This window comes from Homalodisca vitripennis, chromosome 2 (assembly GCF_021130785.1).
Source record: "Homalodisca vitripennis isolate AUS2020 chromosome 2, UT_GWSS_2.1, whole genome shotgun sequence".
NCBI lineage: Eukaryota > Metazoa > Arthropoda > Insecta > Hemiptera > Cicadellidae > Homalodisca > Homalodisca vitripennis.
In genome coordinates, this window is record NC_060208.1 from 165,194,209 (window position 1) to 165,770,924 (window position 576,716).

The window sequence follows — 576,716 nt, forward strand, 5'->3', positions numbered from 1 at the left end:
GGTATTAAATTAATTTTTTCTTCAAAATGGTTAGTCACAATTCAAGTGTACAGCGACTTTCCAAACACACTGTAGGGGAGAGCGGGGTAATATCGCACACCGGGGCAATATCGCACAACCTGCTTTTCGGCTCTGCAGTTGATTTAGACTGCGTTGGTCAGTGCTGCAGCCTGTCGGCCAAGTCTACAAGCTTCCCCAGTGTGGAAATTTCCAGTCAACACTGAAACGTCAAGCGCTGTTTTGATTATTGTGTTTAGCGTGGTTTTCTTGTTAAATTGAGACTGCACTACTTAAGAGGTAAGTGTAAAAGCTTTACAATTAGAATAGTTTTTATTATTTAAATTAAATTTACGTATGTTAAGGTATTTTTCAATAGTGAAAGGAGATCGATTTGTGAAGGTTTTTATAGGTTATGTTCGAGAACATTCATGATGTCAGTGAGGGGCAATATCGCACAAAGTGCACACTTTGTGCGATATTGCCCCACATGGGTTCTTATGGGAAGTTTTTAAAACCTAATTTTAAGCCTATTAGTGCATAGTAACAGGCCTGGTTTTTTACAGATGGTGAGAAAGCGTGCCAGAACAACGGACAGAGCTAAATGGGACAAGGAATCGATGGACGCAGCCATAAAAGATGTAACATTGAATGGGAAGAAACTAAGAGAATCAGCTAGAGCATATGGTGTTCCTGTTTCGACCCTTAAAGATCGCATCAGAAGTGGAAATCCGGAAAAACTGTGCCTTGGAAGGAAACCTACATTTACTTCAGCTCAGGAAAAAGAAATTGGTGACCAGGTACTCTTATTGGCTAAATGTTTTTATGGTATTTCAGCACTTGAACTTAGATGATTAGTTTTTGAATACGCAGAAGCTAACAACATAAAAAATGACTTCAATCAATCCTCAAGAATGGCGGGTCAAGATTGGCTTATTCACTTTCTGAAACGAAATCCTACTATTAGTGTAAGAAAACCCCAAGCCACTAGTCTTAACAGAATAACTGGATTCAACTACACTGAAGTTAAACAGTTTTATTCAAATCTGTCATCTGTAATGGAAAAGCACATGTTTGATGTGTCAAGAATTTATAATTATGACGAGACTGGCATATCTACAGTCCAAAAACCGGGCAAAATTTTGGGCCCTAAGGGAGTAAAACAATTGGGATTTGCGACCAGTTGGGAGCGAGGGAAGAACATAACAGTAGGCTGTGCAATGAGTGCCAGTGGTATGTATGTTCCACCCATGTTCATTTACCCTCGTCAAAGGATGAGTCCTGTTTTAGGAAATGGAGGACCAGCAAACTCAATATATCATTGTAGCAAAACCGGATGGATAACCAAGGAGTTGTTCATAACTTGGCTGGAACATTTTATTTCATTTACAAAGCCAACTAAGGACAACCCAATCTTATTGATCATGGATAACCATACTACACACACAACACTAAATGCTTACAATGTGTGCAAGGAGAATCACATTATCGTTGTTACACTTCCTCCACACTCCTCTCATCGCCTCCAACCCTTGGATGTGACGTTTTATAGCAGCTTGAAGACATCGTTAAATACTGAATGTGACAACTTCATGAGAACTCATCCAAACCGCAAGATAACGCCATATGATGTTGCTGGTATTTTTAACAAGGCCTACAGCAGAGTAGCAAATATAGAAAAAGCAATATCTGGGTTCTCACAAACGGGTATTTACCCTTTAGACACAGAAAGATTCACAGAGGACGATTTTGTAACTTTCTTAGAAGAAGAAGTAGTGTTACCAGTGGTTGAAGACAAAGAAAGTCTCAATGATATCAGAACCAGCAATATTGACAATACGCCAACTGTTATGTCTGTTGACGAAAAACAAAACAGCGTTCTACAAGGCAGCTGTGATTTATCAGCATTGAGAGAGCCCACTCCATCTACGTCTGGGATTATATCATTCAAAGACATATCGCCCCTTCCAAAAATATAAAGCTAAACTCAAGAAGACAACACTCTATAATTTTCACACTAACGCCAAACAAAACCACTTTGGATGAAGCGGCTGCCAGAAAGGAGCTTAGGATTAAAATAAAAGAGGAAAAACAAATGAAGAAGACTGTAAAAAAATCTAAAAAAACTTTACAGAAAATATCGAATCCAAAAGGCAAAAGCAAATTTAGGAAAACTAACTCAAAGATAAGACCAGATATCAAACAAGAGAAAAAACGATGCCGGAAAAACTTATCTTTTGATACGTCATCAGATGATGATGGTGACGGTTTCACTTGTAATGATGATGAAATGGATGACTTGGAACCAATGGTAATGGATGTTTCTGCATCAACAAGAAATGTAACCGATTCAGAAGGCGTCTGTTGTCTTTGTGGGGAATTCGGGAAAAACAATGAACTTTGGTATCGGTGCATTATTTGCAGTGGATGGGTGCACTCTGAGTGTAGTGGAGCTGAGACAGCTACAGATTTCATCTGTGATTTTTGTTACAACAAAAAGTAACAATTTATAAAACCCACAGCCTGTTACAAGTTAATAACTTATTGTTCACAACAAACAATTTGTATTTCATTACATTTTTAATCGTTTATATTAATAAATTTCAATTTTTTTCTGAATTATAGTGTGTAATGTATTTTTTAGTCCTTGTGCGGTATTGCCCCATTTCGTGTGCGGTATTGCCCCAGTAGTCGGGGCAATACCGTACAATGTAAACTTTGCTTATTTTTTTTTTTAATTGTAAAGTGTTTAAATTATTTCAATTTCTTGGCTTGGTTACATGTGTGATAGTATAGTTGATAAATTAGTAATGTATTTCAATTACTATGTCCATTTCAAACATGGAAACATGTGATTTTTCTTAAGTGTGCGGTATTACCCCGCTCTCCCCTATATTATCTAAGATAGGTGTGTGTGTACCTTGAGATGCCTAGTTCATGGTTTTTTGCAATTGAAAGTGAACATGACACACCTTAATGTATAAAACATCTCAAAATTTAGAACATTAAATCATCTATAACTATCAGGAATTTAACAAAACAACACTTTGAAGAAATATTAAATTAAAAAGGGTTTAATGTTATTATTTGTAATGTATTCTAATCAGATTTAACATGTTGAATGCGGCACACACCATAGTATATGCTGGATGTTTAGGCAACTGAAGATCACTTGCTATAGAGTTGCAGTGAAGATGTTAGAATAATATTTTATAATATAGTTAAGACTTTACTTTAAATAACTCAACATGAAATTCGATTTTAGAAGTATTTAACAATCTAAAGAAAATTACAACCAATGTAAAAATAATAATAAAATAACTTATTCTTTGGTCCACATCACAGTGAGGTACATTAAGACAAGTCCACTGCCCCGTCCTGTCATCACAAGCTTAATGCTACATATTTTGGCACTTACACAAAAAGCACTTTACTGTTTTTCCAAGTATCAAAATACCTTTTCTAGAATCTACTTACATGCTTAGTAAACACTATTTTTAACTATTACGCTACACACAACTTACCAAAGACAACTAGTGTATGTTTACTTCTTCAAAATTTAAAAAGATAACAATTTTAGGGCAAGATTTTTCTTAATGAGTATTACATTAAATCAGAGTAGAAAGTGACAAAAAAGATTCACATATGAGGCACTCTAATTTGGCAGTCAAAAGCCTTGGAAAATTGATTACATTCGTCACTATTTTCAGAGATGTTTTATATACATTGAAAATTACTGCAAATTAACTTTTCTTTAGTTAACAGCAATATTTTACTACCAACTATACGAAATACTTACAATAGCAAATAATGTAATAATTGAAAGCTATCTATATGACGTTAACACACTAGTTTAACAACTTGATATATACAACTTCATACACATTTATAAAGAACTAGTGGTTTAAAACCAACCAAAATAGTAGTCTGTATTTAACTACATTTTCTCTCTTTCTATATTAAAAAAAATTAATTTGAGGGACAAAAATTATTAAAGAATAATAGACAATATTTGACTGAGCATGAGCAAATCCTCTGCCTAAGGTTATGCGAAATTATCTGAATCCATCACACACACAAATATTGGCCAAATGGTACAAGTTGCTAATTCTATTAGGAATGTCAAGGAATGGTACCTTTTCAGAAATGAAGTGAATAATTAATATCAATTGGAAAACTATTTACATTACTTATCTATTTCTATTTTAAAATTAGTGTTGGGTGTTATAAAAAATGAAAAAGTTTTGAGAGTTAGTAAAATGTTACATTTTAGTCTTCACAAAAATGCTATATGCTTGTAAAAAAAGTTTGCTACAACCAAAATGTTATACCCATTCCACTCCTCAACATTCATCAAAACTCCCATACTCATAATTTTCAAATAAATAAATTGTTCTTTTCATTTCATCAAAATAGTTTTTATACTTTCTCGTTTTATAAATAAAGCTAAATTATTGTATTTCTATTTATTTGTCTACACATTACTGTATTTGTTGTTTAACACGGTTCTGAGAAAAAGATTTGACATTGTTTAGGCTAGTTTTGAGTTGACTTTTCTAGATCCCACAGTTGCAGAACCAATAATAATGGATTGTTTGAATGTAAAACAAGGTGAACTTGAGAGCTGACCCCTTATCCTAGGCCGAGCAAATGTGTGAGTACAAGTCAGGATTGTCAGTACATTTACCATTATTAAACTACTCTGCTCAGCATTGCAACATGTGGTAAACTTGCTAATATTTATCAAAATATTTTTTATTCAAAACGTATAAATAATGTACTTAGTTTACTCAATCAAAATTAGGTATAATTACTTGTAACAGTCTTAAAAGAAACATTTTGGTATGACTAGCTAAAAAAGAAAAGAAATACTTACACAACTCACTTACTTTTGCTATAGTTACTGTACAACATTACACAACATACTGCTTAACACAATCACTTTGAATAATTAGTTGCTTTTCAAAGGTTCAGTTTTATTAGTCTTAAAAGGAAAACAGATGTTGGCTGAATTTGGAGGTCCATGATATAAAATAAGTACTTGGTAACTTTCAATGCAATGCCAAATGAATGATTCTAGAGGATATTCGAGGAAATCGGATTTCTAATGGCTCTTGTACCGTAATCTTATTTAAATGGCTTGAAAGTTAGTTGCAACTAAATTTGTATAAGAATTGAGTTGGCCATAAACCATCTTATTTCCAGTACTTATTATAATCAATGGTTAAGTAAAAGTTATACAAATCTAACAGAAATAAATCAGATGCAAAAATGTTGTTTTAATCACCTTGCTTTTAAGTTACATGCTTAAATTGATGTTGTGGGTTTATCTGTTGTTCAATGTGCCAATACTTGTTGGGGGAATTCTGCCTTGAAACAAAACATAATTCTGAACAAACAAGATTTAGACTAGATGACATATCATGCAACCATAAATAATGCTTCTAGTCGATAAAGCATGAGGTACCATTCATTAGTTGTCCCTCTGCTAACAAAAGTAAAAAATACTGATACAAACTGGAATAATATGTGTCACACAGGCACCAAAACACTTGCAAATGTAAAGAAATAGAGAAGTGACTTAGTTCAGCATGATGTTGTAATCCTGCCTATGGAAACAGGTGGTGACAACTCAATTCTTTAGTAATTATTATTTAGCAGATAGTTGACGCCTTGAAGAGACTCATTATTGCAATATGGATCAAACTATAAGATTTAATCCATAATATACATTCTCGTAAACCAAAAGCAAACTGTAATTTTAAAATCATCTGTAAGTCTGCTTATCACCTAATTTCCTCAAATAAAGACAGAAGTATTAAAAATCACTATCTTCACCCTTTCTCCTTTTATTAAAATTAATTTTCTTACAGCTAAGTCAAGCCCTTTCCAACAACATTCCTCCAATCAAAATTATGATTAATAATGTTGTGAAAAAATCATAGAAGATGAGGAATCATACGACCAAAAGTATCAAGTTTGGATTTAATAACTTAAATAATACTGATAAATATTAGAGGAATGAAAAGTCTTGCACAAAAGGCTTGGAATGATAAAAAACAACACAAAGTTTACCTCAACAGTTTCACAACATAAATAATGTACAATTAATTATAACTTTTTCACTAGTATTTATTGATATTTAACCATTCTAATCAACAAATGGAGAATATGCTTCATATCATAATTTATAGGTGTAGAGTGTAGAGCATGAAACAATGTTACATAATGAAACATGTTAATAAACATTAGTAAAATAAGCATATCTGTATTAAACTGAAAGTTATACTACATTTATTTACTATAGTTATTGGTAGTTAATAAAAATAAGTTTCACTGAAACTGTTTTAAAAATACATTATATGATTTTACTTCAGTTCTGTATACTGCTTATAGCTCACCCAAAAAAATACATCTACCAGTTTTCAATAGCAGTGAGTGATAATACCCCGTTATTGTTAATAAATTTAGTACTTAGCCTTAACAGAAGAAGTTTGGAACAATAGGAACTCATATAAACATGAAATATAAATAACATAATTAAATACCATACAATTAAACATTTTACAATCAGTGCATTTTTCAAACCATTTTCTTGTTACTTAATTTTTTGTAACAACTTTACCATGATAATTTAAATAGCAAAACACTCATTTACAAAATATAACAGTGTGATAATATTTAATTTTATTTGATTTACTGACTAGAAATTAGTGTAATAAATTAAAACATAGGAACTAAAAATTATAAAGTACAATTTTTACATCTGTACACTTTTAAATCATTCATAATTAAAATATATTTATTACATAAGTGATGCTGATTACACAAATAATACTGAAGTTTATTTTCTTGATCTAATATTTTGATAAAATATAAATTCGACTAATATTATGAAAAACTAAATATTATGAATAACTAAAGTTTAATTTGTTTGATACAAAATGATGGACAGTAAAGACGACTGATACTTGCAAAACATCAAACAGGTTACTCAAGCACAGAATGTTAGTAAATAGTGGAGCCTGCAACAGAGAAAAATTACAAGTTTAATACGTTCATAAGATCTATATATAATATTATAACAAGTCACCTAAGATATTAAACCTTTAGTCATAACTTTAATATTTAAGGCTAAATATTTAGAATTTGGTTATAATTTTTTATGAATTGCAAAGTTTTCCTATAGTGACATAATACTCTAATTCCGATGAATTAACTGTCCTGAACTAGTTGTGCAATATGAAGTTACTAGTTACTAGTTGTGTGTGTGTGGTGGTTGTTAACTTACCATTTATTAATGCTCTGAAAATAGCATACTGTTTGATTTTGTTGTTGGTATTCCCAGTTTTATATTAAAAGTACATATCTTACTTTGTCACTACATCTGATAGTTTCTTACTTTACAATAAATTCTTTAAACATCAGTGTGGTGCAATTAGTTTTGGATGTTTAACGTTTACTTCATAGTAGTAGCCTTTTATGGTACCATTCTTGAAAATAAGAAAAATAAGGATATTGTGGTCATTGATCATGATGCTATAAATAAATCCCCAGTAGTAAAATTATTGATATATTAAAGTGTTATGTGATGTTTAGTTAATCCTAATAATATTATAAATGCGAAAGTGCCTTTGTTTTGTTTTCAGGCATAACCTATCAATTGTACTGAAATTTTACATGGACATTCTTACGGTTCCTGGGATGAATATAGGCCAATTCTTAATTTGAAAATCCATCCGGGCTACGACCAAATAATAGCAAAAAAATCCCATATCTTGGTCTCTAAAGTTGTGTAATATTAATTAAATGAGCCTGATAAATGTACAGTAATCAACTAATCTGTGTAAACATTGTTTGTTATTTTTAATTTGCTTAGATTTATAGTGAGTAAATGGTCTAAACAGTAACCATAATTTTCCATGCTGATTTAGTTTCAGCAATTAGGTACCTACTAATCTACCTTAGAAAATTTCCTAAAACATAAGAAGGTCAGAATTTGACTCTGAAATCTCCCTTTGAAGCAGTCGACAAGAACTACATGATGGAAGAAATTTCATTGGACTGTGCTTTTGAACTAATGTACCAATTTGAGCTATATATGTTCTAAAATATTAAAAAAAATGTTTATTATAAATTTAAAGACTGATATAAAACCCATCTAAGTTCTCTATTGATATATGTAGACTTCTCTGATCTGTGGTATATATTTTCTTGATCGGGCAACAAAACAAAATCAACTATGGAACAAAACATACTAAGAACAAAGTAAATTACAATGGCCATAATTATAAATTTTTTGACATATTTTCTTGATTGTGACTACAAGGTAAACTCATCACTGGCATCGGAAATATAATTGAACCAGAAGTGCTCATAGAGGTGCAAAACCTAAGAAATTGTGTACGAAGACACTATTAACTGCTAGTATAATATAAACAAAACAATCAATAACTCAAACAGCAAAAATAAAGATAAAGGTATTAAACCCCAGGACAATAAAGCAAATATACAGTATCCAGTAAATGTCTACAGAAATAAATTTATAATAAAAAAGTGAAATTTTAAATAGCTCTGCTTGTATCTGTCTTGTAGAACTAGCAATATTAGCTTTATGCTCCAGGATAGAGGAGAGGGGATGAAGTCAAAGTTGGGCCACACTGACGACACAGGCTGACATGCAATGTGAAGTCTTTCTTACCATCTAGACAGAGCATCCCCAATTATATAGAAATTACAGAAACATGAAGGGAATTAGACAAGAGAGAGAGAAAACTAAATGTCCAAGAGGATATGCCAGATATGTAGATAGGCACATGTAGAAGCAAGACTGTATGGTGTAGTAGTAGAAATTGTGAATTCTAGCAGCTGAAAATACAGATAGCCTAGTTTGTTGTTTATTTAAAGTGTAATTTTCTAGAAGCATCAAGATGAATGCAGAACTTTGGCCCTCTTAATAAAGTAATGGTGTAGTCTGTGATAACAAGATAATCAACCATAGTGCCATTGAGCCCCTCATTCTCTTATAGTTTTGGGACAGTGTCATATCTGTCCAAAAATTAAAAATATAACACAGAGTAAATGCTAAGGATTATTGCTAGAAAATGGGTTTGTGTTTATTAATTTAATCTTTGTTATAATAGTGTTGTAAATAATATCAGTGATTATTATAAATAAAATACATTGTATTAAAAATGTGCAGAATATCTCTCTGGGATCAAAAGTTTCTGTTCTTCAAATGATAACCATGATTGCCACAAGGGTAACCAGCAAAAGTTAGCATGATCAGAACCAGAAGAACAGAACCTGACCTATGCCAAATCTAACAAAATCCTTGAGGGTAACCAGCAAAAGTTAGCATGATCAGAACCAGAAGAACAGAACCTGACCTATGCCAAATCTAACAAAATCCTTGAGGGTAACCAGCAAAAGTTAGCATGATCAGAACCAGAAGAACAGAACCTGACCTATGCTAAATCTAACAAAATCTTTGAGGGTAACCAGCAAAAGTTAGCATGATCAGAACCAGAAGAACAGAACCTGACCTATGCTAAATCTAACAAAACTTTGAGGGTAACCAGCAAAAGTTAGCATGATCAGAACCAGAAGAACAGAACCTGACCTATGCTAAATCTAACAAAATCTTTGAGGGTAACCAGCAAAAGTTAGCATGATCAGAACCAGAAGAACAGAACCTGACCTATGCTAAATCTAACAAAACTTTGAGGGTAACCAGCAAAAGTTAGCATGATCAGAACCAGAAGAACAGAACCTGACCTATGCTAAATCTAACAAAATCTTTGAGGGTAACAATGCATGAAATATTATAAAGACCCAATAACATTATTAAATCGAACATTTGTATATACTATTTGATTCCCTTTTAATACCTGAATACTTGTGACATACACTCATAATGGTTGTTCCTGAGAATACAGTAGCAGTTTCCATACCATTTCTGGAATTATGAAGACTGACAGTAAATTCTGCATTCCATTTTGCCATGGTTGTATCTCCAATTGTATTTGAGTATATTAGTAATGCTGTTATTTTAATAATATTATTAAATACAAGTTTAGAATATTTAAATTTTATTTTATCTGTAAAAAATATTTCATGTTGGTTTTAAATCTATGTTGGACTTGGCTACCAGAATGTGCTGTATTTATGACTTTGTCAATGATCATGAGATTTATACGACAATAAAGTGATTTTGATTTTGAAATAATTTATTAAAACATTTAAAATAGGTTGTTTTATGCAAATATATCATTTGTTTCAGTAATTCATTCTAATGTAACATTAAACACTCATTTTGTCCACTCACAGATTTGGAATTTTTGTATACAAGTGGACATATGCCTTTGCTGAGAAGTTATGATTTTAATGTGACCCACTAAGGGTTAAAACCTACTTACTCTTCAGACATTGGCTGGTTGTCATGATCTTGTATGTGTTTTCATACTTATATCAAATACTGTAGAGTCCTCATCATCATCTTCGTTTTCCAGCGGCGTCATCTCTACATCCTCTCTGCTGGCAATGACACCATATCGTCTGACTTTATAGTTCCTCCTCCTTAATCTGTAACAATCATTATCTAACTGTATTTCACAATTAGACCTTAACGAATAATGTAGGTCTAGTTATACTGAAATCCTACATATCAAGACCAAGTTGCTCCATAGAAATATGTTTACTCTTTTTACATAGGTAGCTCTCTGTGCTTTATATGCTCAGAGTACGTATTGGAAGCTGAGGATGCCACGGTGATCGTGTTTAAGCGGATGATGGTTACGTGATTGCTTCTACTTGGTGGTGGGACTGCAGAAGCACTGTCTTGTCCCTAGTACTTGTAATTGATAGAAGCTTCTTACGATAATAAAAATTATTTTCACATAAATTCATAAAAACTTATCTAGTTATTGGTTATATCATTATATTTCATATTTGTGGTTGATTCTCTATATAATTAATAATTATGTACTCCTGTTTGTGTTTTGTGTATATCATACAATCTATAATAAATAAATTGCCAGCACTTTATGAAAACATTACTACAGGGAATTCTGTTCCCCAGGAGAAAAGTGAAATCTGTAATCATCACCAAACACAAATTTATAGTTTATGCACAAACTTTTACTTGTTTTCATTACTGTTCATGAACATACTCTATTTAGTCTTTTTCTGTTCATACCAGAATAAAATGAAGTCAAATCATTTATAAGCACAACATAAAATTACTGTAACAATAAAAATATAGGACCTAGTGTATGGTAGAAAGTATGAATAAATGGAGTTAGAGCAACTTAATATAGAATGTATATCTTAAAATATAATAATTTATTACTGGTACAATGAGTATGTAATGAAACTCGGCACACAATACACAATAGAATCTATAACAATGCTTTGTCATTATTAACAATTCACATTAAAAAAAAAAGGTGAAATACGATGAGTTAGTGGATAACTTTAAACATCCACTATAAGTTAAAAGCCGGTTTACAGAAATTTTCACTTTTTACGGAGAACCCTCATTAGGGATATTAAGTACTGATCTGCGACCTTCTGAAATTCCAAAAATGTAATGTTTACATATTAGAAATTGTAATTAACTAATTTAATATTTTATAAACTGTATTGAAATATAGCAAATTAACATATAAGATAAAATGGAGATATAAGGCATCATTCTTAATACCAAAAAACCAAAAAGTACCTTTGCGAGCCAAAAAGTTTCAACATGAAGTATTGACGTAGATGGGGTAGAGCTGATATAAAGTTATCCCAGATCTACCATCCACTAATCATGGATTATGGTATGAGATAGAACCAGCAAATGAATTTTAAACCCACTAAATAACTAATATAATAAACTCTCTGTAGACCAGCGGTTCCTAACCCGGGGTAAGTAACGGACTGATTGGGGGCACATCAAAAATAAATTGTAATGCAGATGCTCTGTTCCTAATGTAGGTTTACATGGAAATCATAAGTACTGGCACAACAGTCATAAGTACTGCAGCGTACAACAGGAGTGCGCCATCTACCCTGCTGTCTCACTCATGCACATCAAGCTCAGATCAGTACCCTCCCCACCATCAGTCACTGTCGTCACTGCAATGCTATTGTATTAATTTATCTACTTTTGCCAAACGTGTTGTCAGCACCTGTCGGTCGAGCTTCGCTAGTACAAAATCGTATTTGCGTACATGTGCATTGTACGTATTTCGCTGTTAGTGTTAGTGCTGCCGTGTTACTAAGAGTGTTTGTTTGAGCAAGTTCTACAGTACACAAATATACTACATTGATTATAAGTGATTGAAAGCTGAATCAGTGAAAAACAAGCACCAAACAGCAAGTGACATATATAACAAACCCTGTTCATCCCTAGACGTAACTGGTTCTACACTTGTGAGTGACAATATTAATAAACGTCAGAAACCAAATAATAGATGTTGCCCAAAGAAAAGAACATATTCAAGTGAATATATAAAATATGGTTTTTTCATTTACTGGAGAAGGGCATGTCCATGGTAACTCACGTTACATTTCAACATGGGTCCTAAGTTATTTGTTGAAACATTTTAATTTTTAAAGCATAATATTAAGCAAAAATATCTTGCAGTATTAAGCAAGAATTATAATACAAGATTGGCCAGATTTCAACTTCCTGAGACTAATAATTAAGGTAATAATAATTCTCTAGTTTCGGTAACTCATGTTACACAAAAAGGACGTCATAATTTGAAAGCAAACTTTAACATGAAACAACTTTTGTCCTAAATGTTTAATTTTCTTAATCTAAATACTTAAGATTGACTCAAGAGTTTGTAGTTTCTATGACAACTACAACAATAAGAACTGAAAAACATAATTTTAATAATATACTATTGACCCAATTGACAGTAACTCACGTTACAGTAACTCATGTTACATTGTGTCTCTTTTCCTAAGGACATTTGTTATTTGTAGAAATAAATTTTGTTATGTAATTTTATATATTGAATTGTGTTTAATAATAACTACTTTAGTATCAGTACACTTAATTATTTTAGTTTGGCATAATTAAATATTTGTTTTTTAATTGTAAAAATAATACAACTTTTTACCAGTGTAAAAACAAGTTTTATTATTTCTAAAAACAACATATTTTTTGCTTTAGGCCTGTTCTATAACTTCCAGTTAGTATTTTTCTTATAACACAACTATGAAAGAATAAAAAGATAAGATCAAATAACTTTATGGTAATTATAGACTACATTTTTACATGGTTTGTATATATATAAAGAATATTCACTAACGCTTAAAACAATTAAACAGTCTGTGTAGCTAACATTTTACTTTTCTCTGATATTTATTTTGTTTTTAAAATAATAATAATATCTTCCACCTTTTATTTTAATTTCTGGAATAGGCAGAACACTCAAAATTTGTCCAAGTTTGACGAAAGTCATTTTCGATCGGTTTGAAATGTATAACAGTTTTTATCACTTTTCAAACACATTACTTCAATGTCTCCAAACTTGTCAATTTACCACTTTGGCAAATAGCAACATAAAAGAGTCTTTTTCACTTGAAAATTGCACAAGGACAAAAGTTTCACTTTTGATGCTTTCTTTTCTAATTAGTTCACTAGAAACACTCGGAACGGATGATTCTTCATCAGAAAGGTCAGAGTCATCACTGTACACCAGATTATATAATAGAATATTTCTTTACTGTACCACTAACTTGTCAAAGGAACAATTGGGTCATTAACAGGCACTTCATATATTTTCTTGCTTAGTAGAAAAGTTTGAAGATTTATTTCTTAATCTTAAAATATTACAGATTAATTTTTTAGGCTTAATATTAATCTTACCTCCTACTAAACTACCCAGAACTGTACATTTTGGGAATACTTAGTAACCAAAATAAAAGACAAAGGTTACTTCGAGAACTCACTTCTAGGTTGAAGTGGTAACTCACGTTACAACATATTGGTGGTGTACTTGAAGTGGGTCTAATAAATCAAATAATAATTTCCTGAATAGAAAGATTTATATAAGCTTATAAGGTAAGGTTATCTAAGTTAAATGCAAGTTTTATATTTATTAAAATCATAAGATCAAACCCAAAATATTGGAACAAATTTCGGTAACTCATGTTACACTTATATTTAGAAGTATGTTTGAACAATTAAAACAGGCATTATATTCTGACCAATACAAATATAAATATTACCATAATTATTTAATTGTTTTGAGGTTAACTATGTTAAGAGCTTGTTTTGTATTAGTATTAACTCCAATATATAAACAATGTTTAAAGTGCTATGAATAAATATCTTTACAGTAACTCACGTTACAGAAAAACTTATATAAAATTCCTGCAAATGAAACAAATTTAAAAATTTAAAAAAATAGTACCATACTTGTAATAGTTTTCTTAAATAGAATCTGTTTTATTATTGTTATTGGTTGTGTATTACATAAGTAAACTTGAAAAATCTGTAATTTTGGTAACTCACGTTACATGAAGTAAGGTTTAAAAACATAACGTAATAGAAAGAACAATTCTTAACCTAAATGTAAAAAAAGCATATTTTTAGTTAGCTTTTGTTCTAAAGATGGCTTCTTGGTACTGGCCACCTTCTAGATTAATGTATAATCTGTTATAAAATTGAGATGTGAGACTTAACAAAACAGCCATCAATGAACTCTGCTAACAGGTGTTAACTAAACACAAAATACCAACAAAAATAAAAATTTTTCCTCTAAAAAAGCCAATGCTGCCAACATTGCTCAGTATAATCTTTATCTGAAAACATTCAAACCTAGGTTATTTCATAAAAATATTTTTTCAATATTTTTGTCCTGTTTTACATGGACATACCCAGAAGAAGAAAATCCAAATCCCTTATGTGTTATGCAGAAGTTTTAAGGAATGGTAGCAGGAAATCTTCCTTATTTGTGCGTCACCTTGAAACTAAACACTCCCAGTACAAAACATAGTTAGCTATTTTTTCAGACTTTCAAAACATTATGAGATAAATGCTACTTCTTACTTAGTCTCATGTAACAAAGACAATATCTGCCTTTGTGGGCGTATGCAAGAAATTGCTCCACATGCAGCATGGAGCCATTGCTGCATCAACAGGCATAGCCTAGCATTCAGAAAGTTGCCAAACTTATTAAAGAAATTACTTAATGAAGCTGTAAACTTTTTATGGGGAGACTTTAATAAGCGACCTACACTCTTTGTTCCATTGTTATTATCGACCTATTTGATATTTTATCAAAATTCGTTATTATATATTAATCGTACGAAACAAAAATTATAATACATTTAAAACAAATATAATACATTACAATTTTAATAACATAAATTTAACAGTAAAATTACAAAATAAAACTAACTACGGCCTAGACCTACACATCAGAAATACGTTACAATATTTATAGACTGCGCGGTGAGAAACCGCTTTTGTGAAGGCCGCAGCCAAACAAATGTATATCTAGAAATTTATCACATTTCCTCATATTTATCATCATTTTCAAATTCTCAACAAATTAGTTACTTCTTGCTGTTTATTGTTTACATGACAAATGACTAACTAATAAGTACGAATCATATGCTTTGTTAGATAAATTGCAATATCAAATTATTCATTTGATAAAAACAACTGAATAAAGAATATAGGCCGCTTAATAAAGTCTATCCAATGTTATTAATAGTTGTTGATTAATAAAATAGTATAGAGGAACTAAAGTCCACTTTTCTCTTTAAACAAAATTGAACACTGGAGTACACTCCAGAGAACAAGTGGCTACCACCACAATATACATACATACATACATACATACATACACACACACACACACACATATATATATATATATATATATATATATAATATATATATATATATATAATATTAGATATTTATGATTATCTAACCTACCAAAACCAAAATATGTTATAGGTATTTTAAGTTACAGTATAGTTCAACTATTATATATTTAAAAAATGTAACAATTTAATGAATAAAAAACTCTCTTGGCTAGGTCTATTTATAAAATAAAACAAACAAAACAGTGAAAACAGTGTAACATTTAGTTACTTTTTACTATTCTGATAGATAAACGTCTGACATCTTGTAACACAAATAACAGATATAGGGTACACAGCTATTGTACTTGTGGCCATTTCTCAAAAGCCATAGGCCTACAAATTATTTTATACTATTTAAAATTAGTTTTTAGGCAACCTAACAGTAATTATTAAATATGCTGAAGAAAGCTGGCAATGACTAACTATAAATAACTACAGTTAGAAAGTTTTTGCATTCAATAGTCTAGTTTAGGTATTTCTAATTGATAATTTGATACCCTGATTTGTTTGTGGTGGTGGCCGCTTATTATACTACAGCTAAATTGAATTGCATTTCATACCATAATGATAGTCAATCAGGCAGCCTTAAATGGAAATATGTCAAATAGCCTATATCTTCAAATGAAATTCCAAATTTATGATTGAAATGACTCACCTAATAGCTTTAAAAATAAAATACACTATAATCAAGGAGCTCAATCCAGCGAAAATGTAGAATCCAGTTGTGATTGCATTGGGATCCAATTGGGTTGTCCACATATTGTTCACTGTCAAAGCATTGTTTGTCATAGTTTCATTCTTTACCAAAATCTTTTCTTTACTTTCTGGTGAGATCACTGTATTTTCGTTAATATTCGACTGTAGATTGCTAGCCATTACAAAGTCATTCCTCAAAAATTAAAAGTATAAGTTGACGTATCCTAGTTAGCTTGTAGGGAAAACACTCCAATCACAATTGTATGATGTAAATCTTCACACAATATGTTACACTTAGTAGGTTACTTGTCACTAAAATTTACATGACACATAGGAAAATAATTCAACAGTAATCCTATATCAATAACAACTGCGGTGTTAATTATATAAATAACTAATGAAAAGCCGGCTAACCAGTCTGTTTACAGCTTTTACAAGAATCACAATTAAATGTCAAACATATCCAACCATTCCCTATCTCAAACCTACTGCAACAGAACAGCTGACAACTGCCAGATGCAATCCACACATCACATATTTAGTCATCTGTTTCTTTTTTGAGAGTAAAACAGCTGGAAAAAATATTTCCAACCAACACCTTGGTAACATAGTTGGTCTTTACAACCAGTTGATTAAATTGGGTTTCGTATACAATAATAAAAAGTGCATTTAAGTATTGGACTGCCTGTATGGAGTTAAATGATGAAAAAACAATTAATTAGCTAAGTCTTTAATAATGACAGTCTAACGTTCATGATAAACGACGATATCAAAATTAGACTACTTATTTTGATTACCGTACTATAGTAAACGTTCCAAGTACTCGAATAATATTTTCCAACTCAAACTATAAGCTATAAACCGGTTTTATTACAATGTTTTTATTAATTTAATCTGCTTTGAACATTAAGTTATGTGAAACTAAACTCAAATCCTTACAACCACATCCCACACAGGATCATCACAATCATATTTAAAGCATCATCGTCCAACTAATTGTACCAGTTTTGTAATTTTATTGTTAACCATAATGGCAGAGGCATTAGACTATTTTTTTTTTTACTGAAAGTAGGAGGTCCAAGGAAAGTATTATGCTACAATTAAGATTTATTTTTTTAAAAGAGGATAGATTTTTTTAGAACTCATTGAATAGATCTGGTGAATTTAGTGCTGATAAACGGACAGACATGCTTTGGACTTCACACAGGCCTGAGGCAGATTAGGAATAGAACAGCTGGTTAAAATGTCTCTACTTTGTTGAAACATTTGTAATTTGTACCTTATATCTGTATCCTTGTCGTGCCATACCCATACCATCTGATGTATATAACAAATCTTTAACCACTGGAGTTTTTCCTGAACATTGGAAGTCTGCCCTTATCCGTCCAACAAATAAAATTTCTTCTCCCACTGAAGCAAAAGATTTCAGGCCAATCAGCATTCTCCCTGCTCTCTCAAAGGGTTGGAAAGAATAGTGCACTGTCAAATTTCAATATTCCTAAAAGAAAATAATATTTTGAATAAGTTTCAATCAGGATTTCGATCAAATCATAGCACTGAAACGGCGCTTCTCAGTGTTACTGATGACATTCGCCAAGCGATGGATAGAAGTCAGCGCACTATTATGGCATTGTTTGATTTCTCCAAGGCATTTGACTGTGTTATATTCGGTTTGTCGTTAAGAAAGCTGCGTGCTTTAGGATTTTCCGAGGTTAGTATTACCTGGATTAAATCTTATCTCTCGAATCGGCGGCAGTGTGTAAGTGTGGCTGACAAAGTATCTGACTACAGGAGTCTCACTGGTGGTGTGCCGCAAGGTTCAATACTGGGACCTCTTTTATTTTTACTCTACGTAACTGACATTTGTGCAGTACTTACATTCACTAGATATCACATGTACGCTGACGATTTACAAATTTACGCCCACTGTGGGGTCCGTGATATACAAACGACAATACGCAACATAAACTTTGACATTCAAAAACTTGTGGAATGGACAACGAAACACGGACTGAAGCTTAACGAAAACAAAACCCAAACAATTGTCATCTCTCACTCACGACTAAAGAACTATATAGACACAAATAATATGCCCAAAATTACTGTAAACAACGTTTCTCTTCCGTACTGTGACAAAGTGAAAAATTTGGGTCTAACTATGAACACAACTCTTGGATGGTGTGATGCTGTTGTGGGCATCTGTAAGAAGGTGTTTACTTCAGTTCACTCACTAAAGAGGATGCAGCACTTCTTGCCAGAACGTGTGAAACTTTTACTGGTAAAAATATTGAATTTTCCTCATTTTTCATACTGTAACTCTATAATCAATGATATGACTGTGAATCTGGCTAACAAATTGCAGCGATGCAAAAATTACTGTTTACGTTTTGTATTATTGATCTAAGACGTGACAATCATATAACGCATATCTATATTCAAAATTCCATTCTAAAATTGGCCGATACAAGATTATTCTTATTTTGGTGTATTCTAGTCTTAACTCTGGAGAGCCTATATGTCTGGCTGACAAATTCAAATTGATTTCTGAAACAAGCGCAAGAGAGACAAGAATGGCCTCATCAATTCTTCTTATTCCCCGCCATCGAACCTCAACTTACAACAAATCATTTGTCGTTACTGCTTGTCGAGCTTGGAATTCCCTTCCTAACCATATTAAGTCAGTAGGGAGTCGAAATCGGTTTGCAGCCTTACTGAAAGCTAAATTGCTATAAACGATGTCAGCGATGGGTTGGTTGGGGTAGGTTTTGCAGGACGGATAGGGTGCTAGTGAATGTGTGTATGAATTTTTTGTATGAATGTATGTGTGCTAAATTCTTAAAGATACCTTTATTATATAATTTTGTTTTATTTTAAATGTACAGTAGTAGTTTTATTTGACTTAAGTTCTATACAGGGTGAGTCAGAAATATGGTAAAATATTTTAAGACGTGATTCTAGAGCTAAAAATAAGAAAAAATTGTTATATAAAGGTAGGTCCGGAAACGCTCCATTACTGAGTAATGGCTGGCGAAAGGTTTTGCTTTGTTTTCAGTTCACCTGGTGAAATTATGTGATTCTGAAAGGTTTTGTTCTTACTTTTTAACTCAAATAAGATAGATTTATAAAGAAAATCACCTGAAAAATCAAATAAAACCACTCTAGAAGTTGTAGTGTGAACAGTTTTTGAGAAAAAGTATGAAAATTTCCAAAAATCTAATAACAAAAATACCGTCTTAACTGTTTGATGTCGATTAAAATTGTTAAATGACCAATAAACAAATTGTTTTTCCTAATACAGATTGTAGAGAATTTAATTCTGAAAACAACCATAATAAGCAAAGTTAACTAAATGTGTAAAAAAGTTATGATATTGACTCCTCACGTATTACACTACACAGCAAACTTTTGCTGTTTTATAATAAGGACTGAGTATCTGATTATTAACAGCTCGTGAAAAAGAAACATATTTTTAGTTCAAAATTTATTTTTAAATACAATGAACATCTACAATCGCTTTAAGTGTCACAGGAAGATTAAAGACGATGCTCAAAATGACCTCCGTTATTCGAACTGCACGCGTTCAGGCGTCTTCTCATCAAGTTTCGGACCCGTTCAAAACCTCCAGGTGTCTGCTTAATGGTTTCTATTCCATTAGAAATGTTTAATCGGAGTTCTTCAATGGTATCTATTGGGCAAGAGTAAACTAATGTTTTTAAATGTCCCCTAAGGTAAAAGTCCAAAGGATTTAACTCCGGTGATCTTGCTGGCCATGAAACTGGTCTACCTCGGCCTATCGATTAATTTGTGAAACTCTCAGGTAGGTGTCCACGAACAGACAGAAAGTAGTGCGCAGGTGCCCCGTAATGCATAAACCACATGTTTTGGCGCAAATGCAGAGATACATCATCAAGCAGGTTAGGTAGCTCGTCTCTTAAAAAGTTCAAGTATACCACGTCTGGGAGGAAGCACGAATGCGACTAAATGATCTGCTAAGATTCCAGCCCAAACATTTACTGAAAACTGATGTTGTGGGCTATTAGCTTTTATAGCATGAGGATTTCTGTCTGCCCAAATGTGGTTGTTATGGAAGTTAATGATAGCTGTTCTTGTAAAGTGAGCCTCATTGGTAAACAAAATTGTATTTAAATATTTGGATCAGCACATTTTAACAGAAGCCATCGACAAAAACAACATGGGGAGCGTAGTCTTGTGGCAAAAAAGTTTGGACATGCTGGAAGTGGTATGGGTGTAACTGGTACTCGTGTAGTATGCTCCGAATACTAGATAGGCTGACATTTAACTGTAGTAACAATTCTCTAGTGCTCTTTTCAGGATAATCATAAATTTCATTAAGAACCAACTCTTCTAATTCAACAGTATTACATGATCGGGCGATGCCTGCATTACTATGCTTCGAAGACTTCAAAGAACCTGTTTCAGATAGGCGTTGATGAATAGTGGCAAATATCTTGGGCTTGGATACCTGCGGTTAGGAAAGTTCTCTTGATACAGTCGTCTTGCTGAAGTACTATTGCAGCGTCCCAAACCATACAGTATGTTGTTGTTTAAATTATTAATTATTACCAGCTGTTACCAATCAGATACTCATTCCTTATTACAAAACAGCAAAAAATTGCTGTGTAGTGTCATACGTGGAGTCAATAACATAGCTTTTTTACACATTTAGTTAACTTTGTTTATTATGGTTGTTTTCAGAATTAAATTCTCTACAATCTGTATTAGGAAAAACAATTTGTTTATTGGTCATTTAACAATTTTAATCGACATCAAACAGTTAAGACGGTATTTTTGTTATTAGATTTTTGGAAATTTTCATACTTTTTCTCAAAAACTGTTCTCACTACAACTTCTAGAGTGGTTTTATTTGATTTTTCAGGTGATTTTCTTTATAAATATATCTTATTTGAGTTAAAAAGTAAGAACAAAACCTTTCAGAATCACATAATTTCATCAGGTGAACTGAAAACAAAGCAAAACCTTTCGCCAGCCATTACTCAGTAATGGAGCGTTTCCGGACCTACCTTTATATAACATTTTTTTCTTATTTTTAGCTCTAGAATCACGTCTTAAAATATTTTACCATATTTCTGACTCACCCTGTATATAGGGTTAATATAATATAACTTATATATTATATTAGGGTTAATAGTAAGACAGGGCCTTATGGCCCTAAATTCGCCCTTTTGTATATATAATACAAATAAAGTCATTTGAATTTGAATCCTTCGTACAACCCATATTAATAATGTCATGTCGAGATCAGTTCAGTTGCTACAGATAAGTCATAATAAGCTAATCTTGTCTCCCCAACAATTTGAATCCTTCGTACAACCCATATTAATAATGTCATGTCGAGATCAGTTCAGTTGCTACAGATAAGTCATAATAAGCTAATCTTGTCTCCCCAACAATTTGAATCCTTCGTACAACCCATATTAATAATGTCATGTCGAGATCAGTTCAGTTGCTACAGATAAGTCATAATAAGCTAATCTTGTCTCCCCAACAATTTGAATCCTTCGTACAACCCATATTAATAATGTCATGTCGAGATCAGTTCAGTTGCTACAGATAAGTCATAATAAGCTAATCTTGTCTCCCCAACAATTTGGAGACTCCGTTAGGAAGTACGTTTATCCAGTAGATTTAAGTACGTTTAAGTAAGATAGTTTTCCAGTGACCGTCACGTTTGTCAGGTGCTTATCTGTATACAGTTTTAAAAAGCGATTCATATAACACACATTTATATAACAGGGAATAGCGTATGAAGCCGCTACTAACAAGCTAGTCTTGGAAATAAAATGTTGTAACCTGCAAGTGAAAGTAACCAGTGGACATATGGCTGGCATAGAACATAGAATCTGGCAAGCACTGGACGTGTTTGTCAATTGTCAGGATTAACATAGAAATTAAAGTTTCAGTCACTTAAACGTAACTTTATATTATGACAACATTATATTTTCCTTCTGAATAAATAGATTTAGATTACTAAATAAATGCGTAAGAAGGACTGATAATCAATTATAATATACAACAGGCTATCACTTTAGAAAATCAAGCGGCAACTGCTATGAAATCATTCTTTCGCCAATTTAACAATTAATTTTAGTAGCACTGTCGTTGATTTTTTTATGGAAAACTGAGTTTGTATTAGAGGCTCTAGTTTGATTGTCACGTTGAAATATATGATGGTATCATTGTATCAATTTCCAGAAATTTAGAATTAAAAAATAAATGAAATGCCTTTTTTATAAGCGTTTTTCAGTTTACGTACTGTGCGTATACTAAAAATCGCTACAGTACAACTTAATACATCATGAAATAAACTAAATAAAAAATAGACAATGAAATTTAAACTTAATTACAAATAAATAAATTACAATGCAATTGACTATTTAAAATTCGCGTAACAAAAACTACAATTTAAATTCTAAAATCATATGAATTAAAAACTTAACTAAGTTAATTTTTAACAATTAAAGATTTATGTTCCCATTGAGTACAAAAGGCCTCACAAATGAAAAACTTATATTTTTGGACAGTTTGTTTAAATTAATATATAAATTAAAAAGTTGTTAAAGAGCAAAAATATATTTCTCTTTATGACTTTATGTCCAATTTTACGAACTGTAGCAGGCAGCTACAGCGGGTGCTATTAAAAAAAAATACGTTGAGAGACCTCATCCTGTGATAGCAATCGCTCGCTCAGGTATAGGGGTTTCTCGAGTAGTAGGACGTTGAACACCATGCAGTCTGTAAGCAGCGTGCAAACGGATTCCATTGGTAGTAACTAGTCAGCATCTCGGGTTTTACATGATGAAATTGCTTCAAAGTCATAATGAAGCGTACAGTATAAGAGACTTTTGAAGTTTCTGAATTCGATCTAGATCACCCCGTGAGATACTGTAGTCGTAAGCAGATAACAATATAGTAAATAACGGACAAAAGCATCGAATGCTAGAGCTAAAGCTTAGCGAAATTCGGCAGTAGACCAACTCCTGAATTTGTACAGGTATCTCAATCTACATGTAACGCAGCTTAGGAGGGGAGGGTTGATTCAATGCGAATGTTGTGTATAGTTCCAGTTCACCTTTCTCTTGCGTTATGTGTAGAAGACTCGGTTGCATCACTTTGGGATCGTCATCGTAGTGGACTCAATTGTGCACCTGATGAGACAATGAGAATACCTCTTCACGTAGATTGCACTACTTTTTGTTGTCTGGGTGTCACTGATGTCGAAACGATGCGGGGGGTTTCATTTTGAGCGTCTTCGTTCTTCGTCGCCGACAGTTTTTCGGTCCCTTCAAACGACCATGACTTCATATTTCAAGAGTCAAATCTGCAACAGTATCATATCTCAGTCTGCCAAAGGCTCACTGTATCTAATGGGAGAATAAGATGCTTCTATCAAGCAAGATACTGAGAATCTTAAAGTCAAACACTGCCAAACACTCATCATCAAAAGCGATCCCATTACCTTTATCAGTCAATGCGTGCACCACACTGTGTGGGATAACGTAAAGGACAGTGTACTTGTCTACACTGAGCTTCAGATCACTATCACTGTCTACACACAATTTACTAATGTTTTCGATATTCGTGTTTTTATGTGCAATGGCCTCCGAAAGTGAAATGTTACTGGCAATCGTTGGTATACAGATATGTATTTGAATATAATACAGGTAGGGAAGTCAAAAGTGTGCAAATTGAACAGTACAGGACCAAGACAATTTCCCTGAGGCACACCTCCCCTTCTACCTAGAGAGGCAGATGTCTCATTCTCAAACTTTCTGGCTTCTTCCCCCAAGGTAAGACTTCACACTCAATAGCATTTTCACCAAATCCATAAAAATGCGTCTTAGCCAGCAACACCGTAGGCCTATAGTATCAAACGCCTGTGAATAATCAAACATAATCAGTTGAACTATACTTTCAGCTGTCTTCCGTTTCAAGCAATTTACAAAATAAATTCGTCACTGAGTTTTATGGTTGGTTTCAATTTTATGAAGCTACAAAATATGATCTGAGAAAAAAAAATATTGTTTGATATTTTTAACCCTGAGTTTATATAACCTGCTGATATCCTCATATTTCTATCCCCACTAAAGCTATCACGAATGATGATTAATATCCTACTGAGGGAAAAATACTTAATCGATTTTACGAAAAACTAGGGTGTGTACATGAAAAATAAAAACTGGCCGCTGGACTGTTATTTTGCGCTGGTTTTTATCAGAAATAAATGTTAAGGAACACTCTCATAAAATATACATGGGAAACATATTACAAGTTTAGGTCATTCACTCCTAGAGCTTTGACCAAGCTGACTATTCTTTGTTTAACGTTTGTTATTGATTATGGTATGTTTGAAAGAATAACAGGATTTCGGACATTTGCCATCTTCTATGTTAAAAGAAGTATAGCGCCACATTTCGATGATTGGAATCTATCCTCTTCGTCAGGTGGGAGAGGTATTAATATATATAAAAATAAAGAAAAGAAAGGAAAGAAAAGGGTTCAAACATACCCAAAAGCTGCTTGGAGTCCAGTCCTGGCGTTCATTGTCACTGAACAGAATGCAAGTCCCGAGCACGAGTCACGAGTACGAAAATCACAATCACACATCACACCTGTGCAAGGGGAAATCGGATACTGTATTTCCTTTCCCTTCTTTCCTTCTTTCTGTTCTTTATTTTTGTATGTATTAATACCTCCCCCACCTGAAAAAGAGGATATATTCCAATCCTCGTAACGTTGTGTTATACCTTTTGTAACATATAACGATAGCAAATATCCGAAATCCTGTTACCCTTTTAAGCTGACTACATGTCTGTCCAATACTATACATTGTTACATTTAATATCAATAGATAACCTTGTATTTTCCACCTAGAGTAGTATTGATATATTACACACACTAGCGCCTACAACTTACACAAGTTCACTTCACTTATTCCAATACTAGACATGGTGACATTTAGTATCAATAGATAACCTTGTATTTTCCACCTAGAGTAGTATTGATATATTACACACTAGCGCCTAGAACTTACACAAGTTCACTTCACTTATTCCAATACTAGACATTGTGACATTTAGTATCAATAGATAACCTTGTATTTTCCACCTAGAGTAGTATTGATATATTACACACTAGCGCCTACAACTTACACAAGTTCACTTCACTTATTCCAATACTAGACATTGTGACATTTAGTATCAATAGATAACCTTGTATTTTCCACCTAGAGTAGTGTTGATATAGTACACACTAGCGCCTAGAACGTACACAAGTTCACTTCACTTATTCCAATACTAGACATTGTGACATTTAGTATCAATAGATAACCTTGTATTTTCCACCTAAGTAGTGTTGATATATTACACACTAGCGCCTAGAACGTACACAAGTTCACTTCACTTATTCCAATACTAGACATTGTGACATTTAGTATCAATAGATAACCTTGTATTTTCCACCTAGAGTAGTATTGATATATTACACACTAGCGCCTAGAACTTACACAAGTTCACTTCACTTATTCCAATACTAGACACTGTGACATTTAGTATCAATAGATAACCTTGTATTTTCCACCTAGAGTAGTATTGATATATTACACACTAGCGCCTAGAACTTACACAAGTTCACTTCACTTATTCCAATACTAGACACTGTGTTATTGGAAGTGTTAAAATTAAACACAGAGCATATAGATACTCGTATCGCAAAGACCAATAGATACGCGATCAACCGACTTTTAAAGTTCAAATACCATAAAATAGGCAGTTTCATACGATCTCCTCCGAAAAATGAACCTTTTCTGACAATGTATTTTGTCACAGTGATAAAAAAAAGGAGGAATGACACCTAGTTCCTTTGAAATGATATTTATTGGTCACTAAATGTGTATATTTGGATATTTTGTCACGTTCGGTTAACAGGTATGGCGAGAAATGACTTCATACACAGACTTCGCACAACGATTAGTTACTGGTAGTACTCGCTAGTGGTAGTACTCTACAAGGACGTAGCCAGCAAGGGGGTACAAAGGGTCCAAAACCACCAACTTTTCAAATTATTCAATTATTTTTTTGTAAACAATTATTAATATTTAAACAATTCAGTATTGCTGACATGTACTGCTGAAAGGTCGTTCTCAACAAAGAAACGGGTCAAGAACGTTTTAAGGAACAAAATAGAGCCTTATTCTATGTCCACTACAGGAAAATATCAGTATGCTGGACCCCTCTCCCCCAAATTCTTTCCTGGCTACGTTCTTGGTGCTCTGTATCCCGAAAATAGTAGTCACTATGTTTAGTTGTTGGTCTAGTAAAAGTTCTGTGATCTAACTTTTCAATGATGGCGAGTTCTGTGAAACGAGTGTGAGATGCAAATAGTAATACAAGTAGTATTCTCCAATTTTTGTTATAAATGGCAGCAATAATGATTTCAGACCAATTAGTTTATTATCGACGATTCTGTAGTTTAAAATAATGAACAAACATTGTAAATATGTAAATTTGTGGTGATCGAAATTGGTTTTCTTAACACTGTAGGGCGACATATTTACAGTAGCTTAAAAGCGGAAGGACCGTCACTATCATGATTCAACGGACCATTCGTCTCGTGCGAGCGCAATAAGCCCGTGACCATAGGACATGGAACCACAAAGAAACGTACCATACAATTAATGCAATTCTTATGACGAAACTCGTTTAGGGGACATCGCGTCCGTGTTTCATTGATGAAGGACTGATTATGTACACATACTCAGTATTTATATATTTCCAAGAATGAACCAAAGAAATAGGATGATATAACGAACAGGGATTGGGAAGTAAGACTACACTCTCTGGTTTAAAGATGTACTTGTACCTTTGAAAACCGAATACCGGAAAAAAACAAAGACAGGGAGCAAGATGGCTCGCAAAGTAGGCACACATTTCATTTGAAAGAATTAAGCAAATCGTAAATATTATCAATATCACTAATTAATAACTATATATTGATATTATAAAATATAATTCGTAAATATTATTAATTAGTAACTCGGGATTTGAAAAAAAGTCATGGCTTTGTTTGTTTGTGTTTATTATGCGTAGGGTTTCCCCCACATTATGTCAAGAACCGTTTGACATACAATAAAGAGATTTAGGATCAATGTAGTTCTATTGAAGAATAAGACACATCTAGAAGTAGGATTTTTCATTTTACCCCTAATACATCTGTAAATATTATCTCAAAGAGTATATTGAAAAAACAATCACTCTTTTAAGAGTTATATTGACAACTAATCATTGGTTTGGTATTATCACCAAAATTCTGACAGGCTGTATCTGCACATGAAGTTTAACATACCCAAACTAGTTTTAAAATAGCTTCAGTTTAAGTGGAATTTATCATTTAGAACTAAATCCTAGAACTAATTTAAATCAAATAAATGTAATAAATGTTGAAATTGCACATTGCTAATTGCTCTAAACGAAACGTTGTAAATTCAAAATGAATCTATATTTCTCCTTTTTAAATTGTATGTGTTTGTCGAAACCTAGAAATGTTCTAGATAACAGCATATGCCTCATTTGTTGTTTATGAAATGCATTGCCTGTTTAATTTTATTCAGTAAAACTGCAACCGAGGCCGCGCGTAACGCTATTTAATGTAATATTTCAGACTTCATAGTATCTTAGAATCTAGGGTATTTTACTTGCGGAGATTGGTTGTGTAAATTATTTAGATAGAGTAACAAACGTAGTAAATCTTAAGCAGTGCGATAAATGATGTTGGATTGAGGCAATTTGAATATTTCGAGGTGATTAATATGTACAGTAAATCTAAAATATAATTCTTATTTAATTTTCATTCATATTTAATTCGCATTAGTTTTCTTCATGTTTGTCACAAAAATGGCCTTCCTTCAGATGATTGTACTTTGTGTGTTCCTTAATAAAATTGAATTAAAAGAAAACTATTCCGTTTTTATTGAATGTATTTACATTATATTTTTGAGAATAAAATTCTCTGCATATCTGATCGAACATTGTTCTTTACTTATGACCAATTTAACGGAGTTACTGTAGTCCTAATGCAAAAATGTGGATTTTCGACCCAAAGCCTTTTTGTTTTACCCCGATTTCTCCTAGAGTTCTGGGACAGATTTCATACGATCTTTCAGCTCATTTTACATAAAACTTATCTAATTAACAAACTGAAATGACATCTTACAAATTTCAGTGTGGGGTAATTTCACTTAGAGAGCAGAACTTTAGGTGAAATATTTGACCCTGTATAACTCACCAACACAGCATTTTTGGACTCAAGTTTTTATGAACTTCTTTAATTATTTTTATGAGCGGGATAAGCTTATGCAGTATGGGAGATTCCTTGTAGTATGGCATGAATGATAAATCTTTATTGAAATTAAATCAGACTACTGCCGTTTATACAAATTAATGTATATTACATATACATTCATATGTCATGACTGACTAATGTATCAACGCTTAGCAAACTCCATGAAAGATAGAGTCATGAAATTTGGTATATAAGTTTATCTTGTGCGCTAGAGGTATTTCCCCTCCGACCTCAGGGCTCCGCCCCTCTGGTCTCCAAAGTTGCGAAAATTCCAATAAGAAATGCCTTGCAACAAACACATGTTATTAATTTAAAGATCCTGTCAAAATGAAATCAACTATTCTTTGATAATTAATTGTAGTGCCGTTATATGTGTCTTTACATTTATAACTTGAAAGCATAGTGTTGTACTAAAAGTAGCAGTTTTATTTCAAACTTTTTTGAATCACTATTGAGTTCAGAGGTTATTCAGATGATAAAATTGGGATTTTTGGTAAAGATATACTTTTAACTATATATTGTAGCAAATATTAAGTATGCAATGTTTTATCAGTAGTGTAATGCAGCTATGAAAGACTACTTTCTAGTTACTATCTATCTTTGCAACAGATTTAGAGGCTGTGATAAAACGCACCGTAGTTGTGTATTGACCAAAGTAGAATTTTTAGACCTACGTATGTATATATTTCTTATTACCTAATAATTTAATATTGCCTGTAATAAACCAGAAGTAAATTGCAAGGGCCGAAAGTATATAGAAATAGTTTTTCAGTCATTGACTTCTTATTCCCAACTTTTTATTTTAATTATCTCTCAGTGACTAGCACTTACATAAGGAGAGTTAAGAACGTCATTCAAGAACAATATCCCCATAATGTCCCTGCTTTTTGTGTACAAATTGCGCGAAAACCGCGGATAACTGCTAGTATATCTTATAAACCCCATTTACAAATAAATGTGTGAAAACAATCATTAGAGCGTTAACTTAAAATATAAATCGTAATTCAAACTTATCAGTGGTGGTGAAATACAGTACAAAATCAGATTAAAGGTACGATGTAAAGCTTATTACCAGAGTCGACAAAAGTCCATGATATATTTATCGGCGAGTCGTATTCTTTCGATAACATTAGGCTCTATTGGGGCGTTCACGAAAAAATATACAATGATAACAAAACACATGGACTCGAGTTCAGCCCCAGTAAATTGCCACTAATTATTTGTGTCGATGAGAGAAATTCTACTTTTTCTACGTGTAATAACAATGAGACCGCAGAGCATTTGTGAACAGGAATACATCTGACAAATAAAACGACCAGTATTAAACACATTGCAGAAACAGGTCTGGCAACAGGTACAGAGCGGCTTGGAGGGGCAGTCCTGTCGGTCAAAGAGTGACAACCAGAGTTGATAAAAATGACAGCAATTAATGGCGAGTCGTATTCTTTCGATAACATTAGGCTCTATTGGGGCGTTCACGAAAAAATATACAATGATAACAAAACACATGGACTCGAGTTCAGCCCCAGTAAATTGCCACTAATTATTTGTGTCGATGAGAGAAATTCTACTTTTTCTACGTGTAATAACAATGAGACCGCAGAACATTTGTGAACAGGAATACATCTGACAAATAAAACGACCAGTATTAAACACATTGCAGAAACAGGTCTGGCAACAGGTACAGAGCGGCTTGGAGGGGCAGTCCTGTCGGTCAAAGAGTGACAACCAGAGTTGATAAAAATGACAGCAATTAATGGCGTAAAAACGTAAACAAAGCACAAAGAAGGGTCGGCGTCGGAGGAGGGAGTCGGAGTGCACAAGTTATTGGCTTTATGATTACAATGAAACTCGTGTGTCCGTCCCCGAGGTGCAGGCCAGGTAAGCGCATGTGCGGGCGTCGCGACGGAGACGCCGGCCGTCAGTCGGGCCGAGACCGGCGTCGTGAGTAGACCACAAGCGTCGTGCCGTGTAGTGTCGTCGAGGTTATGTGTCGACACCACGTGACCGTTGGTAGGACTGTTCTATGACCCGGAGACCTCTACTGAGAATGCCCCGTAGAAAGCAGTCGAAGCCACGCTCAGTGAAAAGTAAGTTCTACACTTCTCCAGCATCTGATGCAGTTGCTTTGTGTTGGTATCTTAGTAAAGTTGCAACTGACGACGGTTCTTGTGTCATCACTCGAACCGTGCAGATCAAATATGTTTATACGGATTCTTTTGACATGTATTGGTCTGTATCATAACAATAGAATTTCATCTCTGAAATGTAACACAAATAACAAACATATTGTTCCGCCAACTATTGTAATATCAGATATTTGTTTACAAACATGCAGGCTTATCGCGTGACATCGTTTGATTGTTTAGCTTTGTGATAAAATGCGTTCAGTATTAGTCATGCGTCAACATGTAACACGATTATAAATATAAACTCTTCCTTTTATACTATTTATGCAACATCATACAAATATATAGGTATGTTGTGAATCCCAGCTTAAAATTAATTGTAACAGTATATCTTATGTATATAAGAGGGGTATAAATAAAAATTCCAGTATTGTATCGTAAGACTTATAATTGAACTTTTAAAACTGTCGCAAAAATATCAGTAGCGTATTTTTCAAGAAAGAACAAAATATTTATTTGTAACGTTCAAATTTAAAAAAAGTCTTAATTTTAATTGAAAGGAACATGTATTATATTTATAAACTCAATACCTTTAACTAGGCATGGTAGACTTGGCTGAAAGTGCAATAGTAGTTGTAAACTCGGAGAAAATTCAGGCCTCTGAGATCTGGAAACCAGATTAATCATCAGATTTCGCTAACTAAAATTATTTGCAGGCAAAATATTTTTGACTCAAAAAAGATCGGACATATCCACGATTAGGACGATTCGCTGTTTTGTTTCGGTCAATGATATTATTTACAAGCATTACCCGCTTGAGCCGAACAACTGAAATCTGAAAAATATTTGTAAAAAACTGTTATACTCATTTTATACATAGATAAAAAGGAATTAGTGATTGAGAAGCCATTTTGTGTCTGTATTTGTTCTAATATTGAATTTCATTATGGCTGTGACAGGTTTAGTATTAACAACCGGCGAGTTAGCTGTTATAGTGACACATTTGGAACAATTTAATAGTAAATTATTTCCAAACTCCTACGTTACGTCTCTCTTAAAACCTTACTTTGGTGCTCTCTCCGCAAGTGATCAGCTTATTGTCCGGCTAAAATATTTAACAGTTAGGTCAGGTTTCTTATATCACAGGTAGACAACACAGAATTGATTTATTGAGAGGATTGTATACTGTGTAATGGTGGATCTTCCTGGAAAACAAAAAAAGGGCGAGAAAACATTGTTTTGAGTTTGAAAATTATATACAGCATTCTAGTTATTAATTTTTACGCTCAATCGAATTTGAATACGAATTTACAAAGAGTATGCGTGTAGCATATTTTGCTAGACTTTAAACGGGACCATTAATATTTGGAAAATTTATTTAAGAATGAAAATATATAAACCAAAACCGGAAGCAAAACAGCATTTAAATACGAGTGAATGCAGGGATACAGCGACTATATACAACTAAAGTTCATCAGATGGAATAGCTTGACATTATTTATATACGAAGGTATGGATCGAGAACGAGGGGCGAGGGCGGAGTCTGGAGTCCTGTGGGAACCGACTACCCGGTCTGGTGTCCCGCGGGAAACGGAGTGGAGTCCTCGGGGAAAGCAAGTCCTGTCTCTATGACTGGAGTACTCGCTTCGTCTCCTGTTCTCGTCTCAGTTATTTATACACGTTTGTGATATTCCTTCATGTGACAGTAGTAACCCGATGGTCGTTAAAGTCCTCAAACTTTAGCAGATAACTTCCAGACGAAACTTGTACTGTGGGGATACCCAACAACATACACTTGTTTATACTAGAAAGTGATGGAATTTGAAACTTAAGTAGAAGTACTTTATTACACGTGACTCTTCACAATAACTTGATAGGAAGTTCCAGCTTGCCCTTTCAAACATGTTACGACGTTAACTTATTCGAAATGTCGAGTTTAAGTAACCAAGTTCTATTATATAGCTGACATAATACCAGAATTAGATTTAATATATTTGGAGTGTGATCTGTGAGTCACCTTAAGAATCTACAATGAAATTTAAACTAAAATTGGGACTAAATGTGTATAAGATGAGTTTTATTTTATAAAGAATAGATCAAACAAAACTTTTTATTCATCAATTGAATGGTTAATCCTCATTTTAAAATTGTAACCACTGTCTTAAAACGGTTAAAGACTGGTTTATGATATTCAAAATAATAATACCAGAGTTAAAACTATGGCAAATGTCTGCAAACATGTTACTCTCCCAACGTAAACAAAAAAACTTTAAATAAATAAAATGTTAAGTAACATGTTAATTAGATGGTAATCGTTTAATTAATTAACTTAAGAGACCACTCGACTTGGTGTAGAACTATCGTACACCTAGAAACATAATAGTAATAAACACGTAGTTCTGAATACTACTCACAAAAACTGTTATAAATCCAGGAGAAGAGTCTAGTAATCTTCCAAAATATTAGAAATAACAAATTGCTGATTTTATAGTATATTCTTTTAATTGGCATATCTGCTGTTATTTCCTACGCAAGACACAGTTAGTGCCTACAATATATGAGATACAACAAGCAATACATCCACGTCGGACCCTTCCTTCCTTATCCAGACTCGCCGCGCCAATATTACTGTTACAGACCGCAAGAATCTCAGTAAAGCAGCGTTTACACTGGCAAGAAGTTGGCAAGTTTTGTATCTGACAGCATTGTCTAAACGGATGCAAGGTTTTTTCGCAAGCGCTGACGTAACCAGTGTCGGTCAGTTGTGCACGAGGAGACCAGTGTCGACAGTATAGACAGATTACTGTACTGTGAGTTACTTACTGCAAGTGTCGGCACTAAAATGTTCATTCTAACTTGAGTAAGTTTTGTATACGACAGTAAAAATTGCTTCTCTAACGGGGGCAAGATCACTCGCAAGCACTGACGCAACCAGTGTCGGTCAGTTGTGCAGTGGAGACCAGTGTCGACAGTATAGACAGATCACTGTACCGTAAGCTACTTACTGCAAGTGTCGACACTAAAATGCTCATTCTAAGTTGAGTAAGTTTTGTATACGACAGTAAAAATTGCTTGTCTAACGAGGGCAAGATCACTCGCAAGCACTGACGCAACCAGTGTCGGTCAGTTGTGCAGTGGAGGCCAGTGTCGACAGTATAGACAGATCACTGTACCGTAAGCTACTTACTGCAAGTGTCGACACTAAAATGCTCATTCTAAGTTGAGTAAGTTTTGTATACGACAGTAAAAATTGCTTGTCTAACGAGGGCAAGATCACTCGCAAGCACTGACGCAACCTGTGTCGGCTCAGTTGTGCAGTGGAGGCCAGTGTCGACAGTATAGACAGATCACTGTACCGTAAGCTACTTACTGCAAGTGTCGACACTAAAATGTTCATTCTAACTTGAGTAAGTTTTGTATACGACAGTAAAAATTGCTTCTCTAACGGGGGCAAGATCACTCGCAAGCACTGACGCAACCAGTGTCGGTCAGTTGTGCAGTGGAGACCAGTGTCGACAGTATAGACAGATCACTGTACCGTAAGCTACTTACTGCAAGTGTCGACACTAAAATGCTCATTCTAAGTTGAGTAAGTTTTGTATACGACAGTAAAAATTGCTTGTCTAACGAGGGCAAGATCACTCGCAAGCACTGACGCAACCAGTGTCGGTCAGTTGTGCAGTGGAGGCCAGTGTCGACAGTATAGACAGATCACTGTACCGTAAGCTACTTACTGCAAGTGTCGACACTAAAATGCTCATTCTAAGTTGAGTAAGTTTTGTATACGACAGTAAAAATTGCTTCTCTAACGAGGGCAAGATCACTCGCAAGCACTGACGCAACCAGTGTCGCTCAGTTGTGCAGTGGAGGCCAGTGTCGACAGTATAGACAGATCACTGTACCGTAAGCTACTTACTGCAAGTGTCGACACTAAAATGCTCATTCTAAGTTGAGTAAGTTTTGTATACGACAGTAAAAATTGCTTGTCTAACGAGGGCAAGATCACTCGCAAGCACTGACGCAACCAGTGTCGGTCAGTTGTGCAGTGGAGGCCAGTGTCGACAGTATAGACAGATCACTGTACCGTAAGCTACTTACTGCAAGTGTCGACACTAAAATGCTCATTCTAAGTTGAGTAAGTTTTGTATACGACAGTAAAAATTGCTTGTCTAACGGGGGCAAGATCACTCGCAAGCGCTGCGCAACCAGTGTCGGTCACTTGTGCACTAGAACTGGAGGCCAGTGTCGGGCAGTTGTGCACTAGAACTGGAGGCCAGTGTTGGGCAGTTGTGCACTAGAACTGGAGGCCAGTGTCGGGCAGTTGTGCACTAAAACTGGAGACCAGTGTCGGACAGTTGTGCACTAAAACTGCAGGCCAGTGTCGGACAGTTGTGCACTAGAACTGGAGACCAGTGTCGGGCAGTTGTGCACTAGAACTGGAGGCCAGTGTCGGACAATTGTGCACTAGAACTGGAGGCCAGTGTCGGACAATTGTGCACTAGAAACTGGAGGCCAGTGTCGGACAGTTGTGCACTAGAACTGGAGGCCAGTGTCGGACAATTGTGCACTAGAACTGGAGGCTAGTGTCCTACAGTAAAACTCAGTTCTAAACAGTGCTGACCTATTACTGTGAGTTTGTTGTTGACTGCCGCAACAACCAGCGACAACAGCAGTCGCAACTTGCGACAGTATTCGAGATTGAAATCGCTCATCCTTGTTCACGTTTTGCGACAGTAGTAGCAACAAGTTCTCTCGTAACTTTACTAGTACTTACTCAAAGCTGGAGAACTCGGCACAACCAACTATTGTTATTAATGTTAAGATTTGCTGTTCAGAAGTTCTAATCAATTTTCAAAACAATCTTTTATAGCCAAAACAGTGGCGATATAAGATATAACACGTTCATTACCAGAGCTTAAAATTGGTCATTGTTCGTCACGCTCCAACACTTTGCAGCTTGATAACGAACGTTTTATAGCTTGTCTTATCACAGTTGACTCTAAAACTAAGTTTTATGCAGCAATGACTCATTAATACGATCGATCTTGGAAAAGAGCATGAATCAAGTTGTAAATGAATCTAAAATTCTTTCAATGTTTTCAAATTGAAGCAGTGACGTGTGTTGTCAAGGTTCTTTAACTACAGATGTGCAAGCGTTTCAAAATTATATTAATTATTATAAGAACCTATTATTAATAAAAATGGTGTTCTAAATCTCCATTGCAAACCTAAATAATTCAAATGAAATTTCATTACTTCTCCAGTCTATAGCGTTAAACTTAACCAGTATAGAAATAACATACTTTCTGACTTGGTCCTGAAAACAACTTATCTGTAATTATTTGTCAATTAGTGCTGTTACCAATGCTGAAATTTACTTTTTGAGGAGCAGACAGAAATTCTAGGCAATTTATGTACAAAACTTTATGTTTTATGGTTCTATGGTTATGCTTCAATAGCAGGCCTACATTCACATAAAGTATATATTAATCAGACAGAAAACATTCAAAGGGAATGTTTAAGAGTTTTGTACATTTTCAGAATAAAATATATGTTTTATAAACTAACATCAAATCCAACCGTATCCGGTTTGAGATGAATTTTGGTACATTTTGTATACTGCTGAATTCCACGCAATTGTATGAAAGGAATTCTACTAATTTCTAGCGTAAATAATTATAACGCAGCAAAAAGCATGTCCGGTTAGTATCACACATAATACTCATTGTTTGAATCTATGCCTAAGCCCAGCATTAGCAGTTATCAATATGATTTTTTTGTACGCTTTCATTACCAACCGGAAGAATTCCTGTTTAAAGCATTATAAAACTTATAAAATTTTCGGTTTTAACGGTGAGTCGTCTAATATCAAAATATTTCTAGTAAAATGAAAACTCTATCGTCATTAAGAGCTGATGCTACACATTTGAATTATAGCGTCTTAAATTTGGTTGTTTGAAAAATTCGTAATAGAGCCACAGCCGTCCGTGAAATATATGAGGGCAATATGGAATGTCAAACTTTTCTGTAGCTTGCAATGAGTAAGACAAAATGAAAAGGATTGATTTTATTAGCAAAATTTTGCTGCTATAACAAAAACTTCCTCGTTTAATCAGTATTATTTATAAAAATACACTATATTTTATAATTTTTGTTGCCTGTTATAAAGATCTTCACCTAGTCGATGTGAAAAGAAATCATTACAAGTTCCCAGTAGTCCTCAGTCAGAAGTTATAGGTTATTATAATATTTTAAAAACCTTTATTTAACTCCAAATACTCGCTCACAATTGTAACAATTTGTATGGCAGTTCCAATTACATTCAATAATCAAAGGACATTTAGATTTAACTTATCTTAGTTCTACCGATGGCCAGAACACGGAGTGGAATCGTTGGATCTGTTGAAAACATCTACGACTATTAGACTACTATTTAGCGCTTGATAGCAATTCGTTATCAGTTTACTATGCAGTCAAGTTTGGGATTTCAAACTAGTTCTTTATAAAAATCATTTTCAATATTTCCAAAGCATTAATTTTCAAATAAAACAAAATTTCACTTTTTTTTTTTTTTCCTTTGGGATATTGGGGTGGATTCATAGATCCTCACACGTCAACCTGAGCTTATTGTGTGCCCCTTTGATGTTAGAGGGGTAAGCCTATCTTCGTGCCCTTAATTAAGCTAAGAAGCTTTTTCCCAGATACTAGCATCTGGTTCGTCGCCTGGTTGTTTATCACCGAAAAGAAGCCCTTCTCCTTGCTCCCAGTCTCTCACAGTCCAGTATTATGTGTTTTGCAGTCTCTTCAGACTTATTGCAGAGTCTACACTCCGAGTCCTCATTTCGTAAACCTAGAGTGTTTAGGTGTTTCCTGAAGTGGCCGTGTCCAGTGATCAAGGCAATCACTTGCTTAACCCGATCCCTGCCCAGCCCCATCAGCCATCTGGTGAATCCGGAGCTAGAATCGGCAAGCAGTCTTTTGCCGAGTGCTTGTCCTTGGTGACTCTGCCACCGCAAGCGGTGTGTCTTCCTGGACCATTTGTTTATACTTTGGTAAGCGGCTGACTTGCTTATACCACAACTCGGTTCTGGACCGGTGTATGGCATGCTTGCTCCGCTTTTGGCAAGCCTGTCGTTGCCCACCTATGCCTGTGTGGCCCGGTACCCAACCAAGACGCACACAGTTGCGTGATCCAAGCTTGCAGAGAGTGTTAAAGCACTCCCACACAAGCCTGGATGAAAATGCTGTTGGAGTCAAGAGCTTTAAGAGCTGCCTGAACTGTCTGACATTATACAGATGTTCATTCCTGGTACCTTTCTGGTGAGGCCTAGGTTGGCACAGGCTAGGATACCATAGATTTCGGCTTGAAATATGGAGCAGTTCCGACCCAAACTGCCGCTAAGGGCAGTTCTAGGGGATTGACTAAACACTCCATATCCAGTTCTACCCTTAATAAGCGAGCCATCCGTGTACCAGACAAAGCTCTTTCTTATTGTTGGGATGTTTATCTTGCGATTTCCCACTCATCTCTCTGGAGTAGAAGTCAACAGAGAATGGCTTATTGAATACGAACTCCGTTCTCATTGTGTCGGAGACCATTTCGAGAATAGCGCTTGGGTTTACAGCTTCAGTGATGGCGCCATGGCTCGCGTTAGACGCGCCATTCCTCCACAAGCCAGCAACCATCAGCCGATAAGCTGACTTACGCGCTTCAGCTTTTATATGGACATCAAGAGGTAGAAGTCCTAAAGCCACCTCGAGGGTCGCTGAGGGACTGCTCCTGAATGCTCCGGTTACAAAGATTGTGCCAAGCCTTTGTAAGCTTTCAAGCTTGGCTTTGGCAGTTACCTGATTCACCTTTGTCCACCAGACTAATGAACCATAAGTGATTTGAGGCCTTACAACTGCTTTGTAAAGCCATAGTGCTATATGGGGTTTTACGCCCCATGAGATTCCTGCAAGTCTCCTGGACGTCATGAGCGCCCACTTTGCTTTGTGCAGGATATTATTAAGATGATCATTCCACGTAAGCTTATGGTCTAGAGTCAGTCCTAAATATTTGACTGTCTTTGACCACTCCAGCTGAGTGGATGCGAGTTTCAGCCTAGAAAGAGACTCTAGGTTCTTTTTTCTAGTGAATGGTACAACTACTGTCTTAGAGGGATTTACTTTCAGTCCCTCTCCCTGACACCAGTTGTGTACATGTTGAAGGTTGGTAATCATGATATCAACAACAACATTTGTATATTTTCCCTGTACCATAAGGACTATGTCGTCTGCATATCCTTGGACATAGATTCCGTTGTTAGTAAGGTCCTCAAGTAGACCATCTACTACTAGATTCCACAGTAGAGGTGACAGGATGCCTCCTTGAGGACATCCCCTTGTGGGTGCGATCACAAGCGATACTTCATTGAGATCGGCCCTGATCCGTCCTGGAGCACAGCATGGCCCTAAGCCACCGGCAGAGAGCTGGCTCGAGGCCACGTCGCTGTGCTCCACTTACCATTGCAGTGAATTTGGCATTGTCGAAAGCTCCTTCAATGTCTATGAAGGTGCACAATGCCAATTCCTTGGCGGACAGGCTATTCCTCAATCCTACTGACTAGTTGGTGGAGTGCTGATTCACAGGATTTGCCTTGCTGGTATGCATGTTGGTTGCGATGAAGGGGAGTGTCTGAGAGAACTCCCTTTCTCAGGTGCCTCTCCACCAGTCTTTCTAATGTTTTTCAGTAAAACGAAGATAAACTGATGGGACGAAAAGATTTAGGGACAGAGTAGTCCGCTCTCCCTTTTTTAGGGATGAAGACCACCCTGTTGAGACGCCAGACTTGTGGTATGTACCCATAGGCTAGGCTCGCCCTGAATAGTTCACATAGAAGGGTAAGGAGATTCTCCGGCCCTTGTTGAAGCAGGGCCGGAAAGATTCCATCCCCTCCTGCAGATTTGAATGGGGCAAATTTAGAAATTGCCCATTTGGCTTTAGAGAGAGTGACAATCCTTCTGGCAATGGCCCAGCTACCACGACAAGCTCTTGGCCGTGAGACTGCCTCGTGGTTACCAGACGTTCCAGTGTCGTCATTCTCAAAGATACAATCAGGGAAGTGAGTCTCAAGGAGAAGTTTGAGGCTATCACTAGACCCGGAAGTGTGTTGACCTCCCTGGGACCTTAAAGATCCCAAGTGACCGGTTGGACTTGAGGCTAGTAAGCGTTGCAGTCTAGCTGCCGCGCTTAACTACATTTACCTTCTGTGTAAACTGCCTCCAGGAACTTTGTTTTGCTTTTTTAATTGCTAGGCTGTATTCTGTTAGAGCTCTATGATAGGACTCCCAGATACGGCTCCTTTTGCATTGATTGTACAGCTTCCTGACATTAGCCCTTTTGCGAGCGAGGTCCGCAGTCCACCACTTAGTATTGGTTCGACTCTTCCCCCGTCGCAATGGGCAATTGTCGTGGAAGCTATTGATTTATAGCATTCTGCAGGTCAGAATCTATCTGATCTATGTCTGTGAAGCATCGCACCCTTCCGCCTACCGATCCCAACTGTGACTGAAGGTCAGACTTATATCCCAACCAGTCAGTCCTCCTGGGATTGCGATAGAGGACCTCTGCAGCCTCACCTTGCAAGTTAAAGCGGATATACCTGTGATCCGATAATGAGGCCTCTTCGCTACGTGCCACTTATCAACCATTCCAAGTATACCTTGTGTTGTAGATTGTTATGTCAATAACTTCTTGTCTAATTCGTGTTGCGAACGTAGGGCGGTTACCTTTATTACATATAAATAGGTCCCTACTTAGAAGAAATTGTAAAAGTGCCCTCACCTCTGGGGTTAGTGTTGGTGCTGCCCCATCCAGCAGAGTGATGGGCGTTGGCGTCACAACCTAGAAGAAGTTGTTGACGTCTGGCTTGTGCTTCTTCCACCAGGAGCTCTAGGTCTCTTGATGGAGGGAGTTCCCCTGGCATCATATGGCAAGTATACGGAGCCTACAATTGTGCTCTGCACTATGCCTCCATTCTTCCAGGTCAGTGTGCCCACAGTGAGATCTCTGGAGCAGAATTCGTTGAGGGTTAGAAAATCCAAGCCTCTCTTCAACAGGATGCAGGTTCTGACATTCCTTAGAGAGGTACAGTAAATTAACTTACCTTTGGTTTCATTTAGGCCCGCCACTCTCCCTTGGTGAAGCCATGGTTCTTGAATCAATGCCAGATCAAAATCCCTCCTGGAGGAAGAACAGGCAGAAGGCTGCCGAGGCAGCCCTACTGTGCTGGAGGTTGATTTGTAGAACTCGTGGCATTGTCCTTGACTGTCGAGGAGACAATTGAGACCTGCCAGAGTCCTAAGTTGGCTCTACAGTTGGAAGCCTTCACAGCCTTGTAGCAGACCTCGTCCAGGAAGCAGACGAATCCGTAACCTTTCGGGTCTGGCTTGGATGGAAGGATTTTCCACTCGTTTACATTCAGGTTGGGGTTCTGCTTATTGAACATCTCAAGTACCTTTTCAGGTGTCTTCTTCAGAAGCTTCGGGTGAGCTCTGAAAAACACCCTAGTGGACCTCAAGAATGTCCTTACGCAGACCCACTCTCAGAGAGATGTCATCTTCCCAGAGGTTTTATTCTTTGAATAACTTCTTCCAGCCAACGTTTGGTGTGCTCGTTGATGCAGGAAGCAATTAAAACACCTTTCTCTAGGTAGGTGCCCGCAAACGATGGAACGGAACCATCCTCCAGGGGTTGGATTTCTTCCATAATTGCGTCCTCGATTGGCTTCTCCTTGCTCTGCACTAAGCTTCGCTTCCGGGTAGCCTTCGAGGGTTATGGCCATTTTGATCGCTGCGACCTCTCTGTAGGTAGCCTTGGGTGTGCTACCAGAGGCCTCGGGATCGTGGGCTTCGGGCTTTTGGGTTTCCCTCCTAGCCTTCTTTGCGGGTCCCTCAGCGGAGGGCGGGGTGACCAAGGTGCCTCTGGGGCGTTTGGCCGACCCCACCCCCCGCCTTGGTACCCGCAGTTGGGCCCGGAGTTGAGACCTCCTGCCGTTCTGGATTCTTTTTCTTCTTCTTTTTCCCCCTCCTCCACTTGGAAGGGTCAAAAGCTTCACCCTTTTCAAGAAGTTTAGCCTTTAGTGCTTCTCTTCTTTGAGCAGTGGTGAGATTGGGCCTCTTCATTCTGAGGTTGCCGAGGTTGCTCTGTGGCATCATCCAGCGTACCTGTAGACATGGGAGTGCTTTGGGCTGTTGAGGAGCTGATCTTCTATATCTTGAAGGGATTTTGCTTCCTCTGCGCTTGTACTGCCTTCCTCAGATAAAGCCTTGCCATGTATGGGAGTTCAGTGTGCAATGGAACCTCCTGTGTTCCTAAGGCACTTTGTTGAGGAGAAGGTAGGGATGTTGGCATAACAACCTCTTGAGTTGTGTTGCCAGGTGGTGGTATGTGCGAGGTAGCTTCAGGAGCTACCTCAGCAGGAAGAGGTAGGTTAGAAACAGCTTCAGGAAACTGTTTCAAGGGTTGGTTGGTTTTGATTTTTGTTTTTGTTTCTTTTCATGTTGTTCCCACGAGAAGCTAGGGAATGGAAGGTCAACCCAGACAGAGGCCCCGCATGCCTGGGTAAGCTGCTTTAAAACTGGAGGGTCGCCGGTGTCCAGAGTCCGCATAGTAAAGACTGGTTTGCCACCAGCCATTCAGCCCTGGCCTACGCTGTTCCACCGTGGCTTGGCCCCTAGTGGGAGAAATGAAAGGGAAACTAGATCGAAGAGTTGAGGAACTTTACCTCAGATAGAAGAGAGTGAAGAAGAGAGATAGGCTGGACACATAGAAAAGTGTGCCAGCCATAGGGCCTCCAGAACAAGAAGAGAAGGGATCTGGAGCATTAGCTAGGGTACCGTCGGGGTCGCCACTACCCGTACGGCCTCGAAAGTAAGACCGCCCCTGAGGGAAAATTCCACTTGGTTGAAACACAATATATTCAATCAATCGGAATACTAAGGATTTTGTATAACTTTTCTTTGCTAATTTATGCTTTAAGGTACTCGTCATTTTTGCTGATAACTATAATTTTAGGTAGACTATAACGGTCTATTTGAATAGCAGCTATGGACTACTTTAAGGGGTTATGCCATAGGTTCTGCCTAGTCTGGTCAGTCCTTCGAACGCTTCTGTCTGACCTAATGGCTCAACGAAGTTTTACGTCAAAAGAACACATTAATTCACTTTATACATATGTTAACCGGTTATTTTAGATCTCTGTAATTTTGTATTGTTTTAAACATTCTAGAACTCTCTCACTTTAACTAATATGTGCCCATAGTTTCAATGGAGTAGCAAGGCATTCTAAAAAGTTGTCGGCAGCTTGTAAAATCCTTTAGGTCGTTAGTTTAAAAGGACACATGCTAATACTCTAAAGTGATTTTCTTTGATAAAAATGAATTACGAACAACTAATTAAAACTTTAAGGAAACGCCCTCTCCTCCGCGATGCATGATATAAGAACCACTGTTATCAGCTGACGACAATGAATGTTTGGCAGGCAATAGCATTAAAGAACGTAGTAATCCATTTTTATCGATACAATAATATAAACACAAAAATGCATATGCATGAAATATCTAATCGTGATGATTAGTCAAACAGAAATTGACAAGATTGACAGGTAGGATCACTTACTGTTTACTACTTACGCAGAAAGAGTATGCCGTGCTGGGCAGAGCAGGATCTGGCGCCAGCTCCTCAATACTCTACTTTCACAGACTTGTCTTCTACTAAAGGAAGGACTGATAGAACACGAGTTTGGCGCGATATTTTTAACGAAGGATCGCGCTCTTTTGGGATTCTCGTACATTAACAATATTTCTTATTTATCATCACCCACTGTACAATGTACTGTACTCATTCCTAATAAAATTAATTATAACAGAAACCAACTAATGCAGGGTGAGACAATGAGAACTCCACAATTTGTTTACTATCATATGATAGATATTGCAATAATGAATCATCAACCTTGTTTACAACCTTAAGTGAACTGTACCATTTTAATAAACATGGCGTTTTGGAGTCCTGAACATCATGCTTTTGCTGTAGAAACGTCTTTAAAGAACAATGATTCTTATGCAAAATCTAAAATTTGTTTAGAAGTTACTTCAACATTGGTTCACACGGTACTGTCCCAGATCTAAAAAGATTTCAAAACTGGGTACGCTTATTTTTAAATACGCGTACTGGAGGAAGCCTAAACACTGTTCGAACACTAAACAATGTGAAAAGAGTGAGATTCGCAAATACTAGCAGTGCAAAGCGGTCGGCCAGGAAACAAGCGTTGGTACTTGGACATTCAGACAGATATCCTACCTGTTAAGAATTTTACACCAGGACCTTCATTTTAATCCTTACAAAATTCGATTTGGACAAGAAGTTAGAGTCAGACTATGGTAAAAGAGTTGTGTTCTGTGATGAATTATATGACATTAAAAAATTAGTTGCCTAAATTTTCTAACCTGTTGATTATGTCTGATGAAGGACATGTTTACCTTTCTGGCCATAGTAACAAACATAACATGCGTTACTGTAGAGCTCATTACCAGATAAGGCTTCAACCGAATCTGCATAGCCCTAAAGTGACAGTATGGTATGCAGTTACGACAGAGCGAACTTTTAGACCTTACTTCTTTGAAGATAGCAGGGGAAACCCGGTTACTGTGAACTCAGCGCGGTATGTTGTAATGTTGATTAACATTTTTATTCCATTACTAGAAGAGTAAGTATCATCAGTATCAGTATCACTATTTGATACTGATGCTATGTACTTTCAGCAAGACTGCGCACACTACATATGTATTCGTGACCGCTCTCTGAATTGTGTTTAATGGGCGTTTGACCTCAAGAGTTGGTGACATACACTGGCCAGCTCGGTCACCAGATTTATCTGATTGTGATTTTGGTCCTATAGGACTACTTGAAGTTCAAGGTTTTGCAAACTTGTCCGGGAAATTTGCATGCACTTAAGTAAAAGATTACAGAGGAAGTTCAGGCAGTTCCTCAAGAAATGCTTGATCAAGTGTTCGACGGATTTTTTAGCCATCTCAGCGGGTTCTAAGTCGTCATTTACAGAATATGGTAAAATAAATAACTTCGACAAAACAAAATTGCGTAGTATTACTCATGTGTTTATGTGTTATTTAGCAGTAAAACATTAAAAGTATTCCATTTTTGTATAAAACAATTGTTCTCATTGCCCCACCTTGTACTTTAAAAACGCTTATACTATTACTTTAAAATTTAAATTTTTACTTGACGCACTTCCTTATTAAATTAAAAATGTCCGTAGTTTTTACGTTTTAGTATACATATACCTAACCTCGGAAATCTGTGAAAAACTGCGGATAATTTAGATCAAATTAAGAGTTTTGTATTACATAAAATTACCATTAGGGTTCCACATAAATCGTATAGATACAATAAAGCGGGTTTTTTCATAACTAATCGCTAAAACTCGTAGAAAACCGCGGTATCACTTTTGTTAACTTATTACTCTTCGTAAATGTTGGATACAGAGGCTATATAAATATATAAATATACTCTTCGTCTTCAGTAGTTGAACGTAATCGACTTCCAACAACGTTGACTTGACAGCTGTCCTGTAACACATGTACAAGCTATACAATTTTACATTTTTATCTTAAGCAGCTGTTGTTTAGGCCTGATTATAAAATGCCTAAATTTCCAACTCAAAATCCTTGTAATTTCTGTGGAGTGAGCAAAATTATGTTCCTACCTTTTTTTGTATTCAGTGATGTTACTTTAAAGAGCTACGAACTCAACATAAAAATATTGTTCATACAAAAAATTGTTTGCACTACCTCAATTTCGGTTATATCTATATTTAATCGAATTCACCGTACGTCGAAGGACACAGGAATACACAAAATAACGTATCTCCTCTTTTGTCTCAAAATCGACTGCAACAAGTAAGGGAGCACAATTATCTTTTCCGTCGTACGAAATAACTCTGCGCTGAATAGGTACACTTGTATCAGAACAAGAAGTTCTTAGTGACTCTGCACTTAGCCACGGCTACTTATTTAGTTTACTGAGGCGGTTATGTGATCTACAGAGGATCGAATAAAAGGGATACCAGAGCTGCAGAGGCTACACAGGGTCAGGTAATCCATCTCTTATACACGCGTGGAAAAGTCTGGTGATTTATACGAGAGTCTATATTGTGGATATACATTGCCCATTTAGCCCCAATTCCTGTATATAATCTCAACCCGTATATACTCAGAATATTGGGTAGCTCAAGCCCGTCGTTAAGCCTACTGTTGTGCTAGTAGTGGGTCTAAATAATTGACCCTTTGGGCTTCTGATAATGTGCCACCACGTAAATTCTCTCTCACCTTTGTTTATGTTGTAGCAATGTAAAACATAGGCGTTATATTACGTGCAACGTTCGTTCATGTAGGTCAGTTGGCAACCCCTTACTAATGGTTCATAGTACTGTATTCTAACTTCACATACAGGAATTATGTCAAATATAACATATTATTATAATGTCAACTGAAATGATATAATTTATTTTTACTAGCAAAAATTCTCCAGTTTCGCTCAATACAGTTAATTTTCACAAAAATGAAATGAAATTAGTTGTTTCCTTTGTTTTACGTTAACAACTAACTGGCCAAGGGTGATTTGAAAGTATATTAGGATATTTAAAATGTTCTATTGTTAATATGTTAGAACTAATATTGTAACATATTATATTTTTTGTAACATATAAGATAAGATTTTGGATTCAAAATATAAAATTGGAGCATCATTATCTTTATATATATATATTAAATATATATATATATATATATATATATATATATATATATATATATATATATATATATATATAGATATTTAAATTTTTTATTAAAGAAAAACAGATGATCAAGAAAACTGAAATGTTTATTACGTCATTATTAACCTCATTGTATCTTTAATTTTCGAAATAACACAGGTTTATTGACTATTACTAAAACAAAAGAGAAATCAAATGATCAAATTATTATAAAAACTACATTTTTTCGTGGTACGTGAACTGAAACTCTGCCGCAATTGTTGATTACATTACTTCAGGATACGTTCAAATGATTATTTGTACACGTCTGACAATGCAGTGCTGAAATCGTGATTAAAAGACCAAGTCCCTGGGGTAGTTGAGGCACCCAAGCTAAAACCGGAACAAAAAACAGATGATTAGCCTCCAAAATGATAAAACAGTTTTTGAAAAACTTACCTTACTTTTAATACATTATCCATAGTATTCAGTTTCCTCAAATTATATTTTTCCATTAAAATGTTCGTCGTTTATGGTAACGAGCTGTTTATTCTGTCAGCCATTTTAATCTTTGTCTTATAAAATCTGTGTTAAACCAAATTATCTCTTTTATTTTTTTTAGAGATGTTTATTTTTAATTGGTAATTTATACACATTCCAAATAATGTTAGTTTTACCGAAGCAAAAAAATGTTAAATGTTTTAAAATTTAAAATTTGTTTAGGTATGAATAAAGTTTTAAAATGCAAATTCTCAATTTTATTTATTTGTGTAGAAGCCGTGTTTTTAAACAGCGGACACGAGAGGAAAGGGTGACGAGTGCTACACCCTCCAAATGAGGTTTCTTACGGAGCTCCCAAAATATAATTCAAAAGGTCAAAGAATTTGAATAGCCATATCGACGCTATAACAATGAAACAGTTGCAAATAAGCTAATTAATTTATGGTTGACATAACTCACAACCATGTCATTTTGCAAAAACTGTTCAATTTATTCATATGGAAATTTTTTGTAAACCCTTATTTGAAACCCACTACATATCTTGCTATTTAACAAAATGGGGAAATGTCTTTAGGGTTTAGAGACATTGAGGACGCCATTGTCCAAAAAACGCCCGAGTCTGTTGCAATACAATTTTAATTTTCAGTTTAAAAATTGTAATTTTCAAATTTATATATTGCTATTAAGTCTAGTACGAGTACACAGTGTCCATAAAGTACTTTATGAAACTTCACAATTTGATTTTTCAGATTCATCTCCTATTTTTGAGTTATTACAATTTTACAATTTTGTATAGTCGCCAATTTTAAACCTGGTATGATATTTTCTGAAACATTTTCAAGACAATTTTTCATTACATTAAATGTGTAGTATATCTGTAAAGTTTGAACCTTATATGTTAATTTAGTTTAAAGATGTTTTCAAAATAAAAACACAGACAGACAAATGGAAACCAAGCAAGATAGACTACACTTCATACGACATTATAAACTTCTTTTACATGCCAAATCAAATGGGAAAGTTTGATAGAGCAGTTTATGGACATCCTGACAAACCGTCTGCAGCCGCTAATTACTACGTCAGCACGGACAGTCAGAAAAATTTTTTGTTTACCTGACTTTACTGGTAAAAAAACTGACTGTGTCTCATGTGTTATTGTCTCTATTGTAGACAACATATTGTAAGACTTTCTTCATCCAGATCGAGCAAAGGTGTTCTCGTTCCAAAGTCCAAACAGTATTTGATAATACCATATTTCCGTGGGAAGTATTGTCACGCGTATCTTGGTAACCGGCACAGTACATTGAAGGACATTTTTCCTTTCTTGTGCGTCAATACGTTGACACAAACAAGAACAGCACATGGTTATGATTCACAGGGCAATAAGTAATTAATTGTTTTTATAAAGTTGCGTGAACTTATGTTATAGTCAGGATTTATGGTTTATTTAAAGTTTGGAATGTTTTATAGCCCCTCACGTGGACAATAATTATTAGTGAAAGTAGATTGTGTATTGATACAACGTAGGTTTCTACGTTTACGCCACGCTATATTTCCCATCATACTACGACTAACGGCAGCGTGATATCAAAAGTTAAAACATTTGGTTTTTGAATCAAATAAATTGTTAAATATGATGTCATAAAGGAATTGATAAGTGTATTGACCGGAATGTGAATTATCGAGTATAAAAGTACATCATGACCGACTAGAAACTACACAGCTATGATGATTGTACATTATGCATCAGCTTACCGACTCGCATATTAACCGCAACAGGTATCCATTATTAATATCGGACAGGATTAGTTGAAAATGTGGGTGCTTATCGGTCGATCTGAATTGGTAATCAGTCCGCAGGCAAAGAAATTAATTATTTGCAGTATTTGACAAGCAAACTCCACTAATTAATGCAGGTTGCCATCTAATCAACGTTGTTTGTATAAAAAGCAGCGAGCTACTTAATGGTGTTTAGTTGTGTTTAGTGTTTCTGTAACCGACTCGTTTTAACCGAGGTTAAGCTGAAACTATTTAATTATTTAATGTAATTCGTTAAACTAATTTTCATACACTTCACAACTATTGATTTTCAGGGGCAAATGTACAAACCAGGTTAGTGATTTTATAGAAATGGGGAACATTACTCACCTTGCATTTAATAAGATTTTTACAGATTAAAAAAAACATACAATTGTTTCCTAAAATTTAGAACGAACAAAAATAGAATATGAAACAAACATTACTATGTTCGTATTACTCGTTAATTTTAATAATAAACTATCATTTAAAAATGGGAAATGCAAAGTCACTACTATAAAAATTAATGTATCTCAATAAAGATTTATTTTAATAATAGCGGTAAATGATATTTGTTGAAAGTAAAGGGGTTTCCATGAGTACTTGGGCTACTGAAGGGTTATAGGGGGGAGGGGGAGGCATAGTTGCTGGCCGCTGTGGTGTTACTGTAAATTGTTATGTTTTGTCTCTCTCCCCCACCCACCCCACCTACCCCAGCTCAACACCACCCGACCCCTTCGACAGATCGAGTTTCACGGCAAATCTGTTCTGATGACTTCATTTTGTTATCCGTTCATCCCGGACAGCCGAAGCAAATATTGCCTTTAGTTTTGTAAAGAAGTCTGCTATCATTTTATATGGAATTGGCTCTGGATCTACGTTTGGATTACCAGCAAGTAGATTCATTATTTTCTTTGAAAAATATAACTAAACTGATTGTTTTTGTATTCTACGAAGACGTTGTAAAAGGATTATGACATGTAAAATAGTTTATTTTGTACATAACAAAATTCTCTTATCCCTTTGGTTCGAATTAATAATAAGCATTAACGCTGTAAATTTAGAGGGCTTTCACCTCATAGCGGTTCTATACTAAGTGGTAAACTACTGTCAGTCAATGTGTTATACTTCTGTACACTATCTGTCCACCTACTTTAAGTGGAGTTAAGATGGCAGTTGAAGAAAAATGTTATGTATGAAATTTAGTATATTAATAATTATATCCGTAATTCAAGATTTGTGACCCAATAATGTTGATGGTATCAATAATAGTATAAACACGTTAAAAGTTGTTATGTTTAAGGAACTTGTAATTAGTTGTGATTTGTTCCCAAATGTTTCATACTCGGTTCCCAAAATTCGTTGTGTAGGCTATATAGAAAATATAATTTGGAGGGTGCCAACAAACCGCACCGGAAGTATTTGGAGATCCTTTATGGAATTGTATTTTGAAATCTAAAAAATGTACATACTGTTATCACTATAACGAGAAGGTTTGGCCGTCATGTGAGAACGAAAATTCAATACATTATTACACTTCATTCCAGAAATTTCGACCAAGAAATCGTCAATCTGTCTCGCTCAAGATTTAACAATGTAGGGTTTTTTTAAACAAAACCAGCTTTTAATAATCACTGAATAACGAACTGTCGATGCTAATTAAAATGTTTTCGTTTTATGAGAAAACTAGATCCAAAACAGTAATACCTGACATTGACTGAATTTCCCAAATGATATTGATGACCTCAAGTATCTGTAGGTACTTGTCATTGCCCATGAAAGAGGTGCCACTGAGGAGAACAAGTTTGTAAATAAAACCGTTAACAATTATTCCGCTTATGGTGAGCCTCAGAGCATCTTTGGAATAGAATCTTGGTACATTAATTTAGAAGCGATTTTATAGCTGCCTAAAACATTATGTCACATTGCTCTCATTGGTTACTAATATGTAATAGAGAATAACAGCTCACATTAAACTTTGGAGCTCAATGTTACTCACATTATAATCCCAGACTGTCACAACATTTCATAGTAACACGCCTTGTCAACAATAACACCATAGCAAATCACATGCACGGATCTCCCTTCTGTATAAATAAAACAATCACATGGTCATTAAAAGTGTGCACCCACTTCTAAGATACTTGGCATTCATCGTATTAGAAGACATTTTGAATCCAGAATACACGACTCTGTGGAAGATGTACGATTATCTAGGTTAAGAGCAGAGAACATGACACAATTACACAATATGTCCTAACTTATAACAACTAAAAAATAATCCCTAGATGGTTTATCGAGGATCTTCTAAGGCATTATGTTCGTGTTTCTTTAAACGATGCTTAGGATAAAGAAGGTTTAATGTAAATTTATGAAGTTGTTCTGCATAAAAACAAACAACCTGGAACTTTTTTCACCTGGGGATAGGTACAAATAAATGTAGTTATTTTTTCATGTATAATACCGTGTATTGCTGGTTTACTTTTTCTTAGCATAAATCATACAAGAATATATATATATATTTGATTTACAAGATATATTAGTTTATATCAAATAAATACAAACGTCGTAATACTTAAATATTATAAAACCATCCAATTCATTTGCTAGTAGTAAAACAAAACAATGAGAAATTATTTGTAAAACTAAAAATTTAATTCATCGATTGACATGTAACAATTGTGTAATGGATTATGTTGTGGATAACAAACCCATTGCACATAAGAATGAATTATCATCGTTTATATTCTAAAAACAGGATGAAAAATTGGTTTCGCAACACGTATAAGCCACCAACAATGTTAAACTCTGAAAGGTATTTGCAAAGTACCCGAAGATACAAACAAAATTTATTTAGAAAATTTAAAACATGCACATATCAATTCATATTAAAAACAAAAGTACACATTGGTCTGAATAAAAGATAAATTATAAATTGAATTTATTACACGAGTATATTCACATTATGTTTCTAAATTAAGCTTATAAACTTTAAATCGGTATAAATATTTCTCTGTTCATGGATAGTTGTTTCTTTTAGCTTTCAACGATACGTTCTTAAATTTCTGTTTATTTGTGTTAGTTTTGTTAGTTAAAGTTGTTATATTTTTATTAAATCCTGTTTGATAATGACATAACCCGAAATATTAATGGAACTTTGATCAAAGAAGTCTACTTCATGTTTCTATATAAACATATTTACGACTTGTATCGCGTTATTTACTCTTTATATAGACGGTAGTGTTTGTGTTACGTAAGAGAGAGGAATTTGTCAGAAAGTCAGGTGTACGACCAAAAACTGTTAAAGCTCTTACAAGTTCCAGCTGCTCGGAAAGTTGGGGAGTGCGCCCGGAGCCATTACTTAATTGCTTGTCTTGAGAACCATTTATTAATCATGGGTCAATCTTAATTAACCAGACAAGCAAGCGCCTTGACAAGTCGTTCCTTCCCTCGCAGCAGCGCCCTCTGGAATTGATTAGTTTAGAGGGGGAGACATTGACTGTGGTAACGTGACAGTGCACTAACTTAGATATTATTTTAAATTATCAAAATCTGCTTTAAGTTTTAATAATTAATACTATAAACAACGTTTAACACTAAAATATACTATAGGTAATATTTGACAATTGCAAAGTCTGCAACAGCAGTGAAACCAAAGAAAAACCTGGTTGGCTATTACATTTAATTCAAATTTACATAGAAACAAAAATGTTTAGAGTAAAGAACATTCGCAAAGAATCTAAATCTCTGAACTAACTATCCATCCATTGAAACAGGAAATCTGAAATCTCCTAATATCGTGTCATTTGTTTTATATATTCATGTAAGATTTTATATAGGTAGTCATTAAAGTGTTTTAGATTTTAAAATCGATAAATAATATAACTACTCGTTGCAAAACTTCAATTGAAATTGTGAACTAAAAATTACTGATTTAAACCCGAACTAAAATAAATATTTGTTTACATTGTTATATTATGCTCTCGTAAAAATCATAACATTTTAAAGTATGTTCCATTAAGTTCTTGTACTATATATGAACTACGGTACCAAGTCCAAATTAGACCCCGAATCATCTGCTATAATTCTTGTAAATAGTGTCAAAAACAAAGAAATATACAAATTTTTCTAAGTCATAGTAAAAACTTATTTGGTTTTGATAGACTTAACGTTGGTAAACAAATACTATATATGACGTTGTATACCATTGTTTAGCCTATAACCACTATATTGTTGAGAACTATTAAATTTAAACCTTCCTTTTACTGTAACCTTAAAATTAGTTTCAAACACATTGTAACAATTGTACAGGAACACAGAGCTGGAGCGATCTCCTCCATTCTCACGAACCTTGCGCTACAGAGGTCTGCGATCTCACAAGCTAAGCACGTCGCCGCTAAATGGTCTCACAATTTTTACCCCAAATATCAACTTCTGGAGTCAAGTCGACCCTTGCGCACTTCTTATCCCTTGATATAATTAAATGATAAGGACTCTTCAACAATGAGTCGTTTAACTCAGCTAAAGTTGAACTTACACAGCTTTGTTTTGAATTTACGATAACAATCTAAGTATTATTCGTAATTGTAGATATATTTCACTTTGTTTCCTAAAACGCAAAACGCAAAGGAAATTTCTGAAACAAGTTTATGTAGTGTAATTAACATACTCTCTGACTGAAAATTAAGAAATTGCAGAAACTACTAAAGCAAACACTATTACATGTTGTACAGATATTGATGTAACTTCAGTACGCATAGTATAAAACTGTAGCAATCTGATACTAGGACTCCGCACTACTGACCTTGAAGATTTTGGAGCAAATATAAATGGGATCAAAGTAAATATTAAGAATTATTTTAATATTCCTGCAAAAGTTTACATATTGACATACTGATACTTATTACGTCAACATATTTAATAATTAAAATGTATTAGTGTTTATAATAACAAAAATTGTAAGCTTCAGTAAAAATCATCACCATTATAGACAAAAATCTAATTATATATTTTTAAAAAAATTTAAAAATTTATTTGTCTGGACATTTCCTGCTTACTTACTTGTTTCAATTTCGATCACAGTAATTTTGGCAAATTAACAGGTTGTACCAGAACTCTTTAACAAACTGTTTCAGTATTATTCCTGTACATAAGACGAACCAAACTTTCAAAAACTCAATAACTCAATAACTACCCGAACAGCGGATGATTAGTTTTTGAAATTAACAATTTTTAATTTAAGAATAGCTAGTTGTTATAAATGTACATTTGGTATGAAGTTGTGACACATAGCACAAAATACGTGAGTTTTTATAAGGTTTATTTTGAAAACGGTGGCTTGTTAAACACTTTAAAAATAAATACATTTAATACGTGAAAAATAGTAACAGTTATTATATTTTACAAACGATACCAAATTGATGCAAATCTGTTGATAAATAAGGAAGATGTTGTATTTTTGTAAAGCTAAGTACTAAACAATATTAACAATCATTATGATAGCTCTGGTAATGAGCCACAACAATCAGCTGTCAATACATTATAGAGTTGTGGTCATGATATACTTACCAGTGTATTATTTAAGTATCTTTTACCTACAACTTATTCACACTAAAAATATGTATTTACTACAAAAAACCTTTTTGTACATACAAATTTTGAATTGAAAGAGCAATGTCCGCTGCTGCTTCAGTTACAAGCCATATTCAATACCCGCACCACCAGTGTGATTGCACTTCTGGACACGTAGGACTAGTGGTAGCTGAACATTTTCAAATTAATTTTTTTCTAGGATGGTCGTATCAAACTTCCAAATTCTCCTATCTCTGTTTTTTATTTTGTTTCGATTCTGACAGTTGATTGTTATGGTTCAATAGTACTGCTTTCAAATGATGATATTGATGATTCTGTTAGTTGACGTTTTTTTTTAAATAGAATGGCAACTGTTTGGATAGTTATTGTGCTTTTCAATGTTTGAATATGATATCTTAAACTGATTCGGGCTGAGAATATCTGAAAAGTTGTTAGAGAGTTATGAGAGACCCTGCGTATCTAGCCAAATTTAATCACTACGACAAGGAAAACCTTGCATTGTATTTCTAAAGTAACACTTGCATTAAGCGGATGTACTTGCCAAAACTCACGAGACATCGTTTTTCATTATCTTTTTGTTGAAATTTACAGTAGTTTGATCAGTCTGCAACATATTTCTAATATACAAATTTTGACCAAAAATGTTTGATGTTGTAATTTACCTCTGTGCGATCATAATATGAAAGTGCTCGATGTTCTATATTCTTAATGGAGTTAACTAACCACTCTATTCATAGGATCACAGAAATATATTCTATAACAATCTTTACTGAGCGAACCCCACGGGTAAAGCCCACATAGGCATAATGAATCAGTCACACTCTCTATCTAGAGGACACATAAAAAATACTCAACTAGAGAAAAATATAACTGGTCATGTCCACAGAGGTTAGTGAGAGATCCCCAAGGGAAGGTGACATGCCATCCTCGTAATGAATTAGCCACGCTCTCTTCGGTAGCCTCGTCAGTAACTAACTATCCGCCCAGAAACGAGGTATAGAGCCGTACTAGTACCTTTAGTCATTAACTCATTCTTAGTAACTACAGTTCGGCTGTAGTAATTTATTGTTACAAATCATGTTCCTACTCGCCGCAATAATATTCTTTACACCACGCTACTGCTCAGTGTTGCATACAGATAGATCCTAGATGTTTAACCCTTATATTGCAGGTTGGAAGTGACAATTCCATTCCGTAGAATGGAATTATAATGTTGAAGTCCAAGTTTGGGTCATCCACCACAACCTTTCCTATCCTACGCTACTGATCAGTGTTGCATACAGATAGATCCTAGGTGTTAAACCCTTATATTGCAGGTTGGAAATGACAATTCCATTCCGTAGAATGGAATTATAATGTTGAAGGCCAAGTTTGGGTCATCCACCATAACCTTTCCTATCCCACGCTACTGATCAGTGTTGCATACAGATAGATCCTAGATGTTTTACCCTTTTATTGCAGGTTGGAAGTGACAATTCCATTCCGTGGAATGGAATTATAATGTTTAAGTCCAAGTTTGGGTCATCCACCACAACCTTTCCTATCCCACGCTACTGATCAGTGTTGCATACAGATAGATCCTAGATGTTTTACCCTTTTATTGCAGGTTGGAAGTGACAATTCCATTCCGTAGAATGGAATTATAATGTTGAAGTCCAAGTTTGGGTCATCCACCACAACCTTTCCTATCCTACGCTACTGATCAGTGTTGCATGCAGATAGATCCTAGGTGTTAAACCCTTATATTGCAGGTTGGAAGTGACAATTCCATTCCGTAGAATGGAATTATAATGTTGAAGTCCAAGTTTGGGTTATCCACCACAACCTTTCCTATCCTACGCTACTGGTCAGTGTAAATCCTATATTTGTAACTCTTATATTGCATGCTGAAAGTGACAATTCAATTGGTTTTGAACTAGAATGAATTAAAGTCCAAGTCCAAGTTTAGCTCACGATCATCCACCACAACCTTTCCTATCACAAGCTATTGGTCAGTATACCGTTCCTACCTCATACATTTGTAACGTTATGATATTTTGTTACTAATAAGGAGCTATTTATATTTTTGGATTACAGGAGCTTCAGATTTTCATGGATCAATGCTAGTATGTAACATCTTGTCATTCTTGTCCATATAATCAAGAGTTCTATATTATTATTAAACGAAAATTGTCCTTATTTCTGATGACGTTAGTGATGACACATGAACTATATACAGTATATATTTGCAGAGAACGTTGTACTGCTGTTTAATTGGTATTTTTTGTAAGTGTAGCAGAAGAATGAAAGGGGTGTAGGAGTAGGCCGAGGTAAGAAAACAAACATTGCGGAGGCTTCATATATGTGGTTGATATTTCGGTCTTAAAAATTGTGGGACCGTTTAGCTGGGACGTGCTTGGAGTGAATAATTCCAGGCCAGTTTTTGTGTTGTGTATATAGCAGCCACTCCATACCTATCTCGTTTTATTGTTTACACTCTTATCAGAATCGGCGCTGAAAGTACAAAATGATCGGAAAGCAAATAATATAATTAAAATATTTAGTACCCCTTTTTAAACACTTTTTATTACAAGAATGTTATGAATTAATTTTATGGTTGGAAAAACACCTAAATCTAATCTTAAAATGTATTTTTCAAAGCGTGATAACATGAAAATTGAACACTATTGGTTTGAGATTCTTACTTTGTACGTTTCGTTCTCAAATATTCCATAATAAGAGTATTAATGTTATAGTAAATATAAAATAAAATCTAATACAAAGTCTTTTACGATGTTGATGTTAGCAAAATTATCAAGGGAATACTTGTATCACCTTTATCATCACAAGATTTAATAGAAAGAATCACATGTTTTATTATTGACAGACAACTGTTATCAACAATGTTATTGTCGAAAGGTTGACTATTAAAAATACAAACCTGATGGTAATCAGTCCTGTATTTCACCTTGATGTAATGAGAATATATTCACTTAAAAATAATTAAAAAAAATTTACTATGATTTATTATCAGTCTATTTGAAATTCTGTTCAATTCCAGTATCGTTGAAATTCAACTGTCTATTATGTATTTATTTCGCAAAAACCAAAACAGAACTGGATACATAGTAGTTTAAATGGGCTGGCGGTACACTGGGGTGACTACAAAACACGCCATGTCCAGCACTGCCCCTGGAGGCCACTGGAATTGATAACAGAGTCTATTAGTTGCCGGCAATGAGTTCCCTTGACGCCCGCTGCACCGCCTCTGTAGTAGTGACCCGCCCGGTGTATATCATGGTAACGTTAGATCCCATAACTTGTTCCATTTCAGGTTAATTTTGGTACCGAGTTTTGATACAAGTGACATAATTATTATCATGGCAAACTATATGAAAGTTATATAATTAAGGGTAGTTTGTATGTATGTAGATTGTATGTCATTATTATGCTAGGGTGATCAGATAGACCCCATACACAGCAGATTTTGTAACGATTTTAGATAAAAAAGTCTCCTTACCCAAATAGTAAGTAAATAAAACCTGTATAGCATAAAACTAAATTATATGAAATGATCCGAAAGGATGTGCAGGATGTGGAATTTCTTATATCGCTGTATATAAGTTTCTTAGGAACATAAAAATCTTCTACACTCTGTTTTTTCGTAGCACCTCTATGTTATTTAAAGGCCATATAAGGCACATAGCCTATACTCGTAAAGTAACATTTGTTTTAAAGGGTAAATGAACTAAAACTATAAACCTTAGGTTTCATGAAGACGATTGAAACGTTATAGTCAAATTAAATTTATCCAACATTTTTATTTTGAGTCATGAATTTACATATCAACCCTTATAATATATTTTAAAAAAAATGTAATATAATTATCATAAACTGAAAATAAACAATAGGGTTAACAGCACGCACTAATTCACGAGTCCAAAATATTAATAAATTGGTGTATGCAATTTATAGTTATTTTTCTACATAACAAAGGATTATAATATGATGTATAAAATAAGTTATATAACTTTCATTCTTTACATATTTTGATTATAACGGATTAATATGTTCCTTTGCATTTGCTAATGGCATTTGACAAGTTCACGAATGACTGCAAGGTACACAGAATCACAATTATCCACGCATATATGTGGATAGTTCAAGTAAAGTGCTGGTCAATACAGTGATGTAGTGTAACTGGCGTAATGCAGCCTCATAAGTGACTTCAATTAGTACAATTAATGACTTCCATTAATGTCCATGAATACAATATTGATAATGTTAATACACAATAAGAAAGCATAAATATGGTAAATTATTATAATATTTAAACATTATATTACTCAATGTGAAACCACTTGCCTCCCTTAAAACGTAAGAGCTACACAATGAAACAGATTATTTAAATTTGCTCTGTGATGGATTTTTCAACAGATGATTCTACAATAAAAAAAGTGAAGTACAGTACTGTCCAAGAGAGGGGCAAGAGGCCCTCTTTAACACAACCTGGGGACCAACAGCTTAAAGGTGAATATACACATCAATAGGTGTATTATTTGCTGGACATGAGTGAACTGTGGTTTCAGAAGAACGGTACCTTCTTCCAGTTAATAGCTGGCTGTTCTCTGAGGTTCCGTGCTGCCCTCTTGTACACGAAATATGATGAATGCCAGGGTTAGCAAGCGAGCCATGACTGAACCAAGAAAGCTGATTTCTGGCGTCTAATAGACCGATATCAATTATTCTCGTGTCTCTCGAGTCTGTTTAATCGAGATAAATCCAACGATTCATCATTTGTCATACTCAGAACAGTATATCTGTATTTATATCTGCTGACCACTGGATACGTAATTGCTCTTGGTTATGTTAGTACAATTAGATGTTTATTAGTGTTAAACTTTTGGAGTATTAGTTAGTGGAGAAATCTCAATTTAGAGTAATCAAATACGAGAGTATGGGAATGAATTCAAACACATTCAGGATGAATACAAACTTATTTCTTATTTACATTCATAACATATTTATAAATTTACAGCGTTCCCAGCAAATATTTCATGGTGAAATTCAATGAAGACGACGATTTTAGATTAATATATACCAGTGTATGCAGTTTTGATACACTAAACGATGCTCTAAAACATATTTATTTACAAATGTGACACTAGTTGACTGTTAAGGCACTTACTATTAAAACCATATTGTGGCGTCCATTTTTTCTAATAATATGAACTGACAACGTAGTAAGGTTATAGATAAATATATAAAAAATATTAAATGTAATTTGATATACTATTTAATAAATAAATATACATGGGATAAAATTATATAAAATTTATTTTGCATGGTGGTTATCAGCATGAAAGAAATTGCATTTTCAAGAAACAAATTTAAAATAAATTAAGGTTAAATAAGTAAGGTAATATTATTTAATTAAAGGTGTTATACAATCAAACACATTTTATATTTTTAAAGCAAAATATTAGAGTTAGTTTTTATAATAACAATGTAGTAAATGAAATATTAAACAGGATGGAGTTATACAATAATAGAACTACAAAGCACAAGAAATTATGTAAATAGGTGTTTTCTTCACATGAATTAATGTACGAAATTTTTTAATTTATTTTAGGATTGTATTTTATTTAAAATATTTTCCCCGCTAATTCAATATAGAATAATTCAAAAATGTATATTCATCAATGTTATTTGAATTTTTGAAAATGCCTATTTTAAACATAACTTAAGTATGGTGGGAAGGGTTGATTCAATGGGAATATTGAATTGAGCCTCATTTCACCTTCTACTTAGAGCAACGTCTGAAATTTGATGCTGTCTCAGACTTGACTCCTGGAATCTGGTGTCCGCTTCCGTCTAAAGTGATCTAAAACAGTCGGTAATGAAGTCGTTCAAAATGAACTCTTTGCATCGTTTTGACATCGAAGACACCTAGACTGTAAGGGATGTCTGTTAACCTTACTCAAAATAATTTTAGTGTAATCTAAGTGAAGAGGTGACTGATTCAATGTCTCATTGATGAGGTAAAAAAATTGATGTTTTAGACACGATCGCAAGTAGCCTAAGTGTCAGATCTCAGATGCTGCACTAGGCGGAAGGTGAAATTAGGCTAAATTCAACAACATTCGTAATTTCAATAATTCTGTTTAACTCACATCTGCATGCTGAGTACTGTGGCCATGGAGGCTAAAGACAATTAATACACAATACTAGGGTATCTTATTTAGGTACCAGTTGAATAATGTGGGCACGTTAGTCTCAGACCACGCTCTAATCATAATATCAGTTGACCTTGAAATCAAAAGAATGTTGGGAGAGATGATAATTTATGAGTATATTACAAAATATCCTTATTGTGTATAACAGTGGTTTGTGACAAAACAGCAAAAGAAGTCTACGCGTAGCAATCAAATCCAGATGGATATTAATCCTCGACAGATCTGAAAGGGTAGTTTTGACCTACTTCTGCTACTGATTTATCGTCGGCGGTTTTCAAAGAAAAATATAGTTTGTAACTTTTATATTCCGATTGGTAGGCTGAATTATGATTATCTTACTTTAAGAAATATGAATGGATAAATTTTAATTTAGTATAGTGTATAACTTTGGTACAAAGTAATACTAATTATTCTATTCATAAATTCCATTAAATTTGAAAAACCCGTTTTAAAGCTTACTACTAGTAAATTAAAGATATATTTACTCAAACTCAAAATACCTAAGACTGCTGCTCTGAAATCTTATCATCTTAGTACGTATGTAATCTGTTATTAATTCATTAACAAAATTAGAAGAAAATTGTGCTATGTTTCAAATAATCATAAATATAATGTTTGTAAAACGGCCACTAAAAATAAACATTGCACATTGACTTTGTATTTATAATATTGATCATTACTCAAGTGGCTAGTAATAACAAAACACAAAACTGTAGTATAAAAAATTTTGATAAAAATACAAATCCCACTTCTTCCACAAAATACGGCATGGATTGATTCTTTCCGGTAGTATTAAAGCTTTATTACAATCTTTTCGGTATAAAGTGACAATTTTGCGAAATAAATGTAGTTCGCCATCAGTATCATTTGCGAATTTCCATATTTAACTTGACGTATGTAAAAACCAACTCTTTAAAAATGCCGAAAACACATTTTCGTACTTATTTTGTGATCAAATAACTATGGGAGGTGTCTTGTTTTAAAAATAAAATTAATAAGCATCCAAACTCTATTTTTAGATTTTGCCATATTTTTATTGGTTTCTCAGAGAAAAGATCTCAATCATTTTGGGACTTTGCCAATACAAAATACTAAAAAAGTATAAATTTTATAAGAACAGGTGTTTTGGTGTGTACTACAAAATATCTTATCTTTTAAACCTCAATTTTACAACCAAAAAAGGGCTCTAAAGTGTTTGAGGTTTCCCATAAATCTTATGGGGTTAGAGTCAAGGTCGCTGTACTACAATCAGCTCTTAAACCTTCTCAGCTATTGAGAACTGCTTTTAAGCAACTCTCGGCTAAGGTTGCAAGATAGCTTGAATAATTGAACAAATATTGCAAAAAAAACAGCTACAATACTAGGTTTATGTATTTGATTATTTTATAACACAAAACTGATATTTTTAAATAATGTCTAAAACTTATTCCTTTGGAGACAATATTGTTGTAATATACAACAAACCTTGACGAATAGTGAGTGGTTTCTTACAGTATTGTACTTTGTCATGTTTCTAGAGTCTTACTCTAGAGTCTTAATGGAACTGTGGAATATACCTTTTTAAAGAGAATGGATTAGAGACATACTTAATTAAACACATAAGACGTAATAAACAATACTATTTAACACGACTGCGGTTTGAACTGGTTACAAGCACACTAATAAACTATCTCTGAAGCAATTTAAAAGTTATTGAATCATATTGTAATTTTCATGTATCCAAACGCAGCATCGATAGTAATAGGTATAACTCAGCTTCAACATATGTACAGCTTATTCTGAAAGTGGTGTCCCCTAAACCCAGGGTGTGAATTGAAGACGTTAGTATGGTTCAATTTATGTACGGTTAGTAAAGTTGGGGAGTGCCTGGAGCCATTAGCTAATTGCTTGTCTTGAGAACCATTTATTAATCACGGGTCAATCTTAATTAACAAGATGAGCGCCTCGAGAAGACGGCTCCTTCCTTGGCATGCAAGAGCGGTGCTACTGTTGTAATTATACTTTCCTCAGCGGAGGATTGGTTATGGTTACGTAGACAGTTACTGTTACAAATTATGCAGAAATTAAGCATTATGGAAACTACCCAATATTTTAGTGTAAGATCACTAATAACCTTAACGGTGAGATAACCGCTTGGGAAAATGTCTAGATTTTAATTATCAATACTCAAATCATTAGCTTACTACCCAATTATATGGCCAAATAAATCGTACTATGTTTATATGCTGATATTTCGTTGATTATTAAATATAATAGAGTTATTAAAATATACTTGTAAATATTTTTACACTATTTAATTTGAAATCAACTATCACCACTTATCAAAATTTACATATGCTAATACGACAAATCAGCAAGGCTGAGATTTGTTCCGCGAAGCAATTTCTGTACGGTACGTATGTACCATTAATTACTCATATTGTGGTTTGAAACACTACTTAGCTTCTAACAAATAATGAGATATATTTATATTCATATACATTTATTAGTTTCCTAAATCGACTTCGTAATGGAGTACTCGTCGCGTAAGATTTGAATTTCAGTAAAATTCGCAAATTCTTTTAGTTATCACATTTTGTTTTGTTAAATATATTTAGGACCTGACGTCTCTCATACGACCTGTGTACGACTAGGTTCTACTAGGATCATCAGTCACGTCTGGTCGTATACAGATGACTGACTAAGTGTATAAGTAGATTATAGGCCTACCGGAAATCTCTCGATCTCCAATCAGTTGAGAACTGTTTGGTAGTTGCCGCCTGAACTTATAATTATTAGATGCTCATGAGACATTTGTTACCATTTTTTAAGTAATATACTCTCATACTTATCAAGTGCAGTGAAAAGGTGTAGATTATCTTTTGAATTAACAGCATTTACATAAAACTAGAAAATATACGATTGTCGCGCTCATTTACTAGCGTTCATTCACGAAAATATTCTATATTAGGAAGCGTGCATGTGGTAAATGTTTGAAAGCAATGTTTATTATTCAAGATTTCGATTCTGTGCATGGTTGCCCTACGGGTACATTACGTTCAAGCGGAATGTTTTTAGCTGATTAGACGCAAATCTTTCCGATCTCAGTATGTTGAATTAGTTCGCCAACTAATAATAAGAATCGATAAAAGGATTTAGGAGAATTATTTTCTACTATAAAATGTTAGTTTAAAAAATTTTTGCGTTTACGCAATATTTTTTCTACCCGAATTAGAAGCCTCTGTATACGTCGTATATCGTCTATTCTATACAATTATCTCTAAAAAACAAATTAGATTTAAAACCGACAAAACATAAATTTGGGTTCTGTGCTATGAGACTTGTAGAAGTCCCAATTTTATTAAAAACCCTCTGTTGTGGAGATAAAGAATGGATTACATTAGATTTCGAATAGCTGTTCCCTTGTCGAACACCACTTAATGGATGCTAATGTGTTGGTTTAATTTATATATTTGAAATTGTATGTCATCAAATCAGTTTTTCTGAGTCCACTACGAATAATTTGTATGTTCTATATTTTGAATGTAACTCTGACAGCATATCATTCATCAAAGCTGTCGTTATTTTTGTCGAAAAATAGATTGAGTCCAGCCTGTACCCGGCGGGAGAGCAATGTGTACTGGACCGGCCAGGCCGAGCAAGTCAATGTGCAGTGGCAGTGCCCTGGGAGCTCATTGCTGGCGACTAATAGACTCTGTTATCAATTCCTGGGTCCCTAGAGTAAGCTAGAGTACTGGACAGAGCTTGTGAAACCTTTCCACTGCATACTGTTGGGATCGAATGAAATACACCAACCAAATACATGTACACAATGTTTGAGTCATCAGTCTATTGTGTTGGCCTCACTACGTGTTTGCGAATTTACACCCTGATCTTTCTTCATCTGCTGAAAACTAAATTCAGATAATTTTTATTAAACGTGTCTCTCAGTGAGCGAAACCTGACCCAAAGCACGAATAAATCTTCCGGATTTAGTATTTCCATTCAATTTTCATGGAGAACTTTGATGTAAAAACACTGGTGTCTTCTTTGTATGAATCGTTGCACTGTTGAAATTGAAGGACCATGGCGACACTATGGTGAACTAAAGTTGTAGGTCATTGTGTCAGAATGCTATAATTTGAATATAAGGATAAAATGCTTGTCTTGTTCTGACTAAGCGGCGGGAAAGTATTGTTTAAGTTCAGGCAAACCATTGTTGAATTCTAAGATCATAGGTTTTAATTCAAACAAAGAATCTAGGCAGAATAATAGGGAAACACAAATCATTTTATAAATAGACTATGGTATAAAAATACATAATTAAAATTAAGTGGTCGTTCATAAATAAAGTATTTTATACACAGACAAGTGTAGGCTGTGTATTGTATTGGCTGACTGTGATTGTACGTATACTGCACTTGAAAGTATACATGCATTAAATATTGCAATTAAGATGATCTCGAGAAACTTAATTAGGTAATTTAATTGCTTAAAACAATAGCTGTGGACCTCCACCGTAGCATAGAAGTAAGGCTGTGGCTCTATAACCGAGAGGTCACGGGTTCGATTCTCCGAGAGTACAATAAATATTTGTAAGTGAGTTTGAACCGGTTTCCCGTTAAAATGTTTAGTATGCTTGATTGACATTCCATTGGCGTTAAAGAACCCCATTAAAAAAAATTAACATTCAATTAACCAAAATTATTTTTTTGTGCTTTTATTGGTCGAGTATGAATAATCTATGCTCCAATATGTTATATTTAAGGAATTTGAGCTAAGGTATATATATATAATAATTTTATGTGCTGGGTATCACGAAGAAATAATGTTAACCTTTTTCGTTTTCCCTTTAATAGCAGAGGATGAATGCAATAAATCTCGCCCTATATTTTATTTAAAAAAATGGAAAGACCGATTTCTTGGTCAGCCTAATTAGGTACGTCCTTATTGGCCTCTTGTCTCATTCATTGATAACTGTAGATAATGCAAGTTGAATATACACACATTGTAATTCATCTTCAGAACAAACTCTGTAAATAACATTAAAATACTAACTGTAATCCTGCGTAATAATCCTGTAATGCTGTAATGCCGTATAATCCTGCATTATAGCTATTCTCTAATCGCAAGACAGTAATCGCTCGAACCAAGAATTCGATCATTTCAGGAGCTTATGCTTTATCTGAATTTCAGGTAGTCAAAACGCCATGATATAAGAAAGGATGGGTGGTAATGGTCTTGTGTTTTTCTTCACCTAACTGATTCCATAAAGTTATTTCTTTTAAGATAGTGAAGTGATCTCGTTATAGAAATATTTACATAGGGAAAATTAGTATTAATTCAAAACTCTGTGATAATATATTATGTTACAAAGATTTTAGTATCATGTTAATAATTTACCTGCTTCTTTTGGCAATGTGTGCAGTGATGTTATCAAGCTTATAGGACCATAAGAACCTTTTACTATTTCTGATAAGTACCACTGATATAAAGAAATTATTCTTAAAACAAATTTTGACTGATATAAAAGTCCAGAAGATATATTCAAAATTTGTATTTGAAATAAATGGCAAATACTCAGTTACTAATATTCCTTATTCGTTAAAAATAGATTACACGACTACGTGCTAAATGATGTCATTGTGTAAATTTTCCAATAAATATATATTAAAAAATATAAAAAATCGGTTTCTATAACAAATAAATTATTTATGTCTATTTAATAATATAGTAAACACATTTATATAAATTGATGTATAAAATCCAACCGTTAATAAATTAACTAAAAATATATCTTCAAGATAAAATATGCTAATAGACTTCTAACGCGATGAAACAAACTCAAATATTAATATTTAAGTAAACAAGTGCATTTTACAATAAATAAAGTTAAAATAAATATTTAAGTTTTGTCACAAAATCAAATAGCACTCTTGAAAATAAATAAATATTTTTCCAACTTAAAATAAATTTTCCTCACTCCACATTTAAGCTTGAACAAGACTTTAAATTAGAGTTTATCAAAGATATTTTAAAATTTAAAATTTAGGATAAATTGAGAAAATTATAATAAACTACGCAAACATTGAGAGATGTTTTAGGGTGCCTGAATATACCACGAGCACACCCCTTAAACACACACACACACACACACACACACACACACACACACACACACACACACACACACACACACACACACACACACACACACACACACACACACACACACACACACACACACACACACACACACACACACACACACACACACACACACACACACACACACACACACACACACACACACACACACACAAACACACAAACACAACAACACATCTATCCCCAAAGCTATACTGATAACTCACTGACAACATACTGAGATTGGGCGGAAACCCGGTGTGAGACTAAGTACACCCCCTCTGACTCTTACTAGAAACTGTAATAGATTGAGTAAGGGAATCATATGTTACGTTGTGCGTGTGTATTGATCGTTATACACAGGCTTACATGTTATTTGAGTCTTACCAACTTAACTCTATTTTTACATCTTAATTTGACAAATATCACATATTATTTTTAGCCATTAAGATCTAGTCAGAACAGGCCTGTATTAATAAGAACACAAAGTAAGGGTAGACTTGAACCGGTGCTTCCACTAACCCGGCCCCAGACGGCTAATCCACCGCTCTCCCATTATATTTGTGGTCATAAAATTATATAACATCCCCAAAGTACAGGAGAACGCTTAAGGCTGTAAAGTCCTGGGGCCGCCTTGGGTCCATTTCATGATAAGAACACAGCGCCTGAGGGCAGGACGAGCACAGTATAACCTCACATTAAGGTCACAGGTGCGGAAGGCTGTTTACGAGATGTCCCGAGAGGAGCGCTAGTGACTGACTCGCCTCAGTTTATTGTCACCCATTACCTCGTCACTTTCACAGATTAACCCCAACCCTAGATTTTGTGTGCTCACCATCTTAATCTGCAATGTCTGAATTCATAATAGCGATTCGGTGTCTGTACAAATCTGGAGAGTATAAATATACTCCCAAAGCTAATTATGAAAGCCGAGTTAAAGACAATCTTATAGGAAATGAATTGTTCAGAGTAAATCTGTAATAGATTAGTTCAAATGGAACTTATTTTTTTAAGAAATAGTGCATCAAACTATTGAAGTGATGAACTATACACCACACAACATTTGATATAAAATGAGCACCTCTAAATATACAAATGCTTCAATAGTGTGAACTATTAATTTACTTAATTTAATCAATGAAATATTAAACAGATATGTTGCGGGGACGGTTAGCGGGCTACCCGAGTGGCAACATAACCCGTAACAATGTTCACCTTGAAGAGTAGGAACTCAAGAGATGATTCGGTACATCGGGTTAAAATAAGTTTATTGAAAATAGTCACTTGGCACAACTCTGTTCACAACATGTGAAATGAAAACACCTGTATAAAATTACTACTGAGAATAAACTATTAACACTATACTTTGTAGTACTTATGTTTCAAAATTCCAACATCTAACTATTCTGCCTACTACTACCGCGACCGATTCCTCGCTGTGCAGGCTGCGGAGAATGATCCCAACACCGTGACCGTTCCTCACTGTGCAGTCTGCGGAGACTGATGACTACTGCTGCGCCTCGCAGGGCTTAAATAACACAACCCATTAAGAGCGATTATCGCTCTGTACATATCATTGTCCAAAGTGCTAATGATCTGTAGATTGCTGTGTGAGAAGTGACAATTTATTAATGATAATGTTGTATGTCTATTACTTATATAACGTCTACTCTTCTCACGCTAACACTATTCCAGTTATTGGTACACATTAAATAATACATACAATCATGGCTACATGTTCTTACATACTAATATTATTACAAAATAATGTTACTATACAACAGATATGAAATACAGCTTTATATAGTACTGGAACAAATTCAAAATTTGGATGACTAAATTCCATTAGTTTGGTTTCAAATCGGACCGTCTCGGAAAACCATGTGACTTTATGGTTGATGCTCTGAACCCGTTTACGTTCAAAATTAACTTGTTAAGATTGCTGGTTTCTTCGACCTACGGATTTGGATAGAGTGTCAATGTTTTGTGAATTGCTTATACAAGCCTCTGCATAAAACTCTAGCGCACTATAATAGTTTTTCTTATTAATAGAACTAGTTTGATTTGAATTTATATTTATTTATCGGACAAATTAGTTGTTTTTCATAATTTTTACAACCGCTCCGTCAAGCAACGGAGAAACTGTGCCAGCCTACTAAGTCATAGTCTTCAATAACGCTTAGCCAAATTCCATGGTTGGATATGCACCATTATAGAATTCAGTGTTTCTAGTATATAAAAGAAGAGTTGTGCAAAATTTGAAGACTATAGGTCAGTTCGTTTCGAGATATCGTGCGTACAGACAGACAGAGAGATTTGAATTTTTCCAGTCCCATGAATAATAGGCTTCGTTAAAGCTCAACCAAATAGCACAATAGATTAGTACTCTTGTAGTACTATTAGTAAGTATCCTATTATATTATATGTATGTAGTAGAGATTCCTAAGAGAAGGTGCCATGAGCGTAAGCTCATAACATATTAGTGACTGTCACTCTAGTAGTCAGATAAAACGAAACCGACCAGATAAACACTGGTATGTAGTCTATAGAGACCAGCAGAAGAGCGTATCGAATGTAGGTACAATTCTATATCACACTCCACATTAAAAACTATCCGATCACATAAACAGTAACATTTATTCTCTAAAGGCCAGTAGAGTATCTTCTTTGACCTGTACTATTCGTTATGAGTTATATTCGTTTAGTTAGCTACTTTTAGTGGACCACGTCTCAAACTATCCGATCAGATAAAATTAGGAATATTATCAGCATAGGCCACTTCTGGATCCCCGAGAGAGTACCATACTCGTGATAAATTGGTCACTATCACTCTAGTGGCCACATCATAACCTGCCTGGCCAGATACATACAGGTATACTTGTTAGTCTATAGAGGCCAGCAGATAGACCCCAAGGGCAGGTAATGTCCTGCAATCATAATGAATTGGTCACTATCACTCTAGTGGCCACATCATAACCTGCCTGGCCAGATACATACAGGTATACTTGTTAGTCTATAGAGGCCAGCAGATAGACCCCAAGGGCAGGTAATGTCCTGCAATCATAATGAATTGGTCACTATCACTCTAGTGGCCACATCATAACCTGCCTGGCCAGATACATATAGGTATACAGGTATATGTCTATAGAGGCCAGCAAATGGACCCCGAGGGCAGGTAATATCCTACACTCGTAATGAATTGGTCACTATCACTCTAGTGGCCACATCATAACCTGCCTGGCCAGATATATATAGGTATATATGTCTATAGAGGCCAGCAGATGGACCCCGAGGGCAAGTAATGTCCTGCAATCATAATGAATTGGTCACTATCACTCTAGTGGCCACATCATAACCTGCCTGGCCAGATGCATATAGGTATACGAGTATATGTCTATAGAGGCCAGCAGATGGACCCCGAGGGCAAGTAATGTCCTGCAATCATAATGAATTGGTCACTATCACTCTAGTGGCCACATCATAACCTGCCTGGCCAGATACATATAGGTATATTTGTCTATAGAGGCCAGCAGATGGACCCCGAGGGCAGGTAATATCCTACACTCGTAATGAATTGGTCACTATCACTCTAGTGGCCACATCATAACCTGCCTGGCCAGATACATATAGGTATATATGTCTATAGAGGCCAGCAGATGGACCCCGAGGGCAGGTAATATCCTACACTCGTAATGAATTGGTCACTATCACTCTAGTGGCCACATCATAACCTGCCTGGCCAGATACATATAGGTATATATGTCTATAGAGGCCAGCAGATGGACCCCGAGGGCAGGTAATGTCCTACACTCGTAATGAATTAGCCGCTCTCTCTAGTGGCCACATCAAAAACTATCCGGCCAGAGAAACATCAGTTATTAATTAACGTGTGGGTCCCTCCTCTCATTATACGGTCCCTAGGTCACGTGACTACTGTGCATTAGCTCCTACTACTTTATTGGTGAATTGAGTTTAATCTCATTATAATTCATGTTCTTTATACATCACATGGGTACTATATATGAGTGAATGAATAAATAAGATAATGTTTCTAAAAATGTAATAAATCCAAGTTTAATTTTATCAAACCAATATTCCAAAAATAACCTAGTAGAATATGTTATTAATGTTAAATGATTTTCCGTTTAGTTAAGGTTTTGCTTTCAACTTCTTTATGAGTCCGTTCATGAGGACAATAAAACCGATATTTCGTTATGCTAACTAAGCTTACGACATTAGCCTAGAAAAAACAGTATTTATTGTTAATTCGAATTATACTAAAATAAACCATTCATGTTTAGAAGTTTGTTATAAAATATTTCATAAAAAATAGTTATATTATTGTTATATTGCTTGTGAAACATTATAAATTAACAGTTGATATTTTATGACATAATAAATACTAAAGTTATTAAAACATTAAAGTTCGACAATGATTTACTAAAATATAATTTGTTAATCTCCTTCTATCATGACAGTTTTTGGTTAAATCTGTTTTATTGGGGTATATGTAACACGGATATTTGAAATCGAGTAAAATGTAAAATTGGTGAAGTGTTACGTTGCTTCCCATGTATTCCCTTCATCGTAATCTCCTCCCCTCTCAATACACCGTTCCATTTGAATTTTCCACCGGTTAAAGCAGAGCTGGAATCATCTTTCAAGAGCACCTTCCAAACTTGTACTGCATTCTGTTTCACCTCCTCAACAGGATAATGAGTTCCTTTCAGTCGTTTTTTTGGTCTCGAGAAACAGCCAAAAGTCACATGTGCTAAATCAAGAGAATAGGCTGGATCTTGCACACCGGAATCTTCATGTAAGCTACAATCTGCTGAATGGATAAGGAACTATGGGTTGGTGCATTGTCTTGATGCAGAATCCACGAGTTGTTTCCTACAGTTTCGAACATATTTTTCTAACTCGCTCTTTGAGCTTAGCAAACCTCTTTATTCACTGTCTGACTCTCAGAACCCTATTCAGTCATCGCAATGCCACTAACATCGAAGAAAGCGATTAACATGGCTTTCATTTTTGACTTGCTTTTTACGCTTTCATCAGTTTTGGAGATGATGGTTTTTTCGAGTGCATGGACTGTCATTTCGTTTCCGGGCTGTACTATAAAATCCAAATTCCATAACATCTTGGATGATTTCATAATGTTTGATGACTGTTTTAAAGAAAGTTCGATCAAATTTTGCAAGGCGCTCCAAAACGTCCGCACAAATTTCAGCTTGTTTGTCCTTCTGATATTGCGAGAGATTTTTGACACCACTTTTGAACAAAATCTGGCCCAATGTTTCCTTATCGACTCTGACTTGATTAGCAATAGCTCGGATGTGTAAACGACGATCTTTTCTCGTGGTTTGATTAATTCTTTGGATGTTTTCGTTGGTAGTTGAAGTGCAAGAGCGACCGGAATGCTCGTCATTTTCAATCACTATATCGTCTGTGCTATTAAAAATAAACACGCACCCGCGACATACTGGAGTCACCGAACACTTCATTCAACGTACTCAAACATTTGGTAGCTGATGTTTTACGTTTAACCGGAAACTTAATCACAACACGCTGCTTAATCCTTGCACCGATTCTTTTCCTGGCAAATGATTTTCACTCGATGCACTTTAAACGACAGTTTTTACCAGACTACTTAACTGAGCGATGATATTTTGATATCCGTGGACTTATCAGAAGCTGATGAAATAATCAGTGCCCTGTTTATAGCTCGCCCGTTGGCTAACTTACGATTGTTTCTTTTTAAATAGCCGCGCTTCGTGTGTGTCCAGATATTAGAAACATGATGACTTTTGCTATAAATTGGTCTGTCAGTCAAAGACCGATTTTATTAGTCACAAGGAACATTGTAGGTTTTCAACGAATCTTATTTTTTAATAAGAAATCAAATTAGTTCTAGTAAACTATATTAAAATATTAATATCTAATCAGCTATGTTTATGTTTTGCAAGCAGAGCGTAGACTATACGTGCTGAACAGCACTTTAATCTCCTTTATTATCTATGTTTTCAAAACAAGATTATTGGAAATTCCTATATATTTATCGGTTTGTGTCCTTTTTATACCCTTGGACGTTACTTAGGTTCCGCTTCTGGGTAGTATTCAGAAAGGATAACTAAGACTTCACCTCAGTCGTTCCATTAAGTACCATCTTTATAATCACCCTGTGTTTAAAAATAAGACCTTGGATATGTTGATGTTCCAGTTAGACATTTGATAATTGCTGTTTTTACTCTCGCCAGGAGTTGAAGTGTCATTTCCTCCCTTCAAAAAAAAAAAAACAGCGCTCATCTAAAAAATATCGCTGTGTTCCTGTCCGAGTATGTTGAAGTGGTCACACTTTGCAACTGTAGGCTATTTGAATGTCGAGTTTAACTCTAGTTCACCTTCCTTTTAGTGCATCGTCAGCAATCCGTGCCATGTAGCTTGAAGCGCGTCCAGCGCATGCGCACAAGCAACCCTTTCGTTTTTATAGATATACAGCAAAACCAAATGTATTGCTGTCACAGGCGAGGCCTACTTTTGCTGTCCGTGGCGTGTAGAGTGGTATAAAGCAGGCCGTACACTGTCGAGCTACGAGAGGGGAGGGCTATTTGCGTGGGGGGGGGGCATCGTGTCATCCTCCCTGCACCATGCTTCTTGCTAAATGGTTCGATCTGTAATGGAAATAATAACATTCATTTAGACGCATTGAGTTCTCCACATAATATTGGTAACTATGTGTTGTGTATATCAACATAGTCTACACAGTCAAAGAAGAAAACAAAAAATAGTTAATGGAAACAGGGGATAGCAACTAAATTTTGTTAATTTGGCGAATCGATACATCAATTTACCATTGAAGCGGCCCCTGCGGCGATGAACTAATGTACGATACTCGTTACCTCGGCCACAGTGGTATTGGGAACTATGGGATAATTAATTATAGATAGTGTCCGTGGTGGTTTCAGCAGAGGACGTAATTTGTCATAGATGAAAAGTGATGTGTGATATCATCAGCATAGTTCATGTTTCAGGCAAAATAGTCGAGTTGATGAAATTTATACTATACTCCGCGCTGGAAACTTGTTGGTTTCTATTGATACAAAATTGTTTTCAAAGAGATTTCAATGTGATGGCGATGCGATTTTAATTAATTAACTAATACAATGATTAGTAATTTTAATAATTAATTTGGAAAGATTTGTTTCTTAGTAATGTAGTTATAAACTGATGATTACCAAACGGAACATTTAGACATGACACTTACAGCTGCTAACACAATTTTTCTTTTTCTGATAATGATGAAAATAAAGCTACTATAAGCGATGCACACTACACATTTGAAGTAAACATTCTCAATGATAATATATACAATTATTTATAATAGAATACACTGAAATTATGAGATTTTTGAAGACTCGTAGGTTTTCTTTTATTCTCAACCAATGTTTTTATTCTCAATAGCTGTGAGATAAATAGTATCAAAATATGGTAAAAAAACACCTATTTTTTGATACTGTATTTTGTATTTTTCACACTGCCAGAGAGGTCTGAATTTCTTGTTTATGTGTTTTGTTTCATAAGTAAAAGATGTTTTATTGATGAATGTGATGATCACATACATGCTAGCCATGTTTGGTCATTTTACTTAGTATAAAAGATCCAAATAAAAAAGTAACTGGTGAACAAAGAAGAAAGATTTCTGTAGTGGAATGGTTGGCATTCTTGCCTGGCTAAAAAGACATCTGGATTAGAGTCCTGGCGGAGCGAGTATCTTTTGTTCATAAACCTTTATTGGAACACTAGAAAAATAGTGATTATTTCAAGAACACCAAGAAATTACATTATATATAAGAAAGTTACAGTTTTCAACAATTGAAAACTAGATTTAAATAATTACAATTGTTGGAAAATTTACAAAGTACATCTATATATATAAAAATGAATGTTTGTATGTTTGTCCTTTATGGAATCGTGAACTATTGGACCGATCATGATGAAAATTTGTACGTATATGTATTTTTCCACGGAGAAGGTTTATAAGCTATGCCCATTCAGGATTCCGCCCCACTGGTTACAGAAATACCCATAAGAAATGCATTGCAGCAAACATATGTTAACGTCTTTTCAAATTTTTAATCAGCTGTTCTTTGTAAACATATATTACACTTATAGTTTTAAAGCATAGAGTAAGCTTAAGAGAAACGACAAATTTTGTTTAAACTGTTTTTGCAATCACTGTTAAACATAGACTTTACTATCCAGATAATACAATTCAAATTTGACGTAAAAATTCACCTTTAACTGCAATATTTATTTAATATAAACCATGCTCATGCTTGATCAGAAGAGTAATGCAGATATCATAATTACTATCTTACGTTGGCTACAAATATAAAGAATGTTATAAAATCAACCTTAGTTGTTTTTTTTGACAGAAATATGGTTCTCAAAACTCCGTGTGTACATATTCTCTCGATCGAGACAACAAAGCAAGCTCAATCGTGGCATCGGAGATATAACTAATTTAATCTAAAATTTATTATAGTAAAAAAAAAATTTACTAAGTAATATAAGGACTTCGGTTTTTAAGATTTGCGTGCGAAGCCGTGGGTAACAGCTAGATAGAGGCAGGAATATGGTACATACCTTCATAATACGCCCAAGAGGCTCACGATGGAACGACTATCAATTATCTCAGCAATGTTTAGAATGTGATAGAAAAAGAATAAGTGAATATAGTGTACTGTTTTCAACGGGAAATTGCGTGCGAAGCCGCGGGCAACTTTTGCAAAAAATTATTGAAATGCGCAGCAAAGCGCGCCGGGCCCGCTAGTTTAGTATAAAACATAATTATAAATATTGTTTATAAAATCCAAAATACAGATGAATAGTACCAGTTTTGAAATAATAATAAACCGAGTTCAAAAAACTAAAATAAAATCAAGAAACTAAAAAGTAAAAAATAAATTTTATTTCAGAAAACGAAAGGAACAAAGCCGGTAACACACAATTGTTTAGGCGGTGCTTTTGTTTGATTAATTGTTGATTACTAATCATCGATTATCCTAATTATAAATACAAATTAAGATATTTAAGGACTACAACCCCTTTTTAGCGAATCTATTGAGTAGTTATGTTATTTTGTAGGAGACTTGTCAACTCTTAGTGGTACATTCGTTTCGTGAAGGTTAACTTATGCTCCTATGTCTGCACTGCAATGTATCCGCATTTAATAGCCTCTCCATACCACGTCTTAAATTTGAGGTTATTTGAGAAATAGTAATCTCTACACTCCATTCTATCCCTGTTTGCCTTGAAATATATTCCACATGACTCTCAATTGAGTCAATTTACACAATACAACATACAAACTAACTCCAAACCAAGCCGAATTAAGTATTTCCCTGAGGTAAATGATGGTAATAGCCGGACAAATCCATCTCGGCAACAAATTCCGTATCGTTGCTTTTTGTCATGTTCAAATACCTCCCTAGAAGAATCGTGATACAAGTAAAACCACTTCCTACGTTTCTGCTGGGTAAGCTATGTTTACGTAATTTCAAAAAGTTACCTTCTGACTTCTCTCCTATTTTAATGATCTAGGACGAATTCTATTAGTATAAACAATATTATATTCCATACCGTCTGTGAGATGAGTTATTAGTTGAAAGCACATAGCAACATATTCTGTCTCATTGCTCCAAGTTATGTTTCTAAGGAGCGATTTCTGTAACCCTGATTGTAGACTATGAAACTTCCCACAGTAACTATGGGGTAAATTGTATTCATCTCCGCATTTAATTTTGTGCCGTTGGTCCAAGACGGATTGCTGAAATTGTTGTTCGCAACAGGGACGTCACTCAGACCATTACTAAGGACAGACGTTGTGTTGTATAGTGTATAAAATATATATAGTATCTGTGACAATTCATGTTAATTGTAAGAAAACTACGTTGCTGCATCTTATTTAATCTTTTTGGTCTATGTCGTGTTCTAAAGGAGCACTCCTACACAACACTCCTATAGGAGCGTTTTCTGGATCCCTGATGTAAACTAGGAAATTTCCCACAGTAACTGTGAGGTGACTTATAGTGATTTGTAAAATAAATCCCGTCTCGTTACTTGAGGACGGGTTTTATATAGATACTTAATCCATAAAACCCTTAAGTGAGGCTAACTTGGAGCAGCCTTCTCTTCGAAAAGTTTCATTCGAATCGGTTTAGTAGTTTCGGAAAAGAATCGGTGTATTTGCTAAAAAAAGAATCATAGGAACAGGTTGAATTTTATAACCTTCTCCTTTTTGGAGTAGATTAAAAATACTTTTACTTCATGAGCATGGTGAAAATATTATAAGTGATCATAAAATATCATATATAAGTGAAAATATTCTCAGAGATGAAAAATAACAATAGTCAGGAAAATTACGAAGGCGTTGTTAATGATAGCACTATAGTGTGATTTTAATATTCTGCATATATTATTTTTAACGAAGAATTGTGCTCTCTTATGAGCAACACAGGAAATATAGAACTCTTTTATGCAGTTTGGTGGATAATAAAAAATCATTAACAGACGACTTAGCAAAGACGATCATCACAGAAATCTCTAAGATGATCGGAAGATGAGCCCCCTCCCGCAATTGTTTTGTCCATGTTTTGTTTATTAAAAATTTTCTCGGCCATTTTAACCTAAACGGACCACTTCGTTTAACCAGCTAAGAAGAACAAGTTCAGCCCAGAGCCGGGAGACATCGTCTCTTGAGTACTCTGTATTAGTCACGTGATGTAAAATGCATCTGAACGCCACATGACATTGTTGTCCCAATGTTAGGTCACAGGTGCGGAAGGCTGTTTACGAGATGTCCCGAGAGGAGCGCTAGTGACTGACTCGCCTCAGTTTATTGTCACCCATTACCTCGTCACTTTCACAGATTAACCCTGTCCGCCCTCTCACCATCCTCCCCATATATCCTCTTTTCTTAACTGTACATGCGTGATGACATGTAGCCATGCGTAATTCTTTAAATGGTAATATGTACTCCGAGGTTAAGTGGTAGAGAAGACTGTATGTGTCTAACTTTTTTCATTTTATTGCCCTGTTTTCATAGATATATATATATATATATATATATATATATATATATATATATATATATATATTTAGTAAACAAATATAGGCTACGTTTAAGTTTACGCTAGTAAGTGTCCATTTGCCAAAATTCAATTTTTGGGGTGCTCTTGAGTGATTAAAAACCCATTGAAAGGTTGGTACTTGCTAAAATCAGATAGCCCACTAATTATGAATATTTTTCTTAAATTTTACTGATATTGAAGTGATAAACTTGGAAGTTTACTCTCAGCCCCGTAGAAGCCCCTTCAATGCCTCTTTGTGCCCTTTGGTTGGGTCCCATTCCCACATAATGCAATGCACACATGACTCAGATGAGTCGTACAGTGTAAAGTAGAGTGTCCATAACTATTTTCTTTTATAACATTGTAAACAGTTTAATAACTAAGGGTATGCATAAGAAAGTTTGTTAAATCTACCATTTACAAAGTGGAACTCACCTTGGCCATTTTAGAATCGTAGCTTTTAAATTATAATTCTTTTCGACTCATCCAAATGAACATCATAAGCCTGTTTGAAATGGTTTTTTTTATTAGTTCCAAATAAACTTTAAGTTTGGTTTGACAAGAGTCACATATATTTCTAGTATCAACTTCTATGAAATTTACGAGGGAAATATTGGAACTAAATATATTACTCTTTAGCCATTTTTAGCAACATATGCTTTGCATTTTCCGTGTAATACTTTTGGGTATAAAGTTTACATTTGTTTAACATACTTTGTTTATACTTGTGCAGTATAAAATTTATATGATGCATTACATATTCATATTTGAAGTGGTGTTTGGAGTATTATTGCTTGGTATTTTTTGCCCTTCGTACCTAATTTAACTAGGCCTCCTAGCTGAGTATTTCGAACAATATTTCCTGCTAACTTCTGTAAAGTACTTAACTTATTGAAAAATAGTCTTGCAAACCATAAAGTTATTGTTATTCACTCACAAAAATAATAAATAAAGGTATTTTATACCTCTGTGAGTCAAACATTCTCTTTCTTGTATGCTACCAGCAGTTAGACGTAAAAATACATATAATTACAAACTGCATTTTCACATCATTACTACATGTAAACTTCAATAAGGACAATGTCTTTCCGCTGATCTTCTGCTATTTTCCCCCAAGATGGTTTGCTAATTTCCCTGGAACAAGTAGTTATTACAGTTACTTCAACTTTCTAAAAGGTTGAGAAAAATGAAAATATTTAAAATATATCTTTGAAAACATTTGGTTTTTTAACAGAAAAATAATTCTATACTGGAATGTAAAAATGCAATATTTTATAACATTCATAGCAACACTTTGATGCAATACTCTGAATACTTGTTATGAATAGGTACAGGTACAAGAATATAGAAACCACAATTCTCGTCATTTCTTCTGTTGATTCCTTACACAAAATAATTTACAAGAACTACGCCCAGTTCATACACAGTATTCAATTGAAATTTTTATTTCTTTTCATTATGATGGATTTGTTTGGGAAATCCGCGTCTTGAGAAGGAATTTTGTTGAGATTGAGCAAAGGTATCCTGTACACGCACATATGTGCAGTGGACATCTTCAGGTGGTCATCTTGTACCTAGATGAATCGATTTTTGGACACATTTATATGTGTAAGGCGGCATCCGTTGTTGCCCGAATAGTTAACTCCATTATAAACCCTAGCTTCCCTAGCAATCTACTTTATAATTTTCCCACTTGAGGATGATATCCCCTGACTATGAGCTGAATACCGACTTTTCTACTCGGCGGTAAGGGAATATTCTCTACAGGAGAATTTTTAGACCTGCTATCACCCAAGAAGTAAAATGAAAATAAAAACATGTCTCGTCTGATATTCATCTAATATTGTTTTAGAAATTCATACAGAACAGAAAAACCATCAAGGAAAAAGAATGGGACCATATCAAAAACACTCTTATTCGATCAGATATAGATTATTAATAGTGGCTTATAACATTGGCTTAAATGTGAATGTTAGGCTCCAGTCATCACAGATGGAGATGTCCAAGGTTGAGTAAAACAACGGTTTTAAAATTAAATAAGTTTTTAATCATAGGTTGCAGCAAATATAAAACCATATTTCTGTGGAAGATTGCTAAATCTGGAAGTGTTAAACCACGACTCGACTAAAAAGATGAAAACCGTTTCATTATTTCAAAACACTCATGTATTGATATTAGGAAATATTTTAATATTTCAAATATTCGAAATTAGTCGATAGCCTACGAAGATTTGTTGAATGCAAAAGACTAACATATAGTACAGCCTTAAAACTACTGATAATGTATGAGTAAAGAGGAAAACATAATAACATATAAAAACATTTCAAATATTTGTAATTCTGAGAAAAAAAAAACGTTTCTATTTCGACAATAATATCCATAGTTAGATTTATAACAGACATTTGTAAATGTATCATTCTATCTTCCACCAGGGGAGCAGGATAACTTGGTTTTGTAATGCAGGCTCGGTTGATCGAAGTAGAGCATTGTTTAGAGCATTAGTGCAGCGCTGTGAACAGGGCGCACCATGTAGCGCTGTGAATGGGCCGTTATTTCTTCTGTTTTGTGCATGTACCGGTCCCCAGGGCGCAGTGCTGCCACTCTGGCCCACAAAATATCCCGCCTATAACTTACTCTGCATACTCTCCCAAGCACGTTGTCCTCGTTTCGCAAACTTTGTCACCGAATAAAACACTCAGCAAAGTTCCGACAGGGTGTATTGTCGTTTGCTGCTGAAGTCGTGAGTGGGGTTCTATTTGGTTTTGGCGTGTCTTATTACCGCAATTGGCTGTCATGTGACCTTCTGTGAGATTAATAATAGATTGTAGCCTGTCATCGTGATTATTTCAGGTTAACTAACTTATTCGTAAAAGTTAGTTTAGTTCGTCAAAATATATGCTTTCCCCATGTTTTGCTCATGCGCCATGCCATAATTCACTGCCATTGTTTATACAACTTTATCTTTCTTAGTATTATCTCAATTCAAAATGTGATTTTGATTAATTTCTCTTTACTAGGCTATGTATGTATACAAAACAATAATGCAATGATTAGTGGCTTTACTGTACCTACCTTTGATCCTTTTTAACGAACCTTTAGTATTTATAGTAATAGTAATCCTTAAAAACTTGTATACTTTATCTAACTGAAATCAATGATCTACTTTTGAAGTTAATTCTTCAATATATGCACCTTTTAAATTCATTTAAATGTAACTATCACTTTTAAGACTACTAATGAATGTTGTTTGACCGTGGAATATCCACAGTTCTCTGCCAGTCAATAAATCCGTCACGATTCGAGATCAAAAGCTTATGTGACTAAACAGATTCAGCCAAGCGTTGCAGTTTTATATTTCCGGCCCGATCCAATTCATTAGTGGGAAAACATAACCGCTTTGTTGTAGTAATTTATGCTATACATAAAATTAAAATATGTTCACTATAAAACTGTGCTAGACCCTTAGAGAATAAAGATACTGATACTATTTTTTTTAAATAACTTTGCTTAAGAACGCGTGGGTGTATCTTAACAAGACTGCTTCCTCAGTATATAAATGAGATATAAGGAAAATAACCAAAATGAAAAGAATGGTTTATATTAAAATACGAGATCACTTTGGTCCTCGCGTTTGGTTTCCTATGTACAGTACTGTATTCTCTCATGCGACATTCACCTTTGTTTCACCCTACCTAGCAACAGTCGGGACAGTTGTGTATATAGTCTTAGATGTAAAGTCGTAGTGGACTCATTTAAGTTTCAGTTCATGTTTTTCAGCCACAAAATATCAATATCAATAATTTATTATGTAACTTTTATTTTTACTAATTCGTGAAGGTGTAAAAAAACTTCTGTACATTGTAAGAAATATAGAAGTGTAGGTATGTGAAGGTAGTAGCATTTGTAAATTTAGGCATTAGAAATATTTGGAAAATTGTAGTTATTTTTTAATATTATCCACAGTAAAATCAACTTTGGAAAATTTCCTTTCACTTCAAAAATTAATTAAGCAATTTCCTGTTCAAAATATGTAGTCTACTACCAAATAGCCCAAACTGTAAATGTTGTGACTTGTAAAGTACATACATTTACAAGTCACAACAAGTAGAGTAACAAGTATGCTCATGAGGTTTGCTGATTCTTTAGGTTTGCTAAGCAAATTTAAAATGTCCACTGCTACATGGAAAGTTTTTGGGTTTGTAATATATCATTTAGTGATAGTTTGGAATTAATTTTCTGTAGCTACTATTTTCATCATATTACGTAAATTCCAGTATTATGTTTTTTTAAACGGACTCTTAAGAGCCAGCATACTCAGATACTTGTTCCCATCGATGCTTGTTGTTGTATTGTCTGACTAATACTCCGATTGTTGACAACGTTATCAACACATTGTGCAAGTATGTAGATTGTGAAAATAATAAAAATATTGTGAGCATTTTTCATCTTCAGGTTTCAAAAACAAGAATACCACGTTTCGATAACATATGTCTGCTATCTTCTTCAAGCGTCAACCCCTAAAACAAGGGATACGTGAAAATAAAGTAAAACGTCAGAAATATAAATCCAAATCCAAAGTGAAAAACAGTAGAACGTAGCACTGTAGAGCGCTACAACACATTTATAATTTTATAACCACTGTTAGTGTGGAATAGTGTGGAATAATAGTTTAAATAATCTTATTTGTAAAACTACACACTTCTGTCAATTGACATTTTTAGCCTTTTTTGCCTCGTTAGTATCATTATTTGTAAACATGAAAGTCTTGATCAGCGAATTTTTTTTGTAAAGGGCAACTATTGTGTAAATATTCTGTTTCAATTCCTTTTACGCACACGCAGAAGTAAGTTCGAAATAATTTTACCGGAGTATTATTATATTTTTAATTATTTGGGATAACAGTATAAAAAAAGTAAGTAATACTTTCAAATAGGTTCTACACCCTTATGAAGCTAAACTTAAAAAAATCCACTTTGGTGAAGAAATTTTAAAAAATATTGATTTTCAGTGACAATTTTTTAATTATGCTCTCATATACACAGCTTGCTATTGTTGATCTTCTATAATGTTTTGTAAAATCAGAGCGGTGTTTTGAAGCAAAAATCTATGTTTTGATCACCAGCTGCTGGATCAATAATAGCCAGATGAAATTCCCTCTGTATGGCGAACTAATGCACAATGCACATATACTCTGCTGCGGTATTGGGCTCTATGAAGTAATTAATTATAACTGAGGAATAGTTTTGAAACGGCCGATAGAAGGGGAGGGAACAACAATGGGTGCAGGCCGGTCAACTAACTATATGCTCTCTCTCTCTCTCATGTACGGTACGTTTGCTAAACTGATCTATCATGTTACACTGTGTGGCATACTCTAAATTGAATACTGTTCTAATAATAAATCACAATATATAAAGTATTATAACACTATGCATTACTAACGACACCTAATTCTGGCAACCAATCAATCAATTTGTCAAATCTGATAAACATATTAACGACAAACAAAAATCAATTAATTAAAATACATAATTTATTTTATTTAAAACATCCACACATGCATACACATGTACTAATTTTATAGTGTATGTAACTAGTATCTGCCCAGACAGTATTGAGTTAAACAGTGTTTACATAACTCCTAAAAGTGTGTTAAATAGAGATGGTATTGGAAGAAACGGTAGTTGGAGGAAATCGATGATTCATTTTAAACTTATTACGGTATTATACTTTACATTGTTTTTAGTAAATGCCCATATAATAAAATAATAAACCAATTATTTGTTATTTTAAAATATTTTTAGTGTACATTTTTGTAAAGATAAAATGTGCAATGTATCATTATGACATTTTTGACTAAAGGTGTTAGGCTTTTTAAACGTGCCATCGAAGAGGTTGCAACTTTCATTGTTACACACTCAAGCTAACCTTAACCTTGACATATACGGAAATACCAGTGCTTTATGTAAATGTTGCTTCCAAAAACATTTTTGTGCATATTTTACATTTATTTCGAACAAGAATTCACAATTTTAAACATGGATATTTTATTCCGGAAAATAATTATGCTCTTTTTAGTCAAGTGGGTGGAGTCCCCACTAAATAGCATATAAAAATTATAACCTATTTAATATAATTCTGTACCCCTTATAATTTCGAACTCAAATCTAACTTTGTATTGAAATTTTACGAACCAAAAGTTATTGCCATTTAGTCTTTTTGAACAAAAGATGATTAATGGGTAAATATTAATATCGTGCGATTTAATAGATTAGTTGTATTATATCAGTGATGAACTTTATATTTCAACGTAGAGTAGGTAGTGCCAATGCAAGAAGGTTCTCTAAAATCCGGAGAGATCGAAAATTTGATGTATTAAATACTAGAACTTCCTACTGGTCGAGTCTAAAAGATGTCAAATGTATATGTTTGATATTTCCTGACAACGGAATCTCTTATAGTGTCTCCAATCTAGAAATCAGGGGTTCAGAAGTCAAAATCTACTGTCACGGAAACCAGAGACCAGAGTTCTAGAAGCTAGAGATCATGGTTTCAGAAACCAGAGACCAGTGACCCAAAAGTCAGAGATCAGGTTCTAGAAGCTAGAGACCAGGGTTCCAGAGGCCACATGCCAGTGTCCTAGAAGACAGGTTGTAGGCAGAAAACTCGCAGGAGAGTCTTACATTAGCAGTTGGTCGTACGTTCTGTGTACACTACGTCTCCTACAGCTCAAATGGTGCCTTGTAATTGAAACTTCTATGGATATGCTTTGCTCCTGAAGCTGAAATTGGTTACCAATTGTACTATTCACACTCCAACTTCACTCAAAGGTATTAATGTATATTGACTTATAGTTTATTTTTATATATTTATTTATATTTAAAATTGATTAAATATAATACACGTGTAATGTAAACATATGTTTATTTGACATTTATAAATTACTTTTGTTTATATAATGCTGTAAGGATCTCTGCTTTGCTAGTCACAATAATTATTTTATGCTATTTTATGCTATATTATAGTGAGTGTTCGTGTTTTGGGCACTAAAGGAAATACATTCAACATACGAAATATAATGAATTATAAAACCACTTGCAATTTAAATGTAATAAAAAAATAATTAAGTACAATTTTTTATACAACTTGATTGAAATTTTAGTTTAAATTAACATTTTATACTAAATCTTGTACCGTTAGTTAGTTAGATTTTATATAATGTAACATTTCACAACCTAGTCAGCCAGTATAATTTAATATTATTTTTTTTATCCAATGTTCCGGAACTAAATTATCGGCGGAGTAACTACCTAATTGGCACGCGTATGAATATTTTATTCTAACCCTTTGTAGCAGCCCAACTACGTGACCGATCTGACCTCGCGCGCCTTGTCCGTAAGTAAAATTTATCTTTCCGTATTATTAAATTAGCCCTTTGATGCCAAACATATAAAAATGAATGTAACGTAAAGTAAAGTTGTAAATAGTAAAGTAACTTACCCTTGAAGATCTTTTATTTGCTTGATTGAAATAGATACAAGTTGTGGCGTCGTCCTTCTGACGAGCACGTTGTTGTAATAAGTTTTTTGTATCATTAAATGGCTAATACCGTCGCGAATTTGTTTTACGCGAGCTCATGTATCTCACGTATCTCACGTATTATTTGAGTAGATGGCTACCAGTTTCTTAACTTCTACTTCTCTTCTAGTAATTGCCGACTAGAAATAACCCTTCTTAGACTACAGCTTCAATGTCTCGTGCCAAGACGCCTACACCCGGGTTGTGAGTCTACACATTGCGAAGGGAAGTAAAATCTTAATGTTTTATAAAGTAAAACATCGTAGGCATAATTCCATAGAACATTGGATATTTTAGGCCCACCTATCAGATATACATTTTTAGTTCTTGTACTCTAATTGGCAGCAACGTGGCAAGGTATACATTTAATTTACCAACTAAAAGTGGTGCTTGTAAGTTTCGCTGATTAAATTGAACTTATAAGTAAACTTTGCAATTCTAGTATTTATTACTACGACCTCAGAAGTCACCACCCCCATGTGTTATCATCATTCGGTACAATCTTGTATATACTGTATGGCGCAAGCAAAGCATAATAAAATGAGATTTTCAAATTTAATATCGCTTACACAGACTGCAATAAAATATACTTAGAAATGTGGTAGTACATTATATTTATACCAGAATTCCTATTACCTACGAAATGCATAACATTTCGACCCTACAAATATTTTTATTGTTTTCCAATTACTTGATTTGGATACATAATGCACAAATATTATTACCCTAATAACATGACACAAAATTGGAGTTCCAGCACATAAAAGTAATACAGACAGCGTATGAACCCTTGGTCAAGCCCTGGTGGTTATTACAGGAAGGGCGGCGAGGGCGTGTTGCCTATCGACATGTATGAAGGCGTCCCTTGGGAGGCATGCGTCCCTACCCCTCTGTATAATGAATTGGCCTCACACGCTTTCTGTCCATCACAGAGAGCGTTCGCATTGCTTAAATGTACCCTTTACAGATGTTCCCAGCAACAAATTCATTTAAGGAAACGGTGTGAAAAAATCATTTGTAATGCAACAACAGTCATGTGTATAAGTCGCCTCCTAGAGAGCACTAGAGATTTAAACGGTCAAGTACAGTGCATGATCAAACAGGATAGGAGTATGGGCGACCGACTGGTCAACCCTTTCCGGTTTATTACAGGCCTGCCCAGCATGTTGCCTATCGACGTGTATGAAGGCGCCCCGAGAGAGTCTACTCCCAACTGCCCCTGGCCCTGTATAATGAATTGCCATCACATTCTCTTGTGTACTGTTGGAAAACACATTCACATTGTTTAAGTGTCTATTACTCTCATAGTTTCTGATCACATAATAGTTTGAATAGTATTTTACTTATCCTCTGAACAGAGAGCTCCCTGTTCCCTGGTGATGGTTAAAATTTGTATGTAACTAATGTTTGAGTGTTGGTAGGTGTTATCACGGGAATTGAGTATAAACGCGATATTTAGATTTATTGAATGGACTTATCGTACGGTTTATAAAGTACTTGTACAAGTATGCACAGTGAAAGTAGATGCTACATAAGTTTCTGTACAATTATACAAATTTAGATTCTAGTAAAATCTCGGGTTCTTTCAAAACCAGTAAAGAACGTACTGTGTACAAATGTGCACAACTTTCAATCAAAACACTGAGAGAAACCCGTTTTGTTTAGCGACGTTATGTAAGGTGAGGAAGTGAAGTACATTTATATCTATATTGGATTGTCACGTTGACAGTAAGATATCTTTTGAGACTTATTACGCTGATTTTCAGAGGTAAGAACTTTAATGATTTGTGTAAAGGAAAAGGTAATAAAATGTTTATACTATGGTTATATTGTTTGTGTAAAATAATTGCTTAAATAGAATGTTTAAGGGTTAGAGTTGATTGAATATGAATGTTGAGTTCAGCATTCATATTGAATCAACATTTTATACCATAGCTACTTACAACTGACTTACAGCGAGAACTTTTCTTAATATAGTCAACGTCTGCCTGACGATATCCAAAAAGGTCGGCAACGAAGAATTTCAAAACGAACTCTTTGCGTAGTTTCTACAAAATGTAATCAAAATTAAGAAAAGTTCTCACTATATCTATTCTAGGAGTCAAGTCTGTGATCGGGTCAGATGTCAGACGTTGCACTAAGCTGAAGGTGAAATGGAGTTGAACTCAACATTCGTTTTGGTTGAACCTTCACGTTATAGCTACGTACACAGAAAATACCAATTACAAAAATTATTGAATTTGATATAAAACACTACTTTTGTGCAACAATTTGTCAAGAATTGTGAATACAAGATAAAGTACAAATATTTCAACTTATGCTCATAAAAGAGTTAAAACGCTTTCCTCTTTCTTCTTTATTTGTATATATCAGGGCAATATAATAATACTAGTTAAAACTGCTATAGATCTTTGTTCTAGTAAGAATCTTTGGAACTTAATCATCTAGAAGAGTAACAAACGGCAAAAAGTAGAAATTTGTGTGAGAAAGTGAAAGAGGGTGTGGAGGAAATTGAGAAAAAGAGCGCGCTGTAGTTTAAACCAGTTTATAAATTTTAGCGTGTTAAATTGGACATTAAGGAAACAAATTATGCAATAAAAACAATAACTCCAGTATTTAAAAAGTGATACATTTTGTGAAGGTGAAAATTATCATTTTAAGAGACTATTTGGAAAGTAGAGTGCTCATTAACAAAGGGCGTTATCAATTGGAGTGGACTGGACAGTGGCGGTCCCTAGGGTCCCTCAGCCCTCCGAGGCCGGGTATGGAGTTATTATTGTAGCCATAGCAACACATGCACGCTCAGGGGACGCTGAAATATGGGACCCAGAGCGCCATCGATAATTACAAACTCTAGTGTTCTAGCCAGTGGACTGCATACTGCTGTCTAGCGAGTCTTCTTTAAAACTGTGTTACTGGCTGTCTACATCTATGTCACTAGACTCTATCTGATTTACGACTCATTATCATGTACTTTAGTTGTTTGTTAGATTTCATTAAGCGATCAAACAGTGTTACTAATGATATTCTGCGATCTTCAATTTTTTAGATAAATCCAAATACATTATTGAGGTACATAAAATACAAGCAACGTTTAAATATTACGTAGAAATAACCAAGTAAGATTTAAAATTACAGAGATTAATACCCTACTGTTTGTCTTAACCCTAACCGAATATTTCTAGTTTTCAAAAGGATATCATTGTACTTGCCTGCAACACGGAAAGATCACATGACATATTAAAAATCAGGTGTGAAATTTAATAAAAAAGAATAAAAACTGATTGGCAATATTAAAAAATATAAATATAAACACAAATAAATGGATATGGAAAAACCATTATAGAGATACTAAGGGTGGAAGATGTACAAAAATAAATATGTTAGAAATTTGGCATATATGTATGGCAAAGCATTTTTTATTTTAAAATCACACAACACAAATTTAGAATAATAATTTATATTGAACCATGTCAAAAAAATGTTCACATTGCCTCAAAACTCAAACTATTTGGTTTTTATAACACTTCTACCGTCATATGTGATGGTTCAAGGTTGGTTATTTACATTTACATCATTCGTACATGCATTACCCGTGTTTATTTGAATTCCTAATGGAAAATAAATTATCGTCGTAAGACAAATATATGGAGTGTGTCCAGCGTTGGGTAGTTGTCTGTACGTATATTGATGCAACGTAACATAGACATATGTGTGTGTGTATCTAACATATCAGTTTTACATAACTATCATATAAGATTTCAGGTTCACACCGCGTCTGTACATTGTGTTAACACAATTTAATTTTCCAAACATTTCAGCTTCAACGGTGGTGAGCTATCTTTAGTCAACAGGTGTTAAGCAGAAGATACACAAACTGGACATAGCCAAATCTAATATGGAAGAAATTGGAGTCACTTTGAAATTTTCACGTTATATTAAATGTTCATAGATCACCAATCCTGATTTATTTCAAGAATATCAGCTGTATGAATATTAAAAATAATAATACAACGACTTAACTCTGGAGAAACGTAATCAACCGGTAGAAAACAAACTTCTTTGAAAATAAGCTTTGGTCACTCACCATAAACTTAATTTCTGCAGAGAGCTCACAAACAATTAAATCGAAAATCATGCATAATATAGCTATGGGGGAAAGGTTGATTTAGTAAGAATGTTGAGTTATTATATAACTCCGGTGTAGCGTCTGAAATCTGACACTGTCACAGATTTGACTTCTGGAATCTGGAGTCCACGTCCGTCTGAAAGTGTAGTAAAGTCGGCGACGAAAACGTTCAAAATCAACTCTTTACTTCTCTTTACTGATATTAGAGACACCTACAACACAAAAGAGACGAAGTTTTGGATGCGATTTAAAAACACGCAGGAGCAACCGAGTATTCTACACCGTAGATTTGTTTTATTTGACGTGATGGAGTTCCATGGGGGAGCCAAGTTCATATGGGAAAGTGTTTCATAATCAGAAATATTGTTACAAAATTTATAGAACTCTGCTACTAGATTATCAGTACATACAAACATTATTTCAACGAGACGTGGATTACGATGTTGACGGAACGTTTATTTTTAAATTTCAGAATATTTTTACGGGTATACCTCGCCATCGCCGTATAAGACGGATGATGTGAGTCTTAATGAAATAGTTTTATACCATACATTAATTTATAATATAATAAATAGTTTTAAATATAATGGTTAAAAAGTGGAAGAACACTTGAACACTGTCTCAACAATAGAGGTTTGAAGGGTTGTGGACACTACCTTCAATATGTTATCCTACTTCAGTTAGCATTATTAACAGATGTCATCTGCACTGCCTTCGTAAACAGCGATAATATGGTTCATGCAGTTTTCCAAGTGTTGCACATTAGTCTCTCGTCGAAAAATTCATCGCTTGGTCTATCCTAGTATTGACTATCTATTCAGATAAAACAGTTAGTATTAGTGTAAGTTTCTCTGTTTTTTTGTCAGGATGTAACAGTTAGTCTTAACTATGAACATGACACACCCAGCTGACATATGTCAGAGTTATGGTTGACATTCTGGCGCGAACCAGAAATTCAGCTCTCCACAGTTAGACAGTTTGATGAGCAGCAAATTAAAGTTCGATTTCAAAAACTTTTATTCAAACCGACGAGTGCTAACGCGATATTCACTGTACCACGACATCTATGTAAAATTTTGTCCTTCAAATACAGATTAAAACTACTTTCATACATCATTTGAGATTGCTTCGACTTGAATTTAAATCATATTCAGATTACACGAGCTACCCCTTATGAAATAATACAACGTACAGTTGAGTGGGATAGTTATGGTTATGGAACATGTTGAAGATGGCTTGCAAGTTATTACAAACCAAGGTGGGTTAGGAGCACAGCATTGTAATTACATCAGTAATGAGTCCAGAGATTTGAGATCCCGGGAGGAGCGCTTCTCTAGGGACTTCCCCGGTATTGTGACTCACTCAACATCGTGTTCTGGCTGGCTCTACGATAATTAATTAATCATTCGGTAATACATCACAATAATATTTTTAATAAGTAGTTATTAAAAATAAAAATTATGATTAATATGTTAAATAATGCTTTGTATGAAGGTGATGACTAATTTTTGAGGACAGAAACAGTGGCTTTGAACGAAGAAAATGAGAAACTGAACAAGCTATTCTCTCTCTTAGTCTAGTGTCTTAACATTGTTTACACTCTAAGTAAAGTGTAAAAACATACACTAAAATAGTTAATTCATGTTTAATCCCTTTCAAATAAAGGGAACGTAATTTAAAAAGAAAAATTTATCTAAGCTATGCGTTAAATTTTTAAACGATGTAAACAGGTAAAACTGCTTGAGTCTGAGATGTAACAACACGATTACTCTCTTAAATCTAGATGTTAGTTTTTTATATATTATTAAATTATAACATCTAATACCATACATTAAAATGTAATACAAAAATCAACAAAGAAAATATTTTAATGCCTCGTCAGTTATATAATCCATTAATTAGGTATTCAATATTGAAAAAAATTAACATATAATTCTTAAAATATTCACTTACTTGGATAGTTTAGTACTTATCACTGAATGTAATCTGATTGGTTTTGCCCCATTTCTCACAAGCTACAAAACATAAATATAAAAACACATTAAAGTTACAGGTATCTAGTTTATAACTAATTCCATTTTATAGCCTTTATACTACTAATGTATAACCATTTTGTAGTCTGGCAGACTATTAATGTTTAGCCATTGCCATCTTGTAACGGGGGTAGAATACTGATGTATAGCCATTTTGTAGTCTGGCAGACTATTAATGTTCAGCCATTGCCATCTTGTAACGGAAAGGATACTGATGTATAGCCATTTTGTAGTCTGGTAGACTATTAATGTTAAGCCATTGCCATCTTGTAACGGGGTAGGAATACTGATGTATAGCCATCTTTTCAGTCTGGCAGACTATTAATGTTCAGCCATTGCCATCTTGTAACGGAAAGGATACTGATGTATAGCCATTTTGTAGTCTGGCAGACTATTAATGTTTAAGCCATTGCCATCTTGTAACGGGGTAGAATACTGATGTATAGTCATTTTTCAGTCTGGCAGACTATTAATGTTTCAGCCATTGCCATCTTGTAACGGAAAGGATACTGATGTATAGCCATTTTGTAGTCTGGCAGACTATTAATGTTTAGTCATTGCCATCTTGTAACGGGGTAGAATACTGAGATATAGCCATTTGTAGTCGGACAGACTATTAATTTTTAGCCATTGCCATCTTATGGTCCTGTATACCAAGAATGTATAGGTGTTTTTTAGTCGAGCAGACTATTAATGTTTAGCATTACCCTTTTTTTGCCGGATAGATTACTAATGTATAGTCATTTTGTAGTCGGCCAGATATCGTATTTATTACATCTATTGCAATTTTGTGGCCTGATAGACTGATACATAATATATAGCCGTTGCCATCTTGTAGTCGGATATACTACTAATAATGACAATTTACATCACTGTAAACGGAGGTGAATATATAAGTATACTCAGTAGTATAGTATACTAAAGGTTCACTTCGAATACATATTTAAATCACAGGCAAGCGTAAATAGACTAAGGTATGATTAATGATCTTTATATTAATTCTAGCCTATAATACCTTCATTTGGAATATTCAAATTTAAAAATATTACCCGATTATCCACTCCAACAAGGTTTCCCCAACTTAAAAATATGTACCATCCTTTCGTGATATGTTATTCTGTAGAGCATAAAAGCTAGGCTTTTGAATATGATATGTTAAAACCTATCGTTAAAATAATTATAATTGGTACAATTCCGGTATTTCCGCTAGGTTTTGTAATACTCCACCAAACGTAAATAATATGTGAATAAACTAAAAAATATACTGACTTGTTTGTGCCAAATTTCCATTTTCGTTCTCTACAAAAATGTCACAAAATCGAGGTTGACATTTGAACATATTTTGTTGGCACTCTTGTACTCCTAAAAACCTTAAGTAATGTTCCCAGCTGCAATCATAAAAAAAAATTAATAGTGAACTATTTTATAGCAATGAGTAAGTTACAATGTCTCGCTAACGGTTATAGGCAGGATGAAACAGTTAAGCAGCTAGGCAGATTTAAAACGAAAATTAATGTGCTGCTTTAAATCTTCCATAAAATATTTGTTTGTTGAAATATTGCTATGTATATGTACGAAAACTACGTCCTTAAAAGTTATAGGACACTTAAAAGGGAAAGTAACAAAATTAATTGTTGAGAAGTAACCAGAGATAATAAAACATAAGTAATTTAGTTAACTGATTTTTCTTCAATTAAGACAAGTAACTTTAGTAAACAAAAGGTAAAATACTATGGTGTAGGAAATCACTTGTCAGTTGAGTTGTTCCATTAATCAAACTAAACAAACATCTGGAACAGAGTGACGAGTAGTGTAGCTGTTTCAGGGAATCCAAACTTGATCCTCAGGGATACAGCCCAGCCCGGCCAGGACTCCGACCAGACTCCAGTAGCCGAATCCCTCAGGGCGTCGTCGGCTACAGTCAACCTAACTTTTAATCCCTGCTTGAAGCTCTGTTTATTTTTATGAGAATGTCAAATGTTATAAAACAAACAATTTAATGACAATTCGTTTGTTAATCCTTTACATAACACGTATCCATTTAGAAACATCATCCTGACAGTTGTATTCTCATTTGATACACTCACTACACTCGTATACTGCCAAGTAAAGACGGAACAGCTCTTATGATTGGGCATATCTAGATTGGGTCAGCTTGTGGATACTCGAGCGTCTCGAAAATATTTCATTCGGTAATTTGGCATGTATCAAATGAACCCGTGCGACAATTTTTAATAAATATAAACTCTTTGAAAGAAAGAAAATTTAAAAGCTTCAATTACTAGTTAGGGGCGAGAGTAAAATTAAAACGTATTGGTCTATATCCTTATGATATAGGTACAATATAATTTAAAATAAAACTATTTATATAAGAGAAATATTATATCAATTATTGATATAACTATGTACTTCTAATTCGATACATGAGTATACAATTGGGGAATGATAGATGTTTTTGTTTGAGCTCACATAGGACAAGCTCACTTGACAACCTCTCCAGTACGGGTCTGGCTTGATACCGATACAATGCCGAATAGTACTCAACTCTTCAGGACGATGGAGTTTTAATAAAAACTTGTTAAAAAAATTATGGTTGCCTGTAAAGTCGGTTTTACGGGCGAAGATTTTACGTGACAACGTCTTTTTCTCGGTAGAATATTTATTGATATGAATATTATTAAATTGCACAATAGGAACAAGGAATTGAATAAAAATAAGAATTGCACAAATTTTAACTATAGAAATATATTTTGTTTACTAAAACATTGTACATAATTTGAAATTAATTAAAATTTGTTATTGTAAATGGTAAAGTTGAATAAAACATTTACTAAAATTGGAATTTGAAATTCTTGCTAAACACAGTTAAATTCTAACTCCGCGCGTGGTGATTGGTCGGTTTAGTTCGTTTGTTTGGTCGCACTGTTATGACAGGTTAGAGGTTATAATTTGTTATTTTAAATGTTTGACTAGCAATACGCGCTGTTTCTTCTCAATCGACTGAATTACGATTGATTGCAGAGTGATTTAAACTAATAATTTACTTAACACTATCAACATTTGTCAATAGCATGACATAACCTATACCTAATAACCTAACCTATAAACTCAGTTTCTCAACTTTTGTGTCAATCTAACAATTAATCAATCAATCATAGTTTACGATAATGAAATATCAGTGTACAATTATTTACCTTTATTGTTGTAGTTGTTGTAAATGACGAATCTAAGCACTCCACATTTTCACGAATAAACATAGTTATCTGCTTTATCCCGTGCGGCGGACCCACAGTTATCTGCTTTATCCCGTGCGGCGGACCCACTGGACGGGCATCGTAACGTTACCGGGCGTTACACTTTTTCATGAGTGACTCCGAGCCGCAACCTAATTTAAGACGTTGTCACGTCAAAAACAAGCATTTAATTATTGGTACCTAAAACTGCGCGTGTTATATACAAGTTTAATTTCTTAATCCATCATTCATAATTCTGGTTCATGCAGTAAACATGCACAATACCGGTCATCACTTTACAAGGTGACAACAGAATTATTAACGTAGACAATATAACTTGAATGTCCAACGCAAAAAAATAACTGTTTGTTTGCAAATCCATTTCATAAATAATAACCCAACTAAACATTATCCAGGACGTTTTCTTTTTTATCACACACACGTTTTGTAAAACATGCTTAAAAGATGTTTTAAGTACTAATTACAATCAAAAGTGTGGACAGTATAAATATTTATATATTTCAGAATGAAAGAATAATAATAATTGTAAATCTTGGGAAGCTACGTTACAGGTAAAATTGAGTTTTCTTCACGTTTGGATCTTTATAGATCAATAACTCTAGTACTTAGTTCTCTAGTGGCTTAAAGAAAACTAACTTAGCTCCCGAAGGAGACGGTAATCCCAAATGGATTGCCCTTTAACTTCTCGCTACTTTTGTACTACAAAGGTACTGTTATATTCAAAAATCATTTATTATCTCATTACTTAAAATCGTAATTCACATTGTGTCAGATTTAATCAAAATGGGTTTTACACCTGTTTTATCAAAATGCAGGTTTTAGGTTAAAACTTTTATGAGGTCAGGGTATTCGAAGAGAGCCATTTCAACATTACCTCCTTACATATAGACATATTCCTTGCATATTCTAACTGAAATATGTCCGTGGTGGCGTTAGCTATTAAACTACAATCCAAAACTGCAGACGCCATATGAGATGCGACGTTTGTAATTTTGGATAAATAATTTTGGTAGAAAACGTTTATCCGTGGGAGACTTTTCACGTCGGCATGACAAAAGTATCTGTGTTTCTGCTCGATAAAAATAAGTATTAACTTCACGTCAAATAAGACAAACCAATTGCTAATATATGAATATTTAAAATAGTATTGCTTCAGGGAGACAGCGTGCCTTCGCTTTAAATGTTTCATTAGGAGTTGTATACAGCCCAGATTCAAAATTATTCACGAATCTCCAACTAATAGACTGACTACTGTATAGTACATTTCATTCATTCATTTCAAAAAGACTTTATTTCACAGTATTTACAATCTTTACAATATATTTATACAAAACAAAAACAACAAACAATATAAAACCATTGATATTTAAATATTTACAAACTTAAAAATAATCAAATAATAATATAATCTTCAAACAAACTAAAAGTAAACTTAACAATCAAAAAGAACTTACAAAAAAAACAAACTCGACTATATATATTTTCACATTAAAAAAAATATATTAAATATATATTGTTTGGCATTATATTTTTCACAGTTAAGATACTCGTAAATTCACATTGTATTAAAATACATAAAAATTATTGTTATAAGTGTTTCTATCTTCTAAATCCCGCAACCAAACAATTCTTCTCATTTTCTTATCCGAAGAACCTGTCGCCAGGTGATCTACGACGTCGGCGGATTTTGATTCTGAGTTAGAGATAGCTCAGGTTTAAACCCTGCATCTGACTGTTTCACTATTAAAAGTAACAGTACCATCGATTTCTTCCTATAATGACTCTTCACCTTGTCTGTTTGATTAGATCCTCGCATAGGCCAGTGGCTTAAGAGAGCGGGCAGAATAAGGTTAAGAAGTCGGTTGACCTCCCCTTAAAACTTCCTTGTGTGATGAAATATTTAGATTCGGTATTAGTTAAACGATTGTATTACCAATAAGAAATCGAGGATGAAAATAAATTACAATCTACTTTTGATGCGCTAGAGAAAAAATTACATTTGTCCAAAGATTGGTATTTTACTAATCGGTTAATGAATTCATCAAATTTAATTTAGAAAGAAACACTTATTTTGAAGTTTAAAGTTGTAAAACGTTTGGATACTACTCGAAATATGTTCTAGGGCCTATTATCGGTACATAAATGGTATTACACCATCCCGATATTTAGGTGTAGTGGGATGGTGACCTCAATAGCTGGCATCTCTCTGAAAACTGATGTTCATTGCAGACAATATTTTCTGATAAAAGTCGCATTCTTACAAACACAGACCACAGCGGATGTAATATTGTAAAACAGTTGAATATATCGGCGGTGTTGACACAGGACTTCGCGATCGTGTATCTCACCGCTGCAACTGCAGCCATCAAATCAAACAAGAGTGGTGCGGTCTGCCAAACGTGATCTCACATGCACTTTCCATTATTTTAATTAACAGATCATCCAATCGTCTATGTTAAATCAGCCGACCGACAAATGTTGCGGTACAATTACACGACATGTAAAATTACATTAGTCAAATGAGACTGATTAATAATATGTTGAGGGTAATTTTATTGAGTGCGGTTTTGTTTGAAACTGAAATTTAATTCACTTTGAGTGATGAGTGGGATTTTCAATTGTATATTTTTTATATCTTAATTTTAATCTACAGCTATCATTTTAATTTTATTTCTAGGTGCCATCATATCCTAGGTACAGGCTTCTTTAGGTAGTTTCTTAAAACAAAAATATGATGTTCGTGTTTTTGGCTGAAATGAAGTTGTATACATTAGATCTGATAATTTTATCAAGTTACTTTTGATAAAACTTAGTTGAAGGAGTAGATTCCTCTGAACATTTCAAGAAACATTCTGAAGAGTTAAATGTATACATCTGTAATTTAGGCAGCTTATTTTTCAGTTGTATCTGAATGTTACGTATTAAATTGAAATTTCCATATAGTACAAATTCTACGTACAATATATATGCTGGCAGTAATAAATCAACAGTTCATAGTTTTTATGACTTTTTTTAACACAGTATTTAATTATAAAACTTGTATTGCTTCCAACAATGACAAGTGTCAGAAAATCTATCATACGTAGTAATTTTAGATTTATAACTATTATAATTTTTATAACATTGAACGAGTAGATATTTGCATCAATAGATGAATAGATATATTTTGGAAATTCAGAACCTTTTGTATCTTGCAGAAATACATGTTTGATACTGTTTTGGACAGATTTAACGTATTGAATTGACAATTAATTGAGTTCAAGGACACCTTAGAATTTCTAATTTCCATTGTCAAGCCTCAACAGTAGCGGCGGCGGTAACTGTCGTAGAGCTGTTGGGGGTAGGAGAGTAAGGGGGGTGCTGAAAGCTGAACTACAGTATTGCTGAAGTCGTCCAAGTCGCTGAATATTTGACACGACGTCTTGAGTTCCATCCGTTAGCCAGTCAATTATGGTTCCGTCACAATGAACCCCCAGATCTCAGTCGAACTGCAGGGTTACTACAGACGTCTTGATCTGACCTTCACCTTAGAGTATACCTCGAATATTCACAGTACAAGATATCAAGTAACAACAAGTAACAAGTAACAAGATATTCACTACGAGTATACCTTGATTATTGACGTTCAGTACGGGTATACCTCGATTATTGATATTCACTACGAGTATACCTTGATTATTGATATTCACTACGAGTATACCTTTGATTATTGATATTCACTACGAGTATACCTTGATTATTGATATTCACGCACCAACTGCAACATTTGTCGTGTAAAAAGTAGTTATGACTTATTTTTAGTATTTGATTTAGTTTATTATTAAATTTTTGCGTGTTTGTTTTGTTAAAATAAACATATCCGTGTAATTTACTTTAAAGTAAGTTGCATTGTAACTAGTAGACATACTAAAACCAAAATATCACGATTGTAGAAGTTTATTAGTGAGACATACTCGCTACAAATTAAAATTACATATTTTAAGGAAGCATTGCTATAGGAACTACTTCTTCCTAACTTACTAAAATTTAAATCAAATGCCACAAAGTAGGCAAGAAATATAAATAAGGAATTATAACTGGTTTTGTAATAAACGTAACAAAACTCTAGCTATAAACAACACTGGCGAATAAAGAACTTGGTCGACTCAGTTTGATACATTTATAACAATTTTGCTTGCACAGTAATTACTACTACAGTACATGAATGAATTTAAACTGTTGAAGTTTATCTTCGTTATTACCATCCCTCATTTAAAAATGTAAGCCAGTTACATTCATACCTACATTTTTAATGTTACAATAAAACTGACTTTGACTGTAATCTTGTCGTTGCATACATTTAATTTCCCTTAGTACAATATTTTCATAGAATAACAACTTTTATAGTGACCAAAACACGTATTGGACATAATATACGGACCATGTTTTCAATCACATCAATAATCCACTGCTCTTGAACAATTTTTGAAATCCCATAACTTTTTGTATCTAAAGAAAAGAATTACTGTGTGTAAATGCAGTAAACATTACTACGAATTAAATAATAACAGGAAACTGAATTCAAGTAATTCTCTGGGTATACATTACTAGTATAAGTATAAGTTACTACTTCTAAGTATTATTCGTACTTATCGAATTTCACTAACATGAGTTTAATAGAATCTAAGATTATGTTAGACTAGTTTTTTTTTTATAAAAAGGCAGTTTTTTCTGCAAACGTTCATTTGTTTAAATCGGCCTAACTAAAAATCTTTGAGCTAAAATCTCGGATAACACAGACAGCCATACAATATACAATGGTTGGTCCACATAGAACATACTTATGAAATAAATTACTGTACATTACCGTTGATTTTAGCGAATTTAAAAATATATTACTTTCACAGATGCGTATTACGTTAAAACACTTAAATAGGATCTACTTGTAAACCAGAAGATTTTTATGCGATACAAGAGCGGATGTAAAACTTAAGATTTCTCTAAATGGTTAGACATGATTTGAGGGATGAAAGAAGAAATCCCACTGCTCAGATAAGGGTGGTAGACGAATCAAACAAAGTCTGTCCATTGAAAAAGGAAGACATCAGGAAATGCTGTTTTATCCTATGAAAGTAGCCAGGTCAGTTAAATAGGGTGAACCTAACGTCCTGTCACGACTGTAGTGTAATTTTATCTTGGTAGTCGGTGACCAGAAAAATATTTCAGGACATTCAAAAGTCCCAGAATTTAGTCTTTAAATAGTTTTTATACGACTAAATTAGAGTATCGGTCCTTTTATGTATATATGAGTTCTTCCTAAATACATTATTTGATTTCTTTGACTAGTCTGCAGTTTAATTGTGCTGTTACATTTTTTCTAGCGGCAATCATGAAAACTAAGCTACCAACAACATCGCTTGTCACGCCACTTAATACTACCACGTTTCTGTAAAAAGAAATTTTTATTGGTGAAAAAATGTTATCTCTCACAGTTATTTACGTAATATTTATTACTACTCATGTACTAAATAGTAGTAGTATATTGGAAATTCGATTACAACCCTGATTATAAAATTGTTTTTTTCGCGTTCTCATCGGTAAAATCATAGTCTGTAGTAAATTATTCACCAGTAGGCTATAAATTATTGTTTGGAGACAGTACATTTTTTATTTTATGTGTAGGCTAGTATTGTGTTGTATTTCATTATGTACAGATGTTCCAAGAACTTCAAACGCTAGGAACACATTGTTACATAATATATTAACTCTACCTTGGGTAGTCGTAAATACTTAGTTATAACTCAATTCCCGCCAGAGAGCCAACAGTTACAACTCAATCCTGGGTTCTATAACCCATTTTGAGTTTTTGTACCTCGTCTATTCGATACAAAAACGTTGTTTTGTTAGTTTGGACTTCTCCGATAGATAATTCGGATTTTCAAACCAGATATTTCACGCGAAAAGTAAAACTTATTGTAAGTGAAACTTTCCCTGGTGTATAGATATCATAAACAAATATTTCAAAAGTAATCTTTTATTACCTAATTTTAAGTCCAAAGCAATGCGCGTAAACATCACAAGCTTCCATAAAAGAGTTAGAAGCCAACGTTCCTAATTTTCCTACTTAAATTATATAAAAGTCAGTATGTATATGGTTTTTGAGTTGTTAAATACGAACTTTACTTTTATCTTGATATTAAGTCGCAAGAAACAAGTAAAACATCCATAAATGTTAAAAAAGCATTTTTGATTAAAGTCGGTAGCATTTTCTGAACATACTCCTAATTTCATGGGTGTTGTTAAGAGTTTCAAATAAAATATCATAGTCTTTAGTGAAAGTATGGACTTATATTGTCATATACTTGACAAATCAATAGTGATGTAAATATTGTCAAACATTTCAATTTTATTTTAAAGTAATGAATTCCGTAATAATGTTACCAGCTCAGACACTCACAAAGATATTCGAATCTCATTCACACCGAATACAATCTTTACCCTACAGCATTAAGTAGCCTACCAAATACTGAGAGTTGCTCTCAGGTAATTGTTTTTGCACTACATCCATTGTCTTCAATTTGTGAAAAGACCTAGTTATTTACCTTTTTCCATTAGGAAATAGGCAAATAATCAGAAACTTTATATCATTACCTTTAACATGCACAAGGGTAGCCTCAAAATTGTCTCAACCCATTGCGTCTTTTTCTAAAGTACGGAAACACCCAAAGCGAAGCTGAGTTTATCAGTCATTAGCGTAAAAGGTTTCACTTCAAGAAAGTTAAGAAACTTGTTAATTGAACATATTACAGCCAATGCTCTCTTCCGTACAAGGAAAGTTTCTCTTCTGAACCAGTGAATTTTTATAATTAGCAATTGGCTTGTACTCAACATACGTGCTACTAGTAGTGCACATGTAATACACACTCGCCTAATGCTCAGTGACTGCATGAAGGTATATTACTAATAATACCATTTATTGTGTAGTATTAAAGGCCAAATTATTGGCTAAGCGTTAGCGAGGCCTATCACTCGAGGGGCTAGATACGTTTAATTCCTGTCTGTCCGAACGATATCTCGAAAACGAGTTAATCTATAGACTTGAAATGTTGCATGAAGATTCATTTCTACATAGGGATATGACTGAGTTAAATGAATGTAAATGTCAATGGGATTTGGCTGAGCGTTTGCGATTATTGTTACATTGGTCTTATGGGTAACCTTAATTAAAATGATATGACATTTTAACATGTTAAATAACATGTTAATATGTTGACTAAATACCCCAACAAGTTCAAAATTACCTTATGAAGAATTTGTGAAGACTTATTCGTAGTTTAAAAAGAAAACAATAATAATACATTGGGATGTCAATGTTAACAGTTGTTGAAAAGATTTAATTCAGCGCACTGTAGCGTTGTAGTACACTCCCTAGTTCACCTGAACTTTTATTATTTTAACACAACTACGAAATGCTACTTAATAAACAATAACATTAATTATGTGTTGTGGCGAGATATCTAGTGAAATATATCATCTGTACACTTTAAATTTTTCACGAAACTTCATTTCCGTATAGGTGAATGGCCGACCTTCAAATTTGGATTAGCTTCATTATAGCCTATCACTCAGTAGGTTTACACAATTCTTTTGTCTATCGGAGGGATGTAAACTACGTTTTTCTGTATGACTGGCTGTCTGTTTGTACGCGAGCCATATCGAAAATGGAATGAACTACCGGCTTGAAATGTTGACTACAAGCTCAGCGAACCCTGAAGTACTACTATCTTGAATAAATATCTTATTAATACGAATACTATTACATAAATAAAAATATTAAATTAAAACTTTATAAAATTAATTGCATTAATTATGTAAATAAACTTTATTAGTTAATAAAATAATATATAATTTATAATATAAATATAAAATAAAATAAAATTTATTATACTTATTAAAATTTTATTAAAATATTAAATTAAATTACAATTATATAAATTAAAATATTAATATTTCCCTTCTGTTAATTGCAGGCATTATAACTTGAAGAAAATAAAGCTAATTTGTGAATAAATTCGCTGATATTTTACTGTCACTGACTTCTAAACGTTTCAGAAATAAAGATAAAGTTAAAAAAAAAGTTTAAATAAGAGGGTAAAGTTTAAAAAAATATACGATATCGTGGATTGAATTCCATAAAATGGGCAAACCAGAGTGTCTGGCAGGGATGCGGTGCGGTCAGTGTACTAATGCATGATTCCCCCCGCGGCACACACACTTTGATATTGGCCACTGTGGGCTCATTAATAATGACTATGACTGTGGGCTGGATAGTTTTTGGTCGGGCCGCCAGAGAGAGCAATTCATTACAGTGGAGAGTCCCGAGCCACCTCTGGGGTGCCCGGCACACACGTTCTGTCTGCAACACAACTAACTGGCCTTCAAATTGTTTATTAAGGAAAATAGTATTGCATCTGCGTAAATTCTATATAAATTTGGAAATAAAGATATTTATTTCAGTCCAATTCTACTTATTTCTATGAAGAAATTAATTTTCTCACAATAGATTTCGTTTTCTTTACGTATTGTTACTTTTCCTAGTCGTTACTATTTTTTGTGAAAATTATGAAAGTATTATGAAAGTTACTGTTATTTTCAGTTTAAAAGTCATTAACTCCTATTTATTCTTGAAATATTAGTAGATCGATTGTAGGACTCTAAATCTAAATCTTGGATACTATTAAGTGAGGAAGTAGCCTAGCCTATGGTTCTGCAAAAAATTATCAATAAAGAATTTGTCCTTGATCTTGACGTCAAATATGACAGTCTCGTAATCTATGTGAAACTGGAACATAAAAATAAGTCTCTTTGTATAACGAGTCATTTAACAATGAAAATTTATATATTGTTTTAGCTCTTCAGGGAGGAAATATAAATGTGTTGGTTCAATAATTTGAGCGCATAATACAGTAATGGTGTAACTTTTTGTTCGGCGATAAATTTGTGGTATCCTTCACCCCTGCCGTAATCAGTCACAGGATTGTTACAAAGTGGAACTTAACCCTCTCATAACTCAGGATTAAACAGTCCCATTAGATCCAAGTGTCACAATAATCACTTACCAAGTGGCTCAGGTGAAGACTTACAGTTAAATTGCTTTTGTGTGGACTCAGTCGTAACAGTTGTCTATAAAAACGAGGCCAACAAACACGTTATAGCTCTTGATTATTTTAAATTGGCTAGTAAAATTACTAAGTATTTTGGTAACAAACTTTTTAAATGTGTTCTTGAGACCAAATAACTATAGGTACCTCTGTTATATCATTGCGACGGTGAAGAAGAAGGGAAGATTATAGCACTCCGGTTTTTAGAACAAAAAGCTAAATTTTAGTTGATTGGTTGAGTTTTAGCGAAACTTATCACTCGAGGAGATGGGAAATGTTTATATTTGTCCATCTGTCTGTCCACAATATTTCGTGAACTAACTGATCCATAGACTTAAAAGTTCGCTTCATTTCTATATATATAAGATCGGTTTCGATGATGGTGTATGTCAGTCACTCCATGAGATTTGACTGAGCATTATTGAAAATTCTTGCTTTGGTGTTGTAGGTAACCATAATGGCATCGAGAAAGTCTTAGCATAAATAAAATTGCAAACAAATTGAGTACAATTATATGATATGTTTTACATGGAACATAGCAACCCGTGTAGTTTTGTATAATAGTCTAGGAGTTTTAAACTAATATGCATTGTATAATCGCATAAGCTGGGTTTTCTTGTAATCGATAGAGGAATTTCGCTAAGAACGAAATTAGTCGTCAGTTTTGGTGGAGGCCGAAATTGGGATTCTATCGAAAGTGTTAGAAATTTGAAACGATATTTATCTCTTATAATGTTTTTCATACCTTTATATACTTAAAGCCAACCGTCAAACACATAAATAATAGTTGTAAAGCTGTCAGATAATAGGGCCTTCACTGTGAAAGTGCTATTTTAAGAGGCTGTATGGTTCGCGGACAGTGTGTCAAGGTAAGAAACATATGATATGAGAAAACAATTTATTGTTTCATATTTTTATCAGTTTTGACACCAACCCATTCACCTAAGAAACTAGTACGGCTAAACGGCCGGTTTCTAATCTCAGGGGAAATTTCGCTATAGATTACAAGAAAATCAGGATGTGTGCTTAAACGATAGAAATTGGCTCTCGGTACCTGGTCTATTAATAGTAACAGTTAAAGTGTTCTAAATGTCTCATTGCTCTTTTTACATGAGTTACAATCGAGTAGTTTTCATTGTTCTACAAGTGTTAACGTCTGGAACTGAAGTAATTGTCTGATACAATTTTTATATTTAATATTATCATTTGTTTCTAAAAATAGATATTTTTAAAATGTCATAATTTTAAAGGAATAAAACTTGTACAGACATTTATTATTTAGTTTTTCACTAAATACAATACGTTACAAGAAGTACGTTTGTCAAAGTGCAAAATACTTATAGCTATACCATTACAATAAAAGCTCTTTCATATGAATCACATTTCGTAGTCATTGAATGGACGCGTAGGAAACATGACTGTCAAAACGGGCGGTGATAGAGATTTAGCAGAGAAGCGTCGCGCTGCATGCCCCTGACACCAAAGTCGGCGACTGATGAAAATGACGATGCAGCCTGCAGCTTTGTGAGCGGCAACATGTCACAAACAACCCCCGACCCCCGAGACTCGACTGTCCACCCTGGGCCCTCCCAGGTCGGGAATAGACTACCCTACCCGGACCCGGTGTGGTCAAAGTTACATGTAAACAATGTCACTCGCGTTACAGTACACTAGTTTGTAACTTACACTACCGTATGTTTATACTCGTTAACAAACATGAGACTATTATTGTCGTACTGTATGTTGCAATAACTACTCGTATGTATTCAGTGCCTACGTTGTTCAATAAAAATGTCAAACATATAAATTATGTATATCGTGTATTATTACTAAAATACATTAAATTATAAGTTTTTTATTTTCAATAACCTAAAAATAGTCATAAAGTTGCTCATACAATTAGTTTTACAATTATATATTAGTTACATTTTTTTATAAACCTTAAATTACAATGAACTGAACATGTAAAGCATTGGTCCTTACTTCATTGAACATTCTAGGTTTGGTCTTGTAAATAACAATGTTTGGTATATTCTGTAAATATATCATTGTTATATCTCATCTTGTAGATACAATGTGACTACAGAATAACCACAAAAAGTATAGGATATATTAAAAATGAGTAATAACGGATAAATATGACAATTACAGTTCTCATGAAGAAGAAAGTTTATTTTAATAGTACTTCAGGAAGTTCTAAGTATTGAACTGTACTGTAATATTGAGGGTTTGTGTTTGTTAACAATGATGTTGCAATGATTTGTAAAATAATCTAAAATGGTGTAATTCGTTTAATATTAGCGATTTATCTCTGTAGATTATTCTAGAATATCGACTTTCTCGTTGATTTTAATAGCTTAGTTAAATTAAAAGTTTTATTACTTGTCTTTTCGTGTAATCGTAACAAATATTACATTATTTCAACAGATTCGAAAAATTGAAACAACAAGCGAAAATTGCTAAACGAAGTTGTTTTATTTAACTATTTCAAAGAACGTCCGCCGGATGTTTATTGTTTTACGTTAAGGTAGCAACAAGTTCACCACTGCAAGGTGTTTCGTCGTCACGGGTCTAGCTTACTTAACGATCCGGTGGCAGAGAAACTTCCGGTCCCCCGAGAGTTGTACCCCCGGGGCACCCTCCTCCCCCTCCCACACGACACTGAGACTCGCAGCCTTGTAGACGTAAGAGTATTACAGACTTCGCTTAGAAAATGTTGACAGTAATGTGCTCGGTTGCATTCTAGGTTTCCATCTTGCTTTTTAAAATACTTACAATTCATTCGAGTATAGTAACTTTAAGTTTATTTTAGCACGTGAAATCCAGAATACCAGTCTGTGTCACGAATTTTAATTCTACGGGTTTAGATTTATTTCCCCTTTAAAAATGTAAATATGCCAGTGTATTTAAACAAACGAGGGCATTGCAATATAGAGAGACACAGTTGTTGAATAACTTTAAATATATTCCATAACGGAATACATTTAAATTGAATTGAATAACTATGTTATATTCAAGTAAAATGTATTTTCCAATAAAAAGAGTTTCTCTTTCAATGGAATTGTAAGTATTGGAAGTATATAGACCACGGTTTTAAAATAGGTACTAAATTATTTAAATTTGTCCTTCAAATTTCATTTGGTACTTAAACGTTTGATCTAATCCTGTGGAATCTTAGTCTGATAAGTAATGTTTGTAAGTTTCCTAATTTGTTTGTCTTCTAAAGCCTTGGTCTAGAGGATTCCCTGGCCTGATAGTACTACTAAATCTGCGCAATACGAAATTTCTTGACCCGTGTTACTTGGACTTCTAAATTCTCGACCCACTTGTGGCATATGACCTAATGTAATTAATCCCATGCGTAACAAAGTCTATATGGAGTTGAACTGTGGTTCGTTTAGGTTTGATTGTTAGAACATTTTTAGACATTTAAGTAATAAAACAGTCGCGAACATATACTATTTGATAATTATTATAAAGGGCCAAAGGGTAAGCTCCACCCTACCCTTGTTACACGTTTCAAGAACTATTGGTATATAGAAATAGTTGTTGTGTTTTGTTGTGAAAACACTAAACAGGTTGTTAGGGAAAGAAATATTTTGTTTCGTATTGACCAATTAGCAAAATGTTATAAAACTTGTGTTTTTTTTGATAACTTATATAACTTTTAAACTTAAATGTAGGTTCATTTTATGATCTCCGTACAAACTTAATGTATTTTTTAACGAGTAAACCACAACAATAGGTTCTCTTTTCATATTTCGAGTTGCTTCTTTACCTGTAAAACCAAATTAATAATAAGGCACCCCATGTATATTGTAACGTATCATACCACCAAGAGATTTTAAATTTGACATTTCTCAAAACAGAAATATTAAAGTAATCCCATAAAGGGCTTTAGGTGATACCAAAATAATAAAAAAAGAACAGTACCATATACTGTCACCGTACATCATAAGAGAGGGTAGACAGAGATAACGGCAATAGTGGACGGTTATCAATTATCTGACTTTAACCACGAAAATGCTGCACAGCATTCCGATGCTGAGTGCAGGCCGCTATTGCGAGGCGAGCCTTGCTTCATATCATATCAGCTCTGATAGATGATATTTCTATGAGCTACCAGTGGTGCGTTTACAGCGAGAATACTGACGGCTCCGTAGATATTGTAATTGGAGGGTAATTAAAGCCAGATAACAACGTAATGTATGGATCAACAGTAATACTCAGTGCAAATGTTGGATGCTGTTATTATTGCACATTGCGAGGTTTACATATTGTACAGTAAGGTCATCAATATTTGGCAGCAGTTCATGTTTCATTAACACTGTTGATCTAGATATTTACTGTATTTAAAGAGTGGTATTGATGATTGTACTCATTTCTTATGTCTAAGTATTACTTGGGCACACATATAATCGTACTTACAACATAGTGCGTTTCGTATTAATCATTGAAGGCTATAAAGTAGCCTAATTAGGCAACACTAATATTTAAATATTTCCCCGAAATACATTATGTTGAGGTCAAAACAGCTCTGCAAATTATTAAATCGTTGTTAAAAATAAATGTTAAAATTGTTAAAAATAAAAAAATATATGAAATAGCACATTTTTAGACCCTCTAGCCTAAGACGTTAACGTTGAGAAACAATAAAAAACTAAGACAATTAACAATGAATTGAAAATTAAATCATTATTTCCTATCCTTTCTATATGGATATCAATGTGAAGAAAAGTAGTATTTATACACAATAATATAAAATATGTAGTGTAACCCATTTCAATATTTTGATCATTGACAACCATTTGGTTGAATACAGATTAGCCTAATTTGTCAATGACAAATTATAAAGCTGAAACATAATCAGTAGTGCGCCTAACAAGTCAGTTATTCGACAACATACGATTAAAAATTAGTGAATCCAAGAATAATCTGTTATTAGTTTCTTATTTACCAAAAGTGAATATAATCTTTGAGAAAAAATGGGTAGTGTGGATATTGAAAGGAATAACTCACAACAAATATATATATATATATATATATATATATATATATATATATATATACCGGTGGAGCAAGTACTTTTTGCGATTCAATGTTTATTGAAATTAAATAAGGCTATTGCCATTTATACAATTTAAACGTAAATAAAAGTCGTTTGACAGGTGTTTGGTCTTCCGATCATATGTTAGTTTGCTTATTTAAACGCATATGTGACAGATACGGCCAAATACAAAATAATTGAATCGGAAAAAGTGAGCGCTCTGTGGTGTAATGGTAGCACATTCACCCGGCAAGTGAGAGATCCGGGTTCGACTCCCGGTGGAGCAAGTACTTTTTGCGATTCAATGTTTATTGAAATTATATATATATATATATATATATATATATATATATATATATATATATATATACATATATAAGATATTGTGTTTTTAAGAAATTGTGATTCTTACAGAAAATCAACGAAACTTTTAGTTTATAGGTGTTTAGATTTTCTTTATAAAATGTCAATTTAGATTAAAAACAATATTCTTGTAAAGTAGACATATATTTAGAATATTTTTAGCGCTCAGCTGTTAATTTTGTTAATTAATTACTACCCTATATGAGTGTTAAGTATTTGCAATATTATAACTTTAAACAATTTATAGAATCAAATTCAAATACTAATAAAAAATTATGTATGTATCAATAGTTAGTGAGTACCATGAGAAACTATTCAATACGCGCATGTTCGAATCAGCTGTTGTAGTAAACAGTAGCAGAAGGTCGTAGACAAGCGGCGCAACATAAAAACAAAAACGCCACTGTGTTGCGTGATAGATGCCAAATCTAGCTGGCCGGGATTGATTATGTGAGTCTAAGAAAAGATATTACATCCAATGTTCATATATGATGCCAATCAAGTGGTGGTTGCACCCGATCTCGTTGAAAACAAAAGAAGCGGTGATTATAAACAAACTACAGAAAAATACAGTATGTTACGATAAGTAAACTCTTGCAATAATAAAATTTACTTAACGTCTTAAATATAAATAATCAAAGTGAGGTTGTTACTAAAATATTAAAATTTATTACAAGACTAACAAAAGATTTGTATTGTAGAGCGCTAACTTTTGTTGCACAGGACTGACATTGATTTTGATTAAAATTTCAATCACACAATGGTAATGTGGATGCAAGCAATGCAACAACTATTGTCTTTTAAAGGCGTTGGTTTTATAGTTTGGGAAATAAGTTAGGATGTCAGGTCATGTTATATGTTACTACAGTAACTGGAGAAAAGGGTTTACAGCGGACTGTATGTAAATACCTTAAGGTCAGCATAACATATCCCGCACTGAGTAACTTATTTTAGGAAGAGTTTAGATTTTAAATTATATAAGATTCAGTGATAAACCAATAATGTATGGATTACGCGTAGTTAAAGAGTTGCAAAATAAAATAGAACGAAGCCTAATTAATGGGGAAGGGGTTCAAGTAGGAAATAGGTAAGAATTTTAAACAAATAAATAAAGAGCAAAATGGATTGAGTAGGACACGTTCATTGACGAAGTCCGCTCCCGGATAGTTGGTGTGGATCGTCACTGGTTATTTTGTCCTGGAAAGTCACTGGAGTCGGACATTCACTACACCTCCCACTGGAAACTGGATCTTGCTCGTTGTCATTACTTACACCTCTGTTTCTTCATGACGAGAAAGAATGAGGAAGAGCAGAAGTGATATTTAAGAAAAACAAGAATTGTATAACGTTGGCTTACAGGAGGCTCGTTATTCGAAAATAAATCATATGTGTAGGTTAACATGTAAAGTCTTGGTACAAGACATGAGTCTGTGATAAATAATATTCGTGAAGCGAAAAGCACATGAAAAATATTTGATAAAAATGTTTACTTTGACTTTCTTTATAAAATGGAAAATTTATCTTTCGAAATTAAGGAAAAGTAGAACCGATAGAACCATCGCTCTAATCCTATTAATGGGGAAATTATTCTTATCTATTCTTCAATACCTATATGGTTACTTAGTCTACTGCGAAAGAGCTTCAAATCATTTCAGTGTACAAACAAACAGCTTAATAAAAAACGTTCTATTTTTCAAAAGATAACAAGAACACGTGGAATATTTCGTTGCTTCCTGTAATACATCTTAGTCAGGGTTGTCGAATAAGTGGGTAAGGACTACTTCTATGTATTTGGTCTCTCATATTTTTAACCTCAATTAATTGCAGTTTTAGAATATATTTTTGAAAGATTTTTTATGATTCTTAATTTTATCCTGAGCTTCACCACATTTTGTTTTCTCTGTAAGATTAACTTTATTATATAGTTTTGTACCGAAGAACATTATTGCTATCGAAATATTAATTTACAGTTATTTTAACACATACAATGAAGAATGCTTGTAAAATTAATGTTTTCTTTTTTATTTAATAAAATATGTAAAAAACTAAATATTTAAAATACAAAAACATTTAGAATATTTCTATGTAAATACAAAAATAGTAATTTAGAAAACAATCAAATGAATAAGTCTTTGTGTGAAATAAAAGTAAGGCATATTTCATTGTAGGTTAAATTAATAATAATAAAAGAATGCAAATTGTAATGACTCAAATTTATACTCATTGCTGTACAATGGACAGGGTACCGGTAAGTAATGCACGCTTGATGTCACATTGTTAGTGACATTCTGCACTTTGAGTGTAACTCCGAAAATGCATTTCCTGTCGTTGTCTGCTGTAATTGACAGATGCACAGCTGTAAATGCTCTCACGTTTGGTCTCACTACCATCTGCGTAACTCGGTGGTAGTGCTAATACTTCATCTTTATAGTCTGTTACCGCAGTCTGTGATCACCAGCAACGCATGTCATTCCGGTCATAAACTTTTATAGACGTACATTCATTTACTGTATAGAACATAGTTAGGAATAAATAATTATTGAGTTAGGAATAAACTTGGCTTTCGTAAAGGGCCAAAAATTTATGCTTTTATTTATATTGTTAAAACTTTTTCGTTAGTAATTGAAAACAAAACTCCAGCTTTAAGAATCCTCAGAAAGTTTAAATGTCACTTATAACGGGTAACTGTCAAAGTAAATAGGACAATTATATAAAATATGTATCATTAAATTTTTGGAAGAATATGTCGTGAGGTGATAGTGAAAACTAAACATTTTACTCTACATTAAAACGACACACAAAAACGATGTTGCACACGATATCATTTTGAAGTCGGCTCCGGGAGCGTAAACTCGAGTGCAGATGAGGACTTGTCTGCAGCTAGTATGGTGCTCATGTCGGTTCGGCAATCTCTGTATCAGTGTGTTAGCGACCTTACTTATCTTTGCCATCATCAAGATTGTGGGTGTCTCTGTCAGGGTCTCCAGGGGGTTGGTAGCGGCAGTGACCTTCGCTGCTCGAGGTCGTTGGCTTAACTTCCAACACTGCATCAGCAAAAACGCCAAGGACGTCCATACCGGCATTTTGTTTGGACGCTAGAATGGCTTGCGTCGATTTCGGTAGGCTACTCAACTACAGTGGTTTCGAAACACGGTCAAACACCGTACCGGCAAGAGTGCGGAAGTGTTTAAAGAACTGTGAAGGTCTCCGGTCCCCATCAACTCGTGTTCCAGGAACGGTCTCGAGTTTTGGTCCTGGTATGCACTAAGCCGCTGAATAAGTTCGGCCTTGAGCTTCTCATACTTTTCGCTAGCCGGTGGTTTGAATAGAATATCTGTCACCTCGAGTGCGTATATCGCATCCAGATTCCAGTGCATTAATTAAATTTGGTGTCATCTGCGGTGACGCCACCAGCCAGAGAAAACTGGTTCTCAATCTGCGCAAACTACAACTTAGATTCGACAAACCAGAAGGGTGGAATCTTCACTGCGACCCGGTTCACCATAGATGTGTCAGTGTTCTGCATGGTGTTGATTTGATTATGTTGTACAAGTAATGTCACTTGTCACTTATTACGTAAATCACGTCCGTCACGTTGGTCAAGCCGGGATCACCACTGTCGTGAGGTGGTAGTGAAAAGTAATTATTTCATCCTTTTTACACATGGTGCAATGGCGAACCTCGCTTTGGTCAATTTGGCTCTTCATTAGCCTAGACGTCGCGAGGCTTACAGCAGACAGGTAGCCCAGCAGTAGTCCTGATGTAGTGCCGTGTGTTGTATTTGACCGGTAAGGCGGCTTTCCTGGAGGCTTGGTAAGCTCCGCGTAGTTTTGAAATAACTAGGAAAATGCAAACGGAAAGATTATGGTCTCAATGCTTCTTACGAGACTGCAACTAGCTTTACGGCCACTTATAACCAGCGAGATTCTCTTGTCACCCAAACACTTTCGACGTACGTCCACTAGGAGATCATGGTAGTGCAGGAGGTCCACTCCAACAATGGGTTTGGGTACATCAGTTAATATGAAATGCCACATAATGTCTTGCCTGAGACCAAAATCTATAAATATTTTTTAGCCGAAATATAGGCAACTTTTATATATTTTTAATCAAATTATTAAAGTATTAAAACTTGTATTTTTAAAACGTAAAATGAAGTAAAAACAAAATGTTTGTATTCTTTATGCCTTTTTCATCAACTTGTACACATTAAACTTATAAATTGTGTAGATCACCAACTTAAGAACATTTGACCAGAAATTAATTTAAATTTCACTTTAGTTTCAATAAAATCGTGATTATATGCAAGAAAGGCACTATAGAGAGTACGAACATTAAAAACATGTTTCCGCCATTAATCAATAATCCGCAATAAAAAAAATATTCTCGCATAGTTAAAAGTACCTCATATGTTCCTATTCGAAAACTATTAACTTTGTTTGTGTATGTGCCAGAATAAAACGCGTGTATGACAAATCATTTCAAACACTTATGTTACAGCACTTTAATACAGTTAAAGTATTTATTTAGTTTTATATTTCATTGAAATGTATTTGATTAAAATATGGCTTCAAGTTATGTAAAAAGAAGATTGACGTTCAAGGCACATCGCTCATTTGCAGCATTTCAGAGATGTAATATCAATAGAATGTCAATTTAAATTTTATCATTCTTCTGAATTTAACATTCATGATCCAAAAGCTTCAGCATGCATAAATAACATTCAGAAATACGTTTTGTCTCATTTTTATAATTTGTCCAACAACTTTTTACGACTTAACAAACAATCACAAACTTTCACGGAACAGTCTGTCAGATCAGCTAGTTTATAAATAAATATAACAGAGAAAATAAAGAGTGTATATGTAAAATTTTGACCCGTTATATAATTTTGCAAAAGTTATCATGTTACGGATACGTGGTATTGTGGAGATCAGCGGACATGGCATTATGAAGTTGTGATCTGATGCCATTCCTACCCAGCTGTGTACGATTTGTCGTTCTGAATTATGTCGTAACTGCGTATACATAATTGTCTTTCAAGAGCGTTGCTCTGATGACGACAAACGCTAGATATTAGTCACTGGTCACGTGGGCCGAGCTCACGTATCACGAATGATAATGGACTGAGGGCATAGTGTGTCTATCAATTAGTACCGGCTAGAATGGTGGTGGAAATGCGTTTTCAGACGTAACGCTGAGTGCAGGCCGCCATTGTCAATCTGTCAGGGAACCACACAACACCGGCCGATTGCTTTAACTCTACCTCCATCAGCTGATGGCACTGCGCTAATCATATATCAGCTGCTTTATGTACACGGTACTCACACACAGATTGGGCTCATAGATCACCAGATATCCTTATTTCAAAACAACAGACACATAACCACTGTAAAATACGCCATAACGACTTATAAATGAATTGCTTTTATTCTCCTTTTAATAGATAGGTAATTGAATGTTTGCTTTGAAAAATATTTAGTTAAACTTAGTTAGTGATATATTTATATTGAGTTTTATTTTAGCTGACTTACATCGTTGAGAAAATGTATTTACGTTCCTTGACAATATAAAAAACAAATCTTAAAAATATGTCAATATTGAATGTCTTACTATTTTTAACTGTTCTAAAAATGTATAACAGAAAAAGGATCTTTGTATACCTCGTTAAATTAATCCTGAGTACGATTTTTTTTTAATCTCTCTAAGAAACAAGTGCATTTGGTATATAATGTAACATATGCTCAGAGCCAGTATGTTTGATTGTTCTAAAAATAACAGTGGAACACTGTTCATATCATGACCACAAGGCCGATACAAGGAAACATAATTCAATGGTGGGACATCACTGCAAATTATTTTGACTGGTCCCCTTGGACTAATCTGGACTTTTAAGGAGAGGCTGATACTCTGTTAAGACATATTCTGCCCGTCCTCAAGGGTCCCTGGCCTGTGCGAGGGTCTTATAAAATAGAAAAAAGCAAGAGTGTCACCGCAGTACGAGGCCAATGGTAGTTATAAAAGAGCTATGGTTATATACGGGATTTGAACATACGCTATTTCTAAACTCAGATCCTAAGCGAATGCCATAGGCTGTGCGGCAATCGCCTCTCCATTTAGACATCTGTTTCGGCTTACTTTTAATTTATAAGTTTGTAAATGTGCTTCAATCACGTCAGCCCTTGTGAGATGTACAGTTCGAGAGCTGCGCGCGTGACCTTGAGTGTGTGGTGATAGGCGGGAGGGGTGGCGGGGTAGCATTATGCGCTGCGTCCCGAAAACATTTCCTGTGACACATAGGTAAAACCCTCCTTTCAGGAATCGTATTGGCCCAAATAACTCATCACACTCGCTAAAATCAGTCTGTTTTGTGACAGTGCTGATTGTGGTGGAACTTAAAAAATAAAAAGAATACCAAATAATAGGAATAATTGGACTTATCCTTGTTTTCAAGTTATAGTGTTGTTTAATCGGCAAATCGAAATCGTGAGTTTAAAGTCGTTAAAGAGATTGCCGCGCCTTCATCTCAGCGACTAGCACGTAAACGCAACTCGCCACACAGATAGCGTTTATTTGTTGAAAGGGTAGTATTTGGGCTCTACGAGCACAGCTAAATTAGAATTAACTCAAGAGAATTCCTCCAATTGTAATTCTATTCCCTTCCCCATGAAAAAATTAATAATGTGTTCCTTCCTACTTCAACAAGTGAATAAAATCCTCAAATTCTCTGCCTTCCATTCTATGTTTGAATATTTCTAATGAGTTACACCTTACGAAAATATTTTGAAGTAGCCATAGGTGTTCTGTTTCCATGACAATATTTACACTTATCGAGTATAAGTACAGAAAGAAAGGTCTGACGACGGTTCTGTTTGCCATTAAGCTAACGAGGGAGCTCACAGCGAGGTGTTGGCGTCTCGGGTCTCGCAGACTTAACGATCCGCCGGCAGGAGCAAACTTTCAATCCCCGGAGACCAACACTCCCGGGGCCTTTCCCTCCACAGCTCTTCGCTGATGGCGCTGTGTACTTCACAATATAATTTTGTTTTTATAGAGAAAGGAATTTTACTATCGTTGGTTTTTTATACTTGCCAACCCACAATTTTGTAAAAATAGTATGGGGTTAACAGAGCATAATGAACTACAAACTAAATAATTGAATAATATTCTCATAATATACATTTATTACGAAAAAATGTAACTGTATGGATAGAAACAACACACTGCCGTTTTAAACTCAGCTAACTCAAGTTATATGACTTAAAATACCAAAAAAGAAGTAAATATCAGGAATTCAAATTATAAAAATAGAATTAATCATACATGTTCCTTCGGATTATAAGTTCATTATTTTTGACAACATTTGTAATTAATAATACAATTGATGTTCTCACTGTCAGCTATATGACAACATTTGCATAATCTGATTGTTTTTAATCACACACGATATTTTGTATTAAATAATAAGTATATATTAACATTATAGTGTCGTTTCTCATTTACAACCAAATAAACAAAGGATTTTGGTTGTTTTAATTAAGAATAGTCAATTTGTGTATCTTAGATAAATAAGTAAGAGTACTTAAATGATCCAACGAAAAATTGCATAATTATTTCTGGTTTATAGTACTTCATTTAAGAAAAATTGAGGTTTATGGTGTCAATGGAGCTATACATATTAAAAAAATAAATTTCTTCGTTAATAATTACACACAGGCCGCTAACGAATTTATACAAAATGCGAGTTTTTACAAACAGGAAAATAGCCACCAAGGAAATTAATAAAGTTGCAAAAAGAAAGAGTAAATTCACATTGCATGAGGAGAAAGAAAATGAAGAATGCTCTGGATTACTCCTGGAGTACATCAATTCTGACCTATTTGTTGAGTCTTTAATCCTGTTTTATTCCCAATAAACTGCAGTTTTACAATGAAAGGTATATTTTTTCTCATAACCTTTCTAAAATATGATACTTATTTTTTCACTACTTACAGGTTAGTATATTTTAAAGCAATCAAAATAAGGGCTATACATTTTTTAGAAAGTTTGAAAAGTAATATGTATATAGATCAGGGTTTCTATCGGTAATTTGGAAAAATTTAAAGTATGGTATTTTTAGCTATTTTACTAAAAGTGACAGGGATTATTTATAATTATTGTGAGGACTATAAACTTAGGCAAATTGACATGGCGAGGTATAGTGTTCAGTGCTCTCATTATTATGTTGTTTGAATGCGAAAATACTCACTTGAGGGACTGGAAATAATTGTATTTCATCTATCCGCACGATATCTTGAAAATAAACTGACCCAAAGAATTAAAATTTTACATTTTACATGTCAAATATCAAAAAATGTGTTCTAACTACTCAAACACACACAACATTTTTATAATGAACATACGAGTATTTAATTTGAATGTAGTAGCAATGAAGGAGGTTAGTTTTTAAATTCCTGTGTAAATTTGGATTCAAAAAATGTATAAGAATATTTATTTTAATCGCTGTTTCCTTTTGAATGTGTAATTAAAAGTTTAGTAATTGCCTCTCAATATTATTGTACTCCTATTCGTTTGAAATAACTGAAAATAAACAGAATTTCAATGGATTATTTCATCAACTAGAAACATTGATTTGCAGAAAACGCGGTTGTAACATTTAGTCGGTCGCTGCCGAATCCTGTTGTTGAACGATTTGCACACCACGACAGTATCGTTGTTTCTAGAAGTAATTTATCAAGTACTCACGATATAGCTATCATTGTATCTGGTCTTGTCCCAAAGTGCAGTTTGAGATTGATACTGAGCACGGTGTTATTTTTATCATAGTTTCGTCATGCAAAATCACTTTACACATTATGTCATGTGAGTGATCAGAGTTTTTAATACACCTTCGAAGGACATGACATAGATTTTCAGACGTCACATAGCATCTCCTTGGATTGCCTAGAAATTGAAGAGGTAGTCCATATTTTCCAGGCCTTGGTGTTGGATGTATTAAGGTGGTGCAATCGCCAAGAAACCCGGTTGAAGGTAAGGATATGATATTTTTACATTGTGAAATATGAATGGAGGTAATAATATTTTTTTGTGTATACAAATTTTATTTACTTACGAAAATTTTTTCCAGGACCATTTTCTTACATTGTATTTTATTTAAAAAATGTAATTATCTTTTTGTTAGAAATCATATAAAATATTTTCAATCCATGAAGCTATATCTCATTCGTAGATACTAAACTAAATTCACAGCTTCAATTTGTATTTTTGGCCGTTTTTATTTGGGCCTGTTGCAAAATGGTTCAAGTTATCTGTTGATACATCTTTGGGTTCATTGACAAATTTTGTACAAATCTCTTACTACACTGGTACCGTCTTGTAGAATATCAAAAATATGTTTCTTCGTTCTTGTCCTCAGGAAAGTAATCTCAAAGGACATGAGTAAAAAATACATTCTAACCCAAACTCAATGACACCTTTTAAAACCTTGCTTACAAGGCAGTACTATAGGAACTAACTTCAGTCCTATAATTTATCCATTTATCTCCATTAACATATTGTTGCTAGATACTGAGTATTAGTCTCTCAAGTGTATTTAATAGTGAGAAACACGCAAGGCTCTTGGATATGAGACCATGTAACTGAATGATAAGAATAGAAGGTGTGTTGCATCTATAAATTTGTTTATTTTCTTGATGGAGGTTAAAATGTGTTTTCAGACGTAAAGCTAGTGCGGGCCGGCAGTGTCGATCTGTCAGCGCGTCAAACTGGCCGACTGCTGGGCCACCATCAGTTAGCTGATGGCACTGCGCTGATCATTATATCATATGCAGTCCGTTGTACTACACTCACAACACCTGCCGACTGCTGGGCCACCATCAGTAGCTGGTGGCACTGCGCTGATCATTATATCATCTGCAGTCCGTTGTACTACACTCACAACACCTGCCGACTGCTGGGCCACCATCAGTTAGCTGATGGCACTGCGCTGATCATTATATCATCTGCAGTCCGTTGTACTACACTCACAACACCTGCCGACTGCTGGGCCACCATCAGTTAGCTGATGGCACTGCGCTGATCATTATATCATCTGCAGTCCGTTGTAATACACTCACAACACCTGCCAACTGCTGGGCCCCCATCAGTAGCTGACGGCACTGCGCTGATCATTATATCATCTGCAGTCCGTTGTAATACACTCACAACACCTGCCAACTGCTGGGCCCCCATCAGTAGCTGATGGCACTGCGCTGATCATTATATCATCTGCAGTCCGTTGTAATACACTCACAACACCTGCCAACTGCTGGGTCCCCATCAGTAGCTGATGGCACTGCGCTGATCATTATATCATCTGCAGTCCGTTGTAATGTACTCACAACACCGGCCAGCTGCTGGGGCCCCATCAGTTAGCTGATGGCACTGCACTGATCATTATATCATCTGCAGTCCGTTGTAATACACTCACAACACCGGCCAGCTGTTGGGGCCCCATCAGTTAGCTGATGGCACTGCACTGATCATTATATCATCTGCAGTCCGTTGTAATGCACTCACAACACCGGCCAGCTGTTGGGGCCCCATCAGTTAGCTGATGGCACTGCGCTGAGTCATTATATCATCTGCAGTCCGTTGTAATACACTCACAACACCGGCCAGCTGTTGGGGCCCCATCAGTTAGCTGATCAGTTAGCTGCACTGATCATTATATCATCTGCAGTCCGTTGTAATACACTCACAACACCGGCCAGCTGTTGGGGCCCCATCAGTTAGCTGATGGCACTGCACTGATCATTATATCATCTGCAGTCCGTTGTAATACACTCACAACACCGGCCAGCTGCTGGGGCCCCATCAGTTAGCTGATGGCACTGCACTGATCATTATATCATCTGCAGTCCGTTGTACTACACTCACAACACTGGTCGTCTACTGATCATTATTTCACCACTCACCAATGCTTTATTTTTGTCGTTTGATTGTTGTTATATATTACTGAAGAATCAAAAGTTTATTGTGACACACTATTTACTTTATATGAGCATTTAAGGTTCACAAACATAGATTAAACAATGAATCCAACAGATATAAAACAATAATTTAACTTCTTCATTACTTTATGTACCTGGATTTGTCAATTAGGCCTACTTTTTCATTATAGTGCGTATCTTTGCATATAATTTTGGGATCTTATGCCTAGTAAATTTTTGGTACTAATAACCTCAATATCTATGTTATAATTGTAATGATGTACTTTAAATTTTAACTAGATATTTCTGTAGGGACGTTAGGGTACATTTTTTCTACAGTGTTTCATCAGCTTTGCGGCCTTATTGTGGGACGTAGACAATTTCATCAAGTATAATTGTACGCAGATTCTCTTGTAATACTGTAACATTTATTACTTTAATACAATCATCAGAATTGTGATTGAAAAGAAGGTATTAGACATCACTAATATCAATTATAGCTGCACCGTGTACATTCTATGTTAAAGCTTTACTAACAACGGTTTACCTTAGGTTTCAACGTTTCCCTTCGTTGCTTTCCATAATCTCTAATGGATAGGGAATGTTAAACATAGTTTCATATTAAAATTAGGAATGTACGAACTCCATATAAAGTTTATTTATTATCTCACGGTATTGAAATATTAAACTTCCTTAAACTATTATTTTCTTTCGTACCCTACTATACTCTTCCATCCGCTTCTCTCATATAATCAACTGACCTTCCAGTCTTGTTTTTAGTTCTAAATTTCTGATATGTCAGCACTCACGAAAATATTTTGAAGCAGCTATAGGTGTTCTGTTGTTATAACAATATTTACACTTATCCAGTATAAGTACCGTAAGAAAGGTCTGACGACGGTTTGGTTTGCCATTAAGCTAACGAGGGAGCTCACAGCGAGGTGTTGGCGTCTCGGGTCTCGCAGACTTAACGATCCGCCGGCAGGAGCAAACTTTCAATCCCCCGGAGACCAACACTCTCGGGGCCTTTCCCTCTACAGCTCTTTGCTGGAGAACTAGTATAAGAATAGCTTTGTCTACTTTACAATATATTTTAGTTTATAAGGCATTGAATTTGAGTAGAATGTAACGCGTATAATTTACATTTATTACTTATTTCTGTAACTTGAATTCGAGCATATTTTTAAATTAAAAGAAAATTTTAAGAGGTACATCATAATGCTATAGTTAACGTTTAAATATAAAGTAAAAATAAGTATCAATGTATTTATATCTCTGAACGCAATATTCCTCCTCGTGCATCAAAGTGTCGTTTTTTCGTACTATGTAAATAGTTATGCGAAAACGTGCACAGTGAATAAAAAAGAGCACAATGTAACAGTTTAGAGTATGAGTTACATTACAAGTCAATGAATATTTAGAGCTACTTGGAGGTTTGTCATCACGCAATACTAAAGCTCAGATACAGTCCTCCTGACCATCCAACACAGTTCACCCTATCCTTCAGGAGTATCATCACGCAATACTAAAGCTCAGGTACATTCCTCCCGACCATCCAACACAGTTCACCCCATCCTTCAGGAGTGTCATCACGCTATACTAAAGCTCAGGTACATTCCTCCTGACCATCCAACACAGTTCACCCTACCCTTCAGGAGTGTCATCACGGAATACAATAGCTCAGGTACATTCCTCCTGACCATCCAACACAGTTCACCCCATCCTTCAGGAGTGGTCATCACGGAATTCCAAAGCTCAGGTACATTCCTCCTGACCATCCAACATAGTTCACCCTACCCTTCAGGAGTGTCATCACGTAATACAATAGCTCAGGTACATTCCTCCCGACCATCCAACACAGTTCACCCCATCTTTCAGAAGTGTCATCACGGAACACAATAGCTCAGGTACATTCCTCCTGATCATCCAGCACAGTTCATCCTACCCTTCAGGAGTGTCATCACGTAATACAATAGCTCAGATACATTCCTCCTCACCATCCTGCACAGTTCACCCTGCCCTTCAGGCGTTTCATCACGGAATACAATAGCCAAGGACATTTCCTATCTGTACCTCCCGACCTCAGATCATCTCCCAGAACGTCCAACTTTTTGACGTCAGATGACTTTTAAGAAAAGAGGAAAGTACCGGATAGTGATCGGAAATGCCTCTGGCTATCAGTGCGGGCTTCGGTTTCGGTTGCCACCCCGCACTTCTGGCAAAAATAACATCAAGTTCAATCACGTTAGAGCTCTTGTGCGTAACATTCCTTTTTTATGAACATAGTGGCTGGATTCCATTCGTACTGCGTTTTTTCCGCTGTGCGCTTTTATCGCGAAACCATGTAAACTGCTGGTATCCAAAATCACACCCCAGAAGATAGCAAAGAGGTGTAAAGAGAACAGGACACAACTAGATGGATATAAAATCTGTTCGGTTTATTATAAACGTGGCAAGTAACCCAATGACTGACGATGCACTTCACGGTTTATTAATAGTAGTTATATTATGTACGAGTAAGTAGTCCTGATTGAATGGTCACTGGTCAGGCAAGGCCCGGTACTTGAGGTGTACCACGGTCCCCAGGGCTGGGCGACTTGCTGACCTGGCCTCTCTATTACAACTACATACTACATCAACAGATAATCATTGAAAACGATCATCCTTATCTTAGGCGTACTCAGTACTCGTAATTCCTAATCATCGAAAAAATAAAATAATAATCATTCGTAGAGTTTTACAAGTAAACTATTATCTCAGGACTAACAAAGTATTATTGCTGTCTAGAAAATACAATTAACAGATACGAGTACTATCTTTAGAATATTATTAGCTGAACGTTAGCAAAGGTTATCCCTCAAGAGGCTAGAAAATTTAATATCTTTCTGTCTGTCTGTTTGTGAAATCTACCTTTCTTTCGACCCAGCCATTAGGGATATTATATTTTTTTTAATTATTAATCTAAACTTCGCTTCCATTTGGACATACATTTTTACTCATTTATTCGAATTATCGAATAAATCCCTGTAAAACAACAAATGGCATAGAAACCTAATCTTATATTCGTAAAAACCCCCAATAATTTCTTTTTGCACAAACTCCCTCGCGGTCCTCGATTTTCCAAACTCACTTGCCACACTTAAACAGATAGTACAGATAACCGAGATGATACTTTTGCTACAACGAAAACCCCCATTCTACTAATACCCTTCCTACCCTTCCAGAAAAGTAATGTCTGACTTTTCTGTTTGGTCCAGCACTCAACCTTTCGGGCAAGGTTCTCTCACTCATGACAATTGCTGACGAACCAAAGTATAATACAAGATCGAGCCGGACGTTCAGTCTAATTCAATGCGGAAGACGGTTCGGTTTTAAAGTCAGCCTTTTGTTTAAACATCGCTATCCATATTCGTGTCTTCCAAAATACAATTTTTGATTGATGCTCGCCTTGATTTAATGATCTCCAAAGTGTTCAAACATTTGGCGACTTAATATTATTGCCAGACCCTTGTTACATATGTTAGCAGAGCGTACTTTTGGAGAGGTGATAAGGATAGCTTGGCTTTCTTGAGCTCACCTAATATTAGTGTTTGCTCAACATAACCGGCGTGGGTAGTATTATAACGTTTGGATATTGAAAGTCAATTTCGCAAAACGAGCACGAATCATACAATCACCAATCTATTTTAGATATCATAAGAAGTGGATAGGTTTGCGTTTGTGGATGAAGGCGTCGGGTGGAGGTCATTAAACAACCCTCACTGATAGCACTAGCTCCTGTTAATTAATCATAATTTCTAATGATTACTGTGAACCTATCCCAGGCTCTAAAGCACAGTCCCTTGATTTTATGAAATGCTTTATATGCTATAAAATTTATGTTTATAATTTTAATCAAGGTCGCCACACAAAAATGTACTTACCCCGATGATATTCAGTCAAATTCTTTCGTACGCGGACAAATCCCTGCAGAACTACTATTGCTTATTTATAAATCAAATAATTATTCAAATGTTAAATTGGAAACGTACATTTATTTTAATGTTATTAGATTTATGTATAAAATTTCAACATTGGTATTTTTAATTTTTTTTTCAAAATTTGGCACAAACATTCTTTAACGTACTCGAGTATTTTGTGACATTTCGTTTGAGCTGATTATTTAAAAGGTGGAAATATTCCACACTTCCTAAATTAATTTGGTGTATATTTTTATGGCACTAAACATTGTTTTAGAAAAATTCATACTGCCGAAAATGTTAGATGTTTAACCATCAAAACAAACCATAACGCAGATGTTTAGATTCAGTCCTTTATTAGATTTAATTAATACATTTCGCACTCAGCAGCACTGTGAGGTTGGAGCGAGTTGTTATTGTTAGCCTGTGAACTTGGAATTGTTCGATGCCATTATTTCTCGTTTTGAAATGTTTAAGAAAGCATTGTCCAGGTGTCAAAGAGCGTTGAGTATACAGCAAACTTTACCAATTATAAAGTTTACTTTTTGCTGTCTATCTTCTATCCCAATAATTTAACATAACACATTGCATATTTAAAAACTTTTATAATCTGGAAATTGAAGAAAGTTGTTCAAACGGAAATTGCAACTTATGTTGGATTTGTTGGGAATATTTAAATAAATTTCATCAGTTAATGAACTTATTCGTGGATTTAGAAAGGAAGCTATTGCTAAAAAAATAATAGAAATTGTGGCTTGTAGAATATCACAAATCTAGTTTTCTTTCTGTGAGGAGTGGATGGTTGCAGTGCTTACCCAATTAACGTTATAACTTTCTGAACTTTGATACTGCCTTGAGGAACCTTTGACTAAGCGTATATTCGAAAAAATCGTTGATTCTTAACATTTTGCTGCCTTGGAAAACAAAACATTGGAAGCTCTGAAAGTTTCTCAGAACCAATTCTGTCAAGTTACATTTGAAGAAGGTTTGTTAAAAATAACAATAATTTGAGTCTATAATTTAAGAATAATTTAAGCATCAGTTCATGGTCACGCCGCGGGGGCGATAACAAGGTTTCAGGAGAGTAAATAGTTATGATTGGATTGATTAGTAGCGGTGCGGTCGGTGGGTCGCGGCTTGGCGGTGTCTCCAGATACGACATATCCCCTAGAGCTGCCCGTGTCACTGCTGCGGTCTTGCCTGTCAATGTCAGCAACATGCACTTAGCTGGTTATCACCAATAATTATCATCACCGAGTGATCAATTATTGGCTCATATTGAGTACAAACATTATATTAGCTTCAGTATTTCACTATCTATTATGGTCAATGTATTTAAGCTTGCTCAGAAGTGTTTGCTTATTCTGAAGTTACTGTAGTGTTTTTTATAATATCGCAGTAATGTTCTTGTAATAGGTTAAACATGTAGCTAAACGAGTGATGTGTGAATCAGCTACGAGCATTGTGTAAAGCGTTAAACAGACCAAATACCAGTAATTTATACTAATCTGTGGAGAACCTATAAATTAAGTTTCGGTTAGCAAACGCAAAACAGTGTTCTCTGTTAAGTTGTAAAGAGTAGAATTTATTTGAGTCTCGTAATTTATCTTGCTTTATTAATTAATTATTATGAGTTCCTTTACATATATTTGGTTTTTCAACCACATGTTGATTTAGTAAATTGATTTATGAACAATCTAAATGTGCGTTTTGCGAGACTTACCTTATATGTAAGGCGTCCAACTACAAGGGCAAGGGTCAATTGGTCAGCCGAATTTCATATAATAAGTTAATAATATTCTGATGGGGAATAAGGATGTGACGGGTTCATTGCAAAATTCAAATAAAATGAATATGTCCTCATAGATGATTTCTCGAAGTACACCTAGACCCTCACACTAGAAAGTTAACATCTTCAGTGATTATTAATATTCTTAAGAAAAGAGTGTTTGTAAATTTCGTCATACTTTAAGTATTGTTAGAAACAATGCGGTATATCTTATTGGTAGTACGTAAAAGGACTTCCTTTTTTAAATTGAGTACGATTTCGGACAATCATACCCGATTCATTGCAACGTATCTAGTGTGAAAGAGCTATTAGACATTTGAGTCAACTTTTAACGATATTTTAACAAACATTTAAGAGCATGGGACAGTAATTTAGGTGATGTGTGATTAGCACTAATACGAGTTTGAGTGAAGCTACTAAATTTACGTCTAATGTCAAATTATAAAATCAATAATAGTTTAAATCTGTATTAGTTTATGAATGATCTATTGGGCAGTAAATTAATTTATTTATGCAGAGTGAATGTGTTTTTTGCAAGGCAAACACAGTGTAATAGATATTGAAATTGTTACAGTAGGAAACAATATAGTATACCAAATGTTTAATGTAGTTTTTCACTGGATATCCGGATTGAGAACAAGACTGGAAATTAAGTATGATGGCCATTTTCAAAGAAGATTGTTTTTGACGATGGGAGGATTGTGAAGGAAACAGGATTCTTTCTGACATTTTCCATCGTTCAGTGATACAGTAAATCAGTAACACTAAGTTTCGAGATCTGAAATCGCTTAGATAAATAGCAAAGCTAACACATAACTACAATCTAAGTTAAAATAAACAAATTATACCGAAACTTTGTGACATGCATAAGTCAGGAATCACAATAACCATGTTTTGAGTCAAATTAATGTAGAATAACTCTAAAAATGCACTTAACAATAGCAAAACACTAATTATTATAACTGAGTGTTTAATAATAAATATAAAATTTCTTTCGTGTAGGTGTAAAAAAACAAACAAGTCTTACGGGTAAGTAAAGATTAACTCCTCACTTTAATGTGATCAGCGCTTATGCTAGATTTTTTTTATAAACTTGTAGTTTAAATCCTTACCAAAAGATAAGAATAAATATATTTTGTTTCTTGATACATTTGGTTACCGTATATCAGTACTTTTAATGGACAACTAAAGTATTGCATCCAAACTAATACACGTAGTTAGTTGAATGTCGAGTTTTTAGAAATCATGGAGCATGCCTTTTGCAAATACTGTACAATTGGGGTAATAATCACATGCTCTTGATTTTAATCACTCATTTCGCCCTTAAAAGGAATAATTTAGTTTGCCCTTTAAGCCAATGAGATAGAGTTTTCAGAGTAGCGTTTCCCGTCAGTGATTGTATAAACAAACCTCAGTTGAAAGGCCAGAATGTTGACCTTTCAAATAAAGAGGATCTTCATTAATTAAATTAAGAGTTAGCTATTATGCTCGATGCGTTTTACCCATTTCGAACATTAACTCCACGAATAATTTATTTCTTCAAATCTCACGAACTTAGTCAGGAGGTTGGTGTTTATTTAAGATTACGTCACACTAGACTTAATGATGAAATGTATGGTTTATAATTTGTTTATGGCCTGAAAATACGAAAACACATATAGAGATTTTGTATTTTTTTTTTAAATTTTAGTTGTACATTTTCACTTGTTTGAAAAAACAGTTGTTGAAGGCTTACCCGTATAAGAATTTGCGGGACAAATTAATAGAAGCTAGTTTCCATGATACAACCAAAACCATTTTGTAAGATTTAATACACACTAGCTGGACTGGACTGGAAAGTGACTGTGGGCGTGGGGGGGGGGGGGGTTGGAGAAACCTGAGAGAGACTAAGTACTCGACTTAAGTCTCTGCATTAGTCTAGCCGCTCAACCGACTAAACTTTGATAAAGGTGAACGAGTTCTTTTGTTCCGACTTTTTTTTAAAGATACATACGACTTTACGTAAAAATGTGGCTCCCTCAATGTTTTTATTAAAAATTACATTAAATTTAATAAATCCCAAAATAACACACTCTACACACATTCATTAGCATAAGAACTTTTTTCCTATCTCTGATTTGTACCTGTTAAATGCAAGTAAGTAGTTTTTTATAAACTCTAACAAATTTAATTTTGAAATATAATATACTTCTGACTAATTATATATTCTCAGTAAAATCCAAAAGATTATACGACTACAATATATATATATATATATTATGTTTGCAACTCTTAAACACAACAAAGAAGTTGAAAAATACAAAATTTTAGTTTTTAATAAAATTTACAAGTTGTACATCCTCCCTCCCCCCTTAACGTGTTTGGAACAAAAAACAGGTGTCCGAATAAGGTGTCAAACACGTTATCATAAAACATTTACTGTCCTTACACTAAAATAAAGAGATATTTCGTTTAGATCAATCTATAGTCCTTCAAACTGTTAACAATCATAAAAGAAATTTTGTATATCTACACAATTCTAACTAAAATGTTACCTTTATAATTTGTAATATTATCAGAATTGAACGATTATCATTATTATTTAACGTCATTACTATTTAACTTCACAAAACGCAATTCACATGACTTTATACCAACCAATAATAATCTTTCCATATATTTTTAACGTAAAAAAATTCATTCATTTTTAATCTTCCCTAACCTATTAAGCCTAATTACATTATTTAGCTACAGAATTTGAAGACTCCACCAGTTATTTTGAATTCTCTATACAATTCATTGTGTACTGTAAACAGCATCACTTATTATAATATGTATACTATGTACATGTTTCACTATTGATGTATGTTATAATTTTATTATAACTTATTATAATACTATAACATAAATCAATTTAAAAAGTATGATACAATAATAATTATTCTTTAATATCTTACATACATTAAATATTCAGTAAAAATGCATTTATGATCATTATTAAGAAATTGAAAAACTTATAACTAAAATGTTTAATCAAACATAAATATATAAGATTAAAAATGTAAAAAATATTTACAATTCAGTCGGCCCAGTTAAAAAAGTTACCCAGTTATGCATTTAAAACATCAAAGTTATGAAAAGAGTGTTGAATAATTCATTACTCACAATTATTTATAACTTTATGTTGTCTACAAAACGTTACCATAAATGCTCTTTACCATCCCATAGATATATTTACATCCCCCGGCAAAAAAATGTGTTAGCGTATTGAGTGATAGTTCAACAATCCTGAGCCAAATACAATGGTTGGACAAGAAATATCAGAGAACTCATTATTGCCTATGTGCAGACTATTTGGGGCAACCCGTTACTTCCGATTTATGTCCTTATAAACGTCGTGTTTGATTTTTTCCCCCGAAGTGCCAAATACACTAACAGGAGGGAAATTCGGCAGGTCTTAACCCCCTGGACTGCGTGAGTGTGGGTGGGGAACTACCTATGTACAGATGCGCTTACTAATTGATAGTGGTTTAGTTCTTGTAGTTTTTTTAAGAACTCGTATTTCTTTATATGTGATTACGAAAAAGCTCTTTGCCTGCAATTGTTACAGTAGGCAATATGCATCGCAGTAACTATATTGTATCAGTGGATGTCAGGCGCTTCGGCGTATACTCGCCAGATGAATTTGCTAACTAAAGAAAAATCGAAAAAACTAAACATTAATATAAAATCGATGTTCCTGACTACTTAAATACTATTAAATCATTCAATTATAAACATTGGTTTTATCTAATTACAAATCCTACCTATACCACAAATACTAGTAAACAACTGCGAAGAAACTTCATTCTGTAAACAATAAAAACGGCTGTGAGTTGAGAGACATAAGGAGGCTTACATAACCTAATGTGCAGGGAGAGGTAAACCGTATGGCTTGATCGTGTGAGAGGGTGGGCGAGGGGATGTTTGGGGGAAATTCTTAATGCAGGTCGGGCTTAGCGCTGACATATTCTCTATCTGTGGTGGCGCCTCTGTACGGCATACGTTTGCCGGGGCATTACAGTAATGCTGTGTTTAATATTGTAATGGTATACATAAAGACACTGCAATACTACCAAAATAAGTATTTTTATGATAAAAAATATGTATTATATTAATTGTCTTATTGGAAAGTTATTTTTATTATTATTATTAATTGCAAAATATGTGTAAAAATGTGTTTAACGTGCAGCAAATTTTTTTCTAGATAAAATATTATTGCGATATCCAAAATATGATTGATGATATCTATACTTTATTTTCCATTACAGTTTTTTCAAGGAGGGTTGTTAGTGGTTTACATACTTTATTGTTTCTTATTTTTGAATTCCAACGCTTGACTACATTTATTTACTAATTGCAAGTTTGAAACAAGATTTTAGTATTGTTGACCGATCGTGTTGTACTTTAATTTATGGATTTAAATTCAAAAATACATGTCTTAATTGATATTTAATAAATTTAGCTCATAAATATTTTTATGGTTTTCATTAGTAAATGTTTTTTAAGAACAGGGCTACAGTTTGAAAAATTAATATTTTAAAATATTCAAATATTCAATAAAAATATTTGTTTTACTAAAGAAAAATAATAATAACTTCTGAGAGATAATAGTTTGTTGAGAGAAAGTACTTTGTTTCAAAATAAGATATATATGTTCATATGCTACAAATTGTTTGAAAATAGGCCACATTAAGGTCCATATGGCTACACTAGGCTGTTATGAGTTAAACTACAATGTCATACAATGTTAGTAAGTTCTTAGCACTATGTAATATGTGTTAGATATACATTTCTCTTTATTCGGTAATATACACCTGCAATGATAAATCTTCTGGTAGGTTACCTCTGGACATTCCGTTGTAAAAAAATGCATTTATATAAGGAAATCTGTATTATCTGTTATTTTCATGTAGATTAAATTGAAATTAGCTCATCATTTGAAATCTATAATATTTAATTTCAATACATGTAACTTTAAAACATTAACACAGTAATGAGCACTGCAGCGATTCACAAAACGTGATAATACGGGAAGAAACAATTAATTAAAAGCCGAGTTTTGGTAGTGCTCGCTCAACGCCTCAATAATCAACTGGAAGCGGGAAATACCCGACTTCCTGCGGAAGCCCTCTATAGGACGGCATTGAAGGGAGCTGTCCCTAAGTCACATACAGTATGTACGGCTAATCTGGGATTAGAGGTGCACTCTGCTATACCAGCCAAAGCCTCTCCCCTGCTACATTGTCCCTTAGTTCTTTCATATTTCCATTACTTGTTCACTGCTGTTTACAATAACATTCAAACTGCTATATCTTCTTCGTAATGTGACTCACGATTGATTAGAATCTGGGTATTTCTGTCTATACAGTGTATTGAACTTACTGTATTATACAGAATATTATGGCTCTAGTGTTTTGTTCTTCAAAATTCAAGATACACGTGTATTGTGATAAAGGTTTGTACCACTTTATCGCCTATAAATGTAATGTAAACGTTCAGAACCAAAATATGTTTCATATTCACCATAACCATAACAAAGGCAAAATAATTGCCTCTATCACACGATGAATACAATTTTTAAATGGATTACAAGTAGATTGTTACATATATTTTCTTACTGAATGAATGAAACCACTACACACATTTCTCTTATGATTAATATAACACTGTTTTTTTTTTTTTTTTTAATTGAACCAACGTCGCCGTTAGCGGTTTAATCCATCCAACCATACCGTGCCGTTTCAACGATAATTTGTGGTTTCTGATTATCTCTCTTTTTCAAAAGTACCATCTGCGTATGCCGAATACTATGAAGTTTAGTTTGTTCGAATACAATCAATAGCAACTAGAATATTCATATAGCTTGTCTCAACTTTGTACATTGCCTGTACCTTAAGTAGAGTAATTATTTAACAAAGTGACCATTAGTTTTGTACCCAGTAACGAAATTTACTTTTTCAGTAACTAACACAAATGGTTTGTTTGCAATAAACTACTACCGTTAATTCTGACGAGTTTCCTTTATTTAGGGCAAGCAGCTGAGTACACTTCTCATTACACTTAGTGAAAAAAAGGACCTTTGCGCTGCTTCCGAATTTGCGGGATATTCAGCATGGGTAAGGTTAGAGGTAGGAGCCACCACTTTTTTTTACATCAGGTCCTTTGTTAAGTCAAGATCCTTTGTTACATCCACCACGAAGAAGGTTAGCGGGCATTTTATCTCATTGTTGCCACCTTAGAAGAAAATGAGCTAGCTCTATTCCGGCCTCTTCCATTCAAAACTGACAGAGGATTGTACTTATGCATCAAAAACGTTTAACATTAAGGGACCCCCATTTGTCCCTTCACTCAGCCTCCATCGTAAACTAAACCTAGCGATTCCCCTTTTTATCCCAATATCTCGACTTTCTGTAGTTAGTGAAGTGCCGCCCCTGGACATCCATGGGGTTCCCCAGATATAACACATCGGATTTGTACATTGGAGTTCCCCAGTGTAGAATTTGCTGGAAAACGTAAACCGGCCATAAATGAACCTTAGTGACCAAACTGGTGATCATTTTCATTGCGGTGGCGTTAAATTACACGTTCTGTCTTCAAAACTAACGGCATTCCTTACGGACACACTACAACCAACATCGAGTAATGTCTTCCAAATGTGAACTGATACCCCAAACATCAAGAAGATATTAAAAACTAAACAATACCGCAACTAAATATCATTACGCAACGACCATTGGGCATTCAAGGGTCGCCTTCTGTCTCCTTGGATGTGTTATGTTTTTTGTAGTCATGCTTGAACTGGTAATTCAATCCCTTGCGGTTTACTATAATCGATCTATAACTCAAAGGCACCAACTTTTCAAAAAGCAAGCAACGGAACAGGCTTTCTTTACACTCAGTTATTTACAAATCTAGTGAGGAAAACGTCACTTTGTCATTTTGAGAGATACATTTTACCGCACTAGGAGGAACTGGAGGCGATGATCCTCTTAAGAGTTACCTTGAAAATTGCCGTTTTGCTCCCACCTACAATTTTAATAAATTACTTAAATGTGTGCCTAGATTTGCAATTTTTATTCGTTGTTATAAACATTGTTATATCTATGTCATATTATTAATATTCTAACTGTTGTTATAGTTGGAATAAAGTAAGCCCTCACTCTGTAACTAGATAGAGTAAATATTAACTTTCTTTGACAGTTGAGTTAAATTTATAATGGTTATTCATACAGTAAAACATAAATTGACGATTTTTTGTAATATTATGTTACCTAACTATGATAAATAGTGAGGGAAAATACGTATAGGTTCACAATTACGATAATTTTTAATTTATTTATTGGGTTAAACATAATTTTAATATAAAATGTGGATAATTTTATTGTTAAAATCCGTAGGCCTCTTGGACTGCTGTAAGTACGTGAAGCTGCCTCGGCCCCTATAACACGTGGCCTAATGCTAATGCTAGATGACAGTGGAGATAGGCTTCGTGTGTCGTGTCAAGTCCACGTAACAGGCTTAAAGGGCGTTTACACTGGCAAAGTACAGATAATAGCTACTTGTCACAAACTCGTCATAAGGCCAAAGCTCTTGTTAGACATATGTAACAAATCTAATTTGTCAAGTGTGAATTTTTAAAATGGAGTTATAAATAGTTTCATCATTGTTATTTTATAATTAAGGATTCAGTTGTAGGAATCCTTTAATAGATAATTTAATTTTATCTATTGATCCAATTAAATTACTACGTTCATTCCAATTTTTGTTTGCAAAATTTTAAAAACTACTTTTGCACAGTAACTATTGATTGTATATCCGTAATACTCGTACTTTTTTTCAAGACAAAAGTAAAAACTGAGTTAAAAGAATAATTAATTCATTGGTTGAGCGTTAGCAAAGCCTACCAATCAGGGACTGGATAGATTGCATTTCTGACTGTTTATCTTCAGAACTAAGATACATGTAGAATTTAACATTTTGAGTGTAGCTTCATTTCATTTTTATATAGACAACGTTAGTGAACATTTTTACATTGGTCTTATGGATAACCATGATAACGTTATACCTGTATACGTAGTATACATGATATTGTATACCTTGTTACTACGATTCGCGTAACACTTCATTAATGTTGCATGCGTCTGTATCTTGCAATGTGCTGTGTACAGACAGACATCCGCAATCGTAGTGAACAGATGTGAACTATTAGCAATATCTCTAGTCTGTACATCAATTCATTTTCGAGTTATCGAGCGGAGAGACAGATTGACAGAAATAACAGCATTTTGGTGTGATAAGCTTCCCAACGCTCAACTATTAATATACAGAGTTAATATTAGAGTATATTTATTAAGGATTTTGAAAATCGTAAAATTATAACATAATTGTAGATAATCTACAAATTTTGGAATTATATAGCCTGCTTGTAAGGTAGTAGTTTTGAAACACTATGAAATCCTATAAAACAGTAGATTTTAGGCCGCCCTTGTCGTCCACGATGGAATAACTAGTATCATGTAACTGTGAGATATCACATATAACATTACATTTTAGAGAATAAGGTGAGCACCGCGTATGTAGTTTTACTAAATTTTAAGATAAGGACTATTTTATTATCAATAACAAAAATGGACATTTAAATTCCTGTTACATAAACCATAGCTAATACTCTCAAGCATACAAGTGAAGAATTATTGCGGAGAGAGGGGGTGTGTTGTGACAGATAATGTGCGCTTCGATGCCGGAACCTCTCAGTTCGAGGGTGCAGCTCAGATTGTTAGTTGTGTCTGGTGCCGCTGTCGACATGTCTGTGAGAGTTCCAATAACTTCCCGGTGTCCGGCAGCGGAGAGAGGGGGTGTGTTGTGACAGATAATGTGCGCTTCGATGCCGGAACCTCTCAGTTCGAGGGTGCAGCTCAGATTGTTAGTTGTGTCTGGTGCCGCTGTCGACATGTCTGTGAGAGTTCCAATAACTTCCCGGTGTCCGGCAGCGGGGGGTCTTGGCTAGGGGGTGTCCCCACGGGGGGTAACCGTTATTACAGCGCTGGGAGTCAACATACATGAGACCTGCGGCATTGCTGTAGCAGAAATTCATAGATCCTAAGACGCCTAATACAGTTCACGTAAAAACATTTCGGACATTTAAATATTTCATAGAGTTGTCATAAAGAGGCACTTTTTAATAACGGGGTTAAACTTAACATTATTTTACACGTTTCATTTTGACTGTGGAATTTTGAGAGATTTGTTTTATTTTATTAACCTTCAAACGTATCTGGCAAAATGTTGTAACGCTTAAATGTTTTGTTTTAAAGCATAAACTTTTCTGTTGGATAAGCATAGTAATAGTATTACAAAACTAAAAATGCAACGAAATACTAAACTATCTATAATGAAACACCGTTGCTTACATATTCTATTGTGATCTGTTAGCAACATAAAAATATTTAGTTTTGGGGCCCAGGTCCATGGCAAATGCCCGTGATCCTATTTTCCTTCAAATCATAAATCACCGTCGCAGGGCCGAGGCTAAAAACGTGAAATATACTAAAATACATGCTAACTTAGTTGTTGTTCTCAAAACCTAATATATGAATTTTTAATATAATTATAATAATTTTCCTCCTCCCATCTTATAATGGTGCGGCCGTGAAAATGTAATTAATACAATTTATTTATAAATAAGTAAAACAATAGAAAAGTATTCGAAATGTTATGCTTTTTGTTTCACACATATAAGTGAAATTGAAATTTTACTACTCATTAATGGAATAAGTTTCAGTATGTGCTACCAGGTAAATACTAAAATCCCTCTTTTTTAATCAAATAAAAACACAACTAAGTCTGGGCTATCTTAACCGCAGCATTAAACTTATTACAGCTTTTGACTTAACAGTAAGTGGACTAAAATCCCTGATCTTTTATTGCGCCTAAGTGGATATAACAACATAATTAGCGATAATGTTCTACCAAGAAACCCATCTTATGCAGTGGTGCTTATGAGAAAGTCACATTTACGCTATTCGTCCATCTTAGGCTTTGGAGTAAGACGAACCGTCTTTATTTGTAACTTCCGTCAAATAATTTAAATTTGTACTAGGTTATTATGTTAAAGTTTGTAAGAATAATTCATGCACACGGTGTACTATTATCAATTAGGGAGTGCGGCTGAAGTGCCAGTCTAGTCACCTCTCACACATGAACCACTTGGGCCCAGACGCTGTCCCAAATTGCTAGTAGCATAAATGCTTGGAGTTCTAGATCAGAAAATCTACAAATAATGCCTCAGCGAATAATCTATTAGAAGTTTCTCATGGAGATAAAATTGTGTTTGTTGTGAAAAACCCCAAATTTGAACGCCAATGCAGTGACTATCAGAAAAATTTTAAAGATTAAAATTTTTCTTTATAAGCAAGTAGTATATACAAAAGAATTTGTGAAATTGTCACCTCCATATATGCGCACACTACGATATACTTCTATACAGATTTACCTCGTAGTTTTTTAAAATATCAGGCATTGTCAAGAGAATTCTGTTTTTGGGATTCAAAGAAGTACTCTACACTTTTACTGAAAAGATGTCATTCTGATACGGAACGTTTTGTTTTGATTCAAAAATGTTTTGTGAAGTTCTTTACATCAAATTCAAAAATTAATTCAAATATTATTTGTGTTTCCCGATATAAAGGAAATTTTTAGTTGTAGTTTTATTTACATCGTAATGCAGGTGAGAAAAGATTTTGTAAGTATAACATTACAGTGTATAACGTAGAAAAATAAGCATAATAATAACCAATTGGATCACCTTTGTAATTACTGCATCGAATAGTAAACAATGACGGTGACATTGGCAGCTGGACTGGGAGAAGAGTTAACGACATCGGGCGACGAACGTCGCAGTCAATGCTCGTGGCCTTTATCTGATTGATTTATCGTCAGACCGCTCCAGTTGTTGTCGCCCTCGTCACGGACCATAGTCGTTCATCGATTAATCTATCGGAGAACAGGGATGATATCTTTATCAATTGGCCAGAAGATCAATTAGAGGGTAGTTAATGGTGCGCCTCCAGTCGCAGGGCCGTTGTCCCCCGGGGGGCCCCGAGCTCAGTGGGGGGCCCGGCAGGGGGCGCCGTGGGGCTCCGACTCTAATCACAATGTACATGGCAAGTAATGAAGGTAAACAGAGTCTCACAGAGTTGTATAACTATTGCCACTTTTATTAAGTCACCCCTCGGTGCACCTTTGTCGGGAAGTTTTTGAAAATCTTCTCAGCGACTCCCGCGGCTGGGAGCAGCACGCCCTCTGTTGTGCCGAGACGTGGTACCGCCCCGGGATGGGAACCGGTTCAAACAAATGGTGCTCTCAGAGTTTTATATTTCTACTTGCGAAATATGTATAGCTAAATTCTCCTTGTCATTTAGCTTACTTTGTCATCATCATTTTTCGAGTAATATGATTGTGATTGGTGGCTAGTTAAATAATTCCTCACACATATTAGTCTCAAAATGAAAATTAATGTTTTGCTAAATGGGATAATGGAGGTAAAGAGCGTATTATGTTTTTGTATGTGAAAAAATAGTAAGAGATTCGGTGAGCGCTTTTATATATTATAAGGAGTAAATTTTCAGCAAAAACAAAGTGATAATTTATGTTTTTATATTAAATCAAATTAAACACTCCTCCAGAATAAGTCTAAGAGAAGTAATTAACTTTTTTAACACTGAAATAATTTAGTTTATTTTTTATGTTATTAATTCCACTTATAGGGTAATCTGTATATATTAATGTAATGAAAGTAACTAAAACCCTTTTAAAAATCTTTTTATTGACATATACGTGGTTCGGTTTTTAACCACCATAAGTGTACATTAACCTCTAAATAAATAATAAAAATTAAATATACACATGTGGCCCTTTTAAAAATATGTTAAATTTAAATGACACAGTTGTAATTTCCTTATTAGTTATCTGTATTTAATATTTTTATTTTTTCAAAAATTGGATTTGTCTTATTTTTCAGATTACTATTTAAAATGTTATGAGGATCTTTATTATAATTTAGATAGATATGTAATTCTTCTTTTGTGTTTAATTTCTCTCCTTTCCTTTCGATATCTAAAATTTCCATGTTATTTTCAATAGTTATAATAAACAATTAAATATACACATGTGGCCCTTTTAAACATATGTTAAATTTAAATGACACAGTTGTAATTTCCTTATTAGTTATCTGTATTTAATATTTTAATTTTTTCAAAAATTGGATTTGTCTTATTTTTCAGATTACTATTTAAAATGTTATGAGGATCTTTATTATAATTTAGATAGATATGTAATTCTTCTTTTGTGTTTAATTTCTCTCCTTTCCTTTCGATATCTAAAATTTCCATGTTATTTTCAATAGTTATGATCAGTTTCCAATAAGTGTTCAGCAAAATTCGATTTTATTGTAGACATGTTATTTGTTTTCAAAGCTTGTATGTATTTTTTAATCTTTTTATTGAAATTCTTCCAGTTTGCCCAATATAATAGCTTTCACAATCACTACAGTTAATTTTGTATACTCCAGATTATTTGTATAATTCTTGTTTGTCATCGTTTTGGTTCACTTTGTTTTCAATAAGTTTAAATGTATTATTTCTTGTTTGGTGACTGATTTTACTATATTTGAACAAGTTTCATCATTTATATCACCAGTTTTTGGTAACTGAAAAAATATTATGGGATAAACATGTAATCTATATCTTAAAAATCATTAAAGATCAAATATATGTGACACAATATAGGAAATGTTATGTGCTTCCAACGAAAATTTACTTTTCTTTACGTTCATGAATATTGGAGCGGTTAATTTTCTAATAAATTGAATGGCCGTCATAGTGGACGAATTGGCGGAACGACCTAGCCAACGAACGAAGCCGATATATTTATAACATGACGTTTTGTACCAGGTTTCTAATTGTTTGGGCTTTTTGTGAGATACTTACCGTTTTCACAAGCCACGAACATTAGCATGAACTTTAAAATTGGGGGTTTTGGGCTCTACAGGTAATGTTCGGTGAAGTTACTTACACATTATATCCGAGTGAGGACAGTTGCAATCATTATGCTGAGTGTATTTACTAAAAAAAATTCCTAAAACTAACTCCACCTCAATGCGTTATAAATAAAAAAAAAAAAAAAAGACTGGTAAATTCTGTATATTCTACGTTTTCGGATACTCCGTAATCTTCTCTTTCCCTTTTCTATTTTATCCATCACTTCCTTTTGATCCATCCAAGCTACGGACACTAAAGACTCCTAATTACAATAACAAATTACTCATTTAGCAAAACGTAACTTGAAGATGTATTAACTCACAAAACTTTTATAACTTTGTTGATTTAAATATGCTTGCCAACTGCTCTTATATGAAGAGACAGAGTAACTAAGATGGTGTGTGTTATCTTGCAGACGATGCGGAGTCAGAGTCCCAGGAGCCTTGCCAGGAACAGCTTCAGTCCCCGGGCGCCGACGAGTTTCCGGTCTCCAGTGAGTTTATCGCTCTTTCAGAAAACATTATCGACTTTAGAAACTAAGACTAGTTGTTGGAAAATGTTTATATTATTTATGATAAATACACCTTTTATTTAATTATTTTAAGTAGATACTGTGTTTTCAGTTATTTCGTTTTTGAAATAATTTTCCGTACATTACCACGTTCTAGACGTAATAAAACGTCATATGACAGTTGAAATTAATTTTACAACTGATAAATGACAAAAAAATTATTTTTAAAACGATGGAACGAAAAGTTTGCGAGTATACGAGTATGCTGTAGACAAACACCCTACGGCACCGTGCCTAAAAGGTTATCGTAACGGAGGACCAGAACTCATGAGAGACCCTTTTAGACAAGATACGACAATTATGAACCAGAAAACCATGCAATGGATAAGAGATCTTTGGGAGTGAGAAGTACAGAAACGCTTACATTTCCACAAGAAATATTTCATATTAGTAATAGTATAAATGTATCCGTGTTTTCTTGACAATTATTATACAAAATAATATTGGCGAATGCACACATATTTGAACCACTAGATAATTTTTATCAGGATGGATATGATTTGAGTTTAATCTCTACTAGTAGTAATAGAGGCTGTAAATTTTAGATTTTGGACCTACTGTTATTTTAATCAGTAGTTGGAAATGTTTTAATCAACTATTATTGGAGAAACACCACTGAAACGTTTTATTACATTTTTCTGCAAAAGTGATGCAATGGAAATGAGGTAAAAATTGAGTTTTAAAAATATCATATACTGACTATAATTCCAGAACTATTGTGAGAAAATATATATTTTAGGTACAAAATTCTCTGAAATTTTACAAAACTGTCGTCGGTAGTTCTCTATTTTCATAGTATCTACTCTTTTATCGGTAAACCAAGCCATCTTTCATATTCTCTTATATAATTGGAATGGAACATAGAAAACATGTACTAATAGTTTTTATAGACCGTAGTTCATCATCACTTTTTTCAACCATCCCCTCGAGGAACTAGTGTAATGCAATACGTTTATTTAAATCATCATAATTGCTGAAAAGGTACCGCAGCGAATCGATGTCCTACATATCGGACTCGCCTTGAGCCGAAGACGGATATTTGTGTTTGCCCGCTATAATTAATTATTTTCATACTCGCAATTCCTTATCAGAATACAAAGTAACAAGATAACAAGACTTGGTGCTACAACGAGCGCCGCGGCCGTGAGCTCGACAATGGATTGCTCGTCTCTCCTTAAATAACATTTCTTCCCGCCTTTGTTTCACCTTGTAATACAATCTCGCTGCACATAATAAGGTGAGATGTGTGAGTGGTGGCTCCTGCATTCTTCTCATCTCCAGAAACTTAATTACACTCTTATCTTTACGTATACGCTGTGTTAAGTTAACTAAGTTATATGATATTTTGTTAAACACTGTTAGGAAGAAATATAATTATCCACATTTACATATTTTGTCACTAGGAATTTATAAACCTGTGTTTTTTATTTTATATAACAATACGTACCTTTATTTAATTCGAAAAATATATTGTAGTAGATTCTTTATGATTTGCAAATCTACTACTAAATTTATTTACCAAGCTTTGAAAAAGCCTTTTCCGTTATTTTCTTCCAGAAAATCGAAAGTGGAATCGTATTCTTGTCTAGTTTATGTTTACTAATATTCTTGATTTCTTAACATGTTCAACCTATATCAATATGTATCAAGATGTGTATCATATGGGAACGCTCAGATGGGAATCATGTTATATAATTAGGTTTTAAAATGTTAATGATTATATTTCATTTCCGTCAATATCCGTTGGGCAGTAATAGTCATAAGTTTAAATAATAGTTTTCATAATATGAAAACTATGCACGATAGCTAGACCCGTATTGTGAGTGTACTGTGCATATAGGCCACGAGCATTTCTATAACAGGAGCGTGGGAAAACTAACATTAGTAAACTCTTTTTTTTCTCTTAGGACAAGAAGATTATAAATTGCACTTAGTCCTGTAAGAACCTTTGCGCTGCTTCCGGAGTGACAGGATATTCAGGATGGGTCAGGTTAGGGAGTAGGTGCCGCCTCCTATCGAGATCAATGAGGAAGAATTAGGGTACAACATCTCAAATTCATCCCGGAAGAAGGGGAGGCCAGCTCTGAACCAGCCTCTCCAGTCAAAGTAGGCAGGGGGTGGCACACCCTTGTTGAGGTTAACAAGAACCTCTGAGGTAAGGGAACAAACCCCACCAACTCCAACAGTCATCTTCCACAGTAGACTAAACTTATCGAATTGCCCATAAACCCCAGAATCTCAACATTAGCGGTTAGTGATGTGCCGCTACTGGACATCCATAAGGTTGCCCACATTAAAGTGGCACATCGGTTTTTGCTGTGCCCAGTGGTGGGTTCAACTGGTAGGTATAAACCAGCCAGACGTGATCCCTGCTGGGTTTAGTAAACTCTTTACTGGAAATAAAATTAAAACAAAAGTACTGGCTCGAACCTTTTGTGAGCCCGAAGGCCTATGATGATGACAGCATAAGAAGGAATCCTCCACTATCTGCAAAAATATCTCCAACTTCACCCCACATGTGTTAAAATTTCGTTTGAACGCAGATTTGTTGTTTTTTGTTGATACAAGTTATGTACTATACTCTTATAGGAAGATCCGTGACATTTATATTCTAAAAGACACAAGCCAGTATGCGTTGTATAAGTACGTAACCTTGATTTTTCTTCAGATTGATAGAGGAATGTTCGTGAGAAATAATAAGATCGTCAGCCACGCTAGTTTTGGCGGTTGAAATGGCAGGGTACCAAAAGTGTTAAAAATTTGAGACAATAACTTGTTCTCAACATCCTTTATCCTGGCCTTACATAACAAACTGATCCTTTGACATAAACAATAGTTATGTCAACGTCAAACTATTATATAAAATAGGCATAAACTAGTTTAACATAAGGCATTCAATTCATTACATCACTGGTGACTAGAAGGCAGATTTGATAACGCCGTTACTAACTGTGCATTGGTTACATCAACAATATTAGCGGTTACCATGGTAACTGGCCAGGGGATGTGCCCCGTGGGACACCAACACTGCCGCTACCCCTCGGGCATTGGGCCTTGGCCGAGGCCTTGCCTTGAGGAGCTCGACGCCAGTCTTGTAATTTATTACTCTTTTTACAATAACACTTCTAGTATGCCAGTGACTTTTGTCACCAATGAAGTTTTAATAATATATTTTAGTATTATATAAAAAATAGTACCAACTGCCAATCTCAGGTCATGTGTTGGTTATTAATTAATTACTATTTATTAATTACAATTACTGTTAGCAATTTACAATGTAATTCTGAAATCTATGTAATAAAGTGATTAGTGCATGAATATTTATCTAATTTTGTAAATTTGTAATATTGTATAAAAAAAACTTAAAAGTATTGTTTAACCTGCATTAATTTACATGATATAGTATGTACAAAACAGCCATTTTCGTCTATGAGAGTTCTAAACCCATCATGTCACGAACATTCCAAAATAAACAAAGTTACTACGCCAAACGGTTAATTTACCGAATAATGTTTTTGATTATTTTGTTCGGTGAATAAAGATTCTATATTTTCAAAACCTTAATAAACACGTAACCTGTTAAAAATTGTTTTAAAAACATCTGTCTAGTTGTCAACTTATCCGAAAAAGGTTGACTAATACAAATCATAGTAGTTTAAAATATTATCTCTAATTACTTAAATTTCAGAACTACGTATATAATTACCCGTGTGTAAAATAGCTTTAAGCAATATATACGTACAGGTACGTGAGGAGGAAATAAGTCACAATGAGTGTGTTCAGTAAATAACGGATTTGCTCTATATTCTCAGTGCTCTTAACCCTTGACCTTTAAATGGCCAATGTTTGCCTTACGGCACTAGCAATACTGTAATGTCTCTGTAATCCTAACGTATTTCTAACACTCAATGGTGATAGCGAGTAAAGGGTTTTCGAGTAAGGGTTGGAAAACCGTTTATATTGCATTTGGGCGGGAAAAAGTGGTGAGTGATTATTTTAACTACCCTCACGAATTAGGCCATTGCACATTACACGATTTTTCCCGTACGGAGAAAAACGTACGGTTCTAAATCGTGGTCTATTAATTTTCACACTGTATGGTTCCGCCCGGACGGGAAAAGACGTAAAATGATTTAGTTTAGACGCATTACATATAGTTAAGTGTTTAATCCGGTACTTAGATTTACATTAGGCCAATTTACATTTAGAAATAAATGTTTATTTTGTTAAAAAAAATAGTGGGCTACTTACCAAATGCTTTTTTTTCTGTCTCGCTTATGTTTCCAAATTCTGGGTTGAGTGCTAAACATACTTCTTCCCATGCTTTTCTTGTTGCGTTTCTAACTATTATAAATATCTAAAGTTTTGTCCATTAAGACAGCTTTTGATTCAACTAGTGATATCAAAATTTCATCGTCAATTCCTTCCATAACTTTTAAAGAAGCTACTAAAACACACAAACTGAAGACACCACCAAAACACAACCTAAAATCAAACAGAATGCACAGCGCAAGGTACAGCGCCCGGACGATTACAACCGTCTTGTGTGAACGCGTGCATTTGGTCACATGGTCCACTGAGCCGGGAGGACGACATGGCTATCGTGCTACGGTTACAATTCGTGCCCGTGTTGTAACCGTACAATGTAAAATGTCTCCTGCACTTCAACAACCGATTATTGATTTATTATTCCTATGTTGCCCTTCCTTTTACTGTATTTCAAGTTATCGATTGAAAAATTAATTTACTTTACTATCTGGATATTTTTTTATATGTTTACATATGTTAATTCTTCATAATACCAAAATAAAATATTTGAATAATGGATTTTTATTTTGAGAACCCATTAAATTCTTATTTTTACATTCTTCCAAATGCAGTGCTTGGTCAGATATGTAAATATAGAATTTACATATAACTAATTTTTCTTTCAGTCTTGAGTCATCTTAGTCGAACCGCCTTAATTTAATTAAAACTCGTGTTCAAGATTTATATATTAAAATAACATATCCAATTAAATTTGTAATATTTTCTCTTGAGATGTAATAAATTAAAAATTAAATTCAGACAAAAGCATTACAAAACTGTAATATCGCGGTTGCCTCAGGGAACCGCAGACTAAATATAATCGTCACCAAGAGAGTGATACATCAGAAACATCTCATAATGGCTTCTTACTCTGTGCAATGTTCAATAAAACAGGGGTGTCTTTACAATTGAAGGGTATTCCCATTCTTCCCGTAATAGTCTGAGCGTTCCGTCTGACTTTGGGAGGGAGGAAACACGTCGGTCCAATCTCCTCCAATTTAAAACCGAGCTGCAAACTGATAATGAGTTGTCGATAGAGTAATAAACTTCTACACCCTGTCCAAATCCGCAGATGACCAAAAACACAAAAGATGATGTGATGCCCATATAACGTAAAAATGTGTTGACTCAACATATAGAATCGTAATATTCCACCAGCCACGTAATGACCATTACATCGCAAATGCGGTAAGTTATTAAATACTTTAAGCGCTAAATAAATATTCTTATATCAATAATGAGTAGGCTCGAATTAATACAGTAATATAAACAGTAACTGGTTTGGTAATACTATGTCTTTTAGTCACCTAATTAGTCGGTATCATTATATCGATTCGTTTTCCGTTCCTAAATTTATCAATTATCATCACACAACAGTAATTATTACTGAATTTACATTGTTCATGTAATAATAAAGTATTGTTACACGTCCAGTTTTAAGTCTCTCTGAGCAAAATTGAGATAATTTCTTTTTAGAAAAATCTTAACTTGTGACAGTACTCCTAAAAAGCAAAACTAATAACCAACGGGGAATTCACATAAATAAAATTCCGTAGTCTATGATAAAATAATATCGTACGCTTTGATTGGAATAATGTAAAAAACGTATTTAAAAAGCTTCAGACCATTTATAATAGACATTTTTGCAACAATTAACATTTTATATCGTACTAGCGGGCCCGGCGCGCTTTGCTGCGCATTTCAATAAATTTTTGCAAAAGTTGCCCGCGGCTTCGCACGCAATTTCCCGTTGAAAACAGTACACTATATTCACTTATTCTTTTTCTATCACATTCTAAACATTGCTGAGATAATTGATAGTCGTTCCATCGTGACCCTCTTGGGCGTATTATGAAGGTATGTACCATATTCCTGCCTCTATCTAGCTGTTACCCACGGCTTCGCACGCAAATCTTAAGAACCGAAGTCCTTATATTACTTAGTAAATTTTTTTTTACTATAATAAATTTTAGATTAAATTAGTTATATCTCCGATGCCACGATTGAGCTTGCTTTGTTGTCTCGATCGAGAGAATATGTACACACGGAGTTTTGAGAACCATACTTCTGTCAAAAAAAACAACTAAGGTTGATTTTATAACATTCTTTATATTTGTAGCCAACGTAAGATAGTAATTATGATATCTGCATTACTCTTCTGATCAAGCATGAGCATGGTTTATATTAAATAAATATTGCAGTTAAAGGTGAATTTTTACGTCAAATTTGAATTGTATTATCTGGATAGTAAAGTCTATGTTTAACAGTGATTGCAAAAACAGTTTAAACAAAATTTGTCGTTTCTCTTAAGCTTACTCTATGCTTTAAAACTATAAGTGTAATATATGTTTACAAAGAACAGCTGATTAAAAATTTGAAAAGACGTTAACATATGTTTGCTGCAATGCATTTCTTATGGGTATTTCTGTAACCAGTGGGGCGGAATCCTGAATCGGGAAAGGGATGGGCATAGCTTATAAACCTTCTCCGTGGAAAAATACATATACGTACAAATTTTCATCATGATCGGTCCAATAGTTCACGATTCCATAAAGGACAAACATAAAAACATTCATTTTTATATATATATAGATAAATAAAGTTTCACGTAATTGTAACAAGGTAAGTGTACGCCACATGTTTCATCAATGAGATGTTCTGCAGACAGAAAAACGATCGTATCGAAAAGAAATGCATATATAGAAATGAAGCTTCATGCAAATCCCAAAGTCTGTAAGTAGGTTTGTTCTTAAAACAAAAGAGAAATCGTGTCAGCCTATTCATTGATAGGATTCAATGACGTTCAGCCAAATTCCATTTTAGATATCTGTTGGTTACATGCTAGATACATGCCATCATAATTGTCATAATTGAAATTATAGGCATACAGAAAGACAGAAATTCTGCAGCCCCTCAAGTGCAAGGTTTTGGTAACACACAGCCAATTAAAACGTACTAAATTGATAGCTTGTTATTGTACACAACGCTGTGGTTTATCCTTAGAAATAGAATTCCATATATATTTTGTATTCCATGGTTAAAAAAATGTAATGAGTGCTAAAAGTATACAGGGATACGCTCTACTGCATTCGCTACCAATCACGAGTCCAAGTTTGTTACCGAGCTCACTCTGTATCGTACGTAGCAAACTTTTCCATCTCCCTCACATTCACACTCGCGCTTGTAAAGCATTCTATCTGTACATCTCGGCTCTCATTGCTCTGCAAATCATCGCTTACAGGATTCAGAAGAATACACTCAACAATATAGCAATCTTAAACTGTTAAAGTGGAGCTGTTGTTCCGAATTTATAAAGCATTATTTCCCAGTTAAAGGTACAACTAATTCAATGTTCTTATTGATTAAAAAATAATGTCAATATACATAAAATGAACAAAAAATACCATTACGAGGTACCATGGGCTTGACAATGGATGGCTTACCTCTTCTTCAATAAATGTTCACCTCCCTTTTATATCAATGTGATAAACATCAATTAATATTTGAGCTGTTACTATAATGCATAATATAAGTCCCACAAATTTAAAGCATCAGAAATAATATTACAAGCAATCGGCACATACCACGCAGAATATTTTCAAAATTCAATCAATCAATCTCGTTATATACTTTTTCAAATTAATCCCCTTTTATATGCAATGTTGATTAATTTTTACCATAATTACTTGAAATTGAAATTTGTGTAATTTTCAATAACTCAGCACCAATCGCATTGACAATAATTTTATGTGTATATGTGTAATAGAGGGAAAATTAATTTTTATCAACCATTGACTTACCTCAGCCATATTTGGCCCATTGATTTGGGATTCATGAACTTTAGAGAAACACAATCAAGATCTTCGGTTATGTAGTATATAATTGACGTTGAAACAAAACCAAAACTGGGGGCTGTAGCGCGGGTCGACACAATAACATGAGAGATTGAATTGGATTTATCTTGCCGATTGAGAGAATATCACAGGAGTAGAACTTAGAAACGACAAGGGTGACGATTAACCTGTTACAGACTCTTGCGTTCATCAGAACTATATTCGTCTTCGTCCTTTTGTATTTGCTTTTTGTTAACGACTAAAAAATAATGTTGTTTTTTGTTTAGTTTTTAAAATTACACATACATAAAAAGAAACATGATTCCGTCATTTTTCATGAGTAACAATCTGTTTAATCTGGTTTATAGTACGGCCAATAGTTGTACGTGCATTTCAACAAGAACGAAAACTGCCATTAACATAGTTTGTTGGTTTGTTATGAACCCCAACAAAAACTAAAGTAATTATAATTAATTATTTTATTATAATATATTAATTAAAAACATACCATTGAGGGATTAACTAAGTAAAGCTAAGAACATTTCACTTAAAACCTGTGTTAAAGAAATCGCACGCACCACACATATAATACATTTTCATCTATATACATTTATTCAACAATTACATAGACATAATTTGTTGTCATATTACAGTACTTCTATTGACTGATACGTAAAATATTATAGATCAAATTCTCATGTCAAACTTCATTATGTTTGTCTATGACTCTGCTTCAAAATTATATTCATCATCAACTTCTGAACCTATTGTCGACTATTGGTAATATTTTCATGATTATAACAAAATAAGCAGTGAAGATATCATATTAAATGTTACAAAGCAACAATGTATGCTTTTAAAAATAAACCACTGTTACGTAACATTACATTTGAATAAACTGTCAAAGGCAACTTTGATTCAGAATGAGCTGATTAACCTGTGTCAAACAGTGCTTGCTCCCTTCCAAACACCACTCGTGGTTTTATAATTAGTACGCCCAGTAATATTTTGCAGTCGCAACCTCGTCTTATGCAATGAGTATAGATAAATATGTTGATTTTGTTTAAATATGCTATAAATATATGTTTCTATTGTGTAGGGCAAGCTGTTAAATACTATGCAAAATTAATAATTATATAAAAGCGTAATCTTGATATTAAAATGTAACACTTGTCATTAACACGACTGATTGGTTATAAACAGTATGGATATTGTTTTTTTTTTTTTTTTTTTTTTCTACACTGTCCTTGTATATGGCATGTAATAGTAGCATGGTGTTATTAATATATAAAATATAAATTATAAATTGTTTTCAAGTTGTTATGAGGAGCATATATAAAAAGGGTTTCTTCTAAACAAGAAGCGAATGATAATAATATGAGGGTTTTATTTAGTTTGAACTTTTCCATATAAGTTGCATTGGATTTATAATAAATATTCAATAAAATATAAGTGGATTAACGGTTATTACAGGTAGGCAGTGTAAACAGTGTAATGGAAGAAACTGAACAATTTTGAAGGCAGTGATTTTGCAGAACCAGAGTGAATTAGGCTCTGAGTGCTTTATAAGTATGCTTGTATCTCCGGGAGATGGAAAAGTTTGCTGACGCCCTGAACCAACTCGCAGAGTCAAGATCATTGCTAGAGAAGGTGTTTATGTGTGTGCGCGTGTGTAATAATTCTAATTCAATGAAAGCACTGTTTACTGATCTATTAATATTGATCACTCAAATTCCTGCTCACTCCAAAAATCTTAACAACCTTGAATTATGATCCTTTTAAAGGCTGAGTGGTTAACATTTGATAGCAAACTACCAGGGAATTGGGATTAGTTTAGGTGAAAGATATTTGCACACTAAAAATAATAATCTAGATCTAAGCTATGTAATTTTGTAACCATTCAGGACATGAGTTCCTTCATCATTTACAGAAAAGTACTCTGACATTAATAGATTACATCATTAATTATATACATACAATAGTATGAAATATTATCACCTTTTAATGTGGTTATGAAATTATGAAAAAGGCTCGTTATTATTTCTTTGAACGGCAGCAGCGTGTCAAGACTGACAAGAGGCGCTCAGAGTGGAGACCTGTCATTTTAGGGGGTGCCCCAGGTTTCTGTACTTTCACTACTTATCTTTTCATTTACATTGCATTTATAACTACGTATATCCAACACTCAACGTTCCATCTGTACGCTAACTAATCACAAACTTACCGCCACTTTTCACCTAACGAGAGTATACAACTAAGCTCTTATATTAATTGAGTTGCTAATAGAACTTGCAGGCATTGGCTACAACTAAGTTAAACATGAACTAACAGTATTTTACAGAGCTATCAGAGGCTTATTACTAAAGTCGACATCAATACTGCTCCAATACTGATACTGGGCAACAAATAAAAATATGTTACAGTGAAAGAGTTAACAAACCTGGACTGAATGGTTTTTGTTCATTGGTTCATTGATATGTAACAGGGTTTTTGCCTGCTTGCCAGGCAAGGTGTAGACCCTAGTTATACCTTACCTCAGTTACTGTGACGTGGTGATGCATAACATGACTTTACCTTTTTAATAAAATTCAGTGTGCACTGAATTATTGTATTCCGTTAATCTTAAACTTACGATCATGTATACTCTTGTTTTGAGCAATTATTCCTATTATATTCTAGAGAAGTTTGAGATCTTAATCTACTTAGTCTTTTGCAGGCAATAATTAATAGTGGCTGTAAAATTTAGTGGCCGAAAATATGTTCCTTATATCTAATATAAATGCAGATATAACTCGTAGATGTGCATCTTGTCACCTTTGTATAATGAATTTTTCAATAATCTTAGTGGAAATCTCTCCCAGATAATATTATAAATATATTACATGGATATGTAAATGAATATTATTAAAATTAATCATAGTTATACATGCCACTGTCAATTTTGGAATAGGAATTATTATTTTTCATGTTCTTTATTTTGATTAGCGGTTAAGTGTTAGATGTGCCTTTAAAGTATTATCTTCACCTGATTATTATAAAATATAAAGTTACGCTGCCAATAATATATTGTAAGTGTCAATGCTGTAAACTGAAATGAGAAGTCAAGTAACTCTGGTGGGTGGGTCGGGTACGACAAAGCACGTCGCCTCGATGGAGTTATAACACAATCGTTACAATTCTCTTATCAGATGCCCCGCAATAACAGCGGATTGTTCCAATCGGTTTTTATTGTAGATCTCTATTTAAATTATACCATTCGACTTTCTGCGGAAAGGTTATTGCTCGTTTGCTCGTGGCATCCTCTCATTGGGATTCGGTGCCAACTAAATGGTAGTAGCTAACATAAAAATTTACTGTTTCCTTTTATAATAGCACGTATATAATCCTAATGTGTGTTGAATTGATACTGCACGCTCACACCAGCTACATTAGCTGCTAATTACAGACAGTTAAAATATTACTAATGTGTGTTGAATTGATACTGCAAGCACACACCAGCTACATTAGCTGCTAATTACAGACAGTTAAAATAATACTAATGTGTGTTGAATTGATACTGCACGCACACACCAGCTACATTAGCTGCTAATTACAGACAGTTAAAGTAATACTAATGTGCGTTGAATTGATACTGCACGCACACACCAGCTACATTAGCTGCTAATTACAGACAGTTAAAATAATACTAATGTGTGTTGAATTGACACTGGACGCACACACCAGCTACATTAGCTGCTAATTACAGACAGTTAAAATACTACTAATGTGTGTTCAATTGATACTGCACGCACACACCAGCTACATTAGCTGCTAATTACAGACAGTTAAAATACTACTAATGTGTGTTCAATTGATACTGCACGCACACACCAGCTACATTAGCTGCTAAATGGAGACAGTTAAAATACTACTAATGTGTGTTGAATTGACACTGCACGCACACACCAGCTACATTAGCTGCTAATTACACACAGTTAAAATACTACTAATGTGTGTTGAATTGATACTGCACGCACACACCAGCTACATTAGCTGCTAATTACAGACAGTTAAAATACTACTAATGTGTGTTCAATTGATACTGCACGCACACACCAGCTACATTAGCTGCTAAATGGAGACAGTTAAAATAATACTAATGTGTGTTGAATTGATACTGCACGCACACACCAGCTACATTAGCTGCTAATTGCAGACAGTTAAAATAATACTAATGTGTGTTCAATTGATACTGCACGCATACACCAGCTACATAAGCTGCTAATTACAGACAGTTAAAATACTACTAATGTGTGTTCAATTGATACTGCACGCATACACCAGCTACATAAGCTGCTAATTACAGACAGTTAAAATACTACTAATGTGTGTTCAATTGATACTGCACGCACACACCAGCTACATTAGCTGCTAAATGCAGACAGTTAAAATAATACTAATGTGTGTTCAATTTATACTGCACGCACATACCAGTTATATTAGCTGCCAATCGGAGACAATTTAAGTAATACTAATATAAACATATAAAATACTATATTGGCAACAAATATTGTTTTTGTTTTACAATGATGTGCAGCGATTACTTTAATATATTCAAACATTCAAATATTAAGACTGCAATATTTCTTAAACACCTTATTGGTGAAAACATTAAAACTTAGTACATTAGTAAAACATTACCACTCTACTACTCTACTACTATTACAACTCTTAAAACATTAGTAAAACAGGATTTATCGCAGCTGCATCTCCTTTATTTTAGATAATTTTTAGAATGTCACAAAAAATTGTATCAGTGATGATTTTGGTGTGCGTCATACCATTTAATGTTGTAATAATCAGTTGACAACTTTTCGATTTTAAACAAATTTTAAAAATCTACGGGAGTACCAAACTTTAATTTTACATCACCAGCTTACTAATACAAACAGTGAAGGACATTGTAATTGTAACAATAATGACATGTTAATTTTTTACGGATGTACCTTGCAGGGGAGAATGTTCTTGAGTAGAGTCGAGGTTGAGTGGATTTGGAAGTGAAGAAGTGGAGAGCGAGGAACATGAACGCCAACCTGCAATACCTTTGGGACAAAGGGGGCAAAAGGTCTGAGCAAACCTGCTAATTACGGATCGGGAAACGAAGCTTTCCTACGTGTTAAGGGTGAATCATCGTATTAAAATGAAGTTGGACATCTAGTACCACAAAGCCAGAGACTCGTTTTCAAATATAATCAGGATTTTCTGTTCAAGAATGGCAGTCACAATTATACGATACAATACAATAAATTCAAAGTCCCTCCTCAATTAATGTTATCCCCAGATTATAGAGCGGGAGGACGTTATGAGAGTTGCCTCTGATGTATCACCCTCTTGGTGACTATTATATTTGGCTCGCGGTTTCCCTCGGGCTTCCCTGAAATTACAGATTCATAAAGCATTCTCAGAGTGTGTCTTTCCACCGTTACTTATTCTCATGTTCCGCTTATGAAATGCAAGCGGTATTTTAATATCAAAATATTTAGAAATGAAAATTAATTGTAACATATTATATTTGGTGATGATGAAATAATAATTTGTTTCAATAGCTTCTAACATGTACTAAGGCTATCTCTTAATGCTATAAAATGGGTCTTCAATATTACGGGAGTTATTTTCACTTACTTAGCCTGGGGCGCCTGTAATAACAAAGTGTATCCCGTCCTGTTGATGGCTGAGAATGTAATATAAGTGGGCCTCAGGATTACAATGTTGACACTGACTCAATCTTTGTAGTCTATAGGATAGTTGAGGAGGTGACGTTCAAAAAGAGTTTAATCACAAGACATTTTCAGTATTGACAAAAAACTATTTCATTAATAAGCAACATAATTAGGAAATAAATAAATTTTTATCTGATTCATTTTCATTACAATAACAGTATTTTTCACTAATAACTGATAAAAGAGATATATTAATTTATTTATTTAACATCAAGTTTTAGATTGACTGGCAAGGAGTTGACCACGAGTATATTAAAGCATTAATTTTGTTTAAGTACAGTTTATACTAAGTGTTACAAATAAAAGGAGTTTAAAAACACTGATGAACTCAAAGTGTAAATCGAACACTCTTCTTCGGTCCGTATTATACAACCACATTTTCTTAAAATGCAGGAATATTTAAGAACCTATCGTAAGGGATTTCCTAATTTCTCTGTCTAAATGACCCTAGGTTCCAAGTTATAATGACAAATTGCTGGCCCAAGAAATGCATTGAGATGTACACTGTATAATAGCCGACCTAAATGAGCACAAAATATTTTCTTGGTCATGAGCTCTAATATTTCCTAGTGCCAAACACTCCTTGGATGATATCCGGGGATATTAAATTTCCTCAGTAATCATTAATAAGTGTAGATTGTCCCAGGACAATACGAAAGACTTTTCGATAATGTGTGTTTGATGAAGGTTTCAAAAGTCCAGCTACGATGCAGTATGAATATGGATCTATTTTCCAAATATGTTCGTGTCCTGGACATGCTTGGACGCCTCATACAAAACTATAAGGGCTTCTATTCCGTTGCATTCAAGGTCATCCGTGGTAGATTCAAACAAGAATAGTGTTCTCTAGGAATGCTTCCTGATCACCCGACGTCCAGAACACGGTTAAATTTATTTCCCTTGCTTAGTCATCGAAATGGCGCATTACGAAATTAGAACTTGCAGTGGTAAATGTTGGAGTTTCTTTGATATGATAGGAATGCCAAAAACATGCTAAAGTAAAAAGTACATTGCCCACCAACTTCCAATCGCAGCGTTAAAAAAAATCAAAATTAGCTAATTTGAATAGAATCATTTGTACAGCGGCTACCGTAAAGTTACAACGTTTCTTCGTGCATATATCTGCAAGTAGTTTTTTTTACAATCAACTCTAGTCAAACAGTACTATGTGTAAACAATAAGTACCCTCAACAAAGAAAGCTGAATCGCATAATTTAAATAGTGATTTACAGTAAAAACTGATTGATGCACTGTTGAATATGGAGCTTGTATTGGCAACTATTAACTTAATCACTACATTAAGAACATACAAACCAATACTTAAAACTTAGATTTTTGTGAGGCCTTTCGATAGCAAGACTATCTTCGTCAGACATATCACGTAGGACTTAAAGATTCTTGCGTAATAGCCTAACCTACGAATTAACCTAAATAATATAGCCTAACATAAATTAAGAAAGTAATAACTTGAATTATAGTTTTTTAACTAATGTGTTTAGAAAAGATTTTCTGTATGAAAGGTCGATAAAACGTTAAGATAGTGGGCTGGGGGGGGGCACGCTAGCAGAGATTTGTTCTAGAATTTTATAGAATCACTATCTGTATCGTTGGTTATTATTGATTTTATCCCAAAATCTGGAATAAAAATGATACAGATAATACGTGAGAGGTGTAGGTGTAGTGCACGATATATCACAATAAATTTAAACTAAGTTATCTGTATAAATTTATTGGAGAACCTGTGTTAAAAAGAATGCAGGAGCCACCACTCACACATCTCACCTTATTATGTGCAGCGAGATTGTATTACAAGGTGAAACAAAGGCGGGAAGAAATGTTATTTAAGGAGAGACGAGCAATCCATTGTCGAGCTCACGGCTTCTCGTTGAAGTGGCAAATCTCGCATCTAGTTTTACGCTATTTTATAGACAAAAAAAAACTAATGAAATAAGTTATGTGTTCGGTCATGTAGATGGTGTTGTAGTGATGAAATTGGGCTCTTTAATTTAAACAAATGAGTGCCGATTCATCACGATCAGATGTTTGTTATTGAGATTTCACAGTTTCACGATGGCCATAAACTTTGATTCTATGAATATTATTTTTATTCGTGGTTTCAGTTACTTAATAATATTCAACTAACGAAGAATTGGTTTAAAATGTTTTAATAATTAACTTGTGTGTTTATTCTATATCTTTAATCTACAGATCCTAGATTTTAAGAAAGTTACAGCGTAAAGAGAATCATCCAATTAGTGGACATGTGTGTGATATCTGTGATTTTAGTAATAAGCTACAGCACTCAAAACAAAGCCATTTATGAATTGGTTAAAAAGATTTCTAAGAGAGAGACAGAGAGAGTTTGACTCTCATATACTTGGGATTATAGTAGCTGAATGTACTTTGAGGTTAGATTAGTCACACAGCTATTATAGCTGTGTGACTAGCTGATTGCCCAAGGGCCATAGTCATAATTATTTACTGTCCCTCAGTTTGCAATTTCACATTTGACTGTCATATACTTGGGATTACAGTAGCTTGGCTGTGTCCTGAGGTTAGATTAGTCATACAGCTATAGCTGATTGCCCAAGGAACATAGTCATAATGATGTACTATCCCTCATTTTGTAATTTCACATTTGACTGTCATATACTTGGGATTGCAGTAGCTTGGCTGTGTCCTGAGGTTAGATTAGTCACACAGCTATAGCTGATTGCCCAAGGGACATAGTCATAATGATGTACTATCCCTCATTTTGTAATTTCACATTCGACTGTCATATACTTGGGATTGCAGTAGCTTGGCTGTGTCCTGAGGTTAGATTAGTCACGCAGCTATAGCTGATTGCCCAAGGGACATAGTCATAAAAATGTACTATCCCTCAGTTTGTAATTTCACATTTTGACTGTCATATACTTGGGATTACAGTAGCTTGGCTGTGTCCTGAGGTTAGATTAGTCATACAGCTATAGCTGATTGCCCAAGGGACATAGTCATAATGATGTACTATCCCTCATTTTGTAATTTCACATTTGACTGTCATATACTTGGGATTGCAGTAGCTTGGCTGTGTCCTGAGGTTAGATTAGTCACACAGCTATAGCTGATTGCCCAAGGGACATAGTCATAATGATGTACTATCCCTCATTTTGTAATTTCCACATTCGACTGTCATAATACTTGGGATTGCAGTAGCTTGGCTGTGTCCTGAGGTTAGATTAGTCACGCAGCTATAGCTGATTGCCCCAAGGGACATAGTCATAAAAATGTACTATCCCTCAGTTTGTAATTTCACATTTGACTGTCATATACTTGGGATTGCAGTTGCTTGGCTGTGTCCTGAGATTAGATTCGTCACACAGCTATAGCTGATTGCCCAAGGGACATAGTCATAATGATGTACTATCCCTTATTTTGTAATTTCACATTCGACTGTCATATACTTGGGATTGCAGTAGCTTGGCTGTGTCCTGAGGTTAGATTAGTCATACAGCTATAGCTGATTGCCCAAGGGACATAGTCATAATAATGTACTATCCCTCAGTTTGTAATTTCACATTTGACTGTCATATACTTGGGATTACAGTAGCTTGGCTGTGTCCTGAGGTTAGATTAGTCACACAGTTATAGCTGATTGCCCAAGGGACATAGCTATAATGATTTACTGTCCCTCATTTTGTAATTTCACATTTGACTGTAATATAATTGAGATTGCAGTAGCTTGGCTTTGTCCTGAGGTTAGATTAGTCACACAGCTATAGCTGATTGCCCAAGGGACGTAGCTACGATGATTTACTGTCCCTTATTTTGTAATTTCACATTTAATTGTAATATAATTGAGATTGCAGTAGCTTGGCTGTGTCCTGAGGTTAGATTAGTCATACAGCTATACCTGATTGCCCAAGGGACATAGCTATAAATTATTTACTGTTCCTCAGTTTGAAATTTCACATTTTGACTGTCATATACTTGGGATTGCAGTAGCTTGGCTGTGTCCTGAGGTTTAGATTAGTCACACAGCTATAGCTGATTGCCCAAGGGACATAGCTATAATGATTTACTGTCCCTCATTTTGTAATTTCACATTTGACTGTAATATAATTGAGATTGCAGTAGCTTGGCTGTGTCCTGAGGTTAGATTAGTCACACAGCTATAGCTGGTTGCCCAAGGGACGTAGCTATAATGATGGTACTATCCCTTATTTTGTAATTTCACATTCGACTGTCATATACTTGGGATTGCAGTAGCTTGGCTGTGTCCTGAGGTTAGATTAGTCATACAGCTATAGCTGATTGCCCAAGGGACATAGTCATAATAATGTACTATCCCTCAGTTTGTAATTTTCACATTTGACTGTCATATACTTGGGATTACAGTAGCTTGGCTGTGTCCTGAGGTTAGATTAGTCACACAGTTATAGCTGATTGCCCAAGGGACATAGCTATAATTATTTACTGTCCCTCAGTTTGAAAATTTCACTTTTGACTGTCATATACTTGGGATTACAGTAGCTTGGCTGTGTCCCTAGGTTAGATTAGTCACGCAGCTTTAGCTGATTGCCCAAGGGACATAGCTATAATGATTTACTGTCCCTCATTTTGTAATTTCACATTTGACTGTCATATACTTGGGATTGCAGTAGCTTGGCTGTGTCCTGAGGTTAGATTAGTCACACAGCTATAGCTGATTGCCCAAGGGACAATAGCTATAATGATTTACTGTCCCTCATTTTGTAATTTCACATTTGACTGTAATATAATTGAGATTGCAGTAGCTTGGCTGTGTCCTGAGGTTAGATTAGTCACACAGCTATAGCTGATTGCCCAAGGGACGTAGCTATAATGATTTACTGTCCCTTATTTTGTAATTTCACATTTAATTGTAATATAATTGAGATTGCAGTAGCTTGGCTGTGTCCTGAGGTTAGATTAGTCATACAGCTATACCTGATTGCCCAAGGGGACATAGCTATAATTATTTACTGTTCCTCAGTTTGAAATTTCACATTTGACTGTCATATACTTGGGATTACAGTAGCTTGGCTGTGTCCCGGAGGTTAGATTAGTCACGCAGCTTTAGCTGATTGCCCAAGGGACATAGTCACAATGGTCTACTATCCCCTTTATTTTGTAATTTCACATTTGACTGTAATATAATTGAGATTGCAGTAGCTTGGCTGTGTCCTGAGGTTAGATTAGTCACACAGCTATAGCTGGTTGCCCAAGGGACATAGCTATAATGATTTACTGTCCCTCATTTTGTAATTTCACATTTGACTGTCATATACTTGGGATTTGCAGTAGCTTGGCTGTGTCCTGAGGTTAGATTAGTCACACAGCTATAGCTGATTGCCCAAGGGACATAGCTATAATGATTTACTGTCCCTCATTTTGTAATTTCACATTTGACTGTAATATAATTGAGATTGCAGTAGCTTGGCTGTGTCCTGAGGTTAGATTAGTCACACAGCTATAGCTGGTTGCCCAAGGGACGTAGCTATAATGATTTACTGTCCCTTATTTTGTAATTTCACATTTAATTGTAATATAATTGAGATTGCAGTAGCTTGGCTGTGTCCTGAGGTTAGATTAGTCATACAGCTATACCTGATTGCCCAAGGGACATAGCTATAATTATTTACTGTTCCTCAGTTTGAAATTTCACATTTGACTGTCATATACTTGGGATTACAGTAGCTTGGCTGTGTCCCGAGGTTAGATTAGTCACGCAGCTTTAGCTGATTGCCCAAGGGACATAGTCACAATGATCTACTATCCCTTATTTTGTAATTTCACATTTGACTGTAATGTAATTGAGATTGCAGTAGCTTGGCTGTGTCCTGAGGTTAGATTAGTCACACAGCTATAGCTGGTTGCCCAAGGGACATAGCTATAATGATTTACTGTCCCTCATTTTGTAATTTCACATTTGACTGTCATATACTTGGGATTGCAGTAGCTTGGCTGTGTCCTGAGGTTAGATTAGTCACACAGCTATAGCTGATTGCCCAAGGGACATAGCTATGATGATTTACTGTCCCTCATTTTGTAATTTAACATTTGACTGTAATATAATTGAGATTGCAGTAGCTTGGCTGTGTCCTGAGGTTAGATTAGTCACACAGCTATAGCTGATTGCCCCAGGGACATAGCCATAATGATTTACTGCCCTATACTCTGCTTAGATGTACTTCGTCCCAAAATTAGAGAATATTATTGTGGTACAACACTTATTAAGGCTTTTTAAATAATATTACTATGTAATTAGTTTCCAAGTTGTCAAAAGTTATACATAATTTATAGTGCACCAAAAACAATAAAGCCCTTAGAAATAATAATAACATCACAGTACACTTCCACTTTTACAATATTTGACAGTGTTGGAGAATAATAAATAGGAAGGAAGAATTACGATTATTTGTTTCCATTTGTTGATAGATTACAATACTCAAGGTTAGATTGGTTGCATAGCTAAAGTAAGTTGTCCTAAGGAATTCTGAATAATAATAATTTATTCCGTATTGAACAATACAGTAGTTATGCTATCAGTTAAGCGGGCAGTAAACCTTACATACACGAACACACGTGACACACGTTTTTTCTCATTAATAATACCTAAGTGACGATATAGGCAAAAGTGATAATGAGCAAATAAGCTGAAGCCTAATTAACGTACATACAATTGTAATTATATATAATTGTAAGTTATACTAATAACTGACAAAAGGAACAGTGATATTTGGGAGTGTATTTATGTGCTTGGGGGAAAATTATTGAAAAAATCCTCCCTCGCATTGGCATTATTGGTGTAAAAAATAAAATGACGTATTTATTAGCCCTTTATTTTTTTTCTAGTTTCGGCATGTTACAATTTACCAGATCGAAGCTGTAGAATAACCTAGAACTGGTGTTGAAGCTGCCCATCGTTTTAACAGGAATCATTGAAACGTCCCCAATCTTGAAACGTAATTGTCAAACAACATCCACTCCTGCGCATATGCCGTGTAAAATCCAGAAACAATTTAACAGCACGTTTTTTTATTGCAATTGTCACAGATTTACAGACGAAGAGAAGACATTTCTAACGGTTTGCAAGCAATATGGATGTTTTCGGTAATGTTAGTACATCATTGGGTTCTCATTTGTGAATCCAAGCGGTGATCATAACTCACTGCAGGACGGTACAGCCCTGGAGTGATATCGGTCATACAGCTGTGGTCAACTCTCCAGGGACTGAGAATCATGACAATTTACTCTTCATTACGACTGGTAGTGGTGCTACGATAGTAGAGGAGTTAGGTACTAATACGTCATAGCTTGCCATTTGTCATTTCATGTGATAGTTATAACACTCCAGGGACTTCTAGAGCCCAATGGTTAGATTAGGTGCTCGCTGTGCTTGATTGCCCCACGGATCTGTAAATAGTAATGATTAATTTATCATCATTGCTGAGTACAGTTGCTGTATTGTTTACGTTCTGGGCATCACACCTGTAAATGATTGCTCTAGGAAAATTACAACAATAATTATATACTCTATTTAGTACTGCAGTCGTACTTTTCTTACATGATTGCACCTTGATTGCTAAGGGCAGACGATTAAGTTTGTTATAGATGTGCTGGAAATTAACAAAAATTGCATTAATGAGCTATTGATAAAATATCACTATCATCATAAACACACTGGATAGTATAGTTGTTCTCTGTTAAATTGAATACTTACAAACATGGCTGTTTGCCCCTGTAACTGTTTAAAAATGATCGTGATTTCCTTCCCGTTAAACTGATGCATCAAATAGTTTTCTATTGCAGTTTTATTATCGATTTGCTAAGGGTTATAACTTGGGTTGAGATGTTAGGAATTACTGCCATGGAGTAATTTAGTGGTCATTACAAGTTTTTGTGATTGAGTTGATTCCACACTCGATGATTGTCCATATACAGTTATACATTACTAAATCACCGACTGTGAAGTAATCCAATATACAGCACACTTTATAGTCGACGTTTTATCTACGTGATGATTTCATGGTTCAGGATACTGTTATGCTGGTGGATAGGTGATGGGTTAATAATTTGTTAATTATTTCTGGCGCATGTATACACAATTGAAGGTTAGCTTTGCTCTGTTGATGGATTAGTTGATTGCTTTTTGCTATAGAAATAATAATTATTTTTATCACGTTAATAGTGTTGTCTGGATTATGGTTTCTAAAAACTGTGGCGTACCTGAGATATAATATTGATCTAGTAATGGTATAACATTATAAATTATATGTGGATTTCATACTATACGGTTGTTTTATTTATTCCTGTCATGGGTGCATTTGAAGCAGTTTTAATGCACTTTTCCATGGATAATGGCTGAAAGAGGGATAATTAAGGAAGATTTCTGACAAGCCTGTTTTAAAATCTGTCTCAACAGTATTGTCAGGGTTATATCCAGTATATAAGTATTGATGTATCTCTTTTGAACTCCTAAGAAATTAGGGATTCCTCCTCTGGTTAGTAATGGACGTCTTGATGGAGATTTTGTTAAGACCATTGCCTAGCGGTTCCCTGTTTTGATACCATCTGTGCCCGACGAATACTCAGAAAAGTGTCATCGCGCCGATTTTAGTTGAAGAAGCTCTTTGAGAGTTGAGACAATAAAACCAATCTAATAAACATTTGTATGAACAGAATAATGAAAGGACGAATCAGGTAAAAGACAGTAGATAGTTAGATATGAATTTCCAAAGAATATATCCAAATATTATTACTATCTCTTCTGTAACAGAACCGTCTGATAAATGGGAGCCTGGAATAGCTTGGCAGACACAGGTTGGATCTTATTTGATGGTTTACTTTGCCTTCGATAATTAGACATGACCAGCACCAGTTATCAATACACTGTGAAAGATATGCAAGATGATTTCAAATTACTTGTTTCTTGTCAACAATCACCATGACGATAATAAAAAAGGTAAAGGACCATAAACAAGACGAAGTTAGAAGCAACAAGCCCTCTACACTTGCTTAATCTGGAGGCGCATGGCTTAAAATTGACATGAGAACTAACACCAATGGTTCGGGTATGTGGGCTACACGTAAGGACAGAATCGCTCAAAGGTCTCTCATATATGAAGCAGCCCCGCTTCACATTGCTTGACTAGGATATCTTGTGTTAAACAACCCTCCCTCCCCTTCCCAACACCACCACTAGACCTTACGATTGGCGATACTGACTATATAAGGAGTTAAAATCACTTTATTGATACAATCGTTAAGTTTTAATCAACTATTGTTTACACTATTTCTCTCCTTGAGTATATTTAAAGCTACGTTAAATAGTGTTTAAACAACTCCCGATAACGGTTATAATCGGTACACAAATAATCGGTCCACTCCAGTTTCTGTCTCCTTCACGAAGCCCGGTGTGGGTGGTGTGGGGAGGGGCAAGTATGGGCAATTATATATTCTGTTTGTGAAATGTATTAGAGGGGGACGCGACGCTGGGCAAATGTAAATGCGCGTCACGGCGGTTTTTCTATTGGACTAATCTTAGTCGGGTCGCGGCAATCGGTCTCCGAGGACCGCCCTAGATGGTGCAATTAGACTCTCCGACATTAACTACATTTTTGTGTCTCAGTCCGCCTCAGATTTTGTTTCGCCCTCACTTTCGGATCCCAGAGATTTGCATGCCAATCAGGGCCCTGGTGGTTTGGGCATGTCCGGGCTGAAATTACAAAACTTTACTTCGTGAACTAGCACACAGAACTTAGGTGACGATATAATATAATATGGGCTTTTATAATATAACGTATATACTGCTCTAGTGAGCGCAAACACTGACTATTGGTTATTAAAGGGTTGATAATACGGGATCATTTTACTGGTGTATTACTCATTGGTATTTCATGCCACTCATCGGTTTCTAAAAAAAAATTTAAAAATTGATTACCTAATATGGAACATATAGAGGGAATTAAAAAGACATTAATATAATAAATTAATACTGTAACAATTATATATGTTTTAATTATTCCAGTTTATTTTCATGCATTCAGCAGCTAGCTCACGATCTATCTATACTCCATATTTCCTGAAAAATTACTAACCCTCGTAAATGCCATGCACTTTTGCACTCGAAATTATTTATAGCTTGTGTTCGGACTGTTCTGATACTCATTAGCTGTTTTCCTAATGTTCATTGATCAATTTAATTCTAGTTAAGTTTTGTTAATTTTCATTACGAATTCAATCTTTATAATAAGATGTACGAAATGAAGTTCCAGTGCGATGTATGTATGTAATAATTGGTAACTTTTAATAGTTTAGGGCTATATACAAATCATCATAGCACTAACTTAATATGTCTCACTCATTCCTTGTGACACAATACTGGATTTATAATTTTTCACCAGTGTTAAAAAATATAAAACGTAGTTGTACACCATGATTCTACTTGACGATTATAAGGTTAGCAATGACGGTGCTCAGTGAAATATGTAGGTCAATAAGTGGGAAGAACTGCCTACACAAGTGACCAAGTTAATAATTATGCAATCCAAGCTAGTTACAATTCTAGGGGTTCATTAGCCTACAAATTAGTTGCTATCTCCTAAGTTAGTTATGGAAACATCATCAACTTATGTATATTTTAACAGCATTCTAGTGAACAGCATTAGGTATATTGGGATAATTGATTTTCAAGTTAAAGATCTTACTCAATTCAATTGCTTTTTCCTGTGGTTAAATTACTCTCCGCGAGTTATTGTAACTAAGCAAGTTGCCCACTTAGATCAAGACGTAACTTCATTTAAAACACACATTTAAAAAGAAACGCTTTATGTAAAATTCAGCTCAAACACTCGTCTGTTCTGAGAGTTGAAATTCGATAAAGTGGGATCAAACAGTGGAGTAGACGCAGGCGCTGTAAGGAATATAAATAATTGATTAGGTGGATAAGAAATATTCGTCAGTTAAAGGACGGTAGGGCTGATGGTGAGGGGGGAGGTTGTGCGAGGCTTATGGCCCAGGAGAGTTAGAACTAATCAGAGTTTTTGTGTGTGCGAGAGAGAGAGGGAGAGAACGGCACCTGGGGCTAGGTCCCGCGGGACGCCTTCACCCTACCCTCATTTTCCCTCATTTCCCAGTAGTGGAACGGCGTCCCACGGGAGTACAGTCGGGGCGGCAAGTAACTGTACAACCCGCGCCATCTACATCACACAACCTTTAAAATCTCTTTATTGGCACTACATGCAGTCGTTTATAGTCAGTAATGTAGAGCTCTCTCTTCCCATTATATTCTGAAAGGGTTCCATCTTGTTCAGGTGTTATTGATTCGAAAATTCTCTCCGTAAGGTAGGTATATGAGGAGTAAGCACATTTATTACGTAACACAGCAAGTGAACCCATTACAAGTAAAAAAAACATCCTACTTATACAACTAACCTCAGCAAGCTCCGTTCTTCTCAATAACAATAACATAGGTATATTATTTTAAGCTATACTCATAAATTACCGTTTAGTAAAATATTGTAAAAAGAATTTCTTGCCTGTTTTAAATGAGAATTTAATAATTAATGTTTAACTAGGTTCGCAAAGAACTAGTACTTTAAATTTTGAACATGCATCAGAACTAAATGACAACGCAATAGTATGCAATTTTATTTTATGTAACTTGGTTTTTTGCGTGAGTGCAGAAAATTCATTAGAATATATTACAATAAACTTATTGATTTTGAAATCTGGGATCTCACCTTAAAATATATTTATGCATTTAAAATATTACCCTAAAAAGTTTAATTTCTTAGCTATTACCTACTGCTTTTCACGCAGGTTCCCATTTAATAACAGGTGTACCATTGGCATATCCTTTATAATGACATAATATACAATCTTGATTCATTGTCACTGGAAGATATGTCTTTGTATGGAAATATGATCAATCTACTGATCAAATTTCAGACTAACTCAAATTTGATGTTAAACAGTTTAAGGCCCTGAAGTCGGAGAGTGAAACAGTAGGTTACGAGTATCAATGAAATACACAGACTTATGGGAAATTGTTGATCTTCTTGAAATGAATTTTGAGGAAGTCATGAGGAAAGTGTGACAGACAAATCTAATCTTTCTAGGACATTGGGAAGTTGTAAAAACAAAGAAATAGTTCTTGGGGTTTTAACACCATTGCATCCCTATGGTAGTTTGATCACGAAAATCCGTTATTTTTCTATCACGGTATAAGGCATATGTGTGTCACATTTCATCTGTCTAGGACATTACCATGTTGGAAATACATAAAATATACTTCAAGGGGTTGCAACCCCATTCATAAGGGGGGTGGTTGATTTCCATGAACATTTATTATTTTCTCTTAAAGTCATGAGGAAGTGAGTCAAATTACTATTTCTAGGACTTTGGGAAGTTAGAAAAACAAAGAAATAATTGTTCTCGGAGATTCAACTCCATTTCAACACCTATGGTAGTTAGATCTTCACAAATTGCGTTATTTGTCTATGAAAGTATGAGGCATACTTGTGCCACATTTAATTTCTGTATATGGGGAAGTTGGAGAATTAGTGAGTGAGTGAAGGGTTTTCCTTTGATGTGTAGAGATTAAATAGGAAAGATTTGTCGTAGTTATAATATAGCCTCAACTTGTAATATTTAAGTAAATAAAAATCTATTTTTCATGCTATTTTATGTTAGTTTTCAATAAAATAACAATTAATTACTTATTAAATAAAAATATTATAAATAGTGTTATATTTAAAAACTGATAATAGAACAGCAGCAAGCAGAAAGTGTTGAAGCTAATAAAAAATGTATGTCATTCTAACTTTGATATTCCAAAAACTGTTAACCCCACTTAAAGATCGCATGAATAATTAGTTATAGCATGTCTAATGAAAAACTAACAATACTAAAATTTTTTACAATTGGTTGAGAAATAACATCAATTTTAGTTGGTAAGTGTTTATACTTTCTTACATGTTGAAAGTATTTTTTAAGTACAAGTCCTAATCGGTTGTTATTTATTGGTTGTCGATAAACATGAAGTGTTTAGATTTGAAGTACATTAACTTTATTAAATGGTGGTATTAAACACGCGAAATTCTTAACCAAAACTTGTATTTAATTCCGAAGAGAATAATGTAAAATAGGCTAATAATGAACAAACATAAAGTTTAAAAAAATAATGCTTAATTAAATCAACACATACGAAAAATGAGACAGAAAATGCAATGTCTGTTATTTAAATGAACGTTCTTCATAAGAACAAAAACATTTAATTGCTGATCTCTTCTAATCTTTTAGTCGAATTTCCATACCTTATATATGGCGTTAAAATTATTTCCCCGATAATTTATGCACAATCTAGTGCGTTTAACGAAACCACGTGTAGCTTTTCTGATAGCATCTCGGTCGTTATTAAATAGTCCTCAAGCGTTTAAAACTCGGTTCAATAATTCTTCTTTGGCTTACCATTAACTGGTTCTGCGTATAAAAGATGCTTTAAACAGCCCCAAAGGTAGTAATCCAAGGGATTTAAATCAGGGGACCTAGGAGGCTAATTAATTGGTCCACCTCGACCAATCCATCTGCCTGAAAAACCTTTATGCAAGTGCTCTCCAACATTTTGTAAGTAATGTGCCAGTGCGCCATCGTGTTGGAATTTCATTTGATGTATTCTTTCAAGTGGTACATTTTCAAGTAGAACTGGAAATTGAGTACCTATCTCAAATGTCTTTGGACACAAGACCTGTAAGGCGGTTTTTAAAAACAAATAGGCCAATTAACAGGTCCCCATTTATACCTCATAGTATATAGTGAAAGTTCGACTCTACAACTGCTATTGGATTTTCAGTTGACTACCGGTGACTACTTTCAAATTTAGAATTCCGTATCTTGTAAACATCGATTCGTCCGTGAATAAAAGACAACTTACGTTATTTCGATTTTGTTACATTTACAAAGTTGTAATTTTAATGCACTGTCACCTGGATGAAGATTTTAATTGATATAGATAAAAGTTGTTTTCTTTCAATGTTCTCCATACTGTACTAAGAGATATGTTTAATCTTTTTGAAAGTCGACGAGTGCTAAGTTGAGGACCGAGTTGAATCAAGTCAATGGTATAATCTTGTTCGCGTACACAGGCTGTATTACAGGACGTTCTCCCGAACAACTAACGGTTGGAAAAAATCCATTTGTTCGTAAGTTATTGAAAACCGATGCAAATGTTACTTTAGTGGGTGTTCTTCTGTTCGGAAATCGTTTTTCATATTCACGTTTAGCTGCACGTCTATTTCCGTTGGCAAAACCATAGACGAAAACAATATCTGCGTACTCTTGATTTAAAAACGTAACAGGCTTCTTGTCATTAAAACACGAATGAAGTACAAATTGATGAGTTACCGCAACACCTGAATTGTTAGACAGTTTTATAATAGTAATTTGTATTCAGGTATTGTTACAGCACTGTTGCAAACTCTCGATTTTCAATAAACTAAAAGCATTCAATTGACGCTGTAGTTTCAAAATCTTGTTTCTCAACCTACAATGTATTATACTGTAAATTTTTTGTAACTATTTGACTGAAAAGAAATTATTAAATATTTTTAACCGTCTAAGGTACATAACATATAGTAGGCTATATATAGCGTACACAGTCTGTTTGAATGAAGAGGAATTATAATTGTGCTTTAGTTCTTTATAACGTGTTTAAAATATTATGTATTTCTTTTTTAAGATCATATGCAAATAAGAGCAAAGCCTTATTAATGTTTTTATCTAAGTTCCGTGGGCTTGATCGTTCGCAGTTGTAATGTAATTGTTATATAGATTACAACCTTCTATATGTTGATTGTATGAGATTCCTGATTTTATCAAAACAAAATCGGAATTTTACTGCATTATGAAACATTTCGTATATATGTTTTTCATAATTACAGTAATGACATTGTTTTAGTGACAAGTTTTCTTAGTGTCTTATTTGAATACTCTTTAGTATGCACTTCTAGAGGTAAACTGGTATAAGCGTGATTTTTTATTTACTTGTAAGTGGTCTGAGTATAAATAGATTATTCCCGAAAATAAAAAAAAAATACTTAAGAGAAAAATTATAAAATGTAGTATAATTTATTTCTACATCTTCATGTCAAATTTTCTTGTATTTCGTTTATTCATTGTAAAAGTCACTATACCGCACTCTAGCACACCTGAATCAGAAAAGTATTTCTTCTGGATGTGTGGCCTGAACGTCAAACAGAAAACATTAAATTTATTTTTGCAACAATAACTGATTGGTCATAGTTATAAGAGAATACGCCATCTTGGCAACGTATTCTATTTCATTTTTCGAAGACAACGTATAAGGGTCTCTTAAATAAGAGAGGTACAGAAACACTGATTGTTTTCCCGGTAAGTAGATGAGATAAGTTAAGAATTTAAAGAAAGTTCGCAATCTCATCAAGCTGTACTGATTATCTGATCTAGAAAGGTTTATTGTGGTCTTCAACAGGGGACGTCATTTAAACCCGTATTAAATTGCGAAACTTCCTGCTGGTATCACTAGGGTTAGTCTTGGCAATTGGTAGAACTCTTAACATCAACATTTTTCCTGTCCTTCGCTCCAGGATATGTTCAGCAAGAAATCTTGGAAAATTATTTCATTGGTTCCTATCTCAAAACAGAAAGTTATCAAGGCGGGAAAAATATAAACGATTTTAATGACGACGAAGTTATTATAAACACTTGATACCAGCACATAACTGGCCTACTGACTAGCTTGATAAGTCTTTTTTTTTTTAATTTAGGATCTTCACAAATCAACCAAAATTATGAAAAGGCGTCCTAATCTTGAGAAAAGATGAACATACTTGATAAAACTATCGCCCAATCTCAATTTTCCCTGTTCTGAAAAATCTCTTTTTGAACAAAGTTGGTTTAATCGTAATTCATTTAAAAGCCCAACTTCCTGGCCTACGACTAGATTGATTTTTAATAAATTAAGTGAACAATAGGCGCAATATGAGTCTTGTTTACATGATACTGAAAAGGATCGTAAGCGTACCTTGAATGTTTCCTCAAATTCTCGAAAATCATTGAATGTGTATATCATTGCAATCGGCTGCAAAAGCTCAACATGTATAGTATAATGTAAGCCCTCGGCAGTCTGGTGTTTTACGCGCTTGAACGAACAGGTGCCGCACCGGGCGCGTTAATTTAACAAAAACTGCTCAATTAAATCTCTGTTGTAGATATTGTTGTAAATATTTAAAATAGTTTAGATTTGCCTTTTAATTAGTTTAGATTAATCTTTTGAATTAGTTTAACACACAATCATATTATGCGACTGAGAAGTAGTCACTAAAAAGGTTGGTCAAGAATAAAAGTTAAAATAGTAATTTAATAATAAAATTGTCCATATAATTCCAAAATTGTATACTCAAAATTAGTACACACGCGTGTATTTTGTGTAAAAATTTGGCCCAGTCATATTGCTACTAGTTTTGGAGTTTATGAATAAAGTTGCAGTTTGGTTCAAAAGCGCCAAAAACTCTGCACCCATTTTTCGATGTTATCAACATCAAAACTGGAAGTTACTGTATGTAAATTATTTACTTTATATTTCTAAAAACGTATGCAATAATTTAATCCACTGGGGAACGTTTGCTATTTTTAAAACCAACGGTTACATGTATCCAAAAAAAACCCTTAAATTGAAAATCAAATGAGATCACTGTTAAGTTAGAAGTTCGCTTTCTTACCTACGAGCACAGAAACTACCAGCAAACCGCCAATTTCGATATTTTACCAGTAAAGGAGCCAACACGCAGAATTAAAATTTTGACGCAGCTTCATGTAACGCAAATCTTTGTCTGAAACGGCGTATAAGAAGAGCATACATTCACCGAATGCATAACGTATTCGTTCTCACGGTAACTAGAACAAGACGGTAGCGCTCACGAGGTGGATGCGCAGTGGATCGCCGGGCAGATGACGTCACGCGGACCGAGCGCCCTGCACTAGACACAGCGCTCGGTCTTTCGCCACGACGGTTGTGTTTGTAGTTTCGGACTGTTTTTACTGAGTTTTATTGATAGACTGAGTATTTATCTCTCTTTAAAATGCTGTGTTGTGCCGTTGCCGGTTGTACTAACCATTCGGATAATGCGAAGAAACTGAAATTGTCATTTCACGTTTTTCCAAAGGACAAAGATCTTCACAAACAATGGCAGCATTTTTGCAAACAAAAAGATGAATTCAACATTAAAACAGCCCGAATTTGCATGGAAAATTTCTTGGAAAGTGATTATGAAAGAGATTTGAAATCAGAATTATTAGGTCTACCACCCAGACGTAAACTGAAATAATCCTCTGTAACAACACAAAAATACCAACAGTTCCAACTTCACCTGACACTTTGGGATCGATTGAAAGACAAATTCGTGCAGATAAACGTAATTGTAAGAATACTGTAAAATCGTTAATAGAAAATTCGGTAGAAGAAAGAAGCAGCGAAATTACAGGAGCCTTGGACGAACTAGAGTCTGAAAATCAACATTTATGTAATAATGACGTGCAGAACATCCAATTAATAAACGAAAACAAAGAACTAAAAGAAAACATTATTTTTTAAACAGAACGACTAAAATGTGCCCAACAAGTCATAACTAAATTAAAACATGATTTAATGAAATATGAACAGCTATTTTCTAAATGTCAACAACGAAAACTTTTAAAAGCAAAATGTACAAATTGGTCTAGTGAAGATGTTGCAAAAGCTGTCGCGATTAGGTGTATTTCAATAAAAGCCTTTGCGTATGTTAAAGATACTTTAAAATACCCCTTACCAAGCGAGGCTACTATAGGAAGACGGTTGTCACAGTTCTCTACTCCTCCTGGATTTTTAGATATAAGTTAAAATTTACTCAAAGGACAATCGGCAGTTTTGAGCGATGATTTTCACAAAGACGTTGTTATGTGCTTTGACGAGATGAAGGTAAAATCCTATGTTTACTACGACGCCGCTCAAGACATGTTTAGAGGGCCACATGTAAGTGTTCAAGTAATTATTATTAGAAGCCTAAGTATTAATTGGAAATTCAACCAAAGTGTAACGGTTGAAATATTGATTGAAGAGTCAGGGTTTCGTATACGTAACCGACTGTTATAAATATTTACTATCAGTGAAGTGTAATCAAGATGTTCTGGAGTCGTATTTTTCACTAATTTTCACTATTTTTCACTAAGTCGTATAATTCACTATTAAATTATGTGTCACCGCCCTCTCTCCACAGCGGTGACACATAAAATAAAATACCTGTTATTCAGCAAAAGTGCGTGTGACATATTAAAAACAGGCAATTGTATTGCTGAGCAGTGTGAAACGTTAAGTGTGGACGTTCTTAAATATATAGACTTGGCAGAACCAGTACTAGATTGTGAAAATACAGACTTGACAGAAGGCAAGTTGGAAGCGAGCGATATCTATAACGAAGAATTTATTTCCATTGCAGAATCACTGATTGAAAGGTTGAATGAAATAACTAATAATAAAGTATGTTGTAGATGGAGCTTATATTGGTACTGATAACTTTTGTATTTACTTTTGTGATGTGTCTGAAGAAGATATCTTTGATATCGAAAGGCCTCACAAAATAATAAAAGTGTTAAATATTGGTTTAATGTTTTAATGTAAGTAAAAAATAATAAAGTAGTTTACCCTGAAGAGAACACAGATTTAATCAAAATGTTAGCTGGTTATATAGCATATCGTGTTAATAAAAAAGGCCTTAAGAGGGATTTTCAATATGGAGAAAGAACTGGAAACTCAAACAATTCTGACTGGGTTTCGGTTTTGTCAAGGGGTGCTCTAATAAATCCGTCACCAAAATGGTTAAGCATTGTTTTAGAATTTGAAAAAGATTTCCAACGATTTCACGGTGATAGCTTAAATAAAAGTCCTCAAGTGATGAAGAAGCTGATTGATATAATCAAAGGAAAGTTCTGTGATGTGGACGTTTTTGCTATTGCAACATATGTTAGAACGCGATCCTTTGTAAGAATGAAAGAACTGAGCAAGAAGAAAGAACTCAAAAGAGCAATGAAGAAAGACGACACTTCTGACACTGCGAGAAAAAAATCAAAGAAGATGAACAAAATAAAGAATTGATGTAATGATTTACGTCAAACACAAGGCACTATTGTTCAATAATTTTAGTTTTGTAACATATCTAAATGATTATGTTACATTATATATTATATATATAGTAATTATATATTAATTACGTTTGCTTATACAGAATATTTTTAAAATTCTATTTATTAAATTGGTTTTTAAAACTGTTTTGACCTTTAATTTTATTCAATGTTTTATAGTGTATCTAGAAAATTTTTTCAATAATAAAATACTGCATATGAAACAATCTCATTAAACGAAATTATAATTTAACCCCTGAACGTTTTCGGCAGATTTGAAATAAAAAATAATTAAAGCTTGATTGTACTTGTAAAATAGTCAAAGATTAAAATAGTTTAAATCAATTACTCTATGTAGTTCTTCAGTAGTAACTACCTTAGCCTACAAAACTTAATAAAATAATTAATTTCAAAACAAATTTCTTGACATGCGAGTCAGTGTTAGTAAAATAATAATAGTCTAAGTAAGGTAACACGAAAAGCCAACCATAAGCTTGATAAAATCGCTTCCTGTTAGGATTAGAGCAGAGAAGCTAGGCATACATAGTGGACGACACGGCCAACTTGGTGAAAGTGACGTCACGGCCTCACAGCCAGATGCGCGTGAGCCCTACCGTCTAGTTCTAGTTACCGTGTTCGTTCTGAAGTACTTCGGACTGAACGCAAAACCCAGTACGCTGAGCTTAATTCAAGCTTGCATCTAGTACCTCATTTATGCGACAAGACCATTCAACTTATATGGACTACAAAATTATTTTTCATCGTTTAACTACTAAGGTTTCTGTGGGCTGATACCCAAAGCAAATACGCCGGAAATGAAAGTGAGAAGTAATGATTATAGCATCAGACTTTTCACCTTCGTTTAATAGACAATCATATTATGCGACTGTTAAGTGGTCACGTAGTACCAGGTCCCTACGCTCTAATAAAACAACAATTTCTTTGGATGGAATTCCGACTTGGCAAACACCACTTGAGATGACTTCGAATTGGTTTAAAGTACAATAAAAGTGATTGAGACAATCAAAAATTTGTATTTTATACCTGGCGATGGCTCCAGTGGAGCATAACCGACTAAGGCGTGATTTTAGAGCCAATAAAAAATTACATCTCGCTGAAGATATACAAGTCGTAACTAGCTTATGCTTATACTCCAATACAGGAAGTTTAATACGTTGAGGTGTGATATCATTGAGATGAGCCTGGGTTAGTGATAATGCAGAAACTATTTCTGTCTTTTGGAGTCTACATAGTCAAATGGCACCTGTAAGGTTGAGAAGGAAACCACCAAAAACTGAATAAGCATTAGGCTTCAGGCCTCTTTATACATTGCTTTGCTTAATATTACTTTGTTATTTCGAAGGGACATAAGAATTTCACAAGTTAAATATTCACCAGATATTAAAAAATATATAATTAAGAATAAAGAAGGAAAATTATTTCTTATGCAAGTGTAGAAATCTCAGGCGAAAGTCATATAGGGAGTACGGGTGAGAGTCATTACAGACAATTATTGTTTTTCAAGTAAAATGTGTAAATAGGGTGGGAAAAAAGTTATTTGAATACTATATTTTAGTATGGAGGCGGATTTTTGTAACCGGACAAGGCGGAATTAAACCGTTCTTCTTAGGTTTTAAGACCGTATTCGTTTACTCCTCGGAACTCAAGACAACCTAAAATATAACCCGTTAAGTGTTTTAGTCGTGCTCTCTCGCCTAACTTTTATACACTGTGTTAGTGTAACGTGTACTATTATGTGATATTTTGTGTGTGGTAATTTTCTATCTCAAATTATAATTGTAATAGTTAAGGACAAAGTCAATATTACAGTAGATACAGTCAATATGAATTCTTTGCAACAACAAGAACGTTTTAGTATAACATGAATATCTGTGTTCTAATTCTTAACATCCGGTTATTTGATTTAACACTTTGACAGTCAATCTTGCTAGCGTTCGACTCTTAGCCTTTCATCCCAAAAAATCTTGTCTTGTTTTATATTTGCTAAAACACACACACTTCATGAAAGCATTCACATTGCATTTAATTAATTTCTTTATTTTCAACTTACTTCAGAATCTTTAATTGGATCAGCTAAACTAGACTAGTTTGCCACAATATACACATTATGCTTTAGTTTGCTATTAAAATCTGTACTTTTAACTGTTAGAATATCGAGCCCACATGTTGAAGGCTTTCAGTTTAGATGTAATTAATTGTTTATATCTCGATAAAAATATTTTAGTTTTATCCATCCTGATTTATAGAATATCAAATGCTTGTATTGGTCTGTAATGTATGTAGTTGTCATCTCTGTCTTTTATATCGTTATCGAAATGTATTATATCTCATTACACATGTACCGCTTGTTGTCAATTTGCTGTTTTTTTTTGCTCTATCCTTGTAAACTTCTTATTTCGACTAATTGTCTGCAAGGTAAAGTTAAAGCTCGTTTGCTTATGTTGTTACTAATAAGATTACTTTATTCTCTGTACGGCAATTACGGTTTTCTTGCTCTCTTTTATAAAATAAAATGATAAACAACTTTTTTTTACTTGAATCTCTCTCTCTCTCTCTCTCTCTCTCTCTCTTGTCGGGTTTATGCACCGCCTCCATATCCATCCGTAGGAGTAGAGAGAGGGGAGGTCATAATCTCTTATTTACCAACGACAGTAATGTATTTTTCTCTTCGAACTATATTGTAGAGGAAAAGCACAAACTAATTTGTATCTGAGCTTTGTTCATAAATAAAATTATTATGCATACCCTAAATTGTGATCAACTTAGAATTGTATTTACTAAATATTAGAAAGTTTTTGTTCAAAATATAGCTTCAAACTGAATAGGGACTTTTCGAAGAGAATGTTTTTAGGGGAGAGACCCAAAAGAATCCTGGGACTGAGTCAAGAGACACTCAAGTTTCCCTGTACACTTCAGTTCCCTTGGGAATCTAACGATGGGAAGGGAACGTCGTGAAATGTTTAATTACAGCTGAGTAATGTATTTCGTAATGTTTGCTCTTTGAATGGTACCGTACCAGTTGATTAGAAACTGCAAAGACTTCCTACGCTGTTGTGGAAGGTAATTTTGGAAAATTAAAACATTTAATACAATTACTACTCGAACCGGATAGTTTAAATAATAGGTTTGAGAACTGTTTTATGCAGTCTACTTGAAAGGCTCCCTCCTTCACACCCAAACCACAAACAAATTTTGATGTAAGCATTATAGTTTTAACTTAAATTAATCATTTTACATTTTTATACAATGGACTAAAATATTAGGAAGTACGGCTATCACAATACATTGTTATTATTTCTATACCAACTTTCAAGTACTAACATGTCCAGACATTTGGTAAGAGGAATTACTTGTAATGAAAAAGTTTTGAATAAGTTGGTTATCCAATATCATTAATTGAACAATTTCAAGAAATCGGTTGTCACAAAACTATGCTAAATTTCTATCTAAGATGATGAATAAGTTTGATTAAAAGAATGCATTTTTGAGACGCGGCGGAGATTTAAAACAATGTCTATTCGTAACTTAGCTACAGTGTAAAGAGTTGATCCAATGTGATTTTCAGTTTAGCGTCAGTTCATCTTCCTCTTAGTGCATCCTCTGGAATCTGACACTTTCACAGTCTTGACTCATGGAATCTGAAGTCACGTTCTTCTTATATTCTCAAAAACTTTTGTGACGAATAAGCTCAAAATGTACATCGTTTCAACATCAGAGACGTCTAGAATACAAAATATAGTGTATTCTAGGTATTATGATTGAATCATTTCTCATTTATCAGTTACTTTAGGCACCTTATGAGTAAGAAGTTGAGAAGAAGAGGGTTATTTTCTTACAGGGTAAAAGTAGGTGTTCAATTTTGTTTATCAAAGATTGGTAACTTAATCCTGTAGGTTTAACCTATGTGTATATATATATATATATATATATATATATATATATATACACTCTTTTTGGTATATTTCCTTCACCGTGGCCACAATGAGACTCAACATTGGCTATATACATATAGATACACATGTCTGATGTTTAGGTTACTAATTTTTGTCAAACTAAATTGAACAATTGAACAATGTTTTCCCCCTGACGATCAGCAGCACATTCTGGTAACTTCGCTTTAAAGTGATTTCTGACTGAAAGTTATTGTGCTAAAGAAAGAAACCATATTCTAATACCTGAAGCATCTCAGTGTAATATACAGACAGAAAACTGCAACATCTCTTTAACCTGTCGCCCTTACACTTTATTTGCTTTTTTACTTGTTTAGCAAAACGTTATTGTTAACAATAAGTTGTAAACCATCATTCCTATATATCGCACTGCGGCATTACGTATGCCCACTTTATGACTTCTTCTGTGTTTATAATATTTTAGGAATTTATCTTGGAACCCAAGAGAATTCGATTGAAAAATGTTTAGGTTGATCTAACATTATCAAATTAAGAAAAGTTTGATGGAAATATAAAAACAAATTAAAATCCCTCAAATTATAGCTGTTGTGTTTATTAATTTTAACCCAGTAATAATAATCTAATCTGTCTTAATGTACAGAATATTCCACAAACTGTAGAGCAGGTTCCAAGCTCGCGATTTATTACATAAGGTAGGTATTAAAATACTATTTAGCAACGTAATGAGAAAAAAAATTAATAATTTCGCAAAACGTAAACAATACCCAGACTTTTTTGAAATGGTGGTTATACAAGTTATTGTTCTTAGTGGCATTTTATACTATGTTAAACTAGGTACACCTAGGAAAATAAATAATCTTTGTGTCACGTAATAAGAATGAAGCGCTGAACGTAAAACATATTTTTGTCACTTTTACTGTTAATTAAAGTAGCGAAAATATAAATCATTAACTGTGACTCTATCTAATTGCAATAACACCCTTTTTTGAGATATTGGCCAAGTAAACGACGATAACTCAACCTAGCTTACCTTGCACGCGTCAGGCTGGCATACGTAGCCGAGTGTGATCATTTTTGCAGAAGTCTTTTGTTGGGAAGTTCATGACAAAATAAAGACGTTTATAGAAAGGCAGGCTGGGCAACTATTGTGAGCCCGAATCGAGGTAAATACTTCACAGAAAAGCGCCCAGCATTCACTGCCACCATACCGGCGCGCTAACTTGAGAACAACACCGTGTGTATCTTCTGTTGAAATGTGCCTGCAATGAAATCGCTGTAACTATCAAATAGTTTACGCTTGACGCAACAAAGAACACTAATTATAATGGAGTAAGAAGTAGTGTAAGAAAACATTTCTATTTCAGTGTTAATGCAATAACATTTGGGTAAAGTCAAAGGTGTATGATAAATTTTGTGAAAAATTCAAATATTACATTTATGAGGTCACGATACACGAAAATGCTGTATGAAATGATATATTGAGGTTGCAATAATGAAATACTTGTATCGTTATTATCTTTCGTATACTAGTATAATAATTGTAAAGTAATATTTTTCAAATCAGCATAAAAAATAATTTATTCATGTTATGTCATGTTCATGTTATGTTTATTGACTTTTTTAAAACTATTTATTAAATTCTTTGAAATAGGAATTGCTAAATACTGTATTGTAAAATAATGTTTTAGTTACTTTCGACATTTTGTGTACCTTTGTTAATGGAAAAATATTTATTAAATGTATAAACGTATCTAGGAATTTTTCCAGTGTCGTGTCCATTCAAATATAAGACCTTCTTACGTTCGTAGTTTCAACACTTGTGACTAAAGGGTATGGATCAGCTTTTGGTATATATAATTATGGGTTATAAAAAAGTCTAATTTCAAACTAATTTGACTTTTTGGTTTATTATAGATTAAGCAACATATTGCCCATAGAATACAGATGATAACGTGGAATGTCCGACACTGAACGTGAACGAGCGGTTAAAAGCTACAAACGACCGGCCGGCCTTGATTCAGCGGGGACCAGGGGACCGAGAAGCCCTTGGGACCGACCGACATTTTGTTAAAATTAAAGTAGCTTTAATGAACAGGCTAGGGCAGATTTCTCGGGGGACGTGTAGGAAAATAGCTTTAATAATTTACATAGTAAATGTCATTGACAAAGGTGAACTAATAAAGTTAGCCTTTCCGACTTCGGGATGACTTTAAGTAGAAGCTATGAAGGTAAAATGCTTATGAATTGTTACTTTGATTAATTTAAAACCTTGCAGCGATTTGTTAACATCATGATGAAGGCTGTAAACTTGCCTAATTAAGACAACTGTTGCATGTCACGTTGCTGTTAAGTTGTTAATAGAACGCAACCATAAAAAGGAAATAAACACGCATGTAACTCCAATTATCAACGTCTATGTGTACCGTTAGTGAATTAACGTACTCGTATATAGCAACGTTTTTTTGTTTGTTTTAGTTTATTATTTGACGGTAAATAAGTTTTATTAAAGAGACAACAACTAACTACACGGTATGGAGATCAGTTACAGAGACAATAGTCCACTACTGTAAAATGATTAGCGTACTACCTCACATCTGAGGACATTTACTGGTCACTTTTAGAAAATTCAGATTATCTGACTCAAAATTACTTCTATATTTGTCATCATACTACATTTTAATTTCCTTTTTTAGGTTCAAAACTGCTAAAAACCTCTGTAAAATTGAAAATGTTTGTAATAATACAAGGTGGGAATACGCCAGATCACAAGTCTCGTGACAAGCTTCGCTGACGTTTCAATTAAAGTTTAAAGTTTCTAGCTCATTGTATTCTCGAGATGTCCTTCAGTCAGACAGACATACATAATATCATACATAAATGTTTACACACGGTACAGATAAAAGAGAAGTTGTGCTTGGCTTCAATGACGCTCAGCCAAACCATGGATGCTTCATGCACATTTAATATTCATTCTTTATCTACAGATCAAGTTTCGTACTAAATTTGATATCTACAGATCAAACATTACTCGAGATACCTTGCGGATAGTGAGGCAACATGTGTTACTGTGTCACAGGTTAAAATGTAATGTTATTGTACACAATTTGTTTACAAATCATTACTATGTGATTTTCTCGTTATTTCATGGTTAACCATAAGACCGATGTAAAAATATTCGTTAACCCTCAAGAAATTCCTATGGGGTAACATGTACCATCATTAAATTCAAAGTCGCCGAGATAAAATTGAAGCTTCTTGCAACACTTCAAGGGAATGAATCAGTTGGTTCTCGAGATATCGCTCGGACAGACAGACAGAAGAGAATTTTCGCCAGCCCCGAGTGACAGGCTTTGCTAATACTCAGCCAAAATAACTTGTTAAATTGTGTTAGTTATTAATCTCTGAAATGCTCACAATATAAACTTAGCAATGATAATTTTACTGTAAAACTCCGTATTAATTAAATATATAGGATTGTGTCTTAAAATATAATTAACTGTTTACTATAAAACATCCGGTTATCGTTTCGTATCACCCATCAATAGTAATACATTTTATAAACAAAAATCACCAAACAGCAATATCTTTAATAGTAAACCAAACCATTAAGGTTGGATTATATAATCCCTGAAGACTTTATAAAAGTCTGTTTTATCATCTTAAAGAATAGATTTGTAGTTTTTATACTTTAAATAGTGCTTATATCTGAATATTTGAAAATGTTGTTTTAAAAAAAAATATGGAAGTGAACGGAATTTCAATTTTACTTTTTTGGTATGTTTTACTTAAGATCTTGATTTATTTATCTTAATTTATAGGTCCTAAAGTATTAATAGTCTTACGATAGGTTACATCTATGAGTAGCATATACGCACATCTAACTAATTTACGTTACGAGTGTTTACTTATGTATATCTCTGTATATATTATATTATTAACGATATTAACGTACTTATGTATTTGCGATCTTGGAAGGAACTGTACATTTATTCTTACATTATATCCCACAACAAAATAATAATAAATCCACTATGAAAATAAATTACACCATTCGTAAAGTAACGTCCGTTTAAAATATGATATCTGAGAACAGGCGTGTATGCAATGATACTTTTTCAATAAACGTACGTGCATAATATTAAGTATATGGATACACAATTATTACGTTGTTATAACCACAACTGTTTCAGCAACAACAAATGTTATTCAGACATGAATTTACTGTCTCGAACTTTTCCATTGCCAGCGCCACGGGTGGTAAAATATGAAGTTTCACCCATTGGTTGGAAGTGTGTTGTTTATGGAGGTTTTCAAAAACAGTATTTCCCCGAAGACACATGAGAGGTCCCCTGGGCGTGATATTGTTGTAATGTCTTCTTAGATCTGACATACAGCTGCATGGGAAATCCAACAGCTCCGCGCCAACTTTGGAATTGAGATACTGTTTACACGTTTAACCTCTCCGATGTACTTGTCCTTTGTACAACAATGGGGACACACATATCAACTTTTACTAGGTTAGTTTGTTTTACAACCATTTTTGATAGATATATTAATGTTTATTTATCGCTTCAAAGATATGTAAATCATTGCAGGCCTACTTACTACAAAAAGAATTCTGCCCATGAGTACTCGCTTATTTCTAAACTGCTAATAATATAGAATATAAAGAGGTAACAAATATAAGATGAACTTAACCGACGCCAAGGTCACGAACCCAAACTCCGAAAAGAAATATGATTTAAGCTAAATTTAACAAGTATTTTCAAATGACTAAAGCTTTTTTAGCGAGAAATCACAGTGATGTTCCATTCCAAACCTAACTACTAAATTTTTTCTTGCGTTAAGTGTTAGCAGAAAACTTAGTATATAAGTTATTAACGGAACAGTTTATGATGAATATATATTGGCAGTATTGCAAAACTCATTGCCGTATATAGTTAATGAGTTATATGTTTAACTATTTTAAGTAGTTTTAAAACTACTAATGTACTTGAGAAACAGGATGATGTGCATCGGCTAGCGCCAACAAAAGCATGAACTGTGGGTCACTCGTATTGGTTGTGATCTTCACTTACTCTTTTGTAATTGAATACTCCCTAAGTACTCAATTATTCTGCTTGAAAGGTTGATTTTTGTTTGAAAATTTAAGTTATCAAAACTGTTTTGAAAAGTCTCAATAGTAAATGTTCATGTTTATTTCAAATGTTACTGATTTTATTGTAAGTCGGTTACTTCTATTGAACGAGACTATGACGATGCAGATTAATAAATCAATATGACAGCTAATCAGAATTTTTAGAGAGTTATTTATTATTTTTTTAACTCAAACGAAGCTGAAATAGCACTGTGTACGTTACAGCTCATTATAGCATTGGTCTCATATACTATTCATTCAAGTAGTATAACTGTGTACGGTGGACCGCTGGACTAGACGCGTGTCCTCAAGCTGTTTGGGACCAGAGCAGTACACCAGTACGCTGCACGAACAGCTGACTTTATAGGCCATAAACAGCTGATATCGTAATAAGCAGCGTTAATGGAACAACTGCCTCATACCTCGGTTACGATGCTGTAAACTGCGTCACGCGCACCTACTTTGTTTACCTCGTCCTGCACAGTTTATCACCATCAACATTTTATGCCCCAGTCACTCGTCATTTTATTCCTTGATCTCTTAAATTCCACACACTACATTTTTCTCTTGATAAAAATTACAAATTTTTCCTGATGTCTTCATCTAATTGGTCATATTTGTCGTTAAACTACGCGGCTGGTGTCATGTCTTAAGTCTAAGCTATCCGGTTCGGCTAGTTTCGGTAAACATCCGTTGACTGAAAGAGGGTTCCCCACAGCGAGGCAGACATATTTCAAGAATTTAAATATTTTAGCAATGATTCCATGCTGTAAAAACAGGGAAACAGTGTTACATATTGGGCTTAATCGTCTGGACAGGTGTGGAAAAAAATGAAGAGGGTGCACCTGTAAGTTAATTTGATGGACGTTTATATACATAGTTATAATATACATCACAATACAATTTTAAATTAATTTAATTTGGAAATACAAGTACAGAAATTTCTTTACACCGTTTTGAAATTAATTTACTAAATACACATGATTCCAAAACAAACATGAAATAAAAATAAGTTTGCTATCACTAGGATACATTCAGAAGTTTTTGTGATATGTTCTAGATTCGAAAAAGCTTTTAACTGATAAAGTCCTTGGTAGTCACATTATAAAACTATAAGGATTTTGAGAAAGTAATCAACATTTTTAACTAGCCTCCTTGTGGCACCATTTTTGATTAAAACTTTAAATATATATTATCTAATTAATTTATATAATTATTTAATTTATATTACTATCTACAGGGTGTGGTAGATAAGTAATGAGACTGGCCGCCGCGCGGTGCCACAGTCGCTCGCAGTGCGGTCTCCACCTGCAGGTCACGTGGTGGGGGATCTGAGCTAACAGTAGAACCGGTTCGCAGTCGTGTCGTCGATCTGGCGCAGTGAGGGTCGAGCTTCGCGTATTACGTTGTTCGTGTGCCCGTGACACTTGTGAAAACGCTGAAGATGGATCGCTCGATAGAACAGCGGTATGCAATTAAATTTTGCTTTCGCTTGGGCAAAACCGCTTCGGAAACTTTTGCTATGATTACGGAGGCCTACAAAGAGCACGCCCTATCAAGAGCTCAAGTGTTCCGGTGGTTTACTGAATTTAAAAACGGGAGGGAATCCGTTGAAGATATGGAACGATCTGGACGCCATTCAACGAGTCGTGTGGATGAAACGGTGGCCAAAGTAAAAGAACTCCTGGACTCTGGCCATCGTTTTAAACCTCAAAATGATCGCCGATGAGGTCTCCGTGAATAAATTTACGGTTCACCAAATTGTTACGCAAGATTTGATGATGAGGAAAGTTTGCGCAAAATTGGTTCCCCGAGTGCTCCCCCGCGAACAAAAGCCTCGTGACCTCCTATTAGAACCGAATTGGAGTTGAAGTTATGCCACAGCCACCATACAGCCCTGACATGAGTCCTCCTGATTTCTTCCTATTTCCGAAGGTAAAAACATGCCTGAAGGGTCATCGGTTCGACGATATTCCGAACATCCAACATGCTGTCACGAAGGCATTAACTGGGATATTTCCAACGGATTACAGTGGGGCCTATGGAGCTTGGAAAACGCGCTGGCAACGTTTGTGTCGACGCCCAAGGCGGGTACTTTGAAGAATATTAACGTTTTGTACAAATCGGATCAATAAATTTGTTTTTCTAGACTGAGTCTCATTACTTATCTACCACACCCTGTATATAGAATATTTAATAAAGAGCACTTTTATTTCAAGCCAGGAATGTAGTTTAACAACATTTTTTGTAACCAAATTTTTATTTTACTCTATAATTATGATAGCTTAATACAAACAAAATATATCTTATTATTTTTAACGTCTTCTCTCATAAAATTAAATAGTTTTAATTAAGGAAACTTACTATTAATAAAATTATTTATACTCTAACTGACGTTGTAAGAGTGGATATAAATATTCAACATTGTGTTTTTAATAATTTATTCATCTTAAAAAAATAAGTTAAAATATACATTGAGTGGGTTTTAGTCAACAAAACACTACCGTATTAGTAAGGGGTATTACAATTCGCTGGCTGTAAACACATTTATTATGATCATTTGTTTACCAAATTTATGTTACAGTACATACACTATTATCAATTTTCATGTTTACTGTACAATCATAACATTAAAAACACATGGATTTGTAAACCATTGAATGAATGTAAGTTGAAACAATGCGTAATAAACTCGAAATTAGCCATGTAAAAGATATTATGGTTAATAGTATATTGGATTTAAAAATTAAGATATAGTTAGACTAACAAAACAATTATTCTGAAAAATGTCTTTTCTAAGGTTTTCAAATCTTTTTTCTATTACTCACACTCAGATTTATTTTCTGCTCTTGGCTAGAATAAACTTACCAATACACCACAGCATTACATGAGTAGATAAAGCCGTCTACAATATACCAAGCTATAGACTTCAGTAAACAGGTGGTGATGGTGGCTCGGGCAGATATAAACTTTGTAACCGCCTGAGGCTAAACCAATCGCGTACCTTCTCTATCTTATCAGCGCAGTACTTCCACGGCTGTTACAGCAGCTTCTCAACAACTTTCTGTTCTTTTATAAAGGCTGATTTTATCTTGTGCTAATTTTTAAGGATCGAAGATTAAAAATCAATATTCTTAGAAACACTCACTTGATTACAATAAATCTGGACACAGATGTGTACCTTCTTAGTAAATAAAATCCGAAATATTCACGAGGTAAGTAATGGTTGCTGGAAGATTCAGAATTCCGGAAAAAAACGTTGAATCACTGAGTCGAATGTAAAAAAAAGTCTATGAGTTGAAGCCGTGATTCTGGATGCCGAAAAAATGTAATGAGATCAGAAGGTTTCTATGGGGCATAGCCATGACGTCGCAGTCCATAACCGTATTTTAGTGGACTTCTTTGAATTAGCAAGAATTTATATAATGTTACATGGAATTTACATCAGTATTTTTACCCATCTAAACTTAACGCCAGTAGAACGGAACTCTTATGTCGGAGATATAAACCGTTTTAAGAAGCTATAAGATAACGAAGACTGTTGCAAATATTTCTGTTGTTTTGAATTTTTGGAAACGTTCAATGGGACTTAGTAAAAATATTAGTAATGTAAAGCTGTGTAATTGAGATATTGAAACCAAGGGATCAAACATTGTATATTATACTCTTTTAAGGTAATCCGATAAACGAGTTCTAAACATTACAATCTTTGAAAGCTTGACCATGTAGATCACTAATGAAGTCCCATATAACTAACCATTGCGAATAATTAGGATGATAACTATTCTGGGGCTTGAGTGTTACTAGAGTAACTGCAACATACGATACTGTTTTATACGAATACAATAAATATTTCTAGGCGAATAGGGCTACTTTTGGTTTTATTTGAACATTTTAATTTACCTTTGCAGATCCTTCCGTGAACAAATAGCTCGACTTACTTGCTGATGTTAATGACAAACAAGCCGCCCTCGCCTTGATACATACCCTATAGGGCGTCTGTCGTGTCGTCCTACTGAAGGACGAGTGTTCGAATGTCCTGTTTGTTTTGTCGGACATGTTAACTGACTCTTGCGCTGTCAAGTTTAATAAACTCGGCATGTTCAGGTTTTTTTTATTATTTATTTTTATTTTATGCGTGAGGAAAATGTTTGAAATTATTATAAATGGTCGTGTATGCTTAGTGTGAGAGTTATTATTGTATTTGTGTTGCAACTGACTTGCTTTATTATGGTGTGTATCACTTGGTAATATTATTATTTATATTTATAGTTTAGTAAGTGTATTATTGCAGTCTTTCTGGTCAGTTGTTTCTATGTCTTGTATGTCAGCTAAGCCATCTTATTGTGTGAAATATTGTGTCAAATATGTTGTAAGAATTATAATGGTTTACCGTTGGAAATGAATAAATAAATAAAGTTTGCTCTATCTCAATGTCCTATGTCATCTCAATGCAATTCATACTAAAAAACGGGATGAGGTCATTATGATGATCCAAGGAACCCAACGACTCTCATGTGTTGCAGTATTTCGTGCTGATAAAAGGAAATATATTGAGATAACCAACCACTGAAGTGTGTTCTGTCTCATATGTATAGTATTGGCCCAGACTTCGGTCGTCTCAGAGCAAAGAATTCTTAGTTAATCTACCTTAGGTCATTCGTAACAAAAATTAGGAGGTAAGTGGAGCTCATGTGTTGCAGTATTTCGTGCTGATAAAAGGAAATATATTGAGATAACCAACCACTGAAGTGTGTTCTGTCTCATATGTATAGTATTGGCCCAGACCGGTCGTCTTATAGCAAGGAATTCTTAGTGAATCTACGTTAGGTTATATGTCAAAAAAAATTAGGAGGTAAGAGGAGCTCCTGTGTTGCAGTATTGCTCACTAATAAGAGGACAGATATTGAGATAACCAACCACTGAGGTGTGTTCTGTCTCAGATTTACAGTATTTGCCCAGGCTTCGGTCGTCTCAGAGCAAGGAATTCTTAGTGAATCTACGTTAGGTTATTCGTAACAAAAATTAGGAGGTAAGTGGAGCTCATGTGTTGCAGTATTGCTCACTAATAAGAGGACAGACATTGAGATAACCAACCACTGAGGTGTGTTCTGTCTCATATGTATACAATTGGCCCATACTTCGGTCGTCTCAGAGCAAAGAAGTCTTAGTGAATCTACGTTAGGTTATATGTCAAAAAAATTAGGAGGTAAGTGGAGCTCATGTGTTGCAGTATTGCTCACTAATAAGAGGACAGATATTGAGATAACCAACCACTGAGGTGTGTTCTGTCTCAGATTTATAGTATTGGCCCAGACTTCGGTCGTCTCAGAGCAAGGAATTCTTAGTGAATCTACGTTAGGTTATTCGTAACAAAAATTAGGAGGTAAGTGGAGCTCATGTGTTGCAGTATTGCTCACTAATAAGAGGACAGACATTGAGATAACCAACCGCTTAAGTGGGCTCTGTTTCAGATGTATAGTACTGGTCGTCTCAGAGCTACTAATTCTCACTGAGTTTGGGTGATTAACCAGTGTTCCCGAAAACAGCCATGTGAAATTCAGAAAATTTCAATAAAAGTTTAAACAACACTACTTGAACTGTATCAAGTCTCCTTTTTCCAAATTGTATGAAACTTATGATTGAAGTAGGACTCGCTATTGTGGAGATTATCTAAAATCCTACCATTCTTTTCCTATGTACCTCCCTTATTTTCCATACATGTTGCAAGTATTATGAAGCAAATTTATTTTTAAGTTCTTGAACACAATCTATAATTTTCTCTGTGTTTCATGCATTTTTACGCGCCCGTCAATTTGGTTGTGTGCTGAAGAGCGAAACTCATGAGAGTAAAAAAAATAACGAAACGACTTTTACTCAACTTTTGTATTGCCTAGTTGAACGTGTACATTATATATTAAATTTTATCTGAAAACTCTGGGTATTATTTATCACCATAGTGGCCAAATTGAGGCGTAGGCATGGGGAATGTATTAATTCAAATAGATGTACAATTATAGCTATAACCAGAGGTATTAAAACGCTTAATCCTTAGATTATTATTTAGCCTTTAAAAACAGGTAGTTTGTCTAACAATCTGCTGTTAGCTTATCTAACAATCTTATAGATATTTTTTATTCCTAGACTTCCTTTAAATTAATCAGTGAAAATAACATAAAATATCTGTCGCAGTTATGACATTTTCTAAGCACAAACTATATACGAAAGACAGAGGAGGTTAGATATCTCGCCTTGCAGAGTAAAATAGTAACCAGACCGACAGAACTGAGATGGTTGGGGGTGGGCCGGGGTGGTAAAGGTGAGGAAAGTTGACTGGTAAAGGTAAAGAAATATCACCAGCATCGCATAAGTTAGTGAGAGAGCAGGAAGTCCCGGTAGGATAATATGTTAGTGTATCTCTAGACGGTCTCTCAGATCATATCCTGGAGCTATTACAATCAAACTGCACCCAGGGGACGGAACGGCGACCTGGCAGGGCGGGTGGGGCGGAGTCGGGCGAAAAACTCCGACCGAGTCGCATTCACAGTTAGAGTTACACAGCGGAATGAATTTGACACAAGTAGTTCGTCTGCCGATTGGGCGGGACAACAAAGTTGACTGACCGCACATTTCAGGCCATAACTTATTATTGCTTACGCTTTATGGTTGTAATAAAATCGTAATTATTGACTAAGCGATATTGGATATAGTTGCTATTTCGTATGTAAACTTATTTGTTCCGACTAAAAAAAATACGTTACGATAAATTGTTTTTAAGTTTAACGTGAATGTTTCTTGACGTGGACAAAACATATATACATGCTCATACAGGGTCAAAAGTGTGTTAATATTCTGTGATGTGGTTCAAAAAGTGAAAATAAGTTCCTCTATAACATTGTGGTCCATTTCGCTTTGTTTAGCGTGTTTAATTTAAATAATCAGAATTCAGAGATAGTTTAAGTTATGGCGTTGAAATGTTGTATGTCTTTTTACGTTTCAATAGGATTTTAATTTCTGATGAAATAATTATCTTCAATATTAGGCGTTATAAAAATTGTAAAGCTAAATTTCACGAAGATCGATTTAAAGGGAAAAATTTTAAAGACAGTGATATAGCTTGAAAAAGAACACAAGATATAAATAGCGGAATTTATGCTTGTTTACTATTTACGTGCAACCAACCCAATGCAGTCAATAATTGACTGAAGTGGACAGCATGAAATGAATCAAAAATGAATCAACGCGCATTTATTCCCTTACTTATAAACCGTAAATAACAATTAAGTACAACCAATTTGTGTGTTATAGCAAATAACAATGTTTTTAGAATCGACACCTCTTCGTTACTGTCATTATGAGGTACTGCTAAGGAAATACATCGTTTATAATTAGTTAATCAGACTTACGTTTATAAATTACTTTTATGATAATGGTATACAATCCAACCCGTTTAAGTTTAAAATTTAGCATTGTTATTGCTTACACGTATGAATAGAAAATATGAACAAAGCTTTATAGGCTGGTATAGGCTGGTATACCCTAAAAGAAATTTACCATACAAAAACTAGAATAGATTGAACTGTGAGATTATTGCAATCTCTTGCAACTAAAAGTTTCTACTAGCAATCTATTGTTCAGTTTGTATTATTTTATGGATGTTTCTATTCGTATTGAACCAGTTTAGTAATTGTATTTTACTTATTATTATTACAGCTATTTAACAACCTCGAAAATTGACTTTATGTAAAAGAGAACTGCAGCCGTTCACCCGAGTGTTTGCCGGTGCGGTTGCCCTACCGAGTATTCTTAACATCATTTACAACACACTTTTTATGTTCTGTTTTGAACGTGGCTCCCAAGAGCCTTTATACGGCATTCAGAGGATATAGAATTTTGTGGAATTGTTAAACCACTTTCTTATGAACTCTTAACTTAATCTTCAAATTATGCTAATATTATGTTATGAACTCCACATTATAGGGTTATGTTAGAATAAAAAATCGTAAACTAAAACCCTTTAAAACATAAAAGGGTTTTAGTTTACGATTTATTATTCTATGCTAATATTACATGTGAATTCAACTGAAATTAAATTCTAAGTACGATTATTGTTTGTTAAATCATGTTCATGCAGAGAACCCTTCTCTTATTACTGTACCTATTTTCATTAATGTGGTGTTAAGAGTCTCGCTGCTTGCTTAAAATAATTCTGTATGGAGTGAAATTCCAAAATTACTTTCCAAAGTTCGTTTCCTTAAGGACCGTCCTTCACTTTATAGGAACCTTCTTGTATGAAGAGTTAATGAAAGTTTTAAATAATTTGATATTTTCCTAAATATATCTCCACTTCTACCTTTTTTATATAATAAGATTATTATTTTTACCAGACTATTATTTAAGTATCTATTTAAATGTTTAAAGTTTTTGATGATGAAAAGTTTATGAAGGACATTTTGTGGTATCATTCACTGATACAAAATATTAGTAACACTACGTTTTGAGGTCCGCATACTGATCTTGAAACGTAGTGTTACTTATTGTTTGTATCACTGAGCGATGGCATATTGAAATGTTTTTTCATATAGTACTGGAGCCTAAAATTGTCCAATGTATATGTCAATTTATCAGTAAACAATACAACTTTATTTTGTTTATACAATTCAATTCTTAAAAAGTCAAAAATAAATTTTACTAGTATTATAATTAAATTATCAAATGTTCTACCGAGTTACTCTTATAACTTGAACCGTTAGACTTAAAGAACAAAGTGAACTGAGCGCAGCTCGGTTACTGACATAAATATGTTGACTGAAGAACAAAGCTGAAGTAATAACATTATTAAAATCTACATGAAACGTCCGCCTGAGGGCGCCACAATTACGGGAGTTAAGTTGAGCTGGCAAAGATAAGGGCAATATTACAAAGTCGCTGATGCTAACTTTTGTTACGTGAAGTTGAGGCTGAAATATGATTTGAAGAAGAATAGAGTCCCAAATGCGATCTTGTGGAGACCGTTATATGATAAGGGGTTGTAAATTTCGTCTTAAAGTGCTTCATGTTCATATTTTGTTTTGACTCTGAGTTGTTTAGTTAGTTTAAATATTAATTAATTTCTAAAGTGATGAATTTTTCGTCACAGAAATACGAGGTTTTCAACCATCAGTTTACAATTTGTGTCTTTAGAAAGTCGAAACCATGAATGAATCTAACTACTGTTGACACGCCTTAATAGTCAGTTTCAGATCACTATGGCCTATTTTACTTTTTAAAGGTGCTATCATACATAGGCGTATAGGTGCGTGGGTTACACATATCACGCTTTAATGTTTTATCTTGTGCTGTCATTGTATCACATAGAGCATAGAGTAATGTTAATGAATATAAATTATACCACATCGTTTTTCTCAGCCTTCAAAAATATATTATATGAACATATACTGTAGCTTAGGGATATTTACGGAGACCACGACTTTGGAGTCTTGGCCAGTAATGTTCTTTTTCAAGTGGTTATTCCAAACATAAATCAATAAAGTTTCTAAATTTTAATAACATTATGGTTTGTTATGGAAAGTTTAACTAAATCAAAACTACTCATAAAATACTTTTCCGGTTTACAACAAGTTATGAATACGTAATTGATCTCAAACCTTTTTGAGAATATGGACAATATTAGAATTATCACAAATGAATTTTTACTCGAACATCAATAGAACAACAAACTTTTTTAAAGCCCAAAATACTTAAAGCCTGATGTCAGATTCACAATACGAAGGCCCTAAGTTGAGTTTATCTTTGCTTTTAATAGACAAGCTCATCAATATATATATATATATATATATATATATATATATATATATATATATATATATATATATATTCTTTAAGTTGTCTTTTGAGTTTAAGTGGTCGTACAGCGTCTGTAAAAATTCATAAATTATCATTCTGTAAGAGTGCGGAGACGGTTGAGCAAATCAAAATCAAATCAAATCAATTTACTCTTTATTTTCAAATATACAATAATTACAATTCCAAGCATACTATTATGAAAATACCGCCGCATGGGCCGAGGCCTGTGCGTGACAACGAGGTCTTATTCAAAACCATTTTAATAGAACATACTTTTCTATATATCTATACAATAAGCAAAATTCAGGTCACACATCCAGGCCCACAAAATAAAATAATAGTTTTGACAACAACAAAAATATATCTAAGCAAGCGGCAAACATGTTGTATATGCTGACACGACGGCAAAGAACTGAAAGTAGTTATAGTGACTACAATGTAGCAATATAGCAAGAAATGGTTTAAAATGTATTCAGGTTAGACCTTCAGATCTAATTATTAATTCCTAAAAATATATTTTTTTAAATATATTAATTAAAAATAACAACTGCAGTTCTACATTTGGATGTTTTACTGCATTTGGATTCAAATACTTATTATTTTCAGTGATGTTGAGTTTTACTTATTAAAAATTTGGATAAAACAATGAACGGACGGATTAAAACTGAATATGGTCGAGAAAGTTAAGAGGACTCCCTCACTCCTTTGTGATCGTGTCTTAGCCCACATTAATCTGCGGGGCGGGGAGGCGCGGCGGGCGGTTTTAAGTGGGGTCCAGTTTGTCGGAGGGTTAGGTTAGGGGATTACCCGCTCGATAAGGGATGAGGGGTTATCAATTAACCCGGGTTAGTGATCGGAGCTGGCCAGCTTTGCCGCACCTGTGTGGACATACTTTACTCCACACCTTATATAACCCCTCGGTTGGACCTATCTTCCCTCTAATCGGAGGGCCATTCGGAACTGAGTTTTCTGAATGAACGAATTAGGCTCCCTTTTTTATTTATTCCTATAGCAGTATATTAAATTTGGTATGGTACGTTTAATTTGAACTATGTAAAGCATGTTAACAAAATGATGATCACTTCGTAACTTAAGTTTTTCGTGTATTATGCGTTAATAACTATTTTCATTTATATTAATTTCGATCAATAATTTTCACTTTGAATGTCTCATACTTTTTATATTTTATAAAATATTGTGAAAAGTATAAGTTTAAGTAAGTTTTTGAATGTGTAACAACAATTTAATGATTTCCCATATTATATTATAGTGATTGAATTTTAAATAACATAACCCAATTAATAATACGAGGCTGCCTTCTTTACTCTATACTATATTACAGGTTTTAAATGAGTGTCATTAAATTTTCAGTTATTGATTGTAGTTACCAATGTGTAATGCTTTATACGTACTAACATATATGAGGGTCAGTCTTCGCCCAATCTAATACTTGAGCGTATTTTGTATTTTTAGTAATATGTACAACAAGTACTAATTTTTAACTATGTACAGCTCTAGTAAATAATAAAAAGAATAGTTTGTTACAATATTTGGCCGTTAATGCATTAACTAAGATTAATAAATTAATACAGATGCACACGTCCTTAAATATTGACAGCCTTACAATGGTGACAGTATTTCAGACATCCCCTCATCATTATATGTTACAAGAATATAACCCTTTATAATCAAGGAGCAGGAAGCCAATTTCCTTTATACAAGCCCACAACCTACCGTTTCGTGATATCAATAAAATTTTTCGTCAGGCATGATAGATTTTATAGAGTTGTAAAGGGATGGTGTAGAAAGAGTTTAAAATATCCAATAACAATGTTTTTCTCAGATCACGTTTATCTTAGTTTACAAACTTAAAGCCCACAACCAGACACTTAAATTAAATTGATTTTAAATATCCAATAACAATGTTTTTTCTCAGATCACGTTTATCTTCAGTTTACAAAATTAAAGCCCACAACCAGACACTTAAATTAAATTGATTTCAAATATCCAATAACAATGTTTTTTCTCAGATCACGTTTATCTTAGTTTACACAAACTTAAAGCCCACTACCAGACACTTAAATTAAATTGATTTTAAATATCCAATAACAATGTTTTTCTCAGATCACGTTTATCTTAGTGTACAAACTTAAAGCCCACAACCAGGCACTTAAATTAAATTGAAATCAGTGTTAGTAAACAACATAAAAATCGTCGTTCTGGCAGAAAGTGGCGACTTTGATTCGCATTACTCGTTGTCTGAAGCTCATTTCACTATTCTTTACGTCTCATGGTCAGTTTTAAGTATTTCAAGCAGTGAAAAAGTTATCTTGGAATAATTATTATTGGCTATTTCTAACCCTTCGACTCACCAAAAGTATCGCGGTTGTTGATCTTAGGGAAATTCCTCTAACGATTTAAAAAAACACAAAGTTGTGTAGTTATAAAATGTAAATTGAATCCCGGCTCCTACAATACTAAATAAATTGCAAATATTCCAGACCCTTTTATCTCTTTTATACTTCCATCATCGATTATTAATTTTAAGTAAAGTGACAAATCGTTTTATTGTTTACAGATAACAAACGTACACTACGAATTCTTGATCTGAAACTTCACGAACTACTGCCTTTAAATACTCAATGCAAATTAGTCAGAGCATCCACATTCACTTTGATAGGACGCTTTTGAATTAGAGTTCTTTCAATGTCACTATCTCAATTGCATGCATGTTCTCTGCTTACCTTTGAATCGTCAGGACTGTGTCTGCTCGTTCACATTCGAATCAGATTCCCCTTCTCTCCTACCAAGGAAAATAGTAAAGACAAGTGAGAGGCGATATTTGAATGGAAGCGTTTCCCCTGTGTCAGAGACTGGCACTCACGTGACGCAGAATTGCCGCTGAATTCATCATGGTTGCATCAAACGTTATGATCCTGTGTGTGACACGGTTGAATATGATGATGGTTGGAGTGTGCCACAGGAGTATTTATACGACTTTGTAGAAAGACGTCTTAATTATGATATAATTTGCAAAAGAGACGAGAAGCCATGTGCCATTAACCATCAGTTTGTTGGTTGAGTTCATGTGTAGAGTTGTTTGCATGCTGCGAGATTGGATAGGTATAGAGTGAACCAATCGTTAAGGCCTTCTTTAATTCAGATTTACATTGACTGTCAGGTTGTAAGTTGAGTTAAGGTGTAGAAAGAGCTGTTTGCATGTTTCGGAAGTGGTCAAGTATAGAGTGAACCAATCGTTAAGACCTTCTTCGATTCAGATTTACATTGACCGTCAGGTTGTAAGTTGAGTTAAGGTGTAGAAAGAGCTGTTTGCATGTTTCGGAAGTGGTCAAGTATAGAGTGAACCAATCGTTAAGGACCTTCTTCGATTCAGATTTACATTGACCGTCAGGTTGTAAGTTGAGTTAAGGTGTAGACAGAGCTGTTTGCATGTTTCGGAAGTGGTCAAGTATAGAGTGAACCAATCATTAAGACCTTCTTCGATTCAGATTTACATTGACCGTCAGGTTGTAAGAAAGTGGCCAAGTATAGAGGAAGCCAATCGTTAAGGCCTTCAATAGAAGGGAAACTGAATTCGTATATTGAATACTTGTACCGGTCCACCCTATAAACTAATTGTTCTGACTAAAACTGTGCCTGTGACAGACAGAAAGTAGAGACTGATCAATGAATATGGGAGGATATCTTTCTCAACGAAAATGGCTTCAGTAATTCTTGAGATTCTTAAGGGTGGATTGGCGGGGAGCAGTCATGAAGACTTTCTGTTCGAAGGTTACTTCGTGCATTTATTATTGGCAAAAATGTTCACATGTTTGTTTTTCTAATTAAATAATTGGGCACATTTTCGCGTTATAAATAAATACATGTTTTAAATTTAAGGGAATTAAATTATAAGAGCAAGATATTTTAATTAATGTAATTTTGTTCTATTATTCGTTTAAAGGTCCGTTTAAGGAACCATTACATTGTCTCTACACATTCGAGGTAACGACACTGGCGTTTGGATATGTTGAGATCCAGGGCACATCCATGGTTCATCCTATATTGGGCACAGTTCTACTAATGTTAGTGCTTTCTTTCTAATTAGAATCCTGAGGTGATCAGACGACTCCAACATCTTACAACTAACTCTCTCACACAATTGCATGATTAACATTTATCCTAATGAAAATTGCATTGATCCTTCATTATTACGTTACGATGTAGATTAAACTACTATATGTTGATTCAATTTGAGACAGAAAGTGTATGTAAAAGTTGGGAATTGTGTTTTATATGTTAAAACTTATACCGTAACGTTGGAAATGTGCTATGATAGTTTCAGTATAACACTATTCGACTGGTATGTCATAAACGATCAGTATAAAGTTTCGCATATTTGTGCACCAGTACAGTATTGTCCAGGCAGTGACTGTGACATTTAGCGAGTGGTGGGAGCAGAGTGGCGCGGGCTGCGTCACACTCCCTGCAGGCGGTAATGAGCTCCCGCGGGACCTCGCCACCTGAGACCCCCGTCCCGTCCCACACTTCATTTGCTAATAGAGTAGACTACACCCGCCATCTTTACACCGACTGGCCAATCGATACAGTACACAATCCGTTCCTGGAGGTCTTTCTTGGACACTGGTCAACATAAACATTGAATTATTTCTAAGGGTGCAGATTAAAGTTGAATGTAGTTTCAAGTGTCAAGATATATCAAATCTGCTTGGTGAAGAATTAATTAGTTAGGCATGACAATTTATTAGGGGTTTTACTATTGCCAAATATTTAGAAATAGAGAGGGAGGAAATCAGATTTTACTTTGATAAAACTCAGGAGAAGGTTACCGCATAAATTATTAGAAAAAGATCGCCATGCTACATTTTATTGTGTGAATTCAATAGATTCAAGATTCATTAATAACCGTTATTAAAAATCATTTTATACTTTCTCGAATTGGCAAAACAAGTTTCAAACTAATGTTTCTTAATAAAATTGCATAATTTATAGTTGAAGCAATAACGGGAGTGCCGATGGCCGAGCGATCTATATTTCGGACTTTGGATCTGAGTTAGAGATGGATGAAATCCTGACTGTATAAGGGGAGAGGGAATGTATTGCCAAGATCAGGACTCCTGTTGATGCCATTACCGATCTCAACAATGCTTACGTTTATCTAATTATCTTGCTAAAGGTGTTTGATGACATTCCGCTTGGATGTTCTGGATCTAGTACAACAAGATGGATGTATACCAGGGATCTCTCCAAACAGTTCGATAATATTTAAAGAATGCTTAGGTACATTTAATTATCCAGGTTTTGAGTCTAGTACAACGATGTGAATGAGGATGAAAATGGAGATCTCTCCATATGGTTTTTACTGACCTCAAAAATGTTTAAGATCATCTTATTATCCAGCTAACGCTGTTTGTTGGCACCCTCTGTGTTCTAGAATAGACTTAAGATATTACTGAATCTCCTTGCCATCTAGATAAATTGGTAAATTGAGAATGTATGGGACGCGAGTCGATATAGGTTTACAAATCACTTTTCTCAGGAATACTTGGGTACACCATGTAGAACATGTATATGTACCTACACTTCATAATAATGCTTTTTAGTTCAAGAAGTTTTGCATTTGGTACACAAAAGGACGATTGGATACAGAACCGTACATTTCTCTCTACTGCTATAATTGGACCTTACAATTATTTGTAGCTTTAATAAAGTCCAACTAAGGATGTCTTTCAAAACCATTTTTTAATCTGTTACATATTATAAAAGATGGCTACCTTCATAACTAAATATTATTGCATTTCGGTTAGAAGATTTAAAGCAAATTCCAACCGTATGCTTGAAAAGCATAAAAATGGGTTGCGTTGGACTGGATTTTTGTAGTTCACTACCCAACTTAATAATCATTCACATAACTACTAATATCGCTGATCTGGACAGACACTACACTTGCAATGGTTTTTGCAGATTTGAAAACTAAATGGTCAAGAGGTCGTAGAGTGGTCTGAGCCTCACGAGAGTCATCTTGTTTGTCATTATTACAGGATGATTCCAATGAGAATGTTGGATATAACTCCATTTCACTTTCCGCTTCGTGCACCATTTGATATCTGACACTGTCACAACTTTACTCCTGAAATCTATAGTCTACTTCCGTCCAAAGAAATCCAGAAAAAGGCGACAACGAAACGTTAAAAATGAGCTCCTTGCATAGTTTCGATAACAGAGATATCTAGACTAAAAATGCAAGATATATGGGTCAACCCTTCCCACTATAAAAACTGTATGTACCGATGATTCCAATTCTCTAAATTCATCACTATAACAGTATACTTGTTGCAGGCCTGGAGGATCTGATGACCGAAGAGGAGGTAGACAGTTTAGAGCGTTCTGCACCCTCCAGGGGATCGTCCTGCGGGCCTTTAGACCAAGATGATTCCAATAGCCTGGGATCTGGTGAGTCAATATGTGTACGTTATGGGACGTTGTTACATAAAATAAACTTTCAAAAGTGTTATTAGTACAGACTGTTGTGCAATGTTTATAACAAGTTTGCCATAATATTTAAAAGACTAAACTTTGCAATTGATTTTTGTTTGACGAGTAGTATTTACTGACACTCGTCTAGTACAAAGTGTATTAGGACATAAAGTGTCTAAAATTATGAAAAAATAGAATATTCTAATTTTTAGGCAATTGATTTTATGTTTCTCTATAGTAAACGCAAGTTGTAATACGAATTTGTACGTACAAATAAGAAACAACCTTGTGGTTCTCCTTGCATGAATCTTATCTACAATTTTATTTTTTGTATGTCTCCTGAATTGACGCGTTTATACTTTCAGAACTTAAATGTAAAAGTTCCTTGAAGGACGGTGCAAAATTATTCGCCTCCGGTATGATTTCGTATTTTTTCATAATATAAAGTGGTCTGAAAGCCATTAATGAAACAGTAATAAAGTTGAACAAGAGTTTACCGTACAAACGTCCTCCACCAAACTGTGACAGACCAGTCAGCCTGCACGAGGGTGACACTGACTGACTAAATGATTAACAGTCGGTGAAGAGTTGAAGCCCGGTGGTGGCTAAGTGCAATGGTATGTTGGTCACCCCGAATCCGGCCGACTACACTCGTCAACTGTATTAATGAACCAGCCTCCTACTCGCCCTCAATATTGCATTTCACTGTTCTGTCCGGCCCGTGTCTCTCTTGATTTGCTCACTTTGAGCAGCACTTCGACTACTGCGGCATGTGAGACGGCTGTCCGTAGTTTTGTTATCACTATTTGTGTAATAAAACAGAACTTCTTGTATCAGTTTATGTTCAAGCATACCCATCGTTACCAAAACTAAATGTACCCTGCAGGAAATGTTGTGGAAAGTGTAAATCTGAGCATTACAATAACATTAACACGTGTACTGTGATGAACGCACCAAGCTATCATCAAATTTTTTTAAGTCTGTACTGTTTATATTCGCATATTGCAGTTACGATACGGCTTTTAGTTTAAAGTGTCATCATAATACAAAAATTCGTAATGTAAACATTGTTTCCTTCGAAAATTGTTACGTAAATTTCGAAATATAATTGAAAATTATTATTTATTATGTGGACATACAGTACATATCTAGAGGAATACCACGTCGAGTTTTTATATCATTACTTAACAGGTATTCTTTCTTTTATGCAGGTTATCGCATTTACTGTACAGTATACCTGGAGCTCAGAATATTATAAATTAAATTTTTAAATTGAATATATTCCATGCAAGAGCTTAAGAATTGTAACTCCACTTTCCAAAATGAGCAGAATATTAACCAGAAATCGTTGATGGAGAAGTTTTAGTCATTTATGCATTGACTTAGGGCAGAGTCTTAATCACACAGTTCTAATCATCACAGAGTTAATTGTATCCGCCAAGATTCATAGATATTTCTTGGGCTACAGTTCTCAAGAAAATGTTAGGTACTATAAGGCTATGTTACTCGAATACTATAGTGTTGCTTTGAAAGCTAGGAAGAATTTCAGTTTTGCGATGTAAATCGATGGAGTTTTTGTAGCAAATGTTTATAACTGATGCTTTACATATCCCTAATACAAAAGCAGAGATTTATTTTTCTGGAATAGGAACAAAAGTCATACAAATAGTAATCGAGGCTGAGCGGAGCATTTCCTTTCGATCGTTTTGAAGTATTCTAAACAGGTTATAACAGATTTACGAAAAGGAATATTACTTCCTGTTTTTTTATCGTACAGTTTTTGCTGTATTCAGTTCTGCAAAACCGTGAAACATTTGGAGAGGTGACTTCCACGACGGTTTTCCTACAAGACATCCGTTCCTTTCTGGTAGTGTATACGGCATCGCAAACACTTAACACTTTTAATTTTTTTTATATCGGCTTTCTTAAAATGTGTAGGAAACGTAAAAATAGCATGTAAGTCGTGGCATACTTTCGCGCACAGCTCGGTTAGAGTACACTTAATTGTTTCAAGTTATGCTTATTTAAACCTGGGCAGATGCTTAGAAATTTTAATTTTTAATATTTTCCTTTTTTTTGTTATGAAATTCAAATTAGTTTAATGCTCTAACAGAAGGAAAAGTATTTGTCTAGAGAAGTTGTTTCTCAGGTGCAACTGTTATAGTGCTCCTTGGAAACATCAAAGAGGGCTGCAAAATCGTATAAGGTACTCCTCGCGACATAGTCGCTATAGTAGGGATCGTATTTCCAAAACGGGCATCAGACCTTTGCCGCTCGCACGCTCCCCCATAAACCTGACAGGACTGTGCGGCTCGCGACAGCGGCCGGAGAGGCAATTATCCGCTCCAATTTGTCTACAAGACTCACTTGAGTTAATTAGTACGGTAGCTCTAGTTTGACTGATTTACAGGACAAAAGCAGACCGCCTTAATTAACCTCTGATTTACTTAAAGCTGATTGTTGCGCTCCTTGCCGCTCGGCGGCACCGCTCTCCTCGGCCGCGGGCGTGGTGGATTGCTGCCCCGCCGCGCCGTGCCGTGCCGCCTGTCCGTGCCGCCTAGCTGTCCGCCGGCCTAGCAGTTGAGTTCCACTTTCTAGTGTTGATAAGTCCGAATCGTATTAAAGTCCTAGGATAGACCCGATTAGTACATAAGTACATTTCATAGCCATCTTTCTACAACAATCACAACCACGATTGTGTAATATCAATATGGCGTTTTTGGTAAATTTCAAGATTACCCTTCTCTCCCCCAAAATGTTGGGGTAACTCAAAAACTTTAAATAGTACTACCTCAAATTAAAGACACTGATGAGATAAAGCAAGTGACACAAAAAACCCCTATTTCTGAGCACTCTATCCATAATAGATGTCATTTGGACAAAGGTAAAGTTATAACTTCTATTGGATGGTATCAGATAAATACCTCCAATTATCATCATTCTCCTGCTATCAAGATGTTCAGATTAAAAGCTACAAAGATCACACTTTGGACATGACAGTGAAAGATAATTTTTGAAACCTGAAGGTTCAACTAAATTGTATTGCTCCCACATACCTTACCAATAAATGTTTATATAAGTAAAAACAAAAGATAATTAATGTATGCAATTATTATTCTTATACAACATTCCTGGAGATGCAAAACATTTTCCCTTAAATAATATCACAGAATGACTCTAACAATTCTAAACATTGTTTATAAAAGTAGAGCATGAGCTACATTTAAAAAAGGAGAGAAATTTAAAAGTGTTACCTGCTACAATCATAATAATGTTTACATTATTTCAACTAGTTTTGAAAATTATCGAAACTAATCTTGTAGCTATGTGTATTATTTGATCTGACAATTTAATAAGACACAATCAAACTGTTGGTTTGCTATTCCAAGGAAACAAAAGTACCGTCGCGTCGGTCCTGTATATCCTTTCATCCCATGTCCCTTTAGAGGGAATGAAAGAACGTACAAAGTACATCCTTTCCGGATAGAATTGCCAAGTAAAACCTAATTGACCAACACTAGACTGGAAGGGAGGGACGCGATGAAGGGATTGAAATCAATTGAAAGGGAGTACAATCCGAGAAAGGTATTAGACAAACGGCGAGCCCTGAATGGGACGAAGGGCGGGACGTTTGCCCTACAAGTTTTGTTTCTAACATAAAGAAGTGTTCTCGACAATCTCGGTTTGATTCCGCTATTGAAGCTTGAATGGGGCTTCCCTTCACCCTGTCCTGAATGGGGGGCGGATTCTTGACATGCTAAGGGATGATTTCTCCACCTTTTTCTCTTGCAAACTTTTCACTCGCCGGCGATTCGATCACAGGGGTTTCATGCTTTGTTAGGGTGCAGAATTTGTAGGTGCACTTTGCAAGTTTTAAATTTTTCTGCTGTAAATGTATTGTATCTTTACATTATCATAAGTATAAATGGAGTTAAGTCTGCAATTTTAAGTTTATTAAAAACTATTAATAATATATAATTGGTTATTTTTTATTCATTTTCTGTATGTTGTTCTTGTTTTAGATACAATAACTCTAATAAATAACTGGTGTTGAAATAATTCTTTGCACCGACAAAAATATAATTGTCCAGTTATTATATTTTACAATTGCTACACTTTAAATTATTGGAATGTTTGTATTTTTATGTATTTCTTTCATAATGCAAAACTATAAATGTTAACAATGTGAAACTTTTTGTTGTGTTAATTTTATTTGTTTTGTATCGTTCTAGAAAAGTAATTTATGATTGTAATTTACCCAAGACGTTACTTCCAGAAAACTTACATGTATTTAGTAACCGATCATTGAAAACGCAACAAAGTTGTACAGTTATTTATCTTGACACATAGCGTCGACGTAATTAAATGAAACTAGACGTTCATATATAATATAGATATTGTACATTTCACAAAGTTATTAAATGTTATAGTGGTATGTAGTTGGCAGCAATGAGGCCTGTGTGAGCCATACAAGGTGTACCAACTGCAGGACAATTCCCGGCCCCGGCCCGTATCGCCGCCCGGGGAACTGTTAGCGTTGTGTAATACCATTGAATTAGAGGCTCCACTAACCCCGATATTGCCCTGATGCTCCGCCTTTCTTCCACTACTTGTAAAACTTTAACAAACATCTCCCATTCCAGACGCGAGACGGGACTCGGGGGACCTAACACTGACCGCAGAAGAGCCGTTCAGCGTCGACCTCACAAATTTTATTTCTTGCTCCTTTCCAAGAGGAAGTATGCTTTTGGCACGTAGTGATTACCGGCCTGGGAAATAACACGGAAGCTCATCGCTCATTGGCTTCCTCAAGGAATTATTTACACGTTTACTTATTGTGTTCTCACCAAAAACCAGTATTGAATATCTTCTGATAAAAAGCTTAATCCCTGGCAACCTAGCAATAATAAATTCCAGTAGATTGCTATGTTTCTTTTGCATTTTGATGAAGGTGAAGCAATAAATCCTATCTACTTCACTTATATCGTAGGCACTTCTTCCGTGGATAATATCTCCGGGCATGCCTTTATCCTACCGTTATTTTTAATATCCAATTCAACTGCATAACTTTCAACATTTTTCACCCTTCAGATGCTGATCTAGTGAAGTTTTTTTCAGAATGAAGGTCGAAAACCTTAAGTATATTTATTATCTTTAAAGTATCCAACCTTAGTATCAAAGCATGAAAGTGTTTGATTCTTTCCTAGTTGGTTTATTAATATATTTAAAACTCTATGTCATAAGTTAAAGATTTACTTCAAAATTGGTTCATGGTGTTCATGATTTCCGTGTCCATTTAATTTTACAAAATTCAGACAACTAACAAGCGTCTTGCATTTGTAGAAGTTTATATTATAATCAAGTACGTTTCCATTGCCTTCTTTAGGAAACTCTATAGTGACAGAGATATGTTCAAACATGTCATTAGAGTCAGTTTTGAACTATTGTGAAGACCGATGAATTTATAACCCTCTTATCCCCTCTTACAGATGTATGACACGAAATCAAATACTGTAATAATCTGTTAACATGCTCCCATTTCGACTACACGGTCCAGCTCTATTTTATTATTTACCCTGCTTAGACTTATTGAATTAGTTACAATTAGAACAAAACCATTTTTAATCGTGGCTGTCCTGTTCTTATAAAACATTTTTGTCCAAGACCATGCTAGCTTGTTATAATATTCCAGTTAATGTATGTAAAGTTACATTCCAATGTATTAAAAATACATCAATTTGTATATTAATTGTATATGTCCTATTTTACAACAGCTTAAATAATCCCCTTTGTAAAGCTTTCTAAAATCCCTTTGAGGCACTGTATGGTGTATATTAATTTTATTCCTCACTGGAAAATGTGTATTGTATAAATTCATAGCTATTAAAATGTGGTACTTTTTCATTTCCAAAAGTTCTGGAATTCCAAATTGTGAAGGCTAATCGTACTTGAAAAGATTTTTAAATTAGCGGTTTACTTGAGAGGGTCTTTATTACTATAGGTTTCAACTTGGTGTACAATTCCATGATTCGAAGTCCATTCTCTGAGAATTTCCTTCTTTTTGACAATACATTGAATTGAATGAGCTAAATTCATTACTTTCTGTCTAAGATTGGAAGGTATAATCGTGTATTTAAACATGACATTGTATAAATATCTACAGTCTTCGAAATATCCTGCTTAAGATTTAGATACGGTTTAGAGGCTCTCTGTCTAGGTTACAAATACCAAGCCAGAAATGTGGCGCTGTAATTCAGGACGTGGTTGTACGTGCGAAAATAAAGAAAAGTTTTCCTATTAAGGTAGGTCGTATAATAATTCTCTAACCAGCCACCCGTCACTTTGTTTTTTTCATATATTTTTACTAAATAATTGATCATTCATCTATATTTCTAGTCCAACTTCATTGTAAATATAGTGCTTTTAAGGGTTATTTAATGCTCTTCCTGAATTCTGTATATATATATATATATATATATATATATATATATATGGTGTAATGGTAGCACATTCATCCGGCAAGTGAGAGATCCGGGTTCGAGTCCCGGCGGAGCAAGTACTTTTTGTGATTCAATGTTTATTGAAACTAAATTAGGCTATTGCCACTTATACAAATTTTATGGTAAATAAAAGTCAGTTGACAGGTATTTGGTCTTCCGATCATATGTTAGTTTGGTTATTTAAACACATATGTTAAAGAAACGGCCAAATACTAAATAATTGAATCGTAAAAAGGGAAGGCTCTGTGGTGTAATGGTAGCACACTCACCCGGCAAGTGAGAGATCCGGGTTCGAGTCCCGGCGGAGCAAGTACTTTTTGTGATTCAATGTTTATTGAAATTAAATTAGGCAATTGCCACTTATACACATGTAATGGTATATATATATATAGTTACTAAATAATTTATATTTTAAAGCGTTTAACCGATTTTGTTGAAATGTTGTATATTAATAATAAATTCAAAGAAAGGCCTAGTGTGTATAAAAGTTGTCTTGAATCTGGTATGTTAATTAATGACACTCCAAAATCGATATCTAAGATAATCCAACTTAGAAGTTTCAGTTATGAATGAATTGTAGTTAAGGTCAACAGTAAGTGTAGCGTTGGCTTATTTATTTTTCTATGGGTTCTATTGACGATGATACATCTTACGTTTCACAATTAATTCACAAACGATTACGTAAAAGAGCTGAAACTTATTATAAATTCGGAATGGACGTGCAATATAAGCTATATTAAGGTACTCAGTAAACCTAACCTACTACGTGGTTTTGGATTCTGTGATGAATAGCAAAGTGATTTCTTGGTTCGATGCGTATACTTGATGCTAAACGCTTTTGTCTTAACAAGGAACTCACATTTATCTCTATTCCTAGTCCAACTTCTTTGTAAATATAGTGCTTTTAAGGGTTATTTAATGCTCTTCCTGGGTCACTTTGTTTTTTTTAATATACTTCTACTAAATAATTGATCTAAAAGCGCTTAACCGATTTTGTTGAAATGTTGTATATTAATAATAAATTCAAAAAAGTCTAGTGTGTGTGTAAAAGGTGTTATTTAATGCTCTTTCTGGGTTAAGCCAAAGGGTAGAATATCGTAATTTACGTTAGAATCTTATAGGACATACCAGTTTTCTTGGGTCCTAAAATATCTCAGGCATAAATTACAAAGAAAAATCGTTTACAGCTCTAAAAACTTTTCAGAGTATAAATGAAGAAACACCTAGACTTTTCTTTGAGCTCAAATCCATAAAAACCTTATGCAGACGTAGATTCGAATATATGACAAATCTATGAACTGCAGTAAGACATTCATTAAACAGCGGAATGTTATTTTAGAGGTACCATTGAATATTGCGTCCATCTCTCATAATCATACATACTCGTAATTTGAGATTATCATGATTATTTGTATTGGATACAAGAACCACACACAGAAACTTAGGCTATGACACGTGCAGGAAAAATTATATTATTTTTGTTCTTGAAGACGATTAAGCTCAGCTTTCACCTTGGGGTTGAAGTTAAATAGATCTCTAACGTGCATTATTGGCTGTATTATGTTTAATGTAGGGTTTTATCTTCTTGAAATATTGCATTAAGTGATGACATACCTGAAGGGTAGGGTGAACTGTGGTGGATGGTCAGTAATGTATGTTAGCTATAGCATTACGTGATGACACACCTGAAGGTTAGGGTGAATGGTGGTGGATGGTCAGGAGGAATGTATCTTAGCTATTGTATTACGTGATGACACACCTGAAGAGTGGGGTGAACTGCGGTGGATTGTCAGTAGGATTGTATCTTAGCTATGGCATTATGTGATGACACACCTGAAGGGTGGGGTGAACTGTGGTGAATGGTCAGGAGGAATGTATCTTAGTTATTGCATTACGTGATGACACACCTGAATGTTAGGGTGAATGGTGGTGGATGGTCAGGAGGAATGTATCTTAGCTATTGTATTACGTGATGACATACCTGCAAGAAGCTCCAAGTATGTGGAGTATTTCTTTACTGCCTGGTTAAGAACTCTTATCCTCAACTGTCACATTGGCACTTATGCGCTTTCTTCGCAAATATCTATATGATCGCTTTTTGGCATAATCAACACAATGCCACAAATTGAATCTCAACAGGTTGTTTCTAACTAAAACGGAGGTACATGGAATGTTCAATACACTGGTAGTATCAGGGCATTGTTTGTATTATTTTCATATTATTTGTGAAGAGTCCAACAGAGACATTAACCATTTTCAAAAGCCAAGTTAAAGGGTTTTATCAACACAATTTATGTTTATTTTTATTCTTAAAACGGCGGAAGTCAAGTTATGTTCGCAAAAGGGATAATTAATGTCGTACACCCAATGTAAAAAAGGTTTTTTATAATAATGGAGATTATACATTTGTTTTAAAGAAACTACGAAAGAATTTAAAGACTTCAGACGCAGCACTAAGCGGAGTTAACCTCAACATTCATATAAAAGAATATTTTGAATGTGAAATCATTAGAAATTTCTCAATATAGACAATGATGAGCTTCATGACTTGATTATTGTTAAACCATGCATCAAAGTTGTGATTGAGGAGATATACCAACTTTGGACCTCCGTCTTATCTATGAAAAACTACTCGTACATGCCGATGTTCTGATAGTTCTCTTTCTCTAGATGTGAACACTCCGGCTATTTCATCTTCAATATTTCGGTTATAGTAGGTTTATAGACTGAATCTATCAACAAAACGTAAATATATTTAAAGGGTTTTTATTTTGTTCGTTTAGTACCATTTGTCCTAGACGTATGTATGCTGGAATGTTAGGATTCTCAAAAACATTATCGGTTAGAATTCTTCTTAGAAATTTTCTTTATTCAGGTTTTGGTTTTCAAATGTCCTAATCTGATTTTTGCAGCTCATGAATCGATCATATATAACTGTCCATGTGAAGACTTCTGCTCATTTTGAATATGAAGGTTTGACAGTACCTATAAATGTATCCATGCAACTTAACGAGTATAGTCACAATTGCCAGGTATATGTTTTGTACATGCTTAAATTTATGTCTAAGATTGTCTACATATAATTCAACATTGTGTTGTAATTGTGGGTTTGTACAACTGGGCGGTAAATACTCTTCCACGATTTCGTCGCGGTCTAGATGATCAAACGAGTAGATGTATCACGATACAATTCAACCTTTTCAATTAAACAGAACAACAACACAATGCAGAGGGTTATGATTAAATCTACCCTCTTCTTCACGGTACAAATAGAAAATACATAAATAAAACATATTCTTAACATATAGCGAGGCAAATCTCCGAAATCCTACGATCTGAAATCATCCATCGTCAATAACAAATTGCAAAGAAAGAGCACTAAAATTAATAAACAATAGAGTTCGAAATGTTTACTTAAATTACCCTTAACCATATTCCTTGTGCTGCATACTGTTCCGAAATATTCTTACACGAACTCGCGGTCACAAGATGGTATATTTAAAAATGATTATTAATCAAATCACTGTTGTGATAAAAAGTTTACGTTGAACATGTGACTCATATTCAGACTGTTTATACACCATTAGAGATTTCTTCAACTTTAGACCTGGTAATTAGTTTTGGTAATATCAGTTATTTTTCCACCGTTCTTAGCACTCAACCTTTAAAATAATTCTCGTCAAGCTATACTATTTTTTCACAGATTAGTAAACTTCTTGGAGACCGATTCGCTTACGAATTAAATATATATGTGTTTGCTTCAGAAAATTGTAGTTGTAACTGCCCTTAAACCAAAATATTTGGTCCAAACTCATGTAGAACTCCGCGCTCCGAAAAGGTTAAATTCCACATGACGGATCGAGCGTGACTAGAAGATGATGTAATTGGCCTTTACATATAACTTCTGAGGCAGTAACATCATCAATAACCGTATGTCTCGATCCTGGTAACTTCACGTACCACGAACGTTTAACGCAAAGGTCGTCGCATTTCTTACCGACCGTATCGGGCTCGGAGCATCCTTCATTGATGTCAAACTACCGCTCTTATGCCACACTCGAATAAGAAATTAGTTTTCGTAGGCCCACTCTTGTGTGTCGTATAGGCTATGTATAGGACACATTTTATGACGCGTATGTTACTTCCTATGACCCCATTCTGAAATTGTTAAGTCCAACGTATGCACTATAACGCTCCAGATATTGAAAAGAGAATGTTTTTATACCTGATAGTACAAACACCATTTTAATCCTTCTATAATTTTCCTTACTCAGGGCATTACATTTAATGTTTTTCTTTTAATATCAATGAAGTTTAGATTGGAAGTTTCTGTATTTATTACTATTGTTGCTGGTATTTTTAATTTTATGTTTGAAGTTTATTTTTGACGATGGAAGGATTGTAAAGGAAACAGCATTTTTCCGGACATTTGCCATTGTTTTGTGAAACAAAAAATCCACATGGTGGTTGTGATTCCTGACTTAGGCGTGTCACAACGCTCTGATATCATTTGTTTATTTTAGCATACTTTATAATTATGTGTTAGGTTAGTTATTTACCTCAAGAAGAGGTCAGATTGCAGATCTAGAAACGTAGTGTTACTGATTTTGTTGTTTCACTGAACGATGGCAAATGTCCGGAAAAAACCTGTTTCCTTTATTTAATTTCAGTTGAACTTTCGCCATGATTAATCACAGATTGCTTGAACACCGAGTGAAAGTTCTAGAAGAAAGAGCAAAGGTGAATTTCGGGTTTAGCGCAGTGGCTGACATTAACCGTCTAATTCAATGGTATTACACTGTGCGAACAGTTCCCTAAGCGGTGATCTGACGTCGGGTTGTCCCGCCTCACCTTGTAGGGCCCACTGCGGTGTCATCTCGGGCCCGCTACTGCTTACTGCACACCGGGTCGTTCCCCGCCAAACAGCTGCTTCTGTACGATCACTTCATACCTCATGTAGGGATAATATTGGGCACAGTTTAGTTCTAACTGATATTAAATACTTATTCATTTCATCCGTGGATTGTGAACCATTCTCATATATAGTACCTGTTACTTTGTTTAAACCTAAATTATTAAATGTATCTGACCTGCTTGATGATGTTACAATGGTTTTAATTACTAAAGGAAAAATCTGAAAATCAGGCCTAGAACCGAATATTTTTATATGCCGATGTGTCGTTCCTTTCATCAAAATAAAGGGATATACCAATATGTATGGATACAGTTTTCTTTAGTCTTAAAAGGCCAAACAAAACTATAAAATACCAAACAATAATGTCAAGTCAAGCGTTTTAGTAGAAATATACATTATAATCATAAATGTCATAACACATAATGTTTTTATTTCTTGTTATCATTTTAGATATATGTGACTGTTCTTATGACGGATAGAATATTATGGTTTTCTTGCTGACAAAATGATATTTTTTGATTGCTCAACTCAATTTTTTAATTACTAAAAGAATTGTTATGCATCGAAGAGAGTTTAAAAATAAAATAAGATTAATTAAATTATAATATAAAACATGTCTTCTACATGGTTTTGTAAAAAAGCTAGGCTAAGTGATTCAAACAATGTGTGTATTTAAGCTTCAACAACATTTAGACTAAACTTACAATACAACCGTAAGCGTTCATTTATGTTCGGTTCATGTAGCATCATTAATGAGAAAAAAAAGTTATAACAGTGAGGATTGAGTAAACTTCAAAATCAGTTCAAATGAAATTTTTAACAATGATGATGGTTTATGATCTGCCATAATACGTACTTTCAATGTAATTAGGATAGTTAATATAAATCTTTCCAACATTCTTCTTTCCATACGATACTTAAAATTCGTTTTTTTCTTATCTATAATTCGTATACTAACATACCTGAACGGGACATTCTTTCCTATACTATAGTCCGAAAAACAACAAGACAAGAATAACACAAAACAAAATCTATAAACTTAATAAGGATCTTTCTCTTCTAACGGGAGTAGTTTTTTTACCGACATAGGCTTACCTAGTCTTCCGCCTTTGCTTTTATTTTATCTATATGGACAAAATGGCAAACTCAACAATGGCACTGAAAATCTTAGGCTGCAAGTAGATTATAAGAGATGAAAGCAAATGGTTTTTTTTTTACCGGAGTATGTTTTTGAGAACTATGTATGTATTTTAATGATCCATGTAACAAGACAAACTCAACTGTGGCGTCGAAATATAATTCAGTCAAGCCAGAAAGGTTCTCATATGCGCAAAACCTAACATATTATCAGTGAATCTATTTACCTCTGATGATATAACCATGTACACTGAAATAATAATGTACCTAATGTATACTTATTTACGTTACAAAATATCACAGGACACCATTATATTTTAAGTACCTTTACTAAAAAGGACGTTGATATAAACTGCGTGCGAAAACAGTATGAGGCAGGCCATCTTTAAAAAAATAATTATCATGGTAACTAGTAAACTCCTAATTTTGCCCCATGAAAGTCAATAAAACTATTTACATCTTTAAAAATCCTGTAAAATGGTCCACTTTGAAGGGTTTGCCTAAATGTTTAGAAAATTTTCATTGTGAACATCGCTTTGTAAAACGTTGTTAAATGGTCTTATTACACTGAACATTTTGTTGAAAATATAAGCTAAGTTATCTTAAACTGTATTCAAAGGTGATGCCAATAAGTTGTAACAAGACTTATTACACTAAGTACTGCGTTATTTGTACTACAATATACGAGGGTACCAAGCATTTTCCAAAATTATTACTCAGAATGCGTGGTAAAGGCATTATATTACATTTTCGAGCTTAAACATAATAAATAAATACTAAAATTCTAGAATTTTAAATAACAATGTAAAATAAAGCAACGAAAATTTGCATTCTTTTAATTTCACACACATAATATCAATACACTACTGGACAGGTACTGTCAGTCAATAGTCTTATAGAACTGTAAAGCTATCTTGTATCTGATAAATATGAATTTTCATCACCACAAGTCGTTTCCTTGGTGTCTGTGAAATATAGTGACAGGTTTTTTTTTAATTTCGCACACAAATTCCAGATTGTAGTATTGTTAATAGTTTCATATATCAGCTGCTGTTTGCGTTGCGTATTTGGATACTAAATCTTAAGACACATTCTTTTATTGGTGTCAGCTGCCTTTTCACGCACACGAGCATAAAGTCGTTGGAAGGCCGGCCATTCATGATTAAGCTTCACTGTATGTTAATGTTTAGTGTAAAGAGACCTTTAAAATTAATTATAAACCATACAATTATGTTTTTTTTTTTTAATTTCAAAAATCACCTTCCCTCTCCAATAGAGTTATTTCGGGGCATTTTACAAAGTTAAAAATAATTTTATTGAGTTCTCTGGCATCAAGAAGAAAAATGAAGGAAAATATTTATTTCTGTGGAATATAGAAAAAACTGTACAGGTACTTATTATGACCACTTTAAATACTGCTGGTTAGTCTCGCTATGCAGTTGTATGTGCTATTACAGTCTTATGAAGGATTCTATGTTCTGACTTGGCATTGGCTTACTTTCCTCCTTAATATGCAAAGTTAGTTGTATTTGACCATTTGAAATAGGCCTACTGACATATTAAATAGTAATGAAACATTTTATTTATTTCTCCTTTCATTATAATTATAAACACAAATCATAACTTAGCCAACTAAATTACCCTAATAACCAGTTGAGAGCCAGTTTTTATTACCATGTTAAATTAAGCAGAAACCATCAATATGAATACTAGTCATCGCAAAAAATCTGTATGGAGACTCCGTACTTTTTTTCTAATTTCAATAACCAAATTGGTTAAAAAGACGTCTAAACGGTATATTGTGTTTGACTGTGGTGACAAATTATTTAAAACATTCTAGTACACATTACAAAAATCCTCTTAAGATTTATTAACTGACTTTGGATGTTGCGCTAAAGGTAATTATCACCTTTATTATCAATTTGGAAATAAAAGAATCTTAGTACTTTATACACCTGCATAAAGCATATGCTGTATTGGCAATATGTTCTAGGGGCAAAATAAAGGAAAAGGGTTTGATTTTATTTAACGTAAAATAATTTTTATAGCTTTTTCTGATATTGTTTAATATATGATTAAACATTATCCCGACAACTGATTCCGTACTGAATCCTAAATCGAGTAAAGCTTAATATAGCATTTTAAGAAGTGGCACGTGAAAATATCTTTTTTGAAGTAAAATATTTTAATGCTATTCTACATTTATTTATAAAAGTAGAACGTTAACATGGTGGATGAATCGTAATTTTTAATCAACAGTTGTTAACAGAAGTTTTACAGCTAGACAGTTATTGTACAGTTGATAAACCCAAAATATTTCAAATATTCTAATTTTCCTAAAATTTTGCACTTGCAGGTAATGTTTGTCCTACGGCAGTCTGAATTGTAATATTTTAGAGATGGTACATCCAACGCATAGCAGAACGCCCAAGGTTGTGAATACGGCTTCCAGTTCTGTTACATTAGAGTAAACACATCTCACACATCATAATGGTATTGAATTATTTCAATTTAAACACTATAACTGAATAATATTATCCAGCAATGATCTTTATTGCTCCTGATGGTACCTTACAACTGATATCCGCACCTTACAAGGCGTTAGTTGCATGGAAGCTGAATTCTACGCCCAAAACAGTTGTAACAAATTATCGCTGTCCTACAACCTGACCCCTGCTGGCGGTGGCATTAGCTCACGCGTCGTCGACTCTACCGCTATCATCGCCGCGGTCGATTGATTGATTGATTGATCACCCGACTTGCCCCCTGCTCCTGTGATTGATATTTAGATCTGATGTTATCAGCTGATTGTATAGCCCGAGGTTCCGCTCCACTTGTGCCGCTCCTGCACACTAAGAGTTCACACTTCCTCGCCATCTCCACACCAGTCAACAGGTTCGTGCTCTACAGAAATAATCACCGAGGTTGGACTTGAACAGTGACACCAACACAACACACCTTAATTCTAAATTATTTATATCGGTGTACGGACCAGAGCGCGTAGATGACATCCCATTCTGACATTTATCGCATTATTCTTACAGAATTAAAATTGCAGGACATACCGAATGAAAAGGTTATCTACAAAATAAATTTTGAATGACATCAAGAACCTCAACTATAACACAAAATATCAACTTACGATTATAAGTTATAGAAGTAATAACGCTTATAGATATAGGAGTCTGATATTTAGCAATTTATATTTATGAATGTTATATACCTTTTTGTAATTTCCGTGTATTTGATTATTGGGTTGCATTTGTCATGCAACATGCACATGATGTATGGTCTCCGATACAGGTTATAGCATCATCATTGAACACAACACTATAGTCTACTACATCAGTTCATCGCTCGGCATAACCCAGAGCCACTGAATATCTGATTCTTAGTTTCCAGCGATAGAATAGACCCTGAAGTATTATAAAACCATTACCACAATACACACTCTCGCCGTCACAATTCATGCCTCGACATAACCCAGCGCCACTGAATATCTGATTCTTAGTTTCTTGGCATAACCCAGCGCCACTGAATATCTGATTCTTAGTTTCCAGCGATTGAATAGACCCTGAAGTATTATAAAACCATTACCACAATACACACTCTCGCAGTCACAATTTCATCGCTTGGCATAACCCAGCGCCACTGAATATCTGATTCTTAGTTTCCAGCGGTTGACTTAGACCCTGAAGAACTTTTACCACAATACACACACTCTAGCCGATAGAATTGTACTGCAATAATTTTGTTAAATGTGTTATCCACATGAAAAGTTATGTCTAAGAAGAAATAATTACATTTTTTCACCACATAAGTATGATATTTTAAACTAGTGCAGTGATGGTTTCAGTAAAGCCCTATACGTTTAAACGTTAGCTTTAATATTTCATGAATGCACAGCATTTGAATTTATTTTATTTGTAATGTTATAACAGTTGCTGATGATATAAAATTAACCAATTTTATTCCAATGAATCAATCTTATCAATACGCATTGGAAGAACAATCGATGATTGACAAGGCAGCCGCTAGAAGTGTGAGTGCGTGTGCGAGGGTCCGTAATTCTTTACGGGATTTCCGGACAGAGTTATAGTACCTTTTTCCTGCATACTCGATTCACATTAGGCTGTGGAATACCAAATTGACACAGTAACATTTTAAACTTTCATTGAATTCCAGGTCTTACACAAAATGAAAAAGTATAATGAGACCAAAGTAAAATCGCTCAGCCAAACCCCACGACATGCTTCATCATCGAACTCGCAAAATTACATGTCTGTAGGTCAGTTCGTTCTCAAGGTACCGTGCAAACTGATAGACAGTTTGATAGACACACTGGAATCAAATTTGTGTGATATGCTTCTCTAACGACCCTCTTTTTATTCAATTAAGTAAATAAACACCACATTAATTCTTCCATTCCGGCAACATGTAATTAAAAATAATCAAGGAACGTAAAAAATGTGTTGTTGCTTCATTTTATTATCTGAAAACTATAAAAACATGCAACGATTGTATTAAATGTTTGACTTTATGTTCTCGAAGTACGAGTTATAATCATATTAGGTTATCTAAATTATAACCTTATATTGAGTATTATAAAATGTGTATTTCGGTCATGAGGTTCATTTTGTAGAACGCTGTTTAAAAATATCTAAACCAAATAATGTCTTAGATTTTCCGTTCTGAGACATTTGTTTGTTCTTAGCACGTCACATGCTTTTATGTAAATGTGCGAGCACATAAATTTGAGATGCATTATTCATGGAGATAAATAACCAACATAAGCATTCCTCCCAATCTAGTTTGCCGGCTCCTCGACAGGTGGCGCGCGCTGTACCCTATAATGACTCTTGTGGTACGTAGATCGCATTCATTAATCTTGTCATGTCTGTAGCTTGTCCAAAAACAGTTTTAATGTGGGGTTTAAAGTATTTTTTCATGCAATGATTTATATTTATTTGTCTACTAAAGTAGTGTAAAGACCTCAATTTCCTTCTTTATTTAGGTTATACAGTAAAGTTCTAAAACATTTTTGAAATTAAAGACATAAATCATATAAAAGTGGAATTAATGTTTCGGTCGTTAATCGTAGTTTTTTCAATTTTATAATACATTTAAAAGGGGGTTATTAATTAACTGATACATATTAATTTGTATTGTTATTTATTTCTATACTTATCAAACATTTCTTCGTTAAACGTCGTTCACATATTGCCCATTTTTATTTAAACAACAAAATGATTATTTTATTACAAAGAGCATAATAACGTATTTAAGCTGTAGCTCGAAGAACACTGTAGCCAGGCTGAGAAACGACGTATTGTGTTTATGAAATACTAACCTCTACACACCTTAGGAGTGCCCATTACAGCCCTTCTGTGGCGCTTTAAGGGCGCCTCGACGTCTCCGAAACGGGACATGTTTGCGAAGGACGCATCAAAGTTTAAAAGGGCGCAGAGTTTGGTACAGTGTGGTGGGTCTAAGCCTCTAATTCAATGGCAGTATTACACAACGCTTAACAGTTCCCCGGGCGGTGATACGGGCCGGGGCCGGGAATTGTCCTGCAGTTGGTACACCTTGTATGGCTCACACAGGCCTCATTGCTGCCAACCGCCGCTAAATAAAACACATTATTTATGTATACTATGCAAAATGATGAACTGATTTATCGTCTTCTGCTTTCTTGCATGTATTTATCGTGTTATTACGTTATCACCTATCAACTATATAACTAAAGGTATAGCCTATTCAGGAATATTTTCTCACAATTGTTTTGAAAATTTATTTTTCCATTAGTACATTAATCAATTAGCAGTGAATCGCTCAGACATACACCAATGAACTAGTGTGTGAATTTTCTTTGTTTTATTCTATAAAACACTATAAAGTTGTCTTAATTTTTATCAGTTTCTTCATTTCATTTGACATATTCAAGCAATTGTTTACAACTATATTTCGTTTAAAAACTCAGTCCATTACGGGTTCTACTGAACCTTAAAATGTTACGAATGCTTTTTAAGTATTGTTTTCTCATTTACTATATGTCCAGATTTTAACGGAAAACAAAGTGGACAGTTTAAAATAGTTAAAATAGTTCTGTCAGCAATTATTTTACTAATTATTATACAAAACTAAAATGAATTTGAATTTTATAAGTTCTCTTTTCCATAATCCTGTAGTTACACTGTATACATTTAATTGTATACGAGCTGATCAAAGGGTCAGTTTAGGAAAACAGAAACAACCAATTGGTTGAACATAATTTTATAAATTAATCTCTATCAAACTAAATGTAGTTTTGCGTTTATAAGAAAGTGCGATGTAGTGTAAGTTACGTGGGTAATTCACAGCTCGCCGGTGAATACAATGTACGAGTACACTGCAAGACAACTGGGACCGGATGTAGGACCATGACCTTAACGAACTCTACCGGACACTAACCGAACTAACAACTACGTTATGACGCCATCACTCCCCAGGGCGAGATTAGAAGACTGCGAAATGCGCTCACTCTCCCGGGGCTCGTAAAAAATTGTCAACTGTCTTCTCGCCACTTTCCGGACTTGTTTCTTGAAGGAGTTAAGTTGAGCGGGGCGTTCGCCCTTTATTGGCGAAGTTGAGACTTACAGCCACTTGAGATGAAAGAATGCTCTTCAAATTAGTCGATTCTTCTTGTTGGCCAATCAGATTTGTTGGCGCTGGATATGCTATTACACACTATGAACTAATACCTGCGCAAAAATAGATCTATTACAAATGTCGCTCAATATTACAATACAATTTGGAATACAAAACGGCTACATAATTTGTATTCCTTTCTCCACTGTTGATATTTTTGAAGTCGTTAGGACATTAACACAAGGAACCTCAAATATTATGTCAGATGAAAGGTGAAAAAAAAAACAACTGAAGAATATGTCATTATAAAACAGTTTCAAATACAAAAAAGTATCCAATGTGCTCAAACCATAAGGTAAATACAAAATAAAAACTGCCGTGACGTGGGCAGGCCGGTTCATATGCGGTTAGCAACATCGTAGTACACGCAACTGTTAAATCAACTGATTACAAGCAGTTATATTATCAGTAAACGATTCATCACTGTTATGACCGAGGAATCGTTTGCTCTAAGTCACTAATACACGTTAGCATCTTCCACGCTGTCAGGGATCTCACTTGTTTATGAAACTATGAGAGTCAACGTATGTAAACTCGTCGTGTTGAATTTGTGAGAATATCCAGAGCCTGCGTGGACTTTCCAGGTTTGTCTTCTCAATCCATAGTTACAACAGCTGTTATAAACGCAGCAAAACTTAGATTTTCCATTCATTCTCTAAACCATTTTCCAAAGTGAAAACAATCCTGAGGCATTAAACTTTTAAAATCCCACGCTTTTGTTGTTTATGTTTTGTAATTTATCAACTGTCTGCGCTAAGAAAATTTAAATAAATATTTTAATACCATATAAATTCTTCCTAATAGAACTCTAATAGAACATATAAACTAAGACGTAATGAAAACTTTCACACAACGGTGCTGAAGAGGAAGGCGGGTGGAAGAACCCTAATCTAATGTCATCTAATTTTCCCCCTGAATAATAGATGACAAAGTGTAAAAGGGATTGTGTGGTGGATGGCATGTAGGTCTCTATATTTGTTGAACTGACCTATAATTTAAAAATTTACATGAAACTTCATTTTTATATAAGCAGCACTGAGGTAATTGTACATGTATGTCCTCCATGGATTTAGCTAAGCGTTAGCATTTGTGTTTACATTAGTTTGTCTTATGAGTAACCATGATGGCAACTAGAAAATAGTAGAATTAATAAGTACAAAAAGGGTGAATAAAATCGTATGAAATTCTTACATGTGACATATTAACGCATGTAGCCTATTCTTACTGTAAGGCGGAAAAATAGTAGAGTGGAAATTCAATGCTAAAAGTTGCCAAGATCTGATATCAGAGCATCCTTGTGTTATAATACCTCCCTTCCACCCCTACTTCACCGCAAATTGTATTACGTCAACACAGCTAAGACACCTAATTTAATGAAAAAGGTGTGAATGTATCGTGTGTCGGATATCTCGAGTAAGTTCTATACTCGATAGTTGGATGGTGCATGTTCAACTATGGAATTTGGCCAAGAGTCATTCAACTGAGTAGGCTAACACAATTCCTCTTTCGACTAGTTATATAAACATGTTTTTGTATGAATGTATGTCGGTCTAACTGTCCGCAGGGCATATCGAAAATGAAATGAGCATATATGAAATTTCACATCCAACCTCAGCGAAAACTTTTACGTAACACATTGTGTGGCGCACTCCTACCTTTTAGTTATCTATTCGATTTCTTGGTGGAACATATACCCATATTTGAGTTTCGTCAGATTTTTCAAAATCCAAAACTTGTATATTTTCTAAGAAGATTAAGAAGAGTATCAATATCCCATTAAAGAATGTTAAACAGACATTCCAAAATCATTACGACTGGTTACTACAAATGTGAAATATCGAGAGATGATTTGTCCAGCGTGTTGGTCTAGACAAGAGTTGCACGCGCGCACGCACACACGCGGCCAGACAGCTCACTCTCCACGCCGCGCCCGGTGACGTAGTGTCCCACCCCCCACAGAGAGCACTGGGTGCCCCAATAATTGTGAACCCCCCGCAGACTGATAAATTATCACGCGCATCGCCTGTTTACATTGAAAGTATAATCATGTTTCAGCCCAAACAGGTATTTATAGGATCGACCCGGAATAATTCTAATCGAGGAGTCGTCATGTTAAAGAGCAAATGAATTTGTTAGTGAAGCAGTTCAGCAGAGAAATAGACAATGGATTTCAGGATTAGAAGTGTTGTGTATTGAAAACAAGTGGCAGGCTTTGATCGTAAAAGGTTTTATAAAAACTCACCCAACACCCAAGCGTGGATAAATGCCAGTCTCATTGGCACCTGGCCCGCATCGCCCGCATCTCATTCTTTCGTGGTCATCTCACACCACCTGCTTCTGATCGACTGATGCTAGTAATGCATAAATTGAATGTAAACTAATAAGCCATAAAATTCACGACACATTAGATGTATAGGTTAAAACAGGCGATCTACAAGGAACATTTGATATTTAATTTAATTATTGGTCCCATCACAAAATGGCGTGCCTCATAAAAATGTGATCAATCAATCATTCAGTGTCATGTTGGCTATCCAGAGCACGATGGTCCGAACAAGCCTGATCTCATCCATCTTGACCAGGTGCGTACCCAGAGGGGGGTCAATCCCATCTCCGAATCCCATTTTACCTTAAGATTATTTCAAGTCAGACAACTAACAACATTCAAAATGGATTTTCTTAAGTAATATCTTATCCAAAATTCCTTTAAGATACAGGCTTTATTTTGAACTACATTTCTATCCCTCTTATAATGCAAACTACATATGCAATAATTACAAATTAAAATTTATACATCTTTCTGTTTGTTTGGAGAAGGTATCAGAATTATTACGTAAAGAATAAATAATATTGAGACCCAGGGAGACAGATGCAGTTGTCCTAGTATGATAACTGATAACTAAGTGTTAAGTACCTTTGGCGGCAGTTAGGCCAAGGCAGCTCTTCAAAGAACATGATGAACCACATTCCACTAGGATGTCATTAAAATAACTCATATATCCTCGAAACGTTTGGTCTGAAGTACGCCAATCTTCTTTTAATAAAACAAGTATTTTTAGGAAGGTTTATTTATGCTTTATCAAGCCTGTTAAAATTGGCATTAACGTTAGAGAACATTATCACAAATTTTCATAATCTTGTATTGTCTTTTGTTCTGGAAATTTAAAATTATATGTATATTTCTTGGAAATACCCGTATGATTGTATTTTAAATTTTACATTTTGTTGCTGTTTTTTTAACCAAATAATCCAACAAAATACTTCATTGCATGTGCAGATAACGTAATGCAGTATGAATACCCTTTTCAATATATATGGTTTATTAACTTGTTAATTCTCTTTTTTCGTTACCATTATGATTACGTAACCAGAGTGTATATTTTTATTTACATAGATCGGCACTTCTAATGGACTGATATTTACCATTTTATATAGGGATACAAAGATAGTAGGGATAAAATTTTCCTCCAAATTTGAACCCTCAAGGTCAACTCAGTCGAGATTTATCATGCTCAATGACAGGCAGAAATTTAACATTTAGTCCATCAGAAACTGTCAGGAATATTACAAAAAGTGCAGCCTACATATATTATTACCTTAAGATAAAATATAATTTGTACCGTCCTAAAGAAATAGCAACAAATATTAACTTAATTCCAGTAAGATTAATGAAAGGGCTAATAGATTAAACATGGCTTTAACGGTTTAATCATTAGTTTGTTGACAATTTAAATCAGGTGCACCTCGATAAATATGGCAACAATAAAGTTTATTCATTCTAAAACACGCATTTACAAGAAAACAGCATTATATTTTGTTCAGTATGTAATATTGCAAATGAATTAATTATAATGGACATAAATCCCGTAGAGGCATAGAGCAACTGGCTCCCGACAAATAACGAAACCTTGTTATAATCTGGAAACGACTGCACCGACATAACTGTTAACGTGATTACGGATGTGGCTCATAAACAGATGAGTGCTCCATAAAACCTGACTGTAGCCTATATAATGACAGGAGCCCCGTCGGGACGGGCAGATATACTGCTAACCAATAATGTGCTCTCCACGGGCAGAGCTCGGCAAATATTGTATATTACTATAACCGGCCGCGCTACTTTAGTGCACCATGGAGACAGGCCAGTTGGGAGTTCATAAAGGTCACTTTATATTGATAACACGATTTTTATCCATTTCATTGTGATATATTATATTATAGGCCAACGATAGACACATTGCTATTGCTGTCTTCCGGTTCAATATTAGATGCAACACAGACACATAAAAATGTCGACTGATGCGATTATTTTACTTTTAGCTGTAAATAGAGATTTCTGTTTATTTTTAATCATTATGTTACTATACAAACAGTTTATTGACGAATGAATGTTTCTTGACGAATGCCCGTGTGTATTATATTTTTCGCAATAAACGAATTCAGGATTGAGTAATGAGTGTTGTAAAGAACAAACACGACCTTCACCGTAGCTTAAAGGTAAGGCTGGGTTCTTTATACGAGATCACGTGTTTGATTCCCGTGATGTCAATAAAATTTTCATATTGGTTTAGTGCAATCAAATGTCATCGGCGTAAAAATAGCCTCCATAAAAGGAGAGAATTTGCTCATAAATGGTGAGGATTTCATTTATCATCACTTCGATCTAACTTCGCCTGGCCAGCAATTATTAAAAGTTTTTCTAACGTGTTGAGTTTTATAAAATCTTTACCAATCTGTTACACTTCCACATAAAAGTAATGTCTGGAGGCATTTTCAAATTGATTTTGCGTCAGGAAAAGCGTTATCCTCGTTTTATGCTCCACACTACTTCTCCAAATGAACGCAATTAAAATTTCATACTTGCAGGCAAATTTAAACCTTTCTTCAATACTCAGGTAAGCAGCCAATGCAGGTATGATAATCTCAGTCTTGACTATCATTTAATTTTTCCGGTCCACACCTCGTGGAAAAATTGTGAACACAATAAAATATGAGATATTTCAACCTCGCAGTGAAAAACAATCTGCAGCCAGATTGAGTGGTGCCCATGCAAGACGTAAACAATTCATCTAAGGTTTATCACTTTTTTGCGTCACAGCGAGGCCGAAATGTTTCAAAATGCTAAAGCTGTTGACAATATTTCAATATGGCGTGAACCGGAAATCGTAAATAGCAGTAAAAATCCGGCCGCATAAGCGTAAGAATTAAAATCTCGTCCTTGCGTATTCTCTTGCATTGCAACAGTGCTGGTAATTAACCAATTTTCGTACATAGAAAAATACATTAAATAAATCCAAAATCAATTTAAATTTAAACTAATTATAAACTCTTATGTTATCCCGTTTCAGGGTGCTTTATAGCGTGCTTGATTATGTATTTACTAAATTTTCACTTGATCAATTTATCATTGCTTAGTATACGTGCCCTATTATACGGAATTAACAGCTTGTAATAGACTACTTATTACTCTGTTGTGACCGGTCTATCTGCATATACCGCCGAGACCAAAACTGGGCGAACATGTGGCTCGCCGGGGTCTCCCCTGGGGGTGCATTCCCACCTCACTCTGGTCTAGGCAGATATAGACAGACGTCACATCTTGTCGACCCGTTCTGTCGAGAATCCAAAAAAACACGACCTGACATCGTTGGGTGCTCCCCCACACTTACAATGTGTTTTATTTGTGTCTCACATGTTTTAAAAAGTCGTCCGCCAACTAGCAACGGTGTTTTATGAATAGGTTTCTCTTGAAGGTTCAACGATATTTTATTTGACATAAATAAATGAACAAGTTATTTCACTACTACAATGTATAAACCTTAATTAATCGTTAAAAATTTTACATTTTAATATGATATTATTCACAATCATGTTCAAGTGTTAAATAAATCACTGGGACTATTTACTTTTCATATGATATATATATATCCAAACTTGCATTAAATATTGTTAAGTTATTTCACCACTACAAAGTGTAAACCTCAATTAATCAGTTCAATGAATAATATATATGGTGAAAATAATATATGTATTCAATTAAAATTTTGATTTTAACCTGGTCATTACAACTTTTAAATTTTAATGTGATATTATTCACAATAATATTCAAGTGTGTTAAATAAATTACTGGGACTATTTACTTTTCATATGAGACGACGTTTGAAGACGTTTGTAATTTGCCTCGACTTAAAACGATTACTAAAATTGTTTCTCTCCAGGAGAGGCTACGAGTTTACAACACCGAGGTTGTCTGAACTGGCGAGTTCCGAGTTGTGCGAAACATCACATCGAGTTGTAACTTTTAATTCCGTTTTATCTGGGAGCGCGATTGGATGAGGCGGGAGCCCTGGGTCCCTCGGGGGCCAATAAAAAGGCTCGGCAATGGGCCTCCGAACACCCATAATGCCTCGCTTAATGTCCGTCCTGCCACCGAAATTAACCCGGGAGCACCTTCTCAGTAATTATGGCATTGTTTTTAGCCGCCGAACAAATCAGGGGGGCGGTCGCTGCCCCTGGGGCACCCTAGCCTTTCTTCTCCCCTGGTCCTGTGTAACCTGATTACTCCATTCCTTACACGGACTTCACTCGGCCTATCTACGTATAGCTTTGGTTTCGTTAATGTTAATTATTGTAAAACTGTGTAGTTTGTAGAGTGGAGGATTTGTTTTGTAAATTAACTTGTTTGCAGTTGTAAAAATTTGATTAATCTTAATAATAAAGTGAGATTTTATCAATGAAAACTTTATTTTAAGTTCATAACATGAACGCTTAAAGTTACATTAGCGAAGTAACATGTGCAAAGGCCAACCAGAATAATATTTTTAACTTGGCAGCATTCGAATAACAATGCTACAGAAAAAATCTATAATTGGCTGAGCGTCAGCGAAGCCTATCACTCGAGAGGCCAAAAAAATCCATTTATATGTCTGTCTGCACGATGTCGCGAAAACGAACTGACCAATGGATTTGAAAGTTTGCATGAAACTGAAGATTTACGAGTATATAGAGAACGCAGAGTTCGATGATCAAGCATGTCTTTCCATGTGATTTGGCTAAGCGTTAGCGAATATTTTTAGATTGGTCAAAATATTAAATTTGTAAACAAACTGAGCCCAATCTGTTGAGATCCCAACATGTGACATATTTATCCATAGAGGTAAAAGAAAAAGTAATATATTTGAAAGTCAAAGATATAAAGTGATGACAATATTTTATTTCCGTGCAATATTGCGTTGTAGTACCATATCTAGCTCACCGGAACTGTTATTATTTAAACATTTTAAACTCAATCAAAAAATTTTATTAATCATTTGGTCAGATATATCCATATAGATTTCATTTGTTAACTTTTAGATTTGCATGAAACTTCATTTCTACATAAGCAAGAATGAGTTCTATGATGGTGCATGTCTAAACATCCAAATTGACTCAACATTATTGAATCATCAGGAGGTTAACATGATTTCTCTTTTATTTTTCCAAATGAGGATATAAAACGTTTTCATTGTATGGTTCTCTTCATGTCTACAAATAGATAGTTATCCGCTGGACATCTCAAGAATGAATTTAGCTATAGATTTGAAATTGTGCAAGCATCTTAAGCGAGGCCTGTTAACGCGACACGTGGTGCAAGTATATTCTTGTATTCGCTGCCGTTTTTTCTTAGAATCATCGCAATGCACAAGACTACATGACTTAAAATCTAATACAACTTGCTTTAAACTGATAGTATTATTATTTTAATATGCTGTTATTTAATCATTCACTAGGTCATGCAACGTATTAAACTCGGCTATATTGTATTAAGATTACCGAACAGCTTGTTGACAAATGTTCAGGAAATTTTAGATTTTTGGCTTGAGAGATAATTGTTTTATCCAACACAACCTAGTCGCTCTAAAATGTAACTAGAATAAGTGAAATACAAGGATAAAAAAGTGAGAGCTGATATTTTTGTTTTGTTTGCAAAAGTATATCGAGTGAAAGGGGTTTTTAATGGGTTTCTGTGCATATATAGAGGTTTAATCAAAGTACATTTTGAATAGTGGAAGTTAAACTACTAACTGTTTATATCGTGTACTTTTATCCGTAATAAAATTACTTACGGTAAAATGTTTTGAGGGTTATTAATATTTTGTATTCTTGTTTGACTTTTGTTACCGTATGCGAATTATTTGGCTGTTTAAAAACTGTAATTCAGTTCACGTATTTATTTCACAAGGCAAAAAACCAACTTCATGCTACACGACAAAAAAGAGCAGTAGCTGCAAATATAATATTCGATTTGTGTTGTTTAATTCTTGACTGCCAGTAGGTTTTTACTAACAAAGCTCTTACTAATGGCAAAATTAAATTTGGTTGCTGATGAAAGGAAGATTCTTCAGAGTATTGAATTACCCCCTCTTTACTACTGAAGTAGACGACACAACGACGTATCGACGGACGCGACAGAACGTAACGAAAGTCTTTTGCGGAATTGGCTGTAACTTTTCCTCCTGAAACTTTACTGACCTATGAGCTCTTGACATGTTCTTCTTTTGACCAAGAGTAACATATGTACCAAGTTCCAAGTCTATATAAGATTTCTATCATTAGTTATCGTACTAACGGACAGGCAACAACACAATTTTAAGAAGGTACTTCAATCTATACCACAGACCTTAACCGAATTTTAAAAGAGATCATTAGGTACGAAGCCCTTTTATTAACACCTAATCCATGAAATGTAAAATTTGTGTCGGTCTTAAGTCTTAAATACAGTTTTAAGTAGTTTCCAAACTTTATTTATGAATAAAAGTAATAATAATGAGTAACATATTCACACATTATATTGTGTAAAATACTAACAGACTATACAAAAAAAATTAAATAAAAAAAAATTATAAAAAAATAAAAATTATAAAAAAACAAAAAATAAAATAATAAAAAAAATTTCTTAAACGTGGAATAATACAAGTAGAAAACAAAAACATGATCTAACACACGGATACCTGTTAGCATTTCTGCACTATTTCTCAAATTTTCATTTTCGGCTATATTTGACTATATAGACTTATAAATTGTTGAAGAAATATATTAAAACAATTTTGTTTGAGGTCATCCTTTTAGGTTTCACAGCTTAAGTGGATAAACTATCGTAATTTCGAAGGAGGAGAAGTGATGTCTGAAATATAATGCATTATCATTTTAAAATAGTACTGCATTAATCAAAATGCTAAACATTTTCAGAATTTTACTTAAGATAATCCTAAATTTGACTTGGTGCTTATGCGTAATAATGTATTCTAACCATGTCTTCAGATCTGAGCAGCAAAACCTAAACGAATTACAGTTTTTTTTATCCAATATCATGCAAACCAGTTGGGAAACGATACCTACAACTGGCAGCAGTACATCTATAATCAACAGACTAAAGCGTAGATCTCCTAGAGAACGAGCTATGAGCGGCGGGTCGCGGCGGGAGAAGCGATGGACACAAACAATGACGTGGGGACCCCGACACCCGCAAAGGAAGGCAAGCATGACCCACCCTTGAAGGGGACAAAAAACGGTCATAATGGTAAGAGAAAGAAGGGTTGGCTAAGACAGAAGCAATGATATCGAACACCGCGTATAGGGGAGCACAAACACTCCACCCACGTTCCCACGACCACCTGTAGTCTGTATAGGCTTAGGTTACCTTCACCAGGACAGATCTTGCCGTTTGGACATTTCATCAGCTAATTAAACTTAGTTCAATAGTACTATATTGGGGTCGGCTCATTTTTTACTCCTCCTTTCCTTTAATGGAGAATGCCGAAAGGTTTTGGTTCAGCGGCAGATCTGATTCCACAAGATAAGTATAATAACTCATATATTTAGAAGACTTGATTCTTTTATGAAGAGTTCTCCCTCAAAGGCAAGATTTGATGTTTTATCAACTTCATTGCCAAACATCACAAGTGGAGAAGATCACTTTTAAACCAACTTTACTTTAAATTAGACTCCGTGATTCTTGTATCTACGTAGACACGTACCTGACATTCGCACTCATAAATTAGGATTCAAAATATTTGAAAAATGTTGTATAGTTGACCTTTTTACTCTTAAACGGACTTCCCTAATCGTTTGAAGAATAACTACAACAGCTTCTCGGAGGTGATAGATCAATGTCCTTTACCAAACAGGAGTACCAAGAGCATTCTTGACCATCAACTACTGAGATTCTTGTCTAGCCATTTCGCCAACTGCGTTCTTCCTAGTTCTATCTACTAGTTGGAAGGCCGACTAAAAGATGTCAATGTCTTCAGGCTACCTTTGTCTCTTATTTGCTGGTTTCAACATACCGCGAGCTTCTTCAGGGCATCCTTTGTGTTGTGCGACAAAAAATGGCAATGGAGGTAATGGCAGCCTTGAAACATTATGTACGATCGTATCATTTCTATCAAAATAACAGCGTTAAATGTTGACAGCGATTATTAAATGGTATCTGTACATTATATGGTTTCATCCTGTCGATCGCCTTCGAGACCAAGGCAATGATCCAGTGGAGGATAAGTTACACATCTAATTTACATCAAAATCGTCGGCTGGTGTCCAAAGCTTTATGTGACAATACCTGTATAGCTAAATATAGTATACCAGCAATTACTCGCGGCTTCGCATGCAGTTTCCTATTCTTAACGTTCTAAGCTTTCTCAGATAAACTATACACACCGAAAGATATCTAGCATCCTGACCCATTTAAGATTTAAATTTAAATAAACGTTTTTAGGGACTGTGAAGTCGCAGAGTGAAATAAAGTTATATTTCACCCTGTTATATTGAGAAAATTGTCAATTGTGAAACTTGCATTTCTCTCCAATATTCTATGAATTTGAAAGATCTATTCTGCCTAGTGTGAAGAACTCCTTAAGTCTAAATCCTAAGCTTTACAATTAACGAACTCATGGAGTAGTAAATGTTGGCCATCTATGTAATTTTAAGCGAAATTGCGTATGGTTTTATTCAAGGCTTTGTGCGTGCATGAGCACTTCCGGTCCGAAAGAATTATATTTCGGATGCTATGATTGAGTTTTCCTTGTTTCCTCCCACCCAGAACATATATATGCGTAGGTCTGAAAAGCCTTCGTTTGTCAAGAAGCGGATAATCATGGTCAATCCAATTTACAAAAGTAAGATAATAATTTTGTCTTTCACATCAGCATTACACCACTGATAAAGCACTGCATACTTAATATTTGCTCAAAACTTACAGTTAAAAGTGTATTTTTACTAAAACTTCCTATTTGATTAGCTGAGATCCAAATTGATTACATACAAGGTTGAAATAGAAGTGTTGTTGCTTTTAGGCTTTTATATATATATACTGACTTCCTGAGGCATGTAGTGAAGGTGAGGCCTTGTAGAATTTGAGTGACAATACCTCACTTACCAAAATATAGAACGGCCGACTATATAGAATATATATAGCTGGATTCTGAGGCCCAGGCGACTCATATAAATGTACAGAAACATCGTCAATTAGGGTTTCCGGAAGTTGTAAATGTTGAAAATGCGGATTTTCTTACTTATCCCCGTCACGTCGATGAATTCAACGCCCACTTGGCTACGCTGTGATTGTGCATCAGCACTACACTGTCTCGTTATTACTTGAAGCATTTACCCCTTAATTACGAATTCTCATGACTGGACCATGAGAAGAAGGCAATTTCCTCCTCTAACAGTACACGTCTGACACCTACCGGGCAGTAAAACGTTTATGTTCCAAGGAACTCGGTATTGTTGGAAGAGTGTCTCCACCAGTTATTGGCCGGAACGAAAGAGTGTATGAGAGGTGAAGGCGGCAAGTCACATTAATGCGCCTACACGAGCCCCTGTGTGCGGACCAGACCCTTGACTGCTGGAGTGTCCCAGGCGAGGAACGGGTGGCGTCATCTTCAACCTGAAACTTGTCCTGGTCATCTCATGACTGACTGAGCGGTTACACCTATCAGAAAGTTGAAGTTGAGGATGTTCCATTTACTAAGTGAGTTTATTGTCTAGCAAACAATGAACTGTATCATGCGACAAATGTGTCTTGAGGCTTAGGTTCCCATTGAATTTTACCAAGTTGTTTACTTTTGTTCCTAGTGAATATGGAAAGACGGTGGGCATATTAAGAAACCCTTCATTCACAGATCGCGTTTACAAACCAGTTATAATAGATATAAATCGGTAATAAAATGACGCAAAGTCTAATACAATGCACAAACAGTTAATAGTCTATTAAATATATTTTGTATTTCAAACCTAATTTTATATTTTCGTTGATTGTTTTATGTAAATCAAAACAAAAAATAACTATGGATATTTAAGAGCCTACAGTATTGGCGGCTATATTGATTGGAGTTCCATTTGTGCATGTTTACGACCTATTTAAGATTTAGAATTATGAGATATGCCTAATTTTAATAATAAATGCCTTGCAAAACATAAAATAATAAATATCGAGTGTTTGGGGTCTGGTACACTTTTACAAGAATACTCTGACGTCAACTCCTACTTTAGTCAACCACCGTTTATTCCGCCAGCTCTATCACAGACCAATGACCCACGTATAAGTTTACAATAGACCGCAAAATATCTATAGCCAGACGCTGGAATCGAACCCGAAAATTCAAGGCCAACTCTCGCGTCCGAGAGTAGCGCATAAGACAACGCAGCTATCCTGACTTAATATCTTGGATTTCCCAACCCTTGTGCTTCCGTCGAGGAAATTTGGTATGTATCATCTTGTGATGGAAAGGTTCCGTCAAAGCATGCCGATGGTATAATAACTAGTCTCTCCAATAGTATGCGCTAATTCTGTGTTAGGTCCGTGCATTAGGTAGGCTTAAGTTCGTTCTGAAAAATTTGTTTACGAGTATGTAAAACTTATATTACCTCCATTCATTGCGACAAACAAATTATACAGTGACCCGTTATTTAAATATCAGAAATCCTGAAACTTGACATATTCCTATCAGTCAACCACGCGCTATGTAATAATTAAGTGCGCATAACGTGTGATTCCCACACAGACACATACACATTTTGAAAAGGTTCACGGTAGAAATATTTGCTGCTCTTGGTTGCTATCGGCTATTTTTAGAGTACTGTTTATTCCTGATGAGGAAACGATGTGAGCCCATGTAGTTCAAATTCAAATTTTGAGTTTTATACCGACTCAAAGCAGTGCCATCGAAACGCCCTAACTACACCAATACGGTACAAAACCGCCGCCCGTGGCAGTGCTTCGTACTCAACAAGGATGATAAAACCCTCCCGGCGGCGAGGAAAACAGACATATAGTACACGGAACATAAAAATTTACGAGTGGCATAACGGAGGTGCCGAAAACTGGATAAGATCGGAGCCCGTGACCGGTGACGAACGGTGTGGGGCGGTGAGGCCCGTGAAGTGTGCGGACGCGCATAACAATAGGCTGACGGTATTACGCCTGCGCGGTGCGGCACAGGTGTACTGCGCAGCTCTATCATCAGGTGCTCGGTAGGACGCGCACTGCCACAGTCCTCCCTCAGGTATTAAAGAAATTACTTAATTATAAACGGCCTCGGTCGGTGGGATTGTTGGTATTAACCGAGGTAAGCGAACCGAGCAGATAAGCCGGTCGTTAGAAAGGAAGCCAGGATAAACACAGGTGTGTTACTCTCCCGGAGCAGTCCTCTCTCTGCCCCGGGTGTGCTAACGGGATGAGGAGAGTGGGTGGCGAACTGGGCTACGGTACATATCAGTCTTGGGTTCTCTTCTACACATAATTATTAACTAAGCGTAATTTTTAACTGAAGCGACTGAGTCATAATGTGACGCTGCTCTTCAGCAGGTACACTATTCACAAGTGCATCAAAACCAGTGTCACATGATTTAAAACAAATTTCATATCCAATTAGTTTAGGGTTAGACGACCAAACATTACGTAGCAAATCTTACTGGCTTACTGGCAAAACGTACTATACAGAATAATGAGATTAATGGAATGTATTTTTGTACTTACAATGAAGTCGCAGTTCTTGAATCCTTTCGAAGACAATTCTTTATAGTATATAAAATCATCAGCTCTGATATATTTGTTAATATTCGATTAATTTAATCGATTATTTATTTAGTTCTTTTGTCATCAAAAGCTTGTTCTGTGCTTTAGCAATACAAAACTTTGCTTTCATTTCAACGTTATCGTCTAATTTATTTCATTGCTATTACCTTTGTTTTAAACCAAAGGAGACGAGAGAATTAAGCGACCCACGTATCATATCAAGTTCGTTTAGTTACAGCTGATTTTTCATGGACAGAATATAGGTGCGCCTGCAACATTACTTGTGTATAACATGTAGCTCTATTTCTAAACTAATAATATCCATTTTCTTCCTATAAAAGTATTTAGTCTGCTTCTTTTGTTGTTTAGTTACATCTCCTTAGCATGTCTATGAGGAGCTCGTGATTTTTGTGGTATATTTATTTTTAAACAGTACATTTTTTTATATTTTATGCTGTACTTATCAGTGAATCAAAAAGGTTTAATATTCACTTATTGCGGTATTCAATACTCAGGTATTGTATTCCAAATTCTGTTAAAAATCAGAAGTTTCCTCAGACTAATCCAGAAATAAAAAACTTATGAACTGTGTAAAAACACGAGCAACAAAATCTAAAATCCTTTAAAGTTAACACTGTACTTTAAAGGACATTTACCTTATTGCATAGTTAAAATAATAATTCACATTTGGTAAATTAATCAATCAGATCATACATACAGTATTTCTTCCATCTGTTTCATCTAATAACGTTCTATTGTTAGCCTATATTTATTTTGGAGAAAAGTCATCTTGCTTCTTATCGTAGTCGTTCCAGTGGTTAAAAAAATTAAATTTATTTTTTATCTGGATTCTCGGAGCATTACTAACTTACAGGGCTTGGTGACTTCAATTATGTCACCCACTACTCAATTATGTCACCCACTACTCCAAATCGAATAAGTTTCAAGGCATTACATACAGTTAAAGGGAGGCCATAATCTTAAGAGCTTCTTCCTATTTTCTCACCGCACTTGTTTATGCTACTGGACATACCTACAGAACCTACCGTACACGTAATTTCTCTCACCTTTCGGTGGGCTCAGTAATAAGTTCTTGTTTTAAGTGATTGTTATCTAAGCCAATAAAGAAAGAAACAACTTGTAATACGAAGCGGCACTTGCAAGTTTTTTTCACGCCAGCCTTCCCTCCCGGAAATGAGTTATCCCGTTTGGCAAAAAGTGTAAGAGCACCTTGCGGCACCTGTACGTGCGAATTTATTGCACTCGGTTTGTGCAGTAATTGCGCCGGCAGCTGCCGCTCATTAGTCAAGGAATTGAGGACTCGCTGGCGACCTGGGAGTCGCCTGCCCGTCACTGTTTTGACGTCCCTAGCACGAGAAGATGGTATCGGCCGCACTACGGCTATTTACAAGGCAGATGGCATCTTGTAAGTGTGGCTAATTGTTGATATCTGAAGTCGATCTGACAACATGCCGGTGCCACGGATTAGACCGCAATGCCAGCAATCTTTACACTCGCTGTCGTCAGTGCTGAACTATAATTAAAATATTTTTACACTACGATAGCTTGTCTAAATGTTGTTGAGATATGCTAGTGTTAAGTAAACTAGTGACCTAGCTTTTATAATTCCTTGTGGTTCAAGTGTTAGTGTTATTTTATCTGTTACTCGAAACCATTCCGTTCTTCCACCTCCCCTTAGGTATGGAACAAAGTTTAAATTTATAAAATACTTAGTTGGAAACTTCACGTTGTTTAACGAGGCCATTTCCAATATTTCTTTTTCATGAAGCAAGCTGCTAAATCAACGTATGAATATATTTATTTAGAAAAATATTAAAAGAAAAACTCAAATTATCAATCAAATCGGCTTTTATTTTTACCCTAATTTGTGTAAATAGTTAAAGATTCTTTGTTCAAAGTTTGTTTTTGACGATGGAAGGATTGTGAAGGAAACAGGAATTCGTCAGGACATTGCCATCGTTCAGTGTTATAATACAATAAAAAACACTACGTTTCAAGATCTGCAATACGATTTCTCCTCAGGTAAATGTCTAACCTAATACATAACTACAGTCTAAGTTAACTGTTCTATATGGTTGGTCGGTGATTGCAGACCTATTGTGACCTGTTTCTGTGGTTCAGTTTTAATAATTAATTTTTAGTTTTTTTAGGTGCATGTTTTAGAGTTAGTGTGCATGGAATAGACACACAACACGGCAGTTCCTGACTTATGTCACTACGTTCTGGTACGTTTTGTTTACTTTAACCTAAATTGTTGTTAAGTTTTAGTTAGTCATTTACCTGAGGAATAGATCAGATTGCAAATTTCGAAATGTAGTTTTACTGATTGTATTGTATCACTGAACGATGGCTAATGTCTGGAAACCCTTGTTTTTTAATTTTGTTAAAGATATATATTTCACTTTTGTATTCGCTTATTTAATGAGTTACAAGAATACAAATTTAAAAAAGTGCAAATAGTCGTTTTGAACTCCTGTAAACGTTTTAATTTAATTTTCATTGTCAAAACAGCTAAGTGAGATAATTACACTATTTATAATGCATATATAATTTAATAAGGTATCTTATGATGATAAATATAAATATATTCTACCAGATATATTGTTGCATTATGCATACAGTAGACTCCTGTATCAAGGTTAACCCGTTGTTAATCGTGAACTTAACCACAGGCCTCGGTTCAACCGTCAATCGACTTAACCATCAACGTTTATATTGTTGCATTATGCATACAGTAGACTCCTGTATCAAGGTTAACCCGTTGTTAATCGTGAACTTAACCACAGCCCTCGGTTCAACCGTCAATCGACTTAACCATCAACGTTTATATTGTTGCATTATGCATACAGTAGACTCCTGTATCAAGGTTAACCCGTTGTTAATCGTGAACTTAACCACAGGCCTCGGTTCAACCGTCAATCGACTTAACCATCAACGTTTATATTGTTGCATTATGCATACAGTAGACTCCTGCATCAAGGTTAACCCGTTGTTAATCGTGAACTTAACCACAGGCCTCGGTTCAACCGTCAATCGACTTAACCATCAACGTTTATATTGTATTTGTATTATGCATACAGTAGATACAAAATCGTGAACTTAACCACAGGCCTCGGTTCAAGCATCAAGTTTATATGTTGCCATACAGTTGACTCCTGTATCAAGGTTAACCCGTTGTTAATCGTGAACTTAACCACAGCCCTCGGTTCAACCGTCAATCGACTTAACCATCAACGTTTATATTGTTGCATTATGCATACAGTAGACTCCTGCATCAAGGTTAACCCGTTGTTAATCGTGAACTTAACCACAGGCCTCGGTTCAACCGTCAATCGACTTAACCATCAACGTTCCAGAGAGCCCTTAGCATCTATTTTTAGCCACATTCAGTGCACTATAAGTCGATATTTTACTGCCTTAGTTATGTGTTATCTCTTGTGCAGTAAAATTGTGTACTATCTGGTCTATAACTTGTTTGCAAACTTTTTGACTCTAATGTATTGTATTTTGTACAATGAGTGGAGTAAAACGTAAATAAGATGCATCGGATATAAATAAAATTATTTCTGTTATGGTTTGTAACTCAGGGATATATTATGGTGATTGTCCATTTTAACCAACTTTCGTCTTACACGACCACGATTTGGTCCCTTAGGTGGTCTGTTAAGACGTTTTATACTGTAGTTAAAAAACCTTTTTTAATTTTGTATCATTTCGTTTATATTTTATACCAGAACGTTTTCAACACCAAGCAATGTTAAACCTCCACTTAATCCCCTGTCTCCCTGCCGTAAGTCAAGTATATGTATTTACACATAATTCAATTTGTATCACAATAATCCACAGACGCGACATCGGTAAGTCGATACGTGCGATGGTAACCTGTGCCGAGACACCAAACCCTGCGATGCTGGTCTGTGAGATGTGGTCACGCGAACCAAGGTTGTGACAAACGTGTGAACCTAAAGTTACTCTAGTCTACAGAAACTTTACGGCGATAACCTTACTCACATGTCCGCAGCTTACTTATTCACTTTGCATGTATTCCTGTCTGTCTTGTTCGTCTGAAAATTTAAAGGTGCTGTTGGAAATTAGGTGTTGCATTTTCACACTTGTGATTATTCATAATGGGTTCTTTACATAATAACAATAGTGAAAGAAGCAGGGTGGTTCCGCACACTTGGCATCATTTAGTGAAACAATAAATCAGCAATACTGTATTTACGTTTCGAGATCTGCAATCTGATCTCTTCCTGGGGTTGGAGAGGATAATAACAATATCGTCTACTCATATATGTTGTAATTTGAAACGTTCGTAAGTATTTCGAGAAAAGTGACATATATGTCCAATCTTACTGTTTCTTTTTCCTTTCTCATACCACTATTAAATTAAATAGTTTAAAATGCTGTTCTGACTCAGAAAAATATGACGTATGAGGACTTTAATTTCTGTTGTCCAGTGTTGTATTATTTTATGGCTGTCAAAACGTGGTTCTCTCAGCTTACTTCGAATAAAACTGTACAACACTATAAAGTAAAGTTATGTTGAACAAATCTTTTGATTTGTCTAGTGATTGCCACACCTGATTGATCAGGCTGTAGACTATTAATGGGCTTTATCAAAACGATAATGACGTCTCCTAAAACAATATGTAATCTGATCATATAATGCTACTGAAACCTACAAATAATATGATCAAGTTGTAATACATTGAGTGATCCAAACATCAAGATGAAAAACTTGGATCTTATCATTGTAAATTAATAAGCGTGATCATGTGAGATTACATGTATCTGATCATGAGTTAATCGGCTATCCAATCATGACGTGGCAGGGAATATTGAGCTGGACAAGGTGTAATCAATTACTCTTATCATGGTGCTATACTTGGACTTGATCAAGCTTTAACTCGTATACAATCACCTTATTATTTAGGGATAAAACACCTCTTTGTGGCAAAATATGATCAATGTAAAAAAATTTTAATATGGTAACTTTTTATCATGGATCTTTGTGTAATTTTATGACCACGAAGTCCATCAAATGGACCTGGGTGTGATCTGTGCAATTTGAGGTTACGTGGTATAGTCCAAACTTTGAAGTCATTTTTTATTTTGTTACACGATATGGTGAGTGGTAAACACTAGAAGAAGAGTTCTTCTCGTGAGAAATAATATAATTCTGTCTTAAACGTCGTAATTTCCCGAAATAAGGCAAAGTGAGAAGACTAGAAGAGAATAAATCGCTATAAATAAACATGTATTTCATCTGTAAAAAGTGTAGTTATTATCATGAATCACACTTCCGATCGACACACCAGATATGCCGCCAAAACAAAAGGTTGGAACGTCTGTTCTGTATTTTTCTTCCTAGAAAACACTAACGTTGAACGATACAAATGCCAGAACCTTCTTTTACAAAGTAAGCTGTTACGAAACCTACACAAAATACTACTGAAACATTTAAAAAGGCGATTTGTTGTCTGCTTGAGTATCAATCATAATGTGAATCGATGAGCATACTCTTTGCCTGGATTCAGAAATCAAAGGGCAAATCCACGTTCTGGTGAGGACAGGTCTGAATACCTCAATCTGCATATGGCAATTTTTTTCCGAGAACGCACGACCCCAAGAGGTGGTTCGTCGCTCTAAGAGAATAGATAATCGATCCCAATAAATCGCTGTGGGAAAGGCTCCTCCCGGCACAAAGGGTTATTAGTGAGCAGTGCCGTGCCGCCCGCCGCTCTTGCATACTGGTTGGGTTTACGACAGCGGCCGGGACTTTCGCTGTTGATGCAGGCAGTAAACTGGGAGATTAGCGGCTAATGCGGCTACCATCAGCTTTACTGCGGTATTGTCTGGCACCCAAGGTCCTGGGTGGAGGTTGCTGCTACTGTCAGGAGAGAGCCTCAGGAGATGTGAAAGCGTGTAGGATGCCATCACCTAATATCTTCTGAACTTTAGCAATGAAAGTTAAATTCCAAGAGTGTTTTTTCTTAATATGTTTTATAGTTGCGGGATTTAGTAGACCTTTGTTGGATTTATAATTTTAATCAATAAATAACAAGCCTTGCATTTTCATTTTGAACAGAAATTGCTTTTGTACATAGTCCCCATACATCTATCCTCAGAATGGTGGGCAAAGATTCTTTACTTAGACCTCTTCATCCTTTACACCTACCTGTCCCTCAAGTCTGAGCCCCCCCCCCCCCCCAAAATAACCCCTAGGCAGCTTTCCCTAGTTTCACAATAGCAGGATATCCCAGCTATTACAATATATATATTGATTCATTTGCTTCGTCATAGAGTTTGCATACGTCAGTCTAGTTGAGGTCTGTCTTCATCATGCCATACTTTCCATACCATTGTAACAGCCTCTAAAACAAAAATGCAATAATGCATTTAAAAATAAGTATACTTAATACAGTACTTTTAGAGCATTGTATAACAATTTTTATTAAGTTTACTTTTATTTACGAAAGATTTGTTCAAAAGACTTTAACAAAGTGTTATTGTAGTGTTATGTAATACTACATAACTTTAGCATGCCAAATAATCCAATATGAAATAAATATTGCACAAAGTGTTATACAATGTATTACATTACTTATAACCAAAACAAAATTAGAGCTAAAAATTTAGTAAAGTAAAATATTCGTGTGGTCAGAGTTAATTGATGTCCTTTCACTGATAATGAACCTCTCAGACTACACAATCGTAATGAATAGTTAGTTTGGACCGTCGCGGCGGGCGGCGTGGCGTGGGGGCAAAGCGCGGCGCTTAGATAAGAATAATGACACCAGTAATTGCTTACAAAACAAGAGCCTGATCTTGTTTGCTACTCGTCTCCAGCTAACGCAATATTGGCCTCTTTTGTGAGTCACCCACTATAATGCTATATTGCACCACTATAACTAAATATTGCTTGACTCATAACGTAGCTCGAATAGTTTGGAACATAAAATGTAGGAGAGATACTGCTTGCAAATTTTCAATCACGTTGCAGAGTGAAAACTGACGAGGTGAGAAGTAAGAAATGTGGAAGCGTCGAGGTAAGTTTACACCGTCTTGTACTTGAAGCTCGGCGTGGGGGGAGTGGCGCGGCAGGGGGTGGAGGCGAGGGCGCTAATTTGATGCACGGCGTTGAAACAAAAACACAGCAGCTAGGCGAGGTGACGTAATGTGACACACTGCCTGCACCTGCACCTGCACTGCGCTGCACCACACAATTAGCAAGCCCACACAGCAGCTAGGCGAGGTGACGTGATGTGACACACTGCCTGCACCTGCACCTGCACTGCGCTGCACCACACAATTAGCAAGCCCACACAGCAGCTAGGCGAGGTGACTAGATGTGACACACTGCCTGCACCTGCACCTGCACTGCGCTGCACCACACAATTAGCAAGCCCACACAGCAGCTAGGCGAGGTGACTAGATGTGACACACTGACTGCACCTGCACCTGCACTGTGCTGCACCACACAATTAGCAAGCCCACACAGGAGCGGCTCAAGTGGGTCCCGAGGATCAGAAATGTCTCACGAACACTTACTCGGATTAAATCCTATACACTGTCGAGTGGCAATACATATTTCCTGCACATATATTCAATATTAGAAGACGTGTTTTGTAACTTTATGTTCAAATACAATACTCCTTAATTATAAATTAATATATAGCCTTAGATGCTTATATTATGCAATGTAATACCTTTCGACTCTGCAACAAGAACTAAAATCGTGGATAGTATCTTAGGTAGAATATTAGATATTGAAGAAGCTGAATATAGAAATAAACTATACAAACAATCATTTCAGCTATACGGCTTAATGCTAAACATTTTTATACCTGTAGTCCACAAAAATGTTTAATACGAAGGTGTAAAAATGGTTTTAAATTGATTGCACGTAATTTATATTAAACATTTTCAAATTTTTAACTTCACTATTATAATTTTTTCGAAACGTTTTATTTTTTTAACTGATGAAACATAAATTCTTTGTTGAAGTTTATTTGTGACGATGGAAGGATTGTGAAGGAAACAGGATTTTCCGGACAGTTGCCATCGTTCAGTGAAACAAAAATGGTTTGTTTTAAAATGGTTTTTATATTAGTTATTTACCAGAAGAAGAGTTCAGATTGCAGATCTCGAAACGGAGTGTTACTAATTTGTTGTCACTGATATATGAAGTTGATTCAGGGAAACAGGGGAAGAGTAATACACACCTTAAGAACGTAATCTGTGCCCGGTTGGAGAAATTTGAAATTACTCTACTAAATAATCGTTGCACAAACGCGGTACTTGCTGCAGGCTGGTGGCGAGGATGGAGCACCTGTGTGGGGAACCGGCCGCCTACAGCCGCTACAGTAGCAGCACCAGATAACAGGTGTCATTATTCTCTCTGTACACAGATTATTGCCACACATAGTACAGCACCTCCAGTCATACAGAGCTCGTATATCCGAGCTCTCTGTAACATAACTGCGTCATCATGTATTCACCTCTGAGCGGTGATAAATATTCATATATACATATGCATTAACTAAGCGGCATGCACAATCTTACGTGTCTACTGACAATTCATTCATTTCCTTACTGACTTCAACTTCACAATATTAATCAGTTAAAGCGTGTTATCAGTATATACCCGGTGAATTTGTCAACTACGGACAATGAAACGGCGGACTTCGTACTGCAGCAGCCTACCAGTACAGTCTGGAATCCAAGTATCGATTTCAACTTTATAAGAACGCAACCTAGTTTTTCAGAAAGCAATAAAATATCAACTAGTTCCAGTAATCATTTATTAACGCTGGCATAACTATTATTTACGATCCGGACCGCAGCGGTTGGTTTTAACTGTGATATAAAAAAAAACTTGACCCGTAAAAAATGAACCCTTTGGTATTTTAAAACCTTTTACTACCCTGCTGTTCTGAACCATACAAATTTGCATGACCTATGATTGATTTCTTTCTCAAAGGAAAATCCTTTACCGATTTCACACAAAGTAGGATGCATAGCCAGGACCGGAAATCCCATAGTTCGGAATCTGCTTGGACTGTAGTAAATACATGATTGCGGTTGGACATTGGGATGTTTAATGATGCATCCTGAGAGACATCAGATCTTATCAACTAAGTAGTCTAAAATAACACATTCCTTTCCGTTATACCAACATTTAAAAATTCTACCCATTCAGCACCTATTCATTTTTAAAGTCTTGAGATTGTTTTTTATTAGAAGCGGAAATAGAAAAAATATTATGCCTAACCACCCACATAGTACAAGAAGTTTTGTAAATAATTGTTTCAAACTGCCTAAAGTTAATAAAGCTATTTTCCGACATTCCTTTCAATATTTGGGACCCAAATATTTTAATAAACTACCATTACAAGTCAAGAGTACGAAAAACCTCAATGTTTTTTGTAAGCAAACAATCACTTGGCTTTCTTCTCAGCGGGATGTAGAATACTTTAACAATGTATTAGTTTAAATATAGTGTTCATTTTCACAATATAAAAAATAATATGTATGTGTGAGTATATGTGTGTGTGTATGCGTAAGTATATATATATGTGGATGTATATGTATGCATGTGTGTGTGCCTATTAATGCATAATTTTGTCATTTTAGTTACTTTATCTCTTTCTATTATTTAAAAAATCATTTATACTATTTATTTTCACTAATATGTAGGTATATATGTATATATATATGTATGTGTGTGTGTGTATATTTTGAAACCCTCAGATGTTGCGGTTGGCGAAATACTAAGTAAAGTATTATAATGCTAGACTCTGTTTCACATGTAAAAACTATATTTTTTATTTTTACAACTGGCCACACTACTGGTTAAAGTGGCCAGTATATTTCTCGCCTTTTTCATGCATGTATTTATGTAATAATTTATGGTAAATAAAAATTCATTTATTCATTTATTCATATTAGCATTACTAACGCTAGTAAAAATCACACTAATTATTTACTATTTTTTGTTTTGCTCATTCATTGTATTGATCGCGTGTAACGTCGTGCCAGTTCGACCAAACTGGCATTAATATCGGTACTCAAGTAAGATAGCGCTAAACAGTGCCAATTCGATATTTCGATGACGTGTGCAAAATTTGTTACAAGTATATCTCGGCGTTCAAACTAGGTGGCGTCTTTGTTACAACGACGTTTCTGTTTAGCGAGTCCCATCTGGGTTCCAGATCACTGCAACGTTCAGGAAATTAAAGGGAAACTCGCATTCCAATGTTGTTGATCTCGTAAATTTATTTATTCTATGCATTAGTGTTTGTATACAGCAATAAATACAATACGAGAGTTGAGATGTTTCTATTGAAAAAAGTATGTATGTACACATAGTCAATCATTTTTTGTTATAAAGATTTGTATTCACTTTGTCTTAAAATGGCGGATGAAATTATTGTGAATATGTATATTTAAACGATGCATAGGTACTCGTATTATGTCACTAAAAAGATAAGTGACGGTCTTTTTGGAATATCGTTTTTGCTTTCCAAACGGTTTAAACCATTAATCATCTAAGTTCAAAATAGCTTAGTGATATCAGACAAGAAATATGTATTTAATTCCTTCAAAAGTTTGTATTCATGTCTCCCTCCAGTTGTTTATGAATTAAATCACGTGTCTGTCTGTTTTTACGTAGCTTCAGGGAGTACTACAGTTTTTATTAATTGCATATTGATTTCGTTAAGAAAATAAAAACTTGAAAACTCAAATTCCATACATTTTTTAAGTCATAATTTAATTTTTTGTATTACTTACTTTCAATGGCTGTCATTTCACGTGGATTGAACAAAACAATTTGTTCTTCTTTTTCTGAATTTAGGGAATTTATTTTAAAGTATTTCGCCACCTTAGTGTAGCTTTAGGTTGAACGAAAGGTCGATTCCACGTACACGCTTAACGGTAAGAGTGTTATGAGTTCCGTTATAAAATATTTTGAAATAAAAAATAATAGATAAGATTTCGCTAAAATCTGTGTGGTAATTTCCAGTTGTTTTATGTAATTTTCCTTAGAGTCAGTTCTGAATAACATTGGCATTATATTATAATACAAGTTTGATACAGAAAACCCAGAAAATGTTAAACATTCATGTCACAAAAACTTCAAAACGCTATATAACTTTGGATAGTTTTTATGAAATATTAATAAATTATTTATAAGTATACTATCAAAAGTAGCAAAAATATTGTATAAAACAAAATTCATTATACAAAATAACAAATCCATATAGAAAACATATACGTTTCGGGAATTGTGTTACAAATGTTATCTCTTATACGTTCTGTAATATTAGTACGTAAATAGAAGTAGATAACAAAATGAAAACATCAAATGATCGTAGATATATATATCGTGGAGAATATTATTAAATATATACCAAATCTTTAATTGTTGCAAAACTATCGGCAAATAATGGGTGTGTGTTGTGTGTGTGTGTGTGTGTGTGTGTGTGTGTGTGTGTGTGTGTGTGTGTGTGTGTGTGTGTGTGTGTGTGTGTGTGTGTGTGTGTGTGTGTGTGTGTTGGCACAACACTCAACTCCTATACACCAATATAGTGTCTAATTTGGTGATTATAAAAACAATAATAAGCAACAATAAATTAATTACACAAATCGTTGTTAGCAAATTTCATGAATACTAGCAAATATAATTTTATCCGATATTTAAAAATGCAACCAATGCATAAGGAGCTTGTATAGCACTAAATCCTTAAAACAACAACAAAATGCAAATTACAATCATGACATCAATAAATAAAACATAATTATTGATCACAGCAATGGCAGACTATTTATGAAAATATCTAAACTCAATTTTATTTACCGGTAAATGACGTGACTTATAATAAACTATACACCATCAATTGCAATAAAGATAGTTAATTTACAAAAGTACAACCAAAATAACAAGAGAAGGAAAGAAGATAGTTTACAGAGTAATAAAAATAATATTGAAGACCAGGTAAAAAACCGTTTATATTAATCTGTGAAACTAATTTTGAATATCGTTGCATGGTAGTATCGTTATCGTAATTTCTAATAGATGACTAAAAGGTCAATTTTATATTGGAAATGTGCCAAGCTTAACCTAATTATTGAATATATTCAATTAGTCATCATACACACGAGACATTATAAAAATAGCTGCATTGCGGCTGGTGAGGCGAGGGGTGAGATAAGCAGATAAGGAAGAGAGTGTGTGGGGTAAGTTATCGCCGGGTGGTGGAATTTCATCGCTCGAGATGTTACTAGATGAGAACCACCCCGCCGAGGCTTATTCCCCCTCTATTGTTCTTACCCGGCACAAAATAAGTCTTGGGAATTGTTTCATTTTTCCGAGGCAATCAACATTTTTCGCGGCTCCTCGGTCCCCGTGTAGTTGGCCCCAATTAGTTGGAGGCGATTACACCTCACCTCGTCGTGTCTGCAGGGACATCACCACTCACCGCACTCTTTCCTCACCAACTACTCGTAACACTAACAGATGTAATATTCTGTCAGTCTCACACTACGCTCTTATCCCAGATCGACTTATAGAGAAACAATTTTATTAAATTAGGGGTTTTGAACATTTGAAGTAAAAAATGCACAAGTTGGATAAAAAATTTGCGAATTCTGAAAATCATGTTTAATATTTTATTGAGAATGTCTCATATAATAACGTTCCAATGTGTATATAAAAAGAAAAAATGTTAAGGTTAATTTTTTTGTTTCTTGCGTCCTTATTTTATGTTTAACATATAATTTCCCTTTGCTTAACCCGGTTATTAAGCTAAATAGTACCGCTGTAATAGATACTGAAACTAACAAGCGCGTTTCGATACACTAAATATATATATATATATATATATATATATATATATATATATATATATATATATATATATATGTGTGTGTGTGTGTGTGTGTGTGTGTGTGTGTATGTATCGAGTCAGTCCTCTCAACCTAATAGATCAATAAAATTTTAAGTAGTAGTAGTAGTGTAATAGCCTGGCATAAAGCAACAAAGAAACAAAACCGTAACAAGTAATAAATAATAGTTACAACACCTTAATATAAACATTTAAATAATACAAGCACAATCCAAGTAACAAAAATAAGTAAACTTATTGTTAACATGAGATAATTGACTACAATATAAAGACATGAGTAATTATATAATACACAACTCGCTTATTTGATTTATTTATCATTATTTATATGATACGAATTTTGTAATTCAACTCTTGGTGTTTGAAGATACAATGGTACGCTCTCGTATCATCGTGTGATTCCATATGCTATTACCACATTATTTATATTTTGTGAGATGACTTCGTCATCTGATCAGTTCATCAAACGAGATATTAAAAGACTCATATGAAAAGGGTTTATATGAGCAAGTATAAAAGTTTGATTTCTCGTAAAAATATGGCACTTTACGAAAAAATAAAACAAAACTTTAAACTATAAAATTAAATTAATAGTTTGGCTGACCGTTGGTTGATTTTGTTGTGAACTTAAAGAAGGGTAGTTAAATATACGTTAATTTTACTGCACTCCCACTTTGGACATATGAGGTGTTCACCTCTCGAGTTTTTTTCGAAAAGGGCATAGTTTATTTTATATAGAAAGGTTTTAAAACCCCTTTAGGAATAAAATGGGTTATTTGGAATGGGAATCTAATCGTTAGAAACCAATTTTTTTTAATGTTCTTTAAAGAGTACTTATTGCTTCCATTTCCCCCACAAACTTTGTTCGAATATATTACACAGAAAAAGCCTGCAGGAACATAATTGCTATTTTCAAACAAGTATATTTGGCACAATATTATGGTAGCATCCTAGATTAGTACAACCATAAAAATCGGCAAATACATTTTTAACTCCGAATAATATTTAGTTCTCTTAGAAATGTTTATTTTGTTGAATACTATTCCTGTTTGTTATGAACAACACAAAAGTGATGTGTCTGACGAAGATAGCTTTTCTATCGAAAGGCCACACAAAAACAAAAGTTTTAAATATTGGTTCATGTGTTTGAATGTAAATAAGAACAACTCAAGCATATGTCTGAGGTACGATGGTTAACAACATAACAAATCAGGCATACATCTGAGGGTCTTTAGTTAAAAACAGACCGAATTAAGCATATGTATGAAGGTTGGTGGTTAACAACAGAACAAATCAAACACACAAATGAGGGTCTGTGGTTTAAAAAAGAACAAATCAAGCATACTCTTAGGGTCAGTTGTTAACAAAAAAAATCAAACATACGTCTGAGGGTTGTGGTTAATAACAGAACAAATCAAACACACAAATGAGGGTCTGTGGTTTACAAAAGAACAAATCAAGCATACTCTTAGGGTCAGTGGTTAACAACAACAAAATCAAACACACGTCTGAGGGTCAATGCTGAACAACAGAACAAATCAGCATAGATCTGAGAGTCGATGATTATAAGAGAAATTATCAATAATGTTCCAGCACAGAACAGATTATCAGAACAACACATTCGCACCCATCAGAGTCAGTGGAAGAGTTCTCTTTTGGCTGGAACCCTTGATCTACCGGTTGTTCAGACGGAAACTTGTCTATTTCTCCAAGAAAAACAAATAGAAAACATAGATATAGTTAGAAAATACAATAAAACATCGGTTTCTGGCTAAAATAAAAACTATACAAAACATTACATTTAATTTTATGCTATGAAAGTGTAAATAATAATGTTCAGTGAAGCCTAGTACTCAAGCGGCTGGGAAAATTGCATTTTTGTCTATCTGTTTTCCGCACTAGATCTCGAAATCGAACTCACATATATATAGACTTGAAATGATGCATGAAACATGAGTTTAACGATTGTGCTCCATGGAATTTGGCTCAACATTTTCATACTGCTTTTGTGGATAACCATGATCGCCGAGTAAATAAATTTGTAAGCAAACTGAGTACAAGCCTATGACAATTTAACATGTGACTTAGTATCACATTTAGCTATGGACTTAAAATATAGACATCAACAAAGTCTGTTTCGCGACACATTGTGGGGTATACTGCTTCCTACTAGGTATTAGTACAGTGCCAGTCTGCATTCTCTAAGTGATCTTGTGAGTTGTCATAACAAAAAACTAATGTGCAATTTTAACACTACAGCAATCTTCAATATTAATAACGTTCAGGTTCTGTTTATGGAGTTGTGTACAATTTAAAATATAGACATCAACAAAGTCTGTTTCGCGACACATTGTGGGGTATACTGCTTCATACTAGGTATTAGTACAGTGCCAGCCTGCATTCTCTAAGTGATCTTGTGTTGTCATAACAAAAAACTAATGTGCAATTTTAACACTACAGCAATCTTCAATATTAATAACGTTCAGGTTCTGTTTATGGAGTTGTGTACAATTTAAAATATAGACATCAACAAAGTCTGTTTCGCGACACATTGTGGGGTATACTGCTTCCTACTAGGTATTAGTACAGTGCCAGTCTGCATTCTCTAAGTGATCTTGTGTTGTCATAACAAAAAACTAATGTGCAATTTTAACACTACAGCAATCTTCAATATTAATAACGTTCAGGTTCTGTTTATGGAGTTGTGTACAATTTAAAATATAGACATCAACTAAGTCTGTTTCGCGACACATTGTGGGGTATACTGCTTCCTACTAGGTATTAGTAAAGTGCCAATCTGCATTCTCTAAGTGATCTTGTGTTGTCATAACAAAAACCTAATGTGCAATTTTAACACTACAGCAATCTTCAATATTAATAACGTTCAGGTTATGTTTATGGAGTTGTGTACAATTTTTTTAATCCAGAGGAAGTTATTAATTAAAAATCAGTAAAAATGAATTAACGGATGAATTAGGAGAAAGGTAAAGCCAGTCACGTTACAGTCTCCGGAGGGTGAGCCGCAGGGGCGGGAGGGGTGGATTTCCGCCTTGTTTTGTTGAGCAATTTAAAGACTTCATTTCCAAAGTGAATCCAGGGTGCTTAGCCCTAATTTGGTATTCAGGGACGCCACTCTCAGTACGGCTAATCACTTTAGACCCTAGTCTACCTGTCACAGGTCACCGTCACCGGGGGTTGAGAGGAGACGCTGTGTCTTGTTTTGTTGATTGGATTAGATTAGAGACATTCGGTGTCCTGTTGTGTTAGATGAGTTTTTACTTACGACGTTATAATGTCTGCAGTCAACAACAATGGTGCAGTTTCTACTTTGTAGTGAAACACTGAATAAGGCAAAGTATAGTTCTTTTTGGTTTTACTTAATACAACTAGTAGCAAGAAACTAGTAGTTTTCAAAACTTTTCGATTACGTAATTTACTTGTAATGTACTTGTAAACAGTTTTTAATAGAATGTTTAGATTTTGACATATTATGTTATCTGGCGTAAAACTAAAATTGAAAAACGTATCGAATCTCTTCAGAAAACAGATAATTGTGTTTTCAGTCTATCCCTTGTCAACAGCTCTACTACTATTGTAGTCGGTTAGTTGTAAGGCCTACCTGAGCATCTGCCTAGAAAAGGAACCACAGAAAAGATTAAACACAAAAGTCACACTAGAAAACTATTTACAACTCGATCCTACGACCAGACCTAGGAAGCTTATGCTAGAAAAAAATTATATATACTTATATGAAAAATATTATTTCAATACCATAAAAAATATTGCAGTAATATCGTTCACTTGTTATTAAGCTATATACAAAAGAAAAGACTATCCTCATTGAAATATAAGTAACATTTACGTTCATGAATTATACAATACAATGGATATTATTTGTGAAGTATTTACTATCCTTTCACTTCATAATTTCGAACATGATGAAAATATCCTATAAGAATCACTTCTAATGAATATTAGTGGCTTGGAAAATTGCGTAATATAAAACTAGCCAAAAAGATAAAATCCAAAATATACAATACAGACAGTTAAGCTTGTTTAAATTAAACATCATCATGTTATTTTCTCTGATTTCACGAACTAATACAGCAGTTTGAAAATGTTTATTGATCCCATCTTCGAATATATAAAATTTTAATGTGTTTCACCTTGAGATATTTTTGGAAGTGAATGTAAGTTCAAACAATGTACCAGTTGGAGTTTTAGTTGTGATAAACGAGATATCAAACCTTTTACGAATTATTTGTTTAAAATTTAGGGTCATATGTTTATGGGCTCAGTATTCTTGCACGGTGTTCCGGTTGAAAAGCACTTCACCACTTGACGCTCTGCATAATGCACGCACATCAAATGTCATTGTCCGTCAAGTGTCAGACCGTCAAGACCTAAGTGTGATCGACTATCCACACCGTCTTGTGACTCAAGTAAGGTACATTTAGAGACTGGAAATGTTTATTTCTAAGATATTAAGAAAACCCATTTCCATGCAGTTCTTATTGAGTAATATCACAGTTCGATACCTATACGAATGATAACATAGGACAACTCGTGTTTATTTGGTCTACAAAGTTTCACTCCTAATTGCCGACACATTGGATGTTAATTTTATAAAGAAAGTTTTTTAGCAAATACAAAAGAGAACGCAAATATATTTTCTATGCCAATGGAATCTACCTGAATTTTGAGCCCAGCTCCAGTTCACCTACCTCTTAGTTCAGCGTCTGAAATCAGCTGTCACAGACTTGAGTCCTGGACTTTGGAGTCATGTACATCTGAAGAGATCTAAAGGATTTAGCAACGAAGAAGCTCAAAATTGATTATTTTTCATTGACCAAAACACCTAGACTTTTCTCTCACCTAGAACACCTAGAAAGTTTCGTCTCTAAAATATTGTAGTGGTGTACCTGATGACACAATGAGAACATCTCCTAACATAAATTATACTTGTTTTTGTACTCCTACTGTCTCTGATTCCATTCCACTTCGATCATACGTAATTAAAAACGGACAAGCTTTTAAACTTGTAGCACAGCACATACTGAAGGGTTTCATTCGTCTTAAATTCCAGTTTAACTTTTTCAATTTAGTGCAAGGCAAATTTCAAAATATAGCACATTAAAACAATAAAATAAGGACAAAAATGCTTTCCTTGTTAAGGACTATTCAAATTTTTAATTGTTCATACTTTTACAGTCAAAAGTAGTGTTGTAAACCTTATTAAGATTTTATATTGATCTAATGGGATGAAACTTTTTGTCCAAAACTGTTTCATTTTTTGCAGAGCCAAAACTTAACTTACTTAAGTATTTTAATTAAAATTCATAACTAACAACTTAAGTCGTTAGTAACATTCATATACATTATTTTACTTACAAATATAGTACGTATGCATACATTTACCAAACTCATTCTCTGCCACTGTATTTGGAGGAGATCACTGTAACGGCAGTATGGTGTGAGATGCTAAGCAACTAAAGGTAATTTGGGTGACGGAATGCCACACGCCGCCCGCATCACAATTATCTCACCTTCGAGCCCTTGTAGATGAGAGCACCTGAAGTATACCACACTGACTCCCTATCACTGGTTTTGGGAGGAGGTCTATACAATAATGGCAGTATGGTGTGAGATGCTAAGCAGCTGGAGGTAATTTGGGTGACGGGATGTCGCACGCCGCCCGCATCACAATTTTATCTCATCTTAACTTCCTTGCAGATGAGAGCACCTGAAGTATACCACACTGACTCCCTATCAGTAGTGTTGGGAGGAGATCTATACAGTAACGGCAGTATGGTGTGAGATGCTAAGCAGCTGGAGGTAATTTGGGTGACGGGATGTCGCAACGCCGCCCGATCACAATTTTATCTCATCTTAACTTCCTTGCAGATGAGAGCACCTGAAGTATACCACACTGACTCCCTATCAGTAGTGTTGGGAGGAGATCTATACAGTAACGGCAGTATGGTGTGAGATGCTAAGCAGCTGGAGGTAATTTGGGTGACGGGATGTCGCACGCCGCCCGCATCACAATTTTATCTCATCTTAACTTCCTTGCAGATGAGAGCACCTGAAGTATACCACACTGACTCCCTATCAGTAGTGTTGGGAGGAGATCTATACAGTAACGGCAGTATGGTGTGAGATGCTAAGCAGCTGGAGGTAATTTGGGTGACGGGATGTCGCACGCCGCCCGATCACAATTTTATCTCATCTTAACTTCCTTGCAGATGAGAGCACCTGAAGTATACCACACTGACTCCCTATCACTGGTGTTGGGAGGAGGCGTATACAATAATGGCAGTATGGTGTGAGATGCTAAGCAGCTGGAGGTAATTTGGGTGACGGGATGTCGCACGCCGCCCGCATCACAATTATCTCACCTTCGCGTCCTTGTAGATTAGAGCACCTGGGGTATGTTCGGCGTTATGACATTTCAAATATACAACTCTCTTTTTATTTTTACTGACAGATTATTTATTTATGTATTCTAATTATTGTTACTTTTTAAACGAACGTTTCAACTGTATAATTAAAACCAAGGAAGCTTGTATAAGCGCTGTTTTGAATGTTCCTCCTTCCCTATTTTTTAATGTTACCGAAATTTATATTGATGTTAAATACCAGTTTGTACTTGGAAAATTGAAATCGAATATATATTCAAAGACTATATATTAATATACATTATATGATTAATACTATATTGTATAAAGTGCAAACAGATTTTATACATTTCACATACATTTTACACACGTACGTAAATTTGCAGTTCTTAAATATTTCAATTGTAAAAGTTGTTATATTTTAAACCTTTATCCTCTTTTTTAATACCTGTCAGAGTATTCCTCTGGTCTTCAAAATCTAGATGCCTGTCTTTCTCAGATATACGTTTTTATATTAGTTTTTGCTCAGATCGAGAGCCAAACTGGACCATCAATTCTAACGTAGTCACATCATGAGTCAATGAACAGTCAAATTATTTCCTTGGTTTAAAATATAAGTGTGTAGCCATGTTTTAAATTTTGACTCATCAAGCAATGTTCTCTTCAATATATGACAAATAATTACAAGGTTTTATAGCAATTAAAAGTTATTTGTGGTACAAAAACCTGATTTTTAATCCACTTAAACAGCATTAATACATAAACCTGAAAAAATTATTCACATTTTATTGAATTATTTCAGGTAAACTATTTGATACATACTAACTCATAAAATAATAACTTCCAATTTTATTTACAGAAACCGTAAAATGTATGCAATTTAATAGTTTATAATATAAACATTATTTTGGATGTATATTATTTTATGTATACGTTTGTTTCCATATTTTATCTATGCATTTTTGACATTGTAAAACTTGTAGTTCTTTACTCCAGGTTTAAGTATAAATTATATTTATTTTCTGTTGATACAATTCGACCTTGAGTTTTCGCCATAAGAACAATGAAAACGTCTTACACTTTAACGGCCTTATTTGTTATCTTACAGTTATGGGAGGTGTCTCATTTAGAAAATATAATTAAATACGCACCCAAATTTTTGTTTTTATTATATAAAGTGTATACCTTTTTAAATATTTACACGATGAAGAGCAAAACGTTCCAGTTTAATTTTTTTTAGTAACCAATACAAATATTGAAACCCCTAAAATGCGCTCGGATGCCTATTAGTTATATCTTTAAAATGAGACGTCAACCATTATTCTATGATTAAAAATGATTCCATAAAAGTACATGAGATTTAACATTGCTCTTACAGGACTACAATGAACATGGCCGCCAATACAGGCGACTCTCAAGTAGAAAGCTTTTATGAAAGTAAAAAAGCAAAAATGCTAGCCTTGTGGAATAAAAGGGTTTAACACAATGAATAAATCAGGCGCTTTAAGATCTGTGATATACCAGAAATACTTGAAAGTGAAATGATGACTAATTATTATATATGCTTGTGTTTTGTTTTACAGTTTTTATAGATATACAACTAACTGTGAATATATTGCTTAAACAACGAAACCAGAGACCCACGAAGGTCCCCTAAGGAGCGAGCGAGTTCCTGCAAATAATTGCTCTGTGTAAACTGAATCTGGAGACAAATCATCTCCATTAAGACAAGGAGCTAAGACAGTGTGAAATATTAACAGTGTCCTGAACTGTTGGGCTGGTGAGGACGGAACCGCAGGAAAGCAGACAATGAGGGCTGGGCGGACATGTTTGTTTTTCAGCGGTAATATCAAGCCTCGGTGCCGCGACAAGAAGCAATCCTCGGGGAGCTCCTCTCCTTAGCCCTTTGAATTATTTAATTAACTTGCTTTCAATGGACGTCCGAGCCAGAGACGGAGACAATGAAGTGTCAGCCTTTTGTCTGCTAATGTTCTCTTTGAGCGATAGCGGTGTTCCGCCGGAAGTAAATGTCTCCGCTGACCAGATACATTAGTCGCTAACGTGTTTTACACCGTGGCTTCTTGTCTTGTCTTACGTTGTTTGTGAGACGGGCTAATATTTGTCGGCAGGATTTGTTTAAGACCACCTCTCCTCTGTCGCCTCTGTTTGTGCCAAACACTCCCGCTCATTCTCGGACATCATACCGAGGCTGTTTGTTTCCTTGTGTCCGACTTGTTAGTCAAGTGTATCAACTGTAGGTTAAACTGTCTTGTACTGCGACTTCTGAAAAAGACTACATTATATTCCTCAAATAGGAATATACTGATATTCCTTACTGAACTAAGCTAATATTAGAGTAAAGATAAAGCATTAAAATGGTAACCTCTCTCCTATATATGTTTCGTTTTGTAATTGTGTTCAGATCTTTAAACCTACGTGTTGGAGAAGATAGTTTAAAATCTAAAATAATATAACATGAATTAGAATTGGTGTACGATTCAACACGTGTTTCTGTATTATATTAACGCTTCACATACGTCTGTAAAATTGACTTTGGAAGACAGTTGAACAACTGTTTGTTCCCGTAAACTCTACACGAGGAATGTTACTGTGTACTGCAGAACTGTTTTACTTGTCAGTCCGTGGCAGAAACTGAGTTCTCAGTATGTCGCATGGCTTGGCAGACATAATTTTAAAGCTTCATAAAATACCGCATAAACCTATTATTTAGTACATTTAAAAATGTTCAATAACCCCCTTTATGTAAGTATGAACACTTTATATTTTCTTTCAAACAAAGAAAACTAAACATCATAAGAATGTAACAATAAGTATGAAATCGTTTTCCAAACTTTTAATCCACAACGAAATTTAAAAATACCGTTATAAAAACTTGAAAATATTATGGTATGTTGTATTACACAATGTCTCCATCTCAATATTCTTGTATCGGATAAATCTTATTATGTGTTGCTTACTTTCACCAATATACAAAAGTACACAATGGAAACAGGAAGACACGCAGGTTTATTCTTCACATCGTAAAAATAGATAAACATATAAGACGCAATGTTTAACCATGTTTTCTTTTCAAAAAATTACAATGCTACAAACGTTGCAAATTGAAGAAGTTCAGTTGCTCTGTTGCTCTCATTTTATTTTCTTCCAAACCGTTGACATTGGTGAAAAATTACAACAATACAATTATTTGGATGTTAATATGCCTATTGCATTACGTAAATGTAAACATTCTCTATCTATGTATCATCACGGTTACGGCCGCAGTTATTAACGTTATGCCGAGTGCTACCAGAAACTTGGAGCTGCTAGTGGTCGGAAGGTACTTACAGCAGATCAGGAGCTGCCATAGCCACAGGACATCACATGTCAGAGGCTTAGAGCTCTCAATGGCTGAGATCTCCTAGAGGTTGAGAGCTCCTAGTGGCCGGTAGTTACAGACAGCAGACCAGTAGCTACCATAGCCACAGGACATCACATGTCAGAGGCTTAGAGCTCTCAATGGCTGAGATCTCCTAGAGGCTGAGAGCTCCTAGTGGCCAGTAGTTACAGACAGCAGATCAGGAGCTACCATAGCCACAGGACATCACATGCCAGAGGCTTAGAGCTCTCAATGGCTGAGATCTCCTAGAGGTTGAGAGCTCCTAGTGGCCGGTAGTTACAGACAGCAGATCAGGAGCTACCATAGCCACAGGACATCACATGTCAGAGGCTTAGAGCTCTCAATGGCTGAGATCTCCTAGAGGCTGAGAGCTTCTAGTGGCCGGTAGTTACAGACAGCAGATCAGGAGCTACCATAGCCACAGGACATCACATGTCAGAGTCTTAGAGCTCTCAATGGCTGAGATCTCCTAGAGGTTGAGAGCTCCTAGTGGCCGGTAGTTACAGACAGCAGATCAGGAGCTACCATAGCCACAGGACATCACATGTCAGAGGCTTAGAGCTCTCAATGGCTGAGATCTCCTAGAGGCTGAGAGCTCCTAGTGGCCGGTAGTTACAGACAGCAGATCAGGAGCTACCATAGCCACAGGACATCACATGTCAGAGGCTTAGAGCTCTCAATGGCTGAGATCTCCTAGAGGCTGAGAGCTCCTAGTGGCCGGTAGTTACAGACAGCAGATCAGGAGCTACCATAGCCACAGGACATCACATGTCAGAGGCTTAGAGCTCTCAATGGCTGAGATCTCCTAGAGGCTGAGAGCTCCTAGTGGCCGGTAGTTACAGACAGCAGATCAGGAGCTACCATAGCCACAGGACATCACATGCCAGAGGCTTAGAGCTCTCAATGGCTGAGATCTCCTAGAGGTTGAGATCTCCTAGTGGCCGGTAGTTACAGACAGCAGATCAGGAGCTACCATAGCCACAGGACATCACATGCCAGAGGCTTAGAGCTCTCAATGGCTGAGATCTCCTAGAGGTTGAGAGCTCCTAGTGGCCGGTAGTTACAGACAGCAGATCAGGAGCTACCATAGCCACAGGACATCACATGCCAGAGGCTTAGAGCTCTCAATGGCTGAGATCTCCTAGAGGCTGAGAGCTTCTAGTGGCCGGTAGTTACAGACAGCAGATCAGGAGCTACCATAGCCACAGGACATCACATGTCAGAGGCTTAGAGCTCTCAATGGCTGAGATCTCCTAGAGGCTGAGAGCTCCTAGTGGCCGGTAGTTACAGACAGCAGATCAGGAGCTACCATAGCCACAGGACATCACATGTCAGAGGCTTAGAGCTCTCAATGGCTGAGATCTCCTAGAGGCTGAGAGCTCCTAGTGACCGGTAGTTACAGACAGCAGATCAGGAGCTGCCATAGCCACAGGACATCACATGTCAGAGGCTTAGAGCTCTCAATGGCTGAGATCTCCTAGAGGCTGAGAGCTCCTAGTGGCCGGTAGTTACAGACAGCAGATCAGGAGCTACCATAGCCACAGGACATCACATGTCAGAGGCTTAGAGCTCTCAATGGCTGAGATCTCCTAGAGGCTGAGAGCTCCTAGTGGCCGGTAGTTACAGACAGCAGATCAGGAGCTACCATAGCCACAGGACATCACATGTCAGAGGCTTAGAAGCTCTCAATGGCTGAGATCTCCTAGAGGCTGAGAGCTTCTAGTGGCCGGTAGTTACAGACAGCAGATCAGGAGCTACCATAGCCACAGGACATCACATGTCAGGGGTGTAGAGCTCTCAATGGCTGAGAGAACAAACTACCTTAGTTATTAATGTTAAGTATATGCTGTATTGTTCATACAGTCGTACACAGTGGCGGGTTGTATATTCTTGGGCTCCTATAGTCGAAAACAAACCAAAAATATATTAAAATATATTAAAAATAATAAACTTCTTAGGAATTCTTAGCAGAGTTCACGTATTTTTATCTATGGGAACAGTCATTTCGTATATTGAGTAAATCCAGAATATGCAATCCGCGAAATGTGTCAATGAAAATGTTTACTCAGAAGCTATAACGATGGTTTACTTCAGCTATTGCATAAACGGAAATACAAACTCCGCAAATTCTAAATTTTGGTTTGTACATTGGCCAAATAATATAGTCATTCCCCAGAGTGAGTTAAACAACGTTCGCACTCTGTGGTGGGAGTAAAAATTTCGGACAATGCCCGAATTTAGCAGTTGCGAGTACAATACAATGTGTCACTGAACTCCTTCTTCACTACGGATTTACTTTACACTTGTATTTACAAAGCGGTTCTCCCCGGCACGTGGCCACAGGTAGGACCGGTGACCGGTGTTGCGGCGTGGGCGGCCACATCACCTGTTCTACAGTACCTCACCTGTCACTGTCGAGCTTCACGATCACTGAACTCTATCTGCAATACGGATTTACTTGTATTTACTATATAGAGTATAATCTCGATAGCAGTTCTCCCGGCACGTGGCCACAGGTGGGACCGGTGACCGGTGTTGCGGCGTGGGCGGCCACCTCACCTGTTCTACAGTACCTCACCTGTCACTGTCGAGCTTCACGATCACTGAACTCTATCTGCAATACGGATTTACTACTATATAGAGTATACTCTCGATAGCAGTTCTCCCGGCACGTGGCCACAGGTAGGACCGGTGACCGGTGTTGCGGCGTGGGCGGCCACCTCACCTGTTCTACAGTACCTCACCTCACCTGTCACTGTCGAGCTTCACGATCACTGAACTCTATCTGCAATACGGATTTACTTGTATTTACTATATAGAGTATACTCTCGATAGCAGTTCTCCCGGCACGTGGCCACAGGTGGGACCGGTGACCGGTGTTGCGGCGTGGGCGGCCACCTCACCTGTTCTACAGTACCTCACCTGTCACTGTCGAGCTTCACGATCACTGAACTCTATCTGCAATACGGATTTACTTGTATTTACTATATAGAGTATACTCTCGATAGCAGTTCTCCCGGCACGTGGCCACAGGTGGGACCGGTGACCGGTGTTGCGGCGTGGGCGGCCACCTCACCTGTTCTACAGTACCTCACCTGTCACTGTCGAGCTTCACGATCACTGAACAAACCAATTTGTGGAGGAGAGACCGAGACCGGCCCGGCGCAGCCACCGTGGCGCTGGCCCGGGCGTGTGTCTCCTGATCTTGTACAGATTGTGTGAACAAGGGTCACAGTCACAGCTGACAGTTCAACAGTTAACTATGCAAAATACAGACATTCTTCTCAAGGATGAGATTAATCGTGGTAGTCATGTGATAACATTTAGGATATCATTTAGGTTAGTCTAACCAAAATTTAAAAAATCATGCAAAAGGACCTGTGTGAGAACTATTTTGTGTGCAGTAGATAGGATTTTTTCGGACATTTGCCATCGTTCAGTTATACTAAATATTACATATTTTATGTGATTAAATTAAAATCTTCTCATACTGTAATTATTCACTCTTTGTATCAGAAAGTTAAACATCTTGGCACCGACGTATAAACACTTTCGTTTAAATCTTGTGTTTATGAAGTGGAGAAAAAATAATTACATGACGAGTGCTGTATTTATGAAATGATATAATTCTTGCAACATTTTTTTTTTAAATCTAACGGTCTCATTTCTATTATACTTGTTATAAACACTTTACTACATTCTAAATTCCCAGCTCTTTAAAAACCACTCTATAGATTTGTACCCAGGTTTAAGTAACTGTAAACTTTATAGTTATTTCCAAATTAAAATCACGCTTTCAAATTTCACACATAACGTAACTATGGTGGGAAGAACTGATTCAATGTGAATGTTAAGTTTAGCTCCAGCTCACCTTCCTCTTAGTGCAGCGTCTGGAATCTGACGCGATCACAGTCTTTTGTATCTCTTTAGAAGATCATGTTCCAGATTTCTAGGAGTCAAGTCTGTAACAGCGTCATGTTCCAAACGCTGCAGTAATAGAAGAGTTAACTGGAGCTAAGTCAACATTCACATTCAAATCGTTTAAGAGTTGCTACACAGAATACAATCATGCGTGATTATTCGTAACAAAGAATGGCAAGGATCTGTTGATTCTACGACTGCGTAATGATAACACACTTCTCAATACAAAACAAATCTAACAAAGAAGAAGCATCCTACAAAGAACATATAAGCATGATCGACCATATAAGATTTAATATCAACAACACATAGGTTTTGAGAGGTTTTTAATTCGACATGAAGAAGATTTGTAAGAAGATAGATTTTATCTTCTTTTGTCTTCCAATTGTAATATTTTTCGCTTTCGTGTCTTCTGTAAATATAAATTAGAAGTATAAATCGTTACAAATAGAATATGCTACTTAAAATAACTTAAAAATTACGGAAATAATGAAATTCGGCCAAGAATACAATTTTAAGACTAAAACCATTGATACTAAAACTTTAAACTAATTACTGAGAGAAATACGAGTAATTTAATACTCGTGATCAAAAGAAGCTTGGTGACGACTGCATTCAGGTCATCTTCCAAGTAAACTAAGCTGTTAATTAGGTAACGTTCTATATGCAATAATTTGTTCACCTCGTCCTTCACAATAGTCTAAACTCATATTATTTTTTTTGTAAAATCTTGTACATTTTTGTATTCCCAAAAGCTTTTGTTTATTATTTTGTTTTAATGTTTGGTCAAATTTTAAGTATTAGTTTACATTCAAAAGATCGCAATGTTTTTAATAGATCAACAAGATACGAAGTGGTGTGTGGTAAAAACTCATAATGTTTACATAATAGCATTTGCCACGTTTAGTACAAAATTTGCTTGTTAGTTCAGAACACATAACTGTAAAACACGCACCTTGCCTGCAATGGCCAAACTGAGATAAATTTATTTCAATAACTATACTACACATTTCTGGTAACCAATTAAGGCATAAAATCCACAAATGTATATCCAGTTTAGTCTTGTTGACATTCCCTGCACGTTATTTACATGTTGTACTGTTTCTCTCATAAAAAGTGGTTATTTTATGTGATAGCTTAAAGAATTAATAACTTCTACTAAATTGAAGTATAGAATTTTAGTTTATATATTTACAAAAATATCATATTGAATGCTATTTCTGCTTCTTTGGAACTGTGTTAAAAATACCTTATGCACTCATTTTTCAAGCATGGCTTTTGAATTAAAAATTGTCTTTTAAAAGAGAAAGAATTTGAAGAAGAGAAGTTAATTTTAAATTTATTCAACACATAATGCAAACGTATACTTTTATTAAAATTAAACTCTATTAGGTTCTACTTTAACTCTAATTAATTCATACATTAGCCTTGAATGATAGCAATTAATTATTTGCGAAGCAGTAGTGGTTATGTTTGATAGCGATGTCCGCCTGGATCGACCTCAAATTGCTAATCAGGGTCGGGGATGTAGGGTGGGAATGGGCGCAGATCATCAAATATTCGAGACAACCCTCTCTCCATCTCTCTCGCTCTCACGTACCCACTTGCCGCCATCTTTTATAATTTGTTTGATCACCAGACGAGGCGGGCGGGGTGGGTATCCCCTGAGAGCTCCCCCCAAAGCAATCTCGGCCGCTTCCTCCCAAAGCGCCAAGACTCAATTAAAGTTTAAGATGATATGCAGCCGGCGCGCGGCTCTCTCGCCCTCTGCGGGAAGAATTAGCATGCACCTCCTGCATTATGTGAACTCTCCGGCCCTGACCTGCCGCGCCGCCTCGTCATTATTGTACTCATTACTTGACCTATCAGATAGCATAATCAACCCATATGTATTTATAGTTATAAACCAACAAGATTTAGTTACCACGTGAAGAAATTATTTTCCTTAGTATGTATATACATTCATTTATACAAGTTCTTAATAAATTGTCAAAACAGCAATATTTAGGTTATTAACTCATCCTGACATCGCGTTTGTATGTACACTAATATACTAACGGAGAAAGTTTGCAAAGATTACTAATCAACAATGTAAGTATAATTCCGAGTTTAGGATATTTTCTAAATTTGAGCAACCTGTATAAGGGGGGAGGGAAGAAGGGGGTTTACCGTTAATGTTGTGAAGAAATATCAATTCAAAATATTCATTCCCACAGGTTAAAATTTATTTAGATTAGGTTTGTCAGTAATAATTGTTTAACAAAGATTCCACAAATGTCAATTTACTAGGCTGTGTTCACTCAGTAACGTAAATAAATAAATCTCTTTAAAAAATTGTCATGGAAACCGAAAACATATTTTTCCTTTACATCAGAATATAAGGCGTCGACGACACTCACCCGGTTGATCAAAAACATTAAGGTTACAATTCAGTTATTTTACGTTGAAGGGACGAGGCTTTAGTACTGCGAACTTTGAATGTTTATTGTTTAAATGTTTTATATATACAGGGGAATAAACTTGTACTAATCGTTGAAGCAAATCTGGGTGACTGAGATCATTCGAACGGGACAGGTGTGGACACAGCCGAGTAGCTCCTGGAGCAGCTGGAGTTGGGTGTATCTCAGGAGTGGGACCGGTCCGGGAGTCGAGACAGATGCATTTTTACGTGTCTTAATCATTATATATATATATATATATATATATATATATATATATGTATATGTATAATATTTAATACTTAGTCAACAAAGTGAATTTATAAAATTAAATCATATGTTTACCATTCTACATAATTAATTCATGCTTAATTTTTATTTTCTGTGTTGATGTTTTGTTTTATTTTTATTATGTTCTTATAGCCCTATTTATATGTTTGTAATTTCCTGAAGGACGGCTTAAGCCGAAATATATACACTGTTAATACATTTGAAGATTTCTTATTGAAGATTATTTTATATATATATATATATATATATATATATATATATATATATATATATATATTGACAATGGGAATAAATTTTAAATTATATTATTTCTGAACCCGGCCTTTAATTTACACATGGAAGTTTGGCTGCGCTAGCAAGATATGGCATAGAGTCCTTCAATCTGCAACGCGTATCTCTATGTTCTCAGCAGTATTTGAGAATGTTATCTTTCGGGTGGAAGACTCTTTATCAGGACATTCCGAGATATTCCACCTAAATCCACTTTTGATTACGTAAGTTTTGGTTTGTGATGAAGGCTAAATACTCAGTGGATGTGGATACTAACAATGTAATACTATTATTGGGATGAAGTTAAGTAAACCTTAATAATTGGTTTGTCATCACTTTCCACCGTTCTTGTTCTCCAACTAGGAATTGTTTTTCACGTTGGAATTACATATTGCCTCGATTATCACTTCCATAAATTACTTGTCCGATATGGCGTAAAATGCACCAAAAATCTGTCTTGGGGTAAGAGAAAGAGAGTTGCTAAAGGCCAACAGTGCGTCATAATTTATTTTCCGGCCTACTAGAGAAATACACAGCCTTAGAGTTAAGATGAATTTGGATTATTTATTTGAGTAACAATGTCTGGACTATATCTCCACTGATTGTGATACCATTCACTTAGAACTTAGAAGTAGTAAGTTCGGTTTACTACTTGCTTACATCATATCGTAGGGTGATATGTGTAAGTTTAGGCCGTATATTTTAGGAGGACCCTGCGGTAAACATAGTTACCGAAGCGAGCATCATAGAGTGTCAAATATCATGCGTGCTGTATAACAGGTGCTTACATCATATCGTAGGGTGATATGTGTAAGTTTAGGCCGTATATTTTAGGAGGACCCTGCGGTAAACATAGTTACCGAAGCGAGCATCATAGAGTGTCAAATATCATGCGTGCTGTATAACAGGTGCTTACATCATATCGTAGGCCGTATATTTTAGGAGGACCCTGCGGTAAACATAGTTACCGAAGCGAGCATCATAGAGTGTCAAATATCATGCGTGCTGTATAACAGGTGCTTACATATCGTAGGGCGATATGTGTAAGTTTAGGCCGTATATAAACATAGTTACCGAAGCGAGCATCATAGAGTGTCAAATATCATGCGTGCTGTATAACAGGTGCTTACATCATATCGTAGGGCGATATGTGTAAGTTTAGGCCGTATATTTTAGGAGGACCCTGCGGTAAACATAGTTACCGAAGCGAGCATCATAGAGTGTCAAATATCATGCATGCTGTATAACAGGTGTTCATAGTCTTTTCGTTCGTCGCTTCGGAAGCATTGTCTAGGATTTTAACTGTCTTCTAGCAAAACTTTATCATCTTTGCAATGCTAAATGCTGTAGACACCTTTGTGGGTAGTTTCTGTTCTTTGTAAAATAATCTTGAAAATCTCTAAAGCGGCTACTACTTACAAACTCTGTATCTGAGTCATATTTTGAACAGATATAGTATCAGTAAATACTAGTGGGAATAATTGTATATTCATTACAGTATAACAGTATAGTGCACCACATGAATTGAAGTATACAGAATTTTCCTATACATTTTATTCCTGCTTGATAATTCCTTACATTGTATTTATAATTGTGCGATGCATACACATTTTCACTTCAATGTTCGGTATAATTTAATGTTTCATTAGTGAAATTACCTGTGTGAATTTAATTTATAATAGCATCTGAGTTCTTTACTCATTATTATTTTTGGTTGTAACCATCGTTTATTCGTTTTACCACAATGATCGGTATTTATAAATATATTTTTAAATATATAGCACTATTGATTTTCTACTTCATAAATAAGAGAATCTTTCATAAACAGCATGAAGAGATGTATTACGTTCAACAAAAGGTACTGAACATCAGCTCGTGAAATATTCAATCAAGCTCAACTTCATGTACATGGCACATCTTGTGATTTTCACAACACAACAATTCGGGCTGCGAACTTGAAATAGAAGTAAGTTTGACATCATTTCATAAAGTGAATAAGCAAACATGGTCAACTGCACTTGCATGCTACCTTCTGTAATATCCACAATACATACAACACTTCTATACACAATACTGTAAACATTCAATAGGATTGTACAAAATTCGAATCATTCATTAGCCTCATAAAGGTATGCAATACACAAAATAAGGATTTTACTACACAAAAAATTCACATAATTAATCACATTTAGAACCAATCGTGTTTATTAAAGGGGTTTAGAACACTTAATAGTTGTTTTTGTTATCAGTATATTATGTTGGTATTCTGTACATTTAACATCGTTTTAAGTTGTTTTATTATTTTACCATAAGCAAACTAGGTCAGGTAGATACATTACATCTTATTTGCCAAACAAAAAGGGAGTCAGCGTAGGGAGAAAAGTTATTTTCGCCAGAGCGTTATTTATGTATAAAGCACATTATATAGTGGCAGTGGTAAATAGGTATCAGCTTGGAGACAACGGAGTCCCCAAGGCGAGTGAAAGACGGAAAGTCAGTTGGTGAAACAAAGTTCTGGGGGTGGTGGGCAGGGGAGGGGTATAATGAAGAAAATGCTTCAACAACCCTTGGGGAGTCTCATGCATTCTTTATAGCACAATAAGGCAAGACACCACAATTACTGAGTCTCCAGGGTGATGTGGCCGCAATCCGAGCTGTCGGCACTCACTCATTCGCACTCACTTGCACTCATTCGCTCACTCAGGATCTGTCATCGCTCACAACACATCATAGGATACTCAGCATCATCCAGTAGTCACTAACTAACTATTAAGACACCACAATTACTGAGTCTCCAGGGTGATGTGGCCGCAATCCGGGCTGTCGGCACTCACCCATTCGCATTCACTTGCACTCATTCGCTCACTCAGGATCCGTCATCGCTCACAACACATCATAGGATACTCAGCATCATCCAGTAGTCACTAACTATCAAAACACCACAATTACTGAGTCTGAAGGGTGATGTGGCTGCAATCCTGGCTGTCGGCACTCAATTCACTTATTGGCACTCACTTTCACTTATTCGCTCACTCAGTTTCCTTCAACACCCACATCATTATTGGATATTCAGCATCAGCCAGTATTCGCTAACTCAACCTGACAACAATCACAGTACGCAGGACGTAGTGAATACCTACTACGTTCTTTCTTGTTATTGGTTTTTTAACCTCTGGATTTGTCGATATTTCTATCTAATACCGTTATTAATGTAAGAGTTTTTATCTTAAAATTTCAAAATCTAACTTGAATCAACTGGTTTATTTTTATTATCATTTTTTATCATACTACTATATATTTACTAAATTTCTTTTCCGCAGAAATGGTTATATTTAAGGTTACTATTAAAATGGAACTTTAAAAATGATTTTTTCTGTAGAATATAAATGGTTGCGAAATGTATAATGACGGATTTATATATTTATATTATAACCATAAAATTTATTATATAGACTATATATCCCATCAGCAGTATAAAGTTTCATCATGACTTTCATAATCAAAATTTACTCTGATTTTCAATAGAAAACTATTGGTTTGATATTATTTATGCTCATAAAATGAAGAATTTTAGTTCAAATGACGAACAAAACAAAATTAATAATTCGAAATTGCGTCGTGGTATTCTTGTTGTGGTACTCCAAAAGAAAAATTACAAATGCATAAGTAGTTCGTTCCTGAAAGTTTAAGTAACAGTGTGGAGAACATACTCAATGAAAGTATAATTGAAGTGTGTGATGGTTCGACGAAGAAATGTTGAGTGAAAGTGATGACGAAGAAATTTAAGAAAATTATGCGTCAAGGCCTAACCTTTCTAACTTGGGAATGGCCAAGGCAATATAGTAGTGCAATATGTGGTATGAATCCAATTTTTGCTAGGCAGCTAAACACTTAAAATATAAGACAATAAAATACAATTTTAACATGTTATATAGTCGTTTAATATTTTTAATTGGCCCTATAAACACACACACAATGATTTCCATTGCAAAATGAAAAATAAATTGAGTACTGAGTGTAAAAATATTTGAATTTTAATTAGTAGGTAATGGGAAGTATTTAATGTACGATTTACTAAATTTTGTACATTCCTGTAAATCATAATAATTATGAAAATAAAGTGTAAAAATGAAATAAATAAAGTTTTCCTTTACAGTGCTCTTGAAGGAGATTGAAAGACAAACTGTTCAGCGTTTTCAAGTACCTCTATATTAAATCTGAATTTTCAAATATAAATGTTGTCCAGGCAATATCTACTACCATGAAACTTGTACGTGTTTCCGCTCAACGACGTTCTTCTTGTGTGGCACGCAGAGCACAAGTAGCTGAGGGGGGCGCCGCAGACAAAGTGTAAATTTGGTATTACTACTCTATATCAAGCCACACCCTTCTGTCCAAACTTGTACGTGTTTCCGCTCAACGACGTTCTTGTGTGGCAACACTCCTTGACCACGCAGAGCACAAGTAGCTGAGGGGGGCTCCGCAGTCAAAGTGTAAATTTGGTATTACAACTCTATATCAAGCCACACCCTTCTGTCCAAACTTGTACGTGTTTCCGCTCAACGACGTTCTTGTGTGGCACGCAGAGCACAAGTAGCTGAGGGGGGCGCCCCAGTCAAAGTGTAAATTTGGTATTACTACTCTATATCAAGCCACACCCTTCTGTCCAAACTTGTACGTGTTTCCGCTCAACGACGTTCTTGTGTGGCAACACTCCTTGACCACGCAGAGCACAAGTAGCTGAGGGGGGCGCCGCAGTCAAAGTGTAAATTTGGTATTACAACTCTATATCAAGCCACACCCTTCTGTCCAAACTTGTACGTGTTTCCGCTCAACGACGTTCTTGTGTGGCACGCAGAGCACAAGTAGCTGGGGGGGCGCCCCAGTCAAAGTGTAAATTTGGTATTACTACTCTATATCAAGCCACACCCTTCTGCCCAAACTCATGAACTTTATATTGAAACAAAGTATTTGTAATAATTACAAAAATGTTCATTTCCGATAAAACGTAGTTAAAGCAACAACTGTTATTACAATAAAGTTAGCACCGTACAAATATCGGTGTTAGGCACCTTTTTTAGAACTTAGCTAAATATTGACGTCATTGAACCACAACAGACACCGATTATATTTAACAACTATTATTAGGTAGTATTAATTTAGCAGCAGCCTTATCATGTTATCAGTTTACACTGTTACACAGTAGATAGGGTGTGACTAACTTATTTTATTACGTTTTCACAAGTTTTCTTCGTCATTTTAAAAGAACACTATTTATATCAATACATTTATAGAAATGTTACTTTGCAGCTAATGCATATATTTATACTCAATAAATTCTAAAATTCTTAATGCTTTATTTTTATTTTGAACAATAATATATTGGAGGATAAGGAATTGCTTTATGAATTTGTAGAACCTTCACAATCCTTAGTCATGAATGTATAAAGGAATTTCCAAAACAATATTATCTTCTATACAAACAAATTAGATGACAGACAAAAATAAGCATGATAAGTTCGTGATATGAAGAAGAAAACATCCTGTAATCTTTCGTCAACAGGAATTAGTCTGTCTGCATGCCTTGACATCAGCGAATTAAGGTAGGAATGGTTGGCCAATGTAGAGTAGAGTAGAGTTTTACAACAACTGTTATGCGTTTTATTTTTATGTTAACATCATTGACGACTCTACAGAGGAAATAAACGTTTTATGTCATTCTACAACCTGACTGGCAATGATGTTTCGATATAGAAAGCGGCGTCAGGCATAAAACAAATAATATATCGAAAAACAAGGATTGTAGAATTAAGTTTCCTTGCTATCGTATTGTTTAAACAATTCAGAGACTAATAAACATGAATTATTATTTCAATCAAACCCTAGTTTAATGTATTTGCCACATTATATAAAGAAATTAGATACTAAAGTATTATAAGACGACCCAATAGTTACTCTAAATAATACGGCGAATATCAAAAAAGTATTACACTATTAAATTATGTTGACTGAAGTCCTTTAAAGAAGAATGTTACTTCAGAAGATTTTACGTTGACTTGAAGGCTTTTACCGTGGTTAAGGAAGACAGTAATAAATAAGCGGAACCGGGTAGTGGATCTCGGGGTGTCGAGAGGTAGCCGGTATTTCTCCTAAGGGACTCACCTTAGTAGAGTCAACATCCATAATTAAACCCAGCTGTTATAAGCAGAGCTTTCTTGTTCAAACAGTAGCCGTTGTGGAAATGTTCAGTAGAACAAGGTTTTCCATGTGATTACGTAAAGGCCAGTAAGGGTTGAATGGATGAAAATTAGGAATGGATCCCAGGTTTACATAGAGACTTTATTGGTAGAAACCATCAAAGCCGAATAATTTCGTGATTCCTTTTTTAATCGTTACTATTTTCCCTAAAAATATTATGAAAATTAGAAAATATTTGGTTTTAGAAAAATGTGTTATAACAAAAAAGCATTTATATTTGGAAATGGTGCAGAAAAATGTACATCCTATTATTCAAAATTTAGGTGTTTAGTAACAAAGTAAACATAAGTGGGTTTGGACCATTTTTGTGTAAGAATGGTTCGTATGGTTAATTATATGTCGTTGGTGTAGCCAGATTCCCACTGAAAATCACAAAACTTATTGTCACTGGCAGAAAGTTCTGTCTAACTACCAGATATGTTTATGAACATCTAAACAAAACTGGCGTGAGAACAGTTGGTTCCCATATACGATGGGAAATATGATCAGACCGAGGTTTCATGTGTAGGGTTGGAAGGAAGACAAAACTCTGTTTGGAGGACGTTGGAGTAAATGGTCCTCCAGGATATGGAAAAGGGAACAGTAGATACCTGAGGTGCAGGCTTATACTCCAAACAATTGCTACATTTTTGCTCCAGTGACAGGAGTCATATGTACAAAATACAGTATTGACAAACTTCTATCTCTGATCTCTATAAACTATCAAAGTAAACTGCCCAAGTCTCGAAAAGATCTCTGATCCCCACGGGCTGCAAGTCACGTTAGAGGCTGATACCCCACGGATCCGGAAGACCTGAGGAGCGATGGTGCAGAACACCGCAGATGTGCGGTAACTCCCGCTGCCTAGAGTGCCTGCGGTATGCGGGCGCTGTCACGTGGATGGCGGCGGTAAGACGGTTTAGTGCTTCACCAATGTTGCTTCCGAGGCAGTTTCTACGGCTTGCGGTTTTACTACACTATTTTCATCTAGCATCCTAAACACCTATTGAGAATGGAACCTTGAAACCATGCACATAGTCCATTGCATAATTACGTTTATTTATATTAAAAGACAGGATATTTATAAATAGTGTGTTTTATAACTTGAAATGTAAACGTGACATTTCCGAAAGTGATAGTTTGCGTTCACACATTCTCTGCATTTTCACTACGATTGTAATGTTAGCTAAGATAATTCAAACAGCTTATTTCAAACAAATAACCTTTGTCTTTAAAAGCAAATATGCCTGAAGGGTTATGTGGCAGAAATGTTATATGGTAAACCTAGTACTTGTGAAGCGGTCATAGATAGCGCTATCGTACTAAATCTTCTGTATCTAATAATTTAATATATGTTAATTACCTCATATTGATTAGTTACAATCGGCCTTTTTGTTACTATCAGAGTTTACTACATTTAAAATTTATAGTAATGCCCTGTTATATAAATTATAATCGCTGTTTCCATTGATTTGTGCCAGAGCGTTTCAAGTGGCAAAAACATTTTACCATTTCACCATAACACCATTTCATAATCATAGGTATAATTCCAATGCTAATAGTAATAGTAGACTGCCGGAACACTGAAATTTTAGCGATGATATCGTAACAGTGTGAGTAAATATCCCTATCTGTCTTTTAGGTTTTAACAATGAAAAAAATAATTTTAAATATGCACATCTACTGATTAGAAATAACGTATTTTACAGGTTGTCTGATTTTACCACTGCCTTTCACTGATACTTCACTTTGAAAAATACTCGAGTCTTAAAGGACAAGTGTATTTCAGTTGAGCACAAAAAACATTTTGATTGTTTCATGGAGATTTTACAAGATAACGATGAAAAAATTAAACTGTACATACACAAATCGTTTAAGTAACCCAAACCTTGCAAAAATGTTAGCCACAGATTTGTGTTGATTAAGATCATACAGAATATAAATAATTGTATATATATAATTATATGTTATTATTATATAATTATAACAATAACATATACGTAAATAACAATTGTCTGGTTTGGAATCTCTACTAGGCTCACATGACAGTAGGCATTGGTAAGCATTTTTGTGTCAATATTAATAAGTACCGTGACTAAACAATACCAATCTCAACTATATTATTACAAACGTAACGTGCCTTAAAAATTAGAACTCCGCCTATTTAAGAAATGCTGCATGTCTAGCTCATTGTCGTTCACTCTGATACTCAACTACTAGGAATTGGTTTATGGGAGGAATTCATACCAGTATTCAGGTTACAGAGATATTTTAGTTGTTTTGCACATTCTACCTGACAGAATCCAACCGACTATCGGTTACAAGTATCCTACTACTGTCTGTCACAATATTGTGCTTCGTCAGTCCAGTCAATTTAGTTTGAGCAAGGTGCCTTGTATACAGCACCTTTAAAATACAGTTTTGAAATAAAATTTTAAACTTATTTATTATTAAAATAAACAATGATTCCTCTTTTGGATCATAATGTCATCGTGATTCAAAGACCTATTTCGCAACATATAACTAGCATAAACTTCCTACCATTCTTTATGTAGTGCCAAAAAAAAATTTTTTTTACTCGGAATTTTTCTATTTATCTCACAAGGATTGGAACATAAATATAAAATAAAGGATTCAATAGTTAGTATTTCTAGTAGTCATCACTATCTCTCGCCACCATAAAAAACATTTTTTTTTAATTTTAATGAATGCTTCGCTGACAAACCTGTACTTTAACGCGTGATACATTTCATGTCTAATGTATCACATACAGCTGTATCGCAATAAGGACAGAATTGCCGTCTGTTTATTTTCCAACGTTCAACTGTCATTTATTATAAAACGGAAGAATGTCCAGAGCGAGAGAGAGAGAGAGAGAAAGAGAGAGGTTTGGACAAGTGCACCCAGCTTGTGGCAGCTGCTGGACTTACAGTATCTCAGGTGCAGCTCACACACGTGGTTATTTATAAAGTAATAACCGCATGCGCCATCTGCCGCCCTTATACAGATGTAATTAGAGCTAATTGCGCACAGTACACAGCACCTTGCGCTCACGTCTCTTCTCTGATATATCACCTTGCAACTGCACTTGGCGTCCTGACTGTCAGAAATTGTTATGAAATATTACAAGTCCTCGGGGATTCTTCCTTGGACACGTAACGGCAGGTGGGCCTCCTAACTGGTCCTAATCAATATAATACCTCACATCGGTACCTCCAACTGTGCAGTAGCTAATGATCGAGAGAATGTGGTACTAGAGATCAGTTGTTGTAGCTATTTCAAACTATAGTTCTAGACAATTCTAACAAAATGTGCTAAAAATGTAACAACAATTTAGCACTTAACTCTTAAAATATTGTGTTTTGATTCTAGGAATCATTTTACAGCTTTAACATTCTTTTTACAAAGTTAAACTGAAGCAGGTGCATATTGTATAAATAATAACTATTCAACATTATTCTTCTGAACTCGGTTCATTACTCACTTCGTCATTGAAGATGTCATCTTCAAAACCCAGGGGCTTTTGGATTTTACTCTCACAAGTATGAAGAGATGAAATTATTTTCCTTTCCTCTCACTTTATCGCAAAGAATCAAAAACGCCTGTAAGTCATAATTAGATAACAATGAAAAGTTATTTTAAGAAACAATAAACATAGTAATTACTTTTCTGAACGTGCTAACCTACTATTATTTTAAAGTTAAATCCCGACTGAAGTTTGATAGCGGCGAGTGAGCACTCTTAGTATATTTCCTATTAATTAATGACTTCGTTTTACAACACCTTCATACATTTTAGTTTCAACGGCGAACTTTACACATTTTGTAACATAATAAAACTTTACTTTGTGATACTTCTGCCTTTCAGAAGGCAAATAGTTAGATAACTCTTCTAATACATCACATACATATTGGTGAATACCGAGCACAGTTGAACCTATTACAGTGAAGCATAATCTAAATCTGTCTAAAATTTAGACAATGAAGAGACATTTTATCATACGTGAAATATGTCTATGTAAAGTAAAACCAATATGTGTATTTCGTATTGTTTAAATAGCTTTTATACATTGCTCACTTAAGAAACTTAATTTCCAGGGAATAAAAATTACTTTATTCTGTTAGTGTTCTAAATGAGACAAACTAGGAAATGGAATCAACACGCAAAAAACTGTAAATACAAACTACACGCATTCATAATATTGTTGACATTCATTGGCAGACATTACATTTCTAGGAATGCCTAGTTTCTTTTATATCAGTCAGTCACAAACTTGAAATTTTACTGAAAACGAAAAATATTTTGTAAAGGAGTTATGGTTGTGTAAATTAATTTCTTTTAATTTCCCCCTCCCCCACTCCAACAACTTTTACACGTTTTTTGTTAAACTAAGTGACGCACAGCACGTGTAGCTCTGATGATCATCTTGTTTCACATTATAATATCCATTCGGATTCCACATAGAGCTGAAAGGGGAAACTTTTAAAATTTAACTCTACCAAAGGCAAAACATAGCGCGCCAAAGTAAACGTTTCGGGTGAATTTGCCTAAGGAACAAGACTCTGGAGGAAGACTCCTCATCTTTCTCCGTGATTAACCAACTGGGCACGAAGGTTATCACTGCCCAGACTGTCTACAGAGAGCAGGAGAACACCGCACTGGTACCAATTACTGGGCCACGTCAATGCCCTGGGCCCACATTTGTCAAGATAACATCGCCAAACTTTGCTCCATAATCCGAGATTCTTCGCGCGCCCCCGGCGCTCTTTTATTGCGCCACGGCCTTTCTGAAACTCGTAATTTTGTTCAAACTTTAAACCGCTCCTCTCCCTGCTCCTTAACAAATTGGATGTGTCGTTCTCACAGAACCTGCAATTTATTAATACGCCCAGTTGGGCGCAAGCACTTTATTTGTTATTGATTCTAGCTTTTTTGCGATTTCTTTCACGATATAAATCGCTGGCTTCTCTAATTTATTGGTTAACAACTATTTATTGTCTCGCTATATTATTTACTGTCCTACTCTCTCCCACTAGATAATCGATAAGGTGTTTACAGTCTGGAGAACAGTCTTTCTTTTTGTTATAATGTCGTTTTATTACATATTTTACTTTTTTCATTATATATATATATATATATATATATATATATATATATATATAATATATATAAAATGTTGGCTCCTTTTCTGTACCTACTACAATGCTAGTTTGATTAAATAATCTGTTTGTAATCTAATGCACAATTCTAAACGTAGAAATTAGCTTGTAACTTATACGTATGAACATTTACAAGAAAAATCTATCGTTTTTATATTGTAGGCCTATTAAATGAATAAATATATAACTAGCCATACTACCATATCATATTATTACTTGAGAACACTGTTACTAAAACAACTAAAATGCTTGTTTTTATAATAAAAAAAACTATTATCTGCCCTCTGACATGGAAGGTCATAGGAGATACAGTCATAAATTAGGTTGGAACTGATTTTAGTCCTATACGGTATCTTCTATTTCCAGGAACTGTGTTTTCTCTGGCGGTGCGGCGGTATTCCAGCAGAACTGGCTAACCCTGACATGTTTACTGCCTGGGAGTTCAAGGAAAATTGGCCGTAGCGCCCTACGAATGAACAAAGCGTTAAAGCTATTTTTGCCTGTCACAATTGAAGTGTCAAGATCGGCCTTTGTTCTATACACTAAGCCTCTCGGCCTAACCAGCCACCTAACTGGTTGATTTTAGGCGCCGCCCATCATTCATTGTCTGCTTCATTTGAAGAAAGTTAGCCGACACCGTTCTGTAAAACTGATTTTTCACCTTGTCTTCGTCTGCAGATAAACGTATCAGGTCGGGGTTGGGCCGCGAAATCCCAACATAATTCCAAACAAAGTTTGGTACAACGAGAAGATCAATGAAGGTAACCTGTCAGTGAAGTAAACGACAATGGAATTACTAGAAGAAAGAGAAAGAAAAAACAGCTGGCGAAAGATAGGGTTATATTATTTATTAGTTTGACATCTGTTTTTTGTCTTTTCTTAATCACTGTTTTTAATTGATTTTCCTGTTTTTGTATAATTTTGACCTGCTTGCAAGTATATAATAGCAACACGAATGACAATAATAGCACTGTATAAAAATCTTCCAAATTAAATAATTTAACAACATTTTAAATGTTGAAACCCTTGTATTAACGAGATGGTTTGGAACGAAAATTTTAATCACCGTAGCGTTATAATCAGTTTACGTAAAATTTCGTTTAACTGCTTGAAGTAGTATCTATAATAATGTAATTTTTTCTGTTAAAATTCAAAGTATGAATGTGATCTTATTACGTTTGCTTTTACTAGACGTCATTAATTAAGCGGATTAGTATTAATGGACCAAGCAGTGATGTAACAAGAATCGTAATGTAATTCTCTAAATTAATAATACAGTAAATAATTACCGGGACTTTTTATGCAGCGTAATAGACTCTACTGACAATCACTTGGGAAATTTAAATGTTAAAAATTCCTACCCTTAAACAGGGTGTGTCATAAGTTAACATTAATGTTTCAATTGGTAATGATAATATTCAGCTAATGACTGTCTTAATAAGAAACCATGGTCATAGTAAAAGTTGCTTAGTTTCTGAGCTTTCAACAATTATTTTAAAATTAAAAAACTGCTACTTTAAATTAAATGTCATCTACTGCTTCTACAAAACTTGTAGGTTTGTCTTAAATTCATGTTTGAATTCGCCATAACAATAGAAAATGTGCAAATGAAAAAAAACTGGTGAATCAGGGTTTTTCAGAAAAGTACCTCATTTTAAGGCATATGATTTAATAATTTTTCTGATTCAAAAATTCGTGCTGAAGAGAACTCTGATAGTAAAATTCCATTTTAGTACAAAAATGTACATTTCCTAGGGATTTCAAAATATTAAAACAATAATATTTGCTATTTAAGAAATAAGAGTAAGTATTCTATTTTATTATAAAATAAACATGTCTTGCTTTGATAAATGTTAATACAATTTATCTAGAGGCAAAGGTGTAAGATTTTTGCTACTTAGGGGTTTTCCTGAAAGTGACCTTGTAATAAATGTTCAAACTGTCTCCCACCTCTTCGGGTGACTATTCTCTCACTAGACTTCCTATTATTGGCACATTCGCATCCACAAAGTTTAGTTTGTAATTTGTGTGTGTGTATGATTAGCCTTGTGTATTAGGGGGTTTTACGCCTAAGGAGGTGGGTAGATGTCAATCTACAATCTACTTTTGTATAATGTTGATATATTGCTCATTTCCATTCACATCCCTCCCTTATCAAGTCTCAGGTCACTTGAAAACTCGTAAAACAAACCGAATATGAGTTTTATACTTACAAAGTCAAAAACATTGCCTCTTTCACACCCTTTATAAAACCGACAGGACAATTATACAAACAGTAGTATGTATAAGTATATTGTATTATAAGTCGGAAAACTGTAATGACTGACTGAAATAACTAATAGGCGAACGTTTGATCCATACTCTGTATAGCATATTAGTTAAAAAGTTCAGACTGTCTGCAGAAACAATTTCTTTTTACACTTTAGATTGTTGGATCTGTATAAACCTTTTTTTCAGGGTATGAGGCAGTAGGATACTTAAGGTGGCTTCCAAACAGAGTTCTTCCCTAGTTAAAATATTCAACCTAATATTTATAATAAATATCAAAATATGTCAAAATTTCCCTGAAGAGAACTCTGATAGTAAAATTCCATTTTAGTACAAAAATGTACATTTCCTAGGGATTTCAAAATATTAAAACAATAATATTTGCTATTTAAGAAATAAGAGTAAGTATTCTATTTTATTATAAAATAAACATGTCTTGCTTTGATAAATGTTAATACAATTTATCTAGAGGCAAAGGTGTAAGATTTTTGCTACTTAGGGGTTTTCCTGAAAGTGACCTTGTAATAAATGTTCAAACTGTCTCCCACCTCTTCGGGTGACTATTCTCTCACTAGACTTCCTATTATTGGCACATTCGCATCCACAAAGTTTAGTTTGTAATTTGTGTGTGTATATGATTAGCCTTGTGTATTAGGGGGTTTTACACCTAAGGAGGTGGGTAGATGTCAATCTACAATCTACTTTTGTATAATGTTGATATATTGCTCATTTCCATTCACATCGTTATCCCTCCCTTATCAAGTCTCAGGTCACTTGAAAACTCGTAAAACAAGCCGAATATGAGTTTATACTTACAAAGTCAAAAACATTGCCTCTTTCACACCCTTTATAAAACCGACAGGACAATTATACAAACAGTAGTATGTATAAGTATAGTGTATTATAAGTCGGAAACTGTATGACTAACTGAAATAACTAATAGGCGAACGTTTGATCCATACTCTGTATAGCATATTAGTTAAAAAGTTCAGACTGTCTGCAGAAACAATTTCTTTTTACACTTTAGATTGTTGGATCTGTATAAACCTTTTTTCAGGGTATGAGACAGTAGGATACTTAAGGTGGCTTCCAAACAGAGTTCTTCCCTAGTTAAAATATTCAACCTAATATTTATAATAAATATCAAAATATGTCAAAATTTAATGGAATAAATATTCCTAGATCAAAATCTTATCGATAATTACATCAAATTATTATTTAGTGCCACGATATGATATGATTTTCAGTATTGCACACACATCGCCAAGTCATTTGATCAAGAATAATCGGTTAATATAAAGGTTGATCAGAGGAATAGATTGAAAATTTTAAAGACGTTATCAAATGATTCTGGTAGATTTATTAATATCATCATCAAAATAACATGTGTTATAGTTCAGAGTAATTTCAAGGCAAGGACGTAGCCAGCGAGGCGGTCCGAGGGGACCGGACCTCACACCCCCCCCCCCCCCAATTTTTAAATGTTTCAAATACGTTTTTACTAAACAAGTATTATTATTTAAATAATTCAGTATTACTGACATGTAGTGATGAAAGATCGTTCTCAACACAGATACGGGTTAAGAACTTTTTAAGGAACAAAATGAGGCCTTACTCTCTCTCCACTTTGGAAAAATATCAGTTGTCTTGACCCCCCAAATATTTTGGTAGAATTTTGCACTATTCCATGCATTCAAACTACAAAGTGCAGTTCTGTAAATGTTTTGCAAGCAGACAGATTGTGTGCATGAATACAAAATAAATATTCCAGCTTCATTCTTTTACATCACAAACCACTATAGGTCCACTACCGTTTTCATACAGGCTAATATATATAATATAAAAATATAATACACATAGATACAAATAAATCTCCTAAAAATATGTTATATGCTCTCATCGGTATTGAGGATAAAAATTTATCCAGTGAAGTTAATTTTTATCGTCACGTTGAATCTAAAATTCTATAAATTAACACAACGTAACTATAACATATGTGATGTATTTCCATTGAAAAGATAACCCTGAATGTTAAAATTGTACTTAAGTTTATTTTTTTACTTTATCTTATCGACTGCCTTACTGCTGCCTTAGTAAAAATTCTTAATACAATCCTCACTAGGACATCATGTATTTTATACCTTAAAGGTAATTTAACAAATAGAAATCTTTGAACAATAGTGAAGAAAGCAAGTTTGGACAATAATAAATTCCATCTTTCACTATCTAATAATACCTGTTAGTGTAGTTACATATAATAATACAGTTTGATTACTATACAGTTTGAAGATAATTTCACCAGCGCTGTTTGGCGCCAACGCGTCTGAGGTGGTGTTAAGTTGTGGGTGTAAGGTGAGGGGTGTTGCCCCGCCCCCCGCGTGTTGTCATGGCACCCACCCTCGCGGCACAACTGTTGCTGTAATGTTCACGTGGCGGCCACGTGACAACATCCCCCTCACACAAACACCACGCCGCGCCGCTCCGCCACCTGTTGCTGCTACTGCTCACGTGCGACAACTGTCTTGTCGACATTTCTAAATACATCCAAATGCACTTCGTTCTTACAACTCACTTTTGACAATGGAGTGTTTGAGTTGATAAAATGTTTACGGCATCTTCTAAAAAAACACCGCGTTTCGAAAACTGACATCTGTCCACTTCGGCGCCAAAACATGTTAAGTTAACAAAACCGCGAAAATTTCTTTTTTTCTTTTTTTTTAAAGAGGCCGATCTCTCTTTACTGACAAAAAAGGGTAATGATTACATAAAGTCGTAATACAATAAACAATTTTGCATCAAGTGCTTCTGCTGACTTTGGTACTGAGTCTCAGAGACATATATTAGACGCACGACTGTAGCTTGTACATAGTCTTATAATTAATATTACATGAACCTTCTAGGTTTTTACATCTGAATAAAATGGTAGATTTGAGTTCTTGAAACGTAAGGTTTCAGATTTGTAGAACATATAAAGGCGACAAATTTGCGTAATTGTGTTCTACATCCACGTATAATTATAAAATCGTAATATATTTATAAATTTTTCCTAGGAGAAGCATTTACATTTTTTTTATATTTCTATCTAAACAGACTTTTAAACTTCCCCATGTTACAACGTCTCAAACAGTTTGACCGTGTAGACTTATGTCCAGGTACCAGATACGTCATGCCCCTCGAAGCCTGGGAAGAGACGCGACATCTCCATTAACGCCTCAAACGTTTTCTTGTGGCTGGCGATTGTTTCGCCGGCAGCCTGGCCGCGTTTTTTAATCGATTCGCTGTAAAATGAAGACCGTACTGCGGCTCGCCCAGTCATGATACGCGTGTCGACTGGCCTCCCCCGCCCATCTTCTCCGCCAGAAACAAAAGAGGACGAACTGGACAAAGTAAACACAGAAGTTCAGTGATTTATATACATTAAAAGTAAGATATTAGCCTATTTCGATTATAGGTATGTACAATTCAAATGTAAAGAAAGAAATTGAACCAAGCAGAAATCTGTCCATTTTTTGTCATTGCTCAAATAACTTTCTGCAAGAAAAACCTTAATTTTTCTTTTTCTTTTTTTACACCTATCGAGTGACAGACAGTTTGCAGTGTATTATATTGCCTAGTACCAGCCGACCTTCAGGCCTACTCCCAAGCTGTCACCGTTCCCACAACATAGATCTCTATAGTTAGTTATGGGGATCACGTTCGCTGATGGGGTCTATTGCTGAGCCTAGTAAGACAACGTGACCTTCTGATGACCCTCAAATATAAATGTGTTTTACAGTTGTCAACTGATAGTTGGAAGTATTATAAAACAAATACAATGTTGTCTACGTATACAATGTCCAAGTATACAATAACGTGTTTAAACCTATAGAACTTTGTACGTTTTGGCTGATTCCGGCAATATCTCGTTTCTAAGACACTATAACAATGTACACGTTGAAACCACTACACTGATTAAACCTGCGATAACACGTCTGTTCGCAGCTAACATCGTAAATTGGTAGCTATTAATTAATCAGATTATTATTTTATTTTACTATGTTATCATTGGTTTGTGCATACATTTAAAACCAAAACATTTTCTTGGCGTTAGGAAGATGTGATGTACTATATAAGAATCTCAAAATTAAATACAATATGTATTATGATGAAGTAGTATAAACTTTTGTAACACACCTCAAGCAGATAATCTGGGGGTAGAACATGTTCGTCGTTTTTTTTCTAACTAATTAAGGAGATAATCCTATCCAAATCCTGTTTGTGGTTGAAGGATACGGCTTGAGTTCCAGGGAATAGAGTTGGGATTGGAGAAAGAAGGAACAAAAACGGGGAAAATATTATTTACTATTAGAATAATAAAGCCACAAGAAGATCTAGTTTAGTTCTGTTATTTAAAAATAAGCTTTATCGGTGTATTTTATTTCCCGAGGTATATATTAATAAACGAACCTCCCCGGTATAATAGGAAAAACAGTAAAAACAAAGCTTTTAGTCTTCGACTCATAATCAAAAATGTAATTATTGCCAAATTAAAATAGTAAAAATATCAAAGTATAAGATAGAAAATGATGAAAATGTCAAGCTTAATCTGTTACTAACACGTTGACTGCAGCAGACAAATTATAGCGCAGAGTCTGACTGAGAGCACTCAAGATCACACAGTATGGAGCCGCAGAGAAGGTGTGAAAATGATAATTTAATTGCGTTTGTTGCTGAAAATATTCCTTGTAGCACATGGTTATAAATTAATAAAGGAATATTTAAATTAAATATAAACATAGCTATATAGCCTGACCTTAATCATCAACTGGTGCCGTTGTTTACAGAAACGATTTTTTCATTTCTTTATGTACTGAAATAATTGTATTAAATATTATTTTAAACAAAGAGAATCTTAACTCGGCATAGTGTGGCATATTAAAGTGTTGGAATGATGATTGTGTTATAGGCTAATACATCTATCTGAAAGATTTGCAGTTTCATAAGTATATTGTACACCTATTTGTTTCTCTTTCTGCATTCTGTCATTTGTAATAACTGAATTTAAATAATAGTAATTAATAAAACTGATTAAATCGCATTGGGAACACAGCTGATAACTGAAAAGGCAGCCTAAACTAAGCAGTAATGCCAGCGACAAAGAAATACCAATTTGATATTCATTGGTCTGTGATGAATGCGCGTGCGAAAGCGCTCACGTCTGGAAGGACCGCAATCATACAGTGGCCATCCCTCACCGGATACAGTATATCCGTACATGCGCCAAGTTCTAGCATCCATGTTTAGATCTTAAGGTCCTCGGTTTCTCTTTTGAATTACCGCAGGAAATCCAGTCCGGACCTTGACAGAGAACGGCCGACCCATCCTGCGCTACTCGTCCGCTAAATAGCCCTGTTCGAGAGGGTACTTCAGCGCAAGGCCAATTAATTAAGGCCGGCGTTGTGCGTAGATCACTGCGCACCTGATGAGAGCGGCCAGGTCCTTGTTGGGACAATGCTGCCTTATCAGTGACCTGTCCCGCTGATATGGCGGGCACTGAGGACGACGTAGACGTGTGCGGAGTGCTGGTGGCCTGTAAACAAGGACACCCTCTGCAAGCTTTGGAGGGACTCACCTAGGTGAAAGCTAGATCATGTTGCGTCAAACATATTTTGGTCAAAGACTCTGACCATTTGTCAATGAAGGGAGGTTTTTGAAACTGCTTATAATATGGAAATGAAATACAATTAAACGAGTAAATTCTTTATTTTAGAGGCAAAGTTAAAGCCACGTGGTCCTTTCTTAAACGTAACCTACATATTATTTGCCAATATCAGACAGTTCTTCTTGTGCATGATTAAAAATGCAAAAAATGAAGAAGATACTTAGGCGGGGTTCCCGAAACATTTTTACCATCCGCTCCTGTTGAAATGAAAGCTTCCTACTCCTTCCTAAACACAGTAACTCGTATGGGCATTTGAAAAACAACAATTATTATATTGAAAACAAATTATTCATTTATATTTCCACAAGAAAGATGATATCTCGATATATCGTTATAAGTTTTAATTTAAAGACCTTGGTATTTGTAAGGGAAAAGGAAGTTAGTCTGTTTGTGAGATAGATAAGATTGTTTTGGCAACATCAAGATTGTTCCGATTGCCACAAGTGTTGCAAATGCCTTTTCACCATTCTGTGTGGTGATGGTTACTTTCCAATACAGCTGAGATCGCGTTTCCTCTTACCTAAGTCAGCTGTTAACTCTCTCAAACATCACTTGCCCTATGTAAACAATCTTTCCCTACGTAAAAATCTCCACAATTAAAATTCAGTGTGATTCGTTATTAGTTTTGACAGTCCTATGTTCAAACAGCTGATTTTAACAACAAATCTATATATATAAAAGAAAGTCGTGTTAGTTACACTATTTATGAATCAAACACGTGTATGTAATAGCTGTGCTGTTTCAGTGTTGTGTCGTTTATTTTTAATTTAAAATGTAGTTTTTTTACCCAATTAGTGGTTGAAAACTATATAAAACAGTTCTTAAAACATTTTTGTTCATAATTTACATAAAAATGTTTAGATTTTTTTTTCGTAATCTTTTTTTTTCCAGTTACTTTTCCTACAACTAACCTTACCCGTTAACTTTAATTGTTTTCAGTGTTTGTTTACTATTAGTAGTTTTTCAAGTGAGAAGGTAATGGACAACTTAAAATTTGCCCCTTCAAACAACTCAAATCTGTTTGGATTTTGATACCATAACTAATGATCACAATTATTGTTTCTAATAAGCAAACAATGAACATCATTTCAGGAAAAACTATTTCTAATGACGATGTCAATAATCAAAACGAGTGGCAAATCGAAACAACTAGAAACAAAAGACATTTGTCAAACAGCCAACGTTTCAGATGTTAAGAAACCTTGTAGACCTACAGAGTACGTTGCAAAAACTGCTAGACCTATTGAATTGCACAACAGATTTGAAATGCTGAGTAACGCCAACCTAGGCTCTGAAGAAGAAACGATGAATGACGACAAATGTAGGGACGAAGGTAAGGCCTCCACCTATATTTGTCCCCAACATTGTCAACATAAGTAAAATGATGGTAAACATTGAACAAGTAATTAAAAAAAGAGTCATATTCATTTAAATGCATAGCTAGAGATAAAGTAAAAATTAACACTGATACTATTGAAGCCTACCGCGCATTAGTCAAACATTTAACTAACATGAAAGTAAACTTCCATACATACCAAATAAAGGGTGACAGAGCTTATAGAGTAGTGCTTAAGAATATGCACTTTCTCTACGGAACCCAGGAAATTAAAAACAGCTATAGAAGCTTATAACCCACAAAGTTAGGAATGTGTCGAACCTTAGAAGTAGCAAATCTAAAGATCCACTGTCAATTTTTTTTGTAGACTTAGAGCCAGCATCAAACAACAAAGACATTTTTAAAATTGAATTCCTACTAAATGCCAAAAATTGTACTTGAGCCCCCTTACAAAAACGTAAATGATGTGGTGCAGTGCAAAAAGTGTCAAAGATATGGGCACACAAAGGCTTACTGCTGGTACCCAAAAACCGCTGTGTAAAATGCGGCTCAGATCATGATACTAGCAGCTGTAATAAATCTGTAAATGTTCCTCCCAAATGTGTATTATGTGGTGGTGATCACCCAGCCAACTATAAAGGTTGCTCTATTTACAAAGATATGTAAGAAAAAGGCTTTTCCACCTCTAAGACCAGCGTTAAAAAAAGACACTCCTCCTCCAGTGCAAGATCGAGAAGTAGATAGACCTATATATCTGTTCGTACTCAAAATTCAACAGGTAATCAGTCTCAACCAGTATTCACCAACCTTATCTTATGCTAGAGTGGCATCAGGTCAATCAAAATGTAGAAGCAAATCACAATCTGAATCAAATAATTGATGGATTTTTAAATAAGTTCGAAATGATGATGTCTCAACAAGCCCAGCAAATAGGTACATTGATTAACCCTATTGACAACTGTCATATCAAAAACTAAAATGAATAGATTATTTTATAGGATTGGGACTCTGGAATGCCAATGGCTTGGCCCGACATGGCCAAGATATTCAACTTTTTATTTCAATACACAAAATAGATATTATGTTAATTTCTGAGACCCACTTTACAAACTTACATTTTTTCAAAATCCCAAATTTTACTTTTTATTCTACAAACCACCCTGACAATACGGCGCATGGAGGTAGCGCTGTGCTAATCAGAAAAACAAATAAAACATTATGAATTACCTAGATTTCAAGAAGATCATATTCAAGCTACAAGCATAGTGGTTGAGGGACTGGATGGGAACCACTTACATTTTCTGGTGTTTACTGTCCCCCGAGGCACAATATTACCAAACTTCAATTCAACGAATTTTTCGAAACTTTAGGGCCTCGTTTTGTAGCAGGTGGTGACTTTAATGCCAAACATGTCATGTGGGGTTCAAGGTTGATTAACCCTAGAGGTAGAAATTTGTTAAATTGCATGAATGACAATCACTTAAGTTACGTATCTACAGGGGAACCAACCTATTGGCCTTCAGATCCCAACAAAATTCCAGATCTTCTTGATTTCTTTGTTACGGGAGGTATTTCTCCTAACTATATGGAGGCTGTTTCATCTCTTGATTTGTCGTCCGATCACTCTCCGGTCATCCTATCAATAAGTTCATCATTTGTATTGAAAGAAAAGGCAGCGTCCTTATCGAATAAAGGCACAAACTGGGTGAAGTTTCGTGTGAAACGTTAAATGACAGTTTAAGTCTTAATATATCACTTAAAACAAGAGAGGAAATAGAACAACGCTGTGGAAATTTTAATTATACTGTTTCAGAAATCTGCTTGGAGTGCAACGCCTGAACTTAATAATACAACGTGTGGCAATATCAAGTACCCAATATATATTAAGCAGCACATTGCTCAAAAACGTTCGCTTACGAAGAATATGGCAAAATTCTAGAAATGTAAGAGATAAAACAATGTTTAACAGAGCATCAAGACAGTTAAAGATTTTGCTTAAAAACTTAAAAAACATATGGTTTCAAGAATTCACTTCAAATCTCTCCCCAACTGAAGCAACAGACTATTCTTTATGGAAAAGTAACAAAAAGCACAAAGAAACCGCAAGTGCCCATTCCTCCAATATCTAAAACCAGATGGTTCTTGGGCGAAAAGTAACAGAGAGAAAACTGATTTGTTTGCTGCATATTTTAGTAATGTTTTCAAACCATACCCTGTAGATAACAACTTTGATAATAGACATGTTGTAAAGGAGTTTCTTGATTCACCTAACCAACTCTCACTATCTATTGGCTCCTTTAAACCATCTGAAATATATGATGAGATTAAAAATCTTAATCCCAAAAAGGCCCTGGTTATGAGTTAATAACAGGTAAGATTACTACAAGAGCTTCCTAGGAAAGCCATACTCTTTCTTACCTTCGTATTTAATGCTATTTTGAGGCTTGAATACTTCCCATCACAATGGAAGGTGGCTCAAGTTATTGTTGTTCCTAAGCCAGGAAAACCTCAAAACGAAGTAATGTCCTATAGGCCAATCAGTCTACAACCTATACCTTCTAAATTATTCGAAAAAGTTATTTTTAAAACGACTTCAGGTTTTTTATAACTGAATGCAATTTAATTCCCAATCATCAGTTTGGTTTCAGAGTGCACCACTCCCACTATCGAACCAAGTCCATAGAGTAGCTAATATAATAAGGCAAGATTTGGAATCAAGAAAATTTTGTTCTGCAGCATTTCTCGATGTGAGTCAAGCCTTTGACAAAGTGTGGCATGAAGGGCTTCTATTTAAAATAAAAAGTCATCTACCTCACACTGTTTTACAACATTATAAAATCTTATTTAGAACGAAGGGTATTTTCAAATCAAGTTTGATGATTGTCTTTCAGATCTGAATGAAATAAAACTCTGGTGTACCTCAGGGAAGTGTACTAGGACCAGTGCTGTACTTAATTTTCACTGCAGACATTCCAACTAATCAAAATTCTTTGACAGCAACATTCGCCGATGACACTGCCGTACTGGCATCCCACTCCAACCATGTTGTAGCATCACAAATTTACAAACTAACTTAAATTCTATCACAGTTTGGCTTAAAACTTGGAGAATTAAAGTGAATGAAACTAAATCTGTTCACGTCACATTTACGTTGAAAACATGACACCTGTCACCAGTGTTTTTAAAACAACATTCAAATTCCTCAAAGAAATGAAGCTAAGTATCTGGGTGTACATCTCGATAGGAAGCTGACTTGGAAACCACACATATGGAACAAAAGGCTCCAATTAAATTTCAAAAATTTTCAAAACTAAATTGGCTTTTTTGGGAAACAAATCCATTTATCAATAGAAAGCAAACTGTTGTTGTACAAGACTGTTCTAAAGCCCATCTGGACGTACGGAATTCAACTGTGGGGAGTTGCTTCTACATCAAAATATTGAAATTATACAGCGTTTCCAATCTAAAGTTCTCCGAAAGATATTACAGGCCCCATGGTATGTTCGTAATGAAGTCATTCACAGAGACACGAATATCCTTTTGTTACTGAAGAAATTCCAAAGTTCTGCATCAAGTATCAAAACAAATTAAACTCTCATCCTAACTACTTGGCTATTAATCTGCTGGACAACAGTGACCATCAATTTCGGCTAAAAAGACATGATTTTCTTAAACTTAGCTGATCGATTTTAAAGATGAACAATCTCTTAAATGTTTATGTTAATTAAGGTTAATGAACTTTGATTAACCATGTCCTTAAGATTTATTATCAAATTTACTTATTGTTTGTTGTATATAAACAGATTGTAAATAAATTAAAGTCAAAAAAAAAAAAAAAAAAAAAAAAAAACACATATTTATAAGTCAAGAACGACTGAACCGAATTTGGCTGAAAATTGGTAGGGAGGTAGCTAAGAACTGGGAGAAGAACATGGGATACTTTTTATCTCGTTCCGTTTCAGGATTCCGCCCCAATGGTCTCTAGAAGTTCAGAAATACCCGTAAGAAATGCATTGCAGCAAACATATGTTATTAAGTGAAAGAGCCTTTTCAAATTTAATCAGCTGTTCTTTGTAAACATATATAATGCGGCAAAAGAAATTTATATGTTTATAATATAATTTAACTACTATTTTAAATTTCTTTACACTTATAGTTTGAAAGCATAGAGTAAGCTTAAAGAGAAACAGCAAATTTTGTTTCAACTGTTTCTGCAATCACTGTTTAAACATAGACTTTACTATCCAGATAATACAATTCAAATTTGACGTAAAAATTCACATTTAACTGCAATATTTATCTAATATAAACAATGCTCATGCTTCATCAGAAGAGCAATGCAGATATCAAAATTACTATCTTACATTGGCTACAAATATATAAAGAATGTTATAAAACCAACCTTAGTTGTTTTTTTTTTTTTTTTTTGACAGAAGTATGGTTCTCAAAAACTCCGTGTGTGTACATATTCTCTCGATCGAGACAACAAAGCAAGCTCAATCATGGCATCGGAGATATAACTAATTTAATCCAGAAGTGATACACGCGCAAAGCTTAAAATAAAAACCATACGCAATTTCGCTTAACATCTGAAGCTCATAATCATTAGACTGTAATAATATGTACCTAAGATATGCCTATTTTCGTTTCAAAATTACATTGAGCGCCATCATATATTACTTTGAATTCCGCGCTAATGAATTCCGACTTTTTGACTCCTGTCCACGATGGTCTAATATAGTTCAATTGTATACAAAAAATCATAGAATATTGGAGAAAAAAATTCCAGTTATTTCACAGGTGCATATTGAGACTGTTTTAAAATTTAAATCTTAAAATAGATCATGAGCTTGAGTATCTGTCAGTGACTATCATTTATCTCAGAAGAGTAATAACGACGTTTAAAAGAAATATGCTCTCCTACGTCCCAATTGTTCTGTAGAAAATCGCGTGCGAAGCCGTGGGTAACAGCTAGTGAATTATAAAATAGTGTTGCGTTTCCTTATGTAGGAATAGTTACAAGACTATGAAATGTCAGATATCTCTTTTTAAGATTCAATTTTTTTCTACATCATGATGAACAGTATCGTTTACTACTGGTCTTGAAAGTTCTATTGTGGAACTTTGTAGCACTTTCTTTCAATGATGATAAGACTCGTAATTACAAATTTACGAGCCTAAAATGTATAGTTCTGTTTCTCACTTTACGTTTTCAAACCTTTCCTTAAGTCCTAAACTTTCGAGTTTTCACGACTTGGCCTGTGGAAATCGGACCTACAATCGCTTGCTACGAAGAGAGGTCAGTAGATTAGTGAAACCAATGACGTCGTAGCCAAAAGGAAGGAAGGGTCATGATGGTATTCCCCCTTCCCCATTAAAATTAAATGTACACTATGGCTGTTAAACAGTCTAAAAATAACAGATAAGACACTTGATGCCGTACACAATCAGGTTTTTTCTGAGGAGAGGTTTACATTGTGATATGTGTGTGTGTGTGTGTGTGTGTGTGTGTGTGTGTGTGTGTGTGTGTGTGTGTGTGTGTGTGTGTGTGTGTGTGTGTGTGTGTGTGTGTGTGTGTGTTACATATATACATACACACACACATATATATATATATATATATATATAAAATTTTCAATAAACATTGAATCACAAAAAGTACTTGCTCCGCCGGGACTCGAACCCGGATCTCTCACTTGCCGGGTGAATGTGCTACCATTACACCACAGAGCCCTTACATTTTACGATTCAATTATTTTGTATTTGGCCGTTTCTTTCACATAATATGTGTTTAAATAACCAAACTAACATATGATCGGGAGACCTGTCAAGTGACTTCTATTTACAATCATTAAATTTGTATAAGTGGCAATAGCCTAAATTAATTTTCAATAAACATTTAAAATATAAATAAAAATATATATAAACATCAGGTCAACACTTTTTTTAAATCCTAGTTACGTACGTCATTAAGTGAAACCACAAATTCTTGTATTGTTATTTGTTTTGTGTATACATAGAATTAAATCACGTTAGTCCAGCAACAAAATATGTTGATAGTCTGGTATCAATTAATGTTTAAACTGTTCACCTATAATAAAGTAACTATTACACAAGCCCCCTCACCCATTACTTTATCTACACAGATCCGACACAACCATTTCGGCTCGGCCTATAATCGAATTAAAAGCCGAATCGCAGTGGCAGTGGCAGCAGGACAGGTGCTCTGGATCTAATGACCTATCCATTACAGTGGCGGGGTAATTGGGCCAGAGTATGACCGGTTTATGAGTCGTCCATCACAACTGTGCTGTGCGGCGTGGCCGTGTTGTGTTGTGATGTGATGGTCGATAATGCGCGTCTCAATTACAGGGTCAGTAGGAGTTGACGGATCGCACCACCATTTTAAATGTTAATGACACACTGTTGTGTCGTGTGCTCTCGGTTTCACCTGCCTAAGAAATTGAAAACGCGATCGCGATAACTGATCGAGTCGACATTTACATGATTATTGACTTTAGATCCGAACCTCTTTCTTACTTCTATCGTCTTTGTATTTCTTTATGGGACAGGTGTATATATTATTCTCTGTAAATATTATGGTCGGAATTATTTATATTACTCTCAAATTAGTGTTACAATACAGAACTTTAACTCATTTCCACTACTTGTCAGATCTGAACTATTTGGACACACCAGTCTTCTACTTAGCCAGAATCAATAGACATTAAGTAATAATGTATTCATCATTCATATATTGTACGAAAATGAGTAACTTACTGTTTAGTTCCCAAATCAATTTTTATACTTAACCATACAGTTTTGGATCAAATTAAAACCCTTCTTTATCTTCAAACTGTTTTTCAAAATAATGAGTTACATGTTATTAGAGTATAAAAGTTTTATAAAAATAGAGTCCAAACATGAAATAACTACGACATTCCTAACTCTCTCAGAAACAAAAAGGTCAATGATCAACTCAACTCATAAGATACGTTAGAAATTTCGTAGGCATTTAGTGTTTGGAATCTATTTTCGTGAAATAAAATGCAGAATTAAAATATGACATGAATATTAACCTAACATAAAAATTTTTAAATTAGCAGTTTTGTAGACTAAAGCCTATATACGCGGGTCATCGTGACGACAGGTAGGCCGGGCTGCGCGTGTGACGGTGTGTGCGCGTTGGGGTGCGGGGGTCACCAAATCCTTAGGGGTTTTGAGGCCCTGGACAAACTACAGGAATTTTTCATACAGGAAATTTATAGCGCATTAGTGATAATGCTACACTAGTATACTATTAGACGAGCATAGTATCTTATTGTTACTCCTTGGAATGTACTGAGAATGCTTGTACTCTAATGTTAGTATTTGATCGATTTAAGTATTTGTCAAAAGTGTTCATCCCAACTGTCGTTTTTCTCCCATGCTACGTCTTCTGTAAAAATATATGAGTCCTGAATCTTTAGTTTAGTCTGAAAGACAAGACAAGAACAAACTTGAGAAAGGTACTCCAATTTGATTTTACACAGAGAATTGTTTTTATTGAGCACCCCTAATGTAACCTTTACATCTGCAAAAGATTCAGTATGAAAAGATACACCATTAAATTGATAAATTGTAAAATTTCAGTATTAGCCTATAAAATTGAAGTCAACTCATATTATTAGATAGACTCAGATTATCAGTAGGATTACGTCAATATCATTTTTTAAATCTTATCACGAAGGCACAAGTTCAGAACAACCACGCAACATAATCAGAAACTAAATCGTTTACAAACATTTTAGGTAAAGCTTACATTCGATAATATTCACCGCAGAACGTATTTTCCTTATTGTTTTTTTTTTTTCTATCTTCGTATGGCAAGCCATTTTATAATAGTGAGTCAGTAACTTTTAAGTAGTTTAAAAATTGCATTCCTAAAAATCATCCTTTTTCCACTATTCAATTTATGATTTTTCAAGCTAACCCCAAAATTTTTTTATCCACAGATTCGTATGGCTCACAGAATATACTGTCCGATTAAGTGAACTGTTGCGAGGTACTGTCAATCAATCGGTTATGTTTAATCAAGATTATTCAATACAATAAGTATCCACTTAGTGAAAGACACCTTGCGAGTTCTCACCCCATACAGGATATTCTGATGACCGCTCAAGGTGTGTCAGGTGCTCACTACCACACAATACTCCGGGAAGACCCTAACCAACCACACACATCGGGATTGAGAGAAGGCGGCAAGAAGGTCGAGGAGGGTCGAGAGAGCGGAACTGTTTTGCTTTCCCCGGACAGTCCCGCCACGGTCCGGTGATCGTCTGGTGACGCTGGAGGCGTCGCTACTGGTACAGATGTGGATCGAAATCTGTTGATTTCTGTACTCGTGTCCCAGCATTATAATCTAGCTATTCCGAGACCTAGCATTATGGAGATATGAGAAGATGAGGCCTTTTTACACTGCAGGTCACAGGCAAATCGCTTAAACCATGGTGTAACGCAGGGTGAACGTTTTACACCGATTTTAGTTTGTGTAGCAAGGATGAATATAACACGATGTTTACTTTACGATGACAGTTTCCTCGTTTAGATGTCCAGAACGAAGCCTTTTGGTAAGATCGAACTCTGCCAAGCACACAATACGTAGTTGCAATATTACAGACAATAATTTTGTCTTTACTTTGTCTAAGTTGGTTAGACTGTAAAATAGAAAGAACAATTCGATATTCATCATGATGTCCCATCCACCATAAACTTAGGATGATTTCTGTGAATGATAAACCGTTATGAGAATGTTTGAGACTAACAGTGAAGAGTTTACAAATAAATATTTAATATTTAGAATCAGGCGTTTACAAACAGGCATTTTAATCGCAGTTTTTTAGTGTTATAACTTATTTTTACAATGAACATTGAACCAATATCTTACAAAAACTATCTATTCTTGTTTATTAACCATCCACTACTTTATATCCTTATTGACACAAAGGTAATTCAGAGTGAGCTGATAGATAAGAACGAAAGAAGAAAATGCTACTAATACCGAAGTACCCGAGATCAAGGGGACTGTAGTAATGGATAGGAAGTTTACTTCAAGCTGGAAACGAAGCAGTGCTGGAAGAGAGATCGTGTAGAGCGGCAGGGTCCTGAGATTCCTAGCTCTTTCGCGGCACAAGACGATGCTGTTAGCACACACAGGAGGAACCAGGAACACATCCTGCGGTACAAGAGATCCTCTCTCTTGAGACTAACAGGTGCAGAATTTAAAAAAAGGAGAAAATAGATGTTTCATAATCATTAGATTAGCCACTCGTTATCAGCTGATAGTATTTTACCTTTGAGATGAATTGTGGTAATTGGTTCTTGCAGTCATCTTGATTATAGAGTTGAAATTAAGGTGATCTTAAATAAAGTGTACTTTTATTTTAAGTTTTTGAATCAGGCCAATTTCAATTGATACCTTCGCTTTTGTATAGAACAGAGAAAAATGTTCCATGGCTTTTAGTCTTAATGCAGACCTGCTTGGTTTCGCACAAAATTCACTGATCTTAGTTTTAACTCAAGCCATGAAATCTTATTTTTAGCCTTATCAATATTACAAATTTTTACTATGAGAATCGTCTGCATAATGGTGCTTTAAACATAGTGGAAACCTAGACATAGGAAATCTGCGGGGTGGGTGCAACAAGGGATTCACTTCTGATTAGAAACGCCTTCATAGAGTTGGGAAAGATGCATTTGATACAAAACAATAATTGGGCCTTCTTCAAGAATGAGTTTTAGAGTGATTTGGGTATGATTATTTTTAATTACCCAAGCCAAACAAGGATTACACCACAATAAGGTTATTCTATGACACTGTGAACTATCCTGAACACCATATTTGCTCCGTAAAGAATCCTGGAATGTTCAAGGCTCATTTGTAAAACCCTTGTAGGATAATTGCTGAGAGATTGATTAGATCAATTAAAATAATCGGGTGTACGAACCTATTCCTCAATGAAACAGAGTAAATGGGTTGGTCAATTAATTCACCTATTGGCGGATGTGAGGGAATTTACGTGTGCGATCAGAATACAAATAATTTACTGCACAGTCGATTGGCCTTCATTAAATAACAGCCGTACTGTTGAGTATTTAAATTTGCTTAGTGACTAAGCTACAAATTAGTCCGAAACATAGAAGTTTCCTCAGTAGATTATCTCTGAGTCCATAATAGGCTCCTCTCTCGCCTAGCCAAAATCCAAATGATGTATCTCATTTTTTTAAATCTTTCACCTGTGTTCCTTAGATTTTATACAGCCTGGATATAAACAGAGGTAATTTAAAATTTATAATTGCTATGATGAGACAATAGACCATTTTGATACACTCTAAAGTGTGGGCCAAATCACCACATCATATACACGCAATGCTTCTAAAACATACTTACTATTTTCACCCATAACAACACACACACGTTTTAGCTGCATATTGATTCTTAACTACGCAAATGCAATATATGTTCATCTATCTACTGTTTTTAAATAACAACAACAATAGAAACAAAACATTACTTCGGTAAAACTTGTTATTGACCATTAATTACAGTTATCTAAGGCAAACCTATTATAGTTACTACTATTACTGAGTTTTTGATTGCTCATTAAATGTAATCACAGACCATTATTACCGGTAATAACTTACTAGATAAACACCTTTCTCCCTTTGTTGCGATATTAATCAGTATGTTTTTAATCTCGTCATTTTATAGCGCAGCTGTTGCTGAGTTTTGTTGGTTCACACTATACCACTATATTCTGCAATAGGTATTGTATTCGCATACGTATACTCAGCTTTCGTCCACTCGTGTCAAAAATCGAAATAATCTATTCTCTTAATGTTTAAAAAAGGAACAAAACAAATGTATTCATTAGCTTGAAAATATATTTCACGTTAAGTACTTGGTTCTCTAAATTTATTGTGTAAAATAATATCTTATAGCTTATTTTACTCCTTAAGCATTATTTTCATAATATGGGCTTTAAAATCATGTGCAATAATTAATTAATTAATCTGTTTGTTTTTAACAGAAACTGTTGTTACAATGATTTAAAGTAAACATTAAGAAATAAACACACACAATATAAATTAAAAAATGGAAGTCCTGAGGGAAATAAGTAGGAGGCTACATTACCTATGCATCTAATGGCGTGAATAAAATGAAGACAGAATACAACAACTGAAGACCACAAATCTGAAGAAAAGCCGGTTTAAAGATACATAAAAGGACCTCTTTGTTTACTAACTGATGTTCCCAGGGAAACCCCGTACTTCTTTTCATTCACTTATCGTTGAGAGCTTATTTCTAGTTATGTGACCTCAATAAAGTGCCTAGACCACATACACATGCGCGAGCGTATACACAAGACTATCCGATAAGAGCAGCTATAGTTGAACTATACTTATCCAAGGATGATTCACAAACTCATACCCACAGACCCCAGTGTACAACAATGAATGACTAATACGAGTTTCCTTCTTGGAATAGACAATTATTCAAGCTAGTGAAGGAGATTAACTTAACTACTAAGTGTTATCTGGCAAAGAATATCTTAATGGGTATCCAACATGCCCATTATTTTAACTTTAGCAAGGGCTACATAAAACAAGCCAAACCAGGTTATGTTAATTTATTTTTATGCAGGACTAAAATGTATAAATAATATTACAAGTTGACAGTACTTTGAAGATTTTTTTTAATATTTGTATTTGTACTGAAATAGTGAAGGGATATGAAAATAATATGAAGAGAGAGGTGGGGAGAGAGTAGGAGGGAGGGGAGAGAGAGAGAGAGAGGGAATCTTTATTTGTACTGCAAAACAAAACTGGTCTCAAAACTGAACCTTGAGGAACACCGGATTTTCTTGTATTTGTTTCTTTAGAAAACCAACAGTTATATTATTAACTGCCCTGTTACATAGTAGATGTGATTAAATTGACAGGTGGGTGATGGTCCAGCTACTATAAAGAGCGGATCTCTCTTCTCCGTCAGGGTCCGGCAAGCGACGCGCTTGTTTGTCCCTGTCATCGCCTTTGTGTTGGCCGCGCTGCGGTTCCCACGACAACTCCACTCAATTTTCAATCACCCAGTCAGTTTAGCGCGCTCCTTCAAGTATCCTATCGCTCCTGGACAATCTGTCATGGGCACTCAACTATAAAGTTCAAGCGACCAACCGCTGGAAACATTAATGTCAAAGATTGATTTTTTATCTATTAGTATTTAAACGTTTAAAGGGTTTTACTCTAAATAAGTCCAGCCAATAAGGTACTGTTTCCTAAAAAAGTGACAAATGTATTTAATACAAATCACTATGACCTAAATATTGCATCAGTAATACTCGTATTTAATGGGAACCCTGACTTTGCATACATATAAAACAAGTGTTTAAAGTTGAAATAAATTTACATGTATTCCTTATAAGTTAATGTAATATTTTTATTTAATATAGGGTTCTTTAAATTAATATCTTGATTAAATATCACAGATTGATAATATTAAATCTATTACTGTGACAGTAGATAAGTTGGCCTCGTTTGAAGCGGTGTAAGTTTCGGCAGATTTTATTTAAATTAAAAAAATTTACTAAGGAGTTTTAAACAATATTTTAAATCTTTTTATAATCTATTATACATGTTTTAAACAATAAACTATACTTATTTAGAGTGAGTTTTAACAATAAGATTTTTGAAGTGAAAACTTCTTTAGGCGCGTTGAGCGTTTTGGTAGAGGGTAAAATCCTCGGTTCGCGTCACCGACATGCTAAAGTGGTTTCCATGGAAACGTTAATAATCTTTGGAAAATTTGTTTATTCTATTTTAGTCACTTTGTGCTATTTATGATATATTAAACGCCTAATACTAAATCTACGCAATGTAATATGCTAATGATAATAGTATATCTATAGCTATGGAGAGCCAGACTAGCGCACGCGCAGTAGCCTGTGTACACGTATACACTAATACATCGACTATTTCTGACTGTATTATGTGCGCGTTGGACGCTTTTTGGATAAGTATAATTTTGTGAGTCACGTCAACAATACGTTATAGTAGCAGTACATCTGTAATTGTAAATGTGACGCGTTGTACATTAAGTATTAGAGTGTAGAATACATACCTAAGTAAAGTTAAATTGACCACGTGGGAAGTTCAACTTGTGTGTACTGGTGTACTGGATTTTGTTTATTTAAGTGAATTTTTAATTTGACTATTATTGTAATTATTTAATTGAAGGATTACTGTTTATTTATTGAATTTAAATTCATTGACTTCAGTATAAAAGTGAGTATGAAACATATTAATATTTTTATACAGATAAATGAATAATGAAAACAACGAATATATTTTTAAACATTGATATTAAGCGGAGATTTTAATATTAACTTCGCAGATGACAAAAATTTATCATTAATTGAATTTTTGAATGAAACATTAGGTTTGACTATGTCTAATGATCGAAAAGTCAGTACAACAAAGTATAAAACGACTATCGATGCTGTTTTTATACGATATTTAGATAAATTTCAATCAAACATTTTTATTTCTTATTTTAGTTACCATAAACCTATTGTATCTTTTTTAGAATACAATGAAATGATTGAACGAACAGATAATCTAAGTATTGTCGAAATTAATGATGACAATGATGTAAATAATGAAAATAATGTTCAAACTTGAATTCATTGAAATTCGTGTAAATATAAATACTATGTATAATTAAGATAATTGTATATTAATTATTTTTTCAACCACTTTGTATTTATATTTTGTTCATGATTTGTTTAACCCATCATATGTAACTAATAAATAAAACATAAGAAATTTCATATAATTTTTTTTTCAACCACTTTGTATTTATATTTTGTTCATGATTTGTTTAACCCATCATATGTAACTAATAAATAAAACATAAAAATTTTATATAATTTTTGCATATAGTTTTAATTACTCTCAACTTAATAGTTCCGTTTTCACTTCTATCGGCAGTCCCACGACTGCTATTTTTTTTTTAATTTATGATAGTTAGAATATTTTATCAAATTAAAGACTAAGAGTTACTTTTATACAACTGAATAGCCTGAATAAATCAAGATTAAACTACTCAAACTTTCTAAAAATATACCAAAGTATTTGTAAAGTTGGATGAAATCTATAGCAAACGCCACATCGTACAAGTAAAAATGAAAAAGTTTATCAGATATCACTTTGCAGTTTGCATATAGTACAGTAGTGAAGGGGATACTGATCTTGGACATGGTTGAGAGAGAATTAGCTGGCTGAATGGGTCTGCCAACCAAAATGCAGTGTATTATGGGGGAAGAATGCTTATTTACAAACGCTTACAACATAACTGGGTTGCTACCTTGTATAATCTTATCGTAGGCAACACATTTCGTTATTGTTAGCATAAGGAAGGTCTAATAAGATAGATATTGAATAAGCCATCTACAAAACTAAAACTCAATCAAGGACAATTAGTTGAATGGACACAAAGCTGGGCAGGGACCGAGTGTTGCCTCCTCAACGCTCTCCGTGCCGCCACCTCCGATTGATTACAATATCTACGAGCAGCGCGTTACACGCGTGTTATCCACACAGACTGGGTGAAGATGTAATCTAACACTGTTTAGTCACGGCTGTCAGCTACCGGGCCGCGGCAGCTACAAGTCCTTCCGTAGCTGACTCCTACAAAATATCCAGCATGAATAATGATGCACTTAAATATATTCATGCTCAATTATATTTCATTACAGTTATTTCTTGTGTGATCACCAGGTACAGCAGTAAACTTCACGATTACACGATTTTAATACGTACAGTCATGATCGATTAACTTCCATTATCAACTGCCCCTTTCGCAGTTATTGGGTTCCTTCTAGGCTTCTTATGACCAACCACTAGGGCCAGTCAGTATTCCAGGACGAATGACGAAGACGTACCGATTGAGCTGTATGTGAGTTAAGAATGACACAAGAAGAAGAATTTGAAATTCCCCGTACAAGCTATTTCAAACCCTCTAACCCATTACTAGTATTTCTAACAAGTTCTTTTCCCCGATTATCCTAATATAATATATAAACATCTCGTATAATGAATGTATAAGTTAATTATGCTTTATAAGGCTTCGTAACTAATCGATTAAGAATACGTTCATATTTCAAGTAATAGTTTTTAAGAACCATTATGATGTAGCTTTTAACAATCGATTATTTATGTAATAAACTAGAGGATTCGAATTTACCTATTTTTCCTTACGTACTTGCATCCCCCAATAGCCCAATAATATAATGGAAAAGTATTAGAACGCTACGTTCAGTCACAAGGGTTCCAAAATTAGGGGATGTGTTATACCAATGGCAGGCTGAGAAATCCTGTTTTTATGCACAAATGAAATTATGTTAAATCGGAAAATCAGAAATCAGAACGACTTTATTTGTCAATCAATCACACATTACAAAATGAATAAAGAGCCACATGGGACGAATCCTGTGCGTGGCTCTGAGTTCCATTAAAAAAACTGTGCGCTTACTACATAATATATAAAAAGACAGAAAGAAAGATAAAAAAGAAACACATTACACTAAAGAACTAAATAAATTTAGAAATATATGTACAGTATACGTTAATAAAAATAAGTGCAAACTAAGACTGCTACAGAATAGTTGTAACTACACTTAATGCATCAACCACCGTATTTGACTAGCACTACAGAAATACTTTTCTTCCTCATGTAGGTTCAAAGATGTTTTTAACCATTTACTTTATGAAAAATATTTACGAAAAAAGTAATAATTAAAAACTATTAATGAATTAAAACATAAAAACAAAGTATGAACTAATAATAAAACCCCGGATTTAAATTAATTTAAAATAGGATAAAAAGTTCAGTTTAAAATAAATTCAATTAAAAATTGTGGGCTTTGCAAAAAATTTAGAACTTTAATATTTCAATACACGCATGGACGAGGGAAGACCAGCTCAGACACAGTGCTTGTGTAGATGGTGTCAGTCAGCAATTTGACATATTCATGTATACTCAGGGCAGATTAGCAGGTCCGCGTAATCAGCCCCCACCTCCACCAGCCAGGCGGTGATCAGTTTTTTGTATAAACTAAGTGAAACCTGCAGATCCCTTACATGGGCAGGTATTGTTCTGTAGAGAAAATTTGCGACATAGAAAGAATTTGTGCAATTAGCAGATGTTACTACTCTGGGGACCTGCATACCAACATGTTGTGCATTTCTGCACAAATAAATAAATAAATTCATTCTTTATTCTATCTTTTTGCCATTCAAGGATTATCTTTAAATGTTTACAATGCTCTACATCAAGATATGGGAGGGGGGAAACGGTAGGAACATATCCTCAAATTCTTTATTTCTTAATTAAAATTGAGAACCACATCCGCTTCAATAAATAGTTTGGAACAGTAAGAGTTTAGTTAAATACAAAATTTTACAAGATCATCATGAGTAAAAATACAAAATTAGCGAACTCAAACCAATGGGATTAACATGTACATCACAACACTCGGTAGTGGATTTATTAACGAAGTTCAAATTCTATTATGGCATATACCAGCAGTTTAGTCAATCACCATTGATGTCCCATTTAGGCAAATCTACTGACGATGGATCTATAACAAAATCTCTCCAAACATTCCAATAGGCGAGATCAGTAGTTTGTATGGTCGGCACACTGAAGTCTCTTTTGCAATATCCAGTAGACCTTAGCACAATGCGGAATTTCATGTTATCATTGCTGTTAAATCTGATACTATAGCGTTAATGACAACATTGCAATCTCTATTGGGCTTTAATTGTAGACTTTATCGCCTCGACTTCCACGTGCGTAGATTACTGGATGTCTGGACGTGTGAATTGCCAAACAGATATCCTTCATTTCAGTTGATATTCTGCGACACGGACACGGAAACTTGATTCTATCGTTATACGATACGGTAGCCTATTGTTTGAAACCTGTCTACTCAATATAGGAACTGTTTATGATTTGCTACTCAGCATACGTTAAATATTAGTATAATGTGGTGGTAATTATTAGGCGTTAATAGTACGGAGCTGAATGACTGAGGATAAGTCGCAGAAGTAGTCAATTAGACAACAAAGGGCAGGAGAGAGCTTCTTAAGCTGATCGGACAAAGACCTCACTCAGCTCATAAGTAAGTAAATGAGATGAGTGTGGTTGTTGGCCCGTAAACCCTCCGGACATACCTGGAGGCTAAAAATAACACCTTTGGAAGGGCATTCCTTCACCCAGCTTTTTATTTTGCCTTTTCGCTGGCACTGACTTGCCCTCTAGCTGACACTTGTGAGCTTCTGGATCACAAAGGCGTGGAACATCTCCCTCCCACCGAGGGAAGCCAAATCTTGTAAAAAGCACCTGAAGATAAACACACCTGACAGCTCATGGGTGTCAAGGATTTGCAAAGTCACCACTTCAAGGTCCGGAGCACCTGTGATGGGTGATAAACACTCAGTCTCTCTGGGGGTTTGGACAACATAATGTACGAGTACTAAATGTGAAGTCTTGTATGGAGAGTGGTTTAAATTTCTAACTGAACATCCAAAAAGGCTGATTGTCAGTAATTCTTAACATTTAGTATCAGTGCATTTTCTTCATTGCTCTCGATTTTAACCAAACAGCAGCAAGTTTATGTAAATCGTTAACATAACTTTTTACTATTAGTATTCTTTTGCAATTACGCCACTCTAGATAATAATTTATATATTTGATTTTTTCAAACTAAACGTATGATGAATGTTGAGATTACTCCAGTTCTCCTTCCTCTGAGTGCAGCGACGAGAATCTGACGCTGTCAGTACTTGACTCCTGAGTCATGTTCGTCTGAGAGATCTAAAACAATCGGCTACGAAGAAGCTCAAAACGAACTCTTTGCATCGTTTCGATATCAGCTACACCTAGAGTACAAAATATAGTGTAATCTAGGTGAAGATATATTCTCATTTTCTCATCTTTATAATTGAGTGCACCTTCCAAGAGTAAAGGTGAATTGGAGATGAACTCAATATCCACACTTAATCAACACCTTCCACCATAGCTACGTTATGTGTAGGAAATTGAACGTGTTAATTTCGTGCATCTCTTTCAATGAATTCTCTGTATGTTATCAGTAACCAAGCCTACTATAAACATACATGAGATTTACTAAGTAATACTATATTGCTTTACGTTGCACTGTTTTGAAATGTTTATTTAGTTACTAAATTGATACGCTTTTGATACTTAGTTATTAAAAGTTTAGTTTGCTGTTATAACATCCATCAGGTTGTGTTGTTCACAACGTGGCAAAAAGTGTAGGTAAGTCCCTTAGTTCTTTTCCGAACAAATCGCTCCCGAATACGGTTTATGTCGCACAACGCAACGCCTTTGGGTCGCGTTCATTGAGACGCGCGTACGCCTACACTCGTGCGTGAGCTAGTGAAAGGGGAAACACGAGGCAATGGTCGGGAGAAAGCAAAACTAACAACGTATCTCAAGGCAGGCGGGCGCTGGTGGTTCTCGTCTTAGACTTTGATAACAGGCTGTTACACAACCCGTGCGACTCATTGTTGTTCGGCTGATCGTATTTGCATGTCGTCACTATCAGCCGATGGGAACCACCCAACAAGTTGTTCCCGGCAAATACAGACTACTGATCGCCAAACTTATAAACAGAACGATACGGACTGCTCTGTCGCCTCTTGAGCAACGAGGAGACTCTGAACATGAATCATGGTCCTCTCAAGTATTACGTATTACATCGTGTGAAATCTAACAGTAAAGAAACACACTAGTTTCCCAGAATTAGAATAATACTCGTGTGTAGTTATCTAGTGAGGAGCACGTTCGTTTAACAGTCTCTGATAAACCTTTCTGATATCGTATGTGGTAAAATTTATCCTTCAATAATGTTAACCATATTTAATTTTCTCGTTGTTACTAAACGACTATGAAATTTATTACGGAATCGTAAAATTGTACGAAATCACAGTTTTTATGTGACTTGTATATATTGGGCATTTTAATATTGTTTTTAATTTATGACTCAAGAACTTTGTTCTTACGTACTTTTTAATAATTGTAATTTTTAATTTATTTATTTATGGATAGCTGCCTTTGTCCCCCATACGATATATATATATATATATATATATATATATATATATATATATATATATATATATTGGGCATGTACATAACTATCGTTTGATGACTACTCGTTTGCAATAATAATCAATTAACCTCAGTTTCCTCTAAACGATCAGATATATGAAGCGTTCTACTTGTATAATTCGATTCTATTACATCCTAAGGCAGTATAATCTCAATGTTCCAAACTGTAATTAAATGTATAATGATATTTACAACTCGATTTTACTCTATCCTAAAGGCAGTATTGTCACGAGGTTTTGACCAACTGCAAAGCTAACTAATAAATTGGGTGAAATTTATTATGAAACAATAATTAATGCCATAAACGTTTTATGTCAAGAGACTTAGACGTAGTTTACGCGAAAGCAAGTCACAGTTTAAATGCAACCGGTAGTTTCTGTCATCTTCACAAATTTACGATCGAAAACTAGTTGGCGGCCAGAGAACAGGGAGTGAGATATGCTGTATGAAAGTAATTTCAATTCGAGCAAGATAAACGGGATGCGGTCGACGGAAACGGTCAAGTTATGGCTAAAATGGACCGCAACATCGCACTTCCTGGTCTCAGACGTTGGTGGTCGACGCGGGCGGCGGTGGTGGCCCCTGGGCTGGAACGGTGAGAGACCGTGGGGAGATCTGGAGCTGATGAGAACTGGCCTTAGACTTACAGATGTCGATCTAAAATTGTAAGTCATTGTATACCACTTGCATACACTTAACAGTATGTAATGACGCTGCGTTATGCTAAAATTGTAACAAAAAACGTTTTCAATTTGTTGCTTCAATATATATAAGAGCAAACTTGGAAAAATGCAAGTGCAACGCTACTTCATCTGGAATTTAAAAATCATTGTACCTGGATATCACAATTACCATTATTTTCCTTTGAACACAACCGTTTAAGTTATCATTCGCACACTGCATATCGCATAAGCATAGTGATCTCAGAGAGCACTTATCGGTTGACTTAATTTTCAAAATTTTGCAGTAGGCTATGCACTACTTTTATAGAGAATTTCTTACGGTAAATCTGTACAACCAATCCTTCTCTATACCTGTCGTACCATAATTACGCATAAACGGCGTACATTTTTAAAGAAAACCAAATTCGATTTTACTTGGACGTGGATTTAAAGACTATAGTGGAAGATTACTGGATCTGACCAACCACTAGAGGATTTGTATCACTTTGCCTAGAGGAACAAATGTACCATCGCACCACGATACGAGTCTAAGACAGAAGTTAAGTGGAGAGAAGACCTTGCTCGTCCTAGTCACCTGCCCTGAGAGCCACTCGCTCAAGGTCTGTCAAGCCACAGGTGCGTGTCTTTGGCCCAGGACGCGCGAGCACGCGGTAGCGCACATCTGCGACTCTAGATGTCCTGCTAGAGCTCGTCCTTGTCAGCCTCGCCTAAGTACTGGGAGCTTGGAGGATTGCTACTCGCCCAGGACTATTGAGCCACAGGTGCGTGTCTTTGACCCAGGACGCGTGAGCAAGTGGTAGCGTATAGCTCCGACTCTAGATGTCCTGCTAGAGCTCGTCCATGTCAGCCTCGCCTAAGTACTGGGAGCTGGGAGGATTGCTACTCGCCCAGGTCTGTTGAGCCACAGGTGCGTGTCTTTGACCCAGGACGCGTGAGCAAGCGGTAGCGTATAGCTCCGACTCTAGATGTCCCGCTAGAGCTCGTCCTTGTCTGCCTCGCCTAAGTACTGGGAGCTTGGAGGATTGCTACTCGCCCAGGACTGTTGAGCCACAGGTGCGTGTCTTTGACCCAGGACGCGCGAGCACGCGGTAGCGCACAGCTGCGACTCCAGCGCCTAACGTACGGCGACGACACCGGCCGGGCGTAAATCACGGGAATGCCGTCTCGCCTGTGGAACGGGAAGCTGTATTAGCAATCCGGTAATGTCAAGAAAAGGAAGGATTGACCTTGTAACTCGACCGTTACCTTGGTCGTCTGGCGGAGCTGAGCGCAGCGAGCGGCTAGACCAGGTGTGCGGGAGCTCGGACAGAGATGTCATCCTCTCTTCCACATCAGGTGTCGTCCATGTTCTGATCTGATTGAATTGACACGTTTTACAATAAATTTACGAAGTAAATCGTGATGTGAAATTACAAAAACAAGGACAACAATTATTTTTTTGATCAAATTAAAATTGTAAAATAAGTACTTCAAGCTTGAGTTTTTTTAAAGCTGCCCAAAGTGCCTGCTATTAAGTATTTATGTCGTTTTGTATATTTTAGTGCACAACAAGAATATTTTTGCCTATAAAAATACATTTTCTTATCGCTTATCTTCTATTATCACTATCTTGTTTATACCAAGCCGTCTTTAGTAAAGTTGTTGAACCATTTATGTGTCCTTCAATATTAAAAAATGACTGAGGTTACATGACCAATTTCATCTCGGACATATCTGACCTGGTAAATCGCTGGTAAATCTTATTGTAATTTGTTCACTCAATAAGGTTGAAGAGAACCGTTAGCCATGCACTAGCCAGTTTCACTCAGTTCAACTTGAAACATGGCGATTTCCTCTCCTCTCCAACATTTTCCTCGGCTATTTTTGGTAACAATCTCGGGTGATCGAATAATTACATTTGTATAATCAGCTACTCCAAAATCTTATAAATACAAATTAATTGCTAAAGGTGTTGCTAACCGTTAATCTCGAGAACGGTTGGTCAAGATCTGGACAATTCTTTGTTTTAATATTCGTTAAAGTACACTAAATGTTTAAATTGCAAGAAAAATTAGAAAAGCTCACCAAAATATTTTAGAATTTGGAAAAATAATAATAGTATTTATGTTTTATTATCCAAATTTAACTAGCACTAAGCATTTGTTAACACTTTCAGTTGAAATTCATCAAAGAGGCTGAAGAATTTGTTTCCATTTAAATTTTAGAAAATATTACGAATACAATGCTTGAACAGTGTATCCAGAAAGCAGACACACATTTACCATACCATCTAAATTTTACTTCAGATTGTGTCAGTGACGAATTAAAAACATCTAATTCATTATAAATACTATTTAAAACCCACCTTAACAAAGCTGTGAATTTTGAGTACATAAAGAACTCATAAGTAGCGGCTTCTTTAATATTTTGATATGGCATTTTAACAACAACTTTAGGAAAAACGTGGGAATGAATAGAATGCCTCAACGAGGAATTCTTTCGCAGACTACAGCTCAAAAGACAACATGACGTCTAGAGCACAAAGCCTATTACAAATGATTATTTTGAAATGTAATGAGAATTTTGTTGGATTCCCCAGTATACCAGAACTAGATGATTTTTGATCCTAGTGGATTTCTTAGTCAAACACATGTAGTATATTTTCTTCGTTGGGAAAAGACAAACTCAAATATGGCACTAGAAATATCTTAGACCGGATTTCTATGCTTTCTGGCTGGAGTAGGTTTCCGAGACCAATGCATATACTCGTATTTTCTTGATCGGGACAAGGCCAAGTCAGCTGCAGCGTCAGAAATATGATTTATTCCTACTAGAAATTCTCTTACAAGGGCAAAACTTTATGTAAGAATCGGTCACAGTTTTCCTTATCCTCTGATTCCCGTATCCATTAACACTGAAATAATATATAACTTATGCATACCTGATTACGTTTGCAAAATACAATGGGATTCCATCATATTCATTATAAGTGCTTTTATTGAGTAGTCCACCATTTTGAAAATGGCGTGCGAAGCTGCGGGTAACAGTTATTTATTTGTAGTAACTAGACGAATAGTAGAACCTAATTCTGTATTTACTTGTATTGAATTATAAATTAACATCTAAAAATTAATGTTAAATATTCATGATTAAAGGTGAATATTACATTTTTTCTCTGTATTTGGAATACTGACTTACTTGTATGAATTATTCTTCATAATCGATTTAAATGTTTTAATGATTTATATAATGATTAATCAGTCCATACATTTTTACACTGACGCAAAAACCACGTCAGATTCGCTTATAAATTATTGCGAAGAAGTTTAAAATAACTATCACTAAATAGACTCAATATATAAATGAGAATTTTAAAAAACCAACTTGCTATTTTTTCCTAACTTACAGCCCAAGGTGACTAAAACATCCGGCTCAGATATCCGTCAAGAGCGTTATCTTTATTGCTCTCTTCCGGAATGTAACATATTTTTTGTGCGGTTTTCGCTCAAATGCCCCGCCAGACACGCCTGTCTCGCAAGTCAACTTGACTTCTACATTACCAAGTCTGATAACGAAGATACCGGGTAGGGTGCGTCGCACACGTGAGGTGAGGTGCTCTCCAGGGTGGGTGGTCTGCCCCTCTGTCTCCCTTCTAGATTCCAATGTAATAATGAGTCAGTTCACGATTTAAAATGGTTTTATGCTATCAGTATGTTATACAGTATAAGTGTAATTTCTTCACTGAGTAATTTTAGAATATTGAGATTCGTATGTAAGCCAGTTTGATAAGAAAAATTGAAGTAACAAAAACAATGAAGATCGGAAACAACACATATTACATATTAATACACCAATCTGCACTAAATAACACTAATGCAATTGCAATATAAATGATTTCTAACATTCTTACGATAGGTACATGTTACAAAAAATTAAATACAACGTTCCAAGCATTACACCAGTCTGCATTAAATAACACTGATGCAATTTCAATATAAATTATTTCTAACATTCTCACGATAGATACATGTTACAAAAGATTGAATACAACGTTCCAAGCATTAGTATACAACTGATCTCTTGCTCAGTTTTAAAATCCGAATACGTAAGGTTAAGAACCAGCACCTTAAATTTAACAGTATAAAAATAATTTTAAATTTCAACCACTTCTGCGCCTTTATTTTTGGTCGAAGAATTTTGGGAGATGACACATTTTAAAGCATGTTGAATACACACCCCAACGTTTCGTATCTTTTCTGTAAAGGGTATAGTTTTTAGTATTCAAACTATGGAATACAGAGAATGTTAAGATTTTTTCTAAATAGCCATAATAATGTCGAAGTTACTAAAAAGCGTTTGGATGCGAAGGCTATTAGGCTATTAATATCTTTAAAGTGAGACACATCCCATTATTCTCCAATAAACATTAAACTGTTAAAGTGTTTGAAGTTTAACATTGTTCTTATAGAGCTAAAATAAAGATACCGTCAGTATAGTACTCTTAAAATGTAAAAACATTGTTAACCCATGGTAAAGAACAAATATTAATATTACAACACAAAAAGCTAACGCACGAATCCAGCACCAAATTCAAAAGAATCATAATATCAGTATACATCTCACAGGTACAACCGCAATAACATAACAACAGGTAATAAAGGCATGAAATTAATCGCATTCGAACATACGATTGTTATTACATAACTTTCAAGAACACGCCCCGAATTGAACAAAATCAATCCAAATGCCAGACATTCTACCGAATGATACCAAATAAACATCAACTTCGACACTTTTGGGTTCCTTCGAGATTTTTAAGGGATTTCAGTCAATTTTATTAAACAGAATAAGTTCAAAAAATATTGATTATGCATGAATTTGGACACTTTTTCACTGGTGTTCTCGCTTGTGTTTCCGCCAAAATACATTATAACGCGTTAAAAACGCGAAGAAATGAAATCAAATTCATTTTACCTGAATCTATAGCTTATTATGTCTTCCTTTCGAACTGACGAGTTTCTTATTATGGTTATTTTTAGAGAGTTCAGACATTATATCTACAAATACCGTGGCAAAAGGTGTACAGTGGATTGTAAAACCATAATATGGCATGTTATTGTAGAGCAATTATTTCAACAATAGCCTATTGGAATTAAACATTTATTGAATTTTCTTTTATTAGCTGTCGTCTACAAATTCACGATAAGAGTTTTTTTATTGCAAAAATGAAACTCAAGATCAATCGTTGCGGTTTGTTAGGATCGCACATTAAAGAAAAGAACACACTATACTGGTAACTTGTTCAAAATAGACTGAGGGGAAGCTCTAGACCTTTGACTACGTCACTCACGGCTCCTAGTCTACTTTTGTACGGTATCCGTCACCTATATTACATCTCCAGCGATTCTTCTAATCGTAGTTGTCCAGTATATGTTTGGCTCTTACCTCTGTGAGGAAATTATCACAAAATTGTTTGTAGGATAGCCAATGTTTAGCAATAACGTACACGACTACCCCTTGGATAGATGGACGATCTCGTCCCCCTCACAAGTAACCTGCCTCCACGACTACTGGTAACGGCAGACCTTCAATTCATTGTTCCACACTTGGAAAGATTGAACCTTTGTAAGACCACCGCCAGCATTCCTGGAATAGTCCTTGATTTCCAGACTGTTTATCCCGTCTTCCTGGAGAAACAAATCCTCATTTATAAAGCATAAATACTTCTAATGTATACTTTTCTTACTGCATTAACGTGGTGTCGGATGGATGTAGGTTATTATAATAAACTGGGTGATTAATTTATGCTACTAGATTTTCAGATAATTTTACTGTCCTCCTGTTTACATGCAAATAAAATTTAATAAGCAAGTGTATGTTTTTCTAGCTTTACCCTGCAAATCTCTGAAATGTGTTTATCTGTGACTGCAAAAATAAACTTACTTGAAGATATACAGCATAATAATAATATTAGTGCACACTTAACTTTGTTTCTGTTATCACTTTTTCACTAATAAACTATTCAGAAAACCGAATTTGTAGTCTATGTGATAAACTAGCGTAAATGTTTTCAATTAACTTAACATTCAGATTGTGCTCTATTACCTGTTATAATTATTGTATTGGTACTTTGATAATATCCGTAGGCCTTTAGAAATAGTTGTTCTTACCGGGGACTTAAACGCTACATTATTAGAAATAACAGACTTTATTTGACTTACTGTGAAAATTACGTCATCATGACTATCGGTTCTTGTTTTCTGCCTCCTAAAAGGAAGCGATGTCGGCAAGAAGGACGCCACTCTGTCCGTATCTTATAATTGTTATCAGGCTGTACAAGTAGGTTTAGATTAGGTAAGTATAAATATATTACTAGTTGTACCAAAGTTAAAGATAACCTTTACGAGCGCTCACGTGATCTGAACTAGAATATTGGTACTATTTGGAGGGATGTTTTTCTTTCTCCGCCAGAAGTACGGGGTGGCGCCAAGGGCGTCTACTGAAGCCCGCAGTAATCCAGAGCGGCGTCTGACCTTCTCCCACTAAATAGATCAATGTCTTCTCGTGTTATAGGTCTGATCACGGGACATGGTTTCCTGAGGAACCATCTTCACAGAGTCGGCATCTTTCAGGAGGATCCGCTCTGTAGAATGTGTGATGAGCAGGATGAAACTGCTGAGCACCTGCTCTTTGATTGTCCTTCAATAGCAAGGGAGCGGTATGCCATCTTTGGTAGTTTGGACATGAGTGGTGAAGTTGCTCAGGAGGACCTGATAGGTTTTTTTCCGAGGTTTATGGAACTGCTGAAATCATAGCCTGGTAAGCCTCATGGTGTGCTTCCGGGGTGTGCAAAAGGCCTTTGCGGCTTAAGTGCATGGCAATAGTCCGCTCCATAGAAGAAGAAGAATGGCCAGGGGAATTTCCGATCGGTATTTTCCTCCGACCACATTGGTACGCCACATTGGCTAAACGTGTTGTTAAAAAAAATTGCTTTGTATCTCGAACGGTTTTGGAGATATTGAGTGCATGCAGATCCCATGAGAATAAACTAATCATAGTTTAGCTGTCGCAAAATCTACCTACTTCCTCCGACTTCTTCCGATACATTTAAAATAACTAACTAATAATCTTCCTATTTTTGAAAACGTTTAGTGCTATTTTTTAATTGGAATTATAATGAATAAACACTATTTAATAGATATCTAATTGGTGTGCCATATGGTGGACCCTAGGCTGCCCCTGTGTCGTGAGGCATGCGGACCTGCCTGTCTTGCCACTAGTTAAAATAGTTGTCTAGGATACGTGGAACTGTCTGGGCCGGCGGGGCGATGATCCCCGACTGCAGTCACCAGACGACTTGATAATATGATGAATGAAAGATATAATTGTGCAAAAACTGGCAGGCCACTTCCTGCGACTGCCCCGGCCAGCACTGCACCAGTCGGGCGGGTTACTCTAGGATAGTGCACCGGTGATCATCGACATCTCGATTCACAGAACTGGATCGCGACCGGCTCCGAGAGCGTCAGAAAAAATGTCACCTGAAAAACTCCACTTCACCTGTCGCTTGAACTCGGGCTGTCTGTCGCCTCAGAAATCAGGTCGTTGACAGCACAGCGGTCGCAGAGCGGCCTCACTTACGCATCGTCTTGTCCTTCTGACGGCAATGAAGGTACTTCTAGGAACTATTCCTTACACGTTACACCGAATATCGCGGAATCGTTCTGAACAGTTACTTGAACTCGATTCCTCTTGTGTTAGGTTGTTGTATTTACCTCTACCGGACAAAAAGTCAAACTCCCTCAGAATGTTAAATGCTCTAATATTTTTGGCTCAAACAAATCGTGAAATTTAAGCATACCGATATCTTCAAGACTGAATAAACTAGCCTGGATTTCTGTATATCATTTGCATTGCATTTTGTTTCGCCCTTTTCAAAAAGGGGTTTGCAGTTAGTTTGTACAGTAAAATCATTAATCATGTTCGTTCAGGCTAAGTTTGATTTAATCGAATATATGACTTCATTTTCCAGCTAAAATACAAAACTAAATAAACACATTAGACATATACTTTGCATTTAAAAAAAAAATGTAATCCTTACAAAGACAAAGCTGAGTTATTGTCGCTTACAATCGTTCACTGATCCGAGTGAACGTATCGAATAACCGAATACATAACTCGAACGGGCTGAATGACCTCGGACTTGCTGATGATTCCATGCGATTTCTTTAGGTGTTAACCCAGTTTTTTCGGAGTTGGGGGCGTAAAACACGTATTCATTTCATTACCGTGGATTACGGTGAAGTGGTTCTTGCCCTGATGACACGCCACCGGCTGACAGGGCGTGAAATCAGCTGGCCTCTTTGCGACAAGAAGTGGTAAGTACTGTTATCCGCTTGATGACTGTGGGTTTACCGTCTCTGCTGTCCTCCCCTCCACCAACGTGATCTACTTGTCACACTCGTAGGCCGCAATTGCGTTCGTAATTCGATTGTGGTTGTATCGCAATAACAATTGTTTATGATTTATTGGAAAAAGTACGCTCACGATTGTACGCGAGAACATCCAGTGCTTGGAGGCCTGAACACGTGTTCCTTTTCAGCCCAGAGGCTTCAATAAAAATTAGTCATAATTCTATGACTGACACGTAGTCTATTAAATTAGGTTTACCTTTTTGCCATTACTTCTCTCTCCACCGAGTGTCATTAACAGTGGTTTTATTTTGCATCTTTGAGTTATAGTCTACGTTAGAATGCGTTACTAACTGACCGTTGCCAACTATATTCGTACTACTCTGTTTGTTTTCATGCAAATAATTCTTCCTAACTTACAAACTTAATCTGTTCTTTTTTTACTCAGGAATATAAAATGGTCTCGTTATCTTATATTGCTGGGTCAATCCTGATAATGAATAGGCTCAGTAGGCTGCCAAAATTCTCCTTTATCTGCCGGGGATGTAAAAATGTCTTTTACGTATGATGTTCTGTCTGTCCGCAGAACATCTCAACAATTAAATGATCTTCACATTTAATATTTTATCTGCAACCTCAATGAAGCCTGTTACGCGACACGTGGTGTGTCATACTTCTACCTTGTATTTCTGTAGAGTTTTAACATTCTTTAATAAACTATCTTGTACTCTACATCTAAGACATTCTGAAATGTACTAAACCATGCATCTGAGGAAAACATATTTTTACGGTAGTTAAATTTCAATATCGATTTTCAAAATATTTATAATAACTCAAAGCTATTACTTACTCAATCATGCTTACTCCACCTGATTATAGAAGTGTATTTATAATATAGTTAAATCAGTAAAATTTATTCTTATGTAGAATTTTATAATTTGTCTCTAATTTATGAATTATTTATAAACTGTATATTTGAAAAATAGCATGATTTCGAGTCCAAGTGAAGCAATATTGGAGATACCTAACGCATCTAGTGTTCCATATTCAGAAAGCTTTAGAAGAGGAAAGACTTTGACTTTAAGTACTCAGAGACTTGGCGATTTGAAATCAGTTGAACTTCTGAGATTAGGTTATATGGACATATAGATTATGTAGATACCTATGAGAAGGTTAGACGTTAATACTCATAATCAGGGCTTGTATACAAGATATGGTAAAACGAGATGGGTGTTCAGAGATAGGATTCTAGAGATCACTGACAAAGTGTGTCTATGGCACCAAAGGGCTTAGCATTCACATACTGAGGTCAGGAACAAAGAAGCTAAGAACACTAGGAGCCAGTTACAATCACACATTACTACTGTAATAAACGAGATAGCTCTTGGGTCTGAAGGGACTCTGAGCGTTTGAGAATATGCGCCTCAAAAGAAGAATAACAGCCCACAAGAGTGTGTCCTTGGAGATGGAACCACGGGTACTAGGTAGACCTTAGGCGACATCCTGCGAGGAATGAAGAACGGCTAAAAGATTAGATCACTTAAGACTCCACATTATATCTTTAACTATCTTATACCATCATTAACTGATACTAGTGAGAAGTTTATGCTTTAGTTTTGCTTTTTTGTACACAGAGAAACTCGAGAGTTAATATTTAATAAATAAGTAGACTTTATTGGTCCATTAGCTTACCTAATCTAACTTTAAACCAAACATTAAACGTAAGCGTAACAAGAACGTTACGTCATAAGGACTTTTCTATATTTTTATAATCACTGTAGAACTTGTGAACTGTAATTGTACGTAGGCCTTTACATTGGACAGAGTCTGAGAGCCATGAGGTATCGTCTATGTTGTGAAAACAGAAACTTCCACTTTGTGAAACAAAAATAACGTCAAAAATATTTTTTCGAAGTGATTTTAAATTAGAATCCAGATTTATAAGTCAGACGTAGCCTATGTCAATTTCAGTGAAGAAAGGAGTAAACAAATAACTATAAAAGATGATTAGATATTAGAAATGAAGTCGAACAAGTCTGTAGCAAATAAATTGAGTTACATAGACTATACTACCGGTTACCGGTTTTATTTTACCGGTTTCAGCATGGTAGAGGGTAAATAAACCAGTAGGAAATATGACTTCATGTTTTATTACAAAATCTCGTTGTTGAAAAATTTCTTAATCTTGTCCGATTGTATTATTCAAACAGATATTGTTAACTAGTTTGATATTTTATGTAGCCTATGTGCGTTCTTTTATTAAATAATTTTGGATGAGTTGATAAGATTATCTTTATTTACAACTTGCACAATATGGTCCAATTACCAGTTAAGAGATAATCTTGTCAACTGTTAATATTTTCAAATTCCTTATGTATTGTAACTGTGAGAAGGAATAGCATTTGTCACTTAACATTTAAAATTGTAATAAGTAAAAGATTTATCCAAATATAGGCTATCCGCCTTATTAGTGAATTTATTTGTTTTCGCCAATTGCTTCTGTAAGGATAGGTGATTCTCAAAACGTTTAAAAAAGTCGCAATTTAAAATTGTATTAGTGAATAATATGTTGGATAGACGATTTTAGAAGTGAAATAAATCAGTAGCTTGATGACAAATCGTCACCAACAACAGACCGAATTGATTTGACAAAGTTCGAGTAAGGCCCCCTGCAGTGGCAGTAGCTACAAATATTCCACATCGGTGCCAATCCTTCATGTCTTACAACAATAGACACCTCGCTCGCAGACACAGTGGCGGTGGGTGGGGGCAGGGTGGGGAGCGCCCCGCCCCTCGACCAATGGGAGCCTGTAGAGGGGGGAGGGGAGGGCGCCCCAGGGAGGCCCCTGACTCCCAATGTGCCGGTCAGTCAGTAGCGCTTGGCGCATCGCGGGTGCTGCCGCTTCTACCCGCGAGTATGAGAGTTATGTTGTTCAAGGGAAACAGTAGCCGCCTAGAACTGCTCATCGAAAAGATCCAGGCGAACAAGGAAAACCAGGAACTCGGTGACCAACACATTCAAGGTAGGCTAACGTGTACTCTGGTTATTTCTCTTTATTATTTCGTGTTAAAAATAATTTTCTCTGTTACAAGTATTGTGATATAACTTCAACAGTGCAACATTTTCGGCTAATTTTCATTGCTTCTTTGTAAATAAATCTTCACCAATATAAAAGAAACTTAAATAATTAAAAAATATTTACATGTTTAATGTGTGTATACGGCGATATTAGGTGTTTAAATCGAAAATTATGCTTAGATTCATAATACGTTTATGTACATAAAATATGAATGTGTTCTGCATCCACATTAATATACTACGTTGAACTTGATCTCCAGCTATATGTAGTAAATATGAAAAAGTACTTTACATTTTGGAGTAGTATCAGTACACTATAACCAGATAGATCGCCGGCTAACATTCACAATCCAATGTTTATTTTGAAACGACAGTTTGTTTCAGGTAACACTAGTAATTGAATGGGTGTTGACAAATCAATTGTTTACTAATTTACATTAGTTTAGTTGTAAAAAAATCTATGGTGCCAGAAAACGTATTATATAAGTTCATTATAATAGATCTTTTAAACCCAAAGTGATTAGTTTTTGTCTATTTCCTAGAAAATTATATCCGAGAACTAAATTTTTGTCATGTCAATTTAACTGTAAATTGTACAAAATGGTCTTATACATAATATAAGGATTGAATTAAAACTATTTAGTCTACATCTTCTCTTTTCCCATGAAAAATGTTTGTAACCTAATAGTTGGACCTCATTTTTATTTGCACGCATTCAGTAATAATATTTTTGTATAACACCTAATCGGGTTTTCGTTTACTTTCGGGGCACATTATGATTCAGTAAGCATTTGTAACACATTTACAAAGTGTTGAGCCGATTTATAAAAATTACAAGTTATTATATTTGATTCTGGTTCTTATGTTATTAATAGACTATTTAAACACGATTATCAGTGGACATGTATAACCCTGTTGAATGAATATTCGTTATTTGCATTAGATATAACATAAAGTGCTTTCGTGACTAATTAAGTGAGGAATATAATACAATATCTACAGTATATTATAACACACATTCGCGTGCACACTATGCTACATATCCGGCTGTAATAGCGATGCTGTACTACGTATGCTTAAAATTTGTGTGATCCTAACTCCTTTTACACAGGCTGGTAAGGTTGTCAAAGCCCAAAGTCCTCACCTACCTTGGCTCGTGTGTACTGTTACACTATGCTACATATCCGGCTGTAATAGCGATGCTGTGCTACCTATGCTTAAAATTTGTGTGATCCTAACTCCTTTTACACAGGCTGGTAAGGTTGTCAAAGTCCTCACCTACCTTGGCTCGTGTGTACGGTTACACTATGCTACATATCCGGCTGTAATAGCGATGCTGTACTACGTATGCTTAAAATTTGTGTGATCCTAACTCCTTTTACACAGGCTGGTAAGGTTGTCAAAGTCCTCACCTACCTTGGCTCGTGTGTACGGTTACACTATGCTACATATCCGGCTGTAATAGCGATGCTGTACTACGTATGCTTAAAATTTGTGTGATCCTAACTCCTTTTACACAGGCTGGTAAGGTTGTCAAAGTCCTCACCTACCTTGGCTCGTGTGTACGGTTACACTATGCTACATATCCGGCTGTAATAGCGATGCTGTGCTACCTATGCTTAAAATTTGTGTGATCCTAACTCCTTTTACACAGGCTGGTAAGGTTGTCAAAGCCCAAAGTCCTCACCTACCTTGGCTCGTGTGTACGGTTACACTATGCTACATATCCGGCTGTAATAGCGATGCTGTACTACCTATGCTTAAAATTTGTGTGATCCTAACTCCTTTTACACAGGCTGGTAAGGTTGTCAAAGTCCTCACCTACCTTGGCTCGTGTGTACGGTTACACTATGCTACATATCCGGCTGTAATAGCGATGCTGTGCTACCTATGCTTAAAATTTGTGTGATCCTAACTCCTTTTACACAGGCTGGTAAGGTTGTCAAAGTCCTCACCTACCTTGGCTCGTGTGTACGGTTACACTATGCTACATATCCGGCTGTAATAGCGATGCTGTGCTACCTATGCTTAAAATTTGTGTGATCCTAACTCCTTTTACACAGGCTGGTAAGGTTGTCAAAGTCCTCACCTACCTTGGCTCGTGTGTACGGTTACACTATGCTACATATCCGGCTGTAATAGCGATGCTGTGCTACCTATGCTTAAAATTTGTGTGATCCTAACTCCTTTTACACAGGCTGGTAAGGTTGTCAAAGTCCTCACCTACCTTGGCTCGTGTGTACGGTTACACTATGCTACATATCCGGCTGTAATAGCGATGCTGTGCTACCTATGCTTAAAATTTGTGTGATCCTAACTCCTTTTACACAGGCTGGTAAGGTTGTCAAAGTCCAAAGTCCTCACCTACCTTGGCTCGTGTGTACTGTTACACTATGCTACATATCCGGCTGTAATAGCGATGCTGTACTACCTATGCTTAAAATTTGTGTGATCCTAACTCCTTTTACACAGGCTGGTAAGGTTGTCAAAGCCCAAAGTCCTCACCTACCTTGGCTCGTGTGTACTGTTACACTATGCTACATATCCGGCTGTAATAGCGATGCTGTACTACCTATGCTTAAAATTTGTGTGATCCTAACTCCTTTTACACAGGCTGGTAAGGTTGTCAAAGTCCTCACCTACCTTGGCTCGTGTGTACGGTTACACTATGCTACATATCCGGCTGTAATAGCGATGCTGTGCTACCTATGCTTAAAATTTGTGTGATCCTAACTCCTTTTACACAGGCTGGTAAGGTTGTCAAAGTCCAAAGTCCTCACCTACCTTGGCTCGTGTGTACGGTTACACTATGCTACATATCCGGCTGTAATAGCGATGCTGTACTACGTATGCTTAAAATTTGTGTGATCCTAACTCCTTTTACACAGGCTGGTAAGGTTGTCAAAGCCCAAAGTCCTCACCTACCTTGGCTCGTGTGTACGGTTACACTATGCTACATATCCGGCTGTAATAGCGATGCTGTGCTACCTATGCTTAAAATTTGTGTGATCCTAACTCCTTTTACACAGGCTGGTAAGGTTGTCAAAGCCCAAAGTCCTCACCTACCTTGGCTCGTGTGTACGGTTACACTATGCTACATATCCGGCTGTAATAGCGATGCTGTACTACGTATGCTTAAAATTTGTGTGATCCTAACTCCTTTTACACAGGCTGGTAAGGTTGTCAAAGTCCTCACCTACCTTGGCTCGTGTGTACGGTTACACTATGCTACATATCCGGCTGTAATAGCGATGCTGTGCTACCTATGCTTAAAATTTGTGTGATCCTAACTCCTTTTACACAGGCTGGTAAGGTTGTCAAATGTCCTCACCTACCTTGGCTCGTGTGTACGGTTACACTATGCTACATATCCGGCTGTAATAGCGATGCTGTACTACGTATGCTTAAAATTTGTGTGATCCTAACTCCTTTTACACAGGCTGGTAAGGTTGTCAAAGTCCTCACCTATCTTGGCTTGTGTGTACGGTTATACTAATCTACATATCCGGCTGTAATAGCGATTCTGTGCTACCTATGCTTAAAATGTGTGGATCCTAACTCCTTTTACACAGGCTGGTATGGTTGTCAAAGTCCTCACCTATCTTGGCTTGTGTGTACGGTTATACTAATCTACATATCCGGCTGTAATAGCGATTCTGTGCTACCTATGCTTAAAATGTGTGGATCCTAACTCCTTTTACACAGGCTGGTAAGGTTGTCAAAGTCCAAAGTCCTCACCTACCTTGGCTCGTGTGTACGGTTACACTAATCTACATATCCGGCTGTAATAGCGATGCTGTACTTCCTATGCTTAAAATGTGTGTGATCCTAAACTCGTTTTACACAGGCTGGTAAGGTTGTCAAAGTCCAAAGTCCTCACCTACCTTGGCTCGTGTGTACGGTTACACTAATCTACATATCCGGCTGTAATAACGATGCTGTACTACCTAAGCTAAAAATGTGTGTGATTCTAACTCGTTTTACACAGGCTGGTAAGTTTGTCAAAGTCCTCTAACATGGCTCGTATGTGCGGCTACACTATGCTACATATCCGGCTGTAATAGCGATGCTGTACTTCTTATGATGAAGCTATGTGCCGTAGTGATCCTAAACCGTTTTACACAGGCTAGTTAGGTCCTTCCCTATCTCGGCTTGCGTATTTACCGACCTTGCTCCTACAAAGACCTGTAACCTAACGAATGAGCAGAGTGAAGCCTAAAAGGAGTGACACCAACGACTCTTTCTTTTATCTAACGATATAAGAAAATCTCGCATTTTCCGTAACATAATATATTTGGTTTGTGAATGTGGTTTGATTTAAATGTAATAAAAAACTTACCCCGTTTCATTGTAGACTGTTATAAAAATATTTAATCATTTTCTCCTAGTTATAAGGCTTTAAAATACATAGATTCAGTTTATCCGCACTAAATGACACACCCTCGATCACATATATCACGAAATTTGATGATAAAATTTATATTTTTAATTTGTTTTAGCGTAATTAATTGAGAGATAGTTACACACTATGGAACTAACATTGGCGCTCGTTATAATTCCAAGGTGTTACAAAAGTAATTAAATAATTATGATTGAAAACTGACATTTTAGTGTTTTAATTATCCAAATTACTGTTAAAGCAGAAACCCAATTAATATTATTAGCATTTAAATTTACTGTGCGTCGAACTCGTTAATGCCGAAGGCTAAAATCGCAAACAAGCGAAGCGAGCCCGACACGGAGCAGGAAGGTGTAGCTCCTGTAGTTACCATGACCTTCAAAGTTATGAGCCAATATACAAATTGAAAGTAAATTTTTATTCCTTTATAAATAAATTATAAATTTAAAGTTGTATTTGTACAGTACATAGAATTTGGATAAATGTACACTTTATCGTGCCATTCGGATATTAGGTAATGAGGTAACAGAGTAATAAAGTAATATTTTACAATCAGATATCAAACTCGTACAAAAATGTCTGATAAAATTAAGAGGAACGAGTACATACGATAGGTAAGTCTGTAAACCGGTTTCATATCAATCTACTGTAGATGTCAATAGTGACAAAACAAAGAGATTATCGCTGAACACGATGTGATAAATGGCAGTTGTGGTATTCTGCGAGATAAACAGACTGTTATCTCAGGAATTCCTTGGATGTTATACAGATAAGGCCTGCCTATGTTGTCATTGTTAAACTGCTGCGAATGCTTGCGAGGCAACGGTAGACGTCACCAATCAACTGTAAACCCGTCATTTACTTTGCGGCTTGTAACTTCATCATTAATATTTGTCTCAACAAATTCTGTTTAGCTTTATAAAATAAAAAATAAATTGAAATACAGCATATTGATTTGAAAATAGTTGTATATCGGTTTTTAGTTTATTCCTATGTCTTAAATTATCTAACTATTTAAGTTAACAATCATTCTGTCAAATTCTCTATGGAATGAAAAATTATGACACAAATTATGCGCAGTTGGATCGAAATAGCTCAATATGTTAATTTATGTTGTGAGATATACCTTACTGTCAACTGTCAACGTACTCTTAATATTTCTTCTCGTAGAGCTGTTGACCCATTAACTCGATTAATCAAATAGCGTGCATATCTCTTAATGATTTCTTACTTTTTAACGAGTAGACATATTAAGTGATAGTTTATTTCACGCTTAAATATAAATAAAATTGACAAACTAACGAATACACCGTTAATCCGCGTAGATGGAGTTTCTAGCTGCAAACAAAAAAATATATATGCATTCGCTAATAAATGTTCAGTGAAATAAAACTATAAAAATTACCGTATATAACGAAACGTGCTCTTTGTTAATTGCGTGAAAAGTGTGTGTGGTTTGATTGTAACCACATATTCAGACTACAAGAACTGTTTCCACCAGTGAAAATTGCATTTTTCTTTCCAATACAGAAAATACTTTCATGTAAATTTTTATTAATGGAATTGTTTTTAAGTCCTATTAGTCCTGGAATACTGGCCCATGGAGTATAAATTTATATAAAAGAAGTCAGTAAACGGGCGTACCTATATACTGTAGATTGGTCTAAAGTTATCTAAATAATCTTTTGCTTTAAGTGTATATTTTATACTGTCACAAACTTCTTTATGGGACATTTTATAACTTCGACTGGTTCATAAGAAACAACTTTTTCTTTATAACAACTTTCAATGTGTATTATTTTGAAATATAGGTAATATAATGATAACCTAAATGATTAACTAAAGCGTATGTTTAATTTGCTAACTACAACTACAATTTATGATACTTTTATAAATATTACAGATAACCGGCAAACGAATTGATACATATCTTTCTATTTTCTCAAACATTTGACATATCGTTTAAGTCTAGATTGTTCTTAATTATTTCTAATAAATTGGAATATAACATTGTTTTGAATTAAATATAAGTGTAGACGCCGAAGGTAATGTGTTCATCATTTTATTGTCACAAGACAAAATTTCAAGACAAATATTGTCTCTTTAGATGCGTGGTCAATAATTGAAACAATGAAAATTGTCTTGTAAAGCCCTTGCTTAAAAGTTTTCCAGACTTGATTTATACAAATATCACTAACTAACTGATAAACTGTTTTCTACATAACTTAGCCTAAACATTTTTTGAACATTTATTTCTTAATTTAAGGTAACATTTTTATTTTTTTGTAGCGTTTTTTCTCGTACAAATCTTTATCTTACTCTCGTTTATATAAATAAACAATATCCTATGCCCATAGTGCTTGTGGATTTGGAATACATCGGTTGCTAAATCATTGTTGCCAGTACGCCTTACGCGTACAGTACTACCAACTGTCAGTCAGCATTACAAGTCTGTTGGTGAGATTATAGCACCGCAATCGCAATATGTTGACATTAATTAAAACAACGCCCGCACATTCTCGGCTGGTGCAGTCTGGGACACATCCTGTGTGACTTGCGCATGCTCACTCAGACACATTAATTACTCTATGCACTTCTTGCCTGCTACATATCAATTTCGGCCGAGTGTGATCGGCTCCCCTTCCGTGAAACAGTTGAAAAACTCATTCCCATAGCTTTCCCGCCAACTCCTGTTTTTGCTCAGCTCAGAATACATCAGCTACCTCCGATTGGTTGCTTCGTATTCTTTTTTGGCGATGAATGATTTTAAATGTATCAGGGATACGTTCATTTACCATCACTGAGAATTAAGATTGTTTGACGTTTCAAGAATGTATAGGCTACCTGATCCCTTCTTTAAGTGCTAAATCTTAAACCATTTAACTTTCATGCCTAAAATAACGTGTTAACACATTAAAGGAAGAATAGATAATATTATAGATATTATTAACAATATTTTATAAAAATAAAAAAATAATTAAGTACTTATGATCCTGCTTGTTCGACATGAATCGGCCTTCATATTTATTTCTATTGAAATAACCATATTGTAAAAGTGTGTTTGATTAAAATAATTTATGATATTTACACGAAAATTTAAAAAAAAAAAACTTAGTGACATTCATTCTCTCAGTGACATATCCCTTTTTTCATGTACTTATTACATATAATTTATTAAAATTGTCATAGTTTATTTTAACCTTCCAAATGCTTAGTTTATTATCAATTTGTTGCAAAGTCTGCGGCCTTAAAACTAAGAATACCATATATACATAACTAAGAATAAATAAATAAATGTGTATATATATATATATATATATTATACAAATATATATATATATACTATATATATATATGTATATATATATGTGTATGTATATATATATATATATGTATATATATATAATATATATGTATATGTATATATATATATATATATATATATATATATATATATATATATATTGCAGTGTGAGAACGGGTTTTCTGGTCTAACACAAAATTTGTAATCTAGATTTGCCGTATTCTTCATAGTACCAAACAATCCCAAATTATTGCTGTATCCATTAGTTAGGCAGTTAAAGTAATCATACATGAATGGATCTGAATGTGAAGGATTTATTTACCACCTAAGCTACGTTTCGTGTGAACGGATTTATTGAAATACATACATTTACTCCTTACTCATTTCATTCAGCCTGAAACTAAAAACCAGTTATAGTCTCAACATAATATTTTAAGAAATTTCACAGAACGTTGGATAAGAAAATAAAAAGTATATGGTCCTATGATGTCCTTTAGGTAAATTATTAAACACTTTTAAAAATTAAAAATTTGTTTTTGTTACCGCCAACCATCAAATAAGTAAATAATAAACCTGGTATTTTACATTCTTAAGGTCCAATTTTATATACATAATATTCCTGGTATTGAATGTCCTTGAGTACAAACGATTTATGAAAAATGCTTTATTTTAGTTTCAAATTATTCACACACTACGGACTTTCTAAAGAAATTTCTTCATAAAAAAATCAATATTATTTCATTCAGTAGAAAGATAAATGTTTAAAGATAGAATTTTTAGCTATTTAGGAATTTCATAAAGGTATCGCATTAAAATCTCAGGTAGATATAATTTTTCAATTTATATCGTAACATTTTCAATACATCAGTCTGTATTCCACTAAATCCACTATTCCAAAAACTACAAAAGACTTTCGTATTATAACTAGCAAGTAAACAAATAATAAACGTATTCTTTATATTAGTTTCTTTATTTGTTTGTACGATGACAAATTTATATACATAGGCCCAGTTTCGAGATTTTTACAGCGGTTAGCAAGCATAAAAAAATACAAATAACAAAGTAAACCGTGTTAACCCTGTTTAAGTATCTCTAACTGTTTCTTTTTACTGGTAAACCTGTCACGCCACAGACACCTCGCGTCTCTCATGGAACCTCGTCTTGATTCGCCGAATCCGCGGTTTTTGTGACAATGATCTGTCCACCAATGGCAAGACAGCACCGTTAACAATCAGCTGGCGCGACTGACAATCTGCGGACAGCAACTGTCGATTGTCACACCTTCGCCATCTTGTCCTCGGTTTGACAGACTTTTTACCCGAGTTGTCCGTCCGTCTGTAAGCCATCCGCAGCTCTGACCGTCCGCCCGTTTATGACTTCTTCAGAAAGTCTTACTTTTCCAACATATTCGTTGCAGTGTTATCACATAGTGCGTTTTTAATTTGCCACTAAGTTTGCTCCAGAACATTTAAAATTGTATCATTGCCAGATCGACAGAATGACATTCACGTCTATGTTAACCTGAAATAGTTTTGATTGGTTCTAGTTTTGAGTCTAGGTGTTTGTATTGCTGTACACTGCTGAAAAGGTTTCGCACCACCATCAGGGGAAGCTAGATTACCTCTGGTCTCGTCTAAAAACACAACCTTCATCAAATTGTTCATGTTCAAATTGGCTTGGTTTTGAGCAATTCATAGTGTGGCCTCCCGAAGACGTGTAGTGAGGAGAGGACTTGCGACAGGTCATCTGCTGCTCAAATCACCTTCTCCAAGATGTCTGCGAACTGATGGAATGTACTCGTAACGTACCTCCCTGAGTACTGGTACTCGTTCTCTTGCGTAGATAATTGACAATAAGATATGGATCATCTGTCTAGTCTGTCCTTGGACTGCCCTGAACTGGACTTCTGCTGTCATGTCCAGTTTCTATAAATCGCCTTATAACTCTCCCAACGTGTAAGAATGATGTATTTATTGTACAACTTATTGATTTCAATCTCTAATAGAATGTTTACAATTCAAGATTGCTCTCAAGGATAAAAAAATAAGATATGATGACAAATGCAAGAATGACATTGCTTTGGAATTTGGACTGCAGAGCTGATAAGAAACAGAACAGATGATAAGGAAGAAGTGCTTACCAGAAGTAGATTAGCTTGCTTTAGAGGATTTTTGTGTGTGTATTAGCCATTATAATAGCTCCTGCATAGTCGTAATTGTTAATTATTTGGGCGATGTGAAACCTTTGACCAGCAATGTGTATACGTTGGATTGCCTCCCGGTTTCACCTCTTACTTACATATTTTATCACTTTGTTCAATTGTCTCTTTAATTGCTTCTTCGGTGTATGAGTAAATTTACATTCCTGATTATTATACGTAGCTTTCAAAATAAATCGAGGTTACTGTTCAGTGATGTAGTGTTAGCAGGGTGTAAAGTACTATGTGGGCTGAATACACTCATATTAACTACACCGTATTCCTGTTACACTAATAATATTCACCCATCGTCTAACACACACTGATCAGGGCAGAGTCAAGTTGGAAGAATTGCAAATGTAGGAGCAATTCATTAGAAATCTACGAGCGACTCAGCGGTATTGATACCGCGGGTGCCGTTCAACTTGTTCGACACCGGTCACTACCTTATACGCCGCCGCAGCGCCGCGCCTTGGGTTACAGATCATACCGCCAAGAGTTGACGGTACCATGTCGGGAACATTCACTTTCTCTCTCCCTCTCAGTCCATCACACACAGCCTTGTAGCAGCTATCTAGGGCGTTCTAGGCCTGTACAACCATGTACATTTCAGCAACCGAACTGTAATACAAATACAATAGGTACTTGTACTTCATCAGTGATAGCGTAACCTAAACGGGATTCACCAAAAGAATCCGTTTTTGTGAGTGATAGTCAGTGGTACTCAGTGTGTGAAAATCGCACCTTACCAAATAATTGTATATGCAATGCGTATTTTATTTACTTTTACACAAATTTAATAATACTATCGTTAATTAAAAATCAAAAAGGAACTAAAAGCTTTGAAAGCAGTCGCCACTCGGAGCGACCACCCGCTCTGCCGCCTCGCTCACACTGTGTAGCGCCTGCAATGTGAAAGTGGCAATTCAGCTACAAATACATATTGTAGCTCTCCCTTGTAAGGCGCTAATTCCTCTAAGGCTTTTTATGTGAGTGAGTCCTATATTTGGCGATTCTTAGCAGCACTCAAGTAAATTTATTATTTAAATAAAAAAAAATACTTTATTTGACAAAATATGCTACTATTTAAAAAATAACATGAATTAAGATTAGATTTTGCTTAATAATAATAATATAATAATAATAGTATTATATTATATATACATATATTATATAAAATATTCATTAATATATACTAAAAATGCTCTCAATACTGAAAATGTTTGTGGACTTCGAAAATATTGTATTTTTTGTGTCCTCAGTGAAGGTGTGTTAAACTGTTATTATTATAATCTTTGTATTAAAAAAATTAATCAACCGATAACCTACTGTATCACAACACCCGTACTGTTGGATTGTTACTAATTTCATTTTTATGTTTGTAAATGGTAGTAAATATCAACAAAATTCTTATTTTCTATAATTTTAAATATCAGTACTTAAAATAAAAGCCTAGCACTATTCTTTAAATATTTAGTTCTGGTTAGAAAAGGAACCAAAAAGAGTGGATTGTTATTATACTCTACTTTAATACCTTTGATATCAAAGTGATAACGTGAGTGCCTTACAGTTTTCCTAGCCACTGGGTTATTATTGCTTGCTCTTCTCCAGAAGAATAATAATGGGTTACTATTCTTGTTCATATTACGTTGTAACAAAGGTTCACTGGTTCTACATATTATACGTAACGAACACACGTTCACCCACGATACAATTGTACGAAGGGTAACGTCTACCACGATTAGGGGCGCTGTGACTTGTAAGCATACATTTTCTTGCCGAGTGAGTCTGATACATAAGACGGATCAGTGGCTGATGTACCGCCTAATATCGGGAGACGACGCGGTGTCGAGGGAGACGTTAGCGCCTTGACGCCCGCATCAGTCTCCATCTGCCTGACAGTGTGGGCTGGCACACTCGTCACGGCGTCGCGGCACTCGGTACCGTCATCTGGTATCTGGCGTCTGGCACTTGACACGTACATGCCGTGCTGTGCTGTGTGATTGTTCACTGTACATTAAAAAATATACGGATAATACAGAGGCAGTTGAACGAGCAATTTAGCTTAAATCCTTGAACATATTGGCCAAGAAGGCCCATTCTCGCCACTTTTGAATATGTGGTTCTATAACATAGCAATTAAATGAAACTACAACCACCCTTCCACACCGAAATCATTTTTAATATACTGGGATGTCAGCCAGTGTTCTGCGAGGTGAGGATTAAGACTGAGACAGATCATTTGATGTGTATGACGTCATTCTTATAGCACACCTACATAGATGTCGAAAAATATTAAATTATGGATACTGCAATGGATAATTGTAATTGCAATATATCAATTTAAACTTAATCTTCTGTAAACAATTAATGGTGGACAACGTAGCGGCCAAAGTGGTTTTTAGCTCATATTTAAAATTAAAAGCAAAGTCAAATTTAAACGTATAATGTAAAGTTTTCATACTGCTTATAACCTCTGTGTGACTTACATTGAGTTTGTGTTCATATACGGTGGATTACCGCAGCCGAGGGAAGTGTAAACGTTGCGTATGGAAATGTCGTACATAGGTGCGTGGAAAATTGTAATATTTAGAACTTGAGCCGTAAAAATTAGCACTAACTTAATGAAAGCACGAGTTAAAAAATGGAAAACACCAAAATTGTTTTGAAGTTCAATGGGTAAACATCTGGTCTGAAAGTAGCCTAATCAATTTAAGGAGTCTAGTACATTTCAGTCGATGGTTTTGGAAGTTGCTGCAATTTTTTATAATTAACAACCCACGTAACACCGGAATCAAAGTTTAACTACACATACAAGTTAATAAATAGCAACTAAACTACTTGTCACTTAGGGAGACTTGATAACACTGGAGAGGGTTAAACTTATAGAGAATAATTCTGCAGGGAATTTAAACGATTTAAAATTCCACCATGAAAATCCAATTAGTAAACACTTCAAGTATAACGCTGTATTTTGGAAGATTTGCTCTTTGAAAATAAGCCAACTGAATGTGAAAAAAGATTTTTCTTAACTAACAAATAAAAATGAAGATATAAGAATATAATTCACTTTTCATCATTAAGTGTAAGATTATTAATTTTCAACACATCACTTAATTATTATTTAGGCAATACAATTTTGCCTACCTTTCATGAGAACATTCCACTTGATTCTTTTAAATAGCTCAGTTATACAATAAATTTCAAACCCGAGCTTTTTAATGCACGAATATAAATTGTTGCATTAATTACTTACTATGCGCCCATATATGATTATGGAGTATTAATAATATCGATTTTAAAGAAGTAGATTAAGAAGATTTATATAAAATTGATTCACGTATTCGACAAAGAAGAACTAATGACACGAAATGAACATTCGTAATCGTCGTAAGTGATGTAACGCTCTTTCTGACATTAATCCACGGCTGAAACGACATTTGACGACACATTCATAACTTAAGCGCGGCTATTCAAATTACCAGTTAAGGCTAATCTAAATAGTCTTATTTTGGAACAGGTCAAGCTTATTATAAAATCCGGGTTGTACGTATTTCAAGATGATTTGATATTAGTACATTTTTTGTTGTTAAAATACTAATTTACTCCATGGTGTAACCGTAAGACCGGTTGATGAACCGTAGCTTGAGTACAACTACGGATCATTTAATTCATTGACCGCTTTTCCGTGGGGTAGCTACGTCCAGTGCATGTGCCAATGGAGTAGGAGAGAGCCCAAAACGATATATTACCGTAAGTATGTTCAGCGAGTAACTTCAGCGAGGCGCGCGCCACTCTCAGCCCAATTGTGCATGAACATCAACATCCCCGCTACCGCGGCTCAGGTCGAGGAAAGCGTATCCTGACTTAACCGACTTCCTGCCATTAGCCGCCATCTTGTACCCGCACCAACTCTCCTTCACCGGGCGATATTTCACCGCTCAGGAGTCCGACGGAACAAGCAACTTACGTCTGCTCTTTCTAGTCGCTCATCTAGAAAATCCCATTTGCCATGACGTACAGCTTTGAAAGTCAGTTCTGAACGAATGTGTCCATAACGTTTGCTCCAAATTGTTCAACATTTTTATAAAATTGCAAACAATACAGTACAAATATTTTAAGTTTACTTCCGTTTAAATATTTTGGATCTTGGTTTTAGGAAAACCCTTTAATCTTACTCTCTGATACTCTCAAGTAAACGGCGTTTCTTAGAGTTGCAAATAATTGTACAATTTACAATATTGTAATAAATGTCTTGGAAAAGCCGTTACCATGACGAAAGTTAATTAATTATAAGACAACGAAAATTTAAGCTCGACTGGGATGTTACACGTTATTGTGTTTTATACGCTAACTAATAATCTAATCTGAAATATAATAATTTCCTAATGAATACCTTACATCTTGTAGTATATTTTAATCCGATTCTGTTATTATGTTCACAGAACAATTATTTTTTTGCTTTAAGTCCATTTTTAACAATGGTTGGTTTGCGAGGATAACAGGTTTTCTAACACTTGCAGTCGTGAATGTTACAAACGAGGATTGGAATCTATCTTATCCAGTTAAACAAAAGCTTAGACATAAGTTTAATATACGAAAATCCTTTAGTTTAATTATTGTACAGATTAAATACATTCTAATTAGTTAACTATCTCGTGTAAAATATAAGGCTATTTTAATTTTAATGTTTTTAACATACATTTATTCCATCTAAACTAAAGATGTTTAAACCCATGTTTAAATCGAAATATAGCGTTTGAATTAAGATGAGGCGGGAAAGTCAAGAAAGTGAGCCGATCCGTAAATAAATAATTTTCAGAGAAGCATTGAAAATAAGTACGTCCTGAACATAACACTTGCGCTGTCCCCCGGGGTGTTGATTTCCTTCAAACTCGGCCGTCGAGTCCCTCAGGACCCCCTTGTCTCGGGACATTACCCGTATTGCTCGCGCTATGTCTGTCTGTCTGTCTGGCTTTAAGAAAATTACCTGAGACGTGCACTCTTGTGGGTTCCTTGCATTTGCTTATGAGTTACTAGCGAATCCTTGCCGCGCAGATCTTAGTGCGGATGAGTTTGTTTATCCGTCTATAAGAAAATAGTTCAGTTTATTGAGGTATAACAAATATGGTAGGTAGATAGGGCTAAAGGCAAGGACTGTCTGTAGTTTCCCTTGTAATATTTATTTGGTAGAATATTATCATACGACACAAGTTAAGCTCTTAGACACAAATACGAAATATTCTTAGACAATTATCCAATCTCGAGTACTAATAGTTTAATTTTAACCAAAAATTACATTTAAACTAGAAAATAAATAAGATATCACATTATTAAAATACAATCCTAACCCTGATAATATTATAAATGCGAAAGTGCCTTTGTTTGTTTGTTTTGCTTTTACGCGTAAACTATTTAACCGATTGTACTGAAATTTTACATGGACATTTTTACGATCCCTGGTATGAATATCCCAGACATATTCTTATCTCAGAAATCCCTCTGGGCTTCGTCCCACTGCCCTTTAAAGTACCGAAAAACCGATCTTGGTCTCATGAAGTTGTGAAATAATAATAATTGAAATAGCCTGTCAAACGTAATCAATTGTTCTGTGCAAACATTGTTTTATGACGCCACAACCATATTATGTTTTCTTTAATTAATCACTATTTTAATATGTTTGCATTTATAGTGTGAAAGCATGGAGTAAGCGTGATAGTAACATTTATTTTAACCTTTTCTGGAACCGCCTTTGAGTCCAGAGTAAGAAAATGTCTAGATAAGAAAATAAAGTTTTTGTAAAATTGTACGTTTAGGCAAATATTAAGTATTAGATACATATAAAAAAACAAAGTTACTCTCTGGCTTACATTATAAATTTATACTTTTATAAAACCTATATCATTTATCTTTAGACAGAAGTTGACTTCTCAGATCTGTGTATATATATATATATTTTTTTTTTTTTTTTTTTTTTTTTTTTTTTTTTTTTTTTTTTTTTTTTTTTTTTTTTTTTTTGACTAGGAAGCAAGGCAAAATCAACTATAAAATAAAAAATACTAAGACCGAAGTAAATTACAATTGGTATAAACATACACTTTTTGACAGATTTGCTCAGTTGTGGCAACAAGGCATACTCAACATTGGCGTTGAAAATATAGTTCACTCGAACCAGAAGTCTTCATACACGTGCAGAGCTTATGAAATTGCGAGCGAAGTGACTGGTAACTGCTAGTACATGTCTAAAAAATAATACCCGAATTATATTTGTCCTACTTAAAAGGATCCACTGAAAATAAATGCTCCTCTAATACATGCGGCTTAGCCCAGCAGCAGTTACGGGCATGATATTTATATAAAGTAATACTACAGGCTGGAGTACCCCGCGCAGCGGCCCATGCGGCTTAACCCACCAGCAGTTTCTGGGATGATTTTTATATGGAGTGATACCACAAGCTGAAGTACCGCGCGGCGGCCCATGCGGCTTAACCTAGCAGTAGTTTCGGGGATGATATTTATATAGAGTAATACCACAAGCTGAAGAACCCCGCGCGTCGGCTCGTGCGGCTTAACCCAGCAGTGGTTTCGGGGATGATATTTATATAGAGTGATACCACAAGCTGAAGTACCACGCGGCGGCTCATGCGGCTTAACCCAGCAGCAGTTTCAAGGATGATATTTATATAGAGTGATACCACAAGCTGAAGTACCCCGCGCGACGTACCATGTGGCTTAACCTAGCAGTAGTTTCGGGGATGATATTTATATAGAGTGATACCACAAGCTGAAGTACCCCGCGCGACGGCTCGTGCGGCTCGCGGCTGCTGAAGACCGGTCCTGCCCGCCACTCACCGCCCGACCCCCGGCCCAAGGGCCGATCATAATCTCTGCCTGTCGCTGTGTGTCTGTCTGTCTTCCCGCTTCGGTTCGGTCGAATCGATGAAGTAATGTTCTCATCCTGATTCCATTCACGTACCGCAGTAGTATTTCCGTATACGAAGTGAATATTTACATAAAATTTATACCATAACAACTCTCCACAGTAATGTACAAATTGTCTTTTATAATAATAAGTAGTATAAATCACTATTTTAATACTTCTTCCTTGTCTTTGCTGTTGGTGTGAAAAAGTATTATTAGGTCTTTCTCTAGGCTACACAGCGTGATAAAACTCAACGAAATAGTATATTAATTGCTTGTACAAACAAGGTAATATCGATCACATAATCATTTTTCATTATTTTAATGACGAATCCTTGTGGAAGGGAATATTAGATCTTCTATTATCAGTGTTACTTGAAGTTCTGAGACATTGCTTAAACACTGCGCCAAAAACTAGAAATCAGATTGATGCATTATATAATATATGTACTTACAATTTAATACAGTACTTTTTTCCGGGCGCCAAATGTTGTTTTTATCTTCGTCATCTATATTTTAACCAAATGTAGAATTCATGTCTTGGTGTAGGTTAAATTTTTTCTCCTGGTTTAAATCTGGTTGGCATTTAAAAAACTGCCTCGAATTATCTCTTCAGATAGAATTCGAAGTCCATTACACCCTCATTGAATCCTACAAACCTGTTCTGAATATCTACAGTAACTACACTATGACGAGGAAAGACTTCCTATAGTTTTAAAAAGGTGTATAACGTTAGAGCTATGAACAAAATGGAAGGACGCATATAATGTGTAATCCACCTATTATTTTATGGGCGTTCCTTTACCTCCTTTAACGTTGTTTTTTAAACTTTAAACAGTTTAAAGAGAATTGTATTCACCAGATAAATAACCAGGAACAATCGATCATGCATAATCGATAACATTTTCTGGCGGCAGTTTTTGTCGCCGAGAACCTCATCTATCCAGTAGCGACACAAGTATACGATGTTCCCAAAGCTCCGTCGAGACGGTCCCACGGGAACCCACACGCGAAGCGCCGGGGTGTCGGGGCATTACTGTTATTGCAAGTCCTTGTTCTGTGTCTCAAGGAGTTCTGGTCGTCCTCAGGGGATCCTGTTGAGAGAACTGTCGTACAGATCCTGCGATACTTCACTTTACTCCAATATTGATCCAAAGTTTTTGGTTTCTCGTTTTAATTCATAATTTGACAATATATTTTTCCAAGGTGTTCTATGTTTTTTTAATAAAATGGTGAGAAGCTACTTGTATTACTTATATAAATTAAGTAGTTTTAAAATTTTCAATTTGATTTGAATCACATTTCTATTATTAGGATTCAGACATTTAGAGGTTTATTTTACTCTTAAAAACTGGTGTGAGCACTTTGTATTACAGACTTTTTAATCGTGTACAAGTCGATCATATACGACCATCGGTTGCGGAGCTAAAATGACTACATCGGTACAAAATTCCATCGACACAAATCGTGTCCAATTTACACGATTTTCTGCCCCAGTTTCTAGGAACTTTTGTAAAAGTCGGTGTCTCACCGAGACCTTTGTTTCAGTATTTAAATGCAAAGTGTGTTCTCGAAAGAACGGCACTGCACAGTGTAAACGTAAATATTAGAGTCTCCCGAGAGCTGAAGGGGTGCGATAAGGAGATCCACGAGACATACTGGCACATCGACTACCCCGGGGACCGTCGACAACAATGGTGAATTCAATTTGGATGGCTCGACTCGGGGTGAGCGATAAATTTAAGTGACATTAACTAACTTTGTCCCGCGGGGTCTTCCACGTTCAGCTCGACTCCTGGCAGATCTCGAGGCGGCGCGGTGCGGCGGAAGCCCCAATTTACGGGACACGTGGGAGACTGTTAATTCGCTTGGGTGTGACACGCCAGCGGACGGAGGATAAGTGGAGGATAGGCGCCTGACTCCTACACGTACACGGATTAGGGGTATCATCCTAACTACGGGCGTTAGATACTACTCTAATTGGAGTGGGTGTTGAAATTAAGGAATTGTTGTCCGCTAGCAATGAATATTTCCTGTAACATGGTTACTGTGTGGTCATACTCTTTCTACTTCTATAATATATATTCTGAGCGACACGTCGACTACTCGCAAACATCGAAAATGTACGATGTGTAATGTCTACATTATAATTGTTGTAGACCCTCCCACCTTAAAAATAAATTAGAGGAGTTTAAAATAGCACGATTGATATTTATATGTTTAGCTTTGACATCCTGCAGTATTTGCGTTTAGTTTTTCAGCGACAAATACGTGTAAAATCGTCACATGATAATAGATAAAAATAAATTTGGTAAATTCAAATTCTCATAGCTCCTATAAACAATTTGAAGCTCGTGGTTGTTAGCCACGGAACCTCAACATAATATGTAGTCTTTAATAATCTTCACCTCTATTTATTGTACGCTTAGGGGAACTTCGATTACAATTCTCCGAAGCCTTGTGATCTTTAATAGGTAATACAGGATCAGATTTTCAGGTTTCGCGGGATTATGTTGTTCCGTTCATGTATCCTGTTTCAGAAGAGTAGGAGTTATTTTGGATGCACTTAATACTCCTAGCTGTCCTTTCATGACATCTTTCTGTCGCATTACCCTCCACATTATTGCTCTCAATGAAAAACAATGTCTTGTTGCAGACGCCCTGGGGACCGAGGCTGGATCCTCGTGGGGGTCTGAGGGTCAGACCTCTCCCCCCAGCTCCTGCGCGACACCTAACTCCGCCACTGATGTGCCTGACGCCGAACTAACTTTTACCTTGGGTGTTACCGAGGGCACCCCCTATCCCTGTGCGTTCTGCGATAAGGCATTTCCACGCCTCAGCTACCTCAAGAAGCATGAACAGGTAAATACTACTACCATTTTCATTTTCTTATTCAAACAAGCATGCATTATCCTTATTAATGGTTAAAATTCATGTTGATATCTAGGAAATTTCGTTCATGTTGAAACGCTCTGTTCAAACAGAAGTGGAAAGTGGGTCCTTCTTAAACGTTTGAGAACCGAACGGGACATTTACAGCCTACATTAGTGGAACACAACACAACCGCGGTACCGGTACTAGAGAATGATGCGAGAAGCCTACTGACGCACCTGCAGCTCGTATGTCAGGCCCGGGTTAACGGTGCCACTATCATTTTAATTGGAGTAAGTGCGGAGCTCATGTCACCTGCCAGAGCTCAGCCGGTGTCCTGTTTGATTTACACCCCGTGCCCTGTTTATTACCGCACATCCGATATGAAAAGCCGTCATCGCTCGCTGACAGCCTTTGTTAGCATAATCGATTCACCGCAGTTCTGGCGATGTTTTAGCCGCTGAAATCCATCTCTGCTGATTTCACGGACAGGTGAGATCAGCTTTGCAAAGCCGGAGTGCCGGATTGTTGAGTTCCTGGTCACCGGCTCACTTTGACGGTTTCACGAAATTATACTAATAATGTTGGTTTGGAAAGGTGATATTATACCACAACGTTCAATGTAATCAGTTTAAACTGTTAACCGGGTTATCCCAAGCAACCTATTATGCTTCTGCTTCATTCTTATATCTCTTAAATAACCAGTAAGACCAATTTAATAAAAATTGTCATCGTACGCTGGGAATTTCGCCTAATCTTGAATCGTTGACAATACATTCCTTAGTCAGTGTAGCTGGCCGTATGGATTAAAATCCCTTCCTAGACCACGATATCTATATACGTTTAGAGCCATTTTAGACTCTCATTAGTTAGTACGTTTGCAAACATGGTGCTAAACCGTCCACACTAATTCATGTTTATTTTTCTGGTGCAGTATTTGGGGTAGGAGGAAAGCTTTAGAGTTTTATATAGTTTTTAAAAATTGTCTTCAAGATACAAAACTCCCGTTTGGTGTCAGAATAAACACTTGTTGATACAGGTTTGTGGATGTAGTGGAATACTTTATTTCCCTCACCTGAGTGTATAAATTAGTTTACGTGAGATTTTTAATAGTCTAAGGGATTTTTAAAGAAGTTCTTTTTTCGCGTCTTTTTAAGGATGTATCAAGGCCTATTTTTATCGGATAAAATAAAGAAATGCTATGTACAAACATATCACCCGCCCGTCATTTGTTCTCGGGAACTTTCACAGTTCTCTACATTAGTCAATAATGGCCCTCTGTAGACAGTACGAGAAGACAATAATGGTTGTAGATCCCTACTGCCAGGCTGACCTGACACGACCGGTGACCACTGCTACCCCTGACCCGGCAAGTGACCGCTGCCCAACGGTACCACGCCACACCTCGTCGCGTGTCCCGACTCCAGCCTCCATCAGTCTCGTTACTTCTAAGCAGCCATAGCCATGCTTCTAGCGGCGCGACCCGTCTGTTCCTGGTATCCAGCCTTTTTGTCACTACTTAGAAACTTGTTTTTTTCACCACTCCCGGAGTCCTGCACCGCTCCGTCTGTTTATGGTGAGACTCGGCGGTCGTCGTCGGTCACTCATTGTTCGGCCGTGCGAGCGCACAATGGACTATTACTTGACCCCTCGCACCTCTAAATCTCCTGGTCGCCGCGGCGCGCGTGCCTCCTCTACACCAACTATTTTAATTGTTACACTCTGATTGTTACACTTTTAATTGTCGTATTGTCCCATTGTTCGGGGACAATTCAATACGTTTTCCGAGACGGTCGGTGGACAGTCAGGGCCCGGCTGCTGTGACTTGCATAATACCGCGCCTGTACAGTTCCTGGTGGAAAGCACGAAGGAAAGTCGTCGATCTTCAGTCAAATTGTAAAAAATATATTTAGACATATTCCCTTAATATCCCCATGTATATACATGGCCAAGGACGTAGCCAGTGAGAGCCCAAGGGGGACCCCCTTCAAAATTTTCAATTTTTCATTTACTTTTTTTTTTTATTAAACCATTATTATTATTATTTGAATAATTCACTATTACCGGTATGTACTACTGAAAGATCGTTGTAAACATTGAAACGAGTCAAGAACTCTTTAAGGAACTAAATTGGGACTGCACTTGCCTTACTTTCTGTCCACTACGGGAAAATATCAGTCATGTTGACCCCCAACATTTTTTCCTGGGTACGTTCTTGTCAATGGCATCTGTAGTCCTTGGCACACACACAACCTCTGTATCTCCCAAAGCATGGGCAAAATAGTAAAAGTCCTTGAGGTTTTCTACGCAACTACAGTCATAATTAAAGTACCCCTAAAGTTAAGTCATTATACAACAATATACACACTGCCGCATGTATAATTTTACAACAAAGTTTTTTTATTCTACACTTATTTTTAGAGCCAAAATTAAAGGCTCAAATGTTTATCATGAAGTGTGTGCCAACAGACACATTTTCTGGAACTCGAACAGCCTAAGTGATGCATCCAGTATAACGTGACGTAACCGTGTTGGGTGTAAGTAGGAACCTTGAGTCGTCCAGATGTTGTCAATTGGGCCGTGTGAGGGTGTAAATTGGGTACCCTCAGCATTGTGAGCGCATCTCGGGCCCGTGGGGCAAGGAAACTCCCACTGAAGCACTTATGGCCCACGCCGTATTGTCTGTAACTAACTGCTCGTGGTCCCCCGCCCACGGCCACGAGTCCCCGCCCTTCGGTAGTCGTCCCTTTGGCAAACACTGCTGTGTCGACTGTCACATACACTTGTTAACTTTTTAAATTAACAAGATTTTAAATATATTTAGCTTTTTTGTTTTCTTACCTTACTACTACAACAATAGCAAAAACCTCAACCTATATACACAACAAGATAAACTGATTTGGCTTTTACCATGACCTATTTCTTTTTCGGGTTATAACATAAAACTTATCCTGAGAGCTACCACAGATACAGGGTTTCAAAAATATAAGTATTCTACTATCAATAATACAAACTCACATTTTAATGAAATTACTTACCGTATTTTACAAGTCTTGTGTGAGTACACATTATTAACTTCATAAAGTAATTAAAATATTCCATACAAAATTTGAATTCTTTTTGAATACGCTGTTTCAACCTATATAGGAATTGGTTACTCAGTATAGATTTGAATGTATACTTCATGTCATTCATTATAGGATATTTTCAACAATTGGACATGTACAGGATAAGTAAACAACCTCGTACAATTCATATTATTCGTCATATAACCAGCATTTGACCACCTCTTCAGAAAAAAGTTCAAGGCCTCCTCGGGCTTATCTAAGTGGCCACTGAATCCATCTCCGCAAGGGAAGAATGCGCCGTAAAAATTGCGATTTCGAAAAAGCAGCACCCGCAATCGCGTCGACCATCTCGCGGCCACCTCGCTTCGGTCACCCAGAGCCGGAATGTGTTGTACACATCGCCACGCCGCTCGCGCTTTCTCAGAAGCTGAGTTGCGGTTTTTGCCACGCGGCCCTGACGATTAATAAATCAACAGCGTTCGATGGTAAGGCGCTGATCGTATCCACAAAGGCGAGCGGACCACATCTAGATCCCGGGCTGGACGTGGACCCACGAGCTCCTATCTCCTTATTTATGTCCGCTGGAAACAATGTGTCTCCCTGTGCGATGATAACGACAAAGTGCCGCTGCCGCTCCAGAAGATCCACGATACAACGGCGGCTGACCTCCCGACACCTCCAGGACTTCATCAACGGGGAACTCCTTCTATAACTTTATTCCTTGTCTTCTCCGACTCTCTGAAACCCACACCTTCCTCTGGTTTTATCTACAGGCCCATCTCTTATCTCGGAACGAGAGCTGGTATAAATGCGAAACCGCACTTCACACCTAACCGGGATCGGTGTCGTGACCTCTGGGTCACTCTGTGTTTGGACAACTTTATTGGGCGCTTTCATTCTTCCCTCATTTGTTACTGTCTAAATCCTGTAGAGATGAAGCGTAACAAGCTTTACATTTGTGTAACATGTCTTCCTGTGAACGTTTATCCTGCGTAACAAATTAAAATCAATTATGCAGGCATATTACAACATAATATTGTAAATATTCATATGATATCTTACTATTTATGATCAGGCATTAATTGTAAAATTTAATTTTAAGCTGTGTTTATCATTCAATCCTCTTCTGTGTTTAATACCTGGTTAAACTTTTAACCAATCATGATAATGTCAATATTTATTTGGTGCTTTTATTTTTTTAAGAAAATCAAATTGAAATATATGTTGCTGCTAATCGCATGCATGTAATCAGTACTAAATGATCACATTTTTTACTCTTTCATAAAACCGCCTTGAAGACAGCAGTACAAACATACCCTCGGTACTGTTGTAGGGTTTCCAATACATGTTTGTAATCCATATATAATTTTACTCCCTTAATAGGAAAAATTAAAATAATATGTAAAACGAACAGATAATTTATACATAAACGCCTAACAGCTCGTGTAACGTTCTCGTGTCAACTCTCAATGTTTGGGAATAAGTACATAGGAAACTAACAGATAATTTATATACTGTATACAGGCCTAACAGCTGACACGTTATGGTGTCAACTATCAATATTTGGGAATGTGTACATAGGAAACTAACAGATAATTTATATACAGGGTGTCAATTAAGTCTGGAACCTCTTTTTTAATTTTTAAACCACAATATAAAAAAAATACCAAAGTTCACACGTGCTTACTGGTGATAGTAACGCACATATCTGCCCAATTACCGACCAGATGATCCCTTTGGGGGACGGTCCACAAGGAGTCAGTCAAAATCCTTAAATAGCAGCATAGGTCGAGTTTGGTATCAAATTAAAGGTCTTACTTAGCAGAGTACAATGCCGCAAACCGGACTTAAAAAGGTGGATTCATTCAGTAGTTATAGCTATTTGAATTTTAAAACAATTGAACAATGTAAATTATTAAGTATTACAAGTAAACACCAATTTTTAAGTACCTGTGATCAAAGTAAGTGTTCGAAATGTTCCCCTACCATCGTCTGGCAATGTCCTAGGCGGTTTTAAAAGGCCATCCACTGCATTTTGAAGGTAGTCACGAGGAATATCTTGAGCTTCTTGGACTATGAGATTTCTTAGGTGCGCCAAATCTCGAGGCTTAGTAAGATAAACTTTATCATTGTGATATCCCCAAAGAAAAAAATCCAGCGGAGATAAATCAGGGGAACGAGCAGGCCACTCTACTGCACCACGTCTTCCAATCCATATGTGAAGGAATATTGTATCCAAGTATTCTCTAACAAGGAGAGCAAAGTGTGGTGGCGCGCCATCTTGTTGGAAATAAATTCTTTGAAATTGTCGACCAAGAGCAGGTTGTAGTGCAGGAATTATCTCATTTTGGAGCATTGCTAGATACGAGTCACCATTTAAATTACCATTGATAAATAATGGGCCCATAATTTGATTTCCTATAATACCTGCCCAAACGTTAAGTTTCTGTGGATGCTGTGTATGACTCAATCTGCCACTTTCACATTCTAACAGTAGTTGTGTTATTGGTGATAATTATTGATTCCTGGCTTCGATTACTACATTGTCAGATGATGGGAAGGGAACATTTTGAACACTTACTTTGATCACAGGTACTTAAAAATTGGTGTTTACTTGTAATACTTAATAATTTACATTGTTCAATTGTATTAAAATGCAAATAGCTATAACTACTGAATGAATCCACCTTTTTAAGTCCGGTTTGCGGCATTGTACTCTGTTAAGTAAGACCTTTAATTTGATACCAAACTCGACCTATGCCGCTATTTAAGAATTTTGTCTGACTCCTTGTGGACCGTCCCCCAAAGGCATTATCCGGTCGGTAATTGGGCAGATGTGTGCGTTACTATCACCAGTAAGCACGTGTGAACTTTGGTATTTATTTCTATTATGGTTCAAAAATTAAAAAAGAGGTTCCAGACTTAATTGACACCCTGTATACAGGCCTAACAGCTGACACGTTATGGTGTCAACTATCAATATTTGGGAATGTGTACATAGGAAACTAACAGATAATTTATATATATACAGGCCTAACAGCTGACACGTTATGGTGTCAACTATCAATATTTGGGAATGTGTACATAGGAAACTAACAGATAATTTATATACTGTATACAGGCCTAACAGCTGACACGTTATGGTGTCAACTATCAATATTTGGGAATGTGTACATAGGAAACTAACAGATAATTTATATACTGTATACAGGCCTAACAGCTGACACGTTATGGTGTCAACTATCAATATTTGGGAATGTGTACATAGGAAACTAACAGATAATTTATATACTGTATACAGGCCTAACAGCTGACACGTTATGGTGTCAACTATCAATATTTGGGAATGTGTACATAGGAAACTAACAGATAATTTATATACTGTATACAGGCCTAACAGCTGACACGTTATGGTGTCAACTATCAATATTTGGGAATGTGTACATAGGAAACTAACAGATAATTTATATACTGTATACAGGCCTAACAGCTGACACGTTATGGTGTCAACTATCAATATTTGGGAATGTGTACATAGGAAACTAACAGATAATTTATATACTGTATACAGGCCTAACAGCTGACACGTTATGGTGTCAACTATCAATATTTGGGAATGTGTACATAGGAAACTAACAGATAATTTATATATACAGGCCTAACAGCTGACACGTTTATGGTGTCAACTATCAATATTTGGGAATGTGTACATAGGAAACTAACAGATAATTTATATATACAGGCCTAACAGCTGACACGTTTTGGTGTCAACTATCAATATTTGGGAATGTGAACATAGGAAACTAACAGATAATTTATATATACAGGCCTAACAGCTGACACGTTATGGTGTCAACTATCAATATTTGTAATGTGAACATAATTAAGGATATTAACAGATAACAGACAACAAGCATCTTCATACACTAAACTTGTGCAGTCTGGAAACTGCAAAAGTACATAGCCTTCTATGAACAGTTTGGATTTTAGTTAACAAATGTTCTAAATTGTGAATAAACCTGTGGACCAAAAGATAAACATAAAAACCACAAAAATATAGACCGTAGTAAATTTAGAGGCATGAATACCAAGTTATGGTATTTCTTCAACCAGGTGGGCAATACTCTAGCGTTGAGAATAACTTTGAATTCGGTAATTTCAAATCCCACATATTGTTGCTAACTTCACCAATAAATAGAATAATTGGACATTTTCTCGCCAGAATTAACATACTGTTTGCGTACTAAAACGAGTTAATTACGGAAGCATATCCGTGTAATACGAAGAGATTAGCTTGTAATCCGGATTTCACTGTTCGTTAAAAGACCAGTTATCTGCGCTTATCCAGAACCATTCCTCGACAGCCTTTTCTCTTTTATCGCATCGATAAAGCCCTATTCTGTGTCCACCAATAGACAGCCGACACCTGCTGATCGAGCCCCATCGTTATTCTGGACATGCTAAGCTTACATCACAGGCGGCCTGTAGACAACCATAGATTTTCTATGTGTTGCTATTTAATATAACCAAACAATACGATGTAAATAATTTCGTTGTTCACGTAAACCATTGGAATTCTTTAAAGAGGGGCGGCAGATGGCCTTTTAACTCGGTTGAACATTTAAATATTTATTTAAAAGCCACGAACTGTCTGATAGTGTTAGCTGGCAGATGTCCGGGCGGATTAATTACATAAATTAGTATAATTGAGGCGCTCGTGCCTAACGACGGTGTGAACAGGCTAGGTAGTTAGTCGACCACCTGGAGATCGGCTCTCAAGGTGTCAGTGAGTGATAGGTTAGCCCTCAGGGAAAGTTGGCAGCAGTGGTGAGAGACTTCGTATTGGTCTGGATTGATTGACAACTGCAATTAACAATGAGGACAATACACAAGATGAGAATATGCAGATTCTTGTAATCTGAACCCAACTGTTCCTGTACGTACACGTAAAATATAAATAGTATACTCTCAATTTACAAACCAAAGAATGTTCATGTTATCAATGTGTTTTAATTAAACAAAAACAAACCGTGGAGACGTTAAAAAAGAAATAGAAAAGGTAAATTTTTCCTGAGTGTGCAGACAATTGTAAATAATAAACTACTACAACAAATAATGGTGTAATTATTGCTAAAACCGTGTTAGTATTGTTAAGTACTAATTATGGATTACTATCATGTCCCAAAATTATGTGTTTGAGTTCCGGACCGTTGGGAAATATGAACAAGAGTAGTGAATGACAGATTAAATTAAACATTTAATGGTGTTACTAAGTGACAAGATAACTCACGTTTTAAATACATACTAAATTAAAAGGTACTTTGACTAAGAGAAAAAATTTGATAATTGTAAAAGAATACTTTTGTCCGATTTAAGACTTCTGGAATTTGATGTACTTTTTACCTTAAACGAGTTAAGACTTCTTTTTGTTTATTCTAGGAGTGGCGTAATAATCAATTAGAACTATGAAAAATGTTTTTGAGTTTTTTGGAATCTGAAAAAGTTAGTTGGCTATAGAGATAGCAAATAAGAGATTGAGAATCCATAAACATACTGAACCTCTTACAGTGCTTGGAATATAACAAACAAATAAGGAATACCTCCACTGAATTAAACTGTAGGGAGGACATATAGAATGTGTTCGACAAGAATCAAGATAAATAAGTCGCCTGGTAATCTTTATACAATTTTAGTTAAATATTTATGTTTCTGCAATCAGACTTGATATATCAGAGTTAGGTGGATAGAAAACTATTAAAAATATAAAGGCACAGTAGGAACGAGAAATAATAAGAAAACTAAAATGGGATATAAGATGTGAAGTATTTTCTGAAATTTATTTTTATATTTTAATAATACTTACTGTTGAAATAGACATAAATCCTGTAAATGCCTTGACACTGGTAGTACAAAAGCATTAAAATGCAATTATAAATTTATTTATCATCTTCATGTCATCATCATGATAGTACTCAAATGCTCTTTTTCTTTATATGAGCTCCTTGTTTGTTTTGTATTTTTGACAGTATTTTGAAATTAACTTACATCGGTTTTGTACGAAATTTTGTTTTATTTAGCAATAATTTTGGTTACGTTAAGAGGAGTTCATGTAAATTTACATCATAACTTAAAACACAGGTAACATACAAAAAGGAAGTATTGTAAATTCTACATTTATAGTTATTGTTTCTTATTTTGAACCATGGGACAATATCTTTGGAATTTTGGGACGTAGCAGTGTAGTTTATAAACATGATGAAATAACTGGTTTTACAACATTCACTGTGAAGCATTTCCGAAAAAGTTACGTTATTCTATCAAACAAATTTTCTTCGGTTATGTAAAAAGGCTCTAACCTTTTGTCAATTGAATTTCTTTGGAAACGCCATCAAAGAACGCTACAATGATGCAAAAATATTAATATTTTTCAGCCGAAACTTCGTCAACCTGTTTAGCAACACAAAATAGAAAGAACCTCTTAAACATCACAACGCATTTTCTGTCCTCTCCTATTTGTTTTATGGCCTATTATTGAATCTCAAAATTAGCACTCCACTCTATCCTACTCTTCTTCAGACTTTAAGAGATTTCATCACCTGTCCGGACTATCCGATTACCCTTATTACGAAATAATCTTACTTTCAAATTTGATGTAAAGTCAAACAGCGTTCTCTCCACCACCGTATACTAACACTTGCGTCTTCTGTTGCAGTCGCACACAGAGCACATGCCGTTCCGCTGTGACTACTGCAACCGCTTGTTCAAGCACAAGCGCAGCCGGGACCGCCACATCAAGCTGCACACCGGCGACAAGAAGTACCGCTGCAGCCAGTGTGACGCTGCCTTCTCCAGGAGGTACGAATACTTGGTGCTTACTCTTCCCGCTAGAGACTTCACCAGATGTCCCTTAACGTCTGCTGGCTCTCTTTGTAGAATTGGAAATTATTTCCTCGTGATCGCAACGATGAGTGCCAATGAGTAACGTAAAAATATGAGTGGCTTTTGCCATAAAACATTGATTTTAATCAGTAGAGACCCATTAACGTAGTGATTAAAATACGGCATTTAATCAAGTTCGTAAACCAACCTATAGATGAGTGTGCAGTAGTAAATAAAACTTACATAGATTTAAAAAGGTTAAACATGATGTGTGACAACATCTCATCACGATAGGAAGCCATACTGGATAAATGAGGCACAAGTTCACTGTTTAACAGGTTTCACTCGATAAACATCTGTTAGCTTATGATTTGTTGTTTAGGAATCACATACGAGGATATTATCAATGTTGATTTGCTTAATACGTTGTACCTCAAAATTTGTTCAGTGTAAATATCCCACCACATCAATACTGTCTATTGCACAAGTAGGTCTACTACCTCGAAACCGTAATGAATTACAGGAAAATAACTGTTATTTACTACATAAAACAGTTGTAAGAAATACTTTGTAGCATTTTTCAATTAAAATGGCACGACCTGTTACGTAAAGTGATATAAAGGTGTAAGGCTTGTCTTATTATCGGGTGTGGAATAATCATTAGATTATCATTAATACTCCATCCAGTATAGCAAGCAAATTACGAAGAAGTGTAACTCCCAATTCTAGTATAAAGTTTTTATTTTGTGTCATTACATCTGAAACGGTGTGACTAATACAAAGTTACTCGTAAACTCTATAAACGTGAGACAGTTCATATTTCAAGATGAATGTGAAAAATGTAAACATAATGGTGAAATGAGATGAGTGCTTGTTATTATTACTTAGATCTATCCTTATCTTAGATCCACTGTTTCTTGACACGAGCCTTTTACCAATTGGCCAATTACAGTAGTAATCTAGTAGTTCACCAATTTTACACAAAGTCTGAAACACGGGAGTCTCTGTATTTGTGAGTTCGGTGGCCAGCCGTAATACAGTGTACATGTTTGCAAATAATCCTTTCACCACGTCTATGTCATCCCAAGGAAAGGTGGTTGTCAGATGACTCGGGAGGACCGATTCCTTTTGCTGGATTGCAGGATTTTTTCACCGAATCGTTCATTGGGGATGAATAATTTTACATTCCGAAATCCTACAAAGAGAACGATCTTAGACGGGCGTCTCTGTGTTCAGGTGCACCAGCGATGTGCGGCGATTCCCCAGTAGAAAGCCTGGTCACCTGCTCGCTACCTTCACGTCACGTCCTGTCAGGATTGTCTGTCTGTCTGTCTGTCCACGTGCCGTCCACGTGTACCTTTGTCGTCCCGTCACACCAGTCATGCTTGTTACCTCTAACTCCTCCAATACAACTCATTTTGTCTTATTATTGGGTCCACAACGGCACGACCGCGACTGGTGTACGCTCCTACGCGCCCGCTGCCGCTCGCCTCCGTGTCGCGTGCGCCGCGAGCGTGTCCAAATCCGGTCTATTGTCACAATCTTCGGACGTGGTTCATATCGTTGCCAATAGAATATACACATGTGTGTCACCTTGCTCAAGTGTGAAGATTACATTTTTATGAGGTGAAAGCCCCATCGTAATCACCTATTTTCCCGATGCAAGAGTGATGTTTATGCTCCCTGATATTTGATTTGTAAGTTCGGTCTTAAGATTTTGGAATCAGTTGTAAGAACAGGTGCAACGAGACCCACTCGTTGATGCACGTGAGATAGATCCGTCAAAAGGAACGGAGAGAAATAATTGTGCATAATTCAGCGTCTGGCATAACAAGGCTTCAGACAGGAGGAATGGTGGAACATTAGGTAGGGGAACAACGGAACGTTTGTCCGTGTCTGGGCGATTTCCCACGGCGGGCAATTTGACTGTTTCCCCAAAGTAGCTCACCACATGATTTGTTTTTTCATCACTACCCCAAATAAAAGCCGTATATAAAGTATCACTTAATTTGGCTTCTAAAATCTACTAGAATGTACGTATCTACTAAACATAAATTCTTGCATTATTGCACCTTTACCAGCTATACCAGTTAAATTATAAAACACCTTACTACATACTATATTGTTCCTTATAAATATTATTCTCGTTTTTTTAAGTCTATTTTCAGAACTTTTAATGATAGTTGAATTGTTTCTTACCTCTTTCCCGAGAGTAGTTTCAATCATAAACGTATTTTTAAGAATTATGAATGAGGCTCTTCATGGGACGTTAAATTATTAAATAATATAACACGAATTATCTTCAGATTTGTATAGAGTAATACAAAACAACATAAATTAAAGGAAAACTGAATACATTAAATTTATATTCAATACCCAAATGAATACTAAGCAAAGGTCTACCTACTGCATTCACTTGGGAGTAGTAAAAAACAACATTTATTCATTATAAAATACCAGTAGATTCCCAAAAGAAAACTTAATACACCATTAAATTATTTACAATTATCAACTGAATGTTTTAAATAATCAGTGGTTCACTGATGAAGAATGTCAACGGATGAGTATATTTGTTGAAAATGTTTGACAATAATCCAACAGATAATCAGAACATTGATTATTCAAGTGGTCCGAGCTGACCCTATATTAAACTCGTCTGACTTTTATATTGAAATGTAATTATAACAGGGGATGAGCGGCCCGCCGGGCTTAGTCTGTAGTTTTAATTATCAGCTGACCAACATATGATTAACATGCATTAAATAGATTGCAATTGTTGTAATTAGTCAGCTGTGACAGAATTAAACAATAATCATATCATTATTGATGCTATGTCTGGCTTTGTTCTCCTCGTTTCGTGTGGATTTGTGGTAGTTTTATATTTTATGCGGTCAAATCTACTGAATCTTATGTGGTAGATAATTTTACCACACATTTAACTGTAGTATAGTACTATATAGAACAATAGTTCTTGTACTGATGCTAAAATTTTTCTCTCAACGTAGCAATGACTACGTATGTGTCAAGGTGATGCATTTCAACGTTTTCATTATAAATTACGCATCTGTTTTTCTATTTTAAAATGTTGGTAGCTATATTATTGGCTAAGCGTTGACAAAATCTATCGCTCGAGGGGCTGGAATAATATAATTTGTATTTTTATGTCCATACGATGAATCAGAATCAGAATCAGAATCAGAATCAGAAATAATTTATTTCGTTAATAACACAAAGTTACATGAAATAAGTCATAGATAAAATAGTACGTATATAAATATAACAATAACAATTAAATAAAATCAACAATCAAATAGTCAACATAGGTTATTTCACATGTTTGTGCAATATGACAGGAATTCTTGAACAGAATATGGGCATTTTTCAAGCAAAATAGTTTTTAATGTTTTTTAGAAAAATTTGTGAGCTGGTTATGTTTTTCAGGTGCCGAGGCAGCGCGTTATAGAGCCGTAGAGCTGAATAGTGCATGCCCCTTTCGAAAATTGTCAATCTATGGATCGGGTAGACCATATTACCCCTGTGGCGGGTATCGTACTGATGATTAAAAGTGTTCTCTGCAAAAAGATGTGGGTTATTTTTGAAGAAAGTCAAAACTTCAAGTATATAGATGCTTGGAAGAGTGAGGAGATTCAGTTGCTGAAAAAAAGGCTTACAGTGAGCACGATTACCTGCTGCAGACATAATGCGAACAATTCTTTTCTGGAATCTAAATACCCTTAAAATTTCACTAGAAGATCCCCAGAATCCAATAGCATATTTCAGTCTACTGTATACATAAGCATAGTAAATTTGAACGATAGTTTCTTTACCAACTGCAGGCATTAAAACTCGAAAAGCAAAGGTAATTGAAGACAGCTTTGAGCATAGCGTATCTATATGTTTAGACCAGTTGAGCTTGTAATCAATGACAACACCAAGAAGAGAGGCAGACTCTGATGGGTTGATACCATTTACGCTGAAACCCGCTATATCACGAGAAGTTGGTGAGAAAACCATAATTTTAGTTTTTTCTTCATTCAATAGGAGACCATTTGACTCAAACCACTTATTCAAGCTGACATACGACTGATTCATAATAATTTCGAGGCTGTGAATATCACGACAAGAAGATAGAGCAGTTGTGTCATCCGCATAGCAAACAATGTCTGATTTCATATTGGAAGGAAGGTATGTATAGAAACAACTGACATAAAGAAGCAAACAGGATTTTCCGGACATCTCCCATCATTCATTGATACAAAAGGTCAATAACGCTAAGTTCAATATCTGCAATCTGATCTCCACACAATTTATATCACCAAAAACTAACTCGAACAAAGAAATGACCTAAAGACTTCAAACTTTGTATGAAGCTTCATTTTTATATAAACTGACATTGATGATGGTGCATGTCCAACCATGTGGTGCATGATTTGGCTGAACGTCATTTAAGCCTATCACTCACTCAGTAGGATGACACGATTTAAGTTTGTCTGCTGGAGGGGAGGAGGGATTAAAAATGTATTTTCTGTATAAGTCCACATGACATCTTTAGAATGAATGAGCTATAAACTTGAAATTTGCATACAACATCAGCAAAGTCTGATACGTGATACATAGTCAGCTATTAACAAAACTTTGAAATAACAGTTTTTTAATATCTAATAATACATTTTGTTGTTATACAAAACTGACTGCATCTGTTTTGTATGAGTCAGAAATCAAAAAAATCACACGTAAGCATTGGAATTTTCATGGTTTGTTCAACAAATCCTTGAGTAATGAAAAATGAAGTCGTGCTAATATGAAAACAAAACATGTAACTAAGTCTTGCAAAATTGTAGTAAAAAAAACTAACTAAAGATTAACATTTAAAATTATTAGACTTTGTGGTTCAATTTGTTTATGATTCTTAAGAATTCCACTATAATGTGATAGGACAGTATTTTAAAAATCTATAAACATATGTTTATACATTTATCTGATTATTTATAAGGTAATTGCAGTAGATCATTCTCAAAAATAACACGGAACGGATCAGTTACAGCAATATATCTTGTTACAGTGACCACCTTAAAATTCACATGAGGACTCATGACAACCTGAAACCGTTCCAATGTACGGTATGTAACCGTGGCTACAACACTGCTGCCGCCCTCACCAGTCATATGCAGACCCACAAGAAGGCCAGTGACACCCCCTCCCCCACCCCTGCTGCTCCTGGCACCACCTTCAAGTGTCTGCAGTGTTCCGAAATCTTCCGCAAACCTGAAGATCTGCAGGTGAGTTGAACTCTGGCTACTTGATTTGCTGCTCTATTTTGAAATCAATACAAAGAAATTTTTTAATGTAAATTATAAAAATTTTTCTCAAACATATTAGGATGATATTTTTATCACGAAGCACCAGTTGTAACAGAGTTATGATTTGTGTCCATACTCAATCACTGGTCTTGCCGAAGAATTTGTACTACAAAAACAATACTGTCCATTATAATACTAAAGAGTTTTTAACTCATAACAGTTTATTTCTCAGAATTTTTCAGAGAAGTGTTAATTTTTACAATAGGTACTATGTTGTAATATTATGAAATAAATCTGTTCAGTTGAAATTTTAGACTATAAAATACTGCTTATTTCAAATAGTTTTAAAATGTACTTACAAAAAGGAAGTAAAGTTACTTTTGTAATAGCTTTCAGTGTTTTACTCAATCGTGAATCTATAGAAATATATGTTTTGTATTTTATTTTATGGAGTGTCTGACAAAGATATAGCCTTGGTGTCAAAAGATCTCACAAAATAAAGAGTTTGAAGTATTGGTTTGTTGTGATATTTAAATTTAGTGATTTAAATATAAGAAACAAATATAAGCTACATATTCAAAATGTCCTTATAAAGTTTGGGTTTAACTCTAAAATGTATGTTTTCTTATATTCCTTGACAGAAAAATTGTTGCTCAATTTATTGAATCTCTCTTCTTAGGTAGAGAGGGCTCCATAACAAATGATTTTAAATAAATGAATTATTACCAGTATATTTTCCTTTAATATTTTTAATTAAGGTTCCTCCTTTCCATTATTCTGTTACAGAGGTGGATCAAAAAGAAAAGATCATAGATCTTTGTGTTTTCTCACACACTTCTGAGAGTGACAATACAATAACAGACATAACAATTTTACCTTTCAGTATAATAATTATTTATAAATGCAATGTGTTAACTTTTGTAGTTGTAGAGGAAAATCTCTCTGGATCTTTTTTATTACTAAAAAGTAGGATGGAAGACATTCTCCTAACCACATATATCTTGCCACATTTGCTTCCATTAAGCGATTCCTCCTACATATTTCATACGATTACCTGAATCATCTATGTTAAAACAATAATCCTCTGTCTGCCAGAGTCACATGGCGTCACAGCACAATGTGGAAGCTAGAGCTACGCCTCCAGTTGTACCATCCCCACGTCGGCTCCGGCTGTCTCCCCACGATAGTGGCATATCTTGTGTATTCTGCACCAGGGAAAGTTTTACTAGCTTGGAAGCTCTACAACTTCATATGCAAACTATGCATGGTGAGATAATCGTTCTGTTATGTTTTAATTATGAGTAACAAATAACTCAAGTTGAGCAAGTTTCAAATACTGGCTTATAAGTACTTTTCTAAAAATGTAGCATTATATTAATTCTATTTATTAGTTCTCTGCTGAATTAAGTTAAGTTTTATTCAATAAAACATTTTGTCTAAAGTGTTTCAATTCATTTTTTTATAATAGGTACCATCTTCAATGGCGAGAGACAGCGAGATGTTCCACAAGAGCGACCTCTCTTCCCCTCCCAAGCCTCGCCATCCCCTAGCCTATTGCCGTCGCATCGACACCCGATGCTGACTCCCCCTTCCCCATCACTGCCCTACTCCTGTGACCTCTGCACCATGAGATTCCACTCAGTACCTGCCCTGCAGAAACACACCTTTACCGTCCATGGATTCCACGCTAAGGAGACCGGTTCGTTGTTGTGCGTCCAGTGCAACCTCCAATTCTCCTCACCCGCCCTGTTTGCTGAACACTACGTACTGCTCCACGGCACGTCTATGGGAGTGTTCGGCAGATCAGCGGCAGACCAGATGAAGCCCACTGATCTGTCACTGACCAAAAAGTCCAATGCGAGAACTTCTGATGAGAGACCATCCAAGAAAGCCAGACACTCGGAGAATGGGATTTCATCATCTTCAAATGGTGTTGAGATTGCTCGCCGGACTCCTACCATGGTATGTGGAAATACTAATCCCACATAGTAAAGAATGTGAAAGACATGTGAAATTTAATATTACTTTAGTAATTGGTGTTGTAAACCAATTTTTCAGTGTAATTGGTACATTATGTGTATACAAATAATCAATATACAAAAATGAAACGAGTATAGAAATATGTGTATCGTGTGTTATATAACAGTTTATTAGTGCAATTATTACAGTTTTTTGTTTAACTTGGACTGTAGTATAAAAACCATTTTAGTAACAATTGACCAAATAAATTGCGAATGTTGATAAAGAAATAGGATGTATACATATAATCTAAATTAACTAAATCAGACAATTGTCATCTAATCTGTCATCTTGTCATCTAAATGTCAGACAATTAACTAAATCCTCTGACAACAGTAATAAAAGCACTCATTTTTTAGACATGGGACAAAAACAAAAAGACAAAGAGAAAATACACTACAAAACCAGGACTTTTGTAAAACAAAAAATATATCAAACCAAAAACAGTAAAAGATTAGTAGTGGCACACACCAAAATGTAGATGGACTACAGAATAAAATTGAGAGAGTAACACACTTTCTTCACTACACTAAGCCCGACATAGTAATACTATCAGAACATGGCCTAATGTTTGAAAAGTTTTAGAACATACCAGACTTACAGGTATAGCTTAATTGGAGGGTTCAGCAGACAGAATCACAAAAAAGGAGGTGTTGCTGTATTTGCAAAATCCAATGTGCAAAATGACATAACATTTGTCTCAACATCCAACCCAGCCTCAGAATGTATATGTGAAACAACCCTTCTTAAAATAAAACTGAAAAAACAGCAACTGTATATTCTAGGGGTATACAGATCACCTAGCAGTAATCTTGACCAAGCCATTGAAGTACTCATGGCTCAACTAGACAACGCTCTTACAACAAATAATCCTATGATTGTAATGGGTGATATAAATGTAGATGCCATGACAGTGAATGAAAACACACTGAAACTGGAAGAAGCACTCCTAGGATATGACTTGAGAAGACTTAAACTACCCCCCACAAGAATAATAGCATAGTAGCCAAACCTCCATCGACTTTATATGTACAAACATGAGTGAAGCTGACATATCTACCCAAGTCCTCGACACAGAATATCCGACCACTGTGCCCAGTTATGTAAAATCAATACAGACAAAAGACTCATCCCCAGCACAGACACTGACAAGAAAATAAACAAATATACAATGGAGGACTTAAGACTTTTACTGGAAGTAAAGGACTGGAGTAAGGTATTACAAACAAGCAATGTTGATGACGCATTTGAAATGTTCCACAAAACACTTCAACAAGCATTAGACATCTCCTGTCCTCTCTCTATTATAAAACTAAAAAAGAACAACCTCAAAAAAATATGGGATGCAGAAAGCAATGAGCTCAAGGACAATTAACCTAAGAACCATAAACCGAGCAATTCTCACAGGAAACCAGAGGATAAGATGGAAGCAGCACAAAAGAAGAAAGCCTATGATCTGAAATTAAAAACACTTAAGAAAGAAGAGATCGCAAACAGATTTGAGGAAGCAGACAACAAGACCAAAGTTTTATGGAATATAATTAACCAGGAAAGAAAGTCTCGTACCTCAAACATGCAGCTAGACACTCTCATCGTCAACAGGATACCGTCTCTTCACCAACAGAAATAGCAAATCATCTCAATGAATTTTTTGCAACCACATCTGAAAGAACACTCATGAACAGTACACAGAATAACAACAAGCACACGAAAACAATAACCCAAGACACCTCAAAATGCAATTTGTACTTCTATAAAACAAACTGTGATGAAATTGGCAAAATTATAAATGGACTAAAACAAAAGTCCTCAGCAGGAGAAGATGATTTTTCATCAAAATTGGTTAAATATTGCAAAAATGAAATTCTCATCCCACTAACAAATTTAATTAATAAATCTCTTTCCCAAGGAATATTTCCAAATTGTTTAAAAAACTTCAAAAATATATCCTAAATATAAAGACGGTCAAACGAATGAACCATGCAACTACCCGCCCCATTTCACTAATATCAACCTTCTCAAAGATTCTAGAACGTGTCATCTTGAAAAGACTTCTAGGCCACCTGAATCAAAATGAACTTCTTACTCCAAGACAGCATGGCTTCAAGAAGAATAAATCAACAACCACACAGCAATAACTCAGCTAGTTGAATCTATTAATCGACAAACTAGAAGAAGGTTGTATAGCCACAAGTATCTTCCTAGACTTCAGTAAGGCCTTTGACTGCCTAGAGCATGGCTTATAATTGAAAAACTCAGATCATTAGGAATTGAAGACAAAGAGGCAGACTGGTTCAAGAGCTACTTGAGCAACAGGAAACAACTCGTAGAGCTTACATCATCAAGCAACGGAATAATTCACAAAATAAAGTCGGAACTGTTACCAGTAACAAGAGGCGTACCTCAAGGATCTGTGCTTTGGTCCAGTGCTTTACACTCTTTTGACAAATGACTTCCCACAATATCTGGAGAAATACTGCAAGGTTTGTGATGTATGCTGATGACACTGCCCTTATTATTACTGAGAAAGACAAAGAACAACTTGACATCAATTCGTATATAGCTTTTTGATATGGCAAAGCAATACTGCCATATCAATGATCTGGTACTAAATGAGAAGAAAACACAGCAGCTAATTTTCACTGCCTCCCGAAACCATCACAGGGGTCTCCCAGAGCTAGAGGTAACAACATCAACAAAATACCTAGGTCTGACTCTAGACAACAAACTATCCTGGGAGCCTCATGTGGATAAACTCTGCAAAAAACTTAGCTCCTGCCTTTATGTAGTACGACGAATTAAAACAAATTAGCAATATAGATATGGGTAAATCAGCCTACCATTCTCTCTTTGAGTCCCACCTTAGATATGGATTAATTGTATGGGGAAGTACAACAGCAACAAATTTACAAAGAGTATTAGTAATACAAAAGAGAACCATCAGAGCTCTTACTGGACTGAGACCACCACGAGACAGTTGCAGTGGAAGCCTTCAGAGAACTGAGGATTTTAACAGTAGTAGCTCTTTATATAATTGATACTATTTTGCACTCTGTAACAACTGGACAGACTAGAACTGGAGACCATCACAGCTACAACACAAGAAATAGACACACCACTTTGCTCTTGAAACACACCACCTAAGTTATATGAGAGGAAACCATCATACAAAGAAGCAATCTATTTCAACATTCTACCAGACTCACTGAAGAAAACACCAGCCAAACACCTGAAGAACTCACTCAAAAGTTGGTTTCTCCAGCAACCCTTCTACACTATTCAAGAGTTCATAAACTGGAAATCAATTGCATCATGAACTGATATTTTTAATTTTATGTTCTGTATGTCCTTTATTGTATTGACAAAAATTCTAAACTCAACGTTTATGAATAAAGAATATTGTCTATTGTCTATAAAATAAGAATAAAAATTAATGAAAAATAAAATAAATAGTCCATAGTAATAAAAAACACTTTTTGCCCGGTGATAATAATACAAGTATCCCTTACTTCTAGTCTATCAATTATACTTTATTTTTTCTGTCACACATGTGTTTAAACTAACATGAGACAAACAAATGCTGTAAAAAGACTTTACTATTCATTACATTTTCATAAGTGCCTATAGCCTAATTTAATATCAATAAAGATTGATAAATAAAAGTACTCACTCTGCCATGACTGGAACATGGATATCTCAATTTCTAGGTGAGAATGCTACCATTACACCACCATTAAATAAAATCAATTACTGTTCATTCATAAATCTTTGTCGATGTTACATAAATTGTGACAATTTAAATCAAATAAACATATTGGATAATATTACTCAAATTTTCACAATTTATTTAAATTATGATTAATCTTCTGATTTCAGAACCACCACCATTATGAGAATCCTGGAACCTTACTATGTAACCAATGTGATGCTGCCCTGCCAAACTTCGAGGCTTTTAGGAGTCACGTTAAGTCTCACATAGATGAGGCAGGAGGCCTGAGAGGACTTCTAGGAGGTGGCACAGAGCCTCGCAAGACCCCACCTGTCATCTGTCCCCACTGTGGGGTTCAACTCAACTCCCCAGCAGAGTTGCCTCGTCATATAACATCCCACTTTTTATCGTCAACTTCTGAATTTACCTGCCAAAGCTGCCTGAAGGTGTTCAAGCATTCTGATGATCTTCAAAAACATCAACTAGAGGTCCATGCTCAACACCTCTTCAGATGTGCAATCTGCAAAGAGATGTTTGATTCTAAACAAGCCATACAGGTGAGCAATATGCGATACATTTATTCTTTCTGTTTTGCGTAATGAAATAAAATAGTAAATAGCTGCGTCTTCAAGAAACAAAAATAAACTATTCAATGTAAATTGTAGGTTCATTTTTCGGTGAATCACAGCAGTGAGTCGAAGCAGTATCGATGCATCGCTTGCCCCACGCTTGCTGTTTATCATTCTGAGATGGACTTCAGTATTCATGTCCGGACCATGCACACCCCACAACTCCTAGCAACGGCCAAACCTCCTGTCATCCAGGTCAGTATTATCCCTTTGTCCGTGCTGTATGTTAAAATATTTTTAGTAGAGAATTGCGGAGAAGAAAGTCACTAAAAGTATTGAAAAAATAAAACTGCCAAAAGCAATGAATAGTAATGATTGTGAAAAGCAAAGAGAAGGTTTTGTCTTTTTTTTATAACCTTCTGATAGCCATTCTATTGGAGTGAGACTTCAGAGAGTAGGTCACATTGGTGATGGTTATACTACAGGGGTTAATATCATTTACATTAACTTCTTACTCTCCGTTTGAAATTTACTTGGCAGTACATTGATTATGTTTATGCCATTCTACTTTCTGACCTGGAGATAATTCATCAAGACTAGACTGAAGAGTTTTTAAAGATACTCAAGGTTACTAAATAATGATTTAATTAAATTATGACGTTATGTTACATTGATTTACACATTATTGTTTTTACAGAACATACTTGGAAATACACTAAAATTTGAGTTCAAAGTACTTAATTTAATTCTAAACAAAAGGGATTCATCAAAATTATCTTTTCCTTCATTTATCTAAAACAAAATTCATACTACTCAATTTGGCATCAATAGTGATTAGATGCTTTAAGAATAATTGTTAATTTATACCAGCAATAATAACTTTTACATATATTGCTTATTGAATCTATTTAGAAATTAAGTTGTTATAAACAAGCATTTTTATCAACTCCTAAATAAATGTAAGAACATACTACATTTTTTTGAAAAATGAGATTAGGAAATATCACTCCTAATATCCTGTATGTTTTCAGAGCACTTAGTAGATTTTTAATCATAAAGATTCATAACTGCTTTTTATTTGGTGGTACCTGTCTTTAATATTCTTTCCTTTGAGATTTTTGTATGGAAGGTGTTCTGGTCCGTTCCCCATTCACTTTTTTTAACAATGAATATTTATTTTTGGAAGAAGGCCCTTTGAAACCAAAGGTTTTATCCTCAGGGGACTTTACCAATATATTGTTATGGAAGGGCTTGTTTTGAAAATAAATGTTATATTGAAAAAGAATTGTTATTATTAACTACAACTAGTTTACAATGTTTCCAATAGCTCCAAGAGTCTTCAATAATATTTTTGACAGTTAAAAGAGTAATTGGTGCATTTAATAATTAAATCTGTTGTATCTCTTTAAAGGCTTTGTACTTGTATAAAAAAATAGTTCACATTTTCCAACACGCACTTTTTGACACCAACGTAGCAGGTTACTTACATATTGGCTCTAAGTAATAGTTACAGTTAAAACAATTCTAACTATATTAATGGTAAAATTGTAAACCCTGTTGTTAATAAAATACCAAAGTTGTTTCATACATTTCTCATGAATCCAACCAAGTAACTAGGTTTACTGTTAAACAAGACTCATTACTTAGGTAAGGCCGTCAACTTTGTCTGTAACCTTAAAATCCCTAATTATAGTCTTTTTATAACAATTATAATTTGATGTTTTAGCCGGCCCAGCTGTTCCGATGTTTGTTTTGCCGCTTGAGTTTTCCCACAGAACTAGAGATGCAACTACACCTGGCTGTCCATACCAAACAGTTTCATTGCCATTTGTGCCCGGAGTCATTCCATATAGAGTTTCTACTTGATAGACATATGCAAACCCATCACTCATCTCAGGTAAGGAATTTTTATCAACATTTGTTTGATTATTAAAAGGACATTATAACATCTTACACATTAATGTTCATCCTTCATACAGTACCAATGTTAACAATTTAAGATGCCCTTCTCAAATAAACATAAAAAACATGTTTTGAATCATTCACTATATTGTTTTATGTAGTTCACGTAACATTTTAAATCTATTTTTAGATTCAAAGTTTACATTGCATCAGAATTAATACAACATTATTAAACTTTATATTACAGGAAAAAATATTTTATTATCCTAAATTATTCAATCAATTTACTTAAATGTTTGTCTGAACGTCAAAATACATTTTATTCATCAAACATGCTAACAAAATTAGTAAAATAAACTTCCCTTATCTATAAAGCACTGATCGCATATTGATTTTGTGAATGTCGAATTCTGAACATTTGGCATACAGTACATGAAACTGATAGGGAGTTATTTTCAATTAATGAAATTAAAGATATCTACAGTTTAGACACATATTTAATTACTACATTGTGGAATAAACAGCTAAAGTTAGTTGCATTACTATGAATATTTATTTTGTATGTAACTATGAAATGTTTGATTGAATGTTTCAGATACTAAATGGAGGTGATGAAATGGAAAGTTCCCATTCCAAGCCTAAGGGAGGGAACAAGAGCTCGTCCAATCACTCATCAACGAGTAGTACGAGCCGCACTAATGGGAACATTGAGTCTAATAAGAAGCAAGACTCTGCTAACAACAACATCGTTGGTACCTGTGAGATTTGCGAGAGAGGTGACTTTGCTTCCGAGGCTGAGTTGGCAGCTCATCGCAAACTGGTGCACCATATAAAGAACTCATCATCTGGAAAGGTATCACGTTATGAGTGAACACATCACTAGTTGCTTGGAAATAATACAAATAGTGCAATAATCCTTCTGTACGATATTCTTTTAAGAGCATTAATAATTTAAAGAGATAAATTATGATTAATAAATGATAGACAAAAATGTTCCTTTTCATAATATAGTATCAGTCCCATTGCTTGAATTCAAGCCTATTTCTACAATGAGGAATTTATTAATCGGTTGACAAGAATAATTTTACAAGTTCTGAAAATAAAGTACACTTAATGGTAAGATTATTGGCAGAGGAGGGCATCTTGAAATATACTAGTTAATAAAATAATTTATTTGCAGCATACAATATATATTGTGCTGTAAAAGCTATTTACTAAATCAAAATTTAAATATTTATTCCATATTTATTAAGACCACATTCAAATATCCATGCTTCATTCATACTCGGCGGTTAAAACCCACTTCTAGTGCTAGAATCAGTTTTATCACAAATGGTCTCCCAGACAAATGCCAAAAACACGTTAACACTATAATATGTGAGGCCAAGCAGTGTTGAGGTGTATTTTTAACACAGGCATTTTTAATTTGGTAATCTGTTTATAAAATGAATACCTGTTTGTGAAGTGTTCATAAACAACTGTTATCTCACGAATGGCCAGTCTCTGGTTAAGGCACATTTTAACAAACAAAGTCAGAAACATGATAAAGTCAACAGCTTTTTAAACCAATTTTTTAAAACTGTCCTGCACAACTCTAAATTTAATTTTGCATTAATGCCACGGTTTTTGAAGTGAAAACTTCTTTAGGCGCGTTGAGCGTTTTGGTAGAGGGTAAAATCCTCGGTTCGCGTCACTGACATGCTAATGATACTAACCTGCATGAAAAAGTCAGTCTCACTGTGTTTTTTAAACCGTAGACTTGGCCGCGGACTACTAACCTGCATGAAAAAGTCAGTCTTGCTGTGTTAAAACTGTCCCGGTGGAGTATGAAAACAGACTGCGAAAATCAGTGACCTTTACGGCTTCCTCTCGCGATTTAAAAGTGAAGCCAATGTCGTACAATTCTGTAAGATGTGTCAAATTAAAGCTCTTAATATTGGCAATCTATTGGTTACATTTTTAAATATTAAAAAAATTTCGAAATAATTTTGATTATTGTTTACATTTTACATAGCGTTTACAATGACAAGAAAAAAGTAGTAAGCGAGGATTTTTTTTATTTTTTGGTCAGACAAAATTTGTCAGCGAGAAAGTTGTGTGAAAATAGATGAATATTTTTTTTTTAAATTTATCATTTTTTTATTGGAAGTTTAGTTTAGCCTGTAGTAGCGTATGAAGTGATGAGTGAACATTTCTGCCGGAACTGTAGTTGGCGCATTGGCTCACTGATACCGTATTAACTCAATAAATTAGTTTATTGTGCAATAAAAATACCTTTACAAAAGAACCAAGTTAATTTAACTAATTTATTAGTTTTAAAAATATTGTGGGTTTAATTGTTATTGCAATTATATACTTTATCCGTAGCAATAACTGTATTATTTACAACGGTGTTCAACTCACTGTTGTTCACTCGGTGTTTACTCACTTGTATTCTATGTTTAACTAACTATTAATATTGAGCAATTACAACAAGTATAATGATTGCATTGAATTTTTTTTTCATTAAAATAATATTCTTTAATACTTACAGTACTTTTTTATTAAGATATTGTTAAGATAATTGTATATTAATTATTTTTTTCAACCACATTGTATTTATATTTTGTTCATGATTTGTTTAACCCATCATATGTAACTAATAAATAAAACATAAAAAATTTCATATAATTTTTGCATATAGTTTTAATTACTCTCAACTTAATAGTTCCGTTTTCACTTCTATCGGCAGTCCCACGACTGCTACTGTTTTTTTTTAAATATGTTAAACACCTTAATTAAATCGTTACTTGCACTGGCTCCCCACAATAATACCATGGGAAAGGTGACGTTGATTGAATTGCTTAAAATTGTAGTCTGGATTAAATATTAAAACTATGCACATATAATAATTTGAAGACAGTATATTTTACAAACATTTATTCAAGTATAGTCTTTGGCATATCCATTTATGGATCAACTTCAATTAAACATTCAATTATCATAATATAGAAAAATCTATTTGTATTGTTCTAAATGTATAGTTGAGTGGATCTATAGAAAGACCACTTCCCTCAATCTTGAGAGATTGCCATAATCCTTGTCATAAGACCACTGTCATAATCCTTATTCACAGACTGCTAGCTTAGTAATACCATACGAAAAGAATGAATTGCGATTTTGATTTTTTTTTTTTTTTTTTGCCAATATTATAAGGAAGGCATTTGATCAACTATTAGAAAACGTCATAGATGGCAGGACATGGGTTTCTTATATGACCAAATGTCAATCAATAGAATGACGTCACATGACATGATCAGTCAAATTCAAGGCCAAGCGGATAATCTGAACTTTTTTACTACATTAAAACCAAGCTTTCTTGTCCTCATACAGTGAGATGGCAGAGTATATTGAAATTCAGTATTATTTAGAACCTTTGAGGTAGTCTTCTGTTTCTGCACAAAATAATCCACACTGCAATTAATTATTGCAAATTATAAAAAATTTGAATCAAAACACAATTTATTCAATATTTTGGTTTGTAAATATTATGTTATTAAAGAGCAAGTAGTGAAAATATTATAGTAATTTTTCCATATTCCTCTCAGCCCTTAATTTTTCATCAGATAAGAAACACCTTCTAACACCTTTAAGGAAACAATTAACAACAACCTAATGTTCTTTTTAATATATTTCAAAATATTCATTTGCATGTAATGTGAGGAGGTCACAAATCAATATTTACTGTTGTAAAATATTAATTTACAAAGCAATCAATCACACCGAGAGAATTCCAAAACAAGCCTATTAAAGATTTACACTACTGTATTATTCAGTGTAAATTTTTTAAACTGTGTAAAGTTCTGATTTTTTTAGTTATTGCAATTTAATAATACAATCTGAAAATTCAACTTTACAAACAATAAAATAATCAATTCTTGTTTTTATGTAACAGTTGAGCTTGCACTGCGCCTACTGCAATGAGAGCTGCAAGTCCCGCTCAGATCTAGAAAATCACATGAAAAGCCATTCCCAGGGATGTGTAACACAGGGCAAGCACAAGTGTAACATCTGCGATGAGATGTGCAGCTCGGCAGCCATCCTGGCTGAACACAAACTCACTCACTGCAAGGTATCTACACTTGTATTTCTATTTACCTGTTCACTGACATTATAAGATTACTTCTAAAAACATCATTTTGACCAACTCATGACAAACTGCCATGCTCCTTTCTGTTGCAGGTAATCAACGGAACATCCTGCACTCAATGCAAGGCTTCGATCACTAATGAGGATCAGTTCTACCAACATCTGAGACAGCATAGCAACACCTCACCACCAGACAGTGGCAGTCCTACCAATCAGCTGGTGTTGCCAACTGCTTGTGTCATCTGCAGACAAACCCTGGTGTCAGATATGGAGGCCAGGATCCATGCTCGCTTCCATCTAAACCAATCAGACACCTCGCAGTGTTCTGTGTGTCTGCACGCAAGCGATCGTCGTGAGCTAATCGGTAAGATGTTACTCAGTTGATCCATTTCGGATTGAGTCCTATTTAGAAGTATGAAATCCAGTACCCTACAAGTAATAACATGACTTAAACCTTTATATGATGATTCTGCAGGAGGAATTTGTAAAGAGTGCCATCAACGTCACGGCAAAGCCTCACCAACCCGCTGCACGGAATGCCAACTTAAGTTTGAGACAGGATCCGCCCTTGAGGCCCACATGGCCACTGTCCATAGAAAAACATATCAGTGTATCAAATGTCAGGTAAATGTTTGAATTATATATTGATCTTACTAATTTAATAATTATTCTGAAAGCACTAATTCAAAAAGTTTATGATTAAGATGATCAGGAGCTTGGATAAATAAAGCTTATCAATAAGACAGTCTAATCTAAAAATCTTTAGATCTTACAGAATCCAGAAAGTAATATAAAATGTAAAAATATTTAGTAATATAGGTTATTCACACAAACATTTTGTTCAATTGTACATCACTTTGATTTTTCATAAAGTAGTGCATTTGAAAATGTGTTCTTAAAAAAAAACGTATTACAGCTTTAAGATTTCAAGATTGTTTCAATTCATTTTCATTACACTGTAAGCATCATACTAACAAAATTTTGTAGAAAATACATTTAAAATTGTAATATATGAGAAAACAATATTTTTAAGTTCTAACATTGTGTTATTATAATGTGAGATTTTTCTGTACAGTTAATATATACCTCAGGATCAACCATTATACTTTGACAAGAAATAGTAAAAAAATATTGTGAAAAGGTAAAACACAAAAGTCTTACTGGCACAACTGTTCACAGCTCAATACATGACCAGGCTTAATGTTTTTATTGACAGAACTTAGTACAACATCAATGCATTGTGTTCAATTGCCTTCCACAGTGAAACATCAAGTTTGTTTTGGCTTTGGGTTGTATGCTTTTAGGAAAAAATTAGTTATGAATATTTCCTAATATTTCAAAAATGTTTTATAAACCCTAATGACAATTACCAAGTGTGAGAAAATATTATTATTTTGTAAAAGCTTTGCATGTTCTGAACAATGAAACTGTTTATAGGTGAGCTTCGAGAGCGAGAAGGAAATCCAACTGCACGTTGCCACGCACCTGATGTCTGAGGGTAACTCAGGACTGGAGTGTCGCTTGTGTATGCGAGTGCTCGGCTCTCCGTTGCAGCTACAGACACATCTCATTGAGCACACTTTTGCCGGCTGTCCCACTTTCACCTGCTACATCTGTAGTGCAGTATTCACCGCTGCCCACGGTCTCCAGGCTCACATGCTGGACCACGGACTGGCCGCCCGACCCTATGATTGCCCTCACTGTTCACAACGATTCTTCTTCCGTGCAGAGCTAGACAACCACAGCTTCTCTCACATGGAAGAGGATAGCTCGGAGGATAGGGCAAAGGTAGGTTTTTTTTTATTATTAACAGTTTTCTTTCTGCTGGCTCTCTGTAGTCAGACTCTGGCACACTCTAGTTTGCTCAGCTAACCCTTCATTTTTATATTTTATAGGTTAGAAATTTCACTTTTGAAGTTACATTATAACAGAATTAAGAACTGTGACATTAAAAAATAGGATATTGCTATAACAACCAGAGATCATCATTATCAAAGTATGTTTTATGCCTTTGTTCTGGGTAAATACAGTGTTTTTCTCTTGCTCCATTTAAAAGTTAATAACATTAGGTAATCAAGATCCATTAAAACTGTCATGATTACATTGGGGCATAACATTTACTGACCAAATGTCTTTATCTGTGGACTACAGACTGTTAGGTTTCAACTTTAGAGTCTATTCCAGATTACATGTGTAGAGGGGGACTCTGACTTGCATCTTGATTAACCATTTGAAATCCACTTAATGCCTGTGATTAAATAAATGTTGAAAATGTGAGATTGATTGATCGGTCAGTTCTTGCTCTTGGTCGACTTTCTGTTCTTGATTTGACTCAGCAGTTTCAAAGCTTGATATTAATTACAGTATATATATTATGTACAGTTTATATTATATGACTCATTATTCATTATATCAGTTCTTTAGGAGAAATAAATTGAGTATTTGTTGCATAGTTCGAATAGCTTTTTGTCACAATGGTTGAGAACTAAGTGCCAGCAGGAAGAAGTCTAACATCACTGTCTAATAGCAAGGATGGAATGAACTTACAATTCAGTTTAGGATCGGTTTATTCTTTTATGTGAATTCAAAGCATTTGCCTTATAACAAGAATATATAAGACAAGAGCAAGAAAGTAATTAGAAGTCCTAAAGTGTAAGCTTGCTATTTAAAGCATACATTCATGCGTTCCGAATTTTATAAGAATCCTAACAACCGATAGTCTAATTTTTGTATTATTGATTTTTTGAAGATGAAATTAACCTTAAACATTATGTGCCACTAAAGTACGAGACATGTCAATGCAAACGTGGGTTGTGGTGCGGTGTTGCCAGCTGTAACAGAGGAATAACCAGTAATGGGAAATTTATAGAATTCAACAATCAAGCAATCATTACTACTTTATCTTCTCTATGTTTTTGAGTCATTTACTGTTATGATAAATATGAACATATATTTATAATAAGACAAAAACAGTGATTAAAAAATAGTAATGAAATAAAAAAAAGTAGAATAATTAAATACTAAAGAACAACATTGTCACTCCCTCATACTGAGAATCAGTTGATATACAATGTGGCAACGTCGCAAGGTGAGAAGGAAAGTGGGGTGCGCTAACTGTCCATACGGCCATGCTTGCAATGATGTGTCTCATACTATAGTTTAAAATATTCAAGTTATTATTTGGCTTATGATAGATACATGTTTCAGGTACCACCGTACTACCCATATCATACCAAGATGGAATCAGTTAATTCCTCTCCAATGTCAACAACTAGCGGAATGGAAATGACATCATCTGATTCAAAATCCAAACCCACAAAAAGCACTGGAAGAGAGGAACTGGACAATACAGCAATGCTTCAGTTTCATACACAACAGCAACACGGTGCCAAAGAGGATTTAGATCATTCTGAAGAAAAAGTCATCAAGAAAGAAATAAAGCAAGAAACATTGGAAGAGGGAGAGGAGGGAGAGGAGGAAGATGAAGAACAAATAGATGTGGGTGATCATCATAGTGAAGAACCTGTTAGATCTTCTGAAGATTCTCCATCAATGGAATCAGTTCACCCCGCAACCCTCGATTTGGCCACAGACAGTTCCTTGAGGCTATGAATTGTTCACTCTGATGTTGTTCTTTCACTAAACCTAAAGGGAACTACTTAGTATTTCCAAGTAGTCCTCTATTAAAAAAAGGAACATATTGGTACTGTAAAACTTTATCAAAAGCAACAAAAATATATGTTTTTATTAGGATGAGTATTTTATGTACAATTCATAAATAAGTAAAAGTTATTTAGTAATGTTTATAATTTCATATTTTATTAGTAAACATTGTATTGCAAAATATCATTCAGTTTTAAAATCACAAAAAACCCATATCAAACAGTTTATTTTTATTAGGCATTTTTACAGTAAGACTCACACACTTCACAAAAGTAAAAACAAAGAGTACATTTGTATATTAAAGATTTTTTACATCATATTTGATAGAGAAGGCAAATTTAATGTTGTAACTATCATACCAACACTAGACATACCATCTTCAAAGAAAACTTAAAACAAAATTGTTAAAACTTGTTACCTCACCTAAATATTTGATCACGTGGGAAATTGTATTCATACTAGATAGATCAAATCAACACAACATATCATTACATAACATTTAAATGAATTAGATGAAGCAATCAAATATTCTATGTATTGTTCACAAAGATTACAAACATAAATATTTTTAAAAGATTTTTACATAGTGTAGTTCTAAATTAGGTTTGAATTTAGGGACGAGAGCCAGGATTATTTCTAATGGATGATGGTCTTATCTGGTAGGCTCTCTTATGCCAACAATCATGAATGCTCTCTACCGGTATTTTAATCTTTTATGTGTGTCATATGTTTTTCATCAGAGGGCCCCAGAAGGAAGTTTCAGGGTATGTCTGCTGATTTTACTATCAATTAGATATAATTTCAAATTGTTAGTCAACATCAAAAACTAAACCATGTATTTAAAATTAATATTAAAATCACATAGTATAACTGGTTTAGAAATATAAAGAAATTTCCTTTTAGTATTTATTTTTGTAGAGTGTCTGGTGACAATCAAAAGGCATAATAAAATGGAAAAAGGTTTATTGATTTTTTTATCATATTAAAATTGAATGATACTTTACAAGATACATAATTAATATATGATCTGTCTTCAACATCACTCATTATGTTACATTTCAGAATGATCACTTCCATAATATTTTGTTAACTTGTAATCTTATAAATATTTATTGACTAATTTAATTGTCTCATGTCGTTTTAAGTAAATTATGACATACGAATGTATATAAAGTCCAGAATACTCTTGTAAATACTGTAATGTTTTCCATCTGCAATATGAATGTTTCGTATTATTACAATGTTAGATTATCTGTGATAGATTATTACTCTCTAATGTTATGGCTGTATAATTTGTGTAGTTTCCTTTTATAACGCCTTAAATTGTTTATATATAATTATATAATATTTATTTATTCATAATCATCACTTAATTCAGGTGGAGTGTGAATATTACTGTTTGTTGTAAAATCTGTACATACATTTCACATTAATTTTTCATTTACCACAAAACTAAATCTAACTGTTTGTTTTGTGGCTTTATTGATGTTATAGTTTCTGCATATTTTGTACTATGGTTGTTGATTGATACTATTAATGTTTCTTTGTACCTAACTGTTTTGATTTATGTTGTCCAGATATAATAATCAATTGTATTGTAATCACTGAATAGTGCACTGATATATTTAAAGTTTTGTGTTTGTTGGTGCTGTCAAAATATTTCAAAGATTTGTCTGGAGGAATGTTATTTTTAAAATAAACCTCCCAATTCATTATGGAATGAGAGTTTTAAGCATTACTGAATCATTCAAGAGAAAAACACTCACAGTCCATGATGTTCATTGTCCATCATTTGCTTTGAAAGTTACATTTTCTTTATTGAATTGTGAATGGTGTGACAATACACTTGATAACATACCAAGTTTAGACACTTCACAACATTTGTAAAACAGGAAAAAGTTGACAAACTGTATAAGTTTGAATTATAAAAATACAAAGTGATCCTTCCGTGATATATTTGAAACAGGAAAATATTTCATATTTTAAATTTTATTATAAACAACATGAAAACAAAATAAAGTATTTCACAAATAACCAGCTTTTAATGATAATATTAGTCATTTAGTTAAGGAAACCACCTAAGCCGCATTTCTCTCTGTTACGTAAAAATATATAATACTGTAATAATAATTCAGTTTATGATTCTTAAATATTTCCTTATTTAGGAATTGTATTGCTATGCCAGTGTATTATATTTTCATCTACTGTTTCCTTTCTGAAAATATCAATGATAATCTTATTAATAAATGCCTACTTTGTTTATTTGGTAGCTATTACTTGAAAAACTGTTATTTACAATGAAGTAACAAATTAATACCATGTATTCTATAATATTAACTCTGAGAGAAATGCAGCTGGTTAAGTGATTTTAATAGAGCCCTCATATTGAGATGTTACTATTACTAACAATCTAATGTGTATAATTGTACTGTACAATCACAATTGATTGTTGTATTAAGTTTGTTACATTATTGTTCTTTATGTTACATTGATTTTATAAACCAAAGTATATTACATTGTGCATCACAAGACTATAACGATGTTTCATTCATTCAACCTAATCCCCAAATCTTTCTGTTTATCTTGAGAGCAAATCAATTACTAATTTCATTTGCCTGTGAAGTTCTTTAGTTAGGTGTTATATAAAAACATACATCACAGTTATGAATAAATTACATGGTTGTTTAATTCAGTCTTGTGAATTGTAAATTATTATAGGTATGTCAAAATAATACAGTTAGTATTATTAAGTAAAAACATTAACTTAAGAATATATATCCAGAAAATATTGTTCTCAAAGAAAATAATTAATCACGTTTTAACACGTTCACTACAACAGCTTTTCTTCTGGAACGTTTTTATTTGCCATAGAATTTTTCAATGATAATGGTAATTGGTTCTTAGTACAGGGTGGAGCGCGGTAATTTGCTTTTTTGCACTGAAGGCTGTGACGGCACTGTTGGTCGAAGAGAGGGGAGAGTGGGCATGGCTTATAGTGGCTGACGGGAGATTTATATTCCTCCGCGTTTCAGTTACCATCATGCAGTGGACACGAGAGGCGAGGTCATTTTGTGTTGAAGCGTATTTTTCAAATGCCCACTCGATCATTGCAGTGCAGCGTGCTTTGCGTTTACGATTCGCTGTTCCCCCACGCGGACGTGTTCCTGGTCGGCAATCAATTGTAAATTGGGTAAATGCATTCAGAACAGCAGGGAATGTGTCATGTGTACGAAGGGGACCTCAGAGAAGGATCACAACACCGGAAAACATCGATAGAGTAAGAGCAGCAGTACTGCAATCTCCAAAACGCTCTGCTCGGAAACAATCACTTGCTCTTGGCATTTCAAGACGTTCTCTCCACCGGATTCTTCATGATGAACTGAGATTTCACCCGTATAAAATGTGCGTGGTCCATCAATTGTCATCACAGGACTATTTGACACGGCGTAACTTCTTGTGAAGTCATACTTGCATATACCGCGTGACGCAATTGTATTCTTTTCTGATGAGGCACATTCTCACCTCAGTGGGTGTGTCAACAAGCAAAACATGCGCTACTGGAGTGAAACAAACCCCAGAGAAGTCCACCAGAGACCTCTGCATTCGCCAGAGACCTCTGCATTCGGACCGCGTCACTGTGTGGTGCGCCATATCACGAGTAGGCATCATTGGCCCTTACTTTTTTCAGGATAACCGTCGTGCCATAATTTTGAACTCCGAACGGTACTTGACTATGATACAGGATTTTTTTCAGCCGGCTCTTGAGGCAATGCAATTAGAGGATACGTGGTTCCAACAGGATGGTGCCACTGCACACAAAGCGAGGGTTACCATGAATTGAGGCAAATGTTTCCTGGACGGCTTATCTCTTTGACGGGTGATGTGAACTGGCCGGCACGCTCACCAGACTTAGCCCCATGCGATCTTTTCCTTTGGGGTTACCTGAAGTCGAAAGACCTAAGGAACAATATTGAGGCTGAAATTGGCAGAATACCAGTCGACATGCTTGTTAGAGTTAATGAAAACTTCAGAAAACGTATGCAGCAGTGTGTGGATGCCGAAGGTCGACATTTTCCAGATACATTATTTAAAACCATGTTATTTAAAAATTCCCTTATTGTTCAATATAATTAAAATAAAAAATATTTTTTTCTAAGGTTCATAATTTTTTTATTTCATTTCCAAATCAGCAAATTACCGCGCTCCACCCTGTATAACAAGAAAGGTATGTAAGCTTCGCAATTTTGTACAAACACAATTATTTCATAACTTTTTTTACATTTTTCTCTGTGTACTCCAAGGAGTACCTAAAAATATTAATTTACCTTACAAATTAAGCAATCGTGTGCCTGACAATCTGATGTGTTTATTTAGGCACTGGACCAAATGTAACAAACCACCAAGATAGGCAAACAATAAAAACGCAATAAGGAAATACATAGCAACGTGTACCCCATCGGGTACATGACGGCAGTTGTGTGTATCCAATGGGGTACACGCAGTGGAGTAGCAAAGGGGTGAGCCGCACCGGATGTCACCTTTTTTGGGGTGACACCCACGCGGTCTCTCAACTTTAATAACAATGTACAAAAAAAATAAATAAATAAATCGCTAGAAAAAAAATTTCTTTTTTGGGGATTCCCCCAAAAGAGCCTAACGCTGTCGTGGGGAATTCCCTGTCCAATACTCGTGATCTTTGACGTTTTAGTTGCAACCTTTCTTATTTGCTTTGTGAAGTGTGTTGTGTTTGGTTGGCTTGAATTGTTAAACGTGTATTATTCTATAGTGATATATAATAAAAAGAAAAAAAACCTCATGCCTGCAGTATGCAATTACACTTTTTTATGTTATCTTTTCTTCTGGTATGTTGTTCTTCGGGAAATAAATGCTGCACAGATTGCATTGCAAAGTAAAGGCTTGGCTGTTGACGAAAGTGCTACAAAAATACTTCGTTTCTATATCGAAGAAAAACGGGATCACATTGTGGAAGAGGCAATAGACAACAGAAAAACAACTTCGGCGTACAAAAAGGATGGTTGGTGAAATGGCCAGCGATGCAGGACTCACACTGAAAGAGGAAATTCAAAAAGATATGCTGGAATGTCTTGACTGATTCAGAGTTGAACTCCCAACAAGATCGAAGTCTCTTCAAGAATATTATAATAATTAAAGTCTAAACGTTTTGCAAAATGTTTAAATTAAATGGTAACTTAATTAGCAAAATTCATTTTTATGCAAGAATTTGAAAGATAAGTTTTGGATTTTTTTTAAACATATACTGAAACAATATTTTAATATTTGATCGGTTGATCAGTTAATTCATTCTGCAATCTAAACTACCACGAGTAATTTGTTAAATGTAACAATATTATGTTGGGATAAGTTGTGGGTAAACATAAATTGTCAGTTGTCAAGTAGTTAAAAGGTAGTGCGTTAGGATAAAAACATATAAAAGATGTACCATAAGTGGAAGATAAAATGTTGAGAGATGATCTGAGATTTGATTTTCAATACAAACCCCTTATATGCGGTCATCCAATTCATGATGGTTTCAAATATATTTAAATCTTTTATAGCTTTTACAATAATTATCTTTTGAAGCACAAAAGTGTGTTGTAATCATAATATCTTTTATGCTATTATACACTGAGTTTATACACTAAACAATCCTTAAGAAAAAACAACATAAAAAGTTTTGAATATTTTCCAATATTACAAAATTATTTGTATTAATTTCTCGTCTATTCAAAAATGTCATTGGTATGAAACGTCATTTTACAAATCATAAAAATGTGCAATGTTTGCTTACTTGCAATAAAGTGTCCTGGTTATTATAAAAGTGTCATCACAACCATCAAAGTTAAGAAAAATGCCATAATTTTGTATTAGAATTCTTATACGCAACCGGAAACCGTATTAATTATGAACTTCAAAGCCATTAATTAAGGCTGCAAGTATTGTGGTAGGAGACCGGACTGGTATTTTACCTAGAGCTACTATCCACAATTTAATGATTTCTCAGCTCCTTAGACCTCGATTTCTGGTGGAAATTATAATACGAAAAACCGACTGATCATGGTTCCTAGAGGTCAGCAGCTGCTACAAACAATTAATGTTATTTATACGTATACCATATCAACAGTTGAACCTATAAACTGGCCTAACAATTTGTTAAGCTGGAGCTGTGGTACCTCCACCAGCTTTATTTATTAACTCTGGTTCTTTACATTGATAGGATGCAAAACTAAATAATCACTACAACAGTAGTTTAATGATAAAAACAATTTTATATAATATCATAAAATATTATAATTAATATATTAATTCATTACAAATATTAGTTCATTATAAATATTAATTTATTTATCTCAGCTTTCATTTTTTAAAATCACAGTGAAACACCAGATATTACAAACGAGGTACCTAAGCTAGTGCACCTCTCGGTATAGCGCACTAGACCGCTAACGTTCCATAGCCTAAGAAGAAGCAATTATTAGTTGACCGTGGGAACACCTTCAAAATACAATGTACAGCTCACCGGCGCTAAGGAATAAGACATGAAAAATATAGAGTGGAAAGTTTATGTTAAAAGAGGTGATTAATTTTAAAGCCACACAAACTCACATTGTGGTACTCTCCCTAGTAGACAGGAAATGGGTTTCCTAGTTACATTATCTAAAACATGGCGCCAATTCCAAATCCATATGCAAACTCCTTTGCACATTACAAACGACGTGATCCAGAGAAATACAGAAATTCGTTTCTTAAAAGACGGAATCGTGATGATAAGTGAAAGATACTTGTTAAAACTACAACTCAAGACAACCATCTAACATTGATTTTTATTGAATAATAGCGACGATATATGTCAACCGATCAACACGGAATTTCTAAACTTATGTTACCGCTTTTAATAGACTCTGAATTATTCACAATACGTTATTAAATCCTTTTTTGGTTAGTTTGAACAATTATGTTGGTAACCACTCAGATTTGAAAGATAAACATAAGAAAGGAAAGCGCAAAGATCCAGTCAACTCTGATTGCAGGGTCTCAGAGACAGATAGTTCCTTCAGTTAAAAGGAAACATGGAGTTGTAAACATCTATTGGCACTAATTACTTGATGTTTAATTATTCATGTACATTTTTCTCTATGTAGTCAAAGTATTTACATCTACTAACAGAATGTAAATAAAAAATAATTGAACCTCTATGGGACCACGTTTTCCCTATTTCCATGCCATCTGCAGCTTACCTTGTATTTGTCACTTCTTGGTAGAGAGGTTATGTTTTAGTTTTTATATTATGGACTAGGTTAATCGTAGTATGTCGTTGATTGTTATTAATACTTTCTAATTAATTTTCTTATTGTGATTTATTGACTCAGTTGGTAGGCTACGTTTAGTCTAATCTTAATATCTGTAATCGGTGTAGCTGACTAATCTTCCGCAATTTGTAACAGTATAGTTTACATTTGTTATTTAATATGGGTAAAGCAAAGCCAAGACACAAGAAAAATCGTAGACATAATGTAACACAACCAACAGGAATACCGAGTGTGAAAGAAGCAGAGTTAGAAGAATCTGAGTTCAGTGTACCTGAAAGTGATAAGGACATTTCTATTGATAAGATAATTGAAGAGGTAAGATTATTATAAAGTTAGATACATTTTAAACAAGGGCCTAGATCTGGTGTGTCTAGTGTGGGCACATTCACCTTCATCTAGTGTGCCACGCTTAGGCAACTTTCTATTGATATTGAACATACTCTCTATTTTAGGTATCAATTTACAATAACGTGACCATGGAAAGGTATGTTCATCTTTTTTTCCTGAAAACTACAATTTTTGCTGAAAACAATAGTGAAGAAAAAATTCGTCGGCAACGAAAATCAAAGGAGTTACGATTTTTTGAAATCCTCTGAAAACTCTGTTTTTGACAGTACCTCTGGCAACACTATCCATATTTGACAGTTTGGTATTACTCCACGGCTCTCTCAAATAAAGAAGGGACGCCATTTTGAACTATTTTGTTCCTCCATGTCTATTCTTAACCTCCTAGTTCAGTAGTGGTAATGGCACACCTTTGTGTTGGATGTTCGTTATCTTACGTGGAAGCAATTCGTAAAGACGAGTATGGAGTTTTACAATTTTATGTAAACCACGGCCTGAACATTAAGGTAAGTGATAAGTTACTGAAATGATGCTGACTAGTACGTTAATCCTGTCAACGATGCCTGCCCGCTGCGCAGTGCTGCGCACTGCTTGCTCTTTTAGAAAAAAAATTAACTCGAGCTTGCAAAAGTCGAATCCCAGATCACGTGATGCCCCTGCTCCTTAACGCAATAATGCCCGAAAGGCATCAATATAATGCAATAATATACTTTCCCCTCAGTTTATATGCACCTGTGATAATAATACTTGGCTATAAATGCCCAACCCATGAAAAAAAGTCCATTTTCCATGGTCACGCTATTGTAAATAAATACCCTATTTTAGCCTATATGTTCAGTTTATGGGGTAAAGAATTACAATTTAAAAGGAAATTATAAGGTTAAAGGTCGAGGTGGCAAATCACGAATTTGACGTTATCACCGTATTCTGCTCATCCTCCAGAACAAAAAATGTATATGGTTTTAGGTGGTGCAAATGAAAAATAACATGATTTTAGAGGGTATATACATAAATAGTTAAGTTCTTAATGTTTTGATGTTCTGTTTGTGTGCTGTGTCTGGATATCTACGCAAATAAATAAATATTATCTGCAGGTGGGACTGATAGCATATCTGTTATCTGAGCGCTCTGGGGCAGAAGTCAGAGAAAACGTGTACTGTAGCTTGGATCGAGTGAGTGCATGACTTAATCATGAATCAACCATCCACTAGTTCGACCAATCATAGTGAACTGGTGTGTCGTAATTATTATCTGCGGCTAGGACTGATAGCGTATCTGTTATCTGAACTCTCCGGGGCAGAAGTCAGTGCTTCACTAGATATCGTGTACTACTGTACTGTAATTTGGATCGAGTGAGTGCATGACGATCATGGATCAACCATCCACTAGTTCTACCAATCGTAGTGAATTGGTGTGTTGAAGTGTTTTGTCGGGCATGTTAAGAGTTTACGTTTCGACCGAAACGAGATTATTTAGTTTCTGTAGATTCTGTGGAACACACTAATGGTTTTAAGTGTTCTCAATTAATGTCCATTTATATATTTATATTAGGGGTATTCATATTTATTAAGTTTTTTACACTGTACATAATTGCCTTTCCATTACAATTCAATTTATATTTTTTGATCAGCCCCTCTAGAATTTGATATTTTACTGATAGGTACTATCTCGAGGGATGTTTTTCTTTTGTTGATATGGCCGGAGGCACTCGTCTCAACTCGATAACAACTAATTCATTTGTAGCTCGAAATTTAAGAAAAACATTGTTTATTTGGATCAAAATTCTGCTCATTTCAGTATTGTTTTTCATTTATGTTTGCAAAGATGGCGTCGCATCCGATGACGTCATCACGAGGTTAAATCATGGTCACAAAAGATCACGTGATGCCCGATGTAGATGTAGAACATGGAAATATTGCTCCGCATTTGAACAGTTGTTCCATTTTTGATGTTCTAGAACTTCGTTATTTCTCATTTCCACCCCGTCAAACCTTACATTGGTTTGTTCTGTAGGACGATTCCAATAAGTTAATAATCCAAAACTCGTATTTTGCCGCTCCGGCCGTTAATGTGACAATTACCAAATATTTTGTTTACAATCGTCAACACCAAAATTCTTTATTTAGACTAGTGATTACCAGCTGTTGTTATTTCATTTATTTAGGAGAAGGTTAGTGGCAACAACAAGAACAATGGCGATGAATATGCAATTATTGGATCAAAATGATTTTATAAACAAAGAAATCTTTAAAAACTGGTCTCTGAAGTGAGTGCATTGCCAATTATCTTGCAGAATATATGTATGGACAAGAAATTATGATTATTGTTGATGATCCATTCAAGCATTTTTTAAATGCTATCAAACATGTCTACTCTGTGTATAATGGACTTTTTATTGTATTAACATTCCGCTTTATTCTGTTTGATAAGATTCTCGCATAGGCCAGTGGCCCATGAGGACAGACAGAATAAGATTTAAAAGGGGATCGGCCTCTCCTTTTTCTAAAAAAAAGAAACAGAACTCTGAATTTTAGGGTTAGTCAATAGATAAAAAAGCAATAAAATGAAAACGTCTAAAAATAAAATTGAAATAATTGCAACAGGCACTACAAATGAGAAGGCGACAGTGGCATCATATGCTGTTTCTCTGTTGATTGCTAAGTCAGGGAAGCCTTATAATGAAGGAGAGGAGCTGATCAAGCATGCTGCAAAAATATGTAAAGCATAATGTGAAATGAAACTGTGGTCAAAGAAATAAGTTTTATTCCAATATCAAACAACTCAGTAAAGAGAAGGGTTGATAATAAGTCTGAAAATGTGCACTCCCAATTAGTTTCACTTTTGGAATCTACTGAAATTTTTACATTACAACTAGATAAGATTACAGATTTAACTGATAAATCTCACATGCTATCTGTTGTCAGCAAATTGGAAGTGAGCATGGCACAAAAGTTCACTGGCTTTCTCTTTTTTTATAAAAGAATTCATTTTAAGAGAAAAAATGTATGACTTCATAGGTCTGCAAAATTGGCAGTAGAAATGAAAATCAAAGCAATGATTGAAAAACTGAATATATGAGCAAATCGAGTTGAAAGAAACTCTCAAATATCATTGCCTTTGTTACAAAGTCAAAGTCAAAGTCAAAATATTTTTATTGTACATTCATCAAGAATTACAATATTGTCAATAAACAGAAATCATTTCAGCTTTAGTCAGATTGTAGGGGTTCTCCGTTGTTTTTGAAGAATTCGCTTATGCTGTAGAATGGTCTTCTCACTAGTCATGTCTTCAATTCTCGTCTTAGCGGATCTCCAGTGAAGTCCTTCATGAATGCAGGTAGATGGTTTTGAAATCTGCAGCCGGCATAAAATGGTTTTTTCTCTGATAGGGTGGTGCGATGGACTGGCAAGTTATATCTTGAGCCCTGATGAGTGTGGTAGGAGTGGAAGTCTCTGTTTTTTGGTGGTGTAAGTTTGTCCACATAGAGGATACTTTCTTGTATGTAAAGAGATGCAACTGTCATGATCTCTAGGTCTTGGAATGCCTGACGACAGGTTTGACGTGGTTCAAGGTTCGCCAATGCTCTGACAGCCTTCTTCTGTAGAAGGAGAATCCGGTTGATATTGTGTGTTGAGGTTCCTCCTCAGACTAGTAGACCATAACGGATATAAGATTCTACTAATGCAAAATAAGCTGTTTTGGCTGCTGCTAGTCCTGCAATCCATTTTATTCTTCGGACGACATATATTCTTGTATGCGGACTGCACCCACAACGAACTTGCACTCAACGAAAAAAAAACTGTCCAAATCAATTTCACTACCAAAAATAAAAACACAAACATAACACTTCCTGGGCTAGAAGCACAACAGAATACAAAGTACCTTGGAGTCATTATGGATTCACATCTTACATGGAAACACCACATCGACCATCTCTGCAAGAAACTTAGTTCCGGCATTTATGTCATAAGGCGAATAATGCAAATAAGCGACCAGGAAACTGCAAGAACAGCCTACCATGCCTTATTCGAGTCACACCTCAGATATGGCATGGTGGTATGGGGAGGAACTTCCAACAACAACCTCGAAAGAGTACTGATCCAACAAAAAAGAGCTGTAAGATGTCTTGCAGGCCTTAGATACCGAGAAAGCTGCAGAAATGCCTTCAAAGAGCTGAAGATTTTTACAGTAACTGCACTCTAGATCCGTGATGCTATTCTCCATGCCATTTCAACAAGCCAAACCAGACATAGAGACATACATCATCACAACACTCGAAATGCTGCAAGTTTTACTCTGCCACCACATCACCTAAGTCTGTACGAGAAAAAACCATCCTACAAAGGAGCACTTCTCTACAACCATTTGCCCGAAGAACTCAAAAAAGAACCAGCACAACGCCTCAAGATCCAGCTCACAACATGGCTACAAGACCGACCTTTCTACACTGAAAAAGAATTTTTTGACAACCAGCTCTTCTTTTAACAAACTGACTGTAAAATTAAAAAATGTTTGACGCATGTACTATTCTCAATGAATACGTAAATAAAGATTATTGTCTATTGTACTGATTTTTCTAGACAAGTAGTCGATGTGGTCCGTCCAAGTGAACTTGCTATCAAGCAATACACCAAGGAATTTTGTTTGTTTTGATTCTGTTATGCCTACTGCGTTGGGGACTTGGTCTTTTTTTGTGGTGAAGTGTATTTGGGTTGTCTTGGTGGGATTTATTGCTAGGTCGTTTATATTGCAGTAGTGTATTGCTGTATTCATGGCTGTTTTTATGTGGTTGGATTGTTCAATAGCTGTGTTGTTGCTAATTATTAGTAGTGTGGTGTCATCAGCGTACATAACTGTATTTGTGTTTTGGCTCTGCATTACTATGTGGAAGTAATTTGTTACTAATAGAAAGAGTATTGGTCCCAGGACTGAGCCTTGGGGCACTCCTCTTGTCATCTGTTGTAGTTTGGATTGATAGGTGGAGACTTGACCCTTCCGTGAGTGTTGTAATTCCACGATTTGTGAGCGATCCTCTAGGTAGCTTTTAAACCATTTATTGGCCAAGCCTCTCACTCCTAGGTCTTCCAGTTTGTTGCACAGTAATTCGTGCCCCAAGCAGTCAAATGCTTTACTGTAGTCCAAAAATACAGCTGACACGTACTGCTCATTGTCTATTTGGTCAATGATGAATTCAGTTAAGTCAATCAGAGCTGTGGTTGTAGATTTGTTTTTTAGGAAGCCATGCTGTTTATCAGTCAGTAAGTTGTTTTGGATCATGTGTTGCATTAGTCTGGCTAGAGCAATTTTTTCTGTAATTTTGGAGAAAGTGGAGACAAGGGAGATTGGTCGGTAGTTCTGGAGATCTGTAGTTGGGCCCTTTTTGTGTTTGGGATAAATTTTGCTTATTTTTAGAGCAGAGGGAAACTGTCCACATTCAAATGATTTATTAATAATGCTCACAATAGGGGCAGTGAGTTCTTTTTTTGCAGTTTTTGACCATTTTTGAAGAGAACTCATCGATACCAGCAGATGACTTAGGTTTTAAACTGTTTATGATGTGTTCAACTTCTACAGAATTTGTCGGAGCTAAGGTTAAGGTTGCTGGGCAAAAAGTTGTTGATGGGTGAATAGTTGCTTGATTGTCATCTGTCAATTCTTTGCTTTGTAATAGGGTAGTGTCAGCTATTTCTGAAAAATATTTATTTAAAAGGTCAGCTATTTTGACTGGGTCATTAATTGTCGTATCTCCAACTTTAATTTTAATTTCTGACGTGTTTCCCGGCTTAGCTCTTCGTCCATTGTTGATAACTTGCCATAGGGCTTTAGGTTTATTGTCTGATTGTTCAATGAAATTAGATGTAGAAATTTGCCTGAGGCTCCGTAACTTAAGATCATAGCTTCTCTTTTTGTCAACCATGTCTCTTTTGTCGTCAATGTTTCCTGCCGCTTCATATTTATAGAGGACTCTAAGATATACACTTTTAAGAGCTCTGGCTTCTTCATCATAATACTTCAACTTGTTTTTCTTGCTTATATTTTTAATTTTTCTTAGAGGGCATGTGGTGTCGAGTGCTAGTTTTAGGATGTGTTTGAAGTTATTGAAAGCACCTTCCGCATCAGGGGCATTGTGTATCCTTTCCCAGTTTTGTTCTGAGAGGAAGAATTTTAAATTGTGAAGACTTCAGTCATTTATAATTCTTTTTGTGGTTATTTGAGAATGTGTTGACTCATGTATTGTGTATGCACTAATATCTTCTTCAGGAGTGTTATAACATACACAGTCAATGGATGTGGCAGTATTTTGGGTTATTTGGGTAGCTGGTAGAGGATACCTTGTAATGTTATGTGTCGACAATTCTTCTTCTAAAGTTGTGTTTTTGTGATTTGGTTTCAACCTGCCAATATTAATGTACCCGATGATTAAGGTGGCTCTGATATGTGCTTCTTGAGATTCAAGAATATCTGAGATGATTTCAACAGCTGGCTTTACATTGTCACCTGGTGCTCGATAGACTCCAAGGATTTGAAGGTCTAATTTTTCACCATTGCTGCTTCACATATAGATTCCTGGCTATAGGTTGAGATGTCAATTTCGTGAAAGGAGTTGACAATTTCTTCTTTTCGAGTAAATTGCCACACCCCCGAGTTTGTGTACTTCTCTACTGAAGTCTGTTATTAGAGCATACCCATTGATTTTGGTGGCTTGTAGTTTTTTCTGGTAGAGCCCATGCTCTGTTAGGATAAGGATACTTGGGGTTATATCCTCTAGAAGGTGGTTTAGCATCTCCACTTTATTAGCCAGTCCTCTAATGTTTTGGTGGAGGATTGTTACGTGTTGCGCCCTACTCCTATTAGTGTTGTGTCTTTTACTGAGTGTTTTACAAGAGGTTTGCCAAAAAAAAGAGCATGCTGTTCAAGAGATGGTTATGTTAGAGTGGAGGAAAGGTTGGAGTTACCACTGTTTGCCCCATAGCTGTAGTGTTGCTTCATATGTTTCTTGTAGAACTCAATGTTGTTAATGAAAAATTCATTTACATCTTCATCCTTTCCTAATATTTTAGCATTTAAGGGAGGTAATTTACTCATTTCCATTCTTCTCAAAGAGGATTTACTTTCTCTTGTTAAAACCGTTGCATGGTGTTCAAGGTCGTTTTTGCAACTTGGAGAGATATACTGAAGACATTTTCTTTCCTGTGTTTTCTGTTGGGTAGAGATCTCCGTACTGTATTAGTCTTAATTTTTGTTAAAGAGTTCAGTAAGCGGGTGTTCAGTTTTTGTAGACAGGTTTGACTGGCTCCTGATATCATGCTGTAGTCGTGATGAGGGTTCAGTTTTTGTACACAGTTTGACTGTCTCCTGTGGTCATATGGTGATAGGTCTGATTGATCTCGTGCTGAGGGTTCAGTTTTTGTACGCAGGTTTGACTGTCTCCTGTGGTCATATGGTGATAGGTCTGATTAATCTCGGTCAAGTGGGTGTTCAGTTTTTGTGGACAGGTTTGACTGGCTCCTGGTGTCGTGAAGCGATTTTTGGTTGGCACTGTTACACCATGTTCATTCAAAATTTCTCCAGAGAAGTGTTGATTTTTAGTAAAAGGAGGTTCTGATTTAGGATTAGTTGAGGTTGTCTGACAACCTGTTGTTACAACAGTTTCTGACCGAATCTGAACAAAGTCTACCTGTTGAGGTTGAAGACTAATTTTTACTAATTTTTATAAATGTGAGGTATGCAAATGTGTAATTGATAAATTATCTGCTTCTGATATATTTTTGTGATAAGTATATTTCGTATATATTTGAAAATACTTGGTATTTTATCAAATTAAAAATAAAACTATATGCTTATATATAATTGTATGGAAAAAACTAAGAATAATTAGTATAATGGGGTTTTATGTAGGTTGGGGGTCCTCGAAGACTGTAGGTTTTTATGTGAGGGTCCGTGATTCACGTAACTTTGAGAACCTCTGGTTTAGGTAATCAGAAATATCGATGATTCTATTGTCATACTGGCTGCTTATCATACTGCTACCGCATGAAGCATTGTATACAAAGAACAACATCACATTTTTATAATAAATTAGAAGAGTCACTGATACAGAGCATGGTAGAAATTCACTACAAAACCCCCAAGTTGTACAAAGTGTATAGCCTGAGCTGGAAAACTTGCAACTAATAAAAGAAGAGTTGATGCATCAGCTGGTGGTTAAAAAAGCATCAAACATTGCTTGCAATTGTATACTATAATAGTGTAATTCACTAGTATGTTTATTAATAATGTTGAAATTATGATCTGGCCAATAATTTCAGAGATACCTTGTGGAGAATGGTTCTATCAATGTTTATACTTTTTAAATTAACAATTTTTAATACATTAATCATTTGATTATGTTTGGTTTAACAAAATATACCTGCACTGCTAATGACAAACAAAAGCTGTCCCTTGAGATAGGTTTAGATTGCATACAATTCAGGAATTGCAGTGTCTGATCTCAATAATATAAAGACTGTAATATTTTAATGTTTGTTTATATTCATGTTTACAGAATAAATTAAGGTACTGTGGGCTACTAAATTTGATATAATTTCCTACAAACGTTATTAAAATATGTTATGTTAATTGTTTTTTAATGTTATGTAATTAAATTAAATTTACTATTTACAGATTAATTCGCCAAGTGTTGAAGAAAGATTATGTGGCTTGCAGTCTTTGGCCACTCTTGCAGAAAATCCCAATTCTGTTGAAACTATTATCAAGCACAAAGTTCTTAAAATAGTAGCACCATTGTTGGTAGATGGCAGTTCAGAGGTTAGAAATCTCTCTGCAGGAGTTTTGAGGTAAGTTCTTATAATTGTTTTCTTCAGGCAGTGGTGATAGAATTATGGCTTTAATTCTTTAAATTTTATACTGATAATGTACTGACAGTAGCTTTGATAATCCGTATATATGTGCGAATTTTTACAACATAACAGAAAGGGGTACAAGGAGGTAATGACGTTTTCACAATGTTAATGGTGGGTACAAATGAATTAGAAAAGCTAGGGTCATGCCATGTCAAATCAACCAATGGTCTGGACCTTAACCTCTCAGTTTGGAAGTTTTAAATACCAATTCTAATTCAAATTAAAAATTATAAATTTTTTCTTTTTTTTAGTGACAGGCTTTTTAAAACCCACAAAAAGGCAGTTTTTGGTCATGTCTCAGTATTTTCTAAACATTGTAGCTAAAAACTAGTAAAGCTAAAGATTTACATTTGTGGTATTCTGTTCCAGTTGAAATGTGATACATCATAATATGACTGTTTAGTATATTTTGAATGTTTTTAGATCCTCCTAAAAACAGTTAAAAAAAAACTCAAAATACGTCCTCTTCAATTTTTTTAGAAACTTTTATGTTATTTAGTTGGTTGTACTTTGTCTGTTATTGTGAAAAATAATCAAGTGTTATCTTTACTATATCCGAATAGAGTTGAAACTTGACACAATTACTCAATATAAAATTATTAATTATTACAAACCAATTACCAATTATTATGATTAATTATCACCAAACTGTTTCTGTCAAACATTTTTCTAAGCGGGAGGACTTAAGATACAAGTAACAGCTATATGGCTTAGCTTAATCTAGTGGCTTCAGGACGTGCTAAATTCTTTTGGATTTGTTTAATCTATTAAATACACAATAATAAGAACCACATTGAGATCAGCCCAGACAAAAAATAAAGTTAAATTTGCCGTTTTTAAGAATCGTGCCTTGATGGATGGATGGATGTTTAGTATATATGTGTAATGGTTACTATAGATGTTTACGCAGAACATGACACAGTTTTGTCCTTCAAATGTTTTAAAGATGGCTTATTTTATTTATTGTCACATGATCCACGAAATATATATATATATATATATATATATATATATATATATATATATATATATATATATGGTGAAACCTGGAAACTTTTGTGAAACGGCTTTTTGTGAAACCTGGAAACTGTTGAATCTGATCCTGGAACATCCATCTATATATATATATATATATATATCTATATATAGGTTTCACAAAAAGCCATTCAGATATTGCCATAATCAAAACCTTGAGTTGTACTTTGATACTTTCATGGAGCTTAGTTTGATGACTTTACCTTATCCTCAAAGTGCCTTTGTACTGTCTATTACTGCAATTGGATGCAGGGCAGAGATGTCCATTATTATGGACAATTATAAACTACATTAACATAGAAGTCCGGCATGTACAGATGAAATAATTAGTCTGGGCGCGCGGCTCTGGCACTACTAGCCGTTCAACCAAGGTTCGGCTCGCTCGAGGTTCTATTTCGCTGTCACGCGCAACGTTTCACAAAACTCGTTCCATTCAACACATGAAATGAGCATTTTGCCATTACTTTATCGTAACAAAAGTTATATCAAATTAAAGAACACATTCTTGTTTTTCCAACCAATACGTATAAAAAATGTCAATTCTAAAATAATAATGTCTAAATTAGTAAAAACCAAGTACAGTTTTAGTTTGGTTAATTTTATGACATGAAATTTTCGCTCTGCTAGGAAGTTTTTTATTATCCGGTCAGTATCAAAACTTCCCATGGAAAAGTTTTAGAAAATCGATTAAACTGCATTTTTTGTCTAAAAAACTTTTTTCTACGACCCCTCATTCCGGGGGAAATTAAGCGTTATCTTAATATTTATAAACACTCTGTGCGCGAGCTTCTCCCAGTCTCAGTACGGTCTTCAGTTCTTTTAGCGTGAAAGCAATGATATTTTGGCTTATCTATAAACCTCACCTAATATATTTTCTAGGATAAAATACGGATAAAAGTTCAGTTTTAACATTTTAAATCTTAAACTGTCTTTAAATGGCTTAAATATAAAGCTAGACCCTTTCATAATAGAATAGAACAGAACATTGTTGTATTCAACATTCTCCACAGATTTTTAATGACAGAAGTAATTTAAAACATGTTAATAAATAATAATAAAATATGTACAAAGTTAATACATACGCTTCAATCCAAATCTTCAATGCCGCTCAAATCATCCAAGTCTTCAATGCTGCTCAAGTCATCTGGTGCGTTTTCACTGCTTTCACTGTCACTGCTGCCGAGTGAAATGATCATTGATTCCACGAGATTGTCGATTTGGGGCTCAGCTGAAGCATAATCGTTTTAAATTTTTTTCACGTGTTCGCACTTTCTGGCCCATTCCTCTGCACCTATAAGTGAAAACTTTTCTTCCGCTAAAGACTTAATACTTGAAAAACTGCACTGAATATTTCTACTGGCTATGTAGTTTTTCACTTCAGCCCAAATAAGTTCAATAGGGTTTAAGTCCGGGTGGTATGGTGGGAGCCGAAGCACAACATGTCCTCCACTGCTGGTCACTAGTTCATCAAGCTCATACCTAACAAATCTCGGTTTATTTAGGAGAATAACCCTGTACAGCTCCGGGACTAGCAAATCATCCGAAAAAGGTATTTGATGTTTAGAAAGCCAATCTTTCATCAATTGTTTCTTACTTTTTGAAGTAGACGTGCTTTGTCTTTTTGTGCATTGTGATAGGGGGCGTTATCAACAACAATAACTGATCTTGGTGGTATGTTAGGCAGAAGTTTTTTCTCTCATCCATTTCATCATTGATTCCGTATTCACGTTATCGTGGTAATCACCCGAATGACTCGATGCCTTCCACATTGTCAATGCATTGGGAACAAAACCAGCTTCACTTCCTGCGTGTATCATGATCTACCGTTCCACTTCCGAAATGGGAACACGCATTCCTTTAGTTGATTCGTCAGACCACGATGAACTTGACACATGACTTGTCAGTATATAAGACTCGTCTAAGTATATAATTGGACGTCCTTCATTTCTGTAACGTTTGAGTGCTCTTAAATACGAAATTCTTTTTTCTCTTATTTCATTAGTCTCGATCAAAAGCTTGCGGTTATTTTGTGTCCTTCTCCATCGAAAACCAAGTTCTTTAAGAATGTTGTTGAGGCTTGATTTTGATCCTTTCAATTCTTCATGTAACAAAGATACAGTTGGTAGCTTGTTTTTTAGAAGATGGAACTCGTACACAACTCGCCTTATCAGAGCTTTGTCAAAGTCATCCAATCCTGTAATAGGCTTTTTACGATTCCTTTTCAATTTGTTTAGGGTGAGAAAGCTACTTTCACCATTGTCATTATTAACGGTTAAATTTTTAAGCTCTTTATTATTTCTTGAGATTTCACGTTCTGAGACGCCTGTAGCTACTGCTGTTCAGACACGGGCCTTTGCCAAGGGAATACTTAAAGTTTTTTCATCAGCCTCCTTTTTCATGAATGTATATACATTACTGACAATTTCACGACTTTGACTGTGCAAAACTCTACCCTTCAGTTTTGATTTTACGCGGTCACACATATTGCTTATGAAATTTAAGCTTCTTACTAAAACAAAATAACACAATACAAAAACACTGAACATAATAACACTTGGACTATAAATCTAAGGACAGTGTAAATATTGTACATTGGAATGTGCAGGGTTTTCTTGGAAAGAGAGATGAAGCTAATTTGTTGGCAATGAAATTTAATACAGACATGTTGTGTGTTTGTGAACATTGGTTGAGCAGTGATGAACTGATGGAGGTGGGTCTACCAGATTTTAAATTGATCAGCGCATTTTGTAGATCTTCGGGCCAAAGAGGGGGCACTGCAATATTTTTAAGATCCAGATGGCTGGCGAGGAGATGACTTTTTTAACAGAACTGTCTAGTCAATATATCTGTGAAGTAGCTGCTGTATTTATAAAGGAGATTAACCTAGTTTGTATCGAAATATATAGAGTTCCTGACGGTCAGAACTTTGACAATTTTATTGAGCACATGTAGAATTGTTGAGTAATTTTATGAATAGTAATAAGAATAAGGCATCAATTATGCTGTGCGGCGATTTTAATATTGATATTTTTAGTCAATGACTCTAGGAAAGCTAAGTTTTTAGATTTACTTTTAGGTTTTAACCTTTGGACAACCATTTCTGATGTAACTAGGCCTAGTACGAATTTTGTGGATGGCGGATCATGTATTGACAACATTGCCACTACTGTACATTTTGACAGAATTGAGAATGCTGCAGTGGAGCCTATGGCTATGTCAGACCATCATGCGATTGTTCTAAAATGCAAATTGTTACCAAGGAAAGATAACGTTACCAGTCATGTAAATAGTAGGCTAACCAATGTAAATAGTTCTAAGCAAAAAGATTTTAAAATTGTCAGAACAATTGATTATATCAATTTATTGTATTTTGTCACTCTAATTAGTAAAATTAACTGGTTGCTTCTGTATGAGTTAAATAGCATAGATGATATAAATTTGACTATTTTTAAATAAATTTATGAACATTGTGAATATTGCTTTTCCTATTAAGTATGTACCAGCTGTTAGGGATTATTGTAAACTTCCCTCTTGGTATAATACAGACCTCAAAGAACTTAAGGAAAGTTGTTTGTATATGTATGCTCAGTATAAGTCTACAGGCATAACCTACTTTAAAGAATGTTATATGAAATTAAAGAAGAAATATAAAAGGCGATGTTAGAAGTTGTAAGCTACGTTTTAATTGTGAGAGGGTGTCATCTGCTAAAAATAAACCTAAAATTATGTGGTTCTATTATTAATTAAAATATAAGTAATAGTGATAGGTCTAAAAGTACAGAAGTTGGAAGTAGTCTAACAGCTTGTGATTTCAATAACTTTTTTTGTGAATAGTGTAAAAGATCTCATTGCTAATGTGCCTTTTTTCTAGTCAGTCTATGTCATACTATTTAAGTAAGTTAAGTTGTTATGTGTCTAACTGTGAATTTAGTATTACTGAAGTAAAGGTTTTGAACAGATGTATGATGCTATTAATTTGTTAAGTAATAGTTCATGTCTGGATGTGTATGGTTTTAATTCTGAGCTGTTGAAACTTGCTGCACCTTTTATTGCCGAAGCTCTAGCCTATCTCTTGAATCTTTGTATTAATAATGGTACATTTCCAAGGTGCCTTAAGCTGGGCAAAGGTTTTATACCACTGTATAAAAAAGGTACACGGAAAGAACATAAGAGTTTTAGACCTGTCTCGATAATTCCAATTGTTTCAAAAGTGTTTGAGGTAATAATAAATAGGCAAGTAATTCAGTATTTTGAAAGTAACCTATTGTTATCAGATAGTCAGTTTGGTTTTAGGGCCTAAGAGAGGAACACTAAATGCTATTGTAAAATTTATGAAGAACTGTATTCATGGTGTAGATGATAAAAAAGTGGTCATAGGCAAGTTCTTCGACATGTCTAAAGCCCTTCGACACGGTAAAATCATGAAATTTTGTTAGATAAACTTAAGTATTATGGTTTTGATGATCTGTCTTTACAATTTTTTTTAAATCATATCTCAAAGAAAGATATCAAATGGTTGCTTTTAATGGAAGCTCTTCTCAATACCAATGCAGTTACAGCAGGGGTTCCACAAGGATCCATTTTGGGACCTGTATTATTTATAATTTATGTAAATGACCTGCCAGCCTCCATAAATAACAATGTGACAAGATCATACATGTTTGCAGACGACCTAGCAATCTTACTGAATTGTAAAAATCTTAATGTAGTAAATGATTCTCTACTAGTCGCTAACTCAATTGTGAATGATTGGGTGTGCGGGCGAACGTCCTCTGTGTAAACCATGAGAAAACTCAGGAGATTAATTTTAATTTTACAACATGAAACCAAACCATGATAATGTAAAGTTTCTAGGTGTTCACCTCCAAGAGAATCTGAAATGGAACAGGCATATAGAAGTTTATGTAAAAAATTAGCAAAAAGGCATTTTTTGTGTTGTTAAGATTGATATTAATTGTAGATATTGAAACATTAACTGCAGTATACTATGCACACATCCAGAGTCATTTGTCCTATGGAGTTATTGTATGGGGCAATGATCTAACACCAAAAGACTATTGCAGAAGAGAGCTATTAGGATAATGTGTAATGTAAACAATAGAACCCATTGCAAACCTTTGTTTAGACAATTAGAGGTGTTGACTGTGCCTTCTATATTTGTTCTGGATGTATTACTGTATGTTAAAAAATAACTTGCAGACAATAACAGTAAATAGCTCTATACATAATTACTTTACTAGAAATTGTTCTAATCTTAGAGTAAACTACTGTACCTACCAGTGTACCAAAAATAGTTTTGTAGAGATAGGTATTAAAAATTTATAACATGTAACCAAATCATATTAAATGTCTAGATTTTATTAGGTTTAAGAAATGCTTAAAAAATATCTTAGTAAATCTAGCAGCATACAGTTTAGATCATATTGAAGCTAACATAGCCTAGTTATGAATATATTTACTTTTATAATACAATTTGTTTTTTGTATGTGATGACGATGCCATGCATACCACATTGTAACGGCAATAAAATTCTGATTCTGATTCTAATAATTATTCACAGTTAACTGCACACAGTAAATACACACAGCTTAGAACAACTCACTGTTAATACTGAAGTTTAACGATGCTCACTCTATGACAACAGATGTCACACTGGTATTATATTGTTTGGAGGGAAGGTTTGCTGGAGGGAAAGATGAGTCACAAGTCAGCCAAGCCCTTCCGGCTGGCCCGACCTTGAAGTCCGCCACCGTGGCGCGGGCGTGATGTTTTCAGGAATGAGCGATTCACACACCCCTCTTCCCCCCGCGCCATAGCCTACCACCGACCGGCCGCGCGCCCAGACATATTATTCTATCTGTAACAACTTCCCTAACAATCAATGGGCTCCCTAACATTATAAAAGATCCAAAAGCCATTTAAGGTCCAATTAAAAGTTTTTTTTTTACTATCTAAAATGGTTCTACTTTGTAGATGTTTGTGTTCATGAATGGAAGCTGATACCAAAGCCATACTTGAATGTGAGTTGTTATCGTAATTTATTTATGTACAGTAAATGAATGTTAAATAATAAAGCTGCAAGGTGTTTCAACTTAATTTTTGTAAATGCAATACATATAGTTTAAAAGTAATAAATGCATTTTTGACTTTTATTAACTTGTGCGTTTGTAGCATTCTTCGAAGAATACAAATTTTTTAAGAATAAATTCAGGTACTTATATACAAAAAATTCATGGCGACTAGCTGTAGCCTTCAGCCTCATTACTGCAACTTTTGACAGGCCAAACCTTTTGACAATGCCTGTTAGAAAATTAAGTGAATTTAAAAGGGGAAGATTTTGTTGTATTTGGATGACCAGTCACTGCTGTTCCCACGAGCTGTAAATAGAGAACCACTGTTAATGACAAAAGGGATGGCTATAGATGTTTTGAGGCATAATTAAACGTTAATTTTCACAATTCTAGTATCAGTTCACACAGCTGCAGAAGCGAAGTTAATCAAAATTTGAGTTGGTGTAGACCTGCACATGATATTACACAATAAAGGCTGTTATAAGAGAACTTTAATTTAATGAGAAAGTCCAAAAACCGTGATAGTGCGGTGAGCTATGAAGAGAGTGGCAAATTGGTTATGACGAGCATACCAAGAGTTGAGTTGCATCAAAGGTTGGACCAACAACTGACTAGCAGTGTCTGTGGGTGTTGATTACTTTTGAATTGGTTTCTAGAGGGGTAGTTATAAATGCTTGGGCTTACCACTCTATCTCAATCCAAATATAAACCAAGTGCAGCACCTATCAATATGACCTAATACTGTGGTAAAAAAAAAAAAAAAAAAAAAAAAAAAAAAAAAAAAAAAAAAAAAACCGGCTGTACATCTTTGTAAACTAAATTGTAGAAAACTGATAGTTTTGAACTAATATTCTTAATGTCACTAATAATCTCCTTAGTGCTACTAAGTTTAATTTTTTTTTGAAACATAGGATTTTCAGTTTTTTTATTATCAGTATAATTTAAACATTGTTTTAAGTGTAAGGCTGAAAGAAATTGTCATTAAAATAGTGTTTATTTTGTTTTCCAGAAACCTAAGTGCCAGTGGCTCAATGCAGGTAATTGAGATGCTCGTGAAGGATGACATTATGACACCTCTCATCTCACTTTTTCATCAGGTAGGCATACCACTAGTGCTAACAAATAATGTCCATAGTCAGTATTCTTCATTAATAATATTATCGAGAAATGTTGTATTGTGTCAGACATTAAATAAAGATAACAAAAAAGAACTATAACTTCTTAGTTCTTTATGAACCCTGAGGGAGGAAAAAGAACGTATATAAAAAGTCATGTTGTATACAGTTTGCATAGTATTTTATTCATTGCCATTTTTCCATTTCTTAAGTGTTCTGGTAACTTGTCAAGCATCTTCAATTTCGCATTTAATGGATTCTTTTAACATAGATGTTCTGTAACTGTCAATATAAATTCATTGTATATTAGGTGTTTTATTTATGCGTATTAATTTGTTTTAAAAGATCTTTGACTGCTGGATATTTTCCAGAATGTAGAAGGAAATAACTAGGTTTCAGGATACCCAAGTTTTTTTAATACTTATGTCACAGTCCTCATCAGTTATACATATCTTCTAGATCTGAATATTTTAGCTATTCTTAATCTTAATCCTGTTTTAATTCTGACTGTCAATTTAAACGCATCTCTTTTGTACTCATGTTGTGCTCGGCAAATAAAGAAAAGAAAGCTATTTATTCATTAGATAAACTTTAATTGACTAAAAATTTGAAATTGTGCTTCTATTATATTCTTCTATCGTGATACATATAAACTGAATTTAGTCAAGTTATTGTTATTGATGATTGATCTATCTATTTAACAACAGCTCAATAAAGAAATAACATTTTCTTTATCTCATCATATATTTCTTTTTTAATAAACAATAATAATGTTATACAAAAATTAAGCTGTATATTATTGTTGACATAAAAATAAAATAGGTATACTTTCTATAGATTTTTTTGACCTACTGAATACATTATTATTTGATACCTCTTGTTTATTTGAAATTGAAAATTTTAATTTATTATTATTTGAAATAAATAATATCAAGATCATCCTAATAAAATTGAAAATTATTAGTATCGTTAGTTAAACCTTAAGAATTTAATTTGGAACGTGTAGACAATTTTGTATTGTATTTTTATGTCTATAATATTATAAGAAAAACCCTAAAACTTTATGAAAGTTTATTCAAAAAAAGTAATTATCGTTTATAAACATTTAAAATCAAGAGTGAGATAACCATTTTATTTTAACCATTCAAAAAGATTTAATAAATTATTATATTCTAACTATGGTCTAGAAAGTTATATAAGAGGTAAAATATGCCAAAGATTAAGGCACCAGTTTTTTGTCAAAACAAATTTTTAAAATTATTTTATATGACTATAAACAAAATTCTACCAGTCAATTCTAAATTTAGAAATTTGATAAGTTTGTAGTGGGGAATAACTGTTGTAAATTTATAGAAAAAAATGTATATAAAATATCATTTGTGTGCAGTACAACGAATGGAATCCTGAGACTGCTAAAGCAGAAGACTCTGACACTCTGCTGCAACTTGTCAACCTGCTGTGGAACCTCTGGTGAGTTTGTAGTCATCGGTCAAGCAACATTCAATACAATAGTCTATAGCTGAAGTACCTATTAAATTGTACACTATTTGTTGGGAAACATGTGGCATTTTGTCGAAAATGGTGTTATATCTATAAAGGTCTGATGATTTAAACAAGAATTTGGTGGGAAAGAAAAGTGAACCTGTCCTGTGCTAAACTCTATTAGTAATTTAAACTGTCACAATCATAAGATTCAGCTACTTTTTATAGCACAGTAGGGCTAAGTGACTGTGTACCTTTTCTACTGTGAACCTTTACACTGAAAAGAGTTTTAAAAGGTCATTCATTTACACACTTTATTTTTGCATAAGAATTGTCATGTCCACCAATTGTCTATATGTCAATGGTGTTGGGGCAATATTTAGGAAATATAACCTATAATAATTTTGGTAATAATTCCATAATGAGTTTTCAAAATATAATCTCAAAACAAATGTTTGTATCTAGAGCAAAATTGTATAAATTATGTATAATAATTAAATGTTTAAAGGATCTTTAAATCTAATTGTTTAAACTTGGAAATAAAAAAGAAAATCTCAGTTCTATTCTTGTGCTTCTTCTTTCTCATATAATTTCAAAATTTATTACCATAATTTACAGGAACAGTTTATTTGCCTTGAAGTTGAAAATACTGGAAAAATTGTGTTTACAACTGGAGGAATTAGATATTTTAACTATATTTGTGAATTTTTCCTCTCAAGATAGGCAAAAACACATTTATAGTATAAAATTTGATATATATACAATACATACATACAACAATAATATATATATATATTGTTCAGTTACCAAATATTAACCTAGGGTTTAAACACATTTTTAAATATTAATACTTTTTTCTATACAGATTTAAATATAACGTAATATTGTTATCATATTTTATTATATAATCAAAGTGGTATTTTTTTTTTTTTTATCAATTAAGTTCTTAAACATTTTGAGGATATATCTTTCAATTCATTATTGTTCCTTAATTTTTCTTAATTTATTGCACGTCATGAATGAAAATAAGTTTTAACTATTGTAGTGAAGTACTAAATTTGTGGAAGACTTGGATTAAATTACTTTTACTTTGTAAATACATTTTTACTGAGCTTGTAATTTTTCAGTGAAACACAAACAGCTCTAAAGCACTTCAACTCAGCCAACATATTGAATCTTCTGCTGCGGTGCTTCAACTATCAGACTGTGAGATTCAACCTCTGTATCACTGCTTGTTTGTGAGCTTATTTATGAGATATTTGTATTTTTCAGTGAAACAGACGAAACAGCTCTAAAGCACTTCAACTCAGCCAACATACTGAATCTTCTGCTGCGGTGCCTCAACTATCAGACTGTGAGATTCAACCTCTGTATCACTGCTTGTTTGTGACCTTATTTATGAGATATTTGTATTTTTCAGTGAAACAGACGAAACAGCTCTAAAGCACTTCAACTCAGCCAACATACTGAATCTTCTGCTGCGGTGCCTCCACTATCAGACTGTGAGATTCAACCTCTGTATCACTGCTTGTTTGTGACCTTATTTATGAGATATTTGTATTTTTCAGTGAAACAGACGAAACAGCTCTAAAGCACTTCAACTCAGCCAACATACTGAATCTTCTGCTGCGGTGCCTTCAACTATCAGACTGTTGAGATTCAACCTCTGTATCACTGCTTGTTTGTGACCTTATTTATGAGATATTTGTATTTTTCAGTGAAACAGACGAAACAGCTCTAAAGCACTTCAACTCAGCCAACATACTGAATCTTCTGCTGCGGTGCTTCAACTATCAGACTGTGAGATTCAACCTCTGTATCACTGCTTGTTTGTGAGCTTATTTATGAGATATTTGTATTTTTCAGTGTGAAACAGACGAAACAGCTCTAAAGCACTTCAACTCAGCCAACATACTGAATCTTCTGCTGCGGTGCCTCAACTATCAGACTGTGAGATTCAACCTCTGTATCACTGCTTGTTTGTGACCTTATTTATGAGATATTTGTATTTTTCAGTGAAACAGACGAAACAGCTCTAAAGCACTTCAACTCAGCCAACATACTGAATCTTCTGCTGCGGTGCCTCAACTATCAGACTGTGAGATTCAACCTCTGTATCACTGCTTGTTTGTGACCTTATTTATGAGATATTTGTATTTTTCAGTGAAACAGACGAAACAGCTCTAAAGCACTTCAACTCACAACTCAGCCAACATACTGAATCTTCTGCTGCGGTGCCTCCAACTATCAGACTGTGAGATTCAACCTCTGTATCACTGCTTGTTTGTGACCTTATTTATGAGATATTTGTATTTTTCAGTGAAACAGACGAAACAGCTCTAAAGCACTTCAACTCAGCCAACATACTGAATCTTCTGCTGCGGTGCCTCAACTATCAGACTGTGAGATTCAACCTCTGTATCACTGCTTGTTTGTGACCTTATTTATGAGATATTTGTATTTTTCAGTGAAACAGACGAAACAGCTCTAAAGCACTTCAACTCAGCCAACATACTGAATCTTCTGCTGCGGTGCCTCAACTATCAGACTGTGAGATTCAACCTCTGTATCACTGCTTGTTTGTGACCTTATTTATGAGATATTTGTATTTTTCAGTGAAACAGACGAAACAGCTCTAAAGCACTTCAACTCAGCCAACATACTGAATCTTCTGCTGCGGTGCCTCAACTATCAGACTGTGAGATTCAACCTCTGTATCACTGCTTGTTTGTGACCTTATTTATGAGATATTTGTATTTTTCAGTGAAACAGACGAAACAGCTCTAAAGCACTTCAACTCAGCCAACATACTGAATCTTCTGCTGCGGTGCCTCAACTATCAGACTGTGAGATTCAACCTCTGTATCACTGCTTGTTTGTGACCTTATTTATGAGATATTTGTATTTTTCAGTGAAACAGACGAAACAGCTCTAAAGCACTTCAACTCAGCCAACATACTGAATCTTCTGCTGCGGTGCCTCAACTATCAGACTGTGAGATTCAACCTCTGTATCACTGCTTGTTTGTGACCTTATTTATGAGATATTTGTATTTTTCAGTGAAACAGACGAAACAGCTCTAAAGCACTTCAACTCAGCCAACATACTGAATCTTCTGCTGCGGTGCCTCAACTATCAGACTGTGAGATTCAACCTCTGTATCACTGCTTGTTTGTGACCTTATTTATGAGATATTTGTATTTTTCAGTGAAACAGACGAAACAGCTCTAAAGCACTTCAACTCAGCCAACATACTGAATCTTCTGCTGCGGTGCCTCAACTATCAGACTGTGAGATTCAACCTCTGTATCACTGCTTGTTTGTGACCTTATTTATGAGATATTTGTATTTTTCAGTGAAACAGACGAAACAGCTCTAAAGCACTTCAACTCAGCCAACATACTGAATCTTCTGCTGCGGTGCCTCCACTATCAGACTGTGAGATTCAACCTCTGTATCACTGCTTGTTTGTGACCTTATTTATGAGATATTTGTATTTTTTCAGTGAAACAGACGAAACAGCTCTAAAGCACTTCAACTCAGCCAACATACTGAATCTTCTGCTGCGGTGCCTCCACTATCAGACTGTGAGATTCAACCTCTGTATCACTGCTTGTTTGTGACCTTATTTATGAGATATTTGTATTTTTCAGTGAAACAGACGAAACAGCTCTAAAGCACTTCAACTCAGCCAACATACTGAATCTTCTGCTGCGGTGCCTCAACTATCAGACTGTGAGATTCAACCTCTGTATCACTGCTTGTTTGTGACCTTATTTATGAGATATTTGTATTTTTCAGTGAAACAGACGAAACAGCTCTAAAGCACTTCAACTCAGCCAACATACTGAATCTTCTGCTGCGGTGCCTCAACTATCAGACTGTGAGATTCAACCTCTGTATCACTGCTTGTTTGTGACCTTATTTATGAGATATTTGTATTTTTCAGTGAAACAGACGAAACAGCTCTAAAGCACTTCAACTCAGCCAACATACTGAATCTTCTGCTGCGGTGCTTCAACTATCAGACTGTGAGATTCAACCTCTGTATCACTGCTTGTTTGTGACCTTATTTATGAGATATTTGTATTTTTCAGTGAAACAGACGAAACAGCTCTAAAGCACTTCAACTCAGCCAACATACTGAATCTTCTGCTGCGGTGCCTCAACTATCAGACTGTTGGATTGGACCTCTGCATCACTGTTTGTGAGTTTATTAATAAGATCTACATATTTTTAAAGTGCATATCATATAAGAATGCATTAAATGAGTTAAGAGCTGGCGGTAGTGAAGTTATCATGATTATTGACCCTTAAGAATAACACAGCCTTTTTTGTTTGCAGATGTCTTATTTTGAGATATAATAACAAATTCTGTGACTAAGTTCAGGAGTTTAGACATGGAATTTGTTAAAATATTGATGGAAAGTAACTGTGAAACATGTTAATGTTATTTCAGAACCAATAATCTATAAATAATTGCTTTACAATTTGAATCTTTTACTTATGAATGCCAAATTGTATTAATTTTTGACAAATGAATTCTAAAATCAAATTAAATAGTATATTTTTAATTGCATCCTTTCTAAAATAATATTCATCTTAAATTTTTTTAATGTATAAATTAATTACTTGTTTTATATGTTAAAAAATGGGAAAATAACAGGACTACTATACTATACTCTTCTTCTCCTCTGTATTGCAGGTCAGTGTCTAAACTCAGTGTCAGAAGATAATACAATCGTAGCATCAGCATTACGCCATCATGAGTCTGACTTTCTCAAAATACTGGCTGTCACCTCTTCAGACCACAGACTGCTGTTGCTTAAGACATTGGCTGCAGGTGTGATATTTTTCTTGGAAATTTACAATGAGAGCACAGATATTTTTTCAATTTGAACAGTTTATACTATCTTGATAAGTATTGAATCCTTTAACCATTAAGAGCTAATTAAATTGGTTTTTAAAAACATTCCTATAACTGACGATCCACCACAGACTGACTTGATCTTGATGGCAGTGTGTCTGAATATCACCAAGAGTCCTATAAGCTATACAGAACTATAAAGTTATTAATACCAGTATGGTCAGGTATCGACTTACAGCTGGAAATTTCAAGTTATTTAGATATTGGAAGCATTGATCTTCATAATGTAAGATGGAGGTTATAATAATGTTTTTGTTTTTCGTTCTAATTTTTTTAGTACAGTGAACATTACCTTTTTATTGGACATTGTCAATAATAAACTTTACACCAGTATATGTGATAGGAACACTGAAAAAGATGTATATTATCTTAGTTCTTTTCTGAAATTACACATAGTTGGAGCTTTATGTAGGACAAATAGTTCTTATTTATCCTAATTAGCTTCTTGATAGAAACCTATAAACTGTTGTGATTTAGATTTAATGCTACATGGCTAAACCTAAAAATATCTGCGTGTTTCTTTCTCTTGTGTTTTCTTTAAATTGTGACATTGAGTTTTGTAATTGCATTTCTATTCCTGGACCATTGATTTCCACATTTATTAAAAAACTAAGCACAATCAAATATATATAACAATTCTCATGACAGGTATTGTGGTGAACTTGAACCCATCATCGCCGTGGCTGGAGGCTGTTGTGGCAACACTGAGTGAGACCTTGGAGGCAGATGTGCACCAGCAGATCTGTCGATTGTCCAGTCAGCTGCCACTCGATTCTTCTACACAGCTGTCAGAAGATGTGTCAACTCAGTTGAAGAACATACAGACACTAGTTGATGCTCAGATCATGGCACTTGAGATACTCGCCAACCTTATCTCCAGCCAAGGTACAATAATAATTTGCTTTAACTTAGGAGATGGCAATTGTTGTCATCTTGTTTATTTATTGTTATTCAGACAACTGAGGCAGTTTTACTTATAATGAACCTGATTTGTTGCGCTTTAAATGTTATAAAAATCTTTAAACCTCTTAAATACTGCTCTAAATCTGTAAAAAGTGCTGTTTTTTGTCTATTTTGTTTATATGTAGCCAAAATTTCACCTTTTTTTTGGTGTTTATTTTATTGATTGTTTAATTACAACAATTTAAACTCTGTGTACCAGTACTATTGTAATCTGCTTGAACCCATTAGAGGTACTAACATCCAGTTCATAAACTAGCAGATGAAACTAATCAGAAGCCTTTTGATACAGGACATGTCTCTTATTACTGTGCAATGTATGTGTTGGTTTTAAGCATTGGTTACACTGAATTTGGAAGCACTACTGGGCTCTAAATTAAAATTGTGAGGTACGTGGACCTATTCAGGAAAGCAAGGACTCAAAGCAACACTGACAGGCTCTATAGGGAGCGGAGCAGCCAGCTTTGAAGGACGTTTCTAATAATCTTTGCCCACAGAATATCTTCAGTACGTCTTGTCGCTGCGCCGGTAAACCTCTTGCAGAAAATCTTATCAAGCAAAAAATACAGACCAGTGAAAATAACAGCTGCAACTAGCAATGAGGTTAGAACAACTAGCCAGAGCAGACAGAATTACCAGCTGTAGTCGAGAAAGGCTCGGTACGGCTATTGGCTCGACCACTGGCCAACAAAATTAAAGTGGCAAACGCCACATCTGGACATGGTCAATTCAGGAAACCCTTGCACACCTTAGGATCAACACTGAAAACCCTATGTATAGACTACGTAATCAGTCTTAGGAGACTGCTAAAAACACATTATTTGCGAGTGAGAGGTTTAAAGTTAAGACAAAGTTCCATTCACCCTATTTGGAACCTCACAGCCATGTGATGAATTCAACATCAATATTGGACAGAAACTCTTGAATCTCATTGAAGATACAGGAATAGAGAGACCCTACAAGCGGAAAGCTAGGCGTCCAATAATATTAGGTTGATGCGTTTTGAGTCATATTTTAATTTAGTCTATCTGTAACCCGTACGAAAATAGTCTGAGGACATTCGAGGCTATGTTGCCACACCACGATAATCACCAGCTGTTCCTGTGATGACGTGGCTGTGGTCACATTCTGTTCACTTCATTTACATGTTACTTGCAAAATAGACAAATTACATCAAATGTACATATATTTATTTACTGAAACAGGTGATGTTTGTTTATTGCAACAGATGAAGAAACGGAGCAGTTATTTTCCATACGTGTAAAATATGTATGCCAGTTTCTGACTGGCAAGTGTCAGGTACGGGATGTAGAGGGGGGATTGAGAAGCACTAGCCTCCTAAGGACTATTTTATTTGGGCTATTCTAATAATTTTTCAGTATGAAAATTTTAAAGGTTCATACTTGTACATCACAATTTAAGGCCCTGGTAATCTGACATCTTGTCTCCCATGTTGTCAACTACTGGCAACTAACTGGTTCGTTATCAGTGAACTTTCTCATTTATTTTTATTTATAAAACTCATAACTCATGACAAATGAAAACGTTATGATTGCCATTGGCTCACTCACTATAAAAGTATCTTGATTAGTTAAAGTTAATTTCCTTGAAAAATAAATTTGCTTTACATAATTCCGATTTATAATCAGTATAAGAGGTGCTGTTTGATTTTACATGAATTACAGCACACATTTTGTTTTAAACCTATTGACCCCAACCAAGGAAATAGAATATAATGAACTAAGATTGGAAAACAAAGACATAGACCATATTGCATCAGGTTAAGGAGGGACTATTCATACTTTTCTAAAGGCACAAACAACAGCGAGTCAGTATAGCACAGCAGAGCAGGCAGATTTGTCTTTTTGGGAATTGTACTAATCACACATAATATAGATGATTTTGGATCGTTTATGATTTTGGATTTTTGTTCATCTATCACACAAAAACATGTACAATTATATTGAAATATCGCGCAAACTTAGTTTGAACACTAAAATAAAAAGCTTTATGTTTTATAATTATTGTTGGGCTTCACCACATTCATTTTTGGACATTTTTTTTCTACATGAGAAAATGTAATTCTACCAAATTTCTAGATGATGAAATGGATGTGGAGTCAGAAGAGTCTGGCAGTGAGGAAGAACTGAATGGATGGACAGAGGGAGACGAGACACAGCTCTTAGGTTTGAGCAGTGAGGTGAGAATATTTATTACAATGATAAAGAAATAGTATTAATGAACAGTTATGTTTTTAATTGAATCCGAGACAACTGGCAGATAGATTAAGGAGCAACTACAATATTGATGAACACCTTTGTTGTGATAAGGTTTTACTAGAGCTTGCTGGTTATTCAAGATGACAATGCAGGTAGCTTCAAGTAGCTTCAGGTTTTTAACTATTAGAACAGCAATTTTTTGTCTGCTACAGAAATATGCCAATATTTATTAAAAGCTAAATTTGTAAAAATGTATTAAAGCTAAATTGCTAGTAATGAAACGTGTTTAAATTTATTATGTACATAAATAAATGAGGTGGTTGTTAATTTGTGTAATGTATAAATACAAACTTTTATTTTCCATCAATTGTACACATTGCATTGTGTTATGAACATATGCATAGTTTTCTTTTTGAATTTTATAATATCTTATATAGTTAAAAATTAAGTTCATACTCATTTTCTTATGTGTATTTTGTACAGATTCATGAGGCTCTGGAAAAACATAAGTTGGCTAAATTAGTTTATATGAAGATATCATCACTGCCGGAGAATGTCATGGATATCATCACTAACTGTGCACAATCCAGAGCATTGGCTAAAAGGTATTTAAATGAATGCATTATCATAAAATTCTTACTTTGTAAACTGTATTCTTAAAAATTAAGTGTAAGCAGATTCAAAACGTGTTTTAAGATTGAGTTTGACCTTATATTCTTTGTTATAAATGACTAGAAATTAAGAACTCTCAATGTTCAGAACTCAAAAATTTCAGGGATCAAAATACCCAGGCGGCCAGACCGCAGTGTCATTAGTCTAAAAAGTCAGGTTTCATGATTATAAAGAACGGTAGTTAAGCTTGAGTTTCCATTTGCCACTGGGTCCAGAAAGTCATTGTTTTAAGAGATTTATTTATAGGGGTGAGAAAAAGCCTAAAATCTTAACTTGTCATTGGTTTGTGATGTGCTCCTTCTAAGTTTTAAGGGCTTTTGGTCCGAAGAATTGATAGATAGAACAACACCTGGTAACCTAATTTAGATTCCTTAACCCAGATTATCCTACTGTTATTTATATAGGTCACATTGATACAAGTATATTGTATTAAATGTATTTAATCATTAGCATTGCACTCTACAGGCAGATGTGAGTTATATCTGTGGGTACTACAGATCATACGGTTCTAGCCCAGAGATCCAGGATTTAACAGAATCAAAAGCCAAATTAAAATGTGTAAAGGATACCCAAGAAGACATGAGCTTTGATGTCATTGAAAGGGCATGTGTACTTCTGTATTTAAAATTGTATTATGAACTTTTGTGGTTGACAGGGTAGTGAGACTACAATGCTGTGTGTATTTGTGCCTCAACAACTTGGTATCGGTGGTGGATATGGAACAATTCGGAGGCCCCCATGCACTCTACAGTCTGGTCAGGAGCATTTTCAAGCAGCGTCTGTGTCTCAACCCTCAACAGCCTGGCTTTGGTTAGAATTCATTCTTTTATAAGTATTTCTTTCTACTTAAGTAAAAAAGGTCTGTAGAATGGTCATCTGTAAAAAGTTAGTTAATACTTCTTGTGTGAAGTATTTCTAGTAGACAAAAATAATCTTATTACTTAGTAATATTATTGGAATACCATGAACTGATTTAGAAAAATATATCTCACGTAAACTCTGTTGATGTTTATACCATACAGACTGATCAGTTTTTGTAAAATTTCTAATATCATGTAACTTGTATCTTCATACCATCAGTGATAACAAATGTGGGTTATCTAAAGTTTAAAGATCTTTATGAAATTTCCACTGCTTATAGCTAATGAAATACCTAACAAAATAGCACAAATTGTAACTAGGAATGGATTGATTTAAATTCTCGATACCTAAATACATAAATAATTAGTCATATTGATAATTTTCGATACAGTGACTCCTTTCTCTTGATTCCAATAACAATACTTTTAAAGTGTTTTATTACAAAGTAATGAATAAAATCAACTGAAGTGCTAAAGTACACTTGGAAAACCATGATATTATAACTATGTCTCTTTACATGAATTAAAGTACTTATGAATTAATGAAGTACTTAAAACACCAGATACTCTGTAGAAAGAAGAACAATTGACAAGTACCATTTTACTGTTTATGAGAAATTAAAAATGTATTTCATCACATATTTTATAATAAAACTTTAAACACATTGATCACGGCAGGCGCACTGGTGCGCTTACTGTCTTATTAGACTACTTATCATCACTCAGTATAGACCAGTAGTGAGTGTTAAAAGTGAACTATTAGCATTTTTAATAGTTTGTTATTATAGAAATCAAACAATCTGTGTTAGTTATAACTTAGTATAATTTTAATGGTTATAAAAATTCGGTGATATATCACTATTTTCCTGAAATTGTATTATATGGCATTTATAATACCACTACCAAAAATTACAGTTGCAGTACTTGTAATCATTAATTGTAACATTAGTAGTGCTGATATAACATTATGATCCAATTCACAAAATAAATTCACTAACACATTATATTTTATTGTGAAAAAGTTTTGTGTTAACCAAAGTCAAAAGTGGTGGATCTCAATGCTGTAGTTACATTAAACAAAGCATTCCATTATGTATTTAATTCCAACTATTTTGAGATCCAATTACAATGTTGTTACACTTTATACAAACGCTAGTTTCCAGTTAGTTATTGTTTGAAGCTTTGTGACAGAAGTGATCCTGATTACTAGCTATTCAAAATATGAACTTATCACTGACATTCGTTGCAGTTCAGTAGTAGTGACGACTAACATTTCTACTGGCCACATTTGCTTTATCAGTAACAAAATAAAACCACTGTGTGATGCAATGGAATTCAGCCAGCAGCCTTACAACATACAATATAATCAAACCCAAACAAGCAGGAGCAAGTTGTATTAAATTAGAAATCAATGACAAGTAATTCAAAAGAAAACTGAAACAATTTTGTTGTCTAGAGCATCTACACAGTGGACAAATTTATAACACAGTTATTGTATAAATAACTAAATTCAAAATTTAAGATTAACTTAAAACTTAATGGGATTGATTGGATGGGGTTGACCTAGTGACTATCATGAGGTGATTATATGTAAATATTTTACTGTGCCTTTGAAATGGACGCTATTTACTTACATGAAAATTTCCTATTGTGGAAGCTGACCAAAGTAATACAGGTCATGTTGAAATTTTTATTTTATTTTAGGTTGTATATTGTGTGCGTCTGTTGTTTAAACCAAAGTGTGTTGTCTTCAGATTAAAACTCTTCTAACCTCAACTGTAAATTGTAAAATAATGTTGTAGAATGCAATGCTGAGCTGATTGAAGCTTCGACTGCAGCCATCAGAGCCATCCTGTTGAGACTTGCCAGCTTCAAATTCTCTGACCTTGGGGATATCAATCCTTACGATCTTGAGGTGCATACCCTGTTTTAAAACAAGAAACCATTAGCAATTATGGTGTTTAATTAATGATTCAGTATAATTTAATAATCCAGAGGGAGAAATCTCAATCTTGGTCAGAATTTATTATTACATGGAGCGTAGGCCCATAAACTTACTGATATAATATTTGGGCACAAATATTCTTGCAGCTTATTGTAAATATCTGAGTAATTAAATAATGAAAATACTTAGTGGTATTATTTCAGTTTTATTGTTTTTGAAATATTCAACATTAATATTGTGTGTGTCTAAAATTAGGACAAGCTACTTATTTTTTCTTAAACATCATCAAAGTAAGTAACTTTGTTTGACACATAAACTAAACTATATTTAGTAATGTATGAGTTCATTTTTAAGAATTTAGTTCCAGTTTGTTTCTATAGAAAAGTTTGGTACTTTACGGTTTAAAGTATTGTTTATAGATCAGAACCCTTTGATCTATTAAGACATTTGCCTTGTTTGGTGATGATACAAAATATCAGTACCACTACATTTTGAGATCTACAATATAATCTATTCCTTGGGTGGATAACTGATCTAGTACACAACCTATTCTAGTTTAAAATAAACAAATCATATCAAAGTGATGTGACATAAATCAGGAATCGCAATAAAAATGTTTTGTGTTAGCTCCTTGCACACTACCTCTAAGGCATTCTCTTGTTAAAAAAATACTAACTATTAAAAATAGAATTAAAGAATACAGATCGCAATAGGTTTGCACACAATAAACTACCACTGGCAACTGGACTGGAATATTTACAGAAAAAAAATGATGGCATCAAATCAGGGAATGGGTAGAGCTTATTTTATCAGTTCATTCTACATTAAGTTATTAAAACCATATTTTGACTATGAATTTATTAATTCTTGCTTTGTTTAATTCTTTAGGTTGCCTTTTTAGTTTTTTTTTCAGAATTAGCAAAGAAAGCATCTTAAATTTCAGTTGACTGAGCTGTAGATCCTCTAATTTAATAATGTATGAAGCCTGGTTAAAGAAATGAGGTTCCCGTTGTATTATGTTAGCTTTATCCTTGATAAAACTAACACTTGTAACTTTTAGAATGATCTTGTAATTATTGTTAGCTGCTGAGCGGCAGCTGCGTAATTGTTATTTTAGTCTCAAAAGACTGTACTGACGGTCAACTAAGGAACTATCACAAAAGCACATGGTGAAGTTTTACCTGAACATTAGAAACAAAACGTTATTGTTTTCTAGTTTTTCAATTGGGTTTTTCTAAGTTGCTTCTGGAAATTTGTTTTCTTTTCCATCTTGATTGTGGTTCACTCGATATGGCAGAAATTACTTGTAATAAATGAGGATGTTTTATATTTATCTAGATGCATTGTTATGAATTAGTCATTCAGCAGTGTACCTTTCTGAGAATAATAGCGATCAAGATGTGGACTCAATTTATCAACTATGACCTTACGTGACGAGTCAGGAGATTCTGATAGCAGTTTGGTAAATGAAGATATCGCTAAAGTTGATCATGGTGGGCCACATTTGTGTTGACTGTGGAGCACCTCTGTGCACGTCACATAAACCAGGTTTATAACACTGTTCAAAATTTGGCACTTAAAGGGTTAAAATCATGTTGCCCGTCTGTTCAATAACTTATGATAGAATGGTTCCTTTGATAACTTTTCATTGTCCTTCAATATTCTGTTGTATCGGTTTATTGTATTATAAGTAAATTAAACTTAAATTATTAATAAAATTTGGCGTTGTAAAAGTTGTAATTTTATTCATTAAAAACCGTATTTTAGTTTTTAAATAAGCGAAAAATGTAAAATTGACATACAAAAAACAAGAACCAAACAAACCATAATGAGTACTTATTATGGCTAGTATTGTAATACATGTTGCAATAATGTGACCCTATTGATAGTGGAATATCCCTAGCATTGTAGGTTGAAATTAGAAGTTCAAAAACTTTAAAAGTAACATAATTTTACATTTTGTGCTCAAACTAGTTACACTATTCAGCATGACTATCTCTGCTAGCTCATTTAAGTATTTGAACAAGCAAAAATGTAATGGTGAAAACTATAAAATTTCTCTATGATTGCAGGAGATATTCAAAATCGGTATTTTACCAGAGCCACGAGTGCAGGCCAATGTTGCTCGAATAGTCGGCACACTTGGTGTGTTACTGGTCAGCAACCCCCTCCTTGTCAAGGTGAGTCACACAGCCTCTGTGTTACATTTACTGTGGCTTACTGATGTCTTTTGTCAAATCATTAGCCAGCAGTTCTTTTTAAAATTATGGTTAGTGTAGCGTTTTACCTTATTCATCTACTCAATGTTTTTTAATTGTAGTTTAATATGTGGTGTTACTGACATACACCCCCTTGTTATAGAAAGGATCCTTTAATGCCTCAAAAAATTATAGTCTTGTTCTACTCCCTAGGATGGCAAAGTAACTTAAAATTAACTATTTAAGTAACTCGTATAACTCCAGTTATTGGTACAAAGTTACCTTAGATTATTAAGTTTATATCTGAGTTTAATTAAATAACACTCCATTTTATACTATTGTTTTTGTGTATAGTTATATTTTGACACCATTCTGCGCATATTGTGCATTCTTGAATGAGATGATTTGATTATTTGACAGATTAAATATAGCAAAACTTAGTATTGAATAAAATTCTATTTAGAGATAAAATTGTATTTATCCTATGAGTAAAATTCTCTGAGAGTTGCCACCATGCCAAGTGTGATACTATATCATTTGGCTCTCTCAATTGACACATAAATTATTATTAAAATGTATAATTTAGAAATGATTAAATAAGTGTATGACAAGTGAACTAGGTATTACATTTGAAAAGGAATAAATTTGTATCTAAACATGAACTTTCAACACAAAAAATACAACTAATTGAGTGTCTATATGACATGGATATATGTGTACATCTTTTTGGCTCATATTCATTATTAGAATTGCATATTAAGTAAATAGTATGTATACACTATAGTGTATGTATGGTATTAAGTACTAAAGTTAAAAGACACTATGTGGCAAAAGTCAATGCATGGCAAAGGTATAACAGTGAAAATGTTAATCTGCATAATAAAGTCCTACAATCCACCTTTGTCAACCATACAATTTCATCCCAAGAACTCCAAAGTTTTGTGTTTGTATGTAAAGTGATAGCTTTGTTGGATTATAAATTGTATTGCAAGATGATGAATGAATGATTGATGTAATGCAGATGGTGGGTAACTACTTGCTGGAGGCAGTGGAGAGACAGCAGGCACTGTGGCTCAGCGCCGAGGCCCTGGACTCCCTGATGGATGTGTTTGCTGATGACTGTACAGACCAGACGGCTGCCGAGATCAATCTAGTGCCTAGGCTGCAAGCTCTTACACACCGTCTCAAATCTAAGGTGAGGAGAAACCGTTCAAACACATTTCCAAAGATCGAGAATTAGCAGATGTCATAGTAGAGGGGGAGGGTGTTCAAAGATTCTCATCTACCCAGATCCATGTGGTTCATCATTCTGTCTGGAAAAAATTAAATCAAGTCCAATACTCTTCACAGCATTGGGATTTTTGGATGGATGGATACAAAGCGTGCAGTAGTGGATACTTTTGGAGGGTTTGTATTGGAAGTTGAAATGCTTTGTTTTTAGCTTATATCAACGAGAGAGTCAACCATTGTCAGTTAGTTAATTTTAAATTTTGTGCTCATTGGCATGTCTGTGATGTTAAAACAATGTAATGAAATGTAACAGTTGTGATAAAAAATACTGAATAATAATGTAAAAAAAATTACATTTCAGAAATTCAAATATACTGCATATATAAAGTGTGATATTATATGTTTCAGATGCGCCAAGAGAGGAAAACGCTGGGAGAACATTACCCTGTTGTATCCACTGTCATGACAAACTTGTCCCCATTCATCAAATACAAAGGAACCAGAGTTGCTGCTCTTCGCACACATTAATGTACTACTGTATATACTGTTTTGTATATAGTATAATAAATATATATACAGTGTTACCTAAATCTTGGCTTTTGTGTTAATTAAATAACCTTAACTCACCTGTGTAAACAAAGTTGTATACGTAGTTAATAAGTGGCAGACATTTCCAATAGTTTTGTGAAGGTTCATATACAAAAATGTAATAGTATACTTTTCATATTTAAAAACTGTAAGCTTATCTGCTTTCTTGTAACTTATTTCATATAACGCTAAGTGTTTTATTTGAAGTTTCAGATTATGTTTAAGAAAAGTGTTATTTAATGAAGGCAATGTTAACATTTTGAAAACAAATCCCTGTAATTTTACATTTGTCATTTTTGACTGAATTATGTTGTGTAATCTGTATTTTTACAGCTTATGCTTACTCTGTGATGTTTATTGCTACATTAGTTACACAATTACTACTAGTTATTGAATTAATGTGCGATTGAATCAGCTTATTGTTGAAGCAGAACCTAGTGCTTCCAAGTGCAAAATCCCACTATACAAAAGCACATGTATTAAAGTGTATGATACATTTTTAAAACTGCGAAGTGTAATATATTTGTATATAGTCGTAGTTTGCTACGTTGAAATAAGACGTTGTGTAATGATTGTAAATAAGTTTTGTTTAAATTATTTGTAATAAATCAAGTATACATCTTTTCTTTAAAAATAATATAATATTAAATAGAATTCAACAATTTTTAAATCAGAATAAAAAGGACGACGAGAAGATGCAGATATGTATAAATTTTTATATATGTAAAATATTTTATACTTATGGTCTTTTGAAACTAAGTAAAAATGCCCAGCATTATGTAAAAAGAAAATATGTAATTTGTGGAGCATTCAAAGTGTTAAAACATCATCTCCTCATTTACAAAACTATATAATAAATAATATTTGGTATATGTTACAGTTCGAGGACTAGCTGTGCGCGTGACCTTGAGTGTGTGGTGATAGGCGGGAGGGGTGGCGGGGTACCATTATGCGCTGCGTCCCGAAAACATTTCCTATGGCTCATGGGTAAAACCCTCCTTTCAGGAATCGTATTGGCCCAAATAACTCATCACAGTCGCTAAAATCAGTCTGTTCCATATTGAAGAACATCGAATACCAACTGCAAAACTATTGAGGGAGGTGGTAAGGGACAAAATAAATTTCCAGGGTTGTGAGAAAAGTTTGAGTTGGGTATTAAAGGACCTGGAAATTTACTTGGAGAAGGACGGCAAACAATAGGAAATTATTAATTGAAAAGCCAGAAATCCGAGAGTAAAGGATAACGTTCTTGAGAGTTAAAAAATTACAGGAATCAAGAACGCCCCATAATTTATTTAGATGAATCTTTTATACTATCGTCTCATGTATCTAACCAAACTTGGTCGGATAGCTCAAATGAAGGGTTACACGAGCCAATTTCCAAGGGCGAGAGACTAATAATTATCCATGCGGGTAGAGAGAAAGGGTTCATGCCCAATGCTTTTAACTGTTGGAAAGCAAACAACCATAGTGGAGACTACCACGACAACGTGAATGGGGACATATTTATGAAGTGGATAAAGGAAAAATGTTACCTAATTTGGAACTAAATTCAGTACTGGTAGTCTATAACGCGCCCTAACATAACATACAAATTGATAAAGCCCCTACTTCAAAAAGTAGGAAGCAAGATATGAAGGTGTGGCTTTCAAAAAACGGAATACCATTCTGCAACTATATGCTTTTACCTGAACTCTACAAACTTGTGCAGCTATACAAACCAAGCCTTGGACGAAACTGTTCAACTAGATGATCATGACATCTTACGACTTCCACCCTACCACCCAGACCTCAAACCCATTGAGTTAATTTGGGCCGAAGTCAAAAATGATGTGGCTATGAGAAATACATATCTTTCACTATGTCTCAAGCTAAAGCTCTATGCGAAGACAAGATATCAAGTATGGGCGCAGAAGAGTGGTCAGTAAAGTGCAAGCACGTAGAGAAAATTGAAAGGGACTATGCAGCCGCAGAACCCCAGATTGACAATATTATAGAATCCCTTATTATATCAGTTGGTTCGGATACAGACAGCAGTGACAGTGACCCAGAAGAGGAGGACAATTTGAGTGGGATTGAAGAACTCCAATGAAAAAACAATCATTGTAAGTAACATTTGTTATTAGAAAATTATATTCTAGCAGTTTAATTAACTAAATATTATTGAAGTGATTGTAAATTAAATAATAAGAGAATACCAAATAATAGCAATAATAGGACTTATCCTTGTCTTTTAGTTGTTATAGTGTTGTTTAACGTGTTTTTGAAAATAACGTATGTGTCAATACTAATCGGCAAATCGAAATCGTCAGTTTAAAGTCGTTAAAGAGATTGTTGCGCCTTCATCTCAGCAGCTAGCACGTAAACGCAACCCGCCTTACAGATAGCGTTTGTTTGTTGAAAGGGTAGTATTAGGGCTGCACGAGCACAGCTAAATTCCTCCAACTGTACCTAAAACATTAATTTTCCAAGATTCTTTTATTTAAGAAAAGAAACCTCAAAAGGTCAAAGTAACAGGTAACATTTAAGGTTTTGCAAAAATTGTTCTTTTAAATGCATAGTACCATAAAAATAATGAATGAACTTAACTTTGTAACTCTTTTACAACCAACATCTGATTTTTGGGTATTATCAAAATCAAATTATAAAATATTTTGTTGCATTAGCAGCTATTTAAAGTGAGCATTATGTATAGAAATATCTATATAATTCTTTAATAACATTCTATAAGCAATGTGATTTATTTTAGCATATCAAGTGCTACCTTCTTCAATTCTGCTAAGTTCTGATTTTTAAAAGCATAATAGCAATAAGCAATAGTTTTTAATAAGCTATCATTTTTTAGCGTTTTGTTCTGTTGGACAATAATACAAATGCAATTTATAAATCTCCCAAGACTGGATTATCGTACCGAAAAAAGATTTTTGTATGTACATTACTTCCGCATTTGTATTTACGACTTAAAGGACGTGCATTACTCCATAAAAACTTCCACAAAATTGCTTTTTATGAAGGCATTACTTCCTTCTTTTTTATTGGTTTAGAAATTAACCTGCATGTCAACTAGTGAATTTGAAGTAAATATTGAATTGGATCTTCAGTATTCAGTACAGTCAAAATCCAAACTAAAAGGTAAAAAACTGGATTTCTCATTTGTTAAATTATGATTTAGTACATTTTAATAATTTTCTCATTCTAATTTTCTACAGAAAATACAGCAAATTTCAATTTTCTATGTTTATAAATAACATTGATAAGAAATTATATGTTAAATTGTGATATTGTCTAAAACTGGCTCAGAAGTTTGAAGACTTGTTAAGGTAAGAAAAAATACAGTAATGTGAACTATATAAGTAGGGAATCCAGAAAAAAAAACATGTTAAATAATAGTTCATCGTGAACTACTAATTTAAATCTAGTTTCAATTAAATTGAATTAGTATGGCTTCTTATGAATCTTAATTTTTGAACATTTTGAAGGTAAAATAAAAACCAGTTTTATACATAAAATTATTTTAATAATCTTTTAATTAACAACAATAGTTTGTATCTATTAATAATATTTGATAGTTATATACATAAATAATACAAATGAAGATGAATAAAAAATAAGACTTAACAAATAGTATATTGGTATAGCTCAAATTAGTTCAAAATATATAACTTATTAGGCAGTAAATACACTTAACTAATACATTAGATGTTTATGACAAGGTTCAAATTAATGTATTCCTCGTGAGATCAATTTTGATTGATTCTTAAATAAAATGACTAATTAATCATATTTTTATACAATTTTTTATATTTATAAATTGAACTTATAGTCCAGTTAACTGTATTATAACCACTTATAGTAATTTCTCATGGATAATTTATTATCAAAATAATTATCTTTGATGAAAACTAATGTTAGTAATTTGTAACATGTCTGTAAGCCCAGGACACAAGTTTACCTGTTTTGTACAGTAAGTCTAGAGCTACACTGCTGTATCTCATACATTGACCAGTGTAGTAATAAATAATAACAATTAAACTATAGGAGTTACATCAAACAAACAAGTTGATATATTAGGCCAGTTCAGCTCACACTCAGCGCGGAGGAACCATGGAAACAGCACAGCTGAAGCCTCATCCTGGACTCACATTTAGTGAGAATTTCATCGACAAATCTGTACATAAAAATATTAACTCATTTCAATACCATTTTTTGTTACACACCAAAAAAATAGCTATTGACAAATAATTTAAATATTAAAAAATGTTTACACTGTTATAGACACAACAGTCAGTAAATAATATACTTAAAAAATACTACACATCTTAAATAGAGATATTTGTAACGATCATCAGCAATAAAACATCTTTCATCAATGTTTTATCATGTACCTTTGAGCACATTGTGTACCCAGTGGGATATAATATATTGGAGATTACCATATAAGTAATTAAATAAATCTCCGGACTATGATATATGAGCCTCAGATAACGCTCATAAACGTAAATGCAGCCTCAGATTGTTTCGTTTTCTATCTTGAAATGTTGAGATTGAAAAACCATAACATTTAACAACACAAGATTTCAGCTTATTGTTACTCATTTTGCTCTCTTTTATACCCAGCAGCAACGTGTGGGTACCTTGATTAATGTTCATGCTGCCAAGGAATATAGATTTCATTGAAGGCATGTTGTATCCCTTGGGGTAGACGTTATTGAAAACTTAGAAATAATCATTTTAATACGCAAAAAAGATTCCTATTATTGGCAATGTTATTGTAGAATATCACAGAAAAGTCAGGAAATTTCCCATCATTGTAGTTAATTAAGTATAGTTTGCGGGTTCTTGAGATTGAGCAATATTACATTCTTATTACAAAGTTCAATCATGGTTAAAAAGTTGGCAGGAGGATTCTCATAATGTACAATTTTCCTGTGGTGGCTGTTACGTTGGAAAATTTCAATAAGGCTCAGTCTATGCGTAGTCAGTAACGATCTATGTTACGAGTCTACTGGACATTTCAACAATAATCCTGTAGGTGAAGTACTACCAAGGATAATACTTGAAAATGGATTATATAATTGCTGCATTACTGACCCTATAGACTATACTGAACTATAATTTTATCACACATTCTCAATAACAATAGAAATAGGTAGCAGACAATATCAAGAAAAACACACAACTGTTTCTCAAGTAATGGTGGACTGCTTATCGATATTGCCAACTTTATTCTTTATTGACACACAGTATTTCATCAAAGTGAATTTTACCAAAACTGTATTAGACCAAAATTGCAGATTTTAAACGGAGAAATATCATGGTTAAAAGTTAATAATTTTTTTACTCAAAATGTTTTTTACTTTAAAATATAAGTAAAATAAAAGGTTCGCTGTGTATATTAATAAATTAGACTTACATGAATAAAAACTCTTGAAATCTCATTACAATTAAACTTGAGTTACATCTTATAATTAATTGTAGTTAAATATACAATTCTATACTCTATATACAATAGGAATAAATATGCAATGACCTGAGTCCTAAATTTTGACTGGTAAAACTTTAATCAAGTTGACTGATTCATAATATTGTATAAATACCACACTCACTTCTGATCCTCAACTTTCAAAACAGGTACAGCTTCCATGGCTTCATCAAAATAAACTCTGAAACAACAGGAATTTATTCATATTCTGTATTTAACGAAATTTAACTTTTAACACATTTACTATGGTTCTGGAGGTAGTAGATACTATTTAGTACGTTGTACAAAGTTAGTTTTTGGCACAAGTTTAAGTTATAAGGCAGTTGTCAATAGGCCCCTAACAAGTTATTTTATGATTCAACATTGCCATCAAACTTATGAAAATTACTACTTATATAGTCTAATTTTTATACAAAAAATGGACAATGATGCGGAAAAAAATAGACATCATGATTTCTAACAATTTTGGGGTTGCTGTGTGCAGCAGATGTTACTGTGTGCATACCGCACAACATGGAAAAAAAGAGCAGTAAAAATCACAAAACTATTTGACCACTAGGAAGTTTTGTCTGCTCTTCTTTTAACACTCAAACATTGAGACATTACCTTTTATATACATTTCATTATTGTTTACTAAATGTAAAGAGAGAACCCACAAAATTATAAAATGAGAAAGTGCATACACGCATTAAAGCTACAAATAATTATACGGTACAGTACATAAAGTGCTAGCCAGAAATTGCTAAATAACACTTCAGACCTCAGGAGACAATGTTACTGTACAATATAAAATTTTTTTTATTTGAAAATTTAACTTTATATAAATTTTGATTGTTAAGATTGTATTTTGATCTATGTATATTTTTAATTGGAATATTTAAATTGTATCAATATGAAGCTTCACCAGCACAAAATAGCGACCTTTTGACAGAATTCTTACCTTCTCTATTACAATGAAAAAGATAGTATTCATAAAAACACTGTGTATCACTCACTATTTTGATAACACTTTCTGATTGTGCTCCAATTTCTTGACAGACAAGACTGAATTTTTAGAGATAAAAGGCACTACTATAGTTTTTTTTTATTGTTTGTTAGAAGAAAAGAGACAGGAGTCCCCACATGTGGTCCTAAAAGGACCTTCTAAAAACATCTACGAAGAAAACAGACTGTGTTATTTTACAAACTGTAAAATGATTTTAATTTGAATGGAATTTAGTATAAATATGCTAAAAATTTAGTCAAATGCGCTCTGTGAGCACCTGAAATTGTACGCTTTGTAAATGTTGTTGAAAATAAAAGTGATTTGTAAACTCTGTAAAGCTTTGTGCCTACCTTACTTAGGCTTTTACAAAAGCCTATTTGATTTGAGGGCTCTTGATCTCTAATATCCTTGGAGTTGAGAAAATAGGCCCCTAGGAATTTTCTCCTGATTTTGCATATGATGATAGAACAATTAAGCCATATGTGCTCTGCTGACTCTTCTGCTTCGCCACAGAGTCTACATTCATTTGTCTGGCTTAGACCCATCTTCATTAGATGTTTCCTGATAAGGCCATGTCCTGTCAACATTACTATTGCTATCCTATATCCTCCTTACTTAATTCAAGGACTACTGACCATCATTTTGTATTAGGAGAAATAAACATTTTCAATTGCCTTAATCCTGGGATACTTGCCCGAATTTCGGATCTAGTCCTCCTATCCCAATCTTTTACGAGAGCTTTGCTGTAGGAGAAGGTCACACCACAGCCTGGCTCTCACCCTACTAGCAAACTTTCTGTACCTATTTAAAATAGAGACAAGATATGGTTTATCAAAGGAGTGTTTCTTAACCATAATATCAGAGATGTTGGTCATTTCAGCTTCTTCAGGGAATACCTGTGTTATTTTCATGTGTCCTTTTGAGGAAGTAGGCTTAATCATCTTTTTACTCAGAAGCTTCAAAGAGCATATTGCGCCGTCTTCTTCACCTCCTGCCCTAGACAAGAGTACACTAATACCGCTTTGAGTGCCTGTGTTGGACAGGAGCTCATAGTTCCAGTTTTACTTACGCATGCCAGTCGTTGAAGGCTCTGTAGCCTCTGTTCTATTTTCGGCCACCATACAAGAGCGGCATATGTCACCATTGGTTCTATTATGGCTTCATAGATATAATGTATAACTTTGGGTTTTTGGCCCCACTTATATCAAGTCTTTTGCAGGCCCTAAGAGCCTTTGTTACTTTGGACTATGTTCTCAATGAGGGGATTCCAATTGAGCCTTCTATCTAGAACTACTCCCAGACACTTAACTGTTTCGCATTATTTTATTCTGGTACCTACTACAGGTAATCAACTCACTGTGCTCTGTGCTGGGTGAAGGGCTTGAGGCATCGCTGGAGTGCCGTAATATCTATCCTGGCCTGTTGACTCCCAGCTGAGCTGAACTTGGTCACACAAGACATAAGACGAGACAGCTCCTCAGCAACAGTCTCTGTGATCTGTGACAGCACCCTAATCACCAGCTCTGGACACAATCTGTTCACCTATAACATGACATATACACTCTTACATGAGACAAACAGCTCCTTACCAACAGTCTCTGAGATCTGTGACAGCACCCGAACCACCAGCTCTGGACACAATCTGTTCACCTATAACATGACATATACACTCTTACATGAGACGAGACAGCTCCTTACCTACAGTCTCTGTGATCTGTGACAGCACCTGAACCACCAACTCTGGATACAAACTGTTTACCTACATGATTCATACGCTACGCACAAAATTTGTTTGGCATAAACATAAGGGTTTAGGAACAAACATAATGAATAGTAATCATAAATATCTAACTATTAAACTTTATTATACCTTCAATATGCTTTATACTGAGTACATAGTTCCAATTCTACATAACTGTGTATGACCTGCTAAAGTTTCTGCCGCTGTTACCATGTTAAATTACTGCATAATAACTGTCTAACTACATGTAGTAATCACCTTCACTGCGGTTCTACACTTAATGGTTCTAATTCTACATAACAGTGTATGACATACTAGAGCATCTCTCATAGTCAATATGTTAATCTTGTTTTCCACGGCTAATACCGGTGTTAAACTAGTGATATGTACTATAGGGTTATAATCATTAGCAGAAACAGATGCTAGCATCTGTAACAAAACTAAGTGGCAACAAATCAAATGAATGGAATTTCAAATCTGTTTAAAGTTGTAAACTAACTAAAATTGATAGACCATAATATATAATGTTTTGTGTGTGTGTGTATGTATGTATATATATATATATATATATATATATATATATATATATATATATGTGTGTGTGTGTGTGTGTAATTATACCTTATACATTGTTGTAAATTTTTAGAAAAGCGAAGTTTCTTAATATAAGGTAAATATAAATTAAACAAGAACAAATATTGTGCAACATATTTATATGTATAGCTTACAAATTACCTCAGCATGTACAGCGATCAAGTTGGCAATGACTTCTTTGACATAGGGACGGAGATCTGTTGGAGTGTGATTTGTATCCCAATCCCACCTCCCTGCAAGGGAGACAAAGATTTAACCACATTGTTAGCTGTATGAAACCAGCAAAAATAATAGTTCATACATGATAAGTTATTTGCAGTTTTGGCCGCCATTTTGTATGTACGTTATTAAGGTATTATTCATTATCAAAATCAAAGCAGTGTGGCAAATGCAGTAAGGCAAGAGCAAAGTAATTATTTGTACGCTGGATGTGGAATTTTAAATTAATGCCAATCACTACTACACTAATGTATTAATTGGCTTTAAATTTTCAGTTTTCAAGACTAGCCAATTATTGTATTGAAGGCTCAAATGGTATGTACGTTACGTGCTACAATTCTTATAGTTATCTATTTAATTTTCCTTAAATGAACTATAAACCAGAAGTAAAAACTGACCCAAGTACATGGAAGGCTCAATGGTGCCAACTAGGGGGTCAGACTTGTGCTCCAGGTATGTGTCGATGATCCTACGCTCCAGTGCCTCCAGCTGGAGTCTTGCACTGGACAGAGGTTCCTCCAGAGGGGGATAACCGTGGCGGGCCAGCAGCTCAGACAGGCGGGGGAGTACCACTGCGGCCGAGTAGCGACAGTTGCTTAATGTGGCCAGCAGACGCTGCTCCCACACCTGCCAGAGACATTCGCTTAATAACTGTCTAAACATAGACTGTTTACAAATCAACAACAAACTCATTAGTTAAACAACAGACAGTTGACATTATTTACCATGCCAGAATGGTGGTGGTCTCTGTACTGGCTAGGACTGCCTATCAGCTGACTGACAGCAGATGACTGATCACCATCATCCATACTGCTCACTAGACCCTCCAACGCCTGTACATTATATTTTATATAATACATTAATTTTTGTCAGTTTCAAAAACCTCATATAGATAATTAATGCAGGCACAGAAAATTCACTATTTTAAAATATAAATAGTCCTATTTTTTAACATCTAAGCACACAAAGTAAAAATAAAGCTCCGCACATTTCCAAGTAATTGACTGTTGGTAATACCTAAAGCTTAGGAGTCTTGCTAAGGTAGTCATTGAAGGTGAGAGGATTAAAGTGATCTGAATTCAAAATAGACGAAATGCTTTCTTTTGTAACAGGATGTGGTGTTAGAATAATATTTTACAAGTAATTAATTCTTGTAAATGATAACAATTTTTATTTTGAGGCAAATTTGAATAATGTAATGTTTTAAGTTGAATAGGAAAAATTATTGTTTAATGCAACACAAGTTGGTGCAATAACCCCAATAATTTAATAATTGCAAAATTAGGTGAATGAGTAAATTAGGTGAATTTTTTATCAAAAGCCTTACAAATGTCACAATTTTTAGCTTAGTACTCTTAAAACCTACCTTCAGCCACCCAAATAATAGTTATGTCACTGTCAGAAATAAAGAAATTGATAGTCACCATTTCCTGGCAACCGTTTATATGCTGTAATGAGCTTGCACAGCCACTGACTCTTCTCATAAATTTGTCACTTAAGGAGGGTAAATTCCCATGTTACCTAAAATTAGCCAAAGTAATACCTTTGTTCAAGGAAGGCAATTCTGCTGAAATTTGTAATTATCGCCCAATATCTTTAATATCAACATTGTCCAAAGTTTTTAAAAAAATTGTTCTGTGCCGCCTCTTGGAACATTTGAAATACTACGATCTACTAACAGCACAGCAACATGGCTTTATAAAGGGCAGATCTACAACAACAGCAATAGTAAGTCTAGTAGAATGTATTATTGACAAGCTTGAAGCTGGAGACACCACCACTTCAATTCTACTAGACTTCAGTAAGGCATTCGACTGCCTCGACCATCACCAATTATTAATGAAGATGGCATATTTTGGGATGAGAGGAATTACGGCTAGTTGGTTTCGAAGCTACTTAGAAGGCAGACAACAGATGGTTGAGCTGAAACACTTGGATAAGGGGTGTACAAGATTAGTGAGATCAAAGCCCTTAACAGTCACAAGAGGGGTACCACAGGGGTCCGTTCTTGGCCCTGTACTGTTTATTCTTTTCACCAGTGACCTCCCTGGATTTCTGGAACAATATTCAACTACCATCATGTATGCTGATGATACGGTGCTCCTACTAAGTGACAAAATGCCTAGTAGATTAGAGGTTTCATCACACATTGCCATGGAGATGGCAATTCAATACTGCCACAATAACAACCTGGTGGTAAATGAGGCTAAATCGAAACAACTAGTTATGGGTAGAAGGAAACACGAAGTAGGGCTATTACCCAATATTGTTCCTGTGGATGTAGCTAAGTACCTGGGAGTGGTTATTGACAATGACCTCAGTTGGACTCAGCACATAGACAACCTATGTAAAAAACTAAGTACTGGACTGTATGTGGTGAAAAGAATAAAAGAAATTAGTGACAAGAAAACAGCAACTGTTGCATATTATGCAGTGTTCGACTCCCATCTCTGATATGGTCTTTGTTTATGGGGAAATTCTAGTTTACAGAATTTACAAAGACCTCTTGTTTTACAAAAGAGGTGCCTGCGAATTTTGGCTGGAATGCAACCAAGAGAGAGATGTCGAACAGCTTTCATCGAGTATGGTATCCTTACCGTAGTAGCACTCTACATTCTTCAAGTGATAATGTATGCAATAGACAAAAACTTGACAAGAGGCAGTAATCTCCACAGTCACAACACTCGTCACGCTGCAAACTTCAATTTGCCAGCTCACAGGCTAGCATTGTTTGAAGAAAAACCTTCCTACATGGGTGCAAAGTTATTCAACATGCTGCCTGATAACATCAAATCTCAAGAAGGAAGCCTGAACTTTAAGAAGGAACTAAAAAGATGGCTGCTGAGTCATCCCTTCTACACCATTGAAGAATTTCTGAGCTGGAGAACTCAATGGACTACATAAACCATTATGAAAATTTTATTATTTTGTATTGACGCTAATGTAATTCTCTAAGAATGTACAAATAAAGAATATTGTCTATTGTCTATTGTCTATGCTTGTAAAGATAATATTACATTATCAAAAGAATGAATGGAGAAGAAAAGTACAGAAAGCAACAGTTATAATTTTGTAGTGTACTATAGAATGAGACATCACTGCAAACATGGATTATGACAAACTGTTGATTAATGCACTTAGGCCTGAGATATATTTTTGAAACTTTGCATAAGTATAGAACATTAGTCTCTTGCAATAACAATAGTATTAAATCTATTAATTGAGATCTGTTTACATTACTAATAAATAATACAACCAAACATGCAGGCTTGTAATGGTATTTGGCTCATACCATACAATAAAGATTTTCGGTAAATAATAGGAGCATAAAAATATGTATATATCTGGAAGAAATAAATTTAGAACAGATTTGTACGACTTAATCGGTGCAATATAATTATATCACTTACTTTTCTTTGGATTCAAATCTCTTTACCTTTTCTTAATATCATGTTTAGCGAAAGAGATACAATTGTGTAAAACTTACCTGAACATAATTGAGTAGGATGGTTTGCATAAGTGAGGAGAGTTCTTTCTGTACTACCGGGCTGTCAAGCAGTGGCTGCTCTCTGGTCCCCGGCTGCACCACTGTTTCCTTCACCAGCGTCACAGCCTCACACACCAGATTTTCAAACTGTCCTGGCTGAACAATGAGATATTTATTGTTAGAAGAAAATACCATAACCCATTAAAAACATCCAATGTCTAAGATAATATTGTCAAGTGACTAAAACTAAGCAAGTCTTACATGTATAATTAACTTTTATGAAAATCTTGATGAAAAATTGACTTTTGGATTACCTTACTTAAAAATATACAATATTGTTGTCTGAATAAATTAATTGGCAGCTGAAGAATGCAAAACCTGTAGGTAAGCCTGCAAGTAAATACTGTAAAAGTATGAAGTTTTTTAATCTATTTTCATTGAAACAGAGTGCTTAGTTCCTCGCTCTTACCAATTCCGTAGTGCCACCGTATTTCACATCAAAGGCCAGGTTCCAGTTCTCTTTTGTCTGAAGTGATTTTACTTGATCAGCTGCATGTTTCAAAGCTGTTGTCAGGCAATACAGTCTGCAAAATGAATGTTTGAAACAAAAATTGTTAAGATTTATATTGCAAAGAATTCTTAAATATATTAAAAGTGTCTTTTATGATTGAATTGAGTTATTAACCCTTTTAACCCCGGCCATTAAATCACGTGATGTGCCAGAAATCCCAAGCCATTTTCAGACAAAATGTAAGGGTTTTGTAAAAAATTCATAACTCAGTTATTTTTTAAGATATTTAGATAATTCTTTTTTTGTTTTACTTCTTTATACATGTAGCTTTCAGAAATATACAAATAAAATTATTATTTTGAAAGTAATTTTTTTTTACATACATATACATATATAAAAAATAAATAAAAATGAAAAAATTTCAAGTTTGATCATGGAAACCATATAGATAAAAAAATATTTGACACAAAAATACCCATTTACTTTATGATATATTTAATCCTTAATAAAAGGAAACAAAAATTATAGGCCTACCTTATTTACAAGTGGAGTAACATCAATTTTTGTAAAGCCGTGTAAATTTTTCTTTTTGCCATTTCTGGGCAAGGCAATGTAACAAGACCTTTGAAATTCACAGTACTAAAAATAAACATAAAACCAAAGTTATTTCTGACAAAATAACTAAAACTGTTCATAATCTAAATTTAAAAAAAGTTTTAAAACAATATTTACATCAGAAGAAATGTTTTCAAGATATCCATCACTCAAATCGTCGTCACTAATCACATCCACACCATTTGCAACTAGGTTACTAATTAGTGTATTTTCACTTACGGGAGACTTTGAACTATGTCTTTTACTCATTTTGAAATCAAACAAATAATAAACTAAACTTTAACTGCCGTACTTTACACTGCTTTAACCTAAAACTGTGAAGAAAACGGAATATTCACAACCACGTGATATACAGCTGTCTGCAACAAGCGTGAGCAGTCAGTCGAGACGAACTGCAATTGCTCAGTCACAGACTGACAAAATACGAAGTCAAACCATTACAAACTAATATATTTCGATGCAAAATATCTTTGTGCACAAGTCTGTGAAATTTCAAAGCATTTGGTGAAATAGATGGCCAGTAAAGTAATAAAAAGTGCACGTCCGCACTATACGGACGTCGGGAGTTGATGCCATTTTTACAACGTCCGTATAGTACGGACGTCGGGGTTAAAAGGGTTAAAAAATAAAAATTTAAATAATGCTTAAAGCTTAAAACTTACCTAAGATCAAAGACCAATTTAGCAAGAGAGTCGAGTGCCTCGCCTGGCAGGTCGAGGCCGATGAGCAGACTGTACGCTGAGCGCACATAACGCAGACAGTGTGGTAGCCACTCAGACAACACATCACCGCGCACAGTGGGCCAGATGTACTTGGCCCGATCAGGATTCTGCTTGTCCAGAGTGTGGGGTAGGATGGCACCCCGCAAATATCCACACATCATGCTGATCACTGACATCACAATTTTCTAAATCAAAATAAAATGTTATCAGTTTTAATAATAAATAACATACACACATGATTTAGGGCTTTCATTGACAATAGAACAAATTATTTTGTTCTATTAGTTATTATTAATTGTATTAATTATTATTAAAAGTATTAATTGTATCTAATGCCTTGTACTTATAATTTTAAAACTAATACATAACTATTTCTATCAACTACAATTCAAAATATAAAGCAATGAATAAATTGTATTGCACAATAAATAAAAACTTTTTAGTAGTTTCTATATACAACTTAGTTTATCAAAGGTATTTACTAAGGTGTGTTTTCTTCATTCTTTATTTTAAACCTTTGAGTGGCAGGGTTTACTGTGCAAAAAGTGCCAGAATCACTCAAATCGTTATTAGAAAATTGTTATAGCAAATTTGTTTTCTCTTTATTTTTCACTACTCTGATAATACGGTTAGAATCCAATGTTTCAGTTTAGTGTTTTCCATTCTTTTTTATCCAAGATAAAATAAAACTGGTAAGTTAATTAAAATACATGAATTTACTACATGTATTTATATTATTAATTATCAATATAATACAAAAAATCCTTTTCAATACGTACTAAACTAACACTCTATAAAAGCAGTCACGCTGGCACAAATTAAATATGCATATGAAACAACATTTAAAACAACAAACACCATTACAATAGATAAGTTACTCAAGATTGAAAGAAGAATATTTAGAACTTGTTCAAACAAAAATACAGAATCAATAATAAGAATGAATATTATTCTTGGGACATTTGTAAAGAACACCTGTAAAAAAGTATTAGCATCAAACAAAAATAGAAATATTGTGAAATAGTAAGAGTAAAATTAGATATACCACAGAGGAGACATGAGAGAGAGATACAAACTGCAATAAAAGAATTAAAATACAAGACACTGTGATGCACTTACATGGCCAACAACCACATAATCTGAAGAATCTGCAGTACCTTAAACTCCTGAGGTCTGCCAGGCTGAGGTCACACTTGAAACTATCCTCAGAAGTAAGCCTCGCCAAGCTTCCACAGGCCAGACTAGTAAATATAATAAACAAATAATCCCAAGAATCTGCAGTAACTTGAACTTCTGAGCTCTCCCACGCTGAGGTCGCACTTGCAGCTCACCACAGAAGTATGCCTGACCAAGCTTCCACTGGTCAGACAAGTAGATATAACAAACAGATAATCTCAAGAATCTGCAATACCTTGAACTCTTGATGTCTCCCAAGCCGAGGTCGCACTTGAAGCTCACCACAGAAGTATGCCTGGCCAAGCTTCCACAGGTCAGACAAGTAGATATAACAAACAGATAATCTCAAGAACCTGCAGTACCTTGAACTCCTGAGGTCTCCCAGGCTGAGGTCACACTTGAAGTTCACCACAGAAGTATGCCTGGCCAAGCTTCCACTGGTCAGACAAGTAGATATAACAAACAGATAATCTCAAGAATCTGCAATACCTTGAACTCTTGATGTCTCCCAAGCCGAGGTCGCACTTGAAGCTCACCACAGAAGTATGCTGGCCAAGCTTCACAGCTTCCACAGGTCAGACAAGTAGATATAACAAACAGATAATCTCAAGAACCTGCAGTACCTTGAACTCCTGAGGTCTCCCAGGCTGAGGTCGCACTTGAAGCTCACCACAGAAGTATGCCTGGCCAAGCTTCCACTGGTCAGACAAGTAGATATAACAAACAGATAATCTCAAGAACCTGCAGTACCTTGAACTCCTGATGTCTTCCAAGCCTGAGGTCGCACTTGAAGCTCACCACAGAAGTATGCCTGACCAAGCTTCCACTGGTCAGACAAGTAGATATAACAAACAGATAATCTCAAGAATCTGCAATACCTTGAACTCTTGATGTCTCCCAAGCCGAGGTCGCACTTGAAGCTCACCACAGAAGTATGCCTGGCCAAGCTTCCACTGGTCAGACAAGTAGATATAACAAACAGATAATCTCAAGAATCTGCAATACCTTGAACTCCTGAGGTCTCCCAGGCTGAGGTCGCACTTGAAGCTCACCACAGAAGTATGCCTGGCCAAGCTTCCACAGGTCAGACAAGTATATATGCATGATCTCGGTCAGCTGTTCCACACAGTGGATACGATGTGGTACACTGTCCTGTCCCACAAGACAATGTGTTAACATGTTATACATGTTACATTGGTATAAACTGCATAAAATGTAACTGTGTTATCAATAATTATTCATTTTCAATAAAATAGTATTTACTATTCTTAGGATTGTCAATATTTAAAAAGAATTTTAGACCAATAAATGGTTTGTTCAATTGTTTCTAAATTTTTATTGTAAAAATACTGAATTTTTGTACATGAGGTGTTCCAAATTGGTCATAAAACTATTTCTTATTTCTCTCAAGAGGTTAGAATTTGATTGTTATAAAAGAGTATGAGTATTGAGTTACTCAAAATACCTCTGGAATGCTCTGTGCTAGTGTAATAACCGAAACATTTTATAAAGAATTTGATTTCTTCTCTTCTAGGTAATATTGTTTTCAATGCTAAGCAGCACTGTGAAGATTTTTATCAATTTTTTGTTGGCTAACCATGTTTTAAAAGAAATTGAAAAAGAACATGTTTGAATACTTTACCATAAATGATCTTGACTTATTTATTATTGAAATCTTACAATCTCAGTGGGTTTGTTCATACTTAAATTATCATCTGCAAATAGAATGGCTAATGTAAAGTATTCTAATATTTTTTATATCTATTACAAATAAAAAAAACTCTAATATTGACTTTTACCGATTACTGATCAATTTTACCTGTGAATCATATATTTGACTTCCACTTGGGGTTTTGGAATGCCTAGAACTTTTTGGAGTTTTTCCTGTAATTAAAATACAAGTTATTAACAACAAAGAATGTCATGATATAACACCAATGAACAAACATAATCGTGTTATTTACTGAAAATGTATTATAATAATGAGAACATACCAGTTTTGACATAAAACATTTCTTTGTTCATTGTTCATTTTTTATGTTTGAAGGATTGTAAAGGTAATAGGATTTTTTCTAACATACTCGTATGATACCACTGTCCAACATAAGCCCCTTCACATTTCATGTTTTTCATCTGAACGTTTTTATGTATAAAATATACTCTAAGCAGATACAAGTTTCTGTTTCTTATTGTTTTTAAATTAATTGTTAATAAAGAACAATATGTTTAAAGCTATAATTTTAAAATTCTGATGGAGGAATATCACAGAGCAAAACACAATACTGTTGAAGTGCTGTTAAGGTAAAGTGGAAGAGAGAGCTAAAACAGCTCTAACTCTGCCACAATAGATAAAGGCATATTTAATATCATTCTTCATTTTCAAAACCACACAAATGAAAACTATTATGAGTATAATCTAACACTATTCATCAAATTATAATTTTGAATGTGGCACTTTATTATTTTGAATTACCACTATGATGAATGTACTATGTAATACACTTTTTGAGTGGTTGCGCTCAAACTATTTTTTACCAAACATTTGCCTACTTTTCATGACAATCACAATAAAGGTGTTGATAATATGAAAATGGTATTACATTCATTTGCCATTATGTTACAAAAATTTAAACAAGAAATTGTACTACTGTCACATTATACTGTGTTCATCACCTGATTCCTCCGAGCTGGTCTCCGCAGCCAAATGTTTCTCCTTGCACAGGGTCAGTTGTTGGGTGATGTAGTTGTAGTGGACATTGATAGCATCCCACACTGGGTCCCCCTCACAGTCCACGTGTACCAAGTTCCTGCAATCACAGTCCACACTAGTGTTACAATACACAGGGTCATTTTTTGTGTGATGTAGTTGTAGTGGACATTGATAGCATCCCACACTGGGTCCCCCTCACAGTCCACGTGTACCAAGTTCCTGCAATCACAGTCCACACTAGTGTTACAATACACAGGGTCAGTTGTGTGATGTAGTTGTAGTGGACATTGATAGCATCCCACACTGGGTCCCCCTCACAGTCCACGTGTACCAAGTTCCTGCAATCACATTCCACACTAGTGTTACAATACACAGGGTCAGTTGTGTGATGTAGTTGTAGTGGACATTGATAGCATCCCACACTGGGTCTCCCTCACAGTCCACATGTACCAAGTTCCTGCAATCACATTCCACACTAGTGTTACAGTACACAGAGTCATTTGTTGTGTGATGTAGTTGTAGTGGACATTGATAGCATCCCACACTGGGTCCCCCTCACAGTCCACGTGTACCAAGTTCCTGCAATCACATTCCACACTAGTGTTACAATACACAGGGTCAGTTGTGTGATGTAGTTGTAGTGGACATTGATAGCATCCCACACTGGGTCCCCCTCACCGTCCACGTGAACCAAGTTCCTGCAATCACAGTCCACACTAGTGTTACAATACACATGGTCAGTTGTGTGATGTAGTTGTAGTGGACATTGATAGCATCCCACACTGGGTCCCCCTCACAGTCCACGTGTACCAAGTTCCTGCAATCACATTCCACACTAGTGTTACAGTACACAGGGTCATTTGTTGTGTGATGTAGTTGTAGTGGACATTAATAGCATCCCACACTGTGTCCCCCTCACAGTCCATGTGTACCAAGTTCCTGCAATCACATTCCACACTAGTGTTACAATACACAGGGTCAGTTATGTGATGTAGTTGTAGTGGACATTGATAGCATCCCACACTGGGTCCCCCTCACAGTCCACGTGTACCAAGTTCCTGCAATCACAGTCCACACTAGTGTTACAATACACAGGGTCAGTTGTGTGATGTAGTTGTAGTGGACATTGATAGCATCCCACACTGGATCCCCCTCACATTCCACCTGTACCAAGTTCCTGTAATCACATTCCACACTAGTGTTACAATACACAGGGTCATTTGTTGTGTGATGTAGTTGTAGTGGTCATTGATAGCATCCCACACTGGATCCCCCTCACAGTCCACGTGTACCAAGTTCCTGCAATCACAGTCCACACTAGTGTTACAATACACAGGGTCAGTTGTGTGATGTAGTTGTAGTGGACATTGATAGCATCCCACACTGGGTCCCCCTCACAGTCCACGTGTACCAAGTTCCTGCAATCACAGTCCACACTAGTGTTACAATACACAGGGTCAGTTGTGTGATGTAGTTGTAGTGGACATTGATAGCATCCCACACTGGGTCCCCCTCACAGTCCACGTGTACCAAGTTCCTGCAATCACATTCCACACTAGTGTTACAGTACACAGGGTCATTTGTTGTGTGATGTAGTTGTAGTGGACATTAATAGCATCCCACACTGGGTCCCCCTCACAGTCCACGTGTACCAAGTTCCTGCAATCACATTCCACACTAGTGTTACAATACACAGCGTCATTTGTTGTGTGATGTAGTTGTAGTGGACATTGATAGCATCCCACACTGGATCCCCCTCACAGTCCACGTGTACCAAGTTCCTGCAATCACATTCCACACTAGTGTTACAATACACAGGGTCATTTGTTGTGTGATGTAGTTGTAGTGGACATTGATAGCATCCCACACTGGGTCCCCCTCACAGTCCACGTGTACCAAGTTCCTGCAATCACATTCCACACTAGTGTTACAATACACAGGGTCAGTTATGTGATGTAGTTGTAGTGGACATTGATAGCATCCCACACTGGGTCCCCTTCACAGTCCACGTGTACCAAGTTCCTGCAATCACAGTCCACACTAGTGTTACAGTACACAGGGTCAGTTGTTGTGTGATGTAGTTGTAGTGGACATTGATAGCATCCCACACTGGGTCCCCTTCACAGTCCACGTGTACCAAGTTCCTGCAATCACATTCCACACTAGTGTTACAGTACACAGGGTCATTTGTTGTGTGATGTAGTTGTAGTGGACATTGATAGCATCCCACACTGGGTCCCCTTCACAGTCCACGTGTACCAAGTTCCGGCAATCACATTCCACACTAGTGTTACAGTACACAGGGTCATTTGTTGTGTGATGTAGTTGTAGTGGACATTAATAGCATCCCACACTGGGTCCCCCCTCACAGTCCAAGTGTACCAAGTTCCTGCAATCACATTCCACACTAGTGTTACAATACACAGGGTCAGTTGTGTGATGTAGTTGTAGTGGACATTGATAGCATCCCACACTGGGTCCCCCTCACAGTCCACGTGTACCAAGTTCCTGCAATCACATTCCACACTAGTGTTACAATACACAGCGTCATTTGTTGTGTGATGTAGTTGTAGTGGACATTGATAGCATCCCACACTGGATCCCCCTCACAGTCCACGTGTACCAAGTTCCTGCAATCACATTCCACACTAGTGTTACAATACACAGGGTCATTTGTTGTGTGATGTAGTTGTAGTGGACATTGATAGCATCCCACACTGGGTCCCCCTCACAGTCCACGTGTACCAAGTTCCTGCAATCACATTCCACACTAGTGTTACAATACACAGGGTCATTTGTTGTGTGATGTAGTTGTAGTGGACATTGATAGCATCCCACACTGGGTCCCCCTCACAGTCCACGTGTACCAAGTTCCTGCAATCACATTCCACACTAGTGTTACAATACACAGGGTCAGTTGTGTGATGTAGTTGTAGTGGACATTGATAGCATCCCACACTGGGTCCCCTTCACAGTCCACGTGTACCAAGTTCCTGCAATCACAGTCCACACTAGTGTTACAGTACACAGGGTCAGTTGTTGTGTGATGTAGTTGTAGTGGACATTGATAGCATCCCACACTGGGTCCCCTTCACAGTCCACGTGTACCAAGTTCCTGCAATCACATTCCACACTAGTGTTACAGTACACAGGGTCATTTGTTGTGTGATGTAGTTGTAGTGGACATTGATAGCATCCCACACTGGGTCCCCTTCACAGTCCACGTGTACCAAGTTCCGGCAATCACATTCCACACTAGTGTTACAGTACACAGGGTCATTTGTTGTGTGATGTAGTTGTAGTGGACATTAATAGCATCCCACACTGGGTCCCCCTCACAGTCCAAGTGTACCAAGTTCCTGCAATCACATTCCACACTAGTGTTACAATACACAGGGTCAGTTGTGTGATGTAGTTGTAGTGGACATTGATAGCATCCCACACTGGGTCCCCCTCACAGTCCACGTGTACCAAGTTCCTGCAATCACATTCCACACTAGTGTTACAATACACAGCGTCATTTGTTGTGTGATGTAGTTGTAGTGGACATTGATAGCATCCCACACTGGATCCCCCTCACAGTCCACGTGTACCAAGTTCCTGCAATCACATTCCACACTAGTGTTACAATACACAGGGTCATTTGTTGTGTGATGTAGTTGTAGTGGACATTGATAGCATCCCACACTGGGTCCCCCTCACAGTCCACGTGTACCAAGTTCCTGCAATCACATTCCACACTAGTGTTACAATACACAGGGTCAGTTGTGTGATGTAGTTGTAGTGGACATTGATAGCATCCCACACTGGGTCCCCCTCACAGTCCACGTGTACCAAGTTCCTGCAATCACAGTCCACACTAGTGTTACAATACACAGGGTCAGTTGTGTGATGTAGTTGTAGTGGACATTGATAGCATCCCACACTGGGTCCCCCTCATAGTCCACGTGTACCAAGTTCCTGCAATCACATTCCACACTAGTGTTACAATACACAGGGTCATTTGTTGTGTGATGTAGTTGTAGTGGACATTGATAGCATCCCACACTGGGTCCCCTTCACAGTCCACGTGTACCAAGTTCCTGCAATCACATTCCACACTAGTGTTACAGTACACAGGGTCATTTGTTGTGTGATGTAGTTGTAGTGGACATTGATAGCATCCCACACTGGGTCCCCCTCACAGTCCAAGTGTACCAAGTTCCTGCAATCACAGTCCATACTAGTGTTACAATACACAGGGTCATTTGTTGTGTGATGTAGTTGTAGTGGACATTGATAGCATCCCACACTGGAATGAGAGATGGGGTTTTTCCTGATAAGTTTCCCAAAATTGTCTCAATCTACAAATAAGAGAATGCAAGGAATATTGCCAGTTACTAGTCTATCTCAATAATACTAGTCTTTGGTAAAATCCTGGAGACCATTTATCAATTTCAACTGATAGATTCAAATCTATCCAAACACAAGGCCTCTCATAATCACATAGTTAAGAGAATTTTAGTGTTGTAGTAAAAAAAACTATTTTGGTTCTGGGATTCCACCCCTTTTGATCCTACTGGACCTAAATAAATATACATTGAATTGTTGAATGTAGGCGCCAATTTTTGGAAATATTCATTACGAATTTTGGTTGTGATCATGATACATAGGGATTTGTTTATTTGAATACATTGCAAAAGTTACATTGGTGTAGTAAGGACTCTTCACTTGATAAAATTGTATCTGACTCGTGGTGAAACAGACTATATATTTTTAATTTTGTCCTCAGTTTTCTTTTTCAATGTAATCTTAACATTTTATTCATTTTGACTTACTATAGACTAATTTCCAGCAGGTCTTCATTGCTGGAAACAGGTGGTAGTCATTGCGTGAAAAATCCTAACTCTAAGGTGAATGTGAAAACGTTATGATGTGGACTGTAAGGTGGATGTGGAAACGTTGTGATGTGTACACATCGGACTTCTAAAGTCCGATTTGCTGTGTGGCCAGGCGTTGTCGTGCCAAAAAAATGTTTTAATGTAACTTTTCTCTGCGCTTTTGTATTTCTTTCCTTCACTTTTGCACGAATTCACAATACCTCTAAGAATTTCTGGTTGTGCCACATTGTAAAAAAATCAACAAGAAGAACTTTCCTGCAAAAAAAAAAAAAAAAAAAAAAAAAAACACGGTTGCCATAACCTTTTGTGGTGACAACCTAACCTAACTTCTGCATAACAATATTGTGTAGCAAACTTCTTGAAATTTGAGGAAAACTAAGTGAGAGTTCTGTTATTATCAATCAGTGGTCTTTTTTAATCTTCTCATCGATAGTAACCTCTCATTATCACAGCTGGATAGTCACTGAACGGACAAATGCCCTAATATCAAAATGGCTGTGATAGTCCCATTACTAGCTGCTACAGAGTGAAATATAATTTACTTTCTGGGTAGCCCTCGTATATCTATGTTACATTAACAGTTTAATATCTAAAATTTAGTTATTTTCATTAACCACTGCCATATTTTTGTTATGAAATTCTTTCACTATTTTTCTATCTTGTGTCTTCATAAGTGTTGTTTAGATCTAAAATGTTAGTCATTTTACCATCTTATAATAAACTTTTATGGATGATTTATCGATGTAGACATTAAGTTCAGGAGAAAACCATTTAAGATCCTAACTTTGAAAAATTTTTCACATATTAAACAGGATACATTAAAGAGGAAATTATAATTCTGCGAGTTTGTGAGTAAGTTATAGCATAAATTAGAATCTTGTTTTCATCTGAAAACTGTGTATCAAATTACTGCCCACTTTGGTGTACTGTATCTATGTATTATCATGGCTGATGGTATCCTTCTAAGGAAATTTAAAAAAAGGGTTATTTTTTACTTGATAAAATATAAAAGGTGGTTTATAAGTTTAAATGTTAAACTATTAACAATACATTTATCAATCTTCTACCTTATTATTTTCTTCTGCACATGAAGAGGTGTTGGCATGTCTTGCAACTTAGCTTTCAGAAGTTCCCGCAAGTCATTAATCTTCTGTTCAACTTCACTCAGTACTTTTTTAAACACCTGAAATGTGAAATACACTTGCATCTTTGTCAATTGAAATTAAACTTAAAAACAAAGTAGTATATAAATCATAAATACATATTTTAGTTAATATGTTTGTGGAATAAAGTAAGTTTAGTTTATATTTTTTTATTGTTATCATATAAAGACTGATACAGTGATATTTCAAAATGACGTATTAATTTGAAATGTATTTTAGCTTTATTGATTTTTTTTATGTATAAGTTAATATTGACCTCCAAAGTTGTATGACCTATTAATAAAAATTTGTTAAAATTAAATCTGAAAAAATATACAATTGTTAATATACATAAAAAAACTAAATCTTTATATTCTTGAAGCTCTTGTCTTATTGGAAATTATATATTAATTTAAACAAACTCTCCAATAATATAAAGTTTTTATTTTTGTGAGGCCTTTCGTACTCAATGAGTACATCTTCGGACTCACACAGTATGTATTAAATTAATATACTAAATCTTTATGCTACTTCCTTCCCTATCTACATACTTAGATAAGTTTTAGTTCATATAGTCTCAAGCTGAGTAGAGTACAAATGTTAACAATTTAAAATAGTAGGGTTATACACAGGATTTGACTAGGATTATAATCTGTCCACTTACCACAACTTCGGTTTTTCCAAAAAGGTTCTGAGCTCGAGCATAATCATTAATGACTGCATCATACTCCCCTCGCTGGATATTACGTTCTATTGTCACCGGAAGAGTGAAGAGGAATCGGAATCTTTGAAGCACACCAAGCGCATTTCTTGTGGCATCTGCTCGCTCCCTTCTCTTCAGGACTCCTTCAAACAACTTGTTGGCTTCGAGCATTGAGTCTTAAAAACAAAATTGGACTGCTCAAAATATCTGGACTTTAAAACCCAAATACAGTAAACAACAAAAAATGTATTGGAAGTATGCCTGCTAGGACACGTTATAATATGGCCTCAGAGGGACTTCAATTAGCATTCTATAGATAGGTAGTGCTATTTTGAGTCTTTTGTTCATATTGTCATGACCTATGAAAAAATACAGAAACACCTATATTCCTCAAATTACTTTCAGTTAAATCCAATTTTCCCAATTTCTTAAATTGTCCTATTAATACTTCTGTCTATTTCTGACACTTTAACAATATAAAGAACAATAATTTAGAAGACTGGAACATGGAATATGAAGAATCTTCGTGATTACTCAAGTAAGTCTGAACAATAAGTAAAAGTTAACGTTAATTTCTTCAAAAATATAAACAAGATATTTTCAAACATTCAAATACATGAGAAATTCTTTAAAAAATCAGTTTGGTATAAGTTTTCTCACTGCAATATGAACTAATGTTTGAAATAAAGTAAAAAAAAAATATATGAAACAATTTGTTAAGATGAAAAACCTTATTTTTTATAACAGGCTATATTCTTTTCCATTCAAAAAGTTAGCCAAAATACATGAGAGCGGTTTTTAATTAAGAGCTGCTGTTCTGTTCACTTCTGTAGTTCACTCCTGTACCATTATGAGCACGTAATGTATCCTTGCATTCTTTTTTAATCACATTTCAGGTTATTAAAATACTTATCATACAGTTTCCAGCTGACAAAACATGTCGGCTGCAAAGAGTCATCAAATTTGTGAAGTTAATGGTCATAATGCCATGACTGAACTTAAATTACGAAACTGGATCACATATTTCAATATACACTGTAAAAACGTTAATTGTGAAATCTAATGAGCTGATAATCTTTACATGCAGACAATTTTGTGAATAGAGTTGGTGTGAACAAGTGTGAGTACAAAAGATTTACCTCAACCACTCTGCTTATTTCCTCATATGTTAAGGTCCAATGAGAAATTCAGAACAAAAGATGAAGAATGCTAAAAAAAGGAAATTTGCTGCTATACAAAAAGTCAATACCTCACAATACCATCCAGACCTAGAATCAGATCTCTTTTAGCTGGGAAGTTTTGAATCACCCTCTTTACTTGTATTTTGCTCTAAGCATACAAATATGGTAGGAAGAACTGCAATGATTACGAAGAAGTAAAAATGCAGTAAAAAAAACCAGTTTCTCTCAAGAGGGGTTTTAAAACTTAATATGTGTATTTGATATCTTTTGCTTGGTTATAAACAAATTACCTTATTTCAAAAGAAGTATTTTGTAGCATAATAAACTTATTATTGACGAATAATGATTTCATTACACTTTAATGGATGTAATATTAATGTTATTACCTCTTATAGCCTTTTCCATTTTGATTGTGGGGTCTATTCCTCTTTCCATCACATCAGTCTCGAATTTTTCTTTCAAAATAAACAAAGTATCGAGTTGTTCCATCACAGACCCAACGTTTGCCTGGAAATATATACTACATCTTAATATACAGAATTTAATCTTGATAATTTGATTGTAAGTACCTTTGATTTAAATGTTGTTTAAAAGTTTTAAGTTCCCTATTTAAATTTTTAGAGAAATTAATTACTGATTATATCTAAAAAAATATTATAATTTTACACTATCAAAGATTATATACCACACACAATGTATCACAATGAAACCTACCAAATTTTGATTGGCAATGTATAGGAGGCAAGAAAAGAGCAGGGATTTCGTTTCTGCTCACAAATATTCTGTTATTTTAAATTACCATTATGGCTTGATTAGGAGTTCGTGTTTAGAGTTTAAATGTTTTAAAACAAGCAACAGTTCTGTAATTTCGGTGTTAAAACTGTACGTTTAAAGTTTATCGTCACAAAATACTGAACATGTTACTAACAATGAATTGTTACATTTCCAAACACAAAGTATGGGGACAGTCTCTTATGCAATCCCCATAACATTCTGCAAGAAAATAAGCTGCATCCAGTAAGTTCATATGGAGTTTTATCCACATAAAATTACAATTTTTCAACAACTAAAACCAATTTAATGTTTTAAGGGGTCAAAGGCCATTTGAGAACTTTCTGAAGAATGCCTCAGAAGATGATGTTTATCTCCAGTAATAAAACATATTTTCATGTAGCTGTTTGTGAACAAACAAATTCTATTAAGTCCAGGGGCTATCCAGAAAATAGATTATGTTTCGCTCTGTAGCCGCTAGGAGCAGGATTATCGGGGCCATTTTGATGTAAGGGCGTTTCTCCGTTCAGTGGCTATCCACCAATGCTAGTAAGAGGTTACTGTCACTCCTTAAGTTTTATAATAGCAGTTTTAAATGTGTGACACAATTGAAAATCCTGCATATTGTGAAGTGCGATCGGTAATACGGTTTTGTTGGCTAAGAACAAAAACCAATTGAGATTTATTGCCAACTCTGCGAAGTTTATGAGAACGATGTGATAACTGAAGGTGGAGTTCTTTAGTCATTATGTTTAAAACTGGCCGAACTAATGTGCATGATGACAAACTGAATGGACGACCAAGTATTGCCACAGATGAAATTGTCTCTAAAGACGATAAGAAGATTGAAGAAGACCTTTACAATAGCACGCCAATTCACAATAACAGAACTCTCACTTAGTTTTCCTTAAATTTCAAGGAGTTTGTAACACGAAATTGTTATGCAGAAGTTAGGTTGCCATAAATTTGGTGCAAGATAGGTACCAACACACATAGCAAATCGGTCTCGAGAAGTCCTGGATGCTTTTAAGTGGGATGTGTTTCCACATCCACCTTATAGATGTTGCATGCAGCGACTACCACCTGTTTCCAGTAAATGAAGACCTGCCATTCAACGCAGCGCTTTGGTGACGACATGGTAAGTTGAGAAATAGATTTCTATAGGACAACTGTTATATACACTCCGATCGAAAAGTCCAGTTTCAATCTTTTATATATTGTCTGGATATTTTCGAAGCATGTCTAAATCTTGAGATTCGCTATATATTTATCTATAACAAGAAAAAAGTAAAGACTCTTGAGTTACTCAAAAGTTACTGAGATCTTCTATCTCAAGCTTGGATAATAAAATAAAGAAATAATCAAAGAGAAGAACATTTTAATATAACAGGTGATTGGGCGATCTTTACAGAAGTAAAGAAACAGAACTATGAATTTTATCCAGAACTGATGGTTTCTTTTTTTATCTAAGATTTTTCTGTTCTAGTTCAATTAAAAGTACATTTGGACTCTATGCTCACACAGCATGAATCTTGGCCTAACTACTCTTGCCTCTGCTCTCATACAAATGTTGTAGGTAGATCATACAGTTATTATTGTTACTTTTACACTGTTGAAATTAGTGTTTAAAGCTCAATTACTAAATAATTATATTCTATTTTGAATTAAATTATCTTACACTGAAAAATATGAATTCCTTTGCATGAGTTTAAAGTCAGCTGTTGAGTTATCATCTCCACAGGCTCCATAGTCCTGGATCTTAAAAAATCAGTTAAAGTGTAATAATTAAAGAAAAAATTACTACAAACAATAATTGAAAAGATTCTTAGGAACATCTCATCTGTCCTCTAGGATGGCTTTACCGACACATAATTTTCTATTTGTCGCTGCATGGATTTTGTTATGAGTGATTCCACTGAATACATTTTCCACTCCATATTATACTTATTATATTGTTAACACATGAGCTGCACAGAATACCTAGTAAAAGAATAAAATATTTTTTATTAAAAACATGTTTTAAGTAGGTGCTCAACAAGCAACATATAAATAGAGCATGGAAAATTAAATTTTTTATTATAAGCAAGCATTGCCTAAACAATATTAATTACAAGATTTGTATTAAGTTATATTTGTTGTACACTAAATCAAAAATTAATATAACCTTCAAAAATGAAAGTTGGCCTTCTTTCTGCCCCTCTACTTTACGTCTAAGATAGCCCAGTCCAACACGGAGGTCATCGAAAGATGTTCCATGGTGATGCTCCAGCAAGAACCACCCAGGCTCAAACTGATCAGATGCCAAATCACCTGAACCTTCAGGAAATAACTCATGTAAGTCATCTTCTGGGAATTTCTTCCTGTAACATAAACAATTGTGTGAGAGAGGTCGAACTAATGATAAGTTCACAAATTACAATACATTTAAAACTTGTTTTTAAAGATCAGAAGAGATAATTAACTAGTCTACATTCTTATATTTAAAACTGAAATTACTTCACATTTTAAAGCCAAATTAAACCTTAACTACTTAAATATACAAATGTAATTAGTTATAACACCAGAAAAAGTCATATACATTGATTTTTACTTAAATTTATTCATAATAGATTTATATTTATATTATTTTGTTATTTTAATGACATGCATATATATATTATGTTAAATTAGTTGATGATTCCCTATAACCCTTTCAGGAGTAGATATATTTGTTAATAAATAGTATGAATGTTTCAGAAAACATACATAATTTAATATTTTTATAAACAAGGCTTTTTATCATTCTTTTGTAGTTCAATTTAAATAGAGATTCTATAAGAATATTAATAACAGAAAACAAATCTGAATGCATTTACAATAATAAAAGAGTAATTATAACAGGGGTGTTAAAGGTTGAGATTGTTTCAAGCGCAAACACATGTACAGTTTGAAAAGAAGCAGTAGCCTTATGACAACTGTGCACAGTTTTCTATATAAAACCTATCTACCGATTTTAACCTTTGCCAATCAAGGAGCATCTTGCTCACATAAACCATTGTCAGTAGAAAGTGGCTAACACATGATCGGAAGACCAAATACCTGTGAAATGACTTTTGTTTATATTTATTAGATTTTTATAGTGGCAATAGCCTAATTTAATTTCAATAAACATTGAATTGCAAAAAGTACTTGCTCTGCCGGGACTCGAACCCGGATCTCTCACTTGCCAGGTGAATGTGCTACCATTACACCACCATCACACTTTTTGTGATTCAATGTTTATTGAAATTAAATTAGGCTATTACCATTATACAAATTTAATAAATGTAAACAAAAGTCATTTGACAGGTATTTGGTTTGGCGATCATATGTTAGTTTGGTTATTTAAACACATATGTGACAGATACGGCCAAATACAATATAATTGAATTGTAAAAATTAAGGGCTCTGTGGTGTAATGGTAGCACATTCACCCAGCAAGTGAGAGATCCAGGTTCGAGTCCCGGCGGAGCAAGTACTTTTTGTGATTCAATGTTTATTTAAATTAAATTAGGCTATTGCCTACAAATAATTACAAATTTAATATATGTATGTGTATGAATATACAGTAGAGTCCCGCCAATCCGAATCCGAACTAATTGGGACCGTGAACCTTGTTCGGATTGACGGGAAATTCGGACTAGGCGGATTTTTGTTAAATAGTACCATTTATCAACTTTCAAGTGCAAATTTTTACGTGGTTTTAAAACAATTAAATGCATACAATAATCAAATGCAATAAACAATAGTAAGTACGTATTAAACGTAATAATAATATTACAGCTTCCTGTCTTTGTACGGTAACATCGCCGTGGACGAAACTGAGTGCCATTGTTTGTGCGTAATGAATCTAGTAGAAGCCACCTGTCTGTGGTGGCGGGGCGAGTTGGTCGTGACCTTGAAACAGTGTGGCGCGCAAAACTATTGGACTGCCACTACCTCACCCCTATCCCCTCCACCACCCACTCCGGTGACGAGTGGCGAGACGACAGTTTAGTGCAATCTTCCATACGCGCAGCACGTGCTCTTACTGTGTATTCTGTAGTTTGTGGTTTGCAGTTTTGTTTGTTCTTTGCTCTGCTCTGTGCGTATATCCGATATCATTATGGCTAGTAAACGTAAACACAACTCGTGTACGTTTAAAAGAAAAACTCGAAGTTCTCAAAAGACTAGACAATGGTGAAAGTGCCTACTCAACTTTCAATTGAATTTGGTGTCGGTATTTAAAGCGACGATCAGTGACTGGAAAAAGAAGCGGGCAAAAATCGAACAATTTTGCTCTGTTACAAGTGAAAACACTCTAGAAAAACGTCAAACTACTACTGTGTCATCGTATGACAAACTCGATGAAGCACTTTACTTGTGGTTTTCTCAAGAGAGACAAAAAGGCATTCCCATTACCGGCCCTCTTATTAAAGAAAAGGCGCTTCTACTAAACATCCTTATGGGAGGGCGATCCGCTATTTTCGGCTAGTTGCGGTTTTTTTTAGATCGGTGGAAAAAAAGGCACGGTATCAGGCAACTGACTGTAACTGGGCGAAAAGATGTCTGCAGACAGCAACGCAGCCGCAAGAGTATCTTCAGGAGTTCAAAGAAATTACATCCTCCTACTCACCCCAGCAAGTGTACAACGCTGATGAAACGGGGGCTAAAATTTCAAAGCGTTGCCAACAAAGAGCCTAGCTTCAAGAGAAGAAAAGTCCGCTCCAGGATTTAAAATGGATAAGCAACGACTAAAACCGTATTAGCATGCAGCAACGCTTCCGCCACCAATAAGATACCTTTGATGGTTATCGGTAAATCCAAAAAACCTCGATGTTTTAAAAACATGAATATGAACGCTCTGGCCGGTTTTACTATAAAAACCAAAAGAAACTTGGATGGATCGTGCTTTGTTTCAAGAATGGTTTGAGAAACAATTTGTGCCCAACGTGAGAGCCTACAATGAAGAAAATGGACTGCCTGATAGAGCGTTGTTACTCATAGATAACGCTCCGTCCCATCCGGATGACTTAGAGCTGGTTATTGGTGATATAAAAGCCATTTTTCTACCACCCGAACGTTACTTCGATCATACAACCAATGGGACCAAGGAGTTCTACAAGCGTTGAAGCAAAATTATCGGAAAAAAAGCTGCTCCGAAGCCTGCTTGAGGAAAATGAAGACCTCACAATTCTCCAAAAGCTTAAGAAAATCACGATCAAAGATGTAATTTTCTGGGTGGCAGAGGCTTGGGAGAACACAAGCGTAGGAGCTCTGCAGAAATCTTGGAAAAAATCTTTGGCCTGATCTGCAGTTTGTTTGAAGAGGTTGTTCCACCGGTAAATGAAATGCGAACTTCTTCCTCTTGTAAAAAAAATACCGGGATGCGAAAATGTAGAGAAGGAGTGTGTGTGATGAGTGAATGACGGCTGTAGATGACAAAGGCTTCGAGGAGTACACAGACGAAGACATCGTGGCACAGGTGCAAGGAGTCCCAGCTGATGATTCATGTAGCAGTGAGGATGAGGGAGACGCCCAAACTACCGATATTGTTCCACACAGCGCAGCTGCAAGTGCCTTTGACCTCGCTCTAAAAACGCTACGTCGAGCAACATGCCGCTGCTACTCTCCCAATGACGTAATGTTCATTCGGCGTTGGCGAAACATTGCATCGTCCAGTCGTTTTTAGTGTGTTGCGTCAAAAGAAGATCACTGAATTTAGGTCTTAAGAAAGTGTTGGGTTTTGCAGTGTTTTGTTTTAACGTTTTTATCCCTTATTGTGTCCAAGTTAAAGTACAAATTATTTGCTAAGCTTTGCGTAGGGGTTTGTACATTATAAATACAGTACAGTACAGTACTATGTTTCATTTATTAACAGTATAAATTCCGTACAATGTATGTATCATCTAACGTTTCAAATGTAATTTCAGTTTCTATATGTCAGTAAGTAAATGCTTTTAGAAATAAGCTTAACGTTTTTACTATAATGACTGGTTTTAATTTATTTTCCTGCCTTTTTAGCAATTTTATATTTTCTCCTAGCCGTGTTCGGATTAGGCGGATTTTCGGATTGGCGGGGTTCGGATCGGCGGGACTCTACTGTATATATATATATATTCTTGTATTGCTAATATTAGGAACATTTACAATAAATTATTTTTCTAAAGATCAATACACTCACAGGAAGAATATTTATTTATAAACGTCACTGTTCACAGCTATTTCCTTGTACATAAAACTTTGTTCAGTATGTTTTCTTTTTTTTTACCAGAATCTCCACGACCTATATATTGCATTAATAAAAAAATAAATCTACTCTATAAGTTATTAACTTTAAATATGAACCAAATATATTGTGCTGATCTTCCAATTATGTTTATGATTTGTGTATCAACTTTATTATGAGTTCCTTAAAAGTAATCATTTGGTTTATTAGCATGCTCTGAATTATTATCCATTATTTCCAACAATTAAAATAGATATTGTTATAAAAGAATGTTTTTTTTTCATTCCTTATGTAAATGAAGTTAACCAAATTAATTAATTTAACATAGTTTTGATGGGCTCTATATAATAATTCTTATTTATTTTCTCATTGTGTTCTTATAAACCAGATTTTTGGATAGTGGTGTTTAAATTAATGAGACTCTACTAGATATGTCATGAGTCAATTTTCTCTCTTTTTTCCTAAAAGAAAAATATGTGCAAAGTGGCTTGATTTCTATTCATATTCAATAAATACAACAACATCCAACAATATAAATACTATATAACAATATAAGATGTTTGTTTATCAACAATATCAGTGCAAATGACCCACAAACAAATTAATAGCTTATCTTGCAGGAGACTATAGACGGATTCTTATTTTAATTCAAATAATTATTGGAAACACTGTAATAAGTCAATGATATTATTGAGATTGGCTAATATCGTCTAGTTAAGTGAATACAGATATTCACATAATTATTTTATTTAAAAAATATAAGGAAAGTTAAAGAAGCCCATAACATAAAATAAAGTAGACAAACTCACTCATTTCCCTCAACAGACAGTCCCAGAGGGTCCTCCATCTGGTAGCTGGTGGGAGACAACGACCTGCGTCCCCATGCCAATGTCTGTAATGGTGCTTCCTCCACCCACACTGCACTCTCTTTCAGAGGACCGATTGTTTCATGGTAACCCCGGAACTGCACCGTAGATGTGCCTTTACCTCCGGAGACTGTCACTACTATTATATCTCCTCTGCCCTTCCCTGGTCCGGACCTTGCTATTATCTTGTTTGGTGATTTCCATTCTGCAGAGAGCAAACAGTCACATCCACAAATGGTGAGACCTAAAACACAAGACTACCTCAATACTACACACATTATTACAATCTATTTTACCTGGTCTTACACTCTTTTATATAACTCAAAGTTTCTGAAAAGCTGTCATTGTTATTGCACTTGACTAATTCTCTCCTTCTGATTGCATAAAGTATCAATAATAATGGTAATTAAGAGCGTCTCATCCGATTTGTTTCTTGAGATTCTCTTCTTGGGTGAATTGTTTCCTTTTCCAGATTGATCTTTGAATCAGCTAAAACATTAAAAATCTGTGTTTTTAATGTGATATTCTAATTAACTTTTTAATCAGTGTTTGTAAGAGTTGTATCATATAGTTATATGTTTTGATTTATTAGTCAGCACAGACATTATTTCATATTGTTTTAATTCAATCTAATTACTGCAAGGCACATGAATGTCAATTGCTTCAATTTTGAATGAAAACTTCACTGATTAGAATCTATTTGAATAGCAAAGATATTAAACTTCAGTTAAAGCTATGTCAAATCTAGTTCACTGTCCTTTTGCAGGATATGTTCATTTCAATTCCCCCAATCACTAACTTCAAACTTCAACTCCAGCCTGCAACCCAGACAGATATACAAACAGCCATAGACTCTCTAAAACCTAAAACTTCATCAGGAATTGACGAAATATCAGCCAAACTTGTAAAAACCTGCAAAGAAGAACTCACTATTCCACTAACAGCTGTTATAAACAAGTCTCTTTTACAAGGTGCCTTCCCAGCACAACTAAAAATTTCCAAAGTCTATCCAAAATATAAAAATGGGCCAACCACCGACACAAAAAGTTACAGACCAATATCACTCATCCCCACATTCTCAAAAATTTTTGAAAAAATTGTTCTCAACAGACTTCTTTCTCATCTAGAACAAAATTCACTTCTAACAAACCAGCAACACGGTTTTCTCAAAGGCAGGTCTACTACTACGGCCTTAGTACAACTCACTGAGTACATAATTGACCAACTAGAAGATGGCTGTGCAGTAACTGGCTTGTTCCTGGACTTCAGTAAGGCGTTCGACTGCCTCAATCACAAACAACTCCTCAAAAAACTAGAAGCCCTGGGCATTGAGGGGATGGCGGGAAAATGGTTCCAGAGCTATCTGACTGACAGACAACAACTAGTTGAAATTCAGCATGTAGAGAACAACACTCTTCATAAAATACATTCTGAAATGACTGCCGTGCAAAGAGGAGTGCCACAGGGATCAGTTCTGGGACCGGTTCTGTTCCTCCTCCTCACAAATGATCTCCCAGACTATCTCCAGGAACACTGCCAAATCACAATGTACGCAGACGACACGGTCCTCACACTAAAAAATAAATCGGTAGAAACTCTAAACAGAAACGCCAACACTACTTTCAATAAGACTAAACAGTACTGCACCCACAACGAACTTGCGCTCAACGAAAAAAAAAAACTGTCCAAATCAATTTCACTACCAAAAATAAAAACACAAACATAACACTTCCTGGGCTAGAAGCACAACAGAATACAAAGTACCTTGGAGTCATTATGGATTCACATCTTACATGGAAGCAGCACATCGACCATCTCTGCAAGAAACTTAGTTGCGGCATTTATGTCATAAGGCGAATAATGCAAATAAGCGACCAGGAAACTGCAAGAACAGCCTACCATGCCTTATTCGAGTCACACCTCAGATATGGCATGGTGGTATGGGGAGGAACTTCCAACAACAACCTCGAAAGAGTACTGATCCAACAAAAAAGAGCTGTAAGATGTCTTGCAGGCCTTAGATACCGAGAAAGCTGCAGAAATGCCTTCAAAGAGCTGAAGATTCTTACAGTAACTGCACTCTACATCCGTGATGCTATTCTCCATGCCATTTCAACAAGCCAAACCAGACATAGAGACATACATCATCACAACACACGAAATGCTGCAAGTTTTACTCTGCCACCACATCACCTAAGTCTGTACGAGAAAAAACCATCCTACAAAGGAGCACTTCTCTACAACCATCTGCCCGAAGATCTCAAAAAAGAACCAGCACAACGCCTCAAGATCCAGCTCACAACATGGCTACAAGACCGACCTTTCTACACTGAAAAAGAATTTTTTGACAACCAGCTCTTCTTTTAACAAACTGACTGTAAAATAAAAAAATTTTTGACGCATGTACTATTCTCAATGAATACGTAAATAAAGATTATTGTCTATTGTCTATTGTCTATTGTCAATCTTTTAAAATATACTGTACTTAATGAACTTACTTTTATTTATTTGTGCTAGTACTGTAAATGGCAACACTGAAAACTTTGCTGTATATCTTAAACCTACATATTGATGCACAAACAACCAGTTTATTGGCTGGGGATACTTTGCTGTACCTCTAGAGCATTATAAGCAATTTTACATGTGCAAATTAGTTGTAATTTACTAATTAAAATGATAAAACAATGATTTTGTTAAGATTGCTTCATGATGAAATAGGTTTTAGTATATATGTAAACATCCAGACTATAATTAATTTTTTAATATTTCTGATTTTTTACGTTGGTTTATTCAGAGGCCATTATTTCTGGAACAGTTGTTCTTAACAGGGACCTAAAAACACTACCTTGTTAGAAATAACAGACTGTAGGTTTAGATTAGGTTATCATAAATTTGTTACAAATAGTACTAAAGTTAAAGATAACCTTTATGAGTGTTCACATGATCTGAGCTTGAATTTGGGTACTATCTCAAGGAATGATTTTTCTCTTTCCACCAGAAGTGCAGGATGGCACCAATGAAGCCCACACTGATGGCCAAGGATAAGGCTGCAGTATAATAAGCGGCCAACACCATAATCAAATAGTGATTATAGATTAGAAATATCATAATTAATATATTTAATAATAAATTTAAGTATTCATAATTAATCATTGCCAACTGTATTTCATTTACGTACTGAGTAGGCTAGTGGCATCAGCAAGAAAAATGGTGATGAACATGTAATTATTGTCTCAAAATATATTTTTAAACGTTGAACATTTAACTAGAATTAAGGTGGAAATCAAATAGTGTTTCACTGAAAGAAAAGTCAGAACCATCACGACAATGCAAAAAATCTTAAGAACACTTTTTTTGAACATTCTAAATTTGGTATTATGAATATAATCAAAATCATGTAGGCCTGCTATTTTAGTTGGAATCAAACTAAGACTTTTTAATTAATGCATAAAGTTTTGACGGTACCAGTACCTGCAGAAATATCATTTCTGATTAGTAAAACGTAAATTCAGTTCGATATTGTTGCTCCAAATTAATTCAAAGTAAAATCATGTGTTTGGTATAAAATTTCCCTAATGGCAGCAAGTACAATTACGATGTACATGTGTTCTTTGTGTCACAGAGTCAGACACGTTTATTCTTGAAAATAGTAAAAAGTACATAAATGTTACATTGTTTTGTCTGTAACATTTTATAAATATAGATAGCATAAATAGTTTGTCTATATTTAATATTTTAATGTTTAAGATTTAAAACCAGCAGAACTTTGCTGTTATTTGAAATATCTAAAACATAATTAATTTCAACCTTTTGTATTCAGTAACTTTAGATACTTATAGGATCAAGGATTGGATATTCATGAATTGACTTCAAATCACATCCCCTATCGACAACTTCGTATCAACTGGAAAGTAACGGTCAGAAATGCCCCTGCCATCAGTGCGTGCCTTGGTGGCACCCATCTCAGACTTCTGGTGAAAAAATAAAATCATCCCTCGAGATAGTACCTAAATCTAAGCTCAGATTACATTAGCGCTTGTTAACATTTTATATTTATTATACGTACGTATTTACATACTTATATAGCCTAATAGTAAATAGAGATAGAATGGCATCCTTCTCACTGACACCGCTTCCTCTTAGAAGGCAAAAAACAAGAACCGTTTAGGAAATTAAGATACCTGTGCTCAAATTTTTTGACGTAATACTTGTGCTGTTGACAAATGTTTTTACACTGACAAGTGTGAATGCATATCGATTTAGATTTGCTTCCCAATGTTGTCTTTTTACAACAGAAAAGGATTAGTTCTATTCCTCAAAATGTAAGAGGTAGGGAGAGGCAGATTAATTCCACTCCTTGAAATGTAATGTTCTATTCTTGTAACATAGCCTCCAATCATAGGAAATGTCCGGAATCCTGTTATCCTTTCCAGTCAATCATTGTAATTGATAAATTTGAGCACACTTCCCTTGAGGGTAGATTTTGGATCGAGATCACTCCTGCAGTGGTTCCATAGAAGATTATCGCTGTCTTTCTATTGCTTGTAGTAATTTGACACTGACCCAAATGCTTGATTCGGTTTACACATCCCAAGAATTAGGATATTATAATTAATTGTGGAGATAACATTTAAATAATGAGTTTTAATTTTTGACATCTGTCTGCAAACGGTCAGGCAATTAATACATGAAATGGTAGGACTAGTAAAATGAAATAGTAAAAGTATAAATCCTCCAAAATAAAAATAAAAACTCACTGATTAAATCTTGTGGCTTTTTCCCAAGATTTTCTCCTCGAATTGTAACTCTAGTTCCTGGAGGACCTTCTTTGGGAGAAATGCCTGTAACGACGGGAGGCGACACCATATTATAGCTACAGTGTACCGACTTCTGGTAAACAAGTATGTGAGTATTCGATTAAATAATAAATTAAAAAATAAAATAAAATTGTTGTTTACTAAACTTGTTATGTGTAAGTTTGAAGTTAAAAACAATTTTGGCAAAACTTAACCTAAAACGAAATTCAAACAAAATCTAATGAATGACAGTCCACAGAGCAACTATATAGATTGACAGTTTAATCAGTGTTCCCACAGTTCTTAAGACCGTTTACCCTGACTAAAACCTGTAATTTTCATATTTCTCCCGTCTAATGAATAAAATGAAAACGAAAAATAAAAACTTCCCTTAAAGTTAAGTTTGTCTTTGAATTACAATATTATTAGAAGATAAATATTAGTAAATAAACAAAGCTTAAAAGGAATGTATTTATTAATCTTTCGTCACAGAGTAAAACGCATACCACGAAGCCATTCGACCTGAGGGCCCTCCAGGCTGTGAAGAGGGAAGACTAGCTGAACTTCCCGTTCCTGGAAAGGAGCACAAGGTACAATTATTGACAATGTGCTACCCACTTGACAATTACATGACGTATCAAGAGTCATTTCCCATCTGGATTTTCATGAACTGCAGCTACCATTCCAGTTCCAAATAGGTTCAAAAAGGATCCAATCCTTTGTAGGAAGGTCCGCACTAAAAATGTAGATGTTCGATCGGAAATCAGAAACTTTTTCTGTTCTTTGTTGAGTCCCAGAAGAAAGCTGAGTTAGCATTTGGTGAAAAATTTTTTGAGAATAACTGGAAATCTGTATGAATGGGAGGTTTACAGGACATTATTTGAGTTTCGGCCCGGAGCAGGTTCTGCAAGATAGGTCATTTAGGAGTGGAAATGATTTCGGGAAGAGTCCCAATATATATAACTCAGGGCCAATCAATGATAGTAGCATAAGAGCGCCACCGACCGATCTCATGACCATCTATACAGCTAGTTGTACACCGATATTTTTTTACAGTATTAGTATCTCTCTGGATACAGTATCATAAATATCTATAGTATGCACGTTGGATAGTACAGGAGTCAAAAGCGAGCCCTGAGGAAGGCCTCGGCAGGAGTAAAGGATACGGATTTGGAAGCGTTTAAAGAACTTAAAAAAGAAGGCTCTACTTGAATACTGCGTCATTAACTATGATAAGATCTATAAATGCTGCTGACGATTTATTTTCTATTAAAACCCGTCCTCAATGGGAGCCAGGACCTAGTCATAACAATCAAGACAATTAGATTGATATTAGTAATATATTTTCTTGAACTAATGTATTGATTTTTTTAAAGGAGAAGCCGATCCCCTTTTAAGTCTTATTCTGCCAGTCCTCATGGGCCACTGGCCTGTGCGAGGATCTTATCAAACAGAATAAGGGGGAAACAACTAGAAACCGATAAAGACACAGTAAATCATTTTTTAATGTTACTTTGTATAGTTTTCTGAATTTAACTATTTTATTTTATTCTAAAGAAGTTAATTATAGAACAAATTGTGTTTAGAATATGAAAATGTGTGTACAGTTGGTGCAGATGATTTACTTATTGTTCAAATTCATTAATATTGGTTGATTATATCGATTGGCATAATAATTAAAAATGGTTTGATAATTTCTATATAAAAAACCGAATCCTCTTATCGTACTCTACCCAGTGAATCTCTTAACTATTATATTTGTATTGTTTGTATATTGGGATTGAATCTTTGACTGTAGAAAGGACTGGTTAACATTTGCTGTCTTCATATGTTACAAAAAGTGTACCTTTACATTTTCAGAATTGGAATGGACTCTCTTCTTCTGGTGTCAAACCCCCTAATACAACACACCAAAATGTTTTTGTAACGTATAACAATGGAAAATGTCCGTATCCTATTATCCTTCTAAATTGTCAATCTGCAATAATATATTTTAAACAAATAAAGGACTGGACAAATGATCTTATGAGTACTCCAAGTACTCTATAGACAGTAAAAGATTGCTGCGAAAAGAATCTATTCGAAATTTCAAAGCCATCATATAATAGAGAACAGTAAGACAACATGGTAAAAAGCCAAAGCCCGCAACTATGAAATTAGAGAAAATGAAAATAGGACTGTACTTAACCTAACCTCTCAAAATTTTGTGTTGCCAAACATGAAAACGTCATGAACTAAGATCAATTTTTAATGTTAAAACAAGAGCTGTTGTATGTTTATTACCATACTACCACCTAGATTATAAGCCGTTGTTTAATTTTGAAGACTTTGTTTATCTAAATCAATGTGACAACTTATTTCAAAAGGCTAATATTCATATATCTTGTATTTGTGTCTTGTGATGTCTTATTCTTGTAACATAGGTGTTTGAATAGTTGAAATTAATCATCTTGTTTTAAGAATGGCTGCAGTCTTAAAGAAAAGAGCTTTAGCTGAGTATAGTCAAGTTATTCAGGTATGCTATGCTATAAATAAAATTAATACTAATGCTAATATATTTATTAGTATCATTTTGTTGTAAAAACAACATAACATACATATATTTTATTGTTTTTTTCATACAGTAAAATCAATGGTTTATAGTATAATAGGCCGCCACCATTACAGTCAAATTGATATACACAAACCAATTATATTCATGAATATCGAATCATTGATATTCGTGAGTTTCGAACTCTATATTATAAATAAAAAAGTTCAAGTTAACATTACAAGCTCTCACCTGATCAGAGCTTAAATTTAGGTACTTTTTCTAGGGATGTTTCTTTTTTTGCACCATCTTATTGTACGTAAATATATTTTTTACAATATTTTTATGTATTATTTTAACTCATGATTCCCTCTGGTAAGAACTAGATGTATATAAATAAGATAGCCTAGATCAATGGCATAATTATGAGACTGAGTGTGAAAGGACAAAAATCATAGAAATTAATAAGGGGAGACTTTAATAAGTACACTTGTTATTCGGTTGTTTTGTCGAATTGTTCGATATATTATACAACTTTGTATAAAAAACCGTACACAATAAGAGTTTAATAAATTACCGTAACAAGAAGAATCTCGTTTATTACAATTTTAAAAAGATAAATTTAACACTAACATTACAAAACAACAAAACCAACTAAGACCTAGACTTACAGATCAAAGAACCCTTACAATATTTATAACTTGCCCAGCTTGATAGCAATGGGTAACAGTTTTTGTGAAATGGAGGAAAGAATTCTCCCCATGGGTTACCAGGAGCCAGACGTACATGTTGAAGCCACTTAAACTAATCTCGTCACTTGTGAGAAATATCTCATAAATTTTCCTCATATTCATCGCCATTTTTAGTCTCAAAATATTAGTTACTTCTTGCTGTATATTGTTTACATTAAAACTGCTATAAGTAAGTAATAAGGTGGAATCATATGCTAAGTTAAATAAATTGTAATATCGAATTATGCCTTCGGATAAAAACATTGAACAATTCGTTAAAACAACTGAATAACGAGTGTAGGCCTTTTATTAAAGTCTACCCATCAATAATTTAGCAAGAATGACTAAAGACAAATAACTGTTTAAATTCAAAGGAGTTAAAGAAAACAATAAAAAGTAATGTGCTAAAAGTAAAATAGAAATGTGTTGATGATAAAATTACTAATTCATAATATATTTCTAAAATAACATGGAACTTAATCAACTCTCATTATAATAATAAAATTACTGAACATAAAGTCATGAAAAGATTTAAATTAATTACAAAGCTCACAAAAACCCTTGTCTTTTTAGTAACCTATTTAATGATAACTATGTAAACATGGTGGACTGTGAAGTTATTCCTAATATAAAACCTAGTTCTGTAAAAATACCTATGACTGCTGTAAGTGATCAATTAGTAAAATTTCAATGTGAATCTATAAGTTTACTCTTTTTTGTTTCAGGAGCAACCTGTGAAACCATTTAAAAAACTTCGATTAGTGAAGAAGAAGTGGTCTGATACTTCAGCAGCCTCTGTATTAATTGGGCTTTTGGAAAAACAGAGGTCTAGTAATGAAGCTTTCCAATTGTTACTGAGAATTTCTGACACACCACATTTAGCAGTAAGTCATCCACTCTAAATGGCGTTATTTAATTAGAATCGTATGTTTTATGTCCATCATTGTTCAATTCCTTCTTTACCTAACTGTTGAAGTTTTAACAATTTATGTGGGTATGAAAATGATCATATTATGTCTTTTTTGTATTAGTTACATGGTGCTGATCTGTCATCTACTTTATATTTCAATTCAAGAAATGTGTCTTTTAATAAGTTCAATAATTACAGAGTATTATTGGGTATAGGATCTTGTCAATGTTCAAGTTACTTTATGCTATTTCTTTCTATTTCAGAATGATATGGTCCTTATGCAATTGGAAGGTAGCATAAGATTTATTTCAACATTAATACACAAATAAAAGTTGCAATTATAAAGAGTTGAATTTATAGCTAGACATTTGCAATCAGAATTATATTAGAGATTTTATTTAATACATTTTTTTTACTATTTCTTTCAATCTTTATTATGTATTATATTTATTATGGAAGAAAGAGATCATGAGGAAAAGTCCAGTTCCTTCTACCTCTTCCTACTGATGTTGTTTTATCAAATATAGCGCAAAAGTACAAGGCATGCCTTATTATTACAATTCACCATCAAGCAAAAAACTGGACATCACTTATAAAAATAGAAGTGACATAATTTAAAACAAAGATTCCTAAATATTTTGAAATCACATGAGTTTATTGCACATGCTTTCAAAATTAATTTTTAGTATCTTAAACTCGCCATGAATGGCTTAAGAGTACAGGGTAAGCGAAATACTCTGTAAAACTTTAGGGTCTATAGGTTATAGAGAGACCAATAATAGAAATAGACTGCTAATCCATACGGGAAAAGTGTGTGGACTCAGTATAACCCAAGTTATTGTATTATTGACAGCCTACTCTAGATTGCGCTGTGCTGTGTCATCTCGTCTACTCTGCACTTCCTCATCCCTTGCCTGGGCCTTATCCTTTGTCGGTCTCACACACCGACTCTCTTACCTCCTACGTCCTTCACTTCACAGTTTGTTTACAGAATAGATCCGTTAGATTAAACTATAGTCGCTGTTCTCGCCGGCCTCAAATTTCAACAAGAATCGTTTAAATTTACCATACAATACTAATACAATCATTCATATAATCGTCTACCAGTCTACTTTTATTATTTGTCTCTAGTTATGATTTAATGTCTTATTGTATGTCCTATCTTCAGATGATTCCATTCAGACCTAACATGTCAACCTATTCCTTCAGAGCTGTATGAGTAAAATGTGTCCTGGAGTGGTAAACAAAATAAAATAAAAATTTTCCAACAATTTCATCATTTTATACATGCTAAATTGATTAATAACTTAAGGCCTCCTTCTCCAGATGGGAGTGCTTTTGATAAATTTTATGATCTTACATACAGTTGTTTATCCAGGATCGTCGGGGAGAATTGCTCTACAATTGTTTTGGGAGATTTCAATGTAAATGTAGCTGAATCTACTCTGGTTACTAATAAAAATTCTAAGCTTGATGAGTTCTTTTAACTTAAGAAACACAGTGCATGTTTTTACCCGAGAGTTTAAAGGATCTAAATCAATTCTTGATCATGTTTACACTGATATCGCTCCATCCCTGATACACACTATGTTTTTTAGAAACTGAAATTTCAGATCATAAGGCTCAAAAAGTAGAATTGTCTCTGGCTCTTGATTGTGATGCATCTTCTGAGGTTAAGTTTAAGCTTGAGCGCGATTTTTAGTGCCATCAATGTGTCCACATTTAGTAATTTTTTTAAATAATGAAACTTGGGACGATGTTTTTTTCTTCGACAACACTTGACGGTAAGTATAAGGCCTTTTTCTTCAATTTTGCTATACTATATGGATTTGGCGTTTCCTGTTCGCAGGAAAAAAATTATTAAACGAAAGCCTACATGTAAGATTGTTCTTGATGACAGTTTATTGAGCGTAAGACGGCAGCTGTTATCTTTACACAGACAGACCAGAGATCTTGATTATCTTGACCATAGAAGGCAGGTTTTATTTAAAACTAAAGAAAGATTTTAGAGCTTCAGTTCGTTCAGCCAAATCTGAGAAGGTTTTAGGGTATGTTCTAAATGCTCAATCCAAACCTAAAGCGATGTGGAGCATCATAAATGAAAATACGAATCGAAGTAGTTCAAAAACGAACTTAATTGGAAGAATCTTGGATTCAACTGGAACTCCTGTGGATGAACCTTTTGTTAAGGCAAATGTCTTTAATGACTATTTTGTAAGCCTGGGGGAGAAGTTAAATGCTAAGACCAGCATGGCTCAGGATCTTTTGTCTAACAAACTTTCAGTGAGTTTCTTCGCTGTTTCTGTTCCCTACTGATGAGACTGAGTTTAAAGAATGTTGTTCTATCCTTAAAGCCAAGTAGTTCTGTAGGTTTTGACGAAGTATCGTCCAAACTTCTGAAGCAATGTATAGATTTTACTTACAAAGCCACTAGTTCATTTGATAAATTTTTCTTTATTGTCTGGTTCATTTCCTTCACTTCTAAAAGTTGCGATTGTAAAGCCTCTTTATAAAAAGGCTAGCAATGAGCAGTGTAACAACTATAGGCCGATCTCAATTCTCTCCACATTTTCAAAGGTGTTTGAAAAAATTTTTTCAATTAGACTTTTATCACACTTTGACAAGCACAATATTTTGTTCCGTAATCAGTTTGGGTTTCAAAAACAAAAAGGTACTCTTGACGCAATGTTTCTGTTTTTATTGACAAAGTAGTTGCTGCTCTGGATAAAAAAATGTGTGCTATGGGCCTTTTCGTCGATTTAAGCAAAGCGTTTGATTTAGTTGACCATTCGTTTACTGTTAAGTAAACTACAGAGGCTGGGCGTCAGAGGTGAAGCTCATGATTGGATAGCATCGTATCTTTGCGGTCGATCTCAGCGAGTTGAAATCAGTTTTGTGGACAGCCAGGGTATTTTAAGAAGAAAGTGTTCTATTGATCTGGTCATTAAAAATGGGAGTCCCCCAAGGGTTCCGTGTTAGGTCCTCTTCTCTTCTTGGTATTTATTAACGATATTAGACATTGCACCAAAAAGTCAGATCTTTGTATTTTTGCCGATGATACATCTCTTTTGGTCACAGCTCACAATCAAGTGGATTTAGAGATCAATGGTTTTGTTGAATCCAATGCTCCTTCTTCAATGGTTTACCTCAAATGGCATGATTGTGAACACAGACAAGACCCATATTCTGAATTTCACACTTAGACGTAGTTTTGTGGACAACTTACAGGTAATGCTAGGGGAGTGCATGGTATCATGTGTGGACTCAGTGAGCTTTTTAGGTCTTCAACTTGACTGCAACCTGACATTTGAATTGCATATCAATAAAATAGTAAAAAAATTAAGTTTCGTGTTTGTTTTTGCACTGAGAAAATTGGCTTCTTTCGCTAATTCACAACTACTACTAACTTTGTACTATGGCTGCTTTTATTCTCATCTTGTTTACGCAGTTCCCATTTGGGGAAGGAACTGCAGAACCAATTTCATTTTTAAATTGCAGAAGCAAGCTTTGCGGATTATTTTTTGGGCTAAGTAGGCATCAATCTTGTAGAAAATGTATTTAAAAACAACAACATTCTTACTTTCCCAAGCATATTTATTTATGAATCTTTAGTTTTTTTTAAAAAGAATGAATACTTTATGACACTAGCTAACACCAATTCAGATTATTCACTTAGAACCCGGCTTAACATTCCAGTTCCACAACATTCTACTTCTTTTTTTCAAAAACACGTAACTTACAACTGCATTAAACTTTTCAACTCACTTCCAGATGCTTTAAAGGTGGATTGTTCTTTAACCTTGTTCAAAAATAACTTAAAACAGTTTCCTCATCGACAGTTCCTTTTACAGTGTCCAGGATTTTTTTGCATAAATTGTAAATAGTAGACTAAATATAGTTTTGTTTTTTTTTCTTTGATGTATACTTAGCATAACATGTAACACTGTATAAGTTAGTTAAGCTAGCCCTGTGTGTATACTTTAATGACGTTGCTAATGCATGAAAATGTTATTTTGAGCAATAAAGGATTTTGATTTTGATTTGATTTTGATAAGAGAATTAATAAACACTTTAGTAAATCCTGCTTACACGTTCGACCAACCAGGCTCTTTTGCTTGCCTAGTCTGAGCATTACAAAATTATTTACCTACTTAATATTTTTAGAGCAAGGGTCGCTATGACTAATGCTCCAAACTACCTCGAAAAGTGCCATCACTACCGAGACTGACACACACACACACACACACACATATACACTATGATTCTTATTCTTTGATTAGAATTTTGAATGGCAACAATCAATCCCAAATGCTTCGACTTGTGTTTTTTAGTGCTAAATTGTACTACAGTCAAACCTCAATATAACGAACCTGAATATAATAAATTCCTTGATATAATGAATTTTTTAAATCCCCTAGAAGTCTCCATAAGAATCAATGCAAATTTCACCTGTACATAACAAATAAAGCATACTCAAAACCTCGATATAACGAATTTTTAGTAATCCTGGAAAAAATAAATCACCCTCGGTATAGTGAATTTTTTGTTGTTAGAACCTTTTGTAGCGAAATTCATCTCTATATATAACGAGTTTTCCACAACTGCACCTTGTTATAACGAACGTAAACAAACGTCACAACGGCAACAAACAAACAATCGTGTCTTGACATGAAAGCCGGTCTGAATTGCTAGACGAGTTTATTCAGTTGTGGTGGAAATTTTGGATTGTGCGGTGCTTAGGAATTCAGTTACAGTGTAGTTTAGTAATGATGGATGCCAATAACAATAAGTACTAAGCGTAGAGTGTAAACGAAAAATTATCAAATGCGTTGAAGACAATCCGACAAAAAAAATTGGACATCGCAAAAGAATTTGGCATTCCGCCCAGCACTTTTGATACAATTTAAAAAAAGAAAGAGATGTTCAATGACGGAAGTGTACTGTGTTCTAAAATCAGAAAGGTAAAGTCGTTTGAGCTGAAGGACGTAGACGAGTGTGTGCTTAAATGGTTGGAGCAGTGCCGAGACAAAAATATTGCAATAAGTGGACCTATACTTCAAGAAAAAGCCAAACAGTTTGCTTTTGAACTGGGACACGAGAACTTCCGAGCTAGCAATGGATGGTTGCAAAACTTTAAAAAACGAAATGAACTTATTTTTCGAAAAGTGTGCGTTGAAAGTTTCAAATGTCGATGATGGTGTTCGTACTGAGTGGAAAGATAAACTTCCCGAGCTAACCGAGGGATATGAACCAGAAAACATCTATGGCGCAGATGAAACTGGATTGTTTTTCAAATGTTTACCTGACAAAATATTGCCATTTAAGGGTAATAAATGCCATGGTGGAAAAAATAGTAAACATCGTTTAACAGTTATGCTTGGAGCAAACTGCACAGGGACTCATAAATTAAAGCCTTTAGTAATTGGAAAAGCGAAAAAAAACACGTTGTTTTAAAAATGTGAATGAACTTCCCTCTGACTAAAATGGAGAATGCAAAGGCTTGGATGAATTGTGCCGCTTTCAGTGCATGGCTTCAAAGTGTTAACAAAGATATGAATAAGAAAAATAAGAAAATTCTCATCTTCATTAATAACTGCACGGCTCATGGAAACATTTCCTAGGTTGAGTAACATTAAGGTCGAGTATCTTCCTCCAAACAGCAACCGCTTGACCAGCGCATTATCCGAAGTTTTAAAGTACATTATAGAAAAGAGGTCGTACAACAGTTCCTTAGAGACATGGAAAGCCGTTTACCTAAATATCAATGTCTTAGACGCCATGTGGATTATCACAAAAGCGTGGGGTGAAGTTACAGAAACTACAATTTCTAATTGTTTCTACAGTAAAAGAGTGCATTCACTGTCACAACTCAGGAGGACAATTCAGACCAGCCTCCTACACAAGAAATCGACACTGCGGAGGGTTGGGAAACAGTCAAAGAAGCATCAGAGCTAGAGAAGGATGCAGAGTTCAAAGACTTTGTTACTTTTGATGACGACATGGCTGTGTGTGGGGAGTTGACGGACGCTGACATAATTTCTTCTGTGACCTCTGTTCTGGACGAAAATGTGGCTGCCGAAGATGACGATGAACCAGATTGTGTAAAGCCCGACCCGAATTTAAAAGAGCCTCGTGAAACCATTGTATTTTTTTAAAAAAGTGTGGTTTGAGTGAAAGTGTGGTAAAATATATAACTGAATTGGATATTATCAATGTCACATCACGTAGGCATACTACTATTACTGACCTTTTCTGTAACAAACAGGGCGAAAACAGCATCAATAATGATGCCATTGAAATATAAAATGCAGATTAGGCCATTTAACCTTTAAAAATTCGTAATTTTCAGTTTAGTAATACTGTACAGTAAGAGTACTGTATTTTATTTTATTGTATTTTTTACTATCTGTAGCGTAAGTTTTTTAAGTTTTGTTCAGGTCATGTTTGCTTTTCAACTTTCTTTTAATGTGTTTTCAAAGTACATAGCTACTGTATTACAGTTTTTCTGTTTCGTATTTGTAATTGAAACAAACAAAAATAAAGTTTCATTGTTCCAAATTAAATGTATTTTTATTTCGTTTTACACATTATTTAGATACAGTACAGCATACGATTTCACAACGTTTTAACACAACCAAACCGATGATCTATGAACCTCGATGTAGCGAAATTGTACCTAACCTAACCTCAATATAATGAATCTCATTATAACAAAATACTCAATATAACGAATTTTCTGTCCAGTCCCTTGAGGTTTTTTATATCAAGGTTTGACTGTAGATACGTTTTGTAGATAATTTTCCATAACATTTTTAATTAATAATTGGAAATTATTATTTATTTTGACTATGTTTTCTTATTTTGTTGTCATTGTTTATTGTAAGTAATGTAAAGTTTATAATTTCTTCATCCTCTGCAGAGGTCTATTAATCACTCAGTAATTACAAACCATTATTAATATATGCATATTTGATTTAGTAGCATATACCCCTAACAATCCTAAATACAGACAGAGGTAGCAATAGAATTGACAGATTAAATCACTTATTGGACTCAATTGATCCTGATATATTGATTCTTACTGAACTTAGACAAGGCGGTGACAAAATAAAGGATACCTGTGTAATTAATTAATCTTAAATTTCAGCGATTAGTAGGAAACAAATTCGGAACGGTGGAGTTGCAATACTTAAGCATGTTAGAGTTAATAAGGACATTACTTTTTTATGAATGTTGAAAGAATTATTATTCCAATGTACATTCAGTAATGAATAGTATATATGGTATCATGTTTGGCGTGCCTGCAGAAAATTAATTGTATTTGAAAACTTTTTGGAAGTGTAATGCACATCTTAGGGAAGGGGATAACTTTATTAAGTTAATAGAAACCATATTTTAAAAACACACAATTAGGATAAGAATAATTTATAACAATACCACAAACATACAAAGTTGCTTGATTAACAGTAAAGTTGTTTGAGCATAAGTGTCAAATCTCGATATTCAAATCTAATTTATCAACAGAAGAGCAAACAAGTAATGAATTATTAGAAGATTTTGTGACATATTCATACTGTAATGAGTATTTGTATTTTGTATATGTTAAGATATCTCAATGTTCACATATAAAATATGTAATTTAAACTTTTATTTTTGAACCATATTTTAGAAACACGTAATTAGGATAAGAATTATTTATATGGTGTGTCCAGTAGGGTTTCAAATTAAAATTGTTATAAAATATTAAAATTATTAATAATTAATGTAGGTCTTTCATTTAAAACTATTAATACAATGTAATGTCAAAAAGTTCCTGGAACTGGTTTAAATATATTTATTGAACAAAGTTAAAAAGTTACAAATGTATCATATGTTGAAAACACTTTTCAAAATCATTATCTGAAAGTTCTTAATTGTTTTCGTTGCCATTTCCTTGACAGCCTTAGTATCTACAAATAGTTTTCCCTTCAACAACATTTTTAACTGTGGGAATGGGAAGAAATTGGTTGGTGTCAGGTCATGTTAGTAGGGAGATGTTCTATCATAGTAATACTTTTTTGTTTAGATAATTACGCACTAACAATGAATGATGTGCAGGAGCATAGTCATGAAGCAAATATCAATAGTTTCCTTCCCATTGTTTACGACGTTTCCTCCAAATGGCATCTCTTAAGCACCTAAAGATCTTTGGACACTGTTTATTCCTAAGGAATGAATTCATAGTGAATTAAACTTTTTGTAGTTAACAAAAACTTCCAGCATAACATTTCGCTTACCGTTGTGGCAATCTACATACAAGAAGTCATCCTCCACACAATCTCAACTTCGCAGCTCAGAAATCAAGATGTCCACAAGTACGGAACAAGGAGCTCTACAGACTTTGTCGTGCCACCCCACCACTTGACACTCTACAGCAAGAAACTCACTTACGCCGGAGCCAAGTTCTTCAACCTATTGCCAGATGACATGAAGAACCACAACCCCCAACAGCTGAAGCGGCATCTAAAGGACTGGCTGCTGAAAAGACCTTTCTACTCCATAGAAGAATATTTAAGATGGAAGGACTTCCCAGACTATACCTGACTTCGTTTCACAGCCCGCGGACGATACTATACTACTTTCTCATTTCTCTGTAACAGTTGTGACGCCATGCTGATCTCCAAGATTATGCAAAAATAAAGATATTGTCTATTGTCTATTGTCTATTGTCTATTGCCTATTGCCTTTGTCCAAGCAAAACTTTTCTTTCCCTGGAGATGTTTTCATTTCCTGTACAGAGGACTGATATTTTGTTTGAGAATCGTAGAGCAAACACCATTTTTCGCCATCAATTACAATTATTTTTTTTATCCGGATCTTTATCCCCCATATCAATTAACTCACCATCCATTAACATTTGATTTTCTTTGTGGTCATCAGTCAGCACTTTAGGAACCATTCACAAAAAAATTCAATGCACATGGTCAAATGATCTCAAATACAATTTCTGCTGTTTGCTCTTACAGTTTGCCGTCCTCGCTCAATGTTTTCATCACTTGTTGTAATTGAAGATTGTCCACTATGAGGTCATTCTCAGTGCTTTGTGACCTTCACAAAAAAGTTAGTGCTATTTATAACCTTGACTATTCTTTTTAACCTTGTCTCTGTAAGCACGAATTAACAACTCACTAGGCTCACTCAGTGACTTTTGAAGCAAAGCACAGAATTTAATGTTTGAGTTCTCTAATTTCCATTTTTTTAATCGAGAAGGTTAACTTACAGACAGACAAAATCACTCTCCAAAAGTAAACAATGACAACTGAACAAAATATTTTGTAATTTTAGTATAATGGTTTAATTTTAGCAATAATTTTTCAGGAGGAAGATGTTGCTGTCGCTGTGAAGAAGCTGGTAGAATATTATCAACAACAAACAGAGTCTTTTGTTAAAATTAAAATTCTCTCTATATTTGGTGACATTGGAAGTGAGCAGGGAGCAGATATTCAAGTAAGAATTTTGACTTGTGATCAACAATTTACATCATAAAGATAGCGTTTATTTTAAGTGTTGTTATTGTTATCATATTTTGGTTTAAATGGATTTAAACATTGTTCAGTACATATTACAATACTTCTAATAAAAAAAAACACACACACAAAAGTCAAATTATTTAATTTTTGTATGTAATGATTATCAGTGTTTTATTCCTGGCTCCTAAAGATAACAGTCATCTATGTATTTAAATCACATAATATTTATTATTGGCTTATTTGCAGTTTAAATATTTTGTGTTTTTTTCTGAGTTTTTACAAGCTGTGTTACGTACAGCACTTAGATTGCGAAAGCATTCTATCTGCTCCACAGGACATCTAAAGAGTCAAATGAGTTATAGACAAGAAATTTTGAAAGCAACCTCAGTTAAGCCAGTTATATGACATGTGGCGTGGCATATTCCTACCATGTATATAGATGTAAAACTGTAAGAACTATTTAATAGACAAATTTGTAAGTCTTTATGCAACTGTTTTTAATTATGAGTAATTGTTTATATATTCAGTCCCTATCTATATTGATTACTCTATTGATGCTGCTATTTTAACCTTGTCAATATACATGTAAACTTGACATCAATATTTATTATGAGAGTGAGTTCTGTATAAATTAGACTTCATATTTAGTGTCTTTAGTTAATCATGAATGGAGTGACGGATTGGCATTTTCATGGTTGATATAGTAGAAGTTGAGGACCAGCTAGGTGGTCTGTTTTTCTCAGTATTTTCTTGTGTGCTAACATAAGTTTGTTAGATATTACATTACTAGTTGCATAACATATTAAAATACAGTATTTAACAAAGAAAATTGTTAAAACATAATAAACATTGGCCCATTCTAAAGCACTTTTTGGGAATTGCATCCTCAGGCTCAAAACTCAAGTGTTTCATTGGAAAATTTAAGGTAATAGAGAAATTGTGGAGATCCAATATCATAGAAAACAACCATACAATTTGTAACCTAATCAAAGTTGACCTTTGATGTACTGTTGGTGAAATTGCTTCAGAGGTTGATCAGCAATGGGAGTACCTATAAAAACATCAAAGATGTTCCTACAGTAAGAAAGGACGTGGTGTAGCCTTGAGAGATGTCCTTTTCAATGCTAGGTCTCAACAGTAGTTTCATGAGATACAAGTATAAACTGGAGTGCTCGCATTGAAACAACATCCTCCATACAGCCCTGCCATTTGTTGGCATTTGACTAGTTATAGTTTGGATCCTTGGAAGAATCAGTGGGAGGGAGACAATTTGTTGACTCTTGAGATGTTGAGGAACATATGCACAGTTTATCATGACTCAACTTCAAAATTTCTTCAGAGAAGGGATCTTTAAGCTTCTAAAATAATGGAAAATTGTGTACAGCACGCAAGAGACTACATTGAAAACGTTTAGAGGTGTTTGTGTGTTTTTCTATGAGTTATACATGTATATAAGAAAAGTCTGGTTCATATTGGACTGGCTCTCTTATATGAGTTTATTTTTAGTTCATTACCAGCTGGGAACTATTGTGTTGAGGGCTTGTTTGCATTTCTGTAATATTTTATCATTTTACCAGTTAGTGGAAGTTATATTTTCCACTCCATTAACAATCCTAAAAGTGGACCAATTTTTTTCATTTTTTACATTGTACTTTTTCATTTTTTGTCTGATTTGTATTACTATACAAAATATTCTGATTTTAGACTAGACACAAGTTTATTATAATTTTAATATCATTCATTATCTTTGAGATTTTTTTCTTCACTTCTTTATAGTTCAAAAGGTTTTTAAACTAAAGTTGAATTCACAAGTCAACTAAATTGAATATTATCTTCTGTTTGTCTTTGTTGTAGTTTATTCTCTAGTATTCAATTGTTTATTTAATTTTTGTGTGAAACAAACCACATTAGAAATTGATTCTGTTTTATATTGTTAATCATCAAACAATTTGGGTTACTTACATTTAGGATTTTTTTCAGTAGGCAGCAAAATAGCTAGAGACTTAATGCTCCATCTCATACCTTGTACTCAGTCCTTTTTTACTTTATTGTTTATTAGACATTTTTCTGTTATACAGGTGTATAATTTTTTCCGTTTGATGTAAGAGTTTTCTTCTATTTTGCTTGTTTTGATTCATTCACCCAACAGTTAGAAGTAGGCTACTGAAGTAATGTTTCCTTAAATATTTTGTAATTTTGTTGGAGTGTCTGTTAATAAAATTGCTGACTCCCAATATTCATAGACCTCTCCTCCATCATTAATGGGTATTTTCATTTTATCAGAACATAATCGATGAGACACTGATGTTGCTGAAGAGGGAAACGTCGCATCACGTCAGGGCGCAGGGCTTGGCCACACTGTTGCGCCTGTGCAAGCTGATGCCAGACAACATTGCTACTCACCATAAACTCATATTGTTGGCCAAACAGGTTAGTGGATATCTTTAATGGGTGATAATTAATTAAATTAAGTAGCATTAAATTAATTAGACATGTAAGTGTTTTGTTGTCATAACAAACTGAAAAACCTTTCTAAAAAGGGACTCAAAATTACATTTTAATAGATTTCGTGTATTGGTTTTAAATATTTTTATAAAACAAGTTAAATAAAAACAGCATTTGTAATGAGATGGGCTTGTTGTTGACAGTACCTAAACGATACCAGCCACCTGGTGAAGCAGAAAGCCCTGGACGTGTTGGGGGAACTGTTGCCAGTAGGTCAGCAGACAGAGGCCAGCTTACAGACAACAGTGCGACTCATCAGTGACTACGCCCAGAGTCAGGACGCTCGTGTACGCAGCACTGCCTTCAATACTCTAGTAAGTCTTATTAAGCGTAATTAATTGTTTACAGTTTGAATTAAGGTGAATTCTTATGTCATATAAAAATCAATTATTACAACACAATATTTTTATTTATTTCAGATTGTTCTTCATGGAAGAGGTCTTAAATTACAGGCCTCTCTTTACGATGAGACTTGTGAAGCTTTGAAAGATGACTATGAGATAGTTCGCAGAGCTGCCCTTCAACTGATATACTTGCTAGCGAAATCATATCCTGACCAGTGAGACTTATAATTACTTAGACTTAGACAAGAGAAAACATCTTCAAAAAGTAGATTTATAGGTGCAGTAATGATGTACCAAGTTTTATTGCTTTATCTGTAATCGTTCAGGAATTATCAACCCTGTGCTGAACTTTTTTTATACCCTTGATATATTAATTATAGTATTAATAGTCATATAAATAATTAAGAATTAAATTAAATTTTGTTGAAATTTTTCTTTATTCCAATAGTACGTAATAAAATAAATACCAAGTTTTATTGCTTTATCTGTAATCGTTCAGGAATTATCAAGCCCGTGCTGAACTTTTTTATACCCTTGATATAATATTAATTATAGTATTAATAGTTATATAAATAATTAAGAATTAAATTAAATTTTGTTGAAATTTTTATTTATTCTAATAGTACGTAATATAAAATAAATAGGCTATATGTTCGAAATTGGTCAAAAATGATGAAAGTAGTACATTAACTATTTGTTTTGATTAATTAGTGTTTCATCAAAACATTGTGTAATCAAACCATTTGAATTATCTTTTTTTTCAAAGAAAGTTTTAATTATTTTAACCCTTTTACTGCCGACGTCCGACATATCGGACGTCGGCATTTTTTGCCGAAAACGCCAACGTCCGATATGTCGGACGTCTGTTTTTTTTATTGTTACTGGCTACTGTTATGTTCAAATGCCGAAATATTCGGTATTTTGGTTGTTTAGGAGGAAAGGATAATGAAAGAAGCCATTTGAAGAACTTTGGATTTCTATTTTCGTCGTCTTTGACTAGAATTGACGAACTACCTAGACAGCTGTCAAAACCAGATGATCGGGTTAGATTACTGAAATCTTCGTTCATTGTTGTTGTTTACAATGTTATCGAAAGTTTTTTGAAGTGTTACTTTTGTTGATCAAGGATAAAATGAGTAAAAGAGTTACATCTAACTCTCCTGTGAGTGAGTGAGGGAACAATAATTAACAGTCTAATCGATGGTGGTGTACAAGTGCAAGACGAACTGAGTGACAATTTCCTTCAGAATTTGTCAGATTCAGATGCCGAGAACGATTCTGATATTAGTGTTAGGGCTATTGATGACAATCAAAGTGATGTGGATGACACTGATGACGATCCTGACTTTATCTTACCATCAGATAATGAGGAGTTATTAGATAGTGAGGGGGATGTGGCACAGATAAGTTTACCTTCAACTTCCACTGGTAGGCCTACCAGTTTTGGGAAAATCCTCATAGTGCAGCTATGTTTCAAGGTAGCACCTTCAAATTTGGTATATGTTCTAAGCAATTGCTCTAGTTTATAATGATATCATGCTCAAAATTTTAGTATAATTTTAAAAATAAATTATCAGATGCCAAACACAATTTTTATTTTTTTATTTATTTTTTATTTACATAATTTTTAAAATTAAATAATGAGTTTGTTTCAAATTAAAATTTCTTTTTATTACTTGAAAAAACAGCATTTAAATACGAGTAAATAAAGTAAAAATTAATGCAAATCTAATGAAAAATAAAAAAGATACAGCATTTTTTGTAAATGAATGCACAACAGCGATTTTCCCCCTTGGCAATTTTGACTGGTACGATAAAAAAATGGCCGGCAGTAAAAGGGTTAAATACAGTAAAAACTCTCAGTAAAGCTTTTTCAACTGTAAGCTTTGCATGCAATTAATGGCACATGAAAACTTATCCACTTTTTACCACACATATGCAGCTAAAGAGGCAGGTGCTGGGGAGGGGTAGGGGTTGTTCCTGTTCAAACAACCTTGGCCATACTAATTTTAAGATCAATATGTTGATGAAACCACAATATCAATAACGATGTGTGCTGTATAAAATAGAAGTTGATTTATAAGTTGTGCTACACCCAATAGTAGTTGAGTTTTAAAGTTTTGAACAAAATAAAAGTTTGCTGTAACAAATTTGTTAAATTTCACAGGAAACAGTTCTAGTATAGCATTCAACATTTTCTTAGTTACGTATTAACTTCATAAAGTAAAGCTCAGCATTGATAATGTCTTTTTATAATCCATTTCATCCTAAATTTCATAGAATTAATTTATGTTCACTTTAATGTATGGAATTATTTTTAAGATTACCTTGATTATTATTAAAGACCTGACAGACCTTCTTTAAATATTTATTTTGACTGAAATATGAAGTGCATTATATGTTTTAAATCTATTATCGTTGTTATTTGATGTACTGTTACATTTGATACAGCCCAGCCAAGTTGGCTGACAGTGATGAGGAGCTGCGATTGGTTGATGATGCATTTGGAAAGATCTGCAATGCTGTCAATGACCTGTCCATGCGCGTCCGGACCCAGGCAGCTCAGCTGCTGGGTAGCCTCACCCTTGTTAGCCCTAAGTTCCTGCACCAGACCTTGGACAAGAAGCTGTTCTCCAACATGAGGGTCAGTTTAACAAACCCAAATGCAAAATTTAAGTTATGTACACTGGCAAAATTAACAGAAGATAGTAAATTTTATGACGATTGTTTACAGAAAAAAAGGTCAGCACATGAACGAGCCTGGGAGAGTGTGACGTCAGGAGAGTGGTCAAGTGGCAAGAAGTGGGCAGATGATGCTCCCCAGGAAATGCTAGATGCTCACCAAATCAACCTTATCTCCAGTGGCTCGTGTGGAGCTTTTGTTCATGGTCTTGAAGATGAATTTTTAGGTATGGAGCTAATAAAATCATTGCAATAGATTTATATTTTTAGTTTTTTGTTTTGTTTGTTTCTATTTATTTATTTTTTTAAATAGTGTACATAGTATTGATGAACAGGGGGTTTTCTTCAGAATTAGTTATTTTTTAATAACAAATTTCAGTTTTTGAGATTCTATTACAAACATAAAATCTTCCAATAGTAATGTATAGAACCAAATCTTAAATCCACCGTATCTTGAAAAGAAGATTGATAACCAAGGATTAATTTATGAGATTTGAAAATCAAATTGAGATTAGTAATCATTGAAAGAATCACCATTGTAGCCTTTTAAAGTTATATAGTTTAGGTGTGAGGGAATTAGACGCTCTGTCACTATTACAACTTTTGCTAGGCACGGATCTTGGCAGAGCTTTTCTCTAGAAAAACATATAATATTGCCTCAACTGTGAGTCAATTTTAGTGTGTGAATTACACAAACAGACAAGGACAACATAAGCATAAAAATAGCATCACTCTTGTCTACAGACAACTCACCAGTCTATAGCCCTACCTCCGATCTTCTATCTACATTTAATCTTCTACCTCCAAATTTCTATGACCATTCTCTAACATTCCATAGCCTTCTTGCTATGAAAACTTTTTAAGATCGTGCTCATAAATCCCCAGGTTAAGTGTTAGAGAGGGCTTCTTAGCTCAAACTTTTCCTGGTAAAATAAGACATCTTTACTGTACTTATTAATGATGTTGTACCTGGTAGGTGATCTCATAATCTGGATGCAATGCCTTATTTCCAGAGTCCATCCACACATAAATAATGGAAATTGTGGTATGTCCTCCTTCTCACAATAAGCTTTAACAAACGGTGAAGGTATTTCAAAAGCGCCTGAAAAACATTGGATCAAACAAAAATTATCTTCATATAATCTTATTGACAACATCTCAAGTTACTGTACGTGCAGTGCTTCAGCACTCCTGCCATTCGCTTAACAGTTTTTCATGTTTGATCCTCATTCATGCCTGTTTAATTATCTTGAGATCCCTTTATGATTTTATCTGAGGTGATATGACCTATGCAATCACAAAACGTTTTTCACTTGAAATTGCTCTGTACTTGTTACATACACAGTTCCAGTCTCAGATGTATCCATTTCAGCTTGGCTCTTACTTGGGCAGTTTTTAGTGCTCTAAGCCAAACCCTAGCTCTATGCTTGATCTAGGTCCATATATGTTGATTGTATGTTCTGAGAATGCACAAGCCACCCAACTACTTTTTATAGTGAGAAACAATGTACTTTTTAATTCTGACTAGTGATCCTGAAAAATTGTGTAGAAATAGACCATGTGACACCAGTGGTAATACCAATTACCTTGTGGAAATCAATATTCCCAGTCCTAATTGTCTGTAAACATTAATCTCTAGACTGCTTCGTGATGTTTATTTGTCTGAACACATTATGTGATCTAGTAAAGATGTTTTGAGATACTTTTCACAGTTTCCCCTGTTCTTGATGGATTGTACAAGTGCTTGTTTTCTATTTCGGTGGTAGGACGTGTCATTGCTGTCACATATCTCTGTGTGTACCAGACTGCTTCCAAGATAAATCTTGTCAATTGCAGAAGTCGGAAGTAATTGTTCTAGATATTCCCAATGTTATCATAAACTAGTGAGCCACAATTTTTATAATTAGGAATTAAAAATAAATATTTCTAAACATTTAGTTATGCAAGTATATGATGGTAATATATTGGTTATAGAGGTACGAAGTGCGTCAGTGGACTCTATTTGTTCCCTATCACTGAACAATCCTCAGTTCGCTAACCTGGCCTTGGACTTCTTGGTGGACATGTTTAACGATGAGATCGAGGATGTGAGGATCAAAGCCATAGACAGTCTCACAAAGATATCGCGCCATACTGTTCTTCGAGAGGATCAGCTGGAGACTATTCTTGGTGCTCTAGAGGTAAAGATTGTCTTAGCAATATTCATACCAGTTTCTAGGCGTTCTATCAATATCTGTTGTGTAAATCAAAATTATGCTCTACAGGATGTCTCAATGGATGTGAGAGAAGGTCTGCACAGAATGTTGGCTTCCTGCAGCCTGTCCACAAAAGGCTGTCTACAGATGTGCGTTGAGAGTTTACTTGATAACCTCAAGAAATATCCTCAGGTAATTTTCTTTTCAATTTAATCTATACTTTCTAAATTTGTTAACTAGTAATAAACCATAAGATGTTGTTAATGCAGATAAGTTGTATAAATTTCAGATTCAAATACGAACACTGGTCATTGTGCAGGTTCCTATCAATGTGTTACTCATAAAATTTACTGATAAGTCATAAAAAAATAAACAATTTTTCTGATTTTTTCATAAGCAGCATGTGTCACTGTTAGTTGTTAGTAGTCACACATTACAAGCAACAATGGCGGACAAACAATGTGTGGATTTTAATTGAGCATGTAAATTATTACAATTAGGTTTAATTGTGTAGTGTTTTATATTAAAAGGATCTTTAAGTAGTGTTTTAAATGCATAATGTTGTATTATTGCAGAAATGGTGTATAAATTAAATTAAAGGTACAAATTACCGACAACAAAACGAGCAGATGAATTTATTCATAGTTGTTTTTACATAAATCATAGAGGCCGACCGATTGGTCCCTCAGTCCTTAAGGAGCCAAGGATAGGCTACATTATTTTAAAGTATCATGGTAATCAAATTTTCTAATTAGGTTTTGTTAAAAACAAAAACGAATTATAAGGTCTTTTGAATTTAAATTCAAACAAATATAAAATAATAGATGTAATAAACATGTTGACTTACAGGACAAGAAGTCGACATGGAGGTGCATGCAGAGAATTGGCTCCCGACACCCGGAACTGACACTACCCTTGGTACCAGAACTGTTATCTATCCACCCGTTCTTTGACACAGCGGAAGCTGATGTAGAAGATCCTGCATGTATCCTTGTGATTATCACACTGATAGTTTATTTGATTTAATCTACAAATTATTTGATTTGGTATAACTCGGTATTCCTTGTGTGGTATAAAATTATTTATAGGAAGGATAGGATAATAGCAAATGTAAAATATTTTAATAACGTAAAGTATTTAAAGAAACTGTTGTAATTATATATAGTTAGCTGCAAACATTTATATAATTAAGGTAAGTTCCTCCTAATGTTTTAATTTAATTGTTATAACAGTGATAATCCATTATGTGTAAACATAGACCATAATTTATATAAAATTTGCTATAGGAGTATATTTAGTGAATACATCATAACATATCTCATAATATTTTGAAAAATTGGATTATAAAATAAATATAAATGATTCAACTTATTAATTATTTAACACCATAGATGATCCACAATCAGCAAAATATCCACTTCTATAAATATTCTTCGTCAAAAGAGATAGAAAGTCCTATTTTTGGTAAGATACAATTAAAACTGTTATATAAATAATTGTTATGAAATTTTGATTACATTATCATAATTTATAGCTTATTAAATATTCATAAGGTAAAATCCAGATCTTCATAGAATTAGTATTTTTATAAAGATACTAATTTTAATTATATATGCGGAAACCAAAAGGCGTTTTCTAAATCTAGACCTGTACCATTTCCAAGTTTCTGGTAGTGGAAACGACTGAATGCAATAAGTATGTAAAGAAAGGTTAATATTGTTTACATTATTATTTTAGCACAATTTATTTCATTCATATTATTCTGAAAAGTCAATTTAGGAATCCGTAGCAAATACCGCTTATGCGAATATAAACAACATTTTCATAGTCTAGGTACGTTTTTTAACTGCATTATTCTTATGTTGCATAATATTTTTAATTTTTATGATATTTATTAATTTGAAAAAAATTGTACACTCTTCCTTTTTTTTAATAGAATTTGAAAATAGCCCCATTGAAAGAAAATTGTGTATGATGATTAGAGCTAATATACATATTAGACTTAACCCTCGCGGTGATAATAGTATCGGCCGCGACGATTATATCGTCCGCCCGGGTGATATCGTCGCGAGCGCTACTATTATGTAAGCGCTTTTTGCAAAGCTAGTTCCTTCAACAATTCTAGTTGAAATCTAATGTTTGATATAGTGCCGTAATCATGAAATTCTGGATTTTCTTTTATATTCTCTATGTAATCTAATAGATTGTTTTGGCGGTAGATATATCGATGATTTGAACCAGCTGTTTTCTGCTGTTGTTACACCCATACAGTAATGGTGTCTGCTGTGTTATTATTTTGAATCGTGCTGTATTTAGTGGCAATGGATAACAATTTAGGCTCAGGTCAAATCAGAGATGTTTTTAGATGATGAAATAAGTGATTACTATATGAAATAAGATACTAGTGATATAGATGTGCCGGAACTTGATTCAGATGTGTCATTAGAGGTTTATTCTTGTGGCAGCGGTAAAGAATAAGTTCCAAACTTTGAAGACAGAATCTTCTGAAGTAGATATTTCTCATCATACTGTAAATAATAGTGATAGCGATGAAGATGATACACCTAATCCAAATAGGCCTATTCAAGAATTTTCTAATACCGCGTGGTTGAGAACTTATACACCAGTAGATGTCATTGATATTAAATCACAGTGAAGTTTGCTCAGAAAAAGAGGTGTACATAGTCATTATTGTATATATAGATTGAGTTTTTTTAAGAATTAAGCCGTACATGTGTAGTTTTTCTGAATGTACATAAAAAGGTAAACAAAATGGCTATTCCACATTTTAAATTTTTATTTGTATAATAAAATACTGGTTGTGAGAATAAAAAAAAAACTTTTTTGCAAAAGTAAATTTGAACATTCAGCAGAGTACATGGGTCATCATATTAGCGCAAGTCCACTTATAGTATTATTTTCTGATTCCTTAGAATGTACAAAATAAAATTATATGCAACACAATTGTATTACAATACAGTTTTTGCTTTAAAAAAAATGTTTTTTTAACATGACACATTTAATCAAAATATACCCATCACCATAGGATAAAACATATATCACCCGGAAGGTTAAAAACTGTTTTGATTTCTTAGGCGATATCCCATTATTTAATATAATTTATAATAACAAAATTTAGGTTTGGTATCACTCGCATTACTTAGAAACATTATTTAGAACATGTTGAATTTAGTCTTCTAGAAATTTAGTCAATGTTGCCTTGAAAATCAAAATGAGTTTCCAGTTGTAGTTTATTCTGAATCAAACTGAAATTAACTATTTGTGTTTATTTTAATTTAGGTAATGCCCATTACCTAAATCTAATTTAATAATTGAGTTATAATTAAATTGTTTCTGATCTTGATTGATTGTAATTTACTCCAATATATATATATATATATATATATATATATATATATATATATATATATATATATATATATATATATATATATATCGTATGGGGGACAAAGGCAGCTATCCATAAATATTTACTCCAATTAAATTATGATTATACTGGACTTTCCTGACAATCATACTGGTAAATAGTATTGCAACATCGTTCAAAAACATTTTCTTCCAAATGTAATCACGGAACGAAGTAAGAACGGTTTTTACATAATCACGTCTTGGCAATCTGAAAGTTGAACAACCTTCAGTTTTATGTTAATTTCTGAATCACATGGATTGTTCTCTAGGCTTACTATTTTTAAGAAAATAATGTAGATAATTTACCTTAGCAGTGAGGTGGAAACAAAAATTATTTAATATAACCTAATTGATTGTTTATGTGGATGTTTATCAACATTTTGATTGTTTCAGTGTAAAATCTAGTGTTTTCTGAGAGTTTCTTAACAAGAATTAGATATATGTATACTGATGTTGGTGTTCAATGCAGCCCAGCATTGCCCCACCATGCTGCAGCTGTTTGAGGAAACCACAGTCAAACACTATGGGTATCTCAGGGATACTATGCCTCAGTTGGTGCCTCCTCTCAAGGTATGAACATTCTTCTTAGCCTAGTCTTAAGTGTGGTGTAGAGGTAAAAATATGCACATCTTCGTTAGGATTGAGGGATAAGTACAGTTGCAGTGTTAAAGTTTGGGATTTTTTGTTTTTAGCATTAAATTTTTTCCAATCCATTTATTTGAGCAGCCAATTTCTCACAGATCTAAATTAAACTAAAAAAAAAATGTATTATTGAAATTGTGGTTTCACCTGAAACTGAATATATTACTAACTTAATATTTATACAGTAAATGCCTGGTTAAACAAAATAAAAGAGGTACAGCCATTTCAGATGATAAATTTTTTGGTTATAACTAAAAAGAAACTATTAGAATGGATGCATAGAAGGAATGAATTATGTACTAATAATTTCTATTGACCCGAGTTTGGTTAACCAGGGTTTTACTGAATTTCCTAAGTACTAACATGTTGTCTGCAGCAGACACCTTACGGCACAGAGGTAGAGTGAGAGTCTCAGTGAATTTGTTAAGTACATAAACCATATTATTTTCCAAAATGTTATTAGCATGATAGATCTTAGTTTATTATCTCATACTATATCAGCTTTGTTTTTTCATAAAATTGTTCATTCGTTCTCTTCAAAAGAGTGCCAAACCATCAACAATGTAGATTTATGCTTGTGGTTGTACAAATGAAAAATGTGTCAGAGCAGTTATGACGGCAGATTGGAATGTAAATAATGTGAAATTTGAATGTGTTCTGACAGAGAATTGAAAAGAGTTAATATTTACATCTAAATGTGTAAAACTAAAATGTTATTATTTCTGTCTGTAGTGTATACATATGCATATTTTGGTCACCTGCAATGTTGAATAAGGTTGTCATTTATGAAACAACCAGTAAGGCTGAATGTTAACAGTAATGTTGTGTATCTGTAGCTGGGTGCTCTGATGACTACTGAGCTGGCCACTCTGCCCTCCTCCACTCCTCAGTTCCTGACCACTCTACTGTCCAGGCTGGAGGGAGCTCCCAACGCTCGGGTACACATGGAGCTGCTTCTGGCTGCCGAGAGAGATCTCAACCGTTTGGCCACCATTGATGACTCTGTTAGTCTACATATTGTTGTAACCCTTTTTATTCTCATTTACAGTATATTTGTGTCTCTAGCTGTAGTTTTTGGTTGAAAATGCAGGGTTTTAACCAAACACATATCTATAAAGAGTTTATTTTTGCTTCCAATTTTTTCTTTGAATAATTTCTCAACGTTTGGTAAATCATGATTTTTTTACCTAAGATATAAAGTAGTTTTAGTGATAATTGGCAAAAATGACAACACAAGAGTGTGTATACATTTTTACATACATGTATACAGTGTAACTTTCTATTATTTGTCCATCAATATGTTTGAAACAAACTGTTGAAATTTATTAATACATAGTTATACTAGATTTAATGCATGATAGGATAACAATCCAACTGAATAATATTTTTAAATAAATTGATAAAAGGTTAATATAATTCTTAGAAATTAATAAATGAGGAACAAAATGAAATGAGGTATGACTTTAATATCAAAATCATGTGCATTGGGCTTTTAGATAGAACAACCAATATTTAATTTTGAAAATTGAAAAGAAATCTAGTCATTATTAAATTAGGAATAATGAATAAAATACTATTATTAGTAAAGGAATGAGCTTACAGATATTGTGTGGAAGAGATGCCCGTAGTCGAATGATTAAGGATTCCTCAGATGGTGGTATCCAATAGAGTGCGATGTATCACATCCTTTGAATACTGTGGAGTTACGGTGTGATGATTGAAGGGTCAATTGGGATCTTCTATGCTGGTGTCGAGATCTGGTCAATTATAATTGTAAATGTCAGTTTTACAAAAGGGGGCACAAAATAGGTAATGGACTTTATGTCAAAAATATAATTAAATACTAACAAGTGCTTTTAAAGTATGCAAATTGGAGGAAGGACAAGTTCAACAATATAAATTGAATAAATTAATTGGGATTGAACAGTTATGTGTTTTATCTTCTATAAATCTTTTTTTAATAGTTTTGATCTTCTGTAATAAAAGAATAGAATCATTTTTGTCAGCTGAGTCATTGTTAATCAGTCAATTGTAATTACAAACGGAAAGAAGTATGATTCTGATATTGTGTGCATTAGCCAGTAGTAATGGTACAAATTAATAATATTATTGAAGATGATTTCATATTGGTCTTCATTATAAAATTAGTATTCTTAAATGTAGGGGACTAATTGAATATTTCGTGAATTATAAATAAATAGTTTAAAAGTTATTAAACTAGTTTAACAATAATTTTTAATATGTCTTCTACTATGAACGATCATATGTTTATAATATAAATTTGTCGAGTACAAGTGAATGTGATATTATGTCTTGTCCTTATATAACTGAGAGTAGGGCTTCATTTATTTGCTTGGTCTGTGACGAGAATTATAGAATTAATTTTAATTGTCAGGTAGTCTGTACGTATTCTGTTAAATTGCATAATTATTTTATTTTTATAAATTTGAAAATTTAAATAAAACAAGTAAAGGGAAACAAAATTTTTTGAACTGAATCAACAGCTTGTTTACGGAATCCATAAATTAAGCTTCTGACGTGTCGCATGATAATATTTCATGAAATATGGTATATCAATTTTAGTTTCATTATAACAGCCACACGCACTGTAAATATAAATAAGTACTAAGATTATTTTTTTCAGATTTAACTCTTAAGTTTTTTTTACTGTATTACGTTAGTTTGACTAAAATTGTGCAGAACGCGAAACATTTTATATGGTTTTCTTGTGTTGAGTGAGTTAACAGATAATTAAGAGATAGTTAACAATGTGTTACGTACCCTTATTCGCCTTGATAGAAAATTATTTGGTTTGCTATAGTTATTTAAAACTTTCTTAAACAATTTTAAATATAATGAAATCATAAATTCAGAAATTAATTTGTAAGAAATAAATAACAAAACTAAATTGAGCTTACATGTTGAAACATATTCATTTTAATATTTTTCTCGTGTGTTAATACATCCCATTAAATTAAGATTTTCTTCAAAAGAATTATATACAGTGAAACTGCCAATGAATATCACAAAGGAATATTTCCCCTCAATCCCTCTACCACAACTCAACTCAAAATTAATCCAATCAGATTGCTCGAACTGCTAAGTGTGTGACACTTTGAAACAACATAACTACTGTTCATGCAATGCATAATTTCTTTCAGATTCTGAACTGTGACACAATTAAACTGAAATATTTTTGACCCCACTGTGAAGAGCTATCTGTAAAGAGATTTAAAGTGAAGCTTCTAAGTTAAATTAATGATATTGCTAATTACAGAAACGTTTTAAGTGATGGGTTTCCCCCTTGTATCACATACGGACATTGATTGTTTAAAAAAATAATTAAAAATCCTACAATTATAAAAATTATTGATTTTTAATGGAGTATATCACTACATCACTACTACCATGCCATAGGTATCTGGAGCTGCCCAGTTCACTGCACTCTATATCACCAGCCAGCTGTTGATGAGCAAGGTTCTGGCAGACAAGATGTGGTGCTCTAATGCCGCCAATGCATTACAGGGAAATTCCATTAAGAACTCCATCATCCAACTGCTTCAGCATTGCTTCAAGTTGGTATATGTAATACTGAGGGCTGTGTAGTTGTAATTTTGTTCTGTTTTTTATAAATTCTGTTCTTAGTCTTCTGAAGTGACATTAATTATAAAGGCAAGAAAATAAATTTACGTTCTAACAAAGAACTTCTCTTCTATTTGCTGCGAGTTCTAGTTCCAGCACACACATCACCTAATTGTCTGCATTATTTTTTACTTACAATAAACAGTTTTATTGTTCAGAGATGACCAATCTTTAGTTTTTTCAATTTATCGGACCACAATAGTTTTAGCAAAAAAAGTCATGAGGAAAACCTTCTGCTAGTTGTAGTGTTTGTAATTAGAGCATACATTTTATCAATGATCTGTAATGGTTAATCTTTAAGCATTTAAAGATGTCTCCCTATACGTCAACCAATTTGTATGAATGTTAGCAAACATGTTGGAAACATTCAAAAATATACCTTAAAATTTAAACTTTGATATATGCAATGGAAACAAAATGATTTTTGCTCTCAGCAGTGCATAGTTATAATGGCAGCAAGTACTAGCAACAAAATAATGTTTTATTCTCTTTGGGATTTTAATAATTACTGTTTTTTTTTTTAAAATTTAATTGCGAAAATGTAACAGTAATGGCTTACAAAACTTTTTTTAATAGAACGTACTTCTTATACTAGAAAAAGAACTTATTCAAATTGAAATCCGTAGTATCATGAACAAAATATGTACAGGCGTTGTAGATAAATTCCAAAGAGATATTGAGGATTTGTTCTTTGATTAATCTTTTTAGATCCTCGTTTCTATGTTGAAGGAATACACTTTTTTTTAGATAACTCTGGTGATCTAGATAGCCTGTCTTTAACCCTTTGAGGTCTCCATAAAAATTGCTTCGACTGTCCTCAGGTCGTATTTAATTTCTGTTAGTTTATAGTTCTTTGACGATACACAAATGTAATTTTTAAATCCCTTTTTCTGCAACTTTTTTTATTTTTTTCTCTTTATATATCAATGTAAGTAACCTAAAAAGAATATTTACATTATTTTATATTATTTTTTTTTAACTTTAACCCTTTGCATGCCAGCCCATTTTCCAAAAGTACTACCCAGAAACGCCAAGGGCATTTTCAGCAGTTTTGCAAGCTTTCACTAAATGTATCATAACTTTTTTATTTTTTAAAAGATATTGATGATATTTTTACCATTATTTTTGCTTATGAAATGCCCTTGTTCTGTTGGTAAATTTTAGTTGCATAAATGTACTTTAAACTTATAAAACAGTAAAAAATTAAGAAAAAAAAATTTTTTAATTTCCAAAAAACATTTTTTTTAGCACAAATAAGTGGTTAAAAAAATGTATGCTGATTTCCTGTTATATCCTAGTAAACTATATCTAACCCTTAACCTAATTACAAAATTTCAAAAGCCTACCTTATATAGAAGTCCAGTTATGATTTTTTTCACTAAATGTGACACGGGCACAGTTTTTTGTAATTTGCATGGATGTTGTATGTAATGTTTTACACTATATTCACAAATCAATATTTGACACTATACAAATCGGTACTTTGGGATTATACCAACCACACCAGTATGAAGAACACAAAAAATATAAATTTATAGATATATTATAAACAAACATTGTAGAACGAAAAAACAACTCTTTTAATTACAAAATTACAAACTTACAAAGATTATCAGTTGTTAATGAGGTCAGATTCGCTTAAACTTTTTTCAATGAACTTAGAACGTTATAAAACGATGTATTTGAGTAACAGAACTAACATTCCATCAATCAACAAACATTTCCAGGTATTGTGATCGGTATTGTGGTCGCTGTTTATCTTATCTTTCTCGAGAATCCCAATTACGGCAGGCCGCGCGGCAATCACATGATTATTTAAGTTTTTTTGCACGGTACATAATTGCCTTTCCATTACAATTCAATTTATATTTCTGATCAGCCCCTCTAGAATTATATTTACTGATAGATACTATCTCAAGGAATGTTTTTCTTTCGTTGACATCAGCGCGAGCTTCGGAAGCACCTTCGGCCGGAGGCACTCGCATTTTTGGGTGCGGAGTTTGATCAAGAATAATAATAAGTCTTGTGTGTTTTTTTTTTCAATAAAGAGTTTAGTTTTTGTTTGGTAATGTTTGTTTTTTGTTGAACTTTTGTGTTTGGAGAAATGTAGGGGTAAAATACGAAAGTACAACAAAGCGAACGGGCGGCGAGACTCTGCAATCACATTATGTACTACACGCACACCGCTCGACTTTGGACCTCTGTCTGAGGATGGGGAGGGTTTGCGATAAGACAATTCCCTGTTTTATATCGACGAAATATTGTTCTACGCTAATCTATTAATCAGTTAAGCTAAATGTCAAATAACGATTCATGTCTGGGGTGTGGTCGGTATAATCCCAAAGTACCAATGAATCTAATAAAAGGGGCATAGTAAAAATGCCCCTAACAACAAAAGTAATGAGAGAATTAACAAACGTAAACAACGCATAGCAACACGAACGTAACCTCAATCTCGACCAAACAATTCAACAGCTGCGAAGCTCAAATACGACCAAACAAACAGTCCATAAAGGAATTAACTACTTTGTGGTTGCAAAGCAACTAATCGACTATCGATTAGTCAAAATTTCGCGGCAATCAGATGAACTATAAGAAAATTACAGGCGAAAAACGTAACGTACCTATATTACGGCCGTTCGCGATTTTCAGTTGAGTAGCCGACGGCCGTAATACCGGTACGTTGGGATGCAAAGGGGTTTAAGTAACATTTAAAAAATTTAAAAAAGAAGTATAAAAATATAAAAACATAATTTTTATTTTTTTTATACGTATGTAATAAACCAAAATTACATGAATACAGGTGAAAAGGCACTAGGATCTCATCAGATACATGTTATTCATTATATTATTATATTATATAGTATTATATATAATACATTATATATACTATAATTTTGCCTTGGTCCAGCCCTAGGCCTACTTTGGGTAACATGTCTAGCTCTTCCTCTTAGTCTACTAGTTTTTTAGCCTAGGCCTACCTCTATTATTTGCATCTCCTTGTCCTACTTCTATCACATTATCCACGAATTGATCAAATTCTTCCCCATCATTACCTAAAGTTTCCAATCCAAACACATCACTTTCGTCGTCTAGGTTACCGTCATTTACCACAATGTTTTCAGAAGAATTTTCACTATGATTCAACTCACAATCACTATCACGGTCCTTCTTCAATAATCTGTTTTTCATTTTGGATACTAATTTCACTGAAAATACTATCACAATCATCTAATTGATCTAATATTTCGTCATCGTCAGTAAAACTTGTACTTGGACCAGCCATATTTGTAAACACGGCGCAAGTGCAGACGTCAGTTGTATTGGTCTTCTACTATCACTTCCAATGCCTCCTATATCATGAATAAAGATCGACGTAGCATTCACGTAATCAAAATAGAAGTCCAAAGTACTGAATAACTCAAATACCGAACAGCAATAGGTTAGAAATGGCCAAACAACCAGTGCCATTATCCGGTCCGACCTATTGTCGACATGCGAGCGTTCAGCGAAACTGCCGCGGTCGACCTATAGTCGACGACCGATCGCAAAGGGTTAAACTCACTGCCACTTAAACTATGCATTACTGTCAGTTGCCCAACCATTTTGTTTCCATTGCATATATCAAAGTTAAATTTCTAAGATACATTTTTTAATATATTTCCAATGTTTATACAAGCATTAATAGAAATTGGCTGATGTATACTCATCTGGTGGCTCTTCAAAAATGTAGTAAGCGAGATATGGATATATTTGCATATTATCACACTGTTATCCAGTTCCTAGCTGTGGTCAAAATTTCAAGCCTTTACATTTTTGCAAAGTTAATTTATAACTGATAAAGTATTTGTACTTTACATACAAGTAATAAAATATGTCATGCAAATAACAGGATTTTGACATTTATGATCCAAGAAATCAGTAACATTCATCTAGCGTACACTGAACGATGGTAATATAAATATATATATATATATATAAGTTATATTTACATTTCTTCCATAGTCAAAAACAAGCTTTCAACAAAAAAAGTGTGTTATACAATTTTGAACCATACATGAGATCCACACTCCATCCCTCTCACTTTTTATTAGACATTCCAGTGAACTTAACATAATACAACAAACCTTATATCATTTAGTTTGCTCTGAAGATGAAATTGCAGGTTAAGCTAAAATGTTCAACGTTTGTATGAAACCAACAAATTCAAGAAAGTAAGAACATGAAATGTGTTGATTATACTAACTTTTTGAGTGGCACCTTTCTATGAATTAAATTTAATCATAATTTGTATCCAGTTTTAGCTACAGCTTTACAGATAAAATCCTAAGCTCTCACAGCTAAATTTTGTACTAAAATTTATATTTTTTAAGATTGAGGTATGGGGGTCTGAAGATTTTTTGTTGTTCTTTCTGGATTTTGCTTCCAGTAAATATCAAGTATCAGAGATATGTTTGTTGCATGAGTGTACATTATCTGATATACGAGGTATGGCTATTAAATAACGGGACTGATATTGTAAAAAAATTTATTTTCATTTTAAACATAATTACTTATTATCACCTTCAATATACACACCCCTTCTCTATCCCTGCAACGCTCCATGCGAATTTTCCATTGTTGGAAACAATGCTGAAAGTCATCTTCTGTCAACTCTTTCAGGAGTCTTGCCGCTTTTTCTTGAACAGCTTCTACGGATTCAAATCTCGTACCTTTCAATGCAGATTTCACCTTAGGGAAAAGATAAAAGTCGCATGGTGCTAGGTCTGGCGAGTAAGGTGGATGTTCTAACACTGGGATGCTGTACTTGGTCAGGAACCGCTTGACAGATAACGCGGAATGAGCTGGCGCATTGTCTTGGTGCAAAATCCATGATTTGTCCTTCCACATTTTGGGTCGTTTTTTTTCTTACTCTTTCACGTAGTTTATTAAGTACCTCAAGATAGTAATGTTGATTAATTGTTTGACCTTCAGGAACCCAGTGAAGGTACACAATCCCACGAATGTCGAAAAAAACAATCATCATTGCTTTAAATTTTGACTTGCTCATTCTTGCTTTTTTTGGCTCTCGGTGAAGTTGAGGTCTTCCAATGCATGGATTGGCGCTTCGTTTCCGGATCATAAGTAAAAAACCATGATTCATCACATGTTATTATTCTTTCCAATAAATTTGGGTAATTTTCAATGGCATTCAAAGTGTCAGTACAAACATTTTTACGAGCTGCTTGTTGATCAATCGTAAGAATTTTTGGTACCATTTTTGCACACACTTTTTCGCATGTTCAAATTGTCATGTAAAATTTGCCGTACACATTCTTTATTAATGCCTACAGATTCAGCAACTGCACGAATGCTTAATCGTCGGTCAGACCGAATCAAATTAGCAACTTTTTCGACATTGTCTTCCGTTTTTGATGTTGAAGGACAACCTGGCCGCGAATCATCTTCCACGTCTTGTCGACCATCTTGAAAACGCTTAAACCATTCAAAAACACGAGTCCGCGATAAACATTCACTGACATACACCTCTTTTAGTAAATTATAGGTTTCGGTAGCAGTTTTTCCAAGTTTAACGTGAAATTTAATAACAATTCGTTGCTCTATTATTACGCTAACCATTTTTCCGGCAAAACAAAATAACAACACTTACATAAATGAAGGTTATGACACAACGATGTTGTTTACAGAAACAAGACTAACTGCATTCTGAAGAGGAAGTCTCAAACTACACAGCTGTTGGTCATTGTTGGTTGGCGCATGCGCACTCGTTCCACTGCAGCGTCAGTCCCGTTATTTAATAGCCATACCTCGTATAGATATTGCAAAAAAACCTACAGGATGTAAAAATATGAATTTCATTCTTTTCTTTAATAATGGTGTCAAATTATTTTTGTACAGCAAACACTTATAGTTATTAAATGCTTAATATAAATATTGTTGATATGATACATAAGTTATATATACAGTGACATTTGACGTGTTGTAGACTTCAACATCTCTTCACGGGATTGCGGTCAGCAGACAAGGCAACAGTTAAGCAGTTCAAGCTGAAGACTTTGGCCCTGCAACTGGTTCATGTGGTGCGGGCCAGCAACCATTCGGCACTGGCGCTGTGTCAGCACTTTCTAGCACAGGTCAGTGCTAGAGACACACAGTAGTACTATAGTACAAAGCATACCATTGAAAGCCTGAGTTGTAGCAAATAAACTATTGTTAAGACACTTAGGCCTGAAATATATTGTTTAAACTTTGCACGACTATAAAAGTATTAACACATTGAACCCTAAGCCTACAACATCAAATTTACTCAGTATACTGGCCGTTTTTTGTGATTTTAAAAATTTTTTTTTAATTATGAAGACATTGTTTTAACCTAACATATTATATAACAAATTAAAGAGGAGAACCCGCAGTTTTAGAAAATGTGTCTTTTTATGACAAAATAATTATTTGGACAAAATTATAAATAAACAAAATTATGGAACAAAATAAAATTTGAAAAATTGTAACTTTGTATACAATTTTTTTTTCAACCACCTAATGTTGTATAAACGTTTTTTTAAACCACATAATGTTGTATAAATGTGTTTTTAATTAAAAAATTAACATAAAAGAAAGAAAGTATTCATATTAGTACTAATGGAAGGCCTATCATAATCATACTCTGCATCATTCACGTCTTGATCATTAGGCATAACCTCAAAATGTGTATCAGAATCATTGTCGTTGAGAAACTCACCCTACGATCCAGAATCATAAATTAGACCCAAGATTCTTTCAAAGTGAATCGCAGATGATCTTTTATTTTCATTAAAAATACCAAAAATACGACCATCCTCCTCCAAGTCATGCTCAGAATCTGACATCATATCACGTATCATGCGCACCATTATTTTGTCTAAATCCTTTTACAACTCATTTTACACAATGATCAAGAAAAATAAAACTTGTATCACTAAGAAACCAATCAAAATAAACTAAACCACCACTAAACCAACATTTATCACTTTATTCAGTAACAATGGAACTTTGTTTATAAATAACAATGCTTGCATCAATGCGTCGTCAGTCGGTTACGTAACTAAGCAGTTGTGCAATAGTTGAAAATACTATTTTTACAGCTGCACAACTGTTACTTGTAAAAAGACGTATAAATATAAACAGTATAACATAGAAAATAGTCTGAAACAACTAAACCCGATTTTTTACCGAAAACCTAAACATATTGAATTAAGTACCGGAGCCCAATTATAGGTCGGGCTCCTCCGTATACAACGGCGTGCGTGCTAGCCCGACCTATACTCGGGCTCCGTATTCAATGTGTTAACTAATAATATCTCTTTATAAGTTTAATAAATAATAAAGCCATACAGCAAGGCTTACAATGATATGTCTCATACTAGAGTGTAACAAACATTGGTTAGCGAACTATTGCATTTGCTGACACAAACATGATATATATATATATATATATATATATATATGGGACAATACTCCAACTTTTAGATAGCCCCTCATTGTAAATTGACTGTTTAGTAACGTAATTAAAATGGATAGTAACTATATAAATTTAAATACAAGCGGAAAATTAACACTTAAGTGTTATACTTGGAGCAGATTCAACAGTCTATAATCACAACCAACAAAGTTATGAGCTCGGTTTTTAGAAGTTACACTGGAGAAAAGTAATGGTTCAGTAAACAAGTGTGAAATGTTTTTAAGCCAACAGAAGTTTTGATGAAGTGTAGAGTGGTATTCTAAAAATAGGCTTGCTATGAATTATTACAATAATAAGCTCAGTCCAAGAAATTACTTTAATTTAATTAGTTACTGGTTCTTCAGCAAGCATATAAAAAATTAGTCTATAAAAAATAAATTACAGTATATATGATGGTTTTTAGTCATAGGTTTTTTATAGATTTTAGAATAATGATGATGTTTGTTGGACTGAAAATGTGATGTTAGGTAGATAAATGTGAATCTTTTTATTGTGAATAAAAATAGCTCTTTACCAGACTAGGTGTAGAAAATTTCAGTGGGTTACAATACCAAAAATGACTACAACTGAGCCATACTACAGTATTTGTAATTTTATTATTAACAATACGGTTTTGTGTTAAAATTATTAAGACATTCTGGATTGATAAATATTTTAAAAGAAAAATATTATACAGTTAGTGTTAATTCTGTAAATTTATTCTACGTATTATTTATTCAAATAGATTTTTACATAGCATGATTTCTTTGCTTATTCCTTTAACACTTTAAGAACAGATACCTCAGTTTTATGAAACTGTTAAACTCTGGAAGAAAGAGGATCCCGTGATTAAATTTTTTTAGTTTTTCGTGATTAATTTTTTCAACAAAATTATATTGCGTAAATGCATATTTTTACAGGTTTCGCTTACTCTGACATGTCCATTAGAATTTTATTACAATATTCACTGTTAGATGTATTGCACATGATGTATTTAATAAGCTTATTGATAAAGCAGGAGTGGTTGGCTTGTTTTGCAAAATCCTACTATGCAAAAACACTTTTAAGTGTACCTTGTGCACCATACTAAAATGTGTTAGTGGATTAATTTTGTTCATAATAATCGATTGATAGTTGTTATGTTCAAATTAGACCTTGTACAATGAATATAAATATGTTATAGTTGGACTGTAATGAAACATGTAAATTTTTTTTCTACCATTTATGTGCTAAATAATATTTTTTAATTATTTAATTTTTGACAGATCTCATTTAATTTTTATTTGAAAAGATAAAAGAAAATACAGGTATATAAGTGATTTTTTTTTAATAAGTCTAATAGTTTTAATATTATAATATTTGGACAATCACTAAAACATCTAGCATTCTATAAAGAGGCATGTAATTTGTGACCAGCACTCAAAATGTTAAGAATGAATCACATTATTATTATTCATTCACATTGGCATAAACAATATTATGAATGCTAACCAATGTCATGAACATTAAAGATTTACCTTAAGCATTTCCAAGTTTGTTGTGATTGAGTGTGGAATTTTGTGACAACAGCTGATCTAGTAAATATCACCAAATGTAGGTAGAGCAGACCCAGCGATTCCTGAGTGACCATGGACTGGCACCAGACACATTCACTCTACAAGTCTTCAAGCACATGGCCTCACTGGAGGAAGCCAAACCTGGCACTGTAGCGAGGGTTCTGTTTCCTCTTCTGCAGACGTCGGCACCATCCAACCCTCCACGACCCCATACCGATGTGAGTAGCTTAGCTGTATGTCTGATGCTATAATCACCAAGTCTAGTGGTTTCTATTAAACTTGTAATCCTACTTGTAATTCATGAACTGTAAACTGTACAAAATTGATTGTGTGTAGGTACGGATGTGTAGGGCAGTTATGTCGATGCCATCTGCAAGTGCTGACTCTGCTCTCAAGTTCACCGCTGGACTAGTGATGGGTATTCCCTTGGATGCTGAGCTGTACAGCCTCCGCAACACCAATACTCTCAGGCTTAAGGTCAAATATCCGGACCAGCAGACTCAGCTGATTGTGCCACGTAAATCTGACTTACGCCTGCTCAACCCAGAGTCTACAGGTATATTTATGATCTTATCAAACTCTTCTTCGTTTCTGCTAAAATCCTTACTGTATTTTATAATAAGGAAAAATAGAGACTATTTGGACCAATTGTTAAAAATGTATTAAAATCTAATTTTTTCTTGATTTTTATGATTAATAAAGGTGTTGTAAACGTGATTGTGAAACAAAATTATTATGTTTAGCCAAATGTTATGATAGAACTAAATTTGTTGTTACCTTAATAGTATTAGAAGACGTGTAAAATTTCAAATACGAACTAAGATGAAATGTCTCGTGTATAGATGCTAGAACTTAGAAATCAAATCATTTATTGCTATTGATCATCAATATGAAATAAGCATCGTCAAGTTTGTACTGTGTTTTGTGTTTAGTACAATAATACAACACAATACACATTTTTTCAATAATTTATAAAAAATATAAGTAAAATGTAATCTAGGTAACTCTTGAATAGTATGAAATGGATTGTTCAGCAAACAGGTATTTAATTTATTTTAAAAACTATTGAGTGGAACAAACTGAACAGAATCCTGTAACTTTTGAAAAATGATACACATTTTATTTTGTGTGTGGACCTAGTTTTTTTTTTACAAAACACTAATCTGTGCTGAAGAATATTGAGTTTACATTTATTTTGTATTAAATGGGAGTGAATGTCTTGTCTGGTGGAAAACAGATATAAGTTAATTTTAGTAAATATTAAGATATAATAAATGTAAAGGTTAATGAATGTCAGAATTTTTTGTTGTATAAACAGAGATTGGCGGTGATCCAAAGGGCCTGCTTTACAGAGTGTTCTTATTACTTTTTTTTGGATGCAGAGTTTTTTAAATTGCAGTGGAACTGCCCCATAAAATCAAACCATGTGTAATATGTGATTAAAATAATCCAAATTAAATCATCTTTAAATATTTCACAGAGATGATCTCTCTTCATATCCATAGCAAATAACTGACACGAGAAATTCATTTGCAGAGATTTTTCAATATAGTCATACGAAGTTAGCTAGAGTCAATGAAGATGCCTAACATTTTCACTGATCTTGTAGCATGCTGAGTCCGATTTAAACTAATACAAATATTTTGAGTTTTTTCTTCATTGCAGTGCAGTTTGTTGGAAGAAAACCAATTTATTGCCTCATTTTGGCATGCATCAAACTTAATCGTTGAACTTTTCATACTTAAGAGCATGTTTAACTTTATATTAAACTACAATCCGCTTTGAAATATTTACATTTTTATAAACTTTAATTATTTAGATAGATTTGAAGAAGCACGCACATGCTGGCAAGGCACCTTTCTCGACTCAGTAGTGAAATCAACCGTTCACCACTTAAAGACTGAAATCCATAAGAGCATTTGCAAGCATGCGAGGGTAAACTGCTTGGCAGTTAAATTATAGTCTTCTTAATGAAATATTAGCAAAACCCACCTTTTATGGGGGTGATGAAATTTTCAGAATTATGCATGAGGGATGTTACTAATTTCATGATATTCATAATCTTGATTTATTTCTTTTTGGTTAGTCCAGATTGTTCAAGACTGGTGAATTTATTTATAATACAGGCAGAAGCGCTAAATCTGATGTTTGGTAACCCATACAACAAAGAAATTAGCAAGTTGATTATAAATTAAAATTCACCTCAGCCTGTAAGCCATGCTGAAAAGGATTATTTGATTTCACATATGACACTGGTAATGGTGTTTTGTTTCCCTTTTTCCATTTTCTCAAAATTATTTACTTTTTTTTTGTCGATCTTTGCAGCTTGCTACTCTGACACTTAGCAGATTTAAAAAATATGTTTATACGGGTAATAAGTGGCCAATATTTCAAAAATTGGTTTTCGAATTGTAATGAATTAAGATATAAACACAACTTATAATTTAACTTTTTATATAAAGTTGACCCATTAAATGAGAAATTGTGTGTGACAGAAACAACAGCCCCTGACTACCGGCTGATGACAACTGTGCTCATTTGTCACCAAGTGTGGACCGAGGCGCTCTACGTGGATATAAGTCTGGCCATGGACTTGACAGAGTTGGAGGCTGGGCTCACACACAAGGTCAGCCACAGCCAAGACCCATGCTGCATTGATCTCTGCAAGCCTATCAAGGTCTACGTCTCACCCAAGCCTGTGCGCCGCGGCATTTAACTACCATATACTTTATTTGTATTACAGATGATTTGTAAAATATTGAATAAAACTTTTAATGTATACTTGGAATGAATCTCTATACCTAAAATCTATTTGTTTACAATGCACTGTTAAACAATTAATTATTTGACATAACGTTTACTTGGAAAACCTATTATTTAATTTGAGAGTCAGTATTCCAAATATGTTAAAATGCTGCACTACTACTCTTTCTGGAGGAACTTGCCCTGCAATTACTAATCATCCAATGTTAACACTTGTGTTGCAGAATATAACACTTTGTTAGAATGTTATTTTGTTTGTGGATCATCTGAAGTTACAAGTTGGAACCATCTAACACATTATTTCAGTCACGGCTAACATAATTATTTGTTAGTATATGAAAATATTGTATAATACAGCTAAGATTATATTTTATACATTCACAACAAAAATTACATAAATTTCACGATTTGGAAAAATGTTTTTAAAATACTTGCAGACATGCAGGCCATAGTGTGGAGGTGCTCCATCCTGCTAGAACCAAACTTCATTACAGTTGTTGGTTGCTACTTGGATAGCTGGATAAACCTGATTTTGTAACATTTCCTGGTATAGCTTGGCATTAAGGTTTCCCCAATAACAAAAGAGCCCAACAAACTGATCCTTCACAATGCCAAGTGAGACGTTTAATTTTTCAATGTGTGGGGTATGTTACTCTCTCATCCAATGAGGGTTAACATCAGCCCAATAACGAGCATCTGTCTGTTAACGTTACTGTTTAACATGAAAGTTGCTTCATCTTAGAAACCAATGTTCTTTAATCTAGTTATATTATTATCAACGTTCTGCATCATTATTTCACAAAATTCTACTCAACGATCAAAATTGTCGTCACTTAGCTCATGAACTGAACAAATTTTGTACGCTTTATAACCACGGTCGTGTAAAACTTAACAAACTTGTGTTTGAGATATACGTAATATTTTATAAACATTTCTTGTTGAGGCATGACGATCTTCTACAATGTCAAGTGACAATGCTTCATTTGTAGCCGATTTTTATTGTCAAGGTTTGGGGCAGTCTTTTATGTTGCCTGTTTCCTAGACATAATGTTGAATTGTTTTTTTTGAACTCCTGATTTACATACAGGGTTTTGGTTTGGATGTGTCATAAAATAATTTCCTTACTTCATCATAAGATCTCACCTGATCTTCGTAACCTCGTATCATCAGGATCATAATATGCTCTTGTTCACTTAAACACTCCATTTCAATGTAAAGTATCACAAAAACACACTTTAACTTTGTTAATTTCAACCAGAAACTGAACATGATATTGGACTTCCTAAAAACTGATAAAATAAGAGAGGCCTGCCCTGCAGCAGGTAATAACTATAAAACAGGTTGTAAGGAAAGTGATTGTCTATGTTTACTTTCTGAATGTGGATATTCATGTTTTGTCTCAATTAATTTTTAATTAATTTCATCTAGCTGCCATTTTGTACTGTGTTGAGATTGAAAGCTCTTCTTTTATCAAGACCTTTAGGTGTCACTTAATGTGTCTTTAATATATAAAGATTTTGAGCCTCCCCCAAAATCCCATTTTTGGGAAATGAGTTCCATCCCTCCATCTTTACCCATAAAAAACTAAACAGAGTGTATCCATACTTTTAACGCATACTGTACATACAGGGTGTCCCACGAGTAACCCAACATACTTCTCAGGTGTTAAACATGAACTTGGTTGACATACATTTTTAGACTTTGTGTTTGTTTATTATTAGTCTATTTTACATAATTCTCTTCAGAATTAAATTCTCTGCAAGTCTTGGTTGAAAAGTTTGCATGTTTATTACCCATTTAATGAAGTTAATGTTCTTAAAATCTAAACAAAGCACGTTTTTCGAGACCGAATTTTGTATATCTCAGATATGGGTGGTCATACAATTCTGGGACGTCTTTTATTCATCTGGGACGTATTTTATTTAATTTCTCAGTTCATTTCACATAAAAGCCGATCAATTTAACACATAACGCCATAAAAACATAAGTTTCACTTTATTTCCATTCTTTCCCAAAATCAGGCAAAATCATTTGCTGGCCGCACTTTACTAACATACCGTTTCCGGACATATGTTTAAATAAACTTTTCATTATTTAGATGAGAGGAACCTACCTGAGAAGTTTGTCTGGTTTGTAGGCTTGTAAGTGTAACTGCTGTAAATTTTTATTTATTGCAACTAAACTTGGTATGAAGATAATATTTGTATGAAAGATAGTATGAATGTTTTTATTGGTTAGAAATATTAATATGCTCAACATAAGACACTACAATAATTATACAGGCATACGTAAATAAAATGGTGATAAATTATAAGGAAACACAAATTTACAGAGTACAAACATTTAGCGAGCAACTAAATAATAAGGCTTCACAAATTTTAAGAGTAAATGAGGCAGTGTATTACAAGAATACCATAATTTAAAATGTTTATAAAGCTGTTTATTGAATTTACTTCTTGAATAGTAAAATAAACAAATCACATTAAAAATGCATTCAAAATTTTAAAATAAAATCATTCCTGTAGTAGCGCAACTAAAATATCTAACAACTAGTAACAATGAAGGCCTATTCAATCGGCATGAACACTGTATTTTAAATCATACTTTCTCAACACAGAACTAGACAATAAAAGAATATTGTGAGAGGAAAACTCCACTCCACACATATTTAGTTTTTCAACTATACTAAGAAGGCTCTTTTTAGAACCATTTTATTGTGATATTATGTAAGATCTGAAATATGTTTTGAAGGAATGAATCAGAACTGAAATAATTATTTTAATATTGAACTTATATGAAACATAAATAAATTCACATATACACCGAATAAATACTGTATATTTAAACCATAAAATCTGGACTTGTACATTACAAAAAATATATAACAATGCTTACAGATATATAACATTTTAATAATTAGTTCACAAATATTTACAGTTTGCTAGAATCCGTATTTTGCTTGTGTTTGTTTGCGTGACATCCGGTTGTTGGCCCATTGGTTTTTCAACTCTAGTTCATTTTCCTTTGCCTGAAAAAATATACCTTTTATATAAACTATAGAAAAATTGTACAATAGAATGAATCATCAGCTAAAAAGTCAACATCAAATATTATAAAAACATTAGTGATATGTAATAAAAGAAGATCTGACTGAAAGGATAACAGGATTTGGTAAAATTACCCATCCACTGCCAATAACAACACAAGAGTCTTCTGGTTACATAAAACTTAAACCCCTACATGTATTATACTACGAATGAGTGAATTCAATACCGAACATCTTTTTAATTACAGAAAACAAATGTACAGAATGTAAAATGTAGGTTGTGCATAAAATAAAATTATACACACATAGTGTTTATCATAACATAAATTTTTTTTTTTATATTTGAAATGTGGACATCAAAATCACACATCGACAAGTATGTTTAAAATTCACTGATAATGCCCCTTTTTGATTGAATTGAAAAATTAATTAAATGTAACAATGAGGGGTTGTCACTAGTTACATTTTTGGGGGATGATAACACTCAATCATCAGACTAGTATTAAATTAAATCCTTCAAATACCGTTAAAACCTTCGAGCTACCCGGTTTTGACCCCGTCAAGGGATCAAGTTCCTTAATGAGGCACGGCTGACAGACCTGCTATAACTGGGATTTCCCACAGAAAGGCAGGAACAGTAGCACAAGAATTTTTTTAAATCATGTTGTCTTTCTTTTCTCCTTTGAGAAATACTGATAACAAAATAAAAGAACAAGGAACAATAAAATGTCTACGTGAGGAAAGGTGGAAAAAACTTTTAAGCAATAGAGAGGATATAAAAAATACAATGCAATCCCTAAAGAATTAGTAGGGTATACGCAAGCAATAAATACCTGGAAGGCAAGGTAAGTGATCTGGTGTTTCCGTTTCTGCTGTGTAGTAGGCCCATCTTTCCTCTTATGACTGGGGCGGTGATTGGTCTCCTCTGTCAGCTGTTTGGTGAGCCATTCACGACTGTCAGGCATGATAGCATCTCCACTTACGTCAATAACACTCACATCCTGGGCCTGCATTCTTAGCCTGTCCCGACGGCCACAAAGTTGCTGCATCTACATCAAAAGTCACAAGATAAGCCGACACACTTGCACAGTTGGGAGGGAGGAAGAGAATGGAAAACCCATTTTGTTAAAAAATAAACACCAATTTCTATTAAAACTTGCTCTATAATATTAAAATGATTCTAAGTTGTTAATTCAATAGTTTGTAGTGATTGGAAGCTTGACTACATTATTTTATTATATAAGTTATTATTTATATTGTTACTACTAAATACCTTCATTGTGACACCTGTCAAATACCGACTTCAGGGCAGCCGGAATAGTAGAATGGACTGTCCCCAGTCAATGTATTATAGGTGAGTGAAAATGGTAGACTTCTTACAAATAAAGATAAATGAAGGACCTGGAGTTTACTTACAGCTTCTTCATCCAGTTCTAGGTCTTTATTGTTGAAGGTCACAAAGTCCGATGTAGTGTACTGGTCAGCTGACAGTCGGTCTGAAGAAGAATGTTCAGAATGTGATGGTGTAGCCCAACTTTGAGTTTGAAATGCGTGATTTAAACTCGATGCCTTATCACTTTGATCTTTAAGCGGGGTGTCTGACAAAGGCTGGCTGTCCTGAGGAAGAGGTATGTCGATATCTACTGGTGCAGGAGTAACATCTTCTCTGCTGTCAAGAGAAAAGAAGTCAACGCTCCCTGAAGGTTCATCTTCATCTCCTGAGTCTTCATAATTAATGAGAGATTGTTTATTCACAACTTGAGGTTTGGTCAGTGGCTTTGTATTTTTTACAGCTGAAGGAGTTGGTTTCTTATTTGCCGCTTTTTGGTTATTGCTCGGCCTGGCTACTGATTGAGGCACAAGATTGGTTTTAGGGTTTGGCAGTAGAGCAAATAATCCAGATCCCTTCTGAAAAAGCATTCAATATTGAGTAAATTAAGACTTTCTGTGAAATTGTGATGTATTCAAACAAAATCATACAACTATTTGAAACATTTCAACACTTTTTGACAAGGAAAATTGCATTTCAAGAATTGTATGTGGTGTATTGTGTTGCGTAACATGTCTAGTATAATTTGAAAATGTAATAAAACATTAAATGAAAGCATGATAGGTTTTTTTTAAATATTGGAATTATAGAAACATGTAATTCTAGCAACATTTTACTGACACAAGCTTTCGTTCGCTAGATAAAGCAGAAAGGAATTAGTAAAGAATATAATGGAGTCTGAGCTACTTAGATCCACCATGATGATAATAATAATATTGGTATAATTTAGCATATTATTTATATTATTACAAATTGCACTAAATAAACTCAAATAGAAATTGAGGGTCCAAGATCAAGGTTTGAAAATGAACATGTGTAATATTATAAAGGATAATCAGCTGAATTGCTTCACAGTTTGACTTTGACCCAATAATTTTATTTTAATTTACAATTTTGACAAATAATAATAGTAATAATAATAGTGTGCTGAAAATCTGAAATACATACAATGGATCTAAATATTATTTAAAAACTGTAATACAATATGCATTTTTGGTAATTTATCTGAACTATTTGTTTATCTATTTTTTGTTTGTTGCTTTGAGTAGGCTGGTTATGGATTACACAAACCACTATTTTTTTCTGAAACCTACACCAAGCTCTCTCATATTCTTAATTTTTTATATTGGCACTTTGATTTTGAAAATAATTACTTTTACATATTAATGTTCATAGAAATATTGGGTTTACCATTGGAAGTGAAATAAATATTATTTTTCTTTACACAAGTAGTACTAATTAGATGGTTGGTTAAGACTTTTAGTGCCAAGCCTTCTCTATCTTGAGAACTTATTTGTTGTGCAGCAGGTTTATTTATTGTTTCATTATTTATTGTCTAATTACATATTGGAATTGATCCTTTATAAGTCATGATTAATTCGAAAAAGCAAGACATGACATAAAAGTTATTTTAAATATTTATCATTAAAAAGTTTATGTTGGCATTCCTGTAAAATCATACAACATACAGCTACAATCAGAAAAAAATTATTTATTATATATATATTATATATATATATATATATATATATATATATATATAATTATGTGCACATGTGTATTTTATATACTGTATGTATATATATATATATATATAATTTTTAAAATTTTTATTTCGAAGCAATTATCTGTTATAGACACTATTGCTTAATTGTACACTTTTTGTACAGAATACATTTTTATAACTCTTTGACATATGTATTCGTGAACAGAAACTGATAAAAATAAATAAAAACAATTCATTTTACTTTCTTCAAGTTCTGAAGATTATATGTGATGAAAATTATGATAACTGTTAATATTTTTTTTAGTAATATTTAGTTAATAAATTTTAGTCTAGAAGTCTTCATATTTCAATAAATATTCATATGTTTACAAATTGTTTAAAGATATGCTTGCTGAAACCATAGAAACAGCCTAGCTTTCTAGGAAAGATTACCAGCAGTTAAAGAAGGTTAAGTTCACTACTTACTTGAGATGGTTTAAGTTTCTTTTTTGAAGGTTGTTCCTCCTCTTCCTCGATCTGAGATAAAGAACCAAGATATATTACTGTTAAAAAATTGTATGTTTTAATTGTAACAGTTGAAAGTTAGTACCAATATTGGAAAAAACATCAAGTATTAACGACAAAAATATTTGGTAATGACCAAGAATTATAGAAAAACTATGTAAATAATTAAGCATAATCAAACCTTTATGTAATTACAAAACATATAAGTATAATGCATCATAACAGTTCTCAGTAATAACCTCAAGACAGTTGCCATGCTGTCTCTTATGGAACCAAACTGCAAATGCCATGCTCACTCATTTGGTTGTTCTTTGCCACACTCAAGAAAGGGTAAAAGTTTTGGAAATAGCAATTAGTATAACTTACTTTAATAAACATAATATGGAATTTTAAATGTAAAAAATAGGCTTTTTAACATTATTGCTATTTCATAACATAACTAATATTTGAAACAAGTGCTTCTATTTCAAACTCAAAATCATATTATAAATTATGATGTAAAATTTGTTTGATGCTTAGAGAAAGAAAATACACATAGAAACGAAAAAGGCAGCTATATGACACCATACTAATACAACATTAACACCGTACAATCACTTGATGTTTAAACATTTTTTTAAATTTACCGTTCCAGATATGTTATCTTGCTAGATATTACATAAACCAGCAAATATATGTATTTCTGTGTCAATGATTGTGTATACACTACCAGAAGTATAATTTAATATTATCTTTCATCTACAAAATTTTGTCAGTCATATACAACTAAGTATAAAGCATATTTTCCATGACTTTAACCCTCCAAGTGGTGAAAGATGCTGCAGCATCTATTAAATCTTGTTCGCCAGTGGCAGAGACGCTCTAGCGTCTATTAACACAAGCCTCTTTTGTTCCGGTATTTCCAATGTTATGCAGCGACTTAAACGTTATATATTAGGAATGGTTAGAAAGACCAGATTCCAAACTTTAATTTGATATAGTATTTAGATATACTGGCACTAGTGGAACCCTTACACCAGTTCATCCACCTACTGTACCACCTCCTAGACCAAGTGGAGATCTTCCTTACCGGATTGCTCACTTACCGGCCGTAGTGAAAGACTTTTTGCAGTGTGTGGACACACCAAAAAAGGGGCAAAAGTCACTTCTGGTGCCCAGCTTGTTATTGTAGGGTTCATAGGGAGTGTTTCCTTTACTTGGAACATTACTGAAGGCCTCTCAAACCAGGAAGAAAGAGGAGGAATGAGGTTGGCTCTGATACTGACTAAATTGCAGTGAAAAACATGTGTTAATAAAAGTTTCGATCAGCAGTTACTGTGTCTTTTTTAAGGAATGATACATATAAACTATATATATTTTTGTTCAGAGTTAAATTTTAAACAAAATGGCTGTTTTGGAATTTTGTTAAAAAATTAAATTCAGTAACATTACTCAGCCTACCATAAAAAAATTGGAATTTTTACTTTTGGAATGCAACCCATTAGTTTTTTACACTTATCCAAGATAAATGTTTCATATTATTACCATTTTATTCTGTAGTTTAATTTGATATATAATATGTCTTACTTATATAATTTACAGTATTCTATATAAAGTTATTTTGCGGACATACAAAATCAGTAAAAATGTCCCGCCACTTGGAGAAAGAAGTACCGCCACTCGGTAGGTTAATTAAGTTATAAGATGATGTGTTTAACATGTTCACTGCTAAAAATGCCAATTAGTGTTTGGAGTTGTCATGTTATTGTCATTGTGTGTCTTAGAGAAAATTGTCTCCCATCATGTTTCACTGTTATCACTAGGTCTGGACCCATAACTGACCTTGATCAGTCTCAAACAAGTCTTGTAGTGGTAGCTTGTGCATAATAGTGGCTTTGTATTGTATGTTTTAAAATTTTTTGAAACAAGTAAAAGTCATAATCTGTGTGATCCAAAATAATTGAACCATTAGTGAAATAATTATATAATGTGATTCTACCTTTCAGTATACCCTTCAGTATACTATGAATTGTGGCTCAGACAATGCATGAGTAGTCAGTCACTTTTCATTTCTCAGGCCCAACCCAAACAATCAGGGCTGTAAAATAGGGACCGTAAATAACACTCCTCGTCCAAAACTAGAATGTTATGATGATCCATTCAGTTTTTAAAAATTTAATCAGCCCACTGGATTACGTATTCCTATGCCAGGACACAAAACCGCATCGATTATTTTGATCTAATTGGTGATGGGTAATTTTTTCCAGTATTTTATAAATGATGCTAATGCTGATGAAGTGTTTCCATCTTCTTTTGCCGGCATAATACCTGTAAAAATCACTGGAAAGATAAAGCATTACCTGATTTCTAAAAGTTTTCAGGGCTCTTTTTTACATTAGAATGGTCAACATACCACTGCACTGAATATTATTAAATATTCAAAATGTGTTTTACTCAATTTATATTTCAAGACAAGTTTCTGCTTATTTTGAAATGCTAAAATTTTTTACATTAAACATTTGCATCATATCATTTATTTTAAGTATAAAGCCCATTGAACCTTAATTGCCGTTACTCGCATATTGCGATATCAATGATGAAATATGCTAATGACACAATTGGCGTAGTTACCGTTATTTATTTTAATTAAAATTTGTTATAAAATATATAAGGACACCAATCTAAGTAATTATAAGCAAACATAAATAAAAACTAAGAACATTCACATTTTCCATTGAAACACATATTTATTCAACAGTGAAATCGTGTTAATATTTTTACCTAAAAATACACAAATTGAAAGAATAAAATTTTTACTTACTTCATTTAAAGATGGAATTGTTATTTTTACAGGACCATTTCGTTTATTTACACTAGTGAGATACTTGATGTCTATGTCGGTGTTCAGTAAGCTGAATTTCGGTTCAGGTATTGCTAGGTTTGTTTTTTTGTCTAAACCGTCTGCATGCTTTGATTCCTGATTGCTTTTATGATGATATTCACTGAAATTAAACTCTTCATCACTTATTACTTTAGAGATCACCGCTGATGTTGATGTTTCATTGTTCGGTGGCTTTGTAGCAATTTGCTTTTCTTGGACATCATCTGTGTCAACTTCATTGTCACTTTCCTCGCTATCATCATAGCTGACTAAACCCAAAGACATTTTTTGAGAACTTGACCAAATCTGAAACTGAATTGCATGTAATTTAATGTAGGATTTAATCATACACTAGTATACAACCATTAGAATTTTTTACATTGTAAATAAAATCATACAGCTTAAAAGACAGTTATTTGTAGAAGACTGTTTTAGTTATAAGACTCTAAGTTTAAAATCCGTAATTTGTTTTTTGTATAAACCAAACAAATTGATTTCATGTCCTAAACAAGTTTCAGTTGAACAAACCAAACTTAAATGGAACTAGAGTTAAAAACTAAAATTCAATGTTAAGTTAAAACAAAAGTTGTAATGAGGATCACAAGGTTTTAAAAAACTGTTTTTATAACAAAGCAGAATCGTTAATATTTACGGGCAGTCAACCAATGAGATCACAAGCAAATGACAACTGTTAACCATTGAAGGACAGGGGGAGGAGTGCTGTTGACAATAGACAAAATTCTTTATTCATAATCTTAGAGATCAGAATGGTGTCACAATATATTAAGATTTCCAATTTGTTTCAAAGTTAATGGATACATCTGGTAAATAAATAGTTCTTATATAAGTTTAAATCTTCTAATTTGTATGATTTACAATAACATAATTATTAATGTCAATTTTCTTCTTCACTTCTCCAGTTTAAGAACACATCCAGTAAGTAAAATGAACATTATGTAAGCTTCAGTCCTTATCCTTGCAGTGCTTTTTTGACAGGAAGGAGGTTCAAATGTTTCCTGCCTGCATAAGAAGGTTTCCTCTCTTCCTCTCAAAGAGTGCAGTATGGTATAATTGAAGGTGGAAGTTTAATGCATGGCGAGTATTATATAAGTAAATGTCGTGACCTTGTAGTAGTGGTTCTATGTCAGCGGGGACTATGTCTTCTCTGATATACAAGCCAATAATTGTTTGCACACACTGGCAAGGGAACACATTCATACAGATCTCTCTTGGACCGAGGTTTGACATTATCCTGGTCGCTCTTTTCTGTAAAAGTAAGTTTCCTGCTGTAGTGCCCCTCCCAGATTACTAGACCGTATCTAAGATGGTACTCTAATAATTCGTGGCAGGCGGTTCTTGTAATCACAGTATCACTGACTTGTATCCTTGTTTAAGATGTATAACTCTTACTCTTACTCTTACTCCCAGGGCCATTTATATCGGAGGTGATATTTAGCCGCACCAACAAAGCTCCTCCATAAGATGTATAAGCACCAGTTTAATTTCTTGGAGAGTTGTTTAATATGATTGTTTCAGGATAAGTTTATATCTACAGGGTGAGTCAGAAATATGGTAAAATATTTTAAGAAATGATTGTAGAGCTAAAAATAAGAAAGAAATGTCATATAAAGGTAGGTCTGGAAACACTCCATTAGAGAGTAATGGCTGGTGAAAGATTTTGCTTTGTTTTCTGTTCACCTGGAGAAATTAAGTGATTCTGAAATGTTTTGTTCTTACTTTTTAACTCAAATAAGGTAGATTTATAACGAAAATCACCTGAAAAATCAAATACAACCACTCTAGAGGTTGTAGTGTAAACAGTTTTTGAGAAAAAGTATGAAATTTGCCAAAAATCTAATAACAAAATATGACATGTTTTCTTATTTTAGCTCTAAAATCACGTCTTAAAATATTTTACCATATTTCTGACTCACCCTGTATAGTAATTCCAAGGAATTTCGTCTGGCTTTTCATTGATACATCAGGTACTCCTGAAGTGTCTCGTTGCCTTCTCCCAAAAGCTAATCTTTTTACTACTAAGTCATTTTCATGACAATATCGGTAGGCCATATTTAGCGCAATGTAGGAGTTAACAGCCAAGTAGTTGAATGATATTTCAGACACTAAGAATGTCATCATCTGCGTACCTCTGAGGAGTACAGTGTCTGCCTAAGTACTGCACCCAGTACAGTATTACAATCCTGCGATACACCACTGTTAATACGCAGAGAGTCTGATCTTGTTTGTAAGAAACCAGAAATTTTAATTTCAACAGTCTGACCTTCCCTCCAGATAACTTCTGACCCATTCATTGACCTTTTCTTTAAGTCCTAACTGTTCAAGTTTGTAGAGGATTAATTCATGACAGTCAAAAGCTTTGCTGAAATCCAGCATAATGCTTGTGACCAGATTATTTTTCCTTCCAGGTTGTCAATAATGAATTTGGCAAGTGGAATAATGGCTATTGTTGTGGACCTCCCTTTCATGAACCTGTGTTGGTCTTCTGTTAAAAGGTTATGTAGTTCACAGTGGCTCATCCAGAATACTTCAAGACTATTTCCTCAATGATTTTAGAAAAGGTTGGAAGTAAAGATATATGTCTATAATTATGTGCTTCAGTATAGCTTCCACTTTTAAACTTAGGATATACTTTACGTTGTTTGACAACAGATGGAAAGTGTCCTTGAACAAGAGACAGGTTTGTTCACTCAAATTTTAACTAGAGGTTGAATTAATGCTTTACCAGTGTTTTAATATTTTTGATGAAATTTCATCTAGTCCTGCAGATGTTTTAGTTTTGAAGCTTTTAATTATTGCTTCAATTTAATGTTTATTATCTGGGGTTAGATAGCTTAGATCATGATTTGTGGTAGCTTAGATAATGATTTGTGGTTTGCTGTTGAACTATAGTCTGTTGTTTTGTATTTGGCTAAGTGCTAAGGATATATTCTGCTATATTTGTAAAAAGATTTATTGAAGTGATTAGATACTGTACAGGAGTACGTGATAGTTTCTCCTTCTATGTTTCATGTTGATTCTAAGCATTTATTTTTCCTCTCACTATTTATTATTTACCACAGGGTTTTTTATTTATTTTCAGCATTAGCTATATAATTTGTAGATGTTTGGTGTCTGTTTGTTTAAGATATCAGAGTCCTTCTTTGCCATGTTCATTTCAATTTAATCTGCTTGTTTTCCTGAAAGCTGATATCTTTGGAGACATTGTAGATAGGTCCTTTTTAAATGTTTTGCCTTTTCATCAACATATATTGGCGTTTTCCTCTTCCCTGGTTTTACAGTCTTCCAGGGGCATACTGAATTCATAGTAAAAACCATAGTTAAAGGGATTGCTGTAAGTACTTGTAATTGCAGTTGTAGATTGACATATAAAACATACTTGTTTTTGTTGATTGTGCCCTGTGTCCGAGAAAGCTTGTTGTAAAATTTGATACAATTTTAAAATTTTAATAATTTGATAGATTTTATTTTCATCAAAAATTAACTTATTTGTAACAAGTTTTGACATGGATTTTCAAGCTTGTCACTTATTGAGCATAAAAGAATAAAATTTCTAATGGTGTATAAAGAAGAGATAATGGATAGCTCACTAACACTTTCTAGACGGAATAAAAAGACAGATAGAAAGACAGATTCTACCCCTTACTAGGGTCACACCTATTACCTCTATTTCCATAGATTTTGTATGCACAAACTTGAAAAACCAAAATCTCAGCACAGCAGTAATGCAAACAGAAATGTCTGATTACACAGCACAACTCAGCAATATCATATTTTAAACGCAAAATTCACGACATTCCAAATATTATGCGCAAACAACCACTAAAAACAACCTTGATTCTCCTCAGATACAACTACAACATGAAGATTAGACTGAAGTTTTGAAAGTCCAAACTGTTGAGGATACATACAATAAATTTATTAATATATTAAAATTAAACAATAGTAATGGATGCCACCTGTCCAAGGAAGAAACTACAAAAGAGAAAGAAAAAGGGAAACAAGACTCTCCGTGATGAAAAGGCAGTCTGACTCAAATTTGAGTATCTTAAAAGCCTATATATAAGTACCAAGCATTGGAAAAATGCCCAAAATAAGATGGATACTAAAAGAATAAAAAAAATTTGACTAAAGGTTAAAAACTCTGAAATGCCAAGCATCTATAAAACACATTCAGGATTCAGACAAATCAAAGGTAGTGTGACAGGCAATTAAAAATGGAAAGAAAAATTCATCTGACCACAAAAAACAAATAAAACTTGAAATAAGGGGATGCAAAATTAACAACTCATTGGTAATTGCTGAACACATAAACCAATTCTTTACCATAATTACAGGTAGAACACTTCTCCAAAACAACAGTCATCCTTAAAGAACTGAAACTTTCACAAACCCGATGCAAATCATGTGTACTTCTTAATTTTGCCAAGTATCCAACCAGTATCATTAATAAATCCCTAAAAACTGGACTGTTTCCATCAGCCTTAAAAATAGCCAATGTCTACCTGAAATTCTAAAGTGGCTTAATGATTTATTAGCTCATTTTACAACCCAGCTATTAAATCATACATAGTAATGAACAAGGCCTATTATTAAAATTACCTAGTTGTCAAAATGTCAATAACAAACCAACTGGATTTTGGGAGAAGGAAAAATGAAATTCTTAGTCTACCTAGTACAGAAATCAATACATGAAGTGAAATTTCTACGAATTATAGTTGATGACTTATCATGGCCTGGACATGTGGACTTGCTAAGCAAAAGATTAAACACCCGCCTCTTTATACGAAAACGCACAACTCATTACTACAGAAATGCTGACATCACTCACTCTTTGAGTCCCATCTCAGGTACAGGAACTGCTATATGGGGAAGCATCTCAGCAGATGCTATACAAATGCTTGGAAACATTGGCCCTAGAGATAGTTGCAGAGAAACCTTACAAAACTGAGAATACTGACTATAACATTACTATACATACAAGAAGTGGTCCTATATGTTGATAGTAAAGAATTGCCCTGCCACCATGATCTGCATTTCTATAAAACCCAGCATATATCCTAGAACACCATACTGGCACACCAAATTTGGTTATACGAAAAAAAGCCCCCATTGGCCCAAAATTGTCAAACCATTTACCAGCTAGAATAAGAAACCTAAGAGGGAGATGCTCAAGAGGAAGCTTGACGACTGGCTACGTTTCTCTCTCATGGCTGCTTCACTTTGTTCAAAAGCATATCCAAGTAAGTATTGGCTGTTAATTGTATGCTGCTCTTCAAGATGATCACAAGAAACTGGACCTTCAGCATCCCAAAACATCGTCAACATTACTTTTCCTGCTGATGCTTGCATTTTGAATTTTTCCTGACAGGTGAGCTGGTGTGCTTCCACTCCGTGCTTTGCCTTTTTGACTCTGGCTCATAATAGTGAACCCAAGTTTCATCACATGTTAAAATTTTGTTGAGGAAGTGCTCACTTTCTCTTTCATAACATTCCGATAGCTCTGTGCACACTCTCAACCTTGTTTCATTGTGTAGCGGTGTCAACTCCTTTGGGACCCATCTTACACATGTTTTGCGGTACTTCAAGTAGTTTTTAATAATGTTATGAACTGTACCCGTACTCACATGAACTTTTTCAACTGTCATTTCCATAGTGACTCGGCGGTCAGCATGAATTATGTCATTTGGCTTTCCAGTGAGGGAGTTGTAACTTCAACTGGTCAGCTAGGACGGTGTTCATCAGTCACTGAGTTTTGGCCATTTTTTAACCAACATGTACAAATTTGCACGATCCAAACAATTTTCACCGTTTTACGTAAGAGTAAGTAATTTACCTTCAGCAAGTAAAAAACGAATAACAGAACATTGTTCAACTAAAGTAGAACTTTCAAGTGGACTTGCCATAATTAAATGTATTTTTTATGTTATAAAAACAACAATGTTAATAATTCAGCTGATCAGGGCTTATCCCAGTGATGCCAACTTAAAGTTATAAAAGTACCAAATTTACCCTACCAACAGTTTTCTCTCTAGACTTGTTTGTCTCTTTAATTATTGAATGACCCTCGTAACTACATAAAACTAGGATAGAACAAAAAAGAATAGGCCTCACATGATTTTGGCTATTTACAAATATTAACATTTATCAGATACAAAGTTATCACTTAAGATGCTCTTCCTATACTACTTTTCTAAGAGTATTTTCACTCAGTTTAGTGGGACCTTGAATGTTTCATAATACCTCAACACATGCCTAAATTACACACACACACAATTTGGTTATATTTTAATTATAACAAACATAAATATGACCACAAGATACAGACAATCTCGCTGAAGCAGCAGTCTAATAACTATGAAATTGAAAACAAAATATCTCAGCTACAACATCATTGACGACCGACCAACTTGATTGTAAACTTTCATCATTGTTATTGATTGATAACCTGTGTTTATGCACTATATAATATGATTGGCAGAAAGTACGTTTATTTTTAATGTGAATTGATGTAAAATATGAGTAAAAATGTAGCGTATTATATTTTGTAATATAGGCTAGGCTATTTTTTTTTTTTTTAGAAAAGTACGGTCACCCGAACATTGGTCCTCATAACATTGAAATTATGACTGGAAACTCTCACCAATGATATCACGGATAGGTTACCAATAATTGACATAAATTTTATAGACTAGGAGGAAACTTCCTGACAAAAACTAGTTTACCATTTTGCACATCTAGCCTACAGCCTACCTTACAATATTCAGTTAAAGTTATTATCCCGAATAATATTATAGCCCAAACCTTAATGAGTAGGTTTAGGATACTGTGGACAGTATATTCAATCTAACTAAATAGAGATTTGAGAATTGAACTATGTAACTATATTCAACTTCCAAAAAGTGATAAAAAGCTCAACCTTTTCATAACAACTTCAGGTATGTTCCAAAATAAATTTCACTCAACAATTTTTGTTATTTTTAATATTTGAATAGCCTATATTGATGTTGCAATTTTACTGTTTGTAATATTAACCATACAGAAATACAATGCAAAATATAATAGGAAACACTACAAAACAAATAAATAGTGGAGAAAGTTTTATACAATTCACAAACCTAACCTTACAAAATCCGAAAATACTCAAAATAAACCCAAACACAACACACGACTGCCGAGCACGACTACATACATACAGTAATGAATGAGGGAGAGGACAATCGACAAACTTGCTTGCATACTTCAGTCAGGTTTGCGCATGGGAGATACTTCAGGGATAGATTCAAAAAGTAAATGGTGTTTTAGATTTATTCCTTTTGTTCAGTAACCTTACTGTAAAAGTAAATATACCAATTTTATGTTTTACAATACGCGATTAAATTGGGATTACAAATTGTAAAAAATTACCTCATATTTAATTCATTCGCAGTAAACATTGAGGACCCCTAGATTATACAAAATTTTATTATTGTTTTACTAATTAATATTAATCATGATATTAACAAAACTTACCTAGTTATCACTGAATATCAAAATCAAAATCAAAATCATTTATTTCTCATTAACATTAACATGTATCGAGAATTGTCAATATGTATAAAAATAACTAAATACTAAAAATATTACTATATCTGGTAAAACTACAAATTAAAAATATATTGAAAAACAGTACTAATGATAGTTTTACTTGTAAGGTTGGGTGGGGGCACAAAAATTCAGAGAGTGAGTAAAAACAGTTTTTTCACAAGAAAAGTCTTTTAGTTTGTTTTTTAAAAGATGCAAGTGAAGTGCTGGCTTTTAAATAATCTGGCAATCTGTTATAAATTGTAGGTCCTAAATATTCTATTGATTTGCGGAACATATTGTTTACTATGGTGGGGTACTGTTTAACTATTTTTATTTCTGGTGGGATATATATGATTGTGGGTAGGAAAATCGGTAATGTGTTTTAAAAAGTGTAAATTGATACGGAATAGATAAAAATGGAGGGGAGGGTTAGTATACGTTCTTGGTGAAACACTTGCCTACAGCTCTCCAGGCCCCTCAACCAAACACTAAACGAATAGCCCTCTTTTGCAATTTGAATACTCTTTGTAACAGAGAAGATGAAGCAGTTCCCCATGACATTATGCCATATGACATCACAGAGGAAAAGTAACCATCATATACCATTTTCAGTGCACTACTTTTCAGAAAATTTGAAAGACATCTTAAGGAAAACAATATCGAGTTGAGCTTAGAGCAAAGGGCCTCCACATGCTGACGCCAAGAAAAACCAGCATCCAGATGAACGCCCAAGAAACATACTGAATCAACCTCAATGATGTCAACCTCGTCTAAAGCAACAAAACCCTTAGAAACTGCCTGAGATCGAAAGTGAAGAATGGATGTTTTGTCAACATTGAGGAATAAATTGTTGCGAATGAACCAAGAGTTCATTTTTTTCGATTGTAGTGTTTAATTGAAGATTTAACGCTATTGAAGAGTCTGCCCGAACAATGACCGTGGTGTCATCAGCATATTGAGTGACGCGAGCCTCAGGGACAAGAGCTTAAGTCGTTTACATATAAGGCAAAGAGAAGAGGTCCCAAGATAGAACCTTGAGGAACACCGATGGGAGACCTCAACGAAATCTGACTGTGCTGTACCAAAGGAGTTGGTAACCTGGACACTCTGGTAACGATTTGAAAAGGTAGGACCTGAACCACAGCAGGGGACAACCTCTGATGCCGTAGAGTTCAAGCTTATTAAGGAGTTTCAGATGGTTAACTGTATCAAACGCTCTCGTGAGGTCGCAAAAAACACCAGCTACGTGATTCTGATTGTTAAGATGAGTAAATACATATTTTGGAAAATTGGGCAATAGCATCGGTGGTGGATTTAGAAGGAACAAATCCAAATTGGGTGTCACTCAGAAATGGAATTTCTGATTAGAAAGTCTGTTTAGTCTAACATGAATGAGACGTTCGAAGACTTTGCTGATGGTTGGTAAAAATTGATATGGGACAATACTGTTGAGGCGAAGACCTACTGCCTTTCTTGAAAACCGGAATGACCTTAGAGAGCTTCATATCCGATGGAAACTTCCCCTGAAGAACTGAGTTGTTGAACAATTGAGTTAAAGGAGGGCTCAAGGGTGAAGCAACCCGTCTAATTACTGAAGGACTCATTCCAAAAACGTCAGGTGTTGAACTGGATTTCAAAGATGAAATAGTATTGTACATTTCATGGAGCGTTGTTGGGGCTATGAAGAAACTTGATGGACAGTGGTGTATTTTAGAAGAGCTGTTAGTGCAATTATTTGTTTCCGTTTATGGTTCTAGCCAGTGGGGCAATCATAAAAAAATTGTTAAACATTTCACAGCGATATGACGTGGGTCAGAGGACTGCAGCTCCATTATCTTGTAGCTCCTGAATATGTCTTTTCCTATCTGTTTGCTTTCCAGAGTTTTTTCAGACACTATGTTCCATACAGTTTTGGCAACATTCTTACTCTTATTCAGACGGCTTTCGATCTGAGATGTTTTCAGAGATGAAAATTAATAACTTGTAGTTTCTCTTATTGACCTTATACAATATCCTATGCTGTTCAGAAGGATAGTCACGCTGCAAAATATACAGGGTCCTTGAGATGTTCTCTGGCCAAGAGAACTTCTCCTGTCAACCAACCAGGCCTTTGACGTTTTTTTTACGCTTCGATGTGACTAAAGGAAAGGCCTGGTTAAAGCAGGATGATACTTGACTGAGGAATAACGAGTATTGGTCCATTTATGTCCTCGTATAAGAAAATATTACCCCAATCAGCTGAATCTAAAAGTTCATAAAGAACATTAATATTTCTGTCTGAGAAAACTCGGTAAGGGGCAGAGTTACACCCCTTAGATGTAGTTGACTGAATTACGGCTGTAACAAGCTGTGCTTCATGATCGGACAAACAGGAAGGGACCACCTCAGCTGTCACATGGTCAGGCTCGATATTAGTTAAAATATTATCGATGCATGAACCTCCTGTTGGTGATGGGCGGGTCACTGATGAAATCTGAGCTCTAATTGAAAAACTTTGAAAAATGTCGGAAAATAGTAAAAAAACTGCCTGTCATATTGCCTATCAAAATGAACATTGAAATCCCCACAGACAAATATCCTCAGATCAGGTTTATGTAGGATTCTAAAGCGATTCCTCAAAACATTTCAAAAACAATGAAAAATCGCCCTGGGGGGATCTGTAAATAGTGATGATAGTGGTGTTTAATTCAACTATGTGAATGGTGACGGATTCAAAATTAAGTTCTGAGTTCAGGTGAGAGGTAACCTGCTTTTCCACAACGGTATACGAAAAAGAATCACTGAACCAGAGCACATACTCCGCCCCTGATCCTGTCAGACCTGCAGAAGCCACCTGCCACCCAATAGCCCTGAACACTCAGCGCAGCAAAGTTGTTTTTAGATAGCCAGTGCTCGGTTACACAAGCAATGTCGACATTCCTACTGTGTAGCAGAGCCTCTAAAGGACCAGTTTTGTTGGAAATTGATTGAATGTTTTGGTGCAGAATCTTGATAAGCGGAGTCTGTTGGAACTGACTCTATAAAAAAGAGTTGCTAGCATCCGAGAACATTGGAATATGTTACAACAATATTATAGCGAGCCACAATTTATTATATAATGAACTTAGTATTCAAATTTGCTTTATTTGGATATATATTTGTACAAATTTTGTACAATTTTTAAATGATAAATTAAGAAAGTAAACGAATGAAAATATAACTATAGAGAAATATATTTATTAAGCTTCCTCACATTAAAGTCTCCATATAACTAACTAGAAAGGATAGAATGAGTTTTATTATTAGTTTGAGAGTAGTTTCTTTCTTTCAGTAGTACTATTTATCAAGGCGCATAGCATGTCTTGTAAGATATTATCATGTTAAACGACTAACTTATAAGTCCACTTCTTGTGTTGTATACATTAAAATTTGACGTATGAATGTAGTGACAATTATTCCTTGATTTATTGAATGTTCCTTTTCGAGTTCATCTATGCAATAATTATGTGATGGGACTACTTTGTGGGATTTATTTAGGCTCATTTTTTTAGGAGGCTTGGAGATCCAAGATGGCGGGAAGAAGCAAGTCACTCAAATGTGGCTCTTGCAATAAAATAATTTCACAAAAGGCCGAGAGACTTAAATGTGAAGGAAAATGTGCACATAGTTTCCATGTTCATTGTTTAAGTGATGGAAATAATAAAATGGACAAACAAATAAGTAGTGCCCACTGGAAGTGTAGTATGTGCTCCCGGCAAGAAAAGTTCTGTGAGTAACGAAAATGTTAATCCTATTAATCCTATTGAGGATCAAATTCAAAATTGCAAAGGTGATTGTACTGATCATATAAAAATTTTGGTAGACCAAATTTACGAAATTAGTGTTAATTATATTGAAATTCGTAAACAGCTTACTCAAGTTCAAAATGAAAATGCCACGTTTTAAAGCAGCCTTGCTTAACCAAGCAGAATATTTGATGAGATGCTTGCAACAAGTGGAAATAGGAAAACCTTTTCTGAGGCACTAAAGAGTAATGATGTAAATAGTAAGCATGAAATAGCAAATAGAGCTGATTGCACATCTCCTGTACATAACCTCAATGTTAGTGATAGGTTAACTAATGCCCCTTTAGGCATTAGTCTACATTCTACGACCATTAAACCTCCTATAAACGTTGGAACCAGTGTGTGCCAAACCACAAGCTGTAGAAAACATTCAGAATTTCACACAGTTGAAAAAAGATTCTACAACATCACCAAAGCAAATCGGGCAGTCTAGGCCTAGTACTGATCATTCAAACAGTAGCCATTCTAACCATGATAGGCCTATTTTGAAACATAACCCTAAAAGTAAACATGGTCCTAGTGATAACCTATTGGTTACTAAAAACAGCATTAGTCCCAGAAAAAATACTAAAAATCTTAATAAAGGAAGATGTATTCTAGGCACGGCTACCAAAGGGAATGACCTTAAAGTTGTGGAAAAATACAGGTACCTCTTTCTCTCAAGACTTTCAAACCGATGTAAACAGTGACGCAGTAAAAAATTATCTTAATGATGGCCTTAAAAGGTAACTATAAAGTCAGCCAGATGAGGAATAAATTTCCTGGTTACCGATCTTTTAAGGTTGGTGTACCGGGTAATCTATGGGACCAAATTTTTATTCCCGAATTCTGGCCAACCGGAGCCTATGTCAGTTACTTTAACTTTAAAAGAATAAAGTACAAATGGGGACCAAGATTCTTTTTTGGGGAATGTAACAAAACTCAAAAAACAAAAAGTTAGCGGTTAAGGCTTCTGTAGACATTGGTGACTTACCTAAAAATTCTCTGGTACACCTAAATGAACACAAATCAAATGATGAAGACATTTTAAATAGCTCTACATTACCAACAAAAACAAATAATGCCCTGTCTAACTTAACGCTACTGTACTGGAACGCGCAGGGTGTAACAAACAAGCTGGACTATCTGAATCATTTAGCATCACTGCACAGTGCTGATGTTATCTGTGTTTCTGAACACTGGGTTCTTAACTCTGACATTGATTTTTTGACACTGCAAGATTATAAAACTGCAAGCTACTTTGTTAGATCAAATGCGATTCATGGTGGTACAGTGATCTTTGTGAAGGAGAATGTGCGTTTCCAAGTATATAATAAGTTATCACTGGTAGTTGAAGAACAAATTTTTGAACTTACAGCAATACAGTTAGTTGATTTTTAATACCATCATCGTTTGCTTTTATAGACCACCTACAGGTAAGACCAGCGCTTTGTTTGACAAGCTGCATGCAGTTTTCTTCGTGTGTGCATGGTGTGAACTTTGACTTTATATGCGCAGGAGATTTGAATATCGATCTGTTAGCCGATAATAATGATACCTTAGAGCTGTATAACTTAACTAAAACTTTTGGTTTACACATAACGATTAAGGATGTTACCAGGCCAAATCTATCTTCAAATGCGACAAGTAGGGGCTCCTGTTTGGACAATATTGTTACATCCTTACATCCTGATAGATGGAATGCTTCCGTTTTTGCACACAGGTGTGTCTGATCACAACGCCATCATTTTCAGTACACCAATGAACGTGACTTCAGACAATCTTAAGTTAAAGAAACTTGTTAGGCCTATCAATCCTCAGAACTCTAAGCTATTTCTAACTTACCTTAATAGTATAAATTGGTTAGCTATATATAATAGTAAGGATGACTTAAACAATAAGTTCAATAAGTTCTTTGATTTGTTGTTATGGGCGGTAAACAGCGCAATGCCTATGAAAAAACTGTTGGGATAAACCAACAGAAATAGTAAATCTAACAACAAATGGTACAATGAGGACTTAAGAATATTAAAGGTCCAACTTGACAATGCTTACTATTTATTCTGCAACACTAACTGTAACAGGTCTAAAGAAAATTATATTGCTCTTAAGAGAACGTACAAGGCAGAAATTAAAAAAAGCCAAACTTGATCATAATAACAACATAATTGACAGTTCAAACAATAAATCAAAAGCTGCATGGTCTGTCATAAATCAGCTTAGAAATGTTAACAGTAAGCCTCCCAATATTAACGCTAATTTAACGCCTGATGCTTTTAACAGTTTTTTTCTTACCAGTGTAGAAACAAATTTGTAATAGCATACCAACTGATGTAAATAAGCCTAATCATAGTGTTTTTCTTGACAATAGTGAGAACTGTGCAAACAGGAAACAATTCAGTAGGGTTATTCACTCTTAGAAGTTTTACAGTAGAAGAAGTCTACCTAGCCATAAAACCAACTGAATAATAGCACTTGTCTTGATATATATGGCACCAATGCAGCAATACTGAAGTTATCAGCTAGGTCTATTTGTGAAGTACTAACATATCTTTTCAACTTGTGTATTAAGCAGGGTATTTATCCTGACAAACTAAAAGTAAGTAAGGTCATTCCAATACACAAAAGAGGGCCTAGGGATGATTGTGCCAACTATAGGCCAATATCCATTGTTCCGACGCTGTCAAAGGTCTTGGAACGTCTCATTCATGAACAACTTTCCTCCTTCTTGGAATCAAAATAAGTTATTGTCCAAGAATCAGTACGGCTTTAGACCTAACCATAGCACTGTTGAAGCTACTCAGGACTTGATCTTGAATTGTTTTGAAGGACTGGAGAACAACCTGAACGTTCTTTTCAGATCATTTGATATGTCCAAGGCCTTTGACACAGTGTCGCATCATATTTTACTGGATAAGATGTATTTTTATTCTATTGACAACAGTGTAGTGCAGTTCTTAAGATCTTATTTGAACAATCGATGGCAATCCGTATTCCTAAATGGCTCTTACTCAAAACAGTTAAGTGTAAAACAAGGTGTCCCACAAGGGTCCATTTTGGGACCCTTGCTTTTCATACTCTATGTTAATGACCTGCCGTACAACCTAAATGCTCATTCAGTAAAATCATTTCTATTTGCTGACGATTTGGCAGTGTGTGTCCAGGGGTTAACAGTGCAGAAAATGTGGGTTACATAATCGACACCAAAACTAAAACCATTCATGACTGGTGTAATGCAAATAAGTTAAAGCCTTAATGACGGGAAAACTCAGGACCTTGCTTTCAGCCTTAGCAATCGGGGGGAAGTTAACCCACTCAAAATTCTTGGGGTTCACAGTCCAGAGCAATCTTAAATGGCATCAGCAAATTGACAGTCTTGCGAACAAAATTTCAAAAGGCATTTTCATGATCAGAGCACTTAAAGGCAGTGTCTCTGTTGGTGTTCTGCTCTGTGTTTACTATGGCCACATACATAGCTCCTCTCTTATGGAACTTCAATCTGGGCAAACCATGGGATATGTACAGAAGCTTTTTGTGCTGCAAAAAAAAGCAATCCGTCTGATTTGTGATGCACACTGGCAGGGGCCCACTGTAAAGAGCTCTTCATTAGGTTAGGTGTCCTTTCATTGCCTTCTATGTATATATTTAGCACACTCTTGTTTGTTAAGAGGAACTTGGCACTTTTGCCTGCAATGTCTGAGGTCCATAACTATGCAACTAGAAACAAAAATAAACTTATAAAGTGAACGATGCAGATACTCTGCAACTCAGAAGAGTTTTCTATACCAAGGCATAAAAATGTTTTAATGTTTTGCCGGAAGGTATTAAAGAGCTGCCACTCACTAGATTTAGACAAAAACTAAAGAACTTTCTAGTTTCAACCTGCTTATACGATGTAACAGAATTTTACGAAGTTGTTAACTCTTTAAGTTAGGTTAAGTAACCTTTTAAGTTGACTTTGTTATACATGTGAACATGTTTACAACAAATAAATATTTGATTTGATTTGATTTACTTCACATGTATGAAAATATAATTTCCTTCTCTAAAGCAACATCACTTGTACCAGCTACAAAGAAAATATTTTCACCAGGATCGCAACTATCTTTTTGAGACATGATATCCAGTTTATTTGCATGTGTGTAGATGTTTATGTTTTTGTCATTTTTGGTGTTCTCTTATTTAATCCTAATGTAATGTTTGGTTATGTTTCTTCACATTTCATAAACTAAAATTGTAGTGTAAATTATGAATTCGCAATCCGTTTGAAGAAATACATAATGCACCACATGAGAGTGCGTCCATTTACTTATTTTGTTGTAAATTTTATTATTATACCGTATCGTTAAAAGCTAGTTAATGTAACTTTATTGCACTGCGCTTCTCACTTGGAGACAAAGATTTGTATTTTATTTTTAACAGTTGTAGTCACTACTACTTTTCCTTTTACTATTATTTATTACACAAAATTAATGCAAGTGTTACTCTTTGTTCTTTACTCTTTGGGTGTATGTTGATTACATTATTCCTTGGTATTCTTATCAGTGAATCAGCTGTGTTTGTTTGTGATCAGCACATTGTTCAGAATTTATTTAGGACAGAAGTGTCAAAATTAGTCGTGAACTTTGAGGTTTGAGTAGGAGATAATATTAGTATGTCAAGTGTATTTTCAGGCACCTACGCTTAGTGTATTACATTATTCTATTCATACAATAAACATAAGTAATATGTATATTATTCATAATAATGTTTAATAATAGGTTTTAGTAAAGCATGAGATGAATGATTTTTATTTTCTTGGACAATAAAGATTTAACAATCTACCTCTACCATCATGGATGACTATGTTCATGATGATTCGAATTTCGCCCTTCAAGTTGAACAGAATTTAGATGTTGTGTTTCCTAATGATGACAGTTCTACAACTGACAATTATTCGACTCTAGGAGGTTATGGTTATGCTTCAAGTTCATCTAGTTCTTCAATTGATTCACATTTAATTTTACCTGAAAGAAGTGAGTGCAGTTGTATATTATTTTTATGTATCTGTAAGCCTACATCTACAGTTCTCAAAATATTCTCTCTAGGAATAACAAAATGTCTGTAAAACCATCATAGAAGCCTAAACTTTGATTGTTCTTTAACAAACAATTTGTAAATAATTGGTTTTCATCTTTTGAGGTTATGGTTTGTCTTTGAATTTCAATTAGCTATTTTAAGGTAAAAAGTGCCATGGCAAGGATTGATTGCCTCTAGACTAATGGGTTGTACTTTACTTAAGCCACACTAGCTATAATGATCTCAAATCTCTTATCAATTTCTTAAAGCAACTTAGTATATTTTCATTTCCAGAAAGAATTTTTAGGTGTCATGATCCATAATTGCACAGTAACATATATGTTTGCACTTCTAACATGCCTGACAAAACACATTTTGTCGAACTAGTGGATAGTTAATCCTTGATTGACAAGCAGTCACTCGATACAAACTACAGTACACAATGTCTTGAGAAGTACTGGACCACAGCCCCGGAGCACTCAGACAACAGATACACAATCAGTCCTGGCCCCATATAGCATTGAGGTAAACAGATATCGAGACATACAGCACACAAACACAACATTAAAATATTAAAAACTACTATTTATGAATATGTCTTCTAAAACCATGTTATTTGTTATTTACACCCCCTAAAACCATGTATATTTTTGTTCAGGAGGATGAGCAAAATACGTTAATAACGTCAAATTCGTCATTTGCCGGGTTGGCCTTTAACCTCATAGATACCCTACATGAATTTTAGAGAGCCGAGCATTTTTGCAACAGATTTTACCTCTGTGATGAAGATTGATTGATGTTTATTCATCAGATTCTACCTTTATGTTGACATTTTTTCTTCTGTGCTCACGGTCTTGTTCCTCTTTCCCAACATTTTTGCAACATTTTCTGATGTGCTTCTTGTTATAAAATAATTATTTTTACCCAGATTGTGTGATCAGACATTTATTCTGCGTTAAGTACGAGTACATTTAGAAATAAAGACTTTGTGTTTGCCATTAGCCTTTTCATATTCATATTTTCTTCAGTAAAGTTTGGTTCTTGGAAGATTTTAAGTAGAACAATGGAGTTACCTTCAACAAGTAGTGAAAGGGTACATACCGTACAAACTGTGATTAATATGAGCAGTGGGTGTTCTAATTTGGAATTCAGAAATTGTGTTCTTTTTAGTCTGACATTGAGTTTTAAACGGGTTTTCCTTGTGTGGTGGCCATTGTCCTCTAGCTGAGAGGATACATTAAATGTTGGGTAGGGTATGATAAGCGGACCCGGTTTTGGGTAGGGTACGATTAGCGGACCCGGTTTTTTATATCGTAATTGTATAATGATATATCGGCCCGATGGTATTGATGAAATTTGCCAAGGGCCGACTAGATCGGCCTTTCTAATATTGGACATCCTGTTGCTAAATATTGACGTATGATATTGTAAAACGTATCAAATTAAAGCCCAAGAAATGTACGGCATAATTCATGTAGTGATAGTTTATACATATAGTATACAATATTTTTATGTAGCTAGAAGGCTATGGTGCGAACCGCCTGTTGTCACGCTGCAGTCGTTTTGTTTACGTTCAGTTGTTTCTGCTAGCTGTCTAGTGTGGCTGTGTTGATGTTTTGATTAGTTTTTGCTTCCACATTAAATTCAACAGAAAAGAAAAATCTGCCGTCGCACACCACTGCATAAATACTGGACACACTATATCACAGAAAAACTTAAAACTATTAAAACATGTTAACACTCCAAAATATTTAAATGCATGGGAGTCATATTACATAAATCAAACAAATACAGATGATCTATTAAATCAAGAAGATGGACCAATTCAAAATTCAATATTACTTAAACGAAGATTACAAAAATAACATTCAAAATTTATATAGTATAATACCAGTAATAATTTAATTATATTTACACACTACGCCACACAGGACAAATTAATATTAAATCACATATGTTAACTATTATTAATAATCAAATTTACTTTTTGTATTTATTTTGTGATGTGTCTGAAGAAGATATCTTGGATATCGAAAGGCCTCACAAAACAATAAAATGTATTAAATATTGGTTTTATGTTTTTAATGTAATTTAACAGTGACCAATATAAGCTCCATCTACAGCATTTTGATTAGTGTTTTAAAAGTTTCCTACTTTTATTACTTCAGTTAAATTTCATTTTTTAATAAGGTATAGTTTGCCGAAATGAGTAAAAGGAACAGATCGCCCTTAAGCGAAAATAGGTCAGATTCCGTTATATGCCCCCAACGCTTAAACTTTTTTCAATGAACTTAGAACGTTATAAAACGATATAGTTGAGTAATAGAACAAACATTATGCCCCCAACGCTAATTTTTCATTTACGTATGATTATAATGAATTACAATTGGTTACTAGCTAATCATGTGATGCTGCGTGGCCTGCCGTAATCGGGATTCTCGAGGAAGATAAGATAACAGCAACAACAATACCGATCGCAATACCTGGAAATGCTTGTTGATTGATGGAATGTTAGTTCTGTTACTCAACTACATCGTTTTATAACGTTCTAAGTTCATTGAAAAAAGTTTAAGCGTTGGGGGCATATAACGGAATCTGACCGCGAAAATACATTAATTCATTCTTAGCCTATATGATAAAAACACTCACTCAGTTATTTCATCTGAAGGATTTAGTATAATAGGCCTAATGAAATAAGCCCAAAGTAATTAATTTAAGTCTGTTCATAATAAATAAATAACAGTTGTATAATCTACCTTGATTTAATTTCATAAAACTAGTTAAATATATTTTACATGAACAAGAGTAAGCGTGCATGTTGGTGCAGGTTTTCAGCATTTTGCAGCAATATATAAAAAATTCAAAACTCAGTTATATATAAATGTATTTTTATGAAACTTGGTACATTTATTCCAACTAACATGGGAACATAAAATTGGCACATAACACTAATAAAACAAAAATAAATAAATACTTTTTGTATCTTAAACAAAATAAATGTGTTTTTTGTTTTTGTATTTTTGTTTACACATTTATAAATATTTGTTTAAATTTATGGTCAAAATATATATACCAATTTGTAGCATGTATCTTGCCCTAAATAATAAAGCAAAAAGTGTCTCATTATGTTAATTTTTAAGGAAGATGTTAATTTTTTAGTAAAATACTGCAGTAACATAAAAATAGTGCTTGGCACTGAGGGGAATGGCCTAACCCTTTAGGATTATTTTACCCTCAAGGGATGATTGGTCAGAGGGGAAGAAACCTCTTCCACCAGCGGAGCTCGAATGGTACACAGACGGCTCCAAAACAAAAAGCGGCACAGGCGCTGGAATTCTGGGAGTGAGACCATGTAGGGAGCTGGTGGTTCCTATGGGTCCGTATCCGACAGTCTTTCAAGCGGAGGTCACAGCCATTATGGAATGTGCTCGTGAGAATCTTCGTCTGCGATATAGGGGCAAGACGATTAACATTTTCACGGACAGTCAGGCAGCGCTGAAGGCGCTGGATTCCTTTGCAATCAAATCCAAACTGGTTTGGGATTGCTATCAGACCGTTTCCTCCCTTGCCAGAATCAACAATGTAACCGTTTGTTGGGTTCCTGGTCATGAGGGGATTCTTGGGAACGAAAGAGCTGATGTCCTGGCCAACCAGGGCTCAGCAACAATTATGACGGGCCCTCAACCGTTCTGCGGTGTTCCAAGGTGTGAATCCTCTAGGGTTGTCTCGAAATGGATTTGCGCGGAGCATGGGAGAAGGTGGAGGTTGCATCCGGGTTTTAGAGTGAGTAGAATGGTATTACAGTCACCTTCTTCCAAGGTGGCTTCGGACCTTCTCTCATTAAACAGATCAATGTCTTCTAAGGTCAATGGTCTCATTACGGGGCATGGTCACCTGAAGAAGCATCTACACAGAGTTGGCATCCTTCAGGAGAATCCGCTCTGTGGAAGGTGTAATGAGCAGGAGGAGACTGCTGAGCACCTGCTCTTTGATTGGCCTGCAATAGCAAGAGAGCGGTATGCCATCTTTGGTAGCATGGACAGGGGTGGTGAATTTTCCCAGGAGGACCTGATAGGTTGTTTTTGGCAGTTTGTTGAACTGCTGAAGTTGTAGACTGGTAGGCCTCATGGTGTTTCCGGGGTGCGCAAAAAGCACTTGAGGCTTAAGTGCATGGCAGTAGGCCGCCCCAAGGAAAAAAAAAAATGATTGGCACTGGCTGCATGACCTCCACCACTTCGCGTGGCACTCAAAGGGTTATCATAATCATCGATATATAATCAATTGATACTGATTTGAACAATTAATTTAAGTAATATATATCAACAGCTGTTAACACTTTCAAATAATACATGTAATACGGGTAATTAATCGTTCAATAGTAACATTTTATTATTAAAAATGGCAGTCAATTTTAAAATAAATACACGGCATTGCTTTGAAAGATGATAAGACATGTTTTTCGAGACTTCCACATGTTGGACTCGTACCGAAAAACCCATTATGTGAAATTTGTGCTAAAGAAACAACTGTAACTGTGAGAGGACCAAATATGGTCATCTTCAGTTTTCCTTATTTTGGTTATAATTTATAATAATTTGTTTGATTACTGCAAATATTAATTTCATATTTTAATTTAAAACATACAGGGTGATTCAAAACTAAACGGCAATCTCTCGAGAGCTTATTCTATAGCTAAAAACAAGTAAAAAAAGTTCATATAACCATATGCCCGGAAAACGCTTCGTTAGCGAGTTACGCCTAGCGAAAGATTTCGCCCGGATTTCAGAACCCTTGGTGAAGTCAGGCCGTATAAAAATGGTAAAGGTAGTTACAAAGATACAAATACGATTTTTTTATGTTTTTATATCTGACAAATTTATTAAAATTCGTCCCAGAGTTGTAAATTGCAATACTTTCAGAGATATCTTACGTAAAACACAAGAATTGGTGCAAAGAAAATAACACATTTTTGTGTTTAACGTAAGATTACTTCCATAAATGTCAAATAAAGGTCATTTTTTTCTTAAACAGATTTGTGTAGAAACATTTAATTCTGAAAAGATTCATGTGAATTACTTAGGAAAAAAATTAATAATAGGTATTGAAATTTAGCTTTATTTAAAAATAAAACAGACGCACAAAAATGCATATTCTTATCTGCATAAAATATTAACTAATGTTTAGGTTGTGAGTAACAGCTGATCATTTATTCAACACTTTTTATCGTCATATTTTCTTTGCAAAGGTTGGCAATATCAGCTGATCAACAATTAAGTTCATGAAGTAATATTTGAATAACCTTTATGGGTAGTTTTTGTATTGTGGCGTGTGAAGATTGTATTTTGTGAGATCCTGTGATTATTTAGAAAATATTTTATACAAGTGTATAAAAATATTTTATTAAATATTTATTTTTATAAATATTTTATTAAATATTTTTATAAAAGTGTATGTAATTATCTTAGTAAATAATGGCAGATAATGTAAATGGTATGTATTCGTTTGAAGAGTATACGGGACATGATACTGATTTACGGCAAAGTTAACAAGAATGGTTTAGCTGCAGTTCAGGAATATCGTGATACTTTTCCACATCGAAGACACCTGATCGCAAAACATTTGAAGCTGTGGAGAGACGACTTAGAGAAACTGGTAGCTTTAAACCGAAGCGAATAGATACTGGTCGTCAACCTAGCGCAAGGAACTATAATAATGAACAAGCAATAATAAATGCTGTAGAATTATCACCAACCACAAGCACCAGACGATTATCACGTCAGTTAAATATTTGCTAGTCAAGCGTATGGCGGACACTTCATGAAGCACAGTTGTACCCATTCCATATAAAACACGTGTTCAAGACTTATTACCGCAAGATCTTAATAAACGGAAGATGTTCTGCCGCTGGTTAAGAAGAAATTTGTTTACGACATCAGTATTTTCTTCGGCGTATTTCTCGTTACTGATGAATCCTGTTTTACTAGAAATGGAATTGTAAATTTTCGTAATACCCATACTTGGGCGTACGACAACCCACATGAAACTGCGACGAGGCATTTTCAACATACATTTTCAGTCAATGTATGGCTTGGTGTTCTGGGTGATAATTTTGATTGGTCCATTTTTTCCTCCCTAATTGACTTAATGGGTAGCGTACTTAAATTTTTTAAGAACAAACCTGCCTACCCTCTTGGAAGATATTCCTGTTCAAACAGAATAAATGCATGGTTTATGCACGACGGAGCACCTCCACATTTTTCTAATGATGTGAAAAACTATTTAAATGATACATTACGGTAGACAATGGATTGGTCGAAATGGACCAGTAAAATGGCCCACCACGTTCTCCTGACCTCACGCCAGCAGACTTTTTCTTATGGGGTTGGATGAAGTTCAATTGTTTATTCAAAACGAATTAACACCATAGAGGAGTTACGTAATCGCATTACAGAGGCGGCAGAAGAAACTATCAAGAATGCTCCAAACGTTATGAAACGCGCTAGAAAAGAGATTCGTCGTGCGAAAACGTGCATTGCTAACAACGGAGGACACTTTGAGCAACTATTATAGGTGATTATTACAGTTTTATAAAGGTAAAATACATTTTATGTTAATGTTCAGTCTAGAATAAATGATCAGCTGTTACTCACAACCTAAACATTAGTTAATATTTTATGCAGATAAGAATATGCATTTTTGTGCGTCTGTTTTATTTTTAAATAAAGCTAAATTTCAATACCTATTATTATTTTTTTTCCTAAGTAATTCACATGAATCTTTTCAGATTTAAATGTTCTACAAATCTGTTTTAAGAAAAAAAATGACCTTTATTTAACATTTATGGAAGTAATCTTACGTTAAACACAAAAATGTGTTATTTCTTTGCACCAATTCTTGTGTTTTACGTAAGATATCTCTGAAAGTATTGCATTTACAGCTCTGGGACGAATTTTAATAAAATTTGTCAGATATAAAAACATAAAAAAAACAATCGTATTTGTATCTTTGTAACTACCTTTACCATTTTTTATACGGCCTGACTTCACCAAGGGTTCTGAAAATCCGGGCGAAATCTTTCGCTAGGCGTAACTCGCTAACGAAGCGTTTCCGGGCATATGGTTTATATGAACTTTTTTACTTGTTTTTAACTTATTAGAATAAGCTCCCGAGAGATTGCCGTTTAGTTTTGAATCACCCTGTATAATTGTTATTGAGGACTGTAGATACTGTTATATCGATTGATAGTCTAGGATTTGAGATACGAATATTAGGTATCGGTGATTACATTCTTCGATACAAAAAACCGGGTCCGCTTATCGTACCCTACCCCCGGTTTTTTATATCGAAATTGGCAAACGATATTACTTAATCATAACCATCGATATAATCAATCGATACTGATTAATTATTTGTAACGATTAATTAAATAATCTATATCAATAGCTGTAAACACTTTCAAATAATACTATTAATGTAATATTTTCATTTTATATTAGTAACATTTGATTGTTACAAATGACAGTCAATTTTAGAAAACTACGTGACATTGCGTTGGAAGATGATAAGACATGTTTTTCATGACTTCAACATGTTGGACTCGTGCGGATAAACCCATTATGTGAAATTTGTGGGAAAGAAACAACTGTAACTGTGAGAGGAGCAAATGTGGTAGTCCTAATTGGGGTTATAATAATTTGTTTGATCACTGTAAATATTAAATTCATATTTTAATTTAAAACATATGATTGTTATTGAGAACTATAGATACTTTATATTGATTGATAGTCTAGGATTTGAGATGCGAATATTAGGTATCGATGATTACATTCTTCGATATAAAAAACCGGGTCCACTTATAGTACCCTACCCATTTGTATGTTTCTATTATTTTCTTTTCTTTATTATTTACCTTATTTTTTATATTAACCTTTTTTATATTAAACCCCATAATATAAAGTTTATAATATTAAACTTTATATTATGAAGTTATATTATCACTTCATAATATCACTTCATATTATGAAGTGATGTGCCAGAAATCTCAAGCCATTTTTAGACAAAATGTTAGGGTTTTGTAAAAACTCATAACTCAGTTTTTTTTTTTAAGATATCACTTAAGCTATTTTTTTGGTTTTAAGTGATATAAAAACCAAAATGTATATCACTTCTTATAAATGTAGTTTACAGAAATATACAAATATAAGTAACATGTATTCATAACCATTCTAGCCATAGTGTTAAATGTAGCTTTCTTCCAATATATTACTGTTCGCCTTTCGTCCAAATGATTATAGCATCTGGTCCATTCACATTTATGCCACACATATATTTATTGTAGCTATCAGCAACTTCAGGTATTTTGCTTACACAATTTTCAATATGTCTTTTTTTATTTTATCAACAGATAAAATAGAAAAAGCAACAGTATATTGCTTTTTATTGACAATAATAGTACTGGATTTTGTTGTCTTCTTTTCTTTTATGCCAAGCTAAAGCAATGCATTTTGGTGCATATATAACTTTTGCCCCACTTGAAATTTGTGCTTCATCTCCATAGGGACATCTTTCCTATTTTTACGCAGGGTTCCTGTGATGTAAGTGGCCTTACTATATAAATATCTTGCAATTGGTATTGATGTGAAAAAAATTATCAACAAAAAGATGATAGCCTTTCCCAAGATAGTTTCCAAGTTTCAGTAATTGTTTTATAATAGTAAACGCCAATCCCTGATCCTCACTTTTGTTAGTAGACCTAGAAGACTCATTTTTACCTTTGTAACAAAAGAAACCTAGACAGTATTTTGTGACATTGTCGCTTATCGTCAATAGCTTAATACCCCAATGGCTATGATGCTTATTGGGAAGGTATTGTAAAATTTGAGAGTGACATCGAGTGGCTAAAAAACTTTCATCTATAGACAGTTCACGATGTGGTGTGTAGTGTAACCTAAACAGTCTGTTTGCATGTTCAACTATTAGTAAAAATTTACTACATGGATCGTAGTTTGGTTCTCCTGGTTTACCCAAAGAATTGTCCGTAATATGGAAAAATTGCAATATAGCCTCAAAACGATTGCGACTAAACATTTTTCCAAACCATGAAATGAATTGTGAGTCACTTTTATTCCAGTAGCTTTTTATAGTGGGCTTTTTAGTTAGGCCCATATTTAGTGAAACAGCCATAAAAACCTTTCAATTTTCCAAGTGTAATGTTTGACCATTTTTGGATTTTAGATTGAGGTGTATTATTTAGCCATCGTGAGACTGAATATATTTTTTCACATATTCATTGGTCATGAAAACGTTAATAAAATTTGTCAACAAATTTATAGTACAGAAAAGATTGAAGTACTCAATTGGTTTTACATTACCTGGGGGACAATGCTTAGACCCAGGGTTTTCAAAGTAAGGAAACAGTAATGCTTCCAGGATCATTTGATTTGTTAACTTTTCTCCATAAAAAATTTGGTTCTTGATCACATGGTGTACTATGCCTACTACGGGGCACATCGTTGTTAAATATATTTGTTCTAGGCCTACCTCTATGTCTTCCTGTAGGAGTAGGTCTCATTAGAACAGTAGGCCTACCAGATTAAGTTGCTGGTTGAGCAGCGTCCTCATCTGATGAATTTTCAAATGTTTCATAAGTAGGATCTTCTTCCGTGTCATCTAAATAAGTTTCAGATAATCCACTCTCACTTTCCTCTTCAGATTCAGAAGAAATATTGTCAAGATAACCATCACTCAAATCGTCGTCACTAACCACATTCACACTATTTGCATCCAGGGTATTTTGTTCTCTTAGGACACGCTTATAAATTTTACTTAGTCCTACAAGAACCTTAGCGCTGCTTCCAGAGTGACAGGGTATTCAGGATGGGTAAGGTTAGGGGATAGGTGCCGCCTTCTATCGAGATCCATGATGAAGAATTAGGGCACTAATCTCAAAGTCATGTCTCCCCCAAAGAAGGGGAGGCCAGCTCTGAACCAGCCTCTCCAGTCACAGCAGGCAGGAGGTGGCACATCCTTGTTGAGGCTAGCAAGAACCTCTGATAGTAGACTAGACCTATTGAATTACTCTTGCACCCCAGAATCTCGACATTTATGGTTAATGATGTGCTGCTCCTGGGCATCCATAAGGTTGCCCAGATTTAAGTGACACATCGGTTTTTGTTGTGCCCAGTGTTAGGTTCAACTGGAAGGTATTAACAAGCCAGAAGTGATCCCTGCTGGATTTTTTAGGCGGGACCTATGACTCTACATTATATCCTATTATAATTTTTCAAAAAATATTTATACGATTAATTTCTGTAAGGGGGAGGTTTGAACATACATGGCCAAATTTTGCTGATTTAAAGATTCTTTCGTTATGTAATTTGTATATGTATAAAGTTTTAAGGATGTACTTCATTAGAAGCAGTTCATTCTTTTCAGCACAAGAAATGGGGTACAACCTAAGATGATATCAGATAGTTTTGGCTGCCCAAGTCCAATTTCACTACTCACCAAATATTTTATAGTAGTGTTGCACCAAAATTGTTCAATATCATGAATGATAAAATTCCTAATTTTGTCTCATTCAAACAATTTTTTAACAATCTAGGAATATGGATTTTTGGACAGAAATTTATTGATGACCTGCTTGAGATAGTGAGGGAGGAGGTTAGGTTAAAAATGGTTTAGAGTTTTAATTAAGATACAAAGCTAACTACATCTAGTTTATTTATATGACGGTTTTACTTAGCATCTTCATCTTTATCTACTATCATTTTCATAAGTTTTTGATGCACAGAAAGATTGGGTTTTATGTTTTTCATTCTTAAAGTAACTTTTTATGTATTAATTCTTTTGTTGTGTTGCGAGTTGATGCTAGCTTTGTTTTGGTTTGTTCGTTCAAGTGATGGCGGTCCCAATTCAGGTATCACCTAGGGTGTCCCAATTTATTTTGCTATAATATATATGTATTTACTGATTTCTCTGTTAATGTAAAATTTGTATTTTTATATGAAAAGTTGTATAATTGTTTATCAATGTAAGTGGGTACACATTATACATTGTGTTATTCTTTTGTTATAGTTTTTAGACCTATATAATTTGTAAAGCTATGTATTTGTATTTCTGTCAGAATAAAGATTTATTATTATTATTACAAGCAAAATCAATGTATGTTTTACAGAATCAGCACAATTTAATAAGTTACACTTTTGGGTCCCATGTTGATGCCACCTAGTCCATCTCGATTTATGGTTCAAAATATTAAAAAAAACTTGAGTTTTTTAGCTGACACGATTTAAAATTCAATCGATCAATAATAATAAATTTGTAAAATTTTCACAAATTCCATCTTTAGTCTTGTACCTGTTGGTGGTAGTCAGTCATAATAACTGTTGAAGAAACACAATAGAATAATAATAAGGATTAATACTTAAGGAAGTAATAAATTGAACGTCTCACCGAAGTAAAGGAATTATCACCAAATATTTTTTAGAACTATACCTATGCATTGGCTATTACATGAAAAAAAGTGGAGAGGATTACAAGTATACCTTCTTATATAAACAATTAAGAAATGACTACAAGTATTTGCAACGATACAGCACATTAAAATCTTTCAAAATAATATGTATATTAGTAAAACTATAAAGAAATAAATTTACACATATTCTGACTGTTGAATACTAAATGGTTATTACCAGTAACTTTTAAATAATATTAAAGTTGAAGAATTTACTCTGAAATATACTTCTAACGACATGTGCTCACTTGATAACTGGCGTTAATTATTAAGTGACTTCAAATATTTGTATTTTCCTTTTGTATAAAGGTTTATACAATATCCCAGTAAAAAAAGCTACCTTAGTAAACAGCAAAATTCCTATCTGAAAATCGTAATTTGACTATAAAAAAGCTGCTTACGTAAAATCCCTTGCAGATGGTTCAGAAAACTATTAAGACGCAAACCATTAACTCAATTAACAGCAAAAGAACCCCAGTAAACCACTTACAAGCGACCTCTATGATTGGTCACCAACTATCCAATCGCAAGGTCAGAGAGAACAAAGTAATCTTCAAACTACCCCTATTGTAATCACGTTAACAAACTAGACTACCAGGAACCCTGCTATCTCACTGTATCATCCTACATCTGCAAACCCTTTCTTGAGAAATTACTTAATTTTATTTACCTATATACTTTGACATCACTAACTAAATTCTAAAATATTTTTGCATATATTTTCTCCCACAAATATTAATACATATATTTTTAATTGCCTATGTAGCAAATGCTACAAGTACATTCTTTAGTATAGTACACGTGAGAATATTCAGTAATAAGTTGCAATTACAATATTCGGATCAATTTATTCGTTATTAAATTTAGTTAAAATTTTTGGATTTTATAAAAATTAAGCATTCTTAATTATCTAGATTCAAGATAATTTATTTGTCTTTAGACATTTTTGTATAAATGCAATTGACAATGTCAAAATACTTAACATATATATTATATTTCTTGATATGGTGTTATCTTATAAATAAGAAAGAAAGTACAACTCTGCCCATATATATATATATATATATATATATATATATATATATATATATATAATGAAAGAAAAGCAATCACTTCATTAAAACATAATAAAAACATAGTTATTTTACGTGCAGACAAAAACAACTCGATTGTTATTCAAAATATCACTGACTATATGTTAGAGGCTGAAAGACAACTCAGTGATACTACTACATACAAATTATTGTCAAAAGATCCAACTGAACAATTTAACACTGAAATTTCTGAATTTTTGAAAATGAAAGGCCCAACTCAAAATTTGTCCGACCAAGAAATCAATCTACTAACACCAGACTCACCTAGAACTCCAGTTTTCTACACGCTACCTAAAATACATAAACCGATTCGCCCTCCGCCTGGACGACCCATTGTTTCCAGCTACGATTCACCAACAGAAAGAATTTCAAGCTTCGTTGACGCTCATCTGCAACCTTTGGCCAAATCTTTACAGTCACACATAAAGGACACCAATCACTTCATTGACAGACTTTCTGAAATACCCCAGCCCCTGGACGGTGAATTAATTTTGGCTACAGTTGACGTGGAATCATTGTACACAAATATTCCTCATGACGGAATAAGAACTGAAGAACATTTTTTAAGTTTAAGACCTAGGAATTCGAAACCTTCTACTTCTTTTTTATCTGCCCTAGTAACCTTTATACTTACCATGAATAATTTTAGATTTAAAAACAAAAATTACTTACAAATGAAAGGAACCGCAATGGGAACCAGAATGGCACCTTCATATGCAAATTTATTTTTGGGACTTCTGGAACAAAATTTTTTAACATCTCAAAATTTAAAACCGTTATTTTGGTTCCGATTTATTGACGACATTTTTATTATTTGGCAACATGGCATGGATAGTTTAACACATTTTATTCAACAATTAAATTCATTTTCAGTTTTAAAATTCACTTTCAATATTTCTAAAAATCTTGTTACGTTTTTAGATGTCAATGTGTTTTTAGAGCAGGGACACCTAAAAACGAAAATCCATGTCAAAGATACAAATCCAATGCAGTATTTACATTACTCAAGCTGCCATCCTGGTTACGTTAAAAAATCTATTCCGAAAAGTCTAACTATTAGAGCAAAGAGACTCTGCTCTAATAATCAGGATTATTATTGTCACACTGAAAAATTAAAAAATGTTTTTAGAAATAGAGGATATCCTAACAAAATTGTAAATGATAACATGCAAAAATCAAAAAACTCTACTCCTAGGAATTATAAAAACCAAGGAAAATTTATTACCACCTATCATCCAGGGCTATACAAAATTAATGGTATAATAAAAACTGCACACAATATTCTACAAGCTTCACCTGTAACCAAAAATGTGTTTTACTAATCCACCTAAAGTAATTTTTAAAAAGCCTCAAAATTTGAAAAACATATTAGTAAGACCAAAACTACCTAAATTTAAACAAACCTTTTGGCTGTGAACCCTGTTTTAAGCCTCGCTGCAAAACCTGTAATTTAATAATAAGTTCAAAACATTTCTGTATCATCCAGGGCTATACAAAATTAATGGTATAATAAAAACTGCACACAATATTCTACAAGCTTCACCTGTAACCAAAAATGTGTTTACTAATCCACCTAAAGTAATTTTTAAAAAGCCTCAAAATTTGAAAAACATATTAGTAAGACCAAAACTACCCTCTGATGAGCTAACTCAAAATTTAAACAAACCTTTTGGCTGTGAACCCTGTTTTAAGCCTCGCTGCAAAACCTGTAATTTAATAATAAGTTCAAAACATTTCTGTAGCAGCACAACGAAAAGAAATTATCCGATAGTTGGTAAAATGACTTGTGAATCCAGCAATGTCATTTACCAATTGTCATGTAAAGACTGTCCGAAGGACTACATTGGTCAGACCATAACTCCATTGCACATTAGAATGAACAAAAATCGCAGCGATACAAATCTTAAAATTAAATCAAATCCTATTTCGGCCCATGCAATGGAGCATAACAAAAAATTCGATGAATGCTTTTCTCTAAAAAGTATTAACAAAATTCAGAACCCCCATAAACTTAAAATAAATTATTTAGAAATAGCTCATCAGAGGGTGCTACAAACTAAACATCCGGATGGTCTAAATTTAAGGTACGGATAGCAGTATGTATAAATTACACGTTACAATTTTAATTTATAACATTACACATTTAACTACAAATTTAATTTATAACTTTATATTCCTTGTATTACGCAAAATTATTTACTCTTTGTACGTAATTCAAAATTAGTTTTATTAACATATGACGTTTCTTTTGTTTATTATTTTTTGTTGATATATTTACTTATTTACCTGCTGTATATCTCTTGAAAATGTCTTACGACGAAATATAGAGAATTTTTATGTTCTTTTCTTCTATTTTTTTCTATCTTATTGAAGATATATATATATATATATATATATATATATATATATATATATATATACATTGAGTTGTCGTCCTTGAAAGTCCATTGCACTATGTCAACATTAATTATAATATATTATTATTATATATAATAACAGTGAATAAACAATATAAACAAAGAATACGTATGCAATATAAACAAGTAACACTTGCCTAAAGTTTTAAATTACTAGTGTCACAAGACAATTAGGCCTATTCATAATTTGAATAAAGTGCTTTATATTTTAACCAAGTAGTAATTGAATTTTTTAATTTAACGAGAGTAACTGACTGCTCTGTATCAGGTAATTTATTAAACAATTTAATTTCCGTGTATCAATGACTTTCTTAGTTTTTTCTAATCTAACATTTGCAATGGCACAGTGGTCCTATTACATTACACATTACAAGTCCCATGTAACTACAGTGTAAGAGACAGTGGAAGAGACATGTATTCATTGAGTTGTTGTCCTTGAAAGTCCATTGCACTGTGTCAACATTTACAACAGATAATACTTGTAATACTGGCATTTAACCATTGATTTGTTTTTGAAATATGGGTTTCTGATGATTTATCTGAAAGTTCCTTGATAAAATCATCAGTTTTTATAGTTCATGTGGTATAACTTTAGATAGCATGTAAAACAGATTGAGATTCAATTGAATATCATATTTGGGGCAAGATATAACCACTTAAATATTTCTTAAATAATCTAGAATACATGAAATTAATTAATTAATTAGATGAAATTATAATAGGTGAAGTTTAAATTTAAACAACACAATATTCCATAATAATGTAAGGACTTAAAACCTGAAGTGTGTTTAAGTAAGTTTAATGATATTTTCTCAAAATAATTAACGCTCAAGAGTTTAGGCAAGATATGGAGAGGTTATCAAAAGTATAAGATATAATCCATGTAACTTTTTTTGAAATTGCTTTTATAAGACACAGTACAATGAAAATAAGTTTTCTGTTTACTCATTTCAATCCTTTCTTTATTTATTTTAAAATTATTTATATATTTAGAAATACTTGTTTATTACTAAATGTTTTGTTTGATAGAGTGGTGGCTTTGATAATGATTTAATTGAAAACAGGAGGACTCACATTGAGGTTCTCAGCAAATATAGTGCATGCTCTTTACTCATATAAAGAAGAATGCTATGGAGCTCACCAGTGTTATCACTTATTTCGTATTAGTTCAAAGGATTTTCAATTTAGTCTGACACTATTCATTGTATAAAATGTACTCCCTGAACAAAGATATGTGAATTGGTTGATTGACACAATCAATCAATCTTCTTGTTGGTGAATGCTGCTGTCAGGATCACTTTCCTTAGACATTTAATCTGAATATGTGCTGTTTTTCCTATAGGTCAGTCCAGCAGACTGGCAGCAGTATTCCTGTTGGTGAACGCTGCTCTGGGAGCTGGTCTCCTCAACTTTCCACAAGCCTTTGATCAAGCTGGGGGAATATCTGTTGCTCTTCTGGTTCAGTTGGTATGTATCAGGAAATTTAATAAGTATATGCATTTAAATTATATTAATATAAGTGACCTTATTATAAATAAAGTTTTTGAGATATATTCTTTATGTTTAAAATTAATATATTCTAACAAATTAGTTTGTGTTTTAAATGGGACGTTTTATGTTTTGTAGCTTCAAGTTCTTAATGTCGGTCAATAACTTTTTTCAAACTCTCATTTTCTATTTAGCCATCAATGTGAATAAAATAGTGATATCCAATAAAAAATGTTTTCTCAGCTTTTATATTTTAAAAAGGTTTAAAATTCAAGTTAATGCCAAACTTTAATGACAAACTTTAATCATGATAAATACTAGTTGTTTAGCTTCTCAGGGAATAAGCTAATGCAATTTTACCTACCTAGTTTTAAGACTTTACCCACACACACACACACACACACACACACACACACACACACACACACACACACACACACACACACACACACACACACACACACACACACACACACACACGCACGCGCACACACGCACGCACGCACACTCACTCACACACACTCACACACACACACGCACGCACGCACGCGCACGCACACACTCACTCACACACACACACACACACACACACATACACATATAAATATACATGGATGAAAAGTTGAATAGTCATCTGACAAATTTAGTTTGCACAGTTTTGGATTGACTAAAATATAAGCTAAACTTGATTAGACATTATTTTGTATTGAGTTAAGATTTATGGTTATTATTAAAAGAATTAATTAACATTATAACTTAGATTGTATTTATTAAAAACTGTATTTTTAATACATTTTTAAATTTTTGTAAGGTATAAATTAGTCTATATCTTTACATAAGGTTTACATTATTTCTAGTTAACTGCTTGTATTTACACTTTGAAAAATACTTTTATTTGACTTCCAAACTATTTTTTTTTGTGTGAATTAAATTCAATAATTAACTATTGGGGTATGTGAGTCAATGTATGTTGCCTCTACCACACTCTTGTAGGAAAAACTAATAAGAGAAACACGCAGGTACTGGTTTGCTGTGTGTGTTTCGGCTTGCTTGTATTGGCACACTCATCATGGCATGTCCACGCTGCCACACTCCAGGGCACAATGGCCGGAACCTGTGGCAAAAAGGGCTCAATTGTTTGTTCTCTCCTGATCGCTCTTTATTGCTTTGGCACTTGCGTCACATTCCTCATCATCATCGGTGACCAGTTTGATCGAGGTACTGGTTTATAATATTCTAAAGCAACTTTGCAAAAAGTATTATTTAGTGTCAGATAGAAATACATCTAATATTCAGTTATTGGTTGAGCATTTAGCAAAACCTCTCCTACCACTTGCTGATGAACAAAATCCAATTTATGGTTGCTAAAGCACGGTAAGTGTCAAAACGGGATGCCCAAGAGGGTTGAAGAAAAACACATAGTTAAACAAATTATTAAACAGTGTATATTGTAAAAATTAACTCTTACAATATTACAGGACCAGTCCAAAACTTCATCTGTAATTTTTTTTTAAATTTTGGCCCATGTTCCAAAAACCTGCATATATGGAGAATGTGTGATTTTGTATGCTTTTGGGACAATAATCATATCTATATTATTATTTATTCAAAAGCTCTGGTTTTGGGCGTTGCTCTTTTATAATATATTCTGCTGAAAAATATATATTTATATATTTAGGCATATAGAAAAAATATGTTTATCTGTATATACTTTTAAATCATGAATTATACATATTATGAAAAATTATAAAAATCCGCCAGCGGTAGATCACACAGCAGGTCCTTCTCGCGTAATTTCTGACCGCCAATAAATTGCTTGGTTGGTTCTAAAAGACATATTAATATGACTTTTTTAAAAAACAGATTGTATGAAATTACTTTGTTTGATTGTCATATATTACGTGGTTTCAAGTTTGTACATGTACGAGGCACGTCCAGAAAGTAAGTGTACTGGTACTATCACAGCTGTAGGGAATACTTTTTCGACTTGTTGGCAACACTACCGCGTAGCCTCAATCCTCCCCTTCAAAACAAGACCAATCCGAGGTTTTGGTATTTATAACAATACCATTCGAATTATTTAACTGGGTTTGGCTGAAATTTGGTTTTGAAACTCCACCTCTACTACCTACATCTTTATCAAAATTAAAAATGGTAAACACCGGTCCATTGAGAGTTACTCTCCAGGCCCAGATGTTGTCTCCTGTCAGGGTAATCTAATTATGATGAAACATCACCAAACGATGTATTAGATATCTTATTATTGTAGGTTATAATATAATAAATCTGCATTCCAGTGTTTTAAATATGATGTCAACAAATATAACACAAACTACAGATCCTCATGAGGTCTTTGGAATCCTACTGTCGAGATTTTGTTAATTGTTGCTACATGTAAGGGAATTTATCAAAGCAAATTACCCGCAATCAAGACAAAAACTTTAGAAAAAACTGTTGGTCCTCAACAGCCCTCTTGATCTTGGGCTCTTGTTTTTCCCATTTAAAAATGCTGTAGTTATTCTACAAACAGAATGTTTCATAATTGTTAATGCTTTGCTCTATGAGAACTTGTGCCAGTTTTAATTGTACTATTTTAAAGTAGTGTTTTATTTATTTTACATTAGTTAAGTTTATTCAGGGAGACAAGCCCACTTGACTGGAGTCTCACTCTGTTCAATAACATGTCTTCTCTGTATTTCAGGTGTAAAGTAATATTCTGTAGGGTCTCATATTTTTAATTTGTTCATAACATGTTTGATACTGTTATATTTTTATAAAAGTTTACTGAGTATAGTATAGTTACTATACAATTTGTTCTTTGTGTAAAGTTCAATATTGATAATAACAAATTACAACAGAAACACATTTTGAGATCTGTTACTTTTATCCTTTTTTGGGTATTAAATTTCAAACAAGGTAATGCATTCAAAATGTAAATAACACAAAGCGCATGGATATTAACTCACCAGAGTCAAAGTTTGTAACAAAAACGTTATATATGAAATTGACAAACATATAATATATTAAATCCAGAACAAAGACAGGAAAATTACAAATAAGAAATTACAACACATTACAGAATATAAAGCTGACTCCATATAACTTAATTCTCTTTGAATTATACAAATCAGATAATTAAAACTAAAAAAAAAACTAATAGTACATTATTGTATACTTGTTAATTTTAGTAGTACTTTAACAAAGATCAAAGTTTACTGTAGAATATATAAAACTTGACTAAGTTCTATGTTTCAATTTAATCTTACTTATTAACTTTCCATTATGTTAGTGTTGTGGTAAATGTGGAATGTACTGTACTGCATTGAATATTTTTTTTGTAGTTCAGCAAATTAAATGTTGGAACCAACTTTATTAAGGGTTCAGAACAAATCGAGGATTTCATAATTTATGTTAACTAGTTTGTGACAAGAACCTAAATAGGGTGTTCATTCTTTGAGATAGTGCAGTTGGTTTTTGGTTGAGTTTTTTTTTATTTTTTAAATTTCACAGCACTTTAATTTCTACAATAGTTACATAGCCTCATAGACTGATTTTTCGGTGATTCTGAATATTTTTTAGTATATTAATTACTGTATAAATACAACTACTTTTGATATTATGTACTAAATGATATTCAAAATCTTGTTTTCTTTTTGTTTCAGTGTTGAAGTCATTAGTAGGCCCCAATTTTTGCTATTCATGGTACATGAATCGCCAGTTCACCATATCGGCTTCTGCATTAGTTTTCATTCTTCCTATGTGTTATTCCAGAACTATTGATTTCTTAAAGTATGCCAGGTATGAATCCAACCATTACTTAAAACGTGTTATTTCCTTTCGTATCTGGGATAATGATTCTATTATGAATAATATGAGTAATTATCAGAATATTGTATCATGTATGTTTCAGCTCTTTAGGTGTTCTAGCTGTGGTGTACGTTGTGGGTCTTGTAGTTGCACAACATTACACTGGTGACTTCGTACCGGGTCCCATCAAGACTTCTCCTGACCATTGGACCGATGTTTTCTACGTAGTTCCAGTCATCTGTTTTGGTTACCAATGTCACGTCAGTGTAGTGCCTATCTACTCGTGTATGGATGATCGCCGCATGGGCTCATTCACTGTGGTGATAGTCGCCACTCTTGCCCTCTGCTCCTCGGCATACACTCTCACTGGAACCTATGGTTACCTCACATTTGGTAGTGATGTGTCAAGTGATATCCTGGAGGACTACAGTGGGGCCAGTATGGCTGTCCTAGTCGGCATCGTTGCCATCGCAGTCAAGACTGTCACCACATACCCTATCCTGCTGTTTTGTGGAAGGTAAGTCTCCTCGTGTTCTAATCCTCTTGAAAAATGTGGATCAGAAAAATTTGTTACCTTATTGTCAATGATAAAGAACCAAAAATTGAAAATTTTGTTATCAATTTTGATTTAAAAATTGTTTTAATAATAAACTCTGAATTTGAATGTTATTTTGAATGTTAGATGTGGGCATTGAAGAACCATAGGTTTAATTGATTATAGATCTATTGGTTGTATTTAGGTAACTGTTAAAACATATCATAAAATTCAAATTTAACTAAGTCACAAAATCAAAATATCCAATGTTTTATTCATGACATAGCATTTCTTATTAGTTACAGTGTTTAGTAGTTAGTTAATAACTACTGACATAGAGCAACAAGGATAAATTTGATTAAATCGGCGTATGAGTTGTCCTGTTGATTTGTAATCAATAGTATTTATCATTTTATTGTCATAGCATACTGTGACTAATACCGATTTCTGATAGTTTGTAAATGTTCTAAACTTAGTTTTACTTTCTTACACTTCCATAAACCATTCAACAAATTGGCACTAGCGTATTCATTTTGAAGAGCACTTAGTTGAGTTTTTAATATTTTCTGTTTAATAGCATGAATTGTTTGTTATGGTTGTTTGTAATGTATGTTCCTTAGATGTAAATGAACATATTACTAACATTTTATATTATTTTAAAGTAAAAAGGCACAAGTAATTGATTTAAAATAAAAATGTACATGATTTTAAAGGTAAGTATTAGTGAAGATGCGAATAGAGTGGTGCTTCGCCAATCGTTGTTTGCCCATCTGATGAGTTCCTGTGCCTTGGCCCATGACATGACACACATAATTAGTGCTTTGCTAGGATTCATGAAAATAACTAGATCCACAATTGGTTAATTATTCCCATCAGGGTCACATGGATAAACAGCAATTTGGTTAATTGTACCTGAATTGTTCTGTGACATGTCTTGACAACCTGAGTGGTTGAAGGACACTAGTTGTGAGCAGAACCGGTATCATAATGATATTTTTCACTTATTAAGAAGTACAGTGTATTTATTTCATGATAGAACTGAAACAGCAAATAAGTTTGAATCCTGATTTGAAATCTCAGTCTGAAGTGATGTCCTTTTACTTAGGCACATGATGTTTGATAAAAATAACATCTGAACAATAATCATAATATTTATTGGAATTTGATAATAACATTATTGGATTTATTAACATGTTTCCTACTGACAATGTCAAATATGAATTGGAAAAAGTACTGACACAACTTAATATATTTGGGATGTTTGGTCTCAATAGACAATAGACAATAATCTTTATTGACATATTCGTGGAGAATAGTACAATGCATCAAAAATACAGAGATTGTGACTAAAATTGTTGTGACATAAATTCTTTTTCTGTGTAATAGGGTCTGTCTTGTAGCCAAGTAGTGAGGGTTTTATTCAGATTCCTGGCTGGTGTGTTTCTTATGTTGTTCGGGAGTTTGTTGAAAAGAGTGCTCCCTTGTAGCATGGCTTCTTTTCATACAAGGTGAGCCGATGCATCGGGAGAGCAAAATTGCCCTACTCCAGTCCTGACCATGACTCCAGATTCCAGGAGTTAAGTCTGAGACAGCGTCAGATACCAGATGCTGCAAAGAAAGGAGGGTGAACTGTAGCTAAACTCAAAATTCAGTATATTCATATTGAAAGGATTTAAAAATTGTATTAAAGCAAATATTGCTTTAGGAGGACTGGAAAGGAGGATGAACTGGAGCTAAACTCAAAATTCAATTGAATCAACCCTTCCTACCATAGCTACGTTATGTGTGGAATACTCGGTAGCTCCGCCATGCTTGTACATTGTGTCTATCACATCATAGTACACTCAATTATGTACCTGATGAGGCAATGAGACTACCACTTCACCTATTTATAGGTGTCTCTAATATAGAAACAATGTAAATACATAGTTTTGAGCTTCTTCATTGTTGTCTTTCTTTGGATCTCTCCAGATGAACATGAATTCAGATTCCAGGAGTCAAGTCTGAGACAGCATCAGATACTAGACACTGCAATGAAAGGAAAGTAAACTGGAGCTAAACTCAAAATTCAATTGAATCAACCCTTCTTACCTTAGCTACGTTGTGTATGAATATATTGTATTTGCTGATTTAATTGTGATTTTCTGGGTTCCTGACATTTTATTTCAGTTATTATTTCAGTATTGTTTAATTGTTTTCAAATATATTATTTAATTTGAATTAAATTTGTACAGTTAAAACATGTAATATTTAATAATATAATTTTCTTTCTATAGCAAATTTAGTTCCTTTCTATTTATTTAAATTATGAGATTTTAAAAACTTTGATTATTGTATACAGTAAAACCTAAGGCTTTTGAGATACTGTTATAAATTATTTAACAAGGGTGCAATTAACTTATTAATAAAAAAATGAGATGATGGATTTCAAATAAATTTGTTTTGTAATTGATTTGACAAGGTGTTGAGATTTGATCTGACTGAACATGTCCATATTGTAGCTTTGAGCTCATTAGATTTGATATTGAGACTTGACTGTATTTAATGTAACAGAGAGGCCTTAACAAGTGTCTGGTTTCAGTTCATTGGAGAGTTTATTTGACTGAACATGTCCATATTGTAGCCTTGAGCTCGTTAGATTTGATATTGAGACTTGACTGTATTTAATGTAACAGGGAAGCCCTAACAAGTGTCTGGTGTCAATTCGTTGGAGATTTTGAACCATCATACCCACCTACAGAGAGGTTACGTCGAGTAGTGATTTCAACCCTTTGGTTCGCAACTACCATTGTCCTGGCAGTCATCAGTCCTGGCATTGGCATAGTAATTGATGCTCTTGGAAGTCTAGCTGCTGTCTTCATATTCATTTTGCCTGGTATGTGTCTGTAGAATACTATATGGTTCATTAATTATGGGTTCATGTTCTTTAATGAATTTTTAAACTCTTATAACATAAGTATTTAAGTTACAACTAAATTCATATTGCATATTTTAAAAATATATACAGTAGTTTAATGAATACTGCATATTTAAATCTGGGATCTTTGTGAGGATCAAACTGCACACCTCCACGCTGTAGGAATGAAAGGATTGGTCTCTTTCAGTTTTAAATTCACGGCCATGCTGTGGGCCAGTTGTTTAATCCATTTACTCTATCATAAGAACATTTAATAATGTGACAGCTGCTTAACTTTTAACTTTTTTACCATTAAATTAGTGATAAGGTATAAGGAAGTTGTAAATATATATATATATATATATATATATATATTTACAACTTCCACATTTAGTTGGAGATTTATAGTAACCAGACCTCTACATCGAGCAGTAATCTTGTTGATTGTGTAAGTGTTCATATCATCAACTATAATAAATGGGAAGATGTGATATAACCCTTACATTCCCATGCACATGTCCCGTTATAGATTCATAGTAAACAGACATCTAGCTTACGTGTAACTAGACTTTGCGAGTGTAAGTTTTAACATCATCAGCTGTTATAAGTAAGAAGACATTATATAAATATACTCCTTACACTCATATGTCCAGCTATAGATTTATTGTCTGAGCGTTTGTGAAGTCTATTACTTGAGAAGCTGGGAAAATTTGTGTGTGTGTGTCTCTCTGTATGTTCACACAATATCACAAGAACAAATTGACCAATAGACTTAAAAATTTTGCAGGATGCTCCATTTCTATATATTGGCAACATCAAGTTCGATGATTGTGCATGTCACTCCATTGTAAGATGAATGTTAGCAAACATCTATACACTGGTCTTATGGGTAACTATGGTGGCAACGAGAAAATTACAGAATAATAAATTTAAAAACAAACTGAGTACATTCCATCCCATTTTAACATGTGACCTAGTAACACATGTAGCCTGAATGAAATGAGTTATAAACTTGAAATCTTACATGTAACTACAACAATGCCCTTTACGCGACACACGGTGTGTTGTACTCCTACCTTGTAATGAATAGAACTCACATAAAGCAGTAATTAGATGTGTAGAGTCTAAATGTTAAATTGACATTGCTCAATGTAGTTTTTATGTAAAAGCTGCCAAATAATAATTCTAATATTTTAATGTAATTTTTTAATAATATGAGTGTTAGTATGCTAAGACTAAAAATCACTGTTTTAAACTTTAATTTTGGAAGTACAGGATATATTTTGTTTTTTGTTTTCAAATATTTCGACCAATGAAACAGTGATCATTGGCATTAAAAGCATTAATAAAATGAATACCATACAAACAGTACAATTCACGGATAGTTTTGGAAGAGCATGCTTATTTTGCTATGATTGAATTTCAAACAATAGGCCTTTGAGTTTAAAATAAACGATTACTGCAGGCTTGATATAGAAACCACCTGATAGATTTTTACACACGTTATCACATGATAGCTGTCAAGAACCTTCAATATAGTATTTCTCTGTCTATAGGTTTGTGTCTACTACAGACTTGTCTACAGCGGGACCCGTGCCTAATGGTGAATCGGATGCGATGGTATGTGGGCATAGCTGTGATGTTCGCTGCGGTAGGGGCTTTCATCATGGGTGTGGTGCTGGTGCAAACAGTGGAGAGAGTCCTCACCACACCTGCTACCCCATCTTATCTCTGTACCTGATCTCATGTTATGCTCAATAGGTTAGGCTAGTCAGTGATAATCTTTCTTCCAATAAGTAAGTTATCGTCCTATAATAATGTTGTGGTGCTGTTTAATTGATTTAACCAATGAGATTACTTTCTCTACTGTTTTTAGTTTTTTAGGATAAAGTGAGACTAGTGTGTTTGCGTTAGACTTAAATGGCCTTTTGAATTTCATATTATGTGATATTTATAAAATATATTTGATATACATAAGAACAAACAAATAGTTGATGAAGTAATATAGTATAGACTGCCCAAAATAACAAGGTATTAATAAAATAATAAATACAAAATATATTTATAAATACAAGTTATAAAATGTCGTTTTAAAATGTTTAGGCACATATTAAGCCTTTTATATGTCTATAAGTTATTTCAATACTGTAGGGTATGAGTAAAGTGTTAATTCACCTAGCCTCAGATGACACTACATAGCTACATGTAGACCTACCATCAGGAGCTGCATACTCTCATATGTATCTGCCTACATTTTATAAAACACACTTATTTGCCAATTTTACTTTTACTATTTTTCATAAGTAGTAATGTTTACACTACCCAGAATAGTTGTGCAAAGTAGATAATTATGTGATATAATTAAAGTTTAATACAAAGAAATCGTGAATATACATGGTGTGTAAAATGTATGGAAATATCTTAATATTTTTTAAACCATAGCTAATGAAATTTACAAACTTGGCATAATGTTTTTTGGCTATCTTAATTACTATTTTATGCACAACAATCATACACGTACATTGGGGAGATGGTCCATGGGCTGTGTCATGGAAATTTTTAACGCAAGCGTGTGTTAATATGCATATCACTTTAAAGCTCATTATCATTAGAACTTAATGCTGCAAACCACAATCCATAAGTTTTAATCATTATAAACTGGTGGCTGTTGAAAAAGAATCAATGTTGAAGTTTTAAATGGCTGCCATTTTTTTATACGATAAATGATTTAGGAATTATTCTTTCAGAAAGTATAGGACTTTCGGTGTGTACTGAAAGTTTTATGTATTGCAAACAATAACTAGGAACAATATTATAAATAATAACATTGTCCTCAAGTAAAATTTTCTTTTAAATTGTAGTATAGTGACAAGCATTTTTAATGCACTGTTGTACATAAAAATGTGAACAAGAACAAAATATGAGCATACATTTTAAAGATTAAATTAGTTCCCTCAGTTATTGATAATAATGAACAGCAAACATCATAGTGATGGCTACTAGGTTACATAAGGGATGTGAGGGAGAGTTTTGAGTGACTTGACTAACAATGTTGACATACTTGCTAGATTGAGAGAAAGTACTCACTCGCTACATATATCCTATGTAAAAAAAATATCACTTCCCTACAACAGTAAAACTAATTATATTTTTTCTAAGCCAATTTATATAATAAATATTGAAACCATTAATTAACATAAGTAAGGTAGAGTTGAGGTATGCTTGTAAAGGTCAGATTTGTTACGCATATCTCTTTGAAATTAAGTGATTTCGAAGTTTAACCAAGTAATGGTAAGTTTGATAAGTTTCTTTGAGTACCCTGTAAACTGTAAAACATGATGAACTCAATGTGAACATCAGTTACTCAATGTGAAACAGTTTTAAGAAGATACAACTGAGTTGTTTATTAATAGGATAATGTTAATGTTTTAAAGTATGGAATGCCATAAGGAACTTGATTATTATTTTATAATAATTACAATGTACTCAACATATGGTTAGTCCCTGTATTTCAATGTCTATTACTTTCATTTTGAGGCCCTATTATTAATATTACTGTATACAGTATATGAATTGGGTATATTTGTCTTTATTTAGTAATTTATTTGTGTATTCTTACTAGATAACTGCAAAACCCTATTAATATCTTTTTCTACAGCATACACAGATCGTGTCTTACAGATATCCATGTTTGTGGCAAGTGGAGTCCCTATAGTAATATTTTATCTGGATGGTTTGAAAAGAAAAGTGACAATTCAATGTCATGAATGTCACTGCTATCTTATAGATATCAGTTAAAGTACAGGACTATGACACCTGTCCTCTATATCTCACTTGTTTTAGTAATAGCTGCATAGTGTAGATGACACATGGAGTGACATAGTGATGGGGGAGCTCTATAGTATAGTTGAGTGATGTCATATGATGCTGTGCCGTCTCTGGTCAGTAGACTTGTCTGTTGATGACACTTAAAGTGATATAGTTATGGGGGAGTTGTATAGTATAGTTGAATATAATATTTGATGTTTTGCTATCATATGATGCTGCTGTGCCGTCTCTGGTCAGTAGACTTGTCTGTTGATGACACTTAAAGTGATATAGTTATGGGGGAGTTGTATAGTATAGTTGAATATAATATTTGATGTTTTGCTATCTTTGGCCAGTTGTAGATCTGTACACCTGTCAAACCTGTATTGAATAATGTTAGTATGAAAACAGCATTAACCAAACGAGAGGGTGACAGTAGGAAGTAGACAAACCTGCTTTGAGAATGTTAGCAGAGAACGCCATTAACCAAACGAGAGGGTGACAGTAGGAAGCAGACAAATCTGTATTGATAAATGTTAGTATGAGAACGCCATTAACCAAATGAGAGGTGACAGTAGGAAGTAGACAAACCTGCTTTGAGAATGTTAGCAGAGAACGCCATTAACCAAACGAGAGGGTGACAGTAGGAAGTAGACAAACCTGCTTTGAGAATGTTAGCAGAGAACGCCATTAACCAAACGAGAGGGTGACAGTAGGAAGTAGACAAACCTGCTTTGAGAATGTTAGCAGAGAACGCCATTAACAAAACGAGAGGGTGACAGTAGGAAGTAGACAAACCTGCTTTGATAATGTTAGTATGAGAACGCCATTAACCAAACGAGAGGGTGACAGTAGGAAGTAGACAAACCTGCTTTGATAAATGTTAGCAGAGAACGCCATTAACCAAACGAGAGATTGACAGTAGGAAGCAGACAAATCTGTATTGATAAATGTTAGTATGAGAACGCCATTAACCAAATGAGAGGTGACAATAGGAAACAGACAAACCTGTATTAAAAAATAAAATTGTGAGTGATAGATGAGTATGGGCTACTCTTAATGGCTTCCAAGTGCAAAGGGGGTAAGTGTAATAGTTATAGCCAAACTTTTATAATTCTGAAATGCAAAATGATATTCTCTAAACCCTCTATATTGTGGCATTGTTTCTAAAATAAAAGTAGAGTATAATCTTGTTTATCCAGATCTCAGAGTAATTCAAATAGATTTTTATAAAATTGTGCACATTTTTTTAAAGAATAAACATTTTTTAAATATACAGTGTAATTTGTATTTTTTGAACACATGTTATTACTTTAGTTTAAAGTGACAATATATAAGTTAGCAATGTTGTACAAAAGATTTATAATTATAATTTGGAAGATGTTAATGATTGGTCTTAGTCCGATAATAGCCTTGGTACGATGACTGACATATACATTGTACTAGCAATTTGTTCTTGAATGGTAACGGAACAGTAAAAACTATTCTGATAATGAACTGAAAGGTGTTATGATTGGCCTCAGTTCGACAGTAGCATAGGTACAAAGACTGACGTAGATGTTGTATTAGCAATTTGTTCTTGTGTCTGGGGATATTAAAAAATAAATATTCTTATAATAAAGTGGAAGATGGTATGATTCATTGTGATCCAACAGGTTATATCAGCTATTGATTTAATTTTAGCTTTGAAACATTTGCGTACTTTCCGGAAGCAGAGTACCAAAGTTAACAAAAGGAATAACTTTTTACTAAACAGCATTCAACATTTCTTTTTATTGTTTTTGTTCTCTATACTCTGTCTCTGTCAAACGAAATAATAAACTGGCTCTGTTTAACTATTATATTCATAAGAAATAAATTCCTTATTATTTGCAATATATGTATTTTTACTGTATTCTTGGTTTATCTGGATTTTTGTTTATCCAGATTACTTCTGGTCACAAATAATCTGGATAAACAAGATTGTACTACAGTATCCATCTGAAAATTAGTAAAGCAATTTCTAAATTTAACCAAATAGAAGAACTAAGATATAGTTTTCTTTCTTAAGTAATTTTACTGTTACTTACATGTCTAATTAATTTTTTTTTAATATTTTACTTTATAAATAATTAATTCTTTTTTAAATGTAACAAATAAATAATAATATGCTTCAAGATAATCTTGTTCATTTTTGTCATAGATATGCAATTTTTATTTTGTGTAATTAGATCAAAATGTTTTAGTACAAACAGACATTTTTTAATTTTAAAAGTAATAAAAATTAGGTGTAAGTAAAACTAGTAATAAACCAAACAAATGATTTTGGGAGAAATGTAATGAAATAATGCAAACTATAGATTAAATATAAACAGTAGCTGTGTACTTTTGTCACAACACAGTTACATACATCGAAAAATTGTGTATTCTAATATCCGAGAATAAGTAATGGCATAAAATAAACTAATTGATTTATACGAATTCCCATTACAGAAATGTTAGATGCGTTAATGTTTGCCCAGTATAATAAACTGGCTCTGTTTAACTATTATATTCATAAGAAATAAATTCCTTATTATTTGCAATATATGTATTTTTACTGTATTCTTGGTTTGTCTGGATTTTTGTTTATCCAGATTACTTCTGGTCACAAATAATCTGGATAAACAAGATTGTACTACAGTATCCATCTGAAAATTAGTAAAGCAATTTCTAAATTTAACCAAATAGAAGAACTAAGATATAGTTTTCTTTCTTAAGTAATTTTACTGTTACTTACATGTCTAATTAATTTTTTTTTAATATTTTACTTTATAAATAATTAATTCTTTTTTAAATGTAACAAATAAATAATAATATGCTTCAAGATAATCTTGTTCATTTTTGTCATAGATATGCAATTTTTATTTTGTGTAATTAGATCAATATGTTTTAGTACAAACAGACATTTTTTAATTCTAAAAGTAATAAAAATTAGGTGTAAGTAAATCTAGTAAAAAACCAAACAAATGATTTTGGGAGAAATGTAATGAAATAATGCAAACTATAGATTAAATATAAACAGTAGCTGTGTACTTTTGTCACAACACAGTTAGATACATCGAAAAATTGTGTATTCTAATATCCGAGAATAAGTAATGGCATAAAATAAACTAATTGATTGATACGAATTCCCATTACAGAAATGTTAAATGCGTTAATGTTTGCCCAGTATTAGCACACCAAGTTTACTGTTCATTTATGAGTTTCGTATTATACAGTTTTAAATTCAATATTTTATGAGCATGCTTTTTCTTTGAGTCCAAATTTTATAACCCTCGAACTGGCAAATGCCCAATATTGAGTGTTTTAGTAGCAGTATAACAGTTCTTAATTTTTAGCTTTTTAACATTTTTTTCTACATTTATAAAATATGGTCAATTTGTATTTGTTTCAATATTAAAAGAAAAAGGATTTCTCTATTGGACCATTCTTACTATGCAGCAGGCTGCAAATAAATTTTGATACATATTTTTCTGAAACTTCTATTGGCCATAGACTATTTAAATTTAAATATCAATATAGTTAGAGGAACACGTCTGGTATTTCAAACGTTTCATACAGGATGGAAGACAATTTTTATTTTGAAATTCATGCATTAAAATGTTTATTTCTCTACTTGCACATGAACAGTGTAAATAGAGCCTATAGTGGTCTATATTTACATAATATAGAGTTGCTCGAGTTATAGTTGTGTGAATAAATATAATCCTAAATTATGTTGTTTTAAGTTATGTTTAATTAATCAGCAAATACAATAGTTATGATTAAGTAATTTTTGGGACATTTCAGTCAATAAATGCAATCGTATGCATCTAGATAAGTTTTATAGAAGTTGGTTATTAAATATTGCACCTCAAAATATGTGTAATTGATTTCCCATTTGTTTGATAGTATTTTGCAATTATATAAGGTAGTACTTATTTCTTTATTAACATACTGATTCACTGGTTATGTTCAAGCAAGTGTGAAAGGCTAAGATGTGTGTTATAGACTGGCTAGCTGAATAGTGCCATCCAGTTAAATTATTTCATAGTTTATTAGTTATGTATTTGATAGGCCTACTGGTTAATTATTTTTATACTATTGTATTTATGTATACTGTGAATTGTTAATTATATTTTATTATATAAATGTTCATGTTTTTTAAAAATTACAAAATTTATTGTGTGTGGAAATTAAAATATCATGTATGTATTTGATCTTATTCATGAGATGTTTGGAATTGACTTATATTTTTGTGTAAATTAAATAAAGCCACATTGTTGGATTTTTATTTGTTTTTCCCTGTTATCAAATCAGTATTCCTTTTTTCTTAATCTTGTTTGTACACTATTAATAACAAAATCTTGTGTTTTTCCAAAAGTAACAATTTACTTTTTACACTTTACAACTTGAAAAAAAATCAAACATTTTAGTTCAGTATAAAGCCAATCTTTATACTGAAGTTCATTACTGACGATGCATTACGTCAAGAGATATCAGGATTATAGACGTTTTCCATTTAGTGTTATAACAGAAACATGATATGAAGAAATATCAGGATTATAGATGTTTGCGGTTGTTAAGTGTTACAACAGAAACGATTGTTAAGTGTTACAACACTCTTCTATAAGTGTTAAATTCTCAAACATAATATGTTTAAGAACATAAAAAGGAGAGCACTTAATGCAAATATTTTGAATTAAATTATACAGTTCATTGTCAAGATGATGACAATTGTTACCCCCTCATGGAGGCATTACATTAAATGAATTTTGATAAAAAAAAACAGCATTTCTCCCTTGATATGCCAAAAACTATACTAACCATAGAGGTAAAAATCCAAAGCAAGCTTTATTTTTATGTGTATATAGTTAGGGATAGGACTGTTCTTTTGACCAAAGTTTAATAAAAGAAAATACACTCAGGTCAATATATAAATTTTCAATAAAGAATCCATCAAAGATGGAGTTGCTTACCTCTTTTTATGATAGATTAATGAGCTTGTGCCCAGACAACGACAGACCAATAGATGATCTCAAAAAAGTTAAATTAGGTCTTAAACAGAATAAATATTTGAGTCTGTCATAAATAAGTGCAAAAATATAGTAGGAGATACTATACATTGTTACCACATTACAGTGTACTCAATTGAAGATTAAGAGCCTTGCTTCCTTTCGAGAACCATCCTATGATGATACTATATTTTTAGTATATAAAATCCATTGATTATGCCCTTTTGGACTAAAAAATTAATTAGATATCATTATCTCTGTCAAATTCAAAACCAACTGATAAGGTGTTCTACTCATTACATGTTTTGGAGATAACACAATCATTAACTATAGTACTGTATACAGTTGAATTAGATAAATGGCTTCATTATTGTAGTTTAAATTGCACAACACAACATATATAACTTGACAAAAATCCCAACTACCCAGATCACACAATTGCATTACAACTTTTTAAATTTTGTAGGCTTACAACTACATGACTCGACAGGAGACTGTGACATGAAGAGGTAGATGACAGGTTATGTTACGTAATCTAGACTCCTGCATTGTACTCAGCATTATCAGATGTGACTTTAGGAACAACTGATTGAGGTTTATTCTAACTGAGGATGGTATTAAAAGTGATGTTTGAATGGAAATTACCTCTGTCATTCTTGTACAAAGTTGATATTATTCCTAAATTAAACCAACAAAATAGGATAATATAGCAAACAGAGATGAGAGAGCAAGAACCTGCACTGTATTGTATCACATTTACAGATATTTATACTTTTCAAAAATGGAAACCAGAGATGCAAATGAGAACAGCAATCTAAGTAGCCCAAAAAAAAGGCAGACATTTCTTGAAGAGATGTAACTTAATTGTAAATATGTGATGTGATTGTTTGGATTATTGTGCTGTCAAACAAAAGTTAAATATACCTACTTATTGTTATAACAAAATATATGAAACCAGTTATTGCAGAAATTTGCATAGAACAGACTTTACGTGAACCTACATATGCTGTTACTAAATATGTTAAGTAATTGCACAATATTGGTGCGTTTGCTGCTGACTGGTTTGTGAAAGTATCTCAATCAGAAGCACTCCAAATTGATGTTAGTCTCCATTTTTCCAGTCAAATAGAGAGTTGTGTAGAGAATCCTTTAAAGTGGTGCAATTGACTTTGGATTGAGTAAACTTTCAAATATATAATAGTCACAATCCTTCAAGATACCCTTCCTGAAGACAGAAAAAGAACAAACAATTTTTGGGTCACTTTATGAGAAATTATGGACATTTGAAGTAGTCCCAATGGAAAATGTCTGATAATAAGGATTTCAAATTTGTACAATAAGTACGAGACATATGATCGGAGGGATTGACATATTTTTTATTTTGAAAAATATGAGTTAATTTTTTACTATGTTTAAAATGTTACAGAAAAATATTGATTTGATTTATTTTGGAGTTAAAAATATGTCAGTCTCTCTGGGAGAATGATATCCAAAATCATCGAAGGGTTTTTAAATTGTACAAAACGCATTCATTTGAAATCTGCTGATTCTCGTGGATGCACAAGCACGAGCGCACTTGCCCTTCCTCCACCAACAGCAGTCCCATTTCCCGGCCTTACCCCTCCAGTGCCTCAATTAGTTCCTCTCTTTGCTCTGCATTTGATGTTTCCATTCTCGGCTCTATCATAACCAAACAAGTAGTTTTGCAACAAGGCTAATCTCACTGAATCTTGCTTGTTTTAAGCTGAAGACACTTAATTACATTCTGAATTCAGATATTTGTGTATAATGTTATGATAATACGTTTGAAATAACTAAACCATTAAAATTATTGTTAGATGTGAAAATTACAGCGGATTGAATGAATTTCAACACTTGACAACAAGGGCGCTTTACGCGACCTGGACTATATGCTTTGAAATTTTTGCTTTCTTTTTTCGATAATGTAAAAGAATAATGAAAATTATCGTTTGTGCTCATTTGCGCTGTATGTGCTTGAGACGAGCATGCTCTGTTGTTTCAGGAGCACGCTGCTTGCTGTGCACGTATGTCCATTGTTATAATACAAGAAACGGAGAAAACTACAGAGTTGCCCAACACGCTACAGCTTCATGGCAATCACCCATCTCAGATGGGTATCACATATATAAATTGTTTACTAGAAATGTAAAATCCATCACAAATCGAGCTAAATTCAATAATGCATAGAAAGAATATTTAATAGCAAACAATTTTTTCTGTGGGCGAGTTCCTGGAACACAGCACCCAACGTTAAGTCAAGGCTAAAAATGTGAGGAGCTGAAGGATGATTGTGTCAGTTGATGTGAAACATTTTAAAATATGTATATAAGCATAATTTTCAAATTTTTTGAATTCATTTAATATTTTTTTACTTATAGTTTTTTACATTATTTTGTTTTATTTTAAATTTTTGGTATATGACAAAGCTTATGGCAGAAAAATAGTATTAGTGACGCACATAATAAACTTTTGTACAATTGTTAAATTAATGACAATAAAGAATTATTGAACTGAATTATTCCTAAAATGGTACAGATACAAGTTTTAGTTACTGTTAATAGACTGAGTACTTTGTACTGGGAACGACTGTAACCGTGTAATGCACTCGTACGGATTTATAATCATACTTTACAAGCGTATGAACAGTAACCTGCACCAGGTACTTTCGGTTTACAGTAACGTGTACTCTGTACAGACCAGTAACCGGTACAAAAAGTATCTTTTTCAGTAGTCCCGACGTGATCAGTAGTCACAGTTGAGAGTGAGTTGCCGAGCTCTGAGGAGATCTATGTTGTGATAGTGTGTTGTCATTTTTTGTTAGTACAAGCCTTGATTATAAATCCTATAATCAAGGATCCTTCTGGTCTGAAGGATCTATAATCAAGGATACGAGTAATCACGTTCTGGGCAGTCTGACGATTAGGCGTTAAAACGAACAGTTACTGGTTACGTCAATTAACAAAACGTGCTCAATTTAATAAGTGTTTAAAAAGTGATTTACGAAATTACACGGTCAAGATAATGACTAAACTCCATAATGTGACCAATGCCAAATTTTGTGAACCACAGGATCTAGAATAAAAGTTAAGATGGTAATTTAATAACAACTTTTTTATATTGTTCTTAGGTTTAAATAGCACAAGATTTAGCTTTGGTATTAATTTAAACATAACTATTTTGTTCAATATGTTGTTAATGATATGATTAAATTTTATTTTAAATACTTCATATAAACTGTATTTGTTACAGAAGATTTTAATTGTCCCTATATAAGGTGATTGGTGGTTTTACTGTATACTTTATACACTGTGACTTGATCTTTGCCCTCCTTTTATTAGTTCAGAAGTACAATATTTTACGATTTTAGGACATATTTAATTTATTTGGGAGGGCCACCAAACCCCCCTGTTAGTAGTGGGGTGGGGTTTTCCATACTTCCGAGTCTCTGATGTTTCGGACACCTCCCAGAAAAGACTTCTAGGTACGCCACTGGTTGGAAAACAAGTTAGTTTTGTACAGTTTGAAAAATTTTTAAAAATTAAAAATTTACTTAAAAGAATTAAGTAAATATTTTAATTTTCAAACCACATATACGAAGTCTGTCCAAAAAATATCGCGAATTTCCGCCTGTTACGTATATACGTATAATTGTTTTTTTAAATGATTTTTAGTGGTGTTATGTTGGTACACATGTCTCTGACGTATGCCAACAAGTTCGGTTTGGGTTTATGGTTATGACGTAGAAACCAAAGATCAATCGTTCCAATGGAAGCTGCCGCACGAGCCAAGACCGAAAAAGCACGCCAAGTTCGGACGAATGTGAAAGTTTTGCTTACAGTTATTTTCGATTGCAGGGGCGTGGTGTATCATGAGTTCTTGCCTCAGGGTAGAACTGGCAATAATGAATATTATCTGCAAGTGTGCGCAATTTGTGTTAAGCAATCCACAAGAAACGCTCGTATTTGTGGAAGAACAAAAATTGGCTTTTGCACTACGATAATACCCCTGCTCACACATCGTTACTTGTGCGCGAATTTTTAGCCAAAACAAATACACTAATGATGCCGCAGCCATCGTATTTTCCAGATCCGGACTTTTTCTTGTTCCCGAAATTGAATGTAGGCCCATGAAAGGACAACGCTACGCTACGATTGACGACATAAAGTCGGCATGGAAGGAGAAGCTGAACAAGATCACAAAAAACGACTTTTTGAAGTGCCTTGATGATTGGAAGAAACGTTGGTACAAGTATATAATATACAGGGTGATTCAAAAACTAAACGGCAATCTCTCGGGAGCTTATTCTATAGCTAAAAACAAGTAAAAAAGTTCATATAACTATATGCCCGGAAACGCTTCGTTAGCGAGTTACGCCTAGCGAAAGATTTCGCCCGGATTTCAGAACCCTTGGTGAAGTCAGGCCGTATAAAAATGGTAAAGGTAGTTACAAAGATACAAATATGATTGTTTTTTATGTTTTTTATATCTGACAAATTTATTAAAATTCGTCCTAGAGCTGTAAATGCAATATACTTTCAGAGATATCTTACGTAAAACACAAGAATTGGTGCAAAGAAATAACAGATTCATGTGAATTACTTAGGAAAAAAATTAATAATAGGTATTGAAATTTAGCTTTATGTAAAATAAAACAGACGCACAAAAATGATATTCTTATCTGCATTTAAAATATTAAACTAATGTTTAGGTTGTGAGTAACAGTGATCATTTATTCTAGACTGAACTTTAACATAAAAATGTATTTACCTTTATAAAACTGTAATAATCACCTATAATAGTTGCTCAAAAGTGTCCTCCGTTGTTAGCAATGCACGTTTTCGCACGACGAATCCACTCTTTTTCTAGCGCGTTTCATAACGTTTGGAGCATTCTTGATAGTTTCTGCCGCCTCTGTAATGCGATTACGTAACTCCTCTATGGTGTTAATCCGTTTTGAATAAACAATTGACTTCATCCAACCCCATAAGAAAAAGTCTGCTGGCGTGAGGTCAGGAGAACGTGGTGGCCATTTTACTGGTCCATTTCGACCAATCCATTGTCTACCGTATGTATCATTTAAATAGTTTTTCACATCATTAGAAAAATGTGGAGGTGCTCCGTCGTGCATAAAACCATGCATTTATTCTGTTTTGAACAGGAATATCTTCCAAGAGGGTAGGCAGGTTTTGTTCTTAAAAAATTTAAGTACGCTACTCCATTAAGTCGATTAGGGAGGAAAAATGGACCAATCAAATTATCAACCAGAATACCAAGCCATACATTGACTGAAAATGTATGTTGAAAATGCCTCGTCGCAGTTTCATGTGGGTTGTCGTACGCCCAAGTATGGGTATTACGAAAATTTACAATTCCATTTCTAGTAAAACAGGATTCATCAGTAACGAGAATACGCCGAAGAAAAATACTGATGTCGTAAACAATTTCTTCTTAACCAGCGGCAGAACATCTTCCGTTTTATTAAGATCTTGCGGTAATAAGTCTTGAACACGTGTTATATGGAATGGGTACAACTGTGCTTCATGAAGTGTCCGCCATACGTTGACTGGCAAATATTTAACTGACGTGATAATCGTCTGGTGCTTGTCGTTGGTGATAATTCTACAGCATTTATTATTGCTTGTTCATTATTATAGTTCCTTGCGCTACGTTGACGACCAGTATCTATTCGCTTCGGTTTAAAGCTACCAGTTTCTCTAAGTCGTCTCTCCACAGCTTCAAATGTTTTGCGATCAGGTGTTCTTCGATGTGGAAAAGTATCACGATATTCCTGAAACTGCAGCTAAACCATTCTTGTTAACTTTGCCGTAAATCAGTATCATGTCCGTATACTCTTCAAACGAATACATACCCATTTACATTATCTGCCATTATTTACTAAGATAATTACATACAACTTTTATAAAAATATTTAATAAAATATTTTAAAAATAAATATTTAATAAAATATTTTATACACTTGTATAAAATATTTCCAAACAATCACAGGATCTCACAAAATACAATCTTCACACGCCACAATACAAAAAACCTCCATAAAGGTTATTCAAATATTACTTCATGAACTTTAATTGTTGATCAGCTGATATTGCCAACCTTTGCAAAGAAAATATGACGATAAAAAGTGTTGAATAAATGATCAGCTGTTACTCACAACCTAAACATTAGTTAATATTTTATGCAGATAAGAATATGCATTTTTGTGCGTCTGTTTTATTTTTACATAAAGCTGAATTTCAATACCTATTATTAATTTTTTTTCCTAAGTAATTCACATGAATCTTTTCAAAATTAAATGTTCTACAAATCTGTTTAAGAAAAAAATGACCTTTATTTAACATTTATGGAAGTAATCTTACGTTAAACACAAAAATGTGTTATTTCTTTGCACCAATTCTTGTGTTTTTACGTAAGATATCTCTGAATAGTATTGCATTTACAGCTCTGGGACGAATTTTAATAAATTTTTTTCAGATATAAAAACATAAAAAACAATCGTATTTGTATCTTTGTAACTACCTTTACCATTTTTATACTGCTGACTTCACCAAGGGTTCTGAAATCCGGGGCGAAATCTTTTCGCTAGGCGTAACTCGCTAACGAAGCGTTTCGGGCATATGGATATATGAACTTTTTTACTTGTTTTTAGCTATAGAATAAGCTCCCGAGAGATTGCCGTTTAGTTTTGAATCACCCTGTATAATGGGGATTACTTTGAAGGGGACAAAATTGATATTGATGAATAAATTATATAATTTTCGAAAAAAGTTGTGATATTTTTTGAACAGATCTCGTATTTTGTTTGCATATTAGATACTTTCTCTCATTCGGTTATTTAAAATCTTGATGATTAATATTTTTTATTTGGGTATTTAACTCTAGAAGTCTCTATCAGAAATCCTAAAATTGTAAGCCAGTTTTAGGAGGTTTTACAAGCTTACTTTGTAAAATTCATAAAAAAATACTAGTCTTCATATATGTATACATAGTTATAGATAATGCTTTCTTTTCAAGAGTTGTAGAGTCATATTATATGTATTTAAAAAATATATTTGTTAAAATGATTGGCTTCTAAAAGTTGTCCCTTGAAGTAAAAAACTCTTAAGTAAAATTAATACGAGTATACATGTTAATAAAACATTAGTCAATTTAGAATATCCAAACTGTATAAAATGTAATCCTGAAACTATAAATATACAGGGTGTAACTGAAATACACCGACAAACTTCAGGAGGTTGTTCCTGTGAGGTCAAAACGAACCAAAAAGTTCCTATAAATGTATGTCCTAAAATGCATCGTTTTTTCCTGTCTGTCCGTCTGTTTGTGTTTATTACATTAAATTTTGTTTCCAAACAACCATTGAAGGTACAAAGTTAAACTTTTCAAACATATGCTAATCTAGTAAAGATTGTCAATTTAAAAAGAAATTGAAAATTTTTACTCTACAAAATTCAAAATGGCGGCTAGTTAAAATCTTTGATGGTGAATTTCTCAAAAACTACTTCCTGTATAAAAAATTTACTAGAATATAAAAAAAATATAAACTTATTTATAAAACGAACGGTACCTCATTTTTTGAAATCGTTCAAGAAATAAAAAAGTTATGGCATTTTTCTTAAACCTAGTAACATATCACATTTACAAGTTTTTTTTCTTCTTTCAAAAGTTAATGTAACTATTTAGGCAGTATAATAAAAATAAAACGAAATTTTGGGTTAAAAAACTTTAAACATGATAAATTAGTATTTAATTTTAAAAAACGGCATTGTAACAAGAAATCTACATGACTCAACTTTCATGGTTTTAAACAGCTGAATATGTTTTCATGTTGAGACACAGCTGATTAGAACAACAATGAATTCAGATAAGTAAGTCATTTCCTTGTTTATTTTTGACAAGATATGATCTGTTACTTTTACTTGTAGAAAACATTATTAGTCGATAGTGCTCTTATTCTATTGAAGATGGCAGGTTACCCATTTAGCCATCAAGCTGACATGATATTTATGTATGGAAAAGCTAACGGTAATAGTCGCCTAGCATCCCGCCTGTATATTACGAATCATTTCCAAATCGACAACAACCTACTCATTCAACATTTGCTGCTGTTTTCAACCGACTTCATGAGACTGGCACTTTGTTACCTTCTACTGCAGACCGAGGTGTACAGAGACAGCGTAGAACTCCTGATTGGGAAGAAAAACATCTTACAGCGAGTAGAGGAAGATCCAGGCGTAAGTACTAGGCATTTAGGAGCAATACTCAACGTAGACCACATGACAGTATGGCGAGTTCTACATGAGCAGATGTTATATCCGTACCATTATCAGCATGTACAAGCCCTTGGTCCAGCTGACTTTCCATTACTTTTACAGTTTTGCCAATGGTTTTATCAGCAAGCTAACAACCCTGGTTTTACATCATTAGTTGTGTATACAGATGAAGCTTGTTTTAATCGAGATGGAATAACCAACTACCACAATATGCATCAATGGGCTGATGAAAAACCCACAAGCCATTCATGAAGGGAGACATCAACAGCAGTTTAAAATAAATGTTTGGGCAGGCATCATTGGAGACTGTTTATTAGGTCCTCTTGTATTACCTGACATACCTAAATGGTGAAAACTACAGACATTTCTTACAACACGAATTGCCTGAAATTTTAGAACGATGTTTCCCTTGGGTGAGAGAGAGCAACTGTTGGTTCATGCGTGATGGAGCTCCCGCGCATTTCAGACTAGATGTCAGGCAATTTCTGGACCAAACTTATGGGGAAAGATGGATAGGCAGAGGGGGACCTGTATAATGGCCGCCTCGGTCGCCAGATCTAAATCCAATCGATTTCTTCCTTTGGGGCCATTTGAAAACTCTAGTTTATGAAAGACCAGTTAATACCAGGGATGACCTTTTAACAGCGTATCACTGCAGCCTGTAACACTGTAAGGAATACACCAGGAATATTGAAAGAACTCGGCAATCAATGACCAGACGTGTTAATGCATGCATCGCATCAAATGGAAGGCATATTGAACATTTGTTGTAAAGTGATCCCTAATATTTTGAAATAAATGTTGCTCTGTTAAGTTTATTCCGTATTTTCTTAATAATGGACAGCTTAAAACTCTTTTGTTTAATGTGAGATATTTTTGTTTAATGTGAGATATTTTTGTTGAATGTTCTAAACAATTGTAGGCTTACTGTAGTTTTTTGAAAACAAGAAAAAAACTTGTAAATGTGATATGTTACTAGGTTAAGAAAAATGCCATAACTTTTTTTATTTCTTGAGCGATTTCAAAAAATGAGGCAACCGTTCGTTTTATAAATAAATTTATATTTTTTTTATATTCTAGTAAATTTTTTATACAGGAAGTAGTTTTTTGAGAAATTCACCATCAAAGATTTTAACTAGCCGCCATTTTGAATTTTGTTGAGTAAAAATTTTCAATTTTTTTAAAAATTGACAATCTTTACTAGATTAGCATATGTTGAAAAGTTTATATTAAAATATTATTAAAGTTATCTTTGTACCTTTAATGGTTGTTTGGAAAAAAAATTTAATGTAATAAACACAAACAGACGGACCAGACGGAAAACGATGCATTTTAGGACATACATTTATAGGAACTTTTTGGTTCGTTTTTGACCTCAGGAACAACCTCCTGAAGTTTGTCGGTGTATTCCAGTTACACCCTGTATAATGTTACAAGGTTTTATAAGTAAATGTGCTAAAGATCTTTACGTTTTCAGGGAAAGGCGCAAATTTGAATTTTGGAAACATTTTACTGTCTTTTAATGCAATAAAAATTATATGTAATATATTGTGGTTTTGATTACCTATTCACAGTAACAACCTATAGACTTTCTATTGGTATAGTCTAAAATTGGACTTGACCTATAATATTAACCAGTAAAGTGATTTTAACCAGAGAGTACAGCTCGCTATAGTTTGCGCTGGTGACACTTTCAGAACGACTAGGCCTTCGTTAAATTATGATGATGTAAACTTGAAGGATTAAGGGGCTTATGAGAGTATATTTTGGAATACTTATACTAAACTCTATGTCTAATAAAATCTGAATTGATGTAAATGTGGTACTGCAAGATTATTATTAGATGGAATATAATGATTAACCAATCTTTCAACTACTTAGTCAAAGACATTCAGTAATTTTTAAACTACTTTTACACCTATTACAGGAATATACAAGTTGTGAGTGAAGGAGTGGTTAGCAAATACCGTTGTATAATGTTCTCTCTAAAACCAATTTGAATAACGGACCTGGAATTTCTCTTGTCAACACTTTGTAATTTCTACGTTCAAACACTTTGAGAACAGTTTGTGAACTTATATGACGAAAATCCTACTCAGTATTTGCCCTCTGGAAGGGGGCTGAATATTGCATGAATGAGGTGGGAAGGGAGTTGCTAGCTTGCTGTAGAGTCGTTAAACTGAAGGCTTGTTTGCTATGGTTGTTTTCATTTAAGTATTTACAACATTTTAGTTTTATTTACTGGTTTACATTCATTAATTCATCTAATATGGAAAAAAATATGCATTAAAACAGTGTTGTTTCATTAATAAGATTGAACTAATTACATTATTTTATTCATCTCAGTGTGGAGATCAGATACTTTGTTTAAATATCAAGTTTTCAGCACAGAAAATTGTGTGAGTTGGGGCCACTAGATCAATACAAGTGTGTTAAATGTACTGTATGTATGATTACTCCCATATAAATATAAACATTTTGGTTTATAAAAACACTTCGCTTTTACTCTGACAAATAATCTTAAACATATGTAAATTTCCGTAACACACTCGAGAATAAGTGTTTTTATACAATAAATATTGATATACACTGATTGCACTTAGTATGACATGTATTGTACACTGAATGACATGGTTATTATTAATTTTTGACTACGAGTGCGCGGTACTCGTACTTGGTAATTATGTAGTTTTTGAACTTAAAATAAGCGGTTCAGTGATCATTTTCATAAATATTAAAATACAATTTCAATATATGAGCAGCGATAGGTTTTCAATTTTTAACAATCAATGTATGAAATTTTATTTCAATGCTTAATAAACCATTTCGTATGGGGACAAAATAAAAATTCCTTTTGTTCCTTTTTTTTCCTTTTTTAGACTTACTCTTTTGTATGACATCATTTGATACGTAAAACATGGGTTGGATGGGTTTTAAGTGACTTATCTCAATAATATTATACTGTCAATTATTAACTCATAAAAACCTCAGCTCTCCAATGTTTACTTTCTGTATGAATTGAACTATTGTAATGCGTTTGATCTCTACTAATACATTATAATTTTTCAGAGTCTGAAAAACTATTTTGTCCGAATCAGTAATTAAAAGGAATTTACATAGGCCTACAGAAAGGGATATGTTCACAAAATAACTGAATTCAGAGTAAAATGTACACGTTTAAATAAAGCTCTATAAAAAGGCCTGTGTATGAAATAAAAAAAAAACCTTAGCTATGTTGCAGAAATATGCTAAATATTAAAATAAATTAATCAGTGTTGTTAGTTTTAGAACGTTTACTAAAAAGTCAGTTACCGAAACAAATATACTGAAGTTTTGTTTGATATAATATTAAAGTAAATAATAAGTAATAATAAAAAAAGTAGGAGAACTTTGGTGTGTTTTGTTAATTGATAGAAATACTGTGTTCCAAATGACAAGAATGCAATAGTAATTTTAACACAAACTAGATCATGGTGGAAACCAATCGTAACAATTAAATCATGGTGATTGATTGATCATGGTGATCAGATTGATTGCATTTTCATCGGCTCTGATTGTGGGACTGCCGGGAAATATCGTCAGGTGTGACAATATTGGCTGACATTTGATGGACTACACTGTTTGATTAGAGACATCAATTCTATTTTGAAAATTAAAACGTGGTAATAACGTTTAGATCCACATTATCGTTGGAACACCTAAAGAAAATAAATACGCTAATAAATGTTAATGTTTTGCTGTTCGTATGATTGTCTCCCGTAGAAAGTACCATCGTAATTAAACCGAACATATAATATTGCAATATTGGTCCTTACATGAAAAATGCAGTGGTCTTTGTCAAAACTTGCAGCAGTTAAAATGGATTGAAAATGAAAAAAAGTATTTGCTTCATCAATTTCAATAAAATGTGTACAAGTAATACAGTTAAATAAATAATTATTTGACAATAAACGTTTATTTACCTAATACTACATAGTTAGAACAGACGGAACTTGGATGGATTTGTTGTTCTTTCCCACACTTCTACATAGTCTTTACATTGTGCTAAATAAAAGAATAAAATCCACCTGAAAGGGGAAAGAATATAGGAGAGTTTTTACGTAACCAGCGTGTTGCAAAAAAAAACTAATTGTTATAGCTTCGTTTGTATTTCTTCACATTGCAGCAGGATCAAAATAATCGGCTATTTCTTAAAAAAAAATAACAACATTTGTAATGTAAATGACTTTAGTTTGAAGTATATCCATCTATAGAACTATTTTCAATTTTGGATGCAATTCGGGAGCCTTGCGTTGGAGAGCAGAATTAGTCTATTATATTTTGTCTTAATTTTGCTGTGTCCTTATTTTAAATCAAAACACTTTTACTAAGCCTGGTTTAATTTGAAAATTTGTTTTCCAAACTTTTTATAAATAAACACACAATTTGTTTGATTCGAACTTCATCCATCTAATTTACTCGTAGTTCACGTCTCCAAAGGTATGCTATTGTATGTGGCAGGAAATGATTTGCTCACGCCCGTTGTGTAATAACATTGCTAACACAACTCTGAAGATGAGGATGAATCGAGCTTCGAGAATGCTACTATTTATATAACAATAAAGTTGCAAAGAAAATAAAATTAATTTAAACCTGACAATTGACATCTTTATTTTATTTATTTGTGTTTGTTTTGATCACATGAATAGCAATCAGTGAATACAAACTAGACTAAACTATTTCATTTACCAACTATTTCATTGGTACTTTTAAAACTGTCACTCTCTTCAGGCCCCCAACATATTGATTGTTCTTTTAATTTAAAGTTCAATTATTATAAAATGCACCAGGATTTGGAAATATTTTCCATTGACCATCAGTTATCTCAGAAGTGTTTGGTATGCTATTTAAAAAACGATATGCCTGCAACGTCCATGTCATTTAGTACGAATTTGTGTGCGAAGCCATGTTTGAATGCTAATATGATATATTTAAGAACGTTCAAAATGTAGACGCAACACGTTTTGAATACCTAATAATAATACAATGTATTGGAACAATATTAACTGTTTTTGTGCTATTACTGAAACACAAATTTAAATAAAACAAAGGAACTAAAAAATGTATTCTATTAAATAAAGTTTTTTACTCGAGAAGAACATAACTAGAGTAATATCAGTTAAATGTTAAAACTCAGTGTATATTATCCGTTTTGTACCCAATTAATAATAATTAAAAAAATTGGTTTCTATGAGCTTAGTTTATAAATAGCCATTGTGCAACAAAAATTAAGTCCAATAAACAAACTATGCAAGCATAGATATTTTAAGCCTGGTTTAGGTACGAAAGTTACTAAGTGTAAATTAGAAGAAAGATGTATTTGAATTGTTTTCAAACTATTTAAAACCTTTTAACTGTAAAGTTAGCTACACATTATTATTTTAAATAATTTGTATAATCTTGGTGAAAAATTACATCAATATTTTAGCTCTAAACGAATAGGCTATAACATCAGCTGCTTATTTAAGCTTGTCTACAGCTTATTTGAGACTATTGTAGTGGTTAGTGGGGCAAAAAAGATCCCGAATCCCTGGTAGCTTCCAACTTATTGTATAAACTCTAAAATATATCTTAGCCTTATATATTTAGATGGTAAAAATATTTATTTTAAGATTTTTCACAATAAAAAAGAACTTTACTCCATTATTTTAATGGGTAGTTTGTATACAACTAGCTATTCATTAAAGTCAATGGATTGCACAGAAGCACCATTATAAATTGAATTATGTAACATTAGAGCTTAAGTGAAAATATACGTATTTCATTAACACATATAGAGCGTTGCTGTGTTTGCACTCTGTGCCCTAAATGAATGCAGGTGAAGCCTTTGTATGCATCAAGTGGTGTAATATGTATACATATAGCTTTATTGGAGTGGTACAGAGAATTTGGTAGCATTAAATGTTAATCATGATAACAGTGCAATTATCCAATGTTCACTTTGGAGCAATAGCGCATATTTCCTATTCTTATATTATAACTTTGACTACTATATACTTAGGACTGATATAAAGCGATTGAAGAATACGATTGTAAAAGTACAATAATTATATCTGGATTTTCAGTAAAGCTTACTTTCACGTAAAAGAGCCATGGAGAGTTATTTATTTGTTAGTTTATCTTTCACTGCTTTAATTAATAACATGCACGTATTATGCATAGAGACAAACTAATGTTATAACAGACCAGAGAACTGCCAGTCATCTACATGATTCACCGAGGATCTTTTTAATATCTCTTGTATGGTCTTTGTCACTGTGATATTTACAATATCTACCGCAGCTTGTTATGTTCTATTTAATCTCAATGGGATTCGTCTATATTATCAATCAGTTGTATATTTATACTGTAATTTGACAATTAATACTTTACTTATATGCTCTGGTGTAAGTAGCACACAAATGAGTTATGTGTCAGTTCCTCATCAGTGTACAACTCAAGAAAAACAACAGAACTGGGAACTTATAGTGCATTCTCGATTCCTAATCTACATGAGCTGGTTAACTTGGTTCCATATGAAAAGATAATTACGTATAATTGAAATATATTCTAATAAAGCTATGTAACAGGGTATCGAAGAAACCAACAGAAGAAAATGGAAGACTTATAGCATAGATGTCTGATAGACGGACGAACGACCTTTGACCTTTTGACCTCGAAATCCATTGCAGGTCTTCCTTGGACCAAGAGGAACCAATGTACCAGTTTCAAGACTATACAACCTTTCTACCAAGAGTGATCACATGGACTGACCAATACACATACAGGCGGACTGCCCTCTAGCCTCTAGACCCCAAAATGAATATAGTTCTCCTTGGATCAAGCAGAACCAATGTACCAGCCTAATGCTCTAGGGCCTTTCTACCAAGAGTGATCACATAGACGGACAGATACACAGACAGGCGGACTGCCCTTTAACCTTTTGACGCCAAAATGAATATAGTTCTCCTTGGACCAAGAGGAACCAATGTACCAGTTTCAAGACTATACGACCTTTCTACCAAGAGTGATCACAGCACTGACCGATACACATACAGGCGGACTGCCCTTTAGCCTCTGGACCCCAAAATGAATATAGTTCTCCTTGGACCAAGAGGAACCAATGTACCAGTTTCAAGACTATACGACCTTTCTACCAAGAGTGATCACAGCACTGACCGATATACAGGCAGCCCTTTAGCCTCTGGACCCCAAGACTATAGCCAAATGCTCTACCTTTCTACCAAGAGTTATCACATGGACTGACCGATACACATCGGACTGCCCTTTAGCCTCTGGACCCCAAAATGAATATACTGGTACCAGCCTAAGGCTCTATACCAAGAGATCACATAGGCGGACAGATACACAGACAGGCGGACTGCCCTTTAGCCTCTGGACCCCAAAATGAATATAGTTCTCCTTGGACCAAGAGGAACCAATGTACCAGTTTCAAGACTATACGACCTTTCTACCAAGAGTGATCACATGGACTGACCGATACACATACAGGCGGACTGCCCTTTAGCCTCTGGACCCCAAAATGAATATAGTTCTCCTTGGATCAAGAGGAACCAATGTACCAGCCTAAGGCTCTAGGGCCTTTCTACCAAGAGTTATCACATAGGCGGACAGATACACAGACAGGCGGACTGCCCTTTAACCTTTTGACACCAAAATGAATATAGTTCTCCTTGGACCAAGAGGAACCAATGTACCAGTTTCAAGACTATACGACCTTTCTACCAAGAGTGATCACATGGACTGACCGATACACATACAGGCGGACTGCCCTTTAGCCTCTGGACCCCAAAATGAATATAGTTCTCCTTGGATCAAGAGAAACCAATGTACCAGCCTAAGGCTCTAGGGCCTTTCTACCAAGAGTGATCACATGGACTGACCGATACACATACAGGCGGACTGCCCTTTAGCCTCTGGACCCCAAAATGAATACAGTTCTCTTTGGATCAAGAGGAACCAATGTACCAGCCTAATGCTCTAGGGCCTTTCTACCAAGAATTATCACATGGGCGGACAGATACACAGGCAGGCGGACTGCCCTTTAACCTTTTGACACCAAAATGAATATAGTTCTCCTTGGACCAAGAGGAACCAATGTACCAGTTTCAAGACTATACGACCTTTCTACCAAGAGTGATCACATGGACTGACCGATACACATACAGGCGGACTGCCCTTTAGCCTCTGGACCCCAAAATGAATATAGTTCTCCTTGGATCAAGAGGAACCAATGTACCAGCCTAAGGCTCTAGGGCCTTTCTACCAAGAGTTATCACATAGGCGGACAGATACACAGACAGGCGGACTGCCCTTTAACCTTTGGACCACCAAAATGAATATAGTTCTCCTTGGACCAAGAGGAACCAATGTACCAGTTTCAAGACTATACGACCTTTCTACCAAGAGTGATCACATAGGCGGACAGATACATATACAGGCGGACTGCCCTTTAGCCTTTGGACCCCAAAATGAATATAGTTCTCCTTGGACCAAGAGGAACCAATGTACCAGTTTCAAGACTATACGACCTTTCTACCAAGAGTTATCGAATAGACAGATGGAAAATAACATGATTGTAATAGATCTCTGTTGGACCCTTAATAAAGTTGAGTTATTTTTAATTTATAGCACCTGGCATAATTTAATATTGTTAACAATATTATTAAAAGGAGACTACGCAGAACCAAGCCATTGAACCTAAAAACACAGTGATTGAAATATTACTCTTATTAATATTACTAGTTGGTACTCCCGGCTTTGCACGGAAATTTATAAATCGAAGTCTTTAGCCCACTTAGTAAAATCTCTTATGATATAGTATAATAAAGCCCTGTAAAAAATTTCAATAGCAAGGAGGCATACATCAGATTTATATTATTTCACTGTTCATTTGTGAATAGGGTTAACGTTTAGGGAGACATTTCTGGTTAGCATAAATTATAATTCCGACACCACAGCTGAATTTGCTTTGTTGCTCCGATCAAGAAAACATAGATAGTTCTAGGAAACTTAATTCGTTCAAAAAGAGTTTATTTCCAGTATTCCCAGCCCTTGCCATATACTGCCGGTGCGAGGTATTTCATCTATAGTTAAGTTTAAGTTATATATATATATATATATATATATATAATATCGCGGATACGATACTCATTAGGTATATAAATATTCCTAGAATTAAAAGGAATTAAAATGATACAACGAACAGGAATTGGGAACAAGACTATGCACCGTGCTTTATTAGGTTTATGTATCTCCATACGTTCGAAAAACGAATGCCGAGAGCACAAAAATGTCTTATCGCGTACCTTCATTCAACAGTAGGAGCAACCTTCTGTTCGCGGTTCCATTCTGCCGCACGACGGCTCACACTTCCTCGCCGCTCTACCGGGTGATGAGGTTGTACAATTTTATACAGAGCTTAGGGTCTGATGCAGACATTTTTTTTGACTCACAAAATGTATTTAGAATTAAATGCCTCAGAAGTTTAAATTAACTAATCAGCTGTGTACATTGTAATTAATTTTTATTGTATCTATGTTTGTAACTGTTTGATATTCCATCCAATTAATTGTTTGTTCCTATTTATTTCATGTGCATATATTTATTACTCGTTTTTTGTTGTTATCATTGATATATTTATTATTATTGTTATGGATTGTTATAGATTTATTTATTCTCTTTCGTTAACTTATAAGTTAAAAGTTATAGATTATATAAGTTACAGGCAATGGGCTGTAAGTAAAATTTTTTTTTATGTTATCACATAATTTAAAACCATATATAAAGTGAAGTGAGTGAAGAACATTCCCACAGTTAATTGTTTATATGTAATAACTGCTTTATTGTAAATGGTTAATACTGTTATAAAGCATGCAAATAAAATAAAATAAAATAAAATAAAATAAAAAGGCAGTGAGCCGAGTGGCTTGCTAAGTAGGCATACATTTCCTATTAGTGGGTTAAACTAGTCGAAAATATTATTTGTAAATCGGGACAGTTTGAAAAGTTCATATCTTTGTATGATGTATATGGCCGCCTAGGTTTGTCTGCACATTATCTCGAAACCCGCTTAGCACCACTTTAGGTATATTAAAAAGAAAGCGACTGCCGGAAGTTAGAATTTTGTCTCTACCCTTATACCCAAAGTGGACTACAAGCACTGGGCTCTTTCACTATTGGGTTCTTATTGCAACGAACACGTCTACCACAGTCAAAATATTAGACCAACCAGTTTACGCAAATGCACACAGTAAAAGGTTTCATGAATACGTTATATTGAAGATCGGAATTCCATTTGTATATAATAATAATCTAAATATGAGAAAAACTTGTAATAGATGTAAAAGATGTTAATATTTTACCATATGTCATTTTGTTTATAAGGTCATTGTTTGCTGTGCCATTTAATAAGGACGTCCCTGATATTCAGCAGGAAATTGCGTGCAAAGACACGGGTGAAAGCCAGAATACCTACTGTATATTTTGAATGTTTATTTACTAGTGATATATGGAAGACTTACACACTTTGCCATTAGCCTGATCCGCTCAAGCACAGGACCCAGTTCCGTTAATAACGATTGTTTCCGCTGGTTTAATAGAGGGAGAGGTTTTGGTGTTTGTCGAACAGTTGTTGTTTCGTCATTTTACACAATCAAACACACATGTATAAAATATATTGCCAGCTAAAGTGCTTAGAATGTATTTGTATCAATGAACATTTTGACAATAACGGTAAAAATTATACCATTAAATATTTTTCTTTGGCTAAACGTCATTTGTGGGGTTTAGATTAAAGTTAAAGCAATACCCTATTGAAAACATATTCTGGTGAAGTAGTTAACATTGCATTGTAGGATCGGGAAAATATCCATAGTTGTATTTCATAATAACTACAACAAATAACTAACTAACTATATTAGTTATAGCTAATATAATATGTCACAATTTTATCATAATGTAATAAAAATTAAGGGAATAAATTTCCATATAGTACAATATAAACATAACTAAATACTTAAGTGTTTTTCAAGTGGACCAAACATAGCTTATCAAATCTTCGAACCGTAAGGGAGTTGATTTAACAATTTTCCATAAAAATCATTAACATTTACTGATTATTACCATAATTAAACTATTACGTACACAATCTTTATTGGCGCAAGGAATTATACTTAAAATAATTATTTAAATTTAGACAATAAAAAAGTTGCAAAAGCAGAGGACAGAGAGGTGTGGAATGATGATTTTAGGAAGTCCTCTCTTAACAACACAGCTTAAATTTATCCGCTAAAATGGAGTGAACGCCGAGGTTAAGAAAACACAAAACCTTATTTATACGAGTGTCTCCCCCAGAAGAATCGTATGCCTCACCAACGATTTTAAACTGTTTGATTAGTTTATATTAAAGAAGAATGCAATAATTTTGTCTCGCTTATACTGGTAATGTGCTCTTTATTTCTAAACTTTTTTTTATGAAAACGCCACATAACGTCCCTCCAAAACAAATTTGTATCGTGCACTCTGCTCTATCTTTCTTGTGGTGTATGTAACCTTGAATTTAGTATAATCTAGACTGAGGAGTATCTGGAATACAGAAGTCCAACGAACTCTCGCCAGCTAAATCTGCGGGAGACATTCCCATGATTTGTGTACAAGCAGATTGTGTGTGTTGGTGTTTAGTACATGGGGGTGTCACTACGTAGTGGTAATGGCAGTTTAATGTTCTGTATGCGGCTCACAGAATCCCTTCACAGACCGCCCCTCAGCTACACTCCTGGGTGTTCCCCTTTTCAGTACTAAACGTTGAAAACGTCAGTATTCTTATTTAATACATCATTTATTGTAACTGCAACATTTAGAAAGCAATGTTTGTGTTCAAAATAATGTTTAGTATGTCTGACGTTTTAAGCTATTACATTATTTTAAATTTAGTAATGAAATTGAAAAAGAGAAAACATGGGTCTAATTATATTAATAACTTTATCCAACTGCCTCTAATTCAGTATTAGTGATACTGTACAGTTACAGAACCAAAAATTTTATAACAGATTATTATATTTACGTAATATACATACATATATATATATATACACACACATACATACAGCTACGTAATGTGTGTGTGTGTGTGTGTGTGTGTGTGTGTGTGTGTGTGTGTGTGTGTGTGTGTGTGTGTGTGTGTGTGTGTGTGTGTGTGTGTGTGTGTGTGTGTGTGTGTGTGTGTGTGTGTGTGTGTGTGTGTGTGTGTGTGTGTGTGTGTGTGTGTGTGTGTGTGTGTGTGTGTGTGACAGATACGGCCAAATACAAAATAATTGAATCGGAAAAAGTAAGCGCTCTGTGGTGTAGTGGTAGCACATTCACCCGGCAGGTGAGAGATCCGGGTTCGAGTCCCGGCGGAGCAAGTACTTTATATATATATATATATATATATATATATATATATATATATATATGTAGATTCCTCTTGGTCTAAAGATTAATTTAGGATTAAAAGACAGTACGTCTGTTTATCAATATATATATATATATATATATATATATATATATATATATATATATATATATATATACATATATTACAGGCAGGCAAACAGATAAACGGACGGACTGTCTTTTAATCCTAAATTAATCTTTAGACCAAGAGGAATCTACTATACCGAGTTTCAAGTCTCTAGGACCTTCTATACAAAGTTAACGCACAAACGGACAGACAGAAATAAGACCCTGTCGTAGTCGGACCCTTGGCTGAAGAAAGTCTACCTAATGTTTATCCCATAAAAACAATGTTGAAATTCGAATGCCTTAATGCTTTTGTCTTTGGAATTATGGGACATATCTTGTTTTAAATATGTGATTAATAAAAATACAATTGTTAGTTAGATTTTTATTTAAATTGTATACTTTTTGATTACTCAAACGATGAAGTAAGTACATTAACGTTCGAGATTACTTTACAAATAACGAATGAAAATATCGAAAAATTGCAAATGCGTATGTATCAATTAGATCATAGCTCATAATTCCAAAATTAAAATAAGCTCAAAAAATGTAAACAATTTAACATTGTTTTTATGAGTTAAAACCAAGATGGCCGGCAGTACTGCCCACGCTTAGTAATGTTATTTAAAAGCTAGCAGCTGCTTGTCTACTTCACAACAAGGCGAACATTACAAACAAAAATATACCATAAAGTAAATAAAAAACATACCATATCATATGGTGGGTTTTTACCATGAAGTTACAAAATGTCTGTTGAGCTGAGATTTTATGACCAGAAGGAAAGCCGTACAATGTGTACTAATAAAGTAATCAGTCAGACACATGTCCTGTTCGTGACAAACTGCAGCAATGTTGGAGGTTCTCAGTCATAATTAACAGAACGTTTGTGAAGCAGACTTAACCTCTAGTGAATACCTTCACTACCACCTAGTATCTGGGTTACAGTGAATTGTGAATATCATGAATTGTACTGGGAGGTAGTAACCACTTGCTTACACGCTATTTGCTTGTTAGCAGATTTCCAAAATGAATATCATAAAATATGTATAGCTGCTTGATAACTGACAAGTCTTGGATTGTGAAATGTGAATCGATAATACGCTGTAAAATACATTTGACTCGGTACATATATTTAAATATGACTATCTATGCATTAAAATATAGGCTACAGGTAGGTAGATAAACACCCATAATATAGTTTGACCGTAGGCTGGCCTATTGAGCCCCAATTAAAAAAACAGCCCTTACAACAGACCGGCCCGTCTGATTTAAAGCTTATCGAGACCCATTGTATGACCTTCATTTATTTCACCTCAATAGTAATTTAATTGTAATTTTTACAGTAACTGAACGAATGAGTGCAATAATACGGGGTGTACCCTAATATTTAAAAGTAGATTAGTGTTAAAATACTCATGTATCTGTTTTTAACATTAAATAAAAAAATCAAGTGAAGGTATACACAGAATTTCATGAAAAACTCACTATTCGATATTTTATTTCTGCATTACTAAAATTCATATTCATAATTTTGATGTTATATTAATTTTTACGGTTTACACCGTATTATAAAACTTCTTAATGCTACACAAAAGACAACCAATTCGGATACAATTAATATTACTTTGGTTGGATCTATGATTTGTCCACAGCTCAGCTCATGTCGTTAAAAGTTTACACAGTTCTATATTTTTATATCAATCAACCCTATCAAGAGTTCTAAATAAATACCAATCATCCCACTTAAAAATTATAAAAATGATGTTCTTATTTATTTCTATGTAATTTATTTCTCTACCTTAAATGTTTTATTTATTGTTTTGATAAAAAGTGGATAAAACCTTTTTTTGCAAGTTATTAAGTGTTATTTATTTATTATATCAAACCAATATCCTTTAACATATAAATATATTGATCCTGGTATGAATATTTAGGTTATATTTCAGTGTAATAAATATTCCACCTAGTCCAGTACTCATTTGGAATTTACTACATTGGCATAAATTACGTTGTCAAGACATGTGAGTCTGGAACTGAGGCAATGGTTGAGAATGATATTTAACTGCTTAAATTTCTACATTTTTCTAATGTAAACGTAATATTTGATCCTATAAGAGGTTTTGATCGTTGGACTGAACAACCTTTTGTAGATGTGAGGCTTGGGGTTTTTGGCTAAGTCTTAGCGAAGCTTATGACTTGTGGGGCTGGAAAGACTTCATTTCTGTCAGCACAATATTTACGAAAACAAACTGACCTATAGACTTGAAATTGTGCATGAAGCTTCATTTCTATAAGAGGAACACTACGTTTAATTATGGCGCATGTAACGTTGTGGGATTTGGTTAAGCGATAGAAAATGTGTTTTTGCATTGGTCTTATGGGTAACCATGATAGCAAAGAGTAAATAATTGCAGACAAGTAAATTTATAAACAAGCTAAACAAAATCATACAATTACGATTTTAACATTTGTGATAGATTAACAAATGTAATCATTCATTCAGTAATAACAAAATAGAGGGAAAGCTAATGTTAGAAGTAGGTGACAAGGTATGATTTCAGCGCACTCTTGCGTTGTAGTACCTTCCATAACACATCAAAACTTGTATTATCTAAACACTGCTATGAAACATAACTCAATGAAAAAAATTTGAACGTATCATCCGGACAAATATCTTGATAAATATCATCTGCAGACTTTAAATTTTGCATGAAACTTCATTTCTACTAGAAAAGAATCTGTTATGTTTCATGTCCAACCATGAAATTTGCCTGAGCTTTATTGAAACTTATCATTCGGTAGGCTGACGCTATCCTTTTTTGTCTGCCAAAGGAATCAAACATTTCTTTTCTGTGTGACATCTGTCTGTCAATCTAATCGCCGACACCTCGAGATTGAAATTTTGCATGCTACCTTAGCGAATTATGTTACGCGACACGTACAGGCTTATTGTGAGCCAAAGCATCAAGCGTGTTGTTGTTTACACTGTGTACTGCCAAGCGTACCGTATTTTATATTATTTTCTGTGCCCACGATTACGTGCTGTTGGAGTAAACTATTTACCTCGACAAAGTTGAACGCTGCAAGCCAAGTTGAGAAGTTTACGTGTTGTTGTGCGCATGCAATAAATTGGTAGAGTACATCTCGTAACAGTGAAGGGAGGGGGAACTCTGATATTTTGGTTGAGCAAGTAGTAATAACATAGTAATTTTTCATGTAACCATTTTAAACAGAAACACAATCTCTGAGACATTCTGCTATGTCAATTAATTATTTACCATTTTTATATATTTGTACAACTAAGAGTTTTTCAGTTTTATTAAATTAAATTCCTTCTAAAATGGAATAAAAATCTAAAATGCATAACTTATGCATTTTAGATCCATTACATGATGCTCATTCGTCTAAACTGTAAATTGTCGAGTAATTGAGAATTTTGGGATAGTTGTAAATGTAAGTAATTGAGCACATTACTCAACATTTTCTCTTTCTATTGTTAGTGTAAGGAGCTAAAACTCCATAAGAAATTCCGTTACATTTGGTTGGGTTTTGTGCATAAAAAGGGTTTAGAACCAAAGATGCATTTTTATATATAAAAAAGTATAAACATTCATTTGCAAAAAGTACTAACATTCTCATTTATAAGAATAGAGGTTTGATGCTTTACGCAAACACGCAAAAGCGTCAGTGACTCATTTTTATGCAAATTCACCAAGTTAGAATATTAATATTTTCTATTTCCATTCTCATATAAACTCAATGACATCAAATTCATTATTTTGTTTGCCAGTAAAACATAAAATTGGTTTACACAGGCTCAATCTGCAATTTATATTTCAAATGAATTTGACAAAAACTGTTGTTTTCAAGGTGAATGAATGAAAGTCTAATAAACGCTAATTGGCGTACTAAGTAGGTTACATTTTAACACATCTAACGCTAAATAGATAATTGAGTAATAACTATATTTCTTAAAAATTTAATGACACAATTTAATTTATATGTAATATCTTGAGCAATGTTGGTACTACTGCTAGACTCCTTATAAATACATAGACTAATGACTAGCAACGATAAAAAAAGTTTAAAAAGTTAAATTATGTATAAGTACCAATGTAAGAATGCACAGTATTAGCTATTTTAGAGTAGGTACCTGTATAGAAAGTAAGGTTGCAACAGTTTTAGACATGTTGCAAATTTCCTTGGAGCTTGCCATATATCATGTCAGATGTACGAGAAATGTAGAAAGTGAAACATCCAATAAATGTAGAAAGTGAATTGTCCAATAAGGTAAAGTGCATTGAGTCTCTGGGGAAACTTTCTTTTAAGAATATTTATGTAAATGGTCTCAGCAACTTAATTTACATATAAATGTTTAGTGCGGTAGTTTTAGGTATTGTAATTTATATATTTAACACGATCAAAATTAATTAGATTACAAGAATTTTGTTATTAAACAGGGAGCTTATATAACTGGTAGGGGTTGGAGTAATTTACAAGTTACAGCGGTGTTGAGATCTTTAGCAATATAAACAGACTCAGAATTAAATACGCTGAAACTATGAGAGATGGACGATGCGATAGGCGCACATCACTAACTCCTAATACACCCGAATCTCACTCATGGAAACAAATTACCCGTATAGTTAATTTGTTAATTAAAGAAATAACTCATTTCTTTAAAATCTTTCAGTTAATAATTTAGAAGTTTATTATAATTTTATTCCTGCCAGTACTTCTAGAAGCAAAAGATTTTGTTATTGCTTATTGTTAATTTAAACGTTGAGTATTTGGGATCCCATAATATGCAATATATGAAAAATTACAAAAGAAACATACGATAAAAATGAGTTACTAAACACATATATAGTGCGGCCTCGAGAAACGTCTTTTATAGTGAGCAATATCTGAAGTGCAGAAGTTAGATCAGAAGTCAACATTCGTACACAATTCAGAACAGCTGATCTGTAAGACACTTCTCCATGATTTGTGTACAAGCAGATTGCGTGTGTTGGTGTTTAGTACATGGGGGTGTCACTATATTAGTGGTAATGGCAGTTTAATGTGCTGTAGGCGGCTTTCACCGCTTTCACAGAACCACGCGCCAGTCACATGGGCATCCTATTCTTAGAATTACACGTTGAATGATATTCTGTTTAATATGAATAATCTGATCAATAGTGGGAACTGTGAATAACAAACTAGATTATACAAAAATGTAACTTTTTACATTATAAAATAATATTTTCAAGTATTAAACATAGATTATAAGATAGTTTTCAACTAAATTTAAATTTGCCGAGGGTTAGCAAAGCCTATTACCCGTTTCTTCTATCTGTCTGTGTGCAGAATTAAGCTACAGACTTTAAATTTTACATTACATAAGTAAAACCAAATTGATGATAGTGCGTGTCCCTTATCATTAGCGAAACCCGCCACGCGTCACGAGGTTTAACGCACCCCTACCTTGTTTGATTTTTTTTAAATTTAAATTGTCATTCAGAACATAATAATAGTGTTTTAAGGTGTTCTGTTATTTTAAATTTTAATGGAATTTTAAAATTTACAATAAATAAACAATTTAATTATACACATAAAGATAAAAACGGTTGGTTGGTGCACATTTTTATAAACCTTTTTATAATCAAACTTAGAATTGCGCTTACTCTATTTGTAAAATTACACAAGTTTGCAGTAAACTCAATGAAGAAAGAATATTGGTTTGTCTTTAGAATAGTACAACTTTAAGTAATATAACACGAAATAGTAGAAAATATATCTATCTCACAATATCCACGAAGAATAATACTCGTAGCTGGCTCATAATTGTTCATTAAATGATATGCTGAATTGTATATACTTGTTTTCGAGTAGAATAATTTAATTTGAAAACAATACGTTCATAGAACATATTACTACGGATTATTTCTCATTAGACGAAATCTCTGATTATATTCAACAATTAATATATGTTGTTCCCTCATTGAATGGGAAATCCATAAATTCCAAAATTTATTGTTGTATAGCGAATTCAACACAATTGGTTTCTTGAGAACGTATTATAGGTTTGTGATCTTACGCAGCGCATTCTTTCTTTCACTGATGTTTTCTTTGTTAGGTGTTGATAATGTAGATTAACAAAATCTTATGACGAAAATAAACAGTAAAAACACTTTTTTGACATTACCAACATTGAAAAGCACATGCTTTTGAAGTAACCTGTGTGTTTACAAACTCAGTCCTTTCAACATTTATAACAAAAAATAATCAATAGAAAACTCTCAGAACGCTAAATCTATTACCTTATCCTGTTTACAAAGACAAACCTTGACATGGCAGACCACGTAAGTACAAAGAGCAATTCGACCTATTAGACAAACGGTGTAAAACGGAGGAAGAGAGTGGGCGGGCTTCAGAGGAAACATAAACCAGAAAGCCCTGGCGGGACTTGGGGCAGTTATAGTGTTGCAGGAACCGTGGTGCGTGACGTGCCATATGACGTCATCTTCGTGTCAACACAACAGCTGATCGACCAACGCCGGAGATACTGGGGTGATGTCTACAATGATGTATGTTTTAAAAACTTTCATAAAATACATAGCCTAATCGAAATATTTTAAAATTGATATTTTTTGCACATTAAGTTTAAAACTTTTTCAAAAATAATTTCTTTAAAGTAGCTTTGTTTATTTTAATTGTAATAGTCCGAGAAGTTCATTTAGGTACGTAAATTGGTCTAACGCAACAATCAAAATAAATGTGCTAAAGAATAGACAATATCTCATGGTTTTGATGTTTAGGAAAAGTAGCATTACAAGCTTAATACACTTATTCACGGAGCGAAATTTATCTCTCAAGGAGCTGAAAAATTTAATTTCGGTTCTTATATCTGAAACATATATCCCGATATATCGGGAAGGAACTATAGACTTGAAATTTGCATGTAGCTTCATGTCTATATAGGCAACATCGAGTTCGGTGATAATGGGTTTTAGCTGAGCGTCAGTCAACATTTTACATTGATCTTATGGATAACCAATGATCAACGAGAGAAGTTCAGACTAAAATAATTAAGTACAATCATACGCCATTTTACCCTGTGGCATAGTAGCACATGTAGCGAAACCTGTTACACCACACGTGGTTACCTTGTACATAAAACATATTTATTCTATTTACATATTTATATGCACGAACTATATTTTTACTGCACAAATATTTTACAAGGTGACGATTTAAGGTGGTGATTATATCTCTGAACTACATACAAATATTTCAATCGCTTAAAAGTTCTTATAGTGCCGCGTCTCCATACGAGCAATACCTGGAATACAAAGAATTCTGGCAATATAGAAGTTACATTAGAAGACAAGAGGTCTATCACATCAGAATAGATCAGTTCATATTTAAGAGACTTCGCCGTGTATAATCAGATGTTGTATGGTGGGTTACTAAAATGGAGATGTCACTATATTAGTGGTAATGGCAGTTTAATGCGCTGTAGGCGAGTCACAGAATGCTTTCAGAGAACCGACCTCCAGCTACCCCCTGGGTATTCTTATTCTCAGTAAAATACGTTGAAAAATATTCTGCTCAGTTTGAATAGTGACAATAGTAATTGTTTTTTAATGTAAATTTTTAACAGTATTTGGAACTTTAATGTATTTTTAATATAAGAATTTAAAAAAGAAGTTCCAGTAAAGTTTTTCCAGAGGAACGTTAGTAATTTTAGTTTTACAAATTGACGTGGGCTCAGTACTAAAAACAAGTACTTTATTACAGACAGTTGCAAATTTCCAGGTAGGTTTATACGAGTAGTATACTGTACTAATCGTCGTAAAAAGGAAAATCCCATTTTCAGAACAAGAACTGCTCAGCCTCTGTACACAGGGACAATACCCAATCCACAATAATCAGTCAAATGTTTCATACAGTTAAAGTTTCTCTTGGTCACGCAGAGAAATGTCAGTCTATACTTTGTATCCTGCTGCTGCTATTTAATTGATCTAGAATAGGTCTCCAGCAGTGGCTTCTTCAATATTATAACATAAACATAGAAAACTTTCCTAAGCTTCAGTGTGAAAGTTACAGTCCTTATGGAATTAAATAAATTAAACCTCTTCAAAAATATCTTACTAACCTTTTTGTAGAAGAACATTTCTGTCTGCTATCTTATTTCCTATATTTAATTTAAAATTTTAAAACACATATCTTAAAATTTTAAGTTTTTATAAGCTTTCTACACGACCAGCTTCTTGTAACCAAAAAGAACTTATAAGCAATTTATGTATTAACTATAAGCCATATCCTACAATGCTTCCAACAGGAACAACACCTGGATCATTCTAACTAGAATGATCCTCTTAACTAGAAAATCTTGCACACCGTGAAATAAGTAATCTCTGAATTTATTCAGTTCTGAATGAATCATAATGGATGTTTTTTTTATCTATCAATTTATATTTTCATTTTCTTAAGAAATATGGAGCTGCGGCAAGCTGAAAAGCACTCACACACACACGTGTGTGTGTCTGTGTGTGTGTGTGTGTGTGTGTGTGTGTGTGTGTGTGTGTGTGTGTGTGTGTGTGTGTGTGTGTGTGTGTGTGTGTGTGTGTGTGTGTGTGTGTGTGTGTGTGTGTGTGTGTGTGTGTGTGTGTGTGTGTGTGTGTGTGTGTGTGTGTGTGTGTGTGTGTGTGTGAGAGACAAATTAATTATCCTTAGCAAAATGTCTGAATTTAATACAATGATATATCATAATGGTCGTTTTATCAATTAATGTACAGTAGATGTATTGTTTTCTTAACTTACAAAGACATTTTCGCATTATTTGATAGTAATTTACCAATTGAAATACCTTTCAGTTTAGTCTACACTTTAATTTGTTAAAGAAAAGATAAAACCAGTTTTTTCCTACTATTTTGAAACACTTAGAGGTATGTTTAAACATAAAATGTACAATTTGCTCAGTTTTAAGTGATTTAACACATAACAAGCCCTACCTTTGTATGTAACATTTTGTAGTTAACCCAAATTTTGATATGTGAAAGTAGGGGATTGCACCAAACAAATAACAGGTAAACTAATTTGGCGGCGGGAAGAATACAAAACATCGAGTTTTTGGACATACTTTGCCGCCATTTCCAAACAGATAAATAACAAATTTTAAAACTTTGGCCTAAAACCATTTTCAAATAATTTAGCACTACTTGACATCTAAAACCCATGACACTCTATTTCAGGAACAGCTTGAATTGAAACAGTTTAAACTAATTTTAAAAGGTAGTTGATAGCTTATTTGATGAGTTTCCAATGTATTTAGTTATTATTGCTTATACCTTTTCTTTATATATATAGTGGACGAGTGGTCTTACACATAGAGATATAAATTTGTAAAACTGATTAGTGAGTTTTATGGTTATAAATGTATTTGGCGAGCTGTAGGATCAAACTATTACTTTAACACAAATGATTTGAATAAACAAGTATTCTAATTACTCAAGGAGGTGAAAGATAAACAAAAATAGAAATGCCATGGGTTGGAGATGCACCGGTATGCATTTTCAATGAAGGAAAACAATAATGTGGGTAGAACTCACGCTATGCCAAAATCCTGCAATAGAGAAGTGTTATGGCTCTGCAGGGACCGGGTGTTCACTGTAAACGGACAATCATTGCATTTGGAGTCGGGGAGTCACTTAGTATTCACAAGTCTAGTGGGCAGGGAGGAGCTATCATTCTTTTGTATTCATGAAAATTATTTTATTCCCTAAAAGGGTTAATGAAAAAGTAAGGGAGAGTAAAGATACCGAATAAAAAGATTGAGTGAGTGAAGCAGGTTGTGGCAAATGCTGAAATATAATTATACCAGCAAAACTATACTGATTAAGCCACAAAAGTGATATCTATAGACTTCGCGGATAAAGCCATCCTATTATAGATAGGGATCGTGAGATACCTTTATGACGTCACGACGGTTGGCTGTTTGCCGGTACAAGATAACGAACCTGAGGTTGGCGACAGACTAGTTACGCTAAGGTATAGTAGAGAATTTATAGCATGACCGGTGACTTCGAGATGCGCCGTAGGCAAAGACGGAACTAAAGTGGTGGGGGGTGTAGCGACTCAGTCTGTTGCCGTATTTAGCCTTGTGAACTTCGGTCTCCAGTCTTCTATACGTGCCGCCCAAAAAACATTCGCTTGTGCCAATTCACGAGTTGTAATACAATTTGTGAATTAATTGCGTTGTGCTCATTACGTTTTAAGTAAAGAGTTTGAGATGGATCATAATGTAAAAAGTAAAATTGGAGGTAGAAAGGTTATACACGGCCAAGCAAGAGAAGTGCTTCCCATTTTATGAAACGGGAAGCAGAAACCAACACACTTATAAATTTGAAGAAAGTTCAACAGCGTGTCGTAGAGGCAACTGGAATTTCTGAAAGTACGCTGATACGAATTTTGAAGGAGGAAAAAAATAAGTCCAATTGGCAATTCTTTTAGTACGCCCAACAAAGTAAGAAAACGCAAACATACTAAAAGTAATCTGGACAATTTTGATTTGGGTGTAGTTCGAAGAACAATAAATAATTTTCATCGACAACGGGGTTTTGTTATGTTAACTATTGCGTGTGGATCATTGGCGTTATTGTTATTTTAAGTATACATCATTAAATTAACTTGATACAAGTTGGTAGATAAAACTGAGTATTTTCTTATTCTACTGTGTATATTGACAAATTAGTTTAACCAGTTTTATATTAATTTTTAATTTAGCAGCTAGGCTATGTCAGTTGAAACTTTTGTAGTGTATAATTGTATCTACTATCGTAAATCCTGAAGCTTACACGGTTAGTATATGATAAATTGAATTTTAATGGCTAACAAAGCGTAACAATTACAATTCTGAACTGTTGTCGTCGTTGGAGATCAAGAATAATATAAATTCCTACCCTTTCCCAATTTATGAGAACCCTTTCTTACCACCAGGTATCTCTACTGCGAACTCATTAAGAAGGGTGAGCTATGAACACAATTTCGGCAGAACATAGTCATTGTTAAGATCACGTACATCCGGTCCCAATATTTCCAAGATTTCCTGTTTTGAATTCCCCATCATAAAAGTCCGTCGCCGTAACTTCAAAAGAGTCTAGAAATGTTCAAATATTC

At 34.4% G+C, this 576,716-nt stretch overlaps 6 protein-coding genes across 14 annotated transcripts; 4 read left to right on the forward strand and 2 right to left on the reverse strand.

Moving 5' to 3' along the window:
* Positions 1–30,892: 30,892 nt before the first annotated feature.
* On the forward strand, positions 30,893–367,150 carry LOC124354991 (zinc finger protein 423). 2 transcript variants are annotated; one of them, XM_046805843.1, is made up of 17 exons: positions 30,893–31,040; positions 139,996–140,073; positions 198,521–198,634; positions 333,165–333,370; positions 343,160–343,302; positions 348,389–348,605; positions 349,722–349,893; positions 350,095–350,588; positions 354,522–354,911; positions 355,020–355,178; positions 356,650–356,820; positions 357,421–357,678; positions 360,760–360,936; positions 361,047–361,317; positions 361,429–361,577; positions 362,391–362,741; positions 364,161–367,150. In XM_046805843.1, the coding sequence occupies exons 1-17, from the start codon at positions 30,977–30,979 to the stop codon at positions 364,563–364,565; spliced, it is 3,819 nt and encodes a 1,272-aa protein (XP_046661799.1). In that variant the 5' UTR covers positions 30,893–30,976; the 3' UTR covers positions 364,566–367,150. The 2 variants fall into 2 exon arrangements, with proteins under 2 accessions (XP_046661799.1, XP_046661800.1); XM_046805844.1 differs by lacking the exons at positions 30,893–31,040; positions 139,996–140,073; positions 198,521–198,634 and adding an exon at positions 313,460–313,631.
* A 4,710-nt stretch (positions 367,151–371,860) lies between these two features.
* On the forward strand, positions 371,861–406,496 carry LOC124354992 (HEAT repeat-containing protein 3). Its single transcript, XM_046805845.1, has 14 exons — positions 371,861–372,259; positions 380,954–381,126; positions 389,308–389,395; positions 390,801–390,883; positions 394,993–395,102; positions 395,601–395,738; positions 396,471–396,707; positions 398,882–398,982; positions 399,485–399,606; positions 400,329–400,483; positions 402,336–402,448; positions 404,551–404,658; positions 405,698–405,871; positions 406,315–406,496. The coding sequence occupies exons 1-14, from the start codon at positions 372,104–372,106 to the stop codon at positions 406,432–406,434; spliced, it is 1,878 nt and encodes a 625-aa protein (XP_046661801.1). The 5' UTR covers positions 371,861–372,103; the 3' UTR covers positions 406,435–406,496.
* Positions 406,497–409,995: 3,499 nt separating this feature from the next.
* Positions 409,996–445,591, reverse strand: LOC124354993 (exocyst complex component 2). Its single transcript, XM_046805846.1, has 18 exons — positions 445,263–445,591; positions 440,449–440,749; positions 435,578–435,773; positions 433,029–433,149; positions 431,423–431,637; positions 430,684–430,799; positions 424,700–424,833; positions 423,846–423,910; positions 423,032–423,178; positions 420,791–421,035; positions 419,472–419,586; positions 419,003–419,158; positions 416,241–416,348; positions 415,914–416,142; positions 415,438–415,529; positions 414,319–414,503; positions 412,101–412,157; positions 409,996–410,662 (listed from the first exon to the last, which is right to left on the reverse strand). Exons 1-18 carry the CDS (start codon positions 445,369–445,371, stop codon positions 410,572–410,574), a joined length of 2,682 nt encoding a protein of 893 aa, XP_046661802.1. The 5' UTR covers positions 445,372–445,591; the 3' UTR covers positions 409,996–410,571.
* Positions 445,592–447,485: 1,894 nt separating this feature from the next.
* Positions 447,486–486,234, forward strand: LOC124354994 (integrator complex subunit 4). Its single transcript, XM_046805847.1, has 19 exons — positions 447,486–447,616; positions 447,653–447,816; positions 449,288–449,446; positions 458,830–458,958; positions 461,265–461,411; positions 461,630–461,800; positions 461,906–462,045; positions 464,282–464,474; positions 464,565–464,739; positions 466,487–466,692; positions 466,777–466,899; positions 467,557–467,692; positions 470,573–470,706; positions 471,615–471,782; positions 474,196–474,353; positions 480,407–480,554; positions 483,495–483,671; positions 483,790–484,009; positions 485,949–486,234. The coding sequence occupies exons 2-19, from the start codon at positions 447,763–447,765 to the stop codon at positions 486,167–486,169; spliced, it is 2,859 nt and encodes a 952-aa protein (XP_046661803.1). The 5' UTR covers positions 447,486–447,616; positions 447,653–447,762; the 3' UTR covers positions 486,170–486,234.
* Positions 486,235–489,034: 2,800 nt separating this feature from the next.
* LOC124354995 (proline-rich protein PRCC) lies at positions 489,035–502,939 on the reverse strand. Of its 8 annotated transcripts, none has more exons than XM_046805849.1 (6): positions 502,824–502,939; positions 495,623–495,994; positions 492,784–492,834; positions 490,679–491,170; positions 490,096–490,311; positions 489,035–489,244 (listed from the first exon to the last, which is right to left on the reverse strand). In XM_046805849.1, exons 2-6 carry the CDS (start codon positions 495,965–495,967, stop codon positions 489,158–489,160), a joined length of 1,191 nt encoding a protein of 396 aa, XP_046661805.1. In that variant the 5' UTR covers positions 495,968–495,994; positions 502,824–502,939; the 3' UTR covers positions 489,035–489,157. The 8 variants fall into 8 exon arrangements, with proteins under 8 accessions (XP_046661805.1, XP_046661807.1, XP_046661811.1 ...); XM_046805851.1 differs by having other exon boundaries at positions 502,819–502,905; XM_046805855.1 differs by having other exon boundaries at positions 495,623–495,988; positions 502,824–502,899.
* An 8,703-nt stretch (positions 502,940–511,642) lies between these two features.
* Positions 511,643–543,986, forward strand: LOC124354998 (putative sodium-coupled neutral amino acid transporter 7). The gene is made up of 7 exons (XM_046805857.1): positions 511,643–512,084; positions 528,496–528,620; positions 529,661–529,859; positions 532,304–532,439; positions 532,552–532,965; positions 535,659–535,858; positions 537,436–543,986. Exons 1-7 carry the CDS (start codon positions 511,904–511,906, stop codon positions 537,618–537,620), a joined length of 1,440 nt encoding a protein of 479 aa, XP_046661813.1. The 5' UTR covers positions 511,643–511,903; the 3' UTR covers positions 537,621–543,986.
* Positions 543,987–576,716: the final 32,730 nt, after the last annotated feature.

Coding starts and splice junctions, on each gene's coding strand:
- LOC124354991 (XM_046805843.1), top strand. CDS start 30,977: ATGACCCGGAGACCTCTACTGAGAATGCCCCGTAGAAAGCAGTCGAAG. Junction 348,606..349,721: donor GCAAACCTGAAGATCTGCAG/GTGAGTTGAACT, acceptor TCTGTCTGCCAG/AGTCACATGGCGTCACAGCA. Junction 361,578..362,390: donor ATCAGTGTATCAAATGTCAG/GTAAATGTTTGA, acceptor AACTGTTTATAG/GTGAGCTTCGAGAGCGAGAA.
- LOC124354992 (XM_046805845.1), top strand. CDS start 372,104: ATGGGTAAAGCAAAGCCAAGACACAAGAAAAATCGTAGACATAATGTA. Junction 396,708..398,881: donor CAACCTTATCTCCAGCCAAG/GTACAATAATAA, acceptor CCAAATTTCTAG/ATGATGAAATGGATGTGGAG. Junction 400,484..402,335: donor CCCTCAACAGCCTGGCTTTG/GTTAGAATTCAT, acceptor ATAATGTTGTAG/AATGCAATGCTGAGCTGATT.
- LOC124354993 (XM_046805846.1), bottom strand. CDS start 445,371: ATGGTGTCGCCTCCCGTCGTTACAGGCATTTCTCCCAAAGAAGGTCCT. Junction 412,158..414,318: donor TTCACCCAGCACAGAGCACA/GTGAGTTGATTA, acceptor CTGTTGTTTCAG/AGTTTATTTTGATGAAGCCA. Junction 410,663..412,100: donor TTGAAAGTTGAGGATCAGAA/GTGAGTGTGGTA, acceptor TTTTATGTACAG/ATTTGTCGATGAAATTCTCA.
- LOC124354994 (XM_046805847.1), top strand. CDS start 447,763: ATGGCTGCAGTCTTAAAGAAAAGAGCTTTAGCTGAGTATAGTCAAGTT. Junction 461,412..461,629: donor TCATATTGTTGGCCAAACAG/GTTAGTGGATAT, acceptor TGTTGTTGACAG/TACCTAAACGATACCAGCCA. Junction 467,693..470,572: donor TGATGTAGAAGATCCTGCAT/GTATCCTTGTGA, acceptor AACAAGAATTAG/ATATATGTATACTGATGTTG.
- LOC124354995 (XM_046805848.1), bottom strand. CDS start 501,354: ATGGAAATGACAGTTGAAAAAGTTCAT. Junction 492,835..495,622: donor CAATTCCATCTTTAAATGAA/GTAAGTAAAAAT, acceptor TCTTTATCTCAG/ATCGAGGAAGAGGAGGAACA. Junction 491,171..492,783: donor AGAAACTTAAACCATCTCAA/GTAAGTAGTGAA, acceptor ATGCTTTTTCAG/AAGGGATCTGGATTATTTGC.
- LOC124354998 (XM_046805857.1), top strand. CDS start 511,904: ATGGATGACTATGTTCATGATGATTCGAATTTCGCCCTTCAAGTTGAA. Junction 512,085..528,495: donor TTTAATTTTACCTGAAAGAA/GTGAGTGCAGTT, acceptor TTTTTCCTATAG/GTCAGTCCAGCAGACTGGCA. Junction 529,860..532,303: donor CGGTGACCAGTTTGATCGAG/GTACTGGTTTAT, acceptor TTTTTGTTTCAG/TGTTGAAGTCATTAGTAGGC.